Source organism: Mirounga leonina, unplaced genomic scaffold (assembly GCF_011800145.1).
Source record: "Mirounga leonina isolate KUSES-001 unplaced genomic scaffold, KU_Mleo_1.0 Mir_418, whole genome shotgun sequence".
NCBI lineage: Eukaryota > Metazoa > Chordata > Mammalia > Carnivora > Phocidae > Mirounga > Mirounga leonina.
Window position 1 is genome coordinate 22733176 of NW_023270739.1, and position 576421 is coordinate 23309596.

Genomic DNA, 576421 nt, shown 5'->3' on the forward strand with positions numbered 1-576421 from the left:
CCTTCCTTCCTTCCTTCCTTCCTTCCTTCCTTCCTTCCTTCCTTCCTTCTTTCCTTCCTTCCTTCATTCCTTCCTTCATTCCTTCTTCCTTCTTTATCTTTCCTTCCTTCCCTCCATTCATGAGTGTTTATTAAGCACCTCCTATATGCTTCTAAGCTTTGAGAATATAGAAATGAAAAAGACAGTTAGGATCCCTGACCCTATGGAGCTTACAGTAGTTGGGGGTGGGGGAAGATAGTAGATTACTGATACCATAAGTGCTCTTAATAAAAATGATGTGATAAACTGAGAACTCCAACAGGAGGCCACTTTAGATAAGGCAGTCTCTAGGAAGATGGTATTTGAGCTGAAATCCGAAGGATGAAAAAGAGCCAGCTAGGAAGGTGAGCTGAGGGAAGTTTGAGACAGTTCATACTGTTTATGCAGCGAAGTCCCAGAGGCAAAAAGGAGCTTGGTGTGTTTGAAGTGTTAAAAACAAGACAGTGGGTCCCAAATGGAGTCACTTACGGTGAGCCCCATGTCACCAAACCGAAACTTAACTGAATTACACTTTTGGCTGCTCCCACAAATGGAATCTTGACCCAGTCAGTTAGGAATTAGCTGGTCAGCACTTGTGAGGTAATCTGCCCAACAGACCTCTGACATCCAGCCCCTAAAGGAAAGTGACCTTTATTCAGGAATCACTGAATAAAGCCAGTGAGTTCTTTAAAATGTACTCTGTTGAATTTTGTGTTTAACAGAGGGGAAAGAAAGAATATTGTGATGAAAGCAGAATGATGGAGAAGCTGGGTGGGAAGGAGGAGCTAGACCATGTAGGGCCTTCTGGGCTACAGCCAGGAGTCCAGGTTGTATTCGAAGTGACGGGAAACCCATTTCTAGCTTTGAAGCTAGCATGATCCAATGTATGGCTTCCAAAGCTCAATCTGCCTGTTTTCTGGAGAGTAGAAGCAGGGGCCTTGGTTGGAAAGTCATGATTAGGAGTCGAGGGACAAGACAGTGGCCTTCATTATAATGGTGGCAATGGAGATGAAAAGAAGTAGATTTAAGATAGATCTTGGGTATAAATGTGACTAACTTGTTTCGACATCAGCAGTGGGGGATGAGGGAAAAGGAGAAATCAAGGAGGACTCTTAGGGATTTGGGTTGGAGTATCTGGGTGGACAATGCTGTCATTTACTGAGGAAAGACTGAAGGACAGGAGTTGTGCAAGACTTATTACCTTTGAAATATTTATCAGATCTCCAAGTGTCAAAGAAGCAGTTGCATAAATGAGTCCGAAATGCATGTGAGGTGTCTGGGGTGGGATATATACATTTGGGACTTACCAACACACAGAAGGCATTTAAAGCTGCCGCACTGGAAGAGATCATCGGGATAAAGAATGCCCAGGCTTTAATCCTGGATGTGCCGGCATTTACAAGTCAGGCAGAAACAGAGGAGCCGACAAAGCATTTGCTCAGTAAAGCGGGAGGAAATCCAGAAATGTGGACAAAAATAGTACCACACTTAAAGTGTTGTTGGGAGTATTAAAAAAAAAAACAACCCAATGTATGTAATGTTCTATGTGTCTGGCATATAATAAATGATAAATGGTAGCTATTATTAGTCTACTGCTGTTGAGTTCTGAAATCTAGAAGGGGAAGTCTGTGTCAGGGAGAATACATGTATTTAGTGAGAAAATTCTGAATAACAGATACCCAGTTTCTTCACATCTTGCAGATCATTCTTTCATGTTTCTTTTAGTCTTTGTGTCTTTTTAGCTCTTCTGGAGGGAATTAAGATATGAGAATTTCTTCTTCTCTGGATAGTCAAAAGTTGCTATGACAACTGCCTGGAAATGCAAGTCCTGTGCTTTATTTATTTATCGAGGGTGATGGGCTGCAGAAAGAGGGGAATGTGATTGCCACAAACGTTGCCTCACAACCTGTAGAAGGAGGACATGCAAGGACCGTGCTCTCCTGTGTACCGTCTGTGTCCTTTATTATTTATGTGCGATTTCCTGTCTTCCTCTTTTTCCACAAAGTATTGGAGGTCCTTGATGATATTCGAGACACGTATAAGTTGAGGCAGTTTAACAAAGATACATCAAGAAGATTAAGTACGATTGGGAGGAGAAGTAATCTGTAACAAACCTACAAAAAAACTGAAGAAGAATCTAAGTCCAAGTATTCTGGAAGTCAGAAAGGGAAAACATGATGGTTTAAGGAATTGTCAATCAAAAATCGCCTTCAAAGTCACAGGCAGGTTCACTGGGAGGGAGAAACTTCTCAACTGATGCATGTTGCTACTCTGCCCTAATAATGGCTGAGACTTGCATTCCATTTGAAAGTTTATAAAGCATTTTCATGCTTTACAGAAGCTGGGGTTGCAACAGTCTTTCTTTTTTCTTTTTTTTTGTTCCAAAACCATACAACAGGTTAACACAGATAAAGAGAACTTGAATCGTGAATTTTTATTTCCAAAGTCTTGCTCTTTCTACTAAACAAGGAGGCAGCTTCCTTAATAGCAATTTTAAAAATCATGAAATATTAATATTTACAAAAGTACATAAAATAATTATACACATGGTAAGAAATAACTGCAAAACAAGCATCCATATAGCCACTATAAAGCCAAGAAATAGAACACTCCTGGAATTCTAGAACATTCTCAACATGTTTGGTCTCGAGACCCCCTTAAGCTTTTTTAAAATTATTGAGGACCTCAGTGAGCTTATGCTTATATGACCTATATCTAGTAATATTTATATTATTAGAAATTAAAATTGAGAATTTACAAAAATACGTATTAAATCACTTTAATATAATAATAAAATTACTAACTCAAACTTTATGAAAATTAAATATTTGCCAAAGCAAAAAGAAGTTAGAAGAGTGACATTATTTCACTTTTTTTAATCTCTTTTTTTAATTTAATTTTTAAAAAAGATTTTATTTGAGAGAGAGAGAGAGTGCACAGCAGGGGGAGCGGCAGACCAAGGGAGGAGAAGCAGGCTCCCCGTGGAGCAGGACCCTGGGATCCCAGGACCCTGGGATCATGACCTGAGCCGAAGGCAGATGCTCAACTGACTGAGCCAGCCAGGTGCCCCCATGGGTAGTAGTTTTTACAGGTTAGTTGCCGTGTGGAATCTGAAACCATACACTACTCTGTTACATTAAAATCGGTTGGTCTAACTTGTTCTTTGAATGGTTCTGCCACCCATACATGACTTTGTAATATTATGCACTGTTCATCTGGGAAGTACTGGCTGAGTTCTACAGATTCTCCAAATGTTAACGCATTTCATTATACAATATCCCCCAAATCACATTTATTAATATCGCTACCAATTTTACCACAGAAATCTTTATTTTATTTTTTTTTTTTTTTAAGATTTTATTTATTTGCGAGAGAGAGAATGAGAGACAGCATGAGAGGGAGGAGGGTCAGAGGGAGAAGCAGACTCCCTGCCGAGCAGGGAGCCTGATGCGGGACTCGATCCCGGGACTCCAGGATCATGACCTGAGCCGAAGGCAGTCGCTTAACCAACTGAGCCACCCAGGCGCCCCACAGAAATCTTTAAATATTAGTATGGAGTCAAGCTCATTACGGTAGATACAAGTTTTCCAAATTTCAGTTTTCCCTTGAAAACTCAGATTTCATCATTGGTATCTAATATTGTCACTTGTTTTCCTTGAAGTGACTGGCTCACTTTATTTTCGAGAAAATGTCTCCCAAATACCCAAGTCTAAATAACAACTGTGTCAGCATTCTTTCAAGTAAAAATGGTGTTCTATAAAAAAAGTGACAAGTTTAGCAATTCTTTTTTTTTTTTTAAGATTTTATTTATTTATTTATTTGAGAGAGAGTCGGGTGAAGGACAGTGAGCAGGGAGCCTGATGCAGGACTTGATCCTGGGACTCCCGGATCACGTCCTGAGCCAAAGGCAGACACCCAACTGACCGAGCTACCCAGGTGCCCAAGTTTAGCAATTCATTTGCACAAGTGCTTTTCCTTGAGGCAACCATTGTGCTTAGGGTAAGCAGCAGAGTGCTTTCCGTTCTCCAGGGGTGGTCTCTGGACCAGCGGTATCAGTGTCACCCAGGAACAGGTTCGGAAATACCATTGATTGGGCCCCCTCCTGACCTACAGCCCCCCAGGTGATTCCAATTCCCCCTAAAGTTTTGGAACCACTGCTTCAGGCTGACAGCACTGGTTCTGTCTTGTTCTCATATTAGAATCCCTTGGGCAGGGCGCCTGGGTGGCTCAGTTGGTTGGGCGACTGCCTTCGGCTCAGGTCATGATCCTGGAGTCCCGGGATCGAGTCCCACGTCGGACTCCCTGCTCGGCGGGGAGTCTGCTTCTCCCTCTGACCCTACCCCCTCTTATACTCTCTCTCTCAAATAAATAAAATAAAATCTTAAAAAAAAAAAAAAAAGAATCCCTTGGGTAGCTTAAACTCTCCAGCACCTAGTTACCCTTTATCATTTTTTTTTAAGATTTTATTTATTTATTTGACAGAGAGAGCGCACAAGCGAGAGAGAGAGAGCACAAGCAGGGGGAGCAGCAGAGGGAGAGGGAGAAGCAGACTCCCCACTGAGCGGAGAACCTGATGTGGGGCTCGATCCCAGGATCCTGGGATCATGACCTGAGCCAAAGGCAGCCGCTTAACGACTGAGCCACCCAGGCGCCCCTACCCTTGATTATTAAACCAGAATCACTGAGGGTGGGACCCAGACCATTCAGTATTTTCTTAAGTTCCTCTCTGGAGTCCGAAGTGCAGCCACTGAGTCAGGCCGTCTCTCTCAAACAATTCTCAGCTGTGTCCTTGTCTGGCGTTGGACAGCAGTTTAGTGAAAATGGAGCTCTCGGACAAGTTCCCGGAGTGCTAATAACTAGTCTACTACTGGTCGGAGAAAAATCGATCTGTTTTCAGACTCATTTTCCCATCTTGAATAGTCAGGAAATCCCAAAGTGAGCAAGAACATGTCCTAGGAGGACTCAGGAATGCTTCGGATTAGCTAAGCCTCTCTATTAGGAAAGGGAAATTCTGGCAGGTCTGGGTCTCTGCTTTGGTTCCCACTGAAGCCCCCTCTTCAGCCACTGGGGCTTGCTTTTCTCCATAGCCTTCATTTTTCCACAGACTGTCTTAGACTAGCCATTTTCACCCTTATATAGGACTCAGTATTTCCACTTTATCATAAATATTTCTAACACTCCTTTACCATCCCCAAATGAAACAAATATATATAATGCAACCTATCTCTATATCATTAATATGTATGAATATAAAATGCCCTAGCTGTATTGTAAAGGATAAATAAAATGAGGTTAATTTGTAATAAAAATTCATATTGCAATATGTAAATTCATGGGGAAAATTGGCAGACATAATGAAGTTGTCAGGTGTTGGCATATGAATTTTATAAAAAATTTTATTATGAAAAATGTTAAACACATGCTAAGGTAGGAAGAATAGTATTGTGATATTATGAGATATACACACACACACACACACATACATATTTGGTTTCTGGCATAGAGCTCCGAAAACCCTTAGGATTTTTTTTTTTTTTTTTTAAGATTTTACTTATTTATTTGACAGAGAGACAGCGAGAGCAGGAACACAAGCAGGGCGAGTGGGAGAGGGAGAAGCAGGCTTCCGCTGAGCAGGGAGCCCAATGTGGGGCTCGATCCCAGGACTCTGGGATCATGACCTGAGCCGAAGGCAGACACGTAACTGAGTGACCCAGGTGCCCCAAACCCTTGGGATTTCTTAAGGGAGGAGAGCAGCGAAGGTGTCTTTTGTTAACATTAATGAGGTGACTTTGGCAAAACACCTAAGGATGGTGGCTGGTCACCAGAGGAACTATGTAATCAGAGAGTTGGGACTTCTTTCAGTCCCACTGCTCCCTCCTCCCCAACCTCCGGGGAGCGAAGAGGTGCTGGAGGTTGAATTGATTGCCAATGGCCAGTGATTTAATCAATCACGTCTATGTAATGTAATAAAGCCTCCATAAAAAGGGTGGGGTTTAGAGAGCTTGTATGCTGGTTGAAGTGTTGAACATGTGGAGATTCAAGGAGAGTGGGGCACCTAGAGAGGGCATGGAAGCTCTGGGCTCCTTTCCCATAGCTTGCCCTGTGCACCTCTTCCATCTGGCTATTCCTGAGTTATATCCTTTTATAATAAGCCAGTAATCTAGTAAGTAAAACGTTTCTCTGAGTTCTGTGAGCCACTCTTGCAAATTAATCAAACCTGAGGAGGGAGTCATGGGACCCTCCAATCTGTAGCCTGTCAGTCGAAGCACAGGTCATAACCTAGGCTTGTGATTGGCATCTAAAGGGGATGGGGCTGGGGACTCAGTCTTGTGGGACTGATCCCTTAACCTGTGGAATCTGATACTGTCCCCAGGTAGTGTCAGAATCGAGTTGAATTGTAGGCCACCCAGCTGGTGTCTGGAGAATTGCTTGGTGGTGTGGGAGACCCCGCCCTCCCCCACCATACACACGTTGGAATTGGGTTCAGAGTCATATTAAGTATAATGAACTATATGCTTGGGGTGCCTGGCTGGCTTAGTTGGTTGAGCATGTGGCTCTTGATTTCAGGGTTATGAGGGAGCCCCACATTGGGCAGAGTTTACTTAGAAAAAGAAAACAGAAAAAAATGAACTGCATTTTTAATACCCAACTTTATCAGGGACCATTTATCAATAACCAGTCTTTTTCATCCTTACCAATGAAATGTGACCCCAGGACAAGCAGCATCAGCGTCACCTGGGAGATTGTTAGAAATGCAAATTCATTGGCCTCACCCCAGGCTACTGAATCAGATTCTCTGAGGTAGGGCCCAGATATCTGTGTTTTACCCATCTCTCCAGTTGATTTGTAGGTCCACTAAGGTTTGAGAACCACTGATCTCTATAATATCCCCACCTTCTCAGATTATTTTAAGGCAAATCCCAGGTAGCACCCAGATGTATTATTTCATTCATAAATAATTATTTTAGTTTAAAAAACAGTCACACACCACTATATCACTTAACAAAAGTTTAACTATAACTTGTGAATATAATGTTGAGTTTAAATAATTTTCTCAGATTTTCATTTTTTTTAATAGTTGATTTGTTTGAATCAGTTTAAACATTGCCTTGGTTGATAAATCTCTTAAGTCTCTCAATCTATAATGATTCTTCTCTTTTTTATTTCCTGCCATTTATTTGTTGAAGAAACTGGGTCATTTGTCACATAATTTCTCACATTCAGGATTTTGCTGATTATATCCCTATGTTGTCATTTTGTCATGTTCCTTTTACCTCCGTAATATTTACTATAATCTGGATGTTAGAACTAGAGGCTTGAGGATATTCAAGTTTGATTTTTGGGGGGCAGGAATTTTTTTTTAAAGATTTTATTTATTTGACAGAGGGAACACAAGCAGAGGGAGCTGCAGAGGTTAGAGGGAGAAGCAGGCTCCCCGCTGAGCAAGGAGCCTGATGCGGGGCTCAATCCCAGGACTCTGGGATCATGACCTGAGCTAACAGGCAGACACTTAACCGACTGAGCCACCCGGGGGCTAGGGGGGGGGGGGGGGGGGGGGGAGAGGAATATTTCACAGGTGATGCTATGCCCTTCTCATTGCATCATAGTAGAAAGCACATCAATATCTAGCTGTTCCTCTTTTTCCGATGTCTTAGCAGACACTGACAATCATCGCTTCCGTCCATTATTTCATTGAGAATTGCAAAATGGTGATAATCCAAATTTTATAATTTTTTTCTGCATTTATTATTTGAAATCTAAAGAAATTTCTCTGGGGTACCTGGCTGGCTCCGTCTGTAGAACATGTGACTCTTGATCTTGGGGTTGTGAGTTCAAGCCCCACGTTGAGTTTATATATAGCATCTTAGCAAAGAACAATAATTTTATGGAGAAGTGACAAGACAAAGGAAAAGGACTTTGAGCTTCTAAGGGTGGCAAATTATGGGAAGGTATTTATGGGGAAGTTAATGGTAGATAAGGGCTAGTTTTAGCAGGGATTGTTCAATATGACACTTCTGGTGCCTTCTTTGGGCTGATAAGGGTCTGGAGTTGTCTCTGATGATTAACTGATGCCTTTCCTGGTAGAGAGGGGAAGGAGGGGACACCTTTACAAGTTTATGTCCTGCTTTCAGGCAAATAGGGAAAGAGCAGAGAGCTTTTCTTATATCTCCTTTTTCACAGTTGTCTTCAGCTAAAAATTATCCTTATTCTTAAGTGGCATATTTTGGGTGGCATATTCTGCTATTCTTCAGTTCCTTTTACAGGGAAATAGTTTTTAAATCATAACCTGGGTGGTGGGAGGGCTCATTGAAATAGGCTTTTTCAGTAGAAAGAGCTAGGAAATACATATTTTAAAAGAGGAAATTACATCTTAAGAACATACTAATGCTTCTAATTTAAATATAGGATTACAGAAATTTTACTCCTCTTTGATTTTATATTTGTATATCTTTCCTCTAACAGCAAAATTCTTAGTTCTTTTTAAAAGATTTTGTTTATTTTATTTGAGAGAGAAGGGGGGAGGGGCAGAGGGAGAGAGACTCTCAAGCAGACTCCACGCTGAGCCCAGAGCCCAATGGGGGCGCTCAATCCCATGATCCTGAGATCATGACCTGAGCCAAAACCAAGAGTCAGATGCTTAACCAATTGAGCAACCCAGACACCCCCCAAATTCTTAGTTCTTTTAACGATACTAACATAATCACTTATTTGCTTTATCTGTATATTTGCCTAGAACGATTTTCCAAACAACAATATTGGTATTATTAATAAAAATATAAATGAAGAAAGCTTAGGATTTCCTTGCATTTATTTTTTGTCCTTCCTTTCTCATATAAAAGGAATACACTAGGGATGCCTGGGTGGCTCAGTCAGTTAAGCGTCCAACTCTTGGTTTTGGTTCAAGTCATGATCTCAGAATCGTGAGCTGGAGCCCTGCATTGGGCTCCATGCTCGCTGCAGAGTCTGCTTGAGATTCTTCCCCCTTCCTTCTCCCTCCCCCTCTGCTCCTCTCCTTGCTCATGCTCATGCTCTCTCTAAAATAAATAAAATCTTTTTTAAAAAAGGAAAACACTACATACCACTGTTCTGTACCTTGCTTTTTTTTTTTTTAAACTTAACATGTCCTAGGATCATTCCATAACAATACATATAGTTATTACCTTTTTATAACTGCATAATATTCCACTGTGTGGATGTATTACAATGTATTTAAGCCAGTACCCCACTGATGAACATCTGGATTGAAAGAAGTCTTAGACTATAAACCAATACTGCTGTAATGAATATCCTTGCATTTTTGTAATTTGATATTTTTGTCATGTTTTCTTTGGGATAGATTCTTAGAAGTCAGATTCTGGGTCAAAGGTAAATGAACTTTAAAAAAAAAAATATTTTATTTATTTATCTGACAGAGAGAGACAGTGAGAGAGGGAACACAAGCAGGGGGAGTGGGAGAGGGAGAAACAGGCTTCCCGCCGAGCAGGGAGCCCGATGCGGGGCTCGATCCCAGGACCCTGGCATCATGACCTGAGCCGAAGGCAGATGCTTAACGACTGAGCCACCCAGGCGCCCCAAAGGTAAATGAACTTTTAATTTTGCTAGATATTGCCAAATTCCCCCTATAGAAGTTATATCGTTTGTATTCCCACCACCAAGTGTGAGAATTCCACATGCTTAAAATAATTTTAGAGTTTAGAGAAAACAATATTCAAAGGGATATTGTTAGCAATTTTATTTATATTTTGAAATAAGAGTTAAGAAAGCATATTCATATATATACATGAGATAGGCACACATTCAGATATAGGCATATTGTACTGGTGATTCAAATATCAAGTCAGTGTTGCTGCTGATGTAATTTTTCAAAATGGGAAAACAACTGGTAAAGGGCAAACAAAACAAGCTACAGTTTTCTCCTAGTGTGGGGAACATCCTTGCCTGTATAATGATTCAGGTGTTTGAAAGACACGGGGAGAGCAATGCTTAGAAAGACAGTGGAGTTGGCCAGTTATTACTAAGTCGTACTGATGCCCTGCAGAAAGAGAATGAGAAATTGGGGGCTGTTTATGAACAGTTAAAGCCTAAGTGTGAGAGCAAGAGGACGTCTCTTTGACACTTAAAAAAAACTGGGACAAGTTGGTCACCTTATCTTAGGGGCAGAATAGATAGGCAGCTAATAAGGGTGCAGCTTAACGTCTACAGTCAGAAGCAGGCAAGAATGGAGGAGCAGTTATCTCAATAAAAATGTCATAATATGTTGCTTAGTTCCTGAATTTGAGCCAGTTTTCAGATCTGGAGTCTGCTGACTAAATAAGTGGCTGGGTCCCTAGGAGAACGACTCTGCAACATTGTGGAAACTATATATTGTAATGATTTTCCCTCATTCCCAAAGGGACCCGGGACATTTACTTGAGTAGGACACTTACCATGGGAAAAGGGGAATGCCCAGTCATTTCAAGGAGCTTTGGACTTAGATTCTGAGCAGAGTAACTGGAGATCCAAAGTGTCATCATCATGCCATGGTTCCTGGGTTCTATAAGCTGGGGCTTACAGAAGCAACTAATAGAGTCCTGGTTAAACTCTGGTTTACAGAGAATTCACATGGGTCTGCAGACCTACCTACTGGTCGTTTCCCTGGTACCTGAATATATAATTGCAATAAACATAATTGACAGTTGAAGGATTGGGTCCTTAGGCTGTTAGCTAAGAACTAACATAGCGAGGAAGGCCAACAAGCCTTTGAAATTGTTACCCACCTCAGTTAACATAATAAAAAAAGATATTGTGTCCCAGGGTTGATGGGGGTGATTAGTGCCACTGTGCATCCTACAGTGTGAATGTAGACCACCACAGTAAGCTTAACCAAGTAGTAGTCCCAATTCAAGCTGTGCCTGACATGCTGTAATTGCTAGGGAAGATTAATAAGGACTCAAGTACATGGCATGTGGCCACTGATTTGGTGAATGCATTCTTTGACATTCCAGTCAGAAATAAGGATAAGAAGCAATTCATATTCATGTGGAAGAGGTCATTTATTTCCAGTTTTGTCCAAGGACTATGTTAATTCTTCTGCCCTCTGTTGTAATACAGTCTGAAGAGATCTGGACTGTCTGGGTATCCTGTAGAACATTACATGGATATATAATACCAATAATATACTGATGGGTAGGATGAGCAAGAAATGGTTTGCATGCTAGAGGCCTTGGTAAGATATATGCCTCCAGAGGGTGGGAGATAAACCCTAAGAAGATTCAGTAAAGTTTTTAGAGGTCCAATAGTCAGTGGCATGTGGAGACATGCCCTCCAGAGTAAAAGACAAATTTCTGAATCGTGCATCTCCTACTATAATGAAGCACAGTGTCTGGTGGGCCTCTTTGGGTTCCAAAAGCACAAATTCCACACCTAGGAATACCACTCTGGCTCCATATCCTGGGTTACATGGGAGGTTGCCAGTTCTAAGTGAAGCCTGGAATGGCAATGGGCTCTGCAGCAGTCAGTGTGAAATTTAAAGCAAGACCTAGTAGGAGATCACAATATAGTCCTCTAGGATTTTGGAGCAAGGCCAGGCCATCTGTAGCAGAAGATTTTACTCCTCTCAAGAAACAGCCACTGGCATGGTACTGGGCCCCAGCAGAGGCAGAAAGCTTGACCATGAGGCACCAAGTTACCCTGTGTCCCAAAGTGCCATCATGAGCTGAATTCTGTCAGACACACCCTGTCATAAAGTTGATGGGCCCGGCAGCAGTTCATCACAATATGTAAATGATGCATTCAAAATCAAATCCCAAGGCATGAGTTAACTGCCTATGCCAGTAATCCCACCCCTATACACCCCCTAAGCTTGTACTAGCACCCCTGACTCAGGCTGTATGGCCAGCTGAGGGAGAAGAAAGAAGTTCAAACTTGATTCTGAATGAGTTGTCTTGATATGTGGATGGAAACTAAAAAATGGATGGCAGTACATTACAGCATGTTCAGTGGTGTCCCTAAAAGACAACGGAGAGGAAAGATCTTCCTAGTAGGCAGAGCTTCAAGCAGTACAGCTGGTCATCTACTTTGTATGAAAGAAGAAGTACCTGTGCTGGGAATTTATACAGTTGCCTGGACAGTGGCCATGGCCTGGCCAGCTGGTCAGGATTTTGAAGGAACAGCCTGGAAGATGGGGAGACAGGGAGGTCTGGAATAGAGGCGCGTGGACAGACATAATAGAGTGGTCACAAAGGGGAAAGATTTCTGCATCACACGTTGATTCCAACATTGGAAAGGGTTTGGAACAATCAAGTAGATAAAAAGATTCTACCAGTTGATGTTACCCAAGCTTTGTCATGGCCTACCTCAAAACTGGCACAATGGGCACATGAATGGGATGGTCATGTTTGCAGAGATAGAGGCCACACATGAGGCCAACAGCATGAATTCCCACTTACCAGGGCCAATCTAGCTGCTTCTATCTCTGGAGGTCTAACTTGCTAGCAACAAAGACTAACACTGAGTCCCTGATAAGGCATTTTACTTGAGATAAACGAGCCATTTGGCGGCAAGTCAACAACACTGAGCCCTCTCCATTCTGTAGTGACCAGTAGTTCATCCTCACAGGGATTAATACCTATTCTGGGTATGTATTTGCCTATTTTGCCTGCAGAGCCTCAGCCTGTACCACTATCTAGGAGCTTACAGAAGGCCTTATCCCCTGGCATGGGATTCAACTCAACAGAGCATCCAAACAGGAGAACCACTTCACAGTAAAGGTGATGTGAGTATGAAGCTCATGACCAAGGCATCTACTGGCTGTACCACCTACTGCACTACCCAGAAGCAGCCAGCCTGATAAGAGCACCAAACCACCTACTGAAGGCACAGCTGAAATGTCAGTTTAGAGGGAATATTCTGCAAGGATTGAGTACCATCTTTCAGGATGCAGTATATACACTAAATCAGACACCTCTGATTGGCACTGCTCCTAACAGGAAGAATATGTGGGTCCAGGAACAAAGTGGAGGGAGCAGAAGTGGCCCCACTTAACATCTCGATGAGTCATTGGGAGACTTTGTGCTTCCTCTTCTCACAACTCTGTGCTTTGCAGGTTTAGAATTCCTGGTCCCCAAAGGAGGTATTTTTTGTCAAGGAACACAACAAGAGTCCCACTGAACTATAAGCTATGGCTACTGTTTGGGCACTTTGGACTTTTTGCATCTGGCCACCAGCAGGCAAGAAGAGGAGTCCCCATCTTGGTAGGGGTAAATGACCTAGATCAACAGGAAGAGGAAGGGCTGCTTTCCCATAATGGACAGGGAAAAATATATGCGGATCCTAGATGATTCACTTGGAAGTCTCTTGGTATGTAATTGGAACTGTGGAAGGACATGTGCAACAATCCCCGCCTGAGAAGGATTCTCATTAGGAATAAGGATTTGGGTCACACCGACGTAAGCTACTAAGACTTGCAGAGGTGACAGGTAAAAGACAGTGGGATTTGGAATAGGAGGGAGGAGGATGAGTACCATTTGTAGCACTGAGACCAACTGAGTGATGGGGGTGTAGTTTGTCCTAGTAATCTCCTTCTAAGCTTTAGCTCAGGAAGAGAAGTCTAGAAGAATTTTAGAGGAGCTGCTCCCAGAACATGAGTGGAGAAATGGATCAGTGTGGTGCAAGGGGTCTTTTATGGTGGTCATGGGATACACTGCTCAGATTTTTAAGAGAGAACTTGCTGGAAAGACTAGAAAGAAAAAATAGGATTGAAGAAATCAGGAAGAGGAGAATACATAAGAGATGCAAATTCTTCTAAATCTACAGAAATATCAGGAAATGATACTTATGAAGAAGTGAAGCAGATGACGAAGATGAAGGAACCAAAAAGGAATCCTTTGACAAAATGCCTCCGGCAGCAATTAAAAATGACATTAGTTTACCTCCAAAAATCAAGATACAAATTAAAAATAATGCCAAGAAAATTCCTCTCAAGCTGGCCTATTCAGAAACACCTGCTAGCCAAATAAAGAAACTAGTAAAGCATTTGTTAATGATGATATGAAGATTCCGACCCCCACAAAGTGACTGTGCCTATAGCTCAGGCAAAAGGTTGCAGACCATCAATTAAAAAAATTGTAAGCTGTAATGCTAAAACTGCAAGTGCGAATGAGGTTGACAGTGAAGTGAGAGCCCTAGAGTCTGAACAGAAACCACAGGGGTGGATCTGTGATAAGATTATTGATACTGTAAGCCAGATGGTGCCACCTCTTTTAAATTTTGATGTTATTCCTCTTGACGACAGTAAGCAAAACTTAAAAGATGCCATATAGTTTTCCCTAAGTTCCCCAACGCCTTTTGAGGTCAAAAGAAGAAATAAACATGTTGCAAATCAGAAATGTGAATACTCATGCAGCCTGGGAAGTTCATTCATCTTATTTTTCGTGTTGGATCTCAATTCTCAAGACTTGTCTCCCCAAATTTATTCTGTGTCCGACTGTAACCTGGAAAAAAAAAAAAGGAAAAGTGTCAAAATCATCACCTTGATATGTCTCAGATGATGTTCTTGTTTATTTCATCTTGCTTTTTTTTTTTTAAAGATTTTATTTATTTATTTGAGAGAGAGAGAATGAGAGAGAGCAAGCACATGAGAGGGGGGAGGGTCAGAGGGAGAAGCAGGCTCCCTGCCGAGCAGAGAGCCTGATGCGGGACTCGATCCAGGGACTCCAGGATCATGACCTGAGCGGAAGGCAGTCGCTTAACCAACTGAGCCACCCAGGCGCCCTCATCTTGCTTTTATGCTTTACAGGCAAAGATTTCTGGGTAAAGTGTTTTTTTTTTTTTTTCTTTATAAAGGAGAGAGAGAGAGAAATAGTGAGAGTGAGCGCCCTTGAGCGCCTGCTGTGGGGCTTGTAGTTAGCAGACAGTCTTCTAATGCCATACTCTCGCATTTTATGCTTTTATGCCACAGCCTTACCTTCCTTGAACTTCCACCCACCAGTGGCTGAGCACAGAAAGGGTACTAGAGCCAGGTTATGCCTGCCCAAATTGGAACCCCTCAAATGGGGATCAGTTTTTGCTCCGAGGTTCCCTATTGGCATGACCAAGACTTTCTGAGAGCTGTACTGCAGCCTGAGGCTCTTCCTACCTAACCTTGCTTCCTTCCCTCTCTCCTCTCATGAGTAGAAGAGCTACATCAGTGTGAAGGCACTCCTGGCCTACTTCTTCCTTTCTCTTTTATTCTTAGCAGCCATTCTCCCCAATAAATCTCTTGCTCATCTGATTCTGTCCCGGTGTCTTCTTTTCTAAGGACCTGAACTGACCAAAGTCCCACGTATTGCAGGATGTTTAGCATCCCTGGCCTCACCCACAAATGCTGGTAGCACTGTCCCCCTAATCTTGAGGCAACAAGCAACATCTCCACAGATTGCCAAATGCTTTTATTGTGAACCACTCAGAGCATAACCATCAAGATCACAAAATTTTAGAGCTAGAAGAGCTCTTACAGATAAAAAAGAAACAGAAAAGTTTAATGACCTCTATTTCTTTTCTCTCCAACAGTGCCTTCACCTTCTTTTTCATTCTCTAATTCTTGCACCTCAACTGAAACTGATAAACTTGAGGAATGTAAGTACCAAAGACGCTATATAGCATCAGAATTTAGTGAAAAATTTAGGCAGTGATCAGTGTCTGAAACTGAAGCTAGGAAAAGAACATCAGTTATGACAGGTGAAATTAGCCGTATAAGTAACCCACCCTCGGAACTGGCGCAAATGTACTGCTTTTGTGATTAGAGTGCTTTCCAAGTTTCCATCAAGTCACAAGGATATAGTCTCAGGAAGATATTCTTGGAATGTGGAGATATTGTTCAGTAATCAGCAGTAGTAAACCAAATATGATCCCTCCGAAGAGCTTATTATATGGAGCATGCATTCTTGATGGGCAGAAAACCTGAGATACTGTAACGGTTTGTGACCCTCCAAAGAACCACAGTATATAAACAGACATATGGGATGTCTGTGGTTTAAGATCTCATAGGGGGCAGAGGGAGCACTTAGGAAAAAAAGTATCTAAACTGGCTTCTTAGGGAGTCAAAAAGGAAACTAAGGTTGAGAAACCTGATCTTGAGGAAGAAGAAAAAATGAAGGCGATGAAAGAGAACAAGAAGGAAAAGTAGAATGATAAGAGAAATAGGAGACGAGGAGAGATGAGAAAAGGAGAAGGTATGTGAAATTTTAAGAGACAAAAATAGTTTTGTCTGCCACTGAGCCATATGACATATAGCTTTTTTTCCTTGACATTCTGAAATACAAGCTTATTTCTCTACATTAGTTCTAGCTCTGGCAACAAAGCATTAAATGTGAAAAGGAATACTGGAATGTCTGCTCTTTATTCAAAGAATTCCCATATCCTAGAGCATTCTTTTCTTTCTCAAATACTCCAAACAGATGTCCTCATTTTTTCTCATTTAAATTTAAACTTGTAAACAATTTCCTATAAGGTTCCTAAGGACCCCCTTATTCCACTTACTTGTAATGTGAAATTTGTTAGCTCCATAATATCAAAGCCTTCAGTTTTATATAAGTTATTTCTTTCATTTATCTGCCATAGTAGACAAACCCATTTGTTGTTTGACAGCTTAGGAAGCTTTTCTGCAGTTTGGATTTATCACTCAGGATCATATATCTGTATCTGCCTTTGCTTGAGTATAGGTGCACTTAGTGACTTTCTGATTACTAGTTGGATTTCCAATACTATGTTGAATAAAAGTGGTGAGAGTGGGCATCTTTGTTTTGTTTCTGATCTTAGAAGAAAAGAAGCTGGAAGCAGCTTTTCACTGTTGAGTATGATGTTAGCTACGGGTTTGTCATATATGGTCTTTATTATGTTGCGGTACATTCCTTCTATACCTACTTTGTTAAGATACTATCTTCAGTGTGTTATTGTTTATAACTTAATTTTTATTAACTTGTAGGAGTTCTTTATATATTCTTGATACAAGTCCTTTGCTAAATACATGTGTGGTGCGTATTTCCCATTCTGTAGTGTAATGCTGTCTTTGAAGGACATAAATTTAAGTTTTGATGAAGCCCAATTTGTCAAATTTTTCTTTCTGATTAGTGCCTCTTGTGTCCCATGCAAGGAATATTTGCCTACTCCAAAGTTATAAAGATGCTCTTCTATGTTTTCTTCTAGAAGTTTTATGGATCCAGGTTTTATATTAGGCCTAATGGAGTTAAATAGGGCCTTAAAGTTCTTTTTTTAAAAAACAAATAGATATTGAATTGTTTTAGCAATATTTTTTAAAACAACAACTTTCTTTCACATTTAATTGCTTTACTGCCTTAGTCAAAAATGAAATGACTGCATATGTGGGCTTCTATTTGTAGGCTTGGATCTGTTTATTTACTAGCCTATCCTCATGTAGTAATACTCTATCTTGCTTACTATAACTTTCCAGAAATCTTGTAATCAGGTAGTTATAAGACTTCAAACATTGTTCTTTTTACATATTGTCTTGGCTATTCTAGGTCCTTCAGCTTCTAAGATAAATTTTAGAATTACTTCATCTATGTCTAAAAAAAACTAAAAAGAGCCTGTTGGAATTTTGATAGGGATTGGGTTGAATTTACAAATCAACTTAGGAAGAAAGGAGAACTTAATGATAGCATTTTACCATCCATGAATATGACATATTTCTCTATTTATTTAAGACTTAAAATTTCCCTCAGCTAGGTTTTGTGGTTTTCAATACAGAGGTCTTGCACATCTTTTGTCATGCTTATTCCTAGGTTTCCAATGTTTCTGGATGTATTATAAATATTGTTTTCAGTTTCACTTCCCAATTGTTTGTTGGTGGTGTATAGAAGTAGAATTGATTTTTGTATATTGGCCCTGTATCAAATGACTTGCTAAATTATTAATTCTAGTAGCTTTTTTGTGTATTACATAGGTTTTTTCTATGTATATAATCATGTTGTCTGTGACTATAGTTTTACTTATTCCTTTCTAAATTTATTTATATAATCCATATACCATAAAATCCACTTTTCAAGTGTATAATTCAGTGGATTTTAGTATATTTGCAAAGCTGTGCAACCTCATCACTAATTCCAAAAAATTTTTATCACTCCAAATATAAACCCTGTATTCATTAACAGTTACCCCCCCATTATCCCCATCCCCAGCCCCTGACAACTACTAATCTATTTTCTTAATCCCTATAGATTTGCCTATTCTGGACACTTCATATAAACGGAATCATAAATGTAGCTTTCACTTAGCATATAATGTGTTTAAGGTTTATCCAGGTGGTAGCATGAATCAGCACTTCATTCGTTTTTATGGCTGAATCATATTCCATTGCATAGATACACCACATTTTGTTTATTCATTCATTAGTTGATGGAGATTTGGGTTGTTTCTACCTTTTAGTTATTATGAATAGTGTTGCTATGAATATTTACATATACATTTTTGCGTGACCATATGTACTTAGGAGTGGAATTGTTGGTTCATATGGTAACTTTATTTTAACCTCTTGAGGAACTGCCAAGTTATTCCCAAAGCACCATTTTATATTCCCACCACTGAGGTAATTCTATTTCTTCACATTCTCACTAATGCTTGTTATTGTCCATGCCATCCTAGCGGGTATAAAATGGTATCTCATCATGATTTTGATTTTTCATTTCCCTAATGACAAATGATGTTGGTCATCTTCTCATGTGCTTATTGGCTGTTTGTGTATCTTCTTTGGAGAAATCTCTATTCAAATCCTTCATCTGCTTTTCAATTAGCTTGTCTTTTTATTGTTGAATTGTAAGAATTCTTTATATATTTTGAATACAAGTTCTTATCAGATATGATTTTCAAATATTTTCTCCCATTCTATAGGTTGTCTTTTCACTTTCTTTTTTTCCCCCCACCTTCTTCCTGTTTATTCCATATCAGTTGCTGTGGAGGATGAAATCTGATTGTGAACAGATTGAAAGAAAAAAAATATACAATTTTTTAAAAAGGTTTTTATTTAAGTAATCCCTACACCCAGTGTGGGGCTTGAACTCATGACCCCAAGATGAAGAGTCTCATGCTCTTCTGACTGAGCCAGCCAAGTGCCCGAAAAATATACAATTTCACACAATATTTAGCTATCAACTCGGATAGGTATACAGGTACAATATGATACAGAATACGATAAAGGAAACTGAGCCTGCTAAGGCTTTAGAGCATGGAGGGCTTAAGAACGTTATCATTTATGTTAACAAAATCCAAGTCCTTTGAAAAACCAACACCAGGCCATTCTCAGATGTCTTTCATTTCAAGGACGAGTTCTGATGTGGAGTGTCATGATTCTGTAGATTTCTGGCTGCTTGCTAGTCCCTTCTCTTTGTGGATAAACTTATTTCTCTCTTACTTCTTTAAGGTGTGCTCACAGGAGCAGTGTAGGCTGCAGGATGAGAGAGTCCCTCGAGAAGCACAGACAGGGAGGAGGCAGGAGCACAGCAGGATCAGGAGGGTCTTCTGCTGCTAACCTCACTGGGGAGGGATTAAGGTAACTTCCTCCTGAACCCACAGCTTGACCTAAACGGGGCAGCCCATCTCCATCCTCCATCCTCCAGTCGGTAATACCGGTCACCTCTGTCAGACCTCCCTGCCTCAAGGTGAGTTCACCTTAAAGGCTGAATGTAAAAGTGTGAGTCTGGGGCCCAAGCCACCAACACCCACAGGGTCCCCCAGTTAGAGGTCTGGTCCCAGGAGGAGGCTGCTACTGCACTCTGGCAACCAAAGGACCGAGGAACGTGGCCCACTGTTGTCAGAAAAGCTGGAAATCCAGATTTGTATATGAGCCCCCGATTCCAAAACGTTGCAATTTATTCATGTTCTAGCAAAAACATTTTCAGGAATGATGTAAGTGGGTAAAAATAAGAGCCAAATCAGGCAGACTGTGGACTGTGGCCCCACAAACCCTACAGCCTGCTTGCATCCTCTCTTAATTTCCACATCAAATCTCTCTGAGGCACGTGAATCTGAACTTCTGCGGTCTTAGCTCTTTACAGGACATTTTTGGGATTTTTTTTTTTTTTTTAAGTCTAAAAGATGGTAATCTATCTTCATTCTTGTTCTTCAGGATATTTTTCAGTCTTAGGCTAAACGGATACTTAACTTGGGGCAGTCCTTCTCTTACGTTAAAATATTCCAGTCGCACATTATTACAAAGATAGCACCAAATCAAACTGACTGAGGGAGCCACCAACAAATGTGGGTAGAGAATTCTGAAAACAAAAGTAATAACTGAGAAGCTGAGCGGTTTTCCTCCAGTGTCTCTGATGCCCACACTCAGCTGCTCCTCCCTCCTTGGGCAGCTGATAGGACCTGCCTCCCAGCCTTCTCAATCTTTACCACTTGATGTCTCAGGTGACGGCAGGGAGCCCTGGGCCCTGGTACATTGTGTGCAGGGCTTCCTGGACTCCGTGGGGCGTCGGCCCTGTTTAGCCACTCCTGGTATAGCTCCTGCATGTGGGCGCTGGTCTAGCGGGCTGCATGGGGAGGTCAGGGTCGGTGCCTTCCATCTGCCGCAGCAGCACCTGTCTGCATGCCCATCCTCGGTCTGGGCTTGGCCTCTGTCATTTAAACATCCACTGGTCCAGGAGAGCACTTCCACCAAGTGGTACGGTGCCCTTCTCCAGCTTCAGAACCACATGCTGGGTGTTTTGAAAGCAGTACACAGCAGCCAAGCGTAACAGAACCTCCCCATTCTTTTCAAGGGTGACCTCTTTGTTCTTCAGGGTGTGGCAGGTGACCTCCCTCACATCCTCATTAAACAGCTGCTTGGCCGCATGTCTGAAAATTTGTGCCAGGTACCTGCTAGAGGTGGCTCCATCACGGTGTCAGTGCCTCACCCTCTCCTTCAGGCCTCCAAACAGAGTGTACATGGCAGCATCTTTTCACCAAGAGATCACTTTGCTCCATTATCTGACCAATTTCACCTGAGGTTAATACACAGTCAGTCAGCACCCCGGGAACCATGTGAAGCTGTGGGACAATCTTCTCGAAAGGCCTTCAGTTTATCATCAGAGCAGGGGTCACAATAATGTGGAAAATCTTGTCTGGGGACAGGTTCTCCTGTCTGGCGAAGTAATCCTTCACCAGAGAGCCCATGGTATAGAGGTGGGGGGGTGACATGGTGGCCCAGCACATATTCCAAGTATGGGACCCAGCCTGGACAGGTGGAGGTGAGCTTGGGTAACATTGGCTCTTCCTCACTGTGCTGGAGGCATCGAGACACAGATTCTTTCTGACTCTCCAAGATGCTGAAATCCCCAGCTACTGTTGTATTAAAGACAGTGCATACCCCAAGACTTTTGAGGAAGCCATAGTCTTCTGGATGCATAAATCACATTGAGGCAGAATTTAGCAGCAAAATAAGGCAGAGACTGTGGACACACCGACACTGCCAGCACCTTTTGCTATAAGATATCACATTTCTTATTAAGGTTCAGAACTCAAAAGAAGTCCTTGGCGTTCTGCTGGGAAACCTGGATCCCTTCCTCCACTAGTCACACTGCTGTCACACCCATATTACTCAAATATCTTGGCATCAGCCGACTTATGGAATTCTCTCTTCTTCCACATGTGGTGCTCACACTTCATCTGCAGTGGGGCAGGTGGGGGGCCAAGGCTTGGCCTGAGAGGAGCACCAGGAGATGTGGTCTTTTCACTTTGATAGTGTTCTTTGAAGCCCCCTAATTTTTAATTTTGATAAAGTGTAATTTATTTATTTTTTCCTTTGGTTGTTTGTGCTCTTGCTATCACATCCAAGAAACCATTGCTATGCCATGAAGATTTATGGCTATGTTTTTTTTTCTGAGCTTTAGTTCTTACATTTAGATCTTTGATTTATCTTAATATTTGTATATGTATAGGGGTCCAAGTTCATTCTTTTCCATGTTTTCCCAGCATCATTTTTTTGAAAAGACTGTTCTTTCCCCTATTGAATTGTCTTGGCACCTTTGCCAAAAGTCAATTGACCATAAATATAAAGGTATTATTTATGGACTCTGAATTACATCTCACTTATATATGCTTTTGGCAGTACAGCTGTGTTGATTACTATAGTTTTGAAATCAGGAAGTCTAAGTTTTTCCAATCTTTATGCATATTCTTATTATTTTATTACATTGATTGGGACCTTCAACATAACCCTGAATAGAAGTGGTGAGAGCAAACATTGTCTTATGTTGTTCCTGACCTTAGGGGGAAAAGATTTAATATTTCACATTACTTTTTTTTAAGATGATTGTTGTTATACTGAGGAAGTTCCCTTTTTTTTTTTGAAGATTTTATTTATTTATTTGACAGAGAGAGACACAGCAAGAGAGGGAACACAAGCAGGGGTAGTGGGAGAGGGAGAAGTAGGCTTCCCATGGAGCAGGGAGCCCGATGCAGGGTTCGATCCCAGGACCCTGGGATCATGACCTGAGCCGAAGGCAGACACTTAAGGACTGAGCCACCTAGGCGCCCCAAGAAAGTTCCCTTCTGTACTTGCTTTAAGTTTTTTTTTTTTTTTTTAACATGAATGGGTTTGAATTTTGTCAGATGCTTTTTCTGCATCTACTGAGACCATCATTTTGTTTTTCTCTTCCATTCTGTTAATGTGGTGAATTACACTGACTTTTCAACGTTAAACCACACCTTCCTTAGCGTCTTATCCTTTATATTGCAAGGTTCAATTTGCCAATATTTCATTGAGAATTTTAAAATCTATATTCATGAGGGATACTGGTTTGTAATTTTCTTGTAGAATGTCCTGGTCAAGCTTTGATATCAGGATTATTTGGCCTCATAAAATGAGTTTGGAAGTGTTCATTCCTGCTCTAGTCTCTGAAATATATAGGATTATTATTTTATCTTCTTTAAAAGTCTGATAAAATTTACTGGTGAAGCCATCTGGCCCTGGAGTTTTCTTTGTGGGAAAGTTTTTGATTAGAAATTCCATTTCTTTAATAGATATTGGTCCATTTAGCTTTTCTTTTTCTTCTTGTGTCAGTTGTTTGTATTTTTTCAGGAATTTGTCCATTTGATGTAAGTTGTCAAATTTATTGGCATAAAGTTGTTGAACTATCCCTTTAATATCTGTATAATTCATTAGCATTAAAAATAAAATTTCTGCATACAAAAATAAAATAGATGACAAATGATGAATCAGGGGAAAATAAATATGTAACATATAGCAGAATAAAATATATATTGTAGGAGCAAACAGTCTAATGACAGAAAGAGGGAATTATGATTCAGTGTGACAAATGCCATGAGAGGTACACAGAGAACAACACATAGGATGGATACACTGGCCAATTTAGGAAGTCAAATCATGATGTCCAAGTGATGAATTACATTTGCTAACTTGAAGTAAAATAATATAGTCAAATTTATGGATACTTAAAAAGCTGAGAATTTAGCTCTCAGATATAATTATTTCACATTGGTCATCTACCTATGGGTGTCTACTGTCAACTGCTCCCCTTTCACTGGCATATCTTTAATTACAAATAAAATGAAAGTTTTTTTGTAAAAATGATAGACATTATAAAAAAATTCAAATGAGATAAAAAAAGTCCAAAAGACAAAATAAAAATCACTTGCATTTTGGCCAACATCCTTCCAGATCTTTTTGCACATTTATATACACATAAATACACATATATTCATGTCAAGATGATGCTGTTCTTGCTGATCTATATTCTCCTTTTATGGGCGGACCTATATGCTATGAACATATTTTCATGTAAATAAAGATTTTCATCATTATTAATAGGTTAAGGGTATTCCATTGTGCACATGCACTGTAATTTAACTAGCATCCTAGTGATGGCACCTACAGTGTTTCTAAAAACAGTTATTACAAAAAAGGGAGTGAGGAACATCCATACGAATGTTTTCTTTTTGTTATTTTCCTTAGAATGAATGGACTAGGAAATGAGATTTTGGGGCAAAGGCTAATGAAATTTTGGTAAATAAGATTGTCCCAATTTCAACCTTAACACCAATAAGTGCACAATAGTAATTGTAACCCCATATCACTATGTACCCTGAGGGACAAAAAGGATCTGTTTGGAATGTTGAACATCTTTCATTTAATTAGATGTTCATTTTTCTTGGTTTAAAAATGTCCTATTGATTTCCTTTGCTAATTATAGTGAGGTGTTTTTAAAACTGATACTTTTTTAAAAATTAAAGATTAGAGAGAGACGCACACACGCGTGTGTGTGTGGGGAAGAGGCAGAGGGAGAGGGAGAGTCTTAAGCAGACTCTGCACTGAGCACAGAGCCCACTGAAGGGCTCCATTTCACAACCCTGAGATCACAACCTGAGCAGAAACCAAGAGTGGGATGCTTAACGGACTGCACCACCCAGGGGCTCCTTAAAATCGTGTGAGCTCTTTGTATATTAGGAATATTTTTCCTTCTTTTTCCACAATACAAATGTATTTTCCACTGGTTCATTATTTGTGTATAGAAGATTACAACTTGTATATAGAAGAAGATTACAATCTTCATGTGGTTAATTTTTACCATTTTTTTCTGTTACGGTTTCTAGTTCTTGTTTCATACTTAGCAAAGGCCTTTCTCAGCTCAAGACTATAAAGATACTCTCCTTGATTTTCTTGTAGTGTTTTTTTTGGCTTCATTCTTTACATTTAAATTTTTGATTCATCTGGTATTTGAGAAAGGAGATAGAAAGTCTGTCTCCATGGGCTTGTTATTTCTCAGATAATCTCCTTCCCACTTAGCAGGGATTTGTAGCATATAGTTTACTGGTTACCACTAAGACTTCTGGAGTCCAGGTCTCCTGGCTTCAACACTTAGCAGTAATGGCTCTGAGTAATGTTGTAAAGTCAGATAATAATTGCACCTGTCTTAGGGTTAAATAATATCTGAAAAAGTGCTCTGGTACTTGATACCTAAATGCTCAGCAAATGTGAGCTACTATTATTAAACACTTGTACATGGCACAGCAGTTTGTTTCTAGATTCTACATTCTGTTCACTGATACTATCTTCCACATAATTGTAATCCATGTGTTGACACTCCATTATCCAACTCATTGTCTCATGGAATGGCTCCTCTTTCCTCATTTCAACAAAAAAGTTCCTATCGCAGTTGCCTTTCTAATCATAGCTACAGCCTAGGTAAAAGTAAGCTGTGCTTCACAATGCAATGAGAACCGAAACCCCGAACCAAGACGCTGAACAAACGTGGGAAAGATGAGTACCTATTTCTTCTACCACGTATTCTTAGAGGCTGAAACTCTACCTCATTTCAGCCCTTGGCATATAACTGATGCTCTCAAAAACTAGTACCTTCTCGGGCGCCTGGGTGGCTCAGTCGTTAAGCGTCTGCCTTCGGCTCAGGTCATGATCCCAGGGTCCTGGGATCGAGCCCCTCATCGGGCTCCCTGCTCGGCGGGAAGCCTGCTTCTCCCTCTCCTTCGCTCCCCCTGCTTGTGTTCCTGCTCTCGCTCTCTCTCTCTCTGTCAAATAAATAAATAAGATCTTTAAAAAAAAAAAAAAAAAAACTAGTACCTTCTCTCCCAACTGTAGTTTACAACCTTAAATAAATAGTTCACAATGTTATCTCCAGTGGGCCCTGACTCTGGAGCAGGACGCGAGGGGCGGGGAAGGATTCACCCGGGACCCCGGTCCTGACCTGGCCGGTTCCTCCTGGCAAGCTGAGCTGACTACCCGCTCGGGGGCTGATGCCCCCAGGCTGCGTGGCAGGCAGGCGACTCCAGGACCCATTAAATGCGCACAATGGGGGTCGAAGGCAGCGGCAGGACCTCCTCGGAGCCCTCAAAGAGTTAAGAGTGTGCGAAGAGCCGGCAGAGGGAAGCGCGAAAAGGGGGGAAATCCCCTAGAAACAGCGTTGCGAGGAGGTGAGGGAGACCGGCTTCCCGCTCAACCACGCACTTCAGTCTGGCTGGTTGAAGCAAGTACCGGTCCTCGGCTCGGGGAATCTCTGCGTCCCCCCAGGGCTCTGTCGTAGCGCCGCCTCGACCCGGCGTTCCCGCCGTTGTCTGCCGCCGCTTCTGCCTCCGATCGGCTCGTCTCCTCCCTCTAACGGCTGCTGACCGCGGCCAGCGTCCGCGGCGTCGGTGACGTCGGCGTAGGGGCGGGACTTCCTGCCTCGCGCTCTCTTAGGACTCCAGACCGAGGCGCTCCGGCGGGCTTGAGGGGCGGCGGGCGGCGGGCGGCGTGTTGGCGGGTCGGCAGCTGCTGGGCTGCTTCGCTATCTTGAGAAAGCCCGTCCGCCGAGGTGGAGCGAAGCTCTCTCTCCACCGCCGCCCTTTCTGTCCTCGGAGCTCTCTTGGGAAACCTCACCTTTCCCTGGAGTCGGGAGCCCGAGGGGCGTGCTCGGCCCTCCTTTTCCTGCTTCTCCTCTTCAGTCCGCGCCGGGCGCGGCTGCCGGCCGGGCCAGCACCCAGCGTGTGGAACTGCATCCCGTAGCCCCAATGCGGGTGCGAGAAGAGCTGAGTGGGTGCCACTGGTTGGAGCTGTGCAGGTGTTCCCCGGTGGCAAGTGCGGCCACAGCACCGGGCGCTTTTAAGTTCTTTGCGCGCAAGTTGCAAGGACTGTGTGCGAGTCTGGTACGTAATCTCTTTTTATGGGGACGCTGTTTTGTCCGTAGTTTTGGAATGCTCCCCTTTTCTTCACAGTTTGCCCTTGAATTTTTTGTACTTTTCCTGTAAAGTAATTGGAGCGGGTGTGAGAAACGTAGGCTGTGAGACATGTTCTGTAGCCAGTTAAGTGCACGTGAAACTTTTTATGGAGTTTTTTGTTTTGTTTTGTTTTAAATTTATGTATGTAAGTAATCTCTACACCCAGTGCGGGGCTCGAACTCACCACTCCGAGATTAAGAGTCGCATGCTCCGCGGACTGAGCCAGCCAGGCGCCCCTTTTTGGAGTTTTTTGATGCACTCCAGCGCGGTGCTTGGTAGCTAGTTTACTAACTGGCTGAACGTGTGGTATACCACCAGTTTAATTTGTGATGAAAAAACTATGCTAACCACTTTCTATGACCCCGCAGATAATTTTAATAGTGATATTGGCAGTCATTTCAGAGATAATGTCTAGACTAGGTAAATGAATGCCTGGATTAAATGGACCTTTTGATAAATCCTTACCAGCTTTTGACCGTAATAAATGGGCACTTAGCTCTTCAAAATGCCCACTGCCAAGTATTTTTAAAGCCTTAAGTTACCTGAGTTGTAATTATGAAGCTGTTTCAGTAAAATCTCAGAGATGTCTAGTATGCAAGAAACTTGTTCTTAATTTCTTATATGTGTTATAGTTGATAGTGTTTAGACTATGAACACAAAATACTTGAGATCTAAAACCGAGTAGGTTGTTAAAGCAGTGCTTCTGTTACCAAGCAACATCTCCGTAAACAAGTCTAATATTCAGCTAGAATATAATTAAATGTAACTATCCTACAATTATCTGGATTCAGAATTCTGTAAATTCATGGGTTTAGCCTGTAGGTGGTTACAGTTAATACGCACCTTCTGTACTGAAGTTTGATTTCAAACTCATTTTGTGTGGAATTATTAGAATGTTTTGAATTTCAGTGTCATACAGGACTCTCCAGAGACTTGCAAATGGATTTCAGTTACCCTTTGGTTATATAGGACAGTGTATGTCCTGTATTCTTTCTTTCGAATATTTTCTAATCAGATGAAGTGTGCAGACTCTATTCAGGAATTTTTCAAATAATAGAATAATACCAATCTAGGGTTACATAGCGCATTGGGAGATTAAAACAGTATCCACAAGTGTTTTTAAGCCTTGCTTGAGCCAATAACCTCACTCTTTCTCCACCCATTAAACCCTTATTGATATAATTTGTATGACTGTATGGCAAGTAGTTTTCAGAGCACTTTTTCATGATTTTTTTGAGTGCTATAACCTTTCAAGTATGTCAGAAAGGAAGTGAACATTTGAGACACTATGAGACTGAATGACTTCTTTGAAATCAAACTATTGGTAATGGGAATTGCAGCTTGAAGTTGCATGTCTTACTACATTGCAAAAATCTGTTGACTTCATCTTAGTTCCCTCCCCCTTTCTCTTTTCCATATGCTATGTTGAAGTAATGAAATATTCAAGAGTTGGGCAAGACAAGCAGAGAATAAAATCAAGAATGACTCGTATAAAATTCTTAGTAATCAGAAGTCAGCATTTTGTCATGGGAAGTTCTAATTCAAGAAGTTTAGAAGAAGGAAATGTTAACAGAAAGATTAGTTAATTGTCAATTCTTTGTGTGTTTTCTAGGTACTGTCTCTGCCTAAAGTAATTGAGTTTTATTTTAATTTTGTCATACATAATGTATTAAGTTCAGTAATTCTGTCAAATTGTCTAATCTGTGTGTACTTTTAGGGCATGTGTGTATGTATCTGTAAAAAATTTCCTGAAGTACTTTTTCCTACCAACTAAAGTTCACATTTCTTAACCTGAACTCTTCAAAATCTCCTCTCACTCTGCCATTTCATGTTCATGTTCTTTATAGAAAAACTGTTGTGTCCAGACTGATTTCCTCACTATCCTCTAAACCTACTATGTGCTTTCTCCCTTTCTTCCAAGTCTTTGAGTCATTCTGCCTACCTGACCTGATTTCTTCCCTTCTTTCCTAAAATCTGAGTTGTACCTTTTCTATAAAGTTCAACTCCACCATAATCTCCGCAGGGGAGGAAAAGTTCTCTACTCTCTTAGAGTCTCTAGCTGGCCTAAGAGTTAAATTGACATAAAACTGATAAACAGAGAAAAGCGTACAAGTTTAAAAAATTGTTTACATGTACTTGGGGGCCTTCACAGGAGAATGAAGACTTGAAGTAACCAGAGCAGAAACCTTTTATACCTTTTAGATAAAGAAACAAGAAATTTATATAAAAAAGACAAAGGTTTTGTGTTGAGTAGTAAATTGTGGAGAAGTGACTAGGAAGTTAAAGACTAGTTTAAGAAGGCTTGTTTGTACAGATTTCTCGGCTTTGATCCCCCATCTCTGGTGATAAGAATGTCTTCTGCACTCCTGGTACAGGTTTTGTTTTTTTTTTTTTTCTTCTGGGATTTTTATCTTCTGTTTTCAAGAAGAAAAAGGGTCAGAGTGCCCCTTTTTGCACCTGCTGTTTCTTAAGTGCTTTTAACTCAATCAGTACACCAAAGTGGCATATTTTAGGGTAACATGTTCTGAACTCTTTCTTCTCTGAAATCCTGTAGGATGTTTTCATTAGCCATTCTCATCTGATACTTACACTTTATATTGCGATTTATCATTTCTGTATATGCCTCACCTTCCTAACTAGATTGTAAGCTCCTTAAGGGCAGGACACCAGATCTCAATGAGTTGTATCCTTAGTATCTTCCAAATAGAAGTTGCTGAATAAATGTTTCTTAGAGATGAGGAATGTGCATTTGTACTTTCCCCCCCTTCCGTAGTGTAATAGAAGTAAAAGAAAATCTTTGAGAGAGTGAGAGAGAAAGGGCAACTGTGAACCATAAGAAAGGGAATTAAAGAGAGGGAATTCATTGGGATTGGAAGGAAAGATTCTATTCCTAGAAAGTGTGATATTTGAGAATTTCCCAAGACAATATCAACAGTGAGGACTCCCTCAGGAATGCTGGCATTACTCTCAAGTGGGTTTGGGGAGTTTGGTCAATTTCCTGGTTCTTCCTTAGTAGAATCTTAATTTTAAAAACACTTCCCCCAACTCTCTCCTCCCTCTACCTCCCTTGTATAATCCCTCTCTCCCTATCTCTCCATTTTACCCCGTTCCATTTTACTTTTTTCCTGGTCAAGACTTATTTATGAATTATGTCAGTATTTTTATTTGGCCCTCATAAGGTAGCTGTTATCTTAAGTTTTATAATTTTCCATTGGGGCTGCCTCTATGGGTCACAGAGAGATCACAGGCTGTATAGCTAGTCTAGCTTTTTTTTTTAAGTTTAACTGAGATGTAATCCAGTAGTAAAGAAATTAAGAAAGCAGGAAGTGCCCAGTTTCTGTATATTGTAACTTTAAATTTCTTTTGCATTAAAATTCATAGAGTTGGGAGGAACCTAAACCTATCCATTTCCTTTTGGAAAGTGCCTATCACTCTCAAAATATGTCTCTAAATAAATTCTGGGTAATTTTTGTAGTCTTACTGTAAATCCTGTATCTGATGCTTATGACAAGGAATTGTTTCATTTAAAGGTATAAGGAAGTAGAGTCTCAGTATTTTTATAAATCTTGGTTTGAGTCTTTTGTTTTTTAGTAAGCTGCTATCCTAGCTTCTGAGTTGTTGCCCAGTAACACAATTGCAGGATAACGTAGCAACCACTGAAAATGTTAGCAATGGACTATAGGGATTTTCCTGCTAAGTTGAAGTGCTTATCTTTAGCATTCACATTCAATGTTTTTCTCATCTGAATCACATTTTGGTTTAAGGCAGACACTTGAGATATTGTTAAACTTAAAGAGCATACAATATAATTACATATTTTTGGAGTGCTGACAAATTACAACTTGCACATTATTTTTCACATACTGTTGTGATATATATTAAATTATATATGAAGGATATGTGAAAAGATTCGTTCAATTAAAGATTAGTCTATATTGGGCAGAAAAACTATTAAGTAATAATTAACATCTGAGTTCTCTATAACTGATACAGCTAGCAAGAGCTGGGATGGATGCATTTGAAATGGTTCTTCTCCAAATAATATTCTTATGTTACTTCTGGAGGTTCCTGGGAAGCTTAGATCAGTAAGCATGAACTAATAGGCATTATGATTTTGTGGGAAGCAAACTGTGATTCAGGAGACGAAGACTTGACTGAGTTAGTCACTTAACCTTTCTTGTCCTGTTTTCTCTTTTGAAAAAATAAATTGTTGAAGGTTTTTTTTCAGAGGTTGTATGTTTACAATTTATTTTTCATTTATTTTTTAAAGGTTTATTTATTTTAGAGAGCGCATGTGCATGTGGGGGAGGGGTGGCAGAGGGAGAGGGAGTCTTAAGTAGACTCCGTGCTGAGTGCAGAGCCCAACCTGGGGCTCAATCTCATGACCCTGAGATCACAACCTGAGCCAAAACCAAGAGTTGGACGCTTAACTGACTGCACCACCAAGGTGCCTTGTATGTTTATAATTTAAAGCACATTTTATTTCTCCTGTTCATTGGTTTAGCCAATTTTTGAGTGCCTGTCATGGGCCTTGCACTATACTAGATATTGGGAAAATTGTGAATAAGACATAGTGCCACGTCTCAAGCAGTGCCTGGTGGGAGAATATGAATGGTTATTTATAGTTTATATATAGTTACTTGTAATCTAAATTGAAAGTGCTATAAAGATAAATGAGGGTGTGTTTTGGTGGCATGTCAGAAGGACACCTGACCTAGAACTGCTGAGAGAATACATTATAATTAAGGAAATGCCAGATTAGAATTATGTAAGTGTAATCTGAGAGTATACAGAGAAGTATTAAACCTAGCCTGGAGGGAGTTGATGAATCAAGTAGAACTGGGGAGAAGTTTCTCTGAATTGGAAAGAGAGTCAGAAATAGTGGTAGTTCAGATCCTGGCTGTAGATGGGATTCCTAGTGAGAGTGTCTGGAATCAGAAGAGGGCTTGTGAACATCAGCACGTAATGGGTAGGTGGAGAAAGAGAGTACCGAGGTAAACCAGAGAAGGGTAGAATCTTGGAAGCCAAGGGAGGAATGCTTACCACATTTAGTTTTTGATTAAATGGAAATTGTTTGTCAAGAAACATTGTGTAGCACTATAAATGTAAACCCATCTATACAAAGATAGTCTACAAAGATCTGAAGTTGCAAATGGAGATAGGTCAAGTCTGATAACAGAAAGAGTCTATGGTTGACCTTTGAGCAACATGGGGGATGGGGGCTCCCAAAACTCTACTTGTAATTTTAATTTGCATTTCCCTAAATATAAATGATGTTGCATTTTCCTTGTACTTATTAGCCTTTTATAAGTCATCTTTGGTGGAATTCTGTTCAGATCTTTTGCCCATTTTTTTTTAGCTGGGTTTGTCTTATTATTGAGTTGTAAAAGTTCTTTATATATTCTGGGTTAAAGTCTTTTATTAGAGACATATTTACGAAGATTTTTTTTCACCAGTCTTTGGCTTACTTTTTCTTAAACTTGTGTCTTTGAAGTACAAAGGTTTTTGATGAAGTCTAGTTTATAATTTTCCTTTTATGGTTTATGATTTTGATGACGTGTTTAAGAACTTTTGGCCTGATCCAAGATCACAAGGATTTTCTCCTCTGTTTACCTTTAGCTCCTTCATTTAGATCTAAGATCCATATTGAATTAACTTTTGTGTATGGTCTAAGTTTTTAAATTTTTTTTAAAGATTTTATTTATTTGAAAGGGAGAGCAAGCATGCGTGCATGCGCACGAGAAGGGGAAGGGGCAGAGGGAGAGGAAGAAGCAGATTACTCGCTGAGCAGGGGGCCCTACCTGGGGCTGGATCCCAGGACCCCGGGATCTTGACCTGAGCCGAAGGCAGACGCTTAACCCACTGAGCCACCCAGGCCCCCCAAAGTTTTTAAATTTTTTTTGATGCCAAGTGGACGCCAAGTTGCCCTAGCCCTATTTGTTAAAAAGGCTTTTCTTTTTCCCTTGAATTATATTGGCACCTTTGTAAAAAATCAGTTGCTTTTATAACATAAGGGTTTGTTTCTAGAGTCTCAATCCTGTTCTATTCATCTATATTCGTATCTTTACTCCAGTACCACACTGCCTTGATAACCATAGTGTTATGGTAAGTTTCAAAATGGGTAGTATAGGGGTGCCTGGCTGGCTCAGTGGAGCATGTGACTCTTGATCTTGGGGTTGTGAGTTCGAGCTCCGCATTTACTCAAGAAAAATAAATACAAATAAAAATTCAAAGAAAAAAATAAAATGGGTAGTGTAAATCTTTCCAACTTTTTCAAAAGTGATCCTAGATTCTTTCCATTTACATGTAAAATTTAGGACCCACTTGTCAATTTCTACAAAAAACATTTGTTGTGATTTGATAAGATTTGCATTGAATCCAAGATCAGTGTGGGAAAAATTGCTAACTTAAGAGTCTTCTAATCCATGAATATATGATGTCTCTATTTAGATTTTTAATTTCTCTCAACAGTGTTTTTTTAGTTTTCAATATATAATTCTTGTACTTTCATTAAATTTATTCTGAAGAATTCAGAATTTTTGATATTGGGAGTAGAATTTTCATAATTTAATTTTTAGATTATTGTATAGAAATGCAATTAATTTTTTAACAGAGTGCTTGGTGGGGTGGGGAGGATGGTGGGGGGAGGGGGGAGGGAGAGAGACTCTTAAGCAGCCTCCACACCCAGTGCAGAGCCCAAGGCAGGGCTCAATTTCAGGACCCCGAGATCATGACCTGAGCCAAAATCAAGAGTTGGTCACTAAACTGACCAAGCCCCCTAGGTGCCCCACAGTTGATTTTTTAATATTGTTTCTACATATATGATCATGTCTGATAAGATCAGATCATTCCAATCTGAATGTTAATATATTCTGTTACTCATTTTTGCTTTGTTGTATGAGCTAGATCCTTCAGTAAGATGTTGAATAAGCATTGAGAGTATATTGCATTGCTCCTGGTCTTCAGGGGAAATTATGTAGATTTTCACTATTAAGTGTAATGTTAGCTGTAGGTTTTCTGTAGATGCCCTTTATTAGATTGAGGAAATTCCATTTTGTCCTAGTTTGTTGAGTTTTTAATCATGAATGGGTGTTGGATTTTGTCAGATTCCTCCCCCCCCCCCGCATCCAATGAGATTATCATAATGGATTTTGTCCTTTATTAATATGGTATATGACATTAAATGATTTTCACAGGTTAACCCTGTATTCATTCCTGGGATAAGTTTCACTTAGTCATGCTGTATAATCATATATGTTGCTAAATTTGGTTTTCTTAGATTCTGTTAAGGAATTTCATGTTTATGTTCATGAGGAATATTAGTCTATTGGTTTCTTGTGGTGCCTTTGTCCAACTTTGGTATCAGAGCAACATTGGCCTCATTGAAGGAGTTACATGGTGTTTCCCGCTCTCTTTTTTCTGAAATAGTTTCCTAAGAATTGCTATTACTTCTTTAACTATTTGATAGCATTCACCAATGGAGCGGTGTGGGCCTGGACTTTTCTTTGTGGGAAGATTTTTAATTACTAATTCAGTTTCCTCATTTGTTACAGTTCTATTTGGATTTTCTATTTCTTTTTGAGTTTTGATAACTTGTATGCTTTTAGAATTAGTCCATTTCATGTTAACTGTCTAATTTGTTGATAAAAAATTCATATTTTAAAAACTTTTAAATTACTGTAAGTTTGGTAACGATCTCGCTTTCATTCTTTATTTTGGTGATTTGTATCTTTTCTGTTTTATGGTAAATCTAGCCTAAGTGTGTCAATTTTGTTGATCTTTTTAAAGAACCAAATTTTGGGGCACCTGAGAGGTACAGTTGGTTGAGCGTCCAACTCTTGGTTTCTCTCTCTCTTTTTTAAAAGATTTATTTATTTGAGAGAGAGCACGAGCAGGGGAAGGAGGGGGAGGGAGAAGCAATCTCCCCACTGAGCAGGGAGCCCGATGTGGGACTCGATCCCAGGACCTTGGGATCATGACCTGAGCCGAAGGCAGATGCTTAACTGACTGAGCCACCCAGGTGCCCCTACGATTATGTTGTTCTTGATGTCTGCTGGTTTTATTTATTTTTTTAAACCTGGCTTCCTGGGTCTGCATACCTTAGTGTTCAACCAAGGATTGGTCAGAAGTTGAGTTCAGACAGTTTGAACTAATACAGTTAATGCTTAATACTAATATGGCTAGTACTGCTGAAGGATCTATATGAGGGTAAGAGAGTGCATTCAGACACAGATCATTATCAGGTTTGCCCTGGCTTTTACTTTGCACCAGCCACTTTTGCCATATGCATAGCTTTGTTGGCCAAGGATGTGTGAGTGGCATGGACCAGCTTCAGTCTCCAGTGACAGTCTTAGTTTAACTGAACTAGTAAATAGTTTACCCACCCCCCCCACCAGGTTGTCTCAACTTCCAGAACTCCTATAAAATCCCCAGCTAGTCTGCCAGTTTGTTGCTTGCCACAGAGAGTCCTGCAGCCTTAGGCTAAAGGTGCCACTGGGTCTCACTGTTAGGTTATCACAGAAATCTCCACTTCAACTGATGATGCATCAAATCAGTAGATTACCCTCAAATAGTGGTGGTGAACCTGCTCTTCACAGTTTGCCTTACGCTTGTTAAACTCCTACACTGACAGAGGTGGGGGGAGATGGGAGTAGCCAAAGGTAGACTCATGTTCTTCTTACCCAGTTGTTTTCATGAATAAACACTTTTCAGTTTGCTGAATGCCTTTGATTGAATTCCAGATTACTGAAATGGTGTTGTTTGGCTCTTTCGTGAAGAGGATTTATCAATCTCATTCTCTCATGCTGGAAGTAAGAGGTCTGGTTTTTTGTTTTTTTTTTTAAAGATTTATTTTTTCTTGAGAAAGAAGTGAGAGTGAGCAAATGGGAGTGGGGGAGGGGCAGAGGGAGAGAGTGGGGGAGAGAGAATCTCAAGCAGACTCCCTGCTGAGCACAGAGCCCGAGCCCGACTCAGGTCTTGAGACCATGGCCTGAGCCAAAATCACGCGTGGGACACTTAACTGACTGAACTACCCAGGTGCTCCAGGAGGTGGGTTTTCATGATTCTGTGGGGAACTCTTCTCTCAGGAGGATGAAACTTGATCTATAGTACTTTTTTTTTTTTAAGATGTTTATTTATTTGAGAGAGAGAAAGAGCATGAATGGGGGAAGGGGCAAAGGGAGAGGAAGAAACAGACTCCCTGCTGAGCAGGAAGCCTGCCATGGGGCTTGATCCCAGGACCTGGAGATCATGACCCGAGCCAAAGGTAGGCATTCTACTAACTGAGCCACCCAGGCACCACGACCCATACTTCTTTTATATCACTCATAATCCTTTGCACAATATTAGGCATTTATTAGTTACTCCAAATGTGCTTGTTGACTTAAATTCCATAGTTTTCCTCAAGCATCAAATTATAAAGCATTTGGGGTTGTGGAATCCCAAGACCTATGCAATTTCTTGGTTTTCCTGTCCTTTTGATAAGTGGGAGAAATTGCTTAATATTCATTCAGCAAGTGTTTATTGACTACCTGCCATGTTCCAGCTATTATGTAAGGTTTTGGGGGTATTAAGATGACTAAAACATAATCTTCGCTCTCAAGGAGGGTTTAGCCTAGTGCAGGAGATTGGAATACAAATAGCTGATTAGAATATGGTGAAGTAAATAAATTGATATGGATAAATACATGGCATTATGGAAGAGCTCACAATGACTGTTAACTCGGAATGCATTAGAGGAAAAGAAAAAGGGAAGCATCTAGAAGGACTTTGAGAAGGAAGTAGTGACTGATTTGAATATAAAAATGAGTGAAAGTTGAGATTAGATTGCATTCTATGCAGAGGGGTCAGCATGAGGTGAGCAAATGTGTTGTGAGTTCAATGACCTATAAGCAGTTTAGTTTGGTTAGCGTATAAGTACATATCATAGAGTTGTGGGAGATGAGAATGGAAGGGTAAAGAGGGCCTAGATTGTGAAAGGTTTTGTATACTATGTTAATAAGCTTTAATTAACCTTTATTGACCAATTTTGCAAAACTGTTGAGTGGGATGTACTTCAGGATTCTGTCAAACTTTGATTTGAATGTTGTTTACCTACATCTTCAACTATTTTAAAAGTCACAATAAAAGATAAATATATCCGAACGTGCTGTAAACTGTTTAAAAACATCAGAGACCTCCAGCATAGTAACTGAAATGGAAATAAAGATCTGATATGTCTTTAATATAAAATATTCTGAATTAAAATTTTTATTTTTAATATACAGTAATAAAATGACACAGTCTGTTCTAAATATTGGAGTTCTATAAGATTTAATTTGAGAGCGCCGAATCCTAACCACTAGACCACCAGGGAAGCTAATATAAGATTTAATTTGAAAAAGATCATTTGCTAAAAGTTTTATTTTTTTGAGATTCTTTATTTTTATTTATTTGCCAGAGAGAGAGAGAGAGGCAGGCAGAGGGAGAAGCAGGCTCCCCGCTGAGCAAGGAGGCCAATGGTGGACTCTCCCAGGAGCCTGGGATTATGACCTAAGCTGAAGGCAGATGCTCAAACAACTGAGCCACCTAGGCACATCCCTGAATACTGCTGTTTTAGATAAAAGAGAGTTACATTGATAAGAGGCTTTTTTAAGTGATGTCATAGATGGTAATTCTGTAGAGTAAGGTTGGACTACAACCAGTTGTTTTTGTTGAATATATTTTTGAGTATTGTGTAAACTTGCATGGAGAGAAATGGAATTTGAGGACTTCTGGGTTATTTCTTGAAGTGGAGGCTTTAACTTCAAGTCTCATTTTCTTTTATATTTGGTCACTGTTTTCTGATGTGCAAAGGACAGAAGGAAGCCTTTTTACCTCCTCCTTTGGTCTTCAAGTGGATTTGACATTTTCCCTCTGGTTATAAATATAGTGTATGTTTGTTGTAAAATAAGAAATGTGCAGGAAACATGCAAACAAATAAAAAAATCACACCTATTGTCCGTCCACACATAAAATCTTAATATTTTAGTGCTTATCTTTTTTGTGTTTTTTTTTTCCTATGCATATATAGGCATGTAAATAGGCATTTTACAAAATAAGGATTATATAACAGTATTTTGTAGTCTGTGTTTTCTACTTCTGATGATTTGTTTGTTTTAGTAGGCTTCATGCCCAGCATAGAGCCGAGGATGGGGCTTGAACTCATGACCCTGAGATCAAGATCTGAGCTGAAGTCAAGAGTCGGATACTTAACTGACTGAGCCACTTAGGCACCCCTGCATTTTCTACTTCTGTAACAAACATTTCCTGATGTTATTAAATACTCTTCCATAACCTTTTTTTTTTTTAAAGAAAAACTTAACTGTGACATTTGAACCTAGAATTCACTTTCAGGAAAGTTTTTTTTCCTATAGTTTACAATGTTTATTTTTGAAAAAGCTTTATTGAATGTAATTGATAATTAACAAATTGTACATTTTTAAAATTAAGTTTTGTTTTATGTGTACACTATGAAACTATCACCACAGTCAAGATATTAAATATATCCATCACCCCCAAAAGTTTTTTTTTTTTTTTTAAAGATTTTATTTATTTATTTGACAGAGAGACAGCAAGAGAGGGAACACAAGCAGGGGGAGTGGGAGAGGGAGAAGCAGGCTTCCCCCCTGAGCAGGGAGCCCGATGCGGGGCTCGGTCCCAGAACCCTGGGATCGTGACCCGAGCTGAAGGCAGACACTTAACGACTGAGCCACCCAGGCGCCCCACCCCCAGAAGTTTTCTTATGCCCCTTTGTGATCTTTCCCTTTTGCTCCTGCCCTCTCCAACTGCTCACTCTTTTCCATTTTCAGGCAACCATTCATCTGCTTTCTGGCATTTTGATTGGTTTGCATTTTATATAAATAAAATCATATAACATGTACTCTTTTTGTTTAGATTTTTTTCACTAAGCATAATTATCTTGAGATTCATTCATGGTGAGGAATTCATGTTTATTGAATAGTTTTCCATTTTATGGCTGTATCTCAATTTGTTTATCCACTCACTTTTTTTCAACTTTAAAATTTTTTTTACTTAAATTCAATTAACAAATAATATATTATTGATTTCAGAGATACAGGTCTGTGATTCATCGGTTTTATATAATACATAGTGCTCATTACATCACATGCCCTCCTAATGTCCATCACTCAGTTCCGCCATCCTTCCACCCACCCTCCCTTCCAGCAACCCTCAGTTTGTTTCCTATGATTAAGAGTCCCTTATGGTTTATCTCCCTCTCTGGTTTTGTCTTGATTTATTTTTTCCTCCCTCACCGTATGATCCTCTGTTTTGTTTCTTAAATTACACATATGAGGGAGATCATATGATAATTGTCTTTCTCTGATTGACTTATTTCACTTAGCATAATACCCTGTAGTTCCATCCCTGTCATTGCAAATGGCAAGATTTCATTTTTGATGGCTGAGTAATACTCTGTTTCTTTATCCATTCTTTATCCACTCATCTGTCGATGGACATCTAGGCTCTTTCCATAGTTTGGCTATTGTGGACATTGCTGCTATAAACATTGGGGTGCAGGTGCCCCTTCGGATCACCACATTTGTATCTTTGGGGTAAATACCCAGTAGTGCAATTGCTGGGTCATAGGGTAGCTCTATTTTCAACTTTTTGAGGAACCTCCATACTGTTTTCCAGAGTGGCTGCACCAGCTTGCATTCCTCCCAGCAGTGTAGGAGGGTCCCCCTTTCTCCACATCCTTGCCAGCATCTGTCATTTCCTGACTGGTTAATTTTAGCCATTCTGACTGGTGTGAGGTGGTATCTCATTGTAATTTTGATTTGTATTTCCCTGATGCCAAGTGATGTGGAGCATTTTTTCATGTGTCTGTTGGCCATTCGTATGTCTTTGAAGAAATGTCTGTTCATGTCTTCTGCCCATTTCTTGATTGGATTATTTGTTCTTTGGGTGTTAACTTTGTTAAGTTCTTTATAGATTTTGGATACTAGCGCTTTATCTGATATGTCATTTGCAGATACCTTCTCCCATTCTGTCAGTTGCCTTTTGGTTTTTGTCGATTGTTTCCTTTGCTGTGCAAAAGCTTTTTGTCTTGATGAAGTCCCAATAGTTCATTTTTGCCCTTGCTTCCCTTGCCTCTGGAGGCGTGTCTAACAAGAAGTTGCTGCAGCCAAGGTTGAAGAGCTTGCTGCCTGTGTTCTCCTCTAGGATTTTGATAGATTCCTGTCTCATATTTAGGTCTTTCATCCATTTTGAGTCTGTTTTTATGTATGGTGTAAGAAAATGGTGCAGTTTCATTCTTCTGCATGTGGCTATCCCATTTCCCCAACACCATTTGTTGAAGAGACTGCTTTTTTTCCACCCCCCCATTGGATATTCTTTCCTGCTTTGTTCAAGATTAGTTGACCATAGAATGGAGGGTCCATTTCTGGGCTCTCTATTCTGTTCCATTGATCTGTGAGTGTGTTTTTGTGCCAGTACCATACTGTCTTGCTGATGACAGCTTTGTAATAGAGCTTGAAGTCTGGCATTGTGATGCCACCAGCTTTGGTTTTCTTTTTCAACATTCCTCTGGCTATTTGGGGTCTTTTCTGGTTCCATACAAATTTTAGGATTATTTGTTCCATCTCTGTGAAAAAAGTTGATGGTATTTTGATAGGGATTGCATTGAATGTGTAGATTGCTCTAGGTAGCATAGACATTTTAACAATATTTATCCTTCCAATCCATGAGCATGGAACATTTTTCCATTTCTTTTTGTCTTCCTCAATTTCTTTCATAAGTGTTGTGTAGTTTTCTGAGTACAGATCATTTGCCTCTTTGGTTAGGTTTATTCCTAGGTATCTTTTGGTTTTGGGTGCAATTATAAATGGCATTAACTCCTCAATTTCTCTTTCTTCTGTCTCATTGTTAGTATATAGGAAAGCTACTGATTTCTGTGCATTGATTTTATATCCTGCCACTTTGCTGAATTCCTGTATGAGTTCTAGCAATTTTGGGGTGGTCTTTTGGGTTTTCACATAGAGTATCATGTCATCTGCAAAGAGTGAGAGTTTGACTTCTTCTTTGCCAAATCTGATGCCTCTTATGTCTTTTTGTTGTCTGATTGCTGAGGCTAGGACTTCTAGTACTATGTTGAACAGCAGTGGTGAGAGTGGACATCCCTGTCGTGTTCCTGACCATAGGGGAAAAGGTCTCAGTTTTTCCCCATTGAGAATGATATTTGTTGTGGGCTTTTCATATATGGCTTTTATGATATTGAAGTATGTTCCCTCTGTCCCAAACTGTAATGAGTTTTTGTTTTTTGTTTTTTTTTTAAAGATTTATTTATTTATTTATTTGAGAGAGAGAGAATGAGAGACAGAGACCACGAGAGGGAGGAAGGTCAGAGGGAGAAGCAGACTCCCTGCCGAGCAGGGAGCCCGACGCGGGACTCTATCCCGGGACTCCAGGATCATGACCTGAGCCGAAGGCAGTCGCTTAACCAACTGAGCCACCCAGGCGCCCCTGTAACGAGTTTTAATGAAGAAAGGATGCTGTACTTTGTCAAATGCTTTTTCTGCATCTGTTGAGAAGATCATATGGTTCTTTTCCTTTTATTTATGTAATTTATCACATTGATTGTGGATGTTGAGCCAGCCTTGCAGCCCAGGAATAAATCCCACTTGGTCGTAGTGAATAATCCTTATAATGTAATGTTGGATCCTATTGGCTAGTATTTTGGTGAGAATTTTTGCATCCATGTTCATCAGGGATATTGGTCTGTAATTCTTCTTTTTTGGTGGGGTCTTTGTCTGGTTTTGGGATCAGGGTAATGCTGACCTCATAGAAAGAGTTTGGAAGTTTTCCTTCCATTTCTGTTTTTTGAAACTGCTTCAGAAGAATAGGTATGAATTCTTTAAATGTTCGGTAGAATTCCCCTGGGAAGCCATCTGGCCCTGGGTTCTTGTTCATTGGGAGAATTTTGATTACTGCTTCATTTTCCTTGCTGGTTATGGGTCTGTTCAGATTTTTTATTTCTTCCTGGTTCAGTTTTGGTAGTTTATACATCTCTAGGAATGCAACCATTTCTTCCAGATTGCCTAATTTGTTGGCATATAGTTGCTCATAATATGTTCTTATAATTGTATTTCTTTGGTGTTGGTTGTGATCTTTCATTCATGATCTTATTTATTTGGGTCCTTTGTCTTTTTTATAAGTCTGGCCAGGGGTTTAACAATCTTATTAATTCTTTCAAAGAACCAGCTCCTAGTTCTGTTGATCTGTTCTACTGTTCTTTTGGTTTCTATTTAATTGATTTCTGCTCTAATCTTTATTACTTCTCTTCTCTTGGTGGGTTTAGGCTTTATTTGTGGTTCTTTCTCCAGTTCCTTTAGGTGTAAGATTAGGTTGTGTATTTGAAACCTTTCTTGTTTCTTGAGAAAGGCTTGTATTGCTATATGCTTCCCTCTTAGGACCGCCTTTGCTGCATCCCAAAGATTTTGAATAGTTGTGTTTTCATTTTCACTTGTTTCCATGAATTTTTAAAATTCTTCTTTAATTTTCTGGTTGACCCATTCATTCTTTAGTAGGATGCTCTTTAGCCTCCATGCATTTGGGTTCTTTTCAACTTTCCTCTTGTGATTGAGTTCCAGTTTCAAAGCATTGTGGTCTGCAAATATGCAGGGAATGATCCCAGTCTTTTTGTACCAGTTGAGACCTGAGTTGTGATGCAGGATGTGATCTATTCTGGACAATGTTCCACGTGCACTCGAGAAGAATGTGTATTCTGTTGCTTTAGGATGGAATGCTCTGAATATATCTATGAAGTCCATATGGTCCAGTGTGTTGTTCAAAGCCCTTATTTCCTTGTTGATCTTTTGCTTAGATGATCTGTCCATTGCAGTGAGGGGGTTGTTAAAGCCCCCACTGTTACTTATTATTATCGGTGTGTTTCTTTGATTTTGTTGTTAATTGGCTTAAAAGTATTTGGCTGCTCCCATGTTAGGGGCGTAAATATTTACAACTGTTAAATCTTCTTGTTGGATAGACCCTTTAAGTATGATATAGTGTCCTTCCTCATCTCTTATTACAGTCTTTGGTTTAAAATCTAATTTGTCTCATATAAGGATTGTCACCCCAGCTTTCTTTTGATGTCTGTTTGCATGATAAATTGTTTTCCACCCCCTCACTTTAAATCTGGAGGTGTCTTTGGGTCTAAAATGAGTCTCTTGCAGACAGCATATCAATGGGTCTTGCTTTTTTATCCCATCTGATACCCTGTGTCTTTTAATTGGGGCATTTAGCCCATTTATATTCAGAGTAACTATCCAGAGATACAACTTTAATGCCATTGTATTACCTGTAAAGTGAGTGTTACTTTATACGGTCTCTGTTCCTTTCTGGTCTGTGTTACTTTTGGGCTCTCTCTTTGCTTAGAGGATCCTTTTTAATATTTCTTGTAGGACTGGTATGGTGATCACAAATTCTTTAAGTTTATGTTTGTCCTGGGAGCTTTTTAATCCCTCCTATTTTGAATGACATCCTAGCTAGATAAAGTATTCTTGGCTGCATATTTTTCCCACTTAGCACCCTGAATATATCATGCCAGTCCTTTCTGGCCTGCCCCGTCTCTGTGGATAGGTCTGCTGGCAATCTAATGTTTCTATCCTTGTAGGTTACCAACCTCTTGTCTGGAGCTGCAGTTAGGATTTTCTCTTTGTCTCTGAGATTTGTGAGTTTCACTATTATAAGTCTAGGTGTTGATCTGTTTTTAATGATTTTGAGGGGGATTCTCTGTGCCTCCTGGACTTTGATGCCTGTTCCCTTTAACAGATTAGGGAAGTTCTCCACTATAATTTGCTCCAATATACTTTCTGCCCCCCTCTCTCTTTCCTCTTCTTCTGGGATCCCAATTATTCTAATACTCTTTAGCTTTATGGTATCACTTATCTCTTAAGTTCTCCCCTCATGATCCAGTAGTTGTTTATCTCTTTTTTTCTCTCCTTCTTTATTCTCTATCATTTGGTCTTCTGTATCAATAATTCTCTCTTCTGCCTCATTTATTCTAGCAGTTAGAATCTACATTTTTGATTGCATCTCATTAATAGCCTTTTTGATTTTGACTTGGTTAGATTTTAGTTCTTATATTTCTCCAGAAAGGGATTCTCTAGTGTCTTCTACGCTTTTTTCCAAGCCCAGCTAGTATCTTTATAATCATTATTCTGAACTCTAGTTCTGACATCTTACTTATGCCCATACTGATTAGGTCCCTGGCAGTCAGTATTGCCTCTTGTTCTCTCTTTTATTTTTTCCATTTACTTGACTGAGAGCACAAGCAGGGGGAGCTGCAGGCAGAGGGAGAGGGTGAGGGAGTAGCAGGCTCCCTGTTGAGCAAGGAGCCCGATGTGGGGCTTCATCCCAGGACCCTGGGATCGTAACCTCAGCTGAAGGCAGATGCTTAACTGACTGAGCCACCCAGGTACCCCTTTTGTTCTTTTTTGATGTGAGTTTTCCCGTCTTGTCCTTCTGCCCAGAAAATAGATGAACGAGAGAACAAAATAAATACTAAAATGGCAACTACCCCAGAGAAATACACACTAAACAAATCAGATGAGACCCAGTGGCGGGGGTGGGGTGGGGAAGAGAATATATCAGAAAGATGAGCAGAATAGAGTAATACACTGGGCTCTGTGTGTATTTTGGTTTGTTTTTTTAGAAAACTAGATCCCAAAATTGTAAAGAAAGAAAAACTTAAGTACAAAAATAAAATTAAATACAATGAAAGGATAGAATGTAACTCTAAAAATGGAAATTAAAAGACAAAAAACAATAGAGGAATAAAAGCCCAACAACAAAAGAAAAAGAAGGGATATAAACAGGTGAAGAGAACAGAGCAATACACTATCTCTTGAATATAATTTGGTCAGTTTGCTAGAAGAAACTACATCTCAAAATTGTAAAGAAGGAAAAACTTATATATACAAAAATTAAATACATTGAAAGGCTATAATATAAAGATGAAAAATAAAAAAGACTTCAACAAAAAAAGAAAACCAAAAAAAAAAAGAGAGAGAAAAAGAAAAACAGAACAACAAAAAAGTGAGTATGATCGGACAGGTGAGTAGAACAGAACCATACACTAGATGTTGGACATACTTGGTCTGTTTGAAGAAACTACATCCCAAAATTGTAAAGAAAGGAAAACTTATAGATTAAATACAATGAAGGGATAGAGTGTAAGTGTAAAAATGAAAGTTAAAAAAGATTTAAAAAAGGAATTGATAAATTGGTTGAAAAAGGAAAGAAAAAAATGCAAGTTGAAATACTAAAGAATCATGGGAAAAAAGCCATGAATGCTATGTGCTATATTCCCCTAGTGCTGGAGTTCTGCAGTTGTCATTGATCGGTAAACTTGGTCTTGGCTGGATGTTCTTGCTGATCTTCTGGGGGAGGACGCTGTTGGTGTTGTTTCTCAAGTGTCTTTGCCCCGGGTGGAATTGTACCACCCTTGCTAGGGGCCCAGCTAAGTAATCTGCTTCCATTTGCTCAGTGTGGCTTTTGTTCCCTGAAGGCTTTCCTCGAAGCTTTAGAGGATGAGAATGAAAATGGTGGCCTCCCAATTTCTGGTCCCGGAGCCAAAGGCTCGGGGCCCCACTCCTCAGTGAGCGCTCAGAGAAAAGCAGTCAATTGCTCCTGTCTCCCTAGTCTCCAACCTCACTCTTTGCTCACTTGGCCTGTGGCCAAGCGTTTCTATCTCTGGCATACGAGCCATTTGGAATCTTCAAATCCTGCAGACTCCTGCGGCGTGCTCCAAAGGGAGAAGGGGATTCTCGCTGATTCTGTTGCTTGTTGGGCCCCTGCTTGAAGAGCAGTGGCCTGACTGTGCTGTGGTTCGCAGTTTATGACAACCCCCAGCTGAGAGCCCACTCCTTGGCTCACTCTGCAGGCGGCTTCCCTGCTCCGATGCCTGGGAGCTCTGCCGCACTCAGGCACCCCTGGTCTTCTGTGACCCTGAGGATCCTGAGACCATAACTGTCCAAGTGAGGGCTCCACCCCCCACTTAGCTGCCTGAGCAAACATCCCTCATTGGAGCAGACTTACAAAAGTTCTGATTTTGTGCTCCACTGCTGTATCACTTGCCGGTAGCCAGCTGATGGAGGCGCCCCCCCCCCCCCTTCTGTCTTCCCGTATGTTGCCTCAGATTCATTTCTCTGCACCTTCTACCTTACAGAAAGTGGTCGCTTTTCCTTTTGTAGTGTTGCAGCTATTTTCTTATATCTCCAGTTGATTTCACGGGTGTTCAGAATGATTTGATAGCTATGTAGCTGAATTCCTGGGACCAGACCAAATTAAGGTCTCCTACTCCTCCGCCATCTTGGACTCTCCCTAGCCATTCACTTTTTGATGAACCTGTGTTTGAGTCTCAGAAAAAAGGCTGCTACAAACATTTGTGTAGAAGTCTTCACATGGATATACTCTGATTTCTCTTGGGTGAATACTTATACATGAAATGGCTGGATTATATGGCAAGTATCTGACAGTTTCTTAAAAATTAAGTGATTTTCCAATTTTATATTTCCACCAGTAGTTTATAACAGTTTCAATTCTTCTACATTCTAGTCCATACTTTGTAAGATCAGCCTTTTAAGTTTTAACATTTTAATAGGTGTATGGTAGTATTACATTGTGTTTTTAGTTTGTATTTCACTAATAACTAATGATATTTAATGTCTTTTCAAGTGTTTATTTTACCATTTGTGTATCGTCTTTGGCAAAGTGTCGAAATCTTTTGGCCATTTTTGTTGTTGTTGAATTGAATTGTATTCTTATTTGGTTTTCTAATTCTTTATTCTGAATGTAAGTCCTTTATCAATATATGATTTATAAATCCTCCAATCTTGCTTACCTTCATTTGTGTTATGGTGTCTTTTAAATATGTAAGTTCCTAATTTTGATTTAAAAATTAACTTGTTAATTTTAATAAACAACCAATTTAAAGAAATCTTTACCTAACCCATGATTAAAATGATTTTCTTCTATGTTTTCTCTAAGAGTTTTATAGTTTTATGTTTATGTATACATTTGGAGTCGATTTTTGTTTATGGTGAGAGGTACAACTTGAAATTCATTTTTTGCATATGAATAGACAGTTGTCCCAGGATGATTTGTTGAAAAGACTTTCCTGGCTCCATTGAATTGACGTTGTGTTTTTGTCAGATTAATTGGCCATATATGTTTGAATCTATTTCTGAACTTTATTCTCTTTTTTAGTGGATTTATGTGTCTGTGTTGACATGAATGCTGCGCAGTTTTGATTTTTGTTGCTTTTAGTAAGTCGTGAAATCAGGTAGTGCAGGTTCTCCAACTTTGTTCTTTTGGCTATTCCAGGTCTTTTGTGTTTCCATATGAATTTTATTATTTTATTTTAAGATTTTATTTTATTTGACAGAGAGTCAGCACAAGCAGGGGGGAGCAGCAGAGGGAGAGGGAGAAGCAGACTCCCAGCTGAGCAGGGAGCCTGATGTGGGGCTTGATCCCAGGACCCTGGGATCATGGCCAAAGGCAGATGCTTAACGGACTGCCACCCAGGCATCCCTACATATGAATTTTAGTATTAGCTTGTTAATTTCTATAAAGTTTTCTGGGATTTTGAATGGCATTGCATTGATTTTGGGGAGAAATTAACATCTTAATAATATCTTAACAATCAGATTACTATCTGATCCATGCATGTGGTATAACTTACTATTAAACATGCTTTTTGAAAAATAGCCCGTTTTCCCATAATAAATAGCATGATGGTACAAGCATCATGAAGGCACGGTGCCTTCCACTTCTACCTGGCCCTTGTGATGTACTCAGTAAATATTCACAGAATGATAAATGAAGGTGATCCCTGAACACAAATGTTGGTACACATCTCTGATTAGTTTCTTAGAGTTAGTTCCTACATGCGGAAGTGCTAGGTCAAAGGATATGTTCATTTTTAAGGCTTTTGATTACCATAATGTCTCCAGAATTTTTTTTCAGCTGAAATATCTTGATGGATAATTGTTACAAGGCATGCATAACTGATTAGCAAACAGTGTTCTTGGTGGCATCCTTCCCCTTCTCTGAAACTACATTGTAAGCCTGTGGGAAAGTAGGATTCATAATCACAGAAATTTTGTGGTTCACTTTTGTCATTGACTAATTTTTAAAAAATATTTATTTGACAGAGAGCACAAGCAGAGGGAGGGGGGAGGCAGAAGGAAAGGGAGAAGCAGATTCCCCGCTGAGCAGGGAGTCCGATGCAGGACTCGATCCCAGGACCCCAGGATCATGACCTGAGCCGAAGGCAGATGCTTAACCAACTGAGCCACCCAGGTGTCCCATCATAACTAATTTTACTGGACTTGGGAGTTAGGAAGATGACGCAAAAAGTAGAAGATTATATAGTCTTTCCTTTGAGGAACTTACAGTTTCTTTAGAAAGATAGTTTACATAATTGTAAAGCACTAGAAGGGAAAAGTGCAGATGTGATAGAATATAGAGTAAATATTCTGAGATAAGCCCAAGAAGGCAGAAAACAGTGGAGCAGAAAGACGGGAAGAAGCTATTTATGTTTACTTTTAGAGTAACTGTAAGCTCTGAAAGTAGTTTCTTGATTGTTTAGACCATAGGGTTTTAGGTTTGATTCTGACCTTGATTTGTGGATTAATTGAAGAGTTTAAGAAGGTATTTTAATTTGGCATAACTATATGAACACAGTTTTGAAGGCAAGAGTTATCAACATGTATGAGGGACTGTAAAGCATACTTAATTGACTCTAGCAAAGGAGTGCTGGGAGGCAGCAAAATGAAATGTTTGCTTTTGTATAGGGAGTTGGCTGATGCAGGGTTTTGAGTTTGGCTGAGAAGTTTAGCTTTGATCCAGTAAATAATAGGAGGATTATAAAAGTGTAGTTATAGTGATGAACACATTGTATGAGAAAGATTGTCCTGGTGGATATTTGTAGGTTATATAAGGATGAGGAAAGACCAAAATCTGGCACATGTTTAGGAGGCTTCTCTTAAAATAAACCAAGTGTAAAATATTTGGAGTTTTGCCCTAGAGGGTGATGGCTCTAGAAATGAAGAAGAATGATTAAAATCAAGAGACAGATGAAGAAGAATCAGCAAGATTAATAATTTATTACTAACGGGAGTCGGGGAATGAGTTGTGTACTAAGAAATAAGGAGAGGATAGTGGTAATTTTTTTTTAAAGGAGGTAGATGGAAATTTGAAGTTAATGAGTTTAATTCCTATGTTGAGCTTCCGTTGTGGATGGGACATGTGATTAGAGTGGGAGTTATGAGGTGCGTTAGGAATGTGGGTGTAAATTTGAGTGTCATTCAAATAGGTGTAAAAAATGAAGCAGTGAGAGAAGCAACTTGACTTTTCTTATAGAGATGCATCAGTGGATCAGAGATTCTCTGGTGACTGGGAGAAAGGGAAAAAATAAGGGAGAGAGAGGTCAAAGAGAAGGTGATCATGGTCCTGTGAGAAGAATATTTCAGAGATTCATAAAGGTGATTGTGTGCAAAGGGTGTTATTAACCTTTATGTTTACTAGTATTTAGCATAGTTTAGTAAACAAACTTGATGAAAGATGATTATAAGTTCTGTTAATTATTGGGTTAATCAAGATTGAAATTTTTAATGTAATATCTATTTGAGAAGAAAGGAGTAATGACAAAATTATTGTCATAGCTCATAAACCATATGTCAGTTAGTATTCTCATGTAAAGGGATTGCCATTGTTAGAAATTTTGCCCCAGATTTCAAAAGTAGTTTATTGTTGCATCATTAAAAAAAACAAACTTACACTACTAATTTTAGCTTAATTGAAGGGAATAATATAATACTTTATAGTTTGTAAGGTGCTTTAGCCTATGTAATATGATGCTATTTAAAGTTTTTTTTTTGTCTTTAATTTTCTTTTCTTTTTTTTTAAGATTTTATTTTGTGAAGTAGTCTCTACACCCCACGTGGGGCTTGAACTCACAACCCCGAGATCAAGAGTCACATGCTCCACCAACTGAGCCAGCCAGGTGCCCCTTCTTTTCTTTTTTAAAAATTCAGTTTATTTAAACAATCAAAACAGATCATTCATTTTTCCCCACCCTTCATCTCCTGCCTTTGGCAACCACCAGTCTATGAGCTTGGGGTGTTTGTGTGTGTGCGGGGAGGGCACTTATTTTACTTATTCACTTGTTTATCTCTGTCTGACTTACTTCACTTAGCGTAATGCCCTCAGTATCCTTCCAAGTTATCATAAATGGCAAGATTTCATTCTTTTTTAATGGCCGAATAATATTCCATTGTGTGTCTGTATCCCAATTTTCTTCTCTATTTATCCATTCATGGATACTTAGGTTGTTCCTGTATCTTGGCCATAGTGAATATTGCTGCAGCACGTATGGGGGTGCATATATCTTTTCAGGTTAGCGTTTTCATTTTCTTCTGATAAATAGCCAGAATGGAATTGCTGGATCATATAGTAGTTCTATTTTTAATTTTTGAAGAGCCTCCATTACCTTATTTTTCCAAATGGATTATTGTACATGTTCATTCCACCTCAACATATGATCTTGGTCTTTCCTATTTTCTAAACCAGTTTTATTATACTTCTGGTGTAAAAATACTTTCCAAGGTAAGTTATTGTTTAAAAAGCCTTACCACAAGGTGTCATTGTAACCTATAAAAAGAATTTCCATGTAAACATGTGCAGTACCAATTTTTATATTTCCTTGTATTTTTTTTTTTTTAAAGGTTTTATTTATTTGACAGAGAGATAGACAGAGCTAGAGAGCACAAGCGGAGGGAATGGCAGCGGGAGAGGGAGAAGCAGGCTCTGCACTGAGCAGGGAGCCTGATGTGGGGCTCGATCCCAGGTCCCTGGGATCATGACCTGAGCCGAAGGCAGATGCTTAACCATCTGAGCCACCCAGGCACCCCTATATTTCCTTGTATTTTTAAGTCTCTTTTTTTGTTCCATATTTTGCAGTTATCTTTTAGGGTATATTGTGAATCTCTTATATTAAAGGGAAAAATAGAGTAGTCGTGTTCTTCAGTTCTCATATTTTTGCAAAAACATATGCTTTCCACCCACGAATTTCTTAAGACTATGTTGCTATAGAGATGATTGTTTGAAGGAAAGAATGAGGAGGAGTTACAGGAGGTGGACATTTAAAGAACAAAATACTTATTTTATGTCTTTGTTCTTGACAGAGCAAGCTTTAGTGTTTACCCCTCTCCTGATAAAATCCCTATGGAAGAAAGGTAGATATTTTGAGTGTTGTACTATGATGGTATTTGCATTTACTAAGATGATTTTGCAAAGGTTCCTTGCTTGATTCTTTTTTCATATGGAGAATTGGTGCTTGTAATCTTTGAAACAACCTTTCTTCTACTTTAACTGGATTTCATTTTGCTTTTGCTTTTTCTTTCCTGATTTTCTGGTTGGTCTTTTAACTAATAATGTTAAAATACCCTACTAATTTCTTTTACTTCTACCTCTAAATTTATTTTCAGGACCATTCCCTGTTGACTACTTGCTGCCACTATTTTAGTTCATATCTTTATCTTTACTGTCCCAGCCTTTTCATCTTCTTTTCTCTAGGATCGCCCCTCTACTCCACCCCAGTTTATTCTACACACCTTGGATAACCTAGTTATTTTTCTTAAATACAAATCTGAAACCACCCTATACTGTCTCTCATCCACCCACAAGCTTAAAACATTCCATTGGCTCTTCTAGACCCCAGGATAAACTCCAGTCTCTTGCACATTGCATTGCCTTCAAGGCCCTGCCCTACCTCTGCAGGCTCATCTGTTCCCCGCCCCTTTATCTCCTACCCACAGAGTTGTCTTCCATCTCCATGCCTTCCTTACTGGATATTTCTTCTCTGCTTCTTTCTTTATCTCAGGATTACCCTCTTTGTGAAGTCTTCCTTGACAGCTTCTCTAGCAGAATTAGGCCTCTCGGGGCACCTGGGTGGCTCAGTTGGTTAAGCGACGGCCTTCGGCTCAGGTCATGATCCTGGAGTCCCGGGATCGAGTCCCACATCGGGCTCCCTGCTCAGCGGGGAGTCTGCTTCTCCCTCTGACCCTCCTCCCTCTCATGCTCTCTGTCTCTCATTCTCTCTCTCTCAAATAAATAAATAAAATCTTTAAAAAAAAAAAAAAAAGAATTCCCTGCTATCTATAAATATATTGCATTGCTTTATACTTTTAAAAGTTTTGAATTTATATATTACTTGGAATTGGTAATATATGCACATGGCAAAAAAATTTTTAAGTACAAAAAGGACTTAATAAATAGTAAGTTTTCTCTTATCCTTGTTCAGTAAGCAATTGTTGGTTAACATGTATATTTCACTGACCCACATGAACTCATTGAGGGCAAGGATTTTCACTTATTTATTACTGTATCCCTATACCCAACAGAGTCTAGCATATAATAGACACTTGGAAAATGTCTGTAATACTTTTTTTTTTAATGAGGTGGAAGACAATGCCCTACTCTTTCCAACACCAGCATTTTATTTTATGTATTTATTTTTAAAGATTTTATTTATTTGTCAGAGAGAGAGAGCACACAAGCAGGGGGAGTGGCAGGCAGAGGGAGAAGTAGGCTCCCTGCTGAGCAAGGAGCCCTATGTGGGACTCCATCTCAGGACCCTGGGATTGTGACCTGAGCTGAAGGCAGACACTCAACCGACTGAGCCACCTAGGCAGGCATTCATCTGTAATACTCTCTCTCTCTTTTTTTTTTAAAGATTTTATTTATTTGACAGAGAGAGACACAGTGAGAGAGGGAACACAAGCAGGGGGAGTGGGAGAGGCAGAAGCAGGCTTCCCGCCGAGCAGGGAGCCCGATGCGGGGCTCGATCCCAGGACCCTGGGATCTTGACCTGAGCCAAAGGCAGGTGCTTAACGGCTGAGCCATCCATGCACCCCTGTAATACTCTTGATATGGGCAAGTTCTTCCTTGTGATCTGCTTATTTCTATATGCCCCTCAGAGCTCTCTTAGTATAAGTGGACCAGTCAGTAAATATGGTGTGGTGGCCACTCCATAAATACTGGTTGTTTAATTGCCTTTTTTTTTTTTTTTGTAAGATATGGTTTTAAAATTAACCTGTATGCCTTGAGAATGACTTTTATTTATTTCCTTTTTCTAGTTCGGAAAAATTTTATACTTTCTGGTAGAGCCTCAAAGATGAAAAAGAGCATGTTTATGTAAACTCGAGCAAACATATCAGTTGAATACATCAACACATTTTTTTTCAATTTTTTTTTCTTTTAACTTTTCATACTAAGGCATAAAGCTCATGGAAATAATTCAGATTTATTAAAAAAAAATACAAATAATTTCCAGCATATGTTGTCAGATCAGAAGGGCTTCATTTTGTATTACAAGCTATGTGGTAGTTTTATCTATTTCAAGTATATGGGCCTATGAGCAAAGACGCCTCTACAACTCACACAGAGGTAGTAAGTACTCATAAATCTTTTGGCAAGTCCCATGTTATATGCAAGAGAGCCTACACTAAGAAACAAAATGAATTTGAAGTATGGTTTAGGCAACCGTCATCTTTGTTTTTCAGATCACAACTTTTCGGAGACTTTTGTAACTTATTTCTAAGTATTTGAGGTTGACTGGTTACTATATCCTATTTTCTAAAATTCTTTTGTGTGAATTAAGCTGTGGGGAGGCAGGCAGTGCAATTATAAGAATAAAATAACATTTTAATTCAGAGTGCTTGGTGGTTGATTGCTAACCACTCTAATACATATCTTCTTCCCTTCCTCTTTCCTTGCCCTCCCGTTTCATTCTAAGACACAATTATGGGGCCTGGCACCTTACCAGGGTTTTGAAGGGTCTGTTCCCAGCTGCACTTCAGGTTTTGGCAGGGTGTCAAGTTGTGACATTTTTTTGTATACAGGACACCCTGGGATGGCTATCCAAAAGCTTTTTGGGTGACTTGTAATATGCTCTCTGGATTTTAAAGACATTAATTTCTAACGTTTTGTTTTAAGTGCAGTGTAATGCCTGATGCAGTTCTCCTTAGACTTTTAATGTTTTTAAAAAACAACATTCACTTCAGGGGCATGTAGTATTTAAAGCATTGTTTTGAAATGTTCAAAGGCATAGCATTTGCTTTTTAATGGAATGTGTTTTGGAAGCTTTCCATGAGTATCAGCAGCTGTGCTTTTAGAATATTTTGAGTTTCCATCCTTTTGGGCAGACATTGTACCACTGCTTAAGAAATACAGCTCCTGTACAAAAGAGAATGTCATAGGTAGGTCTCTAGAGCTGGGACTAGTCAAAAGAAGTGGTAGGAAGGACAACTGGGTATGGCTATATGGTAGTAAGAGCTGTAAGGAGAGGAAGATGAGGTATTTGGAGAGGGGTTGTGCTGAGTCTTTAAAAAAACTGTCTTTCACAGAGAGTAGTTCATCTAATAAGTGCTCCCTGATTAACAGGCTGATCAAAGTAATCTGTTTAACCAACCAACTTCCTCCCTTCCTCCCTTCCTCCCTTCCTTCCTTCCTTCCTTCCTTCCTTCCTTCCTTCCTTCCTTCGACTTTATTTATTTGAGAGAGAGAGAGTGCAAGTGTGAGAGAGAGAAAGCACAATAGGGAGGAGGGTCAGAGGGATTAGCCGACTAGAGGGAACTCTGTCCCTGGACTCCAGGATCATGACCTGAGACAAAGGCAGACCCTTAACTGACTGAGCTACCCAGGCGCCCTCACCGTTCTTTTTTAAAAGTTTGTTTCAACCATGTACTTTTAAAAATTTGCGTTGTAAGTGTATTTGGTAAACTCTGTACAATAAGAATTGCTTCTTTTATTATATGGTTTGAGTGCCTAATAACATTTCTGTGTTCTGTAATTGATACCTGTATATTGACTGGTTGAAATCAGAAAAACCTGATTATGGTATGAATTGAAAATTGTGATAGAAATTTTGTGTTTGCGTAAAATTTATTATGAGTAATAGAATGAAGAGAAAGCCAGTGTATTAATTACCTGTAGCTATTGGAACACATACTGACTGGGCTTAGAACATAAAAATTTATTCTTTCACAGCTTAGAGACCAGAAGACTGAAATCAAGGGTTGCACTTTCTGCAAAGGCTCTAAGGAAGAATCTTTCCTTCCAGCTTCTTATGGCTCCAGGCATGCTGTAGCTCCAGCATCTCTGCCTTTTTGGTCCCATTGGTGCTACCTCTTCAGACTGAAAAATTCTCCTGCCTCACTCTTACAAGGATACATGTGATTGCATTTAGGGCCCACCCATATCCAGGATAAACTCCTTTTAAAATCCTTAATCACATGTTTTGCTATATAAGATAATATCCTTAGGTTACAGAGATTAGGAAGTGACATAGCTTCCTTTGGGCCAGCATTCAGCCCAGTACAGTCTGGAAGCCACAGTTACGGAAGTGGATGTAAAAGTGAATCAGACCTAAAGCAGTATTAGAATGGTGAACATAGTTATTTGATATTTTTGAGCTATTATGTGCCTGTGTTTGTTTTAGGTGTGGGGTTATAGAGATGAGTAAGACCTGTTTCTTGCCCTGGAAAAAGTTACACTGCATTTGTTACATATACTAAAATAAAAGATGGAAGACAGAATGGTTACCTAATTATGTTTGGGAAAGTCAGAAAGTACTTCATGGAAGAAGTAATGTGCTCCTGAACAAGATTTTGAAGGCTGATGAGGAATTCACTAGAACGATTACAGAGGGATAGAAAAGGCCTTCAGGACAAGAAAATTAGTATTTGCAAAGACATGGAGGTAAAAAACAGCAGGGTGTGCTCAGGAGTGTATGAGATAAATTTTTAAAATTTGCATTTGTTTCTAATATACAAATTGCTCTCATTTTACCAGTTGCAAAGTAAATGTTCTTTGTTGCAAACATTTTTAAAGTACAGATCTTTTCCTAGATTAAGAAGATCTTTGGCCATTAAATATAGGAGTGGGGGGGGGTAGCGCTTCAGGGAAATGCAAATTACAACCACAATGAGATATCACTTTACATCCCTTAGAATGGCTAAAATTAAAAAGACTGTGTTAAAGTAATTAAACAAGGAGGCTCTTAGACTGAGGTGGCTCTAATGCCCTGTTAGCCTATATAAGCAAACCAGAGCCTAAGCCAGAATCCATGCACTCGAATTCAAGAAAATGAAACAACTAATCACAACCAAGTAGGCTTTCCTGATTAAGGCAACTCTTTAAGCTATATTCATCACATAATTTCCTTCCTTTACTTCCATATTTTCTGTATAAAAACCACTCCACTTACTCCTCTTGGTGGTGTGCTCCTAACCACTTTCACTCTGGCACTGCCTGATTGGAATTGATGTGTATGCTCAAATAAACTCTTGAAAATTTTGTCTTAGACAGGGATGTCCACTATCACCACTTTTATTCAACATAGTACTGGAAGTTCTAGCCACAGAAATCAGATAACAAAAATAAATAAAAGGCATTTAAATCGGCAAGGAAGTTTCAGTAAAACTTTCATTATTTGCAGATGACGTGATGGTATATAGAGAAAACCGAAAGACTCCACCAAAAAACTGCTAGAACTGATAAATGAATTCAGTAAAGTTGCATGCTACAAGATCAGTGTACAGACGTCTGTTACATTTCTGTACACCAATAATGAAGCAGCACAAAGAAAATTAAGGAATCAAGCCCATTTACAATTGTACCACAGTAAGGTACCTAGGAATAAACCTAACCATATACACCATGGAATATATATGTGTGTGTGTGTGTGTGTGTGTGTGTGTATGATCATATACACAATGGAATAATATTTAGCCATAAAAAGAAAGCAAGCTTGCCATTTGCAATGACATAGATGAATTTAGAGGATATAAAGCTAAATAAGTCAGAGAAAGACAAATACCATATGATTTTACTCATATGTGGAATTTAAGAAACAAAGCAAATGAACAAAAGAAAAATATAAAAAGGCAAACCAAAAAAACAACTCTGGACTATAGAAAACAGATGGTTACCAGAGTGGAGATTGAGGGGGAATGGGTGAAAGGTGAAGGGGATTAAGAGTACGCTTATTTAGATGAACACTGAGTAATATGTAAAATTGTTGAGTCACTATATTGTATACTGAACCTAATATAACACTGTATGTTAACTACAATGGAATTTAAAGAAAGTAAAAAGAAATTGGTGAAATTTTTTTTAAAAGGACAGTATTTTTTAATTTTTTAAAAGGTTTTATATAAATTCCAGTTAACATGCAGTTGATATTAGTTTCAGGTATAGAGTATAGTGATTCAGCACTTCCATACATCACTGGTGCTCATCACAACAAGTGCAAACTTAGGTAATTGGTCTGTTCAGATTTTCTGTTTCTTCCTAGTTCAGTTTTAGGAGGTTACCTGTTCCTAGGAATTTATCAATTTCTTCTAGGTATGTCCATTTGTTGGCACATAATTTTTTATAATATTCTCTTACAGTTGTATTTCTGTGGTGTCACTTGTTATTTTTCCTCTTTCACTTTTGATTTTGTTTGAGTCCTCTTTGATTCTTTTTCCTTTTTTTTTTTTTTTTATGAGAATCGCTAAAGGTTCATCAGTTTTGTTGATCCTTTCAATGAACTAGCTCCTGGTTTCATTGATCTATTATTTTTTTCAGTCTCTGTTTTCTTTATTTCTGCTCTAATCTTTATTATTGTCCTTTCTTCTACTTGGTTTGGGTTTTGTTTGTTCTTTTTCTAATTCCTTTAGGTGTAAGGTTATGTTATTTGAGACTTTTCTTCCTTCTTGATGTAAGCCTATATTGCTATAAACTTTCCTGTTAGAACAGCTTTTCCTGCATCCCAAAGATTTTGGATCATTGTTTTCTTTTTCATTTGTCTCTATGTATTTTTTATTTTCTCTTTAATTTCTTGGTTGACCCATTGTTTAGTAGCATGTTATTTAATCTCCATGTATTTGTGCTCTTTCCAGATTTTTTTCTTGTGGTTGTTTTATAGTTTCATAGCATTGTGGGCAGAAAAGATGCCTGGTATGACTTTAATCTTTTTTAATTTGTTGAGACTTGTTTTATTATCTAATATGTGACCTGTTCTGGAGAATGTTCTGTTCTGGAGAATATGCACTTGGAAAGAATATGTATTCTGCTGTTTTAGGGTGGAATGTTCTGAATATATCTGTTAAATCCATCTGGTCCAGTGTGTCATCCAAAGTCTCTATTTCCTTGTTGATTGTTTGGATGATCTGACCATTGATGTAACTGGGTTGTTAAAGTCCCCTACTATTACTGTATTACTATCAATATAGTTTATAATTGCTTATAATAATAGCTTATAAATATTTACAATTGTTATATCTTCTTGTTGGGTTGTCCCCTTTATGATTATATAGTATTTTTCTTTGTCTCTTGTTACAGTCTTTGTTTTAAAGTCTGTTTTGCCTGATGTAAGTATTTCTCCTCTGGTACTTTTTCTCATATCCATTTATATGATAAATGTTTCTCCATCCCTTCACTTTAAATCTGCTGGTGTCTTTAGGTCTGAAATGAGTCTCTTGTAGGCAGCATATAGATGGGTCTTGTTTTTTAATCCATTTCATCACTGTGTGTCTTTTGATTGGAGCATTTAGTCCATTTATGTATAAAGTAATTGTTGATAGGTATGTACTTGTTGCCATTTTGTTACTTGTTTTACAGTTGTTTTTGTATCTGTGGGACAAGGTGAGCTATGGGTCTTCATATTTTGCCATCTTCCCCAGATGTCTTATTGTTTGTCTTCTGACAACAGGCAACACCAAATTTTGGCAAAAATGTGAAGCAAACAACTCTCATGTTTTTGGTTGAAACAGAAAATAGTATAACCACTATGGAAAAAGATTTGTCAGTTTCTTATAAAGTTAAACATACACTCCATGATCCAACAATTACTTACACTTATATATTTACCCCCTCCCCAACTGAAAACATGTCCACAAAAAGTTTTGTACAAGAATGCTCATAGTAGATTTATTCATAATTAATATTCATAATAACCAGAAACAGTCCAAATGCCCATCAATAAGAAAATGGGTAAGCAAAATATGATACTTAACAGTAGAATACTTTTGGATTCTTCATTTGTGAGCTCATGGAATTGTATACTTAAACTTGTGCATTTTATTAAATGTAAATTTTACCTTGAAAACAAAAAGACTACACCTAAGAGAACTGGTGGATTGGATGGTCTGTTTTCTGTATCCATGTGATGGCTGAAGTTGTGGTAGCTTCACAACCATAAGGAGAAGTAAGCCTACAGAATGTGTTGGCAGAAGTATGGTGTCAATTTTAAACATAAAATATCCAGTTATTTCACTAGCAAGAAGAGTTTATTTAGGAATAGCAGGGGAAATACCCCCAAATGCAGTTTGGGACATAGAAACTATGGCAAACCATAAGCACGTCCAAAGAACAAAGGAGAGGAGCATTCTTTTATATAGAAAAGGAGGGATTTGAGAGGGGTTGTTTGGAAAGTCCATCAGAGAGGAGTGAGAGTTTGGGGTTGTGGCAGCTTTTCATTGGCTGAGTTGAGGTAGGTCTCAATGGTTGGTTTGTTGCTGGAAGGAGAAGATCTTATTTCCTCCTGCTTGGAGTAGTAAAGTAAGCTTCTTCTTCCTGTTGGGGTTTGTAAACAGCAGTGAGTGGTGGGATTGAGAGAGATCTTGGAGAGATCTTCAAGGGAGATCTCTTCCTTGAAGGCCTCCTATTTCCCTCTTAAATGAGGTTTTCTTTACTCATTTTCAGTGAAAAAGACCAGAATCATTGATGATACTGAGCCCAATTTTTGAATGAAAATTTAAAACTTTGAATTTTAGAATTCAAAATTCTGAATGCTTAAAAAAAAAAAAAACCACCTGAATTATAAAAAAGCAGAAAAGTGCACAAAAACTGTCCTTTTGAGTGATTTACAAAGCAAACCCCCCATGTAACCACAAGTATTAAGAGTAGAACACTGCCAGTCTTTTCTCAAGTAATACTATCCTGACTCTTATGTCAATCACTTTTTCTCTTTATAGTTTTATTTATTTGAGAGGGAGATTGTGAGAGAGAGAGAGAGAGAGAGCGAGCAGGAGAGGGGGGAGGGGCAGAGGGAGAAGCGGACTCCCTGCTGAGCAGGGAGCCCGACATGGGGCTTGATCCAGGGACTCCAGGATCATGACCTGAGCCAAAGGCAGATGCTTAACCGACCGAGCCACCCAGGCGCCCCGTCTCTTTATAGTTTTATAGCCTAAACAAACCTAAACATGTATCCACTAAATATTAGAGTTTTGCCTGTTTTTAATTTTTTCTGAACTTTATGTTTAGAAAAATTTTGTATGCTTTTGTGCCTGGCTTCTTTCATTTGCACAATATGTGTTTGATGTTCACTTGTGTAGAGTGTATCTGTAGGTTATTTTCATTGCTGTATAGTGCTAGTTTCATTATGCCACAATTTGTGTCTTCAAGAGCTGTTAATGGACATTTGGTTTGTTTCTAGGTTTCATTTGGGAATAGTACTGTTATGAACAGTAATAATACAACAGAAATCTCTTGGTGTACCTGTACTCACATTTCAGTTGAGTATATTTCAAGTAGAGGAATTGTTGAGTCATAGTATATAAATATCTTTAACTTAAGTAGAGAATGCTCAGTTTTTTCTAACATGGATATGCCACTTTACACCACAGCTTGTTGCTTCCCATCTTTTTCAACGTGTTATGGTCAGTCTTTTTAGTTTTCTCATTGTGATTTTAATTTTATAAAGAAATCCTACACATGAATATATAAAAAGAATTCAATAAAAATAGTTGGGCAAAAGGTTCAAATAAACATTTCACAAAAGAGGACATCCAAATGGCCCATTGACAAAGAAAAGTTGCTCAGTTTTCTTCCTTTTCAGGGAAATTGCGTTTTAGCTTTCTTTGGTATGTTTTTTTCCTGCCCTGGGTTACTGAAAATATTCTCTAGCAACTTTGTTCTTTTGCTTTTTCACATTTAAAGCTTCAGTCCAACTACAGTTAATTTTAGAGTGTATTGCAAAGTTGGGCCCAGTTTCCTTTTTTTATATAAGGTGATCTGGTTGTCTCAGTACCTTTTATTGCAGACTTCTGTTTCTTCGCTGATTAGCAAAACTGCCTGTGTTCTTAAATGTCTTACATGGGTGGATGTGTTTCTGGGCTGTATTCTGATCTCTTGATATCTTTGTCTATAATTAATTCAGTGCCATACCAGCTTAATTACTGTAGATTTAAAATATCTTGATATCCAGTAGTTAAAGTCCTCCTGTCTTGTTTTTAAAAATTGTTTCTGCTGTTCTTTAAAAATGTTTCTGGCCTTTGTATTTCCATGTAAATTTCTGAATCAATGTGCTAAATTTCACACGCACGCACACACACCTATTTGCTAGGATATTGATTGGTGTTGCATCTATAGATCAGTTTGGGGGAGAATTTATATCTTTAGAACATTATTTTCCAATGTATGGTATGTATCTCTATTTACCTAGGTCTTTTTTAGTTTCTCTAATGGTATCTATATAATGGTTAGCACATCTTTTGCCTAGGCATTTGATGTTTTTTGATGCTGTTAAGAATGTCTTTAAAATATTTTGTTGCTGGGGCGCCTGGGTGGCTCAGTTGGTTAAGCATCTGCCTTCGGCTCAGCTCATGATCCCAGGGTCCTGGGATCGAGCCCCACGTCGGGCTCCCTGCTCAGTGGGGGGCCTGCTTCTCCTTCTTCTGCTTGCCTGTCTATCTGCTTGTGATCTCTCTCTCTGTCAAATAAATTAATAAATAAATAAATCTTTAAAAAAATAATTTTATTGCTGATATGTAGAATGCAATTAATTTTTTATATATTCATCTACCTCGCAATTATATTAACTTCTAATGATTTCTCTTTAAATTCTTTTGGGTTTTCTACATACACAATTAGAACAGCTATATATAAGGAAAGTTTTATTTTTCCTTTTCCAATTATTTTTACCTTTTATACTTTTGTTCCACATTTTTTGTACAGTGTCAAATAAAATTGATCATGGACATCCTTGTTTTGATCACATTTTGAAAGGAAGGCATTGAAGAATTTAGAATCAAGAGTTTATTCTTTTTTTTTCTTAAGATTTATTTAATTGACTGAGAGATTGAGCAGGGCGGGTAGGGGGGAAGGTGGGGAAGGAAAGAGAGTCCTAAGCAGACGCTGCATGAAGTCCGACATAGGGCTTTATCTAATGACCCTGAGATCATGACCCGAGCTGAAACCAAGAGTCTGATGCTCAGCCAACTGTGCCCCCCAAGTGCCCCTACTGTATTCTTTTTGTATACATCTTTTACCAAATTGATGTGCCTTTCAGTTCCTAGTTTGCTAAGTTTCTTTTTTTATCCTGTGGTAAATTCATATAACATAAAATTTAATGTTTTAAAGTGTGCAGTTGGGTGGCATTCCATGTGTTCATTGTGTTGTACATCTACCACCTCTGTCTAGTTCCAAAACATTTTATCACCTCCAAAGATAACTCTATGTCCATTAAGCAGTCACTCTTTCTCTCTTCCCCCAGCCCCTTGCAGCCACCAATATACTTTCTCTCTCTGTGGATTTTGGATACTACTTATAAATGGAACCATACTCTGATGACACAAATGATAAATGTTTTATTTTAGTCCCACAAGTTCTTGAACATGTATTATTTACTTTTTATGTTTATTTTCTATTGTTCAAGTTGAGTAATCTCTGTTCTGTCTTCCAGTTCATTAATTCTTCTCTATTTCTGCCGTTGAGCTCATAGTTAGATTTTTATTTTGGTCATTATATTTTTTCAGTTCTAAAGTTTCTACTTGGTTCTTTTTTATATCTTTTATTCTTTGCTGATACTTGTATTTCTTTGCTGTGTCTTTCTCTTTTTTTGTTTATTTCAAGCTTGTTTGCACTTGCTCATTGAGATATTTTTAACATGACTTGTTTGAAGTCTTTGTTGGATAACTTTATCTGTCGTCTCAGTGTTGATGTCTATCAGTCGTCCTTTTACATTCAATTTGAGATCTTCCTTGTTCTTTTTTTTTTTTTTTTTTTTTGAGATTTATTTATTAGAGAGGGAGAGAAAGAGAGCGGATAGAGCGTGTGTGCACAGGGAGAGAATCCTGAAGCAGATCCCCGCTGAGTGTGGAGCCGGACAGGGGGCTCCATCTCACGACCCATGAGGTCATGACCTCAGCCAAAATCAAGATCTGAAGGCTTAACTGACTGAGCCACCCAAACGCCCCGAGATCTTCCTCATTGTTGGTGTGACTAGTGATTTTTCTGTTGAAACCTGAACATTTTGGGGTATCATGTTATGAGACTGTGTTTCCTAATCCTAGCTTTTTCTGACACCTCTCTGGCACAAGAAAGAGGGGAAATGCTACTTCATTATTGCCAGATGGGGGTAGAAGTCTAGGTTCCCCAGTTGGCTTCTGTTGACACCTGAATTGTGGGAGATCATCATCATTGCTGGGTGGCATGGAATTCTGGTTCCTTATGTGGTCTCCACTGTCATCCCCTAGAAAGAATAGCTTTGTTACTGCTGAGTGGTAGTGCCAGACCTAACTCTCTACTAGTGCTTATCTGATGGCACTTCAGCAGGGTGAGGGTTTAGGTGTTCTTCCTTCCTGTTGGTAGGGGTGAAAGTGCAGGTGTCCCATGTAGTCTCCCCTGATATTGCAGAAGTATGGGGCTGTATTACTGCTCAGCAGGGATGAAAGTACCAGCTTTCTAGTTGGCCTTCTTGTATCCCATCCAATCAGGGTATTAGGGTACCTCATTACAATCTGGCCTTTGCTGGCGGGTTGGTGGTGGAGTCACAGTGTTTTCTGTAGTACTTTCCTGGAGGATATTGTTATTGTTTAGAACATTTTTGTCTTGCTACTTTCTTGTTACTTTGGCTAGAGAGCAGGCTTTTGTTAAGGCCTTTTTTTTTTTCCCCCAGTCTGAACCCATTGCCAGCTTCTTCAGCTCCAGGTTGGAGATCATGTATTAAACTGATAAGAAAAGATACTACACTTGATCATGTATTAAAAGAAAACACTGGGAACCCACCTGTGTGTCAGTTCTTATATCCTGAGGTTGTTAGCTGTTTTGCCTCTGGTCTCCATTTTTCAGAGTTGTGTTATATATGTCATGTATACACACACACACCATTTAGGACTTTGATTTGTATTAGTGGGATTAATGTGGAAATGTGCCTCTGCTCCATCATCCCAGAAGTAGAAGTCTTATTCCAAAAGTTTAAGTTGTGTTATCAGTTTTCATTTACTTCTGGATATTTTCTGATTTCTATTGTGACCTTTTCTTTAATTTATGTTATTTAGAAATGTCTTCTTTCTAAGCATATGTAGCTTTTTTAGTTACCTTTTTGTATTAAGTTTTAGTTTAATTGGACTTCGGTCAGAAAAATATTCTGTATAATTTTGGTTTTTAAACATTTTTTAGATTTTTTGAAATACCCAGTGTGTGGTCAGTATTTATAAATGTATGTGTATGTTTATAAAGAATTTGTATTCTATAGTTACTGGGAGTGGTTTTCTATATGTTAGCTCAGGTGGGTTAATTATATTGTCTGTATTCTTACTGATTACTTTTTTGTGCTTGTTCTATTAGTTACCAAGAATAGTGGTTAAATTATCCCCCTATGATTGTGAATTTGTCTATTTTTCCCTGTAGTTCTGACCCCTTCTAATTTATATACTTAGTGTGTATAAATTAAAATTGTCCTATCTTTCTGGTGTATTTAACCTTTTATCTTTACAAATGTATTTTTTCATCTCTAGGACTGTTTCTATTTGGTTGTTTTTTTTTTTTGGCCTTAAAAATCTACTTTATCTAATATTAATGTAGTTCTGTCATCTGTCTTTAGATTAATGTTTAATTATGTTTTTGCTTTTTTTTTTCAACCTTTGTGCTCTTCTGTTTTAAAAATGTTATAAAAAAGTTAGATAGTTGGGTTATATTTTTTCTCTTAAATTTCTCATTTATTTGAAGCATTAATCTATATAATTTAATGTAATCACTGATATGTGTCTAAGGCTACTGTTTTACTTTTCCCATTTTCCTACTTGTTTATGTTCTATCTTATCTCCCTGCTTACCTTCTTTTAAATGGAATTCTTAATGGAGGGGTGATTCTCAAAGGAGGGACAGAGGTGATTTTTGCCCGTCTAGGGTACATTTGTCAAAATGTGCAGACCTTTTGTTTTTCACTTCTGGGGGGAGTGGTACTACTGGCATCTAATGGGTAGAGACTAGAACTGTTACTAAATATCCTACAGTGTACAAGATAGGCCCCCCACCTTGTCCAAAGAATTATCTGATCTAAAAGGTCAGTAGTGCAAAGGTTGAGAAACCCTTTTTTAGTGTTTTGAATAATGTAAATTTCCCCACTCTTTGAGCATTTTTAATGGTTATCCTATAGGAAGGTTCAGCATATTTTATAGTAAGTATTTTAGATTCTTCAGGCCATGTATAGTTTGTTATGTGTTCTTTCCCTCTCTACCTTTCCGTTTTTAGAGTTGTTTTAGGTTTATATAAAAATCGAGCAGAAAGTACAGAGTTCCCATATACCCCCTGCCACCACACAGGCACAGCATCCCTCACTTTTGCATCCCACAGCAGAGTGGTACATTTGTTACAGTCGATGAACCTACACTGACGTGTCATTATCACTCATAGTCCATAGTTTACATTAAGGTTCACTCTTGGTGTTGTACATTCTGTAGGTTTTAACAAATGTTTGTTGATATGTATTCTGTGATTATAGTATCATACAGAATAATTTCACTACTCTAAAAATCCTCTGTGTTCTGCCTGTTCATCTCTTCCTGCTGGGAATGGCCAGCAATCCCTGTACTGACGGATGAAAAGATTACTCCAGACTTTGCCCTAAAAGAGAGGAGAAGGCAAGGGGGTCACGCTCAAAGACGAAGACCCTTTGCTCTTCTTTGCTCCTGCTTTTATTGGTCCTTCAGGATAATCACAAATCCTTATCACTGTTTCTCAAGCACATGATGTGTGACAAGGGGTCTTACTGAAACTAGGAGGATCTGTTTATGGGAAAGATACGACATGCAGATTATGCTAATATGCATGTTCTATGGGAGTTCTGCTAAACATAGCCTAAGAGATAATGCATACATCTCTTAGATCACAGGGCGGCTGTTTGGGCTAAGAAAGCTTCGGGGAAGGCAACTCCCCGTGGCATTCCAATGGCAGAGTGATCACGCAGCCCTCGGCGTTCCAAAGGCCCATGTCCTTCTCTGAAACCTTCCATTGCCCTCAGCAGCCTCTGTGTTACATTTTAGCAAGCCAGGTATTATGGCTGATTTCATGCTCTACATTAATTCCAACATCTGCCTCTTTCCTAATCCCTGGCAACCACTACTTTTTAAAATGTCTTTATAGTTTTGATGTTTCCAGAATGTCCTAGAGTTGGAGTCCTACATCACTTTTAGATGGCTTTCTTTCATTTGGTAATATACACTTAAGGTTCCTTCATATCTTTTCATGGCTTGATGGCTCATTTCTTTTTAGGGCTGAATGATACTTCGTTATTGGGATATACCACAGTTTATCCATTCACCTACTGAAGTACATCTCGGTTGCTTCCGGGTTTGGCAATTATGAATAAAGATGCTATAGGCATTAATGTGCAGTTTTTTTGTGTGGATGTAACTTTTCAAGTAATTTGGGTAAATACCAAGGAGTGCTGTTGCTGGACTGTATGGTAAAACTAATGAATTAGAGTTCCTATTGCTCCACATTTTCACCAGCATTCGGTATTGTCCGTGTTTGGATTTGGGCCATCCTAATAGGTTTGTACTAGTATCTCATTGTTTCAGTTTGCAATTCCCTAATGACATATGATGTTCCATATCTTTTCATATGCTTATTTGCCATTTGTGTGTTTTCTTTGGTGAGATGTCTGTTAAGGTATTTGAGCCAGTTTTTCTTTTTTTTTTAAAGATTTTATTTATTTATCTGAGAGAGAGAGAATGAGAGACAGAGAGCACGAGAGGAAGGTCAGAGGGAGAAGCAGACTCCCCGCCGAGCAGGGAGCCTGATGCGGGACTCGATCCCGGGACTCCAGGATCATGACCTGAGCCGAAGGCAGTCGCTTAACCGACTGAGCCACCCAGGCGCCCCGAGCCAGTTTTTAATTCAGTTTTTTTTCTTGCTGAGTTTGACTTTGTATATTTGGTTAACAGTCCTTTATCAGATAGGTCTTTTTCAGATACTTTCCTCCCAGTCTGTGACTTCTCTTCTCATTGTCTTGGCAGTGTCTTTCCTAGAGCAGAAGTTTTAAATTTTAATGAAGTCTAACTTACCAATTATTTTTTTTTGTGGATCTTGCCTTTGGTGAAGTTACTGTCATATCAGAGACGTTTGTTATCTTCTAGGAATTGGATAATTTTGCATTTTACATTTAAGTGCATAACCCATTTGAGCTAATTTTTGTGAAGGGTGTAATGTCTGCCTAGATCCACTTTTCTTTTTTGGCATGTGCTCCTGTGTCAAAGATCAGTTGACTGTTTTAATGGATATGTGGACTCTATTTTGTTTCATTGATCTGTCTATTATATTGCCCATATCACACTTTTTAAGGAGGCTTTATTTAGGGGCACCTGGGTGGCTCAGTGCGTTAAGCCTCTGCCTTCGGCTCAGGTCATGATCCCATAGTCCTGGGGTCAAGCCCCACATCGGGCTCCCTGCTCAGCGGGGAGCCTGCTTCTTCTCCCTCTGCCTGTCTCCCTGCTTGTGTGCTCTCTCTCTCACAAATAATAAAATCTTAAAAAAAGATTTATTTGAGAGAGACAGAGACAGAGAGAATATGCACACAATTGGGGGTAGAAGCAGAGGGAGAGGGAGTAATATCAAGCAGACTCCCTGCTGAGTCCAGAGTCCGATGTGGGGCTTGGTCTTATGACCCTGAGGTCATGACCTGAGCCAAAACCAAGAGTCAGATGTCGAGGTTTACCTGACTGAGCCACCCAGGTGCCCCAGGATTATACTGTCTTATTTTCTGTTGCTTTTATAGTAAGTCTCAAAGTCAGATAGTGTCAGTTTTCTGACTTTGTTCTTTTGCAATACTGTATTGGCTATTCTGGGTCTTTTGCCTCCCCACATAAATTTTTGAATTAGTTTGTCGATACCCATAAAATAACTTCTGGGGATCATATTGAATCTGTAGATCAAGTTTGGAAGAACTTACCTCTTGACAGTATTGAGTCTTCCTATCCATGATCATAGAATAAATATCTTTTCATTTATTTAATTCTTTGATTTTTTTTATCAGAGTTTAGTAATTTTCTTCATATTAAAAAAACATTTTGTTAAGTATAGAGCTGTTTCATTTTGGGGGGTTACTAATGTAAATGGTATTATAAATTTCAAATTCCATCTGTTCATTGCTGATATATAGGAAAGTGATGGACTTTTTTGTATATTAACTCTCTATCCTGCAACCTTGCTATAATTGCTTATCAGTTCCAGGAGGATTTTTTTTTAATTGGGTCTTCTACACAGACTGTCATGTCATCTGCAAAGAAAGACGGTTTTATTCCTCCTGTATTTATATGCCTTTTATTTTATTTTATTTATTCTTAACTACATTAGCTAAGACTTCCCACTATGATGTTGACAAGGAGTGGTGAGAGGGGACATTCTTGTTTGTTCTTGATCTTAGTGAGAAAATTTCCATTTTCTCACCCTAAATATGACATTACCTGCAGATTTTTTATAGATGTTCTTTATCAAGTTGAGAAAGTTCCCCTCCATACCTGATTTGTTGAGTTTTTTTCATGGATATGTGTTGGATTTTGTCAAACGCTTTTTCTGCATCCACTGATATGATCATGTGATTTTTTTTTTTTTTTTTTTTTTTTGCTTTAGTCTATTCATGTAATAGATTACATTAATTGATTTTTTTAATGTTGAACCAGCCTTGCATGCCTGGAATAAATTCTACATGGTCATGGTGTATAAATCTTTTATACATTGTTGGATTCAATTTGCTAATATTTTGTTGAGGATTTTTGCATCTATATTAATTTTTTTAAGCTCTTAAAAGATAACATTCATAGTTTGGGGCCATTCAAAACAAGGCTGCAGGCCAAATTTGGCTCATGTGTTATAGTTTGTCAACCCCTTTCCTAGAGATTACAATATGCATTCTTGACTTATTAAAGTGTAATATTTGTTGATACTTTTAGCCTTTTCCCATACAGTGCAAGGGCTGTACAACACTTGTAATTCTACCTTTATTGACTTATATACCATTTAGTTATATATTTTAAGTCTATATATGTTAAAATCCCCAAGATATTATTTTATGCAGTCAGCATTATGCAGTCATAAATAGTATTATGCACATATTTCCAATTTTCATTTATCTTTATTTTTGTATTGTCCACATCTAAGATAATTTTCCTTGTGTATGAAGGACTCCTTTACTGTTTCTTTTATTGTGCATCTTCTGGGATGAATTTGTTTTGTTTATCTGAAAATGTCTTTATTTTACCGATATTCTTGAAAGATATATTTTTGCTATATTTATAGAAACTTTGGCAGTTATTTTCTTTCAGCACTGTAAAGGTAATATTACATGTGTTCTGGCATTCATTGTTGAAGTCCTTTTTTTTTTTAAGATTTTATTTATTTGAGAGAGACAAAAATAACAAGCAAGAGAGAGAACAGGGGGAGAGAGAGAAATAGGCTCCCTACTGAGCAGGGGGCCTGATGTGGGGCTTGATCCCAGGACCCCGAGATCATGACCTGAGCTGAAAGCAGATGCTTAACTGTCTGAGCCACCCAATCGCCCCAAGTCAGTTCTTTTGTTGCCTTTTTTCAATGCACTTCGGTTCTTTTCCTGGCTGATCTTAAGATTTTTCCTTTTTCTTTAGTAAAATCTTAAGGTGATGTTCTTAGATGTGGATTTCTTAATGGGATGTATGTAGATTTCTTTTTATTTATGTGCTTGTGGTTATAGAACATTTTTGGTGGAAGTTGGCAACTTTTTTGGGGGCGGCAGTTATTGTTTCTGTACTATTTTCTCTCCTTCTGGGACTCCAGTGGCATATCTGTTACAATAACATTTTAACTTTATTCTCTGTATTTCTTTCCTTTTTTGTATTTTTCTTACTTATTTTTATTTAAATTCAAGTTAGTTAACATATAGTGTAGCATTGGTTTTAGGAGAATTTAGTGATTCATCACTTACATGTAACACCCAGTGCTCATGCCAGCAAGTGTCCTCCTTAATGTCCATGACCCATTTAGCCAGTCCCGCCACCTACCTCCCCTCTAGCAACCCTCAGTTCTCTATATTTAAGAGTCTCTTATGGTTTGCCTGCCTCTCTGTTTTTATTTTTCCTTCCCTTCCCCTATGTTTATCTGTTTTGTTTCTTAAATTCCACATATGAGTGAAACCATATACTTGTCTTTCTCTGAACGACATTTTTCATCTAGCATAATACTCTAGTTCCATCCATGTCATAGCAAATGTCAAGATTTCATTCTTTTTGATGGGGAGTAATACTCTATCATACACAGACATCCCCCCCCCCATGTCTTCTTTATCCGTTCATTAGTCGATGGACATTTGGGCTCTTTTTATAATTTGGCTATTTTTGATAGTACAGCTGTAAACAATGGGGTGCATGTGCCCCTTTGAATCAACATTTTTGTATCCTTTGGATAAATACCTAGAAGTGCAATTGCTGGGTCATAGGATAGTTCTATTTTTAACTTTTTGAGGAAACTCCATACTGTTTTCCAAAGTGACTGCACCAGTTTGCATTCCTACGAACAGTGTAAAAGGGTTCCCCTTTCTCCACATCCTCACCAATGTCTGTTGTTTCCTGAGTTATTAATTTTAGTCATTATGACAGGTGTGAGGTGGTGTCTGATTGTGGTTTTGATTTATTTTTCTGTGATGATGAGTGATGTTGAGTATCTTTTCACGTGTCTGTTAGCCATCTGGATGTCTTCTTTCAGAAAGTGTCTATTCATGTCTTCTGCCCATTTCTTAACTGGATTATTTGTTGGGTGTTGAGTTTGTAAGTTCTTTACAGATTTTGGACACTAGCCCTTTATCTGTTATGTCATTTGCAAATATCTTCTCTCATTCCATTGGTTGCCTTTTAGTTTTGTTGATTGTTTCCTTCACTGTGCAGAAGGTTTTTATCTTGATGAGGTCCCAATAGTTCATTTTTGCTTTTGTTTCCCATGCCTCTAGAGACATGCCTAGTAAGAAGTAGGTGTTGCCAAAGTCAGAGAATTTCTCCTGCTTTCTGCTCTAGAATTCTGATGGTTTCCTGTTTTACGTTTAGGTGTTTCATCCATTTCGAATTTATTTTTGTGTACGGTGTAAGAAAATGGTCTAGTTTCATTTTTCTGCATGTTGCTGTCCAGTTTGCCCAACACCTTGAAGAGACTGTCTTTTTTCCATTGGATATATTTTTTTGAAGATTTTTTTAAGTTTTATTTATTTATTTGAGAGGGAGAGCACACATGTATGCTCATAGAGGGGTAGAGGGAGAAGGAGAGAAGCAGACTCCCCACTGAGCATGGAGCCTGAAGTGGGGCTTGATTCACGACCTAGGAGATCATGACGTGGGCCAAAACCAAGAGTCAGTGCTCAACCGACTGAGCCACCCAGGCGTCCCTCCACTGGATATTCTTTCCTGCTTTGTTGAAGATTAGTTGGCCATACAGTTGTGGGTCCTCCTTTTTTTTTTTTTTCATCCTTATTTCTCTTATATTCTTTTAACTTATCTTTTAATTACTTATTTTTGTTTTTAAAGATTTTATTTAATCATTAGAGAGAGAGTGCACATAAGCAGGGGGGAAGGCAGAGGAAGAGGGAGAAGCAGGCTCCCCGTGGAGCAGGGAGCCTGATGCGGGGCTCTATCCCAGGACCTGGAGACCATGACCTGAGCTGAAGGCAGACGCTTAACCATCTGAGCCACCCAGGCACCCCTTCTAATTACTACTTTAAGCTATGTCTTATCTAGGCTGTTATGCTTGCTCACTGAGTTTTTACTTTTGGTTGTAGAATTTTTCAGTTTTAGAGATTTCCCTTGGTTTCTTTTTATGGTTTCTTATTCTCACAAAATTCTCAGCCTTGTTTTCTATTGTCTTATACACAATAATGTAAGAAAATTTCTTTTAGAATCGTTGTTTAATAATTCTAATAGTGAGGCCCTTTTGTCTATTGTCTTTTTGCTTCTTGTGACTTTAATTCATGTCACCTTATCTTCCCAGGTACTTGAGCTTTAAAATTAAAAAAAATTCTTTATTGTGTCACATTTATTTGTGAAATTGTTTTTTAGAGCAAGTTGCAGCCTATTCTAATATCATTCATCTAAATTACCTTTGTTAGGAATAATAAGGGCACAAACCTTTAAAGTCTGTATCCAAAATGAAGGGGGTGTTCACCAGGGCTTCTCCACTCCTTGCTGGTGTAATCTGTGTATCTTTGAATTTGAAGACTGTCAGCAGGCATTCAGTCTCCCAGCCACCTCTCTGGAACTGGCAGATGCCTCTATGGGAAGAGTGGCCCCAAATGCCAGTCTCATCTTTCTGCATCCACATTCTCTTCTGTTCCCATTTCAGTAAATATTTATTCTTTTGTTAGTTTCCATTGTCTTCAGATTATTAAAATACATGTCCAGCTTTTCTTGTCCTAAGCAGGAGGCTTGATCTAAATTACCTTTTCCTCTAGTACTGGAAGTGAAGACTATCTTCAGATTTCTTGGTGTAAGAGATTGATAATACATTTCCCACGGTGTTTGAGGTAGTTGGGGTTTTTGTTTTTAGCTAAAAGCATTTTTATATAATTAGCATAAAAGGTACAAGTTCTTTGTAAACTTGGAATATAGAATTGTGGAACCACTTTTGAAGGTCAGAGAAAGAATTAATGTTTTATGAGGACTTTCCGTCTATATTACTAGATATCTATTTGGAGGATACCGTATTTTCCAAGATTATCATTGATAAGTTGATTATTACTGGACTGGAGAGCTGAATATATGTTCAAAACACTAAAAACAGATATAAAATTTATTCTGACCTTGGTAAGACTTGTGCAAATGGACAGATAGTTTTCTGTGATTCTGAAATATTCCTAGAGGAGAAAAGTCTGAAAATGACTATTGGCAGATGCAGCCCAGGAGTTCATAACTTTGAGTCAAGAAGATCCCAGAGGGCAGTACACATGTTTGCAATGGAACTAGAGTTGGAGATGAGGCTGTGAAAATTAATAATGGGAAACCTCATTAAAATGGAGATGGGAGATTCAGCAAGGGGAGCTCTCACTCCCTACCACTCATAGTCAGTTGTAGACCCAACAGGAAGATATGTACTTGATTTTGCACCTGGTTGCTCCTTTACAATCCCAACTGGAGGAAGAAACTTTTTTTTTTTTAAGGTTAATAAGGTAATGGTGGTGGTGACTGAGAAATGGATATCCTGCAATTAGTCCTGAAAAGCACTTGTAGTAGATTTTAGTGCCAAAAGGGAAGGATTTAAATAATTTTAACCCTGTTTTCCTAAAATGTTCAGGTCTTTGTGAATTTTATGTGCGATGGGACTGAACTTCCATTTTAAAGTAGGAGTTAGAATATTTACTGTCAACTGGAATAAGAAAAAAAAATTACTCATTTTATCTTAGAAATCTTTGTTTCATTGGTAGTGGGATTGAAGAATAGGTCTTGGTTTTTCTTATGTAGTTTAAGCTTTTAGCTAATTAAAATTAAAACCTGGGACACCTGGATGGCTCAGTTAGTTAAGTGTCTGCCTTCCGCTCAGGTCATGATCTGGGGTCCTGGGATCGAGTCCTGCATTGGGCTCCCTGCTTCATGGGGAGCCTGTTCCCCCCTCCCCCCCCCCCCCCCCCCCGTCTCTCATGAATGAATAAATAAAATCTTAAAAAAAAAAGACCTTATAATACTTTTTGGTGCTATTATTACAAAGTATGAGGTAAGTTTATTATATGTTTCTATCTTTTAAAAATTATTTGGATCAAAAAGCAGGTCAAAATTACATGCCAGTTTTATGATCCAGTTAATTAATTCCCTGACAAATAACTTACTTTCGATAGGATAATGTTGTGGCAGCTGTTACAGTGCATTGTTGCACGTTTAACATGAGTAAGAACTTTTCTTGGAGGACTTTGTCCCTTCTATTAAAATGTGATTTGACAGGAAACCAAAGTAACTTCAATTTTAGTTTAAAAGTCTTAGGTAATATGCAGACATCACATTAATTTATCAGAAATGGTATATTAAAAGAAAGACTAAGTAATTTGATGGTTGGTTTTATGTGCTAAAGATCTTGTAGTAGGAAAAGGTATTTCATGATGACTCATGACTGAGGGAGATGCTATTAGAAAAAAATACATATAATCTTCACAAAGATTCATGAAGCTAAAGGGGAGAGAATTATTTTGATGAAAACTTTTGTTTTTAATTATTTACAATAAGAACGCTGTCATCATTTTTTTTTTACTTCTAAATACAACAAACAGTTACTTTCATAATCCTGGATCAGTGCTTTTGGGGATAGCTGAAGTGATTTACTTTCCTGTTCTTAGTGCATAACACATAGGTGATTAACATTTTTGCGTTGACTGATTTCTCATGAGTCTGCAGCATGAGTACAGTTCACCTTGTGTCAGATAAAAGACCCTTTGTAGCATTAATCACATAGTTACTTGCTGAAGGTCATCTTTGTGAAGATTATAATTTTCTCTAACCATTTGTCAAGTTCTAAGTGGCTTTTCTCTGGTTTCAGAGTATGGATTTTGTAGTAGGATCATTCTATGAAGTTTACCGTAGTAGCTTCAGGGAATATCCATGGTTTGTGAATCCGGGAGTACCTAAACTAGAAGAGTCAGTAATTCTAGTTAGGTTAATAATTGAAGATGTGACATTGATGGTCACAGAAACTTAGTGTGGAGTAAAGAAAATGTGTTAAGGTACGATTCAACTTTGTTCTTTTTGTTTTATGAACAATTAAAAAATCGGAAAATTTGGGTTTTGTTATAGAAATGATAGTTGAATAACAAGAAGGGATAAAAAGAATGTCACAGTGAATGAGTTTAATTCATCACTAACTAAGTGCATTTCTCTGTGCAGGTATAATTTGGCATCCTGAGAGTCTGTCTTAGGAAGAAGGAAGTGGAAAATACCCTTGAAAAAAAGAAAGCTAAGACAAAAAGGAAGCCAGACTTACTTTTACATGGTCAACTGCTCACTTACCAATATGGATACTTTTCCCACTATTTTTCCTCCTGGTGGAGACAGCGGGGTGACAGATTCTCAATCTGAGTTCCAAAAAATGTTAATTGATGAAAGGTTACGATGTGCACGTCATAAAACTAACTATCAGACTCTTAAAGCTGAACACACAAGGTAAATTGCTTAAATTTGGAGGTAAGGGGCTTTATTAAGAAAATTATTTTTGTCCGAACGTTTGCTCTGGAACATACAGTATAATTTTGTTAGTTTGCAGTATATACATTTAAAACTTCTTGGGGTGCCTGGGTGGCTCGGTTGTTAAGCGTCTGCCTTCGGCTCAGGTCATGATCCCAGGGTCCTGGGATTGGGCTCTGCATCCGACTGCCTGCTCCGCGGGAAGCCTGCTTCTCCCTCTCCCACTCCCCTTGCTTGTGTTTTCCTCTCTTGCTGTGTCTCTCTCTGTCAAACAAATAAATAAAATCTTTAAAAAAAACCCAAAACATTTAATACAGTGAAATTTTTGCTTTAAGATTACTTTATTCAAAACTAAACTAAACATGGTCCCAAGTGTGCTATGAATTTATAAGTCTTGCTTTGAAAGTAGCAAGACATATAAAATGTCTAGGTGGCTAAGTGTGTTTTTCCTTTCCCCCAAGTAAAATTGTATTAATAAACTATAGTGTTAATAATTAAACTCTATAAAGAAAAGAGGTTTATGGACTTAATGGAATATATGAAATTGGTCTTGTTCTGTAGTGTTGGTTGACTTCACATAAAGTAATGCAATTAGGATAAAGCAAAGGATATCCTTAAAGTTGAATTTTTTCTTTTTTTAAAAATCAGATTGCAAGATGAGTACATAAAGTCACGACATGAGCTAAAGCGCCTGTTAAATGAAAAGAAGACTGACCAGGAAAAATTTCAGCTGCTGCTTGAAGAACTAAGAGGGGAATTAGTAGAGAAAACTAAAGACTTAGAAGAAATGAAACTGCAGGTAAGAAAATACATTTCAGTTAGTACTATTGGGGAAAAAATTTCCTCTGCCCTTCTGGGTCCTTCTAAACTGGATAAGAATCAAATTGGCATGAGATTAGATTAATAAGAGAAAATCAAATTTAGTTTCAAAAGTATGCAGAATCCACACAAACATCACAAACATGAAATTCCAAAGATAGGCAACAGTAGGCTTATATGACATCCTGAGCTAGGGAGACCGGTAAAGTCTGGGGATACAAAGGGAAAGCAGATCATTAGCAGGATGGTGAGAGAATTTTGGAAAACAAAGGTTGCCCTGTTAAGCAGATAAATTTCTTAGGTAAAAAGGAACCTCTGTTAATAGCTCTCTTCTTGGTATAGCCTCTCTTTCCAATTAAACTTAGGCAGTTGAGAGGGAGGTAAAGAGCTTTTCCTAAATCTGCTGGGTTTTGATAGCTTTTAAATCAAAACAATCTTCATGCCAGAACAGCCCATCCTGGGGAGGCCTGCCTTTTGCACCTATGATACAAAAGTAGTCCGATGTTGCTAAATTTGGTGAATTCTGCCTACATTCTTAATGAGTATTTTGCTGTTGTCCACATGGTATAATTTAATATTCTTTCATATATTCTGGAATGTTAGTTACCATGTGGGATTTAGCCATGAAACTGTTGTTTCATGTAAATTTGTATTATATTACCTGTCCTGATTTAAATATTTCACTCTTCAGAATAATTGCGGGAAAGGCTGGTTTGAATTGATAAATATTGAGAATTAAAAATATTTTTTTAAAGAAAGTTTTACTGATTTTCTTTTAAGTATTATATCTGCAGCTGAGCTAAAAAAGACATTAAAAATTTTTTTCATTACTGAGGTATAGTTGATAAGACTGATAGTTATTTTTAAGGGACTTCTTAAAAGACTATAAAAACAATATGTGCACTTATTTTATGTGTGCAGGGTAAATGGAGTTTCTAAAGCAGAGGATAGTACTATCATTTCATTTCTCATTTGCCTAGAAAGGAGACCAAAACTAAACTTACTATAAATTTCAAATTAGTAGATATTAGCAATTACATTTTCCTGTGTTCATTTAATCTCTAAATGGTACCAGCTGTGTATTTCTGTTTAGTGCTTGGTACAAATGATAAGTATTTTTAATACTGGAGTCAGAAGTTGATAAGAGTAAAAAGCTACCTTTTCAGTCATCTAATATGGCATATCGCCCAATTCATGGATTCCTTTGACAGCAGTGTTAGAAGTTGGTTATTCAGTATCTTTTTGAAATCTTCCATTGTTGGGAACACCATCACTAAGCTTGGGTTGGAGCCTCTATTGTGGTGTTTTATTCTTAGGTGTATTTAGGACATTTAAACAAAAACCTCACAAATAGGAGTTGAATAGGCAAATGTAATTTAAGCCTATAGAATTGGTGGATTAATTTGTTTTGCAAAAATTGAGCGGCCATAGAAATGAGAATCTGTGAGCACTGATTCCAAGGAATTCTTCCAAATATTCTTCTGGCACTGTAGATATAAACACTCTAGTCTTCTTTAGCATATTGTTTGCACATGCTTGGTACAAATAAGCATGTCTCCATGTCAGTTTGAAGAAACTAATTATATTAATAGCAGATAAAATTTACTTCAAGACAAAAAGTGTCACTTAAGGTAAAAAGGTCATTTTTATAACCAAAAAAACGGTCAGTTCACCAGTGAGATGATGACCTTCAACAAACATCTGTTTTTATGCCTTAGTTTTGTCATGTGGTAAAGAGGATAAAAGTTGTTAACAGTGGTTTTTGTGAGGACTGATGAAATAACATGTATATTTTTAGTATAGTGTCTGACACATAGTAGATACTCATGAATGATGGCATTTATTCTATTTGAATGCAGGCTCTGTAAGGGCAGGAACTCTTTCAGTGTGTCTTCAGTGCTCAAGTAGATTTCTCTTTGTATTTATATATTTTATAATATGTTAGCAAATTTTTGTTGAATGAATGACATGAAGAAGTAGAATAAATGGATGACTCGGAATTGAGGTTCTGTTCATATATAATACAATGTTCTTTCTTGTCTCATATGTACCTAAAGCTTCAGCATCTTAGAGTTAATGATGCTCTCATTGTTTCATATCTGTAATGAGTTAACTTGTGTCCACCAAAAAATATGTTAAACTTCTAATGCCCAGTACCTCAGAATGTGACCTTGTTTGAAAATAGTCTTTGCTGATGTAATTAGTTAAGATGAGGTCATACCGAAGGATGATGGGCCCTTAATCCAGTGTGACTGGTGTCCTTCTAAGAAGAGGAGAACAGACACAAGGACAGAAACACAGGGTGAAGGGCAGGGGGTGAGGTGGGGCGAATGTCCTGTCATGACAGAAGCAGAGATTGAAGGGCTGCAGCTGCCAAGCAAGGACAGGGATCAACGGCACACCACCAGAAGCTAGGGTGAAGCAAAGAAGGATCCTTCCCTTCAGGGAGTGTGGCCTTGCTGACAACTTGATTTCGGACTTCTAGCCTCCAGAGCTGTGAGACAATAAATTTCTGTTGTTTTAAGATAGCCAGTTTGTGGTATTTTGTTGTCGTAGCTCTAGGAAACTAATACACTATTCAAAGCCGAATTCCTTTTTGGAACATTTGTGACACAGGGATCTTTATTCTCTGCCTCCGTGCTTTCAGTGGGAGAGAACTTAGTGAATGTTTAAAGTGATCCAGTTTCATTTATGGATTGGAGTATGTTAAGTATTTTCCCTGTCATATTGAAATGAAATCATCCTCCCTGTAGCCTCTCTCTTGCTTCTTGTACTGTTCCTTGGATCTACACAAAATAACTTTAGACATTTCTCCATGTGATAACTTCCCAGATGTTTGCTGACAAATATATTTTGTCTGGTAAAGTTTCTGTTTTTCAAGATAAACGTAAGTGGTTTCTCTATGATATTTATCTGGCAAAAATAAACTAAAATAGAGATCTATATTATGTATGCATGTTGAAGCTAAATTTAGCTATTTGCTTTATGGATGTTAGCAATTTGTACGAGTTCAATAAAATTAAGTAAACTCAACAAAGTAGAAGCAATAAGAAATATGTTAGTAAATGTTTATGAAAGATGATTATTTTCAAGATATACATGTATTATCTTGTCTACCTACAAAATGCCTTTTCTGAGCTAAGATTTAATATCCCTTCGGCTTTTATAGAAAAATGATATAAAAGATAATCAATTAAAGAATATTTCTATGTCACTTGTGTAGTTGTAGTGAATGGAAATAATAATAGTGCCTAACTTATATGATGATTGTAAAGACGAAATGAGTTAGTGCATAGAAAGTGTTAGTACAGGGGCGCCTGAGTGGCTCAGTCGTTAAGCGTCTGCCTTCGGCTCGGGTCATGGTCGCAGGGTCCTGGGATCGAGCCCCGCACCGGGCTCCCTGCTCAGTGGGAAGCCTGCTTCTCCCTCTCCCACTCCCCCTGCTTGTGTTCCCTCTCTTGCTGTCTCTCTGTCAAATAAATATTAGAAGAAAAAAAAAGTGTTAGTACAATGCTTTGATACAGAAAGTGGATAGAACATGTTAGCTGTTGTTATAGTGTTATTATGTACCATGTTATGAGTTTTTTGATAATATTTCTGTTACAAATTTTAAAAGTTACTTTACCAAAAATTTATATGCTTTCTTTGTGCCAGGCAATGGAAACTATATAACCCAGTATGTTTCCCATTTTATTTGGCTGCTAGGAAGCTCAGAGCTAAATTTATTATTCAGTTTGTCATTAGTTTTTTTAGGAATCTCTGGCACAGCAGTATCTGCCTTCTTAAATTAAAACATTCTTTGAAAAATAGTGGTCTATTTTATTAACATGACAAGTGTTGATGTAATATAGATTTAATATAGGTAATGACACATGGACTGTTGTATGATAAAGCATTCTTGTAAGTTTCTTTTGAGACAAGTGGTGGCTGTATTCCATTAGAAGTCTAAGACACAGCATACTTTTCTCCTAAAATGGCATGGAGAAAATCCTCTAATTCTGTGTCTTTGGTGTATGTGTGCTTTGGCAGGGTTGGGAGGGAAGATAGATTTTTCTTATGTGTGTGTGCTTGTTTTTTATAAGATTCTTAGGAGATAACAAAAAGATCTTGTTGAGATTTTTTTTTTTTTTAAATCAGAGACCTTATAGATTACAAGATTCTTGTGTAGTTACCAACTTCAGTGTTCTTTTCTCCTTTGTGTGGATCATATTTCCATTGGTACCATTTTCCTACTGTCTTAAGGACTTTCTTTAATGTTTCTAAAGTAAGATCTATATGAGAAATTTTTTCAGCTCTTATATATCTAAAAATAATTGATTTTAAAGATAGTTTTGCTGAGTATTTATTTCTAGGTTGACTATTTTCCCCCCTAGTACTTTAAAGATGTTGCTCTTCTGTCTCCTCACTTATGTTGTTTCACATAAGAAATTTGCTGTCATCTTTATCTTTGTTCTGTGTATACAGTGAGTCTTTTCTTCATGGCTGCCCTTAAGATTTTCTCTTTATTGCTGATTTTGAGCAATTTGATTGATATGACTTTGTGCTTCATATTTACGGTGCTTAGGGTTTATTGAGCTTCTTGGGTCTGTGGGTTTACAGTTTTCATCACCTTGAGAAAATTTTTGTACGTGACTTCTGAAAATATTTTTTTCTGCCTCCTCTTTGATCTCCTTTGGGGATTCCATTATTAGGCCACTTAAACTTCTCCCATAACTCACTGATGCTCAGTTTATTTATTTTCAATCTTTTTTGTCTCCTTGTTGGATTTTGGGTAGATTCTGTTGTCCTGTCTTCAAGTTCACTGATCTTTTTTCTTCTGCAGGATCTCATCTTCCATTAATCCCATATAGTATATATTTTTCATCTCAGAAATTGTAGTTTTTACACTGAAGTCCAATTTAGGTCTTTTTAATAACTTCCTTATATCTACTTAACATGTTCAGTCTTTTCTCTAGCTTTTTGAACATACGGAATTCAGTTATAATAACTATTTTAATGTCTTTGCTAATTCTAACGCCTGTATCACTTCTGGGTTGGTTTTGGTTGATTGATTTTCTTGTTTATTGTGGGTAGTATTTTCCTGCTTCTTTGCATGCCTGATAAATTTTTATTGGATGCTAGACATTGTAAATTTTATGTTGAGTGCTAGATATTTTTGTATTCTGATATTCTTGAATTTTGTTCTGGGACAGTTACTTGGAAACAGTTTCATCTTTTTGGGTCTTGCTTTTAAAGATTTGTTAAGTGAGAGCAGATTAATATTTAGTGCTCACTACTTGCCACTGCTGAGAACCTTCTGAGTACTCATTTCTCAATGAAATGAAGGTTTTCAGTCTGGCTTTTGGAAAAAGGAACTATTCATAGCTCTGTGAGCTCAGATTACTCATCCATGTGATTCATTCTTTTCCTGGCCTTAATTAAATATTTTCCTTACATACATGTGCTGATCGGGGTACTCTTCTGAATGAGCCTTTTGCAGATCTTCATAATTTTGTTTCTGTGCCACCCTCTTTTCTGCTACCCTGCTTGTGATTCTAGCCACACTGCTCTCCCTGGATTTTTGTTCCATTTGCTTTTAAGTCAGAGAGTCCCATCAGATTCTGCCTGGATATCCCTTCCTGTGCATGGCCTGGAAGCATTCTCAAAGCTTACTTTCTTTGTTGTCTCTCAGGGATCTTTGTTGCTTAATTATGCCCACTATCTTGAAAACGTTTGATTTTTGTTTATTCTTTTATTTGTTTTAGGCAGGAGAATAAATCTGATCTCTATTATGACATCTGTTGGAAGTGGAAGCCCTTTTATTTCTAATTGGTACTTGTTTGAGATTTCTGTAATTAAAGGTTAAAGTAGAAAGGGTGGTTGTGTTGCATCCTCACATACCCATCAATACTTGTTTTATCTTCTGACATCCCTGCTCTGTCTTTCAACCCTTCTGGATTATTTTGAAGCAAATCATCTCAACTCTAGTATTTTAGTATATATCTTTATATCAAGGTAATCTCTCCTTTAAAAGCATAGCCACAATACAATTATCATACCTAAAAGTACTTATTCCCTAATGTCTTTTAATGCTGCATCTTTGTTCACATTTCCCTAATTTCCCCACAGTTCTGCTTATTTTTTAAAAAAAGATTTTATTTATTTATTCGAGAGAGAGCGTGAGCGAGAGAGTGAGAGAGCGAGCATGAGCAGGGGAGAGGGGCAAAGGGAGAAGCAGACTCCCCGCTAAGCAGGGAGCCCAACGTGGGGCTCCATCCCAGGATCCCAGGATCATGCCCTGAGCCAAAGGCAGATGCGTAACCAACTGAGCCACCCAGGTGCCCCCAGTTTTGCTTATTTTTAAAGTTGTTTTGTTTGAAACAGGATCTAAAGGTTTATCTATTATTCTTTACCTTTTAATTACCACCCTTCTCACTTTGGACTCTTGATACTATCACCCAGACTCTTGACATCATAAACCAGATTATAATAAGAGCTTTCTATGTGATTTCCCAGCTCCACTCACTGCCTCCCCCACTCCTGCCCTAGTCACCAGTTTTCTCTCACCAAAGGTTTTGATCCATCTTGCTTCTTCCTAAAATATAGATATGGTGATGCCATTCTTAAGCTTGAATACCTTCAGTGAATAAGCAAAGTACAGAAAAATGTGTATAGTATGCCTTTCTTTATGTAAAAATTAAAAAGTGGTGTTTATGCTTATATATTTGTATGTTGTTTCAAGAAGGATATATAAGAGGTTAGCCATGATTGCTTCTTAAGAGGGAAACTGGATAACTGAAGGGAGAAGACTTAGTTTTTTAATACTTTTTTTGTTTGAATTATGTATGTAATTATATTTATTCATTTTAAGTAAAAAAAAAAAAAAGTACTGTTGAATACTGAGTAAATTATAAGAGTCTGAATCTGATATTTAGGAATCTTCTACTTATAGCTCGCATCTCTTTCCCTTTTGTTCCCAGCCAGGATGTAGCTCTCCTAAGTGGCATTTGGAAATGTTTCAGCATGGCCTTGATTGTCACAGTATCTAGAGAGCATCAGTGCACAAGGATCCAGGATTCTAAATTGTCTGTAGTGCTTAGTGCAGTTCAATCCAAAATGCCTTTAGCATACCTTTGAGGAGCACTTTTTTCCCCCCAGGGAATTTAAAATGTTATCCATTCTTAAGTTTCCGGCTCTGTTTAAGCTTTAGTTTTCCCATACCTTTGATGTGCCACTATTTCTATACTTAATATTTTTTCTGTTGGTCTTTACCTGTCTGATAAGCCTATATTGGTTATTTTTATAGTTATTTGTATGTATGTTATTTTTCACATGAGAGTTTGAACTTCTTATGGGGCAAGAAATGCTTCCTGTGGGTTTTTGTGATCTTTACAAAGTTAGACTCTGTGTATGCTTCAGTTTCTGTAAAAAAAAAAAGGGGGATGATAATATAGCTACATTGAGGATCATTACAGGGATTAAATCAGTTAATGCATGGAAGATATTTAGAACAGTATGTTATATAGATTATATAGTATGTTGCAGAATGTTTTGTATGTAGTAAGTATTCATTCAGTGAAGTTTTTGGACTGTTTGGAGTATTTATGAATAAATGAATGAATTAAACTGAATATTACTCTTCACTTTCAGAGGTTAATGTAAGTACATGCTAGGGTTTTTTTTGTTTTTTTTTTTAATATTTTATTTATTTGACAGAAAGAGATACAGCGAGACAGGGAACATAAGCAGGGGGAGTGGGAGAGGGAGAAGCAGGCTTCCCGCCAAGCAGGGAGCCCGATGCGGGTCTTGATCCCAGAACCCCGGGATCATGACCTGAGCCGAAGGCAGACACCCAATGACTGAGCTAGCCAGGCGCCCCTCCATACTAGGTCTTTGTTTGTTTGTAATTGAGTGATCCTATGTGCCCAGGCAGTGGTGTGAGGTGTTGGGAACACATCATGGTGAATAAAGACTGTGTTTGCCCTTCAGGAGCTTACATAAATACTTAATCATTTTTTGAAATATGAGTTCTATAAGAGAACATAACAGGGAGGAGCCTTGTTTTGGTGCTCAAAGTAAAAGTCAGCCTTTTCTGATCGAAAATAAGTCTGAAGAATTCTCTATGGTGTACCAGATTATTACACCTTTGTTTTGATTTCTTTAGGAGATAGACTGTTAGCCATTATATAAAACATGGTAACCTTAGCTGCCAACAGAGTTATTCCTAACAGACACAATAATAATAATAATCAATAATAATCAGTTACTATCTTTATCTCATGTTAATGGAATTTTTGACACATCTGAGAGCCTGAAATTGAGATCTTCAAGTATTGTTTCAAATGATAGTTCTATTTATATAGTGATTACTGTAGAATTAGGTATATTGTGAAATTTCTATGAATTGGATTTTATTATAATTAAGCATTGCAATTTGGTGTATTCTTGATTTTAGTATTTGTGATTTTATACTTAGAATGCTTTTTTCCTCTACATACTAGGTATTAACTCCACAAAAGTTGGAATTGTTACAAGCCCAAATACAACAAGAATTAGAAACTCCAATGAGAGAACGTTTTAGGAATCTGGATGAAGTAAGTAATTTATGTAGAAGGAACTGTGCATTTATCTTTATATGACTGATCAAAAGCCCCATTCTCTTATTCAGAAACCCTGCAGTAGCTCCCCTTCTAACTCAAGGGGCTTTTAGGGCTGCACAAGATCAGATCCCATTATCTCTCTGACTTCCTTCCCCCCATCCATATTGGCCTCTTTGATGTTTCTTTGGCACTCCAGAAATGAAACAGATCGAGAATCTTTGCTATAGCTCTTACTTCTGGCATGAACAGTATCCTTCCAGATATCTCTTAGCCAACTTCCTCATTTCTCTCTCTCTTTTTTTAAGATTTTTAAAATTATTTATTTGAGAGAGAGTGCGCGCATATGAGAGAGCATGAGCAGGGGGTGGAGGGCAGAGGGAGAGGGCGAAGCAGGCTCCCCGCTGAGCAGGGAGCCCAACTTGGCGCTTGATCCCAGGATTCTGGGATCATGACCTGAGCTGAAGTCAGACGCTTAAGCAATTGGGCCACCCAGGCGCCCCTTTCTCATCTCTTTTAAGTCTTTGCTGAAAGACTTTGCTCTCAGTGTGGCCTACTTTGTGACCAACCTGTATCTCCATTTAATACTGCTTCCTGCCCTTCCCACCACTTTTTAAAAATTTTTTATTGTTATGTTAATCACCATACATCATTAGTTTTTGATGTAGTGTTCCACCATCACTTCTTAGACCTTTAGATCCCCATTTACCCTGCTCTACTTTTTATTTTTCTCTAGTACTTATCCTCTAATATTCTGTACATTTATTGTGCTTATTATTTTCTTTATTACCATCTCTAGAATGTAAGTTGCATGAGAGGAGGAACCTTTATCTGTTTGGTTCACTGTATAGTCTAAGTTCCTAGCATGCAATAGGTGCTTAGTTAATATTTGTGGAATGAAAGAGTGTATTTCATGCAACCTCAGAAAAATTAAAATTTGTTACAGTTTTCCTTCAGACTGAAATGTTTCCTTCCTCTTATGAAATTTCATGTTGGTATAATATGATTAAATGTTTAATAAATGGAATAGTAAAAGACATATATTAAGTACTATGCCAGACAATTTATATATGTAACCTTATTTAATGAATAGACTGGGCCTTATACATAACACATGAATATTGTCCCCTTCAAAATGGACCCCTTTGGAAAGCTGTTGTCTAGTGATGCTGCCATGGCACAAAATAGCTGTAGAATCCACTTTTATAAATGGCTTATTGGCTTGGTAAAGTCGTCTTTTGAATATCCTCCTGGTGGGTAACCAAAGCATTATGCTTGGGAGTAGATTTAATTTTTGGATTTAAACAAAGCCATTTAGACCTAAAGTTAAATGATCAAGTTAAGTAAAAGCTTTTTTTTTTTTTAGTAAAATCATGAAACCCATTTTCTTGGTTTGTAAACTTGCTTGGAGAAATCTTTCAACCGAAGAGTTACAGTGAGCTGAATATTTTAGAAGGTGTTCTTATTACTTAATTTCCTGATGAATGTTGAAATAGCATCTCCTTCATCTTCTCTATTGCCTAAGTTCTTACTGATTTTAGAATGCCAAGAACTTTTGTAGTGTTAGTAAGCAGAATTGGAACATACCAGAGATTCACATGTGTTCTGGTTAGTCAGGAAAGTTGGTGCTACATATATTCTTTAGACTGCTGTGTTGAACTATCATTGTCATACTTGATTGAACCTTAAGTTATTGTACTAAATATTCAAATAATATTTTATCTACTTAGAATTCATCCTGACTGTTAGGAGGCTATTTTATATTTTACTATAGAGTTAATTTTTAAAATTTAACTAATTTTGAAAGGTATACTACATTTTTAAATATTATTCTGTTAGGCCCACAGGTCAAAACTTTTAATGTGCTATTCGTTTTTATTATTATGAGAATCAGTGAGGAAATAAGGTAAACTGAATGGTAATTTGCTCTATTGGCACCTTCTCAAGAATGTACTGATTCTTTATGTAGGATACTTGCCATAAGATTTTTCCAGGGTTTAGGGGCGCCTGGGTGGCTCAGATGGTTAAGCGTCTGCCTTTGGCTCAGGTCATGATCCCAGAGTCCTGGGATTGAGCCCCACATCGGGCTCCCTGCTCAGTGGGAGGCCTAATTCTCTCTCTCGCTGTGTCTCTCTATGTCAAATAAATAAAAAATCCTTAAAAAAAGAAAAAAATTTTCCAGGGTTTACTTATATTTCTATTAAGCTTATTTTTTGCTTTTTAGAATGGCTTTCAATAAAATTATATTTGCAAAAGTGATTTTTGCAGTGAGTACAAATTTCATTTATAAACGTGTCATAAATTACACTCTCCTTTTAATTTAGGAAGTGGAAAAGTATAGAACTGAATATAATAAGCTTCGCTATGAACATACATTTCTCAAATCAGAATTTGAACACCAGAAAGAAGAATTTGCACGTATTTTAGAAGAAGAAAAAATAAAATATGAATCAGAGGTGAGTGATTATACTAGTTGAGTCATTATCCTTCTAGTCTGTAAAATTTTATGATTTTTTGTAAATTCCAAGTTAGAGTTGATTGCATAATTAAGTTTCATTCATTAATGGTAAAGTATTTGGCATGATATTCATCTGTTCTACAGTTACATTGTTTTTTGTGAACATTCTTTTTGGCTGTTAGCTTTTCCTCTTTTGTTCCTCCTTTATTTTGCCCTAGTCAATGGAGATAGTCTCTTTTCTTTCATAGAGAGACAGACTTCTTTCTACAAATACAGTTTTTTATATGACTTTTTTTATGTAGAACTTTCCCCCTCTACTTTTTGGAACCAAACCACGTCCAGGAGAGCTCTGGCTATCAGCCCATGTACCTTGTTTCTACTGACAGAAATAAGGGGTTTATACTTTAGGGCGTGCCCATCACATTCAAGAAGTGTACCTTGTTCTTTCTGACATCTACAATTGCAGAATTTTCTCTCTGCTGCCTGCAGCATGTTCTCCTACTCTGTTTCTACTGCTTAGACAGCCTTTCTACTCATTTTATGTTTCATCTCCTAATTTTGCCAAAAATGAAATTTGTGTTTATCATTCTTTATGGACTTATATGTGATTTTTCAGGATAAAAAGAAATATCAGTTTTGTCCTGCTATATTCAAGTAAGAAATCTAACACTAGTGGAATTTGTAAACAACAACAACAAAAAACTTGGTATCTGTAGTTATGTGAAATATTCTTTGTACAAACACATCTGCATTATGTATTTATTGCATCATCCTTATTTGAAATTAAGAATTAGAATACACTCACCTTCCTTTATCAATTACTAATTGGATCAAACTGATCTATTCTTTTTATTATTTTTTAACTTTAAATTCAGTTAGCCAACATATAGAATATTATTAGTTTCAGATGTAGAGTTTAGTAATTCATCAGTTGTATATAACACTTAGTGCTCATCACATCACATGCCCTCCTTAATGCCCATCACCTAATTACCCTATCCCCCCACTCCCCTCCCTTCCAGCAACCCTCAATTTCTTCCCTATAGGTAAGAGTCTTTCATGGTTTGTCTCCCTCTCTGATTTCTTCCCATTCCGTTTTTCTCTCCCTTCCCCTATGATCCTCTGTGCTGTTTCTTATATTCCTCATATGAGTGAAACCATATGATAATTGTCTTTCTCTGGTTGACTTATTTCACTCAGCATAGTACCCTCCAGTTCCATCCACTTTGGTGTAAATGGTAAGATTTCATCCTTTCTGATGGCTGAGTAATAATTTCATTGTATATTATCCATTCATCTGTTGGTGGACATCTCCACTCTTTCCATAGTTTGGCTATTATGGACATTGGTGCTATAAACATTGGGGTGCACGTACCCCTTCGGATCACTACATTTGTATCTTCGGGGTAAATACCCAGTAGTGCAATTGCTGGGTCATAGAGTAGCTCTATTTTCAACTTTTTGAGGAACCTCCATACTGTTTTCCAGAGTGGCTGTACCAGCCTGCATTCCCACCAACAGTGTAGGAGGGTTCCCCTTTCTCCACATCCACGCCAACATCTGTCATTTCCTGACTTGTTCATTTTAGCCATTCTGACAGGTATCAGATGGTATCTCATTGTAATTTTGGTTTGTATTTCCCTGATGCTGAGTGACGTTGAGCATTTTTTCATGTGTCTGTTGGCCATCTGTATGTCTTCTTTGGAGAAATGTCTGTTCATGTCTTCTCATTTCTTGACTGGATTATTTGTTTTTTGGGTGTTGAGTTGGATAAGTTCTTTATAGATCTTGGATACTAGCCCTTTATCTCATATGTCATTTGCAAATATCTTCTCCCATTCTGTAGGTTGCCTTTTAGTTTTGTTGACTGTTTCCTTTGCTGTGCAAAAGCTTTTTGTCTTGGGCGCCTGGGTGGCTCAGATGATGATCTCAGGGTCCTGGGATCGAGTCCCGCATCGGGCTCCCTGCTCCTTGGGAGCCTGCTTCTCCCTCTGCCTCTCTCTCTCTGTCTCTGTCTCTCATGAATAAATAAATAAAATCTTTAAAAAAAAAAAAAAAAAAAGCTTTTTGTCTTGATGAAGTCCCAATAGTTCATTTTTGCCCTTGCTTCCCATGCCTATGGAGATGTGTCTAACAAGAAGTTGCTGCAGCCAAGGTCGAAGAGCTTGCTGCCTGTGTTCTCCTCTAGGATTTTGATGGATTCTTGTCTCACGTTTAGGTCTTTCATCCATTCTGAGTCTATTTTTGTATATGGTGTAAGAAAATGGTCCAGTTTCATTCTTCTGCATGTGGCTGTCCAATTTTCCCAACACCATTTGTTGAAGAGACTGTCTTTTTTCCATTGGATATTCTTTCCTGCTTTGTTGAAGATTAATTGACCATAGAGTGGAGGGTCCATTTCTGGATTTTCTATTCTGTTCCATTGATCTATGTGTCTGTTTTTGTGCCAGTACCATACTGTCTTGCTGATGACAGCTTTGTAATAGAGTTTGAAGTCCGGCATTGTGATGCCACCAGCTTTGCTTTTCTTTTTCAACATTCCTCTGGCTGTTTGGGGTCTTTTCTGGTTCCATACAAATTTTAGGAGTATTTGTTCCATCTCTGTGAAATATGTCGTTGGTATTTTGATAGGGATTGCATTCAGTGTGTAGATTGCTCTGGGTAGCATCGATTTTTAACAATATTTATGTTTAATTACTGAGCAGACTGCTTCATGATTGATAAGTAAGAAGCTAGATGAACATTGGAACATTTGAGTCCATTGGTAATACAGTACTAGAAAACTATAAATATTTATAATAGCCTTTTTTATTAAAAACTTCTTTACAGCTCTATTCACATATGATGTCTTGTTATAATAGTCACTGCAGTGAAGCACACTGTATTATTTTATCCGTTTTAAAATGAGGACACTTGAAGCATAAGGTAAGCACCTTGCCCAGAGTCTCACAAAAAGTCAGCAGCCAAGTTTACCATAGAACTCAGGTGCCCCAACTACCAGCCCAAAGTTTTTAGTTTGGTGTGGCAATTTCAAATCATTGGTAATTTCTTTTTTTTTTTTTTTTAAAGATTTTATTTATTTATTTGAAAGAGAGAGAGAGAGAGAGAGAGAGAGAGAGCACATGAGAGCGGGGAGGGTCAGAGGGAGAAGCAGACTCCCCGCTGAGCAGGGAGCCCGATGCGGGACTCGATCCCAGGACTCCAGGATCATGACCTGAGCCGAAGGCAGTCGTTTAACCAACTGAGCCACCCAGGCGCCCCAATCATTGGTAATTTCATTTAGGAGCCATCCAAAAACCAATTTTGTTCAAGAGATCTGTCAGTTTAAACTAATGATGATGAAAGGTTTTGAATCTGTAATCATGACAGACTTAAAGGAATTACATTTAAAAATTTTCTTGTGGAAAATAGGAATGATAAAGATTTCCAGCCTAAAAATTGGTTTAGTGTATTAAAGAGTAACCAACCACTGAGGTTAAGGATACTGGTGCTTTAGTTTATATTTTGCATTTAAAACCTAATGTTGATGTTTATCTGGTAATGATTATTTGTGTTCTCTAGTTTCTTAGTTTTATTGTTTTTCTAAAGAATGAAACTTGCATCTGAAATCTGATGACTAATCTATTTTTCACCCATGAGAGGCCAAATAATATTTATAAAAATTTTTAAGGGGTTACTGGCATCATTAGTTTTCCTAATTTAAATGTCTTATGCAGAAATCTGAAGATAAACAGGTAGCTAAGAAGCCATAATTTGTAGAGACTAGAAAAATAAAACTTTCTGATAAGACCAAAGTTCTTTTCTTTCTACTTCCTGACTGAGTATGCAGGAACAGTATTAATTAGTGGATAATCGGTAATTGTTCTTTCATTCCATCAGTTATCTTAGTGATATGATTGTGGATCATGAAACAGCATTGAAACTTCAAAGAAAAGCCTACTCTTGCCATCTGCCAATTTTACAATTTAAACTGGTATAAAATATTTTAGTTTGTACTAAAAATAATTGACTTTTCTTGCATTAAGGATTCACACAATACTTGTGCATTTTCACTTTTTTTTTTTTAAGACTTTATTTATTAGACAGAGAAACACAGAGAGGGAACACAAGCAGGGGGAGTGGGAGAGGGAGAAGCAGGCTTCCCGCTGAGCAGGGAGCCCGATGCAGGGCTCCATCCCAGGACCCTGGGATCATGACCTGAGCTGAAGGCAGACGCTTAACGACTGAGCCACCCAGGTGCCCCGCATTTTCACTTCTACAGATAAAAGAAGTAACTGAATATTCTTTACTGTGTTCTTAGGTGAATACTTCAGGAAGATTTTGTTAGTGTTTTCATGAGAAGCACTCTAGTGATTCACATTTTCCTCATGATACTCTGAATTAAAAGGAATATATGAAAGTAGATGTCTTTATAAGTAAGATAATGTCATGGTTTCTCAATGCATTCAGCTATAAGAACATATTAAGTCTGGGACTTCATACAGATGAAATTCTGAAGTTGTATATATAAGCATTATTCAAAGTGGTACTGTTGTGTTTTACTATGTTATTTGGTGTCTAATTTTATATTCTGCAAATAGTAATGAACAATACAAAGAGTTATAGGTATAGGTGATTATACTGGTCAACTGAATGAGTGCAAGAAGCAGGAGTAATTCAGTGGGGAAGTATGTAGATTTTGAGAGAGGGGCAGTGAGTACTGAATCATATGAAAAACTTTAGAATGACAATATTATAATGACAAGTGCCTGAGATTATTCCGTCTGGCTTTCCAAACTGAGCTGTACCTTGGTTTTTTTGTTTGTTTGTTTTTTTGTTGTTGTTTTTAAGATTTCATTTATTTGAGAGAGAGAGAGAGAACGAGTGGAGGGAGGGGTAGAGGGAGAAGCAGACTCCCCGACTCCCCATGGAGCAGGGAGCCCAACTCGGGATTCGATCCCAGGACTCTGGGATTCGATCCCAGGATTCTGGGATCATGACCTGAGCCGAAGGCAGACGCTTAACCAACTGAGCTGCGCAGGCGCCCTTTTTATTTATTTGAGAGAGAGAGCAAGCGAGAGAGAGCGAGCGAGCATGTGCGTACGACCCGGGTGAGAGTCTGAGAGAAAAGCAGACTCCCTGCTGATACTCAACTGACTGAGCCACCCAGGTACCCCTGTACCTTGGTTTTTATGGGGCTGGTGAGAAGGCAGAATTCCTGTGGCAGAAAGGAGAACTTTTCTGGGTCCTTGTTACCACATGCTATTTTTTCTTACAACACTGGTAGCACAAAACTGATAATCATTTTCAAGTTTTGGTCTTTATTCTGACACACATATCATGAAACCTCTTAAAACACATCCTAAATTTGTCCTGGTATGTTCTGAACCTCTAGGTGGCCTGTAAGGCTCCTTTATCTAAAATATTCCAAGTTCTCTGACTAGCACCCTTCTCAGATATTATAAACCATATTATAATAGGCAAAAGTCTCCCAAATTAAAACTAAGGTACCTCCCAATGGGAATTCTCTGGAATGGATTTTGGCAAACCTTTTAGAAGGGCTCTGTGGAATCTTACTCATTAAAATTCTCTGTATGGGGCGTCTGGGTGGCTCAGTCGGTTAAGCATCTGCCTTTGGCTCAGGTCATGATCCCAGAGTCCTAGGATCGAGCCCTGCATCAGGCTCCCTGCTCAGCGGGGAGTCTCCTTCTCCCTCTCCCTCTGACCCCTCCCCCACTCATGCTCTCACTTGCTCTCTCTCAAAAATGAATAAAAAAATAATAATTCTCTGTATGGATACAGTTTAGACTGCCTCAAAAACTAAACTTTTTACATGTAAATTTTAAAATGTTGAAGATGTTTATTTAATGTGACATTGAGAACTGAACTTCTCTGTGCCTCAGTGTCCTTATTTGTAAAATGGTGTTAATAATATCTATCTCATGGATCTGTGAGATTTAATAAATTAGTATGTGTAAAGTACTTATATAAGTACCTAGCACATAGTAAATATTCAGTAAATGTTAGCACATACCAAAATTTTGGAGTGTATGATCCTGTTGTTTAGCATGCTGGAGTCTTCAGTGTCAGGTTTGTTCTCTAGATGATCTAAATAGTTCCAGGGCATCTCTCATTTCAGTTCCTCTGCCCCCACCTTCATCTCACTCCAGCATTTGGACTGCTCTGCTTTCAGGTGCTCTGTGCCCTGGTGGCATATGTTTTATTATCCTTATTCTCTTGTTCCGTCTCAATACAATTCTTTTTAAGACACAGTGAACATCAGCTCGTTTCCCAATATTTCTTGTATTCCATTCCCTAATCTTTCTGTAACTATGTCTGGGGGGCAAGTACGTAGTTCTGGGAATTGCTTTCTCCCTGTGACTATCTTTCTTTTACTAGGAGAAAATAAGGGTATAAGGAAAGGAAATTATAACATCCAAAACTAGATTAAAATATGAACTTTAGATTTGTAAATAATTTAAGTGCCACTTTCTCCTCAATATAAACAAATGACAGTGTTTTTGTATTCCATCATTAATTTAGGAAAAATTAATTCTAGTGCATATAGGGGAAGAGGGGAAACTTAGTAGAAACATAAAAAAGGTCAACTAATTTGATTTTAAAAACTGAGATCTCAGAACGTGGAACTTCATGTGCAAAATAGTTACCATAATGCCTGACACATAGTAAATGTTCACATTAATGGTGTTACTACTGTTAGTACTTGACAGCATTAGTCATAGTACTAATTATCATAATACACATAGCTGATATTTTCTAGATTTCAGATTTATAAATGACAAGCTGCAGAAGTTGAAAAAGTAAAATACATAGAGCTGGGGCACAAATTCATACTTAGTTTATTGAGAGAATCACTTTATATATACTTATTTGAATTCTGTCAGCTGTGGGAATTAGTCATTATTCCCATTTTATAAATGAGAAAACACTCATGAAAAAACACTCATGAAGCACTGAGAGATTAGTCCAAGGTTGTAAAGGTGGTAGGTGATAGAACCATGATTCACCTTGTCTGGGAGTTTCTGTTTCTGGCCATGATGGAGTAATAGGGACTGAATTTTCCTAAGGCCTCGCCTAAAAACTGAGACAAGATATAGGAAACCGTGGTGTTCAGACACTGGAAAACAGGTAGTATGAGGTGCAGTGATCCCTGAAGGAAGGAAAACAAATGAAGTAAGCCCTACGATTGCCCCATATTATGTCCATCAGAGTGGAAAGGCTTTACAGTGCATGGTGCATTGAGTGCAAGACTCAGAAGGGTTTTACTTCAGTAGTACAGCCAAATTAGCCCTACACTAAAGGCTACTCTGGTTCTCCCTAACAAGTGTAAAAGCAAGATTTGAAAGGATCGAACTATTTCTAAGTAATTTAAAAGCGTAACAGAATGAAGATTTAAAAGTATGTAAAGGAATCCAGAAGAATCCAGCAATGGAAAAAAAAGCAAACCATAAAATTCACAATGTCAGACATCCAATAAAAAATGACTGGGCAGCCCAGATGGGTTCATAAGTGAACTCTACAAAACATTTAGGTCTCTACAGTCTTTTTCAGAAAATAGAATGAGAGGTAATATTTCGTAACTCATTCTAAGAAGCCAGATACCTAATACCTAAACCAAATAGACATTATAAGGAAAAAAAAAAAAAAAGAAACAACTATAGACCACTGCCTCTCATGAACAAAGATTCAAGAATCCTGAACAAAATATTAGCAAATCAAATCCAACAGTGTATAAAAAGAATAATACACCATGAACAAGTAGGATTTATGTCAGGCATGCAAACCTGGTTCAACATTAGGAAATGAATTAATGTAATCCATCACCCCACAGGCCAAAAAAGAAAAATCACATGATCATATCAGTAGATGCAGAAGAATCATTTGAGAGAATCCAATATCCATTCTTTTGTTTTAAAGATTTTATTTATTTATTTGACAGAGACACAGCGAGAGAAGGAACACAAGCAAGGGGAGTGGGAGAGGGAGAAGCAGGCTTCCCGCTGAGCAGAGAGCCCAATGTGGGTCTCGATCCCAGGACCCTGGGATCATGACCTGAGCCAAAGGCAGATGCTTAACAACTGTGAGCCACCCAGGTGCCCCTCCAATATCCATTCTTGATAGAAACTCTCAGCAGACTAAGAATAGAGGGGGAAACTACCTTAGCTTGTTAAAGAACATCTACAAAAAACCTATAGCTAACATCATACTTAATGATGAGAAACTTAGGGCTTTCCCACTAAGATCAGGAACAGTGCATGGATATCCTTTTACCATGCCTTTTCAACATCATGCTGGGAGTCTTATTCAATATTGTAAGACAAGAAAAGGAGATAAAAGACATACAGATTTGGTAGGGAGAAATAAAACATTTTGCTTGCAGATACATGATTGTCTATGTAGAAAATCTGAAACAGTGAACAAAAAACTCTTGAAATTAATAATCAGTTACAGTGAAATTGCAGGATACAAGGTTAATGTACAAAAGACACTTCCCTGTGTAATAGGAATGAACAGGTGGAATTTGAAATTAAAAACATAATATGACTTATGTTGGCATCCCCCCAAATGAAATACTGAGATATAAATCTGAAAAAAAAAAAAAAATGGGAGATCTGTATGAAAAAACTGCAAAACTGATGAACAAAATTAACTAAATAAATGGAGTACTAGTCCATGTTTGTGGATAGGAAGACTCAATGTTGTCAACATGTCTGTTCTTCCCAACTTGATCTGTAGTTTCAGTGCAATCCCAATCAAAATGCCAGCAAGTTATTTTGTTGATGTTGTCAGACTACATCTAAAGTTTATGTAGAGAAACAAAAGACCCAGAATAGCCAACACAATATTAAAGAACAAAGTCAGATGACTGATACTGTCTAATGTCAGGATTTGCTATAAAGCTGTTGTAACCAGCTTTGCTATTGGCAAAAGAATAGACAAATAGATTGAAAGAACAGACCAGAGAGTCTAGAAATAGACTTATACAAATATAGCCATTTGGTCTTTGACAAAGAGAAAAGGCAGAATGGAGAAAAAGCCTTTTCAACAAATGGTGCTAAAACAACTGGATATGCACATGCAAGAAAAAATGAATCTAGACACAGACCATACACCTTTCACAAAAAGTTAAAAGTAGAACATAGACCTAAATGTAAAACTTAAAATTATCAAACTCCTAGAAAATAACAGGGGAAAACCTAGATGACCTTGGCTTTAGCGATGACTTTTTAGATGCAACACCAAAAACATGATACGCAAAAGAAGTAATTGGTAAGTTAGACTTTATTAAAATTAAAAACCACTGTGAAAGACATTGTAAAGAGAATGAGAAGAGAAGCCATTGACTGGTAGAGAATATTTACTACAGGGACATATGATAAAGGATTGTTACTCAGATTATACAAAGAACTATGAAACTCGATGATAAGAAAACAGCCTTATTTAAAGTTTAAAAATGGGCCACGGACTTGAACAGATATCTCACCAAAGAAGATATACACATGGCAAATCAGCTTATGAAAATATGTTCAACATTATACGTTATTAGGGAATTGCAAATTAGAACAAGATACTACAACACACATATTGAGAATGGCCAGATCCAAAACACCTGATACTAATTGCCAGTGAGGATGTGGAGCAACAGGACTTCCCACCATTACTGGTGGGAATGCAAAATGGTACAGCAACTTTGGAAGACAGTGTGACAGTTTCTTACAAAACTAAACATAATCTTAAACATAATCTTACCATAAGATGCAGCAGTCATACTTCTTGATATTTACTTAAAAGAACTGAGAATTTATGTCTGCCTAACAACTTGTGCAGTTATTTTTAGCACCTTTATTCCTAATTGCCAAAACTTAACCAATATGTCCTTCAGTAGGTGAGTAGTTAAATGAACTGTGTTACATGTAGACATGAAAAGACATGGTGGAACCTTTATTACATATTACTAAGTGAAAGAAGCCAATCTGGAAAGGCTGTATACTGTAGAATTCCTTCAGGAAGAGGCAATGCTATGGAGACATTGAAAATATCAGTGGTTGCCAGGGATTAGGGGAGAGGGGGGGTGAATAGGTGGAACACAGAGGATTTTTAGAGCAGTGACACTATTCTGTGTGATACTAAAGTGGTGGCTACATGTCAGTATATATCCATCAATATCCATGTCAGTATATATCCATCAATATCCATCCATTATATAAATTTAATAAAGTCTAACTTACCAATTACCAGGAGTGAACCCTCATATAAACTACAGACTTTTGGTCATATGATACGTTGTTATATGTTCATGAGTTGTAGCAAATATACCCCTCTGGTGTGTGATGCTGATTAGTGGGGGAGGCTGTGGGCAGGTGAGGGTAGGGACATAAGGGAATTCTGTACTTTCTGCTCAGTTTTGATGTGAACCTAAAACTGCTCTAAAATGTAAAGCCTTTTTAAAAAATAAAGACTTAGTTTTTGGGGCGCCTGGGTGGCTCAGTCGTTAAGCGTCTGCCTTCGGCTCAGGTCATGATCCCAGGGTCCTGGGATTGAGCCCCGCGTTGGGCTCCAGCCCCGTGTTGGGCTCCCTGCTCAGCAGGGAGCCTGCTTCTCCCTCTCCCCCTCCCCCTGCTTGTGTTCCCTCTCTCACTGTGTCTCTCTCTGTCAAATAAATAAAACTAAATAAATAAATAAAGACTTAAGTTTTTGAATTCCAATATAATTAAAGTACAGTGTTATGGTAGTTTTAGATGTACAATATAGTGATTTAGCAGTTCTATACATTACTCAGTGCTTATCATGATAAGTGTCTCTTAATCCCCTTTACCTGTTTCACCCATTTCCCCACCCATCTCCCCTCTGGTAACCACCAGCTTGTTCTATATAGTTAAGAGTTTATTTTTTGTTTGTCTCTTTTTTTCTTTGTTCATTTGTTTTGTTTCTTCTACATAAGAGTGAACTCATATGGCATTTGTCTTTCTTTGACTTACTTCACTTAGATTAAACCCTTTAGATCCATCCATGTTGTTGCAAATGGCAAGATTTCATTCTTTTTTATGGCTGAGTAATACTTCATTGTATTTATACATAGCACATTGTCTTTATCCATTCATCTATCAGTGGACACTTGGATTGCTTCCATAATTTCGCTATTGTAAATAATGCTGCAAAAAACATAGGGTTGCATATCTTTTCAAATTAGCGTTTTCATTTTCTTTGGGTAAATACCCAGTAGTGCAATTACTGGATTGTAGGGTAATTCAATTTTTAGCTTTCTGAGGCACCTCCATACTGTTTTCCACAGTGGCTGTACCAGTTTGCATTCCCACTGACAGTGCAAGAGAGGTCCTTTTTTTCTACAACCTCGTCAACACTTGGTTCTTGTGTTTGTTATTTTAGCCATTCTAACAGGTGTGAGGTGATATCTCATTGTAGTTTTGATTTTCATTTCCCTGATGATGAGTGATGTTGAGCATCTTTTCATGTGTCTGTTGGCTATCTGTATGTCTTCTTTGGAGAAATATCTGTTCATGCCTTCTGCCCATTTTTAATTGAATTATTTGTGGGTTTTTTTCTGCTGCGTTGTAGAAGTTCTTTCTATATTTTGGATACTAACCCTTTATCAGATACATCATTTGCAAATATTTTCTCCCATTCTGTAGGTCGCCTTTTAAGTTTTGTGGTTTCCTTAGCTGTGCAGAAGCTTTTATTTTGATGTAGTTCCAATAGTTTATTTTTGCTTTTGTTTCTCTTGCCTCAGGAGACTTATCTAGAAAAATGTTGCTACAGCTGATGTCAAAGAAATTACTGCTTGTGCTCTCTTACAGGATTTTTATGGTTTTAGGTCTCACATTTAGGTCTTTAATCCAGTTTGAGTTTATTTTTGTGTATGGTATAAGAAAGTGGTCCAGTTTCATTCTTTTGCATATAGCTTTCCAGTTTTCCCAACACCATTCATTGAAGAGACTGTCTTTTTCTTATTGGATATTCTTTCCTCCTTCATTGAAGATTAATTGACCATATAATCATGGGTTTATTTCTGGGCTATTTCTGTTCTCTTGATCTGTGTGTCTGTTTTTATGCCAGTACTGTACTATTTTGATTACTACAGCTTTGTAGTATATCTTGAAATCTGGGATTGGGATCTCTTCTGTTTTGTTCTTTTCTTCAGGATTGCTTTGGCTATTCAGGGTCTTTTGTGGTTCCATAAAATTTTTAGGATTATTTGTTCTAGTTTGGTGAAAAATGCTGTTGGTATTTTGATAGGGATTGCATGAAATCTGTAGATGGCTATGGGTAGTATCAACATTTCAGCAACATTTGTTCTCCCAATCCATGAGCATGGAATAAAGGCTATTTTTTTTTTTTTTAAATTGACTGGGCATGCAGAGAAACAGGAGAATTTATTTCATAATGGAGAAAAAGTCGACAGAAACAGACCTGTAAATTACAGAATTAGTAGACAGGGTCATTAAACCATATAGATATACTCCATAAGTTCAAAAAGTTAAAGGAAACCTTGAACATAATGAGACACATGGAACACATTTTTAAGAAAAGATTCTTGTGATAAAAAATACAGCTAACCCTTGAACAGCGTGGGTTAGTACTGCGCAGATCCACTTATAAGCAGATTTTCTTTTTGATAAATAGAGTATAATACTGTAAATATATTCTCATAATGTTCTTAACATTTTTTTCTCTAGGTTGCTTTATTGTAAGAATACAGTATTATATATACATATAACATACAAAATATGTCAGTTGACTGTATTATTGGTAAGGTTTCTGGTCAACAGTAGGCTATTATTAGTAGTTAAGTTTCTGGTGGGGGGGCAAAAGTTATATATGGATTTTTGACTGCACAGGGCATTGGTGCCCCTACCCCCTGCTTTGTTCAAGGGTCAACAATCTAAGTGGAAAATACACTATAAATGGATTAGACACTGCAGAAGAAAAAATAATGGCTAAATTGAAGATTTTGCAGTAGAAACTATCCAAGATGGAATATAGAGAGAAAAAGGATAGGAAAAAAATGGTTATAATACATAGTGGGATAATGTCAGATAAGTCAAATTCTAAAATGAGAAGGGAAGAACAGAAAAAATATTTGAAGAAATAATGGCTAAATTTTTCAGATTTCATGAAAAATATAAATCCACAGATCTGAAACTCTCAAAGAAACACATGGACAGAAAACACAAAACTATACCAAGGGCACATAGGTTCATATTAGTTAAAACTAGTGATAAAGAGTAAATCTTAAAAAGCACCCAGAAGACTTCTCCCAGGAACATGGAGTAGATGTACTTTCCCCTCTTCATCTTACTAAGGAAAACAAAAAACTCTGGATATTATAGGACAGGAGAGTCCTGTTCTCTCCAGCTAAAGCACTAGGAAAAGAGCAGCCAAATACTGCAGTAAAAACCAGCCCCATCCCAACTTTAAGTCTTCCCCAGGCTGTAATGTGGAGCCCTAATTTTCAGCCAAGATGATTACCAGAGAAGGCAAGGTAGGGAGCCAGGACTTTCATTCACACTTGTCAATAACTAGGGTTTCCACCTTTCTGCCATGATGGTGTTGGAGATGACATCAGAGCCTAGATTTCCACTGCCTCATTGGCAGTAACAAGGTACCCCTCCCCTTTCGGCTTGGGTCATGGCAGAGAAGGCCTAGTGCAGAATCAGGATTTTCACTATTATCCAGCCCTGGAGTGTTAATGGAAGCTACATCTGACTCTGTGGTGTCATTGAGGTCACATGGGGAGCAGTAACAAGTCATTCCTACCCCTGCCATTTAGGGAGCTATCTGTGTGCTTAGTTGGGAGCTGGAACTCTTTTTTTTTTTTTTTTTTTTAAGATTTTATTTATTTATTCATGAGAGACAGAGAGAGAGAGGCAGAGGGAGAAGCAGGCTCCCAGGGAGCAGGAGCCCAATGTGGGACTCGATCCCAGGACCCTGGGATCATGACCTGAGCCGAAGGCAGACGCTTAACGACTGAGCCACCCAGGTGCCCAGGAGCTGGAACTCTTAATTCTACCCAGCATGGGTGTCATGAGGAACCTCTCCCATCTTGGGCATCATAGAGCTAAAGTGGGGAATCTATACTACTACCTCCACCTGGTAGTAATGAGGTGATGACACCATCCTTTCCCTGCCAGAGCCATGTTCTAAAAAGCCAGCTAAAACAAACTTTAGATAAGATCCAGAGTCTCCTAATACAATACCCCCAAAAGTCTAAATTTCAGTAGAAAATCACTTGTCATACTGAGAACCTGGACGATCTCAAAACTAAAAGCCTATGGAATGGGAGAAGATATTTTCAAATGACGTATCTGATAAAGGGTTAGTGTCCAAAATCTGTAAGGAACTTACCAAACTCAACACCCAAAAAAACAAACAATCCAGTTAAGAAATGAACATTTTTCCAAAGAAGACATAAAAATGGCTAACAGACACATGAAAAGATGTTCAACATCACTCATCATCAGGGAAATACAAATCAAAACCACAGTGAGAGATACCACCTCACACCTATCAGAATGGTTAAAATTAACACAAGAAACAACATGTGTTGGTGAAGGTGTGGAGAAAGGGGAACCCTCTTGCACTGTCAGTGGGAATGCAAACTGGTACAGCCACTATGGAAAACAGTATGGCGGTTCCTCAGAAAGTTAACAATAGAATTACCCTATGACCCAGCAATTGCACTACTAGGTATTTACCCAAAGGACACAAAAATACTGATTTGGAGGGGCACATGCACCCTGATGTTAGCATTATCAACAATAGCCAAACCATGGAGGGAACCCAAATGTCCATTGACCAATGAATGGATAAAGAAGATGTGGGTGGTGTGCGTGTGTGTTTGTGTGTGTGTGTGTGTGTGTATGCACATATCTTGGAATATTACCCATCAAAAAGAATGATATCTTGCCATTTGCAATGATGTGTATAGAGCTAGAGTGTATTATGCTAAGTGAATAAGTCAGAGAAAGACAATTACCGTATGATTTTACTCATAACTGGAATTTAAGAAACAAAACAGATGAACATAGGGGAAGAATAAAAGAAAAAAAGAGGCGGAAGCAAACCATAAGAGACACTTAACTATAGAGAACAAAATTGAGAGGTGGTGGAGGGAGGTGGGTGGGGGATGGGCTAAGTGGGTGATGGGTATTAAGGAGGGCACTTACTGTGATGAGCAATGGGTGTTATATGTAAGTGATGAATCACTAAATTCTACACCTGAAACCAATTTTGCCATACTTGTTAACTAGAATTTAAATAAAAATTTGAAATAAAATCTCAAACTAAATGAAAGACAATAGATACTAACACTGAGATGACAGAAATATTATTAGAATTATCTGACAAAGATTTCAAAGCAGCCATGGTAAAAATGTTTTAATATGCAATTACAAACGTGAAACAAATGAAAAAAATAGAGTCTTAGCAAAGAAATAGACAATGTAAAGAACCAAATAAAAATTTTAGAACTGAAAAATATGATGACCATTGAACCCCCCAAACAAAACAAAACAAAACAAACCTTCAGTTGTTGGGCTTAACAGCAGAATGGAGGGCATAGAGGAAAGAATTTGTGAACTTGAAGATAGAACATTAGAAATTACCCAATCTTAATAAGCTACAGAAAATGGATTAAAAAAAGAAATGAGCACAGAGAGCCGTAGATACCTGTGGACTATCACAAAAGATCTAAGATTTTTGTTTTTGAAAGGAAAAGAGAGGGCAGTGTTGAAAAAGTATTTAAAGGCTGAAACCTCCCCAAATTTGATAGACCCAAAACATAGATTCAAGAAGCTAAGTGAATATCAAAATAGGATCAAACGAAAGTAATCTACCTAAGAAACATCATACTCAAACTTATAAAAACTATAGGGAATAAGATCTTGAAAGCAGTGAGAGGTATGATACTTAACTTATAGGGGGACATGACCTGAGCCAAAATCAAGAGTTGGACGTTTAACCCACTGAGCCGCCCAGACGCCCCTGCAGAGTTGATTTTAAAAATGAAAGACAACTGTATGCTGTCCACGGGAAACTTCAAATATAACAATATAGGTAGTTAGTAAAAGGTTAGAAAAAAATGTCTTGTAAATATTCAGATATTAGTTAAAAGAAGTAGAAGTGGCTATATTAATATCAGATAAAGTAGACTTCAGAGCAAAGAAAAATGCCAGAGGTAGAAGATTATATATAATTATAAAAAATGTCAGTCCATCATGAAGACAAGAATACTAAATGTGTATGAACCAAATAGAACTGCAAAATATGTGAAGCAAAAACTGATAGAACTAAGAGGAGAAATAGATGAATCCATAATTATTGTTGGAGATTTGACATCCTTGTTTCAACAATTGATAGAAAAATTAGAAAATCAGGGAGGATCTAGAACTCAACAACACCATTAACCAGAAAAATCTAATTGATATTTATAGAACACTCAACCCAACAAGAGCACCTAAACATATTTTTTTCAAGTGGCTACTGAATATATACCAAAACAGGCTATATCCTGGGCCATAAAATAAACCTCTACAGATTTATAAAAATTGAGATTATACAGAGTGAGTTCTCTAACCACAACAGAATCAAACTAGAAATCAGTATCAGAAAGATAGTAGAGAAATCCTCAAACAGTTGGAAATGAAATGACACACCTCAAATAATTCATGAGTCAAAGAGGAAATTTCAGTGAAAACATATTAATCAAAAATAATTTTAAAAAATTCATTAGCCTGAATGAAAATGTAACATGTTAAAATATTCAGGATACAGCTAAAGCAGTGCTGAGAGAAAATGTATGGCATTAAATGCATTCATTAGAAAAGAGGAGAAAAACATCAAATTAGTACTCTAAGCTCCCACCTTAAGAACCTAGAAAAAAAGGATCAAAATAAACACAAATAAGGAGAGGGAAGGAAATAAGAAAGATAAGAGTAGAAACAATGAAATTGAAAACAGAATCAGTGAAGCAAAGAGCTATTCTTTGAAAGGATTAATAAAATTGACAAACCTCTAGCAAGACTGCCAAAAAAGAGGGAAGACACAGATTACCTATATCAGGAATGAAACAGAGTATCACTACAGATCTTGCAGACATCAAAAGGATAATAAAGAAATCTGGTGAACAACTCTACCCAAACAAATTTGTCAAACATAGATGAAATGGATCAAAAGGCAGATACTACTGTAACTCACCCCATATGAAATAAATCATGTGAATAGCCATATAGCTATTAAGAAAACTGAATTCATATTGAAAAACTGACCAAAGAATGGTGTCACTGGAGAATTCTATGAAGTGTTTAAAGAGGAATGAAAACCAGTTCTATACAGTGTCTTTCAGGAAATAGAAGAGGAGAGGGATGTTACCAGGTGGGGAAACTGGACAAAGGGTACACAGAAACTCTTTATTTTTTACAATTGCATATGAACCTACCATCATCGAAAAATAAAGTTTAATTAAAAAGGGGGGGGCGCCTAGGTGGTGCAGTCAGTTAAGCAACCAACTCTTGGTTTCAGCTGAGGTCATGATCTCAGGGTCATGAGATCGAGCCCACGTCAGCCTCCTCGCTCAGCTGGAGTCTGCTTGAGATTTTTCTCTCCCTCTCCCTCTGCCCCTCCTGCTTGTGCACTCTCTCTCTCTCTCTCAAATCTTAAAGATAAACAGAAAAAAGTTATTTTCTGCAGAAGAACAAAGGTAAGAATGACAACAGATTTCCTTTTGGAAATACAAGCCCAAAGACAGTAGAGAAATATCTTTAAAATATTAAAAGCAACAATGACAACAAGTTAGGCTGTTTGATTCCAGAGCCTGTACTCTCAGCCATTTCTCTATGCTGCATCCTAAAGGTAATAAAAACAGAGATGGATAGAGCAATTACATATACCACTTTCTCCTTTTGTGTGCCTGGGGAGTTAGAATGGTACGCCCATCCTTTGAAAAGATAAACAACAACTATTCCTAGTCCTGGATTTGTTTGTTTCTGTTGTTTCCTTTACTTCATCAATCTTTTAAAAGTAAAATTGGTTAATAAATCATGTTTGCTGTCAAGTAAGCTTATGTTCAAGAAGAGAATAAATATAGAGGTAACTGTAATACAGGCAAATTTGGCTAAATGTCATAAAGTAGAAATTCAGACAAAGCCTTTGGGAAATTTAGAGCAAGGATTGAGAGTACAACAAATTACAGGTATCAAGGAAGATTGCTTGTGAATCTGAGAGTGGAGGAAGAGGGAAGAGCTGAGGATGTCCGAGATCTGTGTCCTGATGACTGGGCCGAGAGCAGTGTCATCGTGGTGGTTAAATAGAAGTTCTTGGATAGCACAGGTTTTGTGATTATTTGCTTGTCAGCTAGGTTCTGCAATGTATCCTTACTACCTAGAACAGTGCTGGGTACATAGTACGTACTCAGTATTTGTTACATGAATGAGTAAACAGAGAAATTAGAAGGCAGCGATCACCAGATTTTGTAAGAATGATTTGATGGTGAGCTCTAGTTGGAGAGTTATAAATGTGGAATCTAATCCTCACTACGCCATTAGCCAGGTCTGACCATAGTTTCAGCTACCACTCCAGCTGTCACACAGATGGCTCTCAAAACTACTGGAGAGAGCAATAATATAGGAAACATGCTGATGAAGAACATTAGCTGTCTGACCCCATATGTAAAATGAAGAGGACAAGAGAAATGATTGTTAGTAAGTGCAATTTTATGTCTAGTGCACTTAGCTCAGCATTTGGTCCATTGTACTCAATACAGGGCACCATTGTCTGAACTTGAGTTACACATGGGCTCCTGACCTAGATGAGCCACCACACCTCTGATATAGCACATTAAAACTGTGTTTGAGTTACCTCATGCAAAAAGCTAAATGGTATTTTAAAGATATCCAGCCTAAGACCTTCATTTTAATTTGTGCCAAAGTGAAAAAGTAACTTGCACAAAGTCACACAGCTAGCTGAAGGAAACAAAATATGGAGGGGAAAAAGGTATTCAGGGACCAAATATGGGGCTAATGTTTACATGTAAAGAGTGGGAGGAAAAATAGGAGAGAGACACTAATTAGTTGGGCTTGACACTGACTTTTACAGCTGCCTCCTATAATGAATTTTATTTTCTGGAAAAAAATGATATTTGCCTGCTAGATAGCTCTACCTTTCCCATTGACATCTTTATTTCAACATGTCTAAAACCAAACTGGAATCACTACATGTTAAAACTGAAAAAGAGTTTTGAGGGTTTCCATTCTAAACTCTCATTTTACAGAAGAGGAAAACAGATTCTGTACTGGGGTGGAGATCTCACCCTTCTTAGATTCATTTATAGTAACATGAGCCATCATTCATCTCTTGGGTCACTTTTGCCTAGGTTGCAGAGCATTACTTAAAGTCCTTTTGGCTTAGAGTGATCCTTCTAAGCTCATCCTGGCTAGTTTTTAAGAGCAGTGGGTTTTTGTTGTTTTGTTGCTGTTTTTTGTTTTTTCATTTTTCTCTTTTTATTTTTTTTCTTCAAACAGCTGAATCCTTTAAGTTGAATCATATGAAGAAACCCCATATGTAAAAAGAGACTAACAAGAGGAGGTGCCCTGGTTAGCTAAGATATGGTGGTGGTTGGGGAGATCAGGAAAGGGAAAGGAAGAATTTTACTCTGATAACTTGGCGCTAGGGGTGAGGGTCCTTCGGAGTGCCCCTGAGGTTAGGAAGCAGTCTGAAACTCACTGATTTGGAGGCATGTGGGATCCGGGAGTGGTGGTTGGCACGAATGAGAAGGTTGGTGGTGTTTCTCCTCATCAAGTTCCCCCGTGACTTCCACGTACCCTGGAGTAATGATTTTTAGTTCTTTTTGAATCTAAGAAGTAAGAATGAGGCCATCAGTGCAACTGGGGTCTTAATAAACTCCCAGCCATCATTTAAAAACTCTCATCAGTCACATTTGTAGTTATTTACACAGACAAGCAGCTTTTTTGTGAATTAAGTGGCTTGGAATAGATAATTTTAATAGTATAGACATAGCCCAAGAATTATTGTCACATGAGGAAAAGCTTAGCAGCAATCAGCATATTGATCTTGCATAAACCGCTATAATATTCTGATGAATTGTAAAATACTTGACACATTTTTAATTGTTTTTCTAGTATTATTTATAATTTTGGATTTTAGTCAGCAACTGATGAAGCCCTGTTTTAGACACCATGGGGAGATAGAAGGAAAATAGGCCAGGTCCTTGCCCTCACATTTGAGTCATGCTGAGTGCAGAATGAAGAACGTGACATTTTAGGTTTTTTTCCTTTGTACTTGATTTCACCACCTGAGCTTTCTTTTTTATATTGTGTAATTTTTAATTTTAATTTACTGACTTGTACAAAAGCATATTCACGACTGAAAATTCAATAATTTAAGGTTCTGTGCTTTCTTTCAAATTATTACTAGGTTGCAAGCCTGGAGAAAGATAAAGAAGAACTACTTAATCAACTGATTAAGGTTGATCCCCCAGGAGAAAGCAAACGAACGGAGCTACTTGCTCGAGAGAATGTCCATTTGTGTCAGAAATTAAAAGGTTTAGAGGCTGAAGTAGCAGAATTAAGGGCTGAAAAAGAGAATTCTGGTGCTCAGGTAGAAAATGCCCAAAGAATTCAGGTGCGGCAGTTGGCTGAGATGCAGGCTACAGTCAGATCCCTGGAGGTAAGATTTTAATTGCTTCCCAGTAGAGTATGGCATGCTTTTTTAAAAGTGCAATTGACAAGCCTTTGATTTTTAGACCATAAATGTATGCTCACCAATCTAATGCTGACGTATTTGAGAGTCCCAAGAGTATATATATTCTTTTTGTAAAGAAGAAAGCTATTGATTCATAAGCAGTAGCTATGCTGCCATATTTACAAAGGGATTATTTATTCTTTGGGAGAATGAATTAACCCTTGAAGTGCCAGAAAGTAGAATATGCCAAATTTTCAAAATTTGAGCTCTGAGGATTAAAGTCCTCTCAAACCAGAAAAAACAGTTTCTTCCTAGATAGTTATTTCCTTTCATGGGATTCAGGATATTAAAATCATAAATCTTGTTTAAATAAAAATACCATACTTTTATATCTTATGATAGTTTCTTGCTGGAGTAATACAATTCAACTTGGTGCTAATGTATATAAGCCTTTAGTGAAATATTTCCCTGAGTTCATTAGAGAAAGATAAGAGCTGGGAGAGGTAGGCTGGTACTCCTAGAGGTATTCTCTGAAAATTCTTGTTTTCCATTGTTGGAGAGGAAAACCTTTTTCTTTATCCTCCTAGGTTCACAGGTTGGAAGTTGTGAATTAAACTGACAAAAGACAGATTAACAAGAGAAAAAATATTTATTTGTGTTTGTGTACAGGAGTTCACAGAAAAATGTGGCTACAAGTGGTAGTTAGAATTTGGGGCTTACATACCACCTTAATAGAGAAAGGAGAGGGGGAGAAAGGGCACTTACAGGAACACAAATGACTTTTAGGAAAGATAAATGGGCCTTTAGGAAAATAGATGGGAGATATGACAGTTTTGTGACAATGTGTAGGTGATTTCTTATCCTGGTACTGATTTCTTCCTTAATAGGAGTCAGTCTTCCCTGGCTATGAAACCCCAGGGGAGGGGATTTATAATTCTTTTTGGAGGCTCTGCTTTTTGGCAGCTAAGAGAAGTTCAGGGAAAAACCTTTTCCTGTGTCTATTGAATCAAATGCCTTCAGCTCAAAATAATTTTTATGCCACTGTGGCATATTCTGCATCCCTTAACCATCTTGTTTAGGTGTGCTTATTTTTCCTAGTTCTTAGTGTCTAACACGTAACAGATATACCAGTTTAATTGTTTTGATTTATTTTGAGCAATCCAGAGAGAGAAAGAAAGAGTGTGTGTGTGTGTGTGTGTGTGTTAGAATAGTTGTGAAATGATTAGAGTTGTAGGGAAATTAGTGGGCACCTAGCAAAATAATGATTTTTTTTTTTTTAGCCAACAGACTGGGTATAGGGAGCACATTGATATGTTTTGAAGCATAGAAGTCACCTTTTTATTTTTGGATGAAGCCTCTGACAGTATTTACTGGTTTCCTGAAGTAAAGTTGTATCATTGGACCTTAGACATGAGGCAGTTCAGAATGGTACTGTTATGTTGCTACCCTCCCATCCTTAATGTATTAATAGTGACAGAATAAGTGGGATGAATGCAGTTGAATATAGCATATGATCCCAATGCAAAGCTTTTCATTGAGGTCATTTAGAGTGATGATTTTCAGGACAGGTTGAATGATTACAAAAGGTGGGAGGTTCCTTTGTGACATTTTCAAAATAGCTTGTAGTTAATTTTATCATTTGTCAGATGAAATGAAAAGAAGCATTCCTTTCTTTGATTTTTTTGGCTGTCATTGTGCCCAAAGAGTATCATTTTGTATGTGAGGAAAATAGCTTTTTTCTGAATTATTTGTTGAATATATTCTTAATCATATTTAAGATATATAGGAAATGAGATCTTATAAAACTGTACTTATTCTGAAATGTCAAACATTTTAATTTTAACTATTTTGAGTAGAAATTTATTTTTAAAAAGCATTTAGTTTTCACTTTCTAATGAAAGAGTACTATGAGTGTTACCAACCAGAAATTTTCTCGACAATTTAAAGACTTAAGAAATCTTTGATATGTTGGGTTCAAGAGCTATTGAGCTCTTTGTTCATACTTCCAGAGTCTCCAGATTAGTTGAGGATTTTGAATTTTTAAATCTCTTGTTTTTATTTTTTAATCTGCCTTGATTTTCACATTTTTAGTTCTCACTTATTATTACAAATGAACCCTTTCTTCTACTTTCTATTATACTTTTGTATTTCTCTTATGCATTGAAACCCCCAAAAATGTTTGCTTCAAATTGTGTCAACAATAAGAGTAAATAGGTATCAAGTGAGTGCATTAGGTACTCTTTCATGAGAGACGTGTATATGTTTTGTTTTGTTGGTGGCTGTTGATATGTCGTTTGTCCAGAGACTGTTGTTGCATATTTCTTGGAGCAAATATCTTTCGTCTGAATTCTACCAGTTACTTTGAGAAAACTCTTGTTGCTTTGGTACATGTTAATATTGTTGAGGTTTTGAATAATTTGGGGTAGTATGATTATACATATATTTAAAGTAGTGCTTATTTTATTTTTATATAATTATAAAAATTATGAATAAAAAATTTTTTTTAATACAAGGCTGAAAAGCAGTCAGCTAAACTACAGGCTGAACGCTTGGAAAAAGAGCTACAATCAAGCAGTGAACAAAATACTGTTCTAATCAGTAAATTGCATAAAGCTGAGCGGGAAATAAATACGTTGACCAGTAAAGTAAGTCATTTTAATGTTTCTACTTCATTCTTTAGAATGCTTGATATTGCATAATGACAAATTTTGTATTCAAATTGTTTACTTCTCTATATTGAAATCTTTTTTTATCCTATCATTCTGCCTTCCAAATATATATAGAAACTGAAGAGTTTTTACTGCCTTTACTGTGACTACTCTTGTCCAAGCCATGATTTCTCTAGGTTCAATTTTTACAGTAGCCTCCTAACTCTCTACCTATTCAGAGCTCTGCATGATCTGGCCTCTGCAGTCTTTCCAGAGCCATCACAGTCCATTTTCCCTCCTGTTCACTTTGCTTCAGCCTTACTGGCCTTCTTCTCACTCTTACTTAAATCTGTCCTAGGGCCTTTGCACTTGCCTGCTGACATGGTCTTCCCTCAGATCCATATAGCTTGCTTTCTTGCCTCTTTTTTTAGAGAGGCCTTCCTTGTTTACACATATAAAATACCATCTTCCCTCTTCCTGCCTCACTGTCTGTCTTCTTTACCTGCTTTATTTTTCTTCATAGCTCTTAACAGCATTTGATATATTTATATTTGTTTATTTTTTGTCTCTTCTCTTCTCTCCCACCCCCTTTCCTTCAACCAAATAGAAGCTTTAAGAACAGGGACATTGCTTTTATTACTCCTTGTACCTCCATCTCCTGCAACAGTGCTGACACACAACAGGCACTCTATAAATACTTGTTAAATGAGTATTTTAATAACAGCAGCATGGTGTGCATTTATGTTATTTTTATGTTATTTTTTGAAAGATTATTTATTTTAGAGAGAGAGAGTGTGTGTGAGAAAGAGGAGGGGGAGGGCAGAGGGAGAGAGAGAATCTCCAGCAGACTCCCCGCTGAGCATGGAGCCCGACACAGGGCTTGATCCCAGGATCCCCAAGATCACGATCTGAGCTGAAATCCAGAGCCATCAACTTAATCGACTAAGCTACCCAAGTGCTCCTACGTTATATTTAAAAGAATATATATAATGGTGTACACATCTTTTATATACCAAGTTTTCTCAGGAACTTACAGTTTTTCCCCTTCACATGCTCTATATATAAGGAATCTGGTAACCAGAAATAGAGCAATGATAAAAGTATTCTGTAGAAAACTGTAGTGAATAACAATAACTTCTCTGGAGTCAAGACAGACTAGATTCAAATTCCATTTATTTTCCTTAGTAGCTGTGAGACCTTGAGCAATTTACTTTCTCTCTGAAAATTTTAGTGTTTTTCTTTATAAGCAGACTAATATCTACCTTATAGATTATGGCAAAATTAAATGCAATATTATGCATAAAGCACTTTGCATAAGGTCTAGTAGATAATTACCCAAATATTAGCTATTACTAATGGTAGTACTTGGGGGCATCTTCAAGATCTTGGAAATAAGTTTGGTTTCTGAATCAGTGGAATCAATTATTTTCCATCAGAGCAGAATTATGTAAAATTACCTTGAAAAACAAAATGGCTCCCAGACCAGAAGGAACTTACTGTAGCATAGTAGAAATGAACTTATCTAAAGGAGTAATGTAGTCATCATAAATTCCTTGGCCAAGGAATTACTTGAGAGGACTTAGGCAGTGTTCATGACAGAGAGAAGATAGAGTTTTAGTCAGTAGAATGTAAGTATTCTGTCCCATTGGAGAGATAATTCTTACTGTGGGAAGGAATACACCAATCTGTTGTTGTTGTTTTTTTTTAAAGATTTTATTTATTTATTTGAGAGAGAGAATGAGACAGAGAGAGCATGAGAGGGGGGTGGATCAGAGGGAGAAGCAGACTCCCTGCTGAGCAGGGAGTCCGATGCGGGACTCGATCCCGGGACTCCAGGAGCATGACCTGAGCCGAAGGCAGTCGCTTAACCAACTGAGCTACCCAGGCGCCCCAACACCAATCTGTTTTAAATGGTGAGCATGAAACTATCATTTCATTTCATTCCATTTTTCTGATTGTATGATCACCAAACAACTTTCTGTTATTTGACTTCCCATATAATTTTGTCTACAGGGAGAGAATGCACACTGGTCCTTCAGACTTAGAGTGTTCTATTCTCCATTATAGTTTTTTTCTCACAGTTCTGATTTTATAGACCAATCTTTGTAAACTTTATTAATGTGAGTGCAGCCTTAAGAGTGGTGATTTCTGTGTCAGAAAGGCCATAAGCCATAATACTATATGTATTAGATGCCACCCTTGGGAGATAGTCTACCCAGTTTTTTCCATGGCAAACACATACTCTTTTATGTTTGCAGATTCTGTCTCTAGTGACATTAAAAATTTTTGTTTGAATTTTTATACTTTACAGTTTACAAAGTGGTTTTGTAGCCAGTGTATCATTTAATTCATTAGACATGGCTGACACTAGAAAGAATAAGTGAAAATTAGGCAAGAAGGGGGTGCCTGGGTGGCTCAGTCATTAAGCGTCTGCCTTCAGCTCAGGTCATGATCCCAGGGTCCTGGGATCGAGCCCCGCATCGGGCTCCCTGCTCGGTAGGAAGCCTGCTTCTCTCTCTCCCAGTCCCCCTGCTGTGTTCCCTCTCTCGCTGTCTCTCTCTGTCAAATAAATAAATAAAATCTTTAAAAAAAGAAAAAAAAAAAGAAAATTAGGCAAGAAGATTTTTAATTGTTGAAATACTTTTATTCAAATGTCTTCTAGTCTAGCTTATAGGTTGAGACTAAGATGTATTTAGAAATTAAAAACTCATCTTGGAGGAGGTAATGAAGTACAATAGAAAAGTCCATGGACTTGGAATCAGATAAATCTGTCTTTTGATCCTGACTCATTTATCTCACTCATTACCTGTGTGACTTCTGATTTGCTTAACTTTTAAGTGGGAACAATGCCTATCTCTTACAGGATTTTTCTAAGATTAAAGATGGTATTGGGGCGCCTGGGTGGCTCAGTCGTTAAGCGTCTGCCTTCGGCTCAGGTCATGATCCCAGGGTCCTGGGATCGAGCCCCACATCGGGCTCTCTGCTCGGCCGGGAGCCTGCTTCTCCCTCTCCCACTCACCCTGCTTGTGTTCCCTCTCTAGCTGTCTCTTTCTCTCTCTGTCAAATAAATAAAATAAAAATCTTTAAAAAAAAAAAAAAAAGATGGTATTGAATGCAGTAAATAGTAGCCTATGATGAAAATAAAGGCAACAGTTTTACACTGGTGTTATCCTTAAATGAGAAAATGATATACATAAAGACACTGGCCTTTGAGCCCATTGACTAGTTCCATTCCTCACTATATCAATAACTGTGTGTAGAACTTTAAGCAAGTTTCCTCATAGATGAAATGAAACATTGTTCTAGCTCGTCCCTAGCAACTCATCCAGCCTACTAGGATTGTATAAGTCCTATTGGAAAATAAATTAATAATTTAATTGCTTCCTGATTATCCTAAGTAGATTATTTATACATTCAAATGTATACATATTGAGAGAGATAAACTGAGTTCCTACAGTGATAGAGTATACAAAGAAATAGAGTATACCAAGAAGTAAATTCAGGAAGTTCTCTTATGCCTTTCTTCCAATTCTGGTATTGCTAAGAGTTACCTAATTTTAAGGGCACACTTGGTTTTTTGCATATAAATGGCATATTAAAAACCACCTTCAGCTTTAGACAAACCAAGTTTTCATTTGGAATCATGCATGTAAAAAGGTTTCATTGGAAGGATAAATTTTAAAATGATATTTCAAACATGATTGTCACAGTTTTCTTTGCAACTTGAAATTTTCATCAATATTTTGCAGCTCTAGCAAATGGTTGTTTGCAATGCAAAGGAGCACCTGGGATGTATTGTCTAAGTTATTCAAATTTGTAAATGTCATGTTTTTGAACAGAATTATGTCAGTGTGATTCGCAGTGTCTTGGATTAAAAAGTATTACCAAAGATTGCCTGAAAATGGTGACCTTAAAGATACTTAACATTCAGGTTGCCAGGGTGGCTCAGTTGTTAAGTGTCTGCCTTCCGCTCAGGTCATGATCCCAGGGTCCTGGGATCGAGCCCCGCGTCGGGTTCCCTGCTCAGTGGGAAGCCTGCTTCTCCCTTTCCCACTCCCCTGCTTGCGTTCCCTCTCTTGCTGTGTCTCTCTCTGTCAAATAAATAAATAAAATCTTTAAAAAAAAAAAAGATGCTTAACATTCAATGAGATAAATTCTAGGTACCTCAGGAAGTGTTTGATCTTTAAAACTCCAATAAAATATGCAGTTTAAGGAAATCGTCCCACTCAGATATCCTTATTAGCTACATTAATGAGGTCATACCATCTCAGACCTTTGAAAAAGATCAGAGTTTAAGTACTGTCTCTTCAGAATTTGTGTCAAGAGCTTCTTGAGTAATACATTTTACCTTTCTTGCTTACATATATTGTTTTCTTGCATGTCTGTGTATATGTGTATGTGTAATTTAACAGATTCTGAACCCTTGTGAAATGCCTAATATTGCTATTTTTTTTGTTTCTTAAACTTAGTAGCACTAGGTAGTACTTTCTGGATACTTGCTTCTGTTATGTCAAAAGCATAAAGCAAATTGGCAACATGAAGGCCAAAATGGAAAATGTATTGTGGAAAAAAAAAAAGAGAAACAGGGTACCTTGGCCCATGGAACATTTTAACATTACACATTTTGTTTAGGAAATGATCTCTAGTTCTCCTAGGAATTTGAGGCCTGATCACAAAAAAGGTGAAGAACCAGGGATCTAGAGTCAGAAAGAAAAGTTTATTGGGACTAGTTGGGATTTGGTTCAGATTACTTATAGAAAGTGCTACTGTTTGTCATAGTTTAGTAATAAAATTCCTGTAAGTTTTTCATTTTTAATAAATCCTTTTAATGTATTTTTAGGAAGTTAACAATTACTATAAGTGCATTCATTATTTTAGGATTATAGAAATTTGGCACTATAGGAAAACTGAAACTCCTATAGGTTCATAGATGAGTAAATTCAAATGCAGCGAGGACAAACACTTTGAGCATATACCACTAGTTTAATAATAAAAGTAGGCCTGAAGTCAGACTTTACTTGTTTGACTTCCTGTCTACTGTTCTTTCAGTTTCAATAATTATATTTCAGTTGAAAAATATTTTCTCAGGTTGAAATGAATTAAGAAATAGGTTTTTTATATATTTCGTAGTTCTTGTTGAATCAAGTTTTTGCAAAATAAGATGGCTCTAATTTTCCACCTCATATTTAGAGAAGCTGCGGTGTGGTTTGTTAATTGTTATGTCATTCTTAACCTTTTACAGCTAGTATATAATAGCAGGTTATAATTTCATTTGTTATAGAAATTGGATTTTCATTGTAGTTGTATTTCTTCAAAATTTTAAAACATTTATAGTGTAAATTCTGTCTGTCCATGAAATTATAATGTAGTAGAGTCCAATCCACAGAAAGGTTAAGTTGTTAAAATAAATACAGTTTCTTAGCTGCTTTCATGTAGTTAAACATTGTTCTGTGAGACTTGCTTTCAGAAGTGTTTAAAACTGCAAAGCTGGGGTCAGCACAAGGTATTCATTTTATGTAGTGTCATTTATTTTTTTATTTTTGGGGGGGTCCTTTTTTAAATTTAAATTCAATTAATTAACATATAGTGTATTAGTTTCAGAGGTAGAGTTCAGTGATTCATCAGTTGCATAGAACACCCAGTGCTCATTCCATCACTTGCCCTCCTTCATGCCCATCACCCAGTTACCCCATACCCCCCACCTACCTCCCCTCCAGCAACCCTCAGTTTTTCTTTTTTTTTTTTTTTTTAAGATTTTATTTATTTGCGAGAGAGAGAATGAGAAACAGAGAGCATGAGAGGGAGGAGGGTCAGAGGGAGAAGCAGACTCCCTGCTGAGCAGGGAGCCCGATGTGGGACTCTATCCCGGGATTCCAGGATCATGACCTGAGCCGAAGGCAGTCACTTAACCAACTGAGCCACCCAGGCACCCCCCTCAGTTTCTTTCCTATAGTTAAGAGTCTCTTATGGTTTTTCTCCCTCTCTGATTTCATCTTGTTTTATTCTTCCCAGGTTTGTTTGGTTTTTTTACTAACCAGAATCATGCTGTATGTATTGTTCTTTGATGTGCTTGTTGGTGATGTTCTCAGCCTTGCACACTCCTTTTATCCATTCTATATTCCACAGAAATAATGTCACTGTTTGGGTTGCTTCATTCTGCTGTTATAATTATGCCTACTTTTGTACACAAACTTGAGCACAGGGGCTGGAATTTGAGGGGAAGAGTGCCAGTTTGAGCCCTTGGCAGTCTGAGGTGAAGGCGTGTTGACTTGGCATTGAGCAGGTGACAGGCTGTGCATGCTGACTCGGGCAGGAGGGCGGCTGGACTGTGGATTTGGGACCCACAGGCCGATGGCATCATGTGTGACAGGGACATGGCTGGTTTTGCTTTTAACTTTTATTTTTCTGGGACACTCCATCTCTCCTTCTATTCTAAATGAAAGCCTTGCTGGATAGAGTATTCTTGGCTGTAGATTTTTTTCCTTTTAGCAGTTGGAATTATCATGCCGCTGTCTTCTGGCTTGCAGAGTTTCTGCTGAAAAACCCATGATAGCCGTATGGGGTTTCCCTTGTATGTCACTGCTTTCCTTTCTCTTGCTGCTTTTAAAATTCTCTCTTTATCACTACTTTTGGCCATCTTATTTACTTTGTGTCTTGGTGCAGACCTCTTTGGATTGGTTTTGTTGGGGGCTCTCTGTGCCTCCTGGATTCTGGATTTCTTTCATTCCCCAGATTCAGGAAATTTTGAACTTTCAATTATTTCTTCAGACAGATCTTCTGCCCTCTTTTCTTGCTCTTCTCCTTCTGGGAGCCCTGTCATGCAACTGTTATGCTTGACAGTGTCGCTGAGTTCCCTGGGTCTATTCTCATTTTGCGTATTTTTTTCCCCTCTCATCTGCTCAGCTTGATTACTCTTTCTTGCAGGTGGCTGATCCGTTCTTCTTCCTCTTGTTTGCTACTTATTCCAGGTGGTCTATTTTTATTTCCATTTACTGAGTCCAGTAGCTCTACTTGGTGCTTTTTTACGTCTCCTATCTCTTGGTGGAGGGTCTCATGAAGGTTCTGCACTCTTTTCTCAAGTCCAGTGAGTATCTTTATGAGCATTACTTTAAATTCTCTATCAGACATATTACTTATCTCCATTTCGCTTAGATCTCCTGCTCTGATTTTGTTCCACTCTTTCATTTGGGACATATTCCTCTGTCTCCTCATTCTGTCTGTTGCTGTGTCTGTTTTTCTGTGTTAGGAAAGTCAGCTGTGTCTCCCGCACTTGAAAGTAGTGGCTTTGTGAAGAAGAGGTCCTGCAGCACAGTGTCTCCTTTTCATCAGAAAATGGTGCTTCACGGGGTGTCTCCTATACGTGTGTTGCTACAAGGTGTCCTACCATTGTGGCTGGGATGTGTTTGCCTTCAGTCCGGCCTGCGATGGCTCTCTGCCTGTTGTGAGTAGAGTCTGGTGCCTGTGGTGTTAGTGAGCCGGTCTGGGGCTGCCTTGGGCTCGAGTTGAGTCAGACCAGGTGTTGGCCGGAGATGAAGTAGCACCAAACTACAGGCACTTTCCCTGTGTTGTCCCCTGAGAAGTTTTTGTTGGTGGGTGGGGCCTGCAATCAGACCATCTGCCTGCCCCCAGCGCACTGCTGGGGTCACAGTCAGACTGGCGTGTGGTTATCTTCCCCGCTCCCTGGAGCAGGACTCACTTTGGAGTGGTGCCGGCCCTTGTTTGGGCCACGCGCACACTGCCAGGCTTGTGGCACCGCTTTGATGGGATCTTGCCAAGAGCGATCGGAGGGGGTGGATCTGCTTTGCTATGGCCTTTTGTCTACGTCGGGCTGCGGGGAGTCTGTTCTGCCAGTTTTCCGGTTGTTTTCTGGGTTATTTATGCCGATGTGGGTGCTCTCCAGGTGGCCACGTGGCAAGAGGTGAGCCCAGGGTCGTCCTACTCCGCCATCTTCCCAGCAGCCTCTGTAGTGTCATTTAAAAATCTCTAAGTTTATTTGGAAGCAAAGCATGCATCTTAAATGTGGTTAGCAGTACAAAGGCAGCAGAGTACTTGCTTTTCTGTTGTTCTTTAAGTGAGGATTTTGACCAAACCCTTCCTTACATGTTTTTAAGACCTTTCATAGATGGAGTCTCTTTTGGTAAGACACTTCTGTTTCTCATCCTTCCCCTCTTTGGCTCTAGGAGCTCTTTCTCATTTGTTTCTAACTCCCATCTTCAGTTTTTATAGATTTCTGTTGCACTCAAGGATATTATCCTCTTCCCTCCTGTTCCCATCATCTTACATTTTACATATTTGGCTTGTATATATTTGTGGTTTTCTACTCTAATTTCATCGTTTTATGCATCAGTATGTCAGAGTACAGGTTTATCTAATTTTTATATCTGTATTGGTTAAATCCTCATTAGAGGATTAACTGTAGGACTAACTTTAGAAGCACCTTACCAAAAGGAAAGGAAATGGAAAATATTAGAGGGTAGTGCAGATAACTGGAGAGATTAAGCTTTTTTGTTTGCTTCTGTAACCCCAGCTCCTACAACTGTGCTAGGGCACATAATAGGTACTCAGTAAATATTTATCCAATGAATGAATACTACTCATGAACTAGAATCATTCAACTTGTCTCAGAGAAAACTAAAAATTAGTCTGTGATTGGTTAATTATATGGAAAATATTGACAATTGTCTCCATTCACTCAGGGCTTTAAAAGAATCAGGTTTGGGCAGTAAAAGTTTAAATTAGATTCATATGTTTTATGCTCATTCTTCCCACTGCCACCACACACACACACACACACACAATTCAATTGATTCTTCCTTCTTGCCCACTTGGTCAATCCTTTGCCTCTTAATTGGTGTCTTTACCTTCAGTTTCTTAATCTTAATTTGCAATTAGAGTTAATTTTCTGAAACAAAGTTGATTGTGTCCCCTTCAGTAGCTAACAGGATACGCAGCCCTTTTGTACGGCATATAAAGTTTCTTCTCTGCCAGTCTACAGATTTCCTGCCTTCCTCTGTTCTAACACATTGCTCATTGTTTCTTGCAGGCATACTGTGTGATGTTATGCCTTTATAACATTTTATGTGCTGTTCCTTATATCTAGAATGCCTTCTTGTCACCAGCACTTTTTTTTAAAGGGAGGTTTCAGGTTTTTTTCTCTGAAGATGTGTCCGTCGTTGACTATTGGATTTTAGGTACTTGCAGTTAAGCCTTTTAAGGCAAGATTAAGCCAGATGATCCCAGCCAGATATTTGTAAAGAAATAACTCAATTCTGTTAGGAAAAGGCTGTTTTCTTGGTACCAAATACTGTTCAAGGCCCTGAAGCACCTTCCCATTGGAAGGTACTTACACTGTGTACTCTGCTACCAAAACGTTTTCTCATTTCTACTGATGTTTTTGGGTAAGCAGTTAATGGCAAGAAAATGACCTATAGTAATTTCAATTTCTAATTATCAACAGGTAAAAGAACTTAAACATTCAAACAAACTAGAAATAACAGACATCAAACTGGAGGCAGCAAGAGCTAAGAGTGAGCTAGAAAGAGAAAGGAATAAGATTCAGAGTGAACTGGATGGTAATATATGATTTCCCGTGCTTTTTACTATTATTTTTACATACAAACAAATTATTAAAATAAATCAAACTGAATTTTTATTTCCAGATTTTCAGCCTAATTGAATTTTAATTTGAGAGCACATATGGATTATTTTTATTTGTGTTGAATGTTCATTTTGTGATGTGTCTTTTTAAAAAAAATCTTATGTTTATGTCAGTTATTTGATTAATACATAAATTAAGTGAAACTTTACAAATGGGATTTCATACTTTCTGGGTTTATAGTTGTGAATCTATTTAGATCATGTGATTATTAGTCCCAGACCATTTTAAGACTTAAGAAAGTAAGGAAGATAGGTGGATCCCCAGCCCAGTTTTTGTTTTTATGTAAACAGTAGGCTAGTTATTGGGCCTATTTTTAAGCTCCAGTGTAGTCTTAGAATGTCCTTCTCATCAAGATTCCTCAGAATTATATTATTTCTGATTTTTCTTAAGAGGTGTTTAAGCTACCTTTGGCCTATAACTGTCCTCAAGTTGGTCTTTAGTTGACCTGGCCTATGTAGTTTCAGACAGAGCTTATGATGAATTACTGTTTTCATCATTAATCTCTACTTGATGTTGATTCATGAATTTCTGTAGACTTAGGGAGTAACTTTTCAAGGGACTTAAAGAGTTTATGATCTAGTTATGCGTTCTTTTTAAATTTTGTGTTAGATATGAATTTGTTTTAGTTATTTCATCTGCAAAATACTTGCTATATCAATATAAGGAAAATTTGTGAATTCATTGGATAAACTTGAAAGTTTCCAATTTATATTTCTTTTTTTTTTTTTTTAAGATTTTATTTATTTATTTGACATAGAGCGAGAGCATGAGCTGAGAGAGGGAGAGGGAGAAGCAGGCTCCCCACTGAGCAAGGAGCCTGATGCAGGGCTTGCTTGATCCCAGGACCCTGGGATCATGACCTGACCTGAAGGCTCCCGACTTAACTGACTGAGCTACTCAAGCGCCCCTCCAATTTATATTTCCATTGGAAATATATAACACATCTGCTAGAATGATAGGTTTTGATGGGTTCTATGATTTTATTCACTCTACTTCCAGCCAGCTTTATGATGATGCTGTCTGTGGGGCTAAGGTTATAAAACCCTTTTAGAAGTGAAGTAAGTATTTATATCTCTTTGGATATCACCTGGGTTGATGTCCCCAGCTCTCAAGAGTCAAGTGAGTAAATGTATGTAGTCTTTTATTAAAGCATTTGTATATGTATGCTAAATAAAATAATGACAGAATAGTTAATTCTGAGTTTTAGTAGGTTTCATTCTTGAAAGGTTTATTAGTAATGTATATAGATCTTTGAGAATACATATCCAGACTTTCTACGCTTTTTTAGTCGTCTTACGAGTTTATGGATGCTTGCTGTTAGATTTTTTCAGCTTAATAACACTGAATACAGCATATCTTTTTCCTTAAAAAAAATATTAGGATTACAGTCAGACAATGAAATTCTCAAGTCGGCTGTTGAACACCACAAAGCTCTCCTAGTAGAAAAGGATCGTGAATTAATACGTAAAGTACAAGCTGCCAAGGAAGAAGGTTATCAAAAACTTGTGGTATTACAAGATGAAAAGTAAGTACTTAATTACCTTATTTTGTATTCAATCTCCTTGCAAATGAAAATATTTTGCTGTCATATCATCCTCATTGTAGTTCTTGTAACATAATTATCATCTGTTGTTTTAGGATAGAACTTGAGAACAGATTAGCGGATTTAGAGAAAATGAAAGTGGAACATGATGTCTGGAGGCAATCTGAAAAGGATCAGTGTGAAGAGAAATTGCGGGCTTCACAGATGGCAGAAGAGTTGGCCAGAAGGGAACTTCAGAGTATTAGGTTATATATGCATGTATATATTTTAAACTTCATTTTGAAATAATTTCAGAGGTAACAAAACATTGTAAAATTCCCACATGGTCTTCACCGAGATCTTTATAAAGATTGACATCTTACATGACCATATTACAATAGTCAAAGCTAAGATACTAACATTAATATAATCAGGAAATAAATATTAGTGTTATCAAACCTATAGACTTTATTCAAATTTTACCAGTTGTCCTACTGATACCGTTTTTCTGGTCCAAGATCCAGTCCAGAATCATACATTGCCTTTCCTTGAAGAGTGCTGACCAGTTATTTTTGTAGCTTGTCCCTCAATTTGAGTTTGTCTTAAATTCTTTATGATTAAATTCAGGTTGTATATTTTTAGCAAAAATAATACCAGAGTCAAAGTCATGTGTCCTCAGTGCATTATATTAGGAGGTATATTATTTGTCCCCTTACTGGTGATGTTCACTTTGATCATTTGGTTAAGGTGGTGTTGGCCAGATTTTTCCGGTATAAAATGACTTTTTTTCTCTTTGTGATATATAATTATCTTATGGGGAAATACTTTGAGACTATGTAAATTTTCTCATCATACTTTCTCATCATACATTCTTCCACTACTCTTAGCACCCAGTGGCCAAATCTGAGACAATTTGAGCAAAGAAATAAGTTGTAATAAAAGGTTATAATCCATAGGATAAAATAAAAATCTGTGTGTCCAGATGGTATAATGTATAATATTTAGAGAGAAGGAAAGCTCTTTTCAGGAGAATTCCAACTAATAAACGTAGAAAGAATGATGGAAATAGGAAAAGATCATTTGGCAAACACTATAGTAGAAATGATAGGCATGATGTCAAAAATTTTCAAAGGTTTTCAGCATCTCTGGAGACAATCATAATTTTTCCTCTCTTATACTGTTAATATTGTGTGTTAATGGATTTCTTAATCTTGAACCAACTTAACTTCTGGAATAATTATCTGTTTATTTTATAGAAAACAATCTATTAAAGCTCTCTGTCTCTATTGGGATCAATTTTTATAATCTGTGTTTTCATATGAAATTATTTCATCTTGGTTTTCAAATTTGTCTGCATAGAGATCTGCAGAATAGTTTTTATTTTTCAATTTGTTCTGTTTCAATGCTTACTTTCCCTGGAGCCATTTCTTATTTGTATATGTGCTTTCTTCCTCTCTTTGTTAATCTAGTCAGCTAGTGCTTTGTTGATTTTATTCTTTTTATTGTGATAAAATATACATTACAGAATTCACTATTTTAATCATTTTAAGCGTACGTTTCAGTATTTTTTAAATTAGGGATTTGATTTATGGAGTCAATTGTTTTTCTATTTCCTACCTCATTAATTTCTACTCTCTTCTTTCTGTGTTTTTCTGCCATTAAAAAGTTTTTATAGTTTTATTAGTGTTTAGCATACATAAAATAAAATTCATCCATTTAAATAATGTGCAGCTCGATGCTTTTTGGTAATTGTATAAAGTTTTGTAATCATCACCACAGTAAAAGCATAGAACAGTTCTATTACCCTAGAAGTTTCCCCATGTCTATTTGCAATTGACCTCTCCTCTGATCCCCAGCCTTAGGCACCCCCAGATTTATCCATGTTGTTGCATATATCAGTAGTTCATTCCTTTCTATTGCTGATTAATATTCCATTGAATGGATGTAACATTTGTTTATTCATTTTCCTTTTGATGGACAGATATTTGGGTTATTAGTTTGGGGCTATTATGATTAATGTTGCTATGAACATTCATGTACAAGTCTTTGGGCATACATTTTTATTTCTCTTGGTTAAATGTCTAGGAATGACATTTCTTTGTTTTTAAAGATTTTATTTATTTATTTGAGAGAGAGAATGAGAGACAGCACAAGAGGGAAGAGGGTCAGAGGGAGAAGCAGACCCCCTGCTGAGCAGGGAGCCCGATGCGGGACTCGATCCCGGGACTCCAGGATCATGACCTGAGCCGAAGGCAGTCGCTTAACCAACTGAGCCACCCAGGCGCCCTAGGAATGACATTTCTGAGTGATGACATATAGCAATACTGTTTTATAACATACATAGCAAAACTGTTTTACAAAGTAGTTATGCTGTTTTGCATTCCTGTAGCAACGTATGAGAGTTCCCCATGACAATTCCATATGATTCACACATCTTAACTGATATTTGTTATTGTCCGTCTTTTTAACTTAACTCTAGAAGATGTGGAGTAATATATCATTGTGGTCTTAATTTGATTTTCCCCAATGGCTAATGTTGGTTAGCATCTTGTAATGTGATTTTTTGAAGTATTCATCCAAATATTTTGCCCATATTTAAAATTGGGAAATTATTTTCATATTGAGTTGTAACAGCTCTTTATTTTGCAACAAGCCCCTTGTCTGTGGATTGCTTTGTTTAATTGTGTCTATTGAAAGCAAAATTTATTTTGATGTCTGTTTTATCATTTTTTTTCTAGTTTGTTTTGTGTGTGGGGGGTTTTTTTTTTAATTTTTAAAAAACTTATTTAAGTGATCTTTATGCCCCACATGGGATTTGAACTCACGACCCTGAGGTCAAGTTGCATGCTCTATGGACTGAGCCCTCCAGCCACCCCTTTTGTGTGTTCTCTTTAAAAGAAAGCTTTGCCTAATCTTGTGTTACAAAGATTTCTATTTTGTTTTCTTCTAAAAGATTAATATTTTGTTTCTTACACTTAGGTTTTATGATCCAATTCATGTTAATTTCTGTGTAGTGTGAGGTGATGGTAGACATTCATTTTTTATTTCCATATAGGTATCCTGTTGTTCCAGCATCATTTGTTGAACACTCTCTTTTCCTCTATTGAATTATTTCGGTTCCTTTGTTGAAAATCAGTTGACCATTTAAGTGTTTCTGTTTCTGGACTCCGTCCTATTGCAGTGACCTGTTTGTCCGTCTTCACATGACTATCACACTGTCTTGACCACTGTGGCCTCATAGTAAGTTTGATGCAGGTAGTGCAAGTCCTCTCCACCTTGTTCTTTCTTATAAAGATTGTTTTGGCTTTTCTAGGTCCTTTACCTTTCCACATAAATTTTAAAATCAGACTGTCACCTTTTTCAAAAAGGCTTGTTAGCGTTTTGATTGGAATTGCAATGAATCTGTATTGTAGCTCAGTTTGAGAAGAGTTGTCATCTCAACAATATTGTGCCTATCCAATCCATGAATATGGCATGTCTCTTCATTTAATTAGGTCATATTTAATTTCTGTCATCAGAGTTTTATAGTTTTCATTGAATATGTCATGCATATCTTATGTTACATTTTATTCCTCAGCATTTTTATGTGATTATAAATGGGAGTGTTTTTTTAAAAATTACACTTTCTGTTTATTGCTGGCATGTGGAAATATAGTTAGTGGACTTTTATGTAATGACCTTGAATCCTGTGACCTAACTAAAGTCATGTATTTTCTACTAACTGCTTTGTAGATTTTGAGTTTTCTAAGATCATGTTGTATACCTTATGCTTAATTTCAGTTTACTTTGTTCATTTTTTTTGGTATATTTTGAGTTGGGAGTTTAACTCAACAAGTGTTCGTTGTTTCATTTTTATTGGTAAAGTTTCTAGTATGAGATTTTTCTTATCCCTGTTTTAAGTATATTAAGTATATTCTGTAGTGTTTTAATTATCATTATCTTTTAGGATTCTCTAATTTCAATTTATATTTTCCTTTTCACCCAAGAATTAATAGATGTATTAATAGAAGGTGTAGTTGTTTAGTAAGAGATGGAATTAATAGTTTGCTGGGACTGTCATAATAAAGTACCACAGTCAGGAGGGTTTAAACAATAGAAATTTATTTTCTGATAGTTCTGGACACTAGAAGTTTGAGATCTCAGGGTGGTGTCAGATTTGGTTTCTCCTGAGGTCTCTTTTGTCGTAGGCTCGTAGATGGTTACTTTCTTGCTCTGTTCCCATATGGTCTTTCCTCTGTGTGCCTGTGTCTCTAATAACTTTCCCTCTTCTTGTGAGGATACCAGTCATACGGATTAGGACTCACCCAGATAGCTTTATTTAACCTTAGGTACCTCTTTAAAGGTCCTGTCTCCAAATGCAATCCCTATCTAAAGTGCTGTGGTTGAGACTTCAACATACAAATTTTGGGGAGACATAGCTCAATCCATAACAGAAGGTTTTTGACTTTCCAGGTAGGAGGCCTTTTTGTTTTTTTATTTTGTTAATTTATAGTTTTAGTGCATTGTAATCAGAAAGTATTGTTTCTATTATTTCTATTTTATGGAATGCACTGATTTGTGTGTGTGTGTGTGTGTGTGTGTGTGTGTGTGTGACCTAATATATTAAGGCCAGGACTAGGGTTAAGCAACTGAGACACCCAGGGTAAAAAATTTAAGGAGACACTCTTGTATGTCAACACTGAACATGCTCTAAAGTGAGCTTTAAAGGAGCTCTAAAGTGAGTCTTTTTAAATTTTACATTTCGCTTTGCATCAGTTTTTGTTACTGCTACGTAAGCACTAGAATAGAAAGTGTTCAATTGTAGGCGTTAAGTCTATTATTATTATTAGCACGTTTCTCTCTGTGACTCCTTGCATTTCTTGTGGATTTCTTCAAAAAGATGATTGCTGTATTATTTGGCATATAGATGATTATAATAGTTACAATCTTAATTGTGAATTGTGGTTTTTAGCATTTTAAAAGTGCTTTTCTTTTATCATTTAATGTAATTTGCTTGAGTTCCACATTGATATCATTATTCCTGTTTTCTTATTGTTTCCATTTGCCTGGTATGCCTTTGTTCATCCCCTTATTTTTAGTCTTTCTGAATCATTTTGGTTTTTTTTAAATGTGTCTTGTATGTGTAGCATGTAGTTGGGTCTTGCTATGGAACCCCTTAGTGATCTTTTTATTTTAATGTATGAGTTAAGTTCATTTACATGGAGTGAGCCCATGCTCACTGCAAAGACTCTGGCAGGAGCATGAGTAGTAACTTGCTGGGATTTAGAATTATTTTCCTCTTTTTACTTAAAAATGCTTTGAAGTTTAGGCTTTTTTTGTCTTATGGAAAGAATGTGGTTTTGTGTGACTTTATTTGTTCTCTTTGCTTTTCTGTATTATTTTACAGGACATATGGATAGCACAGATTTAGACATCTGCTGTTGTCTTCAGCTACCTGGAAATCCCTATATCTGCTTTTAAGTTTCTAAAATCTTAAATGATTTCATAATTACATAGATTAAAGTTGAGAGGTTTTTTAAAATCATGTTCATTAAGGTATAGGTTATGTTTTGGGACAAGGTGTTTTTTAAATTAAAATTTAAATTATAGTTTAGTTAATGTACAGTGTTATATTAATCTCATTACTAAGGAAAAAATTACTTCAGGCAGAGATATATTATTTACTCATGTCAGGTTTTATGAATGATTAAATGTTGGCTGCTACAATTCTAGAATCACAAATCTGTAATGGATTTGGAGAGCCAATTTTGTCCTATTCTTTGCTTTTAGAGGAGTACTTTTTTTTTAACTGTTCCAGACAGGTAAAGCTTTTTTTTGTTTGTTTATTTTATTTCTCCTTGACAATATTTAGAAAGGAGAGAGATACTTTCCCCAGAAAAACCCCACTCTAAATGTTTTATCCCACTATGGTTCCACAGTTTAGCCAGTTAGGATCTTTTCTGTGAGAATTTAAGCCTGTTTCTCCTGGTTTGGCTTCTGTTGACATAGTGACAGATGTCAAGCAAACTGTTGTTACTTGGAGACAATAATGAATGTGGCCCTTGGGTTTTGTGGGGTTTTTTTTGCTATATAAAATAGCATTCATTTCTTTAGCCTTTCTTTAACAGAAATCATTTTCTGTTCCATTAGTCACTTCAATAATTTTTTTATTTCAGTTTCTCCAGATCATTTATAATGTATAATTGACCCGAACTTATTTTAAAATAAGGACCTAGTAACTAACACAAAATGTAGCAGAAGGAGTAATTTGCAAAATTTATATGACTTTTTTTTTCTAAAAAAAAAAAAATTTTATTTATTTGACAGAGCACAAGCAGGGGGAGTGGCAGGCAGAGGGAGAGGGAGAAGCAGGCTCCCCAAGGAATAGGAACCCTGAAGCAGGGCTTGATCTCAGGACCCTGGGATCATGACCTGAGCTGAAGGCAGTCGGTTAACCAACTGAACCACCCTGGCGTCCCTATATGACTTTTTAAAAAATGATCTACAATTTTGTTTTTCTCAAGGCAGGTCTGATTTTCTGATTTATAAGTCTAGCTACATAAACCAGATCTATTTTGGTCATTCATTAAAATAATCGTAATTGCAAGCTTGTCTTATTTAGAATTTATAATAGGTCAGCAAGAGACTACCTATAGAGAAAAAGGTCTTGCTTAAGGAGCTGAAAAGTCTAAGTCATATAAACCAGAAGTATTCATTTATTTACAAACAACAAATATCTGTGATAAGTAAGATTAATTACTGCTTTGGCAGATGCTTTAAATTATTAATTATATACCAGTCTCCTGTCCTCATTAAAGTGGTTTCTTCTTCACTAGACTAAATAACAAAAGTATTATTCTAACAGTATTCTGTATTTCAGGAGACTGTCCCACCCCACAATGAGTTTATAAAATTCATAGTTACCTGTAAATTAAAAACATGGAAAAATTATTTAAAATTTTAAAATATTTTTAAAAGGATTTTATTTATTTTTAAAGATTTTGTTTATTTGAGAGAGAACATGAGAGAGAGAGAGAAAGAGAAAGCACAAGCAGCAGGGAGGGCAGAGGCAGAAGGAGAAACAGGCTCTCCGATGCCGGGCTCTATCCCAGGCCCCTGGGATCACGACCCGAGCCGAAGGCAGATGCTTAATCAATTGAGCCACCCAGGCATCCCTTGAAAAGGATTTTAAATAAGAAAATATTTATTCAACTTTTGGTTATGACAGTAACACAACTCCAACTAAGTTAAGTGAAAAAAGGGTCTTTATTAGCAGACATAAATTGTGGAAAGAACAGGGATTGTGCTGGTCTCATGGACGCCTGAATCTAGAAACATTCTTCCCTCCTTTCATCTCACTCCTCTCTTCTAACTCTTATGTCTGTTTCTCTCTTACTGCTTTCTCTGTGAAGCCAAGACTTTATTTTTGAGATCAAAGAAGATAGGATTCTTACTTGATGATGTAAGTCAGAAAAATCTAGAAAAGAAGTTGGGCCTGGTTCACATGCCCATTCCTGGGTCCATCACTATGGCTAGGGGGATAGGGGCACTCTGATTCAGCCTAGGTTTATGCCTATTTCAGAGTGGTGGGGGGTGGGGGAAGTATATTTTGTTATCAGAAGTGAGGAGGAGCTTTGTTGGGGAAATAGCAGCAATTACCAGCTCAAGGAAAGGGAACTTGATCATTTAAGTTAATCCTGTAGTGAATCCCTTATTTTTTGCATTGCTTAAAGCCAGAGCTCTTATTTTCCATTTGTGGCTTTGTGATTTTTTCAGAAACATTGAAAAAAAGTATTTGCTACTTAATATATCTCCTTTCTATTTATATTTCATCTTTAGATGAATTATCTGTTGTGTATCATCTTAGTGGAGAGGAAGGGACTTATACTTGGCCAGTTGGGCAAGTTCTGTTCCAGAATTTGAACTGCAAAGTAAGTGATAGAAGAATATGTGGCAACATTTGGAGGACAGATGGTTCTTTGGTATGTCCTTGCTGGTGATTCTGGTCAATTATTTTAGCCTGGTTGTGGTGTTAATTCAGTGAGTCTCGTACCTTCCCGGGAAAGTCTCTTTTTGCTAATAATGGCCAGAATCAGAACTTGGGTGCCTGATACGGTATTACTAGTCACACAGAACTATTTAAATCTAATTTTAAATTAATAAAAATTTTAAAAAAATAAAAATTTAGTTCTTCAGTTGTACTATTTGAAATGTGCACTATTTGAAGTAGCTACATATAGCTAGCTAGTGGCTATCATATTGGGTGTTACAAATTATAGAACATTTCCATCATTAAAAAAACTTAATCACATAGTACCATTGGATTGTAAATTTCTTTTTTTTTTTTTTTAAGATTTTATTTATTCATTTATTTGAGAGAGTGAGAGAGAGAGAGAGCACATGAGAGGCGGGAAGGTCAGAGGGAGAAGCAGACTCCCCGCCGAGCAGGGAGCCCGATGCGGGACTCGATCCCGGGACTCCAGGATCATGACCTGAGCCGAAGGCAGTCGCTTAACTAACTGAGCCACCCAGGCGCCCATGGATTGTAAATTTCTTAAGGATAGGAATTCAGTTTTTGTTATTCTCTGGTATATCTGTAACACTTAGGACTAGGCTTAGCATTTGTAGGTAGTCAGTAAATATTTGTTAAATGATGAAATGACACACATGAGCTGCCTGCCACAGAAAACCTAGGCAATAATCATCATAATTAGCTACCTGTACTGTGAAGAGAACTTGGAATGACTCCATCTCACTGTTATTCCTATTGTTTCTGTTTAAACTTTTCTGTAGTTCCATTCTCTGTTGTACCTAGGCCCTCTGGTCTATCAACTATTTCTTCTTCCATTATTTCTGTAATTACTTCAAAAATATAAAGTACTTGATCTCATAGTTTCTCATTTGGCAACTTACTCATCCTTCACCTTTTGATTTCTCCTCGTGGCCAACCCATTAAACCTGTCTTTTCAACAGTATTTGCTGTATCTCTGAAATCTCTATTCCATTACCAATAATTTTTTTTGCAGTCTCCACTTTTAAAAAAATACACCCTCACTGAAACCTGACCTGGTCCTGGCAACCCTTTTAAGTGGAATTAGTCTTCCTTCCTCTTTCCTGCAACTAGGGACCAAGAAGGAAATCTGTGTTTATGAACCCCACTTTTGCTTCTAGACAATTGTTTGACTAACTTGGGTTAAAATGGTTTTGCTTTTGATACTCATTGCATCCATCTTACTCCTATTTTCTTCTCTGTCATTGACTAACCTACAAGATGTTCCCCAACAGTCGCTGAAGACCTTGACTTCTGGCTCAATTTGTTTTTATTTTCTATCCTTTGTCATTGTTCTTTGTGACTGCACCATTCATATTGTTGACCCATCTAACAACTTAGCCTTATAGTTTATCTTCTCTCTGGTACTCTTTTCTTTATTCCACTTTAACAGACCCTACACTTAGCCATTTCTTGGACTTTGTCATCCCTTAGAACTGATCATTTCAAAGACGTAAATTTTTTTCTCTTATCCCCTTCAATCTCACTGAAGACACTGCAGTTTGATATTCAAATTGATATTGAAACTAGTTCTTATACTTTCTTCTTCTAGTCTCAGCCTGGCTCCCTTGTTTCCCATTCAGCTTGGAATCTATTTGTCCACTATTCAGCTGTGCTCTCACTTATGTCTGAGCAAAAGCTCCTGGATGTAAATTCTCTTAACTTCTCACTGAGAATTTCTGTATCCTCATCCATTCTCCTCCCTTTCTATTTTAATGAAGATATCCATTCTCCCTTTACTTCTCAAGAGTTCTGAATCCCATCCCTTTTGTTTCTCTAGAGTCTTACTTCATTGATTATCTTCTTCATCTGTGTCTAATTTCTTTACCCCAGACTCTTATTTTGCCTTCAAGGTCCAGCTCAAATTGCATTTGTCTTATGTAGCCTTTACTGTACTGATAGCCTTTTTTTTTTTTTTTTTTTTTTTTTTTTTGAGACAGAGAGGAGTGGGGGAGAGGGAGAGAGAATCTTAAGCAGGCTCCACAGGGCTCAATCTCACAACCCTAAGATCATGACCTGAGCTGAAATCAAGAGTCGGAGGCTTAACCAACTGAACTACCCAGGTGCCCCTGCCTTTACTGATATCCTAATGAAAGTTAGTTAATTGCACTTTATTCTGTACTGTCTATTTTAAGACTTGCTTTCTTTTGATTTGTTGTGACATACCTTAAATATTCAAAACCTTCTCACCAAAAGAGATACTATACTTTATTCCTAAGTGCAGCATTGCCTTTTGAAATAATTTGTTCTGAACACTTTTGTTACTGAGATTAAGACCATTGAATTTATTCCTAAACCCTAATCAGCTCTATTAATTTTTATTTATGTTAAATTCCACTATCCTTATAAGCTTAGCTGTAATGATCTCAAATCATGGACTAATTTTCTTTTTAAAAAAACCATCATATCAGTTGTAGATTCTGACCCTGCACTGCTTTAGTGAAGTGAACTGAAGAAAACTTTGTATGTCCTCTTTTAATAGTCCTAACTCCTTTCATATTTTAATGAAAGTCAAATACTCTTTATCATTGGTTTCTTTGGCTTCAGTTTTTATTTGTAGGGCATTGTTTCCTTTCTTATCTATATAACTTATTTAGAAAACATTTAGGCACACTGCTTGCTTAACAGGATTTTGTTTCTAATTGATTTACCAGGTGTATCCAAAATCTTGACCAGAGTTAAGAATTACTTGGGGCCTAACTTTCTAACTCTGGAGCTCAGCTGGGACCCACAGTATTTTGTCCTCTGTTTGTATTGTCATGATTTTGTAGAAAGAAACCTTTATTAACTCCATAATCTAAAAGCACCAAGTTAATAACATCTATAAACATTTAAGGTTAAAATGCACAGAAAGTTTGAGAGAGTAATAATGTAGTTGGAATTATGAAGTAAGAGTATGACTGGTACTGTTAAAGGAGTGAAAGTAAGAGCAAGACGTCCCTTTTCCTTTAGATCCATTGTGTCTGGCATTTGTATGCAAATATTTTAGGAAGCATTGGGTCTTTGTTTTCTGCCATGTCATATTGTCCAGTCACCTTACACATTTAAATGTCTAACCCAGGATTTGGGTTGGGTCATTCAGTCCATCTACAAATATTTATTGAATACTTATTAGGGTTTAAAGCACAGCCCTAGGCTCTTGAGACTGTTGTCTTTCCAATAAGCAGTTCTAATTGGATTGATAAGTGCTAATAATGCCAAACTATATATACTAAATGCCAAATGACTTGTATTTCAGATAAGTGTTTAAGGAATTTTAAAAAGGGAGAGGTTAAGGGCATATCCTATCACATATTGGCATATCCTTTTAGCTTAAAGTCTTTCACATATGGTTAGTCATTTGGTTACCAGAGATACTCTACATTTCAAGGTTCTGGTTGAAAATGTATCATTCCTTTTGAAAAGGACACACATTATATAAACATTCATTTCAGGGATAAAAGCTTATATTTTTTAAAATATACTATGGTGTCTTATACTAGATAGTTTTCTTGTAAATTTTGAACTTAAAATCATTAAAATTGCTGCATAATGAAATGGGAGAGGAACACTTACTTGGGTTAGAAGACCCAAGTTGGTTGGTTGGTAACCAATATGATTTGGGCCTGAGCCTCAATCTCTTTATTTATAAAATTGAAATGACTCTGCTTACTTTCATAGAATTATTGTGAGAAATTACTATAGTTAAAAATGAGGGGCGCCTGGGTGGCTCAGTCATTAAGCGTCTGCCTTCGGCTCAGGTCATGATCCCAGGGTCCTGGGATCGAGCCCCGCATCGGGCTCCCTGCTCGGCGGGAGGCCTGCTTCTCCCTCTCCCACTCCCCCTGCTTGTGTTCCCTCTCTCGCTGTGTCTCTCTCTGTCAAAATAAATGAATAAAATCTTTAAAAAAAAAAAAATGACCTTGGGGCGACTGGGTGGCTCAGTTGGTTAAGCATCTGCCTTTAGCTCAGGTCATGATCTCGGGGTCCTTGGATCGAGCCCTGAGTCAGCTCCATGCTCAGCGGGGAGTCAGCTTCTTCCTCTCTCTCTGTGCTCTCTCTCTCTCTCGCTGCTCTCTCTCAAATAAATAAATAAAATTTTTAAAAAATGATCAGCCTTAATTAAATGCCTCTTCTACTATAGCTATATCAGAGTAGGCATTAAAGATACACTGAGGAGGGATGCCTGGGTGGCTCAGTCGGTTAAGCGTCTGCCTTCGGCTCAGGTCATGATCCCAGGGTCCTGGGATCGAGTCCCACATTGCGCTCTCTGCTCCACGGGGAGCCTGCTTCTCCCTCTGCCTCTGTCTCTGATGAATAAATAAATAAAATCTTAAAAAAAAAAAAAAAAAAGATACACTGAGGAGCTCCATAATCTTGTAGGGAGCAAGTGAGTAGCAGTGTGTCTGAAAGCTATGAAATATTGTATGGTGATAAAGATGGCTTCTCCCACACTGGACAACTTTCTGAGGCCTTAGCGACACATTGTTCACTCTTCCACCAAAGGCCATCTGTTCAGGTTGTTCTCTATGTTTATCAAAATCCTACTCATCAGATTTGTATGTCCATATAAACAGTCTCTCATCTTCTTAGACATACTTGATTTCTCATCTTCTCTATGCCAGTAGTTTGTAGATTTTTCCATAGCAAAAGCAGAAATTTGTTACATCTTAGTTATATGTGAACACACTTAACTGCCTGAAGTCAAAATATTTATTGTTTTATCTGCCACTTTGCAAGCACAATGTCTGGTGTCAGTATGGGTACCCTAATGTGATTATCTAATTCATTGAAATATGTGAACTATGGATTCTTAATAATATTTTTTTGTTGGGTTGTGATATTTAGGTTAAAACTTCAACAACAAATTGGGAATATTGAAAATGCAGAGAAAGAAAAAAATGAAAATTCTGACCTGAAACAGGTATGATCTTAGCAAACATTTTGCTTTTATTTCTTTAAGTGCTTCTTTAAATCTGTATTTTGAATGTGTTTTTGATTTTTTTTATTGAAGTCTAATTAACATACAGTGTTTTATATTAGATTGAGGTATACAATGTAATCATTCAATAATTCTATACATTACTCAGTGCTCATCATGATAAGTATACTCTTTTTTTTTTTTTCCCATCACGGTAACTATACTCTTAATCCCCTTTATCTGTTTCACCAGTTTGTTCTCTTTATTGAAGGATCTGGTTTTTTGTCTCTTTTTTTCTTTTGTTTTATTTCTTAAATTCCACATATGAGTGAAATCATATGGTATTTGTCTTTGTCTGTGTGACTTATTTCACTTAGCATTATACCCCCTAGATCCATCCATGTTTTTGCAAATGGCAAGATTTAATTCTTTTTTAGGGCTGAGTAATATTCTATTGTATGTATATACCACCTCTTCTGTATCAGTTAATCCGTGGATGGACACTTAGGTTGCTTGTGTGTGTGTGTGTGTGTGTGTGTTTTGAATCTATTCACATTTCACATTTTGAAAATATAATCATTACAATTGATAATGTATTGATGAGGTTGATAAAGATAAAATTTTTAAACCTCTTTAAGCTCTAGTTAGTAAGCTGCTTTTCCTAACTGCTGCTTTCCTTAAGGTCTTTATATGCTGTGACCCACATGAATTTTTTTAAATTGTAGTTTAAAGAACAGTATTTTAATATTCTGATTTAAAAAATTGATTAGAAAGATCATCTAGATTTTAAGTTCCATGTAGCATTGACTTGTAACTTTTTATTTCTTACTCCATGAGCTGCATCTTGTTATATCCCTATGAAATGTGAAATCTAAGGGTGGTATTTATGGAAAGAAATTTATATTTAAAGAGTTATTTGGGTTTAAGAAAAATTTATATGGGCAAAACATGGAAGAATGTTCTTTCCTTGATTCTATTTTCTTTTTTGTTTAAAGTTACGAGGTAGTGAAGATTCCATTTTTAGGATTTATGCTTGCAAACTAGCTGGAATTGCTTTGCATATGCAGTTGTGGTTTCTAAGTCTCAACTAGGAGGACATAATGTTTGATACTCGAGAGAAGTTATTTAGTACCATATGCATTGGGCTTTCTGTCATTTATTAGATAATGAGAGATACTAAGCTCCTTGAAAGTTGCTTGTTCAGTCAACTGTAATACAGATTTAATATTTACAACTCCAGTTAAAAATAAAGACTGACTCGTTCTTAAGGGGAAATTTATTCTGAAGTACAAATCTGAGACATACCATTTTACTTTATTATGACAATTGTCTTATTGGCTTCGCTGCCATCAGGAAATGCAGGAATTATTTTGCATTTATTCATTTTATTGAGTAAAGAATCTGGTTTCTTTTGACTCTTGAGTCTCATAATGGGTTCTTTTGGTCCTGTGTCTTCTTGATTCTCTCCTTCCACCTTTTCTCAGAGAATGGCTAAGAGGTAAGACAAGGTGAAAGAAAATGAGTATTTGCTGGGGCACTTGGGTGGCTCAATCCGTTAAGCATCTCTCTTCAGCTCAGGTTATGATCCCAGGTCCTAAGATTGAGCCCCACATTGGGCTCCTTCCTCGTCTGGGAGTCTGCTTCTGCTTCTCCCTCTCCCCCCCCCCCAACTGTGCGCTCTCTCTCTCTCTCAAATAAATGAATAAAATCTTTTAAAAAAATAGAAAATGAGTATTTGTTAATTAATTGGTAAAATGGCTTATGGAGGAAGTAGGTATAACTGTACTCCAAGTGAAGATTATTTGGATGTAACTTAAAAGCCTGTTAATTTGTAACTAGATAATTAGCTACTTTTCATGAGAAAAATCACTCCCAGATAAAGGTAAATTAGGATGGAGAAAAAACCTGAGTGACATTTCATGGTTTGATAAATAGCTGTACGGGCCAAGGAATCCTTGCCATTCTTTAAGTTTCTTAGAATATCTTTCTTCTGCCCAGTGCTGGATGTTTGGAATGCTTTGAAACTACTTAAAAACAATGTAAGAGCAATCCCTTCTGTGTTTATGATTCCTAACTACTTAGAAAGCAGAACTCCTGGAAGGGTTGCTGATCATAGGGTATATGGAAATGGGAGAATGGATTTCCTTAGCAGCTTTCCCAGCTGATGTGCTTTTAAAATCTCTTCTTTCCTAGGAGGCTATAGGAAGTTCAATGGAGAATCTCTCTAATGGTTGGATTCTCCTTTCTCTCTTCTCTCCTCTCCTTCTTATAACCCTTTTCCTACTCCCAATACCTCTTCCGACCTACTTATTTTGGGAAGAAGAGGAGAGGACTTAGTGGCAGACTAAGGAATCTGGTTCATGATAGTCTCTGGTTATTATTAGGAAATGATCCTATACTATTGGATCCTTATGATGCTGCTGTTTGTTATTTAATTTCAGAGTGTCCTCAAGGACACATCAGTTGGGTGGGGCATTTGTGAAGGAAGATGCTTACTATCCTCTTCCTTTCTCATATGGTATTACATATGCGGCCTTATGTTTCTCTTTCCTTTCTTTTAAGCAAATCAGTAGTTTGCAGAGCCAAGTGACCTCGCTTGCACAGTCAGAGAATGAGTTGCTGAATTCAAACCAAATGCTGAAGGAAATGGTGGAGAGGTTAAAACAAGAATGCCGAAATTTAAGAAGCCAAGCTGAAAAAGCACAACTAGAAGTTGAAAAGTAGAGTTTGCTCTTTTTTATATACAAACTACTTCTTCTTTCTGCTATATTATATGTAGTTCCTCTAGTGATGATTCCAGTATTGAATGTGTTCTGGGAACTAGTTACAAATACCCTTTGACAGTGTACAATGGTATTAGGTAATGTACTTTGTTTCTAGAGAATGAGCTTTATGGACTCTTGATTTTTTTTTTTTTTAAGGCATTTAGGGCAGAAGACTTTTTTAAAATTCTGCCTAACCACGATATTCTGCAAAACCTCAGAGAAACACTTCTTTAGTCATTGAGTAAACCAATACATTAATACATTTTTCACTTCAAGTATCTAAATTCTTCTTCTGAATGCCAGAGAACAGAAAAGAAATTCTGTGACTTGCAAAACTCCCTAAAATTGGAACTATAATCTCTTGGATTTTTCCTTTGAATAGTTCATTTATTTGTTTATTTTTTGGCCTTGAAATTTGTTAGTAGTAGACAGTGTATAGTAAACTGGCAAGGAGGTGATTTTGGTGATATTCAAGCTCTTATATTCTCTGGAAAATTTTGTTTAGATATGATAGAAAGCTGCTTTTTTGTATTTGCTTTGTCTTGATAACATGTTAGTATTTTTTTTTGTTTCTACAAAACATTCTTTTTGGATTTTCTCTTCTGAAGGTTACTTTGCCACATAAAACTTTTTTTTTTCCTTTAGTTTCTCATTATTTCATATTTTAAGGCTTTCCATAGTTTCACACATGCAAATTTTAAGAAAAGAAAGTAAGCAAGGTGTTTGTAGTACATTGTGACATTCCACAGGGTCCAAATTATTTTGCTTATATTTTGCAAAAAATAGAAATTTATATCTTGGAATCCCCAAGTGTTTGATTAAAATGCACTTAAGAATTGTAATGACAGTATGCCTAGCAAATTTAAATAATTTATCATTGGTTTCTGAATGTTACTCATAGGATTATGTAGTAGAAAATAGCTGGAGTAAGTGTTAATCAAATATGATTTTGGTCCCAGCTAAAATATTTAAAGTCTTGTATGACCTTAGACACAAAATCTGATATCTCATTTTATAAATCTCATTTGTACTGCCGTATTATATGTAGTAATGATACTAAAAATTATGCAAGGTGTGCAGAAGAACTTTAAATATATAAGTTGTTATAGTATCTTAAAATACCATTTATATGAATTTTATTCAGGAAACATCCTGTGTTGATTTTTCAATCCTGGGTTGATTTTTAGCCAGTTTTATTAGACCCAGTTGGTTTGGTTTTTTTTAATGTTTCAAGTTTTTATTTAAATTCTAGTTAGTTGGCATATAGTAGTTTTAGTTTCAGGAGTAGAGTTTAGTGATTTATCACTTAGATATAACACCCAGTGCTCATCACAAGTGCCCTTCTTAATACCCATCACCCATGCTAGATTCAGTTTTTATAGCTTGGTGGTTATCATGGTTCAAAGCTGGTTATCAAGTGTTTGTCCTGCTGTTAATTAGGTGTAAGTCTTAAGCAGACTCCTCGATGAGCAGAGAGCCCGACCTGGGGCTCTATCCCAGGACCCTGAGATCATGACCTGAGCCGTGGCCAGACGCTTAATCCACTAAGCCACTCAGGCGCCCCCTAGGTGTAAGTCTTTAAGCAAATTTGTTTATTTTCTAGGCTTCAGTTTCCTTATCTATAAAATGGAGATGATAGAAGTACCTAACTCAAGGGGTTATTGTGAAGAATAAATGGTGTAGTATACACACTGTTGTCAGCACAGTGCCTGGTTCACAAGAGGTATTCAGTAATGAGAGAATTAGCAAATACGTGACCATGTAAGAGAACCCGCAGTTGGATACTTAACAATGTAGTGAAGCAGGTAGTGAGTTTGATTATACTTGGAATAATATCTATTTAATCTTAAGAGTTAACTTCCCTGTTTTGCATACATTCTTTTGACAGGACTTTGGAAGAGAAACAGATACAGTGGTTAGAAGAAAAGCATAAGCTTCAGGAACGTATCACTGACAGAGAAGAAAAGTATAATCAAGCTAAAGAAAAACTGCAGCGAGCTGCAATTGCCCAGAAAAAGGCAAGTGGTTCTTATTAAAGTGATTGCTATAGAGTAAAATATAATTAACTATTCTGGGAGAATAAAATGTAATTAAAACTGAGATTTCATGTATGTTTAATTTGATATTTAAACGTGACATTTTGCTGTCAACCTTGCAGAGATAAATTGGGAAAATGCAAACTGCTCAACAGGTTTATTTCTAAATTTCTTGTTCCAAGTCGGTTTTTCAGAGCCGAAATGCAATTTCCCCATGGTGTTTTTTCATTGATAAAGTTTCTAGACCAGCCCATATAAGTCTTATTTAACTCATTCTGCACTTAATAAGATTACAGGGCGATTGGGTCCATTTTAGCTATGCTTAACTAATACTTGTTTGTAACATCCTTTTTGTGGTTAAAATGCTTTTTTTGTTTCCAACTCAGAAATGAAGGAGCAAGTATCTCCTTGCCCCAGGAGAAAGTTGCCCCCCCCCACCCCCGCCCCGGCTTCTGAAACAGCCGTTATAGTTACCACAGCTGTGATCTTTTTTAAGTTTCACTTTGCAAGCGTATTTGCTCCATAACCTAAAAACTTTGTTTTCTTGGAAATAGTTCAGAGCATCATGGAAATAATGTAATCAGATGATTCATCTAAGTCAGTGGTTTACAACTTCTTTTCTATTGCAGAAAACCCAAGGAATGTAGCATGGCCCCATCAATAACCATGACTCATGGTGCAGTGATTCAGCACTTATTTTCAACAAGATTTGGTGCATGTGTATGGAAGTGGGGGGTGGGGAGTAGCAGTAAAAAAATCCCATAAATGATGTAACATGCCCCCATTTGATAAGTTCCATTAGTAAGGGCATTTGTTTTGGGGAGGCAAGAAGGTCTGAGATGAGAGGAAGGCGCTTCTAGGCATAGGCACACCAGTATCTTTAATATTAGTCTGTATGTTTATTGGGAAGGTTAGCTCTTCATATTTGCATAAGAGAAGAGAACTGTATATCATTTACATATCCTGAATTCGGAAACCAAAGACACAGTTCCTAGTCACCCATTTATGGTAACTGGATCTAACTGCCAAATGCATCCTGATAGTTGGAGTGACAGTAGGAGAAGTCTACAAGTCATTGTTTCCCCACTTTCTTGATTTCTGAATATTGCTTCTCTCTTCCCATAATGCTGGAAGTAGTATAACATTGAGATTAGAAAACAGCATTTACTGTCTGGGACTCTCAGTGTTTTATACTCAGATACAAACACTGTCTTTGATTTTCCCCCCTGTGTCTATCATTTCTTTTTCTTTCTGTCCATATAAGTACTGAGTACTTATGGGTATTAAATGGGATTTCAGTGAAGTGTTTTATGGCTTGGGATGATCTTAGAAATTTTACTTCTGGTAACTTGTACTGTTTGAAGCCTAGAAGCATCTAAAGCCAGATTTTAGCCAAAAATCGGTAGAAATTATAAGAGCTGATTTTATCTTTCACAGAGAAACGTTTATGTTAAGGTTTTAGAGGTAAGTATTCTAGAGATCAGATTTTAATTACTACTGAGGTTAGTTTGGGTTGACTTCTTTTGGAGCAAAAGTGACATCCGGTGGTGAGAGAGATTACCAGCTAATCATAGGTATACTAGAAAGAGGGGAAGAGCTAATAATTTAAGAAACCTGGCAAAATAACCTTTCATCAATATTGTGACCTGGGGTGAACTTTTTTTTTCTACTGAAATACCTGCCAAATTATGGGTGTGAACATAGGAAATATCCATATCATTTTAAGAAATAAGATCTGTGAGTTATGATTTTAAGTCATAGGAAATTGTTAAGTTCAATTCAGTGAATAATTATGACCCAGAGCTTGTGGGACACTTCCTTAGAGGCTTACAGCTTTAAAGTGGGAAAATAGACAATATATGTTACATGGAAATACTATAAAAAGTCTGTGAGTACATATAATTTTAGGGCTGGGGGATTTTAACATTCAGATAGTTCTTATAGATTAGGCAACTGAAGTGGTAGGTAGCCAAGATAACTTGACTAGTAGGATTCGTTGCCATAACTAAAATTTATATTTTTCTGTTCTTAATCCTGTGTTCTTTCTGTGCTTTTACTCTTTTAATTTCCCAATTTCTTTGATTTCCAAATACTTAACTGCTTTTTTCTTCATTGTACCCATATGGGTCTTATTTCTTGTGGTAGAATAATCACTATAAAGTTAATTTCTTTAATTCAAACTCTTTCCCATTCAAGTTAAAGATAATGCTTCTAAATGAAAATTTTGGCTGTAAGATTACACAAATAATTCTTAAGAGTGCAATAGACTTTTTAAGTTCTTTACATGACAAAAATCATAACTTTGTTATGCAGTAAGACTTAAAACAAGTCAGAAAATATTAACTGTAGGGCAGAAATCATAATCCTTTAGTGTGTGATTCTTATAACTGGGGAGTAACAGCTTTATTTTTCCCCTGAGGCTAGAAAAGATGGCTTACTGCCATCTGAGTATATTTGTTTATGCACAAAGCTTATGTCATTTCTGATAAGTGTTTTTGGGTAAGATCTTTGTGTAATGATATTTTGCTGTGTTGATTTGTTTGGAAAAACTTGACCAGGTATCTTGAGTTGGAATGCCTTTCTGTGACTGTTGGCTTCTGGGTATATTTTTCTCTATACATTGTTGAAGTGTGAGTATGAAGAGAGATCTCTTGGTTTGAGCACAATGGGTTGTACTTTTCCTTTTGAGGCACTTGAGATGACAACTTGTTATTTATATTCTAAGGTATATTTCTCTGAAATTATTCTTGATTAGATTATTGTTATGAATGTTTTTTGGGGAAAAAAATGAACTGTAGTCTTGAAGTTGTAAAATATCGTTGAATATGTTGTGTGGCCTAGCATTATATTCTACACGTAGGGGAAAATAGAAGCCATGATTAATTCCTGCTTTTGATGACCATATAATCTAGTTGGAGAAATAAGATACATGCAATACCTAAAGAATACTAATAGTCACTCTCAGGTGATCTGTTTGGACACTAAAGTTTGAGACCAGGTTCAGGGAGAAGAAAGCCTGAAGACAGGAAGACCAGTTAGGAAGCTATTTTAATACAATGAGGTAAGAAGTGTGGAATTTGGGCTTGTGATATAGGAATGAAGGTAAAAGGTGACATTTTAGAATTATTTTAAAAGTTATAGCATATGGTGCTAAATAAGAAGGAAGAAAAAATATGAAGTGTTTTAGTTGTGAGAGGATATAAATGGAGTTGTCATGATGGAGTAGAGAGAGAACACATGTCAACTGGAGTAGAAAGAGAAGATAAGTTCCACCAAACACATGTCAGAACTGAAGTGAAGGTGGCACATCCCACCTAACTAGGATGTAAGTAACTAGAAATAATGGAATGTAAAGCATGGAGATCAGTAATTCAGATTAAAGATAAAGAATTAGACCCTTGAGATTTTGGAGATGACTGAAGAATAAAAGGACTAAGAATTAAGTTGACTTAGAAAGAGGAACTAGATTTAGTAGAGGAATGGTCATAGAGGTAGAAGCTATGGTATGGTGTTGTAAAAGTCACAGGAAAAGAAAGGTATCAAAGATAAATGGTCATTTAGCATGATTACTGAAAAGAGTTCATTGAATTTGGCAATAAGGTGGTAAAAGAGGAATCCCAGGTTTGGTTCTTGTATTAGTGTTCTTTTGATTTTTCTATTGCTCCTTTGTGTTGTAATAATACTTGTAACACTAAGGCATCCACTTGACAATCCTGTGATTGTATTGGACCACTAAAATCAAAATTAAAATCATTCCTTACAGCCAATTTCCCCTCTGAACTTTCATTTCTTTCAGTAGAATGTCATTCTTCCTATCACTTATGCTTCAAACCTTTGATTGACCCCTCCCCCACATCTAGTCACTGTATTGGTTTCCAAGGGCTGCTGTAACAAATACTGCAAACTGTGTGGCTTAAAACATCAGAACGGTATTACTTCATAGTCTTGGAGGTCAGAAGTCCAAAATCAAGATGCCTGTAGGGCCATGCTCCCTCCAAAGGCTGGATCTGTTCCACACTTCTCTCCTAGCTTCTGGTGGTTGCTAGCAATCCCTGAGTTTTCCTTGGCTTGTAGGCATATCATTTCATTCTGTCCCTCTGTCCTCATCTGGTGTTCTCCCTGTGTGTCATGTGGAGTTTACAATAGTTGTAGAGCATGAAAGATGTAAATCAAAGATGACAACTATCCATTGTTAGTCTATGAATAACAAAAGACACTCCTGTCACTCAGGAAATTCCAAGGATTTTAGGAACTCTGTGCTAGAAACGCAGGACAAAGACCAAATAAATTTCTTTCTATATGATGGTCACATTCTGAGGTTCTCGGTGGACATGAATATTTGGGAGACACCACTCAACCCAGTACAGTCACTCAGGCCTATGAATTCTTCCTTTATAATGTGTCTTGCATTTTTTCCCCTCACCTCATTTCCTTTTATTCCTGTTGCTAACATCCTAACTCAGGCTCTCTCCACTACCAGGTTTCTCTGTATTCATTTAGCCAATTTATTCAAGAAATTTATTGAATACCTACTTCTGTATCCATCCGGTAGTTTCGTTCACTGGAATAGAGAAATAAAGATTGTGCTGAGGAGTTTACATTGCAGTGGGTGGATGACAGAGTAAAGAAACAAGTATTTGTCAGGTGGAGATGTGTGCTAACAGGAAAACTAAGGGGGATAGAGGGTGCTTTTTTAAATAGGTAGTCAGGGAAGGCTTTTTTGATAAGGTAACATTTGAGCAGAGACCTGAAGGGAAGATGCCGTGTTCTATATGTAGGGGAACAGTATTCCAGACAGAATAGCAAGTAAAAAGAGAGTGGCAGGAGTCTGCTTTGTATGTTGAAGGAATGCAAAGAAGGAGAGCTAGGTAGCTGGAATGGAGAGAAGTAGTAGACCAGGTGATGTTTTTATTCTTTGGTTTTTATTCTAAATGTGGTAGGAACACAATGGAGAGTTCTAAATTGAAAAATAATAAAATCTGAATTATATATTAGAAGAATCTGTGGCTGTTGTGTAGAGGGACAAATAGTGGAGTGGTAGTCAGATTCTGTCTATATTTTAAAGGTGGAGTTTACAATAGTTATAGAGCATGAAAGATGTAAATCAAAGATGACCTAAGATGCTGGGCTTGAGCACTTTGTTAAAATAGAGTTGCTATTTACTGACATGGGAAAGACTTTAGAAGGAATGGGTTTGGCAGTAAAATAAAGATGCTTCTTTTGGACATGTTAGCTCTTTGAGGTACCCATTAGACTTCCACGTGGAGATGTTCACTAGTCTGGTGGATACATGAATTGGGAATTCAGGAAGGAAGACTAGACTAGAGATAAAGACTTGGGAGTTCTCATCAGATAAGTGGTATTGAAAGCAAAGGGGTTGAATGAAGTCAACTAGAAAGTAAAGGAAGACTAAGAAGAGAATGGGTCTGAGGATTGAGCTTTGAGGAATGCCGAAGTTTAGAAGTTGAGAAGAAAAGGAATAAGAAAAGAAAAGTAGAACCAAGAAGCTACTGGATGCCAAGTGAAGAAAAGTGCTTCAAGAAAGATCAACTATATCAAATGACGTTGCGAGTAAGATGATAAAATAGCACTATGAAGACCAGGGGTTCGTTTGGCTTTGCAGTGATTGTTGGTGGCCTTGTCAAGAGTTGTTGCCAGATTGAAGTGGAAGATAGTTTGTCTAAGGAATTTCATCGTAAAAAGTAGAGAACTGGGGTGGTAGCTAGGGAGGGTTGTGAGTTCAAAGACTTCTTTTAAGGGAGGGGTGAATTACAGAATGATTCAGTAGCAAGGGGAAAATCAGTGATGCAGGAGAAAGGGGACAATTGCACAAATGATATTCTTTAGCAGCAATTGAGAGGTGGAAGGCGTAGAAACACAGTGTATCTATTATAACTGGGAAAAAGGCAAAATATATGATTATAAATTTCTGGTAAATTGATAGATGTGTGGAAATTTTCTCCTGATGGCTACAGTTTTCTTAGTGCAAAAAAGAATCCACGTCTTTAGCTCAGACTGTGAAGAATGCAGGTGTTAGATATCTGAGGAGAGACAAGAAGTTGTAAAAGAATATGAGAGTTTGGGAGAGTGATTGGATTAGGGAAATTAGGGAGGAGTGTCAGGTAGCACAGTGCATAATTGTATGTGTGTTTGCCAACTATGTTCAGTTGTGTAGGTCCAGACACGCAGTCAGTAGAGAGTTGTATTTAATGAAAGTCCAAGTTTTTCCAGGTGAGTTTGAAGAAGAGGGAGACTTGGGTCAAGGTACTGAGGGTGTCTGCAAAGAAATGATTATAGTGAGGGGGTCTAAGGCATTCACTGGGTCTTTTAGTTAACTAACCAACCAGTGCTTTTATTGCATTCTAGCTCATTTCCTGGCACCTAGTAAGTGCTCAGTAAATGGTTGGTTGTTTTACAGTGATCAGGATGAAGACACCATTGTCCTGAACTCGGACTTGAAGCTTTATCTCCAGATTTGCCTCTTAAGAGGCAAACTTCAGAGTCTATCTCATATACTGATGCCATATCAAACTTCTCAAAACAATATCTTTTACTTATCAGTCCCTTGCTGGAGAACCTTCAGGCAAATCCACATCCCCATAGTATTACAGATTCTCCCTAATTAATTTCTTATCCTTTCCAGAAAGCCCTTTCTCATGATTTGGTACTTATAGACTGGAATTCCCTTCAGAAATCCCTATATTTTGTATTGCCCATAGTTAATATAGGGCCTAGTTAATGTGTACTCTGTGTGTGTGTGTATACTTAAGATTTGATGATAAATTTTGTATTACAGTTTAAATGAGCAATAAAAACGGAGAAATATAACTATTTGGAGATATAATGGAGAAGTTTTAAGATTGCAGGTTTATAACAATCATATAGTAATGAAATATTAAGCATTTCCATCTTTAAAATGTCTGCTACTAGTTGGACTAAAATTCCTAAAAGGAGCATATGCTTTTGATAATGACAGACTAGGAAATAATGTGGATCAGCTCTCCACATGAAAACTAGAAGAATCGGACAAAGTATTTAAAAAAATATCTCCACAGAGGGCAGCGAAGAATTGGGAGGCCAAGATCCTGGAGAGGTAGGAAACAGAGGTGAGCATGGCCATGTGAGGTTGCTTTTCCCTTAGAGGAAACTGCTGTTTCTAGAAGAGACAGCTGAGAGGCTGAGAAGTGAAGCAAAGCTTTTGACAACTTCACAGGGCTTGGGGAACAAAAATTGGAGTTCAGAATTTGCCAGAGAGAAGATCTCAGGTCTAAGTATGCTAGTACTTTGGGTTGGGACCCCGAAGGGGAAGGATATACCCTTGGACTAAGAATGAACTGGAAATAGCCTAGCCCTTGCAAGTATTGAAACATAGATTCAGATAATGTCAGTCCTTATAATTAGATTAAATTTATCCAAATTGTTAGTGTTTCTAGCTGCCTGTAAGAAACAAATGTAAATCTACTTTGGGGGAAAATAACATTATAAACTTCAAATTGTTTCCATAGTTTTAAAATATATAATAAATAAAAAATTAAAAAGCATAAATAAAATATAAATAATAAACACAAATACCACTGCATACCTATTAGAATGGCTAAAATCTGAAACATCGACTGTACTAAACAATGACGAAGATAGGGAACAAATAGAAACTCTCATTCACTGTGTGGAATTGGAACAGGGTACAGCCATTTTGGAATACACTTTGGTAGTTTCTTACAAAGTTAGACATGGTCAAACCAGACCATCCGGCAATCATGCTCCTAGATATTTATTCAAATGCATTGAAAACTTATGTTCACACACAAAAAAACACATAAACGTTTATAGCAGCTTTATTCATTATTTGTCAAAACTTGGAAGTAAGCAAGATGTCCTTCAATAGCTAAATGGATTAAAAAAAAAGAACTGTTCTATGTCCATACAGTGGATATTTTTATTTAGCAATAAAAACAAATGAGCTGTCAACCCATGCAAAGATGTGGAGGAACCTTAAGTTCATGTTGCTTGGTGTGAAGGAAACCAGTCTGAAAAGACTATATACTGAATGATTTCAACTGTGTGACATTCTGGAAAAGGCAAAACTATGGAGACAGAAAAAAACTCCAGTGGTTGCCAGGGGTGGAGGGGGTAGGGGTAAGGGTGAATAGGTAGAGCAAGGGAATTTTGTAGGGCTGTGAAACTATTCCGTATAATACCATAATAGTGGATACATGATATCATGCCTTTGTCAAAACCTATAGAACTGTACAACACAAAGATTGAAACTTAATGTCACCTATGGACTTTAGTTAATATTATTTCAGTATTGATTCATTAGTAAACGTACCACATCCATGTAAGATGTTAATAATAGGGGAAACTGAAGGGGATAGTATATGGGAACTCTCTACTGTTACATTTTTCTGTGCAAACCCAAAACTACCTTAACTGTTAATAAAGAATAATTGTCATCATCATCATCATCATCCCAACCACATGAGGAAATAACACTGAAAAGCAAGAGAAATGATAACCAATAAAAACAGACTCCCCAGTAGAGGATCCAGGTAATGAAATTATCAGATATAGAATTTAAAACTAACATATTGTTATAGGCTTAGAAAATAAAAGCTTGAGAATGGCTCTAGAAAACAAAACCATTAAAATAAATAGCAAGTTTAGAACTAAAATACACAATAACTGAATTATGAACTTAGTGGATAGATTTAACTGCAGACACCATCATCATTCTCAAGATATGACCAGAAATCAATGAAACAAAATATACGCTAGAGAAATTTTTAAATACCAAGGGCTAATTTTTTTTTTAAATCAGCTTTTAAAAGATTAATAAAATTGATAAAGCCTTAGACTCATTTTTTCCTAACTCCCCACAAAATAGGTAGGAAGTAAACACAGATGAACAATATCATGAATGAAAAAGGGGTATCACTATATTTCTTTCTTTCTTTTTTTTCCCAAGATTCTAAGTAATCTCTACACCCAACATGGGGCTCAAATTACAACTCTGAGATCAAGAGTTGCTTGCTCTACCGACCAAGCCAGTCAGGTGGCCCTATTATAGATATTAAAACAGTAAGAATATTATATAAACAACTGTGGTAATTATGCAGTTTAGATGAAATGAACAAATTCTTTGAGGAACATCTTAACAAAACTAATACAGGAAGAATTAGGTAATCTGAATAGTCCTGTATCTGTTAAGTAAATGGAATCCATAATTTAAAACCTTCCATAGAGAAAATGCCTGGCTCATTTGGCTTCACTGATAAATTCTACCAAATACTTAAGAAATAATACCATTCTTAACACAGACTTTCTCAGGAAATAGAAAAGAAAGGAAAACATCCCCACTGCTTATATAAGGTTAGAACCCAACATTGTTGGGTTTATGACATCATAAACAGATGTAAAAGTCTTAAATACTAGTAAACTGAATCTGGTGATATATAAAAATAATATACCATGAACATGTAGGGTTTATTCTAGGAATATAAAGTAGCTTAACATTCAAAACTGATTAGTATAATTCAACACTGTAACAGAACAAAGAAGAAAAACTATTGTGATCATCTTAATAGACATAAAAATCTGACAAAATTTAACATCCTTTCACAGTAAACTCATTAAAATAGGAATAGAAGGGATTTTGTAACTACAGAAATCCTACATCTAACATCATACTTACTGATTAAATATTGAATGTGTCCCTCTACCCACCCAAGTCCAGGAACAAGACAAGTATGTGAACTATCACCATTTTGTTTAACATTTCATTGGAGGTCCTAGCTAGTATAATAAGAAAAAGAAATAAAAGATTTATAAAGAGTGGAAAGGAGGAAGTAAAATTGTCATTCACACATGACATGATTGTATATGAATAAAAATGCAAACATCAAGCTGTTATGTACAATTTAAAATTGCTGGAAAAAGGTCAAGTAACAAATGGATTTTTTTGTTATCCTGTTTTACTATTTCTATTTATTATTCTATGAATAATAACTAAATTTAAGTACTCATATGAATCATTTTGTTGTGTTTGCCTTCTTAGGCTATTACAGAGTTCAACAGTTTTTTTTTTGAGAGATAATTGACATTAACATGTCAGTTTCAGGTAGACAACATAATGATTTGATATTTTTATATATTGTGAAATGATCACAATAAATGAGTCTAGTTAATATCCATCACCATACATAAATAAAAAAATTTTTTTCTTCTGATGAGAACTTTTACGGTTTACTCTTATAGCAACTTCCAAATATGTGATACAGTATAGTTATCATGCTGTATTACGTCCCTGGGACTTACTTTATAACATAAGATTTGTATCTTTTGACTCCCTTCACCCATTTTGCCCATCCCTCACCGCCTGCCTCTGGCAACCACCAATTTGTTGTTTGTATCTGTGCGCTTGTTTCATTTGTTTAGATTCTCCAGATAAGTGAGGTTATACAGTATTTTTTCTTTCTTTGCCTGCCATAACGCCCTCAGGGTCCATCCATGTTGCCACAAATGACAAGATTTCCTTCTTTTTTATGACCGAATCATATTCCATTGTGTATGTAATTGCTGGATTATATGGTAGTTCCATTTTTAATTTTTTTAGGAACCAGCGTACTGTTTTCCATAGTGGCTGCGCTCACAGATTGCTGGTGAGCATGTAATTAATGGAACCACTTTAGAAAACTGGTGGTATTTATTAAAGCTGTGACTCACTCCTGAGTATATACTCAAGAGAAATGAGTGCATATATCAACCAAAAACATGTTAAGGAATGTTCATAGAAACTGTATTCATAATAACCTCAACATTGAAACAGTTCTGGTTTTCATTATGAGAATGGGTAAGATGTATATTTATAAAATGGATGACAACATAACAATGGAAAAGAACTGCCATACAGTAACATGGCTTAGTCATATGGACAACATATTTAACAACAACAAAAAACCCCAGAGACTGAAGAGTATATAGTGTATGATTATTTAAATTCGGGTAGATTGGTAGATAGAGTTCTAAATTACCTGTAAACATATAAATATATACTTATGGTGATTAAGGACAGAAGAATGGTTCCTTTGCCAGGGTAGAGGGGAGGAGGCACAAGGCAACCTTTTGGGGTGCTGGAGGATGGGAAGTGATGGGAAGCATGAGAAAGAATGCCCAAAGCAGTGTTATTTCCCAATTGGAAATAACCAAAGATGACCCCCAGTGGTGGACCAGGTAGATACATTAAACTATGTGATATTCGTAAGTACAGGACAACATGTGGTAAGGTACTATTCCTGTAAGCAAGAACACGAATACATCTCATAATCTTGAGTGAAAAAAGCCATTTGTAAAAGAATTTCTAATAGACTATGATTCTGGTCATATGAAAATCAGCAAAACTGTGCTCTGGCTTTGGAAGTAAATTAGTTGGTTGCCTTTTCAGAGAACAGAAGGGGGTAGAGACTGAAAAGAGGAGGGGTCGGGGCACTTCTGGTATGGCAGTGCTCTTGACCCATGAGGTAAGAGGGTCAGCATTTGCTTTGTGCTTTTACATTTTGCTTTACATTTACATTTTGTGCATTTTTCTATAAGCCTGATACACTTTAGTAAAAGAGTTACAAAACAAATACCTGAAAGGTCTGTAGCTACTAAATCAATTGCAACATTTATATATATTTTTCTATCAAAAAACAAAACCTCATATAAAAATGAAAAACTAATTACCTTTGTTTATATACCACTTTTGCATTATACGCTGATTTTTCCATATTGGAAAATTTTCCCTTTGTAAAGTTTAAATTTTTTCTTTTTAATATTTAGAAAGGCATACTTTCAAACTGAGATGCATCCATAATCTGTCTTAGCTTTCTGATCCTTTATTGCTTTGGTAACAATTTATCAATTGTAAGCATGCTTTTAATTTTAAAGTTTTAGTTCTTTCATAAAACATGTATCTTTTGGGAAAATAGCTTGTGATTCCTTATCAGGTGACAGGTAAACTCATTAGTAAAATTTGACTCCTTCCTTTAAGTATTTTACTTGCAGCAATTTAGTTATTGATACCCATTTTCTGGTTTGGCATTCATAATAGTTATTTGTCACAATGAGGATATGAGGTACATTTGTGGCTTATTATCTTTGCAGTTTTCAATAAGAATCATATCTACTAATCTTTCCTAGTATTCACTGAAAATACTTACCTCTAAGTAAAATTTCTCTTGTTGAGTAAAATATTCTCTCTCTATTTTGTTCAAAGAGGAGATTTTGTATTAATGTATCTGCTCACATTGTTTTTTTTCTAGAGAAAATCTCTTCATGAAAACAAATTGAAGAGACTGCAGGAGAAAGTAGAAGTCTTAGAGGCAAAGAGAGAAGAATTAGAAACAGAAAATCAGGTGTTAAATAGGTAATTGTATAAATACATCTCCCACATAGTGACATTATAGAACTTTGATACTGAGTATAATGCACTTTGTTTTCTTTTAAAATGTACTTTTTCATTGTTTCCTCTATAATGCACTTGTTTTCTTTTATGTTTAAAAGAATTCTAAAACTGTTGTACTCCTAATTCATTATCCTTATTTTTTTTTTTCTGGCTGAATGTTTCTTCAAACCAGAAGGTCTTTAACACATGCCAGGCATTTGTGTTATGGTTGGGACTGACAGGAAAGGTCACTGGCTTTGGTAGCCAGGAGTGGTGTGAGTTCTTGCTACTGAGACAAGAGAGTTGTAGCATTGCATAGTTCCAAAAATGTGTCTGGAATTTTGAATCAAGATTTTTGATTTCTTGTTGTGGAAAAATATTATTGGCCCAAAGCTTCTGGTTTTTCATTTACATACAAACATAGCTAATCTGCATGATGAGCATGTTTGAGCAGAGATGATTTGCCATATTAACTTAGTGGTAGTGGAATTGTATGACCTATTTGATTCTAGTTAATACAGACTTTTTAAATTCAGCTAATTTCAGTGGTAGCCTTCAGCATGAGAGAGTGTCAGACTTTTCTGAAATTGCCTATAATACCAAGCAGTGATGTTTTATTTAGAATGTGCACCTGTCTTCCTTGGATGTGATTGTTACCAAAATGTGAAAGTTGTTTTTCTGGAACACCTGAAGTTTATAGACTATGGAATTCATGCCCTTTCTTTTCTTTTTTCTTTTCTTTCTTTCCTTTCCTTTCCTTTCCTTTCCGAACGGGAGAGTCGGGGGGAGAGCAGAGGGAGAGAGAAAATCTTAAGCAGATGGGGCTCAGTCTCACAGCCCTGAGATTGTGACCTGAGTCAAAATCAAGAGTCAGATGCTTAACTGACTGAGCTATCCAGGGGTCCCAAATTCATGCCAGCTTTATAATACTCTGTTCCAAAGTAAGAAGCCACCAAATTTCTTTTAAATCAAAATTCAATTTCCTACCTCTTCTATAACCATTAATTTTGAAATATTATCAATATTATCAAGAATGGGCAGCCATGGCACTGATCATCTAGAACTTTGAGTGGTTTTGAAAACTGTATTTAATTAGTGGTGTGGTTGATGGTCAGGAAATTCATGTCCAAAAAGGTGATGGTATGTAAAGGCCTGAAAATTTTCCCCTAAAGTTGGTGGGTAGCTTCACCTTTGTCATTAGTTACATTTCTTTTTTAAGAATTATTTGAGAGAGAGAGACAGGGAGTGAGTGTGTGTGCGTGTGGGTGGGTTGGGGCGGGGAGAGGGAGAAAGAAACTTTAGCAGGCTTCTGCTCAGCTCAGAGTCCCATGTGGGCTTGATCTCCCAACCCTGAGATTATGACCTGAGCCGAAACCAAGAGTTGGCTTAAGTGCCACCTAGGCACCCCCATTAGCTACATTTTTAATAATTAGGTTGAACAACATGTAATTCCCTGTATTGGACTATATTTTACCTATAAAAATGATAATTTCATAAGACTCAACCTACTATTTTCTCTATTTTCTACTTGATTCTTTCTATAAAATAAGGCACCCTTTTGGTTTAAGGAGTCTTTAGTTTCAGGATTCATGCGTTGGTAGAGTGGAATGGAAATAAAAGTATTGAAAGATTTTTAGTCTTTGATTAATCGGCAAATAAAACTTTAAAATGAGTTGATAGTTGGGCTGCCTGGGTGGCTCAGTTGGTGAAGCATCCACCTCTTGATTTTGGCTCAGGTCATGATCTCAGGGTCATGAGATCAAGGCCCTGAGTTGTGCTTCCCGCTTATTGGGGTCTGCCGGAGATTCTCTCTCCCTCTCTCCCTCCCCCTCCCTGCATGCGTGCACGCGCATGCATGCGCTCTCTCACCCTCTCTCTCTCAAATAAGTCTTTTTTTTTTTTTAAAGATTTGATTTAATTTATTTGAGGGAGAGGGAGCACGAGCAGGGGGAGGGGCAGAGGGAGAAGCAGACTCTGAGCAGGGAGCCCCTGGGATCATGACCTGAGCCAAAGGCAGACGTTTAACAGACTGAGCCACCCAGGCACCCTAAAATAAATAAATCTTTAAAAAAAAAATAAAAATGAGTTGAAAGCTTGCAGTGCTAACGGTAATATGATTAAGATGTCATATTTCTGTTTATTTTTCTAGATAGAGTTTTATGTATATATCATATACAGATAAATCTTACAATTTTGAAGTCCGTTTTCTTCCAGTTTGGAATTCTGTGAATCATACTGTTCTACAAAACAGTATAACTATTAAAGAATAGAAACACTTTTTTTCTTTTTTAAGACAAAACGTTCCATTTGAAGAATATACAAGGCTTCAAAAAAGACTAAAGGACATACAGAGAAGACATAATGAATTTCGAAGTTTAATTTTGGTTCCTAACATACCTCCAACAGCATCTGTCAATCCTGTTAGCTTTCAGTCATCAGCCATGGTTCCAGGCATGGACCTATCCTTTCCTCCTCATATGCAGGTATGAGCATTTATGTTTAAAAAAAAAAAAAAGGCACATTTCTGTAAGTTTTTACCTGTTTAAATTCAGAGTTAAAAACTCAAATCTTTCTTTACCATAGAAATTTGCTGGTGGAAGCAAAGTGGATTTGAATCTATTCTTTCCCTTAGTGATGGTGCTAGGAGTGAAATCTCCTGGGCAATTGAAAAGAAGAAACTTGATTGATGAGTCTTTGAGTAACCTAGAGTTTACAGCTCACTCGATTACTAACTACTACTGAGCATTTACTAATGCTCTGCATTATGCATTTTCCATACAATATTTAATCCTAATGGAAAATACTTTGAGGGAAGGTGTTATTCCAATTTACAGATGAGGAAGCTGAGTCAGAGGTGGAGTGACTTGCCTAAGGTCATAGTTAATAAGTGACAGAACTGAGTGTCAAACCTAAATCTGATTCCAAATCCTGGGCTCGTTCTACTGTATTGTATTAGTTCCCTGAGATGTTGAAGGAATCAAATTGATGGGATGATTTTCCAAAAGATGAACTCTTAATAAGTAATTACATTTTATAATGTTATAAGCACCAAAGATTTTAGTCACTGAATTGAATCTGACCAAGTGCTTTGTTTATATTAAACTGCTATTAAACTCCAGCCTTGTTAGAACGTTGGCCTGTAAGCATTAGTATTTTCTGATTCACTCCCTGGTGAGTTTTATACCTAGATAGAACAGACTTTGGGATTTGCTGAAGGCTAGTGCCTGAGGCAGGAGAGAAGCGAGGACTAGTTAGTAGCTGGCCTGCACTGCTGTCTTCTCACTGCTAAAATGGTCATCCTTTCCTTGCCGGATGTTGCAGGCCCGAGTGAAAGAGCCGCTCAGGCTGTATTTTTCCAGCCATTTTTCTGAGTTTATTTTATTTTATTCTTTTTATTTTTATTTTATTCTTTTTCTGTGCTTTTAAGGAGGAACAGCATCAAAGGGAACTCTCTCTACTTCGCAAAAGACTAGAAGAACTAGAAACAACACAAAGGAAACAGCTAGAGGAACTTGGATCTCCTGGGGAATGATGTTCTTGGAGAAAAAGCAGATCAAAAGGGATGAAATCATTGTGACTCAATAAAGCTTGAAGTTTTAACATATGTGGCATTTAGATATTGTATTACCGTTTGCCAGGACATTTGTGCCTCAAGTAAAGGTACTGGCTACATGCTATATATTGCATCAGTGTCAGGATTTTAGGGTTATGCTAATGACAAGTGAAGCATTAAAACAGCTCCAGAGATATTTAGAATATTTATTGACAACCCTTTGAGAATGTTAAAAAAAAAAAAAAAAAAAAAAAGGATGAGTGAATTAGGGAATCAAGTTTTTAAATTATTTTCACTTTGAAATTTTTTGGCTTTTTTTTTTTTTGGCATTTTGCCTGAAATATGCCTATGTTGAATTCGTTCTGCCTCTTTGAGATAGTTGGCAGTAATCGGGTCAGTAAACATTTTCCGGTTTATTATATACAAGAGTTCTCTAGTTCTTGAAAAAAGATGACTTAAAAGCATTAAAAAACAAAACTTGAAGATATATAAATATTATCAAATGCTACCGTTCTAAAAGCTGTGTGCAGAGCGCCTGGGTGGCACAGATGGTTAAGCATCTGCCTTCGGCTCAGGTCATGATCCCAGGGTCCTAGGATCGAGTCCCGCATCAGGCTCCCTGCTCAGTGCGGAGCCTGCTTCTCCCTCTCCCTCTGCCATTCCCTCTGCTTGTGCTCTTCTGTCTATCTCTCTGTCAAATAAAATCTTTAAAAGCTGTGTGCACGTAATTAAAGAGCTTAATAAATATTTTTATTGTCTTAATCTTGACCATACATTGTGTATTTAGCAATGTCACAGTCTCATTGTTATTTTCTATTCTAACCCAAAACCACAAGTACAAATAAACCCGTGACCGTATAAAACAAGGGCCATTCGTTGTAAAACTTGAACCCCATGGGGTCCCTTAGAAATATTGTTGGTATTTAATGTTGCCTCCCACTGTTTTGGATCTAACCAAATTATTATAAATGTTTTATTTCTGTGTATCCCTAACCTCTTTTAAAGGAATTCTGCTGGAATAACTTCACGTCAACAAGGCACAGCTCAAGTCTGCCAAACTAAGTGGAATGTTCATTATCCAGAAGTCTTCAGGATCAAAAAGTCCAGGTAGATAGTGGAGGCCAGGGATGTAAATGAGCATTCCTTAGCATCATTTAGAAGAAACTAGATGTACTTACTACATACAGAGCTGCTTACTCACATTCGCGTTGGCACCTAGATAATTTCCGTGGAGCTACTTAGAATAAAAAATCTATTATAACTAGAACATTTGAAGGAAAAAAAAAGACAGTCCACATTTACATCAAAATGTTTATTTTTGGATATAGACATTTAAAACATTCATCTCCAAGTACAACTTCAATCAGGTATACAATAAGAAATAGACTTTAAATCCCTAATACGGAAAAGGTAACAGAATTAATTTTTAAATGCTGCTGTAGACACTAGTGTTAGAAAAAAAAGTTTATAAATGGTTTGCACCAAAAAAATATGCAAAGAAACTTGAAAATAGAAATTGTTTGCCATTTATTTCTCTGGTTGCAGTTTAATATAGACCCAGTGACTGATTGTCTTCAGCACACATCTAATTTGGCCATTACTGCATTTGGCTAATGTGATCCAAAATGTGATCTAGATAGTGCTTTTCACTGGAGGATTGACAAACACGCTACATACATTAGTGAATCTTCACACCACCTCAATGAGGTAGGTTAGAAATATTAGAAATTGAGGCACAAAGAGGTAAGTGACTTGCCCAAAGTTCCCAGCAGCATCGTCCCTGCAAGAGGAGGTAAGGCTCCACATGGGACTCATGTGCCAGAGAGCTGGACAGGGACACCCTCATGTAGCATTTACTGAATACTTAAAGCTGTAGCTGATCCTTTTCTTAGCATTTCTGTACCCTAAAGAAGGGGAAGTTTTTTGGGCAACTCTCCTACCCTTGGCTCTCAACTGTCCTCCTGTTACTCTCTCATGAATGCCTTCACATCAAGACTGTAGCAGCCTTAGATGGGGACCAGACCTCTCACCTTTATACTTGTAAGTAACCTATTTGGTAGTATTTTTGAGGTGTGTCCATTGGACAGACAGTGGTCAAAAGTGACAGGATTGGGAAGGTGCCTATCAGGGTAATAACTGCTTATTTGATCATTTTGTTGAGGTATCACCTCTTACTCTTTGCCAGATACTGAGGAGCAAAAAGAATTTCATTTTCGAAGACAAATTCACATTTAAATCCTGATATCCCATACAACGTTGGTAAAAAGATTTTAAGGAATATATGATCAATGTTTTATTTGCTACTTGAAAAAATGTCTTTCCTTAATCTGGGATTTGGAACACCAAGGGTAAAAGGTGCCACAAGGAAGGTTGCCAATTACATTTTTTACTTTTGATTTAATAGAAGGAAAACACAGTGGTATTAAAATTGGTCATGAGCAGCAAAAATTCAGGAATAAAAAAATCAATAAAAAGACTACAGTTACAATATAACTGGATAGGGAATTCTTTAAAAAGAAAGGTATGAATAAAATGGGTATTTTGAATTCTTTCTCTTGTGAGGAATACTTTCAAAAAGTACATAGTAAGACTAAGATACCAAGTTGTATACTAATATTTTTCAGGCCTTGGGCCTCAAATATATATATTCATATATAGTACTCCAGTGTGAACAGCAATTTCATGAAATGTAAAATGTATTTTTTTTTTTTTTTAAATCACACACAAGTATTTATAACCACAGGGTTCACCAGAAATCTAAAGCAAGGAGACACCAAGTATAGAAATGTAGGATTAGGGGAGGGAGTTACTCTTCTACAGATAGTTCTGATCAAAGTTTTTAGACAGAAATAAACTAATGATGTTTTGTTTTGTTTTACAATAGCCAACATGTCCACTATCAAATACATTTAGTATGAAAAAATGAAAAAAAGGAACACATCAGGACAAAGTGGGTAAAATGCTGTTGCATTTAAATAAAGCCTCCTCACTCTCCTTGCTTTAGAGCTCCTTCGTGAGATGGAGGTGAGTTGATGGAGTGCAGTTGGCGACCACTGAAAAACACGAGCCCTTTCAACAATGTTGCAACACTGTCAGTTTTTGGTTTAAAAACACACACACACACACACTCACGAATGCTAAGTGTACACACTACCAAATTCTGTGGTCAGCTTTTCCAAGAACTACTGGGGAAAGTTTCAATGCTGCAAATCCTCGAGGTTGCCCTAACACTCCCACCTTGTTTCCAAATGACTCATTTCACATTTTCTTGTGATCACTGGCAGTGTCCCTTTTCTGCAGAGGTGCAGTGTAGTCACAAGTGCTACATAACTGTAGTTGTCAGACACAAAACCACTGCTGTCATTGTGCTTAAGTGAAGACTGTAGTTAACGGACACTTGCTTACTGGCCCTGTATTCTCTGTAAACAAGGAGGCTGTTTGCAACAACCACTTCGACTCTATTTACAGAAAGGTTCCCACAGTATATGCACAGGCACAGTGGTTGGTATGCTTTCTAAAAGCTGTGCATGTGCCTTGGTCTCTAAAAGACAGTGCTCAAAGTGGAACCTATGTGCAAACTTTAAAAATTAACGACACAGAGTAGCTCAAGCAGCCATTTTGCTCCCAAGTTGTCTGAAGAATTTTGCCAGATTAAGCCAGTCCCCAGAGTGCTTACATCCACTTGCATTTCTTCTTTTCATCAAATAAGACTTTTACATGCAAGAGTTGTTTCTGAGCTTCTTCCAGCCCTCGTTCTCTTTCTAGTTTATTTAGAATCTGTTGACAATTAGAACAGTTATTTTAGATATTGTGGTTTTAGCATTACAATTCTGGGGGTTTTTTTGCATTCCTGATGCTGTGAGTGGTAAAATCTGTATGAAACAGATGCCAACGTTTTCTTCAATCATTTACATACTCACTTTGCAAGTTGTTTTGCTAAGTCATTATCACAGGATCAACAACACTTTGGCTTAAAATAGAAGCTAGCAAGAAATACCAACTATTTGCTTACAAATATGGGGCCAGACTTCCAAGGCCCTATTTTATGCATTATGTCACAGCCATTCCAAGCACAGCAAGCATTCTGAGCAGCCAACATGCAGGCAAGTATTTCTTCTTAAATGCAGCAGGCAGGGGCATCCTGGTCAGAGTTGAATATTGCCCTCCCCTCCCCTCCTGGGCAGTGTAGTGCCTCCTCTCCCCTCCCCGGCCCTCCCCAGTGTTTCCCTTCTAACCCCTGGCCCCTGGAAAGAGGGATGCTTATCATGTTTAAGGAACTCATTGCCTCTACCCTACCTTAGCGCTTCACTTGATCTTCAAGTAGCAAATGGAATTGGTGAGCTATTCTCACCATTGACATGGATAGCCTGTCCCAGCATGACTGAGTGGGGGGGAATCAGGGAAGGGGAATTAACATATATTTGGAAACAGCGCATCTGATGACTGAGTCTGTGTGAATTCCCAAAGAAAAAAATCCAGATTAAGGAGAATTAATCATAAAGGAGAATGGTTTATTGAAATAGTTGCTTAAGTTAGAAATAATGTTATACTTTCATATACCTATCGAATACAGAATCTAGGCAATTTAACAAGCTTAGCTTTCATTTTAGCAGATTACAATCAAGCATAAGCTGGCCCTATTTAATAGGACCACTACTTATTCATCAAAGTTATCCTGAGTCAGTGTGGCTACAGACCCCATTAACACCAATGTAAATTCAGGCTGGTCCAAAGGTGGGCAGCATGATAAAACTAGAAGAGGGGCAGCCACAGGCAGGGTCTGGCTTGGTGCCAGGATCCCCCATCTCAGACAGGCTTCCTGGCTTCCCTTTCTGGCCATTAGGGATGCCAGAGCTGTCCTGAGACCTATAGAACGCTTGACAACCAAATCCTGGTGACTGACTCATATCAATTTTTTAAAATGTTATTTAAAATCTTACCTCATCAAAATATTTTACGATGTATTTGTAGATTTCTGTCAAGGCCACTTCTTCATTAAATTCATTTTCATGTTTCTTAAAGAAAGAGAGTCTTGTTTAGAGATTCTGAAATGACTTTTTAAAAAAGAAGTAACCAAATATTATCTTATTTCTACTTTTTTTTTTTTTTTTTTTTTAAGAGAGGGAGAGAATCTTAAGCAGGCTCCACATCCAGCGCGGAGTCTGATCCCAGGACCCTGAGATCATGACCCGAGCCAAAATCAAGAGTCAAAAGCTGGGGGCGCCTGGGTGGCTCAGTCGGTTAAGTGTCTGCTTTCAGCTCAGGTCATGATCCCAGGGCCCTGGGATCGAGCCCCGCATCGGGCTCACTGCACAGCAGGAAGCCTGCTTCTCCCTCTCCCTCTGCCTGCCACTCTATCTGTGCTATCTCTCTGTCAAATAAATAAATAAAATCTTTTAAAAAAAAAAAAGTCAAAAGCTGAACCAACTGAGCCACCCAGGCACCCCTCTTATTTCTACTTTCTAACAATACCTTAGATTCCTGAGTTAAGAATTCTTCCATTTCTGAAGATGACAATGGAGGCAAATCCCTGATTGCTTTGTAATACGATTTTACTTCCTCTTTGTAGGTTGGGATATCCTTGGCATAGAGAAGTTTATTAGTTGGTGCTTCCTGAAAAATAGAACAGCCATGGGGCATTTATAACAGTACTAGTGTAGCTGAACCTCCATTATTACCTCCTAGTAACAAAGCTTTTTCATGCAGTGGGCCTTCATAAATGTTGTTGACTGAATGACTGACTGCTATATAGATAGTTCTGGTGAGTCACTATTCTTTTCAGGCGGATTAAATGCTAATACATTCTGCCTTCCTCATAAAAGAACTAAAATTATTATTTTTGCATGATTTTGAGTTACTGTAACAATGGAACTTACTTCAATCATAGTTCATTACTAATGGTTGTAAAAAGCCTGAATTAAAACATTTGCTCTCATCCTCACCCACCAGTGAATTTTGGCATTTATGAAAGACTTGATTGTAGGTCTGATTGAGCCCTTTATATAACCATGAAAGTGGTAAGGAATTGGCAGTGGTGGATTTTTCTGCTTGTCCCTTTTATTAGATTATAAAGATCTTCTACTGTTCTCAAGGAAGTACATGGTCATTAGTATTGGGGGCTCTAATGTCTGATTTCACAAAAGTTCCCTGTCAGCTTGAATGTTTTTATGTAATTATAATAGTGATAATACTAAAAATTAAGATTTTATTTTTAAAAACCATTTTTCACAAAATTTTTGGAATTCCTAATCAGGGAAAATGGGTGAGTTAATGATAGGGCTAATGTCCCAGTACATTTTTCAATGTATTGAGGACACGAATAGCCATATCAGTGGCTGCATCATTCTGAAGGATGCCTACATGGAGATATTACTGAGATTCTTTGTCAAGTTTAAGTAGAATCCACAAATCATGTGATCATGCATTAATAAAATTTATTTAGCTTGGCAGTGTGGCAGACATTGAATGTAAAAAGGTAAAGACCAGTACCTGCCTTTGAGAAGCTTATAATCTAGTTCAGAAGACAAACTTACATAGTGGTTACTATGACACCAATAATTAGTAGCAGGGTGTAAAGAAAAGCACCGTGGAATTGGACAAATCAGGGATCCTAACAACTTTGAGGGATCTTAACCAAGACTTGTAACTTCTCAGAAAATCAATTTCTTCATCTATAAAATGAAGGTAATAATAACTACCTTATGTGGTTCTTGTGATGATTAAGTGAAATATACCAAGAACACACAGTAATGAGTTAACAGTAATTTTTTTACTGTGAATAAGGAAGCATTTTAGTGTTTCATTGCATGGGTCAAATGAAGAACCGGTGTGGGCAATGTATAGGGAAAAAGTTCACGGAGTAGGTATATTTAGACTGATCATAGCCTCCTACAGTTTCTGGTACACATTAGGAAGTTGTGTTTGTGGAGTGAATGAATGAATGGTTTTACAAGACAGAGGGGTTATGAGACAGGAAAGGGATATGAAAACAAGTTCATGGTAAATTTGGGAAAAGTAAAAGCTGTAGCATAGAAGGTATATGGACTTTGCCAGAAAAGAGACTTGACACCCAATCAGGAAGGGCCACGTGGCACTGTGAAGATTTTACCTGGTAGGTAATGGGAAGTATTTACAATATTTAAACAGGAGACTGAAAAGATCAGATTTTTGTTTTAGAATGACAACATGAGACACAGTGAAAAGGAAAAGGTAGGGGAGAGGGGATGAGGGGATAGGATAGAATGAGAAAAAAAAAGACATTTTGGAGATGGCAATGAGTACTAACCAATTAGGGTAAGGGAGGAAGAAGAAGGAGTCAAAGATAACCCAAAGGATTTTACCTTGAGAGACAAGGTGATGCTAGGAAGACAAAAGTAAAGACAGGTTTGTTTTGCAGAAATAGTGGTGATATTAATAGATTCAGACTAGGATGCTGAGGCATCTATGAAACATCAACCACATTTCATTCCATGCACTCTCTCAATCCTTACACCAAAGGGACACTACTCAGTATTAAAAGATTTTTTGAAATCCATTAGGTACAGCTACTGCTCAGTTTAATACATTTTGGAGTGCTTGAATAAGACCAAAACATCCCTTTCAAAGTCTGCTCTGTATTTTTATCTTTCTTTGATTTCCTGGGGCTTTTGCTCAGCAAAGAAAGCCAAAAGAAAAACAATATCGATGTTTTGATTATGAATTGATAAACTGGTGGTGATAGAAATCTCAGGCAAGATTTTCTTCCCCATGAGCAACTTGTTATATTCAGATAGACTCTTAGGTGTACAGTTGACCCTTGAACAACATGTTTTTGAACTATGTGGGTCTGTTTTACTCTTTGTGGAGTTTTTTCGACATAGTACTGTAAATACATTTTCTCTTATGATTTCCTTGATGTTTTCTCTAGCTTTAAGAATACAGTGTATAATATATATAACATATATAAAGTATGTATTAATGGACTATTTATACTAACAGCAAAGCTTCCAGTCAGCAGTAGGCTATTAATAGTTAAGTGTTGGGAAAGCCAAAAGTTACAGGGTAATTTCGACTACATGAAGGATTGGTGCCCATCATCCCCCATTATTCAAGGGTCAACTATATTCAGATGGGATTAATTTGCTAAGCAAATTTCAGTAGTTTCATAGTTTAGTACTGCCTGCAGAATGTTTTTCTAGGAAACAAAATTTATACTTTTTGTGGTAAAGGTATCACAGGCAGAGTTCTGCAGTAGGATGGGGAGAATAATTTTTTTAACTAGATGAAAAATAAATGAGAGCTTTTAAAGAAAAGCAAATTTTCAGTTACTACCACTGACTATTTCTTTTTAGCTGCTATGGTTTTTTGTTTGGATGTTTACAAGAAAGAATGCTTCAGACTCACAGGAGTACATAGAAGAAATACTAAAGCTAGGCCTTACCTTCCCGAGTTGCTGCTCTGTGAGAGAAAATGCGTCCATGAATGCCTGGGCAATCACAGATAAACAGCCGTCTATGTGTGGTGTCTTCTTAATGTCAAAGACAAACTGAGGGTTCTTCAGGATGTTTACCCAGAAGCGAAGAGGAAGGCTGTTGAAGAGAAATCTCTTTTCAGATACAGCCCTTCGTAGGAGGCAGATGCTCTCTTTATCACAGTTTGTAAATGGGTGTTTTTGCCCTTGTTATTGAAGTATGCAAGTCTGCTTTGCCAAATATACCAAGTGACAGATGGCAGCATCACTCAGAACAAGAAAGGGTTAAACAGACAAGCGCTGCTGGATGGGAGGACTAGAAGAGGAGAAACGCGAAAGTGACCACTGACGAGAATTTTCTCCACATAGTTTTCAATTGTGTTAGATGATGGCTACCCATGAAAACATTTCATCATGTCTCCAGACCTTCACCTCTTCTCACCCCCTCTAAGTGCTACATCCTGGCGTAAGGCACCGTCGCCTCTCACCTGGGTTATTAGCTCCCTAGGTCCCCACAGTTAATTCTCCCACAACTACCAGCAATCTTCTTAACCTGGAGTTAGATCATGTCTCTCCTCTACTCAAAACCCTCTGTGTTCTCCCTCCGCCTGGGGATAAAGCCACTGCATGGTCTGGGCCCAGGCCCCCATCTGCTACTTTTCCCCTTATTCCTTCTAACTCCACCATTGGCCTCTTCACTGTTCATGCATACCAGGCAAGTGTGTGCCTCAGAGGACTTTTGATTTTGTTGTCCATCTTCCAGACATTATCTTCAACCAGACAGTCTCATGGTTTATGCCCTCACCTCTTTCAAGACCTGACTTGAATATCCTCTCCGTGAGGCCTCCTCTGACCACTCTGCCCTATTACTCTCTATCCTCCTTTCCCACCTTGTCTGCTGTACTAACCTAATATCCTATAAATCACCTATTTATGATCTCTTCCACCCATTAGAATGCAAGCTCTGTGTGAACATGGATTTTTGTCTATTCAGTTCATTGCTATATTTCCACTACCTAACAGTGCTTGGCACAGAGTAGGTACTCAAATATTTGAATATGAACTTGGGAATCATTCAGAGCCCTTCCATTATTATCTCTTTCTCAGCTCTGGCCTAGCAAACTACCTGCATCATAAAGCCGTTGGGCCTCTCCATAGCTCTACTCTCCTGACTACTGCCCCTGGTCAGATGCCACAATCTTCCCAGTGAAATGGGTGCTTGCAGCACCCAAGCTTGGTGTGGGAGTAGCAGGACCAGGGAATCAGAGCCTAGAGCACAGGATGGCAGTGAGGCCTGTGTAGATAGTTGGGACAGACCTGGATTAAATGGGAGAAGATGAGACCTAGAGCTCTGGAACTTCAGCTTTTAATATTTATTTAAATTGGTCTGCCCACCCTCAGTGCTCAGGAGGGCTTGAGATTGCATTGGAAACTTCTATTACACCTTAACACCGAGTCTTATTCACAGCTCACGCACAAAGTATTTCAAATAGAGGTAATGAGCCATGTTTCTTTACTGAGAAGAAGTTGAGAAGAGACCCAGATGCCTTGCCTTAGCTTTAGATAAAATGTTAGGAAACAAAACACAGTCCTTTGGCAAATTCTCATGGTATCTAAACACTGCACTTGATCACATAAAAACAGAAATGTCCATGCAGAATCAGAGTATAGACAGCTTGGTAACTGCAAAATGATTAAGTACTCTGTAATGGAAAACTGTATAATAAAACCACAAAATACTGATTTCTTTTGCTGGTCAAGCTAAATTTAACATTCCACATAAGGTATTTTTCACGCATTAAAGATAATAAAGTTTGTTTATTTTATCCTAAAGAATAGGATCTCAGCATAGGAAGGGTTTGTTTCTTATTTAAAAATAGTAACAGAGGAAGAATCTGCTCTGACCTGATAGCTTACCACGCCAAAAGATTCTGATCTAGGGATAATGAATCCTGTGACTATCCATGCCCTCCTTTCAGTTAAGATTCTGTCCCAGATTCTGAAAATAGTAATCACCTACTGTTTGTTCCTACCTGTTTGTTTTCCAAATATGTACGACATCAGGATCTGTGATTTTTTTGTTTTCAGCTTGGGCATCCAAAAAGTCAAAAAAGTATTTTATAGCAAATGGGGCTTTGCTGTTGGGTAAACTCCAAATGCTTCTAAAAAGTTTCTCAAGCACAGAATGAATTGCCACCTGAAAGAGAACATCAGACTTGGGAGATTTAAAAAAAAAATTTTTTTTTTTTAATACAATGGAAAATGAAATCCCAGTTCAGAGAAAATGATGTATATAAGAGAAAATATGTCAAATTATCAAATGAGGCCAACACTCACAGTATGGGACAAGGGCCCTGAAAATCTATGCCCAGGTTTACATTTGGTTCATCAGCTTCTTGCTGATAACAAGACTGTTTAGTCAACAGAGAGGATATCTTAGAAAAATCTCTAGCAGTTGAAATGTCAATTGTAGGGCTGTATACAGAAACCAAGATGCCACGGATGTTTAGCTTTTATTGGTTATGTTCAGCATGGAAAAACTCAACGTTGCTCAGTTCCCTGAATTTTTTCGTTGCATGTATTTCCATTATAGGTTTTTATTATGTACTTTCCAAAATATTTGAGTCTTTTACAAAAGCCAAATAGTCAGAGCTCTCTGGGACAGAGGAGAAAATCAAGAGCTCTGGCTGGCCCCTGTACACTAAACAAATCTACTGAGCTCTAAGCATACCCTCTGCTATAATCTGAAGATGCATGCCCATCAGGAGACCAGGGCCAGGTGTAGATAATAGCATTTATATTGCTAGTCATTTCAGGAAAAAAAAAAGTATCACCACAGACTTCTGTTAATCCCACTACAAGCCAGATAAAGTAAAATTTGCTTCTGATTTGGTATTCCATCGGCTTTTACATCTGACATTTTTACAGATGAACAGCATCCTTAACTTTAAAATGGGGAAAAAAAAAAGATTTACTAGGTTTATAGTCACTGACCCCACCCTTCATTTATTTGCAATTCAGAGGGAGTTTTATTGCTCATCTATAATAACAAGTAAACTAAAAGAAGTAATTATGCCATCAACCTAAAAAATAACAATAGTGAAATGGTAGGTAAAGGGATTGGGAACAATATTAAATCCCTGATTGAAGACACAACAGTCAAAATTTGTAAAGTACTGTTATCTTCGTCATTTATAAAAAGAGGGTAGGAAGTGTTTACAATTTAAACTTTCATTTTGCTTTGCTAGAAGGCACAAGGGATTTGTAACATTTTCACACTTCAGTGGAAATTAAGTCAAACACATCATACACCCCCAAGGTAGCCATAAAAGCACTCTCAGAACAGTAAGTGTACCTTGGTCGACAGCAGCTTTGTCAGATACATTTCTTTTACTTTGAACTTGTGTTTTCCTCGATGTCTTTTTCCTTGCACATCTTGGAATGCTTCGGAATCTGGTAAAATCTAACGGGAAGACAGTAGAAGCGTTACCCACGGAGACCGTTCGGGCTACAGAAGGCATCCAATTCAGGGGCAAGCACAAGAAAGCCTGAACTCACCAAATGGCAGTGGTCTTCTGAGTATTCCACATCTGAACACCAGAGAAAGGGAGAGAAAACAGTCTATTAAAAAAACAACCACGGGCTAATTGGCCTTCTCATAAAATGCCCCATTTGTGCTATGAACAGAAGAGGTTACTCGAGCTCTTCCACTTGAGCTCTTCATAGCTACATTTTTTTTTCACCCTGCTGCGTGTTAAGATCTTAACAACGTGAAGACAGAATGGGCCAGGGCCTGGAGTAGGAAGCAGGTTCCCAACAGGCTGAGTGGCCCCTTGCTGGGGGTGGGGTAGGAGAGGTTCAAGCCTTATTAACAAATGCACCCGGGGCACCTATTGAGTGCCAGGGGCTCCCAGGCAAAAGGTAGTGATAAGACAGACCTAGTTCCCTTCAATGGCGTTTACATCCTAGCCGATGAGAAACTTTCTATGACTAATTATACAGTTATTTACCTGGAATTGTGATAAGGCTTATGAAGAAGTATATGCTAAGAAAGTAACTAACGAGGGTCCAACCTACTCTGGGAGGTTTCTCAGAGGAAGGGATGTTGGAGCTGAACTTAATGACTGGAGTTAGCCAGGCAAATGGAGGAGACCCTAAGGCGGGAAGAACTGACGCCCTCCTGGGATCCAAAAGAAGGGCAATGAGTTGGGAGCTCCCAGAGCAAGTGCGAGAGTAGCACAGAGTGAGGACAGCCCTGAAAGCAATGTGGCAGTAAATGGGAGGAAAAGAGGGATTAAGGCACTAGGTTTTTTGTACTGAAGATGAGGGAGACTAGAACACCTTGAAACACTAAGGAAAAAACTGCAGTAGGCAGGGAGCTATAGAAAGTTTAGGGGAGAGAAGATTATCTGTGGTGTAAGAATGTGTGGAAGGTTGGAAAGAATGAGAGACTGGCCTTGGACATGAGGAAGGAAAACCCTGGAATGCCAGGGGAGCCACAGAGGAAGAAATGGGCAGACACAGGTGGGGTGGGAGGTTTGGTGCTGGACGTTGAGGGAGTTGTGACTCCTGTTTTCTCTGTGAGGTGCAGGATCAAATCAGCTGCTGATAGAGCTGTGTGGGTCAGAGAGCTCTGAGGAGAGAAGGTAGAATTCTGGAGAACACAGAGTGAGTTACCTAGAGAAATAGTGGGTGTAGGCTGCATTGAGGGTCCCCCGTCATGTGGGCACCATGAATTTATAATAACTCCAGTCGTACTTTCCTCCAGTGGCTGCCTGGGTATAGTTCAGAAAAGGCCAGTAGTTGGGTTCATCTAGGGCTGGGGTTGTGACTGAGACAGTAGTGAAAGGGAACAGGGGCAGGAGGTTTGAAGGGTTAGCAGGGGAGTGATCAAAATGATGGTTCTCAGCTGAACTGGACAGGGAAGAAGCAGAGGCATTGACTGCCCTAAGGTCCCATGAAGAAATCCAAATGCAAGATCCCCAAAGAGCAAGCTCTGCCAAAGGCCTGATCTTTGAAGCTTAAAATACAAAGCTCTTCCACTTTTTATAACACAAGGACACCAATTCCCCTATGCCAGAATGACCATCACCCTCTGCAAGATGCCTTCTCTCACTATAGCCAGATGTAATGATGGACTGGGGGGGTCCCCAAAAGGGTGTCCTACAACCTACCAAATTATCCTTTCCATTTAACTGGAGTCCCTGCATTCCCTGTTTGCACTGACTAGGTCTTGGGACCTACCAGGCTGCCCTTAGTATTGAATCCAGGAATCAGGAAGCCTTCCCTCTGGTTGTGTGTGTGAGAAGTCCTGTCGGTGAGGCCCAGAACCCTTCTAAGGGCTGAGGACTGATTGTCTTGGCTGGGGTATGATTTCTCTGGAGACCAACCTGAACCAGGATCTAGGGTTTTTCTCAAGGCACCATCACAATGTTTTCTTGTCCTGAGGCTATCAGGGAGGTGGTAGAGAGTTTAGAGACTAGTTTATAGACTTTCCCATAAAAGCTCCCCATTTGGTTTGTCTCGATCACTTTCTGGGAATTTTGCAGATGCTATCAAAGGAGATTTGGATTTCTAAGTAGATTATCTTGTTTGTTCAGCACTTGCAGGGCTGTGTGACTATCTACAAACTTTCCTCTTAGTTTGCCAGAGGGGTCTCCTCTATTAGCCCCCATTCTACTGAGGAGTTGTCACAGAGCGAGGAAGGCTGAGATTCTGTCCTGAGTTTAGGGCTGTCAAGAGGCAGCAACTTCCTTAGTACTGGGCAGTCCCGGCCAACTGCTCTTTACTGTTTCCTGTCCGCCTCCTTGCAAGGCTTACATTTTTAGGAACAGAAACAGATCAAATGGCTTTTCTCCGATTTCAGAGAATTACATAGCAACAACTCAGTCTCACCTTTGTGACAATACACCTGAGAGAGGCAAAAAGCGATACTTTAGAAAGGTGGGTGAGATCAAAAGGTTAACATTATATTGGTTACCTGAAGGAAAATTTGCTATCTTCTTAAAGACCTTTATAGTGGATCCATTTGATATCTGAAAGCAAAGATAAAAAATATATGAGTTTTCAAAATTTAATGTATTTCTCAACTTCATCCAGGAATTAGATCGCTGGATGGATCTTACATTCTCTCACTTATTAAATATTTATCAAGAAATTCTGTGTTCTGGGCATGTGCTGGAGGCTGGGGCTGTAATGATGACCAAGACACTATCTCCACCCTCAAGGAGCTCACAGTCCTGTGGAGGAGATGGACAAGGCAGTGAGGTGTAGTGAGGCTGGGAGAGGGAGGCCAGGGTCTTGGGGCCAATGGGAGGTGGGCCAGCCCTGGAGGAGGGGAAGATGAGGCTGGGCTAGGATGTACCCCAGCCTCTCAGAGGTCAAGAGAGGCTTGGGCCACTAACTTTTTGAGGTTCCTACTATATTAAGAAATGCTGAAACAGGTGTTCAAAAACTGTTATCTAGAGCAGGTGTCTAATCCTATGACAGAGCAATTTCACATCTAGATATATGCCCAACAGAAAGAAGTACATATCCTGATAGTTAACTATTTGTAATTGCCCCATATTGGAAACAACCAAATATCATCAATGAATAAATAACTGGGAGTATGTCCATACCACAGAATATAGAACAATGGAAGTGAGCAAATTATTTCTACACACTACATGGGTAAACCTCATAATGATAATACCGAGCAAAAGAAGCCACACAAAGGAATGTATACTGTGTGATTCCATTCACATAAAGCTAAAAAAAACCTAAATGAACACAAAAACAGTCAAACTACAATGTTAGATATTTGCAGGAGAGAGAGGGGTTAGGGACCAGGAGGGGACTTCTAAAGTACCCATAACGTTCTACTTCTTGACCTGAGTGGTAGTTAACAGGACGTGCTCACTTTGTGATCATTCATCCAGCGGTACACTTATGATTTCTTCTCTTTTCTGCAGCTATATCATATTTTTAAAAAGGAGCTTTTGAAATAATAAGAATTGCATATACTTTTAAATAAAAACTTTAAAATTTAAGTATAACTTACAGGAAGGCACTTAATGTTCACTAATATTAAGTGTGCAGCTCAATGTTCATTTAAATAAATACCTATATAAGCACTACCCACATCAAGATATAAAATATTTCAAGGTCCCAAGAAGTACCCCGTTATCTCCTCCCAGTCAGTAACCACTGCATCCTCAGCCAGAGGTAATCACTGGTCTGACTTCCATCTGTTCTTGAACTTCATTTATAAATGGAATCATATAATACAGCTGACACTTGAACAACATGGGGGGTAGGCGGTACCCCCCCCCCCCCCGCACATTTGAAACTCTACATAGAACTTTTGATTCCCCTAAAACTTAACTGCTAATAGCCTGATAGGAAGCCTTACCAAGAACAGTTAACACATATTTTGTATGTTTGTGTATTATATACTGTATTCTTGCAATAAAGCTAGAGAAAAAATATTAAAATCATAAGATACATTTATAGTATCTTATGTATTTTATTTATTGAAAAAAATCTGCATGTAAGTGGACCTGCACAGTTCAAACCCGCATTGTTCAAGGGTCAAACTGTATAAATATATTCTTATGTCTGGCTTCTTAGGGTCAACATAAGGTCTGTGATGTTTATCCATATTGTTGCAGCTACCAGTAGTTCTTTCTTTTAAAATTACTTTGTATCATTGCATTGTATGAATATACTACAAAAAAACTGCCATACAGTAAAAAGGAAGTATTGATACATGCTACAACAGGAACCTCAAAAACAATATGCTAAGTGAAAGAAGCCAGTCACAAAAGACCACATATTGTACGATCCTGTTTATATAAAATGTCCAGAATAGACAGATTTATACATACAGAAAGATTACTAGTTGCCTAAAGCAGGGGTCGGAAGAATGAGGAGTGACTGCTAATGAGTTCAAGTTTCTCTTTGGGGTGATGAAAATGTTCTAAAATTAGATTGTGGTGATGATTGCACAACTCTGTAAATGCACCGAAAACCATTGAATTGTACATTTTAAAAGGTGACCTTTATGGTATATAAATTATATCTCAATAGAGCTGCTAAAAAAAATTGCCACAGATTTTAAATTCACACATTTGACAAATAAATGCTTTTACCACACTGACACACTATTGCAATGCCCATGCATACCCTCTTTTGTCAATAAAGTCAAGAGTTCTCACCTGAGGCCTTTTGGAAAGACTGTGGAACCCAGTGCCAAATGGCCCTCCAGTGCAGCCCTCCCCTACAACCAACCAGGAGAAGAAGCACCCTTCAGGCCAAGGGGACTAGATGCTAAGATGCAGAGGGCAGCCCTCACTGTTCTGAGGGGCTAAGTCCACAAAAATTTAAGACAAAGCGGCCTTGAGGAAGAGGCAGGTCAGGGATACACAAATCCTTGCCTTCATTCTGGGATTGTGGAGGGAGGATTAACGCCTTCGCTTTAGAACACTGTCAGCTCAGTGCTTTTCCCCTCCATTCTCAAGTTCTAATACTACTTTGGACCCAGCCTTCCCCAGCTGGGAAAAAAGTAGAAACCTAGAGTTTCTCCTCTGGCCTGCTGCACATTTTGTTATCAGAATGTACAAACCTGCCTAGCAAGCACCAAAGGATTAAAGCCGAATCTCCTTCAGGTTGCACCCACAGAGGAAGGAACACAGAGGAGAGCCAACCCTGCAGAGACGCCCCGAGCGAAGCGGTCCAGCCAGCTGTGTCTAGCCACCTGCTACCTTGAGGCCAGAGGCCCCCAACCGCTGGGGTTCATGACATCTCTGAGGGAGCGGGAGTACTGGGGGGGGGCTGGCTGGGCCATCAGGCCTCCGACAAGTGTCTCCAGCGTGGATTCTGAACTCTCACTGAATTCTGTTCTGCTGTGATTGCCAAACATCCTTTCCTTTCCCCTTGAGCCATTCGTTGTTTTCTGGTTGATTTTTCCATTCTCCTCCATATTGAATGCAAGTAAACACTCAGCACAGGCACTCCCTTAGCAACATTCAGACACCAAGTTTATGAGAATGTTTGAACAGCGTTACGAAGTCCCTCCCCATGAAGAGCTGGATATGCTCGGTTTCTAAGCCAATAAGTATCTTTTTATAAAAGGAAGCTGGTGATTCATTCTGGGTAATTGTCAAAGAATGAATCCCAAATGGATCCTGTTGAGTGTTGAGCCAATACTCCACTACTGTCAGATGCTTTGTTTTGCTAAACGTGCTCACCCTTACTCTATAATCACAACCACCACGGATGGGCCTTCCCGATAAGGAGTGCTGCCAAAAGTTCAAATGTCTTTTCAAGAGCTGGCAACGACTCACTGCTGGCGCTGAGCTCAGGCACTGGGAGAGCGCAGACGCAGCTTGTACCAAGGAAATTCTACTCTGAAATTATCTCCCAAGAGCAAGTGCAAAAGCATTTTATTAGTGGGTGAGCTGTGTGTGTGTCTGAGCCTGTGTGTGAAGTGTATTTCTAACTTTCACAGCTGCTCTCCGGCTGGAACACCCACCCCCCGCCACGTGACACTAACTCCGTTGTAAGACAGAAACTAGTTTATTTACAGATGTTGGGGACAGGGTGGGGGGGAAGGTTTCCATTTTCTATTTTGCATAAGTCAGCTCCTGCCCAGTTAAGGACAGAAATGCCTTTTTGAAAAGTGCCACAGAACCTAAAGTGTTAAAAGTATGATGCTGTTTGTTCCATCTGAGGAGCTCTAAATGCTTTCCTAAGAGGGACTCATTAATCCTCCTGTACTCCTGTGAGGCAGGGAGCATCCTCTGGACCCCTACTTTAGGAATGAAAACCAAATTAAATCAAAGAAAGATTAATGTCACTAGATGGATCTGCGGCAGGAATGTTTCTCCAGCCAGAGCAGAACTGGTAACACAGGGCAATTTCAAATTAAATTCCTTCCAGTCTCACAGTGCTCCACGATTCAAGGAGACAAGAAGGCTATACCCCTTCAATGATGACTGGCCCATGTTGGAACAGGGTGGAGAAAACTGTAGACTCCTCCATTACCAGCATTAGGAACTGTGACCACACAGGGCGAAAAGGACTCATGTCAACAATGTAAATCACTCCTGAAATAAACAGAAGGTACATATCCTCCAATGTGCAAGTGAAGGTGGGATTTCTGTGGCATAGGTTGAAGAAAATTCCATAAAAATAGATTTTCTACATATATAAGATGGAACTTCTATTTAACCTTACAAAACTGCCATTTTTGTATATTAAAATGGTCTAATATTGGTAATTTCATATTGTTTAGCCTAAGAGAAAAGCTGGAATTTGAGCCTAAGAATTCTATGGAAAATTATGAAATACTGTGATACTTTTTTTCTCAAAAAAAAGGAAAACAGAGTAACCAATACAAATCACCATGTGGAAACCCTTACCAGTATCTCTCATTCCTAAAACGTATTATATGAAAACAGAAATTTAGGGCGCCTGGGTGGCTCAGTCGGTTAAGCGTCTGCCTTCGGCTCAGGTCATGATCCCAGGGTCCTGGGATCGAGCCCCGCATCGGGCTCCCTGCTCGGCGGGAAGCCTGCTTCTCCCTCTCCCACTCGCCCTGCTTGTGTTCCCTCTCTTGCTGTGTCTCTCTCTGTCAAATAAATAAATAAAATCTTTAAAAAAAAAAAAGATTCGGGTGCCTGGGTGGCTCAGTCATTGAGCGTCTTGCCTTCGGCTCAGGTCATGATCCCAGGGTCCTGGGATCGAGCCCCGCATCGGGCTCCCTGCTCCGCGGGGAGCCTGCTTCTCCCTCTGCCTGCCGCTCTCCCTGCTTGTGCTCTCTCTCTCTGACAAATAAATAAAATCTTAAAAAAAAAAAAACAGAACTTTATTCAACTAGCGTTGTCCCTGCGACCACTCAGCAATTCTGCTCTCCCCGCCTATCCCCTTAGCTCTTCTCACTGACACGCCAAAGCTGGAGGCAAATGAAAAAGAATCTTATTTCGCCGGGCCAGAGGGATACCCTTGCTCAGTCCATTAGCAAAGGAGGCTCAGGGCTCATCAGAGCGTTTGGAAGGGACCCATCAGAACATTCTCAACACACAAATCACACGTGCGGTTTTTGACACCCAAGACAGAACCCCAAAGGACTCTTGAAACTAGTTAAAATGCCAGTAGGGCTCCTGCTGCTTCTTTGGGTACTTGGAATTAAGCCTGGGCCAGTAGCAGACTCCCTCTGAGGACCATTAGAGAGAACCCTAACCTTGTCCCCTGGGAGCGAGTCTGGCCTCCAGGAGTATGCCTGAAATTGGGAACCTAAGCGCTCCCCTGCTTTTTCTTGGGCTCTTGGATGCTGAAAGAGGCCTCCTATCTGACAAGGGCAACCACCGTCGTGTTCAAGGAATACTGGATGTCAATGACGTTAAAGCAGAATTGGAAGGAAGGAAGCATTTTGATAAACTCACAGACATGAGGTTCATCAGAAGATTTTAAGAGACATTACCTTTTCGAATTGGACCTCAGAGAATGTAACCACCAGGGTTTCTCACGACATGGTCCGGTTCCCTAGCCAAGGCTGCCTTTGAGGCCGGGGCCGTGGGCTCCAGGCCGGGCTCCAAGCAACGAGCGGGGCCACTGTCTCTAGCACGATTCCTTTTGCATCTGCTTCGAGCCTTGGAGCCTCAGTGAGAAGAGCCACGTGGACTCGGGCAAGTTTCCCAGCCTCCCTGCGCCCTAGAATGGGAATAATGACAGGCTCTACCTTGCCGGGCTGTAGCGAGGACTAAAGCGGTGGCTGTTTGTAAGAGCCCCTGGAACAGTGCCCAGTGGACAAGAAGCACTCCCTGCGTGTTAAATAAATCACCCACGCTGTGAGAGACCTTTAGAGATAGTCAAATCCCTTCACTGTAGTGTCACAGATGACACACCTGATTGGAAGGACCCCTGACTTCACCTAGCAGACACTTTGGAACATTCTTATGAGCTTTAAATGTCATCTGAATGACAGCTTTGGCATTAGCGGGGACCACTGTGGCATTAGCCCAGGCCTGTTACGAGAATATTCTTCAACACCACAGTGGTTAGCCGTCTTTTCTGCCCCTCAGACTCTCGCAGCTCAGAAGGAGAGGTGCAATCTGCAGAGGACATTTCCTGCCGGACACAACACCTGTTCCGCCCACCCGATGCCACTCTCTAGCAAGGTGTGAGGGCGGTAACACCATCCAGCGAAGGGTCACACGGGGGTGCAGGGGAGGAGAAGAGAGCCTGGACCCAGAGACACCCCCCCTCCCGCCCCATCCAACACACACACACACACAACTGATCTCATCAGCTCCAGAACACACTGCAGTTTCCTTCATAGTAAATGACACACAGCGACGGTCAGTTAAGGAAGCGTTTGGGGAGGATGTAATCATAGGGGAGAAAGATGCCTCTGGCCTAATGTGTTTGTAGAGACGCTGATTTTACCCCTTGTTTGCATGGGACAGGAGACTGTAGCAGAAATTTACCCTCCTCTGCACTCATCTGATGGAAAAGGAAGGCAAGAAGAGCACCTTCATAAGATCGTTGTGAATGTGAACTGCGCTTATGCACACGAACGGCGCTGTGGTCATGGTAGAAAGCAGTCTTGCCCATGCCCAGGTTTGGCGAGGATGCCATCCCATAGAGGACAGAGCATGGCCAGCAACTGGGGGCTATGGAGGTTGCATCTGGCCCATGAGATTCTATATTTTTGCTGTGCCTTCAGATCCCCTCTAGAAACCTGTTCTTCAAATATTTGGACAGTAAATCATTCAGAGGAGACCAGCTACACTCTATTTGCCCTAAGGACAGAACAGGCAAGAAGAAAGAGCCTCCCACTCCAGCAACAGGACTTTGTTTAGATAGTAGGAGGAACTGGCCGTCACTAAAGATTAACTTTAAAACCTAACTAATTTGGGCTAATTGGAGGGAGATGAGTCTAAATCACTTAAAATTCTGAGTTAGACCCTATTTTTAAATGAAATATAGTTTTTTGCTTTCAAGCACTTACAGTGACTCAAACTAGCATGCTTTAGTAAATGAATAAGAGTGGTAATTAGCATCTTGTCTCTTTGGAGAGAAACGCAAGCTCCAGGAGAAAATTTTTTAACGAAAGGGCAAAAGTAAGCTTCAGCCTACCCCTGTCAAATTACTCCAGATTTTAAATCTGCGGGGGATCTACTAAACTGAGTATAGATTTAGGTGGCTGAGGGTGCTGGTGGATACTTTTTTCTGAGCAGTCTTTGAAAAACAGGGCATTTGAGATGGTCCAGGCATAGAGAGCACACGGCCGGTGACCTCCCCAGTTTCCTTCAAGCTCTCTGAGTTTATTTGCCTCACGGCTTAGCTTTTTAAACATAAGGAGAATCCTTTAAGCCCTTGTGTCCTAGTCTTGTCATTTATTACCACCATGTGGCAATGCTAGGGTATGAAGCCAATAAATCATTTGGATGGGAAGTGACTCCAGGCCGGATTAATTTCATTATCATCCTTAAGCAGATAGGTGTCTAGCACGGCCGATGTCTCCAGTGAGGACTGATGTTCTCTGTCCTGACAGCCTTCCCCTGGCCTCGCGGACAGCTACGGTGGTTCTTCCCTTTCCCTGCTGGAGGGGCCTGTCCTGCCTTTTCCTGTGAAGGGCAGTGCGTGGACACACCCCCTTCCTTTGTGGCCCACCTCGCGCCCCGCGGTTGCTGGGGGACTCCAAGAAGCCTGACCAGGGTGGCCCCGCCGTCTCCGCACAGCCGAGCAAGGCAAGCACGTCAGTCAAGAGCACCCAAGAAGGGCGTCTGTGGTGGTGTTCCTTCCAGACTTGCTGAGACAAACTCGCTCCCCAGACGCAGGGGGGGAAGGAGATGGCTGCCAGGTAGCAACCCTGAACTTCAAACTGAAGCCACGCTAAGCCCCCCCTCTAAGGACCTACACACGCAGGGCAGCATCCCCGACCCTAACCCTCCTCCCCTCCATTAAATTCCCTCTACGGCAGTGTGGCTCATCTCGGAGTGTGGCGCACAAACAGCAAGGTCCCCCGAGGAGTTTTACAAACTCCAACAGCTCTTGGCGAGATGACTCCAGGGCTGCAAAGTCTGCGCTGCAGGAGGGTGAGCACGGAGGCGAGTCCTTTCTCCGTAGCTTTCTCTGCTGGCTGCTCTCCAGCAAGGGCTCCAGGGACGCACCCAGCCAGGTGTCACCCGAAGCAGCTGTGCCCAAACTGGCTCGGGGAACCGCTCAGCCAAAGAACCCAAGGAAGAGGCGTCCCCTGTCCTCTGTTCCTCAAGGATAGTCTCTGCTTTGAGGGGAGAGCCTGCAGGGTCCGAAGGCCTTCTTGTGCAAACACATTTTCCTGGGACTCCACAGGCGTGAAAGACAGGCGGCGCCGACTTTCCAGGTGGCCTGGGCAGCTGCTCCTGCGGCTCCACTACCCGGAAGGGCACCCGCATCTGTGCATCTGCGCCCCATCCCCGAGCGCCATCTTGACCCTCCTTCACCCAGAAACTCTCCCATCGGCGTGGCTTGCGGCGCCCAACTCCTGCCCGTCCCTGAGTCCCTCTGCTCGTCTCCGTCTCAAGAGCCACGACGTCATTTCTGGCCAACATCGGGCCTCACCTGAACTGCTTCTAGTGACAGCTTCCAAGGGCCCCCCTATTACCAGGTTTGCTCCTCTTCCATCCATGGTCCATACCCACCATGGGCATTTCTGAGACACAAATCCCTCAAGATCCTCCAATGGCTTCTTGGGCCTATTGTGGGGACCAAAGTCAAACTCCCAACGAAGCTGACAGCGCTGCCCAATGTGTGCCTCCCCTTCTTGCCTCCCTCCCCGCTTCTCTGCCGTCCTCCCTGACAGGCCGTGGGGGATGCTGGTTAGGCCACAGACCCTGGGGCCCAACTGTCTGGGTCCAGATCTTGGCTCTGCCGCTGGCTAGCTGCTAGTACACCTCCCCGCGCCTCAGTGTACCCATCTATAAAGAGGGTTAATAACGGCGCCTACCTCAGAGGTCTGCTGTATAAAGAATGGAATAAGCCCAAAGAGGGCGCAGTGCCGAGGACAGCGTCTGGCAGGGTGAGGCCTCCATCACGTTGGCTGTTGTTGGATTGCTGGCCCTCACTGCCACGCCCGCGCCTCTCGAGTTTTAGCCGGCTGACAAGTCTTTCTGTGCAAGAACATGTGGGGTGTGCCGGCGCCCCATCCCGGCCCGGTTAAGTTCTCCTCGCTCTTCAGGTCTCCGCTTAGTCCCAGCGTCCTCCAGGAAGCTTCTCGGCTGCTCTGAGCCACAGCACTGCTATGCCGTAGGTGCTGCCTCCGTCCTCGTCTCCCCTGCCCTCCCCCCCCTTCCTGAGGCGGTAGGCTCCCTGAAGGCAGGAGCTAGGTCTCTCTTGCTCTTGCATGCAACCCCAGCACTCGGCACAGAGCAGATATTCAACAAAGATTTGGACAATGTTGCTGAATGACTCCCACGATCCCAGCATGTTCAGGAACCTTCCCTGCCTCCTTTCTCCTGTTCTGTGCAGGCTTCTCCAGCACACAGATCTCGGACACGGGCGCCCTGTACCCACCTCGGCACTCAGCCAGCATGTGGGTCAGGGGCCACAGGAGGTATGACTGAATACCGTAAACAAACAGGAAATGTAGAACTTCTTCAGAAAAAAAAAAAAAAAAGGACCCTACACAAAGGCTACGTGGTTCTGTGAACACCGTGGAGAGCCGTGAGGTGACGTTTCCCACCCAAACTGCAGGACGGAGAGCAATCAGTCGCATGAAAACAAAGGCCTCGCAGAGGAGGACCCAGGGGGACCACACACCACGACAGACAGGGATTCCTGGGCTCTTCCAAATGAGCAACTGAGAAAGCAATCTGCCAACTATGCCAGAAAACGGTGGGAGTTGTGTAATTTTTTTAAAAGAATTGTCCTGGTTTACCCGGAGATGATCTAATTGAGTCAGGATGGGGCTCGGGGAAGAAGACGTCGAGGGCTCAGCCCCACTCTTACCTCGTAATGGCCGATGGTATTTAGCTTAGTTATTCCATCTTCGAGAATCACAGATGAACTGTCAATATCCAGCAGTTCTTTTTGTCGTGTCCCCACTTGCAGCTCTGGGAAGGAAAAAAAAAAAAGAGAGAGAGAGAGTGTATTTTGTTCTCCTCTGACATTATAGTGAGAAAGTTTAAATGCTACTCTGTAATAACAGTAGCAATTATTATTTAGGGATACAGCTTAAATAAAGTGGTTAATATTTGTTTGAAGATTTGGAGATATCTCAGCCAGACAGGTAGCCTGAGTTTTGTTTTGTTTTTGTTTTGTGTTTAGGGCTTTGACTTTTAAGACTATGTTTCCCTGAAGCTTATACTCTGAGGCTAAGCCTGGAAGTAAAGCCAATGAGAACAAAATAATGTATCCTTAGAGGGACGAAGCTCTGCAGAAAATTCCAACAACAAATTTGTATGTTCCCAAGCAGGTGCACTGTGAACGGTCTCCTGTAGGTCCCTGTGTGGGAGTGCGCTGGTGGGCTCATATTCCAAACCACATGCCTCAAGCTCTTTTATGGAGGTTGCCAACTTGTGCCCTAGGGCCAGAATGTGGCCCACCAATGTGTATTTTTTGTGTGTGTGTGTGTGAACCTTCACAGTGTTTTGCTTATTACTAATGTCAATTCAGCACCAACAGTCAAAGATCAGAAAAATTCAGACTGAGTTCTCTTCTAAAAAATGGGATCATCCGATATCACTGACCCCAGTGGCCTGCATGCAACCATTGGCTGAAGCTACGGGGCACTACCCCGTTAGATGAGGTGTCCTGCCCCAGTGAAGTTGGGCCCCACCATTTCCTGGTGTCCTAGGTGGGCCAGCACCCCTTATTTTTGACAGTCGCTGCCCCTCCGGGCCTCCAAGTTCGTGAGCCTCTGCTAGAGGAGGTCTCCCACAGCGGCTCTGGGATAGGATTTCAATACGACCTAAGGCTGGCTTCGAGGGTTTGCCTTGGTTTTCCGAGGCCAGCCTTGGAGATCGTTTGCAAGATGATCACGGCAGCAGAAGCCTGACAGGCTGGGATGCTCTGCTCCCATTTCCCATCAGACTACAACGTGAAGCCTCTAGGAGACTTGTTCTGCTGCCTGCCTTCCCCTATCACGAGGAACTGATGGGCTCAAGCTCAGGAATGGCAAGAGGATGCTCCTGCTTACTCCGCCTGGCAGGACGGAGGCCCCCGGGCTGTGGGCCCCCTGTGCCCAGCTCCTGGCAGCCAGAGCCACACTGGCGGGAGGCAGCCTCACGGCAAGGAAGGTGACGGTTCTGGGTCAGGTGACAACGGCCTCCCGTCTGGGGCTGCCTCTGCGACCCCGCCTCTAACCGAGTCAGCTACCTCGGCCTTCAAGCGTCCGACAGTCCACCCAACAGAAGGAAACAGAAGAGAGGCCGAGGAGAGGGGCCTGGCGGCCCTTTCTTTGAAGCCCAGTCACATAGTTTGCGGCACCTCTGCCTGGCTTCCCGCAGCTGCCAGGCCCTGCCCCCAGGCTTCTCTAAATGGCCGTTTAGCGGGAGCTTTGGCCTTGGAGGGCCAGGTGGGAGGATTTTAATTGCCTGCTCAGTCGGGCCGCAAGTCTACATTGAGGGGAGATGAGCCTTGTTACGCTTGTCTGTCACTGCTGTGATTTTACTCTTCTTTCCTGTCCCATTATCTGCTATAAAATCCCACGACAGTCTCTGGGGAGGGCTGCAGGGAGCTCAACTTTAAAACAGTGATGAACATTTGAGTGGAGTGGAACTCCGTTAGCTCGCTCAGGCATATGCTCTCCTTTGCAGATACCAACAATGCCCGAGAACGAATTCAGAGCAGATGCTGCTTTGGGGTGGGAGGAAGGATGGAGACCATACTTAATGCAGGATGCGATTAGCAGCGAGGAAGATGACCTTTCTAGTGTGCTGGAGTTAACACCCAGAGTCTGAGCCACCCGCTAATGACACACTCCGTATCACAACAAACAAATCAAATGCCAACGCGAAATGCAACACACAGAGAGGGCACGGGGTTTACGCCTTTTTGTACTTCGTGATGCAAGGTGAATCCATTCAGTCTCAGGGTGAGCAATCTCATGAATCTGATTTACAAACATAATATTTAAAAAAAAAAAAAACCAGTGTCTTTGAAGGATAATGCTTCCTAGGAAGAATCATGCTGCTCGTGGGAGAGCCGTGCAGGCTCTGGGCCCCCAGACGTGCCCCCTGGGAGCTTCAACAAGCAGAGACTTACATGCCGTGGGCAGGGAGAAAGGGAGAGATGGTGGGAGAGACATTCACCGGGGACTGGGATGAAATAGCTCCTTCATTGCCTTACCGAGACCAATTTCATTCAGCTGAAGTCCATAAGGAGAGCCATTTTTGCTTAGGAAAGCCTGGAAAATCTTTTCTTTCGCTTGGCCTATGGTGTCACAATCAAGAACATTGACTGAAATGTTCCGACAGACATCTGCACTCTCATTTTCCGGGATCTTTTCAAAGATGACGTTTAATACCTGAAAGAATACAAACAGGTTTCCAAGTCTATTAGATAATTGCGATCTGAAAGGCATTCATAAAAGACACAAACCTTGGCGAGTCCTACTAATACCTGACAGCACATTAGCAAACACTGTGTCGCATTATACTACTTTAATCTTTTCTCGATAATCCATTCTTTTCAGGGATAATGGAAAGGAAAACAGAAAAGTGAAAACTCTCATTACAGAGCAAGCACTGAATAAATATATGAGAGTAAAACATATATACACATAAATATTCTAGAAGTGGTGACTTCTAATTTCATCCTCAAAAAAAAAAAAAAATTGGAAAAGCTTCCACAGCAGATGAGGGCAGGCTGGTGATTATCTGTTTTATTAACAGGACCACAGTGTCCCAGAAGTGAAGTTCCAGGTGACAAGAAAGGTCAGGGGGTCCCTGTATTGATCCTGCTGAAGGAGGTCACTTTTTATTGTGCAGTATTAATGATGAGAACATTTATCTCCCCCCTCCACTTCGACATCCTCAGACAGCTTCCCAAGCCCTCATTAAGACCCCGAGGTCCCCACCCTGTACTATTATTCTTGCATGAATTACTTTACATTTCAGCGCTGTTATTTAATGTTTCATCAGTTAACACTCTCCCAGTGCAGCAAACCCTCAGAATCGGATGGATGGGGGAAGGAAGGAAGGCTTTCGTGAATGTGTGAAAAGACAGAACAAGGGAGTATTTCAGAACAAACTGAAAAGCCATTTCAGGTTTACTCTGAGAACGTGCGCGCGCACACGGGCACACACACACCCTAACACAACAAAGTTTACCTACTACAGCTCCTCCGGGGAACCGACTCAGGGAAAGGCTAAGAGTATTCTGTAATTAGCATAGCACACAGTTTGGATGTGAAGGCACCGCGGTGATCGCAGAATCAAGGGTCTGGTGTGAAATGCACAGTGAACCTGGCTACCATGAGGGGATGTAAAATGATTACTGGAAATGTTTTTTAAAAATGGAAACACAATTAAGGGGAGATTGGGGATCCTTAGGATTCATTCAACTTTCAAATGGGTATAGTAACAGTACGTGCCTTCTAGTGTTGTTACAGAGATTAAATGAGATGATGCACATCACAGGCTTGGCACGGGGCTGGACTGCTGGGAAGGGCTCGATGCTGATGATGAGGATGGTGATGATCAAAGTGGTAAGTGACGGTTTCCTGTAACTTTTCAGAATCCTTACTGTGGCTAGTGTTGTGTGCCTTCCTTAGGAGACTGCAAGAGCCTGCCGAAACTGAGCAGCCAGGGCTCAGACTCCACGCCCTGTACCCAGCGGGGCGAGCAGCCGTTCTGGGGGCCAACCCCTCAGTTTCCTCTGCCGCACAGTGGGAGTCACAATGGCAACTGCCCCTGGGCTCCGGTGCTGATGAACTGAATTAACCTCAGGGTGCGGAGCACAGGGTCCAGCTGGCGAGCCCTCAGGAGATAGGATGACAGAAGGACTAGGGACATGGGAGAGGGGATTGCAAACTCTGGGAGGGTCTCAGAGGCATGTCTTCTTGTCATGGCCTTTACACCTTGCTCCCGCACTCCTGCTTACAATTACATGCAGTAAACTTTGGTCCAGTCCCAATTAAACGATTAACACTCTGAGGCCGTGGAGTCTGAACTCTGGGGTTAAGCGGGGATCTCAGCCCCGCAGTTCCCTTCTTCCTGAGAGGGTCCCTCCCTCGCCTGCAGTCTGGGCACACTGCGGATCGGGGCCAGTCACAGCCAGGAAGGGAGGCCGAGGGCCCCTCCGTGCACAAACCCAGACACACAGGACGGGACAGAAGGCCGGGAGTGTTGGCAGGAGGGCATGCGCTGGGCGGACCGTCTAGAAGGAACCAGAGTCCTCTCCCTCTACCTTCCTGGTTCAGCACATTTATCGACACCCTGCCAACTTCACTTCCAGGCACACCTATTTTAACCTTCCCAACATCCTGGCTTGGGGGCTGTGCTCTTATTATCCCCCCCCCCTTTTTTTTTAAAGTAGGCTCCAAGCCCATCGCGGGGCTTGAACTCGCGACCCTGAGATCAAGACCTGAACTGAGATCAAGAGTCAGACGCTTAACTAACTGAGCCACCAGGCACCCCCTACTTTATTAAGTAGTATTATCCCCATTTTTGAGTGAGGAAATGGAGGCACAGAGGGGCCAAATAACCTGCACCGGGGAGGCCAGTGGGCACCGCAAACCACTCAGTGACGGGGTTCTCCCCCCCACTCCTGCTCCCACCCACAGCCCAGGAACCCTGGGCCTCCAGGAGCCCTGTTTTAGGTCAGGCTGCAAGCCAAGTCCTGAGCGAGACTCCCGGCACAAACGGGGGTTCTGGAGGCGTAAACGCGGGCCCTGCCCTCACAGTCTGTGTAGACCTGCCCGTGTCTTCCCACATATGTCTGCGAGCTGGTGCCGCACAGGGGGGATGGGGGTGGTTACGCTATTTCACGGGGCGTCCAAAGATAAAGACAACTGGAAAGCACCTTTTAATCGGAGCTCCAGTGATCCCAGCTTGTTTAATAGCTTGATAGGTATTTGTGAAATCGCACTCTGTGACTACCTATAGGGCACCACTGTCTTTAACAAAAACACCTCTTTATAGGCAATAAATGTTCTACTTAAAAACATAACCAAAAGGAGAAAAAAAAAACCTTAACTGGATGTAAAATAATGTAAATCTGCCACTGCCACCACAGCTAGATGGGTGGAAACAGTAAAATGGTGTTTGATAGAGGCCACAGGGGATTCTGAGAGTCAATCCAGACACCAATTGATTCTGTATGCTGCTAACGCTTAGTGCTCCACCAGCAATTTCCTAAAGTGTAAGTGGGGTCAGGGGCTCCCAGAGTGGGCCCTAGCTCTTCACCCCACCCCAGGCTCCGAGAGCACACACTGGGCTTCGTCCGCCACTGGGGAAGATCCCCCATGGAAGCGCCGTCTCTCCCCTTACAAACCCATTTAGCCAGAATCTTCCCTGTGACCTACTCAGTGTTAGGGGCTGGGGTATAGGGTAGACCTTAAGACATAGTCGTTGTTGGGCGCCTGGGTGGCTCAGTTGGTTGAGCGACTGCCTTCGGCTCAGGTCATGATCCTGGAGTCCCGGGATCGAGTCCCGGGATCGAGTCCCGCATTGGGCTCCCTGCTCGGCAGGGAGTCTGCTCCTCCCTCTGACCCTCCTCCTCTTGTGCTCTTTCTCTCTCTCACTCTCTCTCTCAAATAAATAAATAAAATCTTAAAAAAAAAAAAAAGACATAGTCGTTGTTTTTGGATAATTCACAATACGTTTGACACACTAAAGCATCGTCTTTGAAACAGTATTTAGCCCCCAGGTGCAACAGCATCCCCCTCAGTCAGTGTTGACAGAAAATTCAAGAAGGAAGGACGGGAGAGCTGAGAGCTCTGAGCACAGGCATCAGACCATCTGGATCATCCCCTTCTGGTACTTAGCTGTGAGAGTGTGGGTAAGTTATCTCATTTCTCTGAGCCTTAACACTTCCTTTCCTTCCCCTTGCCCTCCCCTTTCCCCTCTCCCATCCCCCTTCCCCTCCCCCATCCCCCTCCCCCCCCCCCCCCCCCCCCTCCCCTCCCCCTTCCCCTCCCCCTTCCCTCCCTTCCCTTCCCTTCCTTTCCTTTTTCTTATAAACTCTACACCCAATGTGGGGCTCAAATTCACAACCCTAAGATTGAGTCACATGCTCTACCGACTGAGCCAGCCAGGCACTCCTACACTCTGTTTCTATTTAAAAGGAGTGACAAGGTTACTGAATAATGACATAATAATAGCAAATTAAGGAGTGCTTCCTGTGTGCCAAGCACTATTGTAAAGTATGTCTGTGTATTTGTATGTAAGAATCTCAGAAACCTTATCTCATAGATTCTATTATTCCCATTTTACAGATGACAAACTGAGGCACAGAGAAGTTATAGAAATTGCACAAGATCACCCAGCAAGAAAATGGTAGAAGTGGCACTCTAGCTCCATGTTCTTAAACCTTTGGTGATCCTGCCTTTTAAAATATGAAAATGTTTTGTAAACTAAGCACGTCCAAATCTATAGGATGGCAATTAGTCTTCAATACCCACAAAAGGCTAAAGTGCTCAAAAATCTATACTGATCTTTTCTCCAGAAATCTGTCCCTGAATAACTCTGGCTTTCCCTATTTCTTTGGCATAAATGTATCAACAAAGCTGGGACAACAGATATGGTTAGTGGTATATGGCCATGTAACCCAGTTCTGGCCAATGAGATAGAAAGGGAAAGGGTTTCTACTCTAACAGAAGGGAAGTGTAGTGCTAGGAGCTGTGGCAGCTATTTTGTGACTAGGTGGGAGGCTGAAGAAGAGCACAACGATGGTGACCCAGATGAGCAGATGGACCAGCCTTGGGCTGCTCACCTCCCAACTTTCTGCTCTAGAATGCAATTCCATGTTCTTACTATTTCAAGCACCATCATTCTGGTTTTTCTCTTACTTACAGCTGAATGTACCCAACCTGACAGAGCTCACTTTGTTGATGCTAAGGTAGCTAAATTCACTCAGTGATACCCATCTACTTTGCACCTGTTGTGAACAGGGCATTGTAGAATATACAAAGTAGAAAGCTAGCCCGGATTCTGACTGGGAAGTATTTGAAGACTGATAGAACAACTGTGGGATGTATACAAAGAATTCTAATACCAGGTAGAAAATAGTAGGTTAGGTAGAATGCTTTAGGGGTTCAGAGAGAGATTACTTCTAGCTTAGAGGAAGTTTTTCAAAGCGAGAGAAATCAGAGAAGGCTGCATGGAGGAAGGGACATTTGAATTGGGTCTGGAAAGGAGCTGCATGAGCAGCAATACATGAGGAGGCCTCTGGACCATGACATACTTGGCTTCAATTCTAACTGGTGAATAACAAGCTTAATCTTTTATTCAGGCTACTAGGTCAAGAAGTCTAGATAAAAAGAATCCCACTTCCTTTGGGTAGAATGGAGGTTGGAGGACTTGAAGAACCATGCTTGCCCTTCCAAAATCACCATCTGCCGTCTGAGGGTTTCCATTACTATTTATGGAAACAAAAACTGAAGACGAGAACACTGTTTTAGGTTTCTAATACTCATAGTCAGCTCTCACATACAGCATGTTGAACACTTACCATTTACTAGGAGTTGTCTTACATGCTGTGCTAATTCATTTAATCTTGCTCTGTGCATTTAATAACTGCTCAGTGAAGTGGACACTATTATTAGCCTCACTTAACAGATGAAGAAACTGAGACAGAAGGAGGTTCAGAAATGTGTCTGAGATCACAGAACTGCTGAGGGTCATCACTAGGATGTGTCCATACTTTTAGCAAACCCAAAAGGCCAATCAAGGTGATAAACATCCAACGGCAGTCCCAGTCTGCCTGAGATTCTTGATAAATGCTCTTAGAGCAGACAGGGTGGATGCAGACAGCCTCGAAGAGGAGGCTGAACCTCCCTGGCTTGGCTTGGCACGGAACCCCGTGGAACGCACTCAGTCTGGAGGACCCCGTGGGCTGGTGCAAGTACCACCCACTGGCATTTTTATGGAGCTCACATTCACCCAGAGGAAAGAGGACCTTTCCCAGCCTCTACCACAGCCTGCTGTGGCCACGTGACTACACTCTGGCCAATGAGATTAAGCAGAAGTGTTCTGTGGCAGCCTCTGGGAAACTTCCTCAAAAGACAGCTGGTGACCATCTGTCCCATTTCCTACAGCCCTACTGATGTCCTGCTGGCTGGAATGTGGAAGAAGGCTGCGTGAGGGGTGAGAAAACACTTTAGACCATGAGGTGGCCTGAGGACAAGAGACTGGGGGCCTGGGTCTGTGAGGATGTCCCAGAGCAGAGGCACCCACCAGCAGCAGACTGCCCACCGCAGAACTTCATGTGGGACAGAAATCAACTTGCCTGTTGCTTGAGCCCCAGGTAGCTTGCGTCTGTTTCCTGCAGCAAAACTGAATCCTAATGGATTCAGTAATGTGCCTATTACCCAGAAGGGTTCTTGGAAGGGTATTTGGAAGATGCATGGCCCAGAACCCAGAGAAAGGACCAGATGGGAAGGACCTGGTTCTTCTGTAAGCAGGTCACAAACCAGCCCTTTAGGTAGGTCGTTGCTCAGATTTATCACTGTGGTCTTCTGTTCACATCTGTCTGGTGGGATGCTGTGTGCAGATTGTAAACACACAGATGGAGGGATTATGGGTAACATTTCTAATAGTAACATGAGCTTTTAATGACACTGGATTCAGCTAATCAACTCCCCGTATCACCCATCGTCAGTGAATCACCAACCAGGAAGAATGGTGACAGGACACTGTGCTTAGTAGATCTTACAGTTGATGACAAAAACTGCTCAGACAAGAAAAACGATTATAAATAAATGATGAGAACTTCTCTAGCCATCTGACACAGATTATTTTCTGACCTCATAACAAGCATACAAGTTTAGGTTTTATGATCACCTGTTTCTAGATGAAGAAACAGGTTTAGAGAGGCTTGGTGACTTGCCCAAGGTCACTAACAGCCCATTAGTAAAGGGGTTGAGCTCGGATTCACACCCACGACTGTCTGACTCTAACCCCACACCTCTCGTGCACTAAGCTACACAGTAGCTAGACGTACAAGACGTACAAGTATGCAGATTCACTAGCGGCTTTGCCCACCACTCCTTCACACAGCTTGGTGGTTTAAGGTATCAAGGAGATAGAAAAAAATAAGGCCGTGGGCGGGGGAGTGGGGAGCTGGCAAGGTGACTCAAAGGCAGGGGAAGAGGCATTTCCCCATACGTTTTGCACACTTTGGTGGGGAGAGGCTGATCCAGCTACCTTATTAACTCCTCAACCACCTTCTTGGCTTGTAAGGGCAGAGATGTTGCTGCATCCTTTCTGTGGTGTCTTATAATACCTAGAAAGTAATTTTAAAAGAATGTATTACAAGCCAGCCACTTTATCACAAAAGGTCTTAGGCCAATAATTGCTTTCATTATATAAAACCTATAAAATATATTTTTCTAATTTCATATTAGAGCCAAATGAAGGTCAAGAGAAAAGTCTGGGGGAACCTGGGTGGCTCCTTCAGTGAAGCGTCTGCCTTCAGCTCAGGCCATGATCCCAGGGTCCTACTCAGTAGAGAGCCTGTGTCCCCCTCTCCCTCTGCCTCTCTGAGACCTCCTCACCCCCCCGCGCTGGCTTGTGCTCTCTTGCTCTCTGTCAAATAAATAAAATTTTTTAAAAAAAGAGAGAGAGAGAGAAAAAATCTGGTTCTTATACCCAAGTGGATTTAGAGGGGGTTTGGAGTAAGAGAGAAGAACACTGCTTCCAGAGGTTCGTAGAAGCAGCCTGAGCCCAGAGCTGCAAGTGCAAGGCTCAGAAGCTTCTGAGCTGAGGTTTTCCTTAAGCTGGAGTTGGCAGCCCTGGGACGGCTACCGGATGCCCCCTGCAATGCTGCTCTTGGCTGCCCTACATCCCCTCTCCCCTCCTTTTCCTTCCCGCAAAGACAGAGAGCCCAAAGATTCCTGGATCAAGGAATTTTGCTTGCCCCCCAGCAGAATAATGAGGAAGGAAGGCCTTTTCCATCTTGAAGAAGAAAATTAAGTTAATGGAGAGAATTTCCTCAAATGTAAGTTTCTGTCATAAAATTTCTATACTTGCTAGCATTTGCTAACATTTGTTCATGATAGAGTCAAGTAAGAATCTGTCTTATTTAGCCCAAAATGACTGGTTTCAGTACTTTCGGCTTAATATGAATATGTCACAGTTTGTTTTTTGGCAAAGCACGCCCATAAGTTTCAGACTGATGTAGAGTGATGAGGCATTTCCACTGGTGTGTCTCCAGAAAAAGAGGAAAGAGGGCCAAGGCTTTTGGGGTTTTAGGGTTTAGGGGGAGGGCAGATTCTAGTTCTTTTTCTTATTATGTCAGGCTCTAGATTAAGAGCTGGCAAACTTTCTGTAAAAAGCCAGATAGTAACTATTTAAGACTCTGCAGCCTATACGGTCTCTGTTACCTCTACTCGACTCTGCAGTTGTAGCAGGAAAACAGCCATAGACAACAGTCAATGAATGTGCATGGCTGCATTTCAATAAAGCTTTATTTATAACAATAGACCGCATGGCCACATTTGGCCCACAGGTTCTTGTTTGGTGATCCCTGCTCTAGACAATGGTGACTTCAAATGGAATGCTGACTTTGACAATGTCAAAAAAAAAAAAAAAAAAAAGGGAAAAAATGCCTTTTATCTCCACCACGATTTGCTATACAAGTTACCATTCTCTGAGGAGTAGAAGTATAAATAAGGATCCTTAACAATGAAATAATAAAGTCACATTTGAGCTATAAAGAAGGAAATTAAATACCTTTGTATTTAGGTAACTAAATTATTTTCTAATCCCAAGATTATGGGTATGAGAAGAAAGGGTATGAAGAGGAAAGTCATTTCAAGCACTCATTTAATGTTAATTTTTCATTTTCCACTGCTTGCCATCAACTAGGGAATGACTTACCTAAATGATTATAAAAAAATGGTTTCACTTCTTTGATCAGGAAGCTCAGAACAGTAACTATGAAGTTAGTAATGGTTTCGGTATTATTGCAAGTCATAATGGAAATGATTTGCACTATGGTAGAGAGAAAAAGAAAAAAAAAAATCCTAAGAATTGTTAATTAACTTCACTGTTTCTCCACAAATGCTAGGAGTATTAAAAACAAGGTTGCTGAAGTGCAAACATCAGGATTTAATGAACAATGGGATGTAATTGAAGTAACAGAGAATGACTTAATCGGGACAGTGGGTTGTTTAATTATGGGGATAATGGATCTTCTGAAAGGGACAAACTAAATGGAACAGAAGGAGCTGGGGAGTGGTGGGGAGAGCCGCTGTGTTCGAGGAAGCGTGGAGACGTGAAACTCTCATGAGAGGTAGTGAGCACTCTGTTACCGAGGAAATATTAAACAACAGGACTGTCCCCGAAATGTAACGACTGGGTGCAAAAAGACCCAGTGGGGCAGGCTGGCAGAAATCGTCAACAGACCATAGTGCAGGCGTAAAGATTTCTACAGGCATGTATCTGCGCTTTTTCTAAGAATTTCTAATAATCTTAAAGACTTTCTTATAGATATGAGAAGGAGGGCAATAATATGTTTGTCAGAACACTGTTTCCCAGGGTGCCAAGATGCTATCTCTCAGATACAGCAGATTGGCAGGCTCATTTCCTGGGTTTAAGAGTTCAAAAAACCATTTCTCGCTTAACTTTGATTATAAGTCAACCTTCTCTTGCTAATTCAGCACACTTGCTACGAGTTATTGGGTTTTCTCATCTCCTCTTGAAAGTGAAGCCCATGTCCCTTCTCCCGTCCCTTCTAGCGTGTGGTGTACTTTCCTGGAACTGAAATGCTCATGCCTTCCTTAGCTCTCCCAAAGTTTCAGGCCATCTGCTCTGAAATCACCCTCGCAACACAAGACAGGGTGCACATGAGGCCGGCCCGAGATTCTCCAGCAATGAAATCGAACATTGCCTAAAATGCTGCAAAGGGAGAAAAACCACGGAGCAATCAGGCTTATTCCTGGGCCAGCTGTCAAATCTAAATCCCCTGATGTTGGAGGAAGGCAGAGTCCTGCGTGTGCGTAGGCCCTCCCTTATGCGGGCATTCAGGGGGTTGATCACGTCAGGGCAGGCTCTTCACTGACCGCCAGCCTGCAGCGCCGTGATGGAGGAGGGTTCTTGCCATAGTAGAGCAAGTGTGACTGTATGGAGCTTTGCTCAGATTTGAGGAAAGACAGAGGAATTTTCCCCCCAGGAGGCACGGAAGGGTTACTTCTCCAAGCCCATTTGTCAGTATAATGATTTCATGTATAAGGAATTGTACATTCCTTACATGTTCTTCATGTCTTCATGTTCTAGAAAACACCCCATACCTCAGGGAGAACATATCCTAATCTTAGAGGTGTGAAACCTAACTTTCAGGCTGTTATGTGAGGTGCTATGTTTCTGAGAACCGAGCCACACAGGAGTTTGGGGCCTCTTTTAAATGTGTCCCTGTCATGGCACCAGGGTCTGGCATTTCAAGTTACTAAATGTGGCTGCTCTTGATTTTTTTTCTTTCCTTGAAAGAATTTACACACACACACACACACACAGAATTGAGTTTGTTCAGCATACCTTGGTTTTCAATTACATAAACCACCTCAGGCAAACTTAGAAAATCAGGATAGTAAACCACTGGGTATACATGACTGGGGTGGGGGGTTTGGAGGGAGGTAAGAGAGAAAGAGGGAGGAGAGAGGGGGAGAGGGAGGAGAAAGGGGGAGGGGGAGGAGAAAGGGGGAGAGGGAGGAGGGAGGAGAAAGGGGCAGGGGGAAGAGGGAGGAGAAAGGGGGGAGGGGAGGAGGGAGGAGAAGGGGAGGGGAGGGAGAGGTGAAGGGGAGGAAGGAGAGGGAGAAGCAGGGAGGAAAGGAGGAGGGAGAGGAAAGGAGGAGGGAGAGGAAAGGGGGAGGAGAGAGGAGGAGGAGGGAGGAGGGAGAAAGGGGGAGAGGGAAGGGGGGAGGAAGGAAGCAAATTGTAATATGATGGTTAAGACTGGGGGAACTTGCCTGAAAGGAAATGAAAAACCTTAAATTTTTTATATTGACCTTCTGCTAACATTTTGTCACACAAGCATGGCCCAGATCATGTGCCTCCTCTGGAGCTTCTAATATAACCATCTACCATGAAACAGGTTGGGACAGGTACAATAAAAGGCATTAAAAATCATTTTTAAAGCAAGGCCCCTAGAAACCAGTGGCCCACCCCTTTTCTAGTCTCTGTCTACTGGCAAATCTGCATTTGAAAAGCAAGATTTATCTGGATTTCTAAAATCATAATTTCCCGTTAGCCTTTTCCCCAGGGGCTATGAAGGAAAAAAGACGCCAAGAGTCAACATGAATTCCTTCAACATCAAGAAACATTTTGATGACAGTTGAGAGTTAACAAATCTGAAACACATGGTCTTAATTGACTGTGAAATAATGTTTCAAAATGAAAGGCGGAAAAAGTGTTGCCATGTAAAGCATTAAAAAGGACTCAAACCTCAAAAGCGGCTTCAGGCATTTGACTTCTTGCCCCACTCCCAGTCTGGTCCTCTCCTTTCCTCTCCTTCCTGTCGGGGTTCACATTTTCATGAATGTGATTCCCCCAACCTACAGACACTCGCCAACGTCTCTCTTTGGGAATCTGTGGGGCTTCCAAAATGTTTCAAAGTAAAAGCATACACATCTTTGGAGTGGGACCAAGGCCCTGCATTTGTCCTCCAACAATCGTAGGGAAAGGTATCAACAGGCCCTGATGCAAAGTTTGTCTTTCACTCTCCAAGATACCCAGGGGCCCTCTCCACACATGCTGTACATCCTCGGTACTACCTGGGGTGTTTAAGAAATGTCTGTCTATGCCTGGCCTTCGTCCCCAGCAGTTCTGATTTCATCAGTCCCGACGGAAGACCCAGGCATTGGTTTGTCTGGATCTGCATTTCTTTTTCCTTTTTTTAAAAGATTTATTTCTTTGAGAGAGAGAAAAAGAGAGCGAGAGACAGCATGTGCGGGCATGAGAGCAGGGGGAGGGGCAGAGGCAGAGAGAGAGAGAGAAAATCCCAAGCAGGTTCCATGCCCAGCATGGAGCCCGATGCAGGACTCGATCCCACAACCCTGAGATCATGACCTGAGCCAAAACGAGGACAGGCAGAGGGAGAGGGAGAAGCAGACTCTCCACTGAGCAGGGAGCCCGATGTGGGGCTCAATCCCAGGCCCCTGGGATCATGACCCGAGCCGAAGGCAGACATTTAACGACTGAGCCACCCAGGCGCCCGGCAGTCAATGCTCTTAACCGCTGTGAGGCCGCCATGAAACCCGCACAGTGATCATCCTCCCCATTTTACAGGCGAGGAGCCTGAGGCACAGGGAGGTTTGGAAACTTGCCCCATGTCACACAGATGGGCAGGGGTGGATTGCAAGTGTGCCCGGCCAGAGTCTGTGCTCTTCACCGCTGCATGCTAGTTTGAGAACCACTGCTCCTCACCAGCTCGGCCATAGACAGTTATATACACAGAAATCAGAACATAAGAAATGTTAACTTTCTACTCAGGCTCCTGGCTCGTGGATGGCCGCTGAGCAGGGTACTGTCTTCAGCGGAGGGTAAACTACATCTGGCAGTGACCTAGAACTGGAAACAGCTGCTGTGGACTATTCTCCCACCAGAGCACATAACCATAACACAGCCCACAGCGACATGGTGCCTTCTCCAATTAGGGAATGAATTCCTCTAGGATGATACCACGGGTTTCGCCGTCCAGAGCTAAGCCACAGGAGACTCAGCCCCCTTACTGAGTAATCCCAAAACCCCACTGTCTTTTTTCCCTCCTCCTCCACTAACAAGATTGTGAAGAAGCCCCAAGTCTCCATAAGGCTAAGGATCAAACCAAATGACAGCGATCTTTTTCCCCAGTCTCTATGAACGGAAAAGCACAGAAAATGCCTAAGTAATTTTGGAGACACTTGTCACGCTTGGCCCTCTCTCTACAATTCGTGAATGTGCAAGAAATTGGTCTCTCTTCCTTTAGGAAGGGAAGGGGGTGGGGGTGGGATGGGGATGGCTGAAAAGAAGTTCTCGAATGGGTGAAACCCTCCGGCAGCCAGGCAATCATCTTCCTGTAGTGATTTACAGCGTTCCTCTAAAAATATCTATGAGATCACAGAACATTAAGTGCGTGACACCAAACATTTGTAACTAATCCATGAAAATAAAGTAAGGGTGTCATATTGCACGGGGAACACAGTGGAATTTGTCTTGTGTTATCGTTCTAAAATAAGACGGCCTCAATTTGGTTGAAATATATCTTCACACATTGTCTTCCAAAGCAGAGCCGTTTGAGAAATTCTGATTGCAATTATAAGTGCTGAATAGGGAGTGCTTTGCATTTCCTTTGACGATGCTGAAAAGCTATAAGCTATCCTGATATTAAAATCTTTGGAAATTGATGAGCACCCCAGGCATCATTACAATGCTCTCCCCCCAACCAAGTAATTAAAATCTATTATGTGAACACGTGTTAATATTTTATCAACTACTGTTTTTAATTAACTCATCGTCTGAGGCCTCCCGCAGTAGGAATGACATCGCTTTGTTTCAAGTGACCCCCCTGCCCCCACCCCGCCACCGAGCTCCCAGCCAGGCTTCTTTCCGGGGCTGGGGGGAGGCTTCATCGCGCACATACCACAGTACTGAACTCTGGAACCTGCCACAGCAGCCAGTCTTCGTTCAGGGTGTACAGGGCTTTGCAGGTGATTACATCCACGGGACCCTTGTTTATTTTCTGGTTCAAAGTCGTCACCAGCAAATAGAACGGCTCTCCAACAGTTTCCTTGGAAGAGACACAAAAGGGAAAGTCAGCTGTCTGCGGAAGCCACTGTACTTTCCGAAGAGTTAAAGTTTCAGTTTATGGCAGTGCGACAGGAGGCAGGAGGCAATGTTTTCTAACAATCAACATGAGACTCCCAAGAAAACACACACTGCTCCGCTCAGGATCGGGCGCAAAACTCAGGAGACGTGGCCTCTCCCGCCAGCTGCGCAGGCGCGCGCCCGCGCACACGCGCGCGCGCACACATGCACGCGCGCCCGTGCCCGCGCATAGACTCCCAGCATTTACAGTCCACAGCGACAAGAAATCCTCAGCGGATGGTTCTTTTATGTTTCAGCTTCTATATGGCAGACTGATGCTCATCAGCTGGCTAATGCCTAGAGTAGATGCGGAGGTTTAACCTTCGTTTGTATTCCTATTTAATTGCCTTTTTGAGCAAACCAAAAATAAATGGCATTTAAAAAAATACACAACAATTAGCCTTGGTAACCAGAATAAATGTCAGAACATTTTGTAGACTTGCCAAGGAGGATGCTTTTTGGTGTTAAGAGGTTCTAATGAAGGAAGTGGCCTTTAGTGACCACAACCTGCAGCCATCCCGGCCAGCTCGCTGTGGTTTGCAGAGCTGGGCGTGCCCAGACACCCCTGGGCACCTCGTCTGTGCACCTTGGCTGGTACGCGGCCACTGATGCACTTGAACTCCCTTCCCTGGACCAGAGCCAAGTCCACTGCTTGAAGGCTTGTCCCCAGGATCCGGCCCATCCCGATGGCGTCTGTCTCCAAACTTCTGCCGTGGGCACTTACTCCTCGACCGGGGCTCGCCCGCTCATGGTTCATGAGATGCCTCAAACCTGTAGCCACACTGCACTTGCGTGGACTCTGAGCGGCTCCCGGGGGAGGCTTGGGTGTTCTGCTGCCATGGAAGCCGCCCAGAGCATGCAGCCCTGGGTCGGCCACAGCACACGTGCCAGGTAATCCGTGTCTACAATCAACGGACATTAACCAAATATGTGGAAGAGGGAGAGCTAGGGCCAGAAGCCAAACCCTCCGTGATGAAGAGGCCAGCCAAGCGACTGAGGCTGGAAGCACCGTTTCCAGCCAAGCTTCACGGCCTAGCTTGCAAAGGAGGGTTCCGTTAGCTCTCTCCCCTGCTTTGCCCTGACCAAGTAAATGGAGACCTCATGTAAGACTCCTGGCATCCCCCCTCCCCACCGCCTGTCCCATCCCCTCCCTGCAGGAACATGTGCTCTCCCCAGTCCCAGGGCTCCCTTCGGCCCCCTTCTGCCACCCCACTCTCCACTGGCTTCCCGTCACTTTTCCCATTACCTTTTCTCATTGAATCCTCTCATTTAATCCTGTGAGGTAAGTATCGTTATGACCATTTTGCACAGAGGGGGAGCTGGGGCACACGGAATAGCTGTGATTTTCCCCTGATCCCACAGCTGGCGTGGGATAGTCACCACTTTTCTCTTCCCTGCTGACATATCCTTGAGTCTCTTCCTTAGTGTAGGACAGAGGTGGAATGTTCGAAAATTTCCCAGGTGGGGAGAGCGTTGGGACCAGCACCTGACATTTTAATTCTTATGGGAAATATCCTTTATTTAGTGGTTCACAACCACACTGCTCTCTTCTCTTTCCCTCTGCCCTCTGGGGTAATGTCCCGACTGCAAACCCAGAACTTCTACTTCTCCTTTTCCCTCCAGCACACATCAGAGACAGGGGTGAGTGTCCTCGTGAGCCTTGTGGGCTGGATGGGCCACCAAGGGTGCAGTTGGGGGCCAGGTGGGCTCTGCCGGGCTGTGTGGAAGGGCAGCTACAGACTCACTGGCTCTGTAGTCAGGAATTCCCCAGAATTCTCCAGAGTGCAGCCAGACTGAGAGAAGTGATATTTTGTCTTATACTGTTACCCGCACCCACGGTTCTAACCCTGGGTGATCATTACCAGAATTCCCTGGGGCTCCCATAAAAAATTCAGATGCCTGGACCCTCCATTAGACCCACAGAGCCGGAACGTCTGGAACCGAGGCCTGGGCATCTGTGGTTTGAACACCTTCCCAGGGGATTCTGATATGGGGCCAGCTTCGAAAACCATGAAGTTTCTCTGTCACTATGGAACACGAGTCCTCAGTCATACCTGCTGGGGGCTTAGGTGTCTTACAGAGCAGGGAACACTCAGCTCCTCGGGTGGCTGGCTGTGGCCAAGTGCACCTGACCGGACCACGCCTACCCTCCCTCTCCTGGGATGGGAACTAAGCTCGGCCCCTTCACCTTCCTTTCCTTTGTGAGACCAGACTCTGGCCCTGGCTCAGCCAGAGGCCTTCATGCCTGTGATCTCGATCCATCCCTAAATCCTCCCTAAGCCCATAAGAAGGTGCCTGCCTCACTGGGGAGGTAGTAGCTAGGAGCTCTCAAACCCTGGTGCCATCCCATGCCCGCTGTGGGATCTGGCGGAAGGCACATCCATTCTGCGTGCTCCCAATCCCCCCAGTGCAAAATGGTCATAACGATCCTTACCTCACAGGATCAAATGAGAGGATTCAGTGAGAAAAGTAAGCAAAACTCTTCACATAATATCTGGCATGCTCAGTAAAGACAGTTGGTATTATTACTTCACTCACAGAGCCCTGGAAGCTCTGAGGAGGAGGTTACCTGGGGGTCACAGAGCTAGTGGCATCTAGGCAAATGTCTGTGGGACAGGGCAGGAGGACCAAGGCTGTCCGAGTCCCACATCTCCTTGGGCACCCGGTGTGGGAAGTCAGACCCCCTGCACCAGAGGGGATTTTTCCACAGAAACTGAAAGCATCTCTGGCCGGCTCACAGTCACTTCCTCCTGGTAAGCGTGCCACCCCTCACCATCTCAAGTGCTCAAGATACTCTTGAATCAGCACTGCAAAAGCTTGACCCAGAATCCTCTGCTTGAGGAGCCGTTTGGGCTCAGGGCCCAGATTTTTGGAACATCTCACCCATTTAAGGCTCAAGGGCAGCAAGGGCAAGTCTCCAACCACAAGATCCCCCAAGAAAGAGCTGGGAAGAAATTTAAAACCGGTGACTAGGCTCTTCATTCCATGAGTAGATAACAGTTGCCCAGAGGAAAAGGGCCAGAGACACACAGCTAACTGGGGCTGAGATGACTTTAGAGCCTGAACCTGCTGCTTCTAACCAACACTCCTAGTCCAGTGCTCTTTCTACTACCCCAGGATTCTCAAATGTAAGGCACATACAATTACCCGGAGGAGCTTGGCAAACGTGCATTTTCGGGCCCCACGGCCCGGGCTTCTGATTCAGTGGCATTGGTAGGGCAGGAATCTGACTTCCAAGACTAAGACCCAGAACTGGGTGTGGGTCCTGCCGCTTCTGTTTAGATGCAGTTGTGGCTGAAGCAAGGATGGTGGGAAGCGAAAATATTCGCCCCAGAAATAACTGCTCAACACCTCCCCAAAGCGTATGATGATTTATACCAAGTAAACAGAAAATAAGGCAGATTTCATTAATCTTAATAAATGGGTAGTGCCTTGGGAGAGGAAGGTGTTGGTAAAAAAAAAAAAAAATGTTGTGCATCTACTTGTAAGATTGCATTAAACATTAAACTAAGCACAGTCTATTTAAAGTGCTGCTCTTGGATCTAAACTTAAGTAGCACTGTTACAACCTGTGGCATATAGCAGTGTATCTTATTCAAAGCTTAATTAGATTTTGGAACTAGCTACAAACACACAATTAGGCAGTTTTGCTGGAATCTGGATGGCTGGTGAAATTAAAGAAGGATAAGAACCTTCTGTACCAGGGGCCTCAGAGGGGCTGAACGAAGATCGGGTTCAACAGAACACTCTTCTTGTCCTATTAATATTTTAGAACAGTACCGGTCAACATTTATGGAGTGTTTACTTGGTGCTAAGCCACTGCCTCCATTTTCTCCTCTAGGCTTCAGAGCGGCCCTAAGATAGTCTTCTTCCAGTGCTCCAGGCTATAAACCCAAGGCTCAGATAGGTGCGGAAGCCTCCTCTAGTGAGTGACGGGGTCCAGATGCAGACCAGGCCGTGGACTCCAAGACCCACTTCCTTACCCGCTGGACCCACGCCAAGTTGGCATTCAAAAATAATTTTAAGATTCAATCAGACTACAACCACATTCATGCAATAACCGCAACAAAGGAAACTCGAGGGATGGGTGGCTCTTTGGGGACTTGCTAAACAAACGGAATAATGTGGAATGACTAGTTAGAACTGAGTTTAATTAGCTTCCAGTATTAGTAGGTAAATGGGTATTTCCAAGATGCTTCAGAGACCCTGCAAGCATTGCGTTCTCTTCAATATCTGAAATACCCCTTCCACTCAGCACATTTCCTGGGCTCTGGTTGTCAATTAATGATGTCAAGGTGGGCTCAAAAGTCAATGGTATAAAATTTCAGTTATGCAAGATAAATAAGTTCTAGAAATCTGTTGTACAACATTGTGCCTACAGATAACAACGCTGTTTTGCACCCTTTAAAAATCTGGTAAGAGGGGAGGTTTCATGTTAATTGTTCTTGTTTTGTTTGCAATAAAGTTGTTTAAAAGAGAAAAACATCTAAATGAACTGCATTTGCATAGGCCAGTTACAGCAAAAACAATTTTATTTTCCCCTCCACGTGCTCCTAGGAAGGACCATGTCTAAAAGAGGTTAAATGCTGACACCATGGAGTGCTCAGGACTTATCCTGGCAAAGACATCAGCATCTGCTAAAAATAACCACCTATTGTCTTACCTCTGACACTACCAAGGGAGGTGACACTTACCCGCAGAAAACCAGAAAGGCAGACAGACATCCAGTTTGTGAGGAGTTTTTCTACCACAGACTCCGTGCGTCTTAGCATGAGTTTAGGCTGCATGTTACTGGACTGTTCCATCAAGTCCCTGGTCAGCACCTCCAGGATGCTGGTCAGGTAGACCAGCTTGGTTTGCAGTGCAATGGTCAAGAAGGAGGCGAACAGACACCTGTTGAAAAATAGAGCCTTGGTTACAATAGTCAAGACATCAAAACAACCCAACTGTCCATTAGCAGATGGCCAGATAAAGAAAATGTGGTATATGTGTGTACACACACACACACACACACACACACACACACCAGAATACTGTTCCGCCACACAAGAGAATGAAATCTTGCCATTTGTGACAACATGGATGGATCTTGCAGGCAGTATGTTAAATTAAGTCAGAGAAAGACAAATACCGTATGATCTCACTTATATGTGGAATCTAAAAAAAAAAAGAAAAAAGAAAAATAACCAAACTCATGGAAAAAAGAGATCAGATCTGTGGTTACCAGAGGTGGAGAATGGAGGGGGAGTTGGAGGAAGGTGGACAAAATACAAAAACTTCCAATTAAAAGAGAAGTAAATGCTAGGGATATAATGTATAACATGGTGACTACAGTTAACACTGCTGCATAATTTGAAAGTTCCAAGAGAGTAAATCTTAAAAGTTCATTTTTTTCCTTTTTTTTTTTTTGTAGCTGTATGAGATGATGGATGCTAACTAAACTCATTATGGTCATCATTTTGCACTAGGTGTAAGGAAGATCATTATGCCGTACACCTTAAACTTCTACAGTGCTATATGCCAATTCCATCTCAATAAAACGGAGAGAGAGGAAAAAAAAGAAGATATACAGATGACAAAGAAGCACATAAAAAAAGACCCTCGGTTAATGAGGTTAACTATCAGCCATGGCTAAGTTGATGCTGATGGGAGTTTCCACGGAAACTGAGGGGCAGTGGGGTGCTCTCCTGTGGGCATGTGTGTTTTTTTAATGTCTTAGGTCAACCACCTTTGTCCTCAATTCATAAAAACCATGCACCAGTGTTCACCCCAGGACATTTTATGTGTTTTCAGCTCTTAGACTTTAAACTAGAGTGGTAAACAAGAAGTGAATGTCTTTCCCAAATTTTTAGGTGTTTTAAAGACAGAAAATAGCACTTCTGCTTTTTTGATTCAGGACTCATGTTTTTTCTTGGTGTTGGGGTTTTTCAGGGCTTTTTTTGTGGGGGAGGAGGGTATGTGTGTGTCTTCAAAACAGAATATGTGTTGGGGTCGTGTGATCCGAAGTAGAGTTATCGTGGCCTCATGACCCCGACCAGACGGCCTCTGGATAAATCCACGTTTTCAAGGGATGTAGATACCAGGTTCAGGTTGCAGTTTGGAAATAAGGAGCACACGTTTTTATTTTCTCTATTTAAAGACTTTCAAAATATAAATAAATTGACTAATACCTGTCCTTCACTGAAAAGTTCTTCTGCTTCTCAAGGGTGTGGATGACAGTAACAAGGAAACTTTTATTACAAATCAGGGCATCCAAAGCTGTGAGACTTTCATTCTTGTCAGTGGCATCTCTGTTCTGGAAAAAAAAAATGAATATGATATGATACGATATGACATGATATAATATTAGAAACTTAAAGTTAGGAGGTAGATCCACAATGGGTTTTCCAAGACAATGATTTAATACTGAATCCATGATTCCAAAAAAACTCACAAAAATTCAATAATGAAGATGATGATGACAATGAGGACACTATGAAAGTCAGGCAGTCATGGGCTAAAAATGAAAACTTATAGACTTACATGCATATCTTCAGTGAAGATGTGTGTGAAGCCACCTGACTGAGAGGAAGGAGACACTTTTATTATTCATAACATCCAAAGGAAATGAATAGTGTATTTTTGTTACAATACCCAAGTCCGTTTTAATAAAGTAGAGACACTGTTTGCTAATCTGAAGGGCCCCTGGGCTTATGTTCATTTTATATCCTCTAATACATAATAAATAATTATTCAGCTCTCAAGAAGCACCGGTGAATTCTGAAAGCCTCTAAGAAGAATCATTATCATCACTGCATCAGTCCCATTTTTAGTGGAGGAAGGCATCTCACACTTTCAAAGAACAGACTCAAAAGTGAAAGAAGTGGTAAAGAAGATCATGCGAATGTGCAGACCCCTCCTTAAGCAGTTTGCCCTCTCGGGATAAATACTGAGTTGTGTCCGTAAGTTTTTACAAGCCTTAGCTTAGTAGTATCCACTGTCTCAAGAGACAATGTTATGGAGACGGGGTGAGCTGGGTGGTTAAAAGTTAGAAATCTGGAGCCAAATTACTTGGGTTTCACTCTTGGTTTTAGCACCTACTGGTCACATGACTTTGGGCAAGTTATGTAACCTCTCTGTGCCTGACATTGCTCATCCTCAAAATGAGGACACCACCGACTCCCATCTCCTAAGCTTGGTGTGAAAAGAAAATGCACACGTGCACAGTAAGTTCTATCTCAGCTATGTTTATTGCTTTTATCACTAACTTATGGCAAACTAGATCACAAAGTTATTGTCCTGCTGGCTTCTACAATTATTTTTATGTGCTATGCTATGTTGCTCCTGGATATAGACTTTTCAATTCGAGTTTCCCTTTTTAATGTATCATAAGTCTTCTTGGAATTAAAGGATTAAATTTTAAAAGCATGAGTAACACTTTAAATGAGTCAACAGAATGAAAATAAAAACTTGAACATTCAGGTTTTTCTCTTCCTCTTTTTTGGGGGTAATATTTGAAACTTTAGGCTATTTTTATACCTCGTTAAAGTAAATTTCTTCTGCAGAGAATTTTTGCTTTATAGTTTCAAATCTGTTAGCCTAAGCAGAAGACCTCAAACTATTTTGGTCATACTCTCCCTTAGTAATATGCAGAAAAATCATACCCTGGGTTTGCATTTTCTAGTTCCTAACATTTTTCTGCTGAACCAACTTGATATGGACAGACCGTTTAAACAGATTGAGTCCTGACCTTACATAGAGAAAGGCCACCATGGCTCCCTGTTTTCTGAAGCTCCTTCCTCCTTTCATTTAAATTTCCCTCTTCTAGGAGATAGGATGCCTTGCTCACCCTTATTTCTCCTCCTATTTTCAGCAAAACAATGCAGTCAATACAATGAAAAGGCAGGCTTTGGAGAACCAAAAACTGGTACAGAGCCAGGAATTGGGAATATCTTGGCCTCTGTGAACCTACAATTTCCTCTGGTTCTGTCTACTGCTATCCGGTAGGTGTTGACTGCTCAAGTTCTCGGTCTACCAGCCGACCTCCAGGCCTAGAGGATGTGGCTCCTGATCCATCAGTAAAGGGCCTAATTGACACAAGGACGGATCTGCAGCCTAGAAAGGATTTCAGCTGGTGCTGTCATCACAGACTATGCTCCTCCGTCCTCTATATCTTGCATTATAAATTCGAATTTAACTTAGGTCTTGCTAGGGTTCTGATAGTTACGCCTGTTTTTCCACTCCTCTTGTTTACTGACTTCAGTTTTCCTGGCTTTCTCAGTTGCTGTTCAAGATTATTCATAACCCTGAGTTAAGTCTGTTTGGCTTGAACAATGCGGCGGTGGGGTGGGGGGGGAGGTGAGGGACGCTGACCCTCCGTGCGGTCGAAAATTGGCATGTAACTTTTCCCCAAAACTTAACTACTAATATATTGCCTACTGCTGACCAGAAGCCTTACCAATGAACACATCTTTTGTATGTCAACTAACACATATTTTATAAGTTTTCTGTATTATATACTGTACTCTTACAATAGAGTAAGCTGGAGAAAAGAAAATGTTATTAATAAAATCATAGGGAAGAGGACATACATTTATAGGATGGTACTGTTTTATTGAAAAAAAAAATCCGTGTGTAAGTGGACCCATGCAGTTCAAACCTGTGTTGTTCAAGGGTCAACTATATCTCTCTTCTAAAATAATACAGCATTTTTCCTGGGATTTTTTTTTTTTCCCTCAAAACACTCAACTTGCAATAGTGTCTTTTGCATTCATCACTTATCTTGCTCTTGATTACTGAATTTAGAATATAGGACAATTTCTTTTTCAGGCCACAGATTACTCTCTTCAGCACTCAAGGGCAATCATTAACTGTAAAAGCCCACACAAGCCTCATGTTGATGGTAGAAATCTCTGTTGTTTTATTGCTATTAAATTCTTAATGGGGATCTCAGATAGCTGAGAAATAGACTCATGATGTCCTGCATAGTCATCCTGATTCAGGGAATTGACCTCCCTCCCTAGGTAGTGTTCTGCTGTAGAAATGGATAGATGAGGTGGCAAATACAAGTCTTGCTGCCTGGTACTCTTGGAGGAGAAGTTTAAAAAAGTATATTGTACAAGCACAAAAAACTGAAGTCTTATTTATAGCCTTCTTGATTTACAACAGTAAGGCTTGGACCAATAAATAAATAAATAAATAAATAAATAAATATATGTATATATATGGCGGGTGTTTTATGGAGGTATCCCAACCTCCAGACACAGCATCACATATCATGGTGTCTGCTTCTAGAATTATAGAGAACCTGGAAATTGCTTACTGCATGTGTCTGTGTTTCTGAACTCTAGGCTTCTGGCCAAATGTAGCTGAGAAGCTTCTGGTAAGGTGATACCAGCTCTGTTTTGACCTGGCTTTGCTTAGAAGTCTAGACTGAAATATGATCATCTGTGTTGATGTTCCAGAGGTTGGGCCCCTCTGTGGTCACCAGTTCTGGACAAAAAAGGGCAGCATGGTGAAGTGGGGGCATCAGGATGTGGAGGTGATGACAGGCAGATGAGTGCCCTTTGCTCAAGACTTGGGAGTGTAAAGGAGGAAGGTTGAGTGGGTAGGGGAGAAGATGGAGGTGTCAGAACAGAGCGAGACCGAAAACCCAAAGGGTTAAAGGAGACTGCTCCTCGGAGTCCCAGGATGGCTTAATCAATCATTTCGTGCAGCTATTTCTGCTAAATGAGGATGATATGGACTGATCAGCAGAAGAACAACTGCTGCAGAGAACCATTAAGAACACAACATTGCTAAAGATGCCTGCTATCAACTCAAAGTCTATACATGTCTCCCTCCCTCCCTCTCGGCCCATAGTACTTTTCATTTCCAACTGAGAAATAATAGTGAATAATCTAGTAGCTGCAATGGAAGTCATGCAGATAAACACAACAAATTGGCCAGCCCACAATTTATTGATTTTTAAATGAACTAGCTCGCTTCCCAACTACAAATTCAGCTCTAAACAGGTAGTAAAACAAAACAAAAATCATCACTCTGAACTTCTGTCCCTCCTAGGTTTTTGTTACTGGACAAAGAATAATCGTCAGTGACCCATCACTGCTTTATACCCTAATCAATCCAATTAATAATTACCCTTCTCCCAGCTCTGCTCAGACGTAAGCCCTTATTTCGCACCAAGCACACTATCTACAGCCACCTTGGAAGCAAACACCTGTTCTGACGACAGCAACAAGCACCTTCGTTATTATTCAAGACTCAACCTTAGGAATATGATCAATGCTCTTTTACCTCGGGGAAGAAAGTTCTCAGAGCAAAATGTTTGTAGTCAAGGAAGGGAACAGTTCCAAAACTATCAACCACATCCAATTTATCCATCTGCAGCTCAGCAAAGCCTGCAAAACAGAATCCCAAGAGCAATACTTTAACTCAACAAACAATGGATAAGATCTTCTGCTGTTTTGTCTAACATGGAGGATGACCTTGGTTTTCATTAAAGAAGAAACAAGAGATAATTACTTGGTTGGCTGCAGAGCAGGGCTGGAATAAACACAGAGCCAGGCCTAGACCCTGCCGCTCAGATGTCTTCTATTATACAAACAGTTCTCATTACTGTGGCCAGCTCCATTTGGGGGAGGGGGGATGATAAAAAAAAAAAGGCTTGTTTTTCCACAAATAAAATTTTGGAGCCTACCATCACGTATCTCTTTCCGGAGCTCACTCTCCAGGAGCTCCAGCTGTTGGCTCTGTTTGCGGCTCAGCTCCTTCGATTTGTGCCTGGTTACCCCCACGGCCGCTGAGGAGACAGAGATCTAGTGTCAGATTGACATGTTAACTTCAAAAACAAAAAGGAAAACGAAGTCAACCTTGACATTTCTTTTACAGAGACAGAGGAAGAGAGAGAAAGAACAGCATTTAAGAGGTGGAATTTCTAAAAGGAAAAATTCCCAGTGAGGGGACACTCTAAAGAGGAAGATGCTAAAGCACAACAGGAAAACAAAAAACTACCCACCTTAAAGTAAAAACTAAATCAAATAACCTCCACTTGTAACCAAAGATCCCAGCTGGCTGAAAAGTAATGAAATAAGCCACGTTTCCCTGCAGCCACAGGCCGCTGATATTGTTCCATTCTTTTTTCAATGTTTCTAAACATCCCTGGAGAAATAAAGCTGAGCCACAATTGCAGAAGGAAATCACAGATCCACGCTCTGTAAGCCAAACTTGCATAGATCAAGTTGGCTGATATGGGGAGAGGTCCACAATGAACCCTCGGATCTGGGACATGGCTTCTTTCCCCACTTCGTCTTGCTGCTAACTGTGCTTCTAACTGAGACAGTGCCCTGAACAGGCTTGGTACTCGGTTCACAACCCCACTCTGCCAATTATGAGCTGTGTGACTTCAAGTAAGTTCCTTAGCATCTCTGTGCCCGGTTGCCTTATCTGTCAAAGGGCCCACACCTCACTGTGATGTTGAGAGGACTGCAAGAAGCAACCCACAGAAAGCATTCAGAAGTTGTTCTTTAAAAAGAATATTCAACAACTGTCAACTACATTATTATTCTGGAAAAGATTTTCCTCCTTCAACAGCAACTTCATGATAAAAGGACCCACTACCAGTAGATACGAATGATCCTGGAGGAAACAAAACTCAGTAGGGTTCTTCACTGGACCATTTCACAAAGTCAACAGTCTTCACCGTAACATGCATTGTGCATCTTCAAAAAAGGGTGGGGCGCACAGTGATTTCCAAATTTATGTGACCACGGAACCCCTTTCTCCGGGAGCATGATTTGGGGTTAGCGTTCCTCAGGCCACACTTCAGGCTACAGGGGCTCAGGGCAGGCAAAGGGAATGAGGCAGCCACATCCAGCCAGCAGTGGGTTTTTGATGGCTGACGTCTCCAGGGGAAGCCACAGTGGGGATGTTTAGAAGGTGGCAGGCCTAGGCCAGGGTGCTTCGTGTTTTCACTAATGACGTGACAGATGGGTTAAAATATTTGTACACTTTACACCTGCTCAAGCTTCTGGTCACACATGCTGGCCTGGAATCATGGCAAGAAGGGGATGAGAATTTTAAAGGGCAACTACCAATGAAGCCAAAGCCATGGGTCAAACTGAGCCCACCTCACCATAAAAAGCACAAACAGTCTCTATGACAGTGCGGGGACGGGAGGGGTGAGTCACACACGGCACAGGAAGAGATCAGAGACTTCTAGTAAGTCACAAAGTGGAGAGGACTCTATGGGGAGACTGGTGTCTACAGATGCTTAACACTAGCAGATTCTCAAAATAGAGCTCAGCACTTAGAATTTATAAGTAATCTTCTTACTCGAAGCCAGTGCCAGCCAGAACATTATTAAAATATCAAGCCCAATTCTGGATTCCAGCTATAGAGCAGGGGTGGTCAACTGGAGAAGCAGCACAAGAAAATACCTGAAATGATCATCAGCAGGGCAAAAGAGGGCCTCTGCAAAATGAATTCATTCCATTGGGCCAGTTCATCACACACAGAAGTCTTTCCCTCTCTGGACTGAGAACCCGCCAGGAGAAAGGGCCAGGCCTTCCCTCGTGCTGTCCAGCTCCGGAGGCTTGCGCAGTTATCAGCAACACAACGTGTGTTCATAGACACAAGGTAAGTGGATGCGGGGATGGATGAATGAAGGAGTGCATGGAAGGGAACAGGAGCAACTAGTAACAGAGCGTTGGAAAGGCAACGCCTGTGTTAAATCAACGTATGTGAAGTGTTCTCTTAGTTGGTGGAGAGGAGTTCTATTTCTGAGATGGACAAGAGGAACCAGACTTTGGATGAAAAGCTGCTCAGAACCAGGTCGCACACTAAATGGCTACAGGGACCAGGTAGGCAGATGAGTCACGTGGCCCAGGTGGAGACAACAGGGAGTGGTGGGGACTTCAGCAAAACCCCAGCGCCCACATGCTCTCTCAAGGGGCGGCTGTCATTCAGTTCCAGGAAACCGATGCTATGGAAAAGTGGAGATCCAATGATCCAGAGCTTTCAAATTTTCAAGAGATATTTTTAAAAATGTGAATCAACTTTTTTTTTTTTAACTGAAGTACAGCGGACACAAATGTTACGTTGATTTCAGGTGTAGAACATAGGTGACTCACCTAATTTTAAAATGCCGTCAACTAGTTCACAGTTTTAAAAAAAAATGCTGTGCGGGCCAAACAAAACAGATTGTTGGGCCAGATTCAGCCCGCGAGCAACCACCCTGGGATCATCGTGCTCGGATGAGCCTTGCGATATTTTAATAGATGGTACAAATCACGCTTCTAAAACATAGTTCTGCCAGGAAAAGCAGAGCTGGGGTGGGAGCAGGGGGTGGTGTTTGGTGAGGTGAGAAGGCAGGAGGAGATGACCAGATTGTGAAAGTCCAAAATGCCAGAGGAATTCTGAAGGAATAACGTAAATGGGAGATTTGTAATCGCCATTCACAGTACTGGGGAAGTGAGTTGGACTATATTTCTCAAACACCAAGACGCCATCTTTGCAATCCAGCTTTGTATCGATGAGGAATCCTAAAAAATGGTTAGAAAGCCCTCAACATGTACCTATGATTCCTTTCCCAAAGTTGTGATTTGGGTTTTTACCCATCAATACTCAACTGAGGCAAACAGCCCCTGAAAGCTGAGAGTCTGCCTGCCTGACGAGAGGCCCCAGGGAATCATTTCTCTGACAAAATCAAACAGGGCACTTACCAAAGATGACAATCACTAGCAAGACGGGAAGCACAATCAGAAAATACCAAGTGGTTGGAACTGTTTCCTGCTCAACGTAGAGCTCCAAGTTTCCCAGTTTGACCTAATGGGACAGAAAGTCATTAGACTCAATTGAATTGGGCGCCATATTTATGTACACACTTTTTCCTCCAAATTGTTTTCCCCAAGATACAAAAAGGTGACAAGCTAGGTAGGATATATGAATTCAAGTCCCAGCTCAGGCAGATTGGCTCTGTGAACTTGAGCACATTGAGAACATTCACCGTGCCTTGATTTTCAGATATGTCACAGTTGAGGTGCACTGGACTATACCTGGAGATTTTAGAATTGAGTTCTCCTTGCCCTAGGGGTTTAACTCAGCCACCCCATCCTTACTTTCCTCATCTCTAAAGTGGGATGTAGATAGTGCCTCTTCGTAGGGTTGTCGTGAAGACTAAATGTACTTCATCATTTGAGTGAGTGGCTCATGGTAGTCCTCCCAAAACTCTCCAGTGGCTTCCCAGAGCTCAAAGCCAAGCCCTTGCGATGGCTCACATGTTCCTTTTTTTTTTTTTAATTTTTTCCCCAAGATTTTATTTATTTATTTGAGAGAGTGAGTGAGAGAGAGAGATCACAAGCAGGGGGGAGGGGCAGAGGGAGAAGCAGACTCCCCGCTGAGCAGGGAGCTCGATGTGGGACTTGATCATGACCTGAGCTGAAGGCAAATGCTTAACTGACTGAGCCACCCAGGCGCCCAGCTCCTCGCTCCCTCTGGTAACTCTCCAGCCTCCTTGAATATTCCCCCTTGCTCCCTCTGCTCTAGCCACACTGGCATCCTTTTTGCTCCTCATGTTAAACCTGCAGGTCTAGAACCCTCTACCCCAGAGAGCCCATGGCTCACTCCCTCTCCTCCTTGAGGTCCTTACTCAAATGTCATCTTCCTAGACAGACCTTGGCTGCCCACCCTTGCACACCTTGCAGCACTGCCTGTCCCTGCTTCATGCTTCTCCATGGCGATCACCACCACCTCACACATTTTCATTTACTTTCTTCACTCCATGTGTCTTTAGGTAACCCCCACAAAGGCAGAACCTGGGGTCTGTTTTCTTCTCCGCTGTGTTCCCATCATAGAAGAGGCCTCAGGGACCATTTCACGACTAGAGATTGCTAGCGTTACTCTCCTCCCCCGGTGTGACATGTGGGGGCACTTGTGAGTTCAGCTGTGTTACTGATTTCATAATAATTAGTACCCTCTTTATCACACAGATGGACCACTGGAGGCTCAGCTAAGCCAAGCGACTTACCTAAGGCCATGCAGCTATTAGCTGGTGCAGCTGGGACATGAACACATTTTTTTTTTTTTTTTGGTCTTACAGTCTGATGTTCTTTTTTCTTGACTTTTATTCAATATTTATGACTACAGATCATAAAGCATTTTGGGGGGGTATAGACTGTGGAGAGCCTCATATGGCATGAACACCATAAAGAAAGACTTCTAATATGGTTCTGTTCCCAAGGGTCTCACATCTTTATTGTGGGACATAAATATACCTCTGATGGGACCCTCAAACATGTCAGGAGGAGATGAATTGCGGCATGACTCCATGACAGAGGAAGCAGCCCACGGCCCAGAGATCATCTGGTCTCCATCAGAATCGGATGCTACTCTGAATGTGCTGGGTTTCCGCTAAGACATGTCATCCCTACATTTGGCAAAAGAATGATAGCTCGTTCGTCCGTGGTCTAGAGATTCTGTGTGCAGGTGCTACGGTCTAAATGTATGGCTAGAACAAAACTATCAAGACTCATTAGTATTATAGACAATGGTGTGTTCAGTGCTTTGACATTCGAATGGGCACATGGATGGATTCGACCCGCTCTTTTGGAGGAATTACGCTTGCGCCTGCACCAGCAGCTTTGTTTATCTGCCATTTAAAGCGAAGATCTAAAGATCCATAACAGATGCCATTCTGGCTTCAGTGTCACTGAGAAGTGCCCCAAATAAGGTACAACCAACAGGTAGGAGTGTCAGGTGACTTACGCGAACTTTCTTGGAAGAGGTGTCAATGCTGTTTGCGTTACTGATGCCTTTAATTTTGCAAAGGATGATGGTGAGATCTTGATTTCTCGTAATATTTTCAAAACTGCAATTTAATTGCTCATTTTCCCCGTGGAAGAGGGTGATTTCAATGTCTGTCTTGGAGATGTTGAACTCATCGTTTTCTTTCTGTGAAGAACAAAGAGGAGATGAAGTAATGAGGGCGCCCAAGGGAACCCACAGACACAAGCACACCTTGCCCATCAAGGCGGGGGCGTGTCCCACCCGAAGGAAGTGAGAAACATACTTGAATTTTCACTTCCAGTTCTGTGTCCCCCTCGGGTTCGACCCGACACCCTGTGAACCTGGGGTCCTCAAGATACTGCAGGCTTCCGCAGTCCAAGTAGGTCTCCTGGACTCTCAGCTTCACAGTGACGTTTGTACGCGCTTTTGAACTCTTTAAACTGGGGGCTAAAAACCTGCAGGAATTCGCCATACAATATTCAGAGACCTGAGGGAGGAGAAAAGAGCATTTTTAAGAACTTCATTACCGAGCCCCAGCCCTGCGATGGAGGAGCGAGGTAACCCGGACAACTGAACTTCTCGGTGCTCCCAATTTCTCATCTGTAAAATGGGGAGAGTGATACTACCCTCCCCTCACAGGGCTGAATGAACCCGAAATCAAATTAAATGCAATGAGGGCTCATTCAACTAAATGGGGGCTAATTTACATGGGATTACATGTGCAGAAATGCTTGGAATCATGCCGGGCACCCAGTCAGCACTCAAGGAACCCTACTTGCTATCACTGCGAACACACTTAGCGGTAATGGGGGCAGCCAGAGGTCATGCAACGGAGAAGGGATGTGCAGAGAGAAGAGCCTAGCGTAAGAGGGACACGCGGCACCAAAGACTTTGCAGGCTCTGTGTGTCCTGGAGCCCTCGAGGTGGGTTGGGAAATGCGGGCAGGGAGGGGAGCACCCCCCAGGGAGGCCGCAGGGAACTGCACACCACCGCCGGATGCATCCGTCCTTGTCGGGGAACGTCCCCTGGCGCTTAGCGGAAGTCACTGACCCCAAGTGAGGAAAAGGTTTTGCAGGCCTAACAGGAAATCAGGGAAACAAAAGCAAAAGAGACAACATGGGCCCCCAGGAAAACGTGGAGCATGAAGGCTGGAAAGAATACAGAAAGTGTGGCCTGCTTCACAGCTTTATTTATTAAAAAAACAAAACAAAACATAAATACTGTCATTTTTAGGGGTGCAGAGAGATGGACACAGAAAGCCTCTGGAAAAGAAGAGGTTGACAAAGGTCTTAAAGAAGAACAATAAGGGGCGCCTGGCTGGCTCAGTCTGTGGAGTGTGCAACTCTTGACCATGGGGCTGGGAGTTCGAGCCCCACGTTTGGTATGGCTTGCTTAAAGATAAATCTCAAAAAATAAATAAATAAATAAATAAAGAGCAATAAAACTTGTGAAAAAAAAATTTGTCAGGTGGGAGTTTACCTGTTTTTTACTTTCTAATATTGGTGGTAAAAAGAGAGGGTAGGGGAGCGCCTGGGTGCCTCAGTTGGTTAAGTGTCTGACTTGATTTCAGCTCGGGTCATGATCTTGGGGTTGTGGGACTGAACCCCACATCAGGCTCCGTATTCAGCATGGAATCTGCTTGGGATTCTCTCTCTCCCTTTCTCTCTGCCCTGCACCCCCATATGCTCTCTCTCTTTCTCTAAAATAAAATAAATAAATAAATCTTTAAAAAAAAAAAAAGAAAGAAAGAAAAAGAAAAGAGAGAGTAGGAAGAGGCCATAGGTGGGAAGATCTGATGCAAGGGGCTGAGACAAACAAAACCTCCTTCCCCCTTAACACCTGTCCAGCCCTGGATCTCTCGTTCACATTTCTGGCGATATGAAGAACCAAAAAACAGTGTGTGTTCACATTGTGGAGACGTGGCCTAGAATCAGATACAAGGTGAGGCCTGGAACTGGCGCTGGGTGTGTCAGGAGGCGGATGTGTGTATGACGAGGCTGTAAGGGTGACTCAGGAAGGCTGTCTGTGCCTAGGCCCAAACCCACACTGGTCCCAAGCACGGCCATGTCTGTGGCCACAGGCAGACCAGCCAGCTTTGGCAGGAAGTGGTCAGGTGGGGCCCGGAGAGGCTGTACCTTCACATCTCTTGTTGAGGAAGGAGAGAAAGGGGAAGAGAGAATGGGGAGAGAATTCGAGAAGAGGGTAGGAGTGTACTCGGAGGCCCCAACCTGTATCTGAAATGCATCATTTTGTGTGACGAGGCCCTCCCGTGACTCCTGTGGGTGTTAGCAAGTGGACAAGGGCTGGGGACCAGACCCTTGTGTGGGGACATGCAAGGTAAGAGGAGGCCAGGTGAGAAGGAAAGGGACCAAGCCAGACAATGGCAGGAGCAGGAGGAATATATGACAAGATTTCTGGGACTCGGGCAGGTCACTTGGCCTCCACACCACAGCTCTGTGGGCACGATGGGAACTTCACCACTGACTGCACAGAACTGCTATTCTTCTGGACATCTCACCTTTGCCCCTCACAAGGCATTTTCACATGTATTCCTAAACGCTGTCTCATTAAAGTGCCTCCCTACAAAGCCCAGCTGGCGGAAATGGGAGGCCTTGTCATACCAACCTCATTCCTCTCTCCTCTGCACCACAATTGGAAATATTCCACTGCAAGGAGAAGGTCTTATTATTTCCATTATAGCCCAGATGGTGTATATCCCCCAACAGGTAAAAGCTTGTAATATCACAAAGGCACAGAAATAAAAGATATTCCCCAAGAGATGTTCGTGTGATGAAAACAACATCATCCTTGAAAATTACTATTATTACAAGGTAGCTGAAGACTTACATTTATGTTTCCTTTTAACTCATGTGAAACGATTAAGTTGTCAATTACGTCAAAATTTCTGCCCACGATAGTTATATTTTGACCACCACTGCAAAGAGAAAAAGCAACAACAGGAGTTTCATAGTAAACATACAGGCATTTTGCATTTATGAACAAAGCTATCACCTTATTCACACTTAAACTCAGTTATGTTTGAGAGCCAAGTAATACATTTTAATTTCCAATGCAGGACAATTCTAGAAGTCTTTTAATGATGCTGGCCACAAATGTATAGTTTTTAAGATACATAAATATAAAAATTCAGATCAGATCCTGTTTTAATTCTAGGAAAATGCCCAAGTTCTTTTACAGAATTTGGAGCTTTGCTGTGTCATGTTGCCACATATAATCAGATCATCGGCTATACCCTGAAAAGGTTTCACTAAACAGAATTTTGTTTGATTGCTGTTTAATCTATATTAAGATACTTCAATCTAACAATTTTCAAAATCAAACTCCCAACCTACCAATTATACTTTATTTAGGGAGATAGGGAACATTTTGGACAAGGTAAAATTATAAATGACATTAAAACTATAAATTCCCATTTGGTAGGCCATATAAATAACAGCTACGTTCTCTCTCTCCAAAACCAAGCCAAATGATTTCACATATTCTCACCACATAATCGCATATAAGCAAAGTGGTCATTAGATGTGAAATAAACAGCTGTCCACAGCTCTGGCTGCCCTCGACCCCCCCCAACCCCCTGCCCCGTTCATGTAGGTCATTCCAGGGGACAGGAGCCTGGGAATGTCCGCTCTGTGCGCCAGCTGGGCCCAGCCAGGATGACAAGACCTCGAGGTGAGCATGAGGCGGCCAATTTGTGTAGGACAGAAGGAAGACATTAGGCCCCGAACCAGTCACAAGGGGGAAGGGTCAAGCTGGCCTCCTGCCAGCCTGTCGCCATTACTAGAAAGCGGAGCCGAGCACGCTCTGCCGACGGCCAGACTGCAGAGCCTCGCCCTTGCCCGGGCATAACTCAGAGTCACGGGCTGAGAATAGCACAGATGACTGGACACTAAGAAGCCTAATCGGATCGGGGCGCCTAGGTGGCTCAGTTGGTTAAGCGACTGCCTTCGGCTCAGGTCATGATCCTGAGGTCCCGGCATCGAGTCCCGCATCGGGCTCCCTGCTCGGCAGGGAGTCTGCTTCTCCCTCTGACCCTCCCCCCTCTTATGTGCTCTCTCTCATTCTCTCTCTCTCAAATAAATAAATAAAATCTTTAAAAAAAAAAAAAGAAGAAGAAGCCTAATCGGATCACTACGCTGTGCACTGGAAACTAATATAATATTGTAGGCCAACTATACTTCAATTAAAAAGATAATAAAGAAGCCTCTTATTTGATGGCAAAACAGAACGCTGGTGGCTCAGAGCACAGCAGCCTGGGCGCCCAAGCAAGTCGTTTGAATGCTCTATGCCTCAGTTTCCTCTCCTGCTAAAGGGGCTACTGCTAGTCCTTCTGTGACCATTAACTGAGTTACTAGATGTAACACACAAGGCATGTGGGGAGTGCCACGTCAATGTTTGCTTTTATTTATAGGAAGGATTTAGACCCCGAGCGGGGAGTGCAGTGCTAGAGGCTTGGTTTAGAAATTTCCGGTTTTCTCATGCCACTGTTAGAGGCAGAACTGGTGAAGTCCCAACCCCCCAGTCCCTTGGAATTTGACTGTATCTGAAGACAGGGTCTTTAAAGCGGTAATTAAGATTAAATGAGGTCATTGGGGTGGGCCCTAATCCAATAATATGACTGGTGCCCTCATAAAAGAGGAGATAAGGACACAGTCACAGAGGGAAGACAACGTGAAGACATAGGGAGGAAACCATTTATCTTCAAGCTAGGAAAAGAAGCCTTGGAAGAGACCAACCCCAACATCTGCCTCTGAACACTGGACTACAAGTGTTTTGCTCCTGTTTTTTCTTTTTTTTTTTTTAAAAAACAAAGGTGCATCTACATTTTCATCTAGACAGTACTTTGAAAATCAGCTTCATGCTGTGTTAGGTGAAATCTCTTATTATGAAAATATCTTTAGGGTTATATTCCAAATCCAATGTGAATTTAAATTCAACTAGGCAGACAATTTTTTTTTTTTTAATATACTGGAGTCATCTGGAAGAGTTTATTTTGGAATGTCAATCTCTCTCTGAGGGAGTATCTTTGAAATGTAGATACTGCTTTTCATTTAGATAGCTCCCAATATTTCCTCGAATTATTCAAAACAGCTTACTCTAAAGGTTATAAAATGAAAGTTGTAAGAGAGAAGCTTTGTGTCACAGGCAGGGGTGAGATGTTGTATATTTGTATTGGAAACGTAGGCTAAGAGTAGGTACCTCAATGAAACGAACATTTTAAAAGGCAAAAGACTTATACAATCTGACGAGAAACCATAGTATGAACACACATATTAGCTGTGAGCTTCCTGGCAGCCACAGCTCAGAGGAAAGCAGGATATGCTCACAGTGTTCACGGGGACAACTGCTGGTCAGGTATGTGTGTGTTTTCTAGGAATAAATCCTAAGGGGACTTCTGTGAGAGGAATTTACATAGGACTATTATTTCTATATTTATCTGAGTGAAATCCATGATCTTTATGCATATGACCCTTTTCTTTTCTTCTTCTTTTTTTTTTTTTTTAAGAGAGGGAGAAAGAGAGAGCAGGATGGGGGGAAGGGGGCAGAGGGAGAGAGAGATCATCTTAAGCAGGCCTCACACCCAGCATGGAGCCCAATGTGGGGCTCAATCTCACAACCCTGAGATCATGACCCCTTTAAACACAAAGACAGAAAAGTATGAATCCAGAAAGCACCTGATCCAGGTGGTGGCAGGGTATATGAGGGAACAGTGTGGCAGAGCAATATACGACAAGGGTCCCACAGATGTACAGTTCCCGCCGTCAAACTGGATACACACATCCTTCATTTCTTTTCGGCTTGATGGTAGAGAGAATTTCATATGGGTGTCATTTAGCACATGGCTAACCTGTATCCTAGAAAAGGGCAGAAAAACAACTCTTAAAGGACCCAGACGCTTAGCATAGTTGGCTTCTGAACATGACTGTGTATGAATTTTACTTGAACTGCAACAGTTCACAAACTATCAGAGTAGTTGGAGGCAACTGCTGGTTCATCAGAGGCCCCTGACCACTGTGGGCATCATCTGGGGCAGGGGTCCTCTTTCTTCTATGCATTTTTATGTTTCTTTTATGTTTTTGCATTTGCCTTAGAAATGGGGAAAGGAGAAGTCCTAACAGAAAGTGGAACATGGACTGGGTACTAAGTTGTACTAAGGAATTCCTGTTAATTTTGCTGAGTATGAGAACGGCACTATGCTCATCTGCTGGAGACATATACTGAGATGTGTGTGAGGGAAAGGATACGGCATCTGCAATATGCTTACTCCAGGCACCATCCGTCCCTCCCCTCCAAAAACGAAATGAGACTGGCAAAATGTTGCTAAGTTTTGGAGGTGGAGGATGGGTACAGAGAGGTTTGATGCACTCTTCACTCTTGGATATGACTGGAAATTTCTGTAATGGAAAGCTTAAAAAAAGAGAAGTTCCAGTTGAGCGGTAGAAGGGTAGAACCCCATCCCAGGCAGAGATAGAAGATCCTGCCATTCGGAGAGCAGAGAGCCCATGACCAGAGTCTATGCCAAGAATCCAGGGGTCTCGGGGTTCAATCAGCATCAGAGCGAAGCTGCCTCCCAAGGAACTCCAGATGAGAAATTAGTTGGGACTATCCTGGGTGCTTCTGACATCCACAGGACCTGCCTTTGACACCCTTCAGGGGACAAAGCAAAGCCTTCTACATTATTCCCTCTGTAACCTGCACTTCCTCTGTACATCACATCTACAATGAGCCTCTAAAGCAAAAAATCATTAAGGCTGGGTTGTGCTGAATAATGCTCAGTATGTTACGTGTGAATCTACTGTTACTAAAGGATATGTGCATGATTATTAACGTTAACGCACATACCCTTTAAGTAGTAATAATAAATCCTAACAATAAGGCAAGTTCAGAAATCATCTGAGTCAGTGTGTAGTCACACTACCTAGGATTTACATTCTAAACTTTATATTCAGAGCCACGCTCTAGGAAATTCATCGTAAAATGGCTGATCATTAAAATCTAGGCTTGTTTATAAATTTTGGAAGGAGAGAGGGGGAAATGTGGGTCGTTCTGCTATTATTCTTGTATTTTTCCCTTCAGAATAATAAGGCATTTGAAGAATACCTTATGAAAAGAGTTTGGGATTATGGCATGAACTCAGATATAGGATTAACTGGGTATTATGTTTACTTCTCGTGAACTTGGGTTCACCACTCTGATGTGGTTACTGAAATGCTACATGCAGAAAGGCCTCTGAGTCATTTAATTTAATAACTGCAGTATCTTGAGACACATTCAGAATTGAAATGAGAGCATAGAGAGTCCAAAATAGGGTAATGCTCTGAACACCAACTTATTTTCCGGTGAAGGTGATTGCCTTTCAGTGAACACACAGGTGTCGAACTTCACAGATTTTGCTACACATAATGAAAGATTTTCACAATAAGGTATTTAGCCAGGACCAACGGCACAAAAATGCCCATGCTGCAAAGATATAGCTGCTGATGTGTGCTGGATAATTCTGGTAAATAGCAGAGCCACCCATGAACAGCTTTCTCCATCAAGATGACAGGCATCCCAGATTTACTGTGAGGAGGGGGAAGAGGACGGCAGTTATATGCAGCAAATGAATTAAAACAGAAAATTCAGTAAATAAGTGTGGCTGATTAAAATGCTGTACAAATCTGTTGTAGTAGTTAACAACCAAAACACCACGCTTCAGCACATTGTCTCCAATGCATTTCCATGATGAGAACGAGCTCAGTGTTACATTTCATATAGACCGTGATGCCTTTTACTTCAAATTAACCCAAACTTATAAAAGCTAACAAGCAGAAAACTCAAATTGTCTATTGTGTTATTATTATGACATCTCTCTTGGGGGTAACATTTGCACAAGGATGTCAGGGAGACACTGAAAAATTATTTTCTCTCCAAGTTTCATTGAAAGGATGAGTTAGGGGGAAAGAAGTGATAGAAATAATGATATTCAAATGGTACACTGACCAGATATCTGTGTTGGGGTGTTTGGTCTTTTTTTCTTTAACTACTAATACATGCTCCATTTAGTTTATTTAGCCTGACACCAATCCAACGAAGAGAAGGCTACAAAGAATAAAACAGATCAGGAAATTTCTTTTTCCAATCTTGAGTGACACTTTGGAAGAGCTGTCCTATCTTACCATCAAAGTCCTAAGTATGCAACTATTTTTCTAAGGGGGTCATCTTCAAGATGATGTTTGCTACTCAAAATACTTGATTTTGTTAATGGATATAAATCAAGACCTCAAATAGGCAACACCGTGAGGTTTTGGGTGGTAAGAGGGAACAGATTCTCTCACAATTAACTTCAAATGTGGTGTTTAAAATATTCTGCTTCTTGAAATTATGTCTTATCAAATATGCAGACCGATGGCCCACTTTGGCCCATGGCAATACTTTGAAAAGATTATAGTCACAATGATATGCCTCTGGCATAAGTTTGAGCTTTTTACTATATTATCAAGGATAAATTACTATTATGTCAACTTACACATCCTTCTCGCAAGTACTGGTTCCTTTCAGGATCATCGTAATGTTGGATGCCTGGGTAAAGTTTGCCCCCGTGACGATCACGTTACTTTTCCCTAAAGTCGATATCTTCTGTGGCTCAATGGACTTAATGTAAAAGACCTGTTGGAAATAAAGATTCACATACAAGATCAAAGCTAAGAAATGGCATTGTTCCAAAAAATCTGTTTATGCGCTGCCGTTCGAAGAAATCACTGGGAAATTACAACATTTTGCAAACACAAGCAGACAGTGTTTAATGAAATCAATGAATTCAAGGAAGAGTGCTGAAGATTCATGTCTCTCAACATGCGACATCGTGAGGTCAAACCAATTAGTCTTCATCTCACAAGACAGTTGAAAATACAGTTGAAGAGTCTGACATTCTGTCTGAAGAGTGAGATCTCACAGAGTCTCGAAAATGCTCACTACCTTACAGCCTCTGGAGGCTCACCGTACAACAACATGAAGGGAAGGACAAGGAGTCTGCTGGCGCTAGGCCCACAAGCATCATCAGTAAGCTGGAATAAACATCATTCTGGATAAATTTAATTCCCTAGAAAGTAGTGCCTATTTTTTTGTCTGTCTCAGTTGGGCTATTCGTTTTTTTTGTGTGTTTTTTTTTTAAAGATTTTATTTATTTGACAGAGAGAGACACACAGTGAGAGAGGGAACACAAGCAGGGGGAGAGGGAGAGGGAGAAGCAGGCTTCCCGCAGAGCAGGGAGCCCGATGCGGGACTCGATCTAAGGACCTCGGAATCATGACCTGAGCGGAACGCAGATGCTTAATGACTGAGCCACCCAGGCACCCCGCAGTTGGGCTATTTGAATCAAGGAGTATACTGCAGGGAAAAACTTCAAGAAATCAACCCAGTCAGCCACCTAATACCCAGTAGTCAGATGCCAAACCACTGTGGTCAACTGTTTCTTCTCCAGTGGTACCCATTCATGTAGGCTTATGCACCTTACTTCTCTGTTTGCAATGTCTAATCAAAATCTCCTTAAAAGTCTGACTCTTGGTTTTGGCTCAGGTCATGATCTCAGGGTCGTGGGATCGAGCCCCACGTCGGGCTCTGCACTCAGCATAGAGTCTGCTTGGGATTCTCTCTTTCTACCAACCCCTTCCCCCCCGCCCCGCCACTCATGCTTTCCTTCTCTCTCTCTTTCTCAAATAAATAAATAAAATCTAAAAACAAATCAAGTATTCCACACAGCTAAAAAAAAAAAAAAAAATTACAAATTCTCCTTAAAAGAAAAAGGCCTTTATTTGATGGCAAGAATCACTTTCCCTTTCAAAGATGAGACAATCCTGATTTCTTTCAGTTTTCTTCTACAGATGTTACCGTCTATCGTTTTGATCATTTTGTTGTTCTTCTGTAGACCATTTCCAGCATGTCTGTATTCTTCTACAATATGGTGACCAAAACAGGACAGAAAATTCTGCTTCTGGCCGATATAAAGTACAGCAGATCTTTAGCATGAGAGCATTTCATACTCACACTCTTGACATTTGGAAACAACCTCCAGGGCCAGAGACACAAAACCAGGTGAAATCGGGCTACGCCATAGATGCCAAATGTATCCGCGTGGAGGATCAAGTCTAGGCAGAAGCCACTGCCAGCCCTGGGAGGGCATCAGTCATGCCCAACCCCAGCCTACACCTGCTTCCTGAAGCAGCCTACTATTCTCCGCTCCGTTGTATGTGTGATGCAACGATGGACTTTCGGGGCTGTTCGGGCTGACCCGCCCGCTGAGAGGGAGGTCTGATTCCGCTCCTCGGCAAACACGGGTGCTGTACGGTGGAGCGGCCGCCGTCGCCCGTCAGCACTACGGACTGGTTCTGCCGACGGAGGTGAATCCCTCGTTCGTGTCATCACAGCAATGATGTAACGTGACAGAGAGTGGATTTCAGGGGCAGAATTTCTTTAATCACTCAGTAGAGGACTTTCGCCCCATACTTATAGAATCATGAAGGGTCTGAAAGGGTCACTTTGATTATTGTTATACTTGACTGCATTTTATGGGGGGAATTATCTGCAAGCGTGGTACTTGGAATGGGGGGGTCAGCGAAGACTGCCAGGTAAATCCCTTGCAGATGTCAAGTGTGTGCCAGACAGCTGAAGGCTTGCTCTTCGCCCTGACTCGGTGACAGCTAAGTGAACACGTGTTTACTGAGCATGTACGGGGTCCCCGGAAGAGCCCCACGTGTGTGGGGGACACATGATCTATGCGCGCGCCAGAGCAGGAACTGGCCACCTAGTGGCTTTGCCTGTAACAAGCCAAATCCAGGCCACCGCTTGCGTTGTATGGCCCGTGAAGGAAACGTCAAAAAAGTAACAACATTCCATGACATGCGAAAATACATGAAATCCCGATCCTGGCATCCACAAATGGAGTGTTTCTGGCCCGCAGGACACCCATTCGTGGACGTGTTGCCAGTGGCTGCTAACACCACAGCAGGGCGGAGCCGCGGGGCTCCCGAAGCCCAGCCCATTCTCCGTCTGGCTCTTTGTAGGAAAAATGGGCCAACCCCTGCGCAGTAGAAGGCCTCTGCCTCCTTAGGGCGGAAAGAGAGCCTGCGGTTTTGTTTTATGTAAATCCCAGCAAAGACTCCCATTTACACCCAAGTCCACTGTGATCCCCACGGTTCTTTCTGGGCAGCCCTCTGGATTCCTGTACTTAGACTGTAATATCTGTTCCAGAAAGACTCTCGCACACCCCAAGTAAGTGCTACTTCTCTACTCTTGGGAGAGGATAAAAAGAACCTTATAACTAATGTAAAAAAAAAAAATTTTTTTTAAGGGGGTTATATTTTGCTTCTTAAACGGTTCTATAAACACCATCAGTGGACCCACCACGTTGCCTTATTAACTTTTTATTTCTCCTGAGCAGAGACAGCCCTGCTACTTCAAGAGGATTTTATTTTTAAACCTTATTGTTTAGAGAAGTATCCATCGACTGTCTAGGATGAAATCCAGCCCTGGTCTATCTCCTGAATGCAGATGCTTCTAGTCTGTTTGCAAAGAGGGTCAAATTAGTTGCCCTTTGTTTGCTTGGAGAACTTCTCTTAATGTTAGTGAGTTAAAGAGCTAGCAAGAGGACCTCATCAAATATACTGTGCAGGTATACAAGAAAAAAAAAAAAGAGGGAGAGGGTAGCTATATGGCTGTACCATATGGCTGCAACAATTCTTAGAACTATAACATTTTCTATTTTTACTGATAAAGGTTTTTAAAAATCCCGTACAGACAGAAGGCAAAGAATGACCTCCCGACAAATGTTTCACACACTTATTTTAGATCTATTTTTATATTTTAATCAAGAGTTAATCTCACAGCCTGGTATGAAGTAGTGGGCTCCCTGAGCTGACACACAGAAGGGGTTAATTTAAAAACAGAATCTAGGGACGCCTGGGTGGCTCAGTCAGTTAAGCGGCTGCCTTCGGCCTGGGTCATGATCCCAGGGTCCTGGGATCGAGTCCCACATCAGGCTCCTTGCTCAGCAGGGAGCCTGCTTCTCCCTCTCTCTCCTTCTGTTTGTGCTCCCTCTGTCAAATAAATAGAAATCTTTAAAAAAAAAATAAATAAAAATAAATAAATAAAAACAGAATCTACTTTGATACAAAGAGATGCCTTCTTCCAGCCATACAGTAGGATTGCACCCTCATCTTAGGTCCAAGGATTTCCATGCGCCAAATACCACTGCTGGTAACCTTCACAACCTGTGTTGTTCAGCAATTAACCTCAGAATAGTCTACTTCTTGCCAGTTACGTTTTAAAGACATAAGAGTTCTTTTTAAATGGCTGCCCAATGTTAAATTATTTAATAAAACACTATGAATTCTGGTCGCTTACCAGTTTAAATTACTCCCTATTTTGTGTATGAAAGCACATTAGAAACTGGTTAATTAGGTGATTACAGAACACCCACTTATTTTTATTTTCTTAAAACAAAGTCACTGTAAGATATTGGAAACAGCACAGCCACTAAGAAATAGCTCTCTCTGAAAAGGTCTAAAAGGATCACTTCTGACAGTAAGAGTACTTTTTGTGAAGTCTGACGTCAACACAATTCAAATTACCATGACATTAAAAGAGAAAATACTGCTATGATTGAAAAGAATATTGGAAAGAGGTGCATTAGGAAGGCTCCATTTATTAAGACCAAATTGTACTCTATTAATCTGTTTAAAAAAAAAAATCTGAATATAGCAGAGCTCTCGGTAGGCCTGGACCTGAATCAACGCTCAGTAAAACGTCTCTCAGAGTTTCACTGGTGAAATTAGTTCAAACAGAACTGGATAAAAAGTCACATGAATTCAAAACCAGCTGGAAATCTGAAACCAAAGGACATTAGAGAGATGAAAGGTAGCACAACTAATTAAAGGAAAGTGTCCTGTAGGGCCCTACAGGAGTGAATATTTGGTTCAGAATTATTTAACATCTTTATTAATGACTCAGAAGGACAGAAGTAATGTATTCATGAAATGTAGAAATCGAAAAAAGCGGTGACCAGCAGCGGAAATGGGAAAGCATAAAAGGAGGTGAGATATTGAAAGAAAATACAATCCTGCCGAAGAAAAATAAGAGCACTAGATAGAACAGCATGGTCATGCATCTGATGCTCAGCCCCCAGGTGAATGTTCTCTCATGGGGGCCCCGATACAGACCCCAGGAAACTTGGGATATAACCTCCAATCTCCGGTGGGTCCCAGGACGTACCAAGAGTCAGAGTGGCAACTGAGACAACCAGAAGATGACAGACCAAGGTCCTGTGCTAAGAGACCAAGGCTCACTTCTCTGACCCGGGGACTCTAAGGGGAGGCTGACCTGGCCCCAGGCGGGGCTGCCAAGGCCACTCCACAAAGTTGTTACTCTTGGCCACTGAACTTTCCGAGTGTGGCAACTCAGAACTGGCCTGGGTGACTGGGACTCCATGACCAGGGCGGGTGGCTCCACCCCGGCAGAGACCCTTGACTGTAAATTAGACCCAGCCACTCCAAATCCGCCCCTCGGCTGAGTTTTGACTTCAGCACGAAGCTCTTGCTGCTCCACTCTCCTCCAGGCCTCAGTTTCCCATCTTGGGCCTCTTTTGCTCTCCCCGTCTTGGAGAAGATGCTAGTCTTGCCTGGGTCTGCATCCTCCACTCTCACCATGCCCACCCTCCCCTCTCTGGAGGCTCTGAGGCTACTAAAGCACCTGCCCCGGCTGCAGGTCTTCGGCCCACCCACGTTTGTCCACACATGGGACAGGCCGTGCCAGTCTAGTGCCACGAGAAGCCAGTGTTAGTTTTCTCCCTTCTAGACTGACTCGTATCAGCAACTCTACATCATTTAATACTGGCTTATATTCACTGAGGTCATACAGTGTAGAGCAGTGGTTAAAACTGTGGGCTCTGGCGTCAGACTGCCTAGATTCAAAGCCCTTGCTTATCATTTACAACCTACCTGTCCTCTGCAAGCCAACATCTCTTTGCCTATAAAATGGGGAAAATAGGTCCACTGTGAGGCTTCCATAGAGATACTCTGAGCTCAGGACATAGCACAGGCTCAGCAACTAAGGGTCACCATGATTCAGTTTAGTACATTCTGGCATTCCTTCTTTTTTTTTTTTTTTAAGATTTTATTTATTTATTTATTTGAGAGAGAGAGAGAGAGAAATAGCATGAGAGGGGAGAGGGTCAGAGGGAGAAGCAGGCTCCCCGCCGAGCCGGGAGCCCGATGTGGGACTCGATCTCGGGACTCCGGGATCATGACCCGAGCCGAAGGCAGTCGCTTAACCGACTGAGCCACCCAGGCGCCCTCTGGCATTCCTTCTTACATCTTCTGTTGTACACACTCAACTGCTTCACGAAAATGAGTTTTACTTCCTCCAAAATATTGTAAGTGCCACAGTGTAAGCTCATGAGGGCACACACTTCGCCCACCTGTCTAGCACATAGTAAGTGCTCAATAAACACATTTTGAATGAACGGATAAATGAATGGTTGCCAGTGCATTCCATGGCACCGAGCCCACTGCTAGGGCCACAGAAGCCACTCAACAAGGTAGATCTTCAACTTAATTTCACTGTTAAAAGCACAGTCTCCAAAGGAGTCGACTTGGATCGCCTGTGAGAAATTAGGATGCACATTCAGCAGTGGTGGAGGACGAGAAGAGGGGGTGTGAGGAAGACAAAGAAAGAACACTGTGAATGTAGGTCCCTCAAGAGCAGGAGACACGGCTTTGTAGGGTGTATTTCCACCCCACCAAGATAAGCAGACGGCGAAGAATAACAAATACGAGAACAACATCATATCAGAGATCTGCACAACCTTTCTGTGCGAACAGGAGAGGGAGAGTGGCCAGTTCTCTCAGCAGGTGGAAGACTGTTAAGAAAAGGAAGAGAGGTGAGTGCAGGGCCACAGGGCCAACCATCTGAGAGAGACTGGCCTCTACAGCTGAAAATACTTCTCACCCAAAGGGCAAACATCGGGTTTTGAGTTCATTTCCCTGTTTTGGTCGTGCCTTTCCTTAATGCAGCCCCCTCCCCGATAAACGACAACACATATTTGTAGCTGGGATAAAGGGATTGGGGATAGGGGCATGAAACAGCATGAGGGCAACCCGCCCAACCCAAGACACCAGAAACTCTGTCTCCTAAGTGCCACCTCCTTAGATGAGCAAATTCGCACCTTAAAAGGTAAATGTCTTGAGTAGCATTCTGTGGCTGCTGAAGAACAAACCCCAAGCTCCTCGGCCTGGTGTGTAAGGCCCCCCAGATGCCGGCTACGGGGTCATGTCAGCCCTGTGCCCCAGGATTTCCTGTACCCTTCTGCTCCAGCCAGACTGAATTACTTGGGTCTCCTGGACCTCAGGTATGGATGACCTGGAATTTTCTGGCGACCCACTATCTTTTGCTAATACTAGCCCCTCTGCTCAGAATACCCACTCCTCTGTCTCCATGAGTCTCATCCCTCAACTGTTGGCTGAAATGCCATCTCTGTCTATCAATCCATCCATCCATCAAAACCTTAACCAACTACACTGATTAAGTGTTTTTAGCTGCCAGGCACTGGGCTTAAATAAACAGGAATGACTAAGCCGAGGCTGCGGGAATAGCCAGGCTCTCTGAGATTGTGTACTTTCTGGTACCTCTCCTATGTTAATATTTTTTATCTTATATTCTTACTTATGTACTCATGTACATGATTCTTGAGACTGTTGGCAAGACATGTGCCGGATTCATTTGTGTCCTCCTCATTGTAGCCACGAAGCTCAATATAATGGCATCGACTAGGTGCTCAATATACACCTGTAGTAAGAATCAACTCCAGCTCAGCATCATGAAGCCTAAAAGCATGTCTGCACCATTCCTATCCCAGCATGTCTGCACCATCCCAGCCCCTGGCATGCAGGAAGCACTCGATACACGGGTGATGTGGGAAGATGCATTGAGGGAGAGCTCTCAGTGCCTTCTCTGCTAGGAAAAGTGTTCAGTACTTCATTCAAGGCCAACATAGGACCCAAACTGGAAACGTGGAGTTACACATCCACATGATACTGAAAGATAGCAGTATACGCCAGAGCATGAGAAACCCCCCTGTGACCAGTAATATTATACCACTCCCTATGAACCGAAATCAAGATTCTGTTCTGAGCCACATATTTAAAGAAAACATTCCAGTATCAACAAAATACCTTTCTCCAAACTAAGAAGGGTCATTCACACAGCAGCACTGGAGACAGGCCTAGGCTTTTGGTTATGTTCAGCCTTGTCCTGCCCACTTGGTAACCCAGCCAGTTCTTTTAACCACCCAGTGTCAAAGGTCAAAAGGCACAGGAAGACACTAACATAAAAGAAATTTTTAAAAGTCATTGCCTGGACTACCACTCAGCAATAAAAAGGAACACACTATTGATCTGTAAAAGAACTTGGATGAATTTCCAGAGAATTATGTTGAGTTAAAAAGGCCAATCCCAAAAGGGCATGTCTGGATGATTCCATTTATATAGACTCCTTGCAATTATAAAATTATAGAAATGGAGAACAGATTAGTAGATGCCAGGGGTCAGAAATGGGGAGTAGGAGGGAGGAGGAAAGGGGATGTGGTGATAGAGCTGTTCTGTATCTTGACTCTTGTCACTGTCAGTATCTTGGTTGTGATATTGTGTGATCGTTTTGCAAGATGTTACTATTGGGGGAAACTGGGCAAAAGATCTCTCTGTCTTATTTTCTTACAAGTACATGTAATCTACAATTACCTCAAAATAAAAGTTTAACTTTTTCCCAGTCTTGAAAAAGATGAACAAAGTTAAAGGACTCACACTTTCTGATTTCAAAACTTATTACAAAGCTATAGTAACGAAAACAGCGTGATATGGGTATAAAGACAGACATGTAGACCAGTGGAACAGAACAGATAGCCAGAAGTAAACCCTTGCATATCTGGTCAAATGATTTTTGATAAGGGTGCCAAGGCCATTAAATGGGAAAAGGAGAGTCTTTTCAACAAGTGATGTTGGGAAAACTGGATATCCACATGGAAAAGAATGAAGCTGGACCCTTACTTTATGCCATATATGAAGATTAACTCAAAATGGACTAAAGTTCTAAATATAAAACTGTTAGAAGAAAACATGGGTGAAAAGCTTCATGACATTGGATTTGGCAATGATTTCTTGGATAGGACAACCAAAGCACAGGAAACAAAAGAAAAAAAAAAGAAAAACTGGACTTCAAAGTTAAGAATTTCTGTGCATCAAAGGATACAATCAACAGATTGAAAAGGCAACCTATGGAATGGGAGAAAATATTTGCAAATCATGTATCTGATAAGGGGTTGATATCCAGAATACATAAAGAACTATAAATCAACAACAAACAACCACCTGATTAAAAAACGGGCAAAGGACTTGAATAGACATTTCTCCAAAGAAGACACACAAAGGGCCAACAAGCACAATAAAAGATGCTCAATATCACTAATCTTTAGGGAAAAGAAACTCAAATCCATAATGAGATACCACCTTACACCCACTTAGGATGGCTACCATAAAGACAACCACAAAAATAACAAGAGTTGGAAGGATGTGGAGAAATTGGGATGCTTGTCCAGTGTTGGTGGGAATGTAACATGGCAGGACACTATGAAAAACAGCATGACATTCCCCCCCAAATTAAAAACAGGATTACAATATGATTTGGCAATTCCCCTTTTGGATATATACCCACAAGGATTGAAAACAGGATCCTCAAGAGATATCTGTACACCCATGTTTATAGTAGCATTATTTACAATAGGCAAAAGGTAGAAGCAACCCAAGTGTCCATCCACAGATGAACGGATAAACAAAACGTAGTATGTGCATATAGTGGAATATTTTTCAGCCTTCAAGAGGGAGGAAATTGTGTTCCATGCTAATAATATGGATGAACCTTGAGGACATTATGTTAAATGAAATAAGTCAATCACAAAAAGACAATTCCTATATGATTCCACTTAGATGAAGTACCTAGTGTAACCAAATTCATAGAGACAGGAAGTAGAATGGTGGTTGCCAGGGACTGGCAGGGAGGGGAGGGGATAGAAAACGGGAAGTTATTTTTTAATGGGTACAAAGTTTCAGTTTTGCAAGACGAAATGTGTTCTGGAGATGGAATGTGGTGATGGTTGCACAACAGCGTGCATGTCCTTAACACTTCTGACCCGTACGTTTAGAAGTGGCAAAGGTGGTGAATTTTGTTAGGTGTACCTTACTAAAACTGAAAAGAAACAACTAAAACAACAACAAAAGAGAAATTTGATTATTTTAAAAAGCCACTGCCTCCTTGATCCAAATACCTGTCATTATGTCTTAGTTTTATAAGCTAAGGGAAGAGAAGAGTACTAGCCCATCCCTTAATAAAACCTCGAAGACTTCAAATCTGGAGATATCGGCCCACCAAGCCTTTCTAATGCCTTTAATTAACTTCATAATCCATTCTGATTCACATTCCCTCTGCCTGTTAGTTATTCACCTAAAGTTACTATCAACTTTTCAGGAGCGATGAAAAATGTGCTACTGATCCATATTCGCACTTGACCTTAAATACCAGCAAATGGATAAATCAAAACCATAGATTCATCATGAAATAGAAAACAGAGACTTTTTTTAGAAAAAGAAATGTTGTGTTTTAATTTGTCTGCTCCTGCTCGACCTCCAGATTAATAAGAGCAAGAACCTATCCTTTCTTGTTTGTCACCACATAGTACATGCTCAATTAACTCCCGGTGGCTCGGAGGAGCCAGCCAACTCCCAGCACAGCCACTATTCTTTGCCCAGAACGTTTAGGTTGTCATATCCTTTCTTTTCAAACATGTCTGTTGGTTGAACTTGGTGATGTGCTATGAAGAAAATCAGAGGAATTTCCAAGGAAATTTCATAGAAAATATTTTTTCATGAAGAAAATTTTGGGGAAATGGAGAGTTAAAATAAATAAATAAATAAACAAACAAATAAATAAATAAATAACTATCTCATAAGACACAACGCTTTGCTTTGGCACTGTTAACTATGGGTCAGATCACCTCTACAAAGTAAAGAGAGGCAATCTGAAGGAGTTTGTATCCTTTGCATAGACTCCCCTCACCCCACGTAACCCCCAGGAATGCCATTGCAATGCGAGGTTCAAACTGAAATCCCCTCAGTGCCGGGTGCTATCTGCTTCCTTCTAACTCCTCCAGAGTGAGCCGTGAAGTCACCCTGAAAATTTTACTCCTACTGGAACGATACCATTTTTCATAATTACCGAATTTTAATTTCTTTTATGTGAGTGTGCAGCCTTTCATGTATTGAGCCAATTAAGTGAAACTTGGTTAAAAATCAAAGGTAAAAAAGGGAATTTTGGTAGAAAGTAAAACAAGGAATTTTTAAAAGGAACCCAAAGTTGGAGGAGTTGTTATTGTCATTTAAAAGGGGAATTTTTTCCATTATGAGTCCAAAACCAGGGTCTGACCTGCAAGCCCTGATGGGTCCTATTACTCTTATTCTCCATGAATCTTCCTCCTCCTGCTGTCTTGGGTGGCGTCCGTTTCTCAACAGCAACCTGACAGTGTTCCTGAAATGAAGAACAGCCCTTCAACAACATCTAAACAGATGGGAAATTTAGAGCTTGAAACAAACACAAAAGACAGACTGGGACTGGGTGGCCACAAACATTTATTTTTGGTAAAACCTTATAATAACAAAAATGGTACTTTACCTGGTTTTGCTTGTAATCAGAAGGGTCACAAGCTGTGAAGGGGTGGATACACCTTCTCTCACTTTTACACCAAGCACAGCCAGTTCCAATACATATTGGGCATCTGGCAAAACGGAAAACCAACTTAATGCCTGCATTTTTAGGAAAATGTTCATATCCTAGAATTTCCCTCTGTGATGTGGTGTGCAAGCAATTAAAAGAAGATGGGAAAACAACCACCACCACCACCAAAGCCCTGGACAGACTGATGAACCCAGGGGAGAGAGGACAGTCCTCTGAGGCTGGCTAGAGCACCGAATTTGTGCCCTGCTCTGGGCAGCCCCCGGGGCTGATGGACCGTCATCATACCTGCAGGGCTGTTGCCATGGAAACCTGAAGCTGGGGTCACCTGCCGAGCTGGTAGATAACAGGAACCCACCGGCTCTGTTTCTGAATCGGGTTCTGCTATTTGTCTACCCTCAGGGAAGTTTCCCTCCGGAGACTGACCTCCCCGTCTCCACCCCTAGATCAGCATGCCCTCCCTCGCTGGACTAGTAACACCCCTCAACTGCCTGGAAGAGGCGAGACCAAAAGTATGGCCTGGCAAGTAGAGGGAAGGGGGCGCCACTGTTTGCTTTTTAATCAAATTAAGGAAGAACTGTGTCTACTAATCAAATAACCTATCACGTGAGGATAACAGCGGAGGACTTGAAAAGCTTGTCATAGGAAAATCGGAGTTGAAGGAACAATGAAACAGAAACTGAGGTTGGTCTGGGAACACAGCCATGGGAGGTCAGCCTGGGACAGCAAGAGGGCCAGTGCAGGGAGCGGGGACACCGCTCATATTTTAGAGTCTTCAAGAAATGCCAAAGCATTCTGTGACTCCGATCTAGAGAAAACTGCAGCTTTGATGGGAGGAGGAAACGCAGGCTCACTGAAGTGTTTATCCAGCCACCTAAGTGAGCTAGAAGCAGGCTTGTGATCTGCATTTGATGCCCCTCCGGTGTGAGTCCTGTACTGAGTGCTTTACTAAGGGAAGTAAGTACTCAAGGACAGGGCACACTCACCCTCTGGGGAGCTGTGCGTCTGAGCAGCTGGTTTGTAATTACCTAGTTGTGGGACCCAGGGACAGTCACTTCCTTCCGCCTGGCCTCTACACTGGGGAGGGAGGACCTGCTTTATGTTTCAGCTCTCTTTGAGCTATAAAATTCTTTGTAACTCTCCCCCTTTTTTCCTATTTCCACAGACTTCCGAGGCTTTCTGTATCAAGTTTGGTTTCTTCTCCCTCCCAAAATGCATCCAGTTTATTAGAAATAACTGAATTTGATCCCTCTTTAAGAGTGCCACGGTGGTGAAGACAGGGTCCAGCGGCTTCTATTCGGCTAGCGGTAGAGGGGCCCTCCAACTCAGTTTCAAGCCTGAATTCATTTTCCCCCTAGCAACAGTGGTTCTCAGGCCAGGCCAAATGAAACTCGCATTCGATACCCACAGAGTTGGTCAATCAAACGACTGAATGAACTATAGAATCACTAATAATACAGCTTCCCATTGTTTCCATGGGAACCTCCAACCCATCTTTCAACTGGAAAATCAGGAATCTGAGAAACACGTTTCCTCCCTGTCTTCTCTCTGCTTTAGAAGCAAGGAGTGCGGTGTGGCCCTAACTCAGGGGGGTACGTAGCCCAACATGGCCAAAGGTGGTACAAAAAGGTTGGCGGGGGGAGAGCGGTAGGTTGGGTGGGAATTAACATGTTCCTTCGATGGAAGAGATTTCATCTTCTCCTTCTCCTTGATGATTTCCCTTGCCTCATGCTCACCCCCTCTCCCTTGACTCAAATTCCCAAAGCCGTTCTGATCAGGGGAGAACATAACAGCCACCCCACCCCCCACCCCCCGCTGTACTCACTTGAAGGCATCTCTTGGTCTGGGAAAACGTATTTCCCTATTGGTAGGAACACTTAAGCACAGCTGTTTGTTCCTTAGCTGCTGCACCTTACTTATTAGGGCTTGAAGGAGCCAGCTTATTAGCTCAGGGGCCCTCCTATCTCCCGTTGGGCCATGCTCCAAAAGGCCCTTTAGAAAGTTCTACTCCACAAAAGAGTTCTTTAAGGAGGAAATGGAGGCATAAAGCAAACAAATAAATTAAAACCAATGAAAGAATATTTAAATTTCAAATAAAATCTTACTCTCTTAATGACGAGCAGTTGGTAAAGTTGAATCTTTTTGATAAATGCCAAGAACCGACGGAGAATGTCACGTTGACAACCAAAACATCTGGAGCAAAGGGGAAAAAAATGTCATTTACGATGGAGTCCCGCTATCGTCAAGCAAAGCTGTAAATGCAAAAAATAAATATTTTTGCCTCCTTTGCACAGAGGGTGGCGGTGTCCCAGCTGCTGGCATGTGGTTTGTTCCCGGGGGCCGTTTGCGTCAGGCAGCCGAAGTGCAAGCACAAGCCTCCAAACAGACCCAGGCCCACCTTGCGTTCCAAGCCTCCCATGGATAATCACTAGGAAAAAGCCATTTTACAGCCCATTTACATCTCATACTCTCCCCGGGATCACTATCTCAGCTTGTAATTGGCCACAGCATAAGAATAAAACAAGTCACCGAGCAAGAACTGCCTGGAACATGACAACCAGAATGTTGGAGACAAAAATCCTGTAGCTTCAGCAAAATCCACACTGCCGATATTTGCCTAACAGACTCTAAGTGTGCTTCCCGTGGGCTGGGTTCCATGATCCTCTTGGAGTCAACTGTTGCCAAATCTATGATAAAAAGTTTTCTTATTTGCTTTGGAAAACATACTCACTGGGTAGAAACCCCTCAAAAGAATAAAGTAACAAGAAAGATAAAAACCGTGCTCAATCAGCATTAGAAAAATGTCATTGTTCCTGTATGTCCTCAACTTCTATATTCTATCCGAGGTGATTCCCAATCCCAGGAGTGTATCAGAATCACTTGAGAAGCTGATGGAAACAGATCCCAGAGCCATGTGCCTCGATATCCTGACTTAACACACCTGGAGAGCCTCTGGGACTCTGTGGTGGGCAACGTGCCCCATGATATGATTGTATGCAGCCGGGGCTGGACACAGAGCCTGGAGCGGTCCCCTCGAAGCCCACTGTGTCCAGGGACTGGTGCTCCTCGGTGAGGTTTTCAGTGTCATCCATTTGGGAGGATACTGTCTTCCTTTTATGAGTTAATGGAGACAGAGGATGAGACTTTAAAAATGAAAGGCTTCACTTAGCCAAATAAGAAGTTGGCATAAGTTTGTTGGCACCCTTTACTTTTCTATAGCGAAATTTTATTAGTGTGTGATTCCCAAAGTCTGAGAACCCTTAACTTAAGATACTTCTCTACAGTGAAAAAATTCATTCTGAAAGCCGGGATACCACATACAACTCTGCTCACATAAAGTGGTTACGTACGAAAGGATAACCCTCAACTGTAAAGACAAGGAGGTCTGAGGGCTGGCGTGACCTCTCAGCAAGAGCATTGGCACAGCTGTTCGTAAATGTTAGGAGAACGGACATACAGACAGGAAGCACAGAGAGACTCCCAGGGAAAGCACACTTCAGTGGAATCTACAATGTTCAGTGATGAACACCAGGAAAATTTGTACTTTTCTTCATGTCAGCCATGCACAAAACACTACTGGGAAATATCACAAGGAAACAAATATATTTGATCTCTGCTCTGGCAGCATTTACAGTGATTCTGCTAGAGATAAAATGGCTTAGGTGGAAAAGCCCAACAATGACAGGACTCAAGGAAACAGCCCATGAGTGGTTTGAGTTCCATGTAGCACCTGGCTACGCAGATGGAGGTGCCTGTGGGGACTGTGGGGGGTGCCCAAAGAGCTTGGACCGTTATGAAGGAAGTGATACTTCCTCCATGGTTTCAAAGCAGAAGGGCAACAGGATTTGATGAAAGGGGTGAGGGCACGGACAGAGGTTTGGCAATGACCACCCACTGGCTGAATGCACGAGGTGGGATGGGAGTTTGTTTGCTGGCTCAGAATATGCAAGGCATTCCAAGAAAAGGGCAGGCAGAGGTCGGGTGCAACGGATGGAGGCTCTAAACGCAACCAAAGGGCTTTACAAGGTGATCTCAAATACTCGAAAAACAGATTTTATACATGAGTAAGATCTGCATTATAATGAGCAAATTAACTAGAAGCCCATCACAAAGGCTGCATAGGGTAAACAAAGAAAAGTGGAGAACTGAAATCATTTTCCAAGTCACCAAGAGCCCAGGGGCTGAGAGGCATTTTTTAAGCTTGGGTCTCTGGCCTGGTGCTCTAAATTCCCTTTGGAGAGATTTGGGATGAACTGAGTAACACCAGTTCTCACCATGAAACTCAGGTCCATCATGATTTTCCCCCTTTTTAGGAGGCCTGCACCAATCTTGTGACCCTACTTCTAGTCTTTCTCTCCCACAGGGATTCCTGAATCCTCAGTACGTCCACCATAACTCATAACCATCCAGATTCTCTGGAATCTGCCTACTTCTCTCCATCCCTGTCTCTGCACCCGCTCTCACAGTCACCCCCCACCAGGATCACCCCAACAGCTTTCCTTCTATCTGATTTTTCACAGCGCACTCCTTTCCTTTTCTAGCCATCCTCCACCTGCAGCCATTCATTCATTCATTCATTCATTCAACAAAAATTTATTGATTGTAAATGGCTCTTTACACCAGATACTCTGTGCCTTCTTTGGTATCTATTGCTTTCCATCTGTCCCTACCCCATTTGCCTGAACCATATAGAACCTCTTATGGCTTTTCAAACAAAGCTTTTTTCTCTCTTTCTAGCCATCACACTAGTTAGTCTCTGCCTGGAATGCTCCTCCCCCTTTTCTTTGGCTCCACTCTATTCATCTTCTAGGAAGTTCTCCTCATCCCCTCAGCCACCTCCCAGGTTCGGTTAGGTGCCCCTTTCCTCTACTTCCCATGGCTCTCTATGCATTTACATGCTTCATTATAACAAGCCATCTACTTGTCTCTACCCCAAGAAGCTATAAATACTGCGAGCAAGAACCAGGTCTGTCTTTTTTGGTCACTGTATCCCTAGCACCTAGCACAGTGCCCAACACATAGTAGATATTCAATAAACACTTCCTTTCTGAATGAATGCAATGATCTTAAGATGATAGAACATTAGCTGTTCTATTTTCTCATCCCATCAAGGGCATTCCCAGCTTTTCTGATCTCTGAATTATCTGAACCCTTTGGGTAGGGGAAGCCCAATGATCTCTAGCTTTACCCCACTGTCGTCTCGAGCATCCCCTCCTCTGTCATTCTCCACTCACACGTAAGAGTGGGATGCTGGAGTCCTGGGAGGAGGGAGAGCAGGAGGTAGGCAGAGACTGAATCTATAGGGTGGGACTATACAGACTCCCTCACATTCAACTCGCTTCCTGAGCCATCTGGACTCAGGAGGTTCTCCTGCCTTCTTCACTTTCAAACAAAAAACTAGCAAAGAGTCCGCCTACCTTTGTAGGTCGCTCTGGTGGGGATGCTGCACGTGCAGGTCTTGCCTGGCGGACTTTTACCCCTGCAGAGCTGCCTGCCTGTGTCCAGGTTCTTCACCACACACTCCCACTCCGAGCGTCTGGGAGGGAAGCTTCCCACCACAGTGACTGTAGTCTGTGTGGGGAAGAAGAAGATTCAGGAACCATGTCATTGTTTTGGTACTCTCTCCATCCATCCTCGAGCCTTAAGTGAACTCACCCTTTGACATGCCAGAGAAGGAGAACTTCTCAGACTGCTGATGTAAAGAAAGAGATGTTTTGACTACTTTATTTGCCCTTTTGTGAATCACATATTCATATTCTTGGACCATTTTTCTGCTCTGTATTTTTCTTATCAGTTTTTAAGAGCGCTCTGTATAGATATTAATCCTTATCTGTCATATTTCTGACACATGTTTTCTCCTAATCTGTTTATCTTGCAACTTGTATGTGTGGTATCTTTTACCCCACACAATGTGTTTTTATGTCGTCGTGTTTTTGCGTTGGTTATAAAGTTATTCCCAAACTTTAGCTTATAGACAAATACAAAATTGTGATCTTTGTTTTGTTTTTTAAACTTCTATCTGTAATCTATCTGGAATTTATATTTATGTATAAGGGTCCAACTTTATTTTTATCCAGATGACTAATCAGCTATGTCATAACCCTTTACTTAAAAAATACCTTCCTTTTCCCACTGAACTGAAATACCGCTTTTGTCATATATTAAATTACCGTGTATCTGGAATCTAAGTCTGAATTCTGCTCTGTTCCAATTATCTATTGATTTACTTCTATTCCAATGTCAAGCTTTTACTACTGTGATTTTAAATATATTTAACATCTAAAAAGGCAAACTCTATCTTTATTTTCATAATCTTCTTAGCATCTCCTAACATTGCTCTTCCATATAAATTTTAAGATTATCTTACCCAAATGGGGTGAGGAGACCATGAGTTTAATTGCAATTGTATTAAATATATGCATTAGTTTTAGGAGATCTTATATATTTGTGATATTAAGTATTCCCATCCAAACACATGATTTTTTTTTTTTTTTCATTTGTTTCTGTTTGGGCCGGGGTTTATTTAAGAAGATGTACGTTCACTTCCCGGGTGCTAAGATACATTTTTCATTTCTTTATTTCTTACTGGTACTGTTATTAGATTATAGTTTTAAAGAAGGTGACCTATGAAGTCTGCTTAAAATTAAGGTTTTGTTTGTGGGCAAACATACGATCGGAGTTTTGGAGCGGGAGGCTGTGTGTGTACAGAACTGGATACCAAGAGAAAATCTTGAAATCTCCCCTAAAGCAACTTTTTCCCAAATGAATTATCTAAAGAAACAAGGCAGCCAGTTCTCATGTTGAAAGAGGGAAATTATCCCACCACAAAAAAGGAAATGCAATGTGATGGGATAGAGGTGTTAGCTAATGTTACGGTGGTAATCATATGGCAATATATCAATGTATCAAACCAACCCACTGTGCATCTTAAACTTGCACAATGTTCGATGTGATTGTATTTCAGTTAAAAAAAGAAAATGAAGGTTAGAAAAAAAAGGAAACTAAAAGAATTAATATGCCAATGGTCGACCCCTTTGGTGGCAGGTGCACAAAGGGTATCTGGTGGGAAGGTGGGCTAAGCATTAGGAAGATGGGAGCAGAGGAAGTGGTAACCTGCCAACTATGATGAAGAGCTATAGTCCCAGACAACCTGGGAGGTGTCCATCTTCTGTTATACATCTGACTTTAACCCAAACTTTAACCCAGCCTCAAACTCTGTTGTCTCTTGTCCTCAAATCAGCTTGCTATGTCTAATCTAGTCCTGGGGTCAGTTCCATCTTTCCATTTTCAAAACATTCTGTTTCTCAGCCATAAATCTTGCCAGAGAAGGCAAGTTCTTATAATCCAGCTTTAACTGGACTGAAGTCCAACCATCTGTAGCAGACTTGAGCATAGCAACGAAGCCCAAACTGCTCCCACTAACTCACCTCCAACAAATGGCTGAGCTCTCATTCACACTGCCTTCTTTGACCCAGCACTTATAACTTCACATACATCTCAGCACATGATCACATATTATCCTGTGTACATACAGGTCTTAAATTTATTTCATTACTCAAACACTACAACAACAGAATCAGAAATTTTTTTTGAAATCCTTTTTTCACCAGTTTTAAATTTTCCATATGTCCTTCCAGTTCTCACATAGCTTTTACGTAACTGTAATCATTGCATTTATTTGTTCCCTATTTATCAAGCTCTTAACATGTGCCGAGTGCTGTGCAAGGTGTTAAATGCTTTAGTGAACCAAATAGCTATGGTCCCTGCCCTCAAAGAGCTTATAGTCTAGCAGAAACATGGGGATGTCACCTTTTGGAAACTGGAGGCCATACAGTATGAAGAGATCTTCAAGAGGGGATAGAAGCCTGGACTAGGATGGTACAGTAGAGACAGAAAGAACTGACAGATTCAGGATACCCTTTAGAAGTAGCATGGGGTGAGACCAGAAGTAGGGCATGTTGATATGGAGAATTTTGGTAAGAAAAACGGATGGATGGAAGTACCGTCTACTGAAATGTGACACACAGAGGGAGAGGTAGACTTTGGGTGGAAAAATGCAAGATTTCAATTTTGGTTGTGTTTAGTTCAAGATACTTGTGTAATAATCAAGAGATAGGTCAAGTTAGATATGGGCCCGGAACTCAGAGGAGCAATCTGGGCTAGAGATAAAGGAGACATGAACACAGAGATGAGATATAAAAACAAGGGAGTGGGTAAAATGGTCTATAGACAAACTAGAGAGCTAAAGACAAGAGCCTAAACTGGGTCTACAACAACTCCAGTATTTAGAGTCAGGGAGAGATGAAGCCAGCAAGGGAGGCTGAGGCATGGCCAGAGAGAAGGAAGTAAGCACGGACAGGGTGTGCCAAGGGAGGGAGGGCGACGGGAGAGGGGCTTTCAAGAACGCAGACAACAGACCAAGTAAGAGGAGGATTTATAGTGTCTGCTGGAATGGATACGAGGAGTTTGCTAGTGACCTCAGCAAGAACAGTTACAGGGGAACCCTGGGGCAGAAGCCAGGTTGGAGTTGATCTGAAAATAGCAAGTTTTTTCAAGTGCAATGGAAGGAGAGTGTAGCCAGGGAGCCGAAGGTATTTTTGTGTGGGTATGGGTTCCAGGCAAGTATAGATAAAAAGCTGACGCCTTGGCTTAATAAATCCAACCTGGGAATCCTTACCAGGTTCTTCAACTTAGAATATAGTTCCTTCTCCAACTAAGCTGGATAGAGAGGGAGTGAAGACACAAAGAATCAGATGAGATAGAAAGTTTGAGTGTCAATTAGCTAGTCATGTCCACGGCGCCAGAGAGCTTGCTGCGTAACATTCTAGCAGGTAGCAGACCTTATTTTACTTAACCATTCTGCTTATTGCCAAACGGTTTTTTTATTTCTAGGTTTCTCAGTCTACAAAGCTACTGAAGTGGCGTCTGCATGCTTACAGTTTTGCTTCTTTCAAGTTACTTCTTCAGAATTCAAAGATTAGTGGAATTAGTGTTTCAGATAGAATGAATTTACTTATGACTTTTGAAACAGAACATCAAATCGCTCTCCAAAAAGGCTGTGCTAATTGGCATTGCCAATGCCAGGTGTTGGCATATTCTTTTCACTTTAATTTGTATTTATTAGATAATTAGTGAAGTGAACATATTCCACTAACTATGTCTAACTCTCTAAACCTCCTCTTGTGAGAATGTATGCTTTTGCCCACTCTTTGGTGTCCTGCTATTTCTCTTTTCAATTTCTCCTCGTTTTAATATCTTGCAATGAATATCTTTCCTGTTGCAAATGTTTTCCTGAATTGTGCTATAGTTATCTTTTTTGTTGTATATTTTTAAATGTCAAGTATATGAATATTTTTCCTTTGTTATTACATACTACATTGGTTCAGAGCTAAGAAAATTATATTTCCAATTATCTGGTACCTATTTCTATTTTCTGTTTTTACGTGTTAGCTTTTTATTATTTCTTAATCAGCTTAAATTTTTGTATTTAATGTAAAATGTGAATTAAGTTATGTTTCCATATTGTAAGTCTGTTATCTCAGCACCTTTTATGAAATAATTTTGTTTCCTCTTATTTTATGATATCTGATCTTTACAATTTTTACATTTCTTTCTGAGCTTTCTAGCCTATTTCCACGATCTATGTTCTTACTTTTAAACGGAATCATGGATTGAGTTATTGTCACTATCTACAAGTTTATAATCATATGGAAATGGTCTAGCTTAAGTACATTTCTGTTTTTTCAAAATACATTTTGGATATTCTTGACCAGTTCGCATTATTCCAGCTGATTTTAAATTACTTTTAAGAAGAAGTCTATTCAAATCTTCACTGGGATGACATGCAATCTAGAAAATAGGTTGAGGAAGAAATGACATTTTTATGGTATCTTCCTGCCCAGAAATGTAGTATGTATCTGGATATATTCAAGATGTTTTTCCTACCTTCCAAGAAAATACTTTGTGTGTTTTTATTTTTATTTTTATTTATGCTTATGTTTCTAATTGGTAAGGTTTCCCTATCATGAGTTATAAACAGCCTCAATAGACCACTGCCCCACTAATTACTGTTAGAAAGAATTGCTTAAAGCAAGCTATTGCATAGCCCAAATTACTATTTGTGGTAGCTGTCTTTAACATGTATCTTCTAGTAAAAGTGATTTTAAAATATAGGGTATACACCTCACCCTTTAAGTTTATGCCTGAGTGTTTGGTTGTTTTTAATGAATGGGATCTTTTCCTAATTGACCTCAACTCCTTTAGCTCACCTAACGTTATTGATCCTTGAATGTTTACTGAACATTTAGCACTTTTACTTCTAATTTGAATAGTTTTAAAAGCTAATATATTTAGATTTGGAAGATACACAACCACTTAAGATGAGCAAATAGTGATATTTTTTAATCTATTCCTTTCCCATAGTTATTTATATTACTTGTCTCTTGTATTACTGCACTAGACACAACTTTAAAAACAATGCCGGTTGTACCAGTGATGGTGGAATTCCTTGTTTTCATTCTGATTTGTAAAAGAATGTTTCTAGTGTGTCTGCCTTAAGAGTCCTGCTGTTTGTAGGAAATACTTCTATTTCTGTCTTTTCTGTTTTTATCAGTATTAGCCATTTTCACTGATTGTCACAATCTCTTTATAAGTATACAAACAATTTTGCATAATGCAAAAATGGGATGTCACACATCCTTTTTTTGTGTTTGTGTATATGAGAATTTCATTTTTCTTCTTTTTTTTTTCCTACCTGTCTCAGCCTTCCCTCTCACCACATCATCAGTCACACCATCAGGAGAGCCCATGTTTACGACCTAGTAAGAATTCTCTCATATTTTTCTTCATGCGCAAATAATTATATAGAGACATAAACATATACAGATCATGCTATATCAATAGCATATCATATATGCTATATATATCAATAGCATATATTGAGTTTTCGATCAATACAAGATCATGCTACACATACTTTTCTGCATCTTGCTGTTTTTGCTCAACAAAACCTCACGAAATCCCTCCAAGCCAACTGGAATTGTTCCAATTATTTCTTGTTAATGACGATTCTGTAATGAGGATGAGGATATACAATCTTCTAATTGTTTTGTGTAAAGAGATGATGATTCTTGGAAGCAGAGGCTCTGCATTATATCAGGGTCTTTCTGTACTCAGAAAGTTACTAGAATGTTACTAGGCATATGACGGGCAGGTAGCCAACACTCTTTGACCCGAGCCATAGACTACCATCTCTGTAGATCAGGGTCAGGTATTATTTAAATCAACAAGATCTGGAACTTTCAGGTAAGTCACAGATGACCATAAGAGTAGGAAATATTTTGAAACAATATGACTAAGAGATGGCATCACATGTTTTATCAACGTTATCAAAATAATCAGTCTAAAGTTGGCTTCAAAGATTACTAAATTCTTATCTCCTTTACCTTGAGAGTGATGGTAGCTGGAGAGTGAGGTAATGGTTGTGTGGGAAGGTTCTACAGGGATTTGGGTAAACCACAGTGGGACTCAGGGTAGAGAAGAAAGCACTAGTGGTTGTTTGGGGGTAAATATTTTTTGCAACGTTCCAAACTACATAGAAATGGTGATTAATTTATACAAGTGAACCCAAAGACTGGTAAGCAAATTGTGTAGACAGCATCTTTCATATAATGAACAAGTGACTTTCTCTTACTACATTTAGCTGAAGTATCACCCTTAAAATTTTCAAAATGATTAAAAAAAAATCTTGGGTAATCTTAACCATTTATCAGAGTCCTGGGTATATTCAAACATCATGGTATTTCTTTTTTATCATTCTCTATCAGGACCAAAGTTAGCTATTTTTCAGACTGATAAGAGAAAAATTTGACCACACCTATGCTGAGATACCTAAGCCTCTCTTCACACATTTTTTTCACTCTGACTCAGGGCTGGTGGAGGTTTGGATGAAGGCTTTGAAAGTTCTTTCTTCACCGCCTCCCCCCTCAACCTGCCGGAACACAGTAGAAAGTGACAACAGCCAAAGAACTTTAAATCCTTAAGTTCTGATCAGTTATGACTTGAAAGCTTTATTCTTTTATTATTTATCGCTCATTAAATGCTCTGCCTCTCCTTTATTAAATGTTAAATCATCTTAAGTGGTATGGTTCTTGCTATTTGAAATGGTAAAGTGTACAGGAAAAGAGAAAGTGGTCCATTTCCTTGTTAATGTGGCATTCAAATAAAACAGAGTGAGCTCAACAGACAAGTCAACTGGCTGCTGATGGGGATTCTGTACAATTATTCATAATACAAGAACTATAATTAGGGAGAAAATGTCTCCTTACAGCACCACTGAGATTACAAGGCAGGAATTCCATATTCCCATAGGGTATGGATGGTGTGTGAATCAGAAGATGCTCCAATCATATGCTGCTCATCGTGTCCTCTCTCTCATCCAGTGATAGGGCTGAAGAGCTACCCATGGTGGTACGGCCAGAACAAGAGCCCCCTGGCTTGCCAAGGAACCCCACTCGTGATAGTCACTGCCTGTAGTGGTTTCTTGCCCTCTCTCCCAGTAGTGCTTAAAGCCATGTATATAAGAAAGTTATCAGGAGAAGCCTGCACAAATTAGGGAAACAACCCTAAAATAAAATTCTACACTTAAGTCACATTTAAGGAATCTTGTTGACCATGAATCTGAACTTTTTTCTTCCTTTTTTTTATCAATACATTTTCCTACTACATTAATAGTCCATTTTTTTCTTTAAATTCAATGAACGAGGTCTACGAGATGACAGACTCCACGAGGGCAGGCTCGCCGTATGTCTTGTTCTCTGCTATTTCCTTAGCGTCTCGTAGAGTGTATGGCATCTGCCACCACTCAATATCAGTAACTAAATGAATGGACTCTCCTAACTAAGCTTCTTTAATGCTAGTAGATATTTCACACACGGAAGGAAGTTAGCATCAGTTGTGCAAAATGAGACATTAGAGACAAATTAAAATCTTTCCTCTTACCTCATCTTTACTGCTTCGAAATAGGTTAATTTGAGGGCATCTTTTGGCTCCCGATGAAATATCCAGCCAGTTTTCATAGTTCTCTGGATGTACACAATCTTCTTTAAAAGTACACCTATCAAAAAATGGAAAAGGCAACAAAACAGCAACCCCACACATGCATTAGTTAAAACTTCTCACACTTGGCTTGAGTACAGAATGCCAGGCTTTGGGCAGAGGGTTATTGATTTTGAGCGACAATGGGAACGTGATGCTAAAACCATGAAAAGCAACAGGACAACTGCAGGGCGTTTTTTCCATCATGTCTATGAGCAGAAAACAAATGTAGACAACACGCTGGACTTCGGCTCCCGTGGCCTCTCTCAGGATGACGTCACCAAATACACCCAAAGCACATCCTCTAGTGGATTCTAAAATTAAAGAGCTCCCTTCGAGAAAAACCTGGTGCAAAGGACAGCCCAAGAAAGGGTTTACATACTGTATAAATTTTAGGTTTGTGGTTCATTCCCAGAATATCAGCCTACTGTGGAAATCTTTTCGTTATTAAGAAAAAAATAAAGCTGTCTTGTGCTTTGTAGTCTGATAATTAAATATAAATATTTCAAGGGCAGAGTCTTCCCAAGAATGTGATAAGCCATTTCATAACCATCTGCTACATAACATTTATTTAGACAGACACCCAATTATATCAAAAGATATGGGTGCAACACTTTCCAGGGCCACCTTCCCAAGTCTGTCAGCACAGAAGATGTCCCGAATAAATCTTAAACTGTGGCCTGGGCCAATTCCTCTAGTAAACATGACCAGGAGCTAAAGGGGGAGAGCACTCCTCTGCTGGATGTCTCAGCCACTTTAGGTCACGCTAACTTGGGAACTCCTGCCTCACTGGAAGGGCCAGCAAACCGACAAAAAGAATGAACAGCAAGGGCCATGGTATTCTCAAAGGTGTTGAACTCCACAAACATTCCACTGGATGATATCAAGAAGAGACCAAAACATCCCTGTTACCTATGCCTCCTCAAGGCCTGAGGTTAAAATGGAGGGGTAGAGGAGAACGAGTGACAGTAAGTTTGAAAAGAAGTGGAAAATTCATGAATCACAAGATTGAAAAGCAACGAAGTGATAAAGGCATTCGTCTGTGGGGAGTCCCTCAAAGGGTCAGAGTGGGGCGGGATGTGGTCCCTGAAAGAGTATCTGACTTCACAGACATTTTTACTTCCTCTTCTTCCTCTTCTCTCCTTTTTTCAATTTGTAAGAATGTAGGCCCCAAGCCTTCGTTTTTGAGCTCTGTGCTAATTTGAATATGACCAAAATAGAACAGGAAGCTGGTGAGTTTCATTAAACATCATCCTCGGGCACAGTGCTTTGAGCAAGTGTTGGGGAACCCTGTTTGCTAGGAGCACATCTGTGTCCGAACTCCCCTACATCTGTGTGGGCTCCTTCTCCAACGTCCTGACCGTTGGGATTTTCATCAGCAGTTTTCCAAAGCCATCAATTCATCCGACCCTTGATGGCTAGCTCGTCCGTCACGGACATTAAGTTCAAATTAAACCGCCTTTCGGTGTCAGGGAGAGTCGGCCACAGAGGGACGAGTGCGGCTGGATTGAAAAACAGGATGACGAAGTTGGTTCCTTATTCTGGATTTGAAAGAGATTACGACTGTCAAAACTACCGGCCTCTCTTGGGCACTCTGGTTCGAATAAGACGCTCCCTCTATTTGAAAAACAAAACAACAACAAAGCCAGTTCTAGAGCGAATGGAGTACAAATATTGTCGTAGGCTCCTAATGCTGCCTGGAAGTCAAGGCCTAAGGCTGCCAAAAAAACAAGTGTAAAATATTTCACACAAAAACTGCTGCAATTTGCCAATTTGTAGGCAGAACACAGTAGTGCCACCGAGTTATCACCCCCTTTGCTGAACTCCTCTAGCTTTTCTTGTCGGAACCACACATTTTGGTATTTAATCATATGCTGTGTTGAATTACAACTTAACTGTTTCATATGTTGGTGTCATTTCTCCCCCCCCCCCCCCCGCCCCCCAAGGAAGCTCTAAGCTCCTCGAAGGAAGGGAGAATGTCTTTTTTTTTTTAAGATTTTATTTATTTATTTGAGAGAGAGAGAATGAGAGAGAAAGAACACATGAGAGGGGATAGGGTCAGAGGACGAAGCAGACCCCCCGCCGAGCAGGGAGCCCGACGCGGGACTCGATCCCGGGACTCCAGGATCATGACCTGAGCCGAAGGCAGTCGCTTAACCAACTGAGCCACCCAGGCGCCCCAGGGAGAATGTCTTTAAGGTTTCTTCAGCAAATCTCTCAGTGTCTGGCAGCATGATAGGCGAATACTAGGGTTTCAATAAATATTTTTGAATGGATGGATGAAATATGAAATCTCTATAGGTCCTTTCTGTGGGTGATTTTTCTTTCTAAAGTTTTCTTCTAATGTAAGTCTAATTCCTACTTATGATAAAGAGACTGTTTTTAATGTAAGCTAAAAGTTCAAATCTGGGGCCAGAGAGGGAGCCAATTAGAAGTTTTCAGTTTATCTTTTAGGGAAAAAAAAAGAAAACATATAGCGAACCTTTTACTTCCTATTTTGTACAAGGTAGAAACAAAATCTAACCATGTTAAGCAACTAAACATATATTTCTCACTTCTAAAACACCTCTGAAATTGCTGAACTCCCATTTCTTGCTTTTCACCAGTAAAAATAATTAATTTAAAAAAATAACACAGCAAACCTTGACACCAAGAATGTGCAACCAGATGGTCAACCAACAACAGCATCTTATTACTTCTCCAATATTGCAGATTATAAAGTCTTCATGACAGCATGTTACCCACACATTCAGATTTCCTAAGGAGGGGGAGCAGATCTTAGAGCCCCCGCATTTTAGTAAAATAAAAGCAGTTATTTTGAAATTATCCCTTCCGAAAGCTATCGTTCTTAATCCTATGTATCACAAAATCAATGGTCAGGTGGCAAAGATACTTAAACCTTTGTCCAAATGAAATTAAAATCTCATGGTCGGACACAACTCTCAGTGAGGCGATCCTCAGTGAGGTGCTCTCCGGTAGGCTGATCTCTTAAGTGGCTTCATTTCAATTTCTTCAGTCCACAGATAAGGGGAAAATTGGATTCAGATTAGAATGAGCACATTCTGGAGAGAACAGCAAGCGACAGATTTGCTTCCCTTTCTCTGTGATATGGCTACGACCCCAACTTCTACTGACGGTCTACCCAAAAGCCCTCAGACATCCAATCACTATTTTCTTTTTTTTTTTTTTAAGATTTTATTTATTTATTTGACAGAGAGAGAGACAGTGAGAGGGAACACAAGCAGGGGGAGCGAGGGAGAGGGAGAAGCAGACTTCCCGCCGAGCAGGGAGCCCGATGTGGGGCTCGATCCCAGGACCCTGGGATCATGACCTGAGCCAAAGGCAGACGCTTCATGACTGAGCCACCCAGGTGCCCCCAATCACTATTTTCTTTTTCCAAGTCCTTATTTCCAGCTGATCTCATGCCTACACCATAAGGCCAATATGTAGGCACTCGCCTATTTGCAAATCAGGAAATAGAACCTGCTCAAATGCAAAGAAAAGACTGTCTGAAGAACACAAACCCAAACCAAAAATAAAACAAAAAACAAAACCATTTTCCTTAGGTGAAAAACACAGTATGTGGAAATACTTTAGTGAAAAAAACTAGTTAAGAAGGCTTGTTCTTATTAGTTTCTATGAAATCTGCTGTAAAGCCTAATCTATTCAAAACAAGAACAGACTTTGATGCTGTCCACTCAACTATGTAAGTACATGGACCACCCCCTCGCCTCACCCCCAGCTCACAAAAAAGTATGTTCAAAACCTATCCAGGCTTGAACTCTTGAACAGAAAGGTTCCAGACCCTTGTTTCTAAGTTTGCTGTTTGGAGTTCAGAAAGTATTTTCACAGTATGGGTTTGCTTCCCGAGTTCATGGAAATCTGGCTAAACCCAAATATCCCCGAATAACTAGCTCAGCATGCACCTGCAAGGAGGGAGCACTGCCCCATCCCAGGCCCTGGTCTGCGTGCTTACAGGTGGCACTCCCACGTTAGTCCTCCCAACCACCTCATTCTATAGGCACGAAACAGAGGCTCAGAGAAGTGCAATAACATGCCAACGTCACGCAGCCACAAGTGACAGAAGTCTGCCTACAGAGCCACCCACTTGGCCACCCTGCCGCACGGCCTCCTATGAACCCTAACTACTCACTTAATAAGGTGTGAAAGGGTGAAGACATTCAGGGTTCCTCCTGGCTTCCTGGGGCCTCAACAGGGGTTGGGGAGGGTGGGGCTGGGCCAGGATGAGCACCCCAGGACAGAGTCTCTCGAGGTTGAAAGGACAGCAAGGACTTGAGGGAGAGGGGGGATTCTGAGAGGCCTCTGATTTTCAACTATCGCTAGCCCTGAATACAAAACATCCATCTGCAGGTTAAAATCCCAGGAGGTTCCCAATTCACAAACCTATTACGCACCCCCCAATTTGCTTGCTACCCATCTGTTTGTAATATGGAATACACTTTTCTCCCCATAGAAATAATGTTATGAACAGTGATTAGGTCTTCAGTTTAGCCCACAAAACCTATTTACCCGTAATGTAACTTCAATGCTATATATTTGCAATAAAGAGTAGCAAGAAACAATGAGATTACAGCCATTTGCATTATATAGCAGTTTTTCTTCTATTTTACTTATTTGTTTTTCTGTTCAGCTGGTAGTCTGGGAACAGTGCCCAGCTGGATCGACTTTTAAATTTATTACTACACTATTATATTTATACAGTATTTCTGGTTTTTTAATGGGCAGGATTTAAATTATTAATTGTTTTCATGCCAACATAAAGAATAGGGAGACCCACCTCTGAAAAGGAGCTGAAGTTCCCAGGCAGGTAAAATGCCTGTAGGCTGGGCTAGGGGACCTTGGAATCTGACTCTATTAGGCCAGGATCTCTCTCTTTTTTTTTCTCTTGTTCAGTGAGACTTTATTGGTCCTTAGAATGACATCTCAGTTACCAAGGTAAATTTCACATACACGACTGCAGGTAAAAACATGTAAAATAATATAAAAATATATTGAAGGCTACTTTTATATATTTACTGAATTAAGTAGTGCAATAAATGCTACAATAAGCAAAAAGCTTCAATCCCACAATTCAGTGTCACTGAAATTAGAGTAGTGTTCGTAAATATGAGTTTTAAAATTTAAGTGACAGATATTAAAGCACTGAAAAACTAGGATAAAAGTGAATTTTGGCACATAAGTGAGCTCTTCTGTCATTAGTATTTGACAGCCTGGGACAATGGAAGCCCTTTCTCACCTACTTCTTGAGGTATGACTATCCACCTAGGTCAGCAACATGCTGGAATACTTAAGTTTACAATCTTTGAGTTAATTTTTCCCTTTTCTTTTTTTTTAAGATTTTATTTATTTATTTGAGAGAGAGAGAATGAGAGAGAGCATATGAGAGGGGTTAGGGTCAGAGGGAGAAGCAGACTCTCTGCCAAGCAGGGAGCCCGATGCGGGACTCGATGCAGGGACTCCAGGATCATGACCTGAGCCGAAGGCAGTCGCTTAACCAACTGAGCCACCCAGGCGCCCATAACTTTTCCCTTTTGAGAAGCCCAAAGAGCAACTCAGTGCTTATTACTGTGCAAAAATTGTCCAAAATCCTAACAGAATTTAGGAGGGAAGTTTTTCTTGTGCCCCGCAGGGCCCAGTGTCCTGGCCTCAGGTCAGAGAGGCCCCTAGGCTCGGATGGGGCCAACTAGACTCCTTGCCGGGAGCCCCTCCCTAGGGTGATCTTTTTTCTCTGATTTTGGCCTCCTTCCAATTAAAAAAAGAAAAAAAAAAAATCCCACATCAACATGTAAACTAACCCATAAAGCAGCCCATAGATCAGGCCTCTGGCTGATCTAAAACGGAAGCTGCTAATAGGAACGTTGGCAAAAAGCACGTAAGCCCCTGGAGGACTTCTGCCTGTCCCTAAGGAACCTACTACACCTGATGTCTCTGCTGGATCCCTGGCAGCCACTCCGAAGGTCAAAATCTAGAACACGGTGTCATGGCCCTTCCTCTGGAGACAGCCTAGGACTCTGTCCTGCCACCTGCAGCGCCCAGGGAAATCGAGTAGACCTCAAACTTCACATTCAGAACCCACAGGCGCCTGGCAGGTTCCAGAAGGGGCAGTGCAGGGGGAGGAGGCATCCTCCCTGCCTCCATCCTCAAAAAGCCCATTTACTCAAACTTGAAATAGAAACTCTGAGCTCAGAAATAACACTTCTACTTCCTGCCGCTCAAATTTCATCAGCATCCCCTAATCTCATTGTTCACCAAGAGCAGATAGTCCCTGAAGGAAACTGATAACTAAATATCAGGTAATTGGCTTGAACATGGGGTCGGTGTGACCTATTCCAAAGATTCTATACTGATATAATATCAGAAAACTTTTAACAAGGAAACGATCCAGCCTCTCTCTCAGGGCACAGGAGGCTGTGTCCATACCGGGGGGAAAGGTGTCACTGTAAGAGCATCCCAAGGTCTTCTGCTAAGGGATTTCAAGCAAATGCCTGCATTTTTAGGAAAGGGCGGGGGGGCTTTTATTGACATTGTCAGTCCAAGAGATGAAGAAACCAAACTCGACCGAATAGAATAGGATGCCCCTATGGCAAACTACACCCTGAATCCAAGGGCTTGGGGGTCAGGAAGGGGGGATGCCAAAATACCAGATCAAAATAACATGCTAGGGAAGCTGAAAAATTGGACCTTCGTCACTGGAGCCAAAAGTCAATCTACGTGATAAAATTATGCTAATTCCAGAGGCAATTTAGAGGACTTTTTTTTTAAAAAATGAAACCATCTCACATGCCAGGGCCACCTTCTTTCACATGATGAGATTCATTTGTTCTTCATAACAAACCTATGAAGTAAGAATGATCGTTGTCTCTCCTTTACAGATAGGGGAAACTGAGGTGGGGAAAGGTACCATATTGCTTTCCCAAGGTCACAGAGTTAGCAAGTGGAGGGCCTGGGACACAAAAACCAGGCAGTGTAGCTCACATTTCTGCAGCTCTATGGCCTCACACAAAAGCTAACGCTTACTGAGCCCTTCCCACAGGCCAGCCACTGCTCCTCGGGCTTTCTGGAAATTAACTCATTGATCCTCACAACCACCTCAGGAAATAGACATTATTATTATCGGCTCCACTGCAAGGATGAGGAAACTGTGAGGCAGAGCGATCAGGTGGCACAGCATGAACCTCGGCGGTCTTTACTCCTGTGCCAAATTCCTCAAAGTTTCCAAAGGCTTGCCAGGAGAGTGGCATCATAAATGCCAAGATAAAAGTCAGCAGGTCCTCCCTGAGCATGGCTCATATAGGAAAATATAGGTTTTAGTCACTTCTCAGAAAACATGTTCTTTGGGTTGTTTTTTTTGGGGGGGGGGTGTTAGTGTTAAAGTAGGGTTCTGTTGTGAAGAGGTTTGGGAGACACTGGGCAAATAAAATTAAACTAATTTCTCTGCTGCAGGACTTCTCAGAACCTTGACTATGCTGGAGTACCTTGCAACTTTCCAAGACAGGAATGAATGATGCAACATCTTCCAACATTTTTAGACATTCTAGTCATGCACACTGGGAAACACTGCCTGAACTTGGCTAATGAGCAGTAATTCAAATAGTGGATCAAATTAGAAAACTTTGGGCCTTCCTTGGCTTCTTTTCTCAACTCTCATGTTCAGTTGATAATGACCTATTAATTCTAAGCATCCTCTACGTTATCTGCATCCTACCCTCATCCATCACCTTGTAGCTGGGCTCCTGCCTTCCCACCTCCAGTGCCTCCATACAGACATTTAGGTTATTCTCAAACACAGAGCTGCTCATAGCACTTCCCACTTAAAAACCTTCAATGGCACCCTTTTGCCTGCACCAAACTCCTCTACCTATGTGTCTTTTATGACCAGAAGCCTAGAACACAAGTTTCCATGGTCATGTCTCTATCCTGGCACTATGATATAGCTCCTGCCTTCTTCTACAAACTCATCCCTAGGCAACTGTGGATTGATGAGTCTATTTGATTAACACATGCAGTGCAAACCTGCCTGGCTCTTCCTAGCATATGCTGTTCCCACGGCACCCAGAGGGCCCTTGGGCCTGCAGTATACTTGGTGAAATTATGTTCCTTGGTTAAGGCGAGTTCAATGTCACTTCCTCCATGATGTCTGCCCAAGCTCCAGGCAAAACAGTAGCTCCCTCCTTTGTGTCCCTGTGGCACCTTACACGTGCTCCAGGTGTATACAGCATATCGCATTAGTTGCTGATTGCCTGTCTCTCCCAGCAGACTGCAGGTCCCCCAAGGGAATACCCCTTATTCACCTTGGCAAACCCCAGGACCGAGTGCCGTATTTGGCATTCACACCACAAATATTTACTGAGTGCCACCAAACACCAAAGACCATAGTAGGCACTGTGGACATATCAACATATAAACCAGTTAAAGTCCCCCCTGTTAATAAGCTTACATTCCAGTGAGACACACAGACATAAACCAAATAAACAATAATTTAAAATAATTTCAAATTAAGGTAAGTCTTCTGCAGGAACCAAAAATGTAGCACGGAGGAGTTACTTTAGATTGGTCAAGAAAGGTGACATTTCAGCTCAGAGTTCTAGGATGAAAACCACTGAGCCACATCAAGAATAACCAGAACAGCATTCTAGGGAGAAGGGGCAGCACGTGCGAGGACCCTGAGTTCACTTAAAGCTTGGAACTCTGTTCTCTGCAAGGAACTGACTGAAGACCAGACTGGCTAGTAAACAAAGGGAAGAGCGCTTCTGTCAATTATAAGCCTGCGACATTGGCCAAGTCACGTGCCCTCTCTGTGTCTCAGGCTGTCCATCTGCAGAAATGCAGATATGAATGGTTTCTACCGCATGGAGTTGTTAGCAAAATGTGCATCTATTTAACTGAGGCTTACAGTAATGCCTCAGTAAATAGTAGTGGTTGTTGTGATACTTATTCCTCAGGCAAGTGAAACAGACTTTAGGGAAAAATTTGGGTGACATAAGCCACACACACACAAAATGGTAGTGATGAGACAGGGATCCGGGCAATAAGGCGCATCAGACTGTCCACGGGCATTGCTCACACACGCGGGGGCAACATGCAGTGTACCTTTCCTCCGTAAGGAGGCAGACCAAGTGCAAGGCTTCTTGGAGGATGCTCAATCACAACATGCCTTCCTCCCAAGACTAAAGGGCTCTCTGGGGTCTCCCCATGCCTTGAGCACCAGCTAGGCACACTTTCCATGGTGTATGGACAGTATTTGCTTGGTGTATGCTTCACACCGTAACCTGTGAGATTCTCCAGGGCAGAGCCTCATTCATCTCTCTTCCCCAAGGGCCTAGTTCAGGGCCTGACCCACAGCCCGTATCCAACAAGCGTTAGCTGAATTGGATTAAGAATTCAATTTTAGGGCGCCTGGGTGGCTCAGATGGTTAAGCGTCTGCCTTTGGCTCGGGTCATGATCCCAGGGTCCTGGGATCGAGTCCCACGTTGGGCTCCTGGCTCGGCGGGGAGCCTGCTTCTCCCTCTGACCCTTGCCCCTCTCATGCTGTTTCTCTCTCGCTCTCTAAAAAATAAATAAAATCTTTAAAAAAAAAAAAAAAGAATTCAATTTTAAAGCGACTAAAATTCTTGACTACGTCTCCATGATACCAGCATAAGTTGTTTCATTGATTTTTGTTCACTGGGCTGGCCTGTTAACTGGCATGGTAGAAAACCAGCCTTTGTCTTGAAACTCAGAGCTATTTAGCACTCATAAAACACATTTGCAGACTGAAACACTCACACAAAAGGGATTTGTAGCCTTCACCCCATGTGGTTCTTTTGTGGGTGATGAGCTTACTGAAGCTGGTGGTTTTTGCTTCCAAACATAAACCATGAGCTGAAGAACTTAAGGGAGGTGTTTTTAAAATACATAAGATGGAAATAAACATGGGAAAATGATGCCTTTTGAGTCAAGAAGATCTGGATTCAAAGCTGCTCTTCTCCACATGCCCTGTGCAGCTGGGGGCACATACCTTCCCCTCTCTGGGCCTCCATTTCCCCACCTGAGAGCAATACTGAATGCCCCGCTTGTCCTATCAGAAACGGTCCCCTCTCTATATAGCAGAACATAAGCACCCAAGCTTTACAAAATGTTACAAATGTTACAAAAGCAAAAACATGAAAGCCTGCCTGGAAGGCTTCCAAAGAAGATGGGAACGTTGTGCTTGAAGGTGGAGAAGGTGCTGGGAACAAGACATCCTCTAGGTCACAAAGACAAGTGAAAACATTTGAGGAATTTTTAAAAGCCAATCAATACATACTTATGAAAGTGCCTGCTGCCTGAGATAAGGTCATTTCAAAAAAATCTATTCCATTAAAACATGTATTTACTAAAAGGGGCGTTCCTAATGGTACTTGTTCCGAGTCAGGGAACATCAATTAACAAGATGGTGTGGGTAAGCAGTTTGGATGCTGCGCTCGGAGGACCTCGGCGGCCAGAGCTTCCAAACAAAACTGGCTTCTGAGTAAGGTGAGCCTTTTCCCTGTGTCGACCTCTATCAGCTCTCAGGGTACCAAGAGCTCTGCCCCTCCATGATTTCACCCCCTCTCTTCCTTCTGCTTCGAAAGAGTAGGATTTGTTCACAGCTCCTAACAGTGGATACAAATGCAGAACAACCCAGGGGATCTCGGTTCACCCAAAACCTGTCTCCACTGTTAGAAGGCCCCCAAACCCCTTTCAGCATTCTGGCTAACCCGCGTGCATGGGCTGGGCTTTGGCCAGGGTAATTCAGGAATGCCCTGAGGTCCGAATAGTGTATTCCTCTTTGCTCCCCATTGCTTCCTCCCCACAGACAGTTGTCCTACTTGCTTCTACACAATTAGTCGGCACAGTGGGGTCCTCATCCAAGAAGGAGGGCCCCCCCACCAAATCCCATGATTACCATGATCGCTGTCATTGGAACCACACTGGACCATCAAGGAGGGTCACTGTCCAGGCTGCAAGCACGAGGACACATCCCGGATTGGAAAGAAAGGAGGAATGAAGGCAGAATGAGAACCATTTTCTGTCTCAAACTGTCTTTCTGGCCACTCAGTTAGGGCTGGCCATAACCCACGAAGGGGGACATCTCCAGAGCTGAATGTGCTCCTTCGGGTCTTGGCTCAGACGTGCTCTGTGAGGCCTTCGGGAACCACTCCGGTTCAAACTGCAACCTCTGGGGCCTCCAGCCAGCACCCCTTACCCCCGTCCTTGGCTGTATTTTTCTTCAGAACACTGATCACCATCTGACATGCTGTTTCTTTCTTTATGCTTACATGGTCCCTCTTCCCCCATGTGGTGAGTTGAACAATGCTCCCTCAACATTCATGTCCACCCAGAACCTCAGAAGGTGACCTTGTTTGGAAAGAGGGTCTGTGCAGATGTAATGCAAGGATCTCAAGAGGAGATCCTCCTGGATTTAAGGTATCCAATGCCTGGTGTCTGGAAAAGAGAAAGGAGAAGGAGATTTGGAGACACAAAGAGGAAAAGCCCATGTCGTGAGAGAGGCGGGGCTCACAGTTCTGCTGCTACAAGCCAGGAACACCAGGAGCCCCTAAAGCTGGAAGAAGAGAGGGAGCACTCTCCCCTAGAGCCTTCGGTTGTGGATTTCTAGCCTCCAGAACTGTGAGGGAATACATCTGTGTTGTTGTAAGCCACTGACGCTGTGGTCATTGGCTAGGGCAGCCTTAGGAATTGAACACCCCGTTAGAAGGACCTCCACAAGGGTAAAGATTTAGGGCAGTGCTGTTCACTGCTGCAGAATCCTAGTGTTTAGAACAGCGCCAGCCACACCCTAGGGTCTCGATAGATACTTGTTAACTGAAAGCATGGATGCTTACACTTTCAAGGTGGAAGGCTTTCTACAAGTCAGGTTGGCTCCGAGTCCCATCATCTTTCTTAGGCATAGCCAGGCATCCACCAAGGGTCCATTTAGACCAGGCTCTTCTCTTTATTGCCCCTGCCACAAGGGATGATATCTCTTCCTCATTCCTCTTCCCTTTCCCTATGGTGGGGGGTGAAGGCGCTGGCTTGAGAGTTCAAGCTAGATTCCACTACCTGTGCAACCCAATGTCGGCAGAGTAACGGCCCCCAAAGATACCCACATCTCCATCCCTGGGACCTGGGCTTATGTTCTCTTGCACGGCTAAAAGACCTTGCAGAGGTGATTAAGGATCTCAAGATGGGGAAACGGTCGTAGATGATCTGTGTGGGCCCACAGTAATCACACGGGGATCAAGAGGAGGCAGGAAGGTCAGAGTCAGAGAAGGGGACCTGACGATGGAAACAGAATTCAGAGCCCGAGAGATGTAAAGGTGCCCCACTGCCGACTTCGAGGATGCAAGAAGGTGCCCCACTGCCAACTTCGAGGATGCCAACCTCGAGGAGGCACGAGCTAAGGCAGGCAGGCTGCCTCCGGAGGCTAGAAAAGACAAGGACATGCAGTCTCCCTGCAGCCTCGCGAAGAAACACTGCCCCTTCAACACCTTGACCGTAGCCCAGTGAGACCCACTACAGACTCCGGCTTCCCGAACTGTAAGATACTAAACATATGCTGTTTTAAGCCCCTAAGGTTGTGACCATCTGTTACAGCAGCAGTGGGAGAGCAATACACAACCTAAGGCTGTTTCCTCATCCCGAATGTGGGCATTGTCCTAGTGCTGACTTCACAGGGCAGCAGGGGGCCTACCTGGAACAGGGCATGGCACGCAGGGCACAGCGTCCGGTGTAGGGTAAGCATGTTCCCACCCCCACCCCCCCACGCAGAGTGGGCCTGGGGTTGGGGCAGGCTTCTCGGGGGAGGTGCACTGCAACTGTGTCCTGAAGGGTCGGTGGGCACACCCCAGGGGGCTCCTCTACCGAGAAGTCCTCAGTGGGCGTCTCTGCTGCATACTGCCCACCCCTCAGGAGGACAGACCGGGCCGCAGGAACGCCGACCTCACGAGAGTGTGGTTACGGCTTACCATTCCCCAGGGGTTGCCTTGGCCAAGTTTTTGGGCAGTCACAGCCTAGGGCCCTTAGAGCTAAAAAATGGCCGCGGAGGCTTGAGGAGGGAGTGTCTCTTGGAGGAGAGAGGGGAGGCAGACCCCGGCACAGGAGAGCAGTGTAAGGAACTGGATGTGGCCATAAGCAAATCATTTAACTCCTTTTGTTGTTGTTGTTGTTGTTGGTTACTCTGGAGTGCTGGGGACAAATATGTTTAGCAGTCACATTTCGGTTTTTCTCTCTTGTATTCAAAATCCCCTTCTGTTACCCCCACCCTTTCAGGAAGGCTGACAGTAGGACTGGCCAGAGCCCTGTCGTCAGGCCGGGTCAAGGAATGATCTACCAGCTGCTGCTGGCTGGGGCTGCTTGAAGGTTTTCCATGTGTCTACATGGAAGAAACCTGGAAAAGACTATGGGCAAGTGTCAGGTTTATACAAATCATCAAGGGGAACCACAGACACCGTCTAGTTCACATGCCTGCTGATTATGATTAGTACAGCCTTACCCTATATACTCCCTGTGCAGAGTGAGGCATGACAGCGAGGGACGGTAAAGAAGCTTGGTCTTTCCTGCACGACCCGTTTTCTCAAGAGGACCCAACCCCGGTTCCATTACGTGACTAGGACCAGAGCAAGCGGAGCCCCATGGTGGCGCTGGGAGAGGCGGGGAGGTACATGAAGGCTGGAGGAAGAGTGGCCAAGTAGATGACTCAGGACGAGACAGGAGATAAGCTCGTTCGTTACGAGATATACCAAAAGACAGTGGAGCCTGGAAGGTGGATGGTTGGGAAGTCTGATAAAGCTGGTGCTCGGGTTAGTGCGGTTCGTGCTGGACCCTGCCATCAGGATGATCTTTTTAAAACACAAATATGATCGTGTCCTCTGCTGAAAATCCTTTAGTGGGTTTCCAGCACCCACTGATATGAAGTCCAAACTCAGAGTCCTTCACATCCTGGTCCCACCCAAGCCCCCATGCCCATCCTTCTTTCTAGAGCCACTGCGCTCTAGGGCTTCGATCCAATCTGCCGCTCCCTCAGAAGACCACTCACTATGATGGATCCTCTAAAATGCCTTCCCCTCCGGAAAGTCTACTCAGGCTTCAAGGCCTGATTTTTTTTTTTTAATCTTTTTTTTATTTACATTCTAGTTAGTTGACATACAGTTCAGTGTTGGTTCAGGAGTAGAGTTGAGTGGTTCGTCATTTACACATAATACCCAGTGCTCATCACAACAAGTGCCCTTAATCCCCATCCCCCACCTATCCCACCCCAACCTCCCCTTCCATCAACCCTGTTCATTCTCTATTGTTAAGAGTCTCTCATGATTTGTTTCCTTCTTTTTATCCCCTTGCTGAATGTTCATCCATTTTGTTTCTTAAATTCCACATATGAGTGAAATCATATGGTTCATCTTTCTCTGATTGACTTATTTTGCTTAGCAAAATACATTCTAGCTCTGTCCATGTCGTTGCAAATGGCAAGATTTCATTTTTTTGATGGCTGAGTAATATTCCTGTGTGTGTGTGTGTGTGTGTGTGTGTTTAAATATATATATACCACATCTTTATCCATTCAGCAGTCAAGGGACATTTGGGCTCTCTCCATAGTTTGGCTATTTTTGATAATGCTGCTATAAACACCAGGGTACATGCACTCCTTTGGATCTGTATTTTTGTTTCCTTTGGGTAAATACCTAGCAGTGCGATTGCTGGATCATAGGGTAGTTCTATTTTTAGCTTTTTGAGGAACCTCCATACTGTCCCCCAGAGTGGCTACACCAGTTTGCATTCCCACCAACAGTGCAAGAGGGTTCCCCTTTCTCTGCATCCTCACAAACACCTGTTGTCTCTTGTGCTAATTTTAGTCAAGACCTAATTTTAATGCCACCTCCTCTCTGAAGCCTTTCCCAACCTTGGTTACAACTAACGATTTATGCACATGATCTGATTTAATCTTCTCAGCCACCCTCTAAGGTATTATTAGCCCTACTTTATGGAAGAGGAGATTGGCACAGTGAAGATAAGGAATCTGCAAGTCACAAAGAAACCTGGATTCAATCCCAAGCAAGCCGACTCCAGGCCCTGCACTCTTCCTCCTCGCCTGGACTGCCAGAGTGGAAGTCACCCCCGGCATTGCTGTGCATCCCAAACAGGCCACTCCCCCCCCTACATTCCTGCTCAGTAATGACACCCTTGTCGTTCTGGTCACCCAAGCCAGACACCCGCACTCCTTCCTCTACCATCTCAACATCAAGGTCACTGTGTTGCTGGGAAAAGAACAGGAACTCACCCCACTGCACCCTCTGAGACTCAGCTCTGGCATCACTCCCAAGTCCTTGCCCCTGGGACAAGTTCTCATCCATTGGGCTCCAATCTAGTGCCTAGTCCAATGCCTGGGACACACTAAGAATACATCATATGTTTGGGTATCACTTCTTCATTGTCTTTATGAGGACTTAGATCAGGGAGAAAGAATACATCTTCCAGGAAAACAGTGGCCATGGCCACCTTGATATTTTATTTTTCATTTTATAACCCTATTCTGAGTGTGTCAGACTCAAGGGGGAATCTAATTAATCACCAAGTCCTGTCAATCCAATCTCCCAAATAGCTCTTGAGTCCATCCATTTCTTCCCATTGCTACTATCATCCCTCTAACCAGTTCCCCATCTCTTGCTGTTTTAAAACCACTTTCTAAGTGGTCTGCCAGCATCCAGCAGAGCCCCTCTAGTCTATCTTCACCAGAATGCTTATTCTAAAACACACATCTGAACTGGTCACTCTTCTAATTAAGCTCTGCAATAGCTCCCCAAAGTCCTTCCAACAAAATGGAAATTCTTTAACACGGCTTATAAGGCCAGTCCTCCACTGCTCCTGCCTACCATGCCACTTTCTCAACGGCTCCCCCCTCCACCCCGCACCCCAAGGCTGTATGCTCCATCCACACTGAGCATCGGGCCAGGTGCTCCTACAGCTTCCGGCCCACCTGTTCCCTCACCTGTCACCTGCCTCGGCTTTATCCGGCTGATACATGCTCACGCCTCAGGTTCAGCTGAGACATTTCTTCTTGCAGCAAACGCCCACCTTACTGTGAAGGTGGGCTAGACGTTTTTTATGTGCCCCCATGGAATCCTCCACTGCCTCTGTGCAAACCCTTATTATATACGCTATGTACTTATTGGTAGATTGGGAGCTCTTTTACTTGTTAAGGTAGACTGGACTGTGTGCCCAGCTCTTCACTCTCTCCTGTACTGGAATGACCCGTCCCTACCCTTGGCCCCATTTCCATGGTCTCCTACTAGAGTAGGCAGAGCATATTCCCCACCCCACTGATGCTGGGCTTGGCCTTGGGCTGTGCTCACCAGTGGAGTACCAGCAGACATGACATGAGCAGAGGCTTTGCATGTGCTGCCCAGTTGAGCACGCCTCTCGTACTTCTGCTTGCTGTCTGCCTGGGCAACGGTATGTGCAGGATGAGAGATGTGTGAAGACGACCCGAATCAGCCTCTCCACCAGCATCTTGAGGCAGAGGACATCCCTACCCCCAACCCCATCCTCTCCCACTGGAGCGGACCCATGAACAAGAGGAATAAATGTTTTTTATTTTAAGCCACTAAGAGTTTGTTAACACAGTATCCCTGGACCAGAAACCTGACTGATACACTGGCCTACATTCCTCACTAGATTGCAGGCTCTATGAAGGCAAGAAACAACTCTGAGCCGAGCACCCAGCGTAGGCCTCATCACATCGCAGGTGCTCAATAAATATTGGTCAGTTGGATGTATGACTGAATGAATGCATGTGGGCTATTGACATGTCTGTCTCCCTAGCTAGCATGTGAATTCCTTCAGGCCAAGAATGGCATCTGATTTCTCTCAGCAACACCTAGCTGTCTCATTTCCCACACTGGGTTCTTGGTAGATACTCGATAAATATTTGTTAAAACCAAATAAATGGGATTTTGTGGGCTGGCTTGGGACTGAGTCCTTAATTTATGACATTGTTTCTATGGGAAAATGTATTCTGAGTGCCAAACAAACTTGCAAATGAACTTTTGGAACCTCACCCGTTCATTGGTTCAGGATTGCCAGTTTTGTGGAAATCCATAACTGAACACATGTGCTATGCTTTGCAATATGGGAAAAACTGAGAAACTGCTTCCAAACCCAAGATATTCAGCCTGCAAAAATTCGCTTTCCACCCACACAGACAAATTCAGCACAGGTTGGATTTGAGGTTCTAACAATAAAATACTAGACATTTTAGAGCTCATTGTTTATCTAATTGCTTTTTATCTGCTTATACTAGATGCCTATTCTTAACACCCAATCAAAAGGAAGTTAAGATAGTTTTCTTGCCCACCCCCCACTCCCAACAAATCCATTTTCTAGACACATATGCAAGAAAGCTCAACCTTCTCGAAAGGGAAAATAAATTATTTTTCTAAATAAATCTGTGACATTTAAAATAAACACAGTAGGATGCTCTACAGTTATAAGAAAACATCCCCCTTTAGAATTCCTAATTTTGAATGGTACTGGAACTCAATATGAGTCACAGATCTGAGGCTTAGTTTTATTTCGTCTTAGGCCACAATCAAGCCAGTTTGAAACCAAGTGATCTGATGTGGCTGGGAAGGGCCATCAGTCTAGAATGTTCTATGCACAAGTTTCAACCCACAACTGGTAGAGTTTCTCAATCACTCAATCTACTTCATTCACTTAACGTATATTTTTTGAGCATCTACTCTGTGTCAGGCACTGTTCTAGACTCTGGGGATATAGTAGTGAACAAGACAGACAAGGACCCTCTGTTCGTGGAACTTACATTTTAACAAGAGAGGCAGAGAAATAAGATCGTTTCAGACCAGTGATGGGGCGGTGATGAAAATAAAACAGTGAGGTGATTATGAGTGAGGTGAGGCCACTTCAGACTGGGAGATCAGGAAAGCGCCAGCCACGGAAAGATCTGGGGGAGAATATTCTAGACTAAGGCAACAACAAGGGCAAAGTACCAGAGGCAGGAACAAGCCTGGTATAGTCCTAAGTCAGAAAGAAAGCCAGTGTGGGGGGGTGGAGTGAACAGAAGGGAGGGAGGCATGGGAGGCACAGAACGGTCAGACAATGTATGTCGGTCCTGTAGTAAGAGAGTTAGACTGGATTCTAAGAGAGAAAGCCAGGGCAAGTTTTAAACCGGGGAATGACATGACCTGGTTTAGATTTTAAAAGCACCCTTCCTCTCGGAAAGTACTGGGACAGGGGTGAGGGAGCAAGAGGAGAACCAGGGGAAGCCTGAGTCCTAGTTTTACAGAAGGCTAGAACTCCTAGCCCGTCGTCAGTAAATGCCCCGGTGTCTCCAACCTCTTCTCTGACCATACCTCTTACTTTCTTGTGCTTACGAAACCAGCCTCTCCCCTGGGGATACAGTTTCCTCGAAGCCAGCTCAGGGGCTGGCTGCTTCCTCTCGCTCGTCCTAAGTGTCCTGCTTGTGTCCTGCTGCCTTTTCTGGATGCTTCTTCTTTCCTCCCCTTTTCCAAGCCTGCCCCCCAATGCACCCCAGCTTGGAAGCTCAGGCAGTCACACCATCAGCCCACGCCACCCCGAAGCCCTCCGTGTTGCAACCTTCTACAGCTCACCCCCACCCCTGCCAATTCCTTCCTCTTCTGGACTATTTTGCTCTGACACTGTTTCCACAGTCAGTCTTGGGGACTGTAATTTCCAAACAGATGACTGATCTAACACTCTGCTACCTCAGTTCCTTGACCCTCTCCCTACCAACGATCTTGTCTTCCATCCTACTGCAAGTGCACGACCGTACCCTAGACCTTGTCATTACCAATAGCACCACCCCCATCCACGACCTCCCTGCAGTCCAACTACTACCCTTTCCAGTTCCCCAGTTCCAACAAATCTTAAATCCAACCGCAACCTTCCATGCACAGATCCTGCCCCCTCTTCCCATACCCCACTCCCCTCCTTGGAGCTCACGTCCAGCTGAGAGCCCAGAGTCCACTACTTTAAGTAAAAATATCCACGTCAATACCATCATCCATCCCTTGGATACCCCCTCAGTTCCTAGGCCCCTCTCCCCTCTCTTGATGTATTTCCTGCAAAGCCCTACCTTGCTAAATCTAGCTCTCCCCAACTCTATGACTACACCAGCAGAGCTGAATGCAGCCTTCGAAAGCAAAACCACGCTGAGTGTTCTCGCTTCAAAAGCAAGACGACTGTCCTCAATGGGACCCTCCTGCTACCTGGCAATCATTCTGTATTTCCCATCTCCATTCTCTGTCCAGCTCTCTTTCCTATCTTCTCTCTCCTCTCCCTTCAAACCTCCAGCACTTCCTCCCCCACCTCACTCTCACTGGTCCGAAGTCACTGAACATGACATAAGCAATACAAACTGACGCTGCACACACCTCCCCCACCCACCTGCCCCAGGACCCACATTCTGCACCTTCCCTCCTGTGACCAAGGATGACTTGCGCACCTCCTGCCCGAGGCTTGCCTCCCCACGCTCACGCTAGATCGCATTTTCTTTCATCTTCTGAGACACGACACTGTGCAACCCTTTCTCTTTCTTGCACCATCAGTTTCCCCTTCTCTACTGGAACTTCCCCAATAGCCCCAAAGCACAGTGTGCTTTCATGCATCTTAAAAACAACAAGACCCTCTGGATTTTACTTTCTCCTCCAGTGTCTGCTCCATCTTTCTGCTGTTTTCCTGAGCAAAGCTCCTCTGAAGAGTTGTCTCTGCTCTGCTCTCTCCTTAGTTTCTCTTGCTGCGTTAGCACCACTTGCCACAACGGCCCCTGTCATGGTCACCAACCATCACCTGCTAAGTCCAGTGGATCAGTTCCCTTCTCTTGCCCAAACCCTCAGCACCATCTGGCACAGCGGACTGCTCCCTCCTTTCCTGCCTTGGCATAATGGAAGCCACCTTCTTCAGTCTTTCCTCCTCCCTTTCTGGATGTTCCCTCCCCCTCTTCATCTCCCTGACCCCCAGCCACTGCACCACCTCTGTGCTCAGTTCCCCAACTACTGCTCCCCTCAATCAACATGGCCTCCCTTGTCTGGTCTTCAGGCTTCTTTACACCCCATCTAGACACATCTAACCCCCAAAATTCATCTCACCAGCCCGGACACCTCGCCCACGAGCTCCAGACCTATGTTTGCCAAAATAGTAGCCACTAGCTCTGCGTGGCTGATGAATCCCGGCCACTGCTCTAATTAACCCCTGCAGGGAGCTCTGCAAGTATAGACAGGGAACCTACCTAAATGGAACGGGTGGGAAAGAACACGGCAAACTGTGTAGTGGGCGTGTGACGATGAAATGCTGTTCAGGATCAGTTAATTTCTTTAAACTCTAGACTCGGCAAGCGACACGAAGGAAACATTCCTACCCAATTACAATGATGCATGAGCATCTTCCCGGCCCTGCTTCTTCTGTCTGCCAGTGATTCTGAGGGCAACAGTCCCATGAGGAAGCGCAGCAAAAGGCAAGGGCAAGTATGCGTCTTGCTGGTCTTGCTGCATCGCAGCTTTCGACTTCCTCCGGGAACTCCTAATTAATTCTGTCCCCACGTTTTTAGTTTGTTTCCGGAACCTCTTGCTTATACTGCATTCTCGCCCTCTCCCTTCATTGCCCTGGGCTTCCATCCCCAGAGGCTCCCCGGTTCTCTTCCCAGTCCTCTCTTCTTTCCCCAAACTGCCCCCTTGTTCAGCCTTCGGCTTCTCTGCACCTGTTCTACTCCTCCTTATCCTTTTTCACCTTTAAAAACTGAAAGCACCAAACTGACAGACACTGTTATGGTTTGGTTTGGTTTGGTTTGTTCTTTCTTTCTTTCCCCGACCAAGCTACAGCTCAGGCGCTCACTCTCCTCCTCGCTTCTGTAGTGGGAGCCCGAGGACTCGGTTGCCACGGCAACAGCGAACCCAACCAGGCCGGTCCCAGCGACCAGGAGCTGCCGAGGCAGGGAGGAAGCCACTACAAGTCGCCCCAGAGCCTGGGTGGGTCGTGACCATCGCAATTCAAGACCAGGCCCGGCCCATTCTGCCCCGAGACTCAGGCTGTACAGCAGGCCCGCCAGCCGAACCACGCATTCGGAGACAGCACCATCAATAACGAGGCTTCCCCCGAGCCAACCGCAGGCGACACATTATGAGGATCCCGTTGAAAATTTTCAAACATCCCTGTTCTTTTATCTCCTCGGAGGGAAAACCTTTTGCCTGTCTCCCCAGAGTCTTGGAGAGCTCTGTAGAAAGTACAAGCAGAGCTGACATCTCCAGCCTCTCCTTCCTCCTGTCGCCGCCCGGCCCGCGCGCACCCCCAGGCTGGGCACCCCTGAGCGCTCGGGTCCAACCGTCTCGCGGCCCTGGCACAGCTGGGAACATCGCTGAGAATGGGGAGGATTACCCCAGGGTAGTTCAGTCGGCGGCCAAGCGCTCGGTGCCCCCAGGTCACTGGAACGGGTCGTCAGAGCAGGGCAACAAGTGTTCTGCCGCATAACCCTTCCCCGGCCCCCCGCCCCAAAAAAGTGAGTTGGTGAGAAAGAATCAGGAAATACCTTTGTAGCAAACGGCACCAACCGCAGTGAGGGTCTGCTGCCGTTAAACACTCGGTGCAGGATTGATGCTTACTGCAGTTGGCAACACGAATTCTCCTCACCTAAAAATAAATACCACAGCGCTTCAGACGGAATCATAAGCAACACCAGAAAAACGGCAACACCTTATCTGATGTAGGGCCACAAAGAGCACATTTATCAACTTGAACTCGGAATGACTCTGTAATGACATGGGGCAGCAGTCCTCAGAATCCCCTGGGGAAGCTTTTGAAAGTGCAGATCCCCGGATACCCTGCTGCCCCCGCTGCAGAGACTCCTGCTGGTAGGTCTGGGACCCAGCCGAGGGGTCTGTATTCTCCGGTGCTCTCCCAGGTGAGTCTGATACGCAGTCAGGTTTCTGACCGGCTAATAATGATTTCCAAAGGGGCCATGGAATCAGGTCACCTGGTCCTCACACAGAGACAGTTGACCTACGGTCAGTGGTGCTTTGGAAATGAGCACCTGGGGATGGCAAAGGCTCTGACCCAGGAGTGTCCGCACAAGGCTGGTGCTGGACATGGACATGAGGAGAATCCCACACCCCCTCCAGGGTAACTCCATCGCTTCAGCTCCTGGCTCGCTTGCTCGCATTCTCTCCACTGGAGTTGAAAAGAAAAGAAATCACTGCCTGCCCCTCGAGCTGCCTCTTCTAGTTGTCAGGAAACAGCAACCCCACAGAGCAGGTGCCCATGCTGGGCACACCCAGGCATCTGAGACAGTCAGTCAGAGCCTGGAAGTGGGGTGGCAGGAGGCAGAGAGGACCCCAGTGTCGCATGGCACATTTTCTGCAGGCAAAATCCCACAGCAGGTAGTAAGGAACTTGCAGAACTCATTAAGCCAGGAAGCGCTACATGCTAGAAGGTAGAAGTAACTTCTTTAAAAGGTTAGAGAAACAGAGAGTTCTAGAAAGGGTTCGTGAGGAAAATAGGCTATCCTGAGGAGTACTCCTCAATTCTAAGTTGACTTCATGGAGGATACACTTGTCCATTTCTCACATCCTCAGTGTTGCTGAAAGATGTGGGGGCAGACCACCAGCCTGAGCCAGAGTTGACCAGAATGTGGCTATTTCCTTGTAGCTCACACCACATCTTTTTAATGCTGGGGGGGGGGGGTGTTCATAAATATGTAATCTCTCTAACCTTGTTTTCTCATCTATGAAATGGTGATGGTGCTGCTGACTTCATGGGGTTATTACACTGTCTGGCACATACTAAGTGCTCAATAAATGTTGGCTATTGCTATTGTGTGAAGAAAAGTCCCACAGTCCAACAAACATGTGAAACCTTATACTGAAAAGGCAAATAGATTTCCTTAGAACAGGCTTCTGAGAGCCTTTGAATATGCTCATGATACTCCAGGAGGGATATAGTCAATAACATCTCCTCCAAGGGCCACTTTTGCCCAGAACACTTAGTGGAATATGAGTCTCTAGAACATTCTGTGAGAACCATTATACAGTGTACTTAAACAAACAACATAACTCTATGTAAAAGAGAGAACACTGTAAGTACTTACATTGGATCTGCTTCTCTAACTTAATAACACATTCTAGTGACTATTCCACAGCAATGCATAAATCTTCATGTGGTTATTTTCAATGGCCACATATTCTATGGATGTACCAGGGCATATTAGTTTGGCTGTTACTATCTCCCCAAGAGTCTGGGAAAGAACCTTCCTTAGGTTTTGCCTCTCTAGGGATTATACTGGCTCAACCAGAATCTTACTAATAGGATCCCCAGCAGTAAACCTAAGTGAAGAATGTACAAATAACTGGCTTTGATGCCCAGTCAAAAACCCTCCCTAGGACTTCAGGCTTTGAGTGACCAGAGGCTAAGCAGTTTTTACCTTCCTGAAAGTGAGGACCTGTCAGCTATCTGTGGCTCTCCCAGTGCTTCCCAGATTAGAGTCTTGAGTTCCTAGGAAAGTAGTAATGAGAATTTATGAGCTATTCACAATGTTTCAAAAAGTTGAATGGAAAAAACATGCACGGGCCAAGCAAGACTTCAAGAGTCTCTGCTTTGGGCTGGAATTTTATCAGCTCCATGTGGTAGCACAGTCCGTTCCCTGGCTGGCAGTTTTCAGATGCCCTTGATAAATAAAGCCTGGGAATGGGAATAGTTACTTGATACATGCAGTTTGTGGAGCAGACAAAAATCTTTCAAGTGCAGGAAGCCCAGGGAAGAAATAGAATGGAGAGCGTTGAGTGGTGAAACAAGCCACTCAAGAAGAGTCTATAGGGTGAACAACTGGTTTACCAACGTAGACCAGGTCCACTGTCCCTCCCAACGTGGTCATTCTGACATAACTGACTTTGCAACATGCAAAAGGCAATATGGCCTTTCTAGGAATTCTGGAGACTACAAAGTGCTTGTGTACCTACCTTGTGACTCTAACAGCACATGTAGCTTGCTATCACTGCCATTCCCCTTAGAATGAGAGACAAAGAATGGAAAGTGGGGATGGGCCAAGGGCCGCTGTTATCCCATTATATCATTCCGTAAGTCTCAATGATTTCCTTTGCACTTTGTATGTTCTGGTGGCCATGGGTCCAAATTACTGTGCCAGAATAGGCTGCTAGTTTGCACAAGTTTGGGATCTGGTCTCATTTATCACGGGCTTTAATGTCTGGCCAGAGTTTAAATCCCAGCCCTGACAAGGTCTAACACACACACACACACACACACACACACACACACCGGGTGAGTTATTTAACCTCTCCAAGTCTTAGGCTCTTCATATATAAAACAAGGGTAATTTTATCTCATTAAATTATTAACCTATTTCACCAACATTGTTTTTATGGGGGTGAACAAGCACACGGTATGCACACAGAGAGACCATATTTAGAATAGTAACTAGTACATGGTCAGTAGGGATTGAATACAAATTCGTTTTCTTTCCTTCCCTTGGTGAAAGCACTTTGTAAAAATGAAGAAAATGGAAAAAGATATTCTCTTTATTTCAGTAAGCAGAAGCAAGAAGAAAAACTAGAACAGCCAGATAAATTAAGAGAGGAGGGTGAGTGCCATACATTTCCTGGTTCATGAATGTGTATGAGACTGTGGCCTGATATTAACCCCAAATTCCAAAGCCAATCCCATTCGGTATATTCATAAATGCATCTAACCGTTCAGTGCCCACACAATAAATGGGTAAATTCAGTTACCTTGCTGATTATGCGCCCATTTGCAAGCACATCCTCTTCTGAAAAACTTGGCATTGGAAATACAGCCAATAATAAAATTGTCTAAATAGGTAATATTTCTTGCTTACTTGCTGATAGTAAGGTTTTTAATTCCATGTCTGTGAGCCACTGCGGGTCTTCCTGAAGCCTGCAGCAGGGTTTAAACTCGATAGTTCAAAGTAAAAGCTTCACTACTAGATAATGACATTAATTAAACACTTTTTACTCAGAAGTCAGAAGCAATAGTTAGCATTTTTACCTACCTCTTTCCCGGCTGTTAGATAGATGTAGATATTCTTCTTAGGATGAGGAACCAGTTTGTAGAAAACAGGTGTTTCTTCTTTAATTTCATAAATAACCTCTGGACAATTTGAAGTCAAATTCTCACCAAGAATAACCTATTTTTTTTTCAAAAAGAGAAATACGATTTCTATTAAATACATCAAACAGCGGGGTGGCAAGACTTGTAGTTTAATTCTAAGACCACGTGCTCTTTTACTCACTACATATATGGGCTGAGGTACCAAGTCCTTAAGCATCTGCTGTCTCAGTCTTCCACAAGGCTGGTAAGAACAAGCACAGTCATGCGCGAGCACACGCACCCACACACCCCAAACTTAGGTGCTGGGTCAGTATCCTCACAGGTAGAAGCTCGAAGTCCACAATTCCCTACCCCTTCTGGCTTTACAAGAAGCTACAAGAGACAGCTCCCTTAATACTATGCCAGGTGGGGGCACCTGGGTGGCTCAGTTGTTAAGCATCTGCCTTCGGCTCAGGTCATGATTCCAGGGTCCTGGGATCGAGCCCCGCATCGGGCTCCCTGCTCGGCGGGAAGCCTGCCTCTCCCTCTCCCACTCCCCCTGCTTGTGTTCCCTCTCTCACTGTGTCTCTCTCTGTCAAATAAATAAAATCTTAAAAAAAAAAAAATACTATGCCAGGTGATTTTAAAACCAAAGGAAGTCGGCTTGACATAGACTCTGATTCTCCTATACAATTCTACATACTTACACATTTTAAAGTAACCAGGACAACTGAACAGGCCCAAACAGGTAGGTGTGTGTTTATATATAAAAATAGCTAAGTGTGGCTTTGAAATTGGACACACCTGAGTTTCACTCACCTCAGTCAATAAATGTCTACTGAATAGCCCCAATGTATCTGGCATGTTCTAGATGTTTGGAAAATGGCATTGAACAAATGAGTGGAGGGTGGGGGAGTAGAATCCTACCCTCATAGAACTTGGGTGTGTGTGTAGGGGAGTGGTGGCCAACAATAAGGAAATTATAAACTCTATTAGAAGGTGATGTAGGTCAAAATAAAGTGGGTAAAGACATAAGGAGGCATGTTCAGGGTAGGTCTCATTGAAAGGTGATATTTAGGTAGCTACTTGCAGGAGATGATGGAGTGGGTCATTTGGATGTCTGGGTGACATCTTGGACAAGCAACCCACTGGTCCTGAGGCCCTAAAACCTGAGGTGGCCAGTGTGGCTTGAGCAGAACAAGTGAGGCAGAGCGCAGTGGGCAGTGAGGTAAGAGGTATGGAACATAAGTTCTTGTAGGCCCGTATAAAGACCTTACTCTTACTCCAGGTGAGAGAGAGGGAACCACTGCAGGGTTTGAGCAGAGCACTGACATGGTTGGGGGCAGGCTGGAAGCATGGGTGTGAAGATGTGTCAGGAGACCATTACCACAGTCCTGGAGAAACAGAATGGTAGCTTGAGCTCAGGTGTGTGTCCTGGCTCTATGCTTTGAGTACGATGTGCTACCTTGAACTAGTAACTTACTTAACCTTCCTGGGCCTCAACTTTCTTATCTCCAAAATGGGGCTAAGAATGCCTTTCTTATATACAACTGTTAAGGATCAAAGGAGAATTATGAAAGATGCTTAGCACGTAATAAATATACAGTGGATGTTAATGTTAGTAGACTGCAAGCTCCTCTTGAGTAGACACCATGTCTTAATGTTCTTTATACCCTCCCCTTGCCCAATGCAATACTTTCAAAGTCGAAGGTGTTTGATTACTTCATCAGTTTGAACACATCCATATATGATATCCACATTTGTGTCTCTATCACTGAGAACAGCAGTGATGTTGGGCACATGGTTGTAAAAGAAAAACTGGCACCTGAGACTCTTTTCAGACAAAGTCTACATTCATGCATCTACTGAGCAAGAACAATCCTGTACCACATATCCTGATGGTAATTACATATTTGCTATTTTATCAAAGACTCCTTATCATTTTGGGCACATGGAGCATCTTCCTGCATGTGTCCCTGCTCCCAGGACCTGGCCCTGAGTTTGTCTTGCAGTGGTGACTTCCTTCCAATCATCTGCTCTGGGTCAAGTCCACTTGGATTTGGTACAACTGGTAGCTCACTAGGAGCCCATGAACTGCCATTAAATGCAGGAGCAGCTCTGCAAGAGTCAATCTCAATAACTAAAATAGGACTTTAAAAGAAAAAAAGTAGCAGCAGTTAGGTCCCAAGGGAGGTGGAAAAGGTCTGCACCTCAAGTCTTCTAAAAATGACAATAGCTGCGCCATTCAGTCCGGTAGCCACCAGCCACATATGGCTATTTAAATTTAAATTTAATTGAGAATGTATAACTTCCGTTACACTAGCCACATTTCAAGTGCTCGCTAGCCACATCTGGCTAGTGACTACCATACTGAAAGTACAGATACAGAACATTGCCATCATCATGGAAAGTTCTATTGGACAACATCAGCCTACCGAGAACAATGAATGTAGGGAAACATTGGGCAGGCACTGCCCAAGTGTGGGCCTGCCAGTTTCTTGTCTTCCCGTCTCTAATTCATAGTCCTTATTAATCAGCTCAGAGACAAACAATTGATCAGGCTCTAGAAAGTGGTCATAGAGAAGAGAGGAAACAGGAAACCAGTTAAAAAAAAAATTGATAAAAATGTTCTCAAGTGCAGCTCAAGAGAAGACAGGTTGCCGTCCAGGAGGAATTCATCACGTCAAAGGCATCATTGGGCAGAACCACCTATGATTCGTGCCAATAAAACCAAACCTGAATCTAATCAAGCCTTCAGTGCAAACTTTCATTTAGTATTAGGAAGCAGAAAGGGGAGGAAGCCGCTGAGTGACACCACAGGGAAACAAACAGCCAAATCTACAATGTGAGACATTGGACAAGACAACAGACTTCATTTCCCCAGTCAGTCAATGGTGGTGGCTAAAGGATGGGAGGGGGCCACTCTAGACTGAGAGAGACAGGGCAGCCACGTGTGATTTGAGGATCCTGTCTGGATACCAGTTTGAACAAAAATAGTTTTCAGAAGATATTCTTGAGCTAATGAAGAAAATTCAGCTATGCAAACGCAACATTAGGTAACTCTAAAGAACGACTGATAACTTTGTTTTAATAGCATCATGGGAATGGTTACTTAAACTGCCCATCGTTTTTTAGAGATGTGTAATGCAACACAGGGGGGTGAAATGCCACAGTCCGGGATTTGCTTCAAAATAAAAACATAATTTACAAAACACCACCACTCATCCATTTTAAGTGAGTTAGGAGCTACGTTGCAGTTTTTATCGGGACTTTGGAGCATGGTTGATGCAGATGGGTAAGGGCTGGCAAAATCTAGTTTGGGGGAGCTTTGATTCACCTGCAGATGAGGCACCAGGATTTTCTCTGGAACTCCGAATTATGGCAGGAAAGCCTTTCTGCGGTACCGTGTACCAGGCTTTACCAACCAGTTTCCTAAATGAGCTTCCTAGAGTGGTTTACACTGAAACCTTGTCCTGATAACTATGGATGCTGGGCTGAAATTGATTATGTTTCATTGATGGTGGGAGTGAGACTTCCGTGAAAGGTAACTGGGCATTATCTATCAAAATTATAAAGCACATACCCTTAGACCCCACAGCCCCTCATACGTATGTTGAATGACATATGTACATGGAGATTTAATGCATCACACATTATAAGCAAAAGATTGAAACAACCTAAAGGTCCAATCATAGGGAGCTGATTAAATATAGTATAAACAGTATAGTACTATTTAGCCATAAAAATAATTAGGAAGCTCTTTGTGTATATGTTTAACACATTATATTATGTGTGCGTGTGTGTGTATGTATATATATACACAGCATAAACATGTTTATATACATATATAGCATGTTTAATACATTGTATAATTGACAAAATGGGAGAAAGACTATCTTCCCCCTTTTGCTTGCAGACATCTATAAAATATCTCTGGGAGGATATCCAAGAAACCCATATCCCTGTTTGCTCCACACGTCAGGAAGGTGTGACTTTCACTGTCTATTCTCCTGGTTCTTTTGAATTTGGAACAATGCCAATGTATTATCTCAGAAAATAAATACATAAGATTTAAATTTGAAAAGTGAGGGTGAGTGGACCAAATTGTTTTTCTTTTTTCTTTTTTTTTTTTTTTAAAGATTTTATTTATTTATTTGACAGAGAGAGACACAGCGAGAGAGGGAACACAAGCAGGGGGAGTGGGAGAGGGAGAAGCAGGCTCCCGGCAGAGCAGGGAGCCTGATGCGGGACTCGATCCCAGGACCCTGGGATCATGACCTGAGCCGAAGGCAGTCGCTTAACCAACTGAGCCACCCAGGCGCCCCCCAAATTGTTTTTCTTTTTGCTAGATTCTGCGGAGAAGGATCTCCATAACCCCAAGGACAGGACAATAGGAGCTTCTCATTTACATCACAAGGGGGCCCAAACATGCTACATGGAGGGGTCGGGGTCTCTGCTGCTGTGGTTCTCCCTCAGGTGACTCCAGGTCAGGAGAGACATGGCTTTCTTTCCCCTCTAGATTTCTATTAATATCACCTCCTCCCCCTCCCATCCACACAGCCCATCCCAGGGGCATCAAAGCAACACTTGGATCTTCTAACTGCAAAATTCATGTCAACATCAACACAGAGAAGAAAGCCAGCAAGACTGGAGCATGGGAAATGTTCCTTCCTAAGCTCAGTTTAGCTGGGCAGCTTTGGAGAAAGAACTCGATCCGTGAAGTGACGCAGGAAGTAACAATGAGTCACAGAAACCCAAAATGGGTATAGTTTTGTATAAAAGCAACTCATCCAATTCATACGCGTTCCTTGGGCATGATGTGGATTTTTATCTTTTGCTTCCAGAATTCCCCTTCAATATAGCTCTGATCTGAAGTCAACCTGAGCCTCTGCCAGGCATATTCTCATTTATCCCTTCATCCTTTGAGTCTCAGATATCACTTCCTCTGAGAAGCTTTCCCTGGTTGCCTTTCTACCTTACCCCACTGTCGTTGTCTACCCATCAGTCCATTTCCTTCAGACCACTTACTACTGTCTGAAATGGCTTTATTGCTGATGAATTCAGTTATGTATTTTCTGTCTTCTTCTTCCCATCACGAGAGCAAGGGGGTTGCCTGTTTTATTCATTTTTGTATCCTCGGCACCCAGGATAGTGTCTGGCACATAAAAGGTGCCCAATAAATATTTATTAAATGAAAAAAATTCTATTAGTATTTGAGATTTTTATAAGACTCTTCAGATTTTTTCCAGCTGAAGCCTGTGTAGAAAACAAATTTTCCCTAATAGAGAATTTCAGTTTGGGTCAACATATTGTTTCTGTTGACATCTTCCTGAAGCCTCACGGTAGGCTATTAACTAGCCTTAGGATTTTTGTTGCATGCAAAAAAAAACCTCCCAACTCCAGTCCCAAAATGTGTGGTGTGTGAGACTTCTATACCAGACAGTTACATTTCAAGTTCAACACCACCCACGGAAAAGATAGCCCGCTGAGGAAAATGGTGGGGGGGCGGGGGGAGGTGGTGTAGGAGAGAAAAATTAAACAAAAGACTATTTCTTTTCTCTTTACCATTACCATGACAGGAAAAGCCATGGGTGTTCAAAAAGCTAAAATACATACTCCAAATTTCTTTCCTTATGCCTTACTCTGTGGGGCTAACCAGTTAAAGGGCAACCAAGCCAATCTTCTCATTTTTTTTAAATAAATAATTTCTAAGAAATGCTGCAAAGGGGACAGAAACCACACATACACACACGCGAGAAAGCAAGGCAATTATCCAACAGTGTTTAATGGGCTTCCGTAGTTAGGAGTAACAAAGGTGAAATATAAAGATTAAGGCAAATTCCTCTTTTATTTCCAATCTACTTATTTCAGTGTAATAGTAAGTAAGAGAAGAGTACAGCTTGAGCCACAAATTCTCAATTTGTGGATTACAGGGCAGTAATAGTTCTAAACTGGGGAGTCCTTGCAAACTTACGAACTAGAAAGAATGAGATGGAGGTGAACTTGCACTAGCTTCACATGCCACTCTAAGCAGCCAATCATGGAGGCCATTTCCAAGTTTTGGCACTTCCTGCTGTTTTGGCTTTTTGGTCTGTTACCTCAGCTCAGCCATCCGCACTACCCCTACTTCCGGGCCCAGGTCCTGTCCTGGGTTCTGCATGCCCTCCTTTCCTTTATTTGAACATTCTATGGGAATATAAAGAGAGCCTGTCCTGATATTTTATTATTTTTGTTATGTCTTATTTTCATTTGACAACTTTAAAACCAGAATCAAGGCTGACTTCAGGTATCACACACTTTGCCTTCTGCGAGGATACAGAAGAACTTTCTGGAACTGGTCTGAATTTTGCTCCATGGCTTGGATAAATGAAATCCACCTGTGGGAATAGAGCTTTGAGGGCCACATAGATAATCAGTCCTCACTCTAAGCAGCGTGAGCGGTGCTTCTCTGCTCAACACAGGGAAGGGACACGCATGATAGGGCTTCTGAACCCTGAAACCTACTTCAGTCCTAGGGACGTTTGAGAAACCCAACACTAGCCTCCTACCACGAGAGCCACTCCAAAAATCAACTTGAACACAGATTTCCTACCTTTGTTCTCCAAGAGCCCACAGAGGAAAAGCTGTCCCACAGGGGATTCAGAGACTCCCATGAGCTACTTGCAGCTCAGAGGAAGAGCCTCTGCCTTCTTCTAATACAGATGTCTACACTCTGCTGGGCTGCCAGATGCCGTCCCCAAATAGGAACAAATGAAACCCACAGAAGCCAGAGCCCCTTCTCATGAAACCTCAAATGCTTGCATCTTGGTATTAACCCAGATACTCTAATATGTGAAAGAAAATTTTAAAAACAAAACAAAAACAGTTCCACAAATTCCACCAAGCTCTGCAGACTGCATTTTTAATTAGCAGTGCAGTTTGGTTGAGGGACGAGTTGCTTTAGTTCCAATCACTTTGAGCAAGTGAGGTAACTTGCTCTGAGCAAGGTCTTTTTCATTCATAAGGTTAGGGATGGTAACACTATTGACTCATGAGAATGAAACAAGTTAAACCAGGCAGACACTGGTCCTAATGCCCGGCACAGAAGTTAGAGCTCAGAAATGTCAGCTATTATTACGCCTCGCCTACTGCCTTATCTTTTACGCTTACAAGAAAGGTTAATGGGCATGCATAAAGTTACAAATTTCAAATTTCATGCATATTCCATTATTACTTATTTTACCACCTGGAAAAGCTCAAAATATTCAATTCTGCCCTTGAAGTAAGGACAATTTTCTAGATGCGACAGTCAGCTCAAAGAATCCAAGCCCCATGATAGGCTGTACCACAATCCGGACAAAGACTCGGCTCGTGTGTATAAACCCGGGTGCGTTCTGCTCTGTGTGGGCTTGCAGCACGTGAGCCGTGAAGCCCCAAAAGCTGACTTCAGCGTGCCCATCCTCGCTCAGCTGATCCCGGTGGAGACGCTGACAACCGAGAAAGTACAGCAAGCAATCTTCTCCAGAAAGGAAGTAAAATGAGGAAATAACCCCGAGGCGGGGGAGGGGGGTGGGTGGGAGAGTGATGACACAACCCAACTCCCGGCCACTAGGATCACGCTTCAATAAAGCAAGGGGGGATTACACTGTGAAAAGGACCCTTGCAAGTTCTAAATTCCTTCCGTTTTTCTAAAAATCTTACAAGGGGACCTAGGAATAAAGGCGGGAGCAAGAGTGCCGTGAAGGCATCGGCATATCGTCAAGTCTTCAGGCTCTCCACTTGTCCTCAGTAAATCTTCCCTTTAGAGGTGGCCCAGATATCCTGGAGGCCGCATGGGGCTTTAAGGTCACTGGCAAAGCGACCCAGTATCCCTGCCTAAGCCCAACGTCACGTTTCCACATTACAGAATATGATCCAGCTATTTAAAAATACTGTTTACAAAGGGTTTGCCATAACATTTTAATACAGGCATTTCCCCCTCATTAACTAAAGGAAAAAAATGGGTGCAGAACTGGATAGAGTCTGACCTCAACTGTGCAAAAAAAAAAAAAACAAAAAAACTCTAAAATGCTGTCATCAGTTGCCTCTGCATAACAGAACTAGGGGTGGGTTTTTTTCTGTTTTCTCCTCACCCCCTGTTACTTGTAACTTTCTCTAGGAACATATATTACTTTTGTGATAAGAAAAAATTATTTAAATAACCTGAGGTTTAAAACTGCACCAAACTATGCTAAAATTCCGTGAGGTTTTTCAGAGACTTAAGTCAGAGTGTGTGTGAGTGTGAGTGTGAGTGTGAGTGTGTGTGTGTGGTGGTAAAACAAAACAAAACAAAACAAAACACCAGCAATTGGCCCCCAACTGCTGTTTTCCTGCCCCTCATCCAACCAGGCATATACTACAGTGCCTGGCGTCTGTCAAAATGCTGCCAACTCTTGATCACTGGGATACTGATGAGTCAGGCTGTGGGTGATCCAAGCCTTCTTTCTTCTCCTGCTCCCACAGGCTGCCTCGGGTTGGGTTTTGTTTCTCGTTGCTCATTAGTACCTCCACTCTGTGGCTTAAGAAGCCAAGCTTGTGTCTATCAATGTTCATCTTTTCTAACAGTTCTGGTGACAAGTCTGGCAAGGGAGAAGCTTGAAGTATTTGAATAAAGGGATTCGGGGATTATCTGTGCCTTCCCAATCATCGACACAATCCTGGGGCTTGGGGCTCTGGGTAATTTCACAGGCTGCCTCCAAGAATCTGCACACAGGATACATGGGGAAGCCTTGGGAATTACTGGGCTGGTCTAGGGAGCCTGGTGGGGCCAAGTCAGTTCAGATTTGTCCCTCACAACTTCCTCCTGAGGGAAGGGACCTTCCTGAGTGAAGCCGGGAGCAGGGCTTAGCTCCCAGGAAGTTTTCATGCCATTCAGGTATCCGTTCAGTCAGATGGTCTGCCTCCTTCTAGAGCTGGGATTCTTCCCAGAGCTTCTAAAAACCCTGACTGACAGCCTAGGAGCATGGGTTCCACTGCCACCGCCCCTCCATGGATCCCTGTCAACATGCTTCCCATTCTCCCCAGGGAACCCTCAGACAGTGGTTGGGGCAGAGATTACAAACTCAGTGTAGCTCGGGGGATATTAGTGCAGACTCTGGAGTCACACCAGGTTCAAATCTCTGCTCTGCCCTGTGTACCTTGGGCAAAACACCCGTGTTCTCTGGGCCTCCCTTCCCTTATCGGTAAAATGGGCCCAGTCTATAACTACCTCCCAGCGTCGTGGATTGGACGGAATTAGCTAGAACATGTAGAGTGACAGGCACAAGGGAAACGATGCACAAATGTCCGCAGTCACAAAATAAACCCAAAAGCCAACCTGCCCATGTTATTTGGATTCTGAAACCAAGGTGGCAGGGACAGCTTAGGAAGGCATAGCCCACACAGACGCTGAGGAAAGCCACGCTTCAGTCAGCTACCTCTCTCTCGGCAGCTCGAGGGCTCCAGCTGTCTGGGCCCCAAACCGTCACTGCAAACTGGCCAGCTACACACCACCTCCTGAGGGGAGCCAACAGGACAGGCGAGACCAGGCCGTTCCCCCAGGGAACGATCGACAGCCGAGGTACCTTCACCTCCAATTTACCATGTAGCCATTTGTTTGGCTCAGCTTCGGGGAAACTGTGTTCTTGTCACAAAACTCATGAGAAATATCCTCAATCTGAAGAGATAATTGGCGAGGAGGCCCGGGAAGGATTGGTGGCCACTTCCTCGGTCAGGTGAAACGGGCCCAATCTGCCTGAGCCACGGATGTCACCGCATGGTTCCAAGCGACTTGTGTAGAATGACTGACGAGTGTTCACCTTTCCCCGGGAAATAAGGCTAATGCAACAGGAAAGACGATCAATGTATATTTTAAAAGAATGTGTATACAAACAAACTCCCTCCCATATGTTGCTGGGTTTCCTCCAAAGAAAACAGATTAAATCAAATGCCTACCAGACACGGAGCATTGTATTAGGCTGTGGGGATTCAGGACCCCCTTCTCGAGAAGCTTAAAAAATCAAGTTGGGGAGACAAGACAAACATGAGTGAAAAGGTTGGGCATCAAAACAAGACATTTGTAATGAGCCAAAAGAATGAGACAGCTAATGAGTATTTCAGAGGAGGGGAAAACATGATCACTCTGGGCTTCGGAGGCCTCAAAGACGAGGGAGAGCGTGAGCTGAGCCAAAGCACAGGTACATAGGATTCAGTAGAGGAAAAAAAGCCATCCCGGAATGGGGCACAGGGTGAACAAATTGGGGGTGCCTGGACTACACAAGGCACATCAGGGGGACAAGCAAATAGGTTTTGGCTGGAGTGGGGGCTAAGTGCACGGCAGATGGAATTAGAGACCTTCAGGAGAGAAAGGGGTTTTCTGGGCTGTCTAGCACAATCTCCTTTTACAGATGAGGACAGGGAAGCTCAGAGAGGTTAGGCGATTCACCTACAGTCACACAGCTAGTGGTCGATGGGAGATCAGTTGAGAAATCAAATCTATTTGTACTCAATTTAGAATCTGAGCTGACAGTAAATCAACTGGCCACCGGAAGGCAGAGGAACATCAGCCTAAGGTGACAGAAACCGTGCCGTTCCCAGCCACGCATGTTGATGGAGGCCACAGGAGGTGTTCAATAAACACTTGCTGATGAAATTGAGAGGCTGGCCGCTCTATCACTTCAGACAAGTCATTAGGTATCCCTGAGTTTATTTTCTCCCCCTCCCACTGCCTCCCCGCCCCCCAGTGAATAAAAATCCCAACTTGACCAGTGGTATACCCATACAGTGGGGAAAAAAATAGTCGTCCGAGATAAAAGTCAGGGGGAGTCTCAGAGGATTTCAGGTCTCTAACCTCTCCATGGTGTGGGCACAAAAGGCAGAAAACAAAACCCCTCCGTGGGTGGCAAGTAGGCTGGAGGGAAGGAACACCTGTTTTTTCCTACTTTTCAAGCCTTATGATCCCTCATCTGTTTCAAGTTGTGAGAAATCAGGTGCATTGTACCTTTCCATTACAAAGGAGATATGAACCAAAAGGTTAAATGTCTTAAGAAGGTGGTCTGAGGGACGGGGAGGGCCAGACCCCCATTTACCTCCCTGAGGCAGCTCATGAGTAAGGGAGGGAGGATAACTTGCACGCTCCTGGGAAGCGAGACGGCTGGAGTTTCATTACACAGTTAAGGAGGCCATCACATACAGATTTCCAGAAACCTCTTTGTGGTCATTTCTGAGGGTCTCTGAGCAGTTCACAAAGCAGTTGGTATGATCTCGTGTATAACCCAGAAACAACAGAAAAAAATAAATTTAAAAGCACAAAATGGATCACTATGAAAATTGACATTGAAGAAGGCACAGAAAACCAACCTTAAGTAACTGGCCATCTCCAGTCCCCAAGAACAAAACAGTCCTGTTCATTACCACGGTGCCATAAACGGATGTCAGGTCGGAATGGATCAAGGTAGATGAGGCGATTGGTTGGACTCTCTCAGGTTGCTCCCCTTCTTTCTGAACATGCACACAAACGCACAAATGGAAAAAAGATCATTTTTAACAACAGTAATCGCTCATGCCCACCTAGGAAGGATCCTCCTTGAGCCCCAAATACATTTTCTTAGACAAGATCCCGAGGAGCAACCGCTTAGCCCCTTTATCTGCAGGATCACCACGCTTGCCCAACCCATGAAAAGCCATTTGTTTACTATGTATTAACATGTATTGATTGCCAGCAGTGAGCTAGCCATCCATTTAACACTCCCCCAGCTGATATATGAAACCGAGTTCCACTTTATTGCCAAGAAAGAGCCCACTGCTGAATTGGGAGGGAGACAATCTCATGCTTGGCGGTTTGCACGATCCTGCTGCAAATTATTTTAGCTAGGGACTGGCTCCTGTGAGGTTAAACAAGCCACTTCCCAAGATGTGAGGCAGACCGTCCTATTGGGTGTGATGGCAGAGAGGAGAGACTGCGGATTTACCAGACTGATGCAATGCAAAGCCCAAAGACAGGGTCATTAATTCAGAGGTAAAAAGGGAAAGATATAGTCATGGCTGGTGGGTTAGGACAGAACCACAGAGCTAAAGAGGAACTAAGCACAAGGCCTGGATGTGGTGCTGATGCTCTTGAAGAAGAAACACAAAGCTCAACTTCCAACCCAAAGGCATTTCAATGGTCGGCAGTATTGAGCACATATAATCACATGCTTGCTCCCGATCGTTAGATAAAAGCCCCTCTTAAACCCAGGGCAGAGCGAGTGTCGACCAAAATGTCCTGGTCTTTCTTGGTTCAAGGCACGAAGAGCTTCACGCTGCTTCCTACCTTCAACAACAGGAAACTGAGTTTGTTACACAAATCTCTGGAAGATATGGAGCTAGAGAGAGCCATTGCCGTCTGTGGCTGTTCAGTACAGTGTGATAGCATACTTCATCTGCCAGAGCTCAGTTCCCAATCGTACTCAGGTTTCCAAACTCACATTTAAGTCTTAGCCAATGGGAGAGCTGGTAAACTCCAGTAAGCCTCACTGGAACTCTTACAATTGTCCTGTCTGGGGACAGGGGAGGTGTGCAGGCGGAGGCTAAGACTTATTAACTTCATTATATTATTGCTGACAGTGTTTATGTCTTTCAATTTATGTCTTATTAAACATTCATTATTTTTAAACCCACCAAGTTTCATTAACATCTGAAGTAAATGGATTCATGGACTAAATCGACTTCTGAAGCCTTTAAAGTGCCGTCTGTATTTCTTTGTTGAGGTTGAGCAGGGAAGAAAAGATAAGCTAGCAAGGATTTCTCCAATGCCATGATCACTTTTCAAGGGAAAGATGTTGTAACCTAAGAGAAAGTGACTTTTTGCATAAAATATTCCATAGTGAACTCAGTTTAAGAAAATTTTTGGAAAGCCCATTAGAGACTATTTTTTTTCCTGTTAAATACTTTACATGCAGTCGGGGAAAATGACGAACTGTCCTGTTAAAATTGAAGTTAAGAAGAAAAAATCTGGGGCGCCTGGGTGGCTCAGTTGTTAAGCGTCTGTGTTCGGCTCAGGTCATGATCCCAGGGTCATGGGATCAAGCCCCGCATCGGGCTCCGTGCTAGGCTGGAAGCCTGCTTCTCCCTCTCCCACTCCCCCTGCTTGTGTTCCTGCTCTCGCTATCTCTCTGTGTCAAATAAATAAAATCTTTAAAAAAAAAAAAAAAAGGAAGTAAAAATCTCTGTGGGTCTTAGAACCAGAACAATAGATCACTGTTTAGATAAGGATGCCTCATGACTATGAGCAGAAAGAGAAAAATCGGGTGACCTTTAGACTGAAAAAAATAATAAAACCACACCACACGTCTTGCTTTAAAATAAAACCAGAATTGTTCAAACTTAAGATCAGCTGACCATGCCTACTACTCTTATTAAATATTTGAGCATTACAGAGAGGCTAACTCAGAGAATTGGGTGTCATCTGTCTGGGCATCTGGAATGTTCTAATACTGCTATCTTTGACTGGAAGACTCCATTCTCCCTCATCTCACGGCACAGAAAAAGTTATGGCTATAGATGGTTGATTATTCATCCGCGAGGACCAAATGGGACAGTGTACGCCTACCTCTGGCATACAATAGGTGCTTAATAAGTGTTGCCATTCTGATTAGCCAAGAACCATGACATCACAGGGAGCCTTTGCTGAGGCTGGATGAGATATTCTGTTTGTGATATTCTGCTTAGAGCAAAAACAAAAACAAAACAAAAGAAACCCCAAACAAAAGAAACCAAAAAACCCCAGAAGTGTCTCAAAAGCTATAGTACAAGGACAAAAATTGCTTCCAAATTACCATGCCATCTTTTTCAGCATCCTTCCCTGACTTCTGACCATTCCTTAATTGTAGTTTTCCAGATTAAGTCCTGGATCAGTAGCTCAGGTAAGTAGCAGAGCTGTGAAATCAACAGCCCTGAACTTGGGAGCTGGCGGCATAAACAAACCTCCTGGATCTAGGCAGTCAGACAGCTTAGGTCTGCATTCAAGTTCAGTTCTCGCCCACTGGCTGACGGGGGCAATTTATGTAACCCTGTTGGGGGTTGGCTTCCTCATTCGTGAATAAGGCTCATGAGTAAGCCTGATTGGTAGGAGGGTTATGAAGAAGAGACTGTAGTGATAGTAACACTAACATGCTGATACATGCGAGCTGGTACTTCTGTGTGCTACTTGCAGTATTTTATCACCTTACCTAATCCTGGCTCTGTCACTTCCACTTTGTGCACATTATTTAACCTCTCTGTGACTCCCCTACACAATGGAAGTGATGACAACGACTGAGTAGGCAAGCCCCAGTGAAGCTTAGAACAGTGTTTGGCGCACAGAAATACACGATCCATATTTGTTTTCATTACCTCATTTTAAAACACCAACAGTTGCTGCCATACTTGTGGCAGTTATTCCCACCTTCTTTGCCACGAGAACCCTGATTTTGTCCAGGTAACCTGGGAAACCATGATTGGTCTAAGCCACACAGTAATCCCATTCCCCACTGCCAGGTATTTGCTTTCCTGCTCCTTTGAGCTCTGGGTAGCCATGTGGTCCAGTTTGGACCAGTGAGATGGAAATTCACTGGAGGGGCTTCTGAGAATAAATCTCCTCCAAGATAAGAAGTGGCTCTTGAGAGGAGCCTGTCTGCCCTCTCCGCTCACTTGCTCCCTTTGAAATCCGCTGTGTGAGGCTACCATGCACAGAGAGGTGGTGGCCATTTTCCTCCCATGAAATTCAAGATGGAGGATGAAAAGCAACATGCTAAAATCGGTGCACGGGAAAAGAAAGGCTCTAGGTTCTTGAGGACACCATGGAGCACAGCTTCCAACCTTTAAACGTTTACTAACAACAGATGTTATGATTTAAGTTGCTGTTGAATGGGTTTTCTGTTACTTGCAACCAAAAGCAAGTCGCTGCAAGAAATGAGAGTCATGTTGGACATGACACCAGACTCGCTTTTCCTCAGCTACGAGGGACCAAGAACTGGCTAAGCGCTTGTTCCTCTCACCGTGGAGGACCTTGGCCACAGTCAGGATTGTATAGCCAATTACAACAGCGAGCCTGGAAGAAAATAGGAAAGAGCCGTTCTGGACCTCACGTAAACTCTAAGGGCTGCTCTGGCTGAATGGAAATGGATTCTTTTGTGCTAGAAACACACAGAAATGGACAAGTCCCTGTGAATGGAAAAAGGGGCCCTCTGAGTGGCTTTCTTACGCTCATTTCAGCAAATGAAAACAAAAGAAAGACAGCCTTCAGAGAAACCTCCTCACAAAAGTGAAGTTAATACCTAGGGAGTCAAGCCGAAAAAGGGGTGAAGTGGGCAGTCGGCCCCCTGTGTCCAGAGATTATTCTTACTCTTTCTTTTTTGGCCTATTTTCCTCTCTTGCCCTTCTCTCCCCTTAGGGCATAATCGCTAATGTTGCTCTCAGCCTATTCTGTCTAGTTTATTATGTGTAATTTATTTCTGAATCCCAGCCTCTGCTTGTTCGTCTGCGTATAACAAGGTTAATGCCTTGTAATGATGCTTTTGCCAGTTCTGCCTTTCATGACAAAATCCAATCTTGATTTAGCTCTAAACCTTGTCTCCCCTTTGGGCTTTCTTGGTTCCCTCAGAGTTGTCATTCTGCTTCTCCTGCCTGCCATGTCTAACCATAGCGTCACGCCTACACTTTAGCCCTAAGAGGGAAAGTTTTCTCAGTTTGAGGGAAAAAGCCACCTGGTCTCAAACAATGTTTGGGCTCAAAAAGAGAGAGCCTTGGGCTCGACACACCAAAGTGGAACTAAGGCTCCTGAGAAGGGTGAGCGCTGATGTGCGTGTGTGGGTGGGAGTGCGTACAGGGAGTGGTGGCCTATCGCAAGGGGAAACAGCTTGACCTCCTTCCAGCACCCTTATACGACCTTTCATCGACAACAAACACCCCCAGTGCACAACTCCAGGGGGCTCCGGTCATGTATTCTAGGGTGAATGGCACCCTCTGGAGCTGAGTAGCACTGTGGCCCTGCTCCCGCCATGCAAAAGATGGCCTGGCTCATCAAGGCCTTATGCAGGGTGTTCACAGCCCCGCTTTGGCTATTATGGGAACAGCAGGAGGAAACGTGCACAACAGTGGGACCTTAAGTGGTGGGGACCCAGCAAGAGTCAAGTCTTCTACTCCCAAGGTGCTAAAAAGACTCCCTCATTTGGTTTTTCCAGGAAAGGTACCAACTGGGGGCCTATTAACTACGGACACCTTGATGAAATGCCTCTTGGGCAATTACTTTTGTATTCTGCTCTCCTTTGGCATATACTTATTTTGAAACAGTTTCTTCACCATTTCCTATGACTTGCCAGGGGTCCACGAGCAGCTGGGAAACCTCAGTTGGAGCCCTACACTCAAGACCTGTCTGCGAACATGTACACACACACACCCATTCTGTCCCCTACAGGCTGCTTGATTTTGATAAGTCTCTGAACCTCAATGGACTATAAATCTATAAAATGGACATAATGATATATATGCCCTGCTTATTAGCATTGTTGTGAGGCTCAAATGAAACTATGTGTGTGAAAATGAGTAGAAAACTATCTTCATTAAGCTAGAGAGATGGAAAGAACAATTTTTCACCCAAGTTAGTGATTTCATTAGCCATTATGACTCCTGTTGCTTCTCTTTATTCTTCTGGAGTATACAGCATTGCTTGGGTTCTAAGTTTATGGCATCTCTCTGATCATCTGAAGGAAGAATTTACCCTGGGGACTCAAATGATCAAAAGGAAAAGCTCAAAGTGTGCACAAGGGGTGGAGAAGTGAAGTTCAGGGACATGGCTGGGCAGCATATACCCCGGCAGGCATCAGGCAGCTTGCAGTGAAACCACAGGAAACAGAGTAAAGTTTGAATGTTGCCTGTTCCCACTTGCTCTTCTACCTTCTCTCCTCCCTCCAAACCCCTCAGTGTCCTTCAGCCTCGAAGCCCTACCCACCACCAAAGTCCCACTCTCCAAGATTTATCCTTCCTTCTTCCGGCTTTACACCCTTTCCCCCATCAAAATCTCCATCTCACTCCTTGAGGCTAATTTCAGTCAATTAGTTATGAAAAGAACCTGACTCAAATAATCCACAAAAAGATGAATGGCTGACAGTGTGGGGAGAAAAAAAAACAACAACACATTTTTCTACATTCTTACAGTTGAAAAGCTCTCAGTCCACCAATATTTTCCCATGAGGAAGCTGCTTGCATTCTAGATGGGATATTTCTTTATCATGGGAGCTGTCCTGCGTGATACAGGACTTTTAGCATCCTGACCCCTGTCCATAAATTGTCAGTAGTGCCCCATCCTGTCATTTGATTAAGTATGAAAGCTCCTTCCCCCACATCTCTATATACCAAGTAAATGGCCTCCTCCTCCTTGAGAACCACTGGAATCTATCACAAGGTTTCAGAATTGCTGGAAAACGATTATCTAGATGTTTCTTGCCTCCAACCCTGTTCCTCCCTCGTCTTCCCCATCATGATGAAAGGTACCACCAATCACCCTAGCTCCTCTCTTTCTGTCACTCCCCACAGCCATATATGAAAACTCTCAGCTGGATTTGCCAAAAATCTTGCCTGTCTTCTCCATCTCCATAGCCAGCATCCAGGCTAAGCACCCTCCATCTCTCTCCTGATCTACTGCAAGAGCCTCCTGATCTCTCCCTTTCAACCTACAATCTTTCTCCAACTAGCAGTCAGAGTGAGCCTTTAAAATATAAAACAAGTGATGTTACTCCCTTGCCTAAAGTTCTTTACCACCTTCCCCTCACACTTCGAACTAAATCCAAATGTCTCCCCAAATCCTACTTGAGCTCATCCCTGCTGACTTCTTCACATTTATTCCCACCACTCCTCTCTTCCATTCCACTTCAGTTCCCACAGTGACTGTCTTTCAGACTTTTTAACATGTTACCATATTTCTGCCTCAGGGCCTTTGCACATGCTATTTCTAGTTCCCCTCGTAGGCTGGATCTTTCTAATCTTTCAGGTCTCGAATTCAATGTCACCTCCTCGCAGACATGTAACTAGAGACCTTTCCATCCCTATTCCAGTTATTATGAATCATAGCACTCCACTTTTCCCTTCAAGATTGTTTTACAATTTTATTTATTCTCTGTCTCCTGGTAGACTCCAAGCTCTAACAATCATTTATCTGATTCTGCACTTTGAAGGCAGCATACACCTAGGCATCTGATATGTACTAGGTTGTCAATAAATGTTTATTGAATGCATGAATAAATACGTGGATCAATGTTTGAATTCTTTCAGTCAATATCTTATCAAGCAACCTTGGTACATTGCTAAGTAGATCTAATCAATACCGAGTTCTGCAGTTGAGCCAAAATTTGTCCTTGTAAACTCTGGACCTTGGTTCTGCCTTAGGGAGCAATACTAAATTACCCCACACCTCTTACTACCATGCATCTTGGCCTTCTCCAAATTTTATATCCATAGTTCATGCACAAGTTGTAAGAGAAAGTTTCTGGGTCTCTTGCCTTCTCAGTCCATAGGCAGTCAACAGAGTCAGTTTACTGAAAATATGGCCCTACCATGTGAACAAAGTACTTTAGGTTGTTCTCTGACCAAAAAAAAAGAGATAATAGTAATAATAATACTTGGACTGGTTTTTCATGATTAGAATAGCATAATTTATGAACATGGCCTCGCATTGGGTTAACTCTTTAAAATAAAAATAGCATAATAGTAGCATGGAAGAATAGAAAGAACAAGAGATTTAGAGTTTAAAAATGTGGGTTCAAGTTCAAGCTCTATCACTTATGAGTTATGAGTCTTTAGGCAGATCATTTAACGTGTCTGAGCCTTCTCTCCATCCTGAAATGAATGGTTTGAGTAGGGGTTCCATTGGCATCCACAGTTCATGGATAGAATTCAGGGATAAAAAAATAAATAAACTTACAGCTGAGCCTTGAACAGCACAGGTGTTGGGGAGCCAACCCCTTGTGTCAATGAAAATCTGTGTATAACTTTTGACTCCCCCAAAACTTAACAACTAATAACCTGTTGACCCAAAGCCTTACCAATTAACACAGATTTTGTATGTTGTATGTATTATATACTGTATTAAGATAAAGTAAGCTAGAGCAAAGAAAATGTTATTAAGAAAATCATAAGGAAAATACATTGACAGTACTGTATTTATCAAAAAAATCCAAGTGGACCTGCACAGTTCAAACCCATGTTGTTAAAGGGTCAACTATATTTTAGCTAATTTCAATGGAAATTTAGCATTTTCTTTAATTATGAATGCAGGACACAGTAGTATTAACTGAACCTGTGACTTTGTCACCAAAAGAAATCAGATATATCATTTTATAGTTGTTCAGATATCTCAAAATATCATTTATGCGCATCTCTACTTTGAAATTACAGGAGTTCCTGCTGTTAGATCCTGCAATGTAATGTGCTAAGATAATTACTCCATCTCAGGGCACCTGGGTGGCTCAGTCGGTTGAACGTCCAACTCTTGGTTTTGGCTTAAGTCACGATCTCATGGGTCATGATCTTATGGGTCATGAGATCGAGTCCCACAACTGGCTTCTAGCTCAGCGGGGAGACTGCTTGGAGATTCTCTCCCTCGGCCCCTCCCCCCACTCACGCATGCATGCTCTCTTTCTCTCTCAAATAAATCCATCTTTTTACTATATCTCAAATTGAAAAGCAATTTGATAGATCTTTGCACCCACATCACTGGTTCATTTTATAATTCTGTTTTTATTTTGTGCATCTAAAACCATTATTCTGAGAAGGATCTACAGGCTTCACAGAAGTCCACAGCACAAGGGCTCCACGGGGGTTGGAGCCCTGGGGGTAGAGGACACAGAGACATTGCTGCCCACATTAGTCTGACCTACAACCTTGGGCTGCTCACGGGCCATGTACCCCTCCTGTTGCCTCAGAGAAGCAAGGCTCAGCACTTGGAATCCAATTCTTAAGACTGGTCACTGATGAAAAAGGAGCCTCGGGAAGATGTCAATGAGCAATGATTAGGAACAGCTGGTGTGTCTGAGAAACTGCTTCTCAAGCAGACTCTTCCAAGACCAGGTGGGGGTCGGGGGGGCGGGGGGTGGTGATAGAGGAACAACAAGGAATCGGGCTTCATTCCCTCACAGGGAAATGCCCTTCCCTCTGGGCTACCTGGCTACATAGCTCCAGTGTCACCCCTTCTTGGAAGCTCTCAGGTCGCTGTGCTAGAATCCAAATCTCCACGAAATGGAGAACACCTTTTCCATTTGACAAATGTTTATTGAGGGCCCACTAGGCGTGAGACCGTCTTATGACGACAGACCTGGCCACTCCCCTCAAGGCACATCCAGCTTTTCTCCTGCTTCCTCCAGGGCCCACCTCCCACCCATTCCCCACAGAACCTCATTATCAGGGACGCAATGCCCATCATTTCACTTCCCTTCCAAGGCTCCTCTGTGCTTTAGGAGTAAAACATCCGCTCCTTCCCACAGCCTGCAAGGCCTACAGGATCTGGCTATTGCTGCATTCTCCAACCTCCCCGCCCAACGCTCTGCCCTCACCACCTCCCCGGTGCCCAGCCACACTTACCTCGTTCCCCTGTGAGCCCCTGCCCTTGTGCAGTGTGCGAGGAGTGCTCATGTCCCCGTCCCCCATGGGGACATCTACAACCATCCTTTCTCCTCTTCCCGGTGTCAACTCAACCTTCTTAAAGAGAGCCTTCCCCAGCACCTACTAAGCTCATTTGCAGTCCCAACCTCAGCCTGTTCCTCTGGTTCCCCATCTGTGAAATGGAAGTAGCAGTATTACCCACCTCATAAAGTGCAGTGAGGATTAAATGAGTTAATGTTGGTAAAGCACTTAGAACACCACTTGGTACACAGTAGGTGCTCCATAAATGCTAGCTATCATTTCAATATCAAAATAGCTTCTTTATGCGCTACATGTTGTCTCTTCTATTTACCACTGACAGAAATATTTTTGTACAGTGCTTGGCATGTAATAGAAACTCGAGAAATTGTTCGTTTGAACTGGTGAGCATCCTTCTAATCAGCTGTTTTGCCTCTCCATTCTTCTGAGCCATCGCTCTAGAACAACATCAGATCGCGTCTGCATATCGCCCTGCTCTTGTCCTCCATCAGCCATGGCTATGGTTTTCACACCCTGTTTGGCAGAATCCTAGAAGTTCCTCTGAGATGCCTCAGGGACAGGCAGGGGTGGGGAGGGCCATGCCACAGGGTTCTGGGAACCTCCTAACCCCTGTTGCCCTCTGTGTCCCAGCGCTTGGCCGTGGTCTCACCCAGAGCAGCAGGTCAATGGTGATCTACTAACCTTTCTCTCATATGGAGCTCCTGGTTAAGACTGATTGTAAGGACCAGGTTTGGAAGGTCTGAAAGCGACTGACCATCAGGATAAAATCCAGCCGCCTTTGCTTGTCTCATTAAGCCTGTGGCCATCTGGCCCTGCATGCTCATTTCTGGACGCTTCCCAGCCAGGGTGAGCTACCTGCGGTTCACAAGCTTATTCAACGTCCCGCCTGTGTGCAAGCTGTCCCCTCTCTCTGGAACTCCCTTCCTTGCCTCCTCCACATGGCTTCGAGACACAGCTCCACAGCTCCAGCATCACCTCCCCGAAGCCTCCGAGATCTTTCCAGGCTGAGTCTGACACTCCACCTAAGGGCTTCCACAGCGTCTTTTTGCTACCTCTCACCATGTCTCCTGGCATTGTATGGGCTTGCTTTACTCTCCCTCTTGCCATCAGAGCAGGATGGGCGACTCCCACCTGTGGGCCAAATCTGGCTGCCGCCTGTTTGGGTTTGTCTTTTTTTTTTGAATGGCCCAGGAGCTAAGAATAGTTTTTACATTTTTAAATGGCTGGGAAGAAAAATGAGAAGGATATTTCATAAGTGGAAATTATGTGAAATTCAGATTTCAGTGCACATAAGGTTTTATTAGAACACTGTCCCATTTGCTCATTTATGTATCGTCTACGGTTGCATTCCCACTATAGCAGCAGAGCTGAGCAAATGCAACAGAGACTGTAAATGGCATGCATAGCCTAAGATATCGATGATCTGACCTTTACAGGAGAGGTCTGGTGACATCTGCATGAGAGCATTGGCCAGGGGAGTGAGACTGGGATTCCTGGGGTCAAATCCTCATCATAACTCCTCCAAGGAAAACAGTATCTATAACGATTAGGTAGACAAACCAATATAAAACGCAACCACAGACTGTGAGGTAAACGGTCACAATTCAATTTAGTTTTGTGACAGTATAAAAATTAGCATTTTCACCCAAACAGAAAATTAAGACTAAAAGAACCCCACTATGAGCACATTTCATAAAAAGCAAAACAAAAAACATAATACTACCATGCTCCTACAAACAGGTTAGACCCATAACGCCTGCAAATTGCCCCCCCACCCCCCGCAACAAGCAGACTTTGGGATTCCTCAGAGCAGGCCTCAGTCTTTATCACCCACATACCACCACATGTTCAGGGCACACAGAGAACATCAAGCAGCTTAAAGGGAGGTAGAGATGGTTCCATGCTACTGTAGTCAACATGGTGGTCACAGTGGGGCTCTTCACCATTCCATTCTCAGGGAAACTGCCCACTGCACCTTCTGGGGGCCATGTTGACCCCCCCCCTTCTTCTGATGGGCCAGGCAACCTGCCCCAAGGACAAGAAATCCCTACCCTGAACTAGGGCTCTAATCTGGTGTGAAAAGGTGAGTTGGACCCAATGCTATCTCTTTCTTGGTAATTTGAATAAATAATACAAATTGTTGTTGCCAGTGGATAGCCAATACAGAAGGTTAAACGCTGTTGAAAGGCAGAGTGGATATCAAAGCAGACTGCAGTATTCAGGTGGAGGGTTTGAGGGGCAGATGTTTGAGGAAGAAGAGGCCATTGGATGGCAGGACAGAGGGGAAGTAGCCATGTTAAGTCATGTTGACAGTGAAACCTTAGAATGAGTATCTATTACTTCCTGCTGCTGAGCTTCTTCCAGCTGCCTTGGGTCCAGAACCTCCTTCCAATTCTATATCAAGGAAGCTTCATCCTATTACTATTAATAATCCTGATGGTGAGAATAATAAATACATACATAGCATTTACTATGGGTCAGGTAGTGTTTACCCAAGACACATTAACTCCTTAATCCAGACAATAATCCTATGAAGCAAATAGGATGCCTATTTATAGATGAAGAAACTGAGACACAGAAAGGTTAAGTAATTTGCTCAAGGTCCCACAACTCGTACATGGCAGCTTTGGTCCCAGTTGACCTGGCTCTGGAGTCTGTCCTGTAACCACTACACAGTCCTGCTCCTATTCCCAGATTTCCATGGAATTCCACCTAGTTCTTTCCACTAAGACCTCCACCCCCTGATTTGAGCTTGCTCCAGTAGATGTTTGTTTCATGTAACCAACTGTGCCTAAGATAGAAATTCGGATGAGGACTGATGCTCTAAAGAGTAGATCCTAAGAGAATTTCAACGTGTGGAGCTGGTTCTGATGTACAGGAAGGTAGAAGACTCTGGAAATCCCCCCCCCCCCAATCCTGGAATGAATTGCAAATAGACTGCTGAATACAAGAGTGGAAGAGCTAATTAAACTGTGACCTTTAGGTTCTTGAGACTCAGACTACAAGCTCAAAAATGGAAAGGCTTTAGAAGGTTTTCTAGGTATTTGCTTTGAGCAATTAGAAGAGTATAAGGAGTATAGCAGACATATGAAAAGATGCTCAACATCAGCCATCAGGGAAATGCAAATCAAAACCACAATGAGGTATCACCTCACACCTGTCAGAATGGCTAAAATCAACACAAGAAACAACAGGTGTTGGTGAGGATGTGGAGAAAAAGGAACCCTCCTACACTGTTGGTGGGAATGCAAACTGGTGCAGCCACTCTGGAAAACAGTATGGAGGTCCCTCAAAAAGTTAAAAATAGAATTGCCATAGAATCCAGTAATTCCATTGGAATACTGGGTATTTACCCAAAGAAAATGAAAATACTACCCACTCAGTTTCTGATTTAGTAAGTCTGATGTGGGGCCTAAGAATGTGCCTTTCTTACAAGTTCCCAAGCGATGCTGATCTGATGCTGTTGGTCCAGAGACTATGCTTTGAGAACCATTGGCCTACAGCATAAAGCCCTTTCCTCCTGTCACTGAAAAGCATGATCATGCATGTTATGAAATTATACCATGGAAATTCCAACCATGCTGGGTTTCTATGGCCAAAATTAACTCCCAGATTGGTAAGACAAGAAGCCTGATTCTTCCAATAAATGGGGATTCCTGGGAAGAGCTGGAGGGATGGAGGATACCTGATAGCCTGGGACTCAGGAAGAAAGAGGTCCTGGCACATCAGACATTAAGAAAAAGCCAATGGTTAAGGGGGTATGAAGTGGCCAGACTCAGGAAAATGTTGCCGTTAAGCACAGGAAACATTTCCAACGTGATGCTCTAAGACCTTGCATTTATTCATTCCACAAATATTTCTCAAGTCCCAACTATGCACCAGGTACTGTACTAGGTACTCTGCGTTCAACAAAGAACAAAATGTTATTGGTTCCTGACCTTCTGGGGCTTGCCTTTTAATTGTTGCTGCTAACAAAGACAAGAGGGCCTATAACCCAGACTTAACAGGCTGAGACCTCCGGATTCAGGACATGAGCTAGGTTGTGTCCAAGAAGAAAGACTGGGAGCAGCCCCTTGAGGCCTTGTTGGTCTCCCTGAGGTCCTTTGTGAGCCTTAATATAAAGAATGTCAAAACAGTCCAAAAGTTGACAGCTGAGGAGCTAAAACCCTCTTAGAGTCTGAACTTTCGGTTGTACAGTCTGCAAATCAAGAAACTCCGTTCACAGTCATGGATTCTCTGCTCTATCATGTCTACTGTCCACAAACAGCTGATCTTATCAGAGCAGTTGCAAGGGCCTGAGTTGCTCCACACAAGGTAGGACTGACACCAGAACCCAATATCCACATGCTGGACTGTCCGCAGCGGTGGTGTAAAAGCTCAGGACCACAAGTCAGACCACCCAGGTTCTAAATCAGCAGCTGTGGAACCTAATCAAAGTTCTCCAGGCCTCAATTTTCTCACTTCTAAAATCATAGTAGCAACTACAGTCCTTGCCCCAGAGGACTGTGAGAATCAACCGACAATAAGGCATGTCAAGTGCTTAGCCCAAAGCCTGGCCATTATAACTACCCAGTAGATAGTAGTTATGATTGCTTTTTCCCTCTAATTGGGTGTTGGGGTTTTTTTAGATCTACCCTTGCTTTTCAGATGCATGTAGAGGGGGAAAATTCACCATCTAGTCTTTAGATGGCAAAATGGCTAGACAGGATCATAACAGAAACTAAAGGAGGAATAAACATCACAGGAAGACTGTGGATTTTGAGGTCAAGAGGCAATGCACAAGGCTGCATTGCTGAGTGATCCTGGGACATCACTTCTGCACACAACAGCTAGAAGTATCTTGGGTTACTGTCTGCTGGAGAGCATGTGAGTGTTTTTGTGGTTGTCTGCCTGACAGTTGAATTCTATCAGGCAGGGGAATTATGCGAGTGTGGAAGGGGGTGTGTCTCCCCACAAGGGGTAGAATGAACTACAGCGTCCATCCTATTAGCCGACAGTTATTAAAAACACACCACCCTCAGTGTCTACAGAGGGGGTGGACGCCATATTTAGACCACAAGCAACCCCAGGACCCAACTATGGCAGCCAAACCACTGTGGAACAACAAGACTTTGAAACTTGGGTCCAATTTTCTCTGAGTGCATTGGTGTGCCAAGGATAGCAGGAGTGCAGAGGGGGAGGAAGTCAATGAACTTGTACATAATTTAAAGCATTTTTTTATATTAACCCAAGCACACAGATAGGTTATGGAACAGAATGGGGGGGAAAAAATCACATGAAGTTTTAAAGCACTTCAAGGGGCACCCTCCAGCCTCACCCCCACGTTGTAGGAGAGGTTGGCTGCTGCCTCTTTAATTAGGACATCCAAGGGAAAGTTTGAAAAGCAGTAGAATGGTGGAAAGAATACAAAAGCAGACATTTCAAGATTTGAGTTTAAGCTGGAAGGCTCAGGCGCTTACTATCTTGAGCAAGTTACTTGAGTTTTCTCATAGGTAAATGGGAATGTTCCTCATGGAATCAACTTTAGACTTGATCAGGGGCTCAGAAGAAACAATGTACGGGCACATGCTGTACAAATACTTATTAGGATCATCAGAGAAAGGGTCTATGAAAATCAGCTGCCTTGGCATGGGTGCTGAAGGTAACCTGCTCTAGTTATGAAAGTGATTCAAAGTTGGTGGCAAGGCAGAAAAAGTAACGACCCAGCGTGTAAATGGCTGGGTACACACTCATTGCACAAGCACTTCGTAAATTAATCCTCAGCAGAAGCAACTGACCTATGAGAGCCAAGAAAGGAGAAAACACAACCCAGTCACTCCTGTCACTTTGCTACCTGTGGTTGATTGAAGATGGACAAGAAGAGAGAGCCATCTAGTAGGAAAGGAGAAGGCAAGCAAATCCAACTGCTGTGTCTCACTGCCTATGGACTGCTGTTAAGATTCCTGTGTCTGCTCTGAAGGAATCGCTGTTGGAATCTATTGAGACTCCCTCTAGAGCGTTTCAAGTCAGTCTCTTGTTTTAGGCACCTGTAATTCAGCATGCCTTTTCCAAAATGCATTCAAAACCTGAAAATAAAATGCAGAACAAATACAATCAAATGACATCATTGTTCTGAGTGACAACCAGGGGCACTCTGATCCCGTGACCCCATTAAATGGGGCTGCAACCTGCTATTGTCCTTTCCGTGGCAAAATTAGTAGCACCCAGCACAGAGCATTGCTTACATAGGCACGCATCAAACAAATATGTTAAGTATCTTATCTACCTATTTAATAGGTTAGAAAAATTGTCAGCTTTTTCATCAAAACTACCACCTTTTTTTTTTCTTCATTCAAACCCCTCTTGAAATTCACTTCCATTAAGGCTTTTTAATGCGTACTAGCAGCAAGGAATTTACTTAAATGAAAGAAAAAAAAGCAAAACTCCAAGCTCCCACCTGTGCAGCCATGACATGCTATTGTTTGAACCAGAGTATATTATTTAACTTGGATGACAAGCTCAGGAGGTAGGGACCCTGTCTTTCAGAATACACAGCTCTGAGCACACTGGGAATTCTTGATAAATAACAGCAGCAAGAAAGGCTGTGGAGGGACCTCTTTTAATTATTTATTTTTCCAATTCCAGATTTTTGGCAGCATGTATTTATACCTGGCTTGATTTCCAAAGGACAGCTCTCTCCCAGAAGCTCCCGTGAAGATGGATAAACAGCTCTCCGGCCGCCCCTTCCCCCTCCTCATCCCAGAGCAAGTAGAAACACCTGATCGAGCCAAAAAGGGGATTCAGAGCACACTCAGGGTGCCTGCTGGGTTTGGAAGGGAACTAAGTCCTCCAGGACCAAACGGGCAGAGAGATGCAGTCAAGGGAAATGTTTTGGCTCCGCACATCTACACAGCTGTCAGATGGCAGAGCCTGGACCTCCGCTGTTATTACCTGCTGTGGGCCTCTGAGCTGTCTTGTCATTAATCCCAGAAACCAAGTATGCCTAAAGCCCGGCACGAAGTAACATTTGGGGGTACATTCAAGTCTTTCAACAGAGGAGTAGAAGGCAATGGTTTCTGCCCAACTTGAACTCTTAGATGATAAAGATCCAATAAACACATATTAAATATTATACATGTACGGCAAGACGAAAGCATTTAGGGAGATATTTATGCTTTAAAAAATTATACCAGTAACTAAATGAAGGCATTAGGTGTGTGTCCCAGCACACAACTAACTGATAGGCAAGGAGGGAGAAGCAAATGACCATCTAAGGAACCTTGCAAAAGACCTCGGTTTTTTTTTTCTCCCTGGATAACAGGGCGAATATTTGGTAGGATGTGCTTTGCAGAGAAAGGGGTGGGTGGGGGTGGGAGGGTCTTTCTGTACACATATTACCATACCTTAGAGCCAATGGTCCCCTGTATGCCTACACAACAATGTATCACTACAGCACGTTTTCCAAGTGGAGACTTCTCGCCCTCCTCTCTGATGCATTTTATACCAAAACAATGGCAACACCTGTAGCCGTTAATTTCTGCTCTTTGGTTTCTGTCCAGTTATAAAGGAGGCTCTCAGCAGGCTCCCCTCTCAGGAGCCATATGTGGAGTCGATTTGCCAGCAGCCTTGGAAGGAAAACGGCCTCTGAGAAGCGCACAATGGCTCCATAATCCCCATCCACTGGACCCTCTTGAACCGCCGCTTTATTTTCCAGTCAAAGAACCGCCACTCTGAGAGTCAAGCTGTGGCTGCCCTGGGAACCCGGGGAAGCCTGTGCTCTTGCTGGTGGGGCACAACCCAAGGGTGGTGTCTCTGAGCCCCCCAGCCGAGTGCGGCAATGTGGAGCCCAGAAACTGTGTGGCATCCCAACATCTTATCTTGCTCTCCCCTCCAGGCTGAAGCTTTTATCCACAAAGCCACCTCAACCTCCCCTGCCTCTCCCCCCCGAGACCACAGAGCACTCCCGGCGGGGCCACAGCCCCGCCCCCTCACACCGGGTCACGCTGAGGATTCTGTTCCACCAAGCGTGAGCCCCTCTGCTAGGCTCGCTCTGACCCATGTTGAGCAGGCTAGTAACTCTTCTGACCACATTACGTGTGTTGCCGGTTTGGGGAGGGGGGGCGCAAAGGCTGGGGTGTGGCAGCGCGCCCTTTAGGTTCACAGGCTTCTCTGCCCAGGGCGCCGTATTTGGTGACCCTGTAGAGAAGGGTCAAACCCCCACGCCTGCTAAGACCATACACCTGGGGAAGCGGTTAGGGAAGGGGTGGGTGGGAGGAGGCTGCCTGCAGAGGCTCAGCCCCAAACAAGCGTCGTTTGGACAGAGAAGGATGGCACTGGGATGCAATCACTGGAGTTTTGAGCCAAACTCCTACCCTCTCCGTCTCCCTTTTTACACTCCCTTTGGGGACCTCTGGCTGTGCTTTAGGGTAGCCCGAGGTCTCGGAGACCGTAAAGCACGGCTCTTCGGCAGCCACCGGGCTGTGTGGATCCGGGACCTGGTAAATGGCAACGGGTCTCCCTCCCGCTCGGCCTCGGCGGCGGCTCCCCAACACAAGCACCCCCCGCCGCGTCCCGGGGGCAGGACTTACGCAGTTGTGCTCGGCCGTCTGGAAGTCCCAGGGGCAGCTCTTGGCGCGCTCCTGGATCTCACTCATCCTGAAGAGGCAGAGCGCCGTGGTGGCGGGGGAGCGCCTCTCCTGGCCCTCCCCGGTGGCCGCGCTGAACACGCCCGCCCAGACGCCCAGGGCCTCCACCAGGCTGGAGGAGAGGAGCAGGCGCCGGCCGTCGGGGTGCCCGTGGCCGCAGTCGAGGGCCGCCTGGCCCTGGAACTGCAGCACCTTGGCGCTCTGCGCGATGCGCACCATGCTGGGCCAGCCGGTGGCGGCGCCGCTCGTGTAGTTGTAGGGATAGTAGGGGAAGTAGACGCTGCCGTTCCAGAGAAAGGCGTCCACGAAGTGCAGGCTGCCCGCGCCCCCGCGCAGCTTGAGGCGGCCCAGCTCCTCCGTGGCCAAGCTGCGTCCCTCCGTGTCCTTGAGGGCGATGGCGGTGTCGCGGTCGGACGCCGCCGGGTTGCAGCGGCTCGCCGTCTCGGGCTCCGGCAGCACGTAGGTGGCGGCCACGGCCAGGTACCAGCGGTTCTGGTCCCCCGCGCGGTACACCACGCCGGCCGTCGAGCCCTGCGGGTGACACGACACCACCTCGGTGCCGTTGCGCAGGGAGCTGTGGCTCAGGTTGCCCAGGAGCCGCACCTCGCAGGCGCCCCGGTCGAAGGTCCAGCCGGTGAGCAGCAGCCCCTGGAGGTCGCCCGCCCCCTCGCTGTAGGGCAGCAGCAGCTTGCTGAAGCTGCTCCCCGGCCGGGGCCGCGCGGGGGGCGCCAGCGAGACGGGCTCCGTGCAGTTGCCCGCTTGGTCCCGGTACAGGCGCGAGAGCCTGTGCTCCAGGCTGTAGTCCAGCTGGTCCAGGCAGCTGCCGCTCGCCACGAACACGCCGTCCTCCCGGCTCGCCGCGATGGCTCCGATGGCTTGCTCCGACCGCCACACGGGCTCGTCCGCGCCCCGGCTTGGCGCCGCCAGCGCCAGCAGATAGGCGAGCAGGGGCAGCGGCGCGGCGGGGCGCGGGGGGCGCGGCGGTGCCTTCCTCCGGGAGACCTCCATGGGGCTGGGGGGGCCGCCCCCAGGCAGGGCGCGCGGCGGCGACGGCGGCTCAGGCGCGCGGCGACGGAGACGCGGGCGGCGGCGGCGGCGGCTCCTGCGCGCGCTCGGGCTCCCGCGGCCGCCCCATCCCCGCGGCTCGCCCGGGAAGGAGAGCGGGGAGGGCGGCACGCGGCGGGGTCGCTCCGGCAGCCTGTGCGGCGGCTGTGGCGGCGGCGGCGGCAAGCCCTGCGCGCTCCGGCGCCGCTTCCTCCTCGCCCTGCTTCTCCGGAGAGTTCCTCTGTGCAGCGCTGGCGCTCGCGGGGAGGCGCGGAGGGTGAGGGAGGGGACGCGCGGAGGGGAGCGCGGCAGGCGGGGAGGGCTGGAGAGGTTGGGTGCGCTTGTGCGTTTCACTTTCCCATTGTGAAAGTGGGATGCAACTGGCCCCTTCCTCATCCTCTTCCTCCTCCGCCCTCCGCCTCCTGCCCGCCCGCCCGCCCGCCCTCCACGCCCATCTCCCCTCCCCTCTTGATTCGGCGAGATAGGGAGGAGGAAGGTCTCGTAATTTGGGTTACTGTGTAGGTGGCCTCTTTCATCTATTCATAACAAAGCTGAGCCGCCTGCTGTTGCCGCCGCGGCCGCCACCATCGCCCCTTGGTTCTCCCCGGGCTCCCGGGGCGCGCTAGCAGTACGCCGAGCGGGCTCCCGCGCCCGTCTGCCCGCGGGGCCGCTCCAACGCTCGGGTTTTGTTTATGGGAGCAGCCGGGGGGTGCGCCAGGCACGGGGGAGCGAGGACCCAGGGCGCCGAGGGTTTGCAGCTGAGGCCCAGGGCTCAGGCCAGAGGGAGGCTGCAGGGCGGCTGACAGGTGTGGAGCGGCGGGAGGGAGGCCCTGGGGAGGCGCGCGGGAGACGTGGACGAGCCGGAGGCTCGGGGGACCGAGGCGTCCCTGCCACAGGGCCTGAGTTTCCCCGGGTCAGAGGAGTGAGGTGGGGGAAAGACAGGCGCCGAGACTCCGGTTCTGGACAATCCCCGGGGCCAGAGCTCCCATATTTGAAAAGGTTCTCTAATCTCCCTTGGCAACGGAGTCCCAGGCTCCCAGACCTGGAGCTTAGAAAGTTCTACTCACCATCTAGCCTTAATGATCCTGGCTAACATTTATTGAGCATTTACTACGTGCCGGGTACTGTTCCAAATTTGCCCCGTGGATTAAGACTCATTTAATACCCTAATAACGCTTTTAATTAGTGACTGTTATTATCACCATCCCCATTTAGTAGTGAGAATGATCATGGTGAGGTTATGGAACTCACCGGGGTCCTACTGCTGGTTAACAGTAGAGGTGAGATTCCAATCCGTATCTAGCTGCCGGGCCGCTTACACATCCCGCTCTAGCCAGGTGCCACCTGTGGCCGATCGGATAAGGCTGCGAGATGATTTTCAGCAGGTGGGACTGCGAAGTTCCCCAAGTTAAATGCTCCCCAGCCCAGCCTTCTAATTTTAGAGCCAGGTACCCTTCATTCCCTAGAGTCTCTCCCTCTGTCTCATCCTTTCCTACTTCTTTTCTTTGGACCCTCTGAGGTCTCACCAACTCACCCAGGGGTGCCCCAAAGCCACCAAGAATTTCTGGAGCACAATGAATTTCCGAATCACCGCACACCTGGGTGTAGGTTCATGATTTCTCAGAGGATGCACAAATGCCTCCCAGCTTCCTGAGGCACCTGATGGCACCACCAGCACACTTCGAGTCTGGCAGATGACCCAGGGGATATGCCAGGGGCGCTCCTGAGGACCCCGATGCATCCTTGCAAAAAGATCTCTGTCCCTTCCCTGGCTACTTCCAGGCCACAGGGGGCCCAGGGAGAGTAGCTGGTTGCATCGCCTTTATTCCTTCCCCTCTTGGCTCCCCAAGTCTAGATGGACTCTATTTGCAGTGGGGAATGGGGCGAGTAGGCTTCCTCCAGATGCTGAACCCTCTTGAAGGAGCTGCTGCTGTAGGTTTCCAGCTTCTGCGATTGCGCTTCAGGTTCTCCCCAGTGCTGGCGGATGAGGCAGGAGAAGGAGCTCGGGGAGGCTGGAGGAAGAGAGGGTGGGGTGAGGCAGGAAGCAGAAGAGAAACAAAACTTTCTGGCCTTGCTGTGCAGTTAAAGGATCCTATCATCCCAGCGGTGGCTTTCATATTCTGAATTCAGAGTGGTCGTTGTCCCATTCATAATTTCCTTGTCTGAAATTGGATGACATTATCTCTGCCTGCCAGTGGGCTGGAAATACTTTCCCATGAGCTGTGCGGAGGTGGTGGTGGCAGCCGGGGTGCTGGGGAGAGTGAAGGAGTGAGGGAAAAGGCCTGGGACCCCAGGCTGACGTTAGTCAGGAGACTGTCCGTAAGGCACATCAGATGCACACATCAGATGCTCTCTCTGCTCCGAGATAATCAGGCCTCACTCCCCCCTTCCCTGCCCACCTGAAATGTTTTAAGAACTTCCGCCCTGCTGGAAATGGGAAAAGTAGTACCTGCGAAACATCTGCAGAAACTCACCGAAGCCCTCACAGCCTAGGAGGGGATTTCCGCTGTGGACATGTTGGCAATTTTCCCTGTGAATGATGAAGAACACAAGGGTCTTCGCCGCCGCCGTGAACCTGCCGTGACAGGGCTGTTATGTGCTGAGAAGCAACAGTCCAATTCCATTCTGGAGATAGTTTTACTTCACTGGTAACCACGTAATTTCTCTAAGTCCTGCGGAGCTGCGACAACGAATAGCAGACCATCTTGGGAGCTATTTGGATTAAACACACTCTATGGTGCAGCATTTTGATCACTACTCAATTCATTGCCGCCTCATTCTGAGACAGAAACATCTTAAAAATACCACCAGCAAGAAGTATAAACGGCTCTGATGGCTACAGTTTCTCACCATTCTAGAATCTGGGACCTCAAGCCCCACTCTTGAAAGCACGCTTCTTTTTCTTCCCATGTAATTGTCTGCAGGCGCCTATGGTGAAGGAAATCAGAAGCTGTGCCTGCTTTTTGGCACGAAAAATGCAGGAGACTAGGAAGCGTATAAATGTATTCTGTGCTGAGTCTACCCCATTTTGTACAAACATGTTTGCCCCTTTCCAATTTTCCTGTGTACTAAAGCTCCACCTTCAGGACACAAGTTCACATTTGAAAAGTGTGGGAAATATGAACAACAGAAATCAATATTTGGGCATGTGGATTCTGTCTCGGCTCGCTTTCTCCCGGACGCTGGTGTCTAGCCAGGGGTGCGAGTCCCATTGGTGACACAGCTTCCTTCTCGCACTGATGGAGCCCATTCTGGTGGGTGTCACTCACTGCACATTCGGAACTCCTTGTCACACAACTGGCTGAAACCCAAAGAAAAAGAAGATGGTGCAGATTTATTCTCCAGACAGAGGCCTGCTACCACGGAAACAGGCAGTTCAGACTGATTCCGAGCAGTTTTATTTGTAGCATTCACTAGATGGGCAAGTCTTCATAATGAGAAAATATCAACTCCCTCAGGCATCTAAGGCAATCTGGGTTAACCAGACCATCCACAATCAGACTCGTTTCTGCCGGACAGGACTTTATAGATTCAGTGGTTTCCTGCTGAGGCTCAGGACATTAAGGACTGTTCAGTAGGCAATTGGTCACAGTCACAAGATAGCTATCATTGGTGTTTTCAGTTTTCTTTCTGACTTAAAAAAAACAAATCTGACAGTGATCTGTAGGATGACTGGGCTGGTAGAGATAGAAAGCAACGGAGATATTGGTTCTGATGGTCAGCGAATTCTCTGCCTTTTTCTAAGGAATTACAACCCCTTAGGCAGCATTTGGGAAATGCCAGTGGGTCGAATAGTACCAGCGTTGTCCTCCTAAGACTTAAGACAGGACACTTCCTTCTTCACAGCTTGGCTCAAGTCTATGTGGTCTTCCACATCCAGGCCCTTATCAAAGCTCCCAACCCCTTTTGGTGACTGACAGGAAAAAGAAATGAGCCAGCCTCCTTTCTAGTCTGCTGATGAGTAGATGGTTGAAAGCAGATAAGATGAAGAGCCATTTAATAAGTTTGAATTGATGCTGAGAGGCGAGTTGAATGCAATTCAATCAACATGAAAAGTCAGTCAAATGCCGCACAGTTAAGATGTGGCTGAAGGAACACAATGCTTCGTCTTCTTGCCCGCCCAACATGGCCCCAGACAGTTGTTGAGCATTTTTATGCTTGGCGATACTGCCCCATGCCTTTGGTTAAAGTGATGAAGGCCCCGTGGTGTTCCTTCGGTAGGGAGGCATCACTGTTGTCCTCTTTCCTGGGTCATGGCTTACTAGCTCATGGTCATTCACCAGCAGAGTTACAGTTGTAGATGGGAGAATGAGTTGGAGGTACAAATAAACAATTTTTGACTCAAGGTCCAAACACTTCCTTTAAACTAAATAAGAGCCTTCAGTCAGCTTTAGGGACCAATGAGTTATTTCCTATAGTGGGGATGTCAACTGTCGGTTGTTTTTAAGAGACTGGTGTCTAGGACATCATCCTGGCCCCTAGTACCTCCCTTCTCAGGTAGTACACTCGGTGTCATGAAGTTTCTCTTGAGCCCTTTCTCCAAAACATTCACCAAAACCATCAGTGGTTAAGAGTCTGAGACCCTTGCTGGTTGAGAGCAAAATAGGGTAAATCATCACAGTGTTTTCCCAGACCAGCTGGAGTTCACCTTGCATGAAGTACACAAAATCATTGGTTAATTATTTCTTCCAATTTGGGGAATCTCTGCAATTTGCTGAGCAGTCTCTTGGTCACCAGCTTTTGTCTGATTTTTACAAGATTCAAGTCTGCCCCTGCTCATACTTTCCTTGCTATTCTTTTGAAATATGGAGCCAAAAGGGTATCAAGGACTAGACACAAAATGCTGATCCCCCTTTAATATGGTGTGTTTTCCTGCATCTCTGTTCTGCCGTCACAGCTCCAAGGCTCCCTGCCAGTATAATCCTAGGCCCCGAATCCTTTGATAACTGGCAGCGTGGCATAAACCCATTCAAAGAGAAGAGCTGCCAGAAACCAGGCCCTCATATTAATAATAACTCAAACTCTTGAAATGAATAACAGAAGATAAGATAAACACACAGATAACTTCACAGTCACTCATACTTCCATTTCCTTGAGATCCTGACAGGGGGAGATGCTCTGAGCTGACAATAAAGTTTCTGAACTTGGTGGTGAGCGGCCTGCTGCTCACCCCCTAACTGGCAGCCCCTCTGATTCTAGTGCCCTTGCCACTCCCTAGAAAATAGTTCCACCAAGGTGGTCCAGAAGCAACTGGCATTAGCTTTGAGCATGGCTCGTGGCTGTCAGGAAGCTCAGCATTTGGTCTCCGTGGGAAGGACATCCCTGCTCATCCCCCATCTGAGGAAGGCACTGGGAGCATGGAGGTCCAGACAGCCTCTCTTGGACACCGGCAGCCTCGTGCACACAATCCCACCTGCAGATCCCATGGAAGACCAAACATTCACCTCGCCTTCTGAGCTCTTTCTAATGCTTCCTATTTCTGTGTTCTTCCCCCATCTGTGCTGGATAGTCTCCATTTCTCTCCACATCCCATTTCCCACTCTTCCCCATCCTGCTTTCTGCCCAGAGGTTTGACATTTATGGACATCTCCCTTGCCTTTTGGCTTCTGGTTGGATTCAGCCAATGAGAGGTGCCAGCAGGAGATCCAGAGGTAGATGGCTAGGGGTGACATCCAGATAGTTCTTCTCCTAGCTCCCTCCCAGCTGCTCTGTTTATGGGCGGTGGCTGTGTCCCTCTGAAGGCCATGGATCCTGTGGGCAGCCTTCTCCCCGAGCCTTCTCTGGCTTACAACCACTCCCTCACCCTCAGGCCTGTGACCGCCAATCTCTTCCTCGGTCACTAGCCCTTGCTGTTCTCCCTTCATCCTGCACACATGTCTGCCATGGTCCCTTCATTAATGTATCCATTTGCATGTGTCCCCCGTTTCCTGTCAGAACCACATCTCCACCTCCATCCAAACATGGATAGAGAAATGACTTAGCATGATGTCTAAATCCAGATGTTCTCTTTGTCCATCGATGGAAAACACAAGAAACAGGCAGGCACAGTGGAACTCCTAGTCTTTCCAAATGTTTGGTTCTCCCAAAATCTGGCAATGGAAAAGCTCTACTTTTCTTCTCTTGGCACAGACTTTCCTACACTAAGTTCAACCTGGTGATACAGAGAAATGGAAACTCGACTGGGTAGGATTATATTTTTTTTCCAGCTAAATCATAAAACTGAAAGCTTTACCTTAAAAGTAAACCAGGAACTACTGGGAGCTAAGGGTTCAGAAGGTGATGCAGGGACGGGGGTGGTTATGATCTCTAAAACACTGCTGAACGTTTGAAGTATATTTTCAAATAAGACACGAAACTGAACATACTGCTTTTTCCTTTTTAGACATTTCTCCTTAAGAGTGAGCTTCAGCCGTCCCTTCAATTCAGTTGAGAAATTCCATTTTTATTCATTATTACTGACACAGGATTATTAAGAGATTGCCAAATTTCCTCATCTCCAGACCTTTCCCCATCCCACCCCCCACTAACCTTTAAAGATAAATTGGATATTCTTGGTTCCCTCATGGCTCAAGGACAGGTGACCCACACAGCATTCTGTGGAGTAGAAATAGAAATCATCTTGAGTTCTAAAGACGGTACTTTTTTTGAGGGTACTTTATTTTTACCCTGCTATGATTTCTGTGCTTTAATCATCTGAACCAGCAAATCTGAAACCCACCTCCCCTCATTTATTGGACATTCTTAATGGTGATTAAATATTTACACTGTCAGTGGCCTTTTTTTTTCCCCAACATGAAAGCTGCACATTTGGAACATTCAGGAGCTTTAATTGTCAAGAAAGGCACACTTACATTCATAGTCAAAATAATCAAAGACGCATTTGTCAATCTCTTTAATTGGGGGTGAGGGGGAGATGTTGGTGACAGGGCAGGTGTGTGATCCCAGCAAGTTGATTTTCTTGCTGAATGAGGACTAAAGACAGCTGTTCTGAGGCCAATTAGAATAAGGCTGGATCAAGACCCCCCTTGTGGTTATAGAATCCCAGGAAGCCCACCCACTAGGACTGAAATCCAGCCTGCCTTCTGCTCACCATGCCCTGATCCCTGGCATGGGGCTGGGTATGTCCAAAGGAAGAGATGACTTTTCCATGTATAAAGACTCTGTAGGCTAGCTGTGGCCCTAGGCAGGCCTAGGTTCCAGACCCAGTGCCACCACTCAATAATGATGCAGGCTTGGGCTCTCTGAGCTTCTATCTCATGGGGTTTCCAAACATATTAAATGAGATAATATGGGCATGTCATTTAGTACAATGCCCGGCACACAGGAAATGCTCAATAAATAATAACCTCATTATTATTAACACCATTATTAGATACCAGGGGGCTCCAGGGCTATGTTAACCCATTGTAGGAGTTTGCTAGGGCTACCAAAACCAAACACCACAGACTGCGTGGCTGATACAACAAGAATCTATTTCTTCACAGTTCTGGGGCCTCCAGGTCTGAGACCAAGGTATCAGCAGAGTTTCTTCTGAGGCCTCTCTCCTTGGCTTGTACATGGCCTTCTTTTCTCCCCATGTCTTCACATGGTCTTCCCTCTGTACACATCTGTGTCCAAATCTCCTCTTCTTCTAAGGGCACCAGTCATACTGGATGGGGACCCACAATGACCGACTTCATTTTACTTCATCAAAGACCCCATCTCCAAATACAGTCACATGTTGAGGTACTGGAGGTTAGGACTTCAACATATGAATAGGGGAGAGGAGAGACACAAAGTAGCCCATAATACCATTTCAAATCTCATCCTTAAGAAGGAATTTTAACTAGCATTTCTGGGGCACATGCCCAGCACTGAGCATCTTACTTGGGTTTGACCAGCACTTATGACTTATGCTCATCTATTGGCTCTTACCATCACTATTATAAAAAACAACAAGTATTTACTAAGGGACTCCCATTTATAGGGCTTTATGCTAAGAGCTAGGGACATACCACGTACTGTCTTTCATTCTCAGCAGTGGGATATTCTTTAAACAAGCCAAGCCTTTCATGCCTCCATGCTCTTGCATATGCTCTACATTATCCAACATATCCTACCCCTCTTTTCCACCTTGCAACCTCCTATTCATTCGTCAAGGCTTAGTTTAAAAGCCACTTCCTTCTGGGAGTCTTTCTTGAAAATATACTAGAAGTTCTCTACCAGACTACGAGTCCCTTAAAAGATTAAAAGAGAAATCAAGTTCTGATTCATCTTTGTGCCACCAGGAATGAGCACAGGGCCTGGTGTATAGTAAGTGTTGATTCATTTATTCCAGAATGATAATGAGTATCTCTTGCTTATCAGGCTCCATTCTAGTATTGTACTCAAACTTGCCTGTTAAATTTGTTTAACTGAACTGATTCCTCCATTTGGTTCCAAATTCCCTCCTCTGACATTGAATAGCACCTTATTTACCAGTCTATGATAGCATTTACATCTTGCAAGTTACATTATACACTATACATTAATCATGTACCTGTCTTTTACTCGATTGTAGATTCCTTGAGGTCAGGGGATGGTGTCTCATGCAGTTTCTCTCCATAATTTCTTGTATGCTTCAAACTTTTTGTTCATTTACCTTCTCATTTCTTTAACAAATACCTTCTGAGAACCTACCGGGCACCAAACACGTGCTGAGAGCTGGGGGCTTGGGGCAGTGAGCTGGACTGATGGTTCTATCTCTATGCAGCTTACTGGGCCTTGGACAGACTCAATGTTCAAGAAACATCGGTTGAATTGTACGCTAAAGACTAAATTCTTTTTTTGTTTTGTTTTCTTTTTTTATTAACATTTAATGTATTATTTGCTTCAGGAGTACAAGTCCGTGATTCATCAGTCTTACACAATTCACGGCGCTCACCATAGCACATACCCTCCCCAGTGCCCATCACCAGCCACCCCATCCCTCCCACCCCCCTCCACTCCAGCAACCCTCAGTTTGTTTCCTGAGATTAAGAGTCTCTCATGGTTTGTTTCCCTCTCTGGTTTCGTCTTAGTCCCTCCCTTCCCCTATGATCCTCTGTCTTGTTTCTCAAATTCCTCATATCATTGAGATCATATGATAATTGCCTTTCTCTGATTGGCTTATTTCACTTAGCATAATACCTTCTAGTTCCATCCACGTCGTTGCAAATGGCAAGATTTCGGGGGTTTTTTGATGGCTGCATAATATTCCATTGTATATATATACCACATCTTCTTTATCCATCTGTTGATGAACATAAAGACTAAATTCTTTAGGGGCAGGGGGTCATTCTTTGGGGGTACCCACAGCCCCAGATACAATGACTTAACCGGCAAATGCACAATACATATGTATCAATTTGTGAATTGATTATCTCTGTTAGAGACAGGGAAGACAAAAGGAGATAAACAATATCCCATAAAAATATTATTGACAATATGGAGGAAGAACCACTGACTCTAATTCTGAGCATTGCATTTGGATTATTTGTTAATTTGCAGCACCTTTCAAACTTTGTTTGAAAATGGCTTTGTGTTGAAAAGGGAAGAGTCTTATACTGTAATTTTGTTAGACACGCTTATAATAATTATCAACTGAGTGCCAATAATACTTTAAGAACCCCACTGAGCATTAAGATCACACTAGTGCCTAACAGGTATTTAAAATTAAGCTCTTTCAAATTGAAAGGACACAGAGTCAGCATTTTCTATTTTTTAATAAGCAAAGATTCTATCTAACAAATAAAAACCCTCCTTTTCATGGTAGAAATTTCTGTTCACAATAAAAACTTTCATCTAAGATGGTTAGTGGATCCCCTCTAAATCCAGTAAGAATTTAAACAATTGATTTTCTTGAACATACCTTGAATGATATTCTCTCATATGTTGGAAAAATATGACAACATGCCAGATCTCTGAACCCTGTCGAGGACACACCCACGGACAGACAAGCAAGTTTTCATGGGTGTCTCATTCCATTACACACAGAAACAGCCAACTTTTGATGTGCACTAGGGTTCCCCCTAGTGGATATAAAAGGTACTTGATAAAAATGAAGACCCCTTCACCACTACCTGAGGGACTTGAGTTGTTGGGTACTATGGTTTCAAGCTTCCATTCTTTCCTAGCATCTGTTCCCCAAAAGTGGAAGTATGTCACTGATTAATAAAAGTTTTATTAGCACTCCTCTTTCAATGTGGCTTCTGCTGTAATTAAGGTGCCTGCCTGCAGGCTTGCAAATGCAGCATGAAATTACAGTCAGCCCCAGAACAGAGCAGTAAAATGAACATTCTTTAAAACAATGCCACCTGATTTCCATAAGATACTCCCCAGATCAAATTCTCAACTGTAACTATTTTGGCCCAAACTGATATGGTACCTCCATCCAAATCATGGAAAAAGTCAGCTCTTTCCAGAGAATCTGGTAATAACTATGACAGTGATGGCCAGCCACTTCTAAAAATGTACTTTTGTATATTGTCCAAATCTGATTTCTGGGTGTTAGTCTTTGTTATGTCTTCTAACAAATCCCTACTACTTATCATGTGGAGTGTTTGTAAATTCAGTCTATACACACTTGTTGATTACAGGCATAGCACTAGGTACCAGAGGATGGGTGGAAGGAGGAAACAGATACAAGGAAGACACAGTTCTTGGGCTTTGTAAAGCGGATAATCTACTCTGACATGTCAATTTTCTGTCTCCTTTACTGGTTCCGCTTCTTCTACCTACCTCTTTAAATGTTGATGTGGAAGGGATTATGGTAACTATATTTATCTGCCCAGAAAGCTTTACCATCCCCCTTTGGCTGCTAATTGAACCCGCCCTTATGTCCCACCCCCAACCAGATGTGGACACATGACCCAGTCTGGTCAATCCAATTGTGTTTGGTCTAAGCCTAGGTCATGTCATCCAAGCAAAACCAATCAGAGTTCTTTCTAGGATTGCTATACAGATGGTAGGAGGAAAAATGTCTCTTACTGACGTGGCTAATCTGGGGCTACCAGTGACTTTGTTCTCTGCCTAGTAGAAAATCCTGTCTGAAATAGCAGACAATGAGGCCAACACTCCAAGAGAAGTACAGATGAAGACAGTCACAGAGAGAGAGAGACAGACAGAGGCATAGACTGAGGCCCACTAGGACTGGCCCTTTGACTAGCTGGTTAGGGCTTTTATCACCTGCTCTGTCTTTGGCATTCTCCTGTCACTACTCTAGTCTCCCTGGTCAGTATCACCAATGCTCCTGAGCTTCTGCTATTACTTAGCTGCTGAAAACTCTAAAATCTCTACACCAGTGTGATCTCTTGAGTGTTAGATCCATGTGTCTAAATGCCTACTGGTCATCTCTCTTGACATTCCACACGCATCTCAAACCAGTTTTCGTCCACACCTCCCCCCGCCCCCCCACCATGTTCCCAATATTGATGATACCATTGTCCGCCCATGTTCTCAGTCCAAAAGCTGGAAAGTCATCTTGGACACTTCCCTCCCTCTTTATATCTAATCAGCCAGCAAGTCCATTAATTATCTACTTAAGATTCCTCATATCCCAGATCCCTTCTGTGCTCTCATTTCTACTCCATAATTTGGTCTGTCCTCACTTCAGACCTGGGCTCTTTTAGGTGAGATTGGTATTCCTGGTTCCAGGCTCCCTGTCCACCCCTCCTATCCATTGCCCTCTCATCTTCTTCCAAAATGGCAAGTTCATCAGATTGCTTCTTTTTAAAAATCCTTCAGTGACTCCTCATTGTTTTACAATGTTTTTTTATGTCATGGCCCCATCAGGCTCCTCTCTGCCTCCCCCCACCCTCCTAGACCCACACAAGGCCACTTGTTGCCGGCGGTAACTGGACTAGGGGTTCTGGCTGCCAGGCTCTGCCCAGCCGTCCCAAGGGCTGAGAGAGTAGGGTAGTATCTCAACATGCCATATAACGTACTTGTTGGGAATCTCTGGCTTAGAAATTACAGCTTACACTTCTTAGCTTGATATACAAGTTCCCTGCCTACCTATCTTTGAAATATTACGTTCCCATTCCTTCATAGACACATGTAACCACACTCTGGGCTGAGCTTATTGGAGAGTAATTGTGCAGGGCCAGTGAACCTGAACGCTGAGGCATCTGTTGGTATGGGTTGATATGCCTCAGGGTGTGTTGTTTTGTTCTGTCTAAAGGAGGGGGTTAATGCTAGGCTTCTGAGGAAAGACACAAAGAAAAGTAGACATTCCCCAACAAAGAGCAGGGGTAGGCAGGGGCTGGAAGGTGTACCTTGACCAAGGCTTATGATCTTCAAGGCATTCACACCATCATGGAGTCAGTGACATAGTGAACACAGAGACAGAGAGTAGGGCTTCCTTCCTGCCTTTGCATAGAACACTGCTTCAGCATGGGGGGCGGGGGGGGCGCGGGGTTGGTGGTGGTGATACAGAGTAGCAGGGAGGAAGCCACATTCTCAAAGATCCTTGGCTGGGGTCTCCCTACAATGACTGGAGAGATTGAAGAAGGAGTCCTAGAGCTATGCAGGTGGGGGATAATCAGCCAATAAAACTCAGGAGTATTAGTCATGTGATCTCATTGTTCTCTATCAGGGAGACCTGTGAAAAGTAGTTAAGGAGAGCTGTGTAAATCTGTTGTGAGGTGTTTTGCTAGAAGGGAAAAAAAATCTAGCTACTTGTAGCATAGACAAAGAGGGGTTAAATTTTTGCACACAAGGAGTCCAGTTGCCAGTATTGGTTGCTATTCAGTGTTAAAATCAAAGAACCCCGAGGCTCTTATTATCTTTCTGCTGTCACATGGCAGCTGCCGCGTTTGCAAATATCAAGCCAAGAAGGGGAAAGCTAGCTTTCTCCTGGCATGACTCTGTCTTTTTATATCCAAAGCAAGGACCTGCTTTGACTTCCCTTTACTTCTCATTGACCAGAATGTGGTCACATGCCTGCTCTAGACCAATCACTGGCAACGCGGAAAGGAATGGCCATGACTGGTTCCCGACTGGCTCAGGAGCCTGGGGGAGGGGAGGAACTTGCCTCCTTTGAGGTCATCCCAGATCATTCCAGATACAGAACTAAAGTTCCGTTAGCGGGGAAGAAGGATGGAAGGGGAGGAAATGGGGGATGGATAGGTAAAGAATGATGTCTGTTCCTCTAGCATTCAAAGATGTGTGGTTCTCCGTTCCAGGAAGGTCTCCAGCCCCCTCTTCTTAGCAGCTAAGTCCTACTCATGGGATTCCCAGTCTAGCACGTTCTCGGACTTTCATTCTTCAGAACTCACCACTGCCCCCTCGGTGCCACCAACACTACCGGGTTCACACCCTTATCTCTGCTGTCATTACACTCCGTTGCAATGGAGTGTCCCTCTGGCCGTAGCCTCCTTGGAGGAAGTGGTTAGATCATATTCATCTTTGTCTCTAATGTCTAGCATGATGTCTGGCACATAGTAAGTGTTCAGTATTTGCGGAATAGATGTTGCATAAACAAATCCAAGGTAGAAAATAATCATCTTAGCTCTGGCATCTTCAAGCCTGACGGCCCACTAAATGTGCGCAGTAGACAGCCATTCAATTCAGCCACACCTATTTCCAGCAGGTCTATTGTCTGCCAAGCACCAGGGCAACCCAAGAGGATAACATAGGCTCTGTGATCTCAGAGAGCATGTGCACTGCAAAGATAACTAACAATACAAAACAGCATCTGATAAGTGTCTCATTAGAGCTACAGGAGGGCAGTGGTGGTGGTGGTGGGGAGAGACAGAGGGCCCTGGGACAGGAATGGCATAGGAATTAAAATCCGCAGGTAATCCCAAATCTTAATTTAATCAACACTTTCAACCTCCACCCATCCACAACTTCTTAGGGATGTAGGAAAATTGTCATATTTGAACACCATTTCCCCTGGGTGCATGCCTATCTGCCAGTGCACCTGTGACCCATCGTAAAAGAACCACATGGTAAACAGCCAAAGAGGAAACCAGGGAGAAAAGGGGGCCTCGGTCATTCACAGCTCAGACAGTCAGCTCTTGAATAGCTGAAAGCTGATGCAGTTTTAACCAGTGATTTGAAGATCACATGGTTCTGTATTTCACAACGGTACTGCATTTGAGGGTTTTGTTGAGGTGTGTTATTGGAGAAGTGGTAGCCAAAACCATGTGAAAGGCACAGTGAAATGCACTAAATGATTGATTTTATAGGCCCCTCACTGCATGGAAGCTGGGTTTTTGCAATGGGGCAATATGAAGTCTCCTAAAGCAATGGGGACAATACTGAGAGTCTCCTAAGAGGTTCTTAACTTTTTTTTTGGCAGGGAGGGGCATGGGGGCATGGAATTCTTTGACAATCTGCTGAAATCTATAGATACGTCTCAGAATGTTTTTCAATTTTTAAACTTCTTTTTTTTTTTTTTAAGATTTTATTTATTTATTTGACAGAGAGAGACACAGCGAGAGAGGGAACACAAGCAGAGGGAGTGGGAGAGGGAGAAGCAGGCCTCCCGCAGAGCAGGGAGCCCAATGCGGGGCTCGATCCCAGGACCCTGGGACCATGACCTGAGCCAAAGGCAGACACTCAACGACTGAGCCACCCAGGTGCTCCAATTTTTAAACTTCTTTTTTTTTAGAGAGAAAGCACATGGGAGTGGGGTGGGGGGGAGACGGAGAGGGAGAGAAAAATCAAGTAGGCTCCATGCCCAGCACAGAGCTCCATGTAGGGCTTGATCTCATGACCCATGAGACCATGACCTGAGCCAAAATCAAGTGTCTGAGGCTTAACCAACTGAGACACCCAGGCACCCCAATTTTTAAATACTTTTCTAAAAAGTTAAAAGAAACAAAATACATAGAATTACAAAGGAAGCTGACTATGTTGAAATACTGTTACAAAATAATAACATTATGACATGGTAACAGATGTGCTTCTTTAGTAATATTTTAAATAACAGACCTAATAGCAGCTCTAATATTTAATCATGACCTGAAGTAGGGATAAGTCTAAATCCAGAGATCTGCAACAGTTGTCATGGGATTTGAAAAAAAAATCTGTGGTTTCTCTTGGTGACAGTCATAGGTGCTCCTTTACTATTCTAATTTTTGCCTACATTCATAATGAAAGGAAACGTTACATTGCAGTTAGGGAAAATGAAGATGTAATTTTGTTTTACCATCCAAGTTCACAGATCTGGATTAAACACTATTGTCCCAAGGTCCCTCTACCACAGGGTGACCAAACCGAAAACCAGGGTCAGCATGTGTTTCCCTGCCATCCGTGGACACGGGTCTAAGATGTCATTTCCCGCCTATTCGAGTCATTACATTATAATTTGTATTCTGCTCCTTAAAAAAAATTAGGTTCTTAGATAGAGTGATTCAACAACAGAAAGGGGGATATGGCCCTATCAGGATGCTAGTTGGAAAAGACTTTTTAAAATCCACCCCCATGAACTGTCCTTGGAATGTGGTTCTCTAATGCAAGGGTTACTGTGTTTTCTGCTGATTTAGTAGCTGTTCGGTCCTTTACATCCTCTGTGGTATTCTTGCCTCATCAAATGTGGACATTTCAGAGATAGAAAATGGCTCAGGGAGCAGACATTCACGCTATCCCCCTAGAGAAGAGTTTGCCCGTTGCATGAGGTCACTCTGAAAATGGATCCAGAAGGAGCCCAGGTCCCCTTGGAAGGGGAATTTTGTGCCCATTACAATACAAATGAGAAACTCCTGTAATTTTTCTTTCTCTCTCTCTCTCTTTTTTTTTTTTTTTTTGCAAATAAAAAAACTGTAATAATTGCCTGGGCTGATTCATAGTTCCCCTTTCCTGTTTATTTCAGGACTTACCTAAATGAGAGGGGAGGGGAGCTCAAGGGGAAGTGTCCCAACACTGTTGGGAAGGGCAGATCACTATTTTATTGTTGCAAAAATGAAGTTCCTTCTCAACTTAGAAAGAAGCCCACCAGGCACCAATTCTTCAACAATTACTATTTCACTTATTAGGTGTGTCTTCAAAGTTTAGCTTCTGTACCTGTGATTTTTTTTTTAAAAGGTAAAACTATTTGACATCTGAATCTATATCTACACAGTAGATATTAGGAGAAAACGAGGTGGCTTGGGGGTGGGGAGCAATTCTCAGACAAATCAGATTAATAAGGGCAACACATTCCAAAATATGGAGTTGTTACCTCTTCATGTTGAAAAGTCTTTTGACCAGCTACATATTTAGTATTTATACAACAAGAAAGTGAACTAAGATTGAGAACATACCTGCTGGGCAGTTGTCTACTTGACCGTTGGTCATATTTTTCCCAGTCAGCAGCCACAGAGTCACTTCCTTATTTGTATTTGGTTTTCAATGATAAGACAAGGAGGGCATAGATCTTATTGTATTACAGCTATTTGTGTGTGTGTGTGTGTGTTTCTTTCCTTGGTTTAAAATTTCTAGATCTGATCCTGGCATCCAGGGTCATGCTGGACAATTATAGGTTCTCAAAAAGCATTTACAGAATTGGCTAGGGAGGATCCAGCAAATGATTTTTTTCTGTAAAACCTGATCAGCAATGTGTAAAAAGATTTCCCACCAATAACTTGAACAATGGATTTTAAAAACAAGCTTGAAATTTGCAAGTCACACAGAAGAGAGCCCAGGAGGGAGGATCTAACTGGGCAGCGAAAAGGTCAGAAATGAATAAAATGAAGTCTTCCAGGAACCTGACAATGCTCAATATGTCATGGTTGAATAAATTACTAATTTTAATATTAATACTGACAATTCTTGCGTACTGACTCATGTAGTTTCCTCATCTGTAAAGTGGGGACATGCACAGCACCTCCATCATGGGGTTGTTGAGAGGATTAACTGAGTTAACGCATGGAACACGCTTAGAATCGCCACGGGCCCGTAACAGGTGTTCATTATTATATTTGCCAAGAATGGCGCTTTCATGCTTTACTAGAAGTCACAGGGCACCTGGGTGGCTCAGTCGTTAAGCGTCTGCCTTTGGCTCAGGTCATGATCCCAAGGTCCTGGGATCAAGCCCCGCATCAGGCTCCCTGATCCGCGGGAAGCCTGCTTCTCCCTCTCCCACTCCCCCTGCTTGTGTTCCCTCTCTCCTTGTGTCTCTCTCTATCAAATAAGTAAATTAAATCTTAAAAAAAAAAAAGAAGAAGAAGAAATCACAAAGGAGCCAGGATGGAGAGAAACCCGAGGAGGGAAAAAAGGACAGAAACTTATGTCCTGGAGGTGCTCCGTTCTCAGTCTCTGTATTACTGTCCTTGGTGCTGGAACAAGCTTCCTGGTTCTCTCATTCTTCAGATCTCCCAGTCTCTGCTCAGACAAGCCTTCCCTTGCTCAGTCTAAAGTAGGTCCCCTCCTATGATCCCCTCTTCCAGCACAGGGTTTGTTCCCTTTAGAGCATTTCATGCAGTGTGTAATTGCTTGTGGCATTCTTCATTTACCCGTCTGTGGAGTGTCTCTACCTCTAGACTGTTCACTACCTGCAGGCAGGGACCGGTTGTGTTACCGATTTATCCTTGACTCCTAGCCGAATGCCCTGCACATAGAGATGCTCAGTGAATGAATGATCAGTGTCCCTGTTGTGCACACATGGAATAAATGAGTGTAGCAGGGTTCCTGTTGTAGGCAAGTTTCCCTCCAGCTAGCATGGCATCCACGTGGATCCCAGGAGTTGTGTGTCCCCCCTTCAGAGAATTTTCAACTAGCCCTACCAGCATGTACTTCCTCATTCTGCTCTGGCTTACAAAGAGAGGTGTGAAGATGAGACGGAAAGGGAGGTTACCCTGATGGCAGTTGGCGTGTGAAAGTGCAGGGGCAGGGGCAAGATAGAATTTGAGGGTCCATCAACTTCTCACTAAGAAACACTTCCTTTTTGGGGCATCTGGGTGGCTCAGTCAGTTAAGGGCCTGACTCTTGGTTTTGGCTCAGGTCATGATCACATGGGTCATGAGATTGAGCCTCGTGTGCAGATCCTCGCTCAGCGGGGAGTCTGCTTGAAGATCTTCCCCCCGCCCACTCACACGAGTGTGTGCTCTCTCTCTCTAAAATAAATAAATAAGTCTTAAAAAAGAACAAAACTGCCTTTTTGATACATCCTTGGGAGGCGGGAAGTATAGGCCCAAACCTCAGAGTTTTGGGGTAATCAACAGTACCCTAAAAATCCCTGAACAGGGAGGGTTTGGACACCCAGGTAAGATACAGGAATGGCCTGGATGTCTTGAAGGTAAAGGCCAGATGTGAAGGAAAGGAAAAACTGAAAAAGGGTCCAAGAATGGGTCTTTTTATATCACAGGCATAACCCAAGCAGAACTCAGGGAAGGAAGGAAAGATAAGAGGTGAGGTCTTCTGCTCTTGCAGGGTAGCTCGAGAAAAACTGGCCACACCTGGAGACTGACCAGTAAGAAGCCAGACTGCTTGCTTCGCTTTTATGCTCTGGCCAGCAGTGCTCAGGGAGCCTGCCCTGGGAGCGGGTGGAGGGGCTCCCGGGGTGTGAAAGCCAGGCTGCCGCTAACTTCGCCCTCCCAGAGGCAGAAGTGGCCTTTCCCCCCAGGCCAGGGATGCTCAGGGAAGAAGCCAGTTGGACAGGAACTAGAACTGGGTTGGGGCTAGCCCAAACTGCACATATGTATGAATTACAAAAGCACAACCCCCTCCTTTTCTTCAAGACACTTTGCTTATACCTGCTGGAAAATTGTTATGGGCTGATTTGTTGGAACAGGACACATAGTGCCATCTGCCAGAAAAGTGTAGTAATAAATATACAAATCAAATGCCTTTGTTATAAATGATGGTCTGCTAGATGTGGTCCTCTTGTGCAGCGCTCAACTTGAACAACTGTATTGGGCAATCCTGTCAGAAATCCAGAGTTCTAATGTGCTTCAGTGGTGCCCAACCTATGATCTATCAGGAAGACAGGGAGATGATCTCTGGGGTCCCTCTCATGCCAGCAGTCTTTAGCAAAAGGTGTTCCAGAGGTGCTCAGATGGGGATTGTGACTTCTCATGGTTTATTTACCCTATCTTACTTTGATACTTCTGAACAGCCCCCTGCAGGCATACTGGGTGACTGGGTTTTAACACTTGTTTAAAATGCAGATGACTCAGCCCCCATCCAATAGTTTCTGGTTCTCTAGGTCTGGGATAGGATCCTGACAACTATTTCTCATAGTAATTTTGGTAGAAGCTATAGTTTGAAAATGTCTGTCTTAGCGGAGAGAATCTGAATTTGCTACATAAGAAGTTTGAGAGTTGCGTCAGGACCATCAAAAGCTTGACTTCCTCTTCCCAGTATCTTTATCAATGCAAAATCCTTAATGCATTTCTTTTCCTGCTATGGATAATTTGTGATACACTGAATACACAAAATGTAATTAATGGAAATGACTCAGATCTGTTTGTCAGAGGTAAAACCATGAAGTTTCAAAAGAAAGTACTATCAGCGTTTTTGAGTATTATGTAATCTGTAATTTGTATATAGCTAGGGTTTTAATAGCAGCCTAATTCTGGGCATTTAGTGTGTGTGTGTGTGTGTGTGTGTGTGTGTGTTACTGGAAATGAAGAGTAAGGGGGTAGTATCTGTCCTGTATTTGATTTCTCAGATTAAAATGTTCCCACATCAAATGGCTGTGGGTTTACCCTGAGCATTAGCTCTGAGGTTGGGTGTAAATAACTGTGTATTTCTGCCTTCTGATTCATGCCTGGAGCTTTCTAATCCTATGGCCTAAAGGTCTCAAAACAGATAAAACTGAAATGAATGTCTAAAATTCCTGGGGGCTCTCACCAGCTATTTTGGAAATAAATATAGCTTCCTGCAGGCGAGCTTCCATTTGTCCAGAATTACCTAGCGAAAGTGGAAGCTGCCCACACAATTACACTCTAGTTAAAGTATTTTGAGCTCCACCCACCCTCTGCCCAATTTTAGCATGGTGTGATGGAGGCAAGCAAGCCATGAGCACCCATGTGGAAATGTCACCAGTTGACTGAACGCCTGGCCTCTTTGCAGGTGGGGCCTGACTGCTGGCCACGAGCTCCCTACCAGAGTAAATACGCAGATTACTTATCAAAATTCTTTCGTACAAGCTCTCAGGCTTAAAGCTAATAAAAGTAGGACAGACCTCTTCATTTTACAGAATAGGAAACAGGCTCAGGGAGGCTAGCGTGTGGGAAATTTGAGTGTCCTGATTACCAGTCCAGTGTTCTAAGAGTCTCAGTTCTCAGCATTGGGATCATCTGGGGGAACTTTGAGAAAAAGCAGATGCCCAACCCAACCCCAGCTTCTCAAGGGGTGAAACCTTGTGTTTTTTAAAAAAGCACCACAAATTCAGATAAACAGCCAAGGTTGTGAACCCTTAGCCTAATACGTGCTTCATTAAAACACCCAAGAAAAATAATGGGAAAATGAACTGAAGTGGAAGGAAAGAAACCTAGTTTGTCCAATGCAGGAATAAAGTCCATTAGAGCAAAATGACTGTGTTGCATATTGTATCTTATATGAAGGCACCCTCTGGAGTTGTGCAAAGGGGAGAGAATCTGCTAGGAAGAGATTCATTAATAAGATCCCTAAGAAAACAGTAAGAATGCAAGAGGGATCAAGATGACTCTCTCGGGGCTCTGGAAAGCAGATCCCCACCTAAATTGCCTGAACTCATGTGGGCTTCTACAGTGCTAGAGAATGAAACAATATATGGGGTATCCAGTGTGGCTCTCTTTGGGTGTAAAACAAAAGGGCCCCATTTAAGACACTGTCATTCTGTTGGGGTGATTGTCTTCTCTCTTCTCCCGTCCATGTTCCGTCTCTAAGCAGGGCTGATGCAGATATCCTAGTGGTGAGGAGTTATGAGTCGAAACAGCTGGTTCTGGTCGCAGCTCTCTCATTACCTGCTGTGTGATCCCCTCAGCTGAACTGACCTTCAGTTTTCTTATCTTTGAAATGGGGAGTCTAATTCTTGCTCTCCTTGCCTTGCATGCAGGATGCACTGTAATGACACACTCATACGTATATACGAGTGGGGTGCAATGCGTTGCAGCTATTACTCTAATAACACCCACCACGAGATTCATTGGTGCCAAATAGTGCATTCTGTTAGTCCCGTATATCCTTAACTCTTCCATGTCCTGGAGGCCTAATCTCCTGTCTGTCCCTGCTGTGAGAATGTTCGGAAAGCACCGGGTTCCTTCCTTTTAAGTATCCAAACCAGAACACTCTGGAGAGTTGAAGTACGGGGAGAGAGCCAGGCGAGTCCGCTCGTGACGAGAGATTAGGAGAATGAGGCTGGCAGTAGATCAGACTGATTCAGGCCTGAGACAAAGTCCTGAGGGCTGGGGAGGGCAGCCAGGCTCCAGGCTTGTGCTATCCAATACAGTAGCCATTGGCCACATGTGGCTATTTAGTTTAATTACAATGAAATAAAATTTGAAATTCAGTTCCTTGGCCACACTAGTCACATTTCTAATGCTCAACAGCTACGGGTGGGGAGCGGCTGCCATATTGGCCCGTCTGATAGAGAACGTGCTCATTGCTGTAGAAAGTTCTGTCGACAGCTCTGTTCCAGGCCTTCTGAGCAGTCGACAGAGGTTGACCATTTCCGTTCTGTGGCCGGATTTCAGTCTGAGAACAGCATTTGCGCCGGAAGGCCCGGGAAACTCAGATATGTCTGTATTCTTTCTGGCCTGCCCCACCCCCTCCCTCTGATTCAGCCTGGAGACTGGGAAACACTGATGGGAGCCGCTCTCTAGGTAAAGCTGGAGTAGGGAAGTGCTGGAGGGGACCTACTCATGGTAGCAAGGAGAGTGAGGCCCTTCCTTGGACCCTTGGGAACAGCCAGGAGGAAGTGGAAAGCATATGTACACCTGATGAAAACCACTGAGAGCCTTCCTTCACCACCAGCCCTCTAGACACTCCAGCCGCCGCTGCCAAGTGCTGACCCACCCATCAGCCTTTCAGGACCCACCCGTCAAGGATGGCTGGGGAGAGAAGCCCCGGAAAATCAAAGAGGTTATCTGGGCAGGGCCCTGGAGCCCACGTAGCCCACCCCACCCCCTTCTTGGGAACAGACCTAGGCCAATTTGGTCAGGCACAGCACTCGTGTCTTCTCTGGACAGTGACTAGCAGCCACGAGAGAGAGCCCCAGGTGGTGATGTTGGCTCTTCCCCCAAACCCCACGTCCTGGCTGAACTGAGGCAAGCTTCAAGCAAAATTCTGCCACGCTTCCACTTTTAGACAGAATTTCTTTAGCCACCCAGGCATAAAACCTTGACGACATAATCCTGATGAAATTCCAGCTCCCCATCCTTTTTGGTTTCTGAGGCACGATGCTGGACCCCCAGCAGGCTCGGTGCCATCAGAAATCCCCTCTGCCACTGGCCAGAAACTGACTCGGGGTCAAGCCTCAGTTGCTATCCCAACTGTATAGGTCTTAGGGCCTGGCTGGATTCTCACTCCCTAATCGTTCCAGGTGTGTGGGGGGAGTGGGGGATGGGGCTGGGGCTGTCTCTGAACCATTTTAGCCCAATCACACGCCTTGACTGTCTTTGCTGAGAGTTGTTTCTAACATGCATTATGCAAATTAATAAGTCACTAATTTCAGCAATAAAAAACAAATTCTGATATTCAATATGCTAATTAACACATCCCTGGTTGTTGGTGGAGATATCGATTGCAGAAGGATTCGCAGCTGCCCCTGGAGCTGGCAAGCCCTGCTATAATTCTAGTAGACCCCCCTCAGATTCTGCATTCAAGCAGCATGACCACCTAACAGATACGGCATGTCACCCTGATCATTATAAAGTACTTCAGTACAAATGAGAGAAGGCGTAGCATGCTTCCATTATAATAGGGAAACTGAGGCACAGTGAATTCAATTAACTTTAAATCACACAAAGAAACAGAAATGCATAGATCCCCACTGCTCTGAATCCAGGACCTATTCCTCCCCACCCCCAGTCCCAACCCCAGCCTGTGTTCCCTCAAACAGGGTGGGGGTGTGTGTGCGTGACCCACATACTCTTGATTATCTTCTTGTGATAGCCTCCGCTAGTCTCTGCTGGCTCCCACTCTTCTGGTCGTAAGTTCCCATAGTAGGGGTACCTTTCAAGATGGCAGTTTGTCTCTAACTCTTTGGGAGACTGAATCTGGTGGACTGAATCTAGGATAATGCAATGCTTTTTTCTCCATAAGCCTCCTGCTTATTTAAACAATTATCATATGATGTTTGCTTAATTTAACCTTGTAATTATTTAAACAATTGTCATATGATATTTATTTAATCTAACCTTAAATTCCAAATCAACCAGGGATAGGAAGCTTTTTGAAAGGTGACTTTTGAAAAGTCACTTTCTTATTTTCTTGTGTCTCTAAGGCTCAGTGGAGTGCCTAGCACTTACGTGAGAGTAATAAGGAGTGGATAAAAGGAATATGACTAATATTATCAGATCCAGGGTACAGGGTTAGAACTTCTCCCAATGGCAGTTCATAGAAGGGAAGACTATTTATTACTCATAAAATAGGCCCACATTTTTACAACCCTTACCATGTGCCAGGCTCTACTCCAAGCACTTTATATATGTTCATTTCATCTTCATACAAATCCTGTGCTACGATCCCCATTTTACAGATAAGGAAACTGAGGAGCAGAGAAGTTACATGACTTTCCCAAGATCACATAGCCCGGGAATGAGGGAGTCAGGATTTGAACTCAGACACTCTGGCTCTAAATCATGGGTCCTTTCCCTTACAATACTGTAGTAGGAAGAAAATGGAATTTTTACACCCACCACACAGCCTACCCAAAAATAACACATAAGGCAGTTTCAAATGATCCTGTGCCAGTCAAGTGGCTAAAAGGCAATCAGTCATCAAGCTGGGACTCATCAGTGAATCTGGGCCATCATTCAGGCAAGGAGAGCCATGGGCATCCGTGGGAGGAGAGAGAAGTTTTACTCTCGCAGCCATTTCCTGGAGATGTATGTATGAGTGTGTGGGTGGGTGGGTGGGGAGGGATTGCTAGGGAACAGAGGTGAGAGAAGAGGGAGAAGGATGAGAAGCAGGGGAAGAGAAACCTTACAGAAGATGAACCCGCTCTTCCCCCTTAGTCCCAGGGCAGCCCCAGGAACAGAAGTGCGCCCATAGGACCTTGTGTCAGAGAACAGCGACGCCCGGGGCCTGTGGTCACCTGATTGTCACCATGCAGGGGTGTAGGCCCAGGGCGCCAGAACTGGAAAGGCTTATGGAGGATCCAGAAGGAGAGCAAATGGGAGGGAGGAGCAAGATGGTGGAGGGGTAGGAAACCTAAATTTTGTCTGGACCCAGGAATTCAGCTACAATTGTCTTTCAGACAAGACTAAGATGGAATATTGGAGAAGCAGGAAGAGACAAGACTGCTGGGCTGGAAGAGGAGCAGGAGAAACACAGGAGAGAGAAATCTTATCCCACTTGACAAGAAACATGGAACTTGATAGTTTAATGGTTCATACAGGTGCTGTGCTTTTATTAAAGAACTCTTCACCCCTAAAAAGCTCTTCCTTGGTTCAGGGAAGCCTCTGTCTTCCATATCTCATTTGCCGGTTATCTCCCTTCTACTGAAAACGGTCAGACTCAGTTTACAGGAGCCTTTGGGCTCCTGCCGTCTTCTTGCTCACTCAGGCTGCAGCATTTGCTGTGGTTTGATCGCAAGCCCCTGCTTTGGGTATGGTTAGGAAGCATCAGGTAGTGGAGCCAGGCTTCAGACGTGGGAGGAGGCAGCATTTTCATCTCGAATCTTCGAGGCCTGATGGCAACGGAAGAAAATCCCTGGAAACGTCCCCATGGGAGGGCTGGAATGAAGTGACTGCAAGCATCCAGGGAGGGGGTGCTAAATTTTATAAGACGGTGGTACAGAGTTTTCCACTCCAGAGTAATAGGTGTTGACAGGAGGGAGTCCTTGTTCCCAGCATCTTGCCTCAGGCACAATGACAAATGGACATTCATCAAGGTTCAGTCCTTGGCACCCTGAGCTGGTAATATCAACGTCCTGCTGAATGGAGTTTCCCCACTGACATCCACAGGAGAAAGCACTTTTGAGTGGTTTTCTCAGAGTGATGTTTTTAAGTCATCTTGTTTTTTGAAAAATTTTTTTTTAATTTATAAAAGCAATTCTCTAGGACAGAGACCATGTTTGTGTTCTGCCCATCGTTGAATTGTTAGTGATGCCTAGCATGTAATAAGTGCTTGACTATTAGTTCAATTAAATTAACTGATTTAAATGATTTATGAACTAAATTAGTTAACCCATTTAAGGGGAAGATGGAGCAGTATAAAAAAGGAAATTAAAACCACGAATAATTCTACCCACAGAGATATCCTATCAATATGTTGATGAATTTGTTTCTGGTCTTTTTTTTCCCACATAAATTGAGATCATACTTTAGGATGAATTTTATATTCTGTTTTTAAGTTCATGTTATATCGTGAGAAATGTCCAAGATCATTCATTTCCCAAAACATCACTTTTAATGACTGTGCGACCCTCCAGCGTGTGGGTGTAACAGTTTATCCACTCCCATGCTGGGTATTCAGAATGCCTTCCAGTTCTCCGTTGTGACTCAGAACAATAAATGACCATTGCATTCATTGGGATCCTTCTAGATGACAGGCACTGCACCTGACACCAGGGGACAGAGGCGTAGGAAAGTTCTAAGTTAACGCCTGCAGTTCAAGAGGCAATCATAGACGAATCTGGAAGGGTAGGAACAGCCAGGATGGCAGGGAAGAGACAGAACTGAGCAATTCTTGGACTCCAAGGGAGAGGGAGACTGTCGGGAAGGAGAAAGTAGATGAGTGGATAAGATGTCAAAGGCGGCGGAGAAGTGTTGGCTCTTATTTACAAACTATCCTGTGGTCCCTTGGTCACCTTCTACTTCCTCTGATGGGAGCCCTGCCCCCTCCTGCCACAGGGACTTTGTACATGCCGTCCTTGATGCCTGGATGACATCCACTGACTTATGGTCCCTGTCTTTCAGCTCTTAGTTCACTCTCACATCCCTTCACCGCCTTCCCTGACTCGGCTGCTTCCCTCTATTATACACCCACAATGGATGCTCTTCTTTGTACACATTTGCTATTCATTTCTATAATCCTTGATTACTGCATGCCTCCTCCACTGGAGCCTCGCAGATAATAAAAATATGTTGAATGAATGAGTGAAGGTGCACGGCTGAAAGATGTGCCTTTTCTTTGTAAAGATATGATAGATGCGAGCCCAGAGAAATAGAGAAGAAAACAAAAGAAAAGGCAAAGAGCTTAGCCTCCCAGCCCTCACCCACGCCCCAGGAGAAGCGCTTTCTCTGAAGGCACCTGGATACAGACAGAGCAAGGCAGGCTGGCCCACGTCAGGCAGGACCAGGAATCAAACCCATGAACTTGGCAATCAGCAGCCCCCACACCGCTCCTCTGACATGGAGCAAAAATGAAAAGGAAGGAAGGTGGTGGGCACCTCTTCTTGTCTCCCTGCTGCCTGTTTCCTTACTATCGAGATTAGAAGGGGCAAAAGGGTGTCTTTGGAAGGCTCTCCAAGCATGGCAGGCAGCCGAGGGGTTAGCCGGCAGACGAGGGAGATCTGTTCGTGCTGCAGATGAAATGACTGAGGATTCAGGGACCTGTCTGGTGGCGATACCGTCAGCCATGGAGGAAGAGTTCATTTCTAACAGCTCCTTCTTATACATTATTCATGAAAACAGGAAGACAGAGCCGATAACATCAGAATGATGCCGCTGTCCAGCAAATCTAATGACTGTAGCTTAAGGGCATTTTAACTAGCACGGAAAAAAATTATTGTTGCCAATTTGAGGTCGGGGAGGCTCAGAGAGCTAACTCAAGCTGCAAGAGCTGGTGTGAGTTTCCTATTTGGAAAAAGGCGTGGCCTACCACTGGCAACATCTGTTTCTTTGTGGTTGTCTGGGGCCTCCCTACCCTCTCATTTCTCAGTTTCTAATGGAGAAATTAATGCTGCTCTACCTAAATAGCCTTAGGTTTTCAAATCAGTCCCTGTTTTCATATCCGCCAGTCAAAAGGCAGGGACCAGCAATAGGACTTTGTGGAGGGCTTCGTGGGATTTCAACATAAATTATTAGCTTCTAATCTGTTCAAGCCTAAGGGACGAGAGCTTTTTAAACAGTGAGAGGATTCTGCTGTTTCTGAGATCTGATTTTTGTGCCCAGTTTCTGATTCATTACAACTACAAGATTCATTCCATCCTAAACCCCGTTCCACCTTGCTGTCAAATAAGCCAGGAGGTTGGTTTGTTGAAAGGGGAGAGAGAAAATTGGGAGGGCAGGTCAGGTCAGTTATCCGAGAGGCAGAGGTTAGGAGAAGCAGAAGGCAGCTCACTGCGATTCTTAATTTGCCTCTTATTTTCTGTCCTTCACCTAGAATGTTCTGGCTTCCTGAACATTGGATGATGCATTCAGTTACATCCATTCATTCATTCCCCACAAACAATTATTGAGGGCGTACTGCTTGTCGAGGGTACTTGCAAACGATTTGCAACACTAAAAAATAAACCAGGCTTTGATGCCTGCCTTCGTGCAGTTTAACTTCTGCCGGCAGACGGAAGGAGACTGAAGCCTTTCATGAAACAGCGTCCCTCCAGGTGTGCTAGGAGAGGAAATGATTGTGGCAGGTCTTCAGATGATCAGGTTTTATCTGAATAATTGCATATTTTATTTTCATGTGTATTATAGAAACAGAACTAGCCCTTCCGCCCTGTCATTTCACAGACACTTGCTTGGGGGGCTGGTGAAGCTGATTTTCAGAAATAATTATTAATAGACCAAGTGGTATTGTGATATGCAAAATCGCAAAGTTGGTTCATAATAGTAAGCAGTGATAGTAGTAGCCACCAGTAGTTAAGATTGCTTAGTATGGGCCAGGTACTTTTGGTAAATGTTTTACAAATATTTTTCTTGTATAATCTCCACTCATTCCTGAAGAAAAACTGCAGTGGTTTGATCCCATGTCCATCTGCACTCAAGATTATAAGCTGCATGAAGGCAGGCGCGAAAGCCTGGCTCATGATTTAGTTTGCAAATAGTTTGCAAAAAGTACCCTTGACAAGTCATACACTCTCTATAATTACTTGTGGGATAAATGGATAAGTGGATGTAATTGAACGCATCAAGCAGTGTTTAAGAAGCCAGAACATACCACATGAAGGACAGAAAACAGCAGGCCTCTCTCTGGCTGCTCTCTTTCCTGCTCTTCAAAGGATGTGGGACAGCCTGGCATCCTCCCTGCGGCTGCCTGGTGTCACTCAGAGCCAGGTCCCAGGGTGGGGAGGGTGGATGCAGGGAGCCCATTTTCTGCCTAAGTACTATCTCATCAACCAGTCCAGCTGTACTGATAACAAGCCAGTTGCTGCATTTCAATCTCCATCTGGTTCCTGGTCTGGTTTGGTTAAGATTCTGGAGGGGAGGAGGCATATGATTAATTCACAGCAATAACCATTCACCTTCACCACAACCCCATGCCTCATTATCATCTCCATTTGCATAGGGGGAACAGGCTCAAAGAGCTCACAGAACTTGCTGGAGGTCACAGCTAGTGAATGGCAAAGCCAGGATTCAAACAGATGTCCTCTCTCACATCTTTAAAAAAATTCATATTTCAGGTAGACGAGCCGGCCTTCTTCAAAAATCTCTAACATGCTCTTATAACTGTTCGAAATCACAAAGTTTAAAGAAATACTCTCTCTGCATAGATTTTGATGTGTAAAGTCTGACGAAATGAAATAATCATGTGAATGATTAAATTATAATTATGACAGAGGAGTGGCTGCCCATTTGGAAAGACTTAAACATTTTATAGAAACTCAGTGTTCACACTGGCCAATTTTTCCCCTTGATTCTTCTCTGAATTCCAATGAATTTTTCATCAGCTTATTAATTAGCACAAATCATGGATTGTGCTATGTAATTAAGGTCTTATGTGTTCCTCCAGATCTTATATTTGAGTTAAATGTTAATTTTTCACAGAGAAAAATTAGGAATTTGACAACCGCCTTCCTTCCTGGCAATAGAATATACATGCTGCCTGTCAAAAAAGATTGAGTGCCTGAGTTTCCAAGATACGGAGTGATAGATTATTCAGCATGAAATTGCAAACTCATTTGCCCAAGATCACAATCAATTGCTGACAGCAGTTTTTTCCCCCCCAGAAATCCATTTGTGAAGAGCATTTGGTAGTCTAGTCACTGAATGTTAACTCATATGCCATGACTTGCCATTAGTCTTTGTAACTTTTCTTTAGTCCCTGTCTTGGTTTGCTTTGTTATAATTTCTATCCATCTCAGAGTCACCAAAAGAAATGAAGTTACATTTTCCATTTTTCCATAGTATTCTTACTATTAGTAATTCTAGTAGTTCTGACCACATGCTCTTGGGAGACAGTTCTCAGGGATCTCTTATATTGCTGTACATCCCATAAGCAGGGGTCCTGACTCTTTGTTCCAGATTATCTTTTCAGAGATGTTGGTTAGCAAAGATCCTTGAAGGATAGAGATAGTATCTCCCACTGAAGCAAAGAGCAATGCTTACTGCCCATGATAAAATATTTGGCTCCCTAAGCTCAGGGCTCAGCTCCTATAATACAACCCACTGTACGTGAGGGCATCATCTTTGCCTGGATCCATGAGAATCGGGCTCAGGAAACTGGCACAAATGCTGATACTCTGGCCGTTGCTATTGATGAGAGCAATAAAGTCCTTCATCCTTTGCCTCTGACCAGAATCTTGCGTCATCTGCCAACATTTACGAAAGGGTGGTGGGGTAACTTATGAGCTTACAAGTAGGGTGAATTCTCAAACCTTCCCAGTTCTTGGCATATACCAGGAACTGTTAAAAAAATGTGTGTGTGTGTATACACACATACACACAGAAATATTTATCTATTATATATGTGTTAAATATGTATGTATATTATATATATTCTCACATAACAACCTTATGAATTATTATAATTATCCTTATTTTACAGATGAGGAAACTGAGGCAGAGAGGTTACCCAAGTAGGCAGTGGATCTCGGGTTTGGACCAGGCAATGTGGTTCTGGTATCTGATCTCTGCTTCTTTGCTCTCCTCTCTTGGGCGGAAGACCCCAGAGCTTGCCCCAGCTGCTGAGATCCACTTTGAAAATAAAGTGTTGCTTGTTACATGTCCAGGAACAGACGGACCGGATGCTGGTGTTAATACTGCTCCTTCTAAAGCTCCAGGAAGTCCCCGCACATTCAGTTCACAAGTATTTAAAGAGCACCAGTGTGTGCTGCCCCAGGGGCTTCGGGAGGAGAGAAAAGAAAACTCTCTGGGCACTGCTTGTGCTGGAGTCCATGCTTCTGGTGCCCAGAGTGCTGGGGGTAGTGAATAGTCCAGGCTCGGGGCGGGGGGGGGGTGAGGATCCTTGTTCCCTCTTGTAGTTTCCACTGGAAATGCATTTAGGATGTCCTGCCTGAAGACCTTCCTCCTGCCCTCATCAATTCCCCACAGGGCAATTCCTCCTTACCTTCTGCTTTCCAATACCACCATTAATAATGATAGGAAACAATGACGATAACACGGACTTTCAGTAAATATGTATCCTGTGCTTACTTTAAGCCTGGTGCCATTATGGGCATTTGGGATATACAGTGAACTAAACAACGCCCTTGCCCTCCAGGAGCTGTTATCTAGCTGGGGAGGTCGACAATAAGCAAATAGACAAATATATCCACCAGCTGTGGGTAAGTTTGTGGAAGAAAAGCAAAGCAGAATAAGGATAGGGCTCCCTGCTCAGTGGGGAGTCTGCTTCTCCCTCTGCCCCTCACACTGCTTGCACTCTCTCTCTCTCTCAAATAAATAAACTCTTTAAAAAAAATCTGAGTGAGGATAGAGAGGGAGAGAACAGGAGGGCTACTTTAGGTGGTGGCAGTGGGGCTCTCTGAAGATGTGGCATTTGATCCAAGACCTTAGTGAAGGGATATTCATTCCTGCATGACAGATATTTGCTGAGCGCCAACTCCATGCCGGGCACGGATGTAGGCTCTGGGGGCACTCTGGTGAACCAAAGACAGGTGTTCTAGTGAGGAGACAGAGGCAACAGACAGAAGAATAAGCCCTGGAGCCTGGCCCTGGTAGAAAGCACTGTGGGACCAAATAAAGCAGAAAGGCAGGTGGGGAGGTCTGGGACCCGGACAAGGGTGTGGCAAGCTGGGATCAGGCAGATCAAGGCAGGTCTTACTGAGGGTGACGTTTGAGCAAAGTTCCAAAGGAGGGACGGAACAAACCATGGGATGACCGCAACAAGAGTGTCGCAGGGAGAAGGGACATCAGGGACAAAGGCGTGGAGGTGGGAGCTAGCCTGCTGTGCTGGATGAACAGCACCGAGACCCGTGTGGTTGGTGCAGAGAGGACTGGGGCGGGGGGTGGGGTGGGGGGCCGGCAGAGGAAGGCTCAGCTCCTAGTTTAGGACCTCGGCTCTCACTCTGTGTGAGGTAGGAAGCAATCAGAAGGTTCTGGGCAGAGAGGTGCCATTGTGTGGCTTATCAAATAACAACAATGGTAACCCTGGGATAGCTGCCACTTCTTAGTGCTTCCGAGGCCGATCACTATGGGTGTCATCCCGGAGAATCCGGGTAAGTGTCAGGTAAGCATCACCAGTATGGGATTCTTGTACTTAATCCCAGCTGGGCCCTCAACAGAGCTCAGCGACCCTTCGGCCTGTGGGCCCTCCTCTTTTCCCTGCCTTCCTCTCTCCAGGGAGAAGCCTGACTCGACCTCACTCTTCTTTCCTGCGTCATGGGCCCAGCCCCATACCTATAAACGTATCTGCACCCTCAGCCTCGGGCACCTAGGCACCCCTTCTTGAGAGCCTGAGTCCGGGCCGACGGGCACAGGGGGTCCCAGCCAGAGCCACTGTGTTGTTCACCATGTGTCTGGGTTCACACCAACGGGTATGAGGGGAAGGCCGTGTACTCCTCAAGGCCCCACCTGATTTCTCTCCTCCTCCTCACAGCCATGATTCTGAAGCGCAAGCCCTACTTGCTGCTGAGGAGGTCTGCCTCCTCCTTCCTCACCCCACCGAAATGGGCCTCACCCATCCTGCCAATAAGCAGCTGGTCGCTAGGTCTTGGGCTGCATTCACACTTTCTCCATCTGGATTGCTCCAAGGCCAGCGACACTGTCATGGCCACCTTCCTGGACCCCTCCCCACACAGCACGCAGCCAGCCCTTCTGACGGGCCCATGTGACGTTCAGTTCCGGAGCACCTTCTCATTCTGCAGGCACCGTCCCATGGCCTCTTATCCTCGCAGACACTCAAAATTTTATTTCCAGCCCCAACTTACTTCCTAAATTTTAGTCCTTCCATCCGTGTACATGACTTTCCAGCAGGATGTCCATGGATGCCTGGACTCTCAGGACTCAACCTGAGTCAATGTCCCTGCCTCCACCTACCCCCCCCCCAATTGTCCGTAGCTAATCCTTTGCCTGGCCTCTTTCACCGTCCCTCCTGCTCAGTTATCCCGTTCTGCAGATCTTAACTACCTCAGAGTCTGCCACCCTCTTCCCGTTCTCACTGCCGATGCCCTGCTTGATTCTGTCAGTCACTGGCTCTCACCCGCACTATTACCAAGGCCTAGTTCTCATAAAGGTCACCTGGGAAGTTTCTGAAATTGCAGATTCTGTCCCCGTCCCAGGAGTCTGATGTAGTCTGGCCTCAAGGTAGGATTCAGTCATCTGCATTTTTAATAAGCTCTCCAGCCCATCCCAGTAAGGGGGTCTCCAACTGCACTGTAGGAAACCACATCACTTAGCCTCTCCTTAGTCTCGTCCATTCTGCACATGATTAATTGCTACAGCTATAACTACCCACTATTTTTCAAACACTTATCATATCTCAAGACTGTGTTGAACCTTCCAAATGCATATGCCCCACTAAACAATGCTTTGTTTTACCTACTAGTATGAGCCCCATTTTACCTTTGAGAAAACTGAGGCACAGAAAACTAAGTTAACTAACCCAAGGGCACAGTCTCTCTGACTCAAAGCCAAGTTCTCAGCATTACATTTTACCACCTCCCTTGCTTCCCATTCATCTATCCCGAATGACTTCCGTTTTCCAAATGCATCTTGCTGCTTTATGCCTCTGAGCCTTCGTCCATGCTGTTCCTCTCTTTCAAATTGCCATCTGTACTATTTTCTATGGCTGTGTAACAAATTACCACGAAGTTAGCAGCTGGGCACAATATGGCTGGTTCTTTGCTCAGGTTCCCACAAGCTAAAATCACGGTGTTAGCTGGGGCTGTGTTCTCATGTAGAGCTCAGGGTTCTCTTCCAAGCTCATTGGTTGTTGGCAGAATTCAGTTTCTCCTCTTTCTCTGCTGGCTGTCAGCTAGGGGTTGTTCTCAGCTCCTAAAGGCTGCCCACATTCTTTGCCATGTGTCCCCCTTCATCTCTAGAGCTAGCAGTTGAGAATCTCGCCCAGGATACATTCTTTTCATGCTTTAAATCTGCTTTGCCAGGACAAGCCTAGTCTCTTTTAAAAGTTGCCTGATTAGGTCAGGACCACCAAGGATAATTTCCAGATTTTAGTCAGCTGATTTGGGAATCTTCATTGCATCTGCAAAATCTCTTACAGCTGAACCTAAATCAGGTGTTTGAATAACTGGAAGAAGGTGTGTGTACATTGGGGGCTGGGAACCTTGGGGGTCACCATAGACTTCTTCCTACCACATCATCTAATATATATACAACTGATGAATCACTGAATTCTACCCTTGAAACGAATAATATGCTAGATGTTAACTAACTTGAATTTAAATAAAATTGGGGTGGAAAACCACTTAGCTCAAGGATTATTGCCTTCCTCCATGCCTCTAGGCAGAGTTAAAGTCCCCCTCTGTGACCCCCACAGCATCCAACAAACACTCAACATTTGTCCAATGTAATATCATATTTGTTTACAGCTCCATTCTCCCCAAGCTGGGCTGTGAGTTACTTGAGGGCAGGGACCAAGCTTTAGCTATCTTTGTATCGCTCACTACCTACTTGCTGCCTGAGAGGGAGGGATGTGTCCAAGCCAGCTCGACAGACAGAAGAGCATTTAACTTCGAGTTGCATACCCGGCGGGAAAAAGGCTGTGGCCAGAGCCCCGGAAGTCCCGTAGCCACCGGTGCTTCCAAAGCTTTCAGCAGAGAGTACCCAGTACCCGAGAACGAGTACCCAGTACCCGAGAACCAGCACCACCGTGACGGTGAGGCGGATGAGCCACTAGGTGTCACCCCCGATTCAATAAAGAGAGACCGGGTCCTTAAGGAGGGCCTTTTATGCCTTCCTTGTGAAGGGAGCTGGTGACTTGGTCCCACCCCTTGTTTTCTTCTGGGTCACACTCCAAACCATCCTGTTCTTCAGCTCCCCTCACTGCCACAGCCTGGGTCTAAAATAGGGCAGACAACCGCTCAGGGGTTACAGGGCTGGGGCCACCTGACCATCGCATCCGGCCTCCCGATTCTGTAGATGAGCAAGCAGAGTGGGGGGCTGGTGAGGCGGGACAGAGCCCGGCTTCGGCCCCCACGTGGGTCCGGCGCGCCTCTCCCTTGCCTTCGGGCAACCTCCCGGAGGCGGTCCCCCGGGACCCCCAGGACCAGTTCCAGGCGCTCAGGCCCCACTCGGTCCCCTTTCCCACGCGGAGATCCAGCCCGAGGGTCTCCGGCCCCTGCGCTTCACAACCCGGGGAGGGGAAGGGAACGTGGTCAAAAGAGGGTCCTGCGGGTCCTTTAAGACCTGCCATTTCTGATCGTTTCAAGCAATCTCTTCATTCTTTGGACTTCAGGGATGGGAAGTGGGGCGCACCCCAGCTTTCTGGGACCAGGGCGATCAGTAACTGCAGGGAACCGCGGTCCTTCCCCTTGAGCCGGGGGAAGTTTGGGGCTGTAAAGGCGGGGGACGAAAAAGATCTGTGAAGAACACCTCCTCGGCGGGACTCGGAGTGGGTTTTTCTTCCCCTCTACCTTTCCCCCTGGAAGAAGCTGGTGTTCACTCCCAGGTCCGGGACGGAGGGCGGACCCGCGCGCCGCGCGTGCGGACGCCTCTTCCTTCACCCCCGGCAGAGGGCGCCCTCCCCCCGCACCCGCTCCCCGCCGGGCAAACGCGCTCTGCTCCCCGCCGCGCCCAGGCCCGGCTCCTAAGCCCGGGCGCGGGGATAATCTCACAGTCATTTCGGTCTGACTTCGGGCACAGCCTTTGATTGTCCTGTTCCTTTTGTCCCCAACTGATTTACTGTTCATTTTTATTTTAAGTGAATATTGAAAATCATTCGCATTTCCTGGAGTACTGGGTAAGAAAGCTTATGTGGCTGGATAGGAATTGAGCTCAGGAAGCTGACTCGGGATGCAGACTCCCACCAGGGCTCACCCATAGAGTGAATAATCTTATGTATCAATACAATAATTTCCTTACAACTTGCAAAGGTTTTCCCACGTACAGCTTGACTGATTTTGTCGGTGAATCTCTTTCCTCTTTGCCTGAAAAGGTTGATTCGTTTGTTTATTTCTCAACCAGGATTTTATTGAGCACTGAAGTGCTTCAGGTGTCAGGGTGAGGAAGACAGGCTTGGGTCCTGATTTTGGTGGAGCTAGTGCTCTAGTAGAGGAGACATATTGAGCAAAGAAGTGCAGGAAACATGAATTTGTTGTAAAGGGGTTGTATGCTACAAAGAAGAAGCAGAGGCTGCTGGGAGAGGGGCCAGCCTGGAATTAGCCAATGTCCTCACCTGAATCTTAGCCACAGCTTTCCTCCAAGTTCACCCTGATGCTGAATTCCCTTCTGTTCCTGCTGTAAATGGATGCAAATCAGGGCCCCCCAGGAGTGCATGAGTCAGTGTTTTCAAGGCTGCATGTCTCGTGAGGTAAACAGAGTCAGTCTTCCTGGAGTCGCCTCCCTACTCATTTACACTCCTGGGATGAATGCGCTTGGCAAGGCATTAACTATTGTGCATGATGAAATTCACATTGCAAATTTCTTCTGTGACCTGATGATTAACTAGGTCTGAAAACAAGAAAACAGTTCTGGGTACTGCATCCTCCTCCTCCTCTTCAGTGTTTACTGAGCACCTACTAGGTATAGGGCTGTGCATTCAGTGCCAAGGATCCAAAACAACACTAGAGACAAAAGGAGGAATATGCTAAAAGCTGAGGGGTGGTACCGAATCATGGCCCTCAGAGTTTGGGATTTTATCAATAGCTGAAAAAGAGAGCTCTCTTAGTTAAAAGGTTAAAAGAGGTCTAAGATAACAGTGTCTTAAATAAGATTAAAAAAAAAAAAAGTTTATCTCTACCAGGATAGGTAGGTGCTGGAGGTAGGTGCTCCTGGGTTGATAAGGATGCTCTGCTCCAAGAAGGCCTCAGGGACGCAGAGATTCTTTCTGCCTTATTTCTCTGCTGTGTTTGACCTCTATTCTTAAGGTCATGGTCCTCTCAAGGTCCAAAATGGTTGCCCCAGTTCCAGTCATCACTTCCAGTAGGAAGGAGGAAAAGATAAGAGAGGCAGAGGGTAGGGAATGGGTCATTTACAAAGAAGGCTCCCAGGTTAAGACTCATGCACTTTACAAGTTATTGGACGGAACTTAGTCACATGGCCCTTACAGTTGCAAGGAAGGTGGATATGCAGTTCTTATTTTGCGGAGCTGTGTGCCCAGCTAATAACTGGAAATTCTGCTACTGGCAGCCTTTGCCATCAAGCCTGACTTAGGGTGTCAACATCTAATTTTGCCAGTAAATATGAAATGCCCTGACAAATCTTCTTCTGCAATATATCACAAATCCACCCTCAAAGCCACAGGCTTTTGTAATTTCTCACCTTGCATTAATGCAACAGCCTCTCTCTGTTGCCAGGGTGATCAGTCCAAGATGTAAATTTAATCATATCAGCCGTCTGCTTAAAATGTCTTGGTGGATCCCTATTGCCTTGAAAGAAAATGTAAACTCTTTAATAAGACCGAAAGCCCTGTTGTCCCACCGTTGTCTTCTGTAGCCGGATCTCTCACAACTTCCCCACGTGCACCCAACAGTCCGGGCATACTAGATGAGAGGCAGTGGCCAGGATGTTCCCTTGCTACCTCCTCTGCTTGGAATAGTTTCTCCTCCAATCTTGGCATCTGGCCAGTTTCTACAGAACTTGGCTGAGGTTAATCCTCATTGGGAAACAAACCTTTGCCAAGTCTGTGTCCCACGCCTCTGACATCTCCTCCTCCCTCCTCCCCCACCCCTTACCTCCACGCACAAAGCCAGACCTAGTCGAAGAACTGGATGCTGTTGCCTGGGTAACAGTGAGTACCATCCAATGGTTGAAGCACCAGCCACATTTGCAGTGGGGCTTCTGGTCGTGGATTTCTGGTTGGCACGTTGGCCACAGCCTCCCTTGAAAGACTCTCCCTCTCCTTGGTCATGCCTCTCCCCTGGCCCTCCATGCCCTTTCTCTGTTTCTTCTTATTCTGCTCACCCTGAAATGTTGATGTGTCTAGAGATAGGGTTTTGGTCTTCTCTTCTTATTCCACAGACATTCCCCAAGATTCTTCATTCCTCTTTATGACTTCACGTGCCACCCATCGAGTTCTAAATCTCGATTTCCAAATTAGATTTCTCTTCGGAGCTTTGGACGTGAATGTCAAACTATCTACTGAAGACATGGATTAGGGAGGGGCATTTCCCAAAAAGGAAGTGATGCAGCTTCACCCTCCCACCCCTAGCCCCACCCGCACCCCAAAGTATCATTGCCTACTGCAGGCCAGGAGTCTGGAAGATGACCCTCTGCCTTTGCTTGCCCCTTGGTGCAGGGTGTGCACCCCATCTAGAAAGGGCCACCAGCCAAGATTTTCCCTCTCAGCACATCTAGTCTCAGGGCTTCATGTAATTTCCCTCAAGAGCTTTCTTGGAGACAGAAACCTTCCTCCTCCTTTTTCCCCAAGGGAAGTGTGAAGCAACAGAATACTCAGGACAGAAGACCTGTCAGCAAGTCAGGGACAGCTCCGGATAAAGGCATCCAGATGTCCCCCCGGGCTGCCACCTCCAGCAGGGCTCCTGCCACAGGAGAGCATTGGGTTTCAGGCTTTGATGGAGGTCCTGCTGAGTGAAGGAGAGGCGAGGCTGAGCTTTCTGCAGCCTGTGATCTTCCCAGAAGAAAGAAGGGAGAAAGGGGAGACTTACACGCCGCTTTCTCCACACAGCCGCTGCCCTCTGAGTACTCCTTTAAATATGTAATTTGTAATTCAGGTCATTTTCCTGCTCATCATCTACCTCCAGCTTCCTGTACCTGGTCAGAATCCTTCCTCAAGCCTGCACGGTCCTCCTTCCTCCACCATCGTGTTCTGCCACAGTTGTCTGCCTTCCTTCCACTGCTTGAACACAGCAAGCTCTTTCTAGATGTAGACCTGCCCATTTGCAGTTTCCTCTTCCTGGAAGGCCCTCCCTGCGGCTCCCTATGGCTTGCTCCCGTTAGCTGTGGATCTCCGCTCCAGGCTCTCCTCCTAAGAGCAGCCTTCCCCGATGGCCTGGTCAACAGTGACTCTCCCACTCCTGGCCCCTAGCCACTCCCTGTCACATCTCCTCCATTATGTCCCTGGTAGGACTTGCATGCTCCAAAGTTATCTTGTTTATTTGCTTGTTTACTGTTCCTAAGTGTATAACCTCCTTCCCCACCTTGCTCACTTTTGTAGTGACTACAAGGCTGCCTGGCCCCCGTATAGTGGGTGCTCTACAAATATGTGATAAATGAGTGGAAATAGGAAAGAAGGAGAACTATCACCAAACTCCACCAGACACTGTTATTCAATGGATTGTTTGGTTTATCAAGGCCTTTTACTGACTTGGGTAAATATAATATGGCAACGAGGTTGGCATGTTCCATAACAGATAGGCCATAAATGCAAGTATTTACATCAACTCTTGGAACCCACGCCTCATCCCACATACACCACATGCTCCGGGAATGAAAAATCTACTTTTCTTGAGAGAGTCTCCATATCTCACTTGCCTGAATCAGCTTCAAGGCAAACCTGCTGTCATGATTTGGGGCTGATTTGGGTTATATGGAAATTATCTCTAAGGGTGTAAAACTGTTGATGAGTGCATCTGTGTCCTTTGTATAAGGCTCGTGTTCCTGCTGGGTATGTGGGTGTTCAATGGACATTTCTGAAACACTGCTGATAAACCCAGGTTTGACCAAAGTTTACCTCCAGAGAGGTTACCTTTCCTTCTTTCTTTCTGGCAGTTTTCTCTTTGTGATCGCAGAAGATCTCCCAGGCTATATGGGCAAGAAGCACTGGCTAGCTCACTGGCGCTGAGAGAAATTGGCCCCCATCATCCTCAAGACTTTATGTTGCATGTTGTAAAATTTAAAAACTCTCAGGGAAGTTTTCTTTTAAAAATATATCTGATTTCCCCCCACTTCATTTTTCCCTTCCTACTATCTTCTCTCTCTCTCTTTCTTTTTTTTAACATATAATGTATTATTTGTTTCAGAGGTACAGGGGGATGGGTTAGCCTGGTGATGCGTATTAAAGAGGGCACGAATTGAATGGAGCACTGGGTGTTATATGCAAACAATGAATCATGGAACACTACCTCAAAAACTAATGATGTAATGTATGATGATTAACATAACATAATAAAATAAAAATTTAAAAAAATATATCTGAAACAACCGAAATGTCCATTGACAGAGGAATGAATAAACAAAACATGGCATGTACTCCTAGAGGAATATTATTTGGCCTTTAAGAAGAATAAAGTTCTCACACACACTATGGTGTGGGTAAACTTTGAAGACATTACACTAGGTAAAACAAGACAGATACAAAAGAATAAATATTGCACAATTCTGCTTATGTGAGGTGCTCAGAATGGTCAAGTTCATAGAGACAGAAAGTAGAGAGTGGTTACCAGGGGCTGGGGGACAGTGGGAAATGGGAGCTTATTGTTGGATGTTGAGTTGGGGGTGATGGGAAGGCCTGGAGACCGATGCTGGTGCTGGGAGCATGACAGCATGAATGTACTTAATGCTACAAAGCTGTAACTTTAAAATGGTTAAAATGGTAAATTTTATGTTATGTATATTTTACCACCACAAAAAAATGTATGTCAAAATATGTTTTTCAATGTGTCTTTGACTTGTCTACTGTTACTCCAACAGATTTCAGAAATTGTACTTGAATTGCTTTTCATTTTATTTTTTAAAAGATTTTATTTATTTATCTTACAGAAAGAGTGAGAGACAGAGCAGGGAGGAGGAGGCAGAGGGAGAGAGAGAAGCAGACTCCCTGCTGAGCAGGGAGCCCAACATGGCACTCGATCCCAGGACCCTGGGATCATGACCTGAGCCAAAGGCAGACGCTTAACTGACTGAGCCACCCAGGCGCCCCTGGAACTGCTTTTTAAATATATGCTATGAATTTGTTTACTTCAGAGGTCCAGTCGGTCCCAAAACAAGCTCAGGAAGAGATATGTATGTGCACATGAATGTGTGTGTGTGTGTGTGTGTTGAGTGTGAGGGGATCTAGGTCATAACTGTGTGTATAGAAAGAACCGAGGTGTTAGAAACTGAGGTGGAGAAGTCACCCAGCTGCTGGCTTCTCTCTTTGCTTCCCCTGAATAGAGATTTTGTAGAAAATGGTACATGTCCTATTTCACAAAATTCAAAGTCTAAGGCATAGATGTACATAACTTTATAAGTTTCAAGTCTAAAGGTAAAAGCAGAGGTATGAGCATTTGTCACCCAGATGACTGTGGAAGTGAATTCATTCATTTCAGAAATATTTATGAGCACATGATGTGTCAGGCTCTGGGGACAGAAAATGTATTCAGCATAACCCCTCACATTCCTATAAGCAGGAATGGCTCCATAATTTGTGGGGCCCAGCACAAAATGCAAAAGCAGAGCCTGTTAGAACAGTATGAAGAATTTCAAGGTGATGACAGGAGAGCACTAAGCCAAGCATGGGGTTCTTCCAGGCGCAGGAGTGGGGGTGGGGAAGGGTCAGCCACCTGCAGAGGGCTGGGGCTCATGCGGCCACAGGGTAACAGGGGTCAGTCTGTGGACAGCATCAGCAAGGCCCTGAGAATAGGGGCTTCTCATTGTCGTGTTACATTGCACCTCACTTTGGTTTCAGTAAATCTCCTTTGCCTTTTTTTTAAAGATTTTTTAAAATTTATTTATTTTATTTTTTATTTATTTGACAGAGAGAGAGAGACAGCGAGAGAGGGAACACAAGCAGGGGGAGTGGGAACGGGAGAAGCAGGCTTCCCGCGGAGCAGGGAGCCCGATGCAGGGCTCGATCCCAGGACCCTGGGACCATGACCTGAGCCGAAGGCAGACGCTTAACGACTGAGCCACCCAGGCGCCCCTCACCTTTACCTTTTAACATGAACTTGAACACCTGTCCATAGCACAGTTCAGTAAACGTTCTTATGCTGTTATTGTCCATTCAAACAGATTAGAATCTTGTAGTATTTGATTTTTGGATCTCCATCTCTACTCACCCCCACAGTCAGTAGCATGCTGGGTAAATATACAGGTACTCAATATATACTCATTAAAAGATTCAGTAATTGATTCTCGAGCAAAATATAGGTAGCATAGGATGATTATGAAAGCTGATTTTCTTTTCTTTTTTTTTTTTTTAAAGATTTTATTTATTTATTTTAGAGACAGAGCACAAGACAGGGGAGTGGGAGACGGAGAAGCAGACTCTCTGCTGAGCAGGGAGCCCGATGCGGGACTCGATCCTGGGACTCCAGGATCATGACCTGAGCTGAAGGTAGTTGCTTAACCAACTGAGCCACCCAGGCGCCCCGGAAGCTGATTTTCTACTAGGATAAGGATGATTATGACAACTATGATTTATACCGTCTATATACTAGGCACTGAATTAGGGCTTAATAGAAATTTTCTGATTTAATAGTCTTACAAATAAGCTTTTAAAATAGGTAGTTTTGTCAATTTAGAGATGAGAAACTGAGGTTCAGAGAGATGAGGAACTTCCTCAATGTCACACAAGTGGTCAGTGATGGAATAAGGATTCCAACCTAACTTCAAAGCTCTTGAAATACCCACTCAGTTGCTAAGCTCTGTTCCCCAGCCCCCAGCCCCCACATGCCTCTACGCTTTCTAAAATCTGATGAAAAAACCAGAAACTGTTCTAAAAATTGCAGAGCAGAAGTTTTCTCCCTTGATGTCATTTGGAATGGATATTTTAATTTCTGAACATAGGATAGAAAATATTTGGGAAGGGGCGCCTGGGTGGGTCAGTCAGTTAAACATCTCCCTTTGGCTCAGGTCATGATCTCGGGGTCCTGGGATCAAGTCCTGCGTCATCCGGCTCCCTGCTCAGCGGGGAGCCTGCTTCTCCCTCTCCCTCTGCCGCTCCCCTCCACTCGTTCTCTCTCTCTCTCTCTTAAATAAATAAAATCTTTAAAAAGAAAGAAAGAAAGAAAGAAAGAAAGAAGGAAAGAAAGAAAGAAAGAAGGAAAGAAAGAAAGAAAGAAAAGAAAAGAAAGAAAGAAAGAAAGAAAGAAAGAAAGAAAGAAAGAAAGAAAGAAAGAAAGAAAGAAAGAAAGAAAGAGAGAAAATATTTGGGAAGATAGTGTATCAGTACACATGATTAGTAAAATACTCCGACTCCGAATCAATTTAATTTATTGAGCCATTCCTGAATGTAAGACGCTGTGCTACATGCTGAGGGGAATACAAGATAAATGGAGAAACTGCCCTCAGAGAGAAGGGTAAGACAAGCACACAGATGGATAGAGAACAGAACGGGAAATGGTGTTTCCACGTGAACACCCAAAGAAAGTGTGTCTGCCTGGAGCGACAGGGGAGGTTTGGGAAGAAGGTAGCATTTAGGGGTGGCCTAGAAGGGTGGGTAGGATTCTGCGAGAAGGAGGGGGGGGGGCTGTCCTGGCAGAGGAGAGAGACGTGTGTTTGGAGAACAGATGCAGCCTAATCTCCGCGCAGAGGGTAAGTGCCTGGGGGCAGGTGAAGCTCAGAAAGTTCAGTCAATACCACTTCACAGAGGGCCTCGGACCAGCACTGGGGCACTAATACTCCATTCAGTAAGGCAAGCCTCCGACAAGTTTCAACCAAGAGACAAACAAGATTAAAACTGGGCACTGGGAGACTGAAGCTGGCAGGCGTGGGGGAGAGAGCTGGAGGTCAGGAGCCAGGGTGGAAGACCTGAGGCCAATCCGGGTGACAGACGGCAATGGCCTGAACTTGGGTGGGCTAAGGCGGTGTTTTAGAGACTCTTCACAGGATTTTTTTTTTCATCAAAATGAAGACAAAAGAAAAAAAACCCCATGAAGCAGAGATTACGTATATGAAAATCCCCCCTGGTCTTATGGAGTTTCTGGAAGCAAGACAAAGTCAAGATAGCATCGCGGCCTGAGGATATTTGCCTACAATTCTTGTTGGCTCCTGCGGGATCTAGATCTCCTTGACTCCCCGGCAGCAGCCTGGCCTGTCAGGAAGACAGCGTTGCACAACCAGGCAGAACCCACTGCGTTAAACCTCTGCACTTTTGTGGCTTCTTCTGGCACATTCCACCCTGCCTGGGCAGCTGGACAGTTTGAAATGCACAAGTATTTTAAGTAAAAGATCATTTATGGTGGGTAGAAAACCAAATCAACCAAACCTGTGAGTCACACCTGTTTTAGAAATCTTTGACACTTCAGGCACCCAAACAAACCCACCCCGGGGCAACACTGGGCTGGAACCAGTTTCTTAAGATCCCGAGGGCCTGGGAGAGGCACCAGAAGGGCCCCGTCCTTGGCCTCCTCTGGCACTCATAACTGCAGGTGTGTCGTTACAGGGGACGGCGCGGTGACAGGCATGGGGATTTGGGGCCAAGGAGGAGAAAAGGCAGAGCAAAATACGACCCACCAGTATAGCCAAAAGTAATTAAAATAATGTTTTGTTTGTGAAATGCTAGCAGATTGGCAAACACCACGCCAATCAGGAAAGCATGTGGAGCCCAGGATGCTGTCATTTTCACCCTGCCTAATCCGCTAATGCATTCTGGAGCTATGGCGACCACAGAGCTGTCTGCAGCCCGTCTCTTACCCCAAGAAGGGAAAATGCAGCAAATTCAGGAAAAGCAATCCTTCAAAATGTCAACCTCTACTCCAGGCTGCATGATGCTTTCAGGAGAGGGGACGCGGAAAAACAGCCCTTGGGCACAGGCTGGGGGACTCTGACAGAGGCAATTTGGATCAGTAGACGCTGATGTGTCCCAGCTATTCAACCAAGAGTTACAAAGCTGGTCAGCTTCTTGGTGTAAAAGGAGACCCGGGGCCGCTGACAGATGGAGATGGTGTGGTGGATGCAGGAGGTCCAGATTGGGCTTTCCTCCTCAGGGTCTTCCACATGGCCTCCAAAATTAGATTCTTTCTCTTTGTCTTCGGCAGTCTGTTGGGAGGGAAGCTTGCGTGCTCCACTCCTCGTGATTCCTACAGAATAGGGGACCCCTCCCCAAAGGGCTGAGACCCTTCTTTCTTGTTTTCCTTGGGAAGATGGGGAGAGTGCATGAAGCTGATCTTGCTGAGCACCTCCTGCCTGCCCGCAGGCTCCACGCAGGGTCCTCCCTGCCGCTCTGCCAGAGTCCTGCACCTGACGGCCACACTGTTGTGCACTCTGGGACCAGTTCACGATTTCAGTTCAGGGGGAAGGGAAGCCGGTCCTGTTGCCCTGGGAGCCCAGCCGAGTCTTCAAACCAGCCTTCTCAGCAAGAACACCATTCATGCGATCTTTGATTCTCATAGATTATTTCTCCATTGGTTCTGAACCCAGAAGGGAGGAGAAAAGTGATTCAATAACACCCGCAAATCCCCAGTGCCATGGAGAAATCCGGGAAGTGAAACTCTAAGTGTGAGTGTCAATTACATCTTCTTTGTTTCTCTTGCCTTGAGTTGCTATTAAAGAGCCAGATCAGAATGTAGCACTGAGAGCACCTGTTCTTGACACAAGGTTGTGCAGCGGAGCAGGCTGGGAAGGCTTATAATGTATGAACCTATGAACGTCCTGGGAATAGGGAAGCCTGGTGGACTTAAGGCAAGTCCAGTCGGCTCTGGAGAGAACAGCGCCCCCTCATTCTTTAGGAAGAGACAGTGCTTTAGCCCCCTACCCCCCACCCCCATCACTTACTGTTAGCAGTGGTCCCTCACACTGGGGCCCCCCGGGACAGGGGCACTCATGGTCTGAGAGGCCTTTACCTTGCCCAGAGTGACGCAGAGCATTGTCTTCACCTGGTTTATTGGGCTGGGCCAAGGGCCTGTCCGGGTCACCCTCCTGTGTAGGGATGTCTGGCAGTCAGAGCCCCCAGCTCTGAAGGGTTATCCTGAAAATCACAGACGCCAAGAGCTCACGTGGGAAGTCAGAGGGAACCTCTGAGGGCAGCATCTTTAATCTTGGGGCAAAAATCACTCACCCCTCCTAGCTCTCCCATTATAAGTTTTCTGGTCGTTTTTCCCCATGATGTGCCAATCTGTGGGGAGGGGCTGAAATGAAGACAAGACTGAAAAATGTCACAGTGAGATGAGCTATATAAGTTATGGCTTTAAAAAAAAACCTTTCCATCTTGGATGGTCTGTTGACTTTAGGGAGATTTAAAAAAAAAAAATCTACCAAGGGACAGGGATCTGGCTATGGCTTTGTGGTGATTTAATTACCCCAAGTGACTGGAGCCCTTAGCTTTGAGGGGCAGCTTTGGAACCAGTTATGCCATAGAGAGGAAAGGACACAGGCTTTGGGGCTGAACAGACCTGGATTCAAGTCCAGGTTTACCACTTACTAACTCAGCAAATTACTTAAACTTTTTGAACATCAGTTTTCTTGTCTGTAAAATGGGGATAAGAATATCCATACCTTAATCAGTTTATGATTAGAATCAAATGAATAACATACCCAAGTTCTTAGTACAGTGTCCAATACACAATAAGCATTCAATTAACTATTTCTTATTATTGTTTCCGTAAAAAATTATATCCCTTCTCCATTAATACTCATAACTGACAATTGTAAGTGCTGATTATCTGCTAGGTTGCTAAGCAACAGTGACTCCTGGGTTTCCGTGTATCAGATTTTAAGAGGGGCTAGGGAATTTGTCTTTCAGCCCATTTCCATATTTAGCCAAATATTGAGAAACATCAGCACGCTGCCCTTACACAGACTCTATGTTCATTTTGGGGTACTTTGTGAGAGAAGACGATGGAGATTATTGAGGGGCCTAAAATTCTTTACAGAGATCATCTCCATCACCGTGCTTTAACCTAACAAGAAGTTGATTTCTCCCTCACTTCAGTCTATTCTGAGTAATCCTGGGTGGGCAGCCATCTGTGTAACACAGGAACTGAAGTTCCTTTTACCTAAGCTTTGACCCTCCTCTAAGGGCTTAAAAATTTTCTCCTTTCAGCTGCTGGTTGGGGAAGGAGTTGGTCGGGGGGGGTGGGGTTATCTAGTCCTCCCCTGCTCTGATCAGTCCCACTCACATTCCACTGGTGAGCAGGAGACACGTGTGGCCACAAGGGGACTGGAAACGCAGTTTCCTACTGATGGGCAGCCAGGTGCCTCGACCGGGGATGGGCGCCCAGCCAGCGGCCTCTGCCACAAGAATTGTCCCTATTCACAGCTGGAGAAACTGAGTTAGCGAGCTTAACTAACTAGTCCAAGGGCAGAACCAACTGGGGGGGTTAACTGTAGAGTTTGCCATTTTAATGATCATTCCAAACTGCTTCAGACAGCAGGCACTGACGATGGGGGAAAGAAGAGAAGGAATTAGGAGAAAATGTCCCTCTGGCTCTTCTCTCTCCTGTTTGTGGGCACTCGCCAGATGGAGCTCTGAGTGCCACACATTCTCATTTCTGTCAGGTTTGCCGTTGAATTCCCAGGATGCAGAAAAACAGACCTGCAGCACTCCATAATCTATTGTGAAGGTGTCTCATCCACTTATTGCTTCATGGCAAGCCCATTTATTATGACTCTGCCAGACAGGTGAGTTGGTTCTTTTTTTTTTTTTTTTAAAGATTTATTTACTTATTTATTTATTTATTTATTTATTTGAGAGGGCAGGGAGAGGCAGAGGGAGAGGGAGAGAGAGAATCCAAGCAGACACCCTGCTGAGCGGGGAGCCCTACGTGGGGTTTGATCCCACAACCCCGAGATCGTGACCTGAGCTGAAATCAAGATTCAGATGCTTAACCTACTGAGCCACGCAGGCTCACCAAGTTGGTTCTGTTTTTCAGTGTCCCTAGAGAGGCGGTCAGATGCTTCCTCCATGACCCAGTCTACTGTTTCAGTGTTGTGTTCCCACGGTAGACGCTGGGGTGCACCACCAGCTCCCCTTCACTGGGCCAGTGCATCCATCCCTCAGCAGCTGCAAGGGTTAGCTGCTATCCAATGTCAGCTGCACCCTTTCTCAAGAATTGTCCTTGGCCAGCGAGACCCTCCTCACTCAGAATCACTTGGAAGATGATAGTTTCCTCTCTTTTTCAGGGGTGGTCTGCACCAGTGACAGACTGATAACAAGCCTGGGCCCCTGGCCTTGAAGTGGCATATTCCTTGATGTTATTCAGGCTCCACAGCTCCCTCTGGGGTCAGGGTGAGGCTAGACTTGCTCTGAGCCCACATCTTTGTCTTCTTCCCTGGCTCTCACCTGCTTCCCTAACTTCCTTACATCCTTCTCCTGAAATCTCTCACATAAGAATACCAGTCTCTGCTTCTAGGGACCCAGCTCCAAAACAGTACCCACTAGGAAATTCTTATTCTCCTAATCACAGGCTATCCTTGGGGGTTATAGAAAACAGCTGATCACTCTTTGCAACTACCTCTCCTTCTCAAGACTTTGTCAATGCCGGCTTCTCTCCCACCTCTATTCCCCAGTTAAACAATTCTAGCTCTGTTAACCACCATGGTTTCATCTTAATGTCAACACCACTGCCCAGGACACAGGAATCTAGAATTGAACCCATTTGGCAGGTAATGGGATAACAGAGGGATTATTCCATAGTGCATCATTACTACAACTAACCATAATAAAGATGAATGGTTTCACCATCTCAAAGGACTTTCCCATGGGCATATCATTTAGCCATCATAACTCTGTGGGAGGAAGTTCTATTTTTTTTTTTAAATGAGGAAACGTAAGTAAATAGAGGTTAAGTGGGTTACTTAAATTAATGAAGCAAGCTAAAGGCATAACTATCACGGCGAAGACCAGAAAGAGGGTTTCTGAGCTCTAGGCCTGGCCTCATTTGATGACCTTCATCCCTGCCCTGCTCTATGACCTTGTATGGCTCATTTTATGATGTATCAGTGAGGAACTACGTTTGGCTGACAGTAAAAGAGATCCCCAGGATGGTGGTTTGAACACCCAAAGCTTTATGCTTTCACAAAAAAAGGAGGTCTGGGAGGGAAGCAGCCTGGGGGTGTGGGCAGCTTTACAAAGTCACCAAAGACTTGGATTCTTTCAACTTTGTTCCCCACTCTCTGAACTATGACCTTCGTTTTCTTGGTTCAAGATGGTTGTTGGAGCCCGAACCATCTTAGGTGAGTTCCAGGCAGCAGAATGGAGGCAGCAAAGAAGAGAAGCTTCCTTCTTCCCTTTAGGGAGATTTCTGGGAGGTGTCACACAGCACTTCTGTTCTCTTCCCATTGGCTAGAACAAAAAGCGCACACGACCTCACCGAGAGGCTAATAAAGCTTAAACCTGAGAGCCATTCATTGCTAGGATCTCTTTCCAATGTTAATGCCCAAGTTGTATCTCTAACTTCGTATTATTTTCAGTCATCTTCAGGTATGATTTATGAAGCCATTACTGTGCGTACATCACTATCCCAGGTATAGAAAGATGACCAAACGCAGGGATGGGGATCGGTTAGAATCACAAGGGGCTCTTGGCACAGACCTCAGGAACTCGAGTGTGCGTCTCTAGGCAGATACACTGTGTTTCCTCTTCCCTCGACCCTCCGGCTGATTCACTGTGAGTAATGACGGTGTCACACATGTGTAGATGCAAAAACAAAGATTGAGAATCCCAGATCTAAGAGGGCATTTCTGTCACAGCTCGTGTATTTTAGAAAACCTGCATATCCTATTTGGCGAGTTGTGCCCCACTGCTGAAAAAGAACAAAGCAGAACCTTCTTCACTGTGATCAAACGAGGGTAAAGATGATAAATGGAAGTTCAGAAGAGAGAATCTTGGTTGAAGAAGACTATTGCAACTTAACACAAAACTTAGCTCTGAGCTTCTTGGCTGTCTTCATCAAAAAGAAAGTGTACACGGTTCCATTCCCGTGACTATCTAGCAAGAGAGGCCTGGCAGTTCAGTAAGAGAAACAAGGGCTTTCCTCAGCATGGAACTCTGAGATTTATTGGGGCAGATTTGTATTAGAGACATCAAATCCTAAAACATATGATGCATAATAATAATTCTGCAGAAAGTGTGGAGGTGGTGTTCAGATAGTTATGTCTTATATCAGGTCTGGAAAAGTCTAGAGTTAGATTTTTCAACACCAAGTTTTGTTGGCTCTAAGACACCATTGTTAACAGCTACACCACTATTTTATGTATCACTAAGAAAGGGAAAACACTGCCAAATAATGGCTTCCCATAGAATATAAGATGCATTCTAATTTACAAGATGTTAAAATGTGAAAAAAGTACATCTTTTTTTTTTTTTTTTAAAGATTTTATTTATTTATTTGACAGAGAAAGACACAGCGAGAGAGGGAACACAAGCAGGGGGAGTGGGAGAGGGAGAAGCAGGCTTCCCGCCGAGCAGGGAGCCCGATGCGGGGCTCGGTCCCAGGACCCCGGGATCATGACCTGAGCCGAAGGCAGTCGCTTAACCAACTGAGCCACCCAGGCGCCCAAAAAAAGTACATCTTAATACCAGTCATATATGGTACCCACTTAATGAATACGTTTCTTCAAGGAGATAAAGTAATATAATAAAGAATGTAGGCTCTCTCATGACATAATATAACACTGAGGTAGAATTTAAAGAATGTTCGTTTGAGACATTCCGCCAACTAGGAAGAGATATTTAGCACCACAGAGAAAAAAAACAAAAAAAACAAAAATCTGGGAATACTATACCTAGCTCTGGATCAAACTCTCTGAAGAAGCTTCTAGAGGTCTGAGTTGACATGATTTCACCAGCTATGATTCTTGGGCCCAGAGGATTATAGGGTTGGCCACAGGACTAGGTGTGGGGCCCTAAATCATGCTGGGGGATGTTGTCATTCCCCCCTAATTTGTGTGGGATCTTAGATTACTTAACTATTTCTCTGAAAAAATACCTATTATATCTCATAGGGTATTGAAAAGATCAAATAAATTAGTTACCTAGAAAAACTTGGTGAAAGGAGGGAGTAGGAAGGAAAATCAAACTGCTCGTATACAATATAATACTTATTACAACAACATCCACCATCAAGGAGTGTTTTTCTCTGCGCCAAGCATATATATATATATTATATTAATATTAATATATAACATATATATCTCCAGTGAACATACAGATCTAACAAAGTATACATATATAATTATTTCAAGATATTATTTGCCTTTTTCCCCACGTCATTTTTACACTGATGTTGCAAAAGCAATGGTGGGTAGATTGCTGGTGGCTTAGCATGAATCATGGTACCAAAAGTACTCCCTGTTTTCTTCACCACCACACAGAGTAATACAAAAGCATTTTACTTAAGAGTGTCCCTGAAGCGGGGTGCCTGGGTGGCTCAGTTGGTTGGGCGACTGACTTCGGCTCAGGTCATGATCCTGGAGTCCAGGGATCGAGTCCCGCATCGGGCTCCCTGCTCAGCAGGGAGTCTGCTTCTCCCTCTGATCCTCCCCCTCTCATGCTCTCTCGCTCTCATTCTCTCTCTCAAATAAATAAATAAAATCTTAAAAAAAAAAAAAAAAGAATGTCCCTGAAGTGGTAAAAGTTACTAATTTTATTACTTCTCGCCCCTTGACTTGGGAAGTATGCAAGAAGCATTTCTACTGCATAGCAGATGCTGGTTGTCCTAAGGAAAAGCATCTGTTCAACTGTTTGAGTTGCAAGCTGAACTAGCCAGTTCTTTGGTACACCACCACTGTTACTTAAAACAACAAGTGATGAACGAACTATACTCATCCAGGCTTAGGTATTTGATAGAAATATTTTCAAAAAATGAAGTGAGTTAAGCATATCTAGGAAAACAACTGGCCGTATTTGCTGCTAATAATAAAATTTAAGCTTTCAAAAGGAATTAGAATGAGATTGGTAGTGATATTAATAAATGTGATATTTTTATATTGTACAATGAAATGTGTCAACACGTGGAAGATCTACATAACTCAGTGAACTCATATTTTCCAAATGACTAATGCATAGGTTACAAAGTTTGAAGTACAAGATTTTAATGTAGTCAAGTATGGAAAATTCCTTGATATGTAGTCAGATTCCACATTGCAACTAACCTTTAAGAAACTGCTACTTGTCAAATTTTGGAGCAATATCAAAGAAAAATATTCACAATTATCTGAAAAAGTTGTTAACATAATTTTCCCTTTCCAAACTATATATCTGTATGAGCTGGATTTTCTATACATTCTTCAACTAAAAGAACATATCACGAGAGACTGAGTGCAGAAGCAGGTTTGAGAATATAGCTTTCCTCTATTAGTTTTCTTAGGCTAGACATTGAAGAGATTTGCAAAATGGAAAATGATGCAGTTCTTCCCACTAAATTTTTCTTTGGAAATTATAGTTATTTTTCATAAAAATATTTCTTTTTCACCTATAATGAACTTACTATTATTATTCTTAAGTGAATGCTTTTTAAAATGTCATAGTTTTAATTTCTAATATGGTAACCATTGGTAGATACAACACAAAAACAAAAACTCTTTAGGGTCTTTGATATTTTTTAATATTGTAAAAGGGTCCTGAGACAAAAAAAGTTTGAGAACCCTGAGTCAGGACATTGTCATGTGATTCCATCTTGGCCAGTAGGACCTGAGAAAAGTCTATATGGACTGGAGTGGTCTTCTTGTAGTTGAGACAGCCTGTCTTACTACCATGAGGTGGCGAGCTGAGCATTAAAGCCAAATAGCTGGTAACTCAGGTCCCACCCAACACCAAAGCCCAAGTGTTGACTATTACAATCTATCATTGCTCACTGTAAGAATGGCAGGTAAATGCCTCAAGAACCTGACAGGTAACAAAGGTCCATATAGATCATCTCTAACAGCTAGCATTGTGATGGCCTATAGGAGTGGGGCTAGAGCACGTGGGAGACATGGGATCATCAGCCTCAGTGGACTGGCCTACAGTTTTAGGAACATTTGGAGAGGGGCTGTAGTGGCTTGAATAGTGTCCTTTCCCCTTCTCCGCCTCTCCCACCAACCAACTTAGGTCCATCTGGAATCTCGGCATGTGACCTTACTTGGGACTAAAGTCTTTGCAGATGTAATTAATTACCTAAAATGAAGTTGTACTGAATTTGGGGGGGGAGCTTAAGTCCAATGACTGGTGTCTACAGATATGGGGAGGAGAAGGAGGCAGAGATGACAGCCGTGCCACTACAAGCCTGGGAAGGCAAGGATTTCCAGGGGACACCAGAAGCTAGGAAGGGGCAAGGAAAGATTATCCCTGGGAGAATTCAAAGGGAGCCCTGCCCTGTTGACCTCTTGAGGTCACAGTTGTAGCCCCTAGAACTGTGAGAGAATGAATTTCTGTTGAATGAAGCCACATGGTTTATGGCATTGGGTGATGGCAGCTCTACGAAGTGAGTACGAGATTCAAAAGAATCTTCATGGTCATTAAGATTAGGAAGACAAGCTGTCTGAGAATCTAAAGCCTAGAACCAGAGGACAAAAACCCACTTTTTGTCCTTGAGTCCAAGCTTGACGTGCTTTTCGTAAAGGAAAGTAAGCAGCTGCTTCCTGTGCCTACACTGGAAAGAATGGGAGGAGGCTGCTTGGCAAGCTTTCCACCGGGAGGCTGGTTCTGCTTTTAGTTCTGCCTCTTGGTTACAGTTCTGTTGGGCCGTTGGGCTGTAAGCAGGCATCTTCACCATCTGGTACTTTAGTTTTCTCATCTGTTACATAAGGGGGGGTTGGACCAGATGGGCTATAAGATGTCATCTAGCTCTAGATGGTTTATTTACAGTGAGGAAAATTTGCTGGATGGAAGAGAGAGGTTGTAATGTTCTAGTGGCTTATCAAGTAATATGGCTTTTCTCTTTGGAACTATGTGAATAGGGTCAATCAAGATGCAGCTTACGGAGTCAACTACAGGCTGTATAATATCCCTTCAAAACGGGAATTGCCAAATTCGAATGCCTTCAGGAACCAGAGAGTAACATAAGTAAGTCAAACACACTGGGTATGATAAAAGAGGAGTGGTGGGGGCCATGGCAAAGACTGGGTGTGTTAACTTGGGGGACGTGGGGGCTGTGGGAAATGAGAGGGTCCCTTTGTCCTTACCGGGAGGCAATCTTGCTCAGCTCTGGCCATTGTTGCTAAACGGCAATGGGCCTGGAGTGCCAAATCCCCAGATTTTTCAAAGGAAGCCAGGATTTTAATGTGAAGTCTCTCAAAGTCTAAACATTTTAGTAACTGAATTACAATTTAAAAAACAACACTGCTGGACCAACAAAACACTTCTTTTACTCGATATGGTCCCTTGAGATACCCATTTATAATCTTTGCTTTAGGACCTTGGATTCATTGTTTACTAAAACTAATAAACAGCTAATGAAATACCCCAGCATTTTAACATCCCTTGTTTGCTCATTTATATGGGGAAAAAAATTATTTTAGGGGGTGTCTTAAGAACACATGATATTATCTCCCTCTTGTGGTTAAGAAACCAAAAGGAAACAAGTTTCCATTATTTGAAAGAGCTGCAAGCACAATTTAGATTTAAGACTTAGATTTCCTGACTCTACCTGGTGTTCCTTCCATTACCTCCTTCTGTCATTCATACTGAGGAGAAGGTACCAGGCAAAAGCTATGTGCATCAACATGTCCACACGCATGTGGATTGCAGTACTGGAAGCAGCCCAAAGGTATAAATATTATCTTAAGAGCAGTGGTAGGTTGCATCTGAACCTTGTTATGTAGCAGGAAATGAAAATGATTGAGAAATTTGGTGTTCATTCAAGTTATCTTGTAATTACAGGATGTGGTTGAAATTGTGAGGACCAAAATATCAGAAGAAGTAGAAAAGGTCATATGAAATAGTAATTGGAAAACGACCAGAAAAGCAAAAGCAAAGATATCAAAAGGGATTTCAGAGGTGATTATGTATGGTTATTATTACTCACAGATGACAATATCTGAATGGGTTCATCTTATGTGTCCACTTGACTGGGCCAAGGGATGCCCAGATAGCTGGTAATACTACTTCTAGGCATGTCTGTAAGGGTGTTTCTGGAGAAGATGAGCATTTGAATCAGTAGACTGAGTAAAGAAGATTGCCCACCCCAATTAGGTAGGCACCTTCCAAATGGCTGAGGGCCTGAATAGAACAAAAAGGTGGAGGAAGGGTGAATTCGATATCTGCCTGAGCTGAGACGTCCATCTTATCCTGCCCTCACACCTGGTTCTCAGGCCCTTGGACTTGGTCTGGGAGTTACACCATTGGTTCCCCTGGTTCTCTGGCATTTCAGGTTTGAGCCAGAACAATACCCCCAGCTTTCCCGGGCCTCCAGCTTATAGATAGCGGATCATGGGACTTCTCAGCCTCTGTAATCACGTGGGTCAATTCCTCATATCATAATAAATCAATCTGTGTGTGTGTGTGTGTATTATATATATATATATAATACACACACACACACACATACATGCTAACATACCATCCTTCCATTCATTTGCTAAATAACTGCTGTTTGGACACTATTATGATCCAGGTAATACATAAGCAACAGAGAGACAACAGTAAGCAAGACAGACATGGTTCCTTTTCTCCCAAAATTTCCTGTATGGTGGAGGAAACAGACACATAAATTAGCAGGAAAGTATAGACCTTAAATATCGAAGTCCAAAAGATGAATTAGCATTTACACATGCTCACCTGCCAAGTATTTGACTAAGTATTATCTTGTTCACTTTGTCACAGTTTGCTTCTCAGTGGAAATACTAGCAGGTGTGCATCATAATCCTCTGCTTAGAAATGTAAACATGGATTTGAGAAATGAGGCTAAGAGTGACCTCTTAAAAATTAGCATTAGCATAACTGAAAAAGAAGTAAGAAGACCTAGGTTCTTGTCTCTCCTACTTAATAACCGTGTGAGCTTCGGCAGGTCACTTGCCTCCCTGAACCTCAGCTCCTTTTCTTTAAGCAAGAGTCTCAGCCTATCTTTCAAGACTGTTAGGGTGAGTTAATGATGTAACCAATAGTGCCCTAGAAATGCCTCTGTATCTGGTTAACTTTATTGTTATGAATTCCATGCTTCTAAAACGTATTAAAAGGATATTTTGGATACAAAGAGTGAATCAACGTAAACTATAGACCAGAGTTAATAATAATGTGTCAATATTAGTTTGTCAGTTGTAACAAATGCCTTTGGATATGCAAGATGCTAATAACAGGGAAAATTGTGTGTGAAGAGGGGGAGAGGAAAATATGGGAACTCTGAGTACTTTCTGCTCAAGTTTTCTGTAAACCTAGAAATGCTCTAAAAAAACTGGGTCCGTGCATTAAAAAAAGATCAAAAAATTCCTTAGTATCACCAGTCTGTTAAATTTATAATCTGCCAAGGAAAGGTGTATTTTGTTAAAGACTAAACTGAACTTGTTTACCCTGTTAGTCTGCTAAGAGAAGACTTTTTTCAGATAGAACAAAAGCGAGCTTTGGTCCAGCCTCCCTGATAAATCATAGATCACACATCACTGGGGTCAGGTAAGTGTGATCCCCTATACTTGCCAACAGAAGGCACCCACCTTTTGTGACCTGACATGGAACTACATAGTTGTCAGTTTCTCCCACTATCAGAACTTCCTGGTAATTTCACCTAGACTAGCAAGGGTGGTCAATATCTGAGAACTTGCTTTTCCTCCTGTCTGAAATCCTGCTTCTAATCTTCAGAACATGCACAGCACCATTTAAACCAAAGTAGTTTTTCCCCGTTATTTGAACTCACTTTGGGAGTAGAGAAGCTTTGCTTTTCTAATATAGGGAAAAGGCAGTGGGAAGGAAAAGTTCTTAAGTGTTTCCCACAGGATACATGCTTGGTTGCAAAGTTTTTTTGGTTTTTGTTTGCAATGTTTTTAGAGTGTTTTCCAATGCTTTCAACTGCTGAGATGAGTTAATAAAAAGGAGATTACTGTGTAATGCCAAGTCTCAGTTGTCTGGAATTAACTTCCTCCTCGATCCAGGTATGAACAAAGTAAAGATTAAACTGTACTGTTTTAGAGTAGGGGTCAAAACAAAGTTTGGCATCACCAGAAGAGGCAGGAAAGTCAAATCTGAGCCTCCCCGGGAAGTCCCCAAAAAAGGCCCCCCCTTTAACTTAATAAATTGCACAATGTAGAGAGAGCACAACAAAATGAGACCTCTCTCTTTCCCACATCTTAGTTTCAGTGTCTTCTTGTTGATATCATTCCCTGCCACTACCCATCCTTCCACTCATCATATCCCAGGACTGCTTGTTCAGAGCAAAGCCCAGTGACAGCTATCTCCCTGGGTTTTTATTTGAAAGGAATATTTGGTCTTGCAAACTTATTGGATGGCAAGATCAGGGACTCTAGGTGACCCATTACGCAAAAGCATGTCCCCTAAGTTCATTTCTGAGACCTCTTTCTGACTCTTCTCTCTTGCCAAGTCCACTCCTATTACTCACAAGAGTTATGTTCTATAAAGTCACCGTGAACACTGAATTAGTGACTCCTGAACCACTTCTTCTGGGGGAAATACAGGGTTAGGTTCCCGGGAGCCTCTGGCCACATCAATACATAATCAATACATAATCAATCAATACCTAACCCAGTCTCACATGGGTTTCTGTTCAAATTTTTATTTAAAATATACTGTTGATTCATTAACATTGAACTCACGGCCAACAGCACCGTAATTCAAGCCTGAAAGAAGCGTATCTAACATGTGTTTTCTCCCTAAGGCATATCGCAGCCTTCGTGCACTCAGGAACCCTAGGAACCACTTTAGCATCACGCAGGGGGGCAATTTTAAACACTGACATAACCAATAAAAAAGCACACAAATGCAAGCCCCATAACAGTCTGAGAGCATCTACAGTATGAGAACGGAAGCAGGAAGGCTGAGCACTGCCTTGCTCAACCTCAGCTGGGAATACGTGAATACGTGCATTGGGGAACTCAAACGTTTCGCTGTTCTGAGCATGTGCACATTCAAGAATGACCAGGACAGCACTGCAAGTATTGCTTCTAGAATTACAAATAAATCTGATGAAGCAGGAGAATTTGCAAATCTGGAATCCAAGAATTATAGAGCTCCACGGTACTTTCAACTCTTCCTTTCTCCCCTTCTTCCAGCTCAGCAGCATCTCAATATTCAAATTCTTCTTATGTTAAAAAAAACCTCCTACTTCCTTTTAGTTTGAGGAATGTCTCTCTCTGCTCTCCTTCTCAAAGTTCTTGCGAGAATGTCAAGTCCTCATCTTGAGAGAGAGGTCCCCATTTGTGCTCTCTACCTGTTATCTCCTGCTTCTTGCCATATCCCTCAGGCTTTTTCACCCCCCACACTCTACTGAAACTGCTCTTACCAAAGTTGGTAATGGCTTTCATTTTGTGAAGTCCATGTCCTCATCTCCTTCGGCCTCAACGAAGCATTCAGGACCGTGAGCCAGTCCCATCCTCGAAGCACTCACTTCCTGGATTCTGGGCATCATGCTGCCCTGGTCCTTCTCCTCTTGGGGTGATTAGCCTCAGTCTCCCTTTTTTGACTGTCCTCTCTTCCTCTGCCTGACCTTAGGTCATTGACCATCTTCTCCTCCTGCCCTTTACTCTCCTTAGGTGATCTCATCACTTCCATAGTTTCAAGTAGACCACCCATGGGCTGATGATTCTCACATCTTTGTTTTCATCCCAAATCTCTCTCCTGAACTCCGGACACACATCTAACTGCCAACTGCACATTACTGCTTGAAGATCCCATAGGACTTCAACGTGTTCAAGTCAATGTGTCTAAAGGTAAGATGTCACTGGCCACTCAAACTGCTGGTTCTGGTATTTCCTAGAAGGCAAACCTGGAAGACAGGTTTTGTCTCCCCTCCCCTTATCCTACCACACAGCCTACAGCTCTTTGCTCCAATATCTCTAAATCTATCCACCCCTGATCATGCCATTGCCAGTACATTGGCTCCATCATCTATAATCTTCCGTGAGAATTATTGCGGTAGCCTCCTACTTTGTCTTTTGATTTTTATCTTGTCCCTCTTCAATTGCTCCCCAGAGAGTGATCTTTCTAAAGTTCAAATCTTATTACAAAATTGTCCTGCTTAAAGTCTTTCAACAGCTCCTCACTGTCCCAGTCTAAAATTCTAACTCCTTATCATGGTTCTTAAGCTGCTCATGATCTGAATGGCACTTAGATCTCCAGCCAGACCTCTCAACATCTCACCCTTCCAGGTCTGGCCCTACATATTATGCTTGTAAGGAGTCTCTGCAGTTCTCTAAAAACACTACTTGTTCTTGACTGCAAACTTTCAGAAGAGCTGGTGTCCCCTAAAACTCTCCATATCCCTATCCCTTCCTCTGGGAAACCACTCAGCCATCTTAGAGGTTACTTTCTCCAGGAAGCCCTCCCTGGTGCCCCCTCCCCTAGATCTACATTTAGGTCTCTCTTATGTACATTTCATCACACCCTACCTACCCTAATTGTAGTATGTATCCTGCTGTCTTTAATGGAAATCTACCATGTCTCTTTACACCACTAGACTGGACATTCCCTGAGGATAGGGAACAGATCTTGTTTACCATTAGGTTCCTTGTTCCTAGAAAAGGGCTTGGTACATAATAGGCACTCAGTAATTATGGGTTGAGTGAATCAGTGACTGTATCTGGCTCTTATTTTAGGCTACTTTCTCTTGTAACTCCTTAAAAGAAACTGAAAAAACCACGGAGCACCTGGGTATCTCAGTTGGTTAAGTGGCTGATTCTTGATTTGAGTTCAAGTCATGATCTCGGGGTCATGGGATCGAGCCCTGCATCAGGCTCCACACTTGGCATGGTGTCTGCTTGAGATTCTCTCTACCGCCCTCTGCCCCTCACCCCACTCAAGCACTTTCTCAATAAATAAATAAATAAAATCTTAAACTGAATAACACAATGAAAGCATATTAAAAATTACTGTCCTTCATGTCAAGTCTTCTAAGTGGGTGGTTCCTCCACCTTGCCTCACTTTTTTTTTTCCAAAATAAAAATAACCATGATAAGAATGCTAATGGCTAACTTGCTGAGCACTTGACATTCCAGGCACTTTATTATGCTCTTTGTGTGTATAAAGCATTTTTTGCTTACAACAACCCTACAGGTAGGTGCTATTCCTGTCCCTATTTTATAGGTGAAGAAGAACAGTCATTTGCCCAAGATCACAAGTCTAATGGGTGGTAGAACGCGTATCACTTTTCATAATTCAACAGAAATGAAATAGGTAGAAAACGATGTTTATTCTTGGGAAGATGTAAGAACTTGAAATTTTCTTTAAGCTCAGAAATTGACCTGTTGCCTGTATTTGGACTGTGAATGAAATGTTGGGGAACCTGTATTTCTGGGCCTTTTAGGTGTCTTGATGATTCCTACCCCTTTTCTCTTTCCCTGGGAGAATTCTTACAATGGTGGAGCTGACTTTTGGGGGTTGGGGGTAAACCCAATTGTGCTGGGAATATGACGAGACGCTCAGAACAGGCAGGTGCAAGGCCCCTCCAAAGACCAGCTGGCTAGGGAGTCCTGCTGCCACTGCCCTTCTGTACCAGCCTTTGCTAGTTTGCTTTCCCCTCACCTCAGTCCCTCGCCCTGTAGGAATGTATTTGGGCACAGCCAGCTCTGTCTCTCTTCTCATGTCTCATTTCATGATTTCACTTCCTGCCTCACAAGACCTCTGGCCATAATCATAAGAGTAAGCCTTGTTTACTGAGCACTTCCTGTGTGCCAGCCACTGTATCAAGCATTTTGCTTTTAGTTAATGCACTTAATCCTCACAACTACCCTATAGAAGTAAGTAAGATGATCCCATTTTAGAGATGGGGAAACCAAGCTTCAGACAAGTGAAGTCAGTTACACTACATCTATATTAGTTCCTATTGGTGCTCTAACAAATGACCATAAACCTAGTGGCTTAAAACAATACAAATTTATTTATTCTGATAGATCTGGAAGTCAGAAGTCCAAAATCAGTCTCAGTGGGCTAGAGTTAAGGTATTGGCTGAACTGTTCCTTCTGGAGGCTCTAGGAGACGATCTGTTTCCTCTGTCTTCTTTCTCTTCTGGACACTGCCACATCCTTGGATCCCTTTCTCACACCATTTCAGCCTCTGATTCTGTCATCACATCTTCTCTGACTGACTCCCCTGCCTCCCTTATAGGACCCTTGTGATTACCTCAGGGAGACCCTGATAATTCAGGATAATCTCCCCATCTCAAGATCTTTAACTTAATCGCACCTGCAAAGTCCCTTTTTCCATGTCAGGTAACCTATTTATAGGATCCAGCAATTAGGATGTGGAGCTCTTTGGGGGTCTATTATTCACCCTACCACAATGTCACAAAGTATAACTGTAACTTTCCACTATTGAGCCTACATCCTTCAAGAGTGATTTTCCTTTAGTGAAGCCCTCCCAACTTACTATTACATAGTGCATCCTAGTTTCGAGGGGCCACCTGTTCCTGCTCGCATCTCTTCTGCAGCTAGGAGGAATTCTCAGTGCTGGCTATGTACTAGAATCACCTGGAGAACTTTTAAAACCTACCTAAGCCAGGATCTACCCCACGTCACTTAAAATCAGAATTTCTAGAGGTGGGGCTTGAGCACTTGGCCAGCTTGAGCCTGTGTCCAGGTGATTCTAATATGTAGCGAGCCCTGAGAACCCCCACAGTAGAAAGAAGCGCTGGCCAACTCTCAGAGTGGGAAGCTGAGTCCAAGAAAGAAAGCTTATCTATGAAGATAAATGGCAAGAAAATGAACGTTGAAGTCATTTATCCCTGGTTTGGCATCCTTGCTTGTGCTGTGTCTTAGCTGCATGGCCTTGGGTGGATTACTTGACGTGTCTGGTCTCAGTAGCGTGTTTGTTTCAATACTAATGGCTCCCATGGGTTGTGCAATGACAACGGAGATCATGAATGAAAGCCCTTGGCTGAATGCTGGCAGGCCCCCAATAGAGGGCAGTGTGGCCTTCTTTGCAATCTACCCCTTCCTGCCTTGCAAGGAGGTTCTCTGAATAGTAGAACTCCCTTGTCTCTAATTTCCCAGCTCAGAGAAGACTGAATTTGCCTATTTTGGTTATGTCTGATTTCCATTTCCTTCTTGTGTTGTTTTCCATCTTCAGTCCTGGGGGCTTTTTGCATTTCTTGATGAGGCTGAGTCCAGGGGGGCAGCAAGGAAAGCCTTCTTTGATCTTCCAGTCTGCTTTCCCAAGGTCAAGATGTTCCTGCGTCTCTTGGTTGATGTGAAGCAAGCAAGCTGTACACTGAAAAGAGTGAGTTCCGCCCTCGAAGGGAATTGCTCCCTGTAAGTGGTTGGGGGCGGAGAGCTGAGAATTTCTCTTTGGGCTGAGGATACAATGAGAAGTTGAAAAGATGGCAGTGGTGGGGAAATGTTTTTAATGGAAAGAGTTCGCAGGGCTAGAAGGAATGGGCCAGACTGCTTCCTACGGAGGATTTGCTAAAGTGGGATAGTCCCTGGTGCTCCTCTCCCCTCCTCTGCTGCTTCTCATTCTTGAAGATATGAGAAAGGGCAGACAAGATGGAGATGACTCAGCAATTGGAACCGAGTCTGTTTGGCCGGCCCGTGATGCCCCTGACCTTTGTGTCGGGTTAACAGCGTTAATGGAAAGCGTTCCCGGACTGAATGAGGGAGCCGGGCCCTGGCGGGGTCACTTTCCACTGGGGACTGCCAAAAGTGGTGTCACCAGGGGCCTTCATTTGCTCTCAACCTCTCATTCCTTTAGGTGCAGAATCATGGAATAATCCTACAGTGCTCCTTTTGCCATTCATTCAGGTGGTATCTTATTTTCAGAAAGCCCATGATGTTACCCAACTCCGTTTTTAAAGATGATTTCCAAGTCCCAGCCCTTGCTAATGAGTCAACAGGCATTGAGCAAGTACCTGCTGTGGCTGAACATCATGCTAGGTGGTGAGGGCGATAACCAAGGACACCCAGGCATGGTGCCTGCCACAGAATGTAATTGGGAATGTGACAGTCACATGCACAGAATAACATGAGGAAGATGACTGTTAGGACCTTGGGGAGCTGTGGGGGATCACTAAGGTCTCTGGTGGTCCTGGAAGACAGCCTGGAGAGGTGAGCCCTGAGAATCATGGGTAGAACTTAGATGGAGAGAAGAAGGGCATTCCAGATGGGGAGATGCCATGGGCCAGGGCCCCCACACTGGGTCCAGAGGAATTATGATGATGATAATACCAAAAACAATGTAAACCAGCTATCTGTTGGAGTATCCTGGTCCCCAATATCTAGACAACCTCAACACATGCACACATTTGGCACCATTCTCAAGGTGTCTGTGTCTCCTGGGCGGAGATTGCTCCCTAAAGTCACCCCAGGCTCTGGGCTCCACTTTGGCACGCAATGTGTCTGCTCCACCCTCCCTTCTAGTAGCCAATGAAAGGCCGGAGCCTCAGGGCAACGGAGTGCTGCGCATGCGCCTGTAGCCCTCCGCAGGGCACGTGCACGGGCACATGCATGTGTGGAGTCCCTGGAGGGAAGTCCCTAGTCACCTCACGTCGGACCACAGGATGGGAGCAGCAAAGGAGCTGTGGCTGACACACAAGGAACAACCCCCCGCCCAGAGCTGCTGGTCCTTCCTGCAACCTGCCTGCCCTTTTCCTCTGCCACGTGCTCAATGTATGCCAAATGGATTCTGCAGCATCGAGGTGCCCACAAAGCTTGTGTCTCCGGAGGAGATGAAGAGATGCCCAGCTGAAAACTTCAGGACTGGCAGCTGAATTGATGGGCCTATCAGATGGTTAGAAGATGGAGGGTTTAGAAACCCCCATGCCCATCTGGCTTGTGAAAGCATCTGGGTCCTGCCGAGTCAGTGTGCTGCTAGAACTTTTGCGCCTGCCCTCAACCCGGACTGGCTGTCCTCTGGGCACTTGCCCAGATCCATGGCGCAGGTGTGATGGCTCATGTGGCCACCATGATGGAATGGCTGCGGGAGAAGGGCCGGTTCTGAAATGCTGGCATAAAAGGGGCGAGTCCTTGATTTTGTGATACTTAGCAAAGTACCGAGAAAAGCCAAGGCTGAGTGTTCTGGGGGCATAAGAAACATCTGGAAAGAACACTGGAAGTTCATCTTAAAAACAAAAAAAATTCTACATTAAAAATTTCCCTTCAGAAGGGAAGTGTGTAACAATTCACATTGCCTATTAAAAATCCTGACAAGTGGCCTCACCCAGCTGTTTTGGTTTTTTTTTAAAGATTTTATTTATTTATTTGACAGACACACAGAGAGAGGGAACACAAGCAGGGGGAGTGGGAGGGAGAAGCAGGCTCCCCGCGGAGCAGGGAGCCCGATGTGGGGCTCGATGTGGGGCTTGATCCCACATGACCTGAGCCGAAGGCAGACGCTTAACGACTGAGCCACCCAGGCACCCCTCACCCAGCTGTTTTTAATAGAACTCTATGTCCCACCCATTGAGAAGATTCAAACACGATGAATCAGGTCCATCATTTATATTGTAGGTTAGCACCTATATCTGAATGCCAAGAATCTTTGGGCGCTTAATTATCCTTTAGCCCTTTTTCTATTCCATCAAAGTTAACTCCTGGACCAGTGGGTCTAAGCTTTCTTGTGTTTAAGAATTGCGTGGTTGGTGGAGGCTTGGGCTGGACTGGGCCGCAGAATTCAGCATTTTATTAAGAACCCCAGACAATCCTAATGAAGGAAGTCCACAGACCATGATTTGAGATAGAGCAGAAGACGATTGGGATGATGGTTTATGCACCTGAACCTGAAGATTGCATTTCATGACCTATGACATCTGACATCTGACATTCACTCGCTTTCTCTAATCTGATTCGCTATGAGGTGCAGGGGCAGATATTATTCTTATTTTATGGCAAAGACTCTAAAGCTCAGAGCGGCTGTGATTTGTGATTCACAGCTGGGAAGCACGCAAGGGGGGAGACTCCTCGCGCAGTGCTCTTTCTGTGAGGCTCTGCCCCCCGACCTTCAGCCCTTGTGGCCCGCTGTGTGCTGCATCAGCATTTCTTTCCATCTCTTTGTCTATGTACTAAATGGTGAAAGGAGGGAGAGGAAAAGGTTCTCCGTACTGTTATGTTAGAACTAAATCTTTCGGGGCACCTGGGTGGCTCAGTCGTTAAGCGTCTGCCTTCGGCTCAGGTCATGATCCCGGGGTCCTGGGATCGGAGCCCCTGCATGGGCTCCCTGCTCAGCCGGAAGCCTGCTTCTCCCTCTCCCACTCCCCCTGCTTGTGTTCCCTCTCTCACTGTGTCTCTCTCTGTCAAATCAATCAATCAATCAATCTTAAAAAAAAAAAAAAAGGAATTAAATCTTTAGCCAGAGCGAGGCTGTGCTTGATAAATGTTCAAATGTCCAGTCTGTCCAACCCAATGCTTTAAGCCGGGAGAGAAGAAGGGTCTAGAGCACGTTGTTCCTGCCTGGAAGGTGGCAATACCAAAAAAAATCACTCAAAGATCTGCCTGCCCCTTATCACCAAGCCCACAGAGAACTGTGCCCCCATTCCAGAACTCCCTCTGGCTCTTAGGAAAGAGTCTCTTGGTTGAAGAAAACTTTTCTTCAATGAGATCCAGTATAATTAAAATGTTTGCTCCCTGCTCGGTGGGGAGTCTGCTTCTCCCTCTCCCTCTGCCTGCCTCTCTGCCTGCTTGTGCTTTCTCTCTATCTCTCTGTCAAATAAATAAATAAAATATTTAAAAAAAAATGTTTGAAAGTGGAATGCTACTCCCCAAAACGACCGACTGACCAGACGCTGTCCAGAAAGCAGGAAAAGAGAACGTGGGGGGAAGAACAAAGCGCTGGGGGCAATTCCGGCTGTAGCAAAACAATAGTAACTGTTGCTACTACAGACCAATTCCTGGGCACCAGGCGCTGCGCTCCTCACAATAACGCATGTCCTGTGCCTCAGTGTCTCCCCTCTACAGAGCAAAGATGTCAAGGCCTTTGGCCTAGGCCACGCTGCTACCGAGCACCGGAAGCGGGATGCTAACCCAGGCCTGGCAGCAACCTCACCCGAGCCCTGGAGTTTCGACCTCCGAGAGGCCGCGATTGTGAGATGGAAATGAGATCATTAACATGAATGTGTCACATAAACCATGTTAACCAGCTTTAGCTCAGGTCCCAAACCTGGGAGCAGTCCTTGATTCTTCTCTTCCTCTCACACCCGACTTCCAATCCTTCCACAAATCCTCTTGACTCTCCCTCAAAATACATCCCTAATCCAACGAATTCTCCCCTTGCCAGCACCCCCATCCGCTCCTCCATTGTCCCTGGCCTGGATGATTCTAGAACCTCCTGTCTGGTCCCCCAGCCTCCACCCTCGGTCCCTGTGGTCTTCCCTCAACATAGTGGCCACAGGGCTTCTGTTCAAATATAGCTCGGCTCTCGGAACTCCTCTGCTCAAAACTGCAGTAGCTCACCATTTCACGGAGAGTAAAAGTTAGGTGCCCCTAGCGGCCAGCGAGTTCTGTGCCCTTGTCCCCCATGACCCGACACTCCTCTTCCTTCCTGGGTTTCATCTTCGCCTCACTCGCTCCGCTCCGGTGTGTGCTTAGGGGTGAGGGGGAGGTGGACAGCCCTGGAGCACTCCCACCTCAGAGTGAGAAGGAGACATCTAACCACACCTGCTGGGGAGAGCACCCTCCCACCCACCACCCACCAAACCTCATGGTCTCCTCCCTCCCTCCTGCTCAAATATCTCCTTCTCAGGGAGGTCTTCTTCAGTGGCCCTGTTTAAAACTGCACCCCCTCACAGCACTCCCTGCTCCCCTCATTTTATTTTTCCAGATCGCAGATATGTGTCTATGTGTTTTTAAAACTGTGGCAGAACAAGCACGCCACCTGACTATTTTTAAATAGTCAGAGCTCCGTGTCATTTCAGTGCATCCACACTGTTGTGCAACCATCACCACCCTCCATCTCCAGAATGCTTTTCATCTTGCACAAGCGAAACAGTCCTCATTAAACAAACGCCCTTTCCCTTCCCTCAGCCTCTGGCAACCACCATTGTATTTTTTGTCTCTATGAATTTGCCTACACTCGGGATCTCTTGTAAGTGGAATCATATGGTACTTGTCTTTCTGTGACGGGCTTTTCTCACTTAGCATAATGTCCTCAGAGTTCATCCATGTTGTAGTGTGGGTCAGAATTTCCTTCGTTTTTTTTTTTTTTTAAGATTTTATTTATTTATTTGAGAGAGAGAGAATGAGAGACAGAGAGCATGAGAGGGAGGAAGGTCAGAGGGAGAAGCAGACTCCCTGCCGAGCAGGGAGCCCGATGCGGGACTCGATCCTGGGACTCCAGGATCCTGACCTGAGCCGAAGGCAGTCGCTTAACCAACTGAGCCACCCAGGCGCCCCAGAATTTCCTTCGTTTTAAAGGCTGAATAATAACCTGTTGTGTGTATATGTCAATTAAAACAGACTCACGATGATCCAGGAAATAGCAATGCCAGCCACCACTCATGGACACATGCCACTACGTGCCAGGTACTGTGATAAAGCATCCCAGTCAACAAGCTGGTGGTATTCTTTCTCTCTCTCTCTTTTTTAAGTAGGCTCTATGCCCAGCGTGGAGCCCAACGTGGGGCTTGAACTCACGACCCTGAGATCAAGACCTGAGCTGAGATCAAGACCTGAGCTGAGATCAAGAGTCGGACGCTTAACCGACTGAGCCACCCACGTGCCCCAAGCTGGTGCTATTCTCATTTTATAGGTGATCAAAGTGAGGCTTTAAAAGTTTAGTTTGCCCATCCCTTACCATACAGCTGGTAGCAGCAAAGCCAGTCAATGTCTCTGCGCTCTGAGATAGGTCAGCAAACTACAACCTGGGGGCCAGATCTTGCCTGTTTCTGTACATCCCGGGAGCTCATAATAGTTTTTACAATTTTAAAGGGTTTAAACAAATCCCCACCCCACACATAGACACACACACAAAGGAAGAATAATTTGCAACAAAGACCATATGTAGAGTGCAGTGCCTGAAATTTTTCCTGTCTGGCCCCTTACAAAACACAATTCGTCTGTCAGTGACCCGTCCTTTATCAAGGAGGGAGAGCATTTACTATCTCACCTTCCTTGACACATTCTAACCCTCAGGTCTGTATTTCTAAATATCCCCCAAGAGATCTGATGCTTGTTTTGCTCCTGTTGACAACACCTAAGTGTGGGCTTTCTCCCGAAAACCCCAGGGGGCTCTCCGTGCCCCTGCTGAGGATGAAGAATATGGAGTCATCAGCTTCTGTTTGCTTCTCTTTTCATTGGCTTTCAGGGTTCATGGAAAATTTTCAGGTGCTGAAGATTTCTGAAAGCCTAATCACTTAAGGAGAGAGTGGCTTGTAAAATTAGTCTTATGACTTGAGTGTCATATTTTTGCTAAATAGTAAACAGGCAGGCATTTAAATAATGTCCTGATTTTCCAGGATCATATTTCTAGGAATGCCAACCACCCAGCACCTAGAACTGCACTTTGAAGTCAGAGGAAAGGGTCTCTGGGGACAGAGTTGTAGTTTACTCGAAGCTGGGACAGACAAGGACACATTCTTGGACCTTGATCTAAGCCACGAGTGTTCATAGGGAGCAGCTTAGCAGCAGGGCGAAATGACAGCGGGAGTGGGCAGAGCTGCCAGAGAGCAGACAGACCGGCTTCACAGCACGGTGGGCTGAGGCCACGGAGTGTGGAGCCCGTGTCCCCAGGCATCCCAGGGGCACCCAAGCGAGGGAAGCACACAGAATGACTGATGCCCGCCATGAACGGGGAGCACAGGGAGAAAAGAATAATTGGTGTTTGTACAGCATGCAATAAGAAGGCAAAGTTAAAATAAAAATGCATCTGTAGGTCTCAGTTGGGTCCCAACTTAAAAATGGGATCCTCATGAATCAATTATGTGCATTCTGCATGGGGACATTGAAAAGGAGACGAGAATAAAAAAGGCTGATGAAGGTACTGAAATAAATAAGGAAACTGGTATCAATGGACCTCAGATATCAGGGAATTTGTTCAAGGTCACCAATTTAGTTACTGACAAAACCATAGTTCTCTTGACTTTCAGGTTAGTATTGTTCATTTTTTCCCCCAAAGTCGGGGTCAGCAAACTCCAGCCTGCAGGCCAAATTCAGCCTACCACCTGATTTGTAAATAAAGTTTTATTGGAGCCCGGCCCTGCCCTTTAGTTTACTGTTGGCCCTGCTGCTTTTGTGAGTAGTTACAACAATGATGTAAGGCCCGCAAAGCCTAACATATTTGACTCTCTGGCCATTTACAGAAAAGTTTGTCAACTCTTATCCTATACCATAGATCCAGATTTTAGTTCTGGCTCCTCTACGTACTTCACATTTCCCAATATTATTTTCTTATCTATAAAATAGACCTGATGATATGTATGATCAGTTTAAGGATCCATTTGGAAATGTATGTAAAATGCCCATTGTAGCTTCTGGCATGTGGCTGAGGCTCAAAGGATGATGTAGGTGACAGACACCCAATTTTATCGCTAATAAGGAGGGGAAGTCACTGGCTCATGCAGGTGGAAAGGAGAGTGGGGTGACTCGGAGGACCAAAGGGGGAGAATGAGCACCTGGGCCTCTGGGACCAGAGCAGGAAGTTGAGGTCACCAGGACTCACTTGCTAACTCTCTTTCTCTCTCTGTGTTGTGCCTTGATCCCTGTCTCTCTGTCTCTCTCCTTCTTTCCCTCTCTGCCGGGCTTCATTTGCAGACTGTCACCTCATGGAAGAGACCATGGCTGCAGAAGTCTAAATTCATATCTTCCACCTACCCACCCACCCCAAAATAACAACAACAAAATCTCTCTTTTCTCCCAGTTTTCAAATATCAATACCACAGGTGTTCTTCAGTTGGTCCAGTTTAGGTCATGTCATAGGTCTACCCTTTGACCAATCCCTGATGGCTAATGGTCCACCAAGATTTGTGTTCCTTTTCCAAATTACAGACCTCTTTCTGGGGAAGACAGCAGCCCAGACAAGGGCTTCCTTTCCTAGCCCCATTAGTCACATGGCCTCGTCTTTGCTAATTCTTATCAGAGGAATGTGAACAAAACTAATACGTGTAACTCCCCAGCCATGGAGGTTATGAAACACTGCACCTTTTCCACCCCTTTGGTCCCCTTCAATCAGTAGATATTAATGCCTAGAGATATCTTGGGAATATTTGTTGAAGGAGACACTGACCGTTGATCCCTGAATGACTGTGTGGAGTAAAACCACCTCCTTTCCCAATCTGATCCTGACGGCTCTGGACTGTTTATGTGAGCAAAAAGAAAACTTCTATGGTAGTTGAGCCATTATACATTTTGGGGCCTGTTATAACAATTGACCTACCCTAACTAAAACAAGTACTGTGATTGGCCTGGCCTGGCCTCAAGCCCATTCTTGTGACACAATGGAAAACAGGCAGAATCTGTTACCAGAAGGAAGGGGAGAGAAGAAACATGTAGGAAATATGATAAATGAACAAGGAAATAACTAGTATAATCTACAACAATTAGTAACTATTTTGTGATTTATTACCACTAATAAAACGTTTGCAATGTTGCATCATCATAAATAGGGGCTTAATTTGAGCCCACGATCTGAATGATAGTTTCATCAGTCTTATAAGCTTTCTCAAGTTCCCTCTTAAGGGAAGGATTCTGTCTTAGAATAAACAGAAGACCTGCTCCAAGGGCTCAGAAGCAATGCTGTTGGGAGTGTTTGCCCTCCATGCCCTACTGATCCCTTTGCTGGGGGAGCAGCAAGGGATTGTTAATGGACTTTCTTAGGACCCCAAACATCCTGAGGCTTCTCTCATGGTTTTTATTCCACAGGCAGGACCGGGGGTTCTGAAGACCCAAGGGCTTTTAGATGGTATGTGGACATCAGGTGGTACATTGAAATTCAATTCTGTTACTACCTTGAGGAATTAGCATCAGACACCACAGGTTTCAGGGCACAGTCCCCAAAAAGATGCCCCCACTTCAGTTTCGAGACCATCTGCACTTCTAATCAATAAACTAGAGGGGCACCTGGGTGGCACAGTTGGTTAAGCATCCCACTCCTGGTTTTGGCTCAGGTCATGATCTCAGGGTCATGAGATCGAGCCCCACATTGGGCTCCGTGCTCAGAGCAGAGTCTGCTTGAGATTCTCTCTTTCCCTTTCTCCCTGCCCCTCCCCCCTGTTCTCTCTCAATAAATACATAAATATTTTAAAAAATACAAATCTGGGGGTTCTCAGAACCCCTCACCTTTGTTGTTTGCTAGAATGACTCACAGAACTCAGGAAAGTAGTGTACTTACAATTTTAGTTTTATTATAAAGGATGCGAGTCAGGACCCATCAAAAGAAGAGACACATAGAGCAATCTCTGAGAGATCTTTTGTGCCTTCTCCCTGTAGCATCAGGGCACATCATCCTTTTGACATATCAGTGCATTCATCAAGCACACTGGAAGCTCCACCAAGGATCCATGTTCAGAGTTTCTATTGGGGTTTCAGTATATGGCCATGATTGATTAAATCATTGGCCATGGGATTAAACTCAATCTCTAGCTTTCCTCCTCTCCCCAGAGGCTGGACTGGTTCATAGCCCCAAACTTCTAATTACACAGTTGATCTTTCTGGTGACCAGCTCCCATTCTGAATAATCTTATCTTTCAGTTCAAACTCAGGTGTGATCCAAGAGGCTCATGAGTAACAAAGACATTTTCATACATGGGGAATTCCAAGGACTTTGGATCTCCCTCCCAGGAACCAGGGACAAAGACAAGCCAAATTATTTATTGTACAAAAGGTGGGTTATCTATACAAAGGGTTTTTTGTTTGTTTGTTTGTTTGTTTGTTTGTTTGTAATTAGAGTTGGGTAAATTAAAGTCTGTTTTCCATTTAATCAGGTGAATTAATGCCAGGAAATAAAACAAGGGATTACAATGAGGGTATTGCTATTGGAAAGTTGCCAATGGAGTTAACACACTGTTTTCTATCAGAGATCAAGCTATTCCAGTGAAACCAGAACAGAGTCTCCTGTACTTTTCCTATACATGAACATGAAGCTCTCCACTAAGCAGTCTTCCATCTAAGCAGGAATACCATTTGAGCACTTTGATTCTCATAAGGGAATGTGAACTCTACCACAACCAACATGTGAAATAAGCATTATAATCATCCTCATTTTATACATAAGTAACACCTGATGTCACACAGCTCAGAAGTGGTGGAGCCTGAATTCAGACCCAGATGTCTGGCTCCTTTAACCACTGCACTAGAGCTCATTCCTGCAAAGAGCCCAGTGGGATGGAGACGAGGTTTAGGGAAGGGGAAGGGATGGGATGTGGTATCTATTTATTCATCTACATGTTCTAAGTGCTCTTGGGTGGAAGGTTTCATATCTACACCACACACCTCAGAAACTACCTTCACTAAATTATGTTTTAATGTTGTTGCCTGACTATTACAATGCTGGTACAAAAAAAAGCAGAAAGTCCTTGTCTGAATTCTTGGTGAAACCATTGTGGAAGACACTGAATGATCCAATGGACAACTATGCCCTACAGACTGCGCCCTATGGAAGTTTCTCTGAGTTTTCTACAAGGTAAAAATCTTCTGTCTCCTGAAAAATTGCTTCAAATCTGCCTCTCAGGTTCCATTGTTTCAAACAATCTCATTGTTTGTATCTGCTGCCATGTTGTCCAAAATTTTAAATACAATTTTATGCTCTAGTAGAGCAATTATAGTGACTCTGATGGTCAGAACATTTGCTTTATTCTTTATTTTTGCTTAATCCCACTTCATCTGTTTTTATTCTCATTTTATTGAAATCCTATTTTGGGCACATTACTTAAACCCTCATGTTATTTTAGACTAGAGTAAAAACAAACATTCTTGATATTTGGTGATTATTAGAAATCCCATCTATGAATGACCAAATTTTATATTAATAAGATAAAATCAACATTAAAATCATATCAAACTTAGTATAATCTCTGTCCAATTATTTGAATTGCATTTTAGGATCTTTCCATAATTCCAGAATATTATTATTAATATGAATTATTACCTATCACATCAATATCAATTAATATCAACTATATAGAAGTAGAGATACACCAGTTAAATATTTCTAATTGACAATGATAATGATGTTGATGTAATAGAAAGGATGAATATTTGTATACTGATTCATTCAGTAAAGATCGAATAGTTCTATGTACCAGATAAAGGAAGTTTATATTCTAAGGGGATGTTGTTACTGTCTGGATTATGTCCCCACCCCTGCCCCCATTCTCATGTTGAAGTCCTAACCCATAGTAGCTCAGAATGTGATCTTATTTGGAGAAAGACAGTCTTTCCAGAGGTATTTAAGTACAAATGAGGTTGTTAGAGTGGGCCCTAAAACAATATGACTGGTGTCCTTAGAAACGGGAAATTCAGACAGAGGCACACATAGAGGGAGGATATTATGAAGAGGCACGGGGACAAGAAAGCCATCTACAAACCAAGGAGAAGACCTAGAACAGATTTGCCATCACAGCCTCAGAAAGAACCAACTCTGCCAACACCTTCATTTTGGACTTCCAGCCTCCAGCACGGTTAGACAATATATTTCTGTTGCTTAAGCCACCCAGCCTGTGGGCCTTTGTTACAGCAGCCCCAGCAAACTAAAACAGGGGAAAGGGCTTGAGGTGAGGAAGAAGCTAATAAGTTCAAGGAACACAAAAGCAGCCCATTCAGCTGGAGCCCAGTGGGTGAGGGAGAGAGAGGAGAGCAAGGTGAAGCGGATGTGTGTAAACATTTACTTGAGTCCAAAGCCGGGCCAGTGAACGTGGTCTTGGATAAGCTATTGTAAGAAAGGGACCTTACAAATATCATGGCTTAAGTAGGAGAAAAGTTTGTTTTTCTTCCATCCAATGGAGCAAAGGAAGATGAGAGGTCTAGAGTGGGTAGAATTGGATGCTGCCAGATAAATTGGCCATTTTCAATGCATGGCTTCCTTCTCTGGTCCCAGGTCGTTCTTCCAGTCGGTGCCATGCCCCAACCAGTGACAGGAGGAGGAAGAAAAAAATGGAAGTGTGAAGCTTCTGTACCAAGACATGTGGTTTGGAAGTTGGACACAGGGTTTCCGCTCTCCACCCCTGGCCAGAGCTCAGCTGGGTGACTACACCTGTTGCTAGGATGGGGGGTTGCTAGCTACCACTCTAGGAGTCCTATGTTTGAGAATTCCTTGCTAACTTGGAAAGTTGTGTTTCTAAAGGTAAGAAAGAAGGGCGCCTGGATGGCTCAGTTGGTTAAGCAGCTGACTCTTGATTTCGGCTCAGGTCATGCTCTCAGGGTCCTGGGATCGAACCCTGCATCGAGCCCAGCATCAGGCTCCGTGCTCAGTGGGGAGTCTGCTTGAGGATTCTCTCTCTCTCTCCCTCTGCCCCTTCCCCTGTTCTCTCTCTCTCTCTCTCCCTCTCTCTCTAAAATAAATAAATAAATCTTTAAAAAGAAGAAAAGAGAAGAAAGAAAGAATAGCCTCCAGGGAACAGCTAGCAATTTCTGTCCCAGCCTAACCTTAGTTAGCTGTAAGGCCGGACATCTTAACTTCTTCCTTCAAGACTCCAAGATGGTAGAGGTGACATTCAAAGGGGCTGTCACTCATCTTCTATCATCTCTCCAATAATTTTCCAAGAATGGCTCTTTGAACAAGATCAGTGACCAGACAGCAGGGGCCAAGCCTTGTTGCTCTCGTTTCCAGCACAGCCCTGGGAAATCTCTCTGCCTCCCTTGCAATGACCCCTCCCTAGTCACCATGTTTTCTGCCATTTGGGCCTCGTCTTATATCCTTCATGCCTGGGAGCCTCCAGAGGTAAGCAGTTTATGTGTTTGGCATGCTCTGCAGCTCTCCAGCACTCTGAACCTTGTCTGCGTGTCAGAAGCATTTATTAATATCAGTGCTAATAATAGTACCTAGCAGGGGTGGGCTGGCTGGAACTTGTAAGACAGCAGCGTTTCCCATTACTGGGCTTTCCTTGTTTACTGGAACACGACAGGCGGGGATAAATTCAGACTTGCTTTTTCAGTTCTCTTACTTGGGTTACTGATCCCATTACTAGATTACTAGAAGTCTGACTTTGCCGGCATCCATAGAAACACGCAGCAAATCCAGGCCATAGGGTGTTCTCATGGTCCATTTATATGGGCTGAAATGGACAAGTCTGGTTTCTGGGAAACATACTGTCCAACTCTGTAGCCCGAGGTCGTCTCAAAATGGGGTGGCCATAAAGGCTGAGTACAGGCTGAATCTTGCCTGCCTCCTTAGTTGCAAAATGGAAAAGGATGAGCAGAGAAAGCAAAATGACCCACCTTTGAGATCTGTACCCCTCTCTCTCATTCTTTGACTTTAAAAATCTTGTCTGTCTAGAGCAGTCTACACTGATATAAATTGCTGACCTTACTGAACCTGGGTTGATGTCAAGAACTCTGCAGGGAGCTTTCCATGCATTCTCCCTTTTGAAACTCACCAGCAACTTGTTGCCGTAGGTGCTGTTATCCCCATTTCACAGATGAGGAAATGGAGGCTCCGAGAAGTTAAGGTTGTGTGTTCAAGGGAGGGACAGAGCCAGCTTTTGAACCCCGTCCTTTGTGACCCCAGAGCCTGCAGGGGTAGCCCTAGTACCCTACTGCTTGTTCACACGGGCAGCGGAGAGTTTGTACGCAATCTCCAGGTGCTCCTCCCCACCACGTTCCCCACCACGGCCGTCTGTGCTGTGGAAAGCAAACGACACCCAGCTGGGGGAAACCCCTCCCTTTCCCCTGAAATAAGCTGATCCAGACCTGCTGTCATCTCCTCTCCCCCTTTGCGGGTCTCTGTCACCCCACCTGATTCCTGACACACCAGGTTGCTGGTTTTCTCCCTGGGGAGCTACTGGGTTCTGCAAAGTACTATGTCCCCCTCTTCTCCTTCAGAGCTTCAGCTGCAGTACAGGGTCAACTCAGCCTTGGTTGGCCGGCCTCAGACAAGCCCCCCCTACCCCGGGTATAGGACACTGGGATCCAGGCTCTGAAATAGGGATTCACAACGAACGATTAGAGTCCCACTCATTTATTGTCGGGGTTTCCTATAGTCCTCCCACGAGAAACTAAGTCTGCAAAAACACCACCTTGCAAAACCTGTCATGTGGGAAGAGACGCTTGGCCAGAGAACGTGGTGGAAATGAAGGGCTTCAGCCTGGGATTCAAGGGAGGCTATCTTTCTCTGAGCACCCCTGTCATTTAGGGCCCATATTAGATTCCTCTGCCTGCCTGATCTCAGGTAAGCCTCAAACTCACTTGGTGACGTAGGCTGTCTAACTGATATTTTACCCATGAGGCCACTGAGGCGAGCTTCTCTCAAAGGCTATTTGGCCTGTACATGGACTATTCAGTCTCTAACTCCAATGTTTTTTCCTTATCTCTGTTACCAATTTATAATCTTACAGGGAAAAATTCTTGGCCTCATGTTCATGTTTAAAATGCAGGGATTAAAATGAACTCTTGGGACTTCATCAAGATAAAAAGCTTTTGCACAGCAAAAGAAACAGTCAACAAAATCAAAGACAACCGACAGAATGGGAGAAGATATTTGCAAATGACATATCAGATAAAGGGCTAGTATCCAAAATCTATAAAGAACTTCTCAAATTCAACACCCAAAGAACAAATAATCCAGTCAAGAAATGGGCAGAAGACATGAATAGACATTTCTGCAAAGAAGACATCCAAATGGCCAACAGACACATGAAAAAGTGTTCAACATCGCTTGGCATCAGGGAAATCCAAATCAAAACCTCAATGAGATACCACCTCACACCAGTCAGAATGGCTAAAATTAACAAGTCAGGAAACAATAGATGTTGGTGAAGATGCAGAGAAAGGGGAACCCTCCTACACTGTTGGTGGGAATGCAAGCTGGTGCAGCCACTCTGGAAAACAGTATGGAGGTTCCTCAAGAAGTTAAAAATAGAGCTACCCTATGACCCAGCAATTGCTCTATTAGGTATTTACCCCAAAGATACAAATGTAGTGATCTGAAGGGGCACATGCACCCCAATGTTTATAGCAGCAATGTCCACAATAGCCAAACTATGGAAAGAGCCTAGATGTCCATCAAAAGATAAATGGATAAAGATGTGGTGTATATATATACAATGGAATATTATGCCGCCATCAAAAAATGAAATCTTGCCATTTGCAACAACGTGGATGGAACTAGAGGGTATTATGCTAAGTGAAATAAGTCGATCAGAGAAAGATAAGTATCATATGATCTCACTGATGTAAGGATTTTGAGAAACAAGACAGAGGATCATAGGGGAGGGAGGGAAAAATGAAACAAGATGAAACCAGAGAGGGAGACAAACCATAAGAGACTCTTAATCTCAGGAAACAAACTGAGGGTTGCTGGAGTGGAGGGGGGTGGGAGGGATGGGGTGGCTGGTGATAGACATTGGGGAGGGCATGTGCTATGGTGAGCGCTGTGAATTGTGCAAGACTGTTGAATCACAGACCTGTACCTCTGAAACAAATAATACATTATATGTTAATAAAAAATTAAAAAATTAAAAATTAAATGCCGGGATTAGATCAGACCAGTGTTTCCCAAGTGTGCTCTAAGGGGGTCATACAGCCACAGGTGATGAAGCCGCTCAGCCTTGGATCTGGGCCTCAATTTTTAAAATCACTTAAGTATTTAGTAAATTTATTGAGCAACTACTATGTATTGGGCATTGTTCTAGCTGAAAAGGGATAAGTCAAGAACAAAGTCTCTGACCTCGGGGAAGCTTCAGCAGGGGTTGGAGGAGAAAGAGAAACATAAAAGTAAAAAGATAATGTCAGTGTTAAAGCCAATGAGGGAAATAATTAGGGTGCCGTTACAGAAAACAAGAGGGGCACTTTAATTAGGGTGGCCAGGGAAAGCTTCTTTGAGTTAAAACTTGAAAAGAGAGGAGCTGGGTCAGGAGCATTCCAGGCAGAGGAAATAGCAAGTGCCAAGGTCCTGAGGCAGGACACGGCTTGGGCCAGTCAGGAAGTAGACATAAGCTCTTTATTGCTGATGCATAGTGGCTGAGGGGGAAAGTGGACAATGGAAAGAGAAAAGAAATCACACAGGACCTGTAAGGACTTGGGAGTAAGGAGCAAGGGATAACTTTAATAATTACTAATAATGCATTTACTAATAAAATGACCAATAATTTGCAAAACCTGTACCCACCACAGAGGCAGAAAATGCAGGTTCTCACTCTCATGGCTTCCTTTGTAGCTGGCAATGTCAAGTGTAAATTAAACCAGAGGGGAACTCTCCTGGGCAAATTCTGGGCAGATATAATCTTTGTGACAAAAGAAAGAGATAAGCGGAGAAGCTGCATCTCCTTCTTCCTACATCTGAACGCACTTTTGTCAAGACATGTTGTGCAGAGCCTTGGCAGCCATCTCGTGATAATGAGGAAGAGTGCCAAGAGATTCTCAGAGAAGGCCTGACATGGTTGAGCCACTGCTCCTGCTTGGAATCACCTCCCTGTGGACCACTTGTTATGTGAGAAAAGTAAATCTCTTTAATTTAAGCCCATCATAGTTGGATACTTTGTTATGGGCAGTTGGGAACATTCTTCTTTTCTTTTCTTTTTTTTTTTGATGTAGTGTTCCATGATTCATTGTTTGCGTATAACACCCAGTGCTCCATGCAGTATGTGCCCTCTTTAATACCCATCACCAGGCTAACCCATCCCCCCACCCCCCTACTCTCTAGAACCCTCAGTTTGTTTCTCAGAGTCCATAGTCTCTCATGGTTCGTCTCCCCCTCCGATTTCCCCTCCTTCATTTTACCCTTCCTACTATCTTCTTTTTTTTAATATATAATGTATTATTTGTTTCAGGGGTACAGGTCTGTGATTCAACAGTCTTACACAATTCACAGCACTCACCATAGCACATACCCTCCCCAGTGTCTATCACCTAGCCACCCCATCCCTCCCACACCCAAAGATACAAATGTAGGGATCCGAAGGGGTACGTGCACCCCGATGTTTATAGCAGCAATGTCCACAATAGCCAAACTATGGAAAGAGCCAAGATGTCCATCGACAGATGAATGGATAAAGAAGATGTGATATATATATATACACATACATATACATACACACCATGGAATATTATGCAGCCATCAAAAGGAATGAAATCTTGCTATTTGCAACGACGTGGATGGAACTGGAGGGTATTATGCTGAGTGAAATAAGTCAATCAGAGAAAGACGTGTATCATATGATCTCACTGATATGAGGAATTCTTAATCTCGGGAACATTCTAATACATCTCTGCTCCCGTTCACTTCCTTCCATTACCCTCACCTTTGGAAAGAATCAGAAACCTCTCGCTACCTGCTCAGTGATGTCCACTATGCCTCCAACAGAAAACAAGACCTTGCATTTCTAGGATGACCTAAGGTCTAGCTTGCCCGGGATTCTTCTGGGACAGCTCTGGTTTATTTCTGTTGTTCTGGATTTTATTTTTTTATTTTTATTTTTTTAAAGATTGATTTATTTATGTCAGAGAGAGAGAGTGGGAGGGAGGGGCAAAGGGAGAGAGAGAGTCTTAAGCAGACTCTGCACTGAGTGCAGATCCTGACATGGGGCTGGATCCCACGACCCTGAGATCTTGACCTGAGCCAAAACCAAGAGGCAGACTTTAACTGACTGCAGCACCCAGGTGCCCCTGTTCTGGTGTAACTTCAAAGAGCACCAAAAATATTCCTGGATGGATGATAAATTATATGGCCACTCTATTCCTTTTTCAAAGAGGAAAGGCTTATTAAGTGTGAATACCACTGCAAGGGAGAGAGCAAGCACCTAGCTTTCCATTCACAATAAAGGGATAAATGGCTCACACCAGGGTTTTAGACTGGGGGGGTGGGGGAAGGGGTTCCCTAGAGCGGGGAGAGGGCCCAGAAATAAGAAACTGGGAGCTCTAAAGGCAAACTTCACCCACTTCCTACATTTTCCAGCAATCTACTCTGCTGCTGAGAACATACAAAGCTTTTGTTGCTATGTTGTTATTCTTTCTTTATTTTTTCTCCACAAGCCCGATCCACCTTCACCGGCGCCAGGGGCTCACTGGAGCCCACCTCTTGTCAAAGGAGTCTAGGAGTCTCGAACTCTCGCTTGTGTTTTTTTGTCCAAACCCAGTAACTCCCTGTTTCTCCGAAATCTTTCCAAGGTCCCCACAAGATTGACACAGCTGTTATGTGAAGTGATAAAGTCCCTCTCACTCATGCTATTTCAAGTCTGTTTTTGCCAGACCTTTCAGACCCCTCAAAACTTCAGAGTGCACGCCATCCCCGCTCCCTCCTTTTCATGCCCATTTCCTGACCCCAAATAACTGAAAATCAGACCTGCCTCCCCCCCACCACCCCCCCTTCCAGAGGAGCAGGCTTGACTGGTCTCCTGTGCCAATGCAAACCGACCACCAACCGGGCAGGTTATCCATGCTGGCAACAAGTATTTAAGTGCACAGATCAGCCTTGATTTAAATTATGCAGGCCCATTATCTATGAGAAAACCCAGCTGCCCCATACACCCTTTCCAGTGATAAGCTTTGTGCCTAGCTGTCCCTGGGGAGCTGACTCCAGGAATAGAAGGAGCCCTTGTGCTCTCAAGAGCAGCACAAAGAAGTGAGGCAGCCAGCGAGAGAGGCTGGAAACCTGCTGGGACTGAGGGCTGGCAGGGGGCCTTGGTGGGGGGGAACCACCTGATTCTTCCTGATTCTGAAGTGGAGACGGTAGACGAGGTGAGCTTCTTTCATCTGGCTTTCTGCGGCTGACAGTTCGGGCTCCCTGCAGCAGTAGGAAGCAGGAGAAATGCTCAAGGGGCTGGGGCCACCGGGGGCGGGGAGGCTGGCTGGGGTGGGAGAGGTAGCTGGGCTGTGATCTGTGATCGCCACACAGATTTCTCATCACTCGGAACCTGATCTATGAGCAATGGATAAAGCTCCTTGGAGGAGGCACTTTAATCTTCCAAGAGAAAACCTTTTAATTCATCCAGTAATAATTATCCGTGTGCCTACCACATCCTAGGCACTGAACTAAGATTGGAGACTATGAGAGTGAACAAAACACATTCCTGGCCTCTAAGAAGTTTTCAACTGGCTGGAATTTCGGACAAGATAACAAGTCATTACAATAGCCAATACATGCTACTGGTAAAAAAAAAAAAAAGAATCATCCAGAAAGATGACTGTGTGCCCTTTCAATGTCATACTAAAGCATTGTCTAATAGGTCAGCCCAAAGGCCATCTGACACCCTTAATTTGGCTAACTATTACTACTGGTTAGGGTCTAGACCTTGAAAACTTAGATCTTAATTTGCAAGAAATTTATAAGTTGCAAATGGTTTTTGTCTGGGAGAGATGTAGATGATTTCTGTCCATTGGAAAAGACATCTCCTAAGGGTTACGATTTTATTGCCTACAGGACATTATATTATGTTTAGTTTTGTCTCTAGCACTCTTACATCAGCATTCTTTCTTTCACTGGGTACATACTAATCAGTTTCTCATATGTCCCTTTGATCCAGTTTTATCACCCTGCTGGTTCCCTTGTTAATGAGTTAAATAAATCTTTGGCATAGGCTCATGATGTGTTTTATGAGCTGTGTCTTTAACTTTCTGGAAATCTTAATTTACCACTACCTCAGAGGTAAGGTGTTAAGGGGTCATAGATGAGGGACACCAAACCCAGTCTTGCTGGTTTCAAGATTTCTCAGAGAGGTCATCTAAAATGAGACATGAAGGTTTGAAGGAGTTGGTTAAGCAAAGATGGAAGCAGGGTGGTGTACTCGGGAGAAGGAAAGAGCTTATGCAAAGGCTGGGGAGGAATCACCTGTATCAACACATCATGAAGCCCAAGAATGTGAGTGGTGAGGGGCAAGGCTGGAGAGGTAAGCAACAGCCAGATCATGGAGGACCTCAGTGCTATGCCAAAGAGCTTAGTCTTTATACAGAGGGCATGGAAGAGTCACTAAGGAATTTTTAAACAGGGACAAGACGTAGCTGGATTTGACTCCTGGGTTTGCAGTTTCATAACCCAGGTGGAAATCACATTCATCTGTAGACTAATCGCAGCTTGCTGAGGTTGCTAATAAAATTCTATACAATTCTGGCTCACTCCAGTTTGCTCTATAACTAGAATTAAAAGACATATCGGTGAACAGATTCATGGAGAGATTTCTATCCTCTATACTTTAGCTGGAATGCCCAACAATGGATATTTACCATTTATAAGGTTTTCTTTCTCTATTCTGGTCAAAAGTAAAAATAGAAAAACAGACGTGCCAAAAAAGCAAGGCTGACATATTTCAAAATAAAACTCAAAGCCACGGACAAATCAGAGCTGAAGGAAGAGCCTGCAGAGACCAGCTATTAGATGAAATTGCTTTGGTCAGAAAGGTTGCTGCTTCTTTCAAGTTTCCTGGGCCAGATGTTTCCATTTCAGCAATAAATTATAAAGCAATTTTGCATTTTAGCACAAGGGAACATTTATCTGGCTGTGATGTAGCTTGCCAAGGGCTTTTCAGCAACCATAGCACTTTTGTTTCTTGTCTTGTTTCATCTTTACAAAAGCCTATGAGGCAGAGAGGAGGAGTGCTATCAGGCCCATTTCACAGAAGGAGAAGCCAAAGTCCAGAGAGTTCAGCGATTTGCCCGGTTATCACTGCAAGTTAAAGCCGGAGGCTGGAAGAGGGAGGCTGTGTTGCCAGGACCCTGACACCACCATGGGCGTTTGATCTGGTAGGTGTTTAAGAAATGCAGCAAAGGAACAATTCCATTCTTTCCATCTTAATATGTATTAAGTATGTAATTATACTTCTATGTGTTTATTCGTTTGTTTATTAAGGTCACTAAATTATAAGTTCTGTTGGGGCAGTTTTCTACTGCTGTATAACAAACAGCCCTCAAATTCAGTGGTTTGAAACCAATGATTTGTTTCTCATGATTCTGTGAGTCAGGAATTTGGGCAGGACTCACAAGAATTTGGTTGGTTCTTATGTTCCACATGGTATCAGCAAGGCTCATTCAAAGGCACTGTGCTGGTGGTTGGGTTGGACTCTGTGATGGTTAATTTAATCTGCCAACTTGGCTGGACTGTGGTGCCCAGACCTTTGGTGAAACATTATTCTGCTGTTTCTATGAAGGTATTTTTCGGTGAGATCAACATTTCAATCAGTGGACTTGGAGTAAAGCAGACTGCCCTCTATAATGTGGGTGGGCCTCATCCAATCAGTCAAAAGCCTGAATAGAACAAAACGCTGACCTTCCCCAAGCAAGATGGAATTGTCCACCATATGGCATTTGACCTTGAACTGCAACATCTGCACTTCCCTGGGTCTCTAGTCTGCTGGCCCACTCTGCAGATTTGGACTTGCCAGGTTCCATAATCATGTGAGCCAATTCCTTAAATCAATCTCTTGATTTAACACACACACACACACACACACACACATCTCTGTCTACACACACGTGTGTGCATGCATGTACGCATATGCCATTGGTTCTGTTTCTCTGGAGAACCCTAATACAGATTGAAAGATCCATAAGACTTTCCCCAGATGTTTGGTGCCCCTCGAGGTGGCCACGCTCTCGTCACATGGCTAGCTTGGGCTTCCTCACAGCAGGGTGGGGATCAGGGTGGCCAGGGTGGTCAGACTAATTACACGGCCGCTGAGATGTAAGAAACGTGAAAGCTGCCGGTCTTCAGCCTTGGGCTTTGAAATCTCAGAATATCTCTTCTACTGTATTCTACTGAGCAGAGCAAGCCTCACTGACAGCCCAGGTTCAAGGTGAGGGTAAATAGGCTCTACCTATATATGAGAAGGTTGGCAGAATCTCATTGCAAAAGATGTGAGGGTTGAAAGATATTATTGCAGCCATTTTTGGAAACAATCTGCCACAGAGAGGAACCATGTTTTGTTCCTAACAACCTCGAGTTGTTAGCAATATTAAATACTAACAACGTGTACGAAGAGCAGAGCACAAAAAATATTTCTTGAAAAAAATATGTGTTTATGTATGTATGTACATATAGATGGATGGATGGATGGATGGATGGATGGATGGATGGACGGATAGATGGATGGATGGATGGATGGATGGATGGATGGAGGGATGGATGGATGGAGGGATGGATGGAGGGATAGAGGGATGGATGGATGGATGGATGGATGGATGGAGGGATGGATGGATGGATGGATGGATGGATGGATGGATGAATGGATGGAGGGCCGGATGGATGGAGGGTTGGATGGATGGATGGATGGATGGATGGATGGAGGGCCGGATGGACGGACGGACAGACAACATGCCCGGTATGCATGGTAGTGGCTCCAAAGGCCCACTCTGGCTTCATATCCTCACTATCTATTTGGTCATTTAGAAGCAAAATAGGACTGCGGTCAAGAGCTTGAGATTCAGAGTGAGACTGCACGGCTCCCTCTCCAAGCTCCACCACTTATTAACTGTGTGATCTTGGTACGTTGTTTACTCTCTCTGTGCTTCAGTGTCCTCACCTATGAGAAGCTTTCATTAATAACACCTCTTAAGACTGAATGCAAGTGAGATAAGAGGAGTCAAGGGCATAGTACAGGCTTAGGAACTTTTTTTTTTTTTAGGATTTTATTTATTTATTTGAGAGAGAGAGACACAGCGAGAGGGAACACAAGCAGGGGGAGTGGAGAGGGAGAAGCAGGCTTCCCGCCGAGCAGGGAGCCCGATGCGGGGCTTGATCCCAGGACCCTGGGACCATGACCTGAGCCGAAGGCAGACGCTTAACGACTGAGACACCCGGGCGCCCCTTAGCAAATTTTAATAATAAATTATTCCATAGATTATAAATAATTATTAATGTTATTAGATTTGTACCTGTGTTTCTGTGTTACCTACTTTGGTAGATAGCTCGTCCTCTCTGTCCAGGCATTGTCTTTCTGTCTCTCTGAACACTGCTATTCCATCTGTGATCACAGTCTCTCACAGCCAGCCACCACCCTGCCACATTCTTCGGAGTTGTGTATCAGTGGGCTTGGGCATTTGGAGAGATACAAATAACAGTTGGCGTTGCTCCTTGTCATCCTTTCCTCTGACAGATGCTTGGGTACTCATACAGCTTCTCACCCACTCCCACCCCCTGTGGCCTGCTTCCTGGAGCTGCTTGCAGGCAGACATTATGTGGTGGCGGAGGCTGGCTGTCGGCCAGGACCTCTGTGGGGCTACCACACGAACCCTGCATCCTAGATGGCTCCGTCAGTTGCCTGAGGAGCATGAAGTGCTCCTGGAAGTTGGTCTGGCTTCGTGGGAAGCAGCTTGCCTGCGGTCCTGAGCTGCAAACCTTCGGCTCTTTGCTGGTGCCCTACTCTTTCAGGACTCCAAGGGCACTCTGGCTTTCCGATTAGGCACTGAAGCCAATATGAATGAGTTTGGCTTTCAACCTTGGCTTGGGCTTGGATGCCCTATGCCTGGGTTTAGTTGGCTTCTATATTCCATTATGTCAGACAAAGGCTCTATCAGTCATGTGTTGGCTCCTATAGTTGTTTCTTTCATCTGGATTATAGAGAGCCATGAGATTTTGACAATCCATTATTTGATTTATGGTAAATAGCTCCCGAATCACCAAGATTCCCATGTTCATCAGGGTAAGACTCTAAGGTTACCTCCTCTCTGGAACGTAAGGTGCTTGGTAGTAGGGCTACCATATATGATTGTTTAGGCTGGGCACTGCACAAGGGTGCCCATCCAAGTGGGCTGAAGTCCAGCCCGTGCTCGGCTTACCAACCCATGCACCCTTGCCCAGACTGAAGGAGCAACTCTTTCTAATTTGCTGAAGGTGTGATACCAGGGTTCAAGAGCCCTGCTTGGTAAGATATGTTGAAGAGTTTACTCTGTACAGGAAGTAGAAAATTATGTTCAGCGTGTTTACTCTCAAAAGGAGACATTTGATATAAAATAGCTCAATTCAGAGTTATAAAGACCTCTTTCTACCTTTCAACCTCACTGCCAGTGCATCCCTGGAAAACCTGGATAACATGCATTTTTCCCAGTTTGTCCCAGAATGAGTCTCCGTTTCCTTTCTCCACCATAAATACTTCCTGGTGGGCTTGGTGACTCAGGATTAGTGCCTAATGGGTTTAAAAAAAGCCAAGCCTGTGAAATTCACTATGTCCTTCACGAGGACCTGAGGTTTTGTGAAATGTCTCGATGTTGCTCACAGGAGCAAGGCAGCCCAAATTCCCAGTTCTTCCCGAGAGACGGCTGTTCGGTCAAATGGATGCTGGGGTGAGCCCTGCATCTGCAGCCTGCTGTCTCCTCCTTTCTTCAGAGTTTCACATTCATTCATTTATGCAGCAGCTATTTATTGCAGGAGGGAGGCAGGCCAGTTTGGTATCATGCAACCTGACTTCATATACGGGCAAATTATTTAACTCTTCTGTGCCTTAGTTTTCTCTTCTGTAAAATGGCGGTAATGATAGTCCCTACTTCATGGGGTTGTTGTGATGATTACATGAATTAATTTGGGTGACCTAGGCCCAACACAGTGCAAGCCTTCAATAGCTATTAGCTCTTTTTTTTTTTTTTTTTTTGGTTTAAGGATTTTATTTATTTATTTGACAGAATGAGAGAGAGAGAGAGCACAGCAGGGGGAGCAGGAGAGGGAGAAGCAGACTCCCCGCTGAGCAGGGAGCCTGATGCGGGACTCGATCCCAGGACCCCGGGATCATGACCTGAGCCGAAGGCAGACGCTTAACGACTGAGCCACTCAGGAGTCCCTAGTTAATAGCTCTTATTTACGAGTACCTGCAATGTGCCAGGCTTGGGGCAATCACTGAGGGGATCCAGACAGCCATGTAATGCGGTCCAGATCTCCCATGAGCTCACTGACTAGTAGGGGCCATAGACAGGGAACTCAATCACTGTGCTACAGGGCAGAATATCAAAGGTTCACAAACTTCAGTGAACATAAGAAGCACCTGCACTAGCCATCAGGGAAATACAAATCAAAATGAAAATGAGATATCACTTTGCATCCACTAGGATGGCTAGAGTACAAAAAAGCAGGTAATTACAAGTGTTGGTGAGGATAGAGAGAGATCTGAATCATACTCTGTGGGTGGGAGTGTAAAATGGGGCAGCCACTGTGGAAAATGGTCTGACGGTTCCTCGGGAAGTTGGACATAGAATTACCATGTGATGCAGCAATTACGTTTCTAGGCATAGAGCCAGGAGACGTGAAGAAAATGTCGGCACAAAAACTGGTACCCAAATGTTCACAGGAGTATTATTTATAATAGGCAATATTAGAAGTGGCAGGACAACCCAAATATCCATTATTTGATGAATGGGAAAATAAAATGTGGCATATCTGTCTCATGGAATATTACTCAGGCATAAACAGAACCCCAGTGCCGAACACCCTACAACATGGACGAAACTTGAAAACGTGGTGCTAAGCGAAAGAAGCCAGTCCCAAAGGACCACATACTGCGTGATTTCACTTCTACGAAAAGTCCCGAGGGGGTAAGTCTACAGAAATGGAGACGGACGAGTGACCGCACAGGGCTGGGCGGGGGCGGAGGGGATAGGTAGGTGTGAACTAAAGGACAGAGTGTCTTTCTGGAACGATCACAGGGTTCTGAAATTGACTGTGGGGAGGGTGGTGTGCCACTGGGAATATGCTAAAAGCTATCGAATTGCACACTTCATTTTTTTATTTTTTTTTTAAAGATTTTATTTATTTATTCAAGACAGAGAGAATGAGAGACAGAGAGCATGAGAGGGAGGAGGGTCAGAGGGAGAAGCAGACTCCCTGCCGAGCAGGGAGCCCGATGCGGGACTCGATCCCGGGACTCCAGGATCATGACCTGAGCCGAAGGCAGTCGCTTAACCAACTGAGCCACCCAGGCGCCCTCGAATTGCACACTTTAAATGGGCGAATGGGTTAGCATGTGACTTCTATATCAATAGAACTTTTTTTTTTAGGTACCTGAAGTGTTTGCTAAAAATGCATTTTTTCGGTACCCTCCTTTCAAGTCTTGGGTAGGGCTATATAATAAACCTTGATTCCTCCAGTCTGTCATATTGGCAGTTGAGACACATGATTTGCTCAGTGTGAATCATGAACAGCTTCCCGGATGAGGTTGTGCTGGCACTGGACTTTACAGGTTAAGGCTAATGGGGGAAGAGAGGCTTTCCAGGAGCAGAGAACAGCACACATCATGTTACGGGGTTAGAGTCTCTGACCGAACTTCTGCGGTGTCTCCTTGGGTCTGAATGTCACTGAGGGAAGGAATCAGGAGAAAGAACAACATGTGTCTTCTTACCGAATGTCTCCTTTTTCTTCTTTAACCCGCTGAACTGCTATCAAGGTATTTTTAGACGGTTGGCACAAACGAATAAGCCAGGGCAGGAGAGTGTCGGAGAGGGGACGGAAGGGGCAAGGCAGTGGCCAGGCGAGTGACAGCAGTTCTCCTAGAGCTGAGCTCTATGATAGCTTCTGTGTTTGAAGCTGTTACCACGGAGTCAGAAATGGGCCACAAGGTAGCTATTAACAATCCACTGAAGGTCTGAGTTTAATGCCTAAATGGGTTTCTTCGGAGCTGGCCCTGGGAGTTCACCCTGTAGAAGTCTTTTATGTGGCTCACTCTTCATGTGACCTCAGGATCAATAGTTTTGCCTTGAAAAAGGGGTGAAATACCAGTCTCAAACAGTTCCCCTAGTGGGCTGGGAAAGGGGAGAGGTGACCTGAAGAACTACATCTCATACATACTAGGTAGAACCAATGAAATCTGCAGAATTCACAGGATGAGGGAGGGAAAGGGGCAGGAGTGTGGGGCTCAAGAAAGCTGCTAGAAAGAGAGGAGGAAATATAATATCCAAGTCTCACTTTGGAGGTTAAAGTGAAATCCTCATCAGATGAATATTAGCTCCAGAATTAAAGTGAATTTTGAGATATAAAGACTAGTGTTTTTCCCCCACAGTCCTTGGTAACCAAGGTGACCAATTTGTCTTGGAATGTCTGGGACTTTCCTGGTTTTCAAACTGAAAATTTCATGTCCCAGGAATCTTGTCTGTCCTGGCAAACTTAAACAGTTGGCCACTCTATGGGTAGCAAAGTCATCCCAATCTCTATGCCTCAGAGAAGAGATGATCCCATAAAACACAGAGAACAAGAGAGTCAGTTCTGGCTTTTGAGATTCAAAACCTAGGCTTAGACATGAGGCAGGATGGTTCTAAGATTGAAAGATCTTAAAAGTGCAAGAGTTCTCCACCAGCCAGATACAGATTCTAAGATGAGGAGGATGGGAAGGCCAGACAAGGAAGAGACCCTAGACCACTGTTGTCTGATAGAACTTTCTGGGATGATGGAAGTATTCTAGAATAAAAACTGCTCTCCAATATGATACCCAGGAGGCACATATGGCTCCCAAGCACTTGAGATGTGGCTAGTATAATTCATTTAGCATATTTTACAATTTAAATTTGAATGACCAAACGTGGCTAGTGGCTAATATATTGGACAGCTTAGTCTTAGAGACTACTGGGACCTTTCTTCTGAATGGAGTCATGGGAGGAAGGGAATCGGTTGATGCTGAATGATGGAACCTCCAGATAGGATTGGAGAATCAAGAGCAAAAAGGGCCTGAGCTTCATTGCCAGGGGGTGGGAAGACTCCAGAAGTCCCTAAGCCAATAAGGCATGAGAAAAGAAGGTATATCTGTGCAATGAGTCAAGACAGACAGGTCCAAGGCAACCTCATAGAGGTTTCTGGGGTCCTAGGATGACCTGAGCATTAGTGTTTCTTGTGCGCTGTGGAGTAACCCAGGCATGACACATGGAGTTGGCAGATCTGCAGATGCCCGGTGGTTGGGAACAAGTGAGGGCACAGCTGTGACCCAAATAGCACAAAGACTAAATGATATGCAAAATCATCTCAGTGGATGCCACCATAGACAAGGAAAAATGTGGAAGGACAGATGCCTACCCTCTCACCCCTGTCATTTTGGATCCACATCAGCTCCCTGGAACTTACAAAGATCCTGGGAGAGCCTATGAATTGACTGAGATTAAGTTTCTGTTATCAGAAGGAAAGGGGGATTTAACAAGTCATTAAGTTCAGATACAGGAAAATAAAGTTAAATTTCTTGCACAACTAGGTGTCTGGACTGTAGAGGCTTCTACCCTCGACACTATCACATACTGCTGTTTCCTTTTGCATGGTATTGCTAAGTACATGACAAACATTATCTAAGTTTATAACAATCTTGAAGGAAGTAGTGTTATTACCTCCATCTTACAGATTAGGTGACTGAGGCTCAGAGAGCCAAGGCTGGTAAATGTTGAAGCCAAGATTTCTTCCTAGATTTACCTGCCCCCCAAAATACTTAACCTCTATCCAGTCTGGAATCCATTTCTTTGTCTACTTTGGATCCTGTTTTCTTCTAGAAACAATACCCCTCTTCTTCTGGAGATGTCTCACTTTACTCCACATATGTGCTTTGAGTGGAGGCTGCCAACCAGGATAACTATCTCCCAGGCAAGATGAAGAAAAAAATCATGAAAAGGATTTAAACCCCATTTCCGTTTCTTTTTGGACACACAGCAAGACCCTATTTTCTAGCCTCCATTGTAGTGAAATGGGCCATGTGAATGAGTTCTGGCCAATGGAATGTGGGAATGTGGGAAGATGTGATTTGTGCTATTCTCTAAGGGGGTGAGGAGTGAGAAAGAGAGAGAGAGAGAGAGAGACCGATTGGGAGGTGTAAGGAAGCAAAAACATAAACCAGCTTTGGGAGTGATGTCTATGAATGGATGTGGATATAGACCCTGATACACAGTACTGACCAAATGCAAATAGAACAGAAGATCTACCACCTTTAAGCCAAAGAAATCACAAATCCGAATTTAAAAGAAAAAAGTCTTTGACTGTTGAAGTTGTAAAATAATCTCAGCCTCTAAACTTGCTCCAGGAGGAATCCAGGTCCCAAAGCTCCAAGAAGAGTGTACTTGTCAGCATCTCGTTCGGACATGCCAGAGAGAGTGACAGACAAGGCAGTGTTCCCAGAGACCAGAAATAGATCAAATCAAGAAACTTCAGAATTGCTGTGGGCAAGGACCACTACTTCCCTTCTTTCCTTCATTGAATGGGAGATTTAATTTTGGATATCCTGTTCCTACCCCACTGATGTGGAAGGAGTAGAGGGAGGGAAGACAACTTGTCTTCTAGTTCATAGTTCATAGGTCACCAGGTCACAGGGAGCCACATCTGGACCTGACAAGGCCTGCACGACATCACCGAGACCCTAGCCCTGGAGCTGGTTGCAGTCATTGGATGGTCGTCAGGTTGTCTCACTTGGGATGAGGTCTGTGCTTTCTGCATGTGGGACATAATGTGACATGGATGAACAGATGGGGAACACATGGATGGCAGAAACGGTGTTATGTGCTCAAGGACACATCTTCCTTTTCCTCCTGGTCACCTAGCAAGACTACAGTTCCCAGTTTTCTTTTAATTTGGTGGAGCCACACGACTGAGTTCTAGTCAATGGAACGTGTGTTGGCAGCGAGGGGAAGTACAGTGGAGAGGCCCAAAGGGTGGGGTTGAGCCGCTATTTGTGTAATTCAAAGGGACAAGTTAGTAGACAGAATGAGGAAGGGTCCTCTGTTCTTAGACTTAGGCCAGCTCTTGGTGAGAGTCACTCCCATGGGGTTTTCTAGAGGGGGCTGCCGCTGTGATTGTGCAGATTATGTAGTTACTATACCAAGGGGCCTGGCTGATACGGTAAGTGAAGGCTAAATTCTAGCCCAAGCTCCACCCACCTAACCTTGTGTCCTGGCACTAGGTTTCATCTACCTGTGGCAAGATTACTCATGTCTCTGCACAGAGCACCTTCTCCTCACTAAGCCGTGTACCTCTAGGGCTTTGCCTGCTAGAGGGACGCATAGGTTTTCCTCCTCTCCAGGGAGGCTCCTCTTTTTTAAAAAAATTTTTACTTATTTATTTTTAAAAGATTTTATTTATTTATTTGAGAGAGAGAGAGAGAGAACATAAGCAGGGGGAAGGGCAGAGGGAGAGGGAGAAGCAGACTTCCCACCGAGCAGGGAGCCCAACACAGGGTTCAATCCCAGGACCCTGAGATCTTGAGATCATGATCTGAGCCGAAGGCAGATGCTTAACCGACTGAGCCCCCCCAGGAGTCCCGAGGCTCCTCTCTCTAATTTGCACAGAGGAATATATGGGCTGGACCAGTGGTTCTGTTTTGGCAGTTTGGAATCAGCTGGGGCCTGCCATGTCAGGCTTTCTGACCATGTCCCCACAGTGATCTTGCTTTTGCAGGTGGTGGAAACAGGAGACTTCGGCTGCTTGAGTAGCTATTATTTGAAACCAAAAAAAGTATAGCCTTATTTTCAGAATGTTGAGTGGTATTGTCTGCTCCTCTCCCCATCTTCTTCCTACCATGTATGGTAGGCTCACAGGAAACCGGAGGTGCTCTTTGACTGTTCTGACAGCTCTGGGGATGACCAAGAGCTGCTGAAAACTTGTGCTCATCTTTGTTAGGAACATTTTTCTTCTTGCCTCCTTGATTTGATATTTCTAGTAAACCTCCTCGTTAAAGCAATATTAAGCAAACTCATAAATATGTATATAGTCTTCTTAATTATCTGTTGATAGATATGGACCTTGATACATTTGCATAATGAGCTTTTAAAACATGCAGATGCATTTTACAATTAGACGGAGGCGGGAGCTGGTGAGGGAGAGCTTGGAAGGAAAAAAACAAGCTTACTCCTGGCAATGACTAAGGCGCCTGTTTAGAGAAAGCCTGAAGTTGAAAAAAGCTAATTGGTACTGTTAAGGAACTTGGTTCCTCCCCACAGGTTTCAGATAATATCAGGAATGTTATGAAGTTAGAAGCAAAGCCAAGTGAAATGGAATTATATCCTGTTCCAAATGCTGACAGAGAAGCTAGTAGATTAGAACAAAGGTGGTAACGCAGTCAAGCCTTGGAAGCCGTAACTGCTTTGGTGAAGCATATTCTGGGCCCATGGGCGGGGGGCGGGGGGCAACACTCCCCCACCATGAAATTAGGTCTGGCCATGAAAGGTGAGCAGAGGTGACGTTAGCCACTTCAGGGCAAAAATATTTAAAAGCCACTTGGCAATTTTCCATGTTCTTGTCATTTTGCTGTGAGTCTGGAGACATTCCAAATGGCAGCGCTTCCGTCAGCCTGTGTCCTGAGTGGGATCCCTCGTCTCACGCCTAAAAGATAGCATGGCCTTTCCACTTCGACTGCACTGATGTTTCTCCTCCGCTTGAGTGGAGGCTCCTGGGGGTTCTACAAGTTGATGTTCCAAATAAGTAAATGCAGTAAATATATCTGATCCATCTGAAGGGCAGTTATGAAGGTGAATGGTGATTTGATCAATTCATTCTGTTAAAAAAAATTGAGCTACCTCAGATAAAAATTGTGATGTAAATCCTTACTTGATGATAATATCTTGACAGAGGAGAAAATGAGAAAGCAGTGATACCAAAAGAGTCCTAAATTAGAATATGGTTTTCATTAACAGAAGCAACAGAGAAGGGGCTATGATTTTAGGACCCTTAAGAAGTCCCGGAGTGAGAGAGAAATTATTTCTGTCCTTGCAACGTAAAGGTGATAAAAGGAACAGACTTTTAAAAAATGTATGTTCCACACACTTTTCTCAATGCTTTGTTTATGTAACTCATGTATTCATCACAAACCCCGTGAGGTATCCTCAGTTTACACATGAGGAACCTGAGGCACAGAAAGATCAGTAGGTTGACCAAGATTTTGACTGGGTTTTGAGCACAGGCAGCTCAGTTCCAGAATTCACACTGGCAACAGTACTGGAATTGGAGGAGCTTCCGTGTCTACAAAATGTGGGCAGAATGAAGGGAGTGCAGATTCAAAAGCCAAAAGATGGGCAGAGAGATGGGTGAGTTACAAGAAAAATGATTGTTAAAGGATCATTTTCAAAATAAGATACAATTGTGACTCTCATCCAAATAAAAAAAGAAACATATGCCAAAGATTTTATTTAACCATGAATTAATGAGGGAACCAGCAAGGTGTTACAAGCTTTCTTTCAAAGTACCACATATCTATATGGTCCAATAAGGAATTTGGAAAATGCATTTACAAATGGATGTAAGTCTAGCAGAAGGGGTGACATACAGATGGATACCAACTGCATCCCACTGGACACAACTTGCATTTCTATGACAAGGATCGCCGACATTACTATCGGTACTCTACAAGTTCACTTCTACCTCTACAGGGCTGTAGAAAGCCTAGTCAAAGACAAGAGATGCACACACTTATGGAATCTGATGATCCCTGGACACTCCATGGAATGGATATTCAGTAATTTCTTTTTTCCATTTCAAAATCTCACACCATTTTTCTCTCCAATATTTTTTTGGCTTTGTAGGTACGTTGGATTTTTTTCACCTCTTTGAGTAAGGATCTGGGAAGAAAGAGATGGGATCTTTATCGCTCCTGTCATCTAACTGAAAAGGTCATCTCTAACGTATGGTCCTTCTTGATAAACATTTAAAAAGACAAACCCTCATGTTCTCCTTTAATATTATTTAAGGTTTCAAATCAAATGTCTTCACCAATGGCACACTGAACAATGCTCCACTCCATTCTGTTATACCCCCATGTCATACCTTCCTCTCCTACATTAAAAAGCACGGGCCTAGAAAGGTGGACATGGGAGGAAAAAATTGAGGACGTGATAGTTATTTTTTAATCCCTTCAAGGGCTGCTTGTGGAAAAGAGAACAGATTTCTTTTGGAGTTCCAAAGAGTAATGTTAACCAAGAGGTGGAAACTAGAGAGATGCAGTTTTTGCTCAACAAAGGAAATACAGTTTTGCTTCCAGAAATCTTTCCATCAAAAGAGTTGGGCTGCCTTTTTAGATAAGACATCCCTCCCCATCACCTGAGTGGCTAGCAGAGGCTGTACCTCTTCTGTTGGGATGCTTCTGAGGTTAGTGCTGCCCTCAGATGCTTAGAAGGGAAAGATGGACTTTGCGCTGGCACCCGAGCTTTAAAACAATGGAATGTTTTCAAGCTTTAGAGCTCTCAAGCTTTAGCACGCATAAGAATCATGAGAGAGCTTAGAAAACGCCCAGATACTTGCCACCCTACTCTCTACTTCGAAAGATTCAGATCCAGTTGGTCTGGGTAGGGCCTGGGATTCCACATTTCTAAGCAGCTCCCAGTGATGCTGATGCATCCCCCCCAGGACTATACTCTGGGTGGCCCTTCTACAGACCTTCCTTCTGCTGCATTCATCCTGACATGGTACAATGTCTATGGGCTAAGAGGATGTGCCCATCCAGACCTTAGACTCCTCCCTTTTTTTTTTTTTTTAAGATTTATTTATTTATTTTGGTGGGGGGAAGGGGCAGAGGGGAGAGGGAGAGAGTCCCAAGCAAACTCCATGTTGAGCGTGGAGCCCTATGCGGGGCTCGATCTCACTATCCTAGATCACGACCTGAGCCAAAACCGAGAGTCAGATGCCCCTAGACTCCTCACTTTCTGCCCCACTCTTAGGGTACTTCCCAGAATTCCCTGACCAAAGACCCTCAGCTTCCTTTCTGGGCCTGCATAGACTTCTTCTCTTGATTTGGTCACCTGAGGAGACTCTGTTTTTAACTCAGAGATGGGGATATGGAGACGGTGAGGGTTGAACTGCATCCACCAAAACATATGTGGAAGTTCGAAACCCTGCTACCTGTGATTGTGATCTTATTTGAAAAAAGGGTCTTTGCAGATGTGATCTTGTAAGACATAAAGTTAAGATGAGATCATTAAGGTCTACCCTCATCCAATATCACTGATGTTCTTATAAGAAGGGGGACATTTGGACACAGACACATGCAGAGAGGAGAGTGCCTCGTGAAGACACAGACACAGGGAGAGCACTGGGTGATGACAGAGGCAGAGAATGGAATGACACTGCTGCAAACCGAGGGATGTTGGGACTGATGGCCATCAGCAGAAGCTGAAAGAGGCAAGAAAGGATTCTCCCTTATAGGCTTCAGGGACTCAGTCTTGCCGACACCTTGGCTTTGGAGTCCTAGCCTCCAGCACTGTGAGACAGTAAGTATGTGTGGTTTTAAGCCACTCTGTTGTGGGACTTAGGTTCAGTGGGCACAGGAAATAAGTACAGGACTCTGGTTCCACAGAGCAGCTTTTCTAGAAGGCAGAGCTGGTTGACTGCAGAGTAGACTCCCTTTGGAGAGGACAGGGCAGAGAGCGAGGAAGGGTTTTTCGTGCCCCAAAATGTGTTGAAAAAGAACAGGCAGGGACTAGAGAAGTGAGAGAAAACCACAGTTGAGAGGAAAGTTTGGATTTGCCATGAGATGGAGGAGACATGAATGTTAAAAGCAGATGAGAAGGTAAAGAAAAAAGAGAAATCAATTCCATGACAGCAGGAAACAGAAACGGCCTCTAGTTAGTTAGGTAACTAGGAGCTAGTTACCCTGTGCCTGAGCCTGACATTGCTGTTAGGTTTCCTGGGTTCATGGGGACGACATGCACACACATGTGTGCACACATGTATACATACACAACAAAAAGCCTATGTTTTGTTTTTGTTCTCCACTGTTTACTTTATGGTCCCAGGTTTATAATCATACAAGCATCTTGTTAGGACCAGACCAAAAGACCAAACATCAGATGTCTCACTCACACTGTGCTTGTTGATTATGTTATAAAAGATCAGTTCTCTCCTTCTACCAAAAGGGTCCTAACAGAGTGGCTAGGGGCATCAGGAATGAACTTCTAGATGAATAGTTACATGGCTTGCTTTTGTTATTCTTGTCTATTTTCTAATAGCTCATGAGCCCTTCTGTCCCTCACCTCTGGACATGTAATCACACTTAAACACCAGCAGACACAATTCCCCACGAGTTGCACTTCCAACTTCCTCCCAAATCCAGAAAATTCCACCCTGGCTCCCTAAACCCCTAGATTCTTCCAAAAGTGCATGGGGAGCCCAGGAATCAGTGTGGTTTACAAAGGAAGGTCTGGCTTGCCAGTCACAGTTTGGGCAATAAAGGGTTTTGTGGTGAGGGATAAAAAGAGAAGTTGGAGGAACCTGAGTGTCTTCTCTCCTTGTCCCTTGCATCAAATGGAAGAGACAAGCAGATATAATTTTAAAGGATCTTTCATGGATATGATTCTTTCTGGCACTGTACAGATGGAGGGGAACAGAATTCACGAAAGACAAAGGAGCAGTCAGGGAAGGGATGTGGTGGAGACAACTCTGTAGGGAATCAGAGCCAGAAGAACAGTGGAAAGAATAAGAGGAGGCAGGTGTTTGGGACTGAGCCTGGGTTGATTCTGTTTCTTGAGTCTTTTTACATCACCCACAGTTCTTTTTTTTTTTTTCTTTAATATTTTATTTATTTATTTGACAGAGAGAGAGAGAGAGCACAAGCAGGAGAAGTGGCAGGCAGAGGGAAAAGCAGGCTTCCCGCCGAGCAGGGAGCCCGATGCGGGGCTCGATACCAGGACCCTGGGATCATGACCTGAGCCGAAGGCAGCCACTTAACTGACTGAGCCAGCCAGGCGCCCCCATCACCTGCAATTCTTGAGAATAGAATTCCTATCCAGAGCACCAAACTTTTAGGATGACACTTTGTTTCTCAAATGCTTCCTCTCCAAGGAGAGGGAGAAGTAGAGTTTTAGAAGGATTTTTGGTGAAAGGGTAAAACCTATATTGCAAATCTCTCTCCTGCCCAGAAGCAGATGCTAAATCTCCATAAACTGAGGACCCTTCCCCAACCCCTAGGCTGTATCTAAGTTTGGGGGCTTCCAAAGTGCTGAAATATGAAGGTTAAGGGTGGGGAAGTGGCTATCCTCCATCTCCACCTGTCTGTGCTCACATCTGCTAATACGCCCTCCTTCCCGTGTAGCGTCCTATCAAGAGTCTACTCAGACAGCCACCTGTCTGTCTGCCTAGGCACCTCCCTCAGCTGTGTCTACTGTTCATAGGCCAGGCTTGCTCTGTGTTTCCCCCTCCCCCAGCCCTGAAGTTAGGTGCGTGTCTCTCTGTCCTCTGATCCCCCAAACCCACCTGGAATTTCTATTGTTCCTCTCCCCAGGACTGGGATGGGGACAGCAAGTCAGGAAGCAGAGCCCCTTCTCAAGGACACAAGTATCTTAGGTCTTAATGCTTTCCTCCTTTGTCAGCCTCAAACTCAGAGTGATGACTTTGACAGTGAGTTAACTTGCCCCCACCCCAACTGAGAACATTAGTAAGAAATGAACCTTTATGATCATAATTCATTAGGGTTTGGGGATGGCCATTACTGAAGCAAAATCTAGCCTATCCTCACCAGGATTTCAAAACGGGTCCACATTCTTTGGACTTACTATCAATCCCTTTACCTTGGCGTACATGTGTTGTACTGCAATTTAAGACCAAATGGTTTTCATACAGGCTTTGCTTCTTAATACTGTCTCTTGGTGCCACAGAAACAAAAACAGATCTCTCCCTGCATTACTGTTTGCCTGAAGGCCCAATTTGGATTGTGGTAAGGGAGGATGTCTCAGATGAGGGCTGTCATTTCTCGGCTTTTGAGGGATCCTGCTCCAGTGGGTTGAGTAATTTGTTAGAGACCAAAGTGGTGGGGATGAGATGAAATGTCACCAGCAAGCAGGAAACATGCTCACATGGTTTCTTCTTGTGTATCTGGCAAGACTTCTAATTGTTTCTAAAGAACTCAGCCGACTGATGTTAACCATATGGAACTGTTAATACATCGGGTAACAGAATAATACAGTTGGATCATGTTTCTTTAGTTGTCTGTAAAATGGCATGTAATTTGCAAACCAAAAATGGTGCTTAAAGCAACAATCACAGCAAAGTTCTTCATTTGGCATGTCTCAAATTTTTCCCCAAATGATTCCAAATGGATGGCACTCTTTAAAATACTTCACTTTAATGACAGTCCTTTAAAACCATTGTAATTATAATTATTTTTCATAAATTTAATCCTCTGCCTAATTCTATTGATTATGGGTCCCTCTTCCCCTCCCACACTCCATATTATGTAACATTTTTTTTTTTCCAGGGACCGCTATTTGGTCACCATTTCAGTGGATGTGACATGTACCTGCTCTGGGCAGCAGGACAATGATTCTGGTATCTCTATATAAACTTTCTAGAAGGTATTCTTTTAGCTTGGTTTTATGAAGATTTAATTTAGGGATAAGGATTAAACCTACATAATGGGAAGAAATATATACATATATATATATATATATTTAGTAATGGTTAAACAAAATATGCTGTGTACAATAGAGAGCAACTAACACATGGCTTTAGATAAACAGTGGGATTCTGGCACTAATGACCAGCCTCTTCCTGAATTACACTGGGAACAGATTCTCTCCAGGAGGGCCTTGAATGAAGTTTCAGCCTTGCTTTTGCTCTAGCAGTTCTTCTTTTATGGTCCTGGGTCTATTTCTCTGACTCTTGTTAGGCACTTTTAATTCTGTAGTGGTCCAAGTCTGTCATCACGAGTGTCTGGATGGGCATGTATTTGGGTTAAGTCTGCTGAATAATGACAGAGGGCTTCTGTCTGTCTGTCTCTGTGTCTCTCTCTGCAATGGTTCAAAGTTTTGGTTTTAACACAACAGAGCCTGAGAGACTTTCAATCTCACGGACTGACACAGACTTTCTACTGCTTGGCTCTTTCTATTCCTACAGCATGAATCAGTGGGGCCTCTCAAATTATGGCAACATACTCTTTAAAAAGCAAGCATACTCTACATTATGGCCTCTCCCACTTCAATGTACTTAAGAGACCCTGGGGTGCTTGTTAAAAATACAGATTTCCAGGTTCAACCTCAGATTCCTGAATCAGAATATCTGAGAGTTGAGCTCAGGACTCTACACTTTTATTTTTTAAAGATGTTATTTATTTATCTGAGAGAGAGAGAGAGAGAGCATGAGCGGGAGGAGGGGCAGAGGGAGAGGCAGAGGGACAAGCAGACTCACTGCTGAGCTGGGAGCCTGATATGGGGCTCGATCCCAGGACCCTAAGATCATGACCTGAGCCAAAGTCAGACGTTTAACCGACTGAGCCATGCTCCAGAACTCTACATTTTAAAACAAATTTTTGAGATAATTCTGAGGCTGTTGGTCAGATGACCCCCTCTGTGAAAAACACTACTTATAAAATGCCTTCCCCTGCGATGTAAAGATTACAGAGGATTTCTCAACTTTGGTTGGGGAATGAATATATCCTGGCTTCAGTGCCACTCAAAAAGCTTTTTTTTTTTTCTTAGATGGTTTTCTTGCTCCAACTTTCAAGTGTACTTCCCTAAGTTCTTGCTGCTCAACTAGGGATTGTATCCACTTAGCCCAAGCAACAGTGACAGTGCTCCTGCCCACAGGGACAGGGTTTGGACAAGCCGTGAAACATGTCATGCTTGTCCCACCTGAATTGTGTCTGGGAGAGCCAACCTTTGATAGATTATGGTGGTAATTTGAAAGCTCTTCCACTGCAACACACTTGTAAAGTTGGATAAAATAAAATAAATGCTTTCTCAAACGCAAAGTGAGAATGAAAAAAGGAGAAATCCTTGGGGGTCCAAAACAAAAAGTTGAAATCCTAAGCTCAGAAGGTATTTGCCAATCTCACAACCAAGGAACAAGGTTTCAGTGGCTCTGTGGGGAAGAAAACAAGATCTTACCTCTGCAAAAGTCAGGGATGGGACTGAGAAAGCCATGTAAATCAGGAACCCTTAAATGCACACACTGGTGAAAGAGTAAGCTAGAAAAATTTTCCCCATAATGGGAGATGAAAAATAAATGTGTCTGTCTTGGTAAAAGTTCTGAGTAAAAACATCTCCTCAAAGTTAGTGACTATAGATCTGTTAGGGCATGGGTTTGGATTCACATTTATACGACCTCATCCTGGAAATTCCAAAGATAAAAACTGATATAAAGTGACCGCAGGCTTATAATATTCCTAGGCATGTAGCAAAGGAGAAAAAAAAAGTCCTTCATAGAGGGATAAACTTTCAATCCAAGATTCAGAGGATTCCCATAGATAAAGATCAATTACATTTGTGTTTGCAATCCAAAATTGCAAGCATGTTATAAGCAAGCCACAGTCAGCAAAAACCATAAGTAGTAGGAGGACCATACGCCTCAAGACATTCAGGAAGTGGAATTATCAGATATAGGATTTAGAAATTAATTTAAAATATTTAAAGAAAATAGAAGGTGGAATTGAAAGCACAAGAAAGTAACATAACACTATCAAAAAAGATGAGGATGGGGGCGCCTGGGTGGCTCAGTTGGTTAAGCGTCTGACTCTTGATTTCAGCTCAGGTCATGACCTCAGGATCCTGAGATCAAGCCCCATGTCAGGCTCTGCGCTGAGCGTAGAGCCTGCTTAAGAGTCTCTCTCTCTCCTTCTCCCTCTGCCCACCCCCCACTCATGTATGCTCTCTCGGGGAAAAAAAAATGCCTAGGAGGATTTAGAAAAGAACCAAACAGAACTTTTAGAAAGAAAAACAAAATGGCTGAAACAAACCCTCAGTGATGAGGTAACTGCAGAGAAGACAAAGCTGGAGTGAGAATGAGTAATCTAGAAAATCGGGCTGAAGAAGTTACTCAGAACATGAAACAGAGAAAAAAAGACACGGAAAGCATAGATGAGAGCCAGTTCTTCCATGATGGTTCTAGACTTTCACTTTCCCGCCCTTAGTTGACACTGAGGAGATGCCATGGCCTCAGTAGATAAGAAAACAAATAACTATGACTTAGTATGAAAAAGGCACTATGGTTAAGATATGTAAAAGAACCAAGGGAGGAATATGAGTGGATTTTTTTGTTCCCAGCTGAACCCCAGGACCTAAAACAATAGCTAGCACATAATATTTGCTCAAATCATGTTGAATAAATAGTATTAAGACCAGAGATCTAGGAATGCTTGTCCTACTAACTCTACTTCCTCAACAAAGTTCTTGATGAAGCTATACCAACAAGGAGCCATGTGCTATTAAAAAAAAAAGATAATTAAGGTGCTACTTCACTTTTGGTGGGGACCGTTGCTGATACTCTGGCTAGACAGCCCTGGTCTAAGCAGAGCTGGAGCGACCTGAATAGTATGAAAGCTAAGTATGTGCCTCGATTTCTCTAAAACTGAACCCTAATTTGGGGTCATGATATTGGAAATGACACATATGCAATGAAATGGAAACTTACACCATACATGGATAATAACATTAAATCTACAATGTTATGAGAGAGAAAGTTCGTTTTCCCTAAAAATGAGAAAACTGAAGCTCTAATAGAATAATTAACTCACCCAAGGTCACATGACATGTAAAATGGCAGAAGCAAGCTACAAACCCAAGTGATCTGACTCATGCTATTTACACCTGGGCCTATGACCTTTGGATATGCTGGAACACACTCACTGGTGCTTCCTGGCGAATATGACCCAATCACTGTCCCCAAATCTAACTAGATTATGCTCCTCTCACCTTGGGGGAAAAAGTGGGGAGAGGCACAGGCAGAAGGAAGAAAATGTTCCCTTCCACCTGGGCAGCAGAGGGGTTGCTGAATATGGGAACATAGTGTGGGAGTAGTGGGAAACGTTTCACAGAGAAGGTGCCTTTTAGGTGCATTGGATTCTCTACGGATGAGCAGGGGCTTGCTGGGGAAGAGCCCTGGAGATAGACACAGCAGCATATGCACTGGCGAAGTTCTGTGTAGGGCTTTAGCGATGAGTCTGATGTAGCCAGAAAACAAGGTATGTGAGGAGGAAAATAGGAGGTTAAATTAGAAAGGCCGGTTGGGGTTGGACTGTGTGATAGGCCTTAGAAGCCATAGGAGTTTGGACTGCTTAGAGTTGGCAGGGCCTATTTGGATGGCTCGCGACACAGGCAGAGTGGGGACCACAAGATCCGTTGGTTCCTCTCATAAATATGGCTTCTGTCATGACGTCACAGCCCCAGAGGCCCTGCTGTCAACAGTAAGGTTCTACACCGTACTACACAGACCGTGGTTGCCTTGGACTTCAAATCCCCACCTGATTCTGGGGGGCTTGTACCTGAAACCAGTCATTTTTGTGAAAGGCAACAAAAAGGAGTGTCATATATTCTCATGTTCTCCAGCCAGAATTACATGCTCAAGGGGCCTGCACCCTAGCCTGAAATTCTATCATTTGAAGCCTTTTGTTCCTTAGGAACTTAATCCTGGTGAAAATGCAAGGATGTCTAGAGCGGTGGTTCTCAACTCTTGCTTGCATGTTGGCATCACCTGCGGAACATTATGACACTTGGGTATCACTGCCAGAGTCTGACTTAACAGGTCTGAGGTATACCCTGGGCATCAGAACTTCTTAGCGTTGCCCAGTTAATTCTAAGGTGCAGCCACACGTGAGAAGCACGGCCCTTGAAGGGAGAGCACGTTCCACCATGAGGGTGGTTGGGGACACCGAGGGATGAAGAACACTGACAGTCACTTAAACATGGCAAAACAGCTTCACGATTTCTCTGAGAGCTGCCCCTGGCTATGGTGACTTGGTAGATGTCTTGTCAGTACTTTTTTATGAGATCAGATAAAGCACATTCATCTTCTTAGCTGCTAGCCAAAAGCTGTAAGAAATTAAAGGGAATGATGCTTGTGGAGAGAAGCTGGCATTCTGGAAACAATTGTTCCCACCATTAGTTTAATCCTGAAAACACAACCACAAGATTCCATCCTTCATTTTCACTGTGTTACTGCTTTGGAGATGACCGGAGGAGAAGGTTAGGCTGAGCAATGAATGAGAATGACATATTAACAATCATTTATAAGTCATAAAATGTCTTTAAGCATATTAGCTCTCTGATGCCCACCATAGCCATTAAGATAAGCATCTTTTTTGCCATTTTACCAGTGAGGGTACTGAAGTGTGGAAAGCTTAAGTGATTATGTCCAAAGTCACACAGCTCACAAGTATGCAACCTCAAGTTAAGTCAAGACCTCTAGATCTCAGCACTATTGCAAAGACCAGAGTTCAAGGTTGGAAGGTGGACGCCCATGGCACCTGACTCGGTATACCAACTTACACTTCCATGGATCCCTATCAGTGATTCACACTCATCCCACTAATACCCATTCTTTGCCCAGACGGGGTGAAGAAGATAAAGAATACGTTGAGTTGTGATGTATCACCTACCTCTGGCACATCTCCCTGACCTTCCCTGGTCCTTCTCCTAGGGTCCCTATTTCAGTCACCAGTACCTCTGTCCCCCCAAGAGTCATCCTGGATGGACACCTCTCACATGTAAGCACTTCATGACCAATATATTGTCTTTTTGCCTTTTTCTCAGCTATACCAACTCCCCATATCCATTACCGACACTATGCATGTTGAAGTGATCGTCATGTCATAGCTGAACTGCAACACTCATCTGCTAAATGGTCTCCCTTAGGAGAGGGGAGACTCTGCCCTCTCTGCTGCATATCTTTTATAGCTTAACAGACCTCCAATTCAACCTAATGAGGGGCAGAGAATCTTGGGGACCTCGGGTTTCTACCTCTCCACAAACATTTTGCTCACACAGTTCCCCTCCATTCTTCCTCATTACTTGGAAGAGTCATGGATTTGAAACTAAAATAATTGGGCCATGTCTTTGATCAGGTCACGTAACAGTGTTTTCTAAAATTCTTTGACACTTATCAGATACCTACTACATTCCAGTTCTTGTGCAGATAAATAAAATACTTAACTTTATATTGTTTCCTTTGTCTTGCTTCACTATTAAGAATTACTATAGTGGCACCTGGGTGGCTCAGTTGGTTAAGCATCTGACTCTTGGTTTTGGCTCAAGTCATGACATTAGGGTTGTGAGATCAAATCCTACATTGGGCTCTGCACTGGGCATGGAGCCTGCTTAAGATTCTCTCCCTCTGCTCACCACCCGCCCCCCACTGCCCCCTGCCGCCATGCGCTCACTGTCTCTCAACAACAACAACAACAAAAATCACTACAGTAAAGGCTTCTAAAGAGTGTGTACATAGGGCTGTGGGACCACAAAGGAGAGAGAATCTAGCTTTGTCCCAGAGAAATTGGAGAAACGTGAAAGAAGATGTGACATTCAAAACAGATGTTAAACATTGCTAGAAAAGAGGAAGGATGGCCATTGTGAGTAGAGAGAGGCCATCCTGGGAAGAGAGCTCTGCAGGCTTCAGGGAGCTGTCATCAGAACTGGGTTGTAGAATGCAGATCCTGGAAGCCACATGGAATGAGGCTTGGAAGAAGGAAAAAAGTGTTGGCAGAGTGAATGATGAGTAGAAGACAGTGGTTGTCCCCACGAGAGAAGGAAACCAGCCAGTTTGATGCTTACCGAGTAAAGCAGGTTTGATGCTGAGTGAGGAAGGAGGAGATAGGGGAACAGGGAGAGGCCGGCATGATGTGAAAGATGGGAGAGAGAACACATCCATAAAAGGAACCGACTTGTGAGAATGTCTAGTTGTACAGTTAAAGAAATTAGGGTACAGAGATGAGGATTACTGACCTTGGGCCACCTAGATATTTTAGGGTCAGAGCCAGGGCTGACTCCTTGTTTAGTGGGCATTTACCAGCACCAATGGTAAGAAACAAATTTCTTAGCATCTTAATAATATCAGCTAACATATATTGGGCACTTCATATGTGCCCAGCACCATGTGGTAGATGCTGCATATGAAAATCTTGTTCAACCTTCCTGGCAATCCTAGGAGGTGGTGAGTGCTGTCTCCAGATGACAGGTCAGGGAAGTGAGTTAAGAGAGTGAATTTTAAGTAACTTGTCTAAAGCCCCAGTGAGTGCATAATTAAATCTGGCTTTGTCACCAGTCTGTGTGACACCAAGGCCTGTGTAATCATTAGGATCATCAGTGATTCATTTGGGATTGCACATATAAACCTGAGCCACTCTGATATGCTGGGGCCCATTGCTATGGGTATTATGTGACCTGTAGCATATTTTTAGTTCTTCAGATTTCTGCATAGCTACTTTTTTAACTTCAGGGGCCCTGGGCTTTGTTTTTGTTTTTTTTAAAGATTCTATTTATTTATTTGACAGAGAGAGAGAGAGAGAGCACGAGCAAGGGCTAGGGGCAGAGGGAGAGGGAGAAGCAGACTCCCCGCTGAGCAAGAAGCCTGATGTGGGGCTCGATCCCAAGACCCTGGGATCATAACTTGAGCCGAAGGCAGATGCTTAACCAACTGAGCCACCCAGGTGGCGCCCCTTGGAACCCTGGGTGGGCTTTGAGTCAGAAGATGCCATGTCTAGATTTTCTATAGGACCTTAGCATTTTTCAGCCACCCACCTTTTCCTTGAGTGTGTGAAAAACACTTGACATAAAAAAATAGGTATTTTCTAGGAAAATTATTAGGCACAGTCTAATCTCTAACTGCTCTTTCTCCCCTACCTCCCAATTGTTCTCCATTCTGCAGCTAGAGCTTCTGTTTATTTCCTGAGCTTGTTTGTGATCTTATAGACACCTTTCTTGTTTGGGTTCTATGTGAAGGAAGTAAATTTATATCATACCTAGACTCAAAGTATTTGTGAGAGTATTAGAGCTTTTAAACAGTTAGATATTTCAGATATACAAAAAAAAAAAAATAATAAATTCATATAATAAACACATGTGTACTTTGTAACTGGCTTAATAAGTCATATTGTCTGGGATTTGATAAAATATGGTAGCAAGAGTACAATACCTATATGTTGAATAAATGAATGTATTTACCATCTATTTGCATCTTTAGGACGATGCTGTCTACTTTGTCTTTTGCAGCTCTAGGACAGCATTTAGCAAACATGGTCTCATAAGGCAGGATCCGTATCTATCCTAATGAAAGTTCGCTGCATGTTTAGACCACCCAACAATGGACAAACATGCCTCCAGGGACTTCTGCCCTTCTCTCATTCCGGCTGAGAAAACTTCATTTTTTTCAGCCAAGCCAGCAGCATCTCCCCCCACCCACACACACGCACATGCACGCACGCACGCATGATCCTTGTCCCCCAGTGCTTTTGACTGATGTATTCCATATACATAAATCTTATTGTGGTAAGATATACATAACATAAAATTGACCAATTTGACCACTTTAAGTGTCGAGTTCAGTGGCATTAAGTACATTCACATAACTGCACCATCATCACCACCTTCCATGTCCAGATTTTGGTTTGGTCTCTATTTTACAATTAGTTTGGCTTCGTCAACAGCAGTGGGCTTTACCACCCAGAACCCAACACTTTATCAACGGCCTTAGTTGAGGCTTAGAATTGAGTGTATATTTGGAGTTCTTGGTGGCTGCTACATGCTGGTGTCCGTGGGAGAAGAGAATTTTACAACAAAACTTCATATTCTTGAGAGAAAGCAAGTAATAGGAATTAATAGCTGACACTTAGCTTAAAAGATTTTAGAAGTGAAACCCCATAATTTTCAGTGAGTTTGTTAACCTTGCAAATGATAGAGATCGATGGAGCAAAATGATTTAGATGGAAGAGAAATGTAAGGAACTGTAGAAAAGGTTTATGCTGCTAGGTGATGGGGCGGCACTACCAAATTTTGTATGCTCGGTGTAAGACAAGATATGTTAGCCCCGAAAAGAAATTTAGGATGTATGTCAAGTATGAGAACTGCAAAAAAATGGAAATGACAATTAGACTTGAACTAAAGCATTTCCTGCCCTTGGCGTGGTTCCAGCAGGCTAGCTATTGAGGCCTGATGCTCAGTGTACCATCACATGCCACCATGCTGACCATCCTCATAGAGGAGAATGCCATCTGTCACTTCTTAAGGGCAACTATCTAGTTTTTGGAGCTCAGGTGATGGTCACAAAGCACATTCCTTTTTAAATAAATGTGCTTTTCGTAGGAGTTACGGTCTTTGATTGCAAAAGAAATGTCATTGAAATTTCTCAGAGTTGCAAAACCATGACCCCCGTGGCACAAGTGACTAATCACACCCCTGAAAATCATGTCTTTCACAATCACTTTTTTTTTCAGTTGCATTCACTCCACCAAAGCTCTAGGAACAAGAGGCCCAGCTGCCACAGGCATATTAGAACAGCAGTTGGCACGGTTTCTAGAGTTTTTAGCTTGGGAGTGGCAGATTATTTCTATGTTCTGGATACGGTGGCTGTACAAGTTATTCAATGGGCACTTCTGAGAGTGAAAGAGGGCACTGCTGATAATTATGTGGGGATAACAGTCATAAGCTGGGACTGTCCTGGGTAAATCATGATGTCCAAACAGACAGGAAAAGCATTTGGTGATGTGTTCAATTACAGCTCACATCTATTTAATGACTGTGCAGCCAATACAATGGGGACTGTCAATAAGGCATCAAGGTAAGAAATCCACATACACGTTTGTCATTGGTATTGCCCCTCCACCCTCCCACAGAGGAGGATCCCTCCATCAGTATGCTGACCTGCTGAAGGCTAGAGCCAAGGAGTCAGATCTGAGGATCCAGGTCTGTAGGAATTAGATTAGAGAACTCCGAAATCAATGATGGCTATTAAATGGAATTCCACAATCCTGCCTCGCAGCAGGGTGATTCTGCTCCGTGTCTCAGCGGTATTACAAATTGCTCTATGCCTTGGACTGTTAGTGACCCCTTCCCAAGCCAAACCCAAGAACTATAAATCCGATGCCGAGGATCAACGGGATCTACCAAACATAGTTTAGGAATTTCAGATGTTCAGAATGAAGGATCCATCCCTGAAATGCGACAACAGAAAATCATGTCGTACTACCAGCATTGATTGCATGTCTACTGGTGGTAGCGCGCGGTAGGGTACTCTGAAGTCAAACTGCCTGCGTTCAAATGCTGCCTCTGCCCTTTACTAGCTGTGTGTCTTTGGGGAAAGTACTTAGCTCTCCATGCCTCAGTTTCCGTCATCTGTACAATAAAGTTGATACCTATGGGCTAATGTACCTAAAGGACTTAGTGCCGTGTCGCTGCCATATTGGATACTTGATGAACATCAGTGCTCGCACTGAAGGTGCTGAGCGGGGCTTGGTGTTACACAGAAGAACATGTGTTTCTCATTCTCACCTGAGGCCAGGCCACCTCAGCCAGGCCAGGCCCCCAGTGGAGCTTTGTGCCTCACATTCCTCCCAGAGTTCCACTTTGGTGCCCAAATTCAGTGAGAGCAAATCTCGGGCTTTGCATACCTCATTAGCCCCCCATGCACCTCAGCCGTTCCTGGCTCTCCCTTATTTTTATTAATAGGGTTTATTTATAGAAGTTTTACATTGACAAAAAAAAAATGAGCAGATGGTACAGAGATTTACCAGCTGGCACACAGTTTCCCTGTTATTAAAGTCTCACAATAGTGTGGTACATTCGTTACGATGAATGAATGAATATCGATACATTATTATTAACTAAAGTCCATAGTTTTCTCAGATTTTTTGTTTTTACCTAATGTACTTTTCTGCCTGAGGATGCCACTTGACATTTAGTCATCATGTTGTCTCAGGCTCCTGTTGGCCGTGACAGTCTTTGAGACTTCCTGTTTTTGATGGCTTTGATGGTTCTGAAGAGTACTGGTTATACACATCATGGGATGCCCCATTATTGGGATTTATCTCATGTTTTTCTCATGATTAAATAGGGTTATAGGCTTTGGGGAGGAAGACCACAGAGGTATAGTGCCATTTTTCATCACATCATATCAAAAGTATGTACTACTAATGTGATTTATGATTTTTTTTAAAAGATATTATTTATTTATTTATTTATTTATTTGACAGAGAGCACAAGTAGGCAGAGTGTGGCAGGCAGAGGGAGAGGGAGAAGCAGGCTCTCCGCTGAGCAGGGAGCCCGATGCGGGGCTCGATCCCAGGACCCTGGGATCATGACCTGAGCTGAAGGCAGCTGCTTAACCAACTGAGCCACCCAGGTGCCCGTGATTTATGATTATTGATGTTGACCTTGATTACCTGGCTTGGAGTAGAATTTATCAGCTTTCTTCACTATAAAGTCACTCTTTTGTCCCCACTTTCAATACTGCACTTTTGGGAAGGAAGTCACATTATACAACTCACTCTCCAGGAGTGGGACTCCTCCTCCCTTTTTAAGGGCACAAGAGACATTACCTTTTACTGTATTTATATACACGTATTAGAAGTTGGATATTTTGTGATTGTGAGCAAGGCCTGTCAAGGAAGGAAGTGATTATCTCAGTGGAAGGCTGAACTCACAGCCTCAGGACAAATTCGCCAGTGGAGAGGACATGTTTTCTCCCATAGAAGTCAAAGCCATCAAATGAGGTAAAACAATGGGATAAGAGGAAGGCAGGGGAGTGGGTAGTGTCTGCTGGGGGAGGGGTGGAAGGGGGAGAACATCCGCCAGCAGAACCCCATGAATAGAATACTCCCCTTCTATATGATTTAAAGTCTCTTCTTTAAGGGATTTAAGGTCAGTGAAAATTCTCTGAGTTCCAATGTAATTGTTCTGCATTGACTATTTAAGGGGATTAAAAAAAAAGCTGTCAGTTTGATTGAGGAGGATTAGAAAAGAAGAACATTTTTAGACATTTTTAAAGAACTCATTTAGCTGCTTCCTAATTAATCAGTCCGTTTTGTGAGAGCAAACTGCTGTATAATTACTGGGGGAAAATTACTCTTAAAGAGAGCCCCCAAACTGTCTCCAGGAAAATGTGATTTCCTCACTGGTGCTCGGAAAGACTTAACCTGCTTAACATGGATGAACAGTTTTATTAACAGAGTGATTTCCCATCATCTGGTCATTAAGGTTCAATCCTATTTTAGAGCTACTTCTGTAGAGGGAGTGTTAATGAGGACAGAAAAAACCAATCAGACCAATAGGCACTGAATCCAAAATTCTGAGACATCTACCGGACTAGCCATTCTTACTATATTAAGACTTTTCTCCCCACTGAGAGCACTGTACTAGAAGTCCCAGGTAATGTTATAGTATGTCTTGAGATAAAATCTCCCATGCGATAAATACTTAGTTTTATTTAACAAGCAAGCAAGTCAGCATCTGGAAGCAAGTCTGCAGGCAGACCTTTAACTTCCAGGAATTCTGTTGGGGATTTGGTGTTTCTATAGCAACATTTTGTTGTGGCATAAACTAAGTTTGAAGAATGCTGTGGGATTTGCTTCTGTCATGTTGTGTTTCTTTCTTCCCCATACCATGCATTACAGAGAATCGCAAGATTTTACATATTATATATGCGCCTGTTTTAATTGTATTTTCTAACGTTTTTCTCATCCGAAAAATCACCGAACAACAGAAATTTCAATCTTTCAAATGACTTGGGGAGAAAAAACTGTGTAATGAAATGGCCGTCCCCTGTTCGAAGCTGAAAGTTTTTATGCAAGGCGTTTTATTTCTCCAAAGGTAATAGGCTTCCATCATAGGAAAATTGTCTAAGTTTGAAAGAAAAATGAGAACATCATTAAAACTATTAGTAAGGCTGGAAACAATGCAGTAATTTTTATCCTAATGGTGCTCTATGAGTGGCATGAATGTTCTTGATTATCCAGCCTTTGTTGATGGATGTGGGTCTTTTTAGTCCATTTTAATGACTAAGATTAGTTGGTTTCAAGAAAAGGTTTGAGATATGGAAAAAAAATTTCCCAACTATAGGTTCCTGAGAACTTTCTCGGTAACCTTGAATGTGAAGTTGCCTGCTGCTTCATTTTTATAGAAAATTAGTTTTCAGCAGGTGGAACTGGAAATTACTGTCAGGGAAGAATGATTTCCAGTTGAGTCAGAATTAGTACACATTTGATATTTTTGCTGTTTACGTCTATTTCTTCCCCTTTTTATGTCAGATTAGTCATAATCTTTCCATGGTGATGTCACAGTCATTGCACAATAACTAATAAAGATTTGACTCCTAGTCATACAAAGGCAAAGAACTGGACTACTGCCTTGTGGCTTCCCATTTATTAAAGCAAAAATGAAGAAACATAAGATACATAATTTCAGATGCAGATTTTCCCTCCTTACAAACTCCTTGTTGAAATGGACCTGGTCCTTAGGTATTTAAAATTCTTTTCTTTGGTGTATTAGAGAGGGTTTAACCTTCATTACTAATTAAGTTACAAGCTATGTCCAAAGGACAAGGAAATGTCCAAAGGTCAGAATGACTGTGTCCAGAACCTTATTCACAACTAAATGATGGAATTTGACAAGGATTCTCAACTGGGGAGCAGGAAGGCTAGAGAACGTGTGCTATCCAGGTTTTAATACTTTGCGTGTGATTTCTTTTTAAGTACTACACTTCAGAGCTAATCTAAAACAGCCTTAGTGTACTCCCTAATGATTCCATTTACGAAAGGAACGGTTTACGTGTGGCCTCATCAAAGAGGCAGGAGGGCGGTTTCATCTTTGGAACATTCTAGGATGGTTCTATCCAATGCCTGAGAACATACTGTGGTGTGACCCTGGGAAAAGAGCAGGTGCCAAGCACTGTCTCTTAACCATGTCTACATATCTGAAATTCTAGTCTTAGAGTATACGGAGAGACGGCACGAGTGTAGGGAAGACAGTACCAACTTTGGGAACAAAAACTCAATTTCTAATCCAGAATCCACACTTACCAGCAGTAGGGACTTTGAGCAACCTTAACTTCTCTGTAAATGGGAGGTAATGAGATGTGTGGAGCCACTATCCTGGGCCCCTCTGCCCATTTTCATGCTCTCTCATCTCCCTTGCAAATTGGGGTAGCCGGGTAACCAGTTGTGGCCAGTGAGAAGTAAATGGACACCTTCAAGGGGCTGGCTTGTGGGAGAGTTTTGCTTCCTTTTAAAGGGGATAGGTAAGCGTCTGCCTTCGGCTCAGGTCATGATGCCAGGGTCCGGGGATTGAGCCCCGCATCAGGCTCCCTGCTCAGCGGGAAGCCTGCTTCTCCCTCTCCTACTCCCCCTGCTTGTGTTCCCTCTCTCGCTGTCTCTCTCTCTGTCAAATAAATAAATAAAATTAAAAAAAATAATAAAGGGGATAGGGTCAAAGGAATTGCTCACTGGTGTCTCCTCTTTTCCTTTTTCTCTCTGAAACCTGGGGCTTCACTAGCCATCTTGCATTTATGAGGAAACAAGATAAGGATGAAAAGGCAACATGCTGGATACGGCAAAATGGAAAAATAAAGTCTAGGAGTCTTTGATGGCATCATCTGGCCAGAAACACCAACTTCTAGGAGAAAATTAACTGCCTTTGTGGCTGAAGCTGTCATCGGTGAGATATTCTAATTTTTGCATCCAGAAGCATTCCTAACTGCCCACCTCACCAGCATGTTATAATGATTAAATGAGATGATAAAACCCTAGCATAGGACTTGGTTCACAGTAGGCACAGAATAAGTGTTGGTCCTTTTCTCTACCAATGCCCTCCATATCTCATTAAATACAAAGGCACATTAATACCGTAACTCATTACACAGATCATACTAAGTTATTAGTGTTGTTAGTTGCTTCTCTCTTTAGGTGAGGATATATATAGCACCTTATAGGCTATGGTGAGTTTGTGTGAGAAATGGGGAGCACTGAGGATATTTAAGTGAAGATAACATATGGTGAGACTCACATTTTAGATAAGTCAATCTAGAGCTTTTATAGGATATGTTTGGGGTGGGATGGGGCTAGCAGCAGAAAGAAGGAAGGAAAGTCGTGCAACTTTGTACTAATCTGCCATAGATGATGAGGGTTAAAACTGGGGCAGCAATAGCAGAGATGGAGAAGATGAGATGAACGCAAACTATCTGGAGAGTAAAATGATCAGGATTTGGTGTTTGGGTATGGGTATGAGGAGTAGGGAGGGGTCAAGGATGAATTCTAACTTTTTAGCTTGAACAACTACATGGATAGTGGTACAAATAAATATAGTTATTGTGGAGAAAAAATATAGTTATTGTTGATTTAAAGAAATGTCACCAAGGTCAAGCAGACTGAGCTGGTTAAGCCCATAAGGCAAGTTAGATATCTGATCTTGTAGCTTCTGGGAAATTTGGAAGCCACTGATTTAAAAGTAGTAGGTTAAGTCATGGGAGTAGATGAGATGAACCATAAAGGGAATTTTTAAGTTTAATGTTAATGAGTCTGAACATAAAAGGTGTGGGACAGTGATAAAATTGATATAATAAACTACCAAGAAAGTAATGAAAATGGGTCTACTTATAAGAAATGAGAGACTGCTAAAGAAGAATTTATAGTTGTAATAGTCTTATTTAAGAAGATAAAAACACTTGCAAAAGGGTAGTGCTTTTCTTAAAAAATTAGAAAAATAAACCAAAAATGAATAAAGACAAAGCTGAAATTACTTAATCAGAAAGCAAAATAACAGTAAAAGGAGAACTAAATTCAGGAGCTGCTTTTATCAATAAAATAAGTACATGACTCACAGGTATGATTATAAAAAAGAGTGTGAAAATGTATAAGTTTGGAATGAATAATGAGACATAATCACAGATAACAAAATAAATACAATTATAATAAAATGTACGTGCAACTCTTTGATAACATATTTGAAAACCTACAATAAAGATTTTCTTATAAATTTTGAGTTCCCAAAAGTGGCCAAAGAAGGAATAGAAATTTTAATAGATCAATTACCATGAGATGTTTGGATAGATGGTTAAAAATAATCATTTTAAAAGTTACCAGGATCAGATAATTTCAAACCCGAGTTCTAGACAGATTTAAAGAATAGATAATTCCAATAAAAGATTGTAATCCATAAAAATAAAGGTTAAAAACTTCCCAATTCACATTATGAAGCTAGCATATTTTAATACCCAAGCCTGAAATTGAACCAAAAAAGATTATCAACTAATCACACTAATGAATACAGATGCAAACACTGTACATTTTATTAAATAGGATTCATTGGACTATCATGAGACTAGTCCATAGTTATCAAGTACACTCTATTCTAGAAATTTAAGGATAGTTAAATATGGGGAAATTGGTAAATATTACATCAACAAATTAAAGGAGAAAAAGCATTCCATCATATCAATAGATGCTGAAAAGTCTTTGGATAAATTCAGCAACTATTTCTTAAAATACATACACACACACACACACACACACACATAGTAAAATAGGAACGGAAGGAAACTACTCAGATTATACACAAAGATTATGCATGGAAAATTAGCAGCAAATATAAATCAAAATGGTGAAATGCTATGGTAGACAATACTCTTGTTCTTAATTATTTGTTGCCTTCCATATAAGAGGATTATTCTCCCTGCCCCACTGACATTGTGGCATCACGGGGCCAGGGTTTGGCCATTTTATTTGCTTTGGCCAATGAAAATGAGAGGAGGTGATGTATGTCACTGTGGAGCTGATGCATGGAGCATGATGATGGATGGATGATACAGGACCACTGTATGAATTGGCCATTGCTATTTTCCCTGTTAGAAAAATGGCAAATGTCAGTGTAAAGCTGGATCCTTAGCCTGAATCCTAGACTAGGAAGACAAAAGGGCAGAGCCACAGCTGGCCCATAGCCTATCAGTTAGGAAGTAAAAAATAAAATTTTGCTGTTTGTTGTAAGCCACTGAGATTTCAGGATCATTATCACAACATAACATAGCAAAATCTAAATAATATGAAAGTTACGACCAGGAGTAGAATGATGCCAAAAACAGACAAACAAAACAAAAAACAATCAACAAAGAAAACTTAAAATATAGGGCATTGGCTCTCAGGGCCAGGCAGTCATGGCAGGAAATTGTCAGTAGAGGCTGGAAAGATGGTCTGTATGATGTAGTGGCCATTCTCAATATTATTGCCAATGGTGCCTCCAAAGGCAGAGAATGTACCAAATGAGCTTATGAATTTATATGAAAAGTTTGGGAATAACATGCTAGTAGTATGTACTGGTTGCTATTGTCTGAGTGTGATAAATTATTACAGGGAGGAGATAAACTCAGGAAAGAATTGGCTGGCTTGCAAGCATGATTAGAAAATGGAACTGTTCATCATCTCCAACCAGTATAAAATCAAACCGAGAAGGACTCTGAGCAACAAGGGCCAACTGAGATAGCTGTGTGACAAGAAGCAAATCAAGACTAGGGCCATCACGCCTTCTATAAAAGCTTCTGACCCAGTGAAGGTAGGGCACAGTTGGAAAGGATGGCTCAGCCGAGAATGATTATTTCGTGACTTTCCTACAGGAGTTCATCAGCTCAAATTACTCCAAATAAAGTCAAGAGAAAATTGGGCAACATCTTTGGGAAAGCTGTGTTGCTGAAAGATCCACCAACCTACAGTGGTCATGGGCTGTTCCAGACTTGAAACAATTCCAGGATCTCCAAGCTTCTACAGACAGAGAGCAAGATAAAGAGGAAAAGGTGCTGAGCCCCAAGGGAAGACATAATCTCTAACACCCTTTAAGAATGACCAAGAGAGGGCGCCTGGGTGGCTCAGTTGGTTAAGCCACTGCCTTCGGCTCAGGTCATGATCCTGGAGTCCCTGGATCAAGTCCCGCATCGGGCTTCCTGCTCGGCAGGGAGTCTGCTTCGTCCTCTGACCCTATCCCCTCTCAGGTGTTCTCTCTCTCTCATTCTCTCTCTCTCAAATAAATAAATAAAATCTTTTTTTAAAAAAAAGAATGACCAAGAGACAAATATGAACTGTTGGGACTTCATCAAGATAAAAAGCTTTTGCACAGTAAAGGAAACAGTCAACAAAACCAAAAGACAACTGACAGAATGGGAGAAGATATTTGCAAATGACATATCAGATAAAGGGCTAATATCCAAAATCTATAAAGAACTTATCAAACTCAATACCCAAAGAACAAATAATCCAATCAAGAAATGGGCAGAAGACATGAACAGACATTTCTGCAAAGAAGACATCCAAATGGCCAACAGACACATGAAAAAGTACTCAACATCACTCGGCATCAGGGAAATACAAATCAAAGCCACAATGAGATACCACCTCACACCAGTCAGAATGGCTAAAATTAACAAGTCAGGAAATGACAGATGTTGGCGAGGATGCGGAGAAAGGGGAAACCCTCCTACTCTGTTGGTGGGAATGCAAGCTGGTGCAACCACTCAGGAAAACAGTATGGAGGTCCCTCAAGAAGTTAAAAATAGAGCTACCCTATGACCCAGCAATTGCACTACTGGGTATTTACCCCAAAGATACAAAGGTAGTGATCTGAAGGGGCACATGCACCCCAATGTTTATAGCAGCAATGTCCACAATAGCCAAACTATGGAAAGAACCTAGATGTCCATCGACAGATGAATGGATAAAGAAGATGTGGTATATATATACTATGGAATATTATGCAGCCATCAAAAAAGAAAAAAGAAATCTTGCCATTTGCAACAACGTGGATGGAACTAGAGGGTATTATGCTAAATGAAATAAGTCAGAGAAAGATAATTATCATATGATCTCACTGATATGTGTAATTTGAGAAACAAGACAGAGGATCAAAGGGAAGGGAGGGAAAAATGAAACAAGATGAAACCAGAGAGGGAGACAAACCATAAGAGACTCTTAATCTCAGGAAACAAACTAAGGGTTGCTGGAGTGGTGGGGGGTGGGAGGGATGGGGTGGCTGGTGATGGACACTGGGGAGGGTATGTGCTATGGTGAGCACTGTGAATTGTGTAATACTGATGAATCCCAGACCTGTACCCCTGAAACAAATAATACATTATATGTTAATAAAAAAAAAATGACCAAGAGAAATAACGGAAATAGAAAGACCTCTGAGAGGACAGAGCCTCTCAAATGGGAAACAACCACCTGGGATGCTATTTGCAGGGAGCAGAGATCAGGACTCATCAAGAAATCCCCCATTAGCCAGGATTTGAGGTCCTTGTAGCATCTCCTTTGTGGAATTTCAGAACTGCCGGGCATTGGTGATTACTGTGTACCTTCTGCTCTTCCCCCTCTGTTTTCTACTGTTGTCCATTGGGAGTGCTAGAGGGTATGTTCTTTTTTTTCGTGTTTTGGTGTCAAGATCAAGAGGAGGCACATCCAAATATGATGTAAGGACTTTTATAAAATCTTGAATGATCTCATCACTCAGAACTGACTAGGACATTTTAGGAGGTTTCCTTGGGGGAAAAACAGGTGTTTTTTATCTTGTGAATGAAAGAAGAAAATATTTCTGACCCTGGGGGGCAGACTGTGGTAGATTATATTAATAGTTTCAGTTATTTGTGGCCCTCCCTCCACAACATTGACATTAGGCTTGGCCTTGTGACCTGTGGTAGCCTATGAATATGAGTGGAAGCAGTGTATGTCCCTTCTGGGCGGAAGCATTGAGGATCATCTCATGGAATGGCCATTGCTCTTTTTCTTCCCTCACAGAATGGCAGATCCCAGACAGATACTCTACCTTTAGTCTAGATCCAGAAAGAAAGACTTCCGGAGCAGGACTACAACCTATCAGCAGCCAGTCGGTAATGTGAGCTAAAAATAGATTTGTGTTGCTCAAGACCCCAATATTTTTGAGTTACTTTGCTGCAGCATAAGCTAACTAGTAACATGTGACTAATAGATTTGTATTCATGTGGTTAAAGCTGTTTGCATTAAAATCGAGAACAAGACGGGAACGCTTACAATCAACCATTATTACTGAATACTGTCTGGAGAGTCTTAGGAAGGCAATAAACATAAAATGCACTATATAAATATTGAAAGAGGTGGAATTTTTTGCTGATAATATCATCTCATACCTGTTGTCACCAAGAAACTCTAGTAAAACACAAGTAGAAGTAATATATGTCCACATCCAAACATGATGATGCAGAATTTGATAAACTAAGTGGCTACAAAATAAAGATATAAAATTATTAGCTTTTTCTATATGAGCAGCACGCATATGAAAATGGAAATGAGGAAAATATTCCACTCATGATACTGACAAAAATGAGTTTGGAATGAATTCTACAAGAGAGGAACAGGATTTGTATTTAAAATATCATACTAGGGGCGCCTGGGTGGCTCAGTTGTTAAGCGCCTGCCTTCGGCTCCGGTCATGGTCCCAGGGTCCTGGGGTCGAGCCCCACATCTGGCTCCCTGCTCGGCGGGAAGCCTGCTTCTCCCTCTCCCACTCCCCCTGCTTGTGTTCCCTCTCTTTTTTTTAAGATTTTATTTATTTGAGAGAGAGAATGAGAGACAGAGAGCACGAGAGGGGGGAGGGTCAGAGGGAGAAGCAGACTCCCTGCCGAGCAGGGAGCCCGATGCGGGACTCGATCCCAGGACTCCAGGATCATGACCTGAGCCGAAGGCAGTCGCTTAACCAACTGAGCCACCCAGGCGCCCTGCTTGTGTTCCCTCTCTCGCTGTGTCTCTCTCTGTCAAATAAATAAATAAAAATCTTTAAAAAAATAAAAAATAAAAAAAAAATCATACTAGAGGGCAAAAACATGATCTGAACAAATAGAAGTCTATACTCTGTCCTTGAGAAGGAATACTCTTTATTATAAAAAAATTTTGTTCTCCTGAAGATAGTATATAAATTCAGTACAAACCCAGTAGAATCCCAATGGTATTTTTAATTGGATAAAATGCTCTTAAGTTGATGAATAAAGAATGGCAGCATTAAAATACTATATTAAAACTACTTAAGAGCCACTATAATAAAAAAAAGTACAGTACAGTAGTAGTATAGTACTGTACCAAAAAATCAGTAAAAATAATAGAGAGCTCAGAATTAGGTATCAGCGTGTGTGTGTGTGCGCGTACCGGTGTGTATTTTATTCTGGAGAAATTTAATTAACAGTCTCATCACAATTGGATATACTCCTAAAAGAAAATAAACTTGAGGCCTCTCATTTACATCATTTACATTAATTTCAAAAATAAATTCCTGATGGATTAAAGAGTAGAAATTAAAAAATGAATATTAACCATTTTAGAAAAAAGAGTACTTTCAGTACACTTATGAATTGGAGAAATATTAGCGAAATCTTTTAAACTAAGACAGGTAATGTGATATACATATAACATACGTATATCAAATATATATCGCACATACACACATAAAATGTTAAGCTATTAAAACTTTAAGGTGTTATTTTCAGTGCAAGGGATACAGAGTCAAAGTCACTAGACAAACAAGTTAGGGGAAATATTTTAAATTCAAATGATAGATAAAAAAATTACTATCTATACTATATGAAAAGCTCCCTCAATTTATAACATAATCAACCCAATAGCAAAATGGGTTGGAGATATGAATAAGCAATCGACAGAAGAGCAAGTATGATAACATGTTCAACCTTCCCCCAGTAGGCAGAGAAATGGAAATTAAAATTGCCATGATAATACCCATCAGAGTAGCAAAAATAAAAGTATAATAGCACCTATTATTAGCAAAGATGGGAGCAGGGCAAGGGCATTCTCAGACATCACTAGTGGAAATGGGAAAAGGCAATTCATGATCTCTATTAAAAACTGTAAATGCATATACAATTCAACCCAGCAATCCCACTCCTGGGAATCTATATTATAGAAGTGCTCTAGTACGTAAGTGTGTGTGTGTGTGTGTGTGTGTGTGTGTGTGTGTATGTACTGAAGGATGATTACTGCAGCATTATTTCTAATAATAAAAAGCTGGTAGGTAATCGAAAGTTCATTAATAAAAGAATAGCTGAATGAATTATGATAATCCTTACAGTAGACTATTAGGCAAGAATTAAAACTTAATGATCTGTATATACTACTTGACCTGGAGAAATTTCCATTACATGAATTGTTAAGATACAGAGAATTGGTTATCACCAATCCCTTTAAAAATGCCTTCTTACACCTTGTGTGTATGTGTGTGTGCATGTATATGTACGTGAAATTATACCTATGTGTACATAATGCATAAAGAGTTACAGGACATGATAGTTGCTGAAATGCTAATGATCATTCTCTCGGAAAGGTGGCTTTCAGGTGACTTCTAGTTTTCTCCTCAATGTAGTGTTTGCTTTTTTTTTTTTTTTTTGGCAATGACTATGTTCAATTTCTATCTGGAGGAAAAAGCAATAGACTTTTCTTCATCGTGGGGAGGAAGAAATTGGACAAATGCTTAGAGCTATATAACTAAGTAGAGATATCTCATATATTATGCACAAACGGTAAAAACCTGTAAAAAATGTAAATGTCCAAGATTAGGATTTGGTTAAATAAATTATCATCTGTCTGTGAAAACACTGCAAAGTAACCATCTAAAATTACACTGACATGTAAAATATTCGTGTTTTATTGTTAATGGAAAGCAAAGCTACGCCATCTGGGAGGAAAATACATTTTATATGTGTATATATGTATACATATCAATATATATTTATACGCACTCATGATGTATAAACATTTTGAAGGAGATACACCAAAACATATTAATAGGGTTTATCTCTTAGTGCCAGGTTTTTATTTTTTCATCTCTGTTTTCTAATTCTTCCCTTTTTACATCATGTGTGACTTATGTCAACAGAAAAAGGACTGAATTTTCCTTGTCTGCTTCCATTGTCCTTCCCCTCAGTCTGGATTGGTTATTCTTCAATACTGAGAAGGAAGAGGAATTACCCCCAGAAGGGAACACTGTTGGGAGATCTTTCTGGCTCTCAGTTCTAGAATTTTGGGTTGTGCTGGAATTTAGCTTTCATTACAGGAAATAGAAATGCATTCCTTACTTTCATGTGTCCCTTGTTGATAAGCCTTAAAGTCAAACATGAAAAGGTGATGTTGACCTTTTTTAGCTCTAATCCTGGCTGCATGCCATTAAGATTCATATTTTCCTTGGTCATTCCTTCCCCCTCTCCCTGCACCACGTTCCATGTGCCTTAATGAGCTGGTGTATTCGTTCCTACAGGGTCTATTGTTGAGCTAGGTGAGAAAGACAGAATGTCACTTCAAAGTCATAGCTTGTTTTAACCCACTTGACCCGATTCACCCTATCTGACTCCAACAGCCTTCTGGCCAAGGCACCAGATGAGCTTATAAGTGAGGAATTCCAGAAATGGCCTTGAGGGAGCATGGGGTCACCGCCCAGCTCAGTTCCTGGGGGCACAGCCTCAGCCTGGAAGCAGCTTGCTCTTCATCCCTTTGGAGCCCAGGGATTTAGCCGACCTTTTCTCCTCCCTACTGCCAACTCCTGCCTGCCTTTCTCACAGGACCTAAGAAGTAACACACTCATTTCTCAATGTATTCAATAATTAGATTCCTGCACATGCAGGGAAATTTTTAAATGATAAACATCAACTTTCTCTTATAAAGAAAAAGCAAGGAATACCTTCTGGAAGTTTAATTTTTTTTTCCTGTTTCATATTAATTGAGGGATAAATAGTGAATGGGAGAAAGTTAATTATGTAGTAGTGACCGAAAAGTAATCACCAGATAATGGTTAGTTGAATTACATGCAACGTGGGCTTATAAACAGTGGCTACGTTTCAAATGCCTCCATTATGGGAGTTCTTGCATGGGATGTCTTTGTCATGCTCAGTGATGTCCTGGTTTGGTACCTTCTTTAGTCTTAGGAGGATTTTAGTGGACTATTCTGAATCTGCTAATGTCTGTATTTTATTCACCTTTTGCAAGGTGGGTTGATAACCTCCAATTTTATAGAGTGATAAGATTTCACTGCTTTTTCTTATGGGGCTTCCCTATGCTGTTAACTGATAATTAATAGTAACTGTTTTACCTAAAAGATGAAACTAAGTTGGCAAACACAAGTTCACATGGCCTGAATAGTACAGTCTGACATGGCCTTAGGAGGAGAGGAGGAGATAGCTGATGCCAGGCCCTGCATCCTGATAAGACTAGCTTTATACCATTTGCACTTGGCCTTGTTCTGTGTTCTGGTGAAATTTTGGCAGTCATTTTAATGCCATGTCATTCTGAAACCTGCACATGCACATTTTAAAACAATGTTAATTTGATCTGGGGGCAGATGAAGACTTAACACCTACCACTGGTCACTTTTAAGTGTAAGTAAGACTAGGCCTATTTTTGCTTAGCTGTGTTACCTGGTTCCAATCTGAGAAATTGTTCTTGGTGTGGGATCCACTCCTGCCCAACCCTTGATTTGAGTGTTAAATCGAGTGGTTCAGACTCAGGCCCCCAGGGGGTTTGAGTTAACATCACTCCTGAGGAGTGTGGCTTCTCCACCTCTTTGTTATTTATACTTCAATAACGTTTAGGAAAACACAAAAGAGGGCAGCCCCCCCAAGGTGACCAGGCGTCCTGTGTGGAGGTCCCAGGCTCTGTGGATTAACAAGTGCTGGCCCTGGCCTGGGGAAGGTTGAGTTTGGATAAATAGGACATCCGAAGGAACGTGGGGAGGTGGTGGGGGCGGAATTAGGTCTAAAGCAAAGAGGCCAAGCCAAGGGGAGGCAGACTCAGCCCCAGGATGAGGGGGCAGGGGGCAGGGAAGCGAGTCTCCTCAAGGCAAAGAGATGCAGAAGGGCGGACTATTTTATAGGGGTCTTATAACGGTTCAGAGTCCCTGTGCTTTTCGAAAGCGGCACTCATATGGAAGCTGGGGGCTCTTGGTTGTTATATATATATATATAATATATATAAACCACATTAAACTTACACCAGGTATTTATTCTTCGGCCAATGTCTAATCACTTCTTTAGTCCAATGGCTTTCAAACTTTTGAAGTGAGACCCACGGAGAAAAATACATTTCATATCAGAATGCATTACACCCACCTATCCATTCTTAACTGAAACCGGAATTTCATAAAACAATGCTTATTGGGACGCCTGGGTGGCTCAGTTGTTGAGCGTCTGCCTTTGGCTCAGGTCATGATCCTGGAGTCCCGGGATCGAGCCCCGCATCAGGCTCCCTGCTCCGCGGGAAGCCTGCTTCTCCGTCTCCCACTCCCCCTGCTTGTGTTCCCGCTCTCGCTGTTTCTCTCTATCAAATAAATAAATAGAAATCTTAAAATAAAAAACCACAATGCTTATTACACCTGACCCTCCGACACTTGCCTTGCCTTGTGTTCACTTCCCTTCCCTCTCTTGCCTTTCTAAAGATGCTGGTTGTGACCCACCCAGTTGATCCCATGACTCACCGAGCGATCCGCAGAAAGAAGGCGTGTTTTAGCTCGTGCCAGGAGTCCCCAGACTGGTGCCAAGGTTCCGTGCAGAGGGAGCACAGAGACCACGCCCACTTCCTCAAGCACCCCCTGCCCCACCTTCCCCTCCCAGGCCCTCCCTGGCCGGTTAGGACCGCTCCCTCAGCTTATTCTCCCATTTCACTTTTACCTCATCCCTCAGTTTTAGGGAGAAGAAAAACGCATTTTCCCAAATATGGAAAACACGTCTCTCCTGGGGCCAAGATGATTTTAGGGATATGCCGGTGAACATACTCTTTCACTAGTTCTAACCTTTTTTCTGACTACCTTCTCTTCATAACAAGTGACGCTAGTTTCCTCTTTATATTATAATTAAAGCTAATAGCTAAATTTTACTGAACTCATCATATGTCAAGCACTATCTCAAGAACTTTACATGAACTTGTTTAATCCCCATTACAATCCTATGAAGTTACTATTAACACCATTTGAGAGATGAAAAAACAGGCACAGAGAGGTTAAAAACTGGCCCAAGGTCACACAGCTAGTAAGGGGAGGAACCAGGAGATCGAGCTCATTATAAGAAAGTCCACTCTAGAAACAGCCTGGATTCAAGTCCACTTTCTAGCTGTATGATCTTAGGCGAGTTATTTAACCCAGCTGGGCCTCAGTTTCCTCACTGAATCTAACATATCACCAATTTACGTGCCACTAAGAAAGAATTAAAAGTATAAATCAAGTCCTGACTTACATGCTTTCTCATCCATTACATGGTGCATCCTGATAACAGAATGTTAAAATAGGAAAGAAAAAATTAACATCTTAGAATCAGTGAAATGTACGAACACTACCTACCTCACAGGGCTGACACGAAGGAGAAATGAATCAAATGTTTATTCTGGTTCCTGGCACGTAGGCAGTCCTTCCTAAATATTAGTTAGTCTGGTTGGTAAAGTGATTGTGCCTGCTCGCTCCATGCAGGAGCCGAGGCTCAGAGAGACAGAACTAGTTTCCAGTTGGCCCAAGGAGATGAGAGGCGCGGGGATGTAGCGGAGGTCCCAAACTGCCCTGGGGCTCTGGCTACAGCTCCCCAGGGCGGGGAGAGGCCCAGCCTCGGTACGCCGCCGACCACTGCACTTTTCACTCTGCTTTTGGTGCTTTCCCCAAGAACTCCTGGGACCAGTGGCTTCAGGGTCTCCCAGATGGACTTTGCCTTTCCTCTTTCAAGAGTGCTGAAAGTTGGGCGCCTGGGTGGCTCAGTTGGTTAAGCGACTGCCTTCGGCTCAGGTCATGATCCTGGAGTCCCGGGATCGAGTCCCGCATTGGGCTCCCTGCTCGGCAGGGAGTCTGCTTCTCCCTCTGATCCTCCTCCCTCTCATGCTCTCTGTCTCTCATTCTCTCTCTCACAAAAAAAAAAAAAAAAAAAAAAAAAAGAGTGCTGAAAGTCGTAGCAAAGTACTATGTTCCCTCACGTTCCCAGGAGGGTGTCTAGACTCTGCTCAAGGCGAATTACTAAATGCATAAAATGCCCATTCCACTTAACCACCTTATTTCTGCTTTTCACAGACCCTCGGATGTGGCCAGAAATAGTCCAAACCCTATAATCTTTCATGGAGCTGAGATAAGTTAAGTGGGTAGTGTTTCTCCATAATTCCTCTTCCAAGCACTTAACACTGACATATGTCCCTCCCCCCCTTTTGCTCACAGATCTTTGAAAAAATGCCACTTGTCTGTGAAGAAGGGAAAAAAATCCCTGAAATGTGGGTTTCCCCTCCCACCTCCACATGTAAGGTCTTGGAGCCCCTGCCAACGCTCCCTTGGACGGACGCTCCCCCAATAAGCACACACACCCCTCCTTGCCCACACACACACACACACACACACACCCTCAACGCGGGCACATGCATGAATCCTTCACATGAACAGTTTAGTCCCACGGATTCTCCAACTTGCATTTTCAATATTTTTGCTCTATCATCTCAGGTTTGAGGTCATCATTTTACATTTGTTTCAGGGGCACCAGACCTGTTAATGGGCTCTTGGGGAAGCAGGACAGAAGGGGTTAATTTGATAATAGCTAGAAGACAGAACCACAAGACCCCTGCTTACTTTTGGCGTCCTTGGCAGGCTGCCTTAGAAGGCACACTATCCTCTTAGAAGGCAGGTGCTGGATGTGGTGAGCGCTGACTTCCACACCTAAGGACAAATCTTTCTTGTAGAAAGAGCATGAGGTCTTGGGTGATGCCTTAGAGCAGACATCCTCATATTGGAACAAAGGTTAAAGCTGACACTATTAATTATAGCCTTTCCAGATAATTATTTTCTCTTTTACCCTGTTGGGACTGCTTATGTTCTCAGAGAAAAGCTTCCTGTGGTGAGCTCTTCTTCCTTGTCATCCTCCTTTGTCTTCAGGGAGAGCACAAAGGCGAGACGGTGCAGCCCAGTCATGCATGTACTTTTTCCTGCCTTGTCATCGTGACAGCATATCTCGGGGCACTTTAAGAGCTGAGAAGAGGAAAGAATGAGAACAGGCAGATGGGAAGGTGGATGTTGAGTGTCCCCTGTGTCTCCTTGGGAGGTGTGAATTTTCATGCTTTGACCCACCACCCTAGCTGCGGGTTCTCTATTCCTTCTCTCTCAGTCTGCCCCCTTCCTGGGTTGCCTGGTGCAGTTGGCTACCCATTGTTGTGAACTGATGCTCACAGGTCCAAAGGGAGCCTGAGGAAGGGACACACTCTTTCCTTAGCTATTTCCTTCAAACTGCAAGACAGGCCCTCCACCAACCAGGTCAAGTGGCTTTTAGGGTCTTGGCTTGAGTCCTGGGTTCTGTGTGGCTAAGGCTACCTTGCTCCCCAACACCAGGAACCATTAAGCTTCTCCATTTTTTTGGAGGAGAGGTCCAATGCCCTCTCCCCAGCCCAGAAAATTGTTTCAAAGAAAGAGAATATTTAGTTGCTTTACAGATCCAAATCTAAAAGTGTCCCCCCCAAAGGCAGTTAAACCCAAAGGTCAACTTTTAGTCTCTAACCACAAAGGTGTCAATTTAATAGAATGTTTTCCAACTTCAAAATTCCAAAGATCCAATCTACCCTAGAAACCCTCATTTCATATATATTTTGCAGTAACTGAATACAAGTTTAAAACTTGTATTTTTTAACTTATCATATTATGCATATATCTTCTCATTATTTAATATTTTTCTACTCTGATTTCTGTAGACCATCTAAAGTTTCATTGTGTGGTATATCAGCCAGAATAGGCTGGGTTAAGCTGCAGTAATAAACACTCCCCGCATCTCAGTGACTTAAAACCATGATTTTTTATTTCTTGCTCCACTCTATGTGTCAGCTAGGAGCTCTGTTCCATCTTGTGCTCACAACAGGATCCGGGCAAAAGGAAAAATGACCATAGAAAATTACCCACTGGTCCTTAAAGTTTCTGCTTGGAAGTGACATGTTACTTGCTTTTACATTTCTTAGTGCTTCAGCTAGCACTAGCTAGCTTTAGCTAGTCATATGGCCCCCCTAACATAAAGTGGGCAAAGAGATGTAATCCTACCATGTGTCCAAAAAGTGAATTGGAAACACTTTGCAGATAGCACCAATGATTACCATACATGGATGTAGTGTTAATAACCAATACCCTATATTTTGGATACTTGTTTTTTTCCAAATTTTGTAAAAGTTGAATGACTTTTTAGATGCATATTTCTTAAAGATGTCCAGAGACTCCCAGTGAATTTCAGGTGGAAATGTAGGTAAACATAGTCATTTATACTGACTTGGTGCAAATCTTAGACAAATTACAAGCCCCAAGCAGTGACGTGGGTTTGCATCTTGGCCTCCAGCATTGCTCTAGATAGCAACAAGTCAAAGTAAAGCAGGCAATAAAAGAGTCATAATATTCAAGTCTGCTTCCTTGATTGCTTAAGAATTGTTTCTCTATTGTCTTTTTAAAGTTAATGATGAATCGTCTACCCCTTTGTATAGAAGATCTCCAGTGTCATCAGATCCAGCTAAACCATCACCAGTTTGCAAATTATCCATCAGCCATTGCCCCTCCTGAATCTATGCAATGCATTGGATGCCCAAGGGAGCATGTGTGGCTTCCGGTGCTAGTTTCCAGTCTTTTCCAGATGAACCCACGTGGAAACTTGCTCAGACACCCAGGTACATATTACCTCCAGCTGTGGGCGAGCCCATCTACAATCTCATCATACTCTCCATTGCCAGTGACATTAAACTTAATGAAACCACTAATGGGCTAATGGGCTAATCTCCAGCGTTAACTTGAGGAGCTGGCTGCTAGCCAAGGTAAATCAAAATACCTAGGGAGGTAATAATACAAAACATCATGGCAAAATCACATGCAAGGACAGCTGTTGTGCAGAACCAGTTTTGCAACCAGTGTCTGTGTAGATACTGGCCGGACAGGCTCAGTCGGTGGCTGTTCTGGCTCAGTTATCTTGTCATAACTGCCAGATGAAAGATAACGCAGCACTACTTTGCATGTTTTGTGAAAAGTGCAGATCACACTCAAACTGTTGCTGTCCTCATTGAAATATCCATCCCACCATTCTATGCATTCAAGTGTACCTTCAGTTGCTTTTGTTGTATTTTTGTATCATTTAAGGCCACTTTACCCAAATGGCATTCCATGGGTACTTATGTGTATAAGTGGGAGGAGGTGGGGGAAAGAAAGAAGATTTTCAAGTACGTTTCAGAAATACCTGATAAAACAAAGATAAATGGGCTTCTTTACTGTAAGACTTCGCAGTGCCTTTAATATGCCTAATGTGATTGTAAACCTTCTTCGAGAGGTACCTAATGTTTATCAACATAAATAACCACCATACATTAAAAAAAAACACCACCACCAAAATATCATTACCATAGAAGGAAATCTTCTGCTTCTTTCCTGAACTGCACACTCTATGCAAACTTCTTACAAAGTATATTGAGCATCTCTCCGTTAATGTGATATTCACCTCACGGTCCTTCCTAGACCAACCCATCTGTCCAAGGGTGGAAGACCCAGAGTACCTGAAACGGATGATGGCATTAGATGGGGCTGTGGCTTTCTTAATTTAAATTTGGATTAAATTTAAATTTAATTCAAATTTTAAATGATGGAAAAAAAGGGAGAGAAGAAGAAAAGAGAAGATTCTATAAGGGTAGAGGGTGCCCAGAATAGTTTGTGGGGGGAGTTGAATATAAGAAATGTGGAAAGTAGAGTCTTAGGGAAACCTCGAGGTGCATGGCAAAAAATAATTTTAGAAGGAGAAGAAGGAGGAAAAGAAATATTTAAGAAATGGTGTTGTGAATCATGAACTGGATCTCTTTTAGCATTCTTTGAGAAATGCAAGAAAGGGAAAGATAGTGATCACATCTGGTTATTGGACTGTGTTTCTTTGAATGTTCACCATGTTGAGACTGGCTCCCTGAACCCCGGGATTTTTTTCAGGTTATAACACAACATCTCAGGGGCGCCTGGGTGGCTCAGTTATTAAGCATCTGCCTTCGGCTCAGGTCATGATCCCAGGGTCCTGGGATTGAGCCCCGCATCGGGCTCCCTGCTCGGCAGGAAGCCTGCTTCTCCCTCTCCCACTCCCCCTGCTTGTGTTCCCTCTCTCGCTGTGTCTCTCTCTGTCAAATAAATAAATAAAATCTTAAAACAAACAACAACAACAAAAAAACCCCACAACATCTCCACACCAGTATTCCACAAAATATCTTTAAAGAATTGCTGAGTAACATTGCTTTTCAAGCCTACACAACCAGGACTAGTGATAGGGAATTAAACAGAATATTTCTTGCTTTTGGCCCAAGGGCCTTTGAAGATTCATAGAACAAGGATTAGAAACAATGGCATATTTTTTATTGTAAAGATTGAAACAAAACTAAGAATGAATTTTTGAGCTTGAGACAAGGTTATATCTTAGAAATTAATCTCATAAAAGAAAATATCAGAGCAATACTTTCCCACCTAATTTTAATTGTTGCTTTGATTAAAACACAAATTTGTCAGCTCATATAAAACCTTTAATAACTCCACTTGGAATTTACATTAAGCCTAAGCCATCTGTTTGGCTAACTAAGGATATTAGTTGTGTTAACACATCATACTATCTCATCAGACTGTTAGGATTCAATGAATTAATATATGTGAAACACTTAGAACAGAGCCTATCATGTAGTTAGGGCTCCATACATTTAGTTGTCATTTTTATTACCAAATGTCATCACTTTAAAACATTTTTTTCTTGCATTTTTTGCAACATCTCTGATGTTGGGAATGGGTGCCATAAGTGATTGGTAGCTTTTTTTTTCTTCCTTAGTGGTACATAAGAGTGTTTCTGAGAATTGATGGCACCTTCGATTGAATAAAATATATTATTATTATTTCCCTTTCTCCATTATTTTTGGATATTTTGCTGTGTTTTTCTCTTCCACGGGGTTTGTCTTTCCTTTCACATCTTGATAGTCAAACACATATCTCATGTATTGTAAGAAAACAAAGTACTACCAGCCCCCACCCCCACCCCTACAAGATTTGTCAGGGTGAAAGATATTTGTGAATAAGCAAGGTTTCAGGTGATGTATTGCCCATTTATTATACTTTCAGAAATATTTGATAAAGGATTTGAAATAAACAACAAGTTAATCAGAAGAGAAACTTTAAGGCATGGCTGATACAGAAGAGAAGATTTGGAGTAATGAGCCTTGTAAAATACATAGACATTTTATTAACCAACACCCAAGTCATCAGTTTGTTGGGTTTACTAATAATCTCCATTCCCTTGAATATCTGTTATAGAAACTTTGGGTACCTGGATCTGTATCAGTTAGGGGTCTTTGGTTACAAGCAGCAGAAACCAACTCTTGCCAACCTAAACAAAAAGGGAGATTTGGGGAAGGATATGGAATAGCAGAAAGAATAGACTCAGAGAACCAAATTCAGAATAGCCAGAGAATCACGCTTGGCACCAGAGCAACCTTAGAGATCTTACGGTGTCAAGAACACGTGGCTTTCTTTCCTGGGAGCTACTGCTGGACAAATTTAGTCTACTGATCTACCGTTTTTCCAGCTGTTTGTCATCCTGGCCAAAATCAAAACTGTGGGGAAGGAGCCCATGAATGGCATGGGTCATGTGCCCATTCCTTAGTTGAGAGAGAGCAGGACACCTTGACTATAGTCTTACCAAGCTGTCTCCAGTGGGAAGGAATGAATTTTCAAGGAATCAGGTACTATCATCAGGGGAATATGCAATAGGTGCTGGCCTGCCAAAACCCAACAAAATCCACTACCATTTTTTTAAAGATGTATTTATTTATTTTAGAGAGAGAGAGAGAGCAGGAGATGGGGCAAAGGGAGAGGGAGAGAGAGAAAGACTCCTCACGCAGACTCCCTACCGAGTGTGAAGCCTGAGTGGGGCTCAATCCCAGGACCCTGAGATCATGAGCTGAGCCGAAATCAAGAGCTGGCTGCTTAAACTGATAGAGCCACCCAGGCGCCCCTGTCACTATCAGTTTGAATGACAACAACCAGAAGCTGGTCACTCTAGCATGCTAAATTCCACAATCAGTATGAAAATCCATTGCAAACTGGAAAGAACCATAAGCGTCCCTTACAGTCCTTATACTCCAGAGGACACTGTAGCACTGTAAGTAAAGGAGGACTGGAGGGTAGCATGGCGGGGCAAATACCATCCAGCCCAACCTACTGTCAACGTTCATACCCCACATGGAGCACCATATGGGTGAAATTGCAGGCCACAAGGAAAAGCACTTCCCAAGGGCACCCCCAGATTCCACCTTGTCCTCGACACACTTACCCAGCTATGAGTGCTATGTGAACATACAGGTCAACTCATTAGCTCATGTTCAAACTACTCAAATTTGTCTTAATGCACAAGATTAATTATAGCTAGTGGCTTGACTTCTGCATCAGATGAGTCATCATGGACATGCAAACAATCTTCACTATCCCCAGGGTTGCCTGAGTCAACTTTCGCTCATTAACGTAGGTGAATGCTAGCTGGCCTTGTTTTCATCACCTGGCTCTTTGGCGTTCTATTTGGCTCCCAGTGGCCACTTTTTCCTTCTTGACTCACCTTTATCTCCTTGCCTCTGCTTTTGCAGTCCTACTGATTACACAAACAAATGCCTACTCAGGAGGGCACATGTTCCTGCCATGCAGGAAAACAAAGCAAAGCAGAATTGCTGAGCCTGTCACCTGCTTTCTTGGCAGGAACCAGACATTCATTTTTGCAAAGGCAGCTGCAGCGAGGAGCCCGTCCCTCAGGCTTGGCAGGAGCAGAGGGGCAACAAAGGCTTCATGGGGATCTAACACGCCAAAGTCCCTGGGGTGGAGTCCTTCTTGTTTCCATCTGGCACTTTTTTCAAGGTCTGCTTTATTACTAGAGCATGTATTGAGAGCTATCTTTGCCACTCTGGCTTAAATACAATACTAAAGACGACTAGAGAGATACCAGTAATTTAGAAGTTGCCAAGTCAATATTTTTGTGTAAAACGGGGAAAGGAGACTGAGAGAAACTGTAGATAGTTCTCATTCAACATAGCGTTTCAACAGAGGATCGGACAGCGTTATTTTGATTTATGTTTTTGCTTATTTATGCATTAATGCAGATTACATGCACGGTTCTGTTAATGGCTGGTCATGCACAGAGGCAGGTCTGATAATTCGAAGAAGCATTTCCACAAGCTTACTTCTGAATCATTTGTCCCAATTTGCACCCTGCAACCTGACTTGCTTCCTATCCTCTGGCTCCTGAGCTCTGGCTCTTCCATTCGTGACCTTGCCTTGCTCCTTAGATCTCACACCTGGCACCAGTTTTTTAATTACAGCCTTCTACTGCCTTGTTTTTTTTCTGCTACCTTTTCTGGTGAGAGTTAGATTTTCGTTCTGGCCTCATTTCCGTCATCCATCAGCTCAGCCTTCAGCACCTTTAACATCCCCTCTTTGACCTGAGAATGCCTATAACCAGTATCTGCCTCAACTCCATAAGCAGAACCCAGGCATTTAATGAAAAAACAAAAACAGAATGAGGAACTTCTGGTCTCTTTGAGGAAATCGGGTTTACATATATTGGACAGCAAGATTTTAGCGCACACAATAAATATTCAGAGATGGAGGACACTGAAAGCCCAACCTTGGAAATAATTTTGTCGGCTAGGGGTGATAAATAAGATTTATCTCTCGTGTAAGTTCTAATCAACTGGTAGCACCCACTGCGGAAAAGAATTCTACAGCTTCATCTAGGCTGAGCAGAACCAAGCATCTTGATTAGTGAGGTTGGCCTTGAACAAGGCAACACACATTTGCTATCCCTGCTGTGATAAATGACCTGCCATTTAAAAATTTTAAAGTAGAAGAGTTTTAAAAAAATGAAATCAGTGTTTTAAGGAGATTAATTTGGCTCTATAGAATGGGTTAGAGGAAGATAGGGTGTTTTCAGAGAAACAAGTTAAAGGACTCTTGTAGTTTGGTCAAGAATTGACAAAATGGCAAAAATAGCTCCCCCAAGGGGACGAACAAATGCTATAAACTGGTGGACCACCGTCCTCCAGGAGGGAGGGGGGCTGAGCCAGGGTCATAGGGAATTGGCTGGATGTGGGCGGAAGGTCACAGTGGCAGAATCAGCGATTTTTTATCCCCTCCTGGGGAGGGACCAACAGGTCGGAATTGTTCCAATAGGCATCTGTATGGAGGGCAAAGGAAAACTATGTCCCATGCCATTTGCCAATGGAGAGGGTTTGCCTATAACCTTTCCTGACCAGCAGTCAGCAGATGAGAGGTTATCAGTTTGGACCTCTGGATGGGGCTGATGAGAAGAAAACCAAGGACTGGTGAGAGTCTGTATGGTGGATGAATATAGAATAGAAATAGAAAATAGAAAAATGGATAAAAAATATTTTAAGACGTAAAATAGAATTGATTAAAATATAAAATGAATGGCACTTTGTGAGTGGCGGTGAAGGAAATAGAAAAAGTAGAAGTGACTCCCTAGTTTCCAATCTGAGAGAATGGAGGGGTCCTTAAGGGCTATAGAAAGGAAGCTGTGTTGGAGTATGGTAGGGACTGCTCAATCCGCCCCAGTGTCTGTCTGCTCTTCTCCTACAGAGCTAGAGCTGCACATCTTCAGCTGGGTATGTTACAGCTATTGGAAAAACTACATTTTCAAGCCCCCTTTGCTGCTGGATGCCCAAGTCTACGAGTCCTTGCCAGTGGGATATAAATAGAAATGACATCTGTTAAGTTCAGGGTTGTACTTTTAAAAAGAAGCAATGTAGCTTCCTCCTCCTCTTTTTCTACTTCCTGCTGCCTAGATGGCATCTGAGTTGATGCGATGAGCCATCTGAACCAAATGGGCCAGGGCAACTCTCCAGAGATGAAACAGTAGCATGATGGAAGGATTCGGGTCCTAGATGCTGCCACATGAGCCAGGACTGCTAACACTTGGGCTGTTACAGGGGTGTGGGGCTGGGGGGAGATCTATCTTTTCTAATTTGCTATGATTTGGGGTCTTTGTAATGATATCTGCACCAATAAACTAAGTTCTAATAGGAGTGACTTCCATAAGGAATGTATTAAAAAGCACTTGCCAGATAATCAGGCATTTTGCAATGAGATGACCGAACTGCTCGGTGTCATCTTCCCAAAGATCAGAAAAATAGAGGAGAGCCAGCAAACTAGAGACAACCAAAGGTAGGGAACAATGTTTTTTAAAAGAGGAAGCAGGTGGGTTTTGCAATGAGAGCCTAGTGAGCGTGGAGCTGATCCAGGCCAGGTTCTAGAACAGGAGGATCCATGCCCATTTGGAACAGGAGAAGATGAACCACAAGAACCAACAAAAGCTCATGAAGGACAAATATCAACTCCTGTCAATGCTTTACATGAATCACCTCACTTGACCCTCTCGATAATCTTATCAACTATTTACTATTATTATTTCTACTTTACGGATGAGGAAACAGAAGCCCAGAGGGTCTGAATTACTTGCCCAAGATCACTGGCTATGAGTAGTGAAGCCAAGAGCCAAATCCAGGCTGTCTGATGCTAGACCCTGAGCTCTGCGGACACCAGACGGCTCCTTACGGTGGGCATGGGCGTCTCCCTATTGGAGCATAGAGCCCAGCAGGAGAGACTCCTGGTCATGTGAACACAGATAGACACTGTAGGGGAAATTACAAGGTGCTGTGGACACACAGCAGGGCCAAGGGAAGTCTGCTAAGAAGAAGTGATGTACATGTGACATTTCCCAAAAAGAGCTGATTGAGCCAGAAGCACAGTGTTCTCCAGACAGAAGACACAGCAGACACCCGTGTGATAGAGGAGAGAGCCTGGCTTCTTGTATAAATGCAAGTGTTCTAGTACGACTGCAGGAGAGAGGGCAGTCTGAGAAATAAGGCTGGCAAGGAGATGAGCCATAGTATAAAGGCCTTGTATGTGCATACAGACAGTTTGGACTTTTGCATGAAAGTAGTGAGAGCCATTGAAGGATTTTTTTTTTTTTTTAAGAGAGGGAGAGAGGTGGGGGAGGGGCAGGGAGAGAGGGAGAGAGAGAATCTTAAGCAGGTCCATGCCCTGCGTAGAGCCCAACATGGGACTTGATCTCACAATCCCGAGATCATGACCTGAGCTGAAATCAAGAGTTGGACGCTCAACTGACTGAGCCACCCAGGCGCCCTGAGCCACTGAAGGATTTTAAGCAGGAAATGATATGATCAGATTTACGCATTAGAGAGAGAGCATTCCATTTGTTATGTAGAAATTGGATGTAGCAGCCCCCTTCCTCCTTCCTAACAGAACTCTCAGCTTGTTCTGAGTGGTCATGTACATCAGGGGGTTCCCCTGGGAGGTTTCGAGAAAGGTTTCCTCATGCCTAACTGAAGCACAAGAGAAGAGAGAGCTTTTTCTATCTCGGGACATTTTGGGGACTAGCTATGACACCAGAAATGGATCCGGTTATCAACTTACTAGGCAGAGGATGAAGCTACCACATGGGGGAGTTTGAGGCTAAGAGATGCAGAGGGAAGTGGCATCAGAGCACTTTAATTTGCCAGGCTGGGGCTCCCTTTGCCACTGCTGTTCTGGAGAAGCCTACAGAGAAGGCTTGCGGCCGCCACACAAAAGCTCCCTGCTGTCTGTTGTCTGGAGATGGCTCTTTGCCCTTCCAGAGCCACTCTCCATCTTTTTCCTCCTGGCTGCAGGATGCACGAAGCTGATTTCCAGTGGCTGCATCAACAGGCTTACCCTCCCTGCAGCTGTCCTCCACCGAGTTGGGACAGTGGGAGCACCAGCAAGCCATCAGAGGGAGGACAGTGAGGCAAGAGTATTGCTTCCTTTAGCTCCTCTGGGTGGCGGCCCTGCAGAGGGCGGCCTCCCCTGGGCAGTTTCCAGCTCCGAGAAGGCAGACCTCTCACCACAGTCCCCTCGTTCTCTGAGATCTAGTAACTGCTCCCCTTCTTCCTCCTTCGGGCCTAAGATGGGGAATAGTGCGTCACTAGCCCTGAGCAACTTTACATTCCACCCCCCCCCCCTTTGGTTTCTCTACACCCTTTGGAAATAAATCCTTTGTTAAACTCTATTCAGAGTATCCCGGTGTCATCACTTTCCTACCAGGATCCTGACTGTGTCCATTCCACACTGTGTTCATCCACAGCACTGGGGAAACAGATGGCAAGACAAAACTCTTAGGTATAAGGAGCATGATGAAAATCTGACCCCGCGTGAAGAAGGCAAAAGAAGTTTGGAAGGAAGCATGCTAGGCAGCCATGCAATCTAAAGAAGGTTCGGCAAGGCTGCTGGGGAGTTCTCAAGCCGAAGTCAGCCCTCAGAGGAGTCCCCTGTCTCCCAGGAAGGGGCCTGCCTCAGTATTCCCACTACGCTTAGTCACTGGCGGGGAGCAGCCCACGGGAACTGTGGTCTCTGTGTAAATACCACATGGATTTGAGAGCAAAGCTGCCTCCCTGTGGTTGGAGGTCTGTGAGGCACATTCTTGCGGCCATCACACTCATCCTGTGAACATTTTTAGCACCACCTTAAGGCTTGTGTGTTCCTCCCACTGTCCATGACCAAGACTCTATTTTTACCTTGCTGTATCTATTTCCCCCTCCAAAAGGGTGTGTTAAAGTTCAAAACGTGCTTTCTTAGCCAAATAGCGATGCCAGGGTACCCCACCATGAAGAGGCTGTCTGGCTGTCTCCCAAATGGCCTTAGAGGGTGTCATTTATTACCCTACAAACTTATAATCATCAGCAGACAGATACTGAGTCTGGTAAACTCAAAACTTGATTTTGTCAGCACATGATACAGTTAATCTTCCAGGGCAAGCTCATGCTAATCCTGTTCAAGAGGCTGACATAAAACATCAGAACGCCAAGTTATTCGCTTTTCACGACAAGTCACCTTTTAGAAGGACCAAGACTATCTGAGGTCTCTAGGATCAATAGATCACTTCCCTACAAAAGCTAGATAATCATCGAGAGATTGCTCATTGAATGTGTCACCAGCTCAGGGGGAATTAAATAAGCCAAATGTTTACAGCAGCCGGGCAAGCTAGCCTGGTGCATCATTCACTTCCCACAGGGATGGTGTTACAAATAGGATGTGAGGACTCAAAACACAATGGCTAGATACATCTACCATTAGAAATATTACTGCATGCTCAAAATCATTGGCTAAGGCTCCTTCTCCACAGGATAGGGTTTGAACACCACTAAAATTTATCTCCGTATCTTTTGTCTCTGTCTCCATGCTTGACCATCACAACCACCGCTTCCCTTTGCACCAGCCCAGTTCCAGCTCCGAGCCATCCCAACAGCCTTGGAAACCTTTGTGTCTTTTTCCATTGACTTTTTACATGTAACTCAAAATATATTGGTGTGAGAGTTCAGCACTCAGAAGGTAGTCCCATTTCTCCCATTTCCAAATGTTGGGAGGCCCATAGTCAAATTTTAACAAAGCTTCTTTCTCCTGTTAGGGCCCTGAGCTAGAAAAAGGAGCCTCAGGTATATTCCTTGGTCCGTTTGGTTTTCATCTCTGGCAGAAGGCACCCTCCAACTGTTTCCTTGCCCTGCTAATGGAGTCCCAGTGGTTCCTTTTTTCCAGGGATGTGGCTGGGAAGAACCATTGGGAAACCCTTCCCCTCTCTGATTCGTACCTGTTTGAAGGGGTAATGTAGTTGGCCACATCCAACAACATAGCCCAGTGATTTCTGCAACCCAACTTCTGCCTTTTAGGAGCCTGCCCAGCCCTCCTGGCAAGGAAAAATCCCTTCCCCCAACTTGGAAGATGGTCCCAGCCATGATGTCATCCTCTCTGAGACATATACAGATAGTAGAAACACACTTTTTGCTTTTCCTCTGATCAGACAGGCCTCAGCCTTGGCCCACATTGCTCTTAATCCATTTCACTAGACTGTATTAATAATGTGCATCTCGTTCTCTCATTCCACTTTGTGAGAAGGCAGCAAAATGAGCCTTGCGCCCCATGTCCCAACATGATCTTTATCTGTCTGTTACACTAGCAACTGAAGGGGCATCTCCCAGGCCCCCTTTCTCTGCTCCTCAGACTCAGAACCAGAAGACAAAGCCACAAGACTCATTTGTTTTCTGTCAAATGTGGGTAGAGCAGGGATAAAGTTCTAAGAGTCAGGAAACCCAATTTTTAGGCTGGTTTTGTTGTGGACTAACTCAGCAGCCTAGCACAAAACACTTAATCCTTCTGGAATGCAGTTGCCTCCTCCTGTTCAAATGGTAATGGTGATATTTGACCAACTCACCTCCAAGAGCTCTTCAGAGATAAAATATGATAGTGGATGTAAAAGTACAGTAGGAGATATAAAAGATACAAAGAACTCTGGGAAGGCAAAGGACTGCTTTTGATGTACGTGACTTTTTTTTAAAAGTCTGCAACATTTAGGTGTGTTGTGTTTAACCTAAGATGTGGTCTTCAGCAGATCTGAGCAAACTGTTCAAAACTGATAGTCCCATTAATGAACTCCCTGGGTCCCCCCGCCCACAGCTTCACAGAGTGCACCAATATTTTAAGGGTTTTGTGACTTCATTAGTTTGGGTCATCCAAGCCCCTAACATCTTCTGAGAAGCATAGGACTTGACTGAGAAACACTTTTTATCATAACACAAAGGGGTGAGAAGTATATTAGTTAGCCAGGGATAGAAACCCATCTCTAAATGCCCTGGTAAAGTGATAGGAATTTATTGGAGGTAGATAGATTCTCATAACTGTGGAAAGGTTAGAAGTGCAGCCTGACCTTGGGAACAACTGAATTGGGGACTTGACTTCTGCTGGTAAACTTTTTCTCCATCTCTCATCTGCCGCTCTACACCTCATTCTCTTAAAAGGATTTCTTTGAAGAGGTGCACAACATGGCCATTTTGAGGTGCCAAGCCTCATATCTCATACCTTTACCTCCAAAATGGAGCCAATGGTCTTCCCTTAGTTCCAGCTTGAAAAGTTCTGGGGAACAATTCTGATTGGTCTGGTTTGGCTCAGATGGCTACTCCTAGACCAATCAACCGAGACCAGAAGGACAAATGATCACAACTGGCTAAATTGAGTTAGGTCCCACCTTGAACCAGTGGCTAAAAGTCTATTTAAGGGCACCTCATGGTAGGAGTCCGGGTCAGTGGTCCAGATATGGCCACGGGGGGACAACTCTGTGATTTAGGGTCATCCTCAGAAAAGGTGGCATCATTGGAAGGTGTGCAATCTAATTGCAGGGCATGAAGGGGAGCTGATGTAAATGCCTCCATGTTTGAACTTTTTATCTAAATGAGAGTCAGACTTGTCCAAGAAACACAGAGACTGAATGCTGATTCCACTTGGCCATGCCATACTCAGAAGGGGTAAAAACTCTTGGGGCCTTGTCTGGTTCTGTTAGATCAGTGTAGACTCAATGGCTGGATACTCATGTCAGGGCAACAGAGAGAGAGAGGGGCGGGGGGACAAAACTCTGCTCAGATATTTGTATTTCTCTAAGGATTTTGGCTTCACGGTGATAGAGATGTTGTCATCCTTTCTCTTCCCACTCTGAGCATCTTAAAGGATAGTTCAAACCACCAGCTTTGTATTAATTCATTTCCATGACAACAAATTACTACTCTTTTCTTCTTTCCTTTCCTTTGTCACTTACACTTGATATGGCAGGGGCAGCAAATGTCAATATATTTTCACACCAAGAATAAGAACTTATGTGAAGAGGAAAATGTGCCTCATTAATGATCATCAAGTACTAGAAAAAAAGAAATATATACACGAAAACGTTGATCTTTTCCCCCTAAGGAATACAAATTACATTTAATTCTTCCAAAAAAGCAGTAAAGCAAATATAATTCATTAAAAACACAATTAATTATAGGTCAAGTCCTTTGGAATTATAATTATTTTTCTTTAACCACAGAGTATCTTTTATCAAGACTTTGTGTTACATGTACAGAGACTGCACAGAGAATTTCACAGAAGACCTCAGTCAACCCAGAGTTATGTGGAAAATTTCCATTTTAGTCAAAGGCAAAAACATACGACTTTTTTATATGGAGAACTAGAAACATCAACGTGGTCTGTATGATAAATCTCAGCAAAAAGAGTTACACCTAATGAAGTATCGATCACAGGGGGGAAAAGGAGAAAGAGGAGAGGGTACTTTGTTTTTGACATAATTACTTTTTTTTTTTTTTGCTTTCTGATAGGCCACTGTGGGCCTACATACATGCAATTGCTCAGAGATACAAAGTGCTATGGTGGAAACAAATCTTTTCACTGAGTTCCGGGTTTATATAAAACACTTGATCACTGAAAAATAAAGGTCATGTGTAAGATCAACCTCATCCTGAAACAGTAAAAAAACAACTGAGTGGTGAACTTTGTAATGCTCAAGAGTACTCACTTGGTAACTATAGTGGGTTGAATGGTGGCCACCCCGTAAGATATGTCCACCTCCTAATTCCTGAAACCTACAAAAATGACCTTATCTGAAGAAGGTTTTTGAAGATGTGATTAATTTAAGGATCTTGAAATGAGATGACCCTGGATTGTCCAGGTGGACACTAAGTCCAATGACAAGTGTCTTTTTAAGAGATACAGAGGAAACACACAGAACGGGAGGTGGCAATGTGTCCACGGAGGCAAAGGTCAGAGGGATGTGGCCACATGTCAAGGAAAGCTGACAGCCACCAGAAGCTGCAAGAAACAAAGAACACATTTTCCCCTAGAAACTGTGGAGAGACTGTGGCCCTGCCAACATCCTGATTTTAGACTTCTGGCCTCCAGCCCTGGGATAGAATAAATTTCTGTAGTTTTAGGGTTTCGAGTTTGCGGTAATTTCTTATGGCTGTCTCAGGAAATGAATACGGTAACCCACCCAGAGGATGAAGCCAGGAGACATAAAGAAGAATTTAACATAGGAAGAGCATGCCCACTGAAAGTGGATTCTAAAATGGTTAGCATTGAAACTCAACACATTCTGCAGAGCCAGGCTGCACATAAAGTTCAGACATGAGTGTGGTACCCTTCCCACTTGAGGGGACGCACCAAGGAAGAAGCGTTTATCCAGCCCCGACCATGTGCGCGACACTGTGCCAACGTGAGGTCTCTACATTACCTGGGAGATTATGTGACTAATCACCCATATTCACCAGCCCACATCTGCCGACATTTCAGAGAAAGGCTGCCCCACCAGCTGGAGCCTCGAAGTGAAGAAGATAGACATGTGGTGACAATACAGTGGGACTGAGGACAAAACCACAGAGTTTTAGCAATCATTTATCATTCGAGCCCAACCTAGCTTGTCCAGACTGACCGAGAATCTTGTCCAATCTTAATGACCTTACAGAGTAGTTACAAACATCTTCATTTTAGAAGCAAGAAAACCGAGACTCGGAGAAATTCATTACCTTGCCCAGTGACACACAACTAGTGAAAGGGAGAACCAGAACTGACATCTTGAATGCCAGGAGAATCCATAAAACCTTTTGAGTGGAGGTGATATACAAAAATACGTTTCAAGAATATTCATCTATTGATTGATCCGTTAATCTATGAAATGTGGAGTAATTTACAAGAAGGGCAAATGGGAAGACCATGTAGGAGGTTAGGAAGCAGGGAGAATTCACGGAAGAATGAGGTACACTCTCCCAGGCTGCCTGTCACACAGAAACCTAAAAGGCTGTGCCAAGAGAGGGTGAGGCATTGACTCGGGCCAGGTTCAAGTACAAAACAGGAAGAGAAGAATAAAAACTGGGAACCGACTCAGGAAATTGCCAGAGAGTTCTGGAGTCAGACGGGCCAGCATTAGAATCTTTGCTGAGCCCCATATTCTCCCTTGTAAAGTGGGGTAATCACAGCACATTCCTCTTCAGGTTGCTGGTGGATTAAATGAAAGGAGGCGGGTAAAATGCTTAGCCCAGAGCCTGTACGTGTAAGGGTTCATTAAGCACTAGTTGTGACTGTGGTTATTTCTAAATTTACTTCTGGTATGGTCTGTGCCTTGCTTCTTGAGAATGAATTAGGCATTCCAGATGGCAACTTTGTCTGGGAATTTCTCACACGTATAAGGAGGCTTGAACACTTTTACAGAGCAACGCTCTTTACAGATGGTCTTAAAAGATCATTAAAACCTCTTTCCTCTATATTCCATGTCCTTTAAAGGAGAGAATTTCTTTAGGGAGATAAAATCTCTTCACAGTCAACATTCATGAGTAGAGAGGATGGGCAGGAAAGAAAATGGTAGTCAAGCAAGTTCCATGTTTTTCTTAGTACCAGAAGGAAGGAAGGGAGGGAGGGAGGGAGTGAGGGACGGAGGGACGGACGATACACACTATATTAAATGCTTTCACATATCTCATTTATCCTTCACAATAATATATTTAATCCTCACAAAAATTTAGAAGGGTATCATGTTTCCCAATTAATAACTTCTTTTTTAAATTATGTAAATGATCATTCAAATAAACATTCACTTAACTATTATTTGTCAAGAACCTGCTACTGCTGGCCAGGCAGGCACTGTGCTAGGTCCCAGGCACACAGTGGCAACAAAATATAGTCTCTTTCCCAAGGTACTTCTAGTCTTACTTAAAAACAAGTAAGCAACATGTAATTGCAACTTGGGATGCATTCTCTGATGGAAAGAAATGGTGCCTTGATAGGAGAATAAGAAGATGGTATAAATAGGATGTTTGAGGAAGGCCCGGAAGATGAAATGGACCTAATCATGCAAAGAACAGGGCAAGGATGTGTATTAGGGTGGTGACAAGGGAGAGCCTTCTGGCTGAGAGCTGGCACATTCAAAGGTCCTGAGGCATGAAAGACATCTAACGCCTGAGAGGCACTGGAGGCTAGTATGGTTGTGACACAGTGAGTGAGAGGTGAGTAGAAAGAGATGGTACAGCAGAGGCAAGCACCAGATCCCACAGAGCCTTGGGGGTCCTGGTAGGGAGTTTGAATTTTATTCAAACTCAATTAAATAGCAATGGAAGATTTTTTTGCAGGAGAGTGATCTTTTATTTATATTGTGTATAACATATGATTTAAATTTTTTGAAGTATGCTCTGGAGGCGGTGGAGAAGACAGAATTGGAGGAAAATAGGAGTGTAAGGCAGGAGACCTGTCAGAAGTGTTCAGTGAATGATGATGGCGGCTCGGACACGGAAGGTAACGGTGGAGAGGGAGAGGACTGGATGAATTCCAAGTGCGCATACGAAGTTGACGTGGTTGGACTGGTGGAGAGGCTAGATGAAGGAGTTGAAAATCAAGGATGTGAGTTCTTCAACTGCCAAGGAAGATATGTGATGTTCATGTCTGCATCCCCAAAACTAGCGCAGTAGCCTAGGGATATAAAAGTGTCCAATAAATGGTGACCTTAACTAAACTGGATATGCTCCTATGAATCCCAGAGATATTTCTCAATCCTCACCCAAGTTCTTGTCATGACAATCTTCCTTTGTTTGATTCATCCCACAAACAAGCACCTCAGGCACCACCTCTGGATGTATTTAATGGCCCCACTGTTTTAATGCCTGGAGCATTAAATACCACACAGTCAGCGGGATTTTGATGAAACAGAGAGTGGCTGGAGAAAGGCCACTGAATGATGAAGAATTTAAGTATCGCGCTCTGTGGTAACTAATTCCAAATGCTTAAAGGGCTTGTAGCAGCTTCTAATGTGAGCCTACCCACGCCTGGCTTCAGGCAATGAAGTTCTGCAACTCAGATTCAGCCCTCTGCATTCCGTCTGCCAGTCAGAGCCTGACCTGACTCCTAATTCTGGTCTGAATTCCACAACTAGGAGCTCCGTATAATTTAGGAGGTCTACAAACATAGAGACACATCTTTTTTCCCTATAGCTATTTGCTCTTCCCAATTTATGGGAGCTAGACTGATGCCACTTGTCTCCTTTTTGGTGGCGTCATCTACTCCTCTTGAAAGGATAATAAAATCTTTCTTTTCTTCTCTGGAGCCAAATGCTTACATTGCTGGGTAGAGACCTTTCTACCCAGATCAGGAAGATTAAATTCCAGTTCTTTTTCCTTTTCTCTGAAAGGGAGGGTGGTAAATGTTCCAGCTCCCACATAAGCTTTGAGATTCATAATTTCAGAGTTGTTCTCCTGTGGTACAGACCTCCCCCACACACACCTGTGTGGGGTCCCCTGCCTCTTAACCTGTCATCCCAAGGGGGAAATGGGAAAAGGGGAACTGCCACCAAAATATGCCAGACTAAATAATCAGTCTGCCTCTGCCCTGAAACCTCATTTTAACTGTCAAATTAAAATAAATATAGATATTAAAAATGTATCTGTGACTTCAGAGATTAGGTCATAAAAGTATTGAGGCTTCCTTCACTGTGTCTGTCTGTCTCTCTCACGTCACTCACTCCAGGAGAATCCGGCTGCCATATGGGAGGTGCCGTTTGGAGAGGTCCACATGGCAAAGAACTGAGGGCTCTTGCCATCAGCAATGTGAGGGAGCTTAGAAGTGGATTCCTCAGCCCCAGTCAAGCCTTCAGATGACTTAAGCCCAGCTGATAGCTTGACTGTAACCCAGTGAGAAACCTTGACCCAGATTCACCCACAAAGTTGCTTCTGAATTCCTCCTGACTTACAGAAACTGTGAGATAATTAAAGTTTATTTTCTTAAGACACTAAGTTTGAGAATAATTTATTACATAGTGAAAGAGAACTAATACCGTTAGCCAGAGTTGATTTCTGTCTAAGGAACCCTGATTATTACAGTGGATGAGATACTTGGTATAGAACCTTGCAAGTACTCAATATGTAGTAACAACTACTATTATAAGGTTAATTTTACTTTTTCTGTATCACTCGAGAGAGCAGACCTAGAACTAATGGGAGGAAGTTATAGGGAGGCAGAGTTAAACTCAATGAAAGAAAAAAAAAAATTCCAATAATTAGAAGGGAGCAATTTTACCTAGCCAACTAATGAATTCTCCCAGCTTGAAAGGATTCAGGCAGAGGAGGGAATTATGGATGCTGTACCATAGCATAACTTCTTGCATGGGGAGGGAAGTTGAACTAACCAATCCTTGGGTACCCTTCCAGCTTAAGATTCTGTTGTTCTACAACTCAATGTGGCCTAGGGATGCTTACTTAGTGTCATCATATCCAACTTCTCCCATTGCCTGGGGCAACCGGCCCAAGTATGATATCAACTGAGGAGGTCATTGAGGGAAATGGAAATAGAACAGAGGGGTTTATAAGAAATATACCAGAGCACCAAACCAGAATCTGATGTCTACCTGAAATGTGACAGTCCTGAGATAGCAAGCTTCCAACAAGTAGGACGTTTAAAAAAATAATAATAATCTTTAGATAGAGAAGCAATGAAGCTGACCAAATAACAGGTTAACACGAAACTTACAGAGAAACTGAAAAAAAAAAAAAAAAAAAGAATCCTTGAAATAATACATAGTGTTTTGGCAAGCCAGTCCTCACAGACAAATGGGAAGTGCAGCCAGGAGTCTCAGAATGGTACAGTCAGAGAATGACTAAAGCATGAGCCAGAACCTTGGCAGCTACTACAGTCAAATATCTCTAAATTGTACAGAGGTTAAAGAAATGATGATGGCAAGATTTCATGAATGCAGCAATTAAAACTGAGAACAGATCAACCTAAATCTGGGGAGTGGTGTGAGCACACTTGACTCCCTCCAGAAAATAGGAAGATGCTGATTGCCAGCATATCTCTATCAAAACCCAAATGACCATACAAACGCTGAGCCAGTAGACTAGGAGTTGTCAGCAGAAGCCATTGGCTAGAACCAGGAGGGAATCATAACCCAATTCCACTGTTCAGATTACTGGGAGAGGAAATGCCTACTGTGTAATCCACAAAAAGATCAAAACAACTATTGTGGAGATTTAAAAAAATGGAACTCCTCAAATGGAAATGGAGTGAGCATAAAGAACTAAGGTATGTAACCAATCCACCCGGCATGTGTTTGCCTTCCCTTAGCTCCCCTAGAAGGTGCTCTGATCATTTTTTAGGAAGCCAAATTCCTTTTATCCAAAATGTTTTATTGTGATCATAGTATGGGTATATAGACAGAGCTAGAATATTTAGGATTTATATAAAATTGGGAGTTTGTTCAATGTTGAAGAGGACGTTCTAAATAATACCCTTGCAGCTGAGACCCCCGGAGCCTCAGGATCCATTTGGGACTTTTCCAGGGTGATGACTGGAGACTAGGTGTAGCAAGAGGCTGAGAGAACTTAAGAAGATAACATCGCCACATGAGACCTTCCCAACAGAGACAAGCATCTCCAAAATGGGGCAAATGTTACATTTTCATTCTTGAGAAGATCATCTCTACCCACAATGACCTCAGTACTTACTTTTGGAGGGTAAGTGATGAGGAGGGTGAGAAGAGGGCCGGATTGAGGAGAAAATTATGAAAAGACACCTAAATGTGGAGAGGAGGCTCCACCTATAAGAAGTGCTGGGAGAATTTCCACCTCTAACTTGAGCGTGCGACATCACAAGGCCTCCAGGTCTATATCATAAATCACATGTGCGGCCCACCATATGGTATGGGGCTGTCCTGATGGAGCTAATTAAGCTTTTTTTTTTTTTAAGATGTATTTATTTATTTGAGGGAGAGAGAGAGCGAGCAGGAGGAGGGGCAGAGGGAGGAGAGAGAATCTCCAGCAGACTCCCTGCTGAGCACAGAGCCTGACACGGGGCTCGATCTCATGACCCTGAGATCATGACCTGAGCCGAAATCAAGAGTCAGTCGCTTAACTGACTGAGCCACCCAGGCACCCCTGGAACTAATTAAATCTTCTAAGACTCCACTGGTCAGGCTGTAGCCATCTTCTCTGTCTTAGGGCAGGAAGACTATGACTCCTAAGGGGAAGGCCCTCAGTAATGTTAATAAAAAGACCCAGAACAAAAGAGATCAAAGACTCACAGCATCCTCAAGAAATGCAATTTTTCAATGAGAAGAAACTGCCCTACATTTTGGAAAAGAAAGGCTCCCATGGGTTCTGTGGGTTATAGAATCACACACATTTCGGTTGGAATCCTGTCTTCACTTTCTCTCGTATGTGACCCAAGCAAGGGACATAATTTTTGAGTCTCAGTCTCTGACCCTACAGAACAAGGAAATATCATATTGTTCCTAAGGCTGTAATGAGGATTAAATGAGTGAAAAGTACTTAACACAGTACTTTGCAAGCAGTAGAGGCTCATTAAGCAATAGCTACTATTGTTACAGGTACAATATAAAGGTACCTCCTTCAAGCTCAGTGGGGAGATGAAGGGACAGCCCTTGTTACCCATCTCCACAATGGGAAGACTTACCCCACTGGTCCCACTGGGGACTGTACCTCCAGGCTTGAGAAGTGGATACCAGCAATTTAAAGACTGGTATCTGAGGAACATTTTCTCCCACGCTTTATTACCTTTGTTTGAGGCTTTCATAATATCTAGATTCCTAGAATCCTGGCAGGGAAGAAAAATTAGTAAATAGCATTCTGGTTTATTATTGTGTGTAGGGTAATAATTTGCTACCTCAAGGGAAATTTTACAACTATTGCTTCAAGTCAGCAACTTGTCATGGTAACAGTTTTGCAAAATGGTTAAGCCAACCAGCTTTGACTGGTTTCTGACCTTAATTAATTAGCTTGCCTATGTGCCATGTACTGTTCTAGATACCACTCACAGTCAGTGCTATAAAGAAAAACAATGCAGAGGATGGAGGCAGACAGTGATAGCGAAGGGCAATAGAGTGTGGTTTTTAAGAGAGAGAGAGCAGGGCGCCTGGGTGGCTCAGTTGGTTAAGCGACTGCCTTCGGCTCAGGTCATGATCCTGGAGTCCCGGGATCGAGTCCCGCATCGGGCTCCCTGCTCGGCAGGGAGTCTGCTTCTCCCTCTGACCCTTCCCCCCTCTCATGTGCTCTCTGTCTCTCTCATTCTCTCTGTCTCAGATAAATAAATAAAATCTTTAAAAAAAAAAAAAAAGAGAGAGAGAGCACTTGAGCAGGGGAGGGGCAGAGGGAGAGGGAGAGAGAGAATCTCAAGCAGGCTCCACAGTGGACGTGGGGCTTGATCTCACAGCCCTTGAGATTATAACCTGAGCTGAAATCAAGAGTCAGAAGCTCAACTGACTGAGCCACCCAGGCGCCCCTGGGGTGTGCTCTTTTAAATAATGTATCCTTGGAGCTGAACAGAGAACTACAGGAGGTGAGAGGTAGTGAGGCATAAGATACACTTATCTGAGGAGAAGGTATCTGAGGAGAAGCCTTAGAAACAGAAGGAAAAGCAAATGCAAAGGCTCTGAGATGAATGTGCTGACATGTTTGAGCAAAACAGCCCGAGTGACTGAAGCGGCGCAAGCAATGGGGAGAATGGGAAGAGATGGGGTGAGTGAGGGAGCAGGGAGACGTTTTTATTCAAAATGACCTGAGAAGTCATTAGAGGATTTTACACTGAAGTAACAGGAGCTGACACGTTGCAATTTGATCATTCTGACTGCTGGGTTAAGAACAGATAGAAAAGGGGGGCACCTGGGTGGTACAGTCCATTAAGCATCAGACTCTCGGTTTCTGCTCAGGTCGTGATCTCAGGGTGGGGCTCTGCGCTCAGCAAGGAGTCTGCTTGAAGATTCTCTCCCTCTCCCTCTGCACCGCCCCCCCCCATACAAGCACTCTTTCTCTCAAATAAGTAAATAAATCTCTTTTTAAAAAAGGATAGAAAAGGGGACACAGTGCAATAGTAGTTGAGGGGCATTTATTGCTATCATTCTATTCTTGGGAAACCATGATGGTTAATTTTATGTGTCATCTTGACTGGGCCACAGATTGCCCAAGACATTTGGTCCAACATTATTCTGGGTATGTCTGTGAGGGTGTTTCTGGAGGAGATTAACATTTGAATCAGTAGACAGAACAAAGCTGATTATATTCCTTAACGTGGGTGGGTCTCATCCAATCAGTTGAAGGCCTGGATGGGGAAAAAAAAAAAAAAGATTGACCCTGTCTTAAGGAGGAGGAAACTTCTTGCTAGACTGCTTGAACTGAAACATTGGCTTTTTTTTCTAGCAACTTCCTGCTGTTTCTAATCTTCGGGTTGCCTGTCTTCTATTGGCTTCTTAGTTCTTCCATCACCTGGATAACCAATTCCCTGCATCACATTTCTCATTTCAAATCCCAAGTGGTTCATGTTTCTCTAGTAGGACGATGACTGATAGAGGTTGAAAGTGCCTCAGCCAAGAGTTCCATAAGGAGTAAAAATTAAGCTCCAGCTCCCTGGAGTGTCCCGGTTGGGTGGCAATATCTAGAGCAGTGATTCTCAAGCCTGGTTGCACATTAAAATCACCCGGGGAGGTTGTGTCTGCGTGGTTCAGTTGTTAAGCGTCTGCCTTTCCGCTCAGGTCATGATCCCAGGGTCAGCAGGTAGCCTGCTTCTCCCTCTCCCTCTGCCCCTCCCCCTGCTCATGCGCTCATGTGTTCAAGCACACGCTCTCTCTCAAACAAATAAAATCCTTAAAAAAAAAATCACCTGCAGAGGTTTTTTTATTTTTGTTTTTGCTTTAACAAAAACTAAAACCAAAACCAAAAGTAATGTTTGGTTCAGTCAACTTAGTCTCCAGGCTTGTGACCCAGACATTAGTATTTTCTTAGAAATCATCTACAGATGGCATCAGAGGGATTTTTTTTTAATCTGGCGTGATGATATTAAAAAAAAACTTTTTACTTTCATGTGACCACATGGCCTTGGAAAACCAACATAGGCCAAAGATCAGAGGTATATCCAGTAAAGATTTTTTCCCCTGAATTTATTTTATTGAGCTATAATTTGTATGCAATGAAATGTGCAGATCTTAAACATATAGTTTGGTGAGTTTTGACAACTGCATATACTCCTATAACCCATACTTGCACGCTCCTACCCAGATATAGAACATTTCATTTACCCTGGAAAATCTCCTCATGTCTTTACTCAGTTAATCCCAACACCCTCGAGAAAACTGTTTTGTTTTCTATCAACATAGTTTTGTCTTCTATCAACATAGTTTAGTCTAAGACTTCATATAAATGGAAGCATACAGTACGTACCATTTTGTGTCTTATATATTCTTCTCATCACAGTGTTTTATGACTCATCGATGTTGTTGCACATATTAGTAATTCATTCTTTTTTATTGCTCAGGGGTATTCCATTGTGTGAATAGACCACAATTTGTATCTTAATTCTCCTGCTGGTGGACATTAGGGTAGTTTCCAATTTGGGGCTGTTCTGTATAAGGCTGCTCTAAACATTCTAACAAACTTAATTCATAATCATGCTGGGTTTTTCATAAAAGGCCTTTATCACATTTTCTTTCTATTCATAGTTTGCCCAGAGTTTCTATAACGAATGGGTGTTGAATTTTATCAAATGCTCTTTCTACATAAAGCTTATCACATTTTCTTTATTCTGTTAAAATAGTGAACTATATTAATTTTTTTTTAAGATTTTATTTATTTATTTGACAGAGAGAGACAGCGAGAGAGGGAACACAAGCAGGGGGTGTGGGAGAGGGAGAAGCAGGCTTCCCGCTGAGCAGGGAGCCCAATGTGGGACTCGATCCCAGGACCCTGGGATCATGACCTGAGATGAAGGCAGACACTTAACCAACTGAGCCACCCAGGCGCCCCAATATATATTAATTTTTAAATGTTAAACCAACCTTGCATTCCTGGGATAAACCCACTTGGTCAGGATAGGTTATTTTCTGTATTGCTAGATTTTATTTGCTAATGTTTTGTTAAGGATTTTTGCATCTATGTTTATGAAGAATATCGGTCTATAATTTTCATTTCTCATAATGTCCGTATCAGGTTTTTGTGTCAGGGTTACGTTGGTCTCATAAAATGAGTTATATTCACTTTTTTTCTATTTTCTAGAAGAGTTTATAGAAGATAGATATTATTTCTTTCTTAAATGTTTGATGAATTCACCAGAGGAGCAAACGTGGCCTAAAATTTTCTTATTGTGAAGGTTTCAAGTATAAATTTGATTTCTTTAACAGATATGGAACTATACAGATTTTAATTACTATATTATATATTATTATATTATAAATTATATATTATAGGACAAAATTATATTCTATATTACATAAATTATAATTTTTATTTAATAATCAAATTTTCTATTTTTGTGCGTCAGTATTGGTATCTTTCAAGAAATTTGTTTGCATCTAAGTTGCCAAATTCATTGGCATAAAATTTCTCATATGATTACTATATTATCCTTTCACTGTCTGAAACAGCTGACCTGATATTCCCTCTTTCATTCCTAGTATTAGTAATTTGTGTTCCTTTTTTTTCCTGATCAGTGTTGCTAGGGATATATCAACTTCATTAATCTTCCCAAAGAAGCAACTTTTTATTTTCTCTATTGTTTGTCTTGCCTATTTAATTGCTTTCTGTTCTGTCTGGTTTCTGTTCTTACTTCCTCTCTTCCAACTACTTTGGGTTTACTTTGCTCTTTTTCTTCCAGGCTTTTAAAGTAGAAGTTTAGTTCACTGATTTTAAAATGGCATTTCTTCTTTTCTAATAAAGTATTTAAAACCAGACATTTTCTTCTATCCCTGCTCTACTGCATCCCACATATTTTGGTATGTTCTGTTTTCATTTCATATTTAGCTTGAAATTATTTTCAATTTTTTCTTGTGATTTCTTTTTGACGCATGAGTTATTTAGAAGTGTGTTGCTTGGTTTCTAAAGATTTGGGAAATTTTCAGATATCTTTTTATTACTAATTTGTAACTTAATTCTCTATGATCAGAGAATTAAACTCTGTATAACTTAAATCCTTTGAAACTTAATGAACTTGTTTGACAGCCCAGCATATACTCTATCTTGGTGTATGTTCCATGTGCATTTGCAAATAATGTGTATTCTGCAGTTTTTGAGCATAGTGTTCTATAAAAGTCAATTAAACAGTGTTGTTCAGATCTTCTGGATCCTTACTGAATGTTTTGTGTGTAAGTTTTCTATCAGGTACTTAGAGAAAGATGTTAAGATTTCTAACCATGATTGTGGATTTGTCTACTGAATCCTTTCATCATGTCAGCCTTATGTATTTTGAACCTGTTGTTAAGTACATGAGCATTTAGAATTATTACATATTCCTGATAAATTGCCCGTTATGAAATGTCCCTACTTATCTCCGGTAGTATTCTTTGCCCTGAAATCTACTACATCTGATATTAATACAGCCATTCTAGCTTTCTTATGATGAATATTTGCACGGGACACGTTTTCGCATAATTTCACATCCAAGCAATCTGTACCTTTATGCTTAAAGTGTATCTCTCATAAGCAGCACATAGTTGGATCCTGCTTTTATCCAGCTTGACAATCTCTACCTTTTGAATGCAGTGTATAGTCCATCTACATGTAATGTTATTGATACCGTGGGATTTGACGCTATCATTTTGCTATTTGTGTTTTATTTGATGCATCTGTCCTTCGTTTATTCCTTCTGTGTTGCCTTCATTTGAGTTACACAAATATCTCTTAGCATCCCATTTTATCTCCTCTATTGGCTCTTAACTATACCGGTTTATTTTTTAAGAGGAACTACAATATACATTGTTGATTTATTATAGTCTACTATAATATACTACCTCACATATAAGCAGTATACTTATATACTTCCCTTAACTTTCTTCTGCCTTTGCTGTTGTCATATATTTTACTTATGCGTATGTTATAAACTCCCTCATTATTATTTCTACTTTAAATAATTGTCTTTTAAATAAATTTATTTTATTTTTAATTTTTTTAAAGATTTTATTTGACAGAGAGAGACACAGCGAGAGAGGGAACAGAAGCAGGGGGAGTGGGAGAGAGAGAAGCGCTCCCCACAGAGCAGGGAGCCTGATGCGGGGCTCGATCCCAGGACCCTGGGACCATGACCTGAGCTGAAGGCAGACGCTTAATGACTGAGCCACCCAGGTGCCCTTAAATAAATTTATTAATAAGTACGTTATGTATTGTGTAGTCACCATTTCTGGTGCTCTTCATTCCTCCATGTAGCCCCAGCTTTCTGATTGTTACTCTTCATTTCAGACTGAGGGGCTTACGTGTACATTTCCTGGGCTATGGTTTTACTGTAATGAATGCTTTCAGCATTTGTTTATAAAGAGAGGTCTTTATTTTTACTTCATTTTTAAGGATATTTTTGCTGAATATAGACTTGTAGTTTGACAGGATTTCCCCTCCTTTTAGCCCTTTAAATGTTATTCTATGGCCTTCTGGTTTGCAGTGGTTTTGATGAGAAGTTCTTATGCTTACCATCATTCCCCTGGAGGTGATATTTCCCTCCTATAATAATTCTGTCATTGTTGTCCTCAGCACGTGGATTATGATATGACTAGATACAGTTTTCTGGTGTTTATCATACTTGGAATTTATTGAGATTTTTGAGGCTTTTCAGGGACCATGATTATAAATGTTAGACTTCTTGATATCCTATGATCGCTAAGGTTATGCTTATTTGAAAATGCTTTAAAATTTTTTGGATAATTTCTTTTGATCTGTCTTCAAGTTTAGTGACATTTTCTTCTGCAATGTCAAATCTGTTAAGCCCATTTCAGTGAATTTTTTATTTCGTATATTGTATTTTTCACTGACAACTTACATTTCTTCTCATGATTTCTATAACCTTGTTTTAATTCCTTTTCTGTCCACATGTAATATCCATATTTTCTTTTAAATCCTTGAATATATTTATAAAAGTTGTTTCAAAATCCTGGGCCATTAATTCTAACATCTCTGTCAACATCTCTGGATCTATTTCTAGTGACTATTTTTTCTCCTGAATATGTAACACATTTTCCCGCTTCTTTGGCTATCTAGGCATTTGTTATGGTGTGCTTGACTTTTGGGATGTATTTAGTTGAGAGTGTTCCTTCAGTAAGTGTTGATTTTTTTCTCCGCATGGCAGTTACTTCATTTGCACCTTGGCTTGGTTTTGTCAAGGTTTGGGTTTAGGCTTTGTGAGGGCAGGTCTAAAGTTGTTCTTACTCTAGGGCTAGAGTGGCATATTCCTAACATTTGATTATTCTGGAGTATCAACTAATTGCTGTAGGATTTTAATGAAGTTCACTCTTTGGCTTATCAGAGCCAAAATATCTCTGGCATTCTCATTCAGATTATACCTCACAAATAGATGTTCTCTGTCAGACCTCTTGAAGCCTCATCCTAAACACGTGTGACTTAGTACCAGCCAAGACTCAAGGAGATCCCTATTCATAATTTTGGGCCTCTCATCTCTCAGGTGCCCTACCCTGAAAATGCCAGTAGTCTCGGCATCCCTGAATTTTGATTTAGCTTTTCTCTACCCAGAAAAACCATTCTGTTTCGTTTGGACTCCACTTTTCTGTGCCTTGATTTACAACAGAGCACCAGGCAGATTTTTTTCCACATACTGAATTTTTCATAGGGATGCATGGGAAGTTCATCTTGTGCATTTTTCTTCTCTCAAAGATTATGTCCCTCTATTGCCTATCGTCTAATGCCCAGCGCTACTCCATACGTTTTGTCCAGCATTATAGTGGTTTAAAGTAGAAAGGAAATCTGATACCTATTTTTCTACTATGGCTGGAACTGGGAGTTGTATCCAGTGAGCTTTTGTTCCTAAGTTTTGTTGTAAGACCCTAGGAGTTTTGTAAGTCCCTAGGGAAGGAAGGGCTAGGATGACAATGGGGAGAAAAAGCCCCTAATAGGCTCCAAAATGTCAATTCTGGAAGAGCTTAAGAGCAGCAGTCAGGGTCCAAGGAAGGAGCTTAATTTTCAGATGAATATCTCTTTTGAATAAAACATCAAAAAAAATCTATCATCTATTTCAGAATGTGTGGATGGCTTGTTGAGGGATAATATGGAGGAGATAAGGCTTCCTTAGCCTACTTTGAGACATGACTTCTAAACACCTGTTTTTTAATTGTATGGTAGGCTGGAGAGTAAAGTGAAATCCAACTGATTAAAGAAAATAAAGCAATGTGGTCTTTCTTTTTTTTCTTAAAGTTTATTTATTTATTTATTTGACAGAGAGAGAGCGAGCACAAGCAGGCGGAGCGGCAGGCAGAGGGAGAGGGAGGAGCAGGGAGCCCAATGCGGGGCTCGATCCTGGGACCCTGGAACCATGACCTGAGCTGAAGGCAGATGCTTAACGACTGAGCCACTCAGGCACCCCAGCAATGTGGACTTTCTTATATACAGTGTTTAGAGAGTAAGTTTCAAATTCTCTAAAGAAACACTTGCAAAGACGGTTAGTTAAGTGAATCTCTGCTGTGGCCAACTGCCATCATGAGGTATTTAGTTCTGATCATTAGAAAATTTAAAAAACCAACAGAAACCTAACCACAGTGTTCCTATAAACTCTTGAAAATCACACTAGCAATGATTAAAAAGAGGGGTCTTTCTCTCAGTGTAAAACTGAACCATAAACACTGAAAGAATTACATTTCTCTAGTGTACTTAGATAATAAAGAAGAAAAAGTGAGACTAACATCCCTTTTTTGACATGTATTTATCCATCTGCAATAATTATCTTGCTGATAACCACAACAAAATACATTTTGTAAGCTATTAGCTAAGCATACTATTTATAATTCATAACAGACCCTTTTTTTTTTTTCATTTTTAAAGGAGAAAAATGTCTATTTGAAGGCATTCAGTCCTAATTCTAAGTTTTTAAGCTCCTTGAGAACAAAGAAATCCACTCTGGCTCATTTCAGCAGTGAAAGGATTTTATTGCAAAGAGAATTAAACAGCTAAAGTTGCTAAAGGAGGCCCAAAGATGAAGGATTGGAAGATGCCCGGAACAACCAGGAACGATGCCCCCAGCTGGACTGCCAAGCTGCCTCAGTGACACCTCCAGAGGGCCCCCAAACGTGGCTGCTGTCACAGTCCAGCACTGAACATTACCACCAGCTCCTCTGAGACCACGGCTTCAACAACACGGAGGTCTCTGCCTTCGTCCTTGCCAGATGGATTCTGTGCAGAGCCTGCCTCTTGCCACCACCAGCTTCCAAACAAATTCAGCACAGATAGGTCTGATTGGTGGATCCAGGTTCCATGGTTGTATATGTGCTGCCGAAGCGAGCACGCAGGTTCCATGGTTGTAAGCTTACTACGTAAGAGGCTGGGAAACCAGATTTTGGCTTCTCTACATCAGACGGGAGATCACCCCAAATACAGGGACAAATTTCATCCGTAGCCACTAGGCATAAGCCAACAAATAAAAATATGGATAAATAAATAAGGAAAGCAAGGAGGAACCTTATAAGTTATTTGGATCAACTCCCCTATTTTAAAAATTTGAGGAAACCAAAGCACAGGCACAGGAAGTGACTCATCACAAATCTACTCCTTCTCACTCTAGAGTCACTTTTCAGCTCTCAGGGATGACAAGTACCTTGTGTACTCCTTTCTTCTGCTTCCGCAGAAGACACCTTATATTGACTATGGTATTCATTCTTGTGGCCAGTTGTAAGACCCAGAGTTGGCCTACAATTGTTCTCAACACAGCCCCTCAAGCAGCCACAACCACAAGTGGCACAAGAAATGAAAACTATTTGCCATCCTTGTACTGCACGAGGCTGACATTCACTCAACATTCACTTAAATGAATTAATGAATAGAATAATATTTAGTATAATGAACACTCTTGGAGTCCACAAAAGATATTTTAGGGTCTTGGTTAGATGATCTCTTTGAGATTTAATGTTTATTATGCCCAGTTGTCTCTATTTTGGGTACTGGCACAGATTCATTATTTGTTTATAACTATTAAAAAACACCAGGCTGCAACTCGTTGTCTTGCCAACAATAGCACCAATCTGCCCATTCATTCAGATGGGTTTTCGAGATTTGTTACTGTCAAATGTCCAAGTGGGTAAGACAATGGCTTGGGAGGTTTCTTTCTGGTAGGGGAGGCAATAACCACCCAGATGCCACTATACTCCTGTCATTTCCCTTTGGAAGTGGGTCGATGGCTAACCAACTCTCTAGTGTCTGTTACTACTGAAATCCACGGTGGGTTTCACGATGCCGTATTAGTGTGCATCGAATCCAGATATGAAATATGGCTGGTTTCCCACTTAGATAATTCAGTGAGTATAATGTTTGTATAAAATGGTCACAGGTTGTTTTGTTTTGTTTTTTGAATAAATTATGCCACTGGATGCAAGTGGCAGAAATTTCTATTTAAAATGGCTTAAAAAGAAAAAAAAAAAAGAACTTTACAGTCTCCTTGACAGAAACATCAGAGAACAGATCTGCTTCCGGGGACTCATATGAAGTTATATCCAGACTTTGTCTTCTTTAGTGTTAGACCTTGTCCTCAGGCTTCATAAAATAGCTACTGGAAACTCCAAATTCCTACTCTTCCAGGCTCAACTCCAGTGGAATAGACAGCACTTCTTGGGAGTTTCTACATAAGTATTATTATTCCCTCCAACTGCGACACCTTGGTTCATGTGAACATTCTGGAACCAATTACTGTGGCTTGGGTGATTCGGTGCTCTGATTGGCCATGTCTAGATCACATGTTGCATCCTGGATCTGAGGTTGTAACCCGTACTGTTATACCTAAAAACAGTGAACGTCCACTATAAGGGCATCCTCAGACACTGTCCAGCAGGGAAGAAAGAGCACACTAGAAGGGATACCTGGAGAGAGCTTAATGAAGGGACCACACATGATGTGTGAGCAATGGTAAAGAAATCAACAAGGGATGGAGAAATGCCCAGAACTAGGAACAGTGGGAAACCATTACCACCCTTTGGGCTGAAGGGCCAAGGAAGGGAGCTGTTACTGGGACTGGGTAAGAGGCATAGCCCTGGGTATGTGCCACCAGTCAGAGCTGTGCCCACATGTAGAGGAACACAGCCATTACCAAGGCACAGCCCAGAAGGGAGGGAGTAGAGAGACTAAATTCCTCCATCTTCTCTCCCAACTCCTGGCCTCCTTCTAGAGCCTCCCATTGGCCAAACCTAACCAGAAGACAGAGGGCAAGGATCTGGGGTGACAGTCTGCAGAAGCCAGACTCTTGGCATAGAGAACAGAGTGAAAAAGGGCTATGTAGTGGATCTGGAGAGGCGAACTAATAACTAGCACCTCTATTTTCTCTAAACCAAGGGTTAGCAAACTAGAGCCCATGGATCAAACCTGGCCCACCCCTTGTTTCTATAAATAAAGTTTTATTGGAATACATGCAATAAACAAACATTTGTTTACTTACTGTCTATGGCTGTTTATGTGCTATAATGGCAGAGCGGAGTATTGTGAGAGAAACTGAGAAACATACCAATTCATGCGTGTGTATGTCTTCCCCAACACCAAGCAATCCTCTGACACCAGCTGAGTGTCCTATCATTCAATTCAATTCCTACTCTACCTGAAGACAGCATCAGATCCCTCAGTTAAAGGCTCAGTCCAACAAGACTGTTCCCTTCAACTCCTACTTCAGAGGCCACTCACAGGTCCAGGTTGTCAACTGTGCTGGTGACTGACCAGCTATAGATTAGAGGTTCCAAAGCCCCCCTCCTTGAGTTAATTTGCTGAGAGGCTCACAGAACTCAAATATTTTACTTACTGGATTACCAATTTTATTATAAAAGGATGTAACTCAGGAACAGCCAGATGGAAGAGATACACAGGGCAAGGTATATAGGAAGGGGCATAGAATGTTTATGCCCTCTGGACATGCCACTTTCCCCAAATCTCCATGCGCTCAGAAGCTTTCCAAATACCCAGAAGCTCTCCAAACACCATCTTTTTGGGGTTTTATGGAGACTTCATTATATAGGCATGACTGATTAAATTATGGCCATTGGTAATTGAACTCCATCTCCAGTCCTTCTGAAGATTGGGGATTGGAACAGAAAGTTCCAACCCTCTAATCACATGGTTGGCTTCACTGGCAATGAGCTTCCATCCTTAGATGAGGTACAAAAGTCACTTCACTAATATTACAAAAGACCTGTTGCTTTCATCATAGGAAATTCCAAGGGTTTTAGGAGCTCTGTGCCAGGAATGGTGACAAAGACCAAATATATATTTCTTATTATAAATCACAATATCACAGAAACCATATGGCCCTCAAAGCCTAAAATATTTACTATCTGGCCCTTTACAGAAAAGATGCACTGACCCCTGGCCTAGGCCAACTCATCCACTGTGCCTCACACATAGAAGATAGTCAAACAAATTTCTATTGAATGAAAAAATGAATGACTGAAAGCATTGCTGAGAGTCACAATGTGAATGACCCTGAGCCTCAGCCCCATGAGCTAACTGAGATTATAAGCCCTCCCCCAAGGCTCTTCCCTTTATTCCAGAGCTCCTTAATGAGGTTTACACCCTTCCTCTGTGTCTACTGCTATAGTCCAACCACCACTGTACCTCTTGATTTCTGCTGTTGGCTTGTCCCATGGTTTCGTTGATACTGTCATTTTCCTTGGCTGCTATGTTACTGTTGACTCTTCTAGGAATTTAGGGTATGCTCCTAAAAAATCATTGTCTTTTAGACTTCTAAATGGCAGCTTTCTCTTTTCATTTTCATGTCCCTTCTTTGTGCTAATTTAGGACAAGAATGTCAGAGGCTAAGGGTTCATTGCATAGCCTCATCAGGCCTCATATTCAAAACTCTCTTGCCCACCCCAGGAACAAGGGCAGCAAGGTGGAATTCAGGTGCTTGGATTCTTTCCTCTCTCAGAAAGAGTTCCTGGTGTACTCAAGGTGCTCTTCACAGAACCTGAGACACTCTACTTCTGTTCATGAGTGTCAGCCTTAGTGTTGCAGCTCCGCATTCCCATTTACTCATACGTGAATTCATTCATTCAACAGGAGGTCTTCCAAGGGTCCGCCAACAGTTACCTTTCCCAGAAGCCTAACAATCATCTTTACTACACCATAGTTTTTGAGGTAGGGTGCAGATTGGCCCCTACTCTATGACCTGACTATGACCCTGCCCTTGTTTAAACAGGCATACTGGGGCACCTGGGTGGCTCAGTTGGGTGAGCGTCCGACTCTTGATTTTGGCACAGGTCATAATCTCAGGGTGGTAAGATGGAGCCCCACATCGGGCTCCACGCTGGGCATGAAGCCTGCTTAAGATTCTCTCTCTCTCCCTCTGTCCCTTCCTCTCCCACTCATGTGCGCTCTCTCTAAAAACAAAACCAAACACAAACAAAAACCAGGCAGACTTCAGGGCAACAGTAATAAAGACGGAGCATCTATGAACAGCATGGCACCATGACCAATTCAGCCCAAATTAATCCAACACAATGACGTATTAGTCAGGGTTCTCCAGAGAGACATATATATACATTTATATATACACGTGTATATGTGTCTACACTCACACATGTACGTATAGGATTTTTTATAAGGAATTGGCTGAGAAGGAGGCTGAGATTATGCAGGCTGAGAAGTCCCACAATTTACTGTCTGCAAATTGCAGACCAGGAATGTCAGCAGTGTATTTGGAGGCCTAAGAGCTAGCGGGCCCGTGGTACAGACTCCAGTTGTGGTTGGAAGGCCTGAGCACCAGGAGCACTGAGGGCAAGAGAAGATCAGGAAGGGAACTCAGGCAAAGAGGGAGGGAATTCTTCCTTCCTCCACCCTTTGTTCTGTTCAGGCCCTCGATGGATTACCTGATGGCCCTCCACTTTGGGGAGGTCAATCCACTTAGTCTACTGACTCAAATGCTAGTCTCCTTGGAAACAACCTCATAGACACAGTCAAAAATAATGTTTAGCCAGATACCTGTGTAGCCTTTAATCCAGTCAAGTTACCTGTGTAGCCTTTAATCCAGTCAAGTTGACACATAAAATTAACTATCACAGATGTGCATAGTTATCATTACTGCGCTGCCTGGCAATCAGGCACAGAGGGTATATGCTAGTCTATAAATGCTGCAATTGCTGGTTTTTACCCAGCCTTAATAGGGTTTAGCAGGAGACAGAAGGGTAAGTGGGAGGGGTCGGGCGTGGGTGGTGTTCTGAGTCATCTTTAAAGCCTCCGGGTAACAGGTAGGGCTGGGAGGCTGGTTGGGTGCCTGGAGAGAGGAGGGGCAGTGGGGAAGAAGCCAGATGGGAGAGAGGCAGGGTAGGACAGAAGGCTAGAAGTCCCACTCACCAATGTTGCCCACACTGCCCCTGGCCTAGGGCTGATGAACTCTAGAACCAGAGGGGAAGAAAACGAATGGTGAAAAGAAGGGACAAATCTCCTCTGAAGGGACTTCTCAGGAGGGTGGCAGCCAACTCACGGTACTACAGGTAGTGTTGGCAAAACACCCGCGTGGGCACATTTTCACGATATGGCCGCTGCCGCCAACAGTCTCCCACAATCTCATCAGTGATGCTCAGTCCCTGACCGTTAGCAGGAAACCCGTGATGGCTTGTCTGAGCCAAGTGAAGAGCCCTCATTCAATACCCCAACTGAAAGCAATCAAGTTTGTGGATGAATAATAAAAAGAGAAAGCAGCCTTGCCCTTCCACCTGGTAAGGCCACACGCAGGAGTCTGTGACCCAGAAGAGAAGCCTCACCCAACCACCTTCGCACGCTGATCTCAGCCCTCCAAACTCTAGAACTTTTTGAAGCTCAGCAAAGAAGGGAAATCCATTGAGAACAGTCTGTAAAGCAGCCCCCTTGGGACGCAGGTCTTCTCCTCCTCTTTTCACAGATAAGGAAATGCAACCATAGGAGGAGGTGCATTTATGGTCAGCACGTGATCATCCAGTGCTTTCCGTGGGGCTGGAACCCAGCTGCCTGTCTCCTACTTCTAATGCTCTAAAAAAAACCCTGAGAAATAGGCCAAGCATCTTCATTACAAATCTAACCATACTACAACAAGAAGAGAAATTCTCATGGTACCTGGAGGAAAGAGGACAGGACACATTTTGGACTGATGGCCTATGGGCCCCATCCGGCTATATGTACATTTTGCTTGGTCTACACAGGGTTTAAAAAAAAATTAGGTGTCAGCATTTTAAAGTTGAGATACTTAAACTAGATTTATCAGTTTCTGATGTTACCCAGGAAGCTGTGGCAGCATCTGGCCCTCTTCCCTCCATAGCAGTATTTCCTTAGAGGACAGCCGCTGCCTTGCTTGGTCTCCTGGGCGGGTTGCTCACCACTCCTTGCCGCGTCCTGGTCTCCAGGGGAAGGGGTGCACTGGCTACTTCATTCACTTAAATTACCTGCCGGCTTGGACAGTTTTTGTTTGTGACCTCCGACGCTGAAAAACTGCAACTACCTTCTGTAATTGCTTTAAAGACCGAGAGAGGAAGAGGCTGACTCTGGACTGCAGAGAAAGAACCAGCACCCACATTGGGCAAATGGGTTGGGGAGTGGAGGGAGAAGCTTTCTCAGAACATGGACTTTAGCTCAGTGTCAGAATGAATTTTGGACACGTCTCCTGAATTGGTCCCAGAAAGGGTTTGGACACACAGTTAGATGCCTATCTATCAGGGAAAATGAAGAAGGCATTCTTCCCTTCATTACCTTGGGAACTGGACTCTATCCCCTTTAAGGAATGCTTTTGGAATGCTCAGATTTAATACAATTCTTTCTAATTGGATAACACAGCCACAGAAAGTATTAAAAGGTGCACAGCGGCCTGTCCCTCATGCCTCAGCTCCCCTCTGGGCGATAACAATTGTGCCTTGCTTTGTGTCTTTCCAGAGATGTTCTGGGCATATGCACACTTACATAGTTTTCCTTATAGAAGGAATAACTCACTGTAAAGAGAGAGGGAAAGAACCACCTTGCAGAGAGATTGTCAGATTTACCCATACGCACACTTTTTCCAGTCCCTCCTCCTGGGACTCTTCAAACACACACATCCAATCATGTGAGTCTCCTACATCAAATCCCCCCATGGTTTTCCATGGTTCCCAGAGTACAGGACAAACTCTAGCCTGGCTCCCAAGGTCCTGAGTCACCTGGATACTGCCTGCCCTCAGCAATCGCTTCTTGGCAGTGTGGTCTTACATCCCTTGTTCCAGCCAGACTGAAGTCCCAGGCACTTCCTGCTGGGAACCACACTCTCCCTCGTGTCCTTTCTATGGTACCTGCCGCTCCGTTGTCAGTATCTTACCATTCACTTCCGTTTGTCATTTCCCAAGTGCTCATTTACCGAGGGCTTCTTGGGCAGCTAGGCCAGGTAAGTGTCCCTCCCCCCTGTTCTGTACCTGCATGCCAGTCCCTACAGCTTAAGGTAATTGCTCCCACCATGGCCCATGTTCCCAGGCAGGCTCTGGGAGGGCAGGGACTCGCCTGTCTTCACTCATCTCTGTGTCCCCCACATTCAGCACAGGTCTGGTAGAGAGAAGACACTAACAAACAGTCCCTGAAGCAATGAAGAAGGATCGCTACAGAGGACAAGAAAGATCACGGGCTTTGCTACTCACACCCCACTCCGTTGCTTGGCACAAATGTACACTGGTGGCTGGGTAACTTGTTTTCTCAAAAGCAAGAGAACATTTTTACGTTAACAGCACAAATTCCAAATGTCCATTTTCTGATATTTAAAGATAAGTCACACTGTATGAGACATGAAATAAGGATTTCCTTTGATCTATCACTGCTTGGCTCTGAAAAGCTTTGATCTTCTGACAAAGGACTCTGAATTTGCATTAAACAACCACTAAACGGATCGTAATTTTCTGTGCCCAGAACAATAAATCAACAGATGTTTGGAAAGGGCATTTGAGGAAATGAAAAATGATTTATTATAATACAACGGAGCCAATAATTTAGTGCCCCCAAAACAATCATATTTAAGAACTGTTAAAAACAAGACAACAGGCCCAAAATGAAGATGCTTATGCTAAGCCCCACATCCCCAAACCAAGACTTAATTACACTTTTGGCTCTCCCAGGAATGCAAACTATGCAAACTTAAACCAATCAGGATTCACCTAAACAGTGTTATTTAAGTAATCTGCCTGATAGACCCCTGCCATCCCCTGAAGGAAAGTAACTTTGCAACAAACAACTTGATTTCCTGCCTTGTGTAACTTCCTTGTTCCTGCTCCCTTCTGCCTTTAAGTTTTTTCATTTGCACAGCAACTCCAAGCTTCTTTCTTTCTGCTAGATTGGAGGCCACCCAATTCAAACTGATTTTTGGTCAGATAAACTCAAAATTTTTATGTGCCTCAGTGTATCTTTAATAGTTTTGGTGTAGGAAGATGGAAAACCAAAGGAGAGGCTCTCCAACCCCCCAGGAGGAAGCAAACATGGGTACCTGTTGAGCCCCTGCAGCCCGCGGCTTTCCTGCTGCCTCAGGATGTGGTGGGGAAATCCCTCTGAGATCCTCCGCAGCTCTGGCGGTAGAAGCTTCCAGACTTATCTCAGCGTTTCTTTCTCTGGACTGGGTCCGACTTGGAAACCAGACCCGGTTGACTTAGGCTGGACTGGGGGGTGGGGGTGGGGGCGCTGGCCAGTGTGAGACCTCAGGTGAATAAAATTTTGTTTTAAGGCTGAACAGGCAGGTTAAGCTTACCAAAGATAATCTCCAATTACAGCGGCCACAGCTGAGAACTTTTCACCTATATGAGCTTAAGGGATCGCAGCCAAGCATTCCCAGCAAAGGGTAAAGGGAAATTTATTTTTCTCCCTCTATAGTTTCCAGTGACCAGGATGAGACCCGCTGGGACACCCCACTCACTCCACAGCCTTCGACAGGATCCTGGGAAAACTGGCAGAAGTGGGCAAAGGGTGAGCATTCTTATCCAAGGGGCTCTCCCAGATTTCTCTGTGTGGTGTCTGGTGGAGAGAAGCTAAGACTTCTGGGCAAAGTTAAGCATCTAGGAAAATGTTCCTGAGAAGTGTCATCAACACTTCATTGTCTGCCTTGGCTCTGTCTCAAGGCTGTGGTTTCGGCTTCAAGGCTGGAACACTACCCAGCCCTGGTCACAGTCGCCTTCTGTGGCAGAAGATTTAAGTAAGAACCTCCAGCCTCTGTTTCCAAGGCAGGGAAACAAAAGGAGCCTGGCCGTGGGGGCTACAGGAATCCTATTTACACTGCTGTTAGAAAGCATCTCCCTCCAGGAGATTATATCCCTTCAAGGACATCCTCTTTGTCTGCCCTTCCCGGCCACCTCCTGCTACCCAGTGGGTGAGGGGGGAGAGAAGAAAACTCGCTTTTTCATGATGGATACATTGTTGCGTGCTCCAGGGGTCAAGGCCCAGGACCTGGGAAGCCCCTCTGTGTTTGCATCCAACGGGGCAAGACCATGAACGACAGGACGTGGACAGAAAGGACAGCCAAGGGGCAGCACCCCCCCCCCCCCGCCATGCCTCCTCTTAGAAAGCTCCTGTCCCGCAGGTTGCCACCTCCCAGCCCGTTAGGAGGAATCAGGACCTCGGGTCCCATAAGCATGAGTAGCGTGACCCGATCCTATAAATTGAACAGCAGAAGAAAGAAAATGGGACCCTCTCCTGAGTTTTTTTTCAAAAGTTAAGCCCTTAAGAGGAATAACAAGACAACAAAAACCAGAGCATGCACAGCAGATTCGGAAGATCCCACGAGAAGGAGGAAAACTTCTAAATGTTCTCAGATGCTGGGTGGAGGGGGATAAGCGAAGCAGGGAAATCACGAGTACATGGACGTCAGTAGAGCTCTGGCCAAGGGGAGCCTGCATTTTCCTCCTGGGCACAGGCGGGGGAGGTGGTACAGCAGGAAGAAGAAGTGGCCCAGGGTGTGTGCATGCGGGAAGAGCTCCCCGTAACCGGGGAGTGTGCCCTGGGCCCTGGTGAACTGACCTATGTGTCCGAGAGTGGTATGCAGTCAACTTGGCCCCTCGGACAGGCTCCCTGAGTCTCTGGCGCCTGAGCAGGACCCAGACTGAAATGCAGGGGGCCCTGGACGAGCTGAAATGCAGGGGGCCCTGGACGAGCTGAAATGCAGGGGGCCCTGGACGAGCGGGAGTCAGACCAAGACAGGGCTCAGCAGAACACTCTGTGCACCGACCGCTGAGCGCTCCTGGAGGGACAGCAGCACAAGGAGATGGCCTCACGGTCAGCGAGACCCCGGCCGACGGATGCCCACTGCCCTGGCACCGCGTCTGGCTCTGGGAGTGAAACGGAGAGGAGCCTGGGCTGAGACCACGTTTCCATCCCCACCCCCACCCCCCAAGAAAATGGAGGCTTAGGATACAAATTAAGTTAGCTATGGGGGTTGACCAATATTCTTAGATCCTATTGCGTAGAATTCCACTCTGGGGAAAAATTAAGGATACATGGATCCACTAAAAACCACTGAAAAGATACATACCCAACATTCATAGTGGTTAACTCTGGGTGGTGAAACTCCTGGATCTTTCTCTTTCTCCCTCCCTCCCTCCCTTCCTTCTCTTCCTTCCTTCCTTCTTTTTCCCTCTTTCCTCTCTCTCTTTAAATGTATCTTCATTTCTAGTTTTCCATAATGAACTATTTTCTAATTTTCTACAATGAACTTGTTAGGAAAAAACAACACAATAAAATAAGAAAAATGAAAAAATAATCAGCGTGCAGGGTTTATTCCATTTTATTCTGAGGATGAAAGAGAGTCCACTGATGTGTGTTTGGTTTTCATGCTGGGCCTGGGACAAGCCAAAGATCTCCAGTGCACTCTGGACTGTCTTTCATCCTTCCTCCTCTTCTATAAATAGCTGGGATTCTGGTCTTTCTAGAAAACTTCCAAGAACCTTCTTTGCAGAGGACCTGCCATTTGTATCTGCTAAATTGGCTTTTGTCCCTCACAGTTTGGGAGTTTGCAGTTCAGAGAGATTACATTTAAGGCGCTTTCCCTCCTTCATCCAAGCAGGACACTGGCTGTCTTATTCACCTGTGCTTGAGAGGCTGAAATAACTGATAGCATTTGATGCTGAGGGCAAAATCTAAATAACATTAAGGGCATTTATCAAGAGGAGGCAATTGCATTAAATTCCCAATTCCTTGTAGTGTAGAGAAATGGCTAAACTAGTCGCGTTTAGTTTCGATCAGAACCTACCACCCTCACTCAGTTTCATATGGACATCTGATAAGAAATTAACCAAACTAGGTGAACTATATACCGTGTATATTTCTAATTATGGTCTGGAATCCCCATGGCACCCAGCAGGCCTCTGGGATAACCTAGTCCCTGAATCACTTTGTGAGAACTCAGAAAATGAAAATTCATTTAAATCCTGGCCTATGGCTGGGCAAGTAAATTTATTGCCCCCCGCCCCCCCAAATCCTATCTGTTCTGGTTTTAAAGTTCTAGACTGAAAGCATTTTGCCTTTTCCATGCCATTAACTACTACCCACCTCAGCCCCTACATACAAGATAATTAGAAGAAGATTCAGGGTGAGTCTTTGATGGCCTTCCATATCTAGAAGTTGCAAGAAGGTGATTTCTAATAACTACCCAATAATGTGATAAGTCAGAGACCTGATTCCTTCCCCCCAACATCCATGCCCTCTTGCTTCTACCTTGTGCATATTTCTTGAATGAAAACAGCTTTTCTCCATCTTCACAGACACTTACCCCGGCCAGCCATGGATACTGCCATCTTAGCTTCCCACCTGGTCTTCAGGAAGTACCATCCTTCTAAAACACAAGTGCAATCCTGCCTTTATCTCTTCCAAAGCTCTGCAATAGATCCCCACTGCTCTTAGGGTAAAACTGAAACTCTTTCTCCTAGCTTTCAAGGCTTTTCATTAGAGGTTGTGAACCAGAAGCCTGTGGGATGATAGGTTTTGCTTGGCTCACACAGTGCTTTTACAAATTTCAAGTAAAGCCAATGTTTATAATTTTGAAAATTTTGTGTACAAACCAAAATGTAAGGCTTCCTTTGGAAAATCAGGGTATCTGCTAACACTGGGCACAGGCTCTCACATGGAAAGAACTGTCTAGAGCAGAGTCGGGGTTTCCCATGTGGATGGAGGCTCTGTTCTTTAGCTCTCAGGCGGCACCACCCTGTTCTAGGTCCTTCCTACGGTTCTTTGAGGTTACCTGTCTGACACTGTGGATGGGTAGGCTGTATGTGACTGACCCCTGGACACTGTGCCATTTCATCTCGCACTGCTCTTTCTTCATGCATGCCTGGTCCAGGTGGGCTAACTTCTCTCAGTCTCCCCTGCCCAGCCCACCCTCCCATATGCACAATCGGGCTCTCTGCCCACCCCCCCTCCCCTTGAGGATGTCTAATTCCAACTCATTCTTCGAGGCTTAACATAAGTGTTCCTTTCTTAGGAATAGTCTGCCCTGACCTCACCTACCCAGACCCCCAGCCCAGGTCATGTTCTAATTGTTCCTCCTAAGAGTGCCCTATCGTGTAGGGCCTGAATTTGGTGCTCCGCAGTATGTGCTGCCTGTGGGCATCTGGTGAAATTGGGAGGCCCTCAAATGGCCCCACTGCAAGCTCCCAGCCCCCCTCTGCTGCCCCAGCCAAACAAGCCTCCTTATCCCACGGCCCCGGGGGCAGTTCCTGCTCCTCTCTGACTAGCGGGTTTCAGTTCCCTGCCGCCTCCTGGAAGTAGTCAAACAAGCCAGTCACATCTTTTTGCAGGAACCAAGGGCACCCCACCTTCTTTTTTTTTAAAGACTTTATTTATTTATTTGTCAGAGAGATAGAGAGAGAGCACAAGCAGGGGGAGCAGCAGAGGGAGAGGGAGAAGCAGGCTCCCCCCTGAGCAGGATCCCCGAGCAGAAGGCCGATGCTTAACCGACTGAGCCAGCCAGGCGCCCCACATCCCACCTTCTTGGTACTGCAAAGCTTGCCTCTCACAGCCCTGAGGATTCACTCTGTCTCTGAGTGCAACCCTTTTGTGGCCTCATATGGCCTGTGGTGTCCTCCTTCCCCAGACTGTGAGTATATACGGGACCAACAAACTGCTTGAGCCTCCCCTGTCCAGTGTCAAGGGTATGTATTCAGCCATCCCTACAGCCCTAGGTTGGGAATCCCTCCTTCAACAATAGGGGGTAACTAAAACACCCCACATGTACCATCACTCCTTGCTCACTTGCCTTCCCCCACCCCCGCCCTGACCCCGGACCATCCACTCCACGAGGCCAGGGGCAGGAGAGTGAGGATGGGCATACTGTGTACCTCCAAATCCCCAGTACGCAGCGCAGAGCTTGGCACACAGCGGGCGCTTGGTAAACTCTTGCTGGAACTGTCTCAGCGCGGTGGTGGACGTCTCATGGGTGGGAAGTTCAGCCAGAGTGCAGAAGATGAGCATCTTTCTGGGACTGCACAGGACGTCTGCCCTGGATGACACTGCACTTCTCAACTCTTAAGAGTCCGTGATGCCAGCAGTCTGTCACTTCATTTCAGATTCATGCAGTTGCTTGTTTGGCCAAATAAGACAGGGTAGAAAACCAGCCATTTTTCACCAGGAAGCAGAACTCTCAGCTTTCAAGATGCACTCACTAATGTCAAACAGCCTTCGGTTTCCAGAACTAGGAGCCCAGTGCAAGGAGCAGGACAGAGCTATGTAAGATATGAAGAAGGTGCAGAACTGAATGCCATTTGTTCCAAAGAGCACTATCACAGCCCCCGGGTGCTCCCTGGGGTAGGAAAAAAAAAAAAAAAAAGCCCTACCATCTGCAGATGGTTTAGCAACAAATTTATGCCATTTCCATGTGTTAGTAATGCAGTTCTAGAAATGAATCTAATCAAGGGGCTGTTTTAGCAGCAAGGATGTTCTCACTTAAATCCAGAAAACCATTTCCGTCACTTCCAGATTTTTAAAGATCACAATCCAGCTGAGTTTCTGTAATATGCCATTTAAACATCTTGGAAATAAATGTATGTATTAAAATAGTAGCAACACCAATGGGTTATCATGGAGCATTGTAAAGCATCATCGTGTAACATTATGGGACTTCAGAGAGGATATATATTCGCAATTTAAATTTTAAGAATGCTCCACAGCTTTTTCTTTCATTTATTGAGTTAAAATCCAAACTGTTTGAGAGGCATAAATTTTACATATTTTAGAGTTATAAATTTTGCAGCTTATGCAGAATTTATGCTGGTCAGACCAATCAGAGAAGGGGCTGGAAATGATTCATTTTAGGTTATGCCTACACATGAAACTAACTGGACTAAGTTCAATTCATAATTTGATCAAACCTTTGGCTTAAGAAAATCTTAGTTTTGTTCAAACTCTATCCCAGGGGTGAGGAAAGATGTCAAATAGAGACAAATTATTAGAACCGGGCGCCTGGGTGGCTCAGTTGGTTAAGCGACTGCCTTCGGCTCAGGTCATGATCCTGGAGTCCCGGGATCAAGTCCCGCATCGGGCTCCCTGCTCGGCAGGGAGTCTGCTTCTCCCTCTGACCCTCCTCCCTCTCATGCTCTCTGTCTCTCATTCTCTCTGTCTCAAATAAATAAATAAAATCTTTTAAAAAAAAAATATTAAAAAAAATTATTAGAACCAAAAACCCTGCTTTCTAAGGGAGACAATGGAGTGAAGTGGTTCTGAGCTCAGGCCTTAGATTTCACTGCCCTGGGTTCTAATCTTGGCTCTGCCACTTATTAGCTACCTTGGTTTGAACAGATTACTTAACCACCCCCAACCTCATCATCTTAAAACGGCAACAATAGGAATACTTATGTCATGGTGATGTTGTGAGGATTATAGGTGAAAATGCATATAAATGTTTATCATATCTACTGGCACATAAAAAGCACTCTTTAAATGTCAACTATTATTACTATTATTATTTGAGATCGGTTTCACAAAATATCCCAGCAATGAAATCTTTGAAAATTTGATTCTGCAACTGGCTGTTGGAATCCAGAATTTGCCTCTTGGATTGCCATGGCCTTTGGCTCCCCACCAGTTTCCATAATTTAATTAACAAACACGTGACTGTGCCAATTCCCAGAAGGGAAAAAGCCAAGGAAAAGTAGGGATGGAATTTGGTATTATATACAATAATATAAAATCAGGAAGGGACATTATCATTCAAGTCGGTAATGAATCAAAAACCCAGCCAAGGTATCAGGCCTTCTGGGTAAGGAATCAGGGGCACCTGGGTGGCTCAGTCGTTAAGCGTCTGCCTTCGGCTCAGGTCCTGGGATCGAGCCCCACGTCGGGCTCCCTGCTCAGCGGGAAGCCTGCTTCTCCCCCTCCCACTCCCCCTGCTTGTGTTCCTTCTCTTGCTGTGTCTCTCTCTTTCAAATAAATAAATAAAATCTTTAAAAGAAGAAAAAAAGGAATCGTCATCACACAGAAAGTGGCTGGCCTCAGATTTCCTTGGCTCTGGGAGCATCAGCCCCCATTATCAAGTGATGTCCTTGGGGGGCTGTTATGCCATGACTGGGCTTGGCCATTTGGAGTCTGAGACACAAGGCCTGCACTGCTAATGGGCATCTCGAGTCGTTTCAAGTTTCCACAATTGGACTGTTGTCCCCATGAGACTTGACATGGAAAAGTGGGTCTTGGCACTGGCATGTTGTGTCCCTGTCTTCAGTGCCTGTCCTCTAGCTCCGATTTTCTGCAGCACCAACTCACATCACTTAGGACATTGGTCAAGTAAGATAGACAAGACTATCCAGCTTATTCAGAAAAGGATAATCATTTTCCTCTGGATAGAGCCAACTGTGCCCAGCATTCTGAGGATTATTTCACCACGACTTACTTGTAGGAAGGCAGGTAAGAAAGCACATTCTCTGTCACCTCCCAAGAGGCAAGTACTCAATGTGAAGGGGGACACACAATTTGCTTATTGTTACCTTCATATCTAAACTGTTGCAGGTTAACATTATCTATATGAACAATTCGAAAATATATAAACATGCTGTGGGCAGGAATCATGGTGATCTTCTTACTCACCATGGTATGCCTAGAATCTAGCCCAGTCCCTAGAACACAGGGTGTATTCATGAATATTTAATGAGTGAATAAGTGGGTAAATGAATATATATGAGCTCTCTCACTTTTGTGCCTCAGTCTGAAATCTCTTTCTACCTTTGACCATTCAGTAAACTTCTACTCATCCTAAAAGTTTCTCCTCAGTTGCCATTCATCCTATAAAATGATTGCTTTCATTTCAGGTAGGGGAAGTCCTCTTTGTCTCTTCTGCCACAGTAGCCAGCACATACCTCCATGTCAAGATTTCTAGATGCAAACAACAAAACCCACTCTGGCCGGTTCAAGCAGGAGGAGATGTGTTAAAGGATACTGGGGGGGCTCACAAAATTTTGAAGAGGGATCGAGAACCAGGTCTCAGAGCTCCCTAGCTAGAAGTACGAGCAAGGGAAGAGCCCGATCACACCAGCTGCTTGAGGAAGACATGGCAGCTCCTGCCGCTGACCCCTAGCACTGATCACCCAAAGCAGACCTGAGGAGACAGGCATGGGGGCTCCAGCCACCTCTGAACTAGACACCCCTACCACTCTTCCCGTCAGAAGATTCCACCTTGTAGTGTATGGCTGCTACCTCATGATGACCATTTCTGTCTCCACTTGTGCTAGTACATGTGATTGGAAGAACGCAGGCCACGTGCCCGAGCTCCAGCTGCGAGTGGTCTGCGAAACGGAAGTTTTACTTTTCCAGTCTGTGTAGCAGAGGAAGGCAAGCCAGAAGGTGTTGAGTGAGCCATCTAACCATGTGCACTCTGCTTCGTAGCACCACTGTCTCCTTCACTTGGTACGAGTTCCTTACAATCTGAGAGAGAGAAAAAAATAAGCACCATGAAGGATCAGTACAGAAAATCCAACATCTGACCAGCTGGAGTTCCAAAAAAAGAAAACAGAGAAAAAGGAGAGAAAGAAATAACACCAATGTATTTCCCAAGATGAAGGTTAAGAATTTCTACACTGAAAGGTGTGAATTTTAAAGGTCCTCTCTTAGACACATCTCCAACAAATTTCAGAGCACCAAAGATAAAGAAAAGACCCTAAAAACTTCAGAGAGAGAAAAAAGTCATCTACAAAGGACCGAAAAAAACCAGACTGGCACAACAATGCCAGGTGCTGAAAGAAAATGGAACAACACCTTTAAATTGAAGAAAATACGGTCTTAGACTTGAATTCTATCCCAGATAAGATGTCATTAAATAATAATGGCAAGATAGATTTTGTTACATGCAAGACTTAGGAAGTTTACCTCCTATCCATTGTTCACATGGGAGTTACTAGAGGAGATGTGCTCCAGTAAAATGAGGAAGTAAATCAAGAAAGAGGAAGTCATAAGATCCAGGGAATGGTGTGTCCAATTTAGAGGAGAATGGAAGAGAAGGAAAACACCAGCTAATTATGAGTCCCAGAAGGCAATCAGTCTAAATTAGAGGAGACAAATGGAGAGTGCCAAGAGGAGGTCTCTGGGGGGAATACAATGTCTATAAACTAGACACTATGCTGGAGACATTTTAGGAACATAAGCAGATGATAAGGGCAGAAAATATAAAAATTAAGGCAATTAGAAATTCCAGGAAAAATAAAAAAACCGAGATGAATGTTATCATAGCGTATTACTCTTCCTCCAGAAAAATAATGAAGACTGTTTAATGATTTTCCATTTTTAAAACCAGCAAAAGACAAAGCCTGCACAGCAAAGACTATAAATATTATGACTCTGGTTAGTGTAAAGCTACAAATTCAGATGAGAGATGTTAGGCAGGGAGGGGAGATTATGGGAAGGAAAGGACGACTATGTACTGAATAGTATCCTACAAAGCAAGGAGTATAGCACCCAGCATTCTTACCCCCATCTTCTCGTAATAGCACCTCAATTTTCCTTGGGGTCATTTCTCCTCCCCACCACATGCAGTCTTAGTGAGAATGTCAATCCACATGTCCTACACTCTGTAGCCAATGGGTGAGCATTGGTGGTCCATTATAAACCATTCAGACTTTCTCCTCCTGGTAAATTAAGAATCTCCATTAATTCGCACTGCATTAATTCTCAGAACAACCTTAGATTCCCAGAACACCCCCTATTCATGGCTTTTCTGAAGCCTGACTCTTCAGCTTCTTTGATTCTGGGGGTATCTGTCCTCCTCACTAACCCCCAATCCAATTTTTGCATAACTTAGCAAGAATTGGATTCAACTGGTAAGATATAATAAGATAAATAGAAATGCAATTACAGCATTTTAAATTACAAAAGCTGGAACCGAGAATAGTGATATGGGTGTGTTAAGGGCCAGGGGATTAGAGGAGGGAATCCAGTGAGCAAAACTCTCACCTCTTAACAAGAAGTCAATGTAAAAAGTGTAAAGCTGATAAAACATGAAAGGACAACATAGCACATTAGCAATAACCACCATAATAAAGCTAACTAAATAAATAAGTAAAACTTTAAAATTTAAAAAGAGTCAGGGTCTCTGGACAAAAGGGACCAGGTAGGGAGATGTCGGACAAGCGACTATTTCTTCTTATTATAAACTCATCTTAATTTTTCCCTGTGTGTATACATTAATTGATAAAATTTTTAATGTTAAAGAGGTGGGGAATGAAGATTGTTGGTCTATCTACAATGAAGATGGTTCAGAATTTCAAAGCTTCTTCTCAAAATAGAATAGTCAGCCTGGGCAGGGAGGGGCTGTTGCCTCCTCTAATGCCCTCCCTGGAGCCCCACCTGTTGGCCACCTCAAGCATGTCTGCCTTTTCTTGACATGCCCTTGCCAGGCTTAGGTGATTGGCACAGGACTTGGATACTTTGACTTGCTCTCTGCCCATCTCCTTACCCAACTTCACCCCGCTTTCGTGGAAAATCAGAACGAGTCTTATCTCTACTCTTAAGGGATAAGGAAAACAACATCTCCACGTCTTTAAGACCACATGCTTTGTTTTGAATGCGAGGCATAGTTTTCACTGTGCTTGTACGCCATTTTACTGATAATGCAAGGACAGACCCTGATACGGAAGGTGAGGAGATGGCACTTTTCCCAGCGTTGAATTAGGGGAAATCAGAAACTTCAAGTTGTGTTTGTTTTTCTTTAGTGAGTGAAACTCTGGAGATGATTTAAGCCATGCATGGAGATTGTTAGGCAGGACAGACTCTGTGGAAGTAGATGAGAGAGAGGGAGAATCCCAGAGTTCACAGGCTAACCATCCCAAAGAGGTGATTAGTGTTTCAACATTAGCATTCAGCTCGATTGTCACAAACGACCTGAGTCATCACAGGAGGCAAAAAGCGGCCACATGCACCCTTTCCCATCTTCACGTTCCTATACCTTTGGATGAGAGTGACCATCTCCCCCTTTCCACATCCCTCTGCATGCCTGATCCTCGGTCTGAAAGATGGTGAGTGTCAGAGGAGAGGAACGAAGGAAACCGAGGCTGGAAGATCTGAGGGAAGGAATGAGATCAGTTAGAAGTTTTCAGGCCGCAGACAGAGTGGGGTCAGGTGAAGAATTACTCACATTTTAAAGGCAAGCTGCTCTGTACCTTCAGCACGTCACTGAGTCATGTCTGGGAATTCCCCGAGGTGTCTCATAAGTGCTCATGATCAGTTCTCTCATCCTCTGCTTTGGTTCTCTTGTTAAGACGTTTGCTTCCTTGGCTCAATTAGCAATTATAAAATGGTAGGGATGATTCTGTCCCATAAGAACATGGATGCGATCGCTGCATGTTATGGTCATTATCACAGCCTAGGGCCTCGGACGGTGCTAGGAAGGGCTGCTATCAATGAATTGCCCTTATAAAATGTATCCAGCCTATCATGTGGGCGTATCACTGGGAGATTCCAATCCCAATCTTATAGACCAGTATTGGTCTATTGGCACAAACTTACATGTCAATAGCACTATTTTGATAAATTACAATGTACTGTTATGGTGAATTTAAACTCAGTTGAAATTCCAAATGATTTCTGTTCAAATTCTGGCTCCAGTATTTAGCATCTGTGTGACCCTATAGGGACAGGTCTAGATTTTAGGACCTAAAGCTTATATAATCTGGGGAGCTCTTGAAGAAAAGAATACAAATGCATGAATTCAAAATCAATGCCAGGTCTTGTAAAGAGGCTCATATAACTGAGAGTCCGGGGCTTAAACTTTATTAGCTTCATGGTAGACCTGCCTCTAGGTACATCTCGCCTCTGGGAAAAGTTACATGATCATTCTATATCACAGTATCATCACCTATAAAGTCAGGATAATGACTGTCACTTTGTAGAATCCATATATATATGTATGTATGTATGGTCCAAGGTACCTTGTATTGAGAGTCAGCATTCTAGAACTCAAAAATTGGTCTCGTTATGAATATTCAAGTGTAGAGAGGCCATATACTGTAATGATTAGATTGAAATTTTTCTTTTCCTGAATTCTGATTAATTATGTATGTATGTAGACCAATCCCAATGGACACAGGACTACGTGATCGTCAGTCAATAACATAAACTCTCAGAACTAACACCAAAGTATTGCAGTGTGGCAGCAGTCGTCAGATGGGATCTTGGCAAGGACAAGGAAAACAGTTTGAGAGACTGAGGCAGGTAGTGTGAAATGCTGCAGGTTTGAATGTTGACAAAGACTTCACCCCACTGACCACATAACCCTTTTGGGAAGGTATTTTAACAAACACAACCTTGGGGTGCCTGGGTGGCTCAGTCAGTTAAGCATCTACTTTTGGCTCAGGTCATGATCCCAAGGTCCTGGGATCGAGCCCCACATCGGGCTCCCTGCTTGGCGGGAAGCCTGCTTCTCCTGCTTGTACTCTCTCGTGCTCTCTCTCTCTGTCAAATAAATAAATAAAATCTTAAAAAACAAAACAAAATAACACAACCTCATTTAAGCCTCATGGCAGCTCTGGAGAGCAGAGTAACGGTGATGAGCACCCTTCAGAGGGCCTTTTTTGGCAAGCCCACTTTACAGAGCAGCCGGGAGTCAAGCCTACACCGTCATCGTCACTCACTGAGTGTCTCCCAAGTGTCAGATATTGTGCTAAGTACTTCACATGTGTTTTCTCATGTAATCCTCTGTGTACTATTATGTTCATTTGACATTGAACCATCAGAGCTGAGGTTCAATATCTTGCCAAGGACGTGTAACAATATATTAAGTTATGATAGTTTTGAGCATTTTTATAAGTATGTTAACAGATTTGGAATCCATTTTGGAACTCATAGAAGGTTTGGAACCCGTGGAGAAATTACCTAAGGGCCCTGGGCTACATATGGAACTGAATCTGCATCCTCTATAAGAGAATACATTCTCCTCAAGGATTAACATGCATAACAGCACCAAGACTGCAGGTAGATTCAATCATTTCTGGGCTATGTCCTATTTATCTGTGTATTGCTAATGTCTAGTACAGTTGCTGCCTAAATGTTGTGAGATGAAGAAGTGAATGAATATTTTGGTCGTGTGGCAAATGAGGGGCAGGGCCAAGAAATCTAGGTCTCTGGACTCCTAGCCAGAGTCCTATCACTATTAACACGGCTGTCCCCTCTCTACGGAGGTTTGGTAAACTTGCCGTAAAAGAGACCCCAACTACAATGGCTTAAACAACATAGACGTTTATAACCTTCTTATGCAAAAGTCTGTGTAGTCATTTCAAGAGAGAAAGAGGTGAGGAAAAGCCAGCCCCCTCCTTGTACTCACCTAACCAGGAAGCTTCATATCACTTCCAGGTACATTTTACGTGCCAAACGTGCCAAACTAGTCACGTGGCCACATCTAGCCACATGGGATGTTGGGAAATGGAGTCCTTATGCCCATCTAAAATTTCTATTACTATCAAAGGCAGGGGAAGGGTAGGGCTCGCCAGAGGGACAAGCCACTTTGCACAGTGGGCAAAGCATTAACAGGTGGAAGCGGGGTCGGGGGGAGGGGGAGGTTTCCTCACCTGCAAAATCCAATAATAATTATAACTACCCTGAGGCTCAGGTTTTTCAACTCTAAATAAAACAACAATGCTAATTAATTTAGTGAGCATGTTCGGTGCTCTGGATGCTATACCATATACTTACTTTATATATGTGATTTAAGGGCGCCTGGGTGGCTCAGTCAGTTAAGCGTCTGCCTTCAGCTCAGGTCATGATCCTGGAGCCCCAGGATCGAGTCCCGCATCGGGCTCTCTGCTCAGCAGGGAGTCTGCTTCTCCCTCTGACCCTCCCCCCTCTCATGTGCTCTCTCTCATTCTCTCTCTCTCAAATAAATAAATAAAATCTTTATATATGTGATTTAATCCAATCTTCCCAACAACCCTTCAGGCCAGCATTCTTATCACCCCTTTCCTTTTAGAGAGAAGGAAACTAAGCCTCAGAGAAGTTACATAACTTGCTCAAGGTGTCACACAGTGAGTGTGTGAGTGACGCAGCCCAAGCTGGGCTCGCGGACTCCACAGCCCACGCATGGACCCCCCTGCGCAACCCTGGAGAGGAGGTTGTCTCAGTGCCGTATCTGCCCCGCACCCTGTCATCAGCGTGAAGGGTGACACGACAGATGGAGGACATGGTTGGTCCCCTCCTCTTTCCTCAAGGAGGGCAGTGTGCCGCGCTGGGGCTTCAGGCGCCCTTGCCTGAGTTGAGTAAAGAACCTGGCTCCCGAACGGGGACTGTCCAGAAACAGTTCATAGTTGCTGGAGATAGGCTGGAGGCGAGAGGAGGAGGAATCCAGGTTTGAGGAGAGAAGAGGAAAAAGCAATAAACTGAAAATCACAGCTCTGTAGGCAATGGAATCTATTACTCAGAGATTAAAATGTCACAAGGAGTACACGTCAGCTCTAGGCCTTGGAAAATGTTTTTTCCATCATAATTACTTCTTGCCACCAACACAGGACTATTTCCCTTCCTAGGGAGGAGATTGCCCAACTTGATGTCTTTCTAGCTTTCTGCAGACCTCAAAAGTTGCCGCTTACGTTTATTCATAGTATTAACAATGGCCAACACCAACGGGCACTTATCATATACCAGCTACTTACAGCTTATTAAGCCTTCAATAACCCTGTGAGACGGATACTATTCATTTCTCCCCCATCTTACAGATGAGGAAACTGAGGCACAGAGACGTAGGTTAATGTGCCTAACCTCACACAGATGGTAAGAGGAGAGTCAGCATTTGAGCCCAGCTCATCTATTTAGAAGTGTGATCTTAAACACTCATGGAAACTTCCTCCTCACAGCCCAATTCTATTTGTGGGAAAGCAGGAAATAACACATGGCACATCAACCCTGAATACTTCAGTATGTGATTCCTTCAATCAAGAATATTGTCCCATGTAACCATGGTTCGGTTTCCATCAAAGTCAGGAAATAAACACTGCTGGACCACCACAGTCTAATCCTCAGCCCCATTCGAGTCATGCTGATTGTCTCAATTGTGTCCTTTATGGCAAAACAATCCAGTCCAGAACCAAGTGACAGTGGGTTTTATCTGGTCTCCTTCGGTCTGGAATAACTTCTTAATCCTTCCTTGGTCTTTCATGACCCCTGACATCTTTTGAAGATTTCAAGGCCAGTTATGTTGGAGGATGTCCCTCAGTTTGGGGCTGTCTGCAAGCTATGACTTTGTTAAACTAACATTTGTTGAGTGGAGCACAAGGTGGCAGAGGGTAAGCCGCAAGAGAAATTGAAATAGAAGTTTATTACTCACAGGTCCTGGAGAAAGTACACGGCACACCTTGAGGGTCCACACTGGGAGGTCGAGGCAGACTGCAGACAGAGAGAGATAGAACCTGGATCACATGCCTTTCTCAGACTCCATGGGTGCAGTGCTTTAGGGTTCCCCAGCGAGGGCCGTATTGCTCAATCCAAACCAAACCAGTGGGCAGATACCAAGGCCCAAACTCCTTAGGTCTTGGGTTTGGCATGGGACCCCATGCCATAGGAAGGGCTGTTCAGATGTGTTGTTGCTGTGGGAGAATGGGAAAAGCACTTTAACCACTGCTGAGGATGTGTTTTCTTTCTGTGTGTGATAAAGAGCAGGCCCAGGAGACGCTGGGAAACCAGAAGAGGAAAAAGGCGTTAAAAGAAAAAAAAACAAAAAACAAACCTCAGGGACTTCAGCCTCACATTTGGAAATCATGTTCTCCTCCATCATCATTATTGACAAAGGCAAGGGTCCTGGGCATGCGTTGATTCTGGCTTTCAAAAGCAGGTGCGGCCGGGACAGCTTTCATCTGGGTCTGCAGGCACATTTCTGACAGGGCAGCAAAAGTAAGCTGGCATCGCTAGCCCTGAGTCCTGTCTGCCCTGCCCCACTCCCTCCTCCTCCTCCAACTCCCTTCCTTCAGCTCTCCAACAGCAATTAGCCAAGATTTCAGTGAGACTAAACTTTAGGGAGAGTGGGAGCCCCGCCCCAAGCTTTTTTTAAATTAAGTTTTTATTGTGTAAAACATACATGTCATAAAATTTACCATTTTAGCCATTTTTCAATTGGCATTAAGTACATTGACATTGTTGGCAACATCATCACTCTCAATCTCCACAACTCTTCTCATCGTGTGAAACTGAAACTCCGTACCCATTAAACAGTAACTCCCCGTTCTTCCCTGCCCTGGCCCCTGGCGGCTACCATTTTTCTTCCATGTCTGTGAATTTGATTACTCCAGATACCACATCTGAGTGGAATCATAGAGTATTTGTCCTTTTATGACTGGCTTATTTCACTTAGCATCATGTCCTCAAGGTTCCTCTGTGTTGTAGCATGGGTCAGAATTTCCTTCCTTTTTAAGGCTGAGTACCCCTGAAGCTCTTAAAAGTCACATAACTATATTTGTCTGCTAGGACTGCCACGGCAAAATACCACAGGCTGGGTGGCTGAAACAACAGATCCTTATTTCCTCACAGTTCTGGAAGCTGGAAGTCCAAGATCAAGGTATCAGCTGGTTTCCTCTGAGGCCTCTCTCCTTCGCTTGGAGGTAGCCACCTTCTGGCTGTGTCCTCACACAGCCTTTCCTTGTGTGCATGCATCCATCCCTGATCCAAATTTCCTCTTATCAGTTCACCCCTCAGATTGGATTAGAGCCCACCCTAATCTTAACTTAATCACCTCTCTGAAGGCCCTATCTATAAATACAGTCACATTCCAAGGGACTGGGGGTTAGGGCTTCAACATATGAATTCTGGGAACACACTTCAGCCCATAACCTTCCTGAGAAACACATTCCTCAACTGAATGAAAATCATCATGGCCCCCTTCTGGGTGCTGGTTCGGCTTATGCCCATGAAGCACTTGGCATAGCGCTGGGGTGCAGCAACTTCTGTGTGGGACCAGCTAGCATCATTGCTGTGTTTTCCCAAGTCTTCGTATGGGTCCTTCCAGCATATACTGGGTGCTCACTTCACAACATGTGTGACTCTTTCCATCTTGGATTGGGTCGGGGCTGGGGCAGCTAGAGGAAAAACACTCAGGGTCATACTGCTGTGGGAAAGAGAAAAAATGGGGAGGCAAACACAGACGTCACCTGCTAAACGACCCTGCCCCAGCTAACCTGGGATTACCAAGCTGCCTTATGTTCATGATGAATAGTCTTAACAGTTACAACTGACTGTGTGGCAGGCATTGAACCCGCCGCTCTGCAGGTGTCTCATTTAATCCTCAAGTAGCTACTCTTCTCATCCCTACTGCTCAGATGACAACCGAGGCCCACAGAGTTTAAGTAGCTTGCCGAGTCACATAGATTGCAAGTGCTAGAGACAGCATTCAGGCCCAGAAGTTCTGCGAGGTGAGCCCAAGAACTTCTGCTGAAAATGACATAAAAATTACCTATGCCTGTGAATAAGGATGATAAAAAACACTTATATAATAAGGGGGGTATGGTGAGAGGATAGGCTACTGGCTATTTTTCTTTTTTAAAATCTTCCACTTCTTCAATTGTGTCTGTGACATTTATTATTTTTTCTTTGTTTTAAGAAAAGACGTTGCATGTTGGGGTGCTCCTCCCTTGAGAATTAAAAGAAAATCACATATACTTCCTCTTCAGTGTTGCTGCATAAAGAGTTGTCCTGTTTGTCCTCACCCGGGATTTTAAGAGCAAGCAGCCACCTGGCCCCTCAGAACTCCTTTGGTCTCCATCAAACATAGATTTTCGAAACATTAAGTTTTTTTCTTTTAACTTTTTTTGTCTCCTCTTTCTCTTTCTCCTCTTTTTTTCTTATTCTCTTTGTTTTTAAAGCAACTTGTATAAATGAGTTTGTATCAGCTTATCCTTGCAATATGTGTGTTGCAACCTCTGGGTCCCTCATGTTCCAACGTGAAGATGGGTATCTTGGATTTGAAGAGTTCTGGGGAGAACCACAGAGGGTTGGGTTGTTTCGTTTGTTTTCCCGAGCTCTCAAGGCAGTAAGAAAACCCTAACCTCACCACACTCACCCTTCCAAACCAATTTTTAAGTTTTTCCTCTAAGAAATCAGTCAAGTCCCTATAAAGGACGGCAAGAAAATCCCTCCTGCCACACACCGTCTAACTTCCTGGGTTCCATTAAAACAACTGTCTTTTTCATAAATAATTTCTGATGTCTTTGCCCCCAACCTTGGACAGATTTTGATCTGGAATGATCAAATTCATATGAGATGTAGAATATGAGGAGTAATTACGTATCCTCGATGCTCCCCACCATGACCCAATCTTACTTTTCAGCTTCCCCAGATCTCAGTGACGTCTCCAACTCACTCACCATGTCAACACCCGACTGGCCATGAAATCGGTTACACAGCTCCTTCTGAGTAAGGTGGGTCTTTGCACCTTGCATTGGGTGACCACCATGCCAGCCACAGCTGCTTGGCCAAAGACCTCCGATACGGGCCGGACCTAAAGAGGAGACTGTGAGGGGGCCTGGCTGAGCATGTGGCCCCACTGGAAAGCTTGAATGCAACACCCAGAGAACATAAGCACAGAGACAGGCAGGAAGAAGAAAATGGGAAAGAGAGGGAAGCAGAAACAGAGGGTGTCTTGAGCAGGGAAGAATTGCTGAGTACAGAACAATGGTTTCTCCTCTTTGGAGGAGACCACACTCCAGTAACTGGAGTTGCTATGGTTTCCTGAATGGTTTTCCAATTCTTCCTGAGGCCTGATGGTGTTGCTGCGGAGATGGTCTTCTTTGCTAACTCACTGCACATAAGTGTCAAAAAGCCACAAAAAGCCACATCTCCTGAAGTGTCCTCAAGCGTATCATCCGTTTGTGGTTCTTTTGTTTTGTTTTTTTTCTTTGCAAGTGGAAAGAACCCAACATTCTTGTCTAAAAATGCAACCATAATCTTGTCTCCCAGACCTGTTCTTTCTCATGTATTGTCTATGCCTACTTTTGATATCACTATCCCAATTCTTAGGTTTCTCCCAATACCTTACAAAAGTCTGTCAGTACATTTGCCAGAGCCTAACAAATCTATCTCTACAATACAGCTCCCAGATCTCAGGGTTGGTAAATAATCCTCTCACACAGCACTACCTTCCCCTCATCACTCTTAGCAGACATTACTAATTGATCACCACACTCTTTCCCACTTAACTAACCAAGGCTAAAAGCAATAGTAGCTCTATTCTTTGAAGGCTTGTTATACATACCAGCTACTGGGCTAAACATTTTGCATGCCTTAGCTCACTTAATTCTTATTTAAAAAAAAAAAAACAACAAACCTGTGAAAACATACTATTGGTTTTTTTCCATCGTACCGGTAGAAAAGAGGCTCAGAGAGAGGAGAGAAATAGCCTGGCTTCTCCTTTCCTCCGGCTCTCCTGTCTTTCTCTATGGCTTCCCACTTACTAACTCTAGCTGCAGCCAGTTGGCAGAGCGGCCAGAGAAATGTAGTTTGCAGGAGTCAGCTCCTTGCAGTGCAGAGCAAAGTGCAAGACAGGAATTGGATCTGAGACCAAACAGAATGACTGGCGAGAAGCCTCTCCTGATTTCACAGCAAAAAGGAATGTGTCCTGACTCTGAAAACCCAAAGCATTTGATCCAGAAATTTCCTTCTGTACTTAACATCTCTTATCCAATAGTTGCATATTTGCATTTGTGCAGAACAGTTTTGCCGGTCTTTTCTCCTTTGGTCCGTAGGCTCTATAGGTCTACTGGGAAGACACAAGTGTGAACTAGCGTCACTCTTGTAATACTGCCTAGCCCTGTGCTTCGCTCGATAAATATTTATTAAATGATGAATGATCACCGAGGTGTGTAGCAGGGCGTCAAGGTGTACGCAAGCCACAAGACAAACACCTTACATTTCCCTGGAGAGTCCATTTCACAGTATGGTAGCTAATTTTAAACATAATTTTTATATAAAAACAACCAAAAAACGAAGTCAAACGAAATTTACATGATTTTTTTAAAGATAAACTAAATTCATTTAAAAATACCGTGCTCTTCATGTATTCATTTTGTTTGTTTGTTTCTTTTTTTTTTTTTTTTCTTCAACAAATGTTGACTAAGCTTCTTCTATATGCCAGGCACTGTTCTGGACAGACATGATGCCTGCCTTCAGGAAATTTACAGTACAGTGTGGGCATCAACAACATCCTCTAGAGGACCGGCCAGCAAATGTTTCGGGCTTTGTGGGCCAGTGTTCCTTGTGGCATTACTCAACTCAGGCGTTGTAATAGAAAAACAGGGCAAGGGAGGGAAAACTAAATGGGAAGAAGTCAGAGAGGGAGATGAACCATGAGAGACTCTGGACTCCGGGAACTAAACTGAGGCTTACAGCAGGGGGGGGGGGGGGGGCGCGGGAGGGGGGGGGCGGGTGACGGGTATTAAGGAGGGCTTACATGGGGATGAGCACTGGGTGTTAGGCGCAACTAACGAGTCTTTGAACACTACAACAAAAACTTATAATGTATTATATGTTGGCTACCTGAACATAATGGCAAAAAAAAAAAGAAAAAAACCTGACTAAAAAAAAAAGAAAAAAGAAAAGCAGCCAAAGGCAGGAGGGAAACCCGCGAGTGCCCTGGGTCGCGGTAAACCTAGAGCACAAGAACGGGCAGCAGGCTGGATTTGGTTTGCTGACCCCTGTCCAGTGGGGAAACCGGACACCAAATAACGTAGGAAGCCACACTGTCAGAGACTAATATAGTACACCATGCTGCGTGGGCAAAGCGGGCGGCAGTCACTTGGCCCCGGAGCGGGGCGGGCTTCAGCGCCGTGCACCCTGTACGGTCACACGGGGCCCGCTCAGGAGGGACACGGGGCTGGGCTTCAGGCTCTGTTGTCACAGTCGGGGGAAATTCTTGATCATTTTGTATTTGACCTCGTGAAGTCAGAAGGGACACTGGCGAGCAAGCGCGTCCGAAGAGGCGCTGTGCCCGGCGTTAGCGTACGCGTGGGCGGACTCGGGGCTGCACGCGCGCCCGTGGTGAGCGTGGGCGCCCTTGCGGCCGGTCCGAGCCCCGCGGGGCTGCCGGCACCAGCAGCAGTAGCCGAGGCCGCGGGGGGGGGGGGGGGGGGGGGGGCGGCGGGGGGGGGGGGGGGGGGTCCCCCGGAGGCGCCGCCCTGGGATGCACCCGGGAAGACCAGCTTGCCTGTCTGTCCCCAGAGCCGGTCCCTGGAGCACCTGCAAACATTAAGGCACTTCTGGCACTCAGGTAGTTAAGTCTGTCAGCAAAGCATTACAGAATAAGTGTTTGCACGGACATTGCAAGAAAGGACATTAAGGAGTTATTAAAATTGCTCAAAGAATCTAGAATTTCAAGTTTTGAAAACTGTTGCGACAGTGCAAACCAAATACCCATGGGCCTAGATATGGAAATTAATTTTAAAGATGGTCCAAGCCAACAGAATAGTAAGACTTCATACAAAGTTTCAGATAAACCAACAATAACAAGGAAGACGATCTTAAAATTAATTTTCCTTGTGTTTGAAGATCCAGTGATAGACTGCCTAAGGGGGCATTTTGAATTATATAAAAATCATGAAGCTGCTTTTGGTTTCTTGTATGACCTCCACAAGCTGCAGAAGTCATCAGAGGAAACAGCAATATTAAAATATAAATTCGTATGCAAAAATCATATAATTAACATGAGTTCAATAATATAAATACTATGCAAATTGTATTTATTTATTATTTAGCAATAACATAAATTCACATATTAAATGCAGAACATAAAAGTGACTTGCATGAAGAGTTAACTCTTCTTAGAAAAACAGTTCCACAGGCATCATCACCTCCAGATGTACCAAAACTCGTATTTCAAAATAATTTATGGAAAATGTATCCTAGTGTTGTCACGGCCTATAAAATATGCTGCCCCAGTCACAGTTGCATCCGTTGATTTGATTTCAACTGTTGAAATTAAATTTATCAAAACGTTTTTGTGACCTTGCATTTACCAGTGGCCACTAACATTACTTTCCGTGACGTGAATTGAAAATGAAGTTGCTGAACGTAAAAATGTTTACAACCTAATGAATGAACATGTAGGAGAGCAAACCAGAAAAATCCTTATATCATATTAATCCATATTATTTATTAGCATTATAAAAAACTGACATCAAAGTATGTTTTGGCCATTAAAAAATGTATATTGTTACTCATATATCACTACTGTTCTTACTACATTTTATACATAATAAAATATTTTTAAAGGAAAAGCTTTATATTTTACCTTTAACTGTCCTTTCTTTCCTACTTTTCAAACAAGGGGCCTGTATTTTCATTCTGCACTGGGCCTCACAAACGATGTGGTCAGCGCTGTGCAGGCATTCAGGCATGCTTTCCTGGGGAAGTAGAAAGGCCCCAAAGTGAGAGGGAGCTTGTTACACCAGACCAGAGTGTGACCCCAGTACCAGCAGCATCATTGGCACCTGGGATCCTGTTAGACTTGCAGGCTCTCAAGCTCTGGCACAGAGTCTCCGAGGGTGGACCACAGCAGTCTGATTTTAACCCCCCAGGGGATCCTGATGCCCCCCAGGTTTGAGAATCACTGCTGTCAGGGACTGAGAGGAGTACAGTGTGTATGCTAGGAGTGTGCGAGGAGGCAGGACTGAGTCCTGAAGGCAATAAGGAGGCAATGGAGTTTTGAAAGCAGGAGTAAAAGCAAAGCCCTTACACAGGTCACAAGGCCCTCAAGGCTCTGTAGGTCCCACTGGTGTCGCCTTCCAGATCTTGTCTTCTACCACTCTCTACCTCAGCCACACTGACATCCTCTGAGGTGCCGGGTACTCTCCTGCCTCAGGGCCTTTGCACCAGTTACTTCCTCTTCCCAGAATGCTTTTACCCCAGAATTCTCTTGCATTCTTTGGGTATCTGTTCAAATGTCACCTTCTCAGGAAGGCCCTCCCCAGCCACCCTATTTAAAAGTGCCCCCTCAATACACACACACACACACTCACACCCTGATACTTTTTCCTTGTTTTATCTTTCTCCATTGCACATACCAATGCCTGTTACATTGCTTTCTTATTTTTTGGGTTAATTATCTATCTTCCCCCACTTCCTTCTGGAAAGGTGGTTCTGCGAAGGTAGTGGTTTTGTTCTGTTTCATTTACTGACATATTCCCAGAGCCTAAAAGTGCCTGGTTTTTAGGAACAGCAGAAAAAATAAGAAAGGGAACACTCAATAAATATTGAATGAACAAATAAAGAGATTTCAATTCAAACACACAACAATAATGAATAAGGAAAGGGTTCCCATGACCTGGTTAATAAAGTTGCTAGCGGTTCTTAACTTGGGGCTACGAACTGGGTTTGGTCATTGAGGTAGAGACCCACTAGGGCTCTGGGAGGGGAAAAATCCATGTGACCATGGAACCACAAGTCGTGTGGCACCACAAAGTCAATGCATGGAGGAAAGTATCCTTAGGCTCTCCGTAAGGGAGAAATAAACCTTGTTGGGATAAATCATTGAGATTTCGGGGCTTATTTGTTATTGCACCTTAGCCTCGCCTAGCCTGCCTAGCCTTACTACTAGAGTCCTTACCAACAAGCAGTGATTGAGAGCAAACTCAGAAAAAAATGAGTCTTCTGAGTAACTGTAAGTTGTAAGGGAGATCCCGTACCTTGTTCACAAGTCTAAGTATGCGAAAATGCGGCCAGCATAATGTCCCAATGGTAAAACACAGAAACTGCAAAACGAATACATAAAAGTATACAGATAGGAGGCAGAATCTACAAGTATGGGCTATGAATTAGTCTGTCTGGGTTTGAATCTCAGCTTTCCCACTTACCTTGAACAGGTTAATTAGCCCCTGTGGGTCTCAGCTTCCTCATAAGTAAATAAGGATGATAGCATTAGCTACTTCGTAGAATTGTTGAAGGATTGGATGCAGTCAGGGGAGTCAAGTACTGGGTTAAGTGCCTGACATGTACCAACTCTAAATCTTCACAGCAGCTCACTGAGATAGGTACTATTTTATCCCCATTTTATAGACAATGAAACAGATGCACAGAGAGATTAAGTAACTTGCCCAAGGCCACACAGCAAGTGAGTAATGGAGCTGGGATTTGAACCCTCAGCCTGACTGTAGGGGCAGGGATGAACCATGAGCTGGGAGTCAGGCAGACTTGAGGCAAATCTCAGCCCCAACACTCACTAACCAATTGACTTTGAGACAACAACTTCACTTTTTGCACTCATGATTTCTCCTAAATTAGGAAAATAGTAAAAAAAAATATATATATATATATATATATATATTTGGGGTGCCTAGGTGGCTCAGTCCTTAAGCGCCTGCCTTCAGCTCAGGTCATGATCCCGGGGTCCTGGGATCGAGCCTCATGTCAGGCTTCCTGCTCAGCAGGAAGTCTGCTTCTCCCTCCCCCATGCCCCCTGCTTGTGTTCCTCTCTTGCTGTGCCTCTCTCTGTCAAATAAATCAATAAAATCTTTTTTTAAAAATATATTTATAATAATACCTACAACAGAGTGGGTCAGTTGGGATAATGTATATAAAGTACCCCCCCACTCCCACCCGCCTGGCCCAGACTAGATACTCAGTAGATGTTAGCTGTTGTTGTAATGATAACGTTCCACATGGACACAGCCCGAGCATGTGTCTGGAATAGAGTCATAATAAGGTGGAACATTTGGTCAGCCCCTTCCGCTCCCCATTGGAGTGTACGGGAAGCCCTAGTCCCTTGTTCTGATGTTACACATCTAATAGTGCGGCCCAGGTAAGCAGAGGCAGCCCCTTCTCAATTCCTCGGGTTACACAGGTGATGGAGAGCCCCTAGGCAGGGTCCACCTCCTTCCCACCCCCACCACTGCCACCATTACAGCTTCTCCTGTGAGGCCTGGCTCTCTAGTCCCCCTGGAAGCCTCCACCAAGGCTTCTTCTCTCTTTGGGTTAAGCCAACCTGGCCTCCCATCTGGTCAGAGAAGGAGGGTATTAACGATTCAAAAAAAAAATCTCTCTCGTCCACCTGCATGCCCTGCTTCTCACCACTTCGACCCTGAGCCAAGAGAAGCTACTGAAGGGTTTTATGAATCATCATCAACAACAAAAGTGTCCCATAAAATTATGCCAACCGGTTCCATTTTATTGTTTCCATTACAACTATTTCAAAATCCCCACTCCACTAAGGACAGCAATGTGGGTGTGGGTGCTGGGGGGTTGGGTCTTGCAGTAGGATACAGCCTCAGGTTTGGTGTCAACCCGACCCCAGGGTTATATTGGCCCAGCTGCTGCCATCCTAGCTTAGAGACCCGTTTCTCCCTAGCGGCCGCCGTTGATTTTACCTGATAGAGCAAAGCAGCAGAAGATCCAGGAAAAGCCGGTAGCCAAAGGAGTATTTCCCAGGGAAATGACACTGTGTGGAACAATCATAATTTATCAAGCATTTTAGGCCCTTCAGAAATGTTCCTGTTGTTCTCCCTCTCCTCAACACTTCCTGTTTCTATTTAGCTTAGATATTTTTCTCCTTCACAATATATATCTCCCTTTTTTCTGATCTTTCTCCTTCCTTCTTCACTACCCTCCTCCTTCCCTCCCTCCTTCTCTCTCAACTGGTATGGTTTTTTCACATGTGTTGAATGTTCCCTGTTATTAACAACTATGTCAATGTGTCCCCCAAATAGAATGGTCACGGTGAATAAATAAAAACACATGATGCCCAGTAAACCTGAACTTCAGATAATTAGCAAATAATATTTGGGGCATATTTACACCAAAAAAAAAAAAAAAATTTGTTGTCTTCCTGGAAGTTAAATTTACCTGGGCATCTGATATCCTATCTGGCAGTCCTACCCCCAACTAACTGAAGCCCAGTGTGGTCCTAAAATAACATTTGTCCTGTGAGCCAGTGGTTCTTGGAGATAAAAAGATGTTCCATACCTGTTCCATGATGAGCTTTGTAACGCTCATAATTGAAAAAAGGTGAGTAACCAATATTGTCTGAACACCCCAGATAACGAAGAGTTCTTGGCCTCTTGCTTTTATAGGGTGCTTACATCTTCAAGCTGCTTTCCTCTCATGGCCAGCTGACCTTCCTGGGGCATCCCGCAGCCCGGCCAGCTGCTGGGCCACCCCAAAAGCTGGAGAAGGCTGCAGCTCAGAGAGCAGAGGATCGGGGTTGGGGTGGGGTGGGGGGTCAAACTTCAACAGGAATGTCAGGCCTCTGTAAGGGAAAAGGTTACTTCTGCAGTGGGGGAGGGGAAGGAGGGTGAATTACAAGATTTTTCTTTCCACATCGCATCTTTGCCTCTTATTTGCCACGTCTTCAGAGTGCCTGCGGGACAGTGCTGGGAGGGGTGGGCGGAAAACCCTCTCCCTTTCTGATGCTCCTTTGTCTCTACTTGGGAGTGAGGCTGGCAGGAGGGGTGAGGGCCCACGCTGCCCACAGGAAGTTGAGGTCGGTCACTTCTGACGATGAATGCCTCACCTCCCAGCCCATCGGCCTTCCTGCCTGCTGGTGTCTGAACAAACACAGCAGGCGTGTGAAGGTCACGGAGTTGCAGGAGGCTGGCAGGGCCTCGGGCCTTCCTTCCGAGAGAGGCGGGATCTCTCCCCGGGCGCAGAGAACGACTGAGCCAGACGATTACAGACGGCTCCCGAAGCGGCTGGGCTCCAGAGGCCCGCGAGCGCAGAGCACAGCTCCTCCTCCCCAGGGGGCCGGCGCGGCGGGCGGCCAGGCATTGCCAGTTCCGAGCGCCGCGCTCCAGGCCGGGCTTTCTGCTCTCCGTGCTGGAGGCCCGCCATCCTCACTGAGTGAATTTCCAAGAAAGCAGTTGACAGGCTTGGCAGGGCTATTCCTGGAAATGTTCAATAGGCCATCTCCTGGCAGGGGCTGCGGCTGACGGCTGGGTCGCAAGGGGAGAGCGCGTGCTCCGCGCCCTCCCCGCCCGGCCCAGTCCCAGGTGCCCCGAGCACGGGCGGCCCCGCATCCCGCGGGCGGCTAGCGGGCGGGGGTGCGGGCCGCGGCGGAGCCCGCTTCCTGCCTGGCCCGGCGGCCGCCAGCGGCCTTGCTGCTAAACGAACACAGACGCCCCGTGACTATAAATTAGAGAAGCCATCAGCTCCGGCGGATGCCCTGCATGTCCCGCAGTAAACCCGGCAGGGGACTCTTGGCCACTGCCACGGGCACGCTAGCCAGCCGCTTTAACTCTTGTAGCAGTCTCGGGAGAGAGGCCAAGCCTGCCGCCGGGCCCCGGACGCGCAGGCAACTCGCAGGCCTTGGAACTGAACTTCCCTCTGCGGCCGAGCCCCGAGCTGACCCGGCTTCTGGGCCTCAGCACTAGCCGGCTGTTTGGGGCCCGATGCTTCTTTGTTGGAGCCTTCCGTGCGTTGCAGGATGGGTAGCCGCATGCTTGGCCTCCATCCACTAGAAGCCAGTAGCACCTCCACCTGTCCCCCCACCCCCGGTTGTGACAACCAAAAATACCTGCGGACATTGCCCAGTGTCCCCTGGAAGGCCACATCACCCCGCTGCACAGGAAAGGAGATAGGGGCTCTGGGGGGTCGGGTGACGACAGAGACAGAATCTCAGAATTTGATCTCCAGTTGAGCTGTGTGATGCCTGGCAAGTCACAGAATCCTTTGGGCCTCAGTTTCCTTGTCTCTAAAATGGGAAGAAAGAGAAGAGCAAATGCAGGGAGCATGGAGATCAGTTGAGGTAATGCACCCTATTGCACTTTGAGAGGTAGAAGGTACCACGGAAAACAGCCTAGCAGCAGAATAGCTAACGCCGGAATCCTTCCCTACCGCAAAGGGCAGGGCTCCCTTTGAAAGGAGAAAATAGCTGAATATTTATAAAATTCCCAAGACTTTCAAATTAAAACAAACAAGTGCTTTAGAAAGCTTTTCTCTTTTTTTCCCCTTCTGAATTCAAGCAAGATTAAGAATGCTATGGCTGCCTGAGGTTAATGAATGTGATTTCCTTTTGTCTTCCTTGAAGGAGGATTTCTATTTTATGTTTTAATCAACACCCTAGCAATTGCATCCCTCCAGTGAAAGAACAGAAAGGAAGAAAGCAGGAGTGTGTGGTGGGGTCCCCCTCTATTTTTTTCCCACAAAATTAGAATCTTTTTCTTTATAATTAGTGACAAAAAACATAAATGAAATGCCACAGCCCTATAGAAAGATACTGTTGCTTTAAATGAGCTTTACTGTTATATAATTCTCTGGCTGACTTCATCCCACCAGCTTTCAAGGAACTATAAAGAAATCTTTAAAGGCTAGTATTTCTCCTGTTCGCACTGGCAGAAAAACACAAAGGAAATGGGTAACCTGAGCTTCCTCAAAGAGCCACGTCCTTGAGGACAGGGCTACACGTGTCCCCCACCCCCACCAGTCTTGGGGTCCTTGTCAAGCTCCAGGGAGCCATGGCCCTTCCTTTGTGGCTGTGTACGTTGGAAGACTCAAGGCCACATTTGCTTGGGGAAACAGGACACTGTGATTAATCAAAGAAAACAGAAACAGCTCCGTTTTCCATAATGGGCCCATCGAAGGGCTTTTCTAGGAAAAACCCTGATCAAGCTGTTCCTTCTATTTCCCTAACAGCTAACAGCCGGGAGTGGGGGCTTGTGGGTATGGGAGGAGGTACCCATGGAAGTTTGTTCCCAAATAGTCCCTTCCCAGAAAAAGACTTCATTATTCTATCTAGCTCAAAGCCCCGAGCATCTACTGACAGCAAGGGGCCTGTGCAAGAAAGTGGGCCTCCTCAGAGGGCTGAGGTCCTCACTGGCTCCCACGAAATCACTCTGATCAGACAGGATTCCCAGAAGGGGACTTGGGGAAGTGAGACTCTGAACCAAACTAATGGAGAAGGGTCAGAGAAGGCGGCCAGGCAGCACTGTTATAAAACCAACTGGCACATGCTTACCTCATTAAAAACAGACACAGTGCAGTTCTGGAACTAGGTAAAGACAGGGCTGGGACGAGGGTGAGGGGAGTGAGGCATTACCTCCAGTGCAAAATTTAAGGGCACCGAATAACCCCAGCAATCACATAAATAATATAAATGATATCTTGATGCAATATTCCAAAAACAAAATTAATGCCCCCCCAAATCCCTGATGAACAAAATATCAAAATGTAAAGACAGGGTCTGGTTTCACAAACATCGTGTGTCTCCAATGGCCAGCACTTGACTTCAAGTGGTCTCCTGGCTTTAGAGGGTCTCGGTGAAGCAGAGTAACCAAAGGGGCCGGGACTCAGAGTCAGGGACAGAAGCAGCCCATGGCTAGTGGCCCTCAGCACGGCCCCAGCCTCTCCGAGTTCTGGTTCTCACTTACAAAGTGGTCTTAATGTTGGCCACACCTTCCTCCCGGGCGGGGGTGGGGGGGTAAGGACCAAATAAAATCTTGTTCACGAGAGCATTTGATAAACCCTAAGCTATGGTGTTCTTGAAATATATAAGAGAAGGCACAGCGGTACGCCTGGTAATTGCAGCAGCAGGCAAAACGGGACATTTTTGGTGAGGGACAGAGAGAAAAGGCAGGGGGGAGGAAAAGGCTGTGCCCCTGGCTGTGTGGTGGGAGGTGGGAAGAGCCAGATTCTAGATTCTGACCTGACTTCATGTCTCAGCTCAGCTATTTATAATTGCAGAGCTTTGGCCCATTTTCCAACCTCTCTGTGCCTCAGGTTTCTCAATCTTAAAATGGGGATAATAATGGATTGACATGAAGAAATGTGTGCACGGCACCTACTGTGGTCTGGTCCAAGCTGGGTGTTAACTGCTTACACACACACACACACACACCCCTCCCTGCATTCCCACCCCCCCCCCCACCCCAGGCTTCTCCTATTAAGAGAAAAGAAAAGGAAAGGAGGAGGGAAACAGGAGAGGCAGGAAGAATATAGCCCAAGATTGGAGGAGGCAAGAGGAGAGAATCGAGGGTTGGGGGGAAATACCAGAAAGGAAGGAGGAAAAAGAGGAAGAAAAGGAAGAGAAGAAAGTGGGGACACTCAGGTCCTGTCCTGAGCTGAGAGCTCTCTTAGAGCAAGTCAGTTCCAGTTTCCCAGGAAACAATCATGGAAAGAATCAAGTGCAACAGTGTATTTAAGATTTATCTGTGATGACACACATAGCTCTGATTCACTTGTTTTACCTGCTGTAGAATATTCTAGAATATGCCTACGTTTCTATATCCATTCTCCCAAGGGTGGACATTTAAGTTGTTAAGGGGACTGTGATTCATATCAGTAATGTTTGATTTCTTAAGTTGGGTGGAAGGTACGAAGTTCAATCTCTAGGTCTCTTTTTCCCTTTGTCTGAAACAGTTGAACTCATCTAGAACTCCTGCTGATTCCACCCAACTTCCAGGCCTGGTCCTTCAGGTCAAAGGCAGGTGGGATTTCTGGGAGTGGATGAAGGGTTCCAGCAGCCAGGGGCCCCACAGAGGGGACAGTGCCGCTGCTCGCTCCACCTGCCCTGGACAAGCAGAGGTCCAGTTGCACTAAGAAACGGCTTGCAGGCCTTTGGCTTCCCAGACAGACCCAGCTACCTGAGATCTTGCCCTGACCCAGAAGCCCCAGGGCTGGGCCCCACAGGCAGTTCCAGACCCAGTGCTGGGATTTCATGGAAGCCTCGGAGGAGAGATGCTTCAGGGGAAATAGTTTTCTCCTTGAACAGCTGAGCTCCTCTGAATGGAATCTCTGTACCTTTCATAATGGAACAAAGGGGAAGGCTGTTTGCAAGCTTGGGGAGGCGCAAGTCACAGTCGATCCCCTGGAAATCAGTCCATGCATTTCCTTACCAAAGAACTAGAGAAAGAAGAAATGCCAAGAATCCAAAAGAATAAATCTTCTGGAAACAGTTCCTGTTTGTGGAATGTGTCGCTCCTCCTCTCCTCTTCTCCAGTGGCTTTGTTTCTTAGAGACTGTTTGCTTTGGCTATGACCTGAATCAGTCTGCATTCCCCAGAGTCCACCTGCTCTGAGCACTGGACTCGGACAGGCAGCCTAGTACACGGACAATCCACTAAACCACAACTGGGCTGGGAGAGAAGACTGAGGTGCTAGCCTTGGGCACAAAGTTTGAGGGAATGCCCCAAAACTCAGTAACTGACATGAGTATATTTTAATGCAATATTTTAAAAACTTAAAGTTAACGCAAAAAAATCCATGATGAACAAAACATCCATACTTCAAGTAAAGGCTGGGTCAGTAGAAACTCCTGAGTTGAGTGCAAGCAGGAAGTGCTGAGATCAGCTCTTCCTTTGTGAATCCTTGTCCCATCTGGGCAGGCCAGGGAAGAGAATGTTCCCCCCCCACCCCCAGAATCACCCATCTACCCCACAGCAGGATGGCAGGGCCCAATCTCTACCAACCACCCCCATCCACAACTCATGCACAGCTCTGGGCCTCTTCCTCCCGGAAAGCTGCTCAGCCTCCTGCCCCTCCCCCTCTAGGACAATAAGGCCTCATCTGTCTGAGTCCTGGTACGTGCTTATTCACACGTAGTACATGTCATATATAATGGTGTATTAACTATTTACTCCAGTGGCATCTTATTTAGCTCAGACCAATTTTTAAAAAATCAATTACTTGCCAACATTAAAAAGTTGAGAGAGTCTCACACAAAAAACCAAAATTGCTAGCCTATCTCTAAAAATCCAAATTTCAGGGTGCCTATGTGGCTCAGTCAGTTAAGCATCTGTCTTCGGCTCAGCGGGGAGCCTGCTTCTCCCTCTCCCTCTGACCCTCCCCCCGACTTGTGCACGCTCTCTCTCTAATAAATACATTAAAAATCATTTTTTAAAAAATCCAAATTTCCAGCTCGTCTTGAAAAATCCAGATGTTGGACAACTAACAATAACAATACTTATTTGTTGAGAATATACTAAATGCTGAGCACAGTACTCAGTACTTGAGATATTTTTTCTGTTTCAGTGCTCACAGCCATTCTGTACTTACTACCCCTCCATTTTACAGATGATGAATCGGAGGCTCAGAAAACTGAAATACCTTGTCCCGAATCACACAACAAATAGGCAGTGTGGCCAGACTCAGACCTGGGGAGTCTGACTCCAAAGTCCATGCTCTCATTCTTCTGTATCTTCCAGCATCATGAGGGCGTGGACTAAATGACTGTTTTTCAAATGTGTTCCAAGAAGCCTCAAAGCCACTGGGCAAAGGGCCTGGCCGAGTGTGTGTGGGGTGAGGGGGCTGGCTCAGCCCCCAGGGCTCCTGCTTCTATCAGAGAAGCTCCTTTTTTTAGTTTTGTTTTTTAAACCATTTTATAAATTGGAATCCCATTCAAGAATTCTTTGGGAAAAATAAGTCCACTGTTCAGAAACAAAAACAAAACAAAGCCCCAGGCCCAAATGATCTCGCTCTCTCTCTTTTTTTAAATCTCTTTTCCACTCACCATGTTTTCCTGGACCAGCAGGAAAAATTCCTCTCCCCACCTTTGAGCACGTGGGTGCTGGTCAGGCCACCTCTTATAACCAGTGGATGAGCACGTGTCCGGAGACTAGGAGCCATGGAGCCAAGGCATCCCTCCAAGACCTGCTGAGGGTAGACAGGGGTGGTCTGAAACTGCGCTGAGGTCAACGCAGGGTGGAGAGCACTACTGTGAGGACAAGGGGAATGGGGTGAGGACACAGGAGCCAAAGCCACAGAGCCTGGTAGAAGCTGTCCCCATGATTCTCTTAGATGAAGTCCTTTACGGGCCATCATGGCTGTCTGGGAATTGAGTGTATTCTGTAAAGGAAGGGTGACCTCAAGGCGTTGAGTGTAGTGGGAAGAGCACAGGGAGGAACCAGAGCTGAGCTCTGCCACAGCTTGGCACTTCAGGACCTTGGACATATATAAAGCGTGCATTGCGTTTCTCTACATACCTTACCCAATAGTCCTAGGGACACAGGGAGATTACTTTAAAAAGATGACTTGAGAATGGACGCCTATCTTAACTACATGTATATGGTCTGACAAGTGCAAACCAAGAGAAAGTAGGAGCTTCTAGACCCTCTCTGAAGGCAGGACTGCTGAAGCTAGCCTTGCCAATGTGATTTTAGCCTTGGCCTCAACTGCCATTCATTTGCCAATGACTCAAAAAATCCAGAATCTGTTCAGATTTCTCTCCTGAGATTCCAACCCATAGTTTTTACTCTGTATTGAACAGCTCCACTTAGGTGTCCCATATACTCCTCCAGCAATTCCCCAAATGGAGCTCCTTCACATCTCTCTGAAACCTGCTCCTTCATCAGTGTTCACATTCAGGAGCTGGCATCCGCATCCATACATTCCCGAAATTTGGGAGCCATCCTTGGCTGCTTCCCTACCTCATTCCTTATGGTTAAGCAATGTAAGGCTCAATCCACCCCTTAAGGAGCTCTTGAATCTACTTCTCTTCAGCTCTAATGGTGTGATCCTGGACTAGACCATCCCATCTCTGACCTGCATGACTACAGTTGCCACCTATTGGTTATCCTGCTTCTGGTCTTGTCCTCCATCCTGTATCTCATGCTCCAAATCACCAAATAGATCTTTCCGAAATACATACACACAGAATGATGATCATTCTAGAACATAAGTATGATCATCTTACATCATGCTTAAATCCCTTCGATGGTTTCCGGGGCGCCTGGGTGGCTCAGTTGGTTAAACGACTGCCTTCGGCTCAGGTCATGATCCTAGAGTCCCGGCATCGAGTCCCGCATCGGGCTCTCTGCTCGGCAAGGGGTCTGCTTCTCCCTCTGACCCTCTTCCCTCTCGTGCTCTCTGTCTCTCATTCTCTCTCTCTCTCAAATAAATAAATAAAATCTTTGAAAAAAAAAATCCCTTCGATGGTTTCCAGTTTTTCTTAGGATGAAGTCCTAACTCTTGACCACGGTATGCAAGGTTAGCCCCTGCTCATCTCTCCAGCCACCTCTATTCTCAGTACTGCAGCCAAACTGCATCTCTTTCAGTTCCCCAGACATAATCCACTCTCCACCTCCACCCCTTTGTACATGTTCCTCCATCTGATGAATATACATCCCCTGGGATGGTCAGTTTTATGTGTCAACTTGACTCGGCTAAGGAATGCCAAGATAACTGGTAAAACAGTACTTCTGGCCATATCTGTGAGAGTGTTTTTGGAAGAAATTGTCATTTGAATCAGTAGACTGAGTAAAAATCTCCCTTACCAATGCAGGTGGGCATCTTCCAATCGTTGAGTGTCTGAATAGAACAAAAAGGTACAGGAAGGATGAATTTGCCATCTGCTTGAGTTGGGACATCCATCTTTGAACCGGGACTTACACCTTTGGTTCCCCTGGTTCTCAGGCCTTTCGACTCAGACTGAATTATACCACCAGCTGTCCTGGTTCTCCATAACTTAAGATTCTTGGCCTCCATAACTGTGTGAGCCAATTCCTATTATATATATATATATATATCACAAGAGAAACACTGAATTTTATATATGTATGTATATATATATATTTATATTTATATATTCACTGGAAAGCAAGAATGACACCAGCCTCACTCCCTATTCTCTGCCTTGAATGTGGGAATTATATATATATATATATATATATATATATATATATAAAATTCACTGTTTCTCTTGTGAACCCCAATATACTCCCATTAACTCCTATTCATCCTTTGAGCCTCAGCTTAGATGACACTTTATCCAGGAAGCTTCCACTGACTTTCCAAGACTGAGTGAGATACCTCTCGATTGCATTTCCATAGCACCTTGTCCTACTTTCATTTTAACTCCTATTCTAGTGCACATGTTATAATTCTTGTTGCTGACTTAACTGCTTTTCCCGTCAGGCTGCAAACTCCACGAAAGCTAGCATGTAGTCTATTCTGTTTATATTTGCATCCCTTGAACCTACATCAGAGCCGGGCACACAGTATGTGCTCAATAAATCCTAATTTTTCTGACTGAAGTGAACAGACAACCTAAAGTATGAGTCACCTTTTAGCAGAAACATTAAGAATACTACTAGGAAAGAGGATGCTTGCTAAGGAAAATATTTCAGTCAGATGTGCAAGTCAGACTGTGCTCTCACAGTACCAAGAACTGACTATTAATGCCTTGGCAATTTGCTAACTTCTCTGCTTCCTAGAAGTCCACATATTTCGGATGTTTTTTGGTAAAAGCTGTGAAACAAAATAAATCTCTGTGTATGTATTTGAGAACTTCCTGAGTTTCACTCAGTTTCTTCTTGCCAGACCGACATGGCTTCAAACCCTTGGTTTGGGTCCTCTGGGTTTTGTTGTGACTTTCCATACCCTCCACCCATGAATGGCCCTGAAGGTGAAATCCCCCTCCCCGGGACAGTGTCAAGAAAAAGAGCTGTCGTGAGAAGTGCATCTGTGGGGGCGCCTGGGTGGCTCAGTCGTTGAGCGTCTGCCTTCGGCTCAGGTCATGATCCCAGGGTCCTGGGATCGAGCCCCGCATCGGGCTCCCTGCTCCTTGGGAGCCTGCTTCTCCCTCTCCCACTCCCCCTGCTTGTGTTCCCTCTCTTGCTGTGTCTCTCTCTGTCAAAATAAATAAATAAAATCTTAAAAAAAAAAAAGAAGTGCATCTGTGCCTGGTGTCGAGACGCAGGAGAAGTGTGAGGCTTTCACTTCTGATTTGTAATCAGTGTTTTGACCTCCCTTTTACCTGACATTTCCAAACTCTGGGCAATGGGCTAAGCTATTTCAGTCATTGTGTTCCTGCACACATCTCTCATTTTCAAACATAGGTAAATAATAGATTCAAAACGCTTTGGACCCTCCCTGGTGTGAGACTACAGGAGGTGCAAAGACCTGGATTCAGGTCTTAACGCCACCATTTCTAAGTTTGTGACTTTGAACGAACCAACGAACCCTCTCGGAACTTCATCTTTCTCCTCTGGAAAGCAAGAATGATACCAGCCTCACTCCTTATTCTCTGCCTTGAGTGTGGGAAGCACCACATAAATGCTAATGTCCTTCCCAAACAGTTCTGCTATTAATGGTACCCATGACCATACACTGGTCCCTATGGAATCTCTGTGGACTGAAATAATTTTCTATGATAATAAATCTCTGTTGTTAGCAGGAGCAGTTGCCGGTCAGTCTCAATATCCATACTCACCCAAGAAGCTAAAGCTTTGGAAGACTCCTATTAAATGATAGGTAAGTAGTACTCCCATGCTCTGCTCATTCTTGTGGTTGTGGAGAAGGGTAAACCTCATCCCACCCCCATAACTGAATCCCTGACCTCTCTCAGTATTTGAACTGGGGGTCCAGAATTCAGCTGGACCACCATCAGTGGAAACAAAATCATGCAAGGAAAAGGGGATGCAATGCCTAAGGACGGAGAATTTTAAAAAAAATTCTAGAGGTAGTGAAATGTAAGAAGCCAGGGACATGGCCATTTTAGGTTGGCAGTTGGACACTTTATAGATTTAGATTTCCAAACACTGATTCCTTACCTCTACCTAGCACCTACTCCCTATACAGATCTTTCACAGATAGTATCTTCTTTCATCCCTACAACTATCCTGACAGGTTGGCAAATATTACTATAACCATTTTTCAGAAGAAGAAACCACTGAGATTGTGCCTAGATTACACACACTTACGCAGAACGGAGCTGGCATTTCACCTGGGGTTTCTGATTCTAAGACCAGAGCTCTTTCTACCATACTCTGCTGTCCTCTTGCACAGCTGAGGAAGAGGAACCAATCTCAGAGGAAGCATATATTCAGGAACCCCTTCATAGTTCCACAGTGGAAAAAGCACCAGACTTTGGGTGAAAAAGACCTAAGCCTCATTCCCAACCATGAACTCTCGAGATGTCAATTTCCTTACTTCTGCAAAGAACAGGTAGTGATAAACGATTCCAGTCTCCCTCCCATGTTTTCTATTTCTTGAATGTTATCTTTGGTTATTTTAATGTAAAACCCAAATATCTGTCATAAAGAAGAAATGCCCCCCCCCCCAAATGGATACATCACAAGTTCAACAGCAATTATGGTGTCTTTGACCCAATATAACCACTATGGCTGAATTTAAAAGTTGGGATCTTCTTTCATGGCATCTTGGAAATAGGCTTCACTAACCTTCAGTTAATCTTTCCACATTTCAGTTTCCTCACGTGAATGAGAGAACAACGTTACCTTCGGTGCAGGAAAAAGGAATTTTCAATTCCTTCCTTCTTGCCATCTTGCCTCTTCCTAGCTTCCTGACCCCAACCGAAGGGAAGAGGACTTGCTAATTTGAGTGGTTGGAGTCTGGGACCAGGACAGGGTTGCTGTCCCTAGGAATGGTTCTCTTTCTTTTCTATTTTATGCAGTTGGGTGGGCACATAGACTCAGCCCTCTCTCATCTTCTCTACCTCCTCTTTGCAATTGCCCAGGGAGATATTTCAAATTATTGGTCATCTTATTTTCTTCGTCATTTGGTTATCTTTACCCCATGCATCCTTCTAGAATATACTAAGATCTCAAAATTTAAATTCAGGAAGGAGTAAGAGGTTCTCTTTAGGCCTCAAGGCCTAAGCCTTGTGCTTCTATTCATTTTAAATCAACACCTGTAATGAGGGTTATTGGTTGATGGCTCAGTTAATAAACGGCAATACTTTATTTGACTCATGTCCTCTCCCTATTGCTTTCTAGGGAACTGTGGTAGCCAGTCTCCATGACAGTCCCCAGTGAGCTCCTACTCCTGGTCCTCATACCCTTTTGTAGTTCCCTCCCACACTCTACCAGGGTTGATCTGTGTGACCAATAGAATACAGCATAGATGATGGCATGTAACTTTTGAACCAGTTCTAAAGAACCCCCTGGCTTCTGTCTTGGTTGCTCTCTCTCTCTCTCTCTCTCTCGGATCTTTGCTCTGGGGAAAGCAGCTACCATGTCTTGAGAAGCCCTATGGAGAGGCCTCTGTAATTCCTTTCTAGAACTTACCCCTCCTCTTCTCTTTCTGCCCTCATGCCCTGTGGCAAGTAGCACCCATTATATTTCATTATCCTTGTATGAATGCTTGTCTGAATTTCCCTGGCTCCTTGAGACCAGGAATGGACATTTCTACTTGTCTCTGAATCCTTGGTGCCTAGCACAGTACCTGACACACGGTAGGCTCTCAATAAATATTTTTTGAATAAAAAATGGAAGGAAATTTAGTTTTCTGTTTATAGTCATACCTTATATCTTATTTTTTTCCTTTTGCTCAAGTATCAGTTTTTTAAAAAAAGATTTATTTATTTATTTACTTTAGAGAGAGAGAGCATGAGCAGAGGGAGGAGCAGAGGGAGAAGGAGAGAATCCATAGAACATAAAAACATACAAACAATAAATATAAATACATTGATTCATCTAGCATAACTGAGACTTTATACCCATTGAATGACAACTCCTCATTTCCCCCTCCCTCTGGTCCCTGCCAACCACTATTATATTTTCTGTTTCTATGAATTTGACTACTTTAGATGCCTTATGTAAGTGGAATCACACAGTATTTGTCCTTCTGTGTCTGGCTTATTTTGCTTAGCATCATGTCCTCCAGGTCCATCTATGTTGTCACAAGGGGAAGAATTTCCTTCTCCATTAAGGCTGAATAACATTCATATTTTTTTATTTTATTTTATTTTATTTTATTTGAGAGGGGAGGGGCAGAGGGAGAGGGAGCTGGGCGTGGAGCCTGACACGGGGCTCAGTCTCACGACCCTGAGATCATGATCTGCAGCAAAGTCAAGAGTTGGACGCTTAACCAACTAAGCCACCCAGGTGCCCCTAACATTCCCATTTTAAATGGCAAAAGTGTAAAGTCTGAATGTTTTTCAGTAGAAGCCAAATGTAGCAATCTATACTAGATTTCATAGACATTTAAAATCTCCAAATAAGTCTGTGTGTGGAAGTAAAAGACAAGTCTAAGAAATCTCTTGAACTTAAATAAGGGTTTCCGTTCTGTCTCCAAATTTGGACTCATGTTTTTAGTTCCAGTGTGTACCATAGAGTTAATTCCTTCTTCACAATGGAGAACGTTATTTTTTCCCTTCTTTATCCATAGGCCTAATTAAGTTATATCCAGTGTTTATCAAATTATACTTACTAGGCTAAACATTTTGGCTTCAAAGATGTATTAATTCCAAGTCCCTTACTGTTGCCACTTGGGTCTCTTTTTACTCAATTACATAGTCTCCTGAGATTAGCAGATGTTAATTCCAAAGACTGAGTAGACCTCTAAGAAGTGAGAAGATGGAGGGGAAACCACAGAGGCCAGTCTGACATTTTGTTTGTCTCCTAAATCTAGATTCTTAGAATTGAGCTAACATTGAGCCAAAGGCCCCAGGAAATCAACTTCCATCTTTCTGTGCACTCCTTCCCCTTCCCTCAAAGACAAAGGAGTCTTCACATGTTGATCAGTTGATTTACAGGTGGGTACTGCAAAGTTCAAAATCTCTAACTCAGAAAAATGCACAATTTGTTTTAAAGATGGATTAAGAAGAAAAATGGGGAGTTATCAGAAGGGAGAGGCATAAATAAACATATTCATGATGAATCTAAGAAAGTTCTGAAAGGAGTCAAACCTCTATATGCAAATTTAGGTGAGTGTGTGTGTGTGTGTGTGTGCGTGCGCGCGTACTATACCACTTCTTCGGTATACGGTGAAGTGTACTCTTATCTTCCCGGGATGGTCTCCTAGGGAGCCATTTTACCAGAGCGCACAGTTCCATTTATCCAATTTCTGAGGATTAGTCTCAGGGGTAACTTTATTTAGTACATATTGGCTACAATACAAAGCTTCTCTAGTTAAATCAAACATCCAAATTATGATGCAGTAAGACAAACAGTACCTTCTTTTCTGCACATGCCAGCGTCTGTGAATGCAGGGTGGACTATTACTTTAGTAATGAGAGATTCAATTCTTTTGAAAGTCTTACCCCCCTTCCTCTTCCTAGATGATTCTGGGATTTAGATGTGCAACAAACAAAAAGAAGAGGAGAAAAACACTTTTTCTTGGAAGCCACGAAAGACAAGTTTCCCTTTTTTTGAGCACTGCAGAACACACGTAAGAGAGGACACTGTCTCTAAAGAGCTCTGACATATTCATCAGCCGTGATGTTAAAAGAGAACAGCCACAGAACCATTGTTGCTGCCAAAAAAGTGCTGTTTGAATCCTTTTCCACTTCCTCTTTGCAAGATGACTTGGGCTTCATTAAATCATCACTGGAAGACAAGATCTCTGTGGCTTTGGGGCAGACGGGCCAACGGATTGACTTTGTCACCTCATGTGGTATGAGTATCAGATGTTGACGATGCAGCGACTGGTTAAAATGATAATCATCTAAAGAAAAGTCATGAATAGTGTTTATACTTTCTTGGAACTGGGAGTTAGCTTCCTTGGGCCCTTTCCTCCTCGCCCCCAGCTTCAGAACAGAAATTGCTAAATATTCAATTTGGTGTTTGCCTAAGGGTGGCTAAACAAGTCACCTAGTGAGGTGCTTGTCCTTATTTCTGGGAAGGCAGCCTATTACTCAGTTTGGTTCTAACAAAAACAAAGTAAGGGAGAGGGGACTTATCAACAGAGGTCAACTAGAATCAATACTGACTCTGAAAATAGGGTTTTTCTATAAAAGCTACGGAGCAATGGAAAGGCATAAAAGATCTTCTGGGTTCCAAAGGAGACCTAAAGACTCCACATGCCTGGTTGGTCTCCAGATAACAGAGAGCAAAACAAAATTTGTAGAGTATTCATAAAAGCTTCTTCTTTCGAAGCATAGCTTGGGAGAAGGGTGGTCAGGATGTATGAGGGATGGTGTGGGGATCAGATGCTCTTCTGTTCTTATGCTCTGAAAGTGGCACATTCTCTACCATATTTTTAAAGTCACAGTTGTTAACGTGATCATGAATGATGTTAGAAGAAGCAGAATGAAAGAGCAAGATGTCAAGTTGCACAGTATCACCCCTAGACTTGCTCCCTAACATTAGAATCTGATGAGAACTCTGTAACTTCTCCCCGCAATCTCCAGAGACCCCAATGCCAGAGCCACAGCCAGTAAAAGAATAATTCTATTCAAAGCCTTCCTATGGAGTGTGGAAACTATCTATTTTGCTCCTAGGTTGTAGAGTATCTGAACTCACTCAGCCATCTCTCCTCCACTTGAAGAAAAGAAAGGTGATTAGTTTAGGATGGTGGACTGAGCCAACATGGCTACTTCTCCTTCCTCCCAAATCCCAGTAAAATAGGATACATAAAATAAGACTAAGTCCTAGGCATTCCCTAGAAAATGCCGGCTGAGTAAAAATGGAAGAATTTCTGGGTGGTAGCAGACTCACAAAAATACCAGAGAGCTGAGAAACACAACTGAAGAAGGGGGCTGCTGGATGAGTAATTCTTCAGCCTGTAAGCTTCCTCAGGACAAGTAATCCTGGGTCTTATTCATTACTGTGTCCTCTCTGCTTTGTATAGCTCCTGGCACAGAGCAGGTATTCAGTAGTGACTGTTAATATGACTGTATGGCTTTCCTAAAACAAAGGTAAGTTCAAGGTCAGCAGGAGGGACCTTGTGGGATGCTTGATTGGGACCCCTCCCCCAGGGTGCACAGAGAAGAGTAATTATGGTGTTTGGCCCAGGCTCTTTGAGTAAAGTAAAGGACCAGCCATAGGAACTCATAGAATGAGGATCAGGGCCAGAGAGAACAGAAGGGCATGGGGTACAAGTTACTGAACTGTTAATTAAGGAAAGGCAACTTGGAATAGGTGTGAAAGCTCCTGAGGTGCCCAAAGAGGGTAACTTTCCCTACTCACTTATTTAAAAAGTGCCACCAACCTGCTGGCCTATCCCCCTGCCCATTAACCTTAGAGCACAGCACATCTGCCACAGTCGGTCATCCCATATGGAGGGCAGGCCTAGCAAGGGATGTTGAAATGTAACCTTGACAATTGCCCAGGAAGTGATACCGGTTATCAATACTGATCAATTTGCATATGAAAATGAACAACCAGAATTGCCAGACTTTTTGACCAAACCCAAGACCTAAAAACTGAATCAGTAGCAAACTGACCTCTGAGGAAAAGGCAAATGCAGCAAGCCAAAGAGAGCTATGAAAATATTTTATTTAGTGTCTGAGATACATGGATATTGCATCATAAAATAAGAGGAAGCTACCATAGAAAAAGCAGCAATCAGAGAAAAATAGAGGCATCTAAAAAATTAAAAATTTGATTAATAAATCATAAAACTGAATGTCAGGGATGAGTTACAGAATAGATACAACTGAAAAGAAAACTAGTGATTTGGAAGATCAAATCAAGGTATGTCCCCCCGAATACAAAGCAAAAAGTCAGGGAAAGAAATTATAAGGAAAAAAAATGCAGAAAATTCCAAAGGAAAAAAATCTGTTTAATAGGAATTTAAGACATCATAGATAGGATGACAGGAAGCCGTTAATAGAAAAATACTCTCCCAGGCTAAATAAGTACTCAAATTCTTTGGGTAAAATTTTAAAAACCAGCAATTCTGGTCCTGCTATCTCAGCAAGAATACTGAAAGGAGAGGTACACAGATATATTCCACTGATATTTATGAATTCAAAAATTAAAGAGAAAATCCGGAGCGCTTGGGTGGCTCAGTCAGTTAAGCGGCTGCCTTTGGCTCAGGTCATGATCCTGGAATCCTGGGATCGAGCCCTGCTTCAGGCTCCCTACTCAGCGAGGAGTCTGCTTCTCCTTCTGCCCCTTCCCCATCTTGTGCTCTCTCTTTCAAGTAAATAAATAAAACCTTTAAAAAAATTAAAGAGAAAATCCTTGGTACTCAATGGTGGGGTAGGATGGAAATAGTTTCCTATAAGGACACAAGGTAATAAACATTTCATTTTTACTACTGAATATTGGACCACATTGAAATGTCTACATACTTTGAAGAAATACAATTTTGAGTCTACCAGCTATACTAGCCTTTAAGTGAGTGGGCAAAATAAAGACATTTTGCATGTGCAAGGATTCAGAATACATACCACAATGGAAGTAAAAAGCTTTCTGGAACATTTCAGTTACAACTAAGTTAAATTCATTTCTTCAGTTGAAAAACCATTAGCTGCTAGAATTACTTACCCTCCATTCAGAAAGTTTTACCATACATATGTGATTGGAAGAACAAGAAAGGCTATCAGTGGTGTAATTTAAACTTAAATGAAGTTTAATAAATCTAGACAAAGAGGCAAAGAATCTGTACTCAGAAAACTATAAAATACTCATGAAAGAAATTGAGGAAGACACAAAGAAATGGAAAAGCATTCCATGCTCATGGATTGGAAGAACAAATATTGTGAAGATGTCAATGCTACCTAGAGCAATCTACACATTCAATGCAATCTCCAACAAAATACCATCAACTTTTTTCAAAGAAATGGAACAAATAATCCTAAAATTTGTATGGAACCAGAAAAGACCTCGAATAGCCAGAGGAATGTTGAAAAAGAAAACCAAAGCTGGTGGCATCACAATTCCGGACTTCATTACAAATCTGTCATCATCAAGACAGTATGGTACTGGCACAAAAACAGACACATCGATCAATGGAACAGAATAGAGAGCCCAGAAATGGACCCTCAACTCTATGGTCAACTAATCTTCGACAAAGCAGGAAAGAATGTCCAATGGAAAAAAGACAGTCTCTTCAACAAATGGTGTTGGGAAAATTGGACAGCCACATGCAGGAGAATGAAACTGGACCATTTCCTTACACCACACACAAAAATAGACAAAATGGTTGAAAGACCTAAATGTGAGACAGGAGTCCATCAACATCGTAAAGGAGAACACAGGCAGCAACCTCTTCAACCTCAGCCGCAGCAACTTCTTCCTAGAAACATCACCAAAGGCAAGGGAAGCAAGGGCAAAAATGAAGACCTCATCAAGATAAAAAGCTTTTGCACAGCAAAAGAAACAGTCAACAAAACCAAAAGACAACCGACAGAATGGGAGAAGATATTTGCAAATGACATATCCGATAAAGGGCTAGTATCCAAAATCTATAAAGAACTTATCAAACTCAACATCAAAGAACAAATAATTTCTTTTCAATTCAATATATACAATTTTATATATTGTATATATACAATATATATATTGTGTGTATGTATACACACACACACACACACACACAACAGAATATTATGCAGCCATCAAAAAGAATGAAATCTTGCCATTTGCAATGACGTGGCTGGAACTGGAGGGCATTATGCTGAGCGAAATAAGTCAATCAGAGAAAGACATGTATCATATGACCTCACTGATATGATGAATTCTTAATCTCAGGAAACAAACTGAGGATTGCTGGAGTGGTGGAGGGTGGGAGGGATGAGGTGGCTGGGTGATAGACACTGGGGAGGGTATGTACTATGGTGAGCGCTGTGAAGTGTGCAAGACTGTTGAATCACAGATCTGTACCTCTGAAGCAAATAATACATTATATGTTAAAAAAAAAAGAAGAAGAAGAAGAAGATAGCAGAAGGGGAAGAATGAAGGGGGGGAGTCAGAGGGGGAGATGAACCATGAGAGACTATGGACTCTGAAAAACAAACTGAGGGTTCTAGAGGGGAGGGGGGTGGGAGGATGGGTTAGCCTGGTGATGGGTATTAAAGAGGGCACGTTCTGCACGGAGCACTGGGTGTTATATGCAAACAATGAATCATGGAACACTACATCAAAAACTAATGATGCAATGTATGGTGAATAACATAACATAATAAAAATAAATAAATAAATAAGTAAATTAAAAAAAAACTTAAATGAATTTTAACAGGCATATATTTCATGAACAAAAATTACTTCCAGAAAAATAAATAAATAAATAAATAATTCACATAAGGCTTAAAAATAAATAGGAAGATTTGTATCAAATTTATTTGTATACAATAGGAAAACTCAAAGCAATAGTGGCTTGAACAAAAGAGGTTGTTTCTCACATAAAATAAGCCTAATGGGTAGTTTAGGACTGGTATAAAAGGAATAGTGTTCTGTTCTGTCATCCCCTAACTTTCTGTTCTGTCATCTTCAAGCCTGAATGACCTGCTTCAAGTCATCCAATAGCCCAAAAGGGCTGCTGGAATTCCACCCATCATTTCCACATTCCAGACAGTCACAAGGGCAAATGGGCACTCACAACTGAGGTAATATCTTTTATAGAGGATCCTTGGATCCCATTCAACACCTCTACTTACCTCTCATTAGCCAGAACTTTGTCACATGCTCATACTTAGGGCAAGAGAAGCTGAAAATTTAGTCCTTTATTTTTTATGGCAATGTAGGCTGAGGTGAAAATCAGGGCTCTGTTTCAAAGGAGGAAGGGGAGAGTGGGTACTGGGAGGCCACTAGCAGTATCTGCACAGAATACCATTTTCTTGACTAGAAAGATTCAGCATTGTAAAATTCTAATTTCTTCAGGTAAATCAACAAATTCAGTGCAATGCCAACGACTTTTTTCCCTTCTAATTTAAAAAAAAAATGAGGTAAAACTTGATACAGTAATACATGGATCTCAATTGTTACAGCTTAATGAATTTTGAAAATGCATATGGCAGTAAAAACTACATGCCTGTCAAGATCCAGTGCATCTGGGGCAGAACATCATCCTATCAGTGGGGGTCTGGGTGGAGGAAGCAAGACCTGGTTCTCTCTGCCATGCCTACCTGGACTAGAACTCCAGCAGTGTGGGAGCTGGGGAGGATTTTTAAAAAGCCAGCAGTCTGCCCCTCCAAGGGTGAAACCAGAGCCCAAGAGCGGCAGCTCAGGGAAGAGGGAGCCCTCCCTCTTAGCTGCACATGTCCACGGTAAAGCTTCCATACGCAGGTCTGGGGAGAGGTGGGGTAATGAAGCCGTGGTGGCTCAAGTGCCCCGGACTCTCACTGTTCTTGCCAAGATTTAGTAGATTTTCTTGAATAAATATTTCTCTATTTCTGTATGCTTTTTGCCCTTGGGACAATTCCCAGAGACTTGGAATGATTTATTTAAAAAGGTATTTTCATAAGTTAAATTGCTGTTTTCCTGGAGAGAGGGTCTAGGAAGTTTTGCGTCCATGCCCACCCCATTCATTGCTGGTAAACAATCATCTCTTTCTTATCTTTATTCTCTTATATATGATGTGTCTTTTATCTGGCTCTTTTAAAGATGTTTTTCTTTATCCTCAGTTTCCAGCCATTTAACAATAAATGTGCCTTGATATGGAATTTTTTCTGGTTTTTTTTTCTTCTTGGGGTTTACTGAGCTTCTTAGAAAAATTTCAGCCAAAACTTCCCTAAATATTCTTTGCCCCATTGATTCTCTCCTCTCCTTCTGAGACTCTGGTGGGGTTTTTTCCCCCATTTTTTCCCCTTCTGTTTGGTGATTTTTATTGGCTTTTCTTCAAGTTCCCTGATTTTTCTTCTGTCATATTCAGATTCAACTGACGTTAATCCCATCCAATAATTTTTTAGGTATTGTATTTTCTTATTTCAGATATTGTACTTTTTCAATTTTATGATTTCCGTATGGTTCTTTTTTTAGCATTTTCCTAAAATCCCCATGTGTTCACAAATTATATCCATTTTTTCCTGTAAATTCTTTAACATGTCTATAATAGTAACTTTAAAATCCTTATATACTAATTCCAGCAACTGTGTTGTCTGTGGGTCTCCTTTTTTTTCTGTTTTTTCAGGGGGTCTCTTTATTTATTATGGGGCATATTTTTCTGCTTCTTTGTGTGTCTGGTAATTTTTATTGTATACTGGACATTGTAAATGATACATTGTGGAAACTCTAAATTCTGTTATCGTCCTCTGGTGAGTATTGGGTTTTATTCCAGAAAGCAGCTAAATTTCTTGTGGATAACCTTAATCCTTTGCAGGCTTGTTTCTAGGTTTTATTAAATGAATTATACTTTTTTTTTTCCCCCTTAGTCCTAGGATATAGCTCATAGTCCTAGGATGTGGTCCAGAAAGATGATCCTTCAGGTATACCATAGGAATGCAAGAGATGTTTCTCAAGCCCCTCTAATTTCATAGGCTTTAACTCCAAACTCTGTCTCCCCAGCACCAGGCAGCTGATGAGATCTCTGCTCAGTTCTTTCAACCGTCCAGCTGTTGTTTTCTACTATGCTCCTTGGAGTCTTGCCCTGGGCATTTGCAGTTGAGAAGTCAGCCAAGATTCTGAGAAGATTTTGTACATAGATCTGGGGGCTCCCCCACTATTACTCCTAAACTTCCGGGACTTCCCTTCCCCCTTTACTTTGCAGTTGCTCTGGCAGCCCTGTACCCTGGCCTCTAACTCTTCAGTCCAATAAGTCTGTGTCCTGCAGATTGCTCAATGTCTGCGGGAGGAAAAGCCAGTTAAATGTGGATTATATCTCCTCTAGTTTGTGTCTGTTTGTGGTCCTTCTCTAGTGCCTTGAAGTAGATCTATAAGCCGAGTTTATAATTATTATCAGTGAGAGGTTTAATCTGATCCAAACTACTCTGCCATTACTTGAAGCTGAAAGCCTTCAAAATTTTTCAAACATAAAGTAGATCATGCTATATATTCTATTTTATAACACTTTTTATAATACTTTTTAAATTGAATAATGTATTTTAGATACTGTTATGTGTCAATATATATTAATTGACCTTATTTTGCCTGACATACAGAGCTCTAAGCATTCAACTATAAGGCCATATAACAAGAATAAACTTAAATGGAACTATGAGTTATGAGTTAGACCTCTTTCAATGTTGTTTGAAAAATACTAAATTACTTTCTTTTCAATGCTACTCTTTATGAAGAATGAACCACAAGAGTTCTATGCAGGTCTGCAATATTATGAATTTAAACACATGTCTATTAATGTGCATTTTGGTTGTTTCTAGTTTTCTTTATTTCAAGCAATGATGTAATAAACATCTTTATACATCAATTTTTTGGTCTTTCCTACAGAATCATTATCCTACGAGTGGAACTGATAAATCAAAGTAAATAAACATTTAAAAATTTAACACATAATTAACAATTACTCTCCAATAAAGGCTATATCAGTATATACCCTCCAACAGTATATGAGAATGCTTGTTCTTCACAACATTTTAACAACATTGGATATTATTAATCTTTTAAACCTTTCCCATAAGCATTAACTATGCATATGGTATTTCATAAAAGGGGAAGTATCCAGCCCTCTTTTATTGTTCTCAATCTTGATCCTGAGCTATTGTCCCATCCAATTTTCCAACATATGTCTCAGTCTTGCCTTTCCTTTGAATAGGACAATCAATGCTGTCTTCTGGGCTCTCCCTCAAAAACAATTTGGATTCTTCCAGGCATGCTTTCTCTGACTATACCTGTAAAACATCATTCCCAGCCCAACCTGGTCCAGAGCTTTATCCCGTGTGCTGCTCCATCATGAATATTCACAATTGACCTCATTACCTTCACATTCCCTCATTACTTTCACAATTTACTTAACTCTTCAAAATTTAAGATAGCTTTGTCTTTGTGAACTAAGGTCACTGCAATTTCATTTTAACCTGCAACAATTTTGTCAATTTTGTCAGCAAGAAATGCTTTAATATGCCTCCAAAATTACTGCTGTAGCTTCCTTGTCTTCCTTACCTTTAAAAAGTAATCATTAAGAGAGCAAATTACATACTGGGGCATTTTCTCAGTAAAATATATATAAAGGAAGAACTCTTTAAAGTTAGAAAGGCTCTTTAAAGTTAGAAAACTAAACAGACATATTTTCCTGTACTTTCTCTGGATTCCTACTAACTGATATAAAGGTATTTTTTAAAAAGATATAAATCCAAGAGAAAAAGAGAATTGGAGGGGAAATTATAGCTAGAAAACATTGCAAGTTAAAAAAAACAGGAGGAAAGATAATCTACCTAGCAGACCCAGGAAAACTAATTCCTAAGTGAGCAAGCTAAATATAGCCCATTTTCCAATATAGAACCCAAAAGTATCAAGAATTAGAAGCAACAGGAGTTTATAATTTGGGGATGAATGGGGAAGAAAGAAATCTAAGGACTAGACACACCCCTACCCCCAACAAAAATCCTCTTCCTTTCTTTGTGCAACCAGGTGACTCACTCTCTTTCTACCTCAGCAAAAAATGGGGTTTATGCCCTGGAGAGAGTAAAACAGGTCTCTGAGATGGGGGACACATGGCACAGTTGAGAGATGTAACAGTTTTGAAAACAAAAGCATTAAATACTAAATATTAAGACCCCCCCCCCAATAGCTCCTAGCCCTCTTCCATCACTTGGTTCCCATAATACTGTGCAGGATATAAGACAATTTTTCAAAAAACACCTTTCAAAGGAAAGATCTAAAGATACTGATACTAGGGTTATCCAATTAAACAGCCCAGCCTGATCTCTTTACATGTGATCTGTGGTCTTCAAGCCCCAACCACAATACAGAGCTGTCATTAAGCTTTTTAGTACCCCAATTTTAAATGTAAATGCACAGCCAAGGATCGCCAGACATTTGAAAAAAGCCTCAAACATGAAAGACTAAATTAATTTGGAGAAAACAGAAATTAAGTAATAAGATGAAAACTATTAGAGAGCTAAAAGGATATATCAAAAACATGAAGCAATAGGATGATGTTTTAAAAGGTGCATTCATAAAACAAAAAAAGTCTTAGAAATTTTAAAATACGGCGTAAACTAAAAATCTGATTAAAAGGTTGGAAGAAAAATTTGGGTGCCTGGGTGGGTTGGCTAAGTGTCAGACTCTTGATTTTGGCTCACATCATGATCTCAGGGCTGTGAGATCAAGCCCTGCAACAGGCTCCACACTGGGCATGGAGCCTGCTTAAGATTCTTTCTCTCCCTCTCCCTGTGCCCTACCCCCACACAAACACTCTTTCACTCTTTCTGTCTCTCTCTCTCAAAAATAAAACAAAAAAATTTTTAATTTAAAAAATAAAATAAAAAGGTTGGAAGAAAAATTTGACAAAACCTTCCAAAGGATAACAAAATGACAGAAAAAAGGAGAGAAAAGATGAGAACATTTAAGGACCAAGTCAGGAAGTTCAATATCCAAATAATATGAGTCACAGAAATAGGAAAAAATAATAAGAAAGTGGAGGAAATAAAATCACTAAAGAAATAACTCAAGAAAAATTCTTAGAACTGAATGATATTGCCAGATAAAGGGAGACCATCAAGTGTCCAGCAAAATGAACAAGATACATTAGTCAAAATATATCATTTTTTAAAATTTAAGAATACTTGAGTCAAAGAGAAAATCCTAAAAGCTTCTAGAGAGTAAAAAACTGGTTAGATTCTGACCAAAAAAAATCAGAATGGCTTGGATCTTTTCAGTAGCAACTGTCCTGGAAACTAGAAAAAATTCTGCAGAAAAATGAATTTTATAGAATTTTACACCAAGTGAAACTAGCAAAAATTAAAATTAATAAAAACAAAATTAGCAATAATTAAATAATATAAAGCCTTTTCAGATAGGCAAGTTCTGACACAACATACACTACGTAATGTTTTCAGGATGCAACTGGAGGAGCTATCCCACAAAAATAAGGGAGTGAAACAAGAGAGAGAAAGATATGGGATCTAGGACAAAAGGAACTCAACACAAGAGAGAGGTGAAAGAAACCCCTTATGTGTTGTTGAAGGGCAATCTCAGGATAACAGCCATGCTACAGGTCTAGAGAACAACTAGTCTAGATTGGAGCAAGTCAAAAGACTCTGAGAGAAACTTAGGATGATGAAATTGATAGAATGCCTAATGCATGAATATTTGGAGAGGAAATGAAACTCCTGAGGAAGAGTTTAAAGATGCATTGGTGAGGGGCACCTGGGTGGCTCAGTTGTTAAGTGTCTGCCTTCGGCTCAGGTCATGATCCCAGGGTCCTGGGATTGAGCCCCGCATAGGGCTCCCTGCTCGGCCGGGAGCCTGCTTCTCCCTCTCCCATTCCCCCTGCTTGTGTTCCTTCTCTAGCTGTCTCTCTATCTCTCTGTCAAATAAATAAATAAAATCTTTAAAAAATAAATAAATAAAGATGAATTGGTGATAAATACATAGAAAATAAACAAACAAGACAAATAACTCCAGGTAAAACCAAAAGTTCCTTAAGGAAAATTAATCATATTTTAACATTTATATTATCATATTAATATCAATCCAATCAAAATTATGTTATAAACATTGGGAGAATGAAGGATAGGAAGTGTGTATGTGGGGGAGAGGTAGTAATGGAAGGTAAGATGTCTCCATAGTGACTCCACAGTGAGAAGCCAGTAGATAATGCCCAAAGCTTGAAAAATCAGTGGCTCAGCAATTCCACTCTTAGGCATATACCCAAGACAATTAAAAACAGGTCCACACAAAAACTTGTACACAAATGTTATAGCAGCTTTCTTCATAATAGCCAAAAATAGAAACAACCCAAATGTCCATCAACTATTGAATGGATAAACAAAAAATGGTATATCCATACAATGGAATATCACCCAATTACAAAAAGGAATGAATTACTGGCATGTGCTACAACACGGATGACCTCTGAAAACATTACTCTAAGTGAAAGAAGCCAGACACAAAGGTCACATACTGCATGATTCCATTACATGAAATGTCCATAATAGGCAGATCCATAGAGAAAGTAGGTAGATTAGTGGTTTTCGAGACTGGGGGCAGAGGAAATGGGGAGTGACTGCTAATGTGTTTGGTGTTTCTTTTGGGGTATTGAAAATGTTCTATAATTACACAGTGGTGATGGTGGCATAACTCTGTGAATACAGTAAAAAAATCAATGAATTGTACAATTATTTAAACGGGTGAATTTCATGGTACATGAATTATACCTCAATATAATTGTCATAAAAAAATCAAGGGGTAGCAGCTATTAAGAGATATGGTAAATCCAAAATGAAACAGCTAAATAAATTGAAGTGGTTTCCCTGGTGGACTTTTAAATGAGGGAAGTGGATGGTCAAGGGATGTTCTTTGTACTCAGTTGTGTAAGACTATTTGACTCTTTATAGAATCGCATTACCTCAATAAAAGTAAAAATGAAATAACAAGTGACTGAAGAGCAGGTGGAAAGTTCTGGAAGTTCCTGCCAATACCCTATGGTGGCAGCGTGGACTGTGGCTTTTGTAAAGTCTGGGCCACGCGAGTTGGCCTCAACATGATGCCCCTTCAGTGTGGTAGCATCTCCATTGATGTCCTGATGTGTTGTTCATTTGACTTTGGGACATAGACACGAGCTGCATTGAGCAAGACGCTGTTCATGTCTTGTCACCATAGCCCCCTCCACTGCCTTGCACAGCACCTGACCCATTGGCATAACTACTTTTTTTGAATTAGCAAACAAATGAAACAACACTCTTAAACTAATTCCTAGGCAAACTAGAGGCAAGTGAAATAATATTATATGACACCACCTCTTAGAATATTGGGGTCCTGGATGTAGAGGCTGGGACAGTATGTACTGCCTGAGTAGGGTGATGGGCCAGGGCACAAGAAATGGCACCTTGTTACCAGTGCTCTAGAACTGGCACATCGAATTTACAGTAATGTTTCCAGGTTACAAGCTGTTGTGTCTCATGTCAACCTTTTTCTCCCCATTTCCATAGTCACTGACTAACATTTGTAAAATAATCTCTGATAGCCTTCACCCTGTCATCTTTGGCTGTGGTTCATAGAATAAAGGGGCATTACTGAGAGGTGGCATCTTGGAGAGAAGAACTCGAAAGTGAAATAAATGGTCCAACTGAGCCATCAAAATGGAAGGCTAACCGATGAGAGAACTCCGGGACCAGGCCTGAGGCACTGAGGCAGAGAGTGGGGAACCAGAGTGTCCTCACAGGAACCTTCTGACACCCAGGTGAGAGTGGGCCTCCTTTCAGTATGCTCCCATAGCTCACTGATGTTTTCCTTGTTACCACTTGTTGTATCTTATAACTTTTCACTAGATGGTAAGCTCCATGAGGACAGGATGTATGCTTGTTTAGTTCACTATGATATCCCTCACCAGTGCTTGGCATATTATAGGTGCCACAAAAAAATATTTGTTGAATGAACGAATGAGTGAGTGAATGAATGAAAGAACCAGGTAAGAGCAGGAAAGTTTGAGGTGGCGTGTGAGATGTAGAGTCTGAAGAAGAGGAAACCAAGGTGCCTTGATGTGGGACGCCCACTAGCTTGCACATGGGAGGGAAGAGGTTCTTACAAGTGCCAACTGGAGATTGGAGCAGTGAAGATGCATCCATGTGGGTTTGTGCCTGAAACACTCACCACGAGTCTTGAATACTGGGGTCATTTCTGCCTGAGCATAATCCCTCCCACGGCAAGGGAGACCACCATGGTTGGAGATCTGTTTACCTCATGGTCAACGGGGCCAGGAAGGGAATGCCTCAGATCATTACACGGAGCCCAAACTTGAGACTTACCAATGTCAACTTCACATAATCTTTGCTGGAATTAACAAATTCAGATGATAGGTCACTTCCCAATCCTGTGGGTGATTTAATCAGGTAAGCTGTTTGGGAGGCCGGATGCAGTCACAGTCAGCTATGAAAGGCAGGAGGATTATTCCTCAGAGGGTAGAGTATATTAATGACATTTCACTTTGGAAACAGTTTTGGAGTCTACTCCCTAGAGACAGAAGGAAGGCTTTGGGGTGAGGACAGAGAGCAAAGAGATTCTTTAGTGAAGGCAAGGAGGAGCTCGGATTCCATTTAGCTAGATCAAGTCAGACTGCTACCCAGTACACTCAGATACTAAGACAACTTCTTAGTGCTGCCCCCATAATTGTGGGAGAAAGAAAATGTAACCCATTTATCTAAAATCAGGATTGCCAGGAATGGAATATGGAATCCCCATGCTCAGAGAACAGGAACAGGTCCCTTCTTGCAGAGAATCTGGCTTTTCCTACACTTTCTCGTACAAAAGGCTATCAGGAGAAGGTTATGAATAGAGTCCTTTTCCTGCAGCCAATGAGACAAATGCTCTATTCACAGCCGACCCATGCCCTGCCTGCCGACTGTCTCAGCCAGGATGATCTTGGCTTTTGATGAAATCCCACGGGCAGTAACTGCAACCTCCCTTTGCTGCTACGTTCCATGACTTCATGGCCGGCGCAGGGGGAGCGGTTAAAGCACGCCTATTTCATGAACATCGCTCACCTAATCTCTGTCCTAATGACAGGAGAAAGGTGTTGACACCAAAGATCCAGCAGGTGGGCTGGAAACATTTTAGTATGAAGCTGACATGGTCATTCCGGGCCCTCGGCTGTACCTTGGGGGGTTTAAAAAAAAAACCAACTCAGGTGGGTATCAGTTCAAATTTTGGCAATGCTATGTATTGTAGTGAGTGACGTTGGCCGGGTTAGTTAGCTGCCTGGAGCACCAGGTTTCTGACCTGTAAAATAAGGGAAATCAGGCTAAAATCCTGGCTGCTGAGGTTGTCAGAGGATGAAGTGACACAAAACACTTGAGATCACTTTCCCTGTGCCTGGTTCACGACAGAAACTCTCTCCGTGCCCTGATCCCTCTCTCTCTTGTCTCCCTTCCACCTCTGGGCTCTGTGTAGGTGAATATGGTGTTCCCGTGGAACGAGTCCATTGAGACGGAGCAGGAATTTAGTTCACTGGATATGTTCTAGCATCGCCTCGAGTAAATCAGGACACAGCTTTGGTGCAGCCTATAATGAGGTGGAGGGAAGGGGCGCCTCACCCTGGGTTACCTGTTCTGGAGAGTTCTTTCTGTGCTGAGGACTGCAGCAGGACCCCTCACCGGAGCCTGGGATGCTCTCCTTCAGGGGTTGTGGCTGCCTGCGGGAACTGCTCCGCAGCAAGGATGTGGGTGTAGGAACATTGCGACCCAGCATTTGTTGATTCCCTCTTTCCACGAATACTGAATACCTAAGTCCAAGACAGACACGATTCATTCATCATCGAATATTTCTGTAACATTTATTCTATGCCTGACGCTGCTCTAGGCACTTCACAAATCTGATCCCAGGGACTCCTCATGTCAGTGCCGCCAGGGTGGTACCATTATCCCTGTTTCAGGGGTAATGAATCTGAAGCAGAGAAGTTATGGAACTTGCCCAAGAAACACGTGCAAGCCTTTTTTTTTACTCAGTGACAGTAACATTTACAGTGCCCCATGGTTTGTCTAGTGGTGATGGGTAAGCATACATTCATTTGTTCAGGTTTTCATTCATTCACCGAGACTCATTAATCACGAAGCTTGTGCCTGACTTTGCATTAGGAAAGTCACGGAGCTGACAATCCAAGGAGGCAAATGCCAAGTAATCCTCACCTTTATCCTATGACTTTGCAACCAGCAAAGAGACAGCGGGCTTGGGTCAAGAATGCCGTCATTGGCAGTGGAACAGACTTCTTCTTTATATAAAATAAATGACCTTTATGGGACATTAAACATGGGACATGGCCCTTGCCCTTAGAAGGCCCATTCTAAGGAGTCCATCAGTTGCACTTGCTTAAACCTTCATAGTTCAGAAGAGAGAATGAATGCAGGGCTAATGCTCCCTTCAAGCACCCAACAAGGTATAAGAAGGGCCCAGTATTTCCCAAACTTCATGTATGTGTTACTAATGAAGTGTTAGGTATTTATTTCTATGAGTACTGTAAAATATATAAACATACTATTTTTTTAAACATACTATTTTTTATTTTTTAAACATACTATTATGTTTTTTTAAACATATTATTGCTGAAAGATTTTTTAAATGAGTTAATTCAAAGAAAAAATATTAAACTAAGAATGGCATTGGTGGTACATTCGAAACTGAAAATTATCCAAATGGGACTCAAATGACTGCAGTTTGGGAAGCTTACAGTGGTTCCCATTGGGGACGTCCCTGGCATTTCAGGCAAGGCAGCTCTGCATTGTGGAGGGCGACCTCCCACACTATGCACAGCCCCTACCCATGACATGGCAGCAGTACCCCCCCCCATGCCTGGGGACAAGCCCCCCCCACAAATGCCTCCAAACATTTCCAAATGCCACATGGTAAAGGGCTGGGGGGTGTAGTACCACCCCCCCACCCCTTCCCCCGGCTGACAACTACTCCTATAGACTTGACAGAGGCTCCATTAGAAACAAAACCAACAGACAAAACACCAAGCTATTTTCAGACATTTTTGATCTACAGAAGGAAGAGAAGAAAGAGTCAAGTTCAATTTCTAAGTGGCTTACAGTGAGAGGCACCAGAGTAAGCAAAGGAGAACCCAAATGGGAAGAGAGCGAAGACACAGAAAGTCCTGGCAAGAGTGGGGACAGACCGCGAAGGCCTGGGGCTATAGACAGAGCCTTCTGGCTTGGGGCTGCTGTCATGGGGCAAGAGCAGTTCCTTCCTGCTTGTCTTACAGGTGCCACCTGGCATCTGACAATGACCAGAGAGCCCACTGCCTGCTGAAGAACAGGCAGCACAACCTCCCGCCTGAACTAAATGCAGTGACAGCAAGCCAGGAAGGTATCTTGCAAGAATACAAGGGTCGTACAATTAAAAAACATGACAGACTTATCAATCACTAAGGCAGGAAAAGAAGGCCCGGAGAACCACAAACCTCTTTCCAAGTGGCCCATAATATGCTGCGAACGGTGAGGATGAATTGCGAGAGGATGAGAATGAATTAATGCTGTTTGCACACCACCCAAAATACTGTCCGTGTCCTTTAAAAATCTTGGTTACTTTTGGCAGCTTTGAGCCACTAGTTTTCCCAGCACACTCCATGTTTGAGTGTCATCTGCCTCCATATGCCTGTAGAATCAATCTTCCCAAAGATGGTAACAGGTGGTATCATGGAAAAAAGCTTCCAATGTCAATTAAGTTTGGGAAATACCGCCCATTTCCATTTTGGAGATTCACAATGCATGTTGGCACCTTAAAAGTTTTGAGAAAATTACTTCTGTTCCCTTAGTAATCAAAAGGAGGACTCCAAACTCCTTGCCTGGTTTTAGAAGTTAGCTGACTTTCCCCACTTTACCCAATTGATGTAATCTTCTTGGGAGGCAGACTCATCACAACTGTTGCTAGTCTCTGTCTTACCCATCCTCACTTCTGGGCCTTCTCTCACATTCCTCCTTCCTCTAGAAACACCCTTCCCAAGCCTTTCTACTTACTCTCTACTCTGTCAAGGACCAGCTCAAGATTCATGTTCTACCTGTTGTGCTCTACAGTAGACTTTCTTTTCACTGTGAGTTTTCTTAGAGCTCTATCTGTACAAGGTGGTGTCATGTCATTGTGATTACTACCATGTTGCCTTGGGATTTTTGTCTGGGTGTGTGATATATACAGCTTGTAAGCAGTTTTGCTTCTTTTCAACTTCTCATGGGAGCCTGTTATTGTATTATAAATTATAAGGGCCTTACAGAAAAAAAAACCAAACATCTTCTTGGTACATATCCTGGTGGATGTGCCAATGAACAAAGGCTGGCTTTGTTCCCTTATAAAACTACTTCGACTCTCTCTGTCTCTATGAATTAGCAACCATTGTGTAATGGTTGAAAATATGCATTCACATTTTTTATGTTTAATTGCTCTCACATTCCTCAAATTAAGTGAAACGTCTACTACAACAGATTCTATCTAAAACTGTATAATGTTGGGAGTATTCAAAGTCAAAGTTAAGACTGTCCTCCTGGAAATGGAACTTGACCTTTTACCTACATGAATCTTAAGAGTTTATTTTTATTTATTATATTCCCTACCTTCCTCACCAACCCCCAAAACCCCTGCCTTTCCCATGGTCTTTCTCGTATCTGTTCATAGTGATTCCATCCTTTTGTTTGTTTGGGACAAAAATCTCAGTGTTTCATCATTGATTTTTTTTTCTACTTTTAACAGCACATCCAATCCATCGGCAAATCCACTTGGCTCTACCTTCAAAATATGTTCAGAATATATTTCTGACCACTGCTCCCCTCTCCGTGTCACAGGTTATGTCCCCCTGGAAGCTGACTCTGAGATGGAGCTCAGTGGGCAGGAAGCTTATCTGGGAGTGCTCCTGGGATCCACCACGCCTGAGGAGGGAAGCAAACAGGTTTGGGCAGAAGGAAAAGTTGGGCTGTGATTCGGTCACAATGGGCACTGCCTGCACAAGGAGCTCTGAGCTAGGACAGCCCTTGGGAATTGTCTTGAATTGAGGTGAGGCACCAGGCCTTTATACACCTTACTGACAGGTCACTGGATGCAGACTGCCCTGGGAAGGGGGAATGCCATTGGGCACAACGGCTCTCTTCAGAGGAGGCAATTCTTGAAGACGGCTGACAGCCAAAAGCCATTAGCTAGGGGCCTCCCAGCTGCTGGAGGAATCAATCTTTCTTTCGTGAAGGGGAGCTGAGCAGCACATCACACATTCACTATACTTCACCATGACCATCTTGATCCAAGCCCCCACCTTCTCGAGAAAGGCACAGTAGCCTCTTTAGTGTTTCCCTTCAGCCCTCTTAAAATGTTAGCTAGAGTGAGCCTTTGAAAATAGAAATTAGACGATGTCATGTCTCTGCCAAAAGTCAACCAGTGGCTTCCCAAGTTACCCTGAGTGAAAGCCAACGTCATTACGATGGCCCATCAGACTATCTATCCTCTGCTTCCCACGACTCTCCGGCCTCAGCCCCGACTACTTGCTCTTTTGCCCGCTGCACTCAAGCCACTCTGGCCTCCTTGCTATTCTTTGCAAATGTTTGGCAAGTTCCCATCTCAGGCCCTCACACTTGGCCCTTCCCTCCACCCAAAAGATTCCCTCAGGCCTCAGCACGGCTCCCTCCCTCACTTCCTCAGGGCTTTACTCCTGTTACCGTCTTACGGAAACTTCTCGGACCAAACTTTTTGAAAAACTGCACAGCCCCTTCCTCTGGCTCTCACTGTCCCTCTGTGCATTCTTCTTCTCTGTAGCAGGGAGCTCCACGAGGGGAGAAATTTTGGACTGGTACACTGACTGCTGTATGCCCAGCATCTTTATCCATGCCTGGCATACAGCAGGTGCTCAAAACATACATGCTGATTAATTTTTGTAAGTCACAGAGTTCCCATGACTGGTACAAATTGAAAATTGTTCCATGGGTTCTCTATGTCTCTAGGAAAGTCATAATAGCTTTGCTTCTTTTCCTTTTCTTAAGCTTTGGTCATGCAGGCCATTCATTTTTCTTTGGCCAAATCAAATGAGGAGACAGCTTAAGTGTCTTTTCTAGAACAGGCAGTCAAGATGCCAGAATTCTGATTTTACCTCACACCCAAACCTTACAAAAACAATTTTTTTCTTCCAAATTTGCTTTAGGCTCTTGAAAGTTAAAAAGATGTGACTTTTGGGCGCCTGGGTGGCTCAGCTGGTTAAGCGACTGCCTTTGGCTCAGGTCATGATCCTGGTGTCCCGGGATTGAGTCCTGTATCAGGCTCCCTGCTCCGCAGGGAGCCTGCTTCTGCCTCTGACCCTCCTCCCTCTCATGCTCTCTGTCTCTCATTCTCTCTGTCTCAAATAAATAAATAAAAAAAATCTTAAAAAAAAAAAAAAAGATGTGACTTTTGACAATGTTGAACTTTGTCTGAACTCTGTGCTCCCTGAAAGCACTGGAGGTTGAGAAATCCCCCCAGCCTTTTGCGTTTCAAGAAATAGCTAACCACCACAAAGGACAACCCAGCCTTCCCATACTCCGAGATAAGACCCACCTCTATCTTTCCTCGTGATTCCCGTAAGACTTGTGGATGACTCCCTTGTTTACTTGCCTCTATAAAACTCAGGCCTCCTTCCTTTTCTTTGAGACATTTCTCATTAATAAATGTTCCCTCTATTGCGATAGCCTGAATAAAATTATATCCACAATTGACTGCTCTATTTAGTCTTTCACATTATCATAAAGAGAGGACTTGTGTTGGGAGGGTTTATTTTTAGCCTCAAAGATAGTGTTTGTTGGAAAATCAGCAGCTGACAATAGTAAGTGACAAAAGAACCCTTGACAATAGAAAACAGACAACCAAAGTGTCCACTCCCTCAGCAGACAGCCAGCATGGAGTTCAGTTTCAGAGCAGGGAATAATTACTTCTTCCAGAGGCTGGCAGAAACTTGATCCAAGCAGATGGCTGGACAAAAAGATATTGTCAGAAATAATTTCCCAGTATATAAAGTAGATGAGGCTCTATATAACTTCCCCCTGAAAACAATTATTCCCAGTGTGCTGGGCACAAAAGTCTCAGTCCTTTCCTGTCTAGGATCCCTGGTACTGTAGAGATGGGCTGAAGGCAGAAAGCTCCTAGAAGCTAGAGATTGTCATACATTTCATGTCTGCAAGCCCTTTACCTGCCTGTCTTCCCATAGGACAGAAGATCTGTGATCAGCTGTATAAAGATCAGGGTTTAGACAAATGGTTTCACCTTCCTTCCAATACCATGGTTAGCCCTTCATACCAGGAATTATATGCTAGTGAAATCCAACAGAAACATTGAACTTCATTCTGTTGGACGCCAATCTTCCGTATACTCTACAAAACCAAAAAGTGACTAGTCAGGCCTAGATGCTGATGAAGTCTGATGCCGGGGACCCTACAGACTTAGGGTTCTCGGGATGAGTGAACTGGATTCAGGTGTAGTGGGAATCTCCTAAAAATTAAATGCCAAGTGTTGTGGTGTGTATGTGTGTACGCGTGCATTTTTTAAAAGAATGATTCCACAAAGAAGCCTGCATTCTTCCTGCATATTTGACAGGCTTTTCACATTCTTAAAGGGATCTATGCCCCCTACCTGCGTAAGAACCACCACCTATTACAGATACTCTGAGCCTTCAAAGAACTATTCCCTAGACAGATCCCCCTCATCCTTGGCCATGACAGCCAGAGGCACTAAGTTCACCACCAGTCTATGAATGGACTGACTTACTTCATTTGTCGGCACTCAGTCTTTTCCTGGGATCAGCAATGAGCCAAGAAGTCATGCCAAAGACTGTGGTATCAGCAAAGTCCTGATTAAATCAATTCATCTCCTAGAAGCTGACAAGAAGGAGGTTATATGTCACCAAAAGAAAGAATAATAATTATTTGATCTAATCCATTTTATATTGTCTCAGTCTGTTTGTGCTGCTATAACAAAATACCACAGACTGAGTAGTTTATAAACAGCAAAAATTTATTGCTCACAATTCTGGAAGCTGGGAAGTTTAGGAGCAAGGCACCAGCATGGTCATGTTCTAGGACCTCTTCTGGTTTAGAGCTCGGGTTTTCTCACTGTATCCTGGCTCAGAGGAAGGAGCTAGGAAGCTCTGTGGGGTCTCTTCATGAGGGCTCCCCCCTGGTGACCTAATTACCTCCCAAAGGCCCCATCTCCTAAGATCCTCAACTTTGGGGGTTAGAATTTCAACATATAAATGGGGGTGGGGGGAACATAAGCATTCAGACTATAGCAAATATTTTCCACAAATATTCTCCATTAGGAATGTAATCTGACACTAAAAACAGCACTGGCCAGAGACAGAATGTGAAAATGAAATGAATATAAATATTATCAAGACGTTGGGTCTATTTTTTACTTCTTAAGTACTCAAACCCGGATTTCATGGCCTATGTTTTGAATTAATAATAGCTTTCAGAATCATTGCCATATATTTTATATAATTTTAACAAACAAGGGTTAATTGGCTCACTGAACTGTGTCTTTGTGAGACTTTAATTTTCCTACAAAAACAGTAAATGCCAACAAGATAGACATCCCTGTTCTTCTAAGCTCTGTTTGTGATTCTAAGAAGTAAACAGGCAGTAATTACATTAAAAATATTCCACCTATGCCAGCAACATCTAATTTTAATCTGTGCGTCTTTCAGAGGAAGAACTAAGGGCTAGGAATGGCACAAAGAACCCCCCCAAATATGCCTGATATCTAAAATCTGAAGCCAGATCCAATTCTACTGTGGATAAATAAACCACATGTTTCTCAATGTCTTGTTGTCTCGATGTACAGAATTGGATAATATGGGCCACTTAGTCTATAAATAAGATTCCCTTGACAGCACCATGGAAGCATCTTGTAGACCCATGGCAAGAAGTGCTATTTGTCAAATTGGATATCAAATAAATAAATTAAGTGGAATTCTGGGGTCCATATGCATTAGTGTCCCCCAAAGGAACCAACATACTAACTTGGGCAGAACTTATGAAAGCCCCATTGAGGTGCCACCTCCTCTGTGGCCAACTTAATTGCTCCCTCCTCTGAGCTGGCCACACAGTATCATGATTGCCAGCTGTTATGTTTGTCTCCCCAGCAGGCTATGATCCTACAGGGCAGGATCTATGTCTTCTTTATCTTTCTATCTCTGGTAGCTTACACAAATCGGTAGCTCAATGTTTGTAGGGATTCATTTAATGACAGTCACATGTTAGATCAGAATCCCATCCCAATTCTGAATATGCTCTGAATTGGCTTACCAGTTCATATTCCTTATTTTCAGAGTCCTGGTAAAAGTACTGAAGGACCATGCACTTTCTATTTCCATACTGCAAATCACAACAGGAAAAGGTGATTCTGACCTTCATACTTCTTAGGGCCCTGGCAGGGTGAAGAGTATAAGAAAAACCCTCATAGCTAAAATAATTCAGCTCAATGATTTGGTGAAATATTTTTCTGTGCCTGACACTGTTATAAGCTTTCTGTATCCTCACTGTAACCATAGGTGGGTATGGTTATCATACCTTGTATTACATGTGAGGAAAATGGCATAGAGATGTGTCCAAGTGAGGGAGCCTCATGCAAGTATGCCCCAGGCCTCCCACCTCTGAATCAAGGCAGGATGAATTGTTTCTCTTCTGTGTTCCCACAGACTAGGCATTCAGGCATGGACCTTATTGTACCATGTTGTGATTACAGATCCAATCCACATTGGGCTCATCGGCCAAACAGTGAGTTCCTGGAGGACTGTGTATTTCTTGGTCATCTTCTTTCTTCCCCACCTAGCAGAGTGACTGGCTTATAGTAACTTCTCAATAAGTATCTGCTGAATAACTGAATGAGGGGAGTCTCTTTCCAAAACTACCAGTTCCGGAGAACTCTCCAGAGAAAGGGATGAAGACAGACTCATTCTACTGCCTCAGTTGCACGTGTGTGTGCCCCAGCAAGAACTTCCTCAGGGACCATTGAAGTTTGGGGAGATTAACTGGCATTTAAAACCAACCCATATATTCTGCCCAAGCAAAAGTAGTTTTTAAAATAATTTTTAAAAAGTTTTAGGAAGGGCGCCTGGGTGGCTCAGTTGGTTAAGCGACTGCCTTCGGCTCGGGTCATGATCCTGGAGTCCCTGGATCGAGTCCCGCATCGGGCTCCCTGCTCGGCAGGGGGTCTGCTTCTCCCTCTGACCCTCCTCCCTCTCATGCTCTCTGTCTCTCATTCTCTCTGTCTCAAATAAATAAATAAAATCTTTAAAAAAAAAAAAAAGTTTTAGGAAGTCGGGGCATCTGGGTGGCTCAGTCGTTAAGCATCTGCCTTCGGCTCAGGTCATGATCCCGGTGTCCTGGGATCGAGCCCCGCATCGGGCTCCCTGCTCGGCAGGAAGCCTGCTTCTCCCTCTCCCACTCCCCCTGCTTCTGTTCCTGCTCTCGCTCTCTCTCTGTCAAATAAATAAATAAAATCTTTTTTAAAAAAGTTTTATAAAGTCAAAGTAGTTTTTAAAAATATGTGCAACTTTAAACTGGGCAGTTCTGGGGCACCTGGTTGGTTCAGTCGTTGAGCGTCTGCCTTCGGCTCGGGTCGTGGGCCCAGGGTCCTGGGATGGAGCCCCGCATCGGGCTCCCTGCTGAGCGGGGAGCCCGCTTCTCCCTCTCCCTCGCTCCCCCTGCTTGTGTTCCTGCTCTCGCTGTCTCTCTCTGTCAAATAAATGAATAAGGTCTTTAAAAAAAAGAAAAAAATAAAATAAATAAACTGGGCAGTTCTACTTCTATGAGTATATCCTAAGAATCCTCCTGGCTGTATGCCTAGAGGCCGTAGGTGTAAATGTCTGTGGGGGCTCAGCAGGTAACGCAGCAGACAGAGGAGCTGGCTAAGAAGTGTACTTTCTGTCCAACGCGTGGATGGTGGCACTCTGCAAGGGACCTGCCCATTATTGCAATGTGACAAGGGGGATCCAGAGTAGCCAAACTAGGTTTTTCGATAGGACCAAGAAATCTCAATTTTAAAATATTGACCATAGTAGATTGCAAAAACTGTACCCAAATTATTGCCCTCCCTCTCCCAATGCTCTTCAGTAGAGCCCTCCCACACTGATGCTGTGCTGGCTTTAGGACTCCCTTCAGCCAACAGAATATTAGCAAAAGGGAGGCAAACAGAGACTTGAAAAGTGTTTGCCCATTGGGGTTTGCCTCTTGCTGCCCATGGGACCCCAGCCACCACTGCCAAGTGAAGAAGGCAGGGCAAACTTTATGGGTAGAGTCGTGTGACCGAGACACCTCTGTTGCAGCAGGCAAACAGCATGCCACTTGCCAGGCATGCAAGCGAGGCCATCCCGGATCAGCCAGCCTCAGCCAGCCCGTCAGCTGACCACAGATGCATGAGTCCGGCAGAGATTCGCCACGTTGACCCACATCAGTACCGTCCAACTGGCTCCCAGAATTGTGAACCAAGTTTTAAGCCAACACATGTTGGGGCAGTTTGCTATATAATAAAACTAATTGATAATAAAATTTAAATAAGTCTGGAGCTAAACAAAAGAGGGATCCAGCTCATTGTAACTTCAGCTGAACGTAAACATTTAGCAACAAGGAACTCCCTTGCATCACATCACTGCTTATAAAAGTGACAAAGCAAAAACCACCTAAAGATCCCTCTCATGTGACAGGAAAGTGGTTAACAAACGATGATGCATGTCCATGCGGGCACGGCACACCGCCGCTAATCGTGACGGTGGAGAAGGGCAGCCACACACCCCAATTCCCATCGGCCGCCGGAAGGAACGCACATGCTGGTAGAAATGGCACACGGAGCTGAGTGGGTTACACAGAGCAGTGGAGAAGGCTTCCTGCTGTGAGGAATAAATAAAAAGCTCAGATTAAGCCCAGAATGTTTATGGGAAAGTGCTCAACTTCGCTTTTTCAGGATATGAGTGAACGGTAGTAGGAGCAGCAAAAAGCTCTACTCAAGCAAGGACAGGGTTCTAAAGGGGGGGTAAGGCAAACAGTGGGAAAATGGTGGAGGTTTTTACAGCGAAAGACATTTTTACATTCAGTAGTTAGAGTCTTTTTCATTTCTTCAAACATGCTGCCGAAAATTATAGGACTTGAAAGTATGCTCCAAACACAAAGGACAATGAAAATCACTGGTATAGAAAAATCTTTAATGACATGGAAAGATAGCTATATGTTAAATAAAAGGAAGCCAATTGTAAAACAGCATGTGCAATACAATCCCATTTTTTTACTGAAGTATAATTGACATACAATATCCTATTCATTTCAGGTACACATCATAGTGATTCGATGTTTTTACACATTATGAAATGATCCCCATGATAAATCTAGTTAACATATGTCATTATACAAAGTTATTACAATATTATTGACTATGTTCCCTATGCTGTTATTTTATAACTAGAAGTTTATACCTTGTAATCCCCTTAATCTATTTCGCCTGCCCTCCCAACCCATGCCCTCCCCATACCCCATAACCAACATTTTCTCTTCTGTACATATTAGCCTGTTTCTGTTTTGTTTGTTCATTTGCTTTTTTAGATTCCACATATAAGTGAAATTATACGGTATTTGTCTTTTTCTGTCTGATTTATTTCACTTAGCATAATACCCTAAAATTGCATCTATGTTGTCACAAATGGCAAGATTTCATTCTTTTCTATGGCTGAGGAATATTCCATTGTATATGTATGCCACCTCTTCTTTATCCATTCATCTATGGATAGACACTTAGGTCGCTTCCATCTCTTGGCTATTGTTAATAATGCTGCAATAAACATAGGGGTGCAGATAGCTTTTCAAACTAGTGCTTTCATTTCCTCTGGGTAAATTTCCAGAAGTGGAATTATTGGATTGTATGGTACTTCTATTTTTGGTTTTTTGAGGAATCTCCATACTGTTTTCCACAGTGGCTGCACCAATTTTCATTCCCTCCAACAGTGCACAAGGGTTCCCTTTTCTCCACATCCTCACCAATACTTGTTATTTCTTGTCTTTTTTATTTTAGCCATTCTGACAGTGTGAGGTGATATCTCATTGTGGTTTTGATTTGCATTTCCTTGATGATGAATTATGTTGAGCATCTTTTCTGTGTCTGTTGGCCATCTGTCTTCTTCAGGAAAATGTCTACTAAGGTCTGCCCATTTTTTAATTGGATTATTTGTTTTTCTGGTATTGAGTTGTAGGTGTTCTTTATATATTTGGGATGTTTACTTCTTATCAGATATATCTTTTGCAAGTATTTTCTCCCATTCAGTAGGTTGCCTTTTCATCTTGTTGATAGCTTCTTTTGCTGTGCAGAAGCTTTTTAGTTTGGTATAGTCTCAATAGTTTATTTTTGCTTTTGTTTCCCTTGCCTGAGGAAACATATCCATAAATACATTGCTAAGGTTGTTAAGACATCTAAGGTTGATGTCTAAGAGATTACTGCCTATGTTTTCTTTTAGGAGTTTTAGGTCTCACATTTACTGCCTATGTTTTCTTTTAGGAGTTTTAGGTCTCACATTTAGGTCTTTAATCCATTTTGAGATTATTTTTGTGAATGGTGTGAGAGAGTGGTCTAATTTCATTCTTTTGTATGTAACTGTCCAGTTTTCCCAGCACCATTTGTTGAAGAGACTGTCTTTTCCCCATTATACATTCTTGTCTCCTCCGTTATAGATTAATTGACCATATATGCATGGGTTTGTTTCTGGGCTCTCCACTCTGTTCCATTGAGCCACGTATCTATTTTTGTGCCAGTACCATACTTTTGATTACTACAGCTTTGTATATACTTTGTATACTTTGAAAACTGGGATTGTGGATACCTACCTCTTTTAATTTTGTGTATCCATTAACTACTTATTATAGCTATAGTTGCTTTGATACAATCTCATTTTCATTATAAAAAGAATATACAGCCATAGGAAAGTAACTGGCTAAAACTGGGGTGTCATAGTGGTTATCTTTGGAAGATGGAGTAAGGGTAATTTTAATTTTTTTTATTCTTGCTCATTGGTATTTTCTAAACTGCTATAATGAGCATGCACTATTTTTGTACTGAGAAAAAATTCATAAAAGTTATAGATTTTAAAAAGTAAGAGGGCATACTCATGAATGTACATTCACGTGCATCCCAAACCAAAGTGGAGCAAGACTTTATATTTTTTTGGACAGTGCTTGCAAATGCTCTGCCGCTGCCCTGTACTCATTCAGGATTCTGTTGGTGATAGGCAGCCTTTGGAACTGTAGAATCTTCTACCAGGCAAAAACACATGGACTCCTTGCAGGCACGTCACCTACCCATTTCTCCTGGGAGGTAGGCAGACGACATTCAGCATCACTTTCCACAGCCAGAGGCAGAAATGAGGTAGTGACTTAGATGCTCTGTTTCTTGCACTCTGCAAATCTTCTGCAAGAACATGAGCAGGCCCAGCAGGTGCAGCTGCCATTTGACGGTGGAGACACCCTCCTCATTAAGGGCAACAAGTCAGAGCTCTCTCCTGGCCCTGGCAGCCCATGATGGGCCAGTTCATCACAAATTGTCCTTCACTGCTCACAGAGCACTGAAGTGTCTTTGGCATGATAGATTCCGATTCCAAGCAAATGGTGGGAAGATGAACTAACTAATCATCAGAGCCACTTCTAAAATGCCATCTAGTCAGATGCAGCAGAGCCCAGCCATACTCCCTTGGCCAAAAATGCAGTGAGAACAAAAGCCAAAGCAATGCTCTATTAGCAAACTCAGGGGGACAAACAGCAAGTAACAAGTTCAAGGTTCAGAATGGCAGGCAGTTTGCTGAAGATGCCATAGTACAGTCTCACTAGGGCAGTGATGGGGCCAAAAGTCTGAGAATTTTATAAGACAATGAATTAATGGCTGGGCTACAAAACGGAAAATTAGAGCTGATGAGGCCAGCAGACCATCCTTTTGAACTGTTCGTTGAACGTTAGGTAACTGATCTTTTTTAGTCAAGGGAATTATGGTTGCCAGACATCTGAGAGGATGCAATTGACATGCCACTGTCACCTTTCGGAGCAGTCACTTCACGTTCAACTCTACCATTCTATACACTTGTCCCAGAACAGAGAGAGGTAAGAAGTACACTTTTTTTCCCTTTGCAAAAAATCCTGGGTTAGGTTAGGATTAGGAAATAGATCCCCCAATTATTCTGAAGAACAGATCACGAATTGGGAATGTTCACCTGTTCCTCTCTTTTTTTTAAGATTTTATGTATTTATTTGACAGAGACACAGCGAGAGAGGGAACACAAGCAGGGGGAGTGGGAGAGGGAGAAGCAGGCTTCCCGCTGAGCAGGGAGCCCGATGCGGGGCTCGATCCCAGGACCCTGAGATCATGACCTGAGCCGAAGGCAGACGCTTAACGACTGAGCCACCCAGGCGCCCCATCCTGTCCCTCTCTTGATTGGACCCATGGTAGAGTTAGTAAATTACATCACATGTTAAAGCTTGGCAGGGAACATGGTCGCAGCACTTCCTTCTGCAGTGCCCTCAGCTTTAGCCACTAACCAGCTCTGCCTGTGAACTTCATCCATGGGCAGCCACAGCAGCAAATGAACAGTTACCACTTCTGAGAGCTGACTAAGGGCCAGGCACTAGATGAGTCCTGGGCAGACATTTTTCCCTTAATTATCACAAAAATCTTGGAGGAGGGGACAATCATTTCCTCTTTTGTGCAGGGTTAGAGAAGAGGAGCAGCTTGTCCACGGCAATGCTGCTAACAGGAGAACAGGACTCAAGCTTCTTCGAGGAGCACGGGAGAGGGGAGGAGAAGCAGCAGGGAGCAGCTGGAAAGAAGCAAGGCTCCAAAGACACATTCTAGCTCATTCGCCCCCAGCAAATCACTTAATCTCACTACAGAAGGAGACTCACCTCTCTTGCCCAACTACTTTGTAGGATTTTTGTGAGGCCCAAATGAAATCACGTACATGAAAAACCTTGAAAACAGTAAAGCATTTGACAAATACCATGTGTCATTAATAGAAAGACAGAAGACTAAGTCATACTCCTTAGGAGCGTAACACTTCAATCACGACAACGTCAACGGAAAGACCACACCCTCTTTTGTCCCCCAACTAAGTCCTTTAAACACAGGATTTTCTTAAGCAATCTCTTAAAGATGAAGGGCTCAGGGATGCATGCGGGTATCTGAACTGGTCTTGCAGAGAGCTTCACTGTCTTAAATTTAATTCAGACGCCCTGTCTGAGCGATTTATCCTGACTGGAGAAAGTAACCATTTTGTTATTACTAGTAATTCTGTTTCAAAAAAAGGACTACTGGACTTTTACACCCTTAATCTCTGTACTACAGGAAATGAGGAAAAACAAACAATACTGTCTCATGAAAGGCCACATTATATAGAGTAATTCACTTTTTATTATCATCATCATTAACAGCAAAGTCCACAGTTCAGTTCCCAGGCAATATCAAAGTAGATGCTTTATATATATATGTATCTGTATATATATAGGACACCTGCATGTAATATTGTAAGACAGTAATGTTTTTGGAGCCATTATGATTTACCAGTTTATTAAAGGGCACTCACACAATTAAAACCTGCACAATTAAAACAATTCAGTCTTCAAGCAACTAAAAACAATGAATTGTCAAGTCAATGTGGTAGAGCTACTGAGTAATCTGGCCTTTCAAGTAACATCAACTGGAAATCCCATTTTCTCCTTTCATCTACAGATCATTAAAAAGAAAAGACCCCCCCCCCAAGCCCCCAAAACTACCTGCCCTGGGAGAAAGTCAGGATTCTGCACATGCAACTTGGGGACACACTCCCCCATGGGTTGATGGAGGGAGACCCCATCACTCCAACATGTGCTGGAGCACCAAGGGGTCCGCCTCCACGGCCTGGAGGCCTCTGTGCAAGCTCCGGAAGGTGGCCTGCTTCCCATAGCGCTGCCTCCAGCGGATGAAGGCCTCCACCATCTGCGACTGTACGTTGTGGGGGTGGTTGGCCTTACAGCGGTAGATATCCGTCTGGGACAGGCCCAAAGACAGCACCACAGGCTCCCACTCGGGGCCCAGCCTCTGAGCCAGCTTGTTGATCTGCTGGTCGGATGGGGAGCTGTTGAGGATGTGCAGGGGGATCCCAGTCATCTGGTCATCTGGGGAAAAGAAAGACATGAGGGTGAAAAGAGCAAACAAACACATCAGATGGGGGCAGAGATGAAAAATGTGAATAGAACAGCACGATGCTTCATCTGGCAGAGCCAACTCTCCCTAGTCTTCTTGGGGGCTGTTCAGGAAAAGGTCATATATAGGAGCTTACAAAATGCCATTTAGCGTCTGTGAAAATGTTTATTACAGAAAATGTGAAAACAAGAAAATAAAAATAACTAGAAATCCCATCAGAGAAACCCCACTGATAATGATTTGATCTTTCTTTTTGGTCTTTTATATATAACATATATGTTTAGGGTTTCATGGCACTTCCCGCTTTGTAACATGCTTTCTCCCCTTCCATCTCTTTGACCAGAGAGGCCAAGCAGGGGGTTCAGAGGGAATTAAGAATGCCAGCCTGGGCCCCAGTTCCCCCCCCCCCCCCGGTATGGGCCTGTGGGCGCAGGGGTGACACTCTCTCCTGCAGGAATGGCTAGTGCTGGAGGGAAATGGGCTAAATAGAACAGCTTCTCTCTCCTGATAAACTTTGAACATTACCAAGCAAAGTTGCAGTTTCTAACAGAAGCAGAACCGAAGAGGCCTGCTGAGAAGAAAAGAAAACTCAGAGGCCATGAGGTAGCAGGAGGAGAGTTACCACCCTGGCAGAGCCCAGAGGAGGAAGACAAAAGCATGTGCTGTGGCAGGGCAATGAGAGAACCTAACCTTGCACTTCCTAGATCCCAGTTTTCCCGAGGCCGGTCTGCTGCGGGAACTCTGACACCGAGCCTCAGGCATGCAGGAAGAAGCACCATCCATGACAATGCAGAAGGCCTTCTAGAGGAAGGAGGCTAAAGCTAAGCCCTGAATACAAGAAAGAGCCCCATGAAAGGAAAGGTAAGGAAATGTGCCTTGGGCAGAGGGAACTGCCTGTGCAAAGGCCCGGAGGCAGGAGACCATGGGAAATTCAAGAAAGAAAGAAGTTCAACGTAGGGAAGTGCAGAGTCTGAGAAGCACTCCAAACGCCCAAAATTCTGGTGCTGCTTATTGGTTAGGCCCAAACTAGAAGTGAGGTTTTCATATTCATCATTCAGCCATGTGTACAACAAACCACACTACACTTGTACTATACTTTCTGTCACCAGCATCACGGGAATCCGAGTCAATCCCACTTCACACTCACCAGCTCATTGTTTAGATTATGAATGCAATAAGAAGGCAAAACACATCCTATTAGAACAGCTAATGTTTTCCACTGCACATGCCTCGTGCCAGTATCTTAGGCATGAGTTGGAAAAATACTGTCAAGGGCTCTTTCTGGTGTTTGTCAAGACAAAACTGTTAATTTTTTTTTAAATGATTAAGAAGCAACTAGAATAATGACAATACTGCTGACCAATATTTTATATTAACGGTAATGATTTCATGGCTTTTATAAAACTATGGGCACTTTTACAAAAATGTGGGCTCATTAAAAAAGTATAAGCAACATAAAAAAGTATAAAGGAGAAAACAAGTCATCCAATAACCCACCACTGTACTTAGAGTTGTTGAACATCATTCTGGACATCTCTTCAGGCACATATCCTGTATTAATAGCTTTTTTTCTCATAAAGGTTATTTAATTTTGCTTGAATGTAACAGAAAAAAAAGAAACAGAAGTGAAAACTAAATGGCTTTTTGACCTACAGTTAAATATTTAAACAACAACAGCAACACATATACACACACAAAAGATTTAACGCTGCTTTTGAAAAAAGTATATGAAAATTTAAGAGGTAAACTATATATTTTCACATTAACGCTCTATAATTAACACTTGATATTTCTTCTTCCTTTCCTCATACCTCATCATTTTTCTTGCCTATATCATTTTTCTTTCTTTTTTTTTTTTTTAGAGAGAGAGAGAGAGAGAACGCATGTGCACAAGCAGGGAGCAAAGGACAGAGAAAGGGAGAGAGAATCTCAAGCAGGCTCCATGCCTAGCGCAGAACCCAACACGGGGCTCGGTCTCACAACCCTGAGATCACACGACCTCAGCTGAAATCAAGAGTTGGATGCTTAACTGACTGAGCCCCCTCAGGCGCCCCATTGCTTATATCATTTTTGTTGTGTTGGGTGCATAACATTTTTATGGTTCTGGGACAATAATCTTCCCCTAAGTTGTTTAGTCTTAAAACTACATTATAATGGTTTGAATGTTCATCAATTCTTTTTTGTTGTTACTTCTTTTTTAACCATGGCTTTTCAACACCTGAATCTGTTATTTTTTTTGTTTTTATATGAATTCTAGTTAGTTAACATACAGTGCAATATTAGTTTCAAAAGTAGAATTTAGTGATTGATCACTTACATATAACCCCCAGCGCTCATCATAACAAGTGCCTTCCTTAATACCCATCACCCATTGATTTGAGTCATTTGGGTCAATTTCATCATAAGGTAATTTTTATCAAGAAATGCTCATGGTCACTACATTCCTTTAGTTCCTTCAGATCAAGACTGTCTGCTTACTGCTTTCATTGTTGAATAATAACATTTGTGAAAACAATTTCATATCATTTCAATATTATGCTTTAAATTATAAATAAAATTTTACATTATTTAAGTAATTTTATTCCTCTCACAAGTTTGTAGATCATGCTCCTATTTTATGGAGGGGAATGTTGGTTATGGAGAATTCTGACACCAATTTGACCGTCCCCCATTTTGTATAACTTGCTTTTTCAGCCTGGGGCTTACGGTACTGAAGCTTTAGATCAGGTATATCTTGGTCATTCTCTATTTGCTTTTTAAGGTATGTCACATGATATTCTGACCGAAGATTTAGCTCTTTCTCCCTTCCAGAAAAATTTTCCTATGTCATATCTCTGCATTCTTTTTCTGCCCCAGATGCTAGATGGCTTTCCCCATCCACCATAGCTGTCATTTTCTGTCTTATTACTTTAACTCCTTTTCTGTGATCATCTCATGCTTTTCCCCTATGCCATTCATTTGATGTTTGGTTATGTTTATGCTGTTTTATTTTGTTTTGTTTTTTTCTGGCTCAAACCTTGTACTGTGTTTTTTCCTCAATTTCTTTTCTTGGCTCCTCAATCTATCTTTTTTTTTTATTAAGATATATTAATTTATTTTTAGAAAGAGAGAGAGAACATCAGGAGGAGGGGCAGAGGGAGAGGGAGAGAATCCCAACACAGGGCTCAATCTCATAACCCTGAGATCTTGACCTGAGCTAAAACCAAGAGTCAGACACTTAACTAACTGGGCCATCCAGGTACCCCTCTTCAGTGTGTCTTTTAAAAATCCCATTCCACTTCATATCCATTAGGATGGCTATTGTCAAAAAAACCCCCAAAATAACAAGTGTTGGTGAGGATGTAAAAATGGCACAGCTGCTATGGAAAAGAGTATGGTGGCTCCTTAAACAATGAAGCATGGAATTATCATACAATCTAGCAGTTCTAATTCTGGGTCATATACCCAAAAGGCCTGACAGCAGGTGACTCAAAGAGATATTTATACACCCATCTTCATAGCAGCATTGTTCCCAATAGCAAAAAGTGGAAGTAACCCAAGTGTCTATCAAGGAATGGAAGGAGAAACAAAATGTGGTATATTATATATTAGAATATTATTCAGTCTTAAAAGGGAAAACATTCTGACTCAAACTACAACATGGGTGACTCTTAAGAACATTCTGCTAAGTGAAATAAGCCAGTCACCAAAGGACAAGTCCTCTATGATCCCATTCCTATGAGGTACCTGCAGTAGTCAAATTCATTGAGATGGAAAGAATGGTGGTTACCAGGGGAGAGGGTGGGGGGAATGGGGAATTGTTTAATGGGTAGTCAGTTTTGCAAAACGAAAAGAGTTCTGGAGGTTGGCTGCACAGTGTGAATGCACTTAACACTACTGAACTGTACACCTAAAAATGGGAAAGATAGCAAGTTTCATGTTATAGATATTTTATCACAATTAAAAATAAAAATTTTTTTAAAATCTCATTCTTGTTTTATCATAACGATGTTGAGTTTTTATTTCCACTGAACTGATCCTGAGCTCTCCGATAGCACAAAATACTTGTGAGGTTGCGTCTTCTTGCTTTGGGTTTCTGCTCAGGCCCAACTGGTTGTATGTTTACTCTTTGCAATCCATGTTCCTGTCTTTATACTGCTGTAGCATTTTCACATGGTTGTCATGACACTTATCTTCATCTTGCTCACATTTAACAGGAGCATCTCTATCCAGAGCTTCTTTTATAGTAAGCCAAGGTATCCTTGGCACTCTCTCTCTCTGAGCTACAATTTGTGCTTGGCTGATGCTTTCTACGTGGTGTTCTGCCACGGAAGAGAGGTAGGAGAACTAGGCCTGCCCTGGCTGGGGGTCCAGTGTGCTGTTCTCTCTTCTGGAAGCCAATGAAATGTCTTATACCAGAGCCTGCTCTGCCTAGCCAGGGCGCACGCACTCCTGCGGTCTCTTTCCTGTAGCTCAATGCAGAGATGGCCTGCCTGGGTTGCCTTCCTGCCTCTGCTGCTGATGTCTCCTGACATTTACCAAGGCCGTCTACTCACCTCCCCCACCAACTTCTTTCATACCGATCTGAATTAGTAGTGGTCCTTAGGATTTTGTACCCTTGCCTTCTTTTCCCAGGACTGCTTCTGAAGGGTTGGGTGGGGTGTTGCCTTCCTTTGGCATAAAAGTTGTGATTGGTTGTTTTTTTGTTTGTTTGGTGGGTTGATGCTGGCGAATGTTTCTGTTCTCAACTGCTTTTTGGTTCAGTTCATCGGGTGCTAGGGAGGGAGCCTCTGTGGTCCCACTACTCCGTCACCATTCTGACTCCTGGCCAACTCTTAATGCAACATAGGCTTTGGGCCAATTATTTGGGAGTGAGGGCAGTATTTGCTCTCATTCCCCCGCACTTTTAGGGTCGCATATCCCTTGGGAATACTGCCCCATAACTGGGAGATGGCCAGCAGTCTGGGGACGCAGGCTGGAGCAAAGATGACTGGCACAGAAGCACTACTTAGCCAAGAGCACGTCAAGCCCTTCCAAGGAGGCCTTCCAGACATGAAAAGACAATAACAGCTGTTTGTGCTGTCTGACCTCAAGCAGAAGTATCCTCACGAGGCCCTTCCAACGCATGAATTCTGCTGAATGCGAAGTTACTGAAAAAATGAGAGTCCCAAGGCTTTAGTGTCAACATCCAAGGATATACTATATAAAATCAGGTCAAGCTATGAATTAATCTACTGTGGCCATCTGGCCACTGTTTCTCAGAGCTTGATGTGCATACCACGAGCAGTGTACAAGAGGATATCAGGTGGTCCATGGGTGAACATTCTGTATTAGAACAGTCATGTTCTATTTTAATACAATTAGAAAAGTATAAATAACATTTCAAACTCATGACTGCAAGAACTAAGATAAGTAAATAAAAGTTAAAAAGCAGATATAGAATGATACAAAAATAATAAAAAAAGAAAAGTAAATTTTTATTTGTATTTTTTAATTTTTTTAAAAGATTTTATTTATTTATTTGACAGAGAGAGAGAGACAGCGAGAGAGGGAACACAAGCAGGGGGAGTGGGAGAGGGAGAAGCAGGCTCCCCGCAGAGCAGGGAGCCCGATGCGGGGCTCGATCCCAGGACCCTGGGATCATGACCTGAGCCAAAGGCAGATGCTTAACGACTGAGCCACCCAGGCGCCCCGAAAAGTAAATTTTTAAATAAAAAGTAAATTTAAATAAAAGCAGTAAGTTAGCAGTACAGGTAGTACAAAGATAGAGCAAAAATTGCGCCAGTAGAACCCGAATGACTGAAGTGTGGGAAGTCTGGTGTTTCTCACCAAGTGCATCACGGGCATTTCAGGCAGGGCCATCCATTATGCAGGGCTGTCCATGCACGGCAGGGTGTTTCGCATCCGTGGCCTGCAGCTCTGCCTAAGCACACAAGTCCACATGCCCTGGGGTGAGGCAGTACTGTGCCTGGTTAAGAACCACCAGATACTGTGACATAAGTATCAACTAGTTTTAAATATCCAAAGCAGGGAGTTAGCTCCTCCTATACTCACAGAATGTTCTCTCTTATACAGATTCTAAACCTTGCATGCAGCTCTTTAATCCCATTCTCAGTGAGGTTAAAACTCCCATGTTTCAAACAAAACAACATTCTCTACCAAGCCCATCTACCACAATGAAGCCATCCATTTGGAGGGATAAACGCCCCACTCCCCATCTCCCTGTGTGCCCTCCATCTTTCCACCCTCCCATCTCTGTGGTCATTACATCTCCAACTACCTCCTCCTCCCTCTTTCATACCTAATTAACCACGAAAAATCTTTCCAATTCCTATTGTATTTAGAGTCAGGTCTAAAAGATTCACACTTAACTTTTTTGTTTCTTATAGGATGCTTCTGTCTCCCAAGTTCCTTATGGACAGAGATCATGTCTTCTACTTCTTGCATTCCTCCAACCTTTAGCCCCTTGCTGAGCACAATATGGAACTCGATGTACAGTAACTTATCATATTCTTTTTAAAATTTAATTTTATTTAAATTATATTAATTAACATATAGTGTATTATTAGTTTCAGAGGTAGAGTTCAGTAATTTATCAGTTGCGTATAACACCCAGTGGTCATCACATCACGTGCCCTCCTTAATGCCCATAACCCAGTTACCCCATCCCCCCATCTACCTCCCCTCCGGCAACCCTCAGTTTGTTTCCCATAGTTAAGAGAAAGGCAATTATATGATTTCGCTCATATGTGGAATTTAAGAAACAAAACAGAGGATCACAGGGGAAGGAAGGGAAAAAAAAAACCTCATCATATTGTTAAAAAAGTTCTTCCAAGTCAAGTTTCCAATTCACCATCTCCACTAGCTATGTGCTTCTGACTTTTTTGTTTGTACCAGAAAAAGAAGTCATTTCTTCCAACAAATCTTTGTATGGACAGCACCCTCTGGTCTATCCTGGCTGAGTGTGCAATCTCCAAGTGAAGGAAAGTCTGCAAGCCCATCTTCCTGTCTGGTCAACCTCCTCTTTTTGAGGAACTATACAGGATTCAAAAGCACAGTTCAAAGACTGAAGATTATGGAGTAAAGGAAAGGCAAAGCAGACCCATAAGCAACAGCTAGGAGACTCAGATTAATCTAAGCTCAGGAATCGACACTAACAGAAAGGATTTTAACTATAAAATTCCTTTTAAAAAAAGATATTTTATTTATTTAGAGAGAGAGAGAGCGCAAGAGAGCACAAGTGGGGGAGAGGGGCAAAGGGAGAGGGAGAAGCAGGCTCTCCACTGAGCAGAGAGCCAGAACCGGGGATCGATCGCAGGACCCCGGGATCAATCCCAGGACCCCGAGATCATAAGCAGACTGCTTAACCTACTGAGCCACCAAGGCTCCCCCTATAAAATTCCTTTTTAAACTTCAGTTATTTTGTGTCATAACCAGAGATGTAAGTACATATGAGTTCCTTATAACAAGTGACTCGGTTGGACACGGGTTGCACTTTTAAAAACTATATACATTCCTTTGCAGAATTTGGTAATACATTGCCCTTCCCAAATCATTGCTGCAGTGAACCACTATCACTGATGGGAGTATCATATGCTTTAGGTTTGCTGGACCAGAGAAAAAGTTGAGCTAAGAGACTGCCCCTTTCCAGTGTAGCCACTTTTTAGGAGCAAAAGGCTAACCCCTGCCTCCCTTGAGGCCTCCCATGTAAGGCCTCCCATGTAAGGCCTCCCATGTAAGGCCTCTGCAGGCTGTCCACTGATGTTCCATTGACCAAAGCAAGGCATGTGGCCAAGCCCAAGACCAACGGGATAGGGTACTAAATGTTCTCACAGGGCATTAGGAGTGAAAATTTGCTGAGCAATAAACTATAAACACAAGTATACTAATACATTTTAAAAATCTAGATGAACCGATACTGGGATATATATAATGCCAAAACTGGTGCAGGAAAAAATAGAAAACTTGAATAGACCTAAGTATTAAGTACATTGAAATGGCAATCAAAGCCTTCCCCTGCTAAAGAGCCCTAGGCCCAGACAGTTTTACAGGTGAGCTCTATCAAATGTTCATGAAACATTTAATTTCCTATCGTCTATAAGTTGTTCTAGGAAATAGAAAAATAACAGAAGTTCTATAGCCTATTTTATTAGGCTGCTTACTTTTTGTTCCAAACAGGATAAGGAGAATACAAGAAAAGAAAAATTACAGGTTTTTTTCAATTATTATTTTAGATGTAAAAATCCTAAATGTTAACTGAGTAAAAAAGATCTATTTAAAATAATATATTATGAACAAGTAGAATTTATCCCAGGATTACAATAATTTTAATATCACAAGATCAATTAATTCAATATATCAGTAGTCCAAAGAGATAAGTCACTATTATCTTAATAGGTACAAAAAAGTATTTGATAAAATTTGACACATATATATGATTTCTTAAAAAGATTTCTTTAAAAATTAGGAATATGGGGAACTTATTTAGCTTGGTGAAGATTATAAAAGCCTTCAATAAGCGTTCGATTTAATAGATATCTTTTAAACATTTTCCCTTTAAGGGCAGAAGCAAAACAAGGATGCCCAATGTCACCATTACTATTGTATATAGTAGTGAAGGTACTAACCGGAGCTATAGAGAAAAAAAAGTTAGGTATAAGCATTTGAAGGGAAGAGATAAAACTATCACTATTTTCAGACCATTTGATCTAATATATAAGAAAAGGCCAGGATTAATAGATAATCCATTAGAGGGATGCCTGGGTGGCATAGTCAATTAAGCGTCTGACTCGGTTTCGGCTTGGGTCATGATCTCAGGGTCGTGAGACTGAGCCCCACTTTGGAGTCCACAGTGAGCACGGAGTCTGCTTGAGACTCTCTCTTGCTCTCCCTCTGCCCTTGCCTCCCACTCACTCTCTCTCTCAAATAAAGGATAAATCTTAAAAAAAAAAGAAGATAGTCCACTAGAACAATTAAGAGGTTATTGCCAGGTAACAACTTAAAACAAAAACCAATTAATTGCCAGGTAACAACTTAAAACAAAAACCAATCAAACACAAAATATGATAAAAAATAAAATAAACAATAAAAACTATAAAGTATCTAGAAATTAAATTAGCAAAGATCACATAAGACCTCAATGGGGAAAATTTTAAGCATTGATTAAAAGACATAAAGCAAGATCTGAATAAATGGAGAGTCCTTCGTGCCCTGGGTGGGATGACATTATTATAACATAAACATGACAATTCTTGTAATAACAATTAAAATTTTATAATAGGGAAAGGAGAGGCTTTCTCCAAACTGGGGAAAACTAATTATACAGAGAAAAATAAAACTGTACTTTCATATCACATCATAAACAGTGATGAAATCTGTGTAGATAAAGGTAAAACATAAAAGGTAAAGCTACAAAGTTAATAAAAATAATGGAGATTATCTTTATGACCAGCAGTGGGAAGTGTCTTTTTAAAAGAATCCCCAAAAGATGATTTTTTTTCCATCAAAATTAAAGATTTCTGCTCAGTGAAGGAAACCATCACCCAAGATGACAGAGCAGAATGGACAAAGATACTTGTTAATGTCTAAAACCCAGGAGGCAGGACTATCTGGACTGTACAAGGTACTCCCGAAACCAAGAGGAGAAAGATAAGCACCTCCATAGAAAAAAGAATGAAGGTATGTGATAAGGTGACTCAAATTAAAGGAAACTCAAAAAAGAGATACTCAAACACAGAAAATTAAGAAATAACAATGGAAACAATCATGATAAATTCCTTTATGTGCCTAGAAATCTAGATAATACCAAGTTTTGGCAGAGATGTGGAGATGTTGGAACTATATTCATCGCTGGTAGAAATAAGGACTGGGCAGCCATTCCACAAGCAAGTATGCATGGGGGTAAATTGGAAGGTGGTATACGATCTTGTTCCTATGTATATGTACCTAAGAAAAACTCTGAAACCCATAAGGGACATGTAGAAGGCTGTTTATACAAAGTCACACTGTTTGTGCTAGGAAGTATACATATGCCTTATAACCCAGTTCTCCTGTTTTGGGGTTTATAGATCCCAAAAAAATTCTCATACAGATTCATGAGGGGTCATGTCTGAACGCCGTGGGAAGAAAGTTGCCGGAAGCAATCTCTGAGCTCATTACTAGGGGAAGAGACAAACATGAGAGAGCACAAAGGGAACGCTGGACAGTTAGGATAAAGCAAAAATGTAAGAAAAAGAAGGAGACTGGGGCGCCTGGGTGGCTCAGTGGGTTAAGCATCTGCCTTCGGCTCAGGTCATGATCCCAGGGTCCTGGGATCGAGCCCCGCATTGGGCTCCCTGCTCAGCGGGGAGTCTGCTTCTCTCCCTTCTTCCCTCCCGCTCATGCTCTATCTCTGTCTCTCTCAAATAAATAAATAAAATACTTTAAAAAAAGGAGACCTATAACAATGCAAATTTAAAAATATAGATTTCAAAACAACACCATTAGTGGAAACACACACAAATGAAAGAATGTATCTGAGACAGAAAGAACGGTTTATTGTGGGAGGGAAGGGAATGGAGAGGTTGGGGATGCTACCAACCTGAGAAAGCCAACCTGACCAGCCACCTCCCAGGGCCCATGTGAACCCCAGTCCCTGAGTGCAGTGGCTGGGCAGAGAAATCCCTTTGGCTGAGGGACTGGCTGCCTGGAAATGAAAGAAAAGCACCTTGAAAAGAAAACTAATTAGAACCACTTGTTCTGATGGATAATCACAGAGAACAATGTGGTCCTCACAGAGAGGTGAAGAAATAAACTGGTCTTTCTAAACCTGATTCCAGGATGATGAAGTGACCGCCCACTTAAATAACAAGGCCCTGTTGCAAAATACAAGTAAATCATACTTATTGTAATGGAAAACTTGATTTGACTATCAAGTCCATGGAAGGTCAACAACAAAACTATTAGCAATAATTGAGTTCTCACTGAAATAAAAGGCAGGAGATAGGGTGGCCACAGCTCGGGGCTAAGAATTAGCAGGCGTGGGTCCTATCTAAATTTGAATCTGCCATCAACTAGCCATGTAACTCGGGGTAAGACATTTAGCCTCTCTCAGACTGTTTTCTCATTTGTAAAAAGTAAAACCAGATGATCGCCAAAGCCTCATTTGGATATAACAGGTTATACTATCTTTTTAAAGCAATTTTATTTTCTACAGATCTTGTTTCTTGATTTCTCATTAGTGAACAACTATTCATTTATTGTTGCATTACTTTCCCCTATTTGTCTTCTAGACAGAGCAAAGACTTCTGCGATTTTTTTTTTTTTTTTTTAGATTTTATTTATTTATTCATGAGAGACAGAGCGAGAGAGGCAGAGGGAGAAGCAGGCTCCCAAAGAGCAGAGAGCCCGATGCGGGACTCGATCCCAGGACTCCGGGATCATGACCTGAGCCGAAGGCAGACGCTTAACCATCTGAGCCACCCAGGCACCCAAGACTTCTGCGATTTTAATCATGGTTTTTGCTAATTTGTTTCTGCTTTTTAAAGATCACAGATGGAAACTTATCCTCCCATAGCAAAAACAAACAAACAAACAAACAAAAACACCTAGTGAATGTTGGTAGAATCAATGTTTTCAAAATAGTACAAAAACTTTAAAAGCTTATGTTGTAACTTGCTGGGCCATTCATTGTTCTCATGTACTTGCACGGACCTGCTTCCCCTCCACTAATGTGCCTTTCACCCTGCTCCTTGAAACCACCAGCCGGCCTGGAGCCTTAGGGCCTTGCACTAGCTGGTCCCTCTCCCTGGAATATTATTCCATGGACTCTGTCCATCAAATGTGACTTCCATCAAACGGAGTGCCCCCCCCCCAACCACCCTGTTCTTAATCACAACACCCATTCCACTCTGTGATCCCCTATATCTACATATTACTTTCTGATATATAGCCCACGGATGCACTGTATTTGTTGCTGCTATCTGTCCTCACCCCACACACTCATCCCATCTCTGCTAGAATGGAAACTCCTCACAAGGCAGGAGAGCTTTGTTGGTTTTTGTTCAATGATGTATCCCGGGCACCCAAAATAGTACCTAGCACACAGTCAGCACTCACTACATAAATGAATGTTGTTGGATAAATAAATTAAAAGCAATGGTCCATTACAATTACAATATATTCACTTAGCCCTGCTTTCTACTTTATGGCTAGAGTGTTACTAAGTTTTAGGTTACTTAGCATTCAAAAACCAAAGAAATTATATTGCATAATCTGGCACTGAATAGAAAATAAAAAGAGGGCATGACTCCATAATAATAAAATATTGTCAAGGTTAAGCGTAAGCAGCTACCCACTTTCTATACTGAACTGGGCCACATCCATGTTTAATTTGAAGAGAGTTAGAAAGACAGATTCCAAGATGGCTTCTGGGTAAATATGGCAAATTGAGGCCAGTTCCAGTCCTCATCCTCTCTAATATTTAAGGAAATGAACAAAAGGTAATAAAAATAAGCCAATGAAAAAAGATGGCAGAACCACCTTCCAATTCCTGATTCCCTGAAGCTGTATTGATTATTCAACAAACAACTGAGAGATTCACTCTAATATCCCCAGATCTGGAGAGGAATGAATTTCTCTTCTGACTTTAGTAGGGTGAGGATGGTAACTGCTACACTGAGGTATGGGAAGATCAGAAATGGGAACAAGGACTGACTATCCCTAGCAAAAGTGACAAGACATTTCACATGGTCTCAGGAAAGACTATTGGGCACAGGTGTTCAACATCCCAACCAACAACTCAGCTGAGCTCACTCCCCTGCCCTGACTCTTTTGCCTACATGTGCCCTTAAGCTAAAGAACAGGAAATAGCCAGTCCCCCAAGGGGCCAGAAGGGGGTCAAGGAGAAGTCACCCCAGTATATCAGAGCACCAAAGGCAGAACCCAGTTGCTCCATCATGTACAAGATGGAATGAAATGGAATGGCAAATGAGTAACATACTAGAGAAACAAGGATTTAAAAAGGAAGCATTATGTGGGGACAAAAAAAAAAAAAAAAAAAAAACCTGACAAAAAACCCCCAAAATCCACAGTTCCCAAAAATAAGAGAAAGCATTTTGTCATAAAACAACTTAATAAAAGTATAATAGGAACATAAATGCAGTAAAACAAGAGCTTAACAATGAGATAATCAACTAACAAAATGAGATTTTAAAAGAAGCTTGTCATACTTTAAAATGATAAATTAAGGATCAAAACAGCATCATCATGAAATTCATAAATTGGAAATACCATAGAATTAACGTGCTTCAATTTATCTATATTCAGGAAAGACTTGAGGTAAACAGAGATAAAAGGCAGAATTTAAAGTAATTGGAGAAAAATGATGACTATGGAAGAGAGAAAAATACAATCCATTGAAAGGTTAATGGGCATCCCTAAAGTAGAAAACGCAGCCCAAAATATTCAAAGATCTAAAACAAGAAAATATCCCTAAAATGAATAATCAACAGAACCTCTAAGACGAAAGAGAATACTGTGCTTCAGGAATAACTGACAGAGAATAAATCAACGGTGAGACATATTCTGGCTAAATAATTGAATTTCCAGGTCCAATAAAATAATTCTTCAAGCAGAAAAAGCAAGTTGCCTACAAGGAGGAGAAAGTCAGTTAAATTTTCAACAGTACTTTAAATGCAAAAGATAATAAAGCAATTCCTCCAAAATTCTAAGGGGAATAAAGTATAGTCTATGAATATTATTCTTAGCCAAGATAATTTCCAAATATATAGGTAATCAGTAGTGAATCAGTAATAAAAACTCAAGAACTCGTTGTGAAGACTTTTAAAAGAAGGCTCAGAACAATTTTTTTTTTTTTTAAGATTTTATTTATTTGAGAGAGAGTGAGCGCGAGAGCACAGAGGGAGGGGGAGAGGGAGAAGCAGACTCCCCACTGAGCAGAGAGCCTGATGTGGGGCTCAATTCCAGGACCCTGTGATCATGACCTGAGCTGAAGCAGACACTTAACAGACTAAGCCACCCAGGTGCCCCGAAAGTCTTGACAATGCTATATACCTTGACTATATTAAAATAATACACATGATCAAAGTTAAAGTTAGATTATAGAATAGAATATAAATATTGTATCTTGACTTTGTAATGACAGCAATGTAACTAACCAAAATCCAGAAGGGAAGAAGGAAAGACAGTGAGAGTGCCAATGATCTCATCAATCATAGCAGAGAGGAAATCAACACTTTCTAAAGGACATGGCAGCAGTCAGGATGGACTGTTATCTATGGTAGGAAAGAAGCCCTAAGTCTCAGTGACTTAACAGAACAAGATTTCACTTCTCTCTCCCATGCCCACCACTGCAGGCCCACAGGGCATCCATGAGCTGGTTCTGCATTCTATGCTGCACTGATACTATGCTTCTCCACATTCACATGAGCATCCATGCTCACCAAGACAGAAAGGGTAAGAGTGAGAGATCTGGCAATCAAATACATCAATCCCTCACTGACCTTCTGCTCACTTCCATTCACATTTTGTGGCTAGAGCAAGTCACAAGGTCACCAAACATGTGCTTCACCTAACTTGAAGGGAGTGAGGACGTACTATTCTCCTATATCCCAGGATGGGGCAAGACCTGGGTGAACAGCACTAATGTCTACCAAGAAACGTAACTGGGGGAGAAGGAAAAACAAAAACAAAAACATCAAGTTCTTCATCATCTCTTTTTTTTTTTTAAGATTTCATTTATTTATTTGAGAGAGAGAATGAGAGAGAGAGAGAGAGAGCACATGAGAGGGGGGAGGGTCAGAGGGAGAAGCAGACTCCCCGCCGAGCAGGGAGCCCGATGCAGGACTCGATCCCGGGACTCCAGGATCATGACCTGAGCCGAAGGCAGTCGCTTAACCGACTGAGCCACCCAGGCGCCCTCTTCATCATCTCTTAACCACAGAAAAACAAAAACAAAAACATTTCTTACTGTGAAAAAAAACTGTTCAAAGTTTAGTAATTTCTTTTCACTTAGTTTCTTTTACTTTGAATTCAAATAAAATTAAATGTAATGGTTTTTAAAGTTTAGTAATTTCTTTTCACTTAGTTTCTTTTACTTTAAATTCAAATAAAATTAAATGTAATGGTTTTTAAAGACCAGCATGTATCATATAATTCTACCTTTCTAAAAACATTTCTTTCATTCTTTTTTCCTTTCTTTCTTTCATCCATCCATCCATCCATCCATCCATCCATCCACCTTCCCATTTACAAACATGCTTAAAGAGATGTCCAACAGGACATTCACTTATTATTGAGGCTTATTTCTAAGTGATAGGATTTGTGATCTTTTCCTTATATGTTTCTGCATTCCTTGGATTCTTTATAATGAACATGTATCATTTTTATAAACATAGCAGTCATTACTAGAATATGAATGAATGAGTAATAACACTTGACCTTCTATTGTTAAGCCTTAAAACCCCTAGATAGTAAAAAAGAGATAAACATGGCTTTACATTGCTATAGGAAAGGAAGAAAATGTGATATTTCATGATCATTATATCCTGTTTGAAATTACAAAATGGGTAAAGACTGATAGCTTCAGGCCATGTAGCTGGTTTGAATTGGCTATGTAAAGGACGTACATTTCTGTTTTACCAATTTTTTCAAAAGTCTTCTATATTGTATTCAGAATAGTTGTTGATAAATGTCAAGAGCTGACACAGATCATTCCCACCAAATATGCAGCTGCTTATTGAGTTTAAAAGAGATGCTCTACAGAAATGAAGTGTTTTCCCACTAAAAAAATATGGACATTAAACACAAAAGAACAATTAATAAACCGAAAAGGAAAAATAACTGCTAATCCGAGTCTATTTATCCATTAGGCACAGTGGGGACAGGGATGAGAGCCCAGGAGAGCCCACAATACTTTTTGAAGCCCGTGAAAATTTCTTTTAAATTTAATTTCTTTTAAAATGAGAAGAAAAAATGAACTTCAGGTCAAAGAAAATGTTTGAATACATAATATTAATATATTCATCTTTATACCAACAGAGTCATAAAAACCTCATTTTTAATACTTTTTTATGGAGGAAGGGGCCACAAAGGCAAGAGTGCCTCCAGCTCATGCAAGTCATAATGCAGCCCCATTTCTAGTATTTCCCAGTTACAAATTTACTGGCAGGTGGCAAAAATTACTTGGTTTATTGAAACATGTGCTTAAAAACTACCTTTTGAAATTAAAAACAGAGTGTAGTTTTTGAAAGAAAAATTCCAAAGTGCCTTGTAGATAACCCAGAGTATGTAAGTGACTAATGCAAATTCTCAACATTAATGACAACCCTGCTTTTCTCACAGGTGACAAGCAAATGACATTAAAGATTTCTTTATATGGAAGTTCCATTATACAAATATAAATTTTGGGTGTTCCCCTCTTCTAAATAGGCAAAATGAACTCTTTAATCACATTATTTCCCACAGATGACTGTTCTTCAAATTTTTCAAAATTATTTAAAAATATCTGTAACTCTATTTTAGTCTTCAAGATCAAAACATCAATATTTAAACTGATACCCAAACTAAAGGAAACAAGCTGCCCCCAGGGTCCCTTGATACTATCTTTGCCACTGGTTCCTGGGCAGTAAAGAGTAAAGAGAGTTAACTGAAGAAGCTTTGCATATTATAAATTATAAAATAACAACCCTGATAAATACGCTTTCCTTATCAGTACTAAACCTGCCTAGAAGAAGGTTAAGATCACTAATAGGTGCTTATAAACAGCTGACTCCAGGCACCCAAAGTACATTTCTTTGATGGAGCTCCACCGGGTTGAATGGCTTAGCGATAAGACCAAAGAAACAAAAGGACATGAAGATCATGTAAATTTGCCAAGCAAAATCTTTCAAAGCTATGACACAATAATCTTAAAAGCGAAACTTCCAGTCCTATTACCAGCAACTGGGGGAGAGGGATAGAAGGCAGGTTTTTTAAGTTGCTGCCTTCCCACAATTGGAAGGGACTATGAATGTGGTGATCGACATAATCAAGAATTAAAATAATTTGGATGGACTGATGGAATGATACTAACAAGATTTAATGTGTGTTGCGATAAATGGGACATCCTATCAAGCTTAGAAAATCAAGCATAAAGGTACAGAATGTTTTCAGCTTGTCTTAAATGCTGTTCTGGAGGAAAGGTGCAGATGTTTTAATTGCCTGCAAATGCAGTGGAAACCTAGCACACGCACAGCAGGTGGACAAACAGACAAAAACACATCTGTTTGGAATCAGAGAGAAGGAAGATGACAGTGTCACAGAATTAGCATTGGTCACACAGACCACTTCCACATCGACGACCTGACGGCCCATTATACGGACAGAGAGGCAGGACCCCGAATTTCAAGAGATGACAGGGACCCTGAATGCAGGCTCCACCCAAAGCTAGCACACATGTAGTCTGTGGAAAGCATGTGGCATCTACCACGGTGAGCCGTGAGTTTTAGTCCGACAGAAACTGTGTGTCTGGCTTATTCAGAGTGAGGACCCAGCACATGTCTGGTACTAACAGTTCCCAGGAAATATCTTTTAAGACCTTAGTTTTAAAAATGAATAGAGCTACCCTATGACCCAGCAATTGCATTCCTGGGTATTTACCCCAAAGACACAGATGTAGTGAAAAGAAGGGCCGTATGCACCCCAATGTTCATAGCAGAAATGTCCACAATAGCCAAACTGTGGAAAGAGCCGAGATGCCCTTCAACAGATGAATGGATAAAGAAGATGTGGTCCATATAGACAATGGAATATTACTCAGCCCTCAGAAAGGATGAATACCCAACTTTTACATCAACATGGATGGGACTGGAGGAGATTATGCTAAGTGAACTAAGTCAAGCACAGAAAGTCAATTATCACATGGTTTCACTTATTTGTGCAACATAAGGAATAACATGGAGGACATTAGGAGAAGGAAGGGAAAAATGAAGGGGGGGAATCGGAGGGAAAGAGGAACCATGAGAGACTATGGACTCTGAGAAACAAACTGAGGGTTTTAGAGGGACGGGGGTGGGGGGGATGGGTTAGCCTGGTGATGGGTATTAAGGAGGGCACATGGGTCACCACATCAAAAACTAACAATGTATTGTATGGTGATTAACATAACATAATAAAATTAAATTAAAAAAAAAATGAATGGAGGAATTGCATTTCACATAGGATGTGCATTCCAAACACCTCACCTCACATAAGGCCAGAGTAACCGAGCAAAGCACAGGAGTGCAGCCATGTAACAAGAGCTGAGCACCACAGTGAATCCCGCCTGGCTTCAGAACTTTGACTCTTGATAAAATTTTAATTTCCTTAGGATTTGCGTGACTTCAAATTTTGTGCCTAAAGTGAAACTTCTGTAATACTTTTTATCGATTAATTCAGATATGCCTAATTTCACATAAAACAGAATGATAGATCTGAAAATAGATAACGCTAATTCAACAAGTATTAATTACTAGGCCTACTAGGCTGCAGGGCACTAGCAGGGGGCAAATTTAGCTATTTATGCAAATTGTTTGCAGTGTGCCAAAAGCACGTCCGTGGAACTTTGGGCGTGAAAACTACCTAGACTAATTCATTTATTTCACCAGGAAGATAATGCAGGAAAGAAAATCAGAGGAATTAAAGTCACTTGCTCATTCTCACCATGACCTGGCAAGGGAGCACAGTCAGAGAGATCTACAGATGCCTATCCCAGCAGGTATTCAGTGCCTACTTATAGTTGCAAGTCAGCAGCTGAAGTTAACAGTTTATGGAAGGATCTCAGAAATAACATGGGGTCATCATTAAAAATTCTTTTAATCTCCTTGTGAGTCTCAAAAAATTGGGAATTTTTCCATACAATGTTTTTCTGGTTTTTAACCAAAAAGACATGTATTAGAAGCATGTGCATGTATGTGTGTGTAAAACTGAACAAAAAGTTTAACAAAACAGGGGCGCCTGGGTGGCTCAGTTGTTAAGCATCTGCCTTCGGCTCAGGTCATGATCCCAGGGTCCTGGGATCGAGTCCTGCATCGGGCTCTCTGCTCGGCGGGAAGCCTGCTTCTCCCTCTCCCACTCCTCCTGCTTGTGTTCCCTCTCTCGCTGTCTCTCTCTCTGTCAAATAAATAAATAAAATCTTAAAAAAAAAAAGTTTAGGGGCACCTGGGTGGCTCAGTTGGTTAAGCGACTGCCTTCGGCTCAGGTCATGATCCTGGAGTCCCGGGGTTGAGTCCCGCATCAGGCTCCCTGCTCAGCGGGGAGTCTGCTTCTCCCTCTGACCCTCCTCCCTCTCCTGCTCTCTATCTCTCATTCTCTCTCTCTCAAATAAATAAATAAAATCTTTAAAAAAAAAAAAGTTTAACAAAATATAAAATACTTACCTTTACTATATGATACCCTATTTTATTTTAATCTCGATTCAACCATTAAATTGATTTCATGTTCCACGAACAGGTAGCAGCCAGAAATCTGATGAACATTGTTCTAGCGTACATTCAGCTGGCCAATTTCCACTCTCCCTTCAATAATTAACTCACATTGTCACCTTCTTAGAGAAGCCTTCCAGGACTCTTCCAAGTATCATCAACCATGCCCTTCCAGGAGGCCTGAAACAAGTGACAGAATACAGGGGAGGGGCAGATTGAGGAGAGAATGGGAGGTGGGACAGGAATGTCTCTATGCCACACCTAAGCCCCACACTGGAGCAGGGGTCCCTCGAGCACAGGGGCAGAAAGGGTCCCTCCCATCATTGATCAATTTCCTGGGCACTGAGCACTTCCTGGCACGTCATGAGTACTCAATAAGTAATTGTTGAAATAAATCCTTTAGGGAACTGATGAAAGAGCTGACCCTGAAAGCAAATAAAAAAGCCCATCCATCAGAGGCTGCATACTGGTAGCCAATGGACTTAATTTGGCCCACAGATGTGTTTCATTTGGCCTATGCTGTTCAAAAAACTACAGAGACAGCATTTGAAAATTGGGAGCTTTCACAAAATTCCAGATTTGTGGTTTTGCTTTTCAGCTCACCAGAGTCATCCTCATGCTGGTCACCCCCAATATCCACTCTCTCCCGCAAAGCATGTGAAAGCCCAGTGGCTGGGCTGCTCTCCTTTGTCCAGGATCTCTCAGGCCCTCCAGGTGTTTGATTTGTGACTCCTGTACCAAGCAATAGGCTACAACAGTCTACTGCTTGGTGAATGAGTCTGCAGCCATTGGGGGAAAGAAGAGAGCATAGCAAAAGGGACCCTTCTCACTCAAGAAAGCACAGATTCTCCCAATTATCTGTGACTGCTTGAGATAATTGCCTTATTCTCTGTCTCTGGGAGATTTTTAAAAAGGGTGAATTTATAGGAAATAAGGACCAGAATTAGAACATTTTATTTTTCTTTGTATCCTTTGGCACCGAATAACACCATTTTGCACAGGTGGGTTTTCAATAAACTTGGAAGTGAGGCTGTGGAAAATTTTTTAAATGCTGTACTGGTCTCAAAATTCCAGTTGTTCAGATATAAAAATGATGTTTGAATACCTTCCTCCCATGGACACAGGCCTCATGAAAGCCCAACAACTCTCAATCATAATCATTCTCAATCAAAATCTCAGCATATTTTTTTTAAAGATTTTATTTATTTATTTGACAGAGAGAGAGACAGTGAGAGAGGGAACACAAGCAGGGGGAGTATGAGAGGGAGAAGCAGGCTTCCCACCGAGCAGAGAGCCCAATGTGGGGCTCAATCCCAGGACCCTGGGATCATGACCTGAGCCGAAGGCAGACGCTTAACGACTGAGCCACCCAGGCGCCCCTCCTTGTAAGTTTTAGAATTAGCTTGTCAATTCCTATTTAAAAATATGCTGGGATTTTGGGACGTCTGAGTGGCTCAGTCAGTTAAGCGTCTGCCTTCGGCTCAGGTCATGATCCCAGGGTCCTGGGATCGAGCCCCGCATCGGGCTCCCTGCTCGGCAGGGAACCTGCTTCTCCCTCTCACACTCCCCCTGCTTGTGTTCCCTCTCTCTCTGTCAAAGAATAAATAAAATCTTTAAAATAAAAGATAAAAATAAAATTTATAAGGAGATGTGAAGGATCTCCTTATAAGGAGAACCAGAATAGCCAAAATAATTTCGAAAAAGAACAAAGTTGGAGAATTACACTACTTGATTTCAAGACTCATTGTAAAGAAATGAAGACAGTGTGATATTCGTGAAAAAACAGAGAAACAGATCAATGCAACAGCTTGAAGTCGAGAAAGAGATCTACACCTGTATGAACAATGGATTTTCGACAAAGGCGCATAGGCAATCCAGCAGAGCAAAGAGAGTCTTTTCCACAAAGGGTGAGGAAACAATCGGCTAGCCAGACGCACACATGACAAGGAGAGGACTTCAATCTTCACTTGGTGCCCTATGCAAACTTTAACTCAAAATGGATCAGAGTCCCAAATGAAAAACCCATAACTATATAACTTCCTGAAGAAAACATTAGGTGGAAAACATGTGCGACTTTAGCTTAAGTAAAGATTTCTTAGAAATGACACCAAAAGCATGATCCATAAAAGAACAAGACGTCATCAAAATGTAAAACTTCTGCTCTTTGAAAGAGACTACTAAGAGAATGAAAAGACAAACTACAGACTGAAGGAAAATATTTGCAAGTCATATATCTTAGAAAGGACACAAAGAATTCTCTAAGCTTAATAAGAAAACAACCCAACTTAAAAATGCCAAAGATCTGAACAGACACTTCAGCTAGGAAGATATACAGATGGCAAATAAATACATGAAAATATCCCTGACATCACTAGTCATTAGAGATATGCAAATGAAAACCAGAGTGAGATACCACTATATGCTTATTAAAATGAGAAAAATTCAGAAGACATATACAATGTTGGCAAGGATGTAGAAGAGCTCAAACTTTCAGGCACTGTTGGTGGGAACATATAATGGGACAACCACTTTGGAAAACAGTATGGCAGTCTCTTAAAAAGTTAAACATATACCTACCATATAATCTAGCCATTCCACTCATAGGTGCATACGAAAGAGAAAAGAAAACCTATGTCCATACAAAGACTTGTACATAAATGTTCACAGCAGCCTTATTTGTAAGAACTAACAATACAAGCGTCTATCAATAGGTGAACAAAAAAACAAACTCTGGCATATCTGTACGATGAAATACTCCTCTGTAATAAAAAGGGATGAAATATTGATACATATACTTCAACATGAATAAAAAAAAGGGTACTGTATAAGACCATTTATATAACGTACTACAAAATGAAACAAATAACAGAAAGCATGTTTGCCTGGGAATGGGGTAGACAGGAAGAAGGAATTACCAAGGGGAATGAGGAAATTGGGGGGCGGTGATAGATATGTTCATTATTTGATTATAGTGATGGTTTCATGGGTGTAGACATGTGTCAAAACTTACCAAATTGTACACTAAGAATATGTGCAGTTTACTGCATGCCAATCATACCTCAATAAAATGATTAGTTGTTTTAAAAAAAACATGCCAAGGGGCACCTGGGTGGCTCAGTTGGTTAAGCGACTGCCTTCAGCTCAGGTCATGATCCTGGAGTCCTGGGATCGAGTTCCGCATCAGGCTCCCTGCTCGGCGGGGAGTCTGCTTCTCCCTCTGACCCTCCCCGCTCTCATGCTCTCTCTATCTCATTGTCTCTCTCAAATAAATAAATAAAATCTTTAAAAAAAAAAAAACCATGCCAAAACAACGGAACAACACTCAGCTGTGCTGTCCCCTTCTTGTGCCCTGACCCCACATTGCTGCGTTGGGTCTGCTTCCCTAGACTTTCCCATAGCGCTGCGCACCGGCCCACTGCAATCTTCGTCACTGTGCACGGCTAACATCTAAACATTAAGTTGAGCCATATGAAACTGCCAGTGTTCTACCATTTCCGCCCTAGAAAGCGGCCGTTTCACATGGCTCAACCTAAATGCTTGTCAACCAGAGCTGACAGTGACGAGGACAGGCTGGCCCAAGGATGTTTGCTAAGTGAATGGACTGCCACTTCGCAAACCCTTTTCCCTCCAGCTAGTCCCTGTGTAGCATCATCACAAGCAGCTGAGAAAATAGGCTCTGGGCGGCCCTTGACTTTCCATCCTCCTCCCTTTCATCCACTTAAAATCACTTGAACGCTCCATACTGCAAAACGGCCTTTTTGCCTAAGTTCTCATTTGAAAATGAGCTTTCAGGGCAACAGTAGCAACCCCCGGGGTGCCGGAAGCAGGGATGCAGCTCGGAAAACGTAAAAAAGCGGTAAGCCTTTAAAGCAACCATAAATCGAAGGAAAACTCTGACGCTGGACATCTCTGTGAGGAAACATTCCAGAGGCTGCAGTACTTTAAAGGAGTATCATGTGCTTGGGCCCCAGCCTTGGCTGCTTCCCCCTCAGAACAACAGAAAGAACCGTGCCAGTCCCTACGGGCGGTCGTGTTACATGATGCAGTTAATCGCACATCCTCTTCCCTATGGGGTTTGACCCAAGTTTCACAGCGGTCTCTTTTATTTAGCATTGGTAGTTTTACTCATTTCATATTAAAGAGATCTTTCCACAAAATTGGCTGCTCTCTCTGTCTTGGCTTGAGAAGGAAAAATATCTGAATTAAAAATCTGTGCAACAGATGGACCTCGGTTACGAGTATCTCTGGCTTCAGAAGTTCCTCACAGAGGCAGGTGTGAAGCCTGTAAGTTCCTGACTTCCAGGTTTTCCGGAAGACAATTGAGCCCTTCCATTTGTGCATTCTGTAGGCAGAACGGAACATAAAAACACAGAGCTCCATAAATACGTTGTCAGACCCTGGGGATGTATCTACCTCACTATGTGTTCATTTCAAAGGAACTCTATTTCTATTAATGGGAAAAACAATACCATCGGGCAGACTGGAGGAGGAGGAAAGGGGATGGGTCAAGTTGCTCCCATGCCTGCTCTCCTATGTGGCCGGGGCCCCAGGCAGTAAAGGGTCTGAGAGGTGGGGAGAGATGCACCTGACAGCTTGTTTACTCCTCCTTGCTGTAGAGCCTCTTTCTCTTCCAGGAAGGGGGTGGAGAAAAGGCTACACCGATGAGGTTCTCTTGGCCTCGCGCTGCCGTGCCTCACCCTCGCCATAGGCAGCCCCCATATTTCCCCTCCTGGCCACTGGCTGGATAACAGAGAGGAGAAGCAAGATAAATCATTTCACTCTCCACTATGACTAATGTGACAAATGCCCTGCTCCAAGCTTATCAGTGGTTTCAAACACAGCCCTGGATGGTTTCACAGAGTTCTCATACCAGTGCAGTCCCTCCTTGGATCTTTTTTTTTTTTTTTAAGATTTTATTTATTTATTTGATAGAGAGAGACACAGCGAGAGAGGGAACACAAGCAGGGGGAGTGGGAGAGGGAGAAGCAGGCTTCCCGCAGAGCAGGGAGCCTGAAGCGGGGCTCGATCCCAGGACCCTGAGATCATGACCCGAGCCGAAGGCAGACGCTTAACCATCTGAGCCACCCAGGTGCCCCCCTCCTTAGATCATTTTCAAACAAGGAGAAGGGAAGGTTGACGGAAACACTTTTACTCTTAGTCATCGTCATGGGACATGGTTTTCTTTCTATAACGAGGGTGTTACTATTAGAAGAAGCGGAATGACTTGCTCCTAATCACTCAGCCTAAGAAAGGACAGCCTGGTTTCGAACCCTGGTCTGTCTGGCTCCAGAGTCTGCTCTTCCGATGAGTCTCTGCGCTCTGCTGTCTCTGATTAGATGAGTGTCGACAAATCCCTTGAGAAAGATTACCCGGCAGTAATTCTGTGCTGGTTCAAAGATAGTTCCTAAACTGCTCAGATATCCAGAGACGCCTACTAAATGGCGGAGCCCAGAGCCAATGTGGAGATTGCCAGAGAGAAGAAATGACTCATTTTACAGCCTGAGGGGAAGGTGCATTTTAATAAATAATATAATATAAATAATAAATATTTATTAAATAAATAATATGTGATTGATTTAAAGCAAGCCTCTAGTAATGTTTATCTGACTGAAAAGATTATGTGAGCATTTAATTGACAGAAAGGTGAGTGGGTCCAAAGGAACACCTCCTCTAAAGTGCCCCCACCAACCTGTTCCATTTGTCTTAGTGGTGGCTTTCACCTCCTGCAGCTCAGTCACATTTCTTGGGCAGAACAGCATCCCCCCCACCAAGGCAGGAGATGCAGATACCACAACCAGCATCTAAAATTTTGGTAAATGAAGGCTGTGACTTCCCAGAGTGAGCACCTTCAGGAATACCACTCAGCAGAAGACTAGGTATTAACTTCAGCTATGATATGACATTAGAAAGTATCCTTCAGTGTTGACACAATAGTTTTGTACGTAATCTGAGCTCTAGCAAATACCCTCAAAGTAATTTTTCTGAATCTCTTTCTCCAGCAGCAAGGTACTTCTTTAGAAAAGAAAGAAGAAAAAAAACCCCAAACAACAACAGAAAAACCGCATGTAATATTCTTTTAGCTTACTTACTGGCAGCATTGTGTGTGTGTGTCTGTTCCAAAGAGCATAGAAACAGCTTTTATGGTTAGAAAATTGAAGTGCTATCAAACCTAGGAAATTATAGGGATGAAAAACAAAACAGCTTATCTACATATGTCCCATCTGCTTTTGGTTTTGTGTTTTGCACAATCAATTACTGGAAGCATTGGAAAGTATGCTGAGACACTGAAAATGAGACCCAGGGTGTGTCCTAACAGCGACCTAGAGGTAGGGTGATGCCGCCCTGGAGCCTGCACCAAAAGTCAGAGACTCACACTAGAGCTTCCAGGAACCACGAGTGCAGGATAGTACAAACAAAAACACAACACTCACCCAACTGGAGCTAGTGTTTTGGAGCATGGCAAAAAGCAAATTTCCATCCACTGGGGAATCGCCATCCATTTCATTATTTTGTCAGCGTGGGTCACTGTGTTCTCCACGGCTCAGTATTTATACTGCACTGAGGAGTTGCTCCCAAGCTGCTTGGACGGCAGGCTCTCTGCGACTTGATAATTTCCCAGACTTGTGCAGCTGGGTTTTTATGATGGCGGCCCTTTCTAGCAGGGTCTCTTTGGGCCACTCCGTTCCAACAGCCCTACTTTCATCCTTCACGCCCTGCGCTCATTACCTACTTCTACGTTCCCCCGCTCTCTTAATGCAATCCTCATTGCCACTTCTGCCTGGACTCCAGGCAGGGGAAAAGCCCTCACTTTTAGAAAGATATGTTTAGACAAAGATGAGAATAGTGATAGATTTACACTTCAAATGAATAAAGTAAATGCCCGAACTGAAGAGGTCTTATAACGAAGGAACATTCTTAAGCTGAAAGAACTTGGTGGCAGAGAATTCTTCATAGAAAAAGAAATGCTTCTTACTCTGTTGATCCAACCAACTAATGGAAATAAACCCTTAGTGGAAATAATTTAGTCTGAATTTTAAAAATTACTTTTGTCTAAGAGAAGGGAGTGGAAGGGGATGGTATTAGTTATTTTTTAATTCCAGTATAGTTAACATACAGTGATACATTAGTTTCAGGTATACAATATAGTGATTCAGCAATTCTGTGCATCACCCAGTGCTCATCAGGTTAAGTGTACTCTTAATATCTATCACCTGTTTCACCCACCTCCCCCACCAACCTCCTTTGGTGTTAGTTGTTGATGCATTACTCACTCTTTTAGTATTTTCTTTATGGGGAGAAACAGATAAAAGCCCCAGGAATTCTAGAAATGAAATCAACAATGTGAGCCTATTCTTCAATAAGCACATTTCGTTTACATAAATCACTATGTCCATTAGTCTGCCACCAAAAGGAGATGACTATGAAATCATAAATCTGATTTCCATTGTTGAGCAATGGCTCAGAAATTTGAAAGAGAAGATTTGATTTCTACCATCTACGTCTCGAGGAAAATATTTCTCTTACTGATAAAATATTCTAATTGCCTTGGCTTAATCATAAGAGAGTGTTAATGTATGCACAAGTTCCCAGATACACTCAAACACAGATAAAAGAAGTATAATTAAGTACCATTTTTAGACTCCAATGGGAAACAAAAAGGAGAATAATACAAGAGAGACAAAGCCCAGAAGGTGAAAGCATGTCACACCACACTCCCCCCTCAAGGCTTGCCTTTGGAGGTAGGTCTTGTCACTCCATTTTCCTCCTCGTACACAGCCTGCCTCTTTATAGCTTAGGAAAAAGAAGCCCAGAGTTGCCATGAGGATGAGGTCTTGAGTCGCTCAGGACTCAGAACAGCTTCATGGCAGCTTCATGGCAATGATTCACTGTGGGACAAAGAAGATGCAGCATCCAGGATGATCTGGTAGCTGTCGTGGCTAATTTCCCTATGCATGATGTGGCCTCTTTCCCTAAAGAACACAAGAACACTACTGGACTCAAGGCTCTGGGCTTTGTTTCCTCCCAGTTCCTCGACTGGTCAAAGCCATTGTTTGTCAAGGTAATCTGCAAAATTTCCCTTTTTGCAGTGATCGATCTGTCCACAGTAATTTTCGGGGTGTGACAGCACGGTATGGGGCACTGGGACCAAAGATTTGCTCTCTGGTCCTTTTCCTGCCCCTGACTCAATGCTGCCTATATCTCAATTTCCACATCCCGGGCAAGGTGGCAACCCAGCCAGCTTTCGGAAACACCACAAGGAAAAGGCTGCTCCCGTCTCAAAAGCTCTCCAGATTTTATTTTCCCCATCCTCTTCAATCCTCCCTATTTCTCCACTTTTCTTATTTGAGCCAGAGCCTCATGCAGTGGAGGTGATATTCACAGACCACCACCCTGGTCCTCCAGACTGCATGTTCTAATTTTCATGTTGCTACAGATGTAAGCAAAACAACTAGAGGACACATTGGCTAGCAATCACAGCAGAAAGAGTAATTAACCAAGTTGCACAGTGTGTTTCCTTTCAGTCTTCAACTGAGAGCAGCTGTGATTCAGCAGAGACAGCAGAAGCCACGAGAAGGTTCAAGATCCAGTACAAGACCTGGAGACTGATGCGCCACCTTCCTAGCCTCAGCTTCCTCCCTGTCAAATGCAGGGGATGAATGAGCTGAGGGGCTGCAAATGCAAATATCTGCCAGGACCTGGGAGGGTTCACAAATGAGTATAAAATATGGAGCAGTGGGGGGCTAGGGTGCTCCGCATCAGCTAACTATCACCCTGGGAGGAGGAGGATCCTATGTCTCTACATCTTCTAAACTTTAAGGAGAAGCCAAGAATCCATATTTTAGGTGAAATCTCAATTTTAATTAGGGTCAGCTAAACACTGTTTTAAATGCTGTGATAGCCTGTCTGCAGGCTGGCTCCAGTCCTTAAGTGTTCAGTCTATGGCCTCTGTACTAAGAATAGTGCCTCACGGCTCTCTCTTAGAGCTAATAGTTCCTGATCTACCCCAGGGCTAGTTTCTACAGTAAAATCTCTTATCTGGTTAATGGCTATTAATACCGATTAAATATATTAATATGATGGATATTAATATATCATTGTAGATGGAACCCAGATTTGATCTAGAGCTCAAGGGCAACAGGAAGCCATGAATGACTGGGGGTGGGGGTGATACTGGAAAGAGGCCTGGTGTGATCCCATTTACATTTTAATAAAATCACTCTGACTGTTGGAAGAACGAACTGGAAAGAAGAGCCAGTGCACATGGTTGAGCAGGTGTTGAGGCACAAGGGCACCAGCCAAGGGAGCAAATGTGAAATCCAGCCTCGGTTTGCTCATAAAGGCCTGGACCCAGCTGCATCTTCTTATATGGGCAGTATATTTTTTTCTACAGCAAGCTGCCTGTAGGCTTTCTGGCCTTGGGACAGAGGTAAAACAGGAAGGCCAGCAGGAAAGTTACCGCAGGGGAGAGATAATGATTCTTTGAACTAGAAACCAGTCACTAGACAGTGACTATAGAGAAAAGTAGATGGAATCCAAAGATACTGAAGAGGTAGAATGGACATCTGTTGTTGACTGATTAAACGTAAGGACCAAGACAGACAGAGACCACCGATGATAAGTGACTGTCTAGTTTCTATGTTGAGAGGCTGGGTGGCAGGTATTTACCACTGCTGGTATTGAAATGGAGAAGGGCTGGAGGAGAAGCAAGTAAATGCAGCATCCAGAGATGAATTCTGAGCATGTTAAACAGAAGATGCCTGGGAGATATCCCAGTGGAAATGTCAAGAAGATGACTAGATAGATCGGCAGAACTCAAATGGGCCTGGGTTAGAGAATAAACCCATTCAAACTCTAGGGTTTTCTTTGCTCTTTATTTGTCAAGGTCCCCTGTTGGTAACTCCAATTTAAAAGAAGGTAATCTATACATTGAGGTCGATTTTCCATCACTGATTCTACTTGGGTTACCTAGTACAACCCATTATCCCTCCCCTGCCTTCCTAGAAGGCCCAGCAGTCCATGCTTACAAAGTGCTTCCCCTGTCAGGCCCTGGTACAAGTACTTACTATGTATCAACCTGCTCAGTTCTTGAATCAGCCCGACGAGATAGGTACCATATTGTCCTCACTTTCAAAAGTGGAGAAAGAGAAGCACAGAGAGGTGAAATGACTTGTCCGAAGTCACACAGGGGGTAAGTGCCTTCATCAGAATTTGAACTCGGGCAATTCGGCTTTTCCCTACCGCACACCAAGTCCCACTGCCTCTCAAACATCTGAGATGGTGTTCATGGCTTCATTTAGTCGTCCCTCTTCCACACTAAATACCCCTGGTTCCTCACTTGAACTGGCGCCCAGATCCCTCATTCGCTTTATTTTCCTCACATGAACTGGTTTCTAGACATCCCCCATTAGTTTTATTTTCCTGCTCTTGAACCACCAAAGTCTGCTGGCGTGGACCATGTGTATGAATGGGTCTTCTCTTCTAGACGAAGGGCAGGAAGCAGGCCCTGTGTTTATTCCTTCCAAATCCTTTACAAAGCTGCCAAGTGTGCACACACAAGGCCAGCCCTCAAATAAGGACAGGGCCAGACCAAGTCGGGATAATAGGTCTGCCCATGCGGATAACGGGAGTTGTCTGGGAATATATTTTTATCTGTCACAGCCCTAATTAAGGGGAAAGACCTTATCTTGTGGCTAGAAATGTCAACATAATGAATTGGCTAATTGTTCCTTCTTGCTGCAGACCTTCCCCGCTGCTGTCTCCAGGTCAGGGCACTGAAGCTGGAAGGCACCTTACTTGGCTGCACCACACGACATCACTGACTCTGTGGACGGCACGGCCACTCTGGGGCCAGACCATCTCTCACAATGTTTTTAGTCCTGCTCTGTCCCTGTGGGGTGTTTTCCTGAGGCAGGGTGGCTGCCCCCTTCAAGACAGTTGGGTAGAGCCCCCTTTGTCTCTCTCGATCCGTGGTTTCCTTTCCTGCCCTGTTCCCTAGACGTGTGGGAGCAGTTAGACAATACCCACCATCCATTGGCTCCCTGCCAGGGGCCTGGGAACGCTCCTTTGTGCGGTCACTAGGCAGCTCCTGGCTCACCCTCGTCCCCCACACCCTCCCCTTGGAGAGTGCAGGTCTTCCTACTCAGCAAACCCTGTGTGTCCCTACCCCCCACGCGGCCTCTATCATTTCTACTGCTTTCCACCTCCCACCCTCTAATGGGCCAAGAAAACACGGGTCCAGGGAGTTACCTGGCCTGTGCAGCAGGTACATCCCTATTCAGGAAATGCAGGCCTCGGACAATCTAACTCGTAGAAGAAATTGGGAATATGGGTTGCCTCTGAGGAAGGGGCTAAGGACCAAGGGGCAAGGCCTAGAAGAGAGGCTGACGTTTTTCACTAAATGCCCTTTTGCATGACCTCTTCAATTATAAATACTGAAAATTTTCAACAATAATCTAACTCTCCTAGTTCTGGTTCCAAGTGTGTTAAATAACCTTCTGATAAAAGCCTGGCTTCCCACACAAGGCATTCTGTGGAAATAAAAATATGCTGACCTGCAAACATAAATATCTGTGTCCTCTTAGAAGGAATTTTTCTTCCAGCACACTAATGAACAGGTACTGTGATTTATACATTAGTCTCTTCTAAGGCTGGTTGTCATGAGTCAGTTTCCCCCACGCCCTCTCCCAGCCTGTTCTGCCCTGGGTCCGAGATTACCCTTGATCTGCAAAGCCGAGGGACAGACCTGGAGAGGGGCAATCCTGGCAAAGCTCTGCCCATCTTCAAGGCCCCGCCTGAGTGGCCAGACAGCCCCCTTCTGGTCTTGGGCAGCAGCTTTTCTTTCTATAAAACCCGAAGACAACAGCAGCAGCTGCTCCTGGGTCTGGATCCCCAGCAGATGACAGGCAAATGGGGTTCCTGATTGGCTAAATAATGTCCTGACAAAAGTTGAATGTCACACATTCCCAGCTTGAGCTTCTTAAAAAAGGAATCTGAGCCATCAAATGGAAAACCAGTTTAGAAGTCGGAGGGTCACATATGGTGGATTAGAAGCCCCCAACTTGCTTTATAATGAGGGGCTCCTCGCCTGAAGCACGTTTGGTGGGGGGAGGAGAGAATATGTCATGGGAAAGAAGATTGAGTAAGAAGGCGCAGGCAGCTTAATGCCAAGAAAGAAAATTCTGCCTGGCAACGTGATGATGAGAGCCCCTGGAACCTGGGGCAAATTATTTAACCTCTTTTGCCTATATTTCCTTTTGTGGAAAATGAGGGTAACTATAGCATGTTCCTCAAATGGTAGTTCTATTGATTCAGTAGGACAACATAAGTAAAGCACTTTGCCCAGCCAGGTTCCACATTCTCTGCCCCCCACACCCTCTACACCACCCCCTACACACACATCCTTGAACATAGCTCTTAGGCATTATGAAAACACATTTCCAATACCTCAGGGCCAGGGGAGACCTGGCTGGGAGTTGCAGTCCCTTGAGGGACCAGGTCAGAGGCTCTGATGGACCCACTCCAAATTAGGGGGCAGTACCACGGACAGGGAAGGGCCTTAGAAAATTACCTGATCCGATTCCCTTTGTATGTGCATTCCGTAAGTGAGCCCAATGAGCAGACAAGATGAAAAGAAGAAAGAAATTACTTAAAAAATAGTAAATTTGTGAAATTCTGTAGTAAAGTTCTATAGTACTGAGCCCTTCAATTCCTGGCACTGTCACTTCTCCAAATCCAGACCTCTGCTTCCAGACCGTTAGTCCACCCCTCTGGGGCTGGCTCCCTGGCACGCTGCACTGTGTGAGTGTGAGCAAGACTTCGCCGAAACCCTCTGTATTTTCAGGGCCTTTGACTCTAGCACAGGGAGTGGTGAGGGCTGGCAAATGCCACCGCAGCGCTCCTGCACCCCACCGTCATGTCACGTGAGGGCATCCTCTAGATGGCATTACTGCATGGAATGAGAAGTCGTGGATGGGAGCGCCCCGAGAGCTGAACCGGGTGGAGGCAGAAAGAGCACTGAAAGCCATTTCACTAGGGCCGTGCTGTCCAATACAGAAGCCACTAGCCATGGGTGACATGAGCCTCACACAAACCGAAGCGTGCTGTGGGAAGTACACACCAGATTTTGAAGTCCTAGTGTGAAATAAAGTGTAAAATATTTCATTAATAATTGTTTGCTCTTCCTCTCATGTTGAAATAATACTTTGGGCACGTTTGGCTAAACAAAATACATTATTCAGACATGATTTACGTGTTCTTTTTACTTTTTTAAATGTAGCTACTAGAAAATCTAGAATAACATTTGTGGCTCACATTGCGGCCTGTACACAATTATATTTCTATTAGATGACACAACGATAGAATCAGCATTCTGTGCTCTCTTCCCTCTCAGCATTGCCATCCTCCTGTCTATTCTCACCCTTCTCATGAGTGTGCAGTGATGTGGGTGGGGGGCTAAACAGCTACTCCTGGGCCTTCTTTACTCTGAAGAAGAAAGTAAACGGGGGCGCCTGGGTGGCTCAGTTGGTTAAGCGACTGCCTTTGGCTCGGGTCATGATCCTGGAGTCCCGGGATCGAGTCCCACATCAGGCTCCCTGCTCAGCAGGGAGTCTGCTTCTCCCTCTGACCCTCCTCCCTCTCATGCTGTCTCTCATTGTCTCTCTCGCAAATAAATAAAATCTTAAAAAAAAAAAAAAAAAAAGAAAGTAAATGGAAATCATGTTCTTTTGCTTGGTGGTATATTCCCCACCTACCCAATGATCACAACCAGAAATTCTGGCCTTGGCATGCCAGGCCCCCCATCTCAGGCCCCTGGAGCACCAGGCCTGGAGAGTAAACCAGTACTCAGAGCAGTGGTGGGTTATAGATGCAGCTGAGCTACTAACCAACTGTGCGATTTTCTATTTTTTTATTTCCTGGCATATATCTATCTCATCTTGGCTACCAGATTGAAGGCTCCTTGAAGACAGGGATCATATTTTTGTGCACAGCACCCAAATCCCTAGGAGACAGTCAATAAATATCTGTTGAATGCAATGCATGAAAGACTTAATGGGCTTCAGTTTACTTGCTAGTAAAAATGAAGGCATTAGACGAAATAATCTCATAGGCTGACAGAATTTTAAAACTAAAAGGGAACTTAGGATTCTCTGGCCCAGTGGTTTTTCAATCCAATCAGATACAATGCCTTTTTAAAAACTTTATTTATAATACTGGGGTGCCTGGGTAGCTCAGTTGGTTAAGCATCCGACTCTTGATTTTGGCTCAGGTCATGATGTTCGGGTTGTGAGATCGAGCCCTGCATCAGGCTCCATGCTTAGTGAGGAGTCTGCTTTAGATTCTCTCTCTCCCTCTCCCTCTGCCCCCACACCCCCGCTCTATCTCTCAAATAAATAAATAAAATCTTAAAAAAAACACCCTTTTTATAGTACTATATTTACTAATCTGATATAAAATAACCTACCAATATACATATTTAAAATAATAATATAATTTGGGGCGCCTGGGTGGCTCAGTCGGTTAAGTGTCTGACTTCAGCTCAGGTCATGATTTCAGGGTCCTGGAATTGAGCCCCGTGTCAGGCTCCCTGCTCAGGGAGCTCCTCCCCTCAGCAGGGAACCTCCTTCTCTCTCTCCTCCCTGCTTGTGTTCTCTCTTGCTATCTCTGTCTCTCTCAAATAAATAAATAAAATCTTTAAAAATATATATAATTTGCAAATTATAATACAAAGGAGCAATGAAAAGAAAATAGCTTCTATAAAATAGTACGTATTTCATTATATAAGTACTTTGCACGACCACTCTAAAAAGCAGGGAAGCCTCAGATTCGTACAGCTGTAGAATCACAATAAGTGACATCGACAATACAGACTGTTCAGTATGCCGTTTTGGTACTCGAAGATCATTAGTATTTGTTATTTGTGACCTGATTCTTCTGAAGTGATGAATAATTCTTGGTAAAGATTTGAAGAAAACAAAGTACAATCTTACCTCTATTTATACATATTCCTGGAAAATTCAGTGTATATTTTCAAACATATGAAATTCTTTCCATATCTGGTAGGATATATGAAAGCCACGCAGGTTGTGGGATAATTCTTTGCTTTGCAGGATTGTCCAGAGTATTATTCGACAGCTCTGCTCCTGCCCATCAAATATCACTAGCACCTCACCCCCAATCACTGTGACATCTAAAAAACACCCCCACAGCCTGCTAAAAGCACCCAAGGGGGTGATGCTAATCTCTGCCGAGAACCCCTAATAGGCCAAATTTTTTAATCACTGGCATAATTTGAATAAAATGGGGGGGCACATGCAGTAATGATAAGTTCATTTTCTACTTGGAAGGAACTATTGCAGAATGAATGCAACCGTGAATTTAGGTTTCACAATTTATGTGGCTAATTTCATGCATCCCTGTCGGTTCTGTCATGTTGCAAGGTAGAAAAATGACTTGTCCTCTGAGATGCTTTGCCGTGTCCTTACTTGACAGAGGCCCAGAGATTCAGGCTAAGTTGGAGAACCCAGGCCTCCTGGCTGCCCGTTCCATGTTTTTAGGCTTATTTCCTCTGGTGTCCTCAAAAGTTTCTAGAACATCACAGCAGTCGTACGAGTTGTAGCACTTCTGACTCCAACAGCAGTGTTTGCTTTCAGGGCCTGGGTCATTAGCACTTACACATGACTCTAAGATTCATGATGAGGGTAGATTAAGTATTTAGATTCATCAGACAAGTCAGACTAGATTTCTACTGGGTAATCCCACTTGAACCTTATTTACTTTGGGGGAAGTGTGAGCTCTACTCATTTCATTCAAAACCTGGATAAACAGAAGGTGAAGTCAGCTCCTCTCCATCTCCTTCCTTATCTCAGAATGAGAAATCCATCCGGTTCCTCCAAGGATTTGCCTTGCCTTGCTCACAGCAGAGTGTGTGTACTCAGTGGGAACAATCTGCTCATGCCAGGAAACTAGATCCTGTTTGAATGACAGTAGTTATGAGAAAACGGTATGTCTACAGCCAGCACCGAAGTATGGCTTGTACTTTGTGGCTGGCACTGACCCACCAGAGAGTCAGCAGGCAGCTGAGAAACCTAGTCTGACCACCAGGTTCTGACAACCCACTTGCCTACTGACTTTGCTTTCCCCTCCCTGTCCAACTCCTTAATTTGAGTATTTGGTCTGCAGGCAATATTCTCTGGCTCCAAGCCAACTTCTTTTCTGTGACACCCTCAGCAGGTGGGGTAGAGGGTGGTTCTGGCTTGCCCCGAACTACAGTCTGCTCTCAGATTCCCCCAGAAATACCTTTTTTTTCAAACATATATTCTTTCTCTTTCCTGGGTAGTCTGAGCTTATCCTGCCTCCTGCCCTGACTCAGCTCCATACCCTTCCACAGGCCAGTGGTTCCCCAATACCCACAGATGCCAGGGCAAGCCCAAGTTATGCCAGCAAGCACCCCTGTTGCTGACACCTGGACACCGAGGTCCCTTTGGCTTTGAGATAATCTGTCATACAGGCTCCAGGACAAGAGCCAGAGACCTCAACCTAGAATAGTTACAGAGATAGGACAAAAGAAACCAACTAGACTGGTCATTAAGATTTTTCCAACGGGGGGGCGCCTGGGTGGCTCAGTTGGTTAAGCGACTGCCTTCGGCTCAGGTCATAATTCCAGGGTCCTGGGACCAAGCCCCCATTGGGCTCCCTGTTCGGCAGGAAGCCTGCTTCTCCCACTCCCATTCCCCCCTGCTTGTGTTCCCTCTCTCACTGTCCCTCTCTCTGTGTCAATTAAATAAATAAATAAAATCTTAAAAAAAAAACCTTTTCCAACAGGCATGGATAATGTAAATGTGAGAGAAAGTATAAAGGTATACATATGTGAAGGAAAAAGAAAAGGAAAGAAAGAGAGATAAAGTTTCTGTCCCAACTTCCCCTGATTGCTTGCAATTCCATGTCTCTGAAATGAGCCAAGAAGAGTTGCCAAGCAAGAGGTAGAGGATAAGGACATAAATGTAACATTGAGTTTTAGCACTTTGTAAAAGCCTAAAGACTATTTATTGCATGTTCTTGACAATTTCTCTGCATTGTTGTACTGGATTCAAGTTCTGTGGGATTTGGCCACTCTGGACATTTTTTGTATGGCTAGATTCTTAGCATCTAGTGAAAAAAGGAAAGCAACTCTGACATGTTCGAGTTCCAGTTATAGAATAGACATTAGTTCTTATTTAATTATATAATCCCTTCTATTCTATCAGATGTTGGCAAAATTAAAATGTATACCATTTTAATGCTTTGTCATATATAGTTCTTTTATGATTAACATGCATCACTTAAATTTATACTTCCTGCCTATTCTTCCCATACTAATTTGAACCATACAAAAAAAAAAAAAAAAAAAAAAAAAGCATATAAAGAGGAGAAGCTTCATGCAAGACAAATAAGGATATTGTACCGGGGCGATTCTTGATTAAAGTTAGTATTTTACGTAACAATACAGGATATGGCAAAATCAACTCAAGACGCCTCCTGTTACAATTGCATTATAACTAAGCAAATCCAGACCCAAATTTTACACCAACTGTAATTCATGGACTGAAATAAAACTCAGTGAAACTCATGCCTGAGCCAGAGTTTGCTTTCCTGGGATTTGGCAACAAATTATTAATTTTGCATAGGATGGGTGGCAGGGGACAAAACATTACATTTCTTTGAACCAATCCATGATTATAGAACACAACTAATTCTCATTTGGTAACCACTTTTAGCTAAAATTGATACATCTAACCCAAAGAGAAACTATGTCTAAATGACATCATTGGAACTTAGCATAAGAATAAAAATAGTATCTACCATTTATTAGAGCCTAGCATGTACTAGTTGGTAGGTTAGGCAGTTTGCATACATCTGCTTGTTTGATCTTTTTAGGAAACTTTCTTTGTTTATTAAAGTCCACAGTTTACATTAGGGTTCACTCTTTGCATTGTACATTCCATGGGTTTTGATAAGTGCCTAATGCCATGGATCCACCATTACTGTATCATACAAAATAGTTTCATTGCCCTAAAAATCCCCTGTGCTTGACCTATTCATCCCTCAGCCCTTTACCCCAAACCCCTGGAAACCACTGATCTTTTTATGTTGTCTCTACAGTTTTGCCTTTTCCAGTATGCCATATAGTTGGACTCATACAGTATGGAGCCTTTTCAGACTGGCTTCCTTCACTTAGCTAGACGCATATGTTTCTTCCATCTCTTCTCACGACTTGATAGTTCATTTCTTTTTATTACTAAAAAATATTCCATCACATGGCTGTACTACAGTTTGTTTATCTATTCAATTTTTGAAAGGCATCTTGGTCACTTCCAGTTTTTTGGCAAATTATGGATGAAGCTGCTGTAATAGTGTGCAGGTTTTTTGTGTGGACATAAGTTTTCAACTCACTTGGGTACATATCTAGGAGCAGGGCTTCTAGATCCTGTGGTAAGACCATGTTTAGCTTCTTAGGAAACCGCTGAACTCTCTCCCAGGGTGGCCATGCTATTTTGCTTTCTCATTACTTAATCTTTTAGCAGCCCTTCAATGTATGCATTTCATGCCTGTGACTCAGATGAGAGCACTGAGATTCCAAGAAGTGAAAGAATTTGCCCAAAGTCACACAGCAGAGTAAAGGCTAATGCTGGGGATCAAATTTGGGTTGGTCTGGCTTTACAGCTGGTGATCTTTCTTTCTTTCTTTTTTTTTTAAAGATTTTTATTTATTTATTTAACAGAGAGAAACACAGCGAGAGAGGGAACACAAGCAGGGGGAGTGGGAGAGGGAGAAGCAGGCTTCCAGCTGAGCAGGGAGCCCAATGCGGGGCTCGATCCCAGGACCCTGGGATCATGACCTGAGCCGAAGGCAGACGCTTAACTACTGAGCCACCCAGGTGCCCCACAGCTGGTGATCTTTCTACAACACTATGCTGCATCCCCAAGCAATCATTCAGCCAAGGCAAGGTCTTTCAATGGTGCATGCATATGTAGCCAGTTTCTACGGCAAGTACTAATGTCCCTGTCCTGAGTCTAAAGCCAAACATCAGGGAAATGTCTGATTACACAAGTCCTGTAACTTGCCTCCTCCACTGAACCCCCTCCTCCTTGGCCACCGCTCCAGGGAAGGGCCCACAAGGCCTGTGAACAGGGCAGAGGGCAGGTGTAAGTAGCCACACCTAAGTACAACTTCAGCTGTAGATAATGAGCTTGCTATCATTAACCTTTGCATTATCACTCCATAAAAGCACTTTCCACAATGTGAATACTAACCAAAAGCCCAGCATCAGGTTTCTGAATTCAAAGCATCTTTCAAAAATCTACAACACCATCAGCTGGCTATTCTAGGATGCAAGGCTGGGAGAAAATGTCACTGGCTGCCATTTGTAAGTTGTTTTGACAGAAAAAAAAAAAAAAACCTAAGACCTGTAAGCTAAGGGATTTAGTCACTTAAAAATGTTTCTGTATTTTTAGCTCAAGACCAGGAAGTTTTACATTGCATTCTTTTTTTTTTCTTTTAGAGAGGGAGAGCAAGAATCCCAAGCAGACTCCACACTCAGCATGGAGCCCCACACAGTGCTCCATCTCACAACCCTGAGATCATGACCTGAGCCAAAATCAAGAGCCAGACACCCAAACGACTGAACCAACTGAGCCAACCAGGTGCCCCTTACATTGCATCCTTGAGGTGTGATCTGAGATATTTCTAATTTTCACCCAGGGCAGAAATCCAGATATACCTGTACATCAGTGAATTGACGTAGGTGTTGGGGAGGAGTGACAGGCAGTGATGGTTGGGGGAAGCAGGGGCTATGGCCAGCCGATGTTCAGTTAGATTTAAGGCCTAGCCCTGTCACTTACCTAGTATGACCTTGAAGCAGAGCCCATTCCACCACATAGAAGGTGCGGGATAATATTTCCACATAATAATACACATATCAGCCATATTGTATTCGGCAAAGAGCCTAGTGAAATGCCCTGTTCTTAAAGCATCTCAGTTTCTTCTCTTTCTCTTTTTTCTTTTCACCCATTCCAGATACGTTAGTCACACCAGCTTTCAAATGGGCACAGAATGTCCCACTTTAAGAGGAAGCATAATTTGGTATAGCCTGGAGAAACAGCTTAGAGGCTTAAGAAGAGTGATGCTTGTTCTTGTGGGTAATAAGATCTGGTTAATTTAGAGAGTGTGCTTTCCACAGCAATTTGGATGAGCCTAGAAGCACTGCCCTTGGGTGGCAATCATTTCTTTAAAAACTTTATATAATTTTTCGGCTGTTGGTAGAGGTTATAGGAGAATATTTCTTTGGCTGGCACTTGTATAACTAGCTAGATTTCTGTCAGGGAAGATACAAGTTGAGGGGAAGGGATAAAACTATTGATATGAAAGCAGACTAAATTCATGAAAACCTTAGGCCCATTTCTTTATTTGCCAAAGGAGGGCTATGGACTTAATTCATATTCCCATCTAGGTAGGAAAGGGAAAGATGAATGTGTAAACCAACTATGCCAAGATGCCCACTCATTCTTTATGCATTCAATAATCAAAAATCTTTACTGTAATCAGGAAGTAGTAAAGAGGAAAGGGGTCGCAAGTTGTATAAACTGGACCTTAAGGTCGATAATATGCAACCACTTGGGCCCTGTGGGGTCATGGGTCTGGCATTCCAGATTCTTTGTCATTACAGAATGACAGGAGGAAGGGACTTTGTATTTATCCAGTCTGACCATTCACCTCCCCTTGTTAATATAAAGGAAAGTGGAAACCAATAGCTTTAAATGATTTTCCCAAGGTCACACTGCTCACTTATGGCCAAACACAGGGCTGCCCAAATACCTCCATCCCCAACCCAGTGTTCGTTCAAGTACATCCAGTTCCTCAAACTGAGGCAGAACCACACCCTGGGGTACAACCAGTGTGCAAGCAATAAGATAAACATGGTATATTTTCTTGGAGGAGTGATTTTATTAAATGATAAATATTTTTATATTAAAACAAATATGAATATATTCTGGAATAGAATAAAAAAAACCATTTAAGGGCACCTGGGTGGCTCAGTCGTTAAGCGTCTGCCTTCGGCTCAGGTCATGATCCCAGGGTCCTGGGATCGAGTCCCACATCGGTCTCTCTGCTCGGCAGGAGGCCTGCTTCTCCCTCTCCCACTCCCCCTGCTTGTGTTCCTGCTCTCGCTATCTCTCTGTCAAATAAATAAATTTTAAAAAACCCTAAAAAAAAAAAAAACCATTTAAGATAAAAAGAAGATTTCACAGATTTTGTGCTTGAGATGAGCTACTACAGTCTACCTTCCCAGATCCTCCTGGGAACAAGGTCAGTCTGAAGTAGCGGTTCTTCAAAGAAAACTTGGGAGAAGCATTATAGTCTGGTGTTCAGCTATTCAATAACGTTGGTTCACTCACAGATGACCAGGGACTGGAAATGTATTAACCAAAGTCACAAAGAGCTGAACTGAAAGGATACAACGCAGAGCAGTCCAAAATGCTGTCACTTGCCAACACCTTCTAGTCTCACTGGCCTCCTTGAGAAACTGGGTAGGAACAGTTTTGGAAAAAAAGGGAAGACGAACAATTTCAAGATATAATAAAACGAAACAAATCTACAGTGGCATATCATTTCCCCAAGGAACTGAATACTTATACTGGCCACTCAGGACACCTTCTCCCTTCCCTTTACGACAACACTTCTTGAATAATTTGTCTAAATCAGCTACAATAGTCCCACCTTAACCATGGTTTTGCTTTCCATGGTTTCAGTTACCCATGGTCAACTGTGGTCTGGAAACAGACGATCCTTCTCATACACTGTCAGAAGGTCAACAGTAGCCTAACGCTAGGTCACAATGCCTGCTGCATCATTCATCTCGCCTCATCCCTCCTGTAGGCATTTCATCCTCTCACGTCATCTCAAGAAGAAGAGCAACTGAAGTACAATATTTTGAAAGAGAGACCACATTCACAAAACTTTTATTACAGTATATTGTTCTAACTGTTCTATTAGTTGTTCTTAATCTCTTACTGTGCCTAATTTATATGTTAAATTTTACCATATGTATAGGAGAAAACATAGTATATCCAGGTTTCAGAACTAGCTGTAGTCTCAGGCATCCGCTGGAGGTCTTGGAATGTATTCCCCATGGATAAGGAGGGACTACTATATTTCCTAGTTTTCCCACTCCTCCCTCATGAAGTTGTCACAGAAATGAACAAATGATTAATAAAAATAGCAACTTGAATTAATAAATTTATAAATAAAATAACTTGTATTAGATATAATATTAGATATATTATTTCAAATTTTTTTTTGAGTTTTGTGAATCAACCTAGTTCCATAATGGAATTTAGAAAAGAGCCAATTGTCATTGTTAACACTGAGCTTTTATTTTTTAATTTGTGTTAACACCAAGCTTTTAAAAGTTTGGGGTTTTTTTTGTTTGTTTGTTTGTTTTAAAGATTTTATTTATTTATTTGACAGAGAGAGAGAGATAGAGAGCGAGAGCAGGAATACAAGCAGCGGGAGTGGGAGAGGGAGAAGCAGGCTTCCCGTGGAGCAGGGAGCCCG

The 576421-nt window shown here is 42.3% G+C and overlaps 3 protein-coding genes, 1 long non-coding RNA gene and 1 pseudogene across 9 annotated transcripts in view; 1 reads left to right on the forward strand and 4 right to left on the reverse strand.

Annotated features, from left to right (window-relative positions):
• Positions 1–20399: 20399 nt before the first annotated feature.
• LOC117998490 lies at positions 20400–21621 on the reverse strand (annotated as a pseudogene).
• Positions 21622–26194: 4573 nt separating this feature from the next.
• CEP83 (centrosomal protein 83) lies at positions 26195–176697 on the forward strand. Of its 5 annotated transcripts, none has more exons than XM_034987837.1 (16): positions 26195–26631; positions 74891–75166; positions 75836–75986; positions 84487–84579; positions 86907–87038; positions 107489–107740; positions 110269–110400; positions 119861–119975; positions 121442–121586; positions 121700–121849; positions 134440–134515; positions 137075–137232; positions 139166–139295; positions 151613–151716; positions 156293–156394; positions 172385–174211. In XM_034987837.1, exons 2-16 carry the CDS (start codon positions 74994–74996, stop codon positions 172467–172469), a joined length of 1998 nt encoding a protein of 665 aa, XP_034843728.1. In that variant the 5' UTR covers positions 26195–26631; positions 74891–74993; the 3' UTR covers positions 172470–174211. The 5 variants fall into 5 exon arrangements, with proteins under 5 accessions (XP_034843728.1, XP_034843729.1, XP_034843730.1 ...); XM_034987838.1 differs by lacking the exon at positions 172385–174211 and adding an exon at positions 176186–176697 and having other exon boundaries at positions 26196–26631; XM_034987836.1 differs by lacking the exons at positions 156293–156394; positions 172385–174211 and adding exons at positions 154028–154217; positions 155162–155334 and having other exon boundaries at positions 26197–26631.
• On the reverse strand, positions 157914–299828 carry PLXNC1 (plexin C1). Of its 2 annotated transcripts, XM_034987834.1 has the most exons (31): positions 298702–299827; positions 280844–280984; positions 269451–269585; positions 265962–266062; positions 244294–244408; positions 236712–236865; positions 233400–233487; positions 231235–231337; positions 230989–231090; positions 219995–220134; positions 217161–217340; positions 214315–214402; positions 211751–211954; positions 211447–211632; positions 209406–209508; positions 206384–206485; positions 205981–206084; positions 202228–202266; positions 201876–202000; positions 200400–200598; positions 195483–195629; positions 182052–182229; positions 179712–179815; positions 169717–169771; positions 167295–167326; positions 167092–167199; positions 165770–165933; positions 163707–163854; positions 160760–160900; positions 160228–160302; positions 157914–159064 (listed from the first exon to the last, which is right to left on the reverse strand). In XM_034987834.1, the coding sequence occupies exons 1-31, from the start codon at positions 299764–299766 to the stop codon at positions 158960–158962; spliced, it is 4731 nt and encodes a 1576-aa protein (XP_034843725.1). In that variant the 5' UTR covers positions 299767–299827; the 3' UTR covers positions 157914–158959. The 2 variants fall into 2 exon arrangements, with proteins under 2 accessions (XP_034843725.1, XP_034843726.1); XM_034987835.1 differs by lacking the exon at positions 202228–202266 and having other exon boundaries at positions 158005–159064; positions 298702–299828.
• A 166034-nt stretch (positions 299829–465862) lies between these two features.
• LOC117998885 lies at positions 465863–483960 on the reverse strand. Its single transcript, XR_004676119.1, has 9 exons — positions 482494–483960; positions 479868–480014; positions 479469–479527; positions 475104–475218; positions 473631–473787; positions 472364–472591; positions 469021–469404; positions 467402–467519; positions 465863–465929 (listed from the first exon to the last, which is right to left on the reverse strand). It is a non-coding gene; the product is annotated as an uncharacterized LOC117998885 (long non-coding RNA).
• Positions 483961–533622: 49662 nt separating this feature from the next.
• CRADD (CASP2 and RIPK1 domain containing adaptor with death domain) overlaps positions 533623–576421 on the reverse strand; it is a 173388-nt gene continuing 130589 nt past the window's right edge. Inside the window, exon 3 of the mRNA XM_034987841.1 lies at positions 533623–534385. Within this exon, the coding sequence (XP_034843732.1) occupies positions 534084–534385 (302 nt within the window). The 3' untranslated portion in view covers positions 533623–534083. The remainder of the gene's footprint in view (positions 534386–576421) is intronic.

Coding starts and splice junctions, on each gene's coding strand:
- CEP83 (XM_034987836.1), top strand. CDS start 74,994: ATGGTCAACTGCTCACTTACCAATATGGATACTTTTCCCACTATTTTT. Junction 84,580..86,906: donor GTTTTAGGAATCTGGATGAA/GTAAGTAATTTA, acceptor CTTTTAATTTAG/GAAGTGGAAAAGTATAGAAC. Junction 139,296..151,612: donor CTGCAATTGCCCAGAAAAAG/GCAAGTGGTTCT, acceptor TTTTTTTTCTAG/AGAAAATCTCTTCATGAAAA.
- PLXNC1 (XM_034987834.1), bottom strand. CDS start 299,766: ATGGAGGTCTCCCGGAGGAAGGCACCGCCGCGCCCCCCGCGCCCCGCC. Junction 244,409..265,961: donor TGGTGCCGTTTGCTACAAAG/GTATTTCCTGAT, acceptor ATTTTTTGATAG/GTGTACTTTTAAAGAAGATT. Junction 167,327..169,716: donor GATAGCAAATTTTCCTTCAG/GTAACCAATATA, acceptor TCTGGTGTTCAG/ATGTGGAATACTCAGAAGAC.